This window comes from Homo sapiens, chromosome 17 (genome assembly GCF_000001405.40).
Source record: "Homo sapiens chromosome 17, GRCh38.p14 Primary Assembly".
NCBI lineage: Eukaryota > Metazoa > Chordata > Mammalia > Primates > Hominidae > Homo > Homo sapiens.
In genome coordinates this window covers 67313417-67801003 of record NC_000017.11, presented here as the reverse complement: position 1 = coordinate 67801003, position 487587 = coordinate 67313417, and the positions used below count along the sequence as shown (strand labels likewise).

General features: G+C 44.4%; 3 protein-coding genes, 4 long non-coding RNA genes, 4 other non-coding genes and 3 pseudogenes across 22 annotated transcripts, besides 55 other annotated features; 9 read left to right on the top strand and 5 right to left on the bottom strand.

Annotated features, from left to right (window-relative positions):
* Nucleotides 15673-16271, bottom strand: RPL17P41 (ribosomal protein L17 pseudogene 41; annotated as a pseudogene).
* Nucleotides 16377-16671: a silencer, noted in NCBI's record as "tiled region #7199; HepG2 Repressive non-DNase unmatched - State 10:DNaseD". NCBI's record gives its function as "weakly represses a minimal TATA promoter and a strong SV40 promoter by Sharpr-MPRA in HepG2 cells {active_cell/tissue: HepG2}" and the evidence as "EXISTENCE:reporter gene assay evidence [ECO:0000049][PMID:27701403]".
* Nucleotides 16377-16671: an enhancer, noted in NCBI's record as "tiled region #7199; K562 Activating DNase unmatched - State 5:Enh". NCBI's record gives its function as "activates a minimal TATA promoter and a strong SV40 promoter by Sharpr-MPRA in K562 cells {active_cell/tissue: K562}" and the evidence as "EXISTENCE:reporter gene assay evidence [ECO:0000049][PMID:27701403]".
* Nucleotides 23621-24946, top strand: RPSAP67 (ribosomal protein SA pseudogene 67; annotated as a pseudogene).
* Nucleotides 32466-33066: an enhancer, noted in NCBI's record as "H3K27ac-H3K4me1 hESC enhancer chr17:65764054-65764654 (GRCh37/hg19 assembly coordinates)". NCBI's record gives its function as "activates a minimal SCP1, AML or CMV promoter by ChIP-STARR-seq in naive H9 embryonic stem cells {active_cell/tissue: H9 hESC(naive)}" and the evidence as "EXISTENCE:reporter gene assay evidence [ECO:0000049][PMID:30033119]".
* Nucleotides 47697-47991: a silencer, noted in NCBI's record as "tiled region #8992; HepG2 Repressive non-DNase unmatched - State 17:Gen3', and K562 Repressive non-DNase unmatched - State 15:Elon". NCBI's record gives its function as "represses a minimal TATA promoter and a strong SV40 promoter by Sharpr-MPRA in HepG2 and K562 cells {active_cell/tissue: HepG2 | K562}" and the evidence as "EXISTENCE:reporter gene assay evidence [ECO:0000049][PMID:27701403]".
* Nucleotides 47697-48587: a biological region, named in NCBI's record as "Sharpr-MPRA regulatory region 8992".
* Nucleotides 47808-48587: an enhancer, noted in NCBI's record as "OCT4-NANOG-H3K27ac-H3K4me1 hESC enhancer chr17:65748533-65749312 (GRCh37/hg19 assembly coordinates)". NCBI's record gives its function as "activates a minimal SCP1, AML or CMV promoter by ChIP-STARR-seq in naive and primed H9 embryonic stem cells {active_cell/tissue: H9 hESC(naive and primed)}" and the evidence as "EXISTENCE:reporter gene assay evidence [ECO:0000049][PMID:30033119]".
* Nucleotides 48588-49367: an enhancer, noted in NCBI's record as "OCT4-NANOG-H3K27ac-H3K4me1 hESC enhancer chr17:65747753-65748532 (GRCh37/hg19 assembly coordinates)". NCBI's record gives its function as "activates a minimal SCP1, AML or CMV promoter by ChIP-STARR-seq in naive and primed H9 embryonic stem cells {active_cell/tissue: H9 hESC(naive and primed)}" and the evidence as "EXISTENCE:reporter gene assay evidence [ECO:0000049][PMID:30033119]".
* Nucleotides 53477-53771: a silencer, noted in NCBI's record as "tiled region #6571; HepG2 Repressive non-DNase unmatched - State 15:Elon". NCBI's record gives its function as "represses a minimal TATA promoter and a strong SV40 promoter by Sharpr-MPRA in HepG2 cells {active_cell/tissue: HepG2}" and the evidence as "EXISTENCE:reporter gene assay evidence [ECO:0000049][PMID:27701403]".
* Nucleotides 56473-83068, bottom strand: NOL11 (nucleolar protein 11). 2 transcript variants are annotated; one of them, NM_015462.5, is made up of 18 exons: nt 82916-83068; nt 81217-81330; nt 81042-81098; nt 79478-79626; nt 78367-78424; nt 76811-76955; nt 74356-74544; nt 66565-66641; nt 64981-65104; nt 64250-64338; nt 63859-63933; nt 63312-63496; nt 63032-63157; nt 62649-62882; nt 61994-62072; nt 61396-61488; nt 57418-57525; nt 56473-57261 (listed from the first exon to the last, which is right to left on the bottom strand). In NM_015462.5, exons 1-18 carry the CDS (start codon nt 83054-83056, stop codon nt 57145-57147), a joined length of 2160 nt encoding a protein of 719 aa, NP_056277.2. In that variant the 5' UTR covers nt 83057-83068; the 3' UTR covers nt 56473-57144. The 2 variants fall into 2 exon arrangements, with proteins under 2 accessions (NP_056277.2, NP_001290201.1); NM_001303272.2 differs by lacking the exon at nt 78367-78424.
* SNORA38B (small nucleolar RNA, H/ACA box 38B) lies at nt 60203-60334 on the bottom strand. The gene has a single exon (NR_003706.2). It is a non-coding gene; the product is annotated as a small nucleolar RNA, H/ACA box 38B (small nucleolar RNA).
* Nucleotides 63504-63704: a silencer, noted in NCBI's record as "peak2955 fragment used in MPRA reporter construct". NCBI's record gives its function as "represses an SCP1 promoter by STARR-seq MPRAs in K562 erythroleukemia cells {active_cell/tissue: K562}" and the evidence as "EXISTENCE:reporter gene assay evidence [ECO:0000049][PMID:32103011]".
* Nucleotides 79414-79645: a silencer, noted in NCBI's record as "fragment chr17:65717475-65717706 (GRCh37/hg19 assembly coordinates)". NCBI's record gives its function as "represses an EF-1alpha promoter that drives an FKBP-Casp9 reporter gene in an ReSE screen in K562 erythroleukemia cells {active_cell/tissue: K562}" and the evidence as "EXISTENCE:reporter gene assay evidence [ECO:0000049][PMID:32094911]".
* Nucleotides 81174-81895: an enhancer, noted in NCBI's record as "H3K4me1 hESC enhancer chr17:65715225-65715946 (GRCh37/hg19 assembly coordinates)". NCBI's record gives its function as "activates a minimal SCP1, AML or CMV promoter by ChIP-STARR-seq in primed H9 embryonic stem cells {active_cell/tissue: H9 hESC(primed)}" and the evidence as "EXISTENCE:reporter gene assay evidence [ECO:0000049][PMID:30033119]".
* Nucleotides 82458-82547: a silencer, noted in NCBI's record as "silent region_8876". NCBI's record gives its function as "represses an Ori minimal core promoter by ATAC-STARR-seq in GM12878 lymphoblastoid cells {active_cell/tissue: GM12878}" and the evidence as "EXISTENCE:reporter gene assay evidence [ECO:0000049][PMID:35858748]".
* Nucleotides 82818-83007: an enhancer, noted in NCBI's record as "active region_12631". NCBI's record gives its function as "activates an Ori minimal core promoter by ATAC-STARR-seq in GM12878 lymphoblastoid cells {active_cell/tissue: GM12878}" and the evidence as "EXISTENCE:reporter gene assay evidence [ECO:0000049][PMID:35858748]".
* Nucleotides 83078-83157: an enhancer, noted in NCBI's record as "active region_12630". NCBI's record gives its function as "activates an Ori minimal core promoter by ATAC-STARR-seq in GM12878 lymphoblastoid cells {active_cell/tissue: GM12878}" and the evidence as "EXISTENCE:reporter gene assay evidence [ECO:0000049][PMID:35858748]".
* LOC101928045 (uncharacterized) lies at nt 83326-125848 on the top strand. Of its 4 annotated transcripts, NR_188294.1 has the most exons (4): nt 83326-83362; nt 101203-101292; nt 111631-111733; nt 125381-125848. It is a non-coding gene; the product is annotated as an uncharacterized LOC101928045 (long non-coding RNA). The 4 variants fall into 4 exon arrangements; NR_188293.1 differs by lacking the exon at nt 101203-101292; NR_188292.1 differs by lacking the exon at nt 101203-101292 and having other exon boundaries at nt 83326-83510.
* Nucleotides 103748-423723, bottom strand: PITPNC1 (phosphatidylinositol transfer protein cytoplasmic 1). Of its 3 annotated transcripts, NM_181671.3 has the most exons (10): nt 422802-423723; nt 268054-268202; nt 248659-248747; nt 247387-247394; nt 222747-222818; nt 168766-168861; nt 131341-131496; nt 125462-125525; nt 113820-113938; nt 103748-108432 (listed from the first exon to the last, which is right to left on the bottom strand). In NM_181671.3, the coding sequence occupies exons 1-10, from the start codon at nt 422847-422849 to the stop codon at nt 108427-108429; spliced, it is 807 nt and encodes a 268-aa protein (NP_858057.1). In that variant the 5' UTR covers nt 422850-423723; the 3' UTR covers nt 103748-108426. The 3 variants fall into 3 exon arrangements, with proteins under 3 accessions (NP_858057.1, NP_036549.2, XP_047291702.1); NM_012417.4 differs by lacking the exon at nt 113820-113938; XM_047435746.1 differs by lacking the exons at nt 113820-113938; nt 422802-423723 and adding an exon at nt 409983-410020.
* Nucleotides 145410-145911: an enhancer, noted in NCBI's record as "H3K27ac hESC enhancer chr17:65651209-65651710 (GRCh37/hg19 assembly coordinates)". NCBI's record gives its function as "activates a minimal SCP1, AML or CMV promoter by ChIP-STARR-seq in primed H9 embryonic stem cells {active_cell/tissue: H9 hESC(primed)}" and the evidence as "EXISTENCE:reporter gene assay evidence [ECO:0000049][PMID:30033119]".
* Nucleotides 149485-149564: an enhancer, noted in NCBI's record as "active region_12629". NCBI's record gives its function as "activates an Ori minimal core promoter by ATAC-STARR-seq in GM12878 lymphoblastoid cells {active_cell/tissue: GM12878}" and the evidence as "EXISTENCE:reporter gene assay evidence [ECO:0000049][PMID:35858748]".
* Nucleotides 150245-150404: an enhancer, noted in NCBI's record as "active region_12628". NCBI's record gives its function as "activates an Ori minimal core promoter by ATAC-STARR-seq in GM12878 lymphoblastoid cells {active_cell/tissue: GM12878}" and the evidence as "EXISTENCE:reporter gene assay evidence [ECO:0000049][PMID:35858748]".
* Nucleotides 160722-160908: a silencer, noted in NCBI's record as "fragment chr17:65636212-65636398 (GRCh37/hg19 assembly coordinates)". NCBI's record gives its function as "represses an EF-1alpha promoter that drives an FKBP-Casp9 reporter gene in an ReSE screen in K562 erythroleukemia cells {active_cell/tissue: K562}" and the evidence as "EXISTENCE:reporter gene assay evidence [ECO:0000049][PMID:32094911]".
* Nucleotides 197614-198123: an enhancer, noted in NCBI's record as "OCT4-NANOG hESC enhancer chr17:65598997-65599506 (GRCh37/hg19 assembly coordinates)". NCBI's record gives its function as "activates a minimal SCP1, AML or CMV promoter by ChIP-STARR-seq in primed H9 embryonic stem cells {active_cell/tissue: H9 hESC(primed)}" and the evidence as "EXISTENCE:reporter gene assay evidence [ECO:0000049][PMID:30033119]".
* Nucleotides 201338-201566: a silencer, noted in NCBI's record as "fragment chr17:65595554-65595782 (GRCh37/hg19 assembly coordinates)". NCBI's record gives its function as "represses an EF-1alpha promoter that drives an FKBP-Casp9 reporter gene in an ReSE screen in HepG2 liver carcinoma cells {active_cell/tissue: HepG2}" and the evidence as "EXISTENCE:reporter gene assay evidence [ECO:0000049][PMID:32094911]".
* On the top strand, nt 225659-240114 carry LOC124904045 (uncharacterized). Of its 2 annotated transcripts, none has more exons than XR_007065879.1 (3): nt 225659-225809; nt 237684-237782; nt 239902-240114. It is a non-coding gene; the product is annotated as an uncharacterized LOC124904045 (long non-coding RNA). The 2 variants fall into 2 exon arrangements; XR_007065880.1 differs by lacking the exon at nt 239902-240114 and adding an exon at nt 238143-238228.
* Nucleotides 231072-231141: an enhancer, noted in NCBI's record as "active region_12627". NCBI's record gives its function as "activates an Ori minimal core promoter by ATAC-STARR-seq in GM12878 lymphoblastoid cells {active_cell/tissue: GM12878}" and the evidence as "EXISTENCE:reporter gene assay evidence [ECO:0000049][PMID:35858748]".
* Nucleotides 244454-244953: an enhancer, noted in NCBI's record as "H3K27ac hESC enhancer chr17:65552167-65552666 (GRCh37/hg19 assembly coordinates)". NCBI's record gives its function as "activates a minimal SCP1, AML or CMV promoter by ChIP-STARR-seq in primed H9 embryonic stem cells {active_cell/tissue: H9 hESC(primed)}" and the evidence as "EXISTENCE:reporter gene assay evidence [ECO:0000049][PMID:30033119]".
* Nucleotides 244954-245455: an enhancer, noted in NCBI's record as "H3K27ac hESC enhancer chr17:65551665-65552166 (GRCh37/hg19 assembly coordinates)". NCBI's record gives its function as "activates a minimal SCP1, AML or CMV promoter by ChIP-STARR-seq in primed H9 embryonic stem cells {active_cell/tissue: H9 hESC(primed)}" and the evidence as "EXISTENCE:reporter gene assay evidence [ECO:0000049][PMID:30033119]".
* Nucleotides 260786-261285: an enhancer, noted in NCBI's record as "H3K4me1 hESC enhancer chr17:65535835-65536334 (GRCh37/hg19 assembly coordinates)". NCBI's record gives its function as "activates a minimal SCP1, AML or CMV promoter by ChIP-STARR-seq in naive H9 embryonic stem cells {active_cell/tissue: H9 hESC(naive)}" and the evidence as "EXISTENCE:reporter gene assay evidence [ECO:0000049][PMID:30033119]".
* Nucleotides 261286-261787: an enhancer, noted in NCBI's record as "H3K4me1 hESC enhancer chr17:65535333-65535834 (GRCh37/hg19 assembly coordinates)". NCBI's record gives its function as "activates a minimal SCP1, AML or CMV promoter by ChIP-STARR-seq in naive H9 embryonic stem cells {active_cell/tissue: H9 hESC(naive)}" and the evidence as "EXISTENCE:reporter gene assay evidence [ECO:0000049][PMID:30033119]".
* Nucleotides 270639-271291: an enhancer, noted in NCBI's record as "H3K27ac-H3K4me1 hESC enhancer chr17:65525829-65526481 (GRCh37/hg19 assembly coordinates)". NCBI's record gives its function as "activates a minimal SCP1, AML or CMV promoter by ChIP-STARR-seq in naive H9 embryonic stem cells {active_cell/tissue: H9 hESC(naive)}" and the evidence as "EXISTENCE:reporter gene assay evidence [ECO:0000049][PMID:30033119]".
* Nucleotides 271637-271931: an enhancer, noted in NCBI's record as "tiled region #6638; HepG2 Activating DNase unmatched - State 1:Tss". NCBI's record gives its function as "activates a minimal TATA promoter and a strong SV40 promoter by Sharpr-MPRA in HepG2 cells {active_cell/tissue: HepG2}" and the evidence as "EXISTENCE:reporter gene assay evidence [ECO:0000049][PMID:27701403]".
* Nucleotides 271637-271931: a silencer, noted in NCBI's record as "tiled region #6638; K562 Repressive non-DNase unmatched - State 20:ReprD". NCBI's record gives its function as "represses a minimal TATA promoter and a strong SV40 promoter by Sharpr-MPRA in K562 cells {active_cell/tissue: K562}" and the evidence as "EXISTENCE:reporter gene assay evidence [ECO:0000049][PMID:27701403]".
* Nucleotides 279814-280315: an enhancer, noted in NCBI's record as "H3K27ac hESC enhancer chr17:65516805-65517306 (GRCh37/hg19 assembly coordinates)". NCBI's record gives its function as "activates a minimal SCP1, AML or CMV promoter by ChIP-STARR-seq in primed H9 embryonic stem cells {active_cell/tissue: H9 hESC(primed)}" and the evidence as "EXISTENCE:reporter gene assay evidence [ECO:0000049][PMID:30033119]".
* Nucleotides 280316-280819: an enhancer, noted in NCBI's record as "OCT4-NANOG-H3K27ac hESC enhancer chr17:65516301-65516804 (GRCh37/hg19 assembly coordinates)". NCBI's record gives its function as "activates a minimal SCP1, AML or CMV promoter by ChIP-STARR-seq in naive and primed H9 embryonic stem cells {active_cell/tissue: H9 hESC(naive and primed)}" and the evidence as "EXISTENCE:reporter gene assay evidence [ECO:0000049][PMID:30033119]".
* Nucleotides 280820-281322: an enhancer, noted in NCBI's record as "OCT4-NANOG-H3K27ac hESC enhancer chr17:65515798-65516300 (GRCh37/hg19 assembly coordinates)". NCBI's record gives its function as "activates a minimal SCP1, AML or CMV promoter by ChIP-STARR-seq in naive and primed H9 embryonic stem cells {active_cell/tissue: H9 hESC(naive and primed)}" and the evidence as "EXISTENCE:reporter gene assay evidence [ECO:0000049][PMID:30033119]".
* Nucleotides 281323-281826: an enhancer, noted in NCBI's record as "OCT4-NANOG-H3K27ac hESC enhancer chr17:65515294-65515797 (GRCh37/hg19 assembly coordinates)". NCBI's record gives its function as "activates a minimal SCP1, AML or CMV promoter by ChIP-STARR-seq in naive H9 embryonic stem cells {active_cell/tissue: H9 hESC(naive)}" and the evidence as "EXISTENCE:reporter gene assay evidence [ECO:0000049][PMID:30033119]".
* Nucleotides 311492-311731: an enhancer, noted in NCBI's record as "active region_12626". NCBI's record gives its function as "activates an Ori minimal core promoter by ATAC-STARR-seq in GM12878 lymphoblastoid cells {active_cell/tissue: GM12878}" and the evidence as "EXISTENCE:reporter gene assay evidence [ECO:0000049][PMID:35858748]".
* Nucleotides 313581-313670: an enhancer, noted in NCBI's record as "active region_12625". NCBI's record gives its function as "activates an Ori minimal core promoter by ATAC-STARR-seq in GM12878 lymphoblastoid cells {active_cell/tissue: GM12878}" and the evidence as "EXISTENCE:reporter gene assay evidence [ECO:0000049][PMID:35858748]".
* Nucleotides 323092-323281: an enhancer, noted in NCBI's record as "active region_12624". NCBI's record gives its function as "activates an Ori minimal core promoter by ATAC-STARR-seq in GM12878 lymphoblastoid cells {active_cell/tissue: GM12878}" and the evidence as "EXISTENCE:reporter gene assay evidence [ECO:0000049][PMID:35858748]".
* On the top strand, nt 329419-329515 carry MIR548D2 (microRNA 548d-2). The gene has a single exon (NR_030385.1). It is a non-coding gene; the product is annotated as a microRNA 548d-2 (primary transcript).
* Nucleotides 329419-329515, bottom strand: MIR548AA2 (microRNA 548aa-2). The gene has a single exon (NR_037517.1). It is a non-coding gene; the product is annotated as a microRNA 548aa-2 (primary transcript).
* Nucleotides 343714-343981, top strand: RN7SL756P (RNA, 7SL, cytoplasmic 756, pseudogene; annotated as a pseudogene).
* Nucleotides 354926-355484: an enhancer, noted in NCBI's record as "OCT4-NANOG hESC enhancer chr17:65441636-65442194 (GRCh37/hg19 assembly coordinates)". NCBI's record gives its function as "activates a minimal SCP1, AML or CMV promoter by ChIP-STARR-seq in naive H9 embryonic stem cells {active_cell/tissue: H9 hESC(naive)}" and the evidence as "EXISTENCE:reporter gene assay evidence [ECO:0000049][PMID:30033119]".
* On the top strand, nt 356673-362684 carry LOC124904046 (uncharacterized). Its single transcript, XR_007065881.1, has 3 exons — nt 356673-356752; nt 357483-357687; nt 359336-362684. It is a non-coding gene; the product is annotated as an uncharacterized LOC124904046 (long non-coding RNA).
* Nucleotides 378391-379590: an enhancer, noted in NCBI's record as "P300/CBP strongly-dependent group 1 enhancer chr17:65417530-65418729 (GRCh37/hg19 assembly coordinates)". NCBI's record gives its function as "activates an origin of replication core promoter dependent on BRD2, BRD4, P300/CBP, MED14 and CDK7 cofactors, with strong dependence on P300/CBP, by STARR-seq in HCT116 cells {active_cell/tissue: HCT116}" and the evidence as "EXISTENCE:reporter gene assay evidence [ECO:0000049][PMID:35650434]".
* Nucleotides 392852-393822: an enhancer, noted in NCBI's record as "H3K27ac-H3K4me1 hESC enhancer chr17:65403298-65404268 (GRCh37/hg19 assembly coordinates)". NCBI's record gives its function as "activates a minimal SCP1, AML or CMV promoter by ChIP-STARR-seq in primed H9 embryonic stem cells {active_cell/tissue: H9 hESC(primed)}" and the evidence as "EXISTENCE:reporter gene assay evidence [ECO:0000049][PMID:30033119]".
* Nucleotides 393058-393161, top strand: LOC124904124 (small nucleolar RNA U13). The gene has a single exon (XR_007066002.1). It is a non-coding gene; the product is annotated as a small nucleolar RNA U13 (small nucleolar RNA).
* Nucleotides 398557-398851: a silencer, noted in NCBI's record as "tiled region #1189; HepG2 Repressive non-DNase unmatched - State 23:Low". NCBI's record gives its function as "represses a minimal TATA promoter and a strong SV40 promoter by Sharpr-MPRA in HepG2 cells {active_cell/tissue: HepG2}" and the evidence as "EXISTENCE:reporter gene assay evidence [ECO:0000049][PMID:27701403]".
* Nucleotides 408580-408629: an enhancer, noted in NCBI's record as "active region_12623". NCBI's record gives its function as "activates an Ori minimal core promoter by ATAC-STARR-seq in GM12878 lymphoblastoid cells {active_cell/tissue: GM12878}" and the evidence as "EXISTENCE:reporter gene assay evidence [ECO:0000049][PMID:35858748]".
* Nucleotides 409932-410001: a silencer, noted in NCBI's record as "silent region_8875". NCBI's record gives its function as "represses an Ori minimal core promoter by ATAC-STARR-seq in GM12878 lymphoblastoid cells {active_cell/tissue: GM12878}" and the evidence as "EXISTENCE:reporter gene assay evidence [ECO:0000049][PMID:35858748]".
* Nucleotides 415270-416018, top strand: LOC124904047 (uncharacterized). 2 transcript variants are annotated; one of them, XR_007065884.1, is made up of 2 exons: nt 415270-415384; nt 415854-416018. It is a non-coding gene; the product is annotated as an uncharacterized LOC124904047 (long non-coding RNA). The 2 variants fall into 2 exon arrangements; XR_007065882.1 differs by having other exon boundaries at nt 415850-416018.
* Nucleotides 421869-422228: a silencer, noted in NCBI's record as "silent region_8874". NCBI's record gives its function as "represses an Ori minimal core promoter by ATAC-STARR-seq in GM12878 lymphoblastoid cells {active_cell/tissue: GM12878}" and the evidence as "EXISTENCE:reporter gene assay evidence [ECO:0000049][PMID:35858748]".
* Nucleotides 422339-422638: a silencer, noted in NCBI's record as "silent region_8873". NCBI's record gives its function as "represses an Ori minimal core promoter by ATAC-STARR-seq in GM12878 lymphoblastoid cells {active_cell/tissue: GM12878}" and the evidence as "EXISTENCE:reporter gene assay evidence [ECO:0000049][PMID:35858748]".
* Nucleotides 422649-423068: a silencer, noted in NCBI's record as "silent region_8872". NCBI's record gives its function as "represses an Ori minimal core promoter by ATAC-STARR-seq in GM12878 lymphoblastoid cells {active_cell/tissue: GM12878}" and the evidence as "EXISTENCE:reporter gene assay evidence [ECO:0000049][PMID:35858748]".
* Nucleotides 423224-423917: an enhancer, noted in NCBI's record as "NANOG-H3K27ac-H3K4me1 hESC enhancer chr17:65373203-65373896 (GRCh37/hg19 assembly coordinates)". NCBI's record gives its function as "activates a minimal SCP1, AML or CMV promoter by ChIP-STARR-seq in naive H9 embryonic stem cells {active_cell/tissue: H9 hESC(naive)}" and the evidence as "EXISTENCE:reporter gene assay evidence [ECO:0000049][PMID:30033119]".
* Nucleotides 423419-423668: a silencer, noted in NCBI's record as "silent region_8871". NCBI's record gives its function as "represses an Ori minimal core promoter by ATAC-STARR-seq in GM12878 lymphoblastoid cells {active_cell/tissue: GM12878}" and the evidence as "EXISTENCE:reporter gene assay evidence [ECO:0000049][PMID:35858748]".
* Nucleotides 423719-423838: a silencer, noted in NCBI's record as "silent region_8870". NCBI's record gives its function as "represses an Ori minimal core promoter by ATAC-STARR-seq in GM12878 lymphoblastoid cells {active_cell/tissue: GM12878}" and the evidence as "EXISTENCE:reporter gene assay evidence [ECO:0000049][PMID:35858748]".
* Nucleotides 426080-426159: a silencer, noted in NCBI's record as "silent region_8869". NCBI's record gives its function as "represses an Ori minimal core promoter by ATAC-STARR-seq in GM12878 lymphoblastoid cells {active_cell/tissue: GM12878}" and the evidence as "EXISTENCE:reporter gene assay evidence [ECO:0000049][PMID:35858748]".
* Nucleotides 434222-434531: an enhancer, noted in NCBI's record as "active region_12622". NCBI's record gives its function as "activates an Ori minimal core promoter by ATAC-STARR-seq in GM12878 lymphoblastoid cells {active_cell/tissue: GM12878}" and the evidence as "EXISTENCE:reporter gene assay evidence [ECO:0000049][PMID:35858748]".
* PSMD12 (proteasome 26S subunit, non-ATPase 12) lies at nt 434427-463088 on the top strand. 4 transcript variants are annotated; one of them, NM_001316341.2, is made up of 13 exons: nt 434427-434592; nt 438112-438228; nt 439743-439909; nt 443426-443485; nt 443573-443701; nt 450668-450775; nt 452350-452454; nt 453519-453668; nt 453754-453888; nt 455147-455259; nt 456224-456398; nt 458741-458818; nt 459952-463088. In NM_001316341.2, the coding sequence occupies exons 5-13, from the start codon at nt 443582-443584 to the stop codon at nt 460159-460161; spliced, it is 1194 nt and encodes a 397-aa protein (NP_001303270.1). In that variant the 5' UTR covers nt 434427-434592; nt 438112-438228; nt 439743-439909; nt 443426-443485; nt 443573-443581; the 3' UTR covers nt 460162-463088. The 4 variants fall into 4 exon arrangements, with proteins under 4 accessions (NP_001303270.1, NP_002807.1, NP_777360.1 ...); NM_002816.5 differs by lacking the exons at nt 438112-438228; nt 439743-439909; NM_174871.4 differs by lacking the exons at nt 438112-438228; nt 439743-439909; nt 443426-443485.
* Nucleotides 434552-434611: an enhancer, noted in NCBI's record as "active region_12621". NCBI's record gives its function as "activates an Ori minimal core promoter by ATAC-STARR-seq in GM12878 lymphoblastoid cells {active_cell/tissue: GM12878}" and the evidence as "EXISTENCE:reporter gene assay evidence [ECO:0000049][PMID:35858748]".
* Nucleotides 446757-447051: a silencer, noted in NCBI's record as "tiled region #8649; HepG2 Repressive non-DNase unmatched - State 15:Elon, and K562 Repressive non-DNase unmatched - State 17:Gen3'". NCBI's record gives its function as "represses a minimal TATA promoter and a strong SV40 promoter by Sharpr-MPRA in HepG2 and K562 cells {active_cell/tissue: HepG2 | K562}" and the evidence as "EXISTENCE:reporter gene assay evidence [ECO:0000049][PMID:27701403]".
* Nucleotides 469407-470247: an enhancer, noted in NCBI's record as "H3K27ac hESC enhancer chr17:65326873-65327713 (GRCh37/hg19 assembly coordinates)". NCBI's record gives its function as "activates a minimal SCP1, AML or CMV promoter by ChIP-STARR-seq in primed H9 embryonic stem cells {active_cell/tissue: H9 hESC(primed)}" and the evidence as "EXISTENCE:reporter gene assay evidence [ECO:0000049][PMID:30033119]".
* Nucleotides 473182-473898: an enhancer, noted in NCBI's record as "NANOG-H3K27ac hESC enhancer chr17:65323222-65323938 (GRCh37/hg19 assembly coordinates)". NCBI's record gives its function as "activates a minimal SCP1, AML or CMV promoter by ChIP-STARR-seq in primed H9 embryonic stem cells {active_cell/tissue: H9 hESC(primed)}" and the evidence as "EXISTENCE:reporter gene assay evidence [ECO:0000049][PMID:30033119]".
* Nucleotides 476584-476784: a silencer, noted in NCBI's record as "peak2952 fragment used in MPRA reporter construct". NCBI's record gives its function as "represses an SCP1 promoter by STARR-seq MPRAs in K562 erythroleukemia cells {active_cell/tissue: K562}" and the evidence as "EXISTENCE:reporter gene assay evidence [ECO:0000049][PMID:32103011]".
* Nucleotides 478404-478604: a silencer, noted in NCBI's record as "peak2951 fragment used in MPRA reporter construct". NCBI's record gives its function as "represses an SCP1 promoter by STARR-seq MPRAs in K562 erythroleukemia cells {active_cell/tissue: K562}" and the evidence as "EXISTENCE:reporter gene assay evidence [ECO:0000049][PMID:32103011]".

Below are 487587 nucleotides of genomic sequence, written 5' to 3'. Positions count from 1 at the left end.
GGTGAAACCCCGTCTCTACTAAAAATACAAAAATTAGCCGGGCATGGTGGTGGATGCCTGTAATCCCAGCTACTTGGGAGGCCAAGACAGGAGAATCGATTGAACCCAGGAGGTGGAGGTTGCAGTGAACAGAGATCGTGCCACTGTATTCCAGCCTGGGTGACAGAGTGAGACATATCTAAAAACAAAAAACAAACAAACAAAAAAACCCACAGATGTCAAGATAAGTGTTGAGCAGTTTAAGGAAGTGCAATGTTTTCAGGCTTGGGCAGTGCCCCTGCTCTCTTCCAGGGGCTGATAAAGCGTGCAGCCCAGCCTTCTGAGCTGTGACATCCTCTTCCATTGGGTGATGTTCTTATCCATTTGCCAGACTGGCCTGAGCCTCTGGCCAGCATTTCTAGACCAACAACAGGGGCGCCACCTCCAGGCCAATCCCCATAAGTGTAGTTTTGTGAGCCGGACTGACGTGGGTTATGTTCAGTTCAGACAGTGCGTTCTCAAGCAGAGCAAAGGGTCTGGGTTCCTGGATTAGGAGACCCCTTACCCCAAGCAATTCTAGAATCTAGGATTCGCCGGGTGCAATGGCGCATGCCTGTAATCCCAGCACTTTGGGAGGCCAAGGCGGGAGGATCACTTGAGCCCAGGAGTTTGAGGCCAGCCTGAGCAACACAGCGAGACCCTGTTTCTATAGAAATAAAAAAATTAGCTGGACGTGGTGGTGCACACCTGTGGTCCCAGCTACTGGGGAGGCTGAAGGAGGAGGATCACTTGAGCCCAGGACTTCAGGGTTATACTGAGCTATGATCAAGCACTGTATTCCAGCCCGGGTGACAGAATGAGACGATGTCTCTAAAAAAAAAACAAACAAAAATGGATTTCTTTGCTACCAGCTTCACTGTGTGCTTTGTTTCAGAGATTGAGAACTCTTTCCAAAAACTGACTTCCCTAAAGTCAGCCTAGCCTCATATCCTCAAGGCAAGCTCATCCAGCTTGTATCAAGAAGTCCCCAGCCTGGCCGGGGAGCAGTGGCTCACGCCTGTAATCCCAGCACTTTGGGAGGCAGAGGCGGGCGGATCACGAGGTCAGGAGATTGAGACCATCCTGGCTAACATGGTGAAACCCTGTCTCTATTAAAAGTACAAAAATTAGCCGGGCGTGGTGGCGAGCGCCTGTAGTCCCAGCTACTTGGGAGGCTGAGGCAGGAGAATGGCGTGAACCCGGGAGGCAGAGCTTGCAGTGAGCTGAGATCACGCCACTGCACTCCAGCCTGGGCGACAGAGCGAGAGTCCGCCTCAAAAAACAAAAAAGAAGTCCCTAGCTTTCTCAAGCTGGCAGGAGAAGGACACACAAAAAAGTCTTCAGCCTAAATGACTTACTCTCCTGTGACTCCACAGCAAGAAAACTGGATGATTAACGTCAGTGACCTCATGGTGAAGAAGACAGCATTGCTAGTGATCTAAGTGGCCTTCAAGGGGGGCATTCCCCATTACCTGACAGCTAGGAGTGCTTGGAGCACACTTGGTTCAGCTCATGCCTCCTCGCAGTCTTCAAAGAGTTTGCTTCCCGTATTTGTGAGCTGAGCAGCCTAAACTGTTTGGTAGATATCCTGCCAGCAAGACCACAATGGCAGGGGATGGCAGAGAAGTCCCGCATCCAAAGCACCGTGGCCTGGGAACTCTGCAGGCATGCCGGCTCTGTTGCTGTGAGTCTAAACAGTTCTGCAAGGCCATCATCCAGTTGGCTGAGATCCAAGCCTGCTCAAAGCTAAAAAAATGCACAGGATCGGCTGGGTGCGGTGGCTCACACCTGTAATCCCAGCACTTTGGGAGGCCAAGGCAGGCAGATCACGAGGTCAAGAGATCGAGACCAGCCTGACCAACATGGTGAAACCCTGTCCCTACTAAAAATACAAAAATTAGCTGGGCATGGTGGCATGCACCTGTAGACCCAGCTACTCAGGAGGCTGAGGCAAGAGAATTGCTTGAACCTGGGAGGCAGAGGTTGCAGTGAGCCAAGATCGCGCCACTGCACTCCAGCCTGGCAACAGAGTGAGACTCCATCTAAAAAATAAAAAAATAAGAAAAATGCACAGGTTCCTCCTCCACCAGTATAGCCATCAATGTCCTGGCAGTAGGAAACTGCGCATCAGTGCTGGGACTGGGGAGGACACTACTCAGTATGCCACTGGGCGTCCTTCAAAATCCTAAACATGGGCCCATGGAACTTTTGGTGGCCCTGTGGTCTAGAGATTGTCTCCCAAATTCATCAGTTCTTGAGTTATAGGTACACTGGATAAGGATAGACAGCAATGGTCCTAAAGGCTACTATACCCTCTCTGGGCCCTCTCCATGCCTGTGACCATCACACCATCATGGTACAGGAGGGAGTATCCTAAGATGTCACGTTTCATCCCCCGTACTGGACCTTTCCACCTGGTGCCTGGTGAAATGCGTCAATTAAGTTCTAGAGAACGCTCTGCTTCCTGACCACTGGGAAACACAGGACACCACCCGCCTTTATTCTGCAAAATTTGCATAGAGTTCACTACATTCCCGTGTCTAAAACACACTGACACATCAGCCATGGCCTCCATTCCTTGTACCTTCTAAATCATCAACCACCGTATAAGCAAACGGCTAGGACCTTAAGTGCTTGCACCTAAGGGATGCAGATCAGAATCATCTGAGAAGCTTTTAGGCCAGGTGCGGTGGCTCATACCTGTAATCCCAGCACTTTGGGAGGCTGAAGCAGGCAGATCACTTGAGATCAGGAGTTCAAGACCAGCCTGGCCAACATGGTGAAACCCCGTCTCTACAAAAATAAAAAATAAAAAGTTAGTGAGATGGCATGCACCTGTAATCCCAGCTACTCGGGAGGCTGAGGCAAGAGAATCATGTGAACCCGGGAGGTGGAGGTTGCAGTGAGCCGAGATCGCATCACTGCACTCCAGCCTGGGTGACAAAGTGAGATCCTGTCTCAAAACAGATATTTCAGGCCAGGCACAGTGGCACACGCCTGTAATCCCAGCACTTTGAGAGGGTGAGGCAGATGGCTCACCTCAGGTCAGGAGTTCGAGACTAGCCTGGCAAACATGGTGAAACCCTGTCTCTATTAAAAATACAAAAATTGGCTGGGCGCAGTGGCTCACTCCTGTAATCTCAGCACTTTGGGAGGCCAAGGCGGGCAGATCATCTGAGGCTGGGAGTTCGAGACCAGCCTGACCAACATGGAGAAACCCCGTCTCTACTAAAAATACAAAATTATTCTGGTGCGGTGGCACATGCCTCTAATCCCAGCTATTCAGGAAGGCTGAGGCAGGAGAATTGCTTGAACCCGGGAGGCGGAGGTTGCAGTGAGCAGATCGCGCCATTGCACTCCAGCCTGGGCAACAAGAGCAAAACTCCGTCTCAAAAAAAAAAAAAAATTAGCTGAGTGTGGTGGCATGCGCCTGTGATCCCAGCTACTCTGGAGGCTGAGGCAGGAGAATCACTTGAACCCAGATGGTAGAGGTTGCAGTGAGCCCAGATCTCACCATTGCACTCTCTCTGGATGACAGACCGAGACACCATCTCAAAAAGCATACAAACAAACAAAAAGGCATTTCACCAGGTGAGTGAAGGGATGCCCTGCCCTGCCCTGCCCAGAGGAGGACTTAGAAGGGTTTGGTTCCTGCCCCAGTTCTGGTCCTTTGCTTAGCCAGCCCAGCCACCCTCAAAAGCCAGCCCTGAGCATCATCTGACAGCCCAAGCACCCTCCCTGCCTCCCAATTTGATCCTCACCTGATCAAAGTTTTCTCTTCTCTCCCTGGTTCCAAACCCTGATCCCATGTCTCTTCCTGGGTCTCTTATGAATGTGAAGCCCAGTTTGCTGAACAACTTCTGGCTCAGTTTCCTCCTCCAGATCTAATGAGAACTCCCTGATTCAGGCCCCCAGTTCTGAGGATTCCACTCCTCAATTCAGCTGCCAGAGGAGGCCCAACCCCCAGCGCCTTTGTAAGGGGTAAGGAGAGGACTAAATCCTTTTGTGCTTAGCATCTGTCACTCAGCAAGGTTTCTGATACACAGTTCCATGTATCCATGGGTGCATTATACTGATCAACTGTGCTTTGCTTTATCACATCCACGTTTTGAGCTTTTGGGACATTTCCAATCTGTTGCTATTATAAATAGCTCTGCGATGAACATCTTTATTTAAAATAATTTAGTTTCCTTTTGGATTATTTCCTTTGGACTGATTCCTAAACTCAAGATAAGTGGGTTGTTTATCTGCTCTTTTATTGTCTGACCCACATGTCTTTCCATTGGGAACAGCCCCTCCTACACTTTATGGCTCTGGTGTGCCTTATTTTTTATTTTTTATTTATTTTGGTTTTTTTTTGAGACAGAGTCTTGCTCTGTCACCCAGGCTGGAGTGCAGTGGCACGATCTCGGCTCACTGCAAGCGCCGCCTCCCAGGTTCACCCCATTCTCCTGCCTCAGCCTCCCCAGCAGCTGGGACTACAGGCGCACACTGCCATGCCCAGCTAATTTTTTTGTATTTTTAGTAGAGATGGGGTTTCACTTTGTTAGCCAGGATGGTCTCGATCTCCTGACCTCATGATCCGCCCGCCTCGGCCTCCCAAAGTGCTGGGATTACAGGCATGAGCCACTGCGCCCAGCCTTTTTGTTTTATTTTTGAGACGGAGTTTTGCTGTGTTGCCCAGGCTGGAGTGCAGTGGCACAATCTCAGCTCTCTGCAGCCTCTACCTCCTGGCCTCAAGGGATTCTCCTGCCTCGGCCTCCCGAGTAGCTGGGACTACAGGTGCATGCCAACATGCTCAGCTAATTTTTTGTATTTGTAGCAGAGATGGGGTTTCATCACGTTGGCCAGGCTAGTCTCGAACTCCTAGCCTCAAGTGATCCACCAGCCTTGGCCTCCCAAAGTGCTGGGATTACAGGCATGAACCACCGCACCTGTCCAGTATGCCTTGTTTTAAAGCAAAAGTCCCATCTCTCCTATCTCAGGAGTGAGCATGTGAACTAATCTATTCACAGTAGATTGATAACCACTAACTACAAATCTCAGTGGCTCAATAGAATAATAAGTTTATTTCTTGGTTATATCACAGCTCAATGAGGGTTTTTTTGGGAGGTTGTTGGGGGAGGACATGAGAAGACTTTCCTTTAAGCAGAAATCCAAGCTCCTTCCTTTTATCGCTTCCAGTGTTCTTTAGGGCTTCCTAGGAGCCCTTGATTAGACCTGAGAATGCATCCACCATGAACAAGCAAAGAGAGAGCATGGAAGATGGGGGAAACGGGGTGCATTTTAGGATCCAGCTCAGAAGCCGTAAGCCTCTCTTGTGCCACATTCATTGTTCAGAACTAGTCACATGCTTCCACCAGATGTGAGAGTGCCTGGGGAATGTAGTTTCTCCCGAGCCAGGAAGAAATGAAACCCTCTGGTCTACACATGGCATTGTCTTTGCCAGTTAGAGTACTTCATCCTTGAACATGAGGTTGCTCAGGAATGGGCATAGGACCTAGGCAGCTCTATCAGAGTCTTTTTTTTTTTTTTTTTTTTTTTTTTTTTGAGACAGAGTCTCATGTCGCCCAGGCTGGATTGCAGTAGCACAATCTTGGCTCACTGCAACCTCCACCTCCCAGGTTCAAGCAATTCTCCTACCTCAGCCTCCTGAGTTGCTGGGATTACAGGTGCTCATCACCAAGCCTGGATGATTTTTGTAGTTTTAGTAGAGATGGGGTTTCACCATGTTAGTCAGGCTGATCTTGAACTCCTGACCTCAAGTGATTCACCCGGCTTGGCCTCCCAAAGTGCTGGGATTACAGGCATGCGCCACCACACCTGGCCTCTATTCAGAGTCTTTTGAGGGGATTGTTGGATGGCTGTGGACTCGGGGAGACTTCTGAGGACTAGAGCTATGCAGCTCCTGTTGCCATGGAGCTGGCAGGGCGTCTTCCCCAGCAAAGAGAGGGAGGATGACTGCTGGAAACAAAGTCAGAGGCAGGGAGAGCCAAGAACCTCAGTTTCTTGGGCACATGCTTTGAGCTCCTGGATCCAGGATCAATTCTTATTCATTTTATTTTTTTACACAGAGTCTCCCTCTGTAAGGAGGAGTTGTGCAGTGGCGCAATCTCAGCTCACTGCAACCTCCGCCTTGGAGCTTAAGCGATTCTCCTGTCTCAGCCTCCCGAGTAGTTGGGACTACAGGTGTGCACCACCCCGCCCAGCTGATTTTTTTTGGTATTTTTAGTAGAGACGGGGCTTCACCATGTTGGCCAGTCTGGTCTTGAACTCTTGACCTCAAATGATCCACCCACCTCAGCCTCCCAAAATGCTGGGATTACAGACATGAACCATGGCACCCAGCCCAGGATCAATTAATTCTTTAAGGTAATTTTTTTTTCATAGTCTATGTTGGATTTCTGTCACTTGCAACCAGAGGAGTTCTGACTAATACATGAGTCAAGAGATAAAAATATTTAATATTTTGTGAAACATATTTCTAAACTGCTCTCTAAAATAACAGCCATTTTTTAAGGCAACTTATTTTCCCAGCTTTTGTTTTTATAATTTATGTTTTTAAGCACAATACCTTAACATTGCTGGGTTTTTTGTTTGTTTGTTTGTTTTTGTTTTTGTTTTTGATACAGAGTCTCGTTCTGTCACCCAGGCTGGAGTGCAGTGGTGTAATCATAGCTCACTGCAGCCTCCCCCTCTCGGGTTCAAGCAATTCTTGTGCCTCAACCTTCTGTGTAGCTGGAACTACAGGTGTGTGCCACCACGCCTGGCTAATTTTTATGTTTTTAGTAGAGCCCGGGTTTCACCATGGTGGCCAGGCTGGTCTCAAACCCCTGGCCTCAGGTGAAATGCCCATCTCGGCCTCTAGAGTCTTTTTTGAATGGACAGTTTATACTCTGGTTTTTTATTTGTTTGCTTGTTTGTTTGTTTTGAGGGGGGCGGTTATCTTTTCTTTTTTTTGAGACAGAGTCTTGCTCTGTCGCCCAGGCTGGAGTGCAGTGGTGTGATGTCGGCTCACTGCAAGCTCCGCCTCCCAGGTTCACGCCATTCCCCTGCCTCAGCTTCCCGAGTAATTGGGACTACAGGCGCCCGCCACCACGCCCAGCTAATTTTCTGTGTATTTTTAGTAGAGACGGGGTTTCACCGTATTAGCCAGGATGGTCTCGATCTCCTGACCTCACGATCCAGCCGCCTCAACGTCCCAAAGTGCTGGGATTACAGGCGTGAGCCATCGCAGCCAACTGGGGTCGGTTATCTTTTCTAACCATTAGTTAAGGATATTGACTTTATTAGTCTAGATAAAAGTAGTCTTATTTGTTCCCATTCTTTATATATGTTGAAGAGTAAACTGATATTGGCTACAATTCATCACATAGAAATGTGCACAAAGGCTGTGTTGATGGTTGGTTGTAGCAGCAATGTCTTTATTTTTTCAACAGATATTTACTTCTTTTTTTTTTTTGAAGCAAGGTCTTGCCCTGTCACCGAGGTGGGAGTGCAGTAGCATGATCATGGCTCATTGCAGCCTCTATCTCCTGGGCTCAAGCAATCCTCCTGCCTCAGTTTTTGATTTTGTGTAGAGACAGCGTCTCACTATATTGCTAAGGCTGGTCTTGAACTCCTGGGCTCAAGAGATCCTCCCACCTCGGCCTCCCAAACTGCTGGAATTACGGGCATGAGACACCGTGCCCAACTGATATTTCCTTCTCATCACAAGAGTTAGTACAGCACATAGGTTGAGCACAGAGGCTCTGAAGCCAGATTTCCTGGGTCCAAAATCTGGTCTGCATTTTACTAGCTGTGTAACCTTGAGCAACATCCTTAACCACCTGTGCCTTAGTTTCTCATCTCCAAAAGGCAGATAATATGAGAAGACTTTGAAAAGTTTGTGGGAAATGGAATTAAAAATTAAAAATTAAAAAAAAACATAAACCTTATTTTTCAACATAATCCCCATCAAGTTCAAGACACTTTTGTAGGGGTGGGCATGGTGGCTCACACCTGTAATCCTAGCACTTTGGGAGGCCGAGGTTGGTGGATCACCTGAGGTCAGGAGTTCAAGACCAGCCTGGCCAACATGATGAAACCCCATCTCTACTAAAAATACAAAAAATTAGCTGGGCGTGGTGGCGGACGCCTGTAATCCCAGCTACTCGGGAGCCTGTGGCAGGAGAATCACTTGAACCTGGGAGGCAGAGGTTGCAGTGAGCCGAGATCACGCCACTGCACTCCAGCCTGGGCAACAAGAGAGAAACTGCGTCTCAAAAAAAAAAAAAAAAAAAAAGACCCTTTTGTAAGTGATGATACCAGCCCTTTAGTCTATCCCTAAAGAACTGAGAGGCCTGGGAATTTAACCATGTCAATGTAGTCTTTTTTTTTTTTTTTTTTTTGAGGCAGAGTCTCACTCTGTCACCCAGACTGGAGTGCAACGGTGTGATCTCAGCTCACTACAACCTCCGCCTCCTGGGCTCAAGCGATTCTTCTGCCTCAGCCTCTCAAGTAGCTGGGATTACAAGCACGCACCACCATGCCCGGCTAATTTTTTGTATTTTTAGTACAGATGGGGTTTCACCATGTTGGCAAGGTTCGTTTCAAACTCCTGACCTCAGGTGATCCACCTGCCTTGGCCTCCCAAAGTGCTGGAATTACAGGCGCGAGCCACCACAACCAGCAGTCAATGCAGCCTTTTTTACATTATTAGCTGAAGAAAAATGGATGCCCTTTAAATTTTTTTTTAAGACTAGGAAACAGGCTGGGCGTGGTGGCTCACACCTGTAATCCCCACACTTTGGGAGGCCGAGGCAGGTGGATCACTTGAGGTCAGGAGTGTGAAACCAACCTGGCCAATATGGTGAAACCCTGTATCTACTAAAAATACAGAATTAGCCAGGTGTGGTGGTGCACACCTGTAGTCCCAGGTACTTGAGAGGCTGATGTAGGAGAATATCTTGAGCCCGGGAGGCAGAGTTTGCTGTGAGCTGAGATCGCACCACTGCACTCCAGTCTGGGTGACAAAGCGAAACTCTGTCTCAAAAAAAAAAAAAAGATTAGGAAACAAAAAGAAGTTAGAAGGAGCATGGCCAGGCTTGGTGGCTCACGCCTGTAATCCCAGCACTTTGGGAGGCTGGGGCGGGAGGATCACGAGGTCAGGAGATCGAGACCATCCTCGCTAACACAGTGAAACCCCGTCTCTACTAAAAATACAAAAAAATTAGCCGGGCGTGGTGGTGGGCACCTGTAGTCCCAGCTACTGGGGAGGCTGAGGCAGGAGAATGGCCTGAACCCGGGAGGCAGAGCTTGCAGTGAGCCAAAATCATGCCACTGCACTCCAGCCTGGGCGACAGAGCGAGACTCCATCTCAAAAAAAAAAAAAAAAAAAAAAGAAGTCAGAAGGAGCCAAATCAGGACTGTAAGTTGCATTCTAGGCCAGGCGCAGTGGCTCATGCCTGTAATCCCAACACTATGGGAGGCCGAGGCGGGCGGATCACCTGAGGTAAGGAGTTCAGGACCAGCCTGGCCAACATGGTGAAACTCCGTTTCTACTGAAAATACAAAAAAAAAAAAAAAAAAAAAAAAAAAAATTAGCTGGGCGTGGTGGCAGGTGCCTGTAATCCCAGCTACTCGGGAGGCTGAGGTAGGAGAACCACTTGAACCTGGGAGACGGAGATTGCAGTGAGCCGAGATCGCACCACTGCACTCCAGCCTGGGTGACAAAGTGAGACTCCATCTCAAAAAAAAAATAAAACAATAAAAAAGGTGCATTCCTAATGATTTCTCATTGAAATTCTTGTAAAATTGCCTTTGTCTGATGAGAGAAATGAGCAGAAGCATTGCTGTGGTGGAGAAGAACTCTCCAGTAAAACTTTGCTGGCATTTTTCTGCAGAAGCTTCGACTAACTTCCTTAAAACACTCTCCTAATAAGCAGATGTTATTGTTCTTTGGCTCTCCAGAAAGTCAACAGCAAAATGTCTTGAGCATCAAAAACTGTTGCCAAAAAAGCAATCCCATCATCCAAAAGTGGGCTAAGGACATGAATAGACAATTCTGAAAAGAAGATATACAGCCAGGCGCGGTGGCTCACGCCTGTAATCCCAGCACTTTGGGAGGCCGAGGTGGGTGGATCACAAGGTCAGGGGTTCAAGACCAGCCTGACCAACATGGTGAAATCCCGTCTCTACTAAAAATACAAAAATTAGCTAGGCGTGGTGGCGGGCGCCTCTAATCCCAGCTACTCAGGAGGCTGAGGCAGGAGAATTGCTTGAACCCGGGAGGCGGAGGTTGCAGTGAATGGAGATCGTACCATTACACTTCAGCCTGGGCGACAGAGCGAGACTCTGTCTCAAACAAAAAAAAAAAAAAAAGAAGAAGAAGATATACAAATGGCCAACGAACATATGAAAAAATGCTCAACATCACTAATGATCAGGGGAATGCAAATCAAAACCAGAATGTGATACCACCTTACTCCTCAAGAATGGCCATAATCAAAAAATTTAAAAATAATAGATGTTGGCATGGATGCAGTGAAAAGGGAACACTTCTACACTGCTGGTGGGAATGTAAGCTAGTACAACTGCTATGGAAAACAGTGTGGCAATTCTTTAAAGAACTAAAAGTAGATCTACCATTTGATTCCACAATCCCACTACTGGGTATCTACCCAGAGGAAAATAAGTCGTTATATGAAAAAGATGCTTGCACACGCATGTTTATAGCAGCATAATTCACAACTGCAAAAATGTGGAACCAGCCCAAATATCCATCAGTCAACAAGTGGATAAAGAAACTGTGGTGTTGGCCAGGCATGGTGGCTCACACCTGTAATCCCAGCACTTTGGGAGGCTGAGGTGGGTGGATCACCTGAGGTCAGGAGTTTGAAACCAGCCTGACCAACATGGTGAAACCCCATCTCAACTAACAATACAAAAATTAGCCAGGCCTGGTGTCACGCACCTGTAATCCCAGCTACTTAGGAGCCTGAAATAGGAGAATCACTTGAACCTGGGAGGCAGAGGTTGCAGTGCGCCGAGATCGTGCCATCGCACTCCAGCCTGGGCAATGAGAGTGAAATTCCATCCCCCCTTCTCCCAAAAAAATTAGTCAGGTGTGGTGGTGCACGCCTGTAGCCCCAGCTACTTGGGAGGCTGAGGTGGGAGGATTACTTGAGCGGAGGAGGTCAAGGCTGCAGTGAGATGTGATCATGCCACTGTACTCCAGCCTGGGCAACAGAGTAAGGCCCTATTTAAAAAAAAAAAAAAGTGTTTTTTTTAGCAGAATTCATGTTGCTCTGACAGGGGCTCTTTTCAAACAATGTCTTATCCTTAGTGCCTCAAACCAGATCTTGATGTGAAAGGTTATGACAAATTAGTATGCGTTTATTTTGGTACAAAAAATGTTTGAAATCCATGCATAGTATTTTCATTCATTATGTGCGTTTTTAGTGAATTTTTTGAAGACTCTTCATATCTACCACAAGAATTTTTAAATGAGGATTAAAGGAGCTAATGTACGTAGAGGCTGGGTGTGGTGAGTAACATCTGTAATCCCGGAGCTTCGGGAGGCCAAGGCGGGCAGATCATTTGAGGTCAGGAGTTCAAGACTGGCCCGGCCAACATGGTGAAACCCCATCTCTACTAAAAATATAAAAATTAGGCCAGGCATGGTAGCAGGCACCTGTAATCCCAGCAACTTGGGTGGCTGAGGCATGAGAATTGCTTGAACCTGGGAGGCGGAGGTTACAGTAAGCCAAGATCATGCCATTGTACTACAGCCTGGGGTAACAGAGCAAGACTCTGTCTCAAAAAAATAATAATAAAAATAAAAAGTTTTTTAAAAAAGGGGGAATAAAAGAGGCTACTGCAATTTTCCAAGTGAAAAATAGTGGCCAGCATCGTGGGCCTGGAGGCTAGCAGTGGAAGCAGCAAAATGGAGTCAGATTCTGGATATTTTGAAGATAGAGATGATGGAATTTGCAGGCGGACAAAATGCAGAGCATGTGCAAAAGAGTCATTAAGGATGACTCCAGAGTTTTAGCCTGAGCAACTGGAAGGAGAATTGTCATTAGCTGATGCAGGGAAGACTAAGGGAGGAACAAGTTGGGGAAGATCAGAGTTTAATTGTAGACTTGTTAGGCTTGAGACACCTAGTAGATATTCAGGACAGGTGCAGTGGCTCATGCCTGTAATCCCAGCACTTTGGCAGACTGAGGTGAAAAAAATCACTGGATCCCAGGAGTTAAAAAGCAGCCTGGGCAATAAGGTGAGACCCCCCATCTCTACCAAAAAAATACAAAAATTATCCAGGCATAGTGGTACATGTTTGTAATCCCACCTACTCAAGAGGCTGAGGTGGGAGGTGGAGGTTGAGCCCAGGAGGCAGAGGTTGCAGTGAGCTGTAATTGCACCACTGTACTCCAGCCTGAGTGACAGAGCCAGACCTTATCTCAAAAAAAAAAAAAAAAAAAAAAAAAAAAAAAAGATGTTCAAGAGGGCAGCTGGGTATACAAACCTGGAATCCAGTGGGGATGATATGATCCAGGTTGGAAAATTAAGTTTGAGAGTTACCACCTAGATAATATTTAAACCCAAGAAACTGCATGAGATCACAAGCAAGTGACTATAGATGGAGGAGAGGTTCGAGGACCACACCCCAGCACTCTTCAACATTCACTGTTTGGGAGATGAAGAGAAACCAGCCAAAGAAACTGACAATGAGGGGCCAGCAAGGTAGGAGGAAAACTAGCAAGAAATAGAATTGGAGGAGCCAAATGAAGAAAATAGGTGGAGAAAATGATCGACCATGTCAAATACCACCAACAGTTCAAGACAAGTAAAGACTGAGACGACCATTGGATCAGCAACATGAAAGTCCTTGGCAACTGGAACAAGGGCAGTTTCAGAAGAGTGGTGGGAACACAAAGCCTAATTACAGGGGGTTTAGGAGAGAATGAGGGAGACAAATTGAAAGAGGGAGTATTGACAATTCTCTCAAGGGATTTTGTTCTCAAGAGGAGCAGAGATTGAGAGTACAAGGTGGAGGGTCCCATGAGTTCAGGAGTAACAGACCAGCCTGGGAAACATAGTGAGACCCTATCTCTATAATTTTTTTTTTTTTTTTTAGATGGAGTCTCACTCTGTTGCCCAGGCTGGAGTGCAGTGGCGCAATCTGGGCTCACTGCAACCTCCGCCTCGTGCCTCAGCCTCCCAAGTAGCTGAGATTACAGTTGTGTCCCACCATGCCTGGCTGATTTTTATACTTTTAGTAAAGGTGGGGTTTCACCATGTTGGCCAGCCTGTTCTCGAACTCCTGAACTCAAGAGATCTGCCCGCCTTGGGCTCCCAAAGTGCTGGGATTACAGGGATGAGTGCCCAGCCTACTTTTTTTTTTTAAATTACCCAAGCATGCGGTGGCATGCACTTGTAGTCCCACCTATTTGGGAGGCTGAAGTGGGAGGATCACTTAAACTGAGGACATGGAGATTGTAGCAAGCTATGATCACACCACTGCACTCCAGCCTGGGTGACAGAGCAAGAACCCCTCTCACAAAATAAATAAATAAATAAATAAAAATAAAAGCAGAGAAATGGGGGCAGAAATAGGAGGGGCTTGTGGGATGGATCAAGAGAGAGGTTTTAACATAGGAAAAATAACACCATGTTTATATACTGACCCAGTAGTGAGATAAAGCATTCTTGTTAAAGTTTCTAATAAAGTTGTTTTTCACTATCCCTTATTCCTACTATTGTAAATTGCTTTACAGGAAATATTTTTAAAATTTGAAGGTTCTATTGGCCCCAGATGATCAACAGTGATGACTTTTTCTGGCATACTAAGGGTAAAATAATTTAAACAGTACACAAAGGTATAAAATAAAACTAACAATGGCTTATGTATCCCTCCAGAAACTTTCCTGTCATATATCAACAAATGTGTTTATGTATATATACCATTTTCTTTTAATTTGCGCAAAAGCAATTGTACTTTTTATATATAGAATAGTATCTGTCCTATATATAAAGCCTCTGAATAGAAAGAACTTCACATGAAGAAAGCTACTGCCACTTTAAGAAAGGTGTGAAAACGGCAGGCATGGTGGCTCACATTTGTAATCCCAGCACTTTGGGAGGCTGAGGCAGGTGAATCATGAGGTCAGGAGTTCGAGACCAGCCTGGCCAACATGGCGAAACCCCGTCTCTACTAAAAATACAAAAAAATTAGCTGGGCATAGTGGCAGGCACCTGTAATCCCAGCTACTCGGGAGACTGAGGCAGGAGAATCGCTTGAAACCAGCAGGTGGAGGTTGCAGTGAGCTGAGATCGCGCCACTGCACTCTAGCCCTGGCGACAGACACTCTGTCTCAGAAAAACAATTAATTAATCAATCAATTAAAAAGGATGAAAACAATGTGGCCCTATATTATTTCAAGAATTAAGGTCTCAATCACACACCAGTCTTCCAAGTCAGTATTGTTTTAGAATGGCTATGTTATTCCTCTTTTGAGAAACATTTCTTCTCTCTCTTTTTTATTGAGACAGAGTCTTGATCTGTTGCCCAGGCTGGAGTGCAGTGGGGCCATCTTGGCTCACTGCAACCTCTGCCTCCCCGGGTCCAAGCGATTCTCATGCCTCAGTCTCCTGAGTAGCTGAGATTACAGGCATGCGCCACCACGCCCAGCTAATTTTTGGATTTTTAGTAGAGACAGGGTTTCACCATGTTGGCCAGGCTGGTCTCAAACTCCTGGCCTCACATGATCTGCCCATCTTGGCCTCTCAAAGTGCTGATATTACAGGCGTGAGTCTCTGCACCCAGCCAAGAAACATTTATTTTTATTGAATGGCTCTTATATGTCTGTTTTGAGAGCCCCTAGCTAAACTGGGGTTTCAGTACCAGAGCAGCTAGCAGCCCTGCCCTAATGGGAAATGAAGGGAGCTGGGCATAGGTGTCTACAGTGCGTCTCTCATGGGGTACTTCTTTAACGTGGTGGAAGGTCTAATGCTTAGCTGCCCAACCTGTGCCCAGGGGCTCCTTCACATGGGAAATGTGTTTATCCTGGCAGACGCTCCCATGGCTGTTGTCTGGTCTGTGTTCAGTTTATGATTGTCTAACCATCGCTTTGATGCTGAGAGCCCAGCCTTGTGTTCTTCCCAGTGTCCCTGGAAAACCTAGGTAGCCCCTGGTTCTTCAGATGAAAGGCACCCATTCAATCCACCACAGTAGGAAATATGATCAAAGGTTTATTACTTACAGATCCTGGGCAGGGAAGGCGCCATGAGTCAGGAGTATCATCCTCCATCCTCAGGTCAGGCAAGGCAGAAATTAAGAGGCAGAGAGTGAGAGAAGCAACTAGTGGTACGTATAAGAGAATAGTGTGGAGTCCTGATAAGTAAGCGAAATGAGGACAGGGTCTCAGGTGGGGGAGAAAAACGAACACTTGTTCTGAGAAAGTGCTAATCACAAACTTGTGGGCACAATGACCTGTTTGGCATGTAGCGCCAGGATTACAACCTTGTTCTGCATGTAGCCCCCCTCCTGCAAGACCCTATAAAACCTCCCCCTAGCCCCTGCCCCTTGGCTGACAGCCCCTTCTCTACTGTGCTGCCCATCGCACCCTTGCAACATATTTTCACGCTTTCTCTAATAAATCTGCCTTTTTTTTTTTTAACTTTTAATTGCATTTATTTTAATGCTGAATGTAGTCCTGTGTCATCAGTTTTTGTTTCTTCAGTTTCTTCTGGGATATCTTTTTCTTCTGGGCAACCTCGTCTTCTGGTTTAGGAACAATCTGTTCCTTTTCAGTAAGGATAATCTCAGTGTGGCAGGGAGAGCTCATGCATGGGTTAATCCAACCATGAGCTCTGTAGGTCCAGCAGCCCTTCTTAGGTGCTTTGTTCACTTGGATATGCTCAATGACCAGAGAATCTATATCTAAACCCTTAAATTCTGCATTTTTAAGCATGTGCAGCAAAAAGTCAGCACTCTTTTTGGGCCACCGACCTTGTGCCCAGCCCCAATGCTTGGCCTGGGCACCCCTGCCAACTCCACCATTGTAACATTGGAATGGTACGCACTGTTTCTGTAAAGTGACATCTTTCAGATACTTTGTGGCTTTTTGTATATGCATACGCTTGATGGCCTGCAGTTTCATGAGTGTTCTTAAAGTGAACACGAAGATTTGAACCTCTTGATTTGCGTGATTTTGTGGGGTTCTCTAGGTCAAATGAATAGCGAACCATTTTCACAGATTACCTCAGGCCGCTTAGGGAAAGAGGAAGAGTGGTTAAATCTGCCTTTCTTTACCTACAGCTGTCTTGGTAAAATCGTTTACCACCTGCAACAAATAGGGTGTCACTTAAAGTTGAACTTAAAGCCCCTTTAAGTTTGTGGGCAAATGCCTGAGTAGTCTGTTTAAAGGAAGTGATGGGAAACCAGGGGGCCCAGTCTGCTAGGCGGGAGAGATGCCTTTAAGTTCTTATCTCTGGCCACCAGCTTGAGCCATTTGGGCGTGGTGTTTCACTTCTAATTCCCAGGCAACAACCTTTACTGTGTTGTTCTGGTTACATGTCAAAAGTGAAGCTAGTTCCTAAATGTTTCCTGGTTGGTTTGGTTTTTATTTAGTATTGTCAATGAATCGTTTTCTCCTCACTGACTTTTCCAGTGTATGTATCCATATATATTTTATGTATCTATATATATATCTATATATCTTTTACATGTAGATATATATACTGGAATATATATATAATATATACTGCTAAGTGTGTGTGTGTGTATACTTTGACTAGTGTAGTGAAAATGTGTATATATATACTGTTACTAGTATATATACATATATATGCTATATATACACATATATACATATATATGCTATATATACACATATATACATATACATATAGTAGTAAAATATATATATAGGCCAGGTGCAGTGGCTCATGCCTGTAATCCCAGCACTTTGGGAGGCCGAGGGGGGTGGATTACGAGGTCGAGTTGGAGACCAGCCTGGCCAACATGGAGAAACCCCATCTCTACTAAAAGTACAAAATTAGCCAGATGCAGTGGTGCATGCCTGTAATCCCAGCTACTTGGGAGGCCAAGGCAGGAGAATCACTTGAACCTGGGAGGCAGAGGTTGCAGCGAGCCGAGATCACGCCATTGCACTCCAGCCTGGGCAACAAGAGCGAATTTCCAACTCAAAAAAAAAAAATTAGCCAGGTATGGTGTCATGCATCTGTATCCCAGCTACTCAGGAGGCTGAGGCAGGAGAGTTGCTTGAACCCAGGAGGCAGAGGTTGTAGTCAGCTGAGATCACGCCACTGCACTCCAGCATGGGTGATAGAGCGAGACTCCGCCTCAAAAAAAAAAAAAAAAAAAAAGCCTCAGCTTCCCAAAGTGCTGGGGTTATAGGCATGAGTCACCATGCTCAGTCTAGTTTGTATTAATTCAGTTGACTCTTACAACCTGAAATCTTGCTAATCCCATGGCAAACTCAAGTTATTTTTAGCTTGATTTTCCAGAATATAAATATATTGACTGCCAAAAGTGATATATGTACTTTTTTCCTCCCAATTCTTACATATCTTACTTTTCCTTCATGGAGAGTTATCACAAGCATTTCAAATATAGTTAAGTACTAAATTAAAGTGAGTTAAGTGGGCTGGACATGGTGGCTCACGCCTGTAATCCCAGCACTTTGGGAGGCCAATGAGAATGGATCACTTAAGACCAGCTTGGCCAACATGGTGAAACCTGGTATCTACCAAAAATAATAAAAAAAATTAGCCGGGCATGGTGGGGTGTACCTGTAATCCCAGCTATCTGGAAGTCTGAGGCAGGAGAATTGCTCGAACCTAGGAGGTGGAGGTTGCAGTGAGCCGAGATCACGCCACTGCACTCCAGCCTGGATGACAGAGGGACAGTCACAGAAACAGATAAATAAGTAAAATAAAGTGAGTTAGATATGTGAAATTAATTAAACTACGTTAAATTGTGTTAGGGCATCTTGGTTGATACTCGACAAAATTATATATATATTTTTATATATATATATTTATAGATAGATAGATTTGGAAATCCAAAATTACAAATAAAAGCTAAGTGAAAAAATCTTGGCCGGGCATGATGGCTCATGCCTTTAATCCCAGCACTTTGGGAGGTCGAGGCAGGCGGATCACGAGGTCAGGAGATCAAGACCATCCTGGCCAACATGGTGAAACCCCGTCTCTACTAAAAATACAAAAATTAGCTGGGCATGGTGGAGCATGCCTGTAATCCCAGCTACTTGGGAAGCTGAGGCAGGAGAATTGCTTGAATCACAGAGCTGGAGGTTGCAGTGAGCTGAGATCGCGCCACTGCATTCCAGCCTGGAGACAGAGCAAGACTCTGTCTAAAAACAAAAAAAAGAAAGAAAAAAAAGAAAAGTAAAATCTTTTGTCCATACGACCTTTCCCTTTTTTTAAAGGCAAACAGTTTCTTGGACTTCCTTTCAGAAAAACAAATAATTATATGTGAGAGATGTATCTGTTCACAAGCTCTTAATTATACATCTTTATTTATTTACTTTGAGCCAAGGTCTCACTCTGTTGCCAAGGTTGGAGTGCAGAGGTGCAATGACAGCTCACTGGCAGCCTCAATCTCCCAGGCTCAGCCTATCCTTCAACTTCAGCCTTCCAAGTAGCTGGGACTATAGGTGTATACCACCACCATGCCCAGCTAATTTTCTGTATTTTTTTTGTAGAGATGGGGGGCGTCTCACTGTGTTGCCCAGGCTGGTCTCGAACTCCTGGCCTCAAGTGATCACCCTCTTCATCCTCCCCAAGTGCTAGGATTATGGGTGTAAGCCCCTGGGAAATAATGCATCCTAAGGGAAGACGGCTTCAGGCAGACAAATTTGGCACAATAATAAGCCCCAGGTGATGGAGTATAGGGGTGGTGCCTGTCCCTCTTACCAGTCTAGTTTCTTTTTCTTTTTTTTTTTTTTTGAGACGGAGTCTGGCTCTGTCGCCCAGGCTGGAGTGCAGTGGCGTGATCGCGACTCACTGCAAGCTCCGCCTACCGGGTTCACGCCGTTCTCCTGCCTCAGCCTCCCGAGTAGCTGGAACCACAGGCGCCCGCCGCCACGCCCGGCTAAGTTTTTGTATTTTTAGTAGAGATGGAGTTTCACCGTGTTAGCCAGGATGGTCTCGATTTCCGGACCTCGTGATCCACCGGCCTCAGCCTCCCAAAGTGCTGGGATTACAGGCGTGAGCCACCGCGCCCAGCCGTTTCATTTTCTTTTCTTTTTTTTTTGAGATGGAGTCTTGCTTTGTTACCCAGGCTGGAGTGCAGTAGCACGATCTCGGCTCACTGCAACCTCTGCCTCCCGGGTTCAAGTAATTATCCTGCCTCAGCCTCCTGAATAGCTGGGATTACAGGCGCTGGCCACCATGGCTGGCTAATTTTTGTATTTTTAGTAGAGACAGGGTTTCACCATGTTGGCAGGCTAGTCTCGAACTCCTGACCTGAAGTGATCCACCCACCTTGGCCTCCCAAAGTGCTGGGATTACAGGTGTGAGCCACCATGCCTGGCCTACTGGTCTAGTTTCTAACCCAGCCATCTGGAACACAATGTCCCTGGCCTGAGCTGTCTCAGTCCCTAGGCTAAATATGAATAAAATCTAGAAAGCTTTCTTCTTTTTACATATATAACGTTTTTTAGAGACAGGTCTCACTCTGTTGCCCAGGCTGCAGTATAGTGGTATGATCGGAGCTCACTGCAGCCTCCACCTTCTGGTGTCAAGTGATCCTCCTGCCTTAGCCCCCTAAATAGCTGGGACTACAGGCTTGCACCACCCCACCTCACTAATGTTTGAATTTTTTTATAGAAACAGGGTCTTGATATGTTGCCCAGGCTGGTCTCAAACTCCTGGCATAAGCAATCCTCCTGCCTTGGCCTCCCAAAGTGCTGGGATTATAGGCGTGAGCCACTGCATTTGACTAGAGCTGTTTTCAATTTGAACTTTATAAGATATAGGCCCAGAAGCAATGATTTTCCCTTTCACTTTGTCCATGTGGAAAAGGATGTTGGTAAAGTCGGGAGAGTGGCCTTGCTTCCTGCTTCTATGAGAACACACCAGGGAAGATAGCATGGCTTCAGCCCATTGAGTTTGCCTGAGAATGGAGTGCTGCTTTGGCCTTCTGTTCATCAACATGGGTAGTGCCCAGTGCCCTCTGCCATGTTGGCGATGCTATAGTACCTCATTATTCAGTCAAAACTAATCTAGGTGTTGCTAGAAGTTTGTTTTTTTTTTTTTTTTTTTTTTTTTTTTTTGAGACAGAGTCTCACTCTGTCGCCCAGGCTGGAGTACAGTGGTGTGATCACTGCAACCTCTGCCTCCTGGGTTCAAGTGATTCTCCTGCCTCAGTCTCCCGAGTAGCTGAGACTACAGGTGCATGCCACCACATCCAGCTAATTTTTTATTTTTAGTAGAGACGGTGTTTCACTATGTTGGCCAGGCTGGTCTCGAACTCCTGACCTCAGGTGATCCACCCACCTCCCAAAGTGCTGGGATTACAGGCGTGAGCCACTGTGTCTGGCCTAGAAGGTATTTTGTAGATGTGATTAGCATCTACTATCAATTGAGTTTAAGTAAAGGAAATTATCCTCAATAATCTGGGTGGAGGCAGGGCGAGGTGGGTCACACCTATAATCCCAGCACTTTGGGAGGCCAAGGCAGGAGGATCGCTTGAGCCCAGGAGTTTGAGACCAACTTGGGCAACATGGCACACTCCCATCTCTACCAAAAAAAAATACAAAAATTAGCCGGGTGTGGTGGTGTGTGCCTGTAGTCCCAGCTACTTGGGAGGCTGAGGTGGGAGAATCACTTGAGCCTGGGAGGCAGAGGTTGAAGTGAGCTGAGATGGCGCCACTGCACTCCAGCCTGGGTGACAGAGTGAGACCCTGTGCTACTCCCTTTCCCCCAAAAATAATAATCTGGATGGACCTCATTCAGCCAGTAGAAAAGTCTTCAGAACTGAGGTTTCCCTGACGAAGAAGAAATTTGTGAATTGTAGCATCAATTCTTTAAAATTTTTAAATGTAATTAAATAAATATAAATAAAGGCCAGGTGTGGTGGCTCACACCTATAATCCCAACACTTTGGGAGGCTGAGGCAGGCAGATTGCTTGAGCTCAGGAGTTCGAGACCAACCTGGGCAACATGACAAAACCCCATCTCTACAAAAAATACAAAGAATTAGCCAGCTATGGTGGCATGTGCCTGTGGTCCCAGCACTTGGGAGGCTGAGGCAGGATAATTGCTTGAACCGGGGAGGCAGAGGTTGCAGTGAGCTAAGATCACACCTCTGTACTCCAGCCTGGGCGACAGAATGAGAATCTGTCTGGAAAAAAGAAAAAAGCAAACAAAAAACACCAAGACATTTGAAGTCCAAAATCAGACTAGCAAATGCATCAAGAATATCTGTACGCAGAGTGAGCACATGGAGTCCTAGGGAAGGCAAATCAGAGGCCAGAACTCCAAGGTCAAATCCAGGTTAACCAGAACACTCTGGTTTAACTTGGCAGCAGCACAGATGGACGTCATCATGGTCTGGGACAGGACACCAGCAAGTCTCGACTGCATCACCTTCCCTGATGTTCCTGTGGGGTTGTCTCCCTGTATCTGGCCGAGTCCCTGGCCCTGGCCCTGACAAATGGGTTGTGATGAGGAGGATCAGGGGTTGGAGGCACCGCTCTAGCCCAGGGGGCCGCTCCCATTATTGCCGCCCCCATCACCCGGCCCCTCTCCACTAGGGCAGAGTGGAGTGCGCCGGCTCAGGCAGCAGGGGGCGCTAATGGCTCTTCCGGAGAGGGAAAGGTGGCAAAGTCACAGAAAAGCATTTATTTTATTTTATTTTTTTTGAGACGGAGTCTCGCTCTGTCGCCCAGGCTGGAGTGCAGTGGCGGGATCTCGGCTCACTGCAGGCTCCGCCTCCCGGGTTCACGCCATTCTCCTGCCTCAGCCTCCCAAGTAGCTGGGACTACAGGCGCCCGCCACTACGCCCGGCTAATTTTTTGTATTTTTAGTAGAGACGGGGTTTCACCGTTTTAGCTGGGATGGTCCCGATCTCCTGACCTCGTGATCTGCCCGCCTCGGTCTCCCAAAGTGCTGGGATTACAGGCGTGAGCCACCGCACCCGGCCCCCCCTTTTTTTTTTTTTTTTTAAGACAGAGTCTCACTCTGCTGCCCAGGCTGGAGTATAGTAGCGCCATCTTGGCTCACTGCAACCTCTGCCTCCTGGGTTCAAGCATTTCTCCTGCCTCAGCCTCCCAAGTAGCTGGGATTACAGGTGTGCCCCACCACACCCGGCTATTTTTGTATTTTGTTTTTTTTTGGAGACGGAGTTTTGCTCTTGTTGCCCAGGCTGGAGTGCAATGGTGCAATCTCGGCTCACCGCAACCTCTGCCTTCCGGGTTCAAGCGATTCTCCTGCCTCAGCCTCCTGGGTAGCTGGGATTACAGGCATGTGCCACTACGCTCAGCTAATTTTGTATTTTTAGTAGAGATGGGATTTCTCCATGTTGGTCAGGCTGGTCTCGAACTCCCGACCTCAGGTGATCCACCCGCTTCGGCCTTCCAAAGTGCTGGGATTACAGGCATGAGCCACCGCACCCGGCCACTTTTGTATTTTTAGTAGAGATGGGGTTTCGCCATGTTGGCCAGGCTGGTCTTGAACTCCAGACCTCAAGTGATCCACCTCCCTTGACCTCCCAAAGTGCTGGGATTATAGGCATGAGCCACTGCACCCAGCCTCAGCTAAGAATTTTGTTTCACAGTCTAATGCGTAAAGAATCCTAGCAAATAGGCCTTTAGTAAAGTGTTGTGGTTTCTTTATGGTTTTGAAAGCCAGTGTAACATTACAGCAAATTTAATTTTGGATGAAGAAAACATCTCATCCTAACCCAACCACCTTAGTACAATGGTTGCACAATCACTCTTTTTTTTTTTTTTTTTTTGAGATGGAGTTCCACCCTCATTGCCCAGGCTGGAGTGCAATGGTGCAATCTCAGCTCACTGCAATCTCCACCTCTCAGGTTCAAGTGATTCTCCTGCCTCAGCCTCCCGAGTAGCTGGGATTACAGGGGCCCACCACCACACCCAGCTAATTTTTGTATTTTTAGTAGAGATGGGTTTTCACCATGTTGGCCAGGCTGGTCTCGAACTCCTGACCTTAGGTGATCCTCCCGCCTCGGCCTCCCAAAGTGCTGGGATTACAGGCATGAGGCACCATGCCCAGTCTCTTATTATTTCCTTATTTAGATATTGAACATCTACTATGTACCAGTCACTGAATATACATCACTGTGCACAGTGTTTTTTTGTTTTTGGTTTTTTTTTTTTTGGTAGAGATGGGGTCTCACTATTTTGCCCAGGCTGGTCTTGAACTCCTGGTTTTAAGTGATCCTCCTGCCTCAGCCTCCCAAAGTGCTGGGATTTCAGGCCTGAGCCACCACACCCAGCCCTGCACAATGTTCTTAGTTAAAATATTTGTCTATTATATGCTCTTCTTGAAAGAGCAGACTCACAACTGACTCATAAACATTTTTTCAGCTTTCTACACTATTTAGAGAGGGGTCCCTACAGCATTGTCCTGAGTTCTTTTGTCACATAAAGGGAAATTTTTACAATGTCTGGTACTCTTGATATCCTGCAAATGAAGAAGAAAGATATTGTCAAATTCCTTGTGGAAGAAACCCACTTAGGTGGCACCAATCTTGACTTCCAAATGGAACAGGACATCTCCAAAAGGAAAAGTGATGGCATCTACCTTATAAATCTGAAGGGGGCTGGGCGAGGTGGCTGACGCCTGTAATCCCAGCACTTTGGGAGGCTGAGGCAGGAGTATAGCTTGAGCCCAGGAGTTTGAGACCAACCTGGGTGACATGGCAAGACTCCATCTCTACAAAAAACGATTTTTAAATCAGCCAGCCATGGTGGCACTCATCCATCCTAGCTACTTGGGAGTCTGAGGTGGGAGAATCACTTGAGCTCAGGAGTTTGAGGTTGCAGAGAGCTATGTTTGCACCACTGTACTCCTGCCTGGGTGACAGAGAAAGACTATCTCAAAACAACAAAAGAAAAACAAAACAACAAATAAAAACAACTGGAGATGACCTGAGAGAAGCTTGTGCCGGCCACTCATGCCACTGTGGCCTTCGAAAACCCAGCTGTTTCCCGTGTCATACCCTCCAGGAATACTAGCCAGCGGGCTGTGCTGAAGTTTGCTGCTGCCACTGAAGCCGCTCTCACTGCTGGCCACTTCACTCTTGGAACCTTCACTAACCAGATCCAGACAGCCTTCTGGGAGCCACGTCTTCTTTTTTTTTTTTTTTTGAGATGGAGTCTCGCTCGGTTGCCCAGGCTGGAGTGCAGGGGCGCGATCTCGGCTCACTGCAAGCTCCACCTCCCGGGTTCACGCCATTCTCCTGCCTCAGCCTCCCGAGTAGGTGGGACTACAGGCACCCGCCACCACACCTGGCTAATTTTTTGTATTTTTAGTAGAGACGGGGTTTCACCATGTTAGCCAGGTTGGTCTCGATCTCCTGACCTCGTGATCCACCCATCTCGGCCTCCCAAAGTGCTGGGATTACAGGCGTGAGCCACCGCGCCCGGCCTGGGAGCCACGTCTTCTGATGGTTACTGATCCTGGGGCTGACCACCAGCCTGTCACAGAAGTGTTTCATGGTAACCGGCCTACCATGGCTCTTGGTCACAAAGATTCTCCTTGACACTGCGTGGACACTGCCATCCCAAGCAACGAGAAAGGAGCTCCTGAGTGGGTCTGCTGTGGTGGGTGCTGGCAGGGAAGTTCTGTACATGTGTAACACCATCTCCTGTGATCACCATAGGATCTCATGCCTGAGCTCTACTTCTGCAGAGATTCTAAAGATATTATAGGCTGGGCACAGTGGCTCACGCCTGTAATCCCAACACTTTGGGAGGTCAAGGCGGGTGGATCACTTGAGGTCAGGAGTTCGAGACTAGCCTGGCTAACATGGCAAAACCCCATCTCTACCAAAAATACAAAAATTAGCCAGGTGTGGTGGCATGCACTTGTAGTCCCAGCTACTAGGGAGGCTGAGGTGGGAGAATCCCTTGAAAACAGGAGGCAGAGGTTGCAGTGAGCCGAGATGGTGACGCTACCCTCCAGCCTGGGTGACAGAGCAAGACTTGGTCTTCAAAAAAAAAAAAGATATTTTAAACCAAAAATAAAATTCTAAGGCCTCCCAACCATCTGAATGGACCCGTCCTCTTGGCCATGGGCATTCCAGAGTTACCTGAAAATCCAGTTCAGGTCATGATGGAAGAGGGGGGTTGGACATGGCTCCTTATACCCTTCCAGCATTAACACCAACACAGACCTTAAGTCTCATAAGAAATATCTGTATTCTGTCTAAAGCCTGCTACTTGGAGGCTTCATCTGTATGAAATAACCTAGGTGTCCAGGGGTCCACAACCTCTTATTCTAACCCAGACATTCCTTTCTACTGATAATAACTTTCAACCAATTGCCAATCAGAACATTTTTAAGTCTACTTATTACCTGAAAGCACCCCTCACCCTTTGAGTTGTCCCACCCTTTGCGTTGTCCTACCCTTCCAGATCAAACCAGTGTAAATCTTACATGTATTGATTGATGTCTCATGTCTCCCTAAAATTTATAAAAGCAAGCTGTACCCCGACCACCTACATGTCATCAGGACCTCCTGAGGCTATGTCACAGCATGTTCTTAACTTTGGCAAAATAAACTTTCTAGGCCAGGCACGGTGGCTCACGCCTGTAATGCTAGCGCTTTGGGAGGCCGAGGTGGGCAGATCACCTGAGGTCAGGAGTTCAAGACCAGCCTGGCCAAAATGGTGAAACTCTGTCTCTACTAAAAATACAAAAATTAGCCAGGCGTTTTGGTGGGCGCCTGTAATCCCAGCTACTCAGGAGGCTGAGGCAGGAGAATTGCTGGAAACCTGGAGGCAGAGTCTACAGTGAGACAAGATTGCACCACTGCACTCCAGCCTGAGCAACAGAGTGAGACTGTCTCAAAAAAAAAAAAAAAAACAAAAACAAACAAACTTTCTAAGTTGACTGAGACCTGTCTCAGATATTTTGGGTTGACAATACTGAAAAAGAACAGGTCACTGCTGAAAGGCAGTGACCAAGAAGGACCTTAAGAGCAAATGAACTGCCATCCGAGGTTGCAGACTTGTCTGAAGGTGTGCAGGTGCTCTCTGTCCCTGTTAAGTAGGTCCCTACTGAAGAACACAGCACTCAGACTGCCACTGAAGATGGGTCTAGACCAGGTGCAGCGGCTCATGCCTGTAATCCTACTATTTTGGGAGGTCGAGGTGAACAGGTCGCTTGAACCCAGGAGTTCAAAACCAGCCTGAGCAACCTGGCAAAACCCCATCTCTACAAAAAACACAAAAATTAGCCGGGTGTGGTGGTGCCAGCCTGTGGTCCCAGCTACTTGGGGGGCTGAGGTGGGAGGATCACTTGCGCCCAGGAGGTCAAGGCTGCAGTGAGGCATAATTTCACTACTGCACTCCAGCCTGGGTGACAGAGCGAGACCCTGTCTCAAAAAAAAGAAGAAAAAAAAAGACCAAAATGGTGAAACCCCATCTCTACTAAAAATACAAAAATTAGGCCAGGCGCGGTGGCTCACGCCTGTAATCCCAGCACTTTGGGAGGCAGAGGCGGGCGGATCACGAGGTCAGGAGATCGAGACCATCCTGGCTAACACAGTGAAACGCTGTCTCTACTAAAAATACAAAAAATTAGCCGGGCGTGGTGGCGGGAGCCTGTAGGTAGTCCCAGCTACTCGGGAGGCTGAGGCAGGAGAATGGCGTGAACCCAGGAGGCAGAGCTTGCAGTGAGCCGAGATTGTGCCACTGCACTTCAGCCTGGGCGACAGAGCGAGACTCCATCTCAAAAAATATATATGCATATATATAAAAATTAGCTGGACATGGTGGTGCACGCTTGTAGTCCCTGCTACTTGGGAGGCTGAGGCAGGAGAATCACTTGAACCCAGTAGACAGAGGTTACAGTGAGCCAAGATTGTACCACTGCACTTCAGCCTGGGCGACAGAGTGAGATTCCGTCTCAAAAAAAAAAAAAGTGCTCTTAAGCTGTTCTTCCACAGGCTTTTAAACAGGAAATGGAAATAAGGTTGAGGGAAAATAAACATCAGTTTAAAAAAACAAAGCATTATTTCTGTTTTTACAGTCTCCATGATTATAATTTTAAAAGTGTAACACATTATAGAAATTTTGGGAAATCACTGTAAAAAGATCCTGTCCCACAACCTGACAATCCCTGGTCCTTTTCCTACGTTTCTCTCTACGCGTTTTGTACAAAAGAGCCATCATCTGTCCTTCTTCCCTGACATTATGTCATAAGCACTTTCCCATGTTGTTACCTACTCATCTTGCAAAATTGTCTTTGCTTATAGATATTTTCAGCCTTACTAGCATTTTCCAGGTTTTCCCAGCAGCAGACTTCTCAAGCATTGCTGGAAAGGTGCCGAAATGATTATGTGAATTGGGATTTGTTCTCAATAGTTCCCTTGTGTCCGGAACTGTCTGGTTTCGCAGGATCCCTGCCTGCAAGACTCAGTCCTGCTCATGTGTGAACAAGGGTCCCCTCCATGAGCCCCTTTCAAAAACGATGGTAGGATTGAGCCCCACTTTGCCAGTTTCTTCTTCCCTCAGCACCTCCCAGCTCACCCTCCCTCCTCGTTTCTGATACCCATTTCCATTGGTATTGAAGTTAGCAGTCCTGGATTCAAAACCAAGCTCAGCCACGCAGCAGAGTGACTACAAGCAAATCACTTAATATCTCTGCACCTCTTGGTTTCCCCTTTTCACAGGGCCGTCGTCAATACTGAGGTCGGGAACGGCGGTTCACGCCTGTAATCCCAGAACTTTAGGAGGCTGAGGCAAGAGGACTGCTTGAGCTCCAGAGTTTGAGACCAGCCTGGGCAACATTGTGAGATCCCATCTCTATTAAAAATCAAAACAATTAGTTGGATGTGGTGCTGCACGCCTGTAGTCTCCACTACTCAGGTGGGTTGAGGCAGAAGAAACACTTGAGCCCAGTAGATTGAGGCTGCAGTGAGCCTTGATCGCTCCACTACACTCCAGCCTGGGCAACAGAGCAAGACCCTGTCTCAAAAAAATTTCCTTAAAGACATGTGATTATGCGTGGAAAGTGTGGAACATAGTACAGAAATAGTGGTTGTTGCCTGTTTTTTTGTTTTTTTGTTTTTTGAGAAAGGGTCTCACTCTGTTGCCCAGGCAGAATCTTGGCTCACTGCAACTTCCACCTCCCAGGTTCAAGCAGTTCTTCCTCAGCCTCCCTGTAGCTGGGACTACAGGCGTGCACCACCACGCCCAGCTAATTTTTTGTATTTTTAACAGAACAGGGTTTCACCATGTTGGCCAGGCTGGTCTCGAAATCCTGACCTCAGGTGATCTATCTGCCTTGATCTCCCAAAGTGCTGGGATTACAGGAGTGAGCCACCTCACCCGGCCGGTTACCTATTCTGAGCAGTCCTTCTGTGCCTGGCGTTTGATCTCTGCCAAGTCCTTCCACCTGGATCCTCAGCTGTAGATTCACAACCCTGTGCTCGAGGTTGGCTCTCATGAACCATTTCCTCTGGGCCTAAGATTCTGCCACTCTTGTTACCTAGACCTTGTAGACCTGACCTCTGCTTTTTCAAGGCTTGTCCCTTTTTTTGTTTTTTGTTTTTTGTATTTTTTTTGAGACACAGTCTCACTCTTGTCGCCCAGGCTGGAATGCAATGGCACGATCTTGGCTCACTGCAACCTCTGCCTCCTGGGTTCAAGCCATTCTCCTGCCCCAGCCTCCCTAGTAGCTGGGATTACAGGCGCATGCCACCACAATGCCTGGCTAATTTTTGTATTTTTAGTAGAGATGAGGGTGTCACCATGTTGGCCAGGCTGGTCTTGAACTCCTGACTTCAGGGGATCCACTTGCCTCGGCCTCCCAAAGTGCTAGGATTACAGGCGTGAGCCACCACGCCCAGTTCCTTTGTTTCTACTAGAAATGGCCCTGCTCTTTCTGGCCGGGGCAATCTCCCCATGCTCCAAAATTGAATGGCCCCATTATACCTTTGCTACCCAACTCCTTCCCCTGTTTGCTTTGGATCTCCTGACACACGCTCCCATCCGTACACCAAAGCACTGTGACCTGTTGGCTTCCTCTAATTGGTACCAGACTCCTTATGTACCTGGCAGACTTGTCATGTTGGCTACACACAGCAGTGTCTTCTCCACACATGCTTTGCTATGTTAAGAAAGTAATCTGATTAAATGAATCAGTAAGCCATATAAAAACAAAACATTATAAAAAAGGATGAGTTCATGTCCTTTACAGGGACATGGATGAAGCTGGAAACCATCATTCTCAGCAAACTATCACAAGGACAGAAAACCAGACACCGCATGTTCTCACTCACAGATGGGAATTGAACAATGAGAACACTTGGACACAGGGCGGGGAACATCACACACCAGGGCCTGTCGTGGGGTGGGGGGCTGGGGGAGGGATAGCATTAGGAGAAATACCTAATGTAAATGAATTGATGGGTGCAGCAAACCAACATGGCACATGTATATCTATGTAACAAACCTGCACGTTGTGCACATTTCCCTAGAACTTAAAGTATAATAAAAATAATTTAAAAAATCGATGTATACTTATGGCAATTAACACCACATAGAAAACAACTGCTAGCAAGTCATCTCCTTTGATTATCACAACAGTCCCCTGAGCTACATAAGAATGGTTTAGTTAGCCTTATTTTGAAGATGGTGAAGTGGGCTGGGCGCGGTGGCTCACGCTTGTTATCTCAGCACTTTGGGAGGCCGAGGCAGGTGGATCTCTTGAGTTCAGGAGTTTGAGGCCAGCCCGGCCAACATAGCAAAACCCTGTCTCTACTAAAAACACAAAAAATTACCTGGGAGTGGAGGCGCATGCATGTAATTTCAGCTACTTGAACCTGGGAGGCAGAGGTTGCAGTGAGCCGAGATCGCACCACTGTACTCCAGCCTGGGTGACAGAACAAGACTCTATCTCAAAAAAAAAAAAAAAAAAAAAGAAGATGGTGAAATGAACTGTCCAAGTTTGTTGACTAAGTGGTGGTGCTAAAATGAGTATCTTGTGACTTCTAATTTAATACTTTTCCCAGTCTTAGACTCTGCTTCCAGAAATGACTAATAGCCCCTTCACTCTCCCTATGGTGTGTGCAGTTTAGAAGACGTTTATTAATGAAGCCAAATGAGTTTGAGTCTTTTCTTTCTGTCCATAAGAAAAAAAAAAGAAGAACTTGGAGAATAAAGTAATGGAACATGGAAGAGGCTTTTCTCTGGCCATGTTGAACACTGCAGAAGCAAGCTGCCTTGACCACTTCAGTTTAAAAAGGAGGAAGAGGACCAGGTGAGGTGGCTCATGCCTGTAACCCCAGCACTTTAGAAGAAGCACTGAGGCAGGTGGATCACTTGTGGCCAGGAGCTCACCAGCCTGGCCATCATGGTGACACCTCATCTCTACTAAAAGTACAAAAATTAGCTGGGTGTGGTGATGTGCGCCTATAGTCCCAGCTACTTGTGAGGCTGAAGCAGGAGAACTGCTTGAACCCAGGAGGCAGAGGTTGCAGTGAGCTGAGATTTCACCACTGCACTCCAGCCTGAGTGACACAGTAAGACTCGATGTATCAAAAAATAAATAACTACATAAAAATAAAAAGGAGGAGGCCGGGTGCGGTGGCTCATGCCTGTAATCCCGGCACTTTGGGAGGCCGAGGCGGGTGGATCACGAGCTTAGGAGTTCAAGATCAGCCTGGCCATGATGGTGAAACCCATCTCTACTAAAAATACAAAAAATTAGCCGGGCATGGTGGTGGGCACCTGTAATCCCAGCTACTCGGGAGGCTGAGGCAGGAGAATCGCGTGAACCTGGGAGGCAGAGGTTGCAGTGAGCCGAGATCACACCATTGCACTCCAGCCTGGGCAACAGGAGTGAAACTGTCTCAAAAAAAAAAAGGAAAGAAAAAAGAAAAAAAAGAAAAGGGGAGAAAACATTTGGTTAAGAGTAGGGTCCCCACACTTACACACTGGCAGCACTCCAGGGAAATGGCTGGTGCTCAGTGGGGAGTGGCCAAGTGGAATACTGAGGGAGACTAGATTCTTGGCTCTGGGGTACTCAAGGTGGGTACCACCCTCACCTTGGCAAAAATTCCTGGATCCCAGGCATTGCACAGAAACAGAGATCTGCCAGACTACAAGAAACCTCAGGGGCTTAGTCAAAGACCATGATGGACTGTCCTTCTCCTACGTCCTTGGCACCATTTAAGCCTCTTAGTGGCTATAGAAGGTGAGTGTATTAGTCTGTTCTCACATTGCTGTAAAGAAATACCGGAGACTGGGTCATTTATAAAAAGAGGTTTCATTGGCTCACACTTCGTCAGGCTGTACAGGAAGCATAACGGCATCTGCTTCTGGGGAGGCCTCAGGAAACTTCCAATGATGGCAGAAGCAGAAGTGGGGGGAGCAGACAGGTCACATGGCCAGAGCAGGAGCAGTAGGCAGGGGCAGAGGGGCTACACACTTTTAAATGACCAGATCCCATGAGAACTCACTCACTATTGCGAGAATAGTACTAAGATGCTGCTGCTAAACCATTCATGAGAAATCCACCCCCATGATCCAATCACCTCCCACCAGGCCCCACCTCTGACACTGGGGATTACATTTCAACATGAGATTTGGGCAGGACATCGGAACCATATCAACGAGGGAAACCCAAATATGACTGAGACTGGATTTCCTATTGGTCTGGTGAAATAAAGGCTTGAAGTAGGATTTAAGTTGATTTGATTTAAAGAACATAATTAGGATGTTTCTTGAAACCCTGAGGTTGTGGATGCAATAGCTCCCTTTCCTCATTCATTCTTTCAAGAATTTGGCTAATTTTGGCCGGGCACAGTGGCTCACACCTGTAATCCCAGCACTTTGGGAGGCCGAGGCGGGCAGATCACTTGCGGCCAGGAGTTCGAGACCAGCCTGACCAACACGGCAAAACCTTGTCTCTGCTAAAAATACAAAAACTAGCTGGGTGTAGTGACATGCCCCTGTAATTCCAGCTACGCAGAAGACTGAGGCACAAGAATTGCTTGAACCTGGGAGGCACAGGTTGCAGTGAGCTGAGATCGTACCACTGCACTCCAGCCTGAGCAATAGAACGAGACTCTGTCTCAAAAAACAAACACGGCTGGACGCGGTGGCTCACGCCTGTAATCCCAGCACTTTGGGAGGCTGAGGCGGGCGGATCATGAGGTCAGGAGATCAAGACCATCCTGGCTAACACAGTGAAACCCCGTCTCTGCTAAAAATACAAAAATTAGCCGGCCGTGGTGGTGCACACCTATAATCCCAGCTATTCAGGAGGCCGAGGCAGGAGAATGGCGTGAACCTGGGAGGCGGAGCTTGCAGTGAGCAGAGATCGCGCCGCGCCACTGCACTCCAGCCTGGGCGACAGCGCAAGACACCATCTCAAAAAACAAACAAACAAAAAGGCTGGGCACAGTGGCTCACGCCTGTAATCCCAGCACTTTGGGAGGCCAAGGTGGGCGGATCACCGGAAGTCAGGAGTTCGAGACCAGCCTGGCCAACATGGAGAAACGCTGTCTCTACTAAAAAATACAAAATTAGCCGGCGTGGTGGCACATGCCTGTAATCCCAGCTACTCAGGAGGCTGAGGCAGGAGAATCGCTTGAACACAGGAGGTGGAGGTTGCGGTGAGCTGAGATCACACCACTGCACTCTAGCCTGGGCAACAAGAGCAAAACTTGAAAAAAGACTAATATTTATTGAGTACTTAGCATTGTGCTAGGTACTGGAAATGCTTTTTTTTGTACTGACATTGTCCCTGCCTGATGAAGCAAGTAAATTATGACAAATAGAAATTCATAGTAAAAAGGAATTGAAGAGGTTGAAGTGATAAAAGATAAGGTATGGGAAGGGCGTGGTGGCTCATGCTTGTAATCCCAGCACTTTGGGAGGCTGAGGCGGTCGGATCACGAGGTCAGGAGTTTGACACCAGCCTGGCCAACATGGTGAAACCCCATCTCTACTAAAAATACAAAAATTAGCTGGCTGTGGTGGTGCACGCCTGTAATCACAGCTATTCAGGAGGCTGAGGCAGGAGAATTACTTGAACCCGGGAGACGGAGGTTGCAGTGAGCCGAGATCACGCCACTGCACGCCAGCCTGGGCGACAGAGCGAGACTCCATCTAAAAAAAAAAAAAAAGCAAAAGGCATGGAGAGGAGAGGGTAAACCACCTACTCTGCTAAGATACAGTGGGTCAGGGCTGGGCATGGTAGCTCACACCTGTAATGCCAGCACTTTCGGAGGCCAAGAAGGGCAGATCATCTGAGGTCAGGAGTTTGAGACCAGCCAGGCCAATAGGTGAAACTCTGTCTCTACTAAAAAAAAATACAAAAATTAGCCGGGTGTGGTGTCAGGTGCTTGTAATCCCAGGTACTCAGGAGGCTGAGGCAGGAGAATCACTTGAACCCAGGGGACAGAGGTTGCAGAGAGCCAAGATCACGCCACTGCACTCCAGCCTGGGCGACAGAGCAAGACTCTATCTCAAAAAAAAAAAAAAAAAAAAAAAGGCCAGGCATGGTGGCTCACGCCTATAATCCAAGCACTTTGGGAGGCCGAGGTGGGCGGATCACTTGAGGTCAGAAGTTCAAGACCAGCCTGGCCAACCCAGCAAAACCTTGTCTCTACTAAAAATACAGAAATTAGCCAAGCGTTGGTGGCACATGCTTGTAATCCCAGTTACTTGGGAGACTGAGGCAGGAGAATCACTTGAACCCGGGAGGCAGAAGTTGCAGTGAGCTGAGATCACACCACTGCACTCCAGCCTTGGAGATACAGTGTGACTGTGTCTCAAAAAAAAGAAAAAAAAAAGTGGTCAGGGCAAGCTTCTCTGAGGAGGTGACATTCAAGTTGAGTCCTCAGAGATAAGCAGTCAGCCATGCTGTGGCTGAGGGGATTGCATGTGCAAAGGACCTGTGGTAGGAAAAAGCTCGACATAGTCACAGGACTGAAGGAAGACCTGTATGCCTGGAGCACTGTGGGGTTATGAAAGGAGGGAGGCAGGGAGCTGGAGAAGCAGCAAAGAAGTGGATCATCCAGTCTTACAGGTCACCTATGTTATCGTCAGTGCACTCTGATTTGAGCTTTTAAAAAGCTGGTGATGGCCGGGCATGGTGGCTCATGCCTGTAGCACTTCTCCAGCACTCTGGGAGGCCGACGCAGGCAGATCATTTGAGCTTAGGAGTTCGAGACCAGCCTGGCCAACATGGAGAAACCCTGTCTCTACTAAAAATAGAAAAATCAGCCGGGCGTGGTAATGGGCACCTGTAATCTCAGCTACCCCGGAGGCTGAGGCAGAAGAATTGCTTGAACCTGGGACGTGGAGGTTGCAGTGAGCTGAGATCGTACCACTGCACTCCAGCCTGGGCGACAGAGCAAGGCTCCATTTCAAAATAAATAAATAAATAAAAAGTTGGTGGTATAGGCCGGGCACAGTGGCTCACATCTGTAATCCCAGCACTTTGGGAGGTGGAGGCGAGAGGGTCATTTGAGCTCAGGAGTTCAAGACCAGTCTGGGCAACATATGGAGACCCTGTCTCTGAAAAAAATCCGAAAGTTAGTCTGGCATTGTGGGTTTTGCCTGTGGTCCCTGTTACTTGGGAGGCTGAGGGGAAAGGATCACTTGAGCTTGGGAGGTTGAGGCTGCAGTAAGCTGAGATTGTGCCACTGCACTCTAGCCCAGGCAACAGAGCAAGACCTCCCCACTCAAAAACAACAACAACAAAAACTGGTGGCTCATGCACTGGGGGAAGAAAGGATGGCTCCAGGGAGGCAGTAAGGATGCTGTGGGAGATTCTGTAGGATGGCTCACCCAACCTCTTCTCCTTTGCCTTCCCTTGCTATACTGGCTGGAGAGCAAAACCCCACATTCCCAGGCTCCCTTGCAGCTGGGGATGGCCATGTCATGTGACACAGCTTTGGCCAATGAGATGCAGGCACAGGTCTCTGGGGGAGGGTTTCCCTTCCCGAATGAAGGAACAAAGACCAAGTGAGAAGGCTTTTGCCCTTGACCTTTGGCCTTTTCTTTTCTTCTTGTTTGGGTTACAGATGTGATCCCTGGAGGTGAGTGGCTATCTTGTGAAGCATTGCAGATGATGGGGCAGGAAGACGGAACTATCCTGGGGTGCCTCTTTCCATGGTCATTGTCACATGAGTAAGGTAATGCTTTGCTTCTTTCATCTGCTGTAATCGGGTTTTTTGATACTTAAAGCTGATTCTGATACGGATACTTTTGCAGTTGTCTAGAAGAGGTCACGTTGGCTTGGATTAAGGTGGTGACGAGGGCTGTATTAGTCCATTTTCATGCTGCTAGTAAAGACATACCCAAGACTGGGTAATTTATGAAGAAAAAGAGGTTTAATGGGCTCACAGTTCCACGTAGCTGGGGAGGCCTCACAATCATCAGGGCGAAGGAAGAACCAAGGTGCGTCTTACATGGCACCAGACGAAGACAGTGAAAGGGGTTTCCACTTATAAAACCATGAGATCTCATGAGACTTTTTCACTACCACGAGAACAGTATGGGGGAAACCGCCCCCATGATTCAACTATCTCCCATTGGGTCCCTCCCATAACACGTGAAAATTATAGGAGCTACAATTCAAGATGAGATTTGGGTGGAGACACAGCCAAACCATATCAAGGGGGATGGATGGAGAAGAGCAGATGGATTGGAGGTTGTGGAGGACAGCCGCCTGGCCTTGCTGGTGATGAGGACAACAGGACCAAAGGAACGTTTGAGCCATTTATTCAAATCATGCTGCTAGCTAATGGCAAAGGTGAAACTCCAACTTGGCTCTGCATGCCTTACTTGTACACCAGGCATCCCATAAATGTTTGCTACTGATGGTGACCCTCACAGGGCTCAGGGCTTTTCTCCAATGCCTGCCTCATTCCTCTTGGGCTTCCCTAACCTTGGGTTGCCACTGGGAGCTGCCGTGGGTTTAGGAAAGCTGAGATGGCAGTGTGGCCAGCCTGTCCTCCAGCATTAGCTAAACACTGTCCAAATGTGTGAAGACAGGGGCTTCTCAGCAAACTATCTTGGGAATGATGACATTCCCAAGGCCCTTTTTTCTGCAGGTTTCCTCAGATGTACCCACTTGTCCTTCCAAAGCCCAGAGTTTATTAAGCCCATCAGGCCCACCTGGACCCTGGGCCACGTCTCCCAGTCAGTCTTTGTGAAGATCAGGTTAAAACTCTTTGGCTGACTTATCAATAAAATAAAGACACAGATTCAGGAGATTTTCTTCTGCTTCATAGAACAAGTGATTCCCTGGCCGGGTGCGGTGCCTCACACCTGTAATCCCAGCACTTTGAGAGGCCGAGGCAGGTGGATCACTTCAGGCTAGGAGATCAAGACCAGCCTGGCCAATATGGCGAAACCCTGTCTCTACTAAAAATACAAAAATTTAGCCGGGTGTGGTGGCACACATTCTGTAATTCCAGCTACTCAGGAGGCTGAGGAAAGAGAATTGCTTGAACCTGGGAGGCAGAAGTTGAAGTGAGCTGAGATTGCACAACTGCACTCCAGCCTGGGCAACAGAGTGAGACTCCATTTCAAAAATAATTAATTAATTAATTAATTAAGGGAAGGGAAATGATAAATTATCCGAAGGGAACATTTCCTCATTTTCTTTTGTTTCCCGTGTTAAGAGAATAGTTTTTGTTGTAAATTGCGCTGCTTCCTTACACCTTTTTTTAAAAAAACAAAACATAGAGAATAGTTGTTCTCTTAATTACAATAGGAAATAACTATTGTGTCTAACATTTAGGGAACAGAAAACACAAAGAAAATCACCCATAAGGCCGGGCACAGTGGCTCACACCTGTAATCCTAGCACTTTGGGAGGCCGAGGTGGGCAGATCACGAAGTCAGAAGTTCGAGACCAGCCTGGCCAACATAGTGAACCCTCATCTCTACTAAAAATACAAAAAATTAGCCGGGCATGGTGGTGGCGCCTGTAATCCCAGCTACTCGGGAGGCTGAGGCAGGAGAATGGCTTGAACCCAGGAGGCGGAGGTTGCAGTGAGCCAAGATCACGCCATTGCACTCCAGCCTGGGCGACAGAGTGAGACTCCGTCTCAAAAAAAAAAAAAAAAGAAGAAGAAGAAAATCACCCATAATGCTACCTATCAAAATAATCAGGATGTAAAGTATTTTTCCATGTATAAATAGTATCATTAGTAAATAGTATCAGAATCCATAAACTGTTTTAAAGCCTGTTTATTTCCATTAAATATATGATGTATATTTTCCCATGCTAATAAATAACCTTACAACATAAGTTTTAAAGATTGCATATAATTTCTTCATATAAATTACTGAATTACTCCCCTATTATTGGCTATTTAGCTTACACTTTTTGCTACTATAAGGAACACCATGATGGACACCCTTGTCACATGTATCTTTGTACAGATCTCTGATAAATTCCTTGAAATGCAATTGTTGGATTAAAGCATATATGCACTGTAAGGTTTTTTTTTTTTTTTAGATGGAGTCTTGGTCTTTTACCGAGGCTGGAGTGCAGTGGCATGATCTTTGCCCACTGCAACCCCCGGCTCCCAAGTTCAAGTGATTCTCCTGCTTAGCCTTCTGAGTAGCTGGGACTACAGGCACACACATGCCACCACACCTGGCTAATTTTTTTTTTTTTTTTTTGAGATGGAGTCTCGCTCTATCACCCAGGCTGGAGTGCAATGGCGCGATCTTGGCTCACTGCAACCTCTGCTTCCCGTGTTCAAGCGGTTCTCCTGTCTCAGCCTTCTGAGTAACTGGGACTACAGGTGCGCGCCACCATGCTCAGCTAATTTTGTATTTTTAGTAGAGAGGGGGTTTCACCATGTTGGTCAGGCTGGTCTCAAACTCCTGACCTTGGGTGATCCACCCACCTTGGCATCCTAAAGTGCTGGGATTACAGGCATGAGCTACTGCGCCTGGCTGCACTGTAAGGTTTTTGAAGCATATTGATAAGTCATCCTCCAGAAAGACTATATAACAACAGTGTATGAAAATGCCAACACTAAGTTGCATGTGACCTCCCTGAAGAAATCTGTCTCTCATACTCTGGGAATTTTGTTAAAAATGCACATTCTGGCTGTGCGAGTTGGCTCACACCCATAATCCCAGTGCTTTGGGAAGTGGAGGCAGGAGGATCACTTGAGGCCAGGAGTTTGAGACCAGCCTGGGCAACATTTGGAGAACGTGTCTCTACAAAATGTAGAAAAAAGCCAGGCATGGTGGCACAGGGGAGGCTAAGAAGGGTGGAGGCCGAGGCAGGAGGATCCCTTGAGCCAAGGAGTTCAAGGTTACCGTGAGCTGTGATCACACCACTACACTCTAGCCTAGGTGACAGAGCAAAATACGTCTCTCTCTCTTTTGTTTCTCTGTGAAGATTCCAGAAGTAAGATACTGTCTCATTGAAACAGTTATTTAAAAAAAAAAAAAAGATGGCTGGGTGCCGTGGCTAACACCTGTAATCATAGCACTTTGGGAGGCCGAGGCAGGCGGATCACCTGAGGTCAGAAGTTGGAGACCAACCTGGTCAACATGGCAAAATCCCGTTTCTACTAAAAATACAAAAATTAGCCAGGCATCGTGGCACGCACCTGTAATCCCCGCTACTCAGGAGGCTGAGGCAGGCGAATCACTTGAACCCGGGAGGCAGAGGTTGCAGTGAGCCAAGATCACGCCACTGCACTCCAGCCTGGACTATGGAGTGAGACTCTGGGGGCGGGGGGTAAAAAAGCAAAGAAAAGAAAAAAAAGGAAATCAACTTTCTGTTTGTTTCATAAGTCAGACATTTTTAAAGATTTGTTGTTTAAGATACAAATAAAGTTTCCATATTGCAATTGGTTATGTCCTTTTTTTTAATTAAAAAGCATTTTTGTTTTTATTTATTTATTTATTTATTTATTTATTTTTGAGACGGAGTCTTGCTCTGTTGCCCGGGCTGGAGTGCAGTGGCGCGATCTCGGCTCACTACAAGCTCCGCCTCCCGGGTTCACGCCATTCTCCTGCCTCAGCCTCCTGACCAGCTGGGACTACAGGCGCCCGCCACCACGCCAGGCTAATTTTTTTTTTTGTATTTTTAGTAGAGACGGGGTTTCACCATGTTAGCCAGGATGGTCTCGATCTCCTGACCTCGTGATCCGTCCGCCTCAGCCTCCCAAAGTGCTGGGATTACAGGCGTGAGCCACTGTGCCCTGCCGCATTTTTAATTTTTTTTTAGAGATGGAGTCTTGCTATGTTGTTCAAGCTGATCTTGAACTCCTGGTCTCAATTGATCCTCCCACCTTAGCACCCCTATCTGGGGTTACATGAGCCACAGTGCCTGGCTGATATGGCTTTTAAGTTTCTTCTAATGCATAGGTTATCCTTCCCTCTCTCTATTATACCCTTGTGATTTCTTTGTAGTAGAAAACCTAAATTATTTTTTTCTTTTGTTCTCCGTCTCTATCATCTTATGCTAAATTCTTTTTTTAAACATTAAATTAAAATTATTTTGAGATGATAGGTTGGCCTTAAAGCAAAATGATATCAGTTAGGAAAGTTCAGGCATGCATATTGTCCAGCCCCCTTTTGTAGTGAAACACTGATTCATTCACAAGGCAGTAATCCATAGAAAGAGAATATTGCATTGTAATATTCATATGCACAGGTATACTTATTTAAAATAGTTTTTTCATTTTATAAACCAGTGTTTAAGTGGCCTAAACTCTATAGAGTTCTCTCAGTGATGGTTTCTTTCTTTCTTTCTTTCTTTTCTTTTTTTTTTTTTTACCTGAGACGGAGTCTTGCTCTGTTGCCCAGGCTGGAGTGCAGGGGCGCGATCTCGGCTCACTGCAACCTCTGCTTCCCGGGTTCAAGCAATTCTCCTGCCTCAGGCTCCCGAGTAACTGATATTACAGGCACCCACCACCATGCCCAGCTAATTTTTGTATTTTTATTTTTATGTATGTATGTATTTATTTATTTATTTTGAGACGGAGTCTCGCTTTGCCACCCAGGCTGGAGGTGCAGTGGCGCCATCTCGGCTCACTGCAAGCTCCGCCTCCCGGGTTCACACCATTCTCCTGCCTCAGCTTCCCAAGTAGCTGGGACTACAGGCGCCCGCCACCACACCCGGCTAATTTTTTGTATTTTTGTTAGTAGAGACGGGGTTTCATCATGTTAGCCAGGATGGTCTCGATCTCCTGACCTCGTGATCCACCCACCTCAGCCTCCCAAAGTGCTGGGATTACAGGCGTGAGCCACCGCGCCTGGCCTAATTTTTGTATTTTTAGTAGAGACAGTGTTTCACCATGGTGGCCAGGCTGGTCTCGAACTCTTGACCTTGTCACCTGCCTGCCTCGGCCTCCCAAAGTGCTGGGATTACAGGCGTGAGCCACCATGCCTGGCCATTCAGTGATAGTTTCTAAAAGGTAAAATGAAATCACTGGGCTCATTTTATGTGAAAGAGCGGGGTCTACAGTTACTGTCGAGGGAAACAGCCATGGCACAGGGCAGAGAGTGTTCGGTGTGGATAAGAACAAGAAAGTGCCTCCAGATTAGCTGCTCCTTATTAAGAGGCTCGAGGCTTTGAGAAACCGAAAAGTTGAAAGACACCTGGTTGCTATGGTCATATAGGCAAAGTAGAGAACAGAGATAATCCTCATTTGCCTACAAGGTAAACAAGGGTTTGGGAGCTGCTTTATCTCTGGAACAGCTTTAATTTCCCACTACCCATTGCAAGGGTGTGGTGAGCAGAGCTTCTTGGCTGAAGTGCTGTGGTCCAGGGGATTAGCCTGCAGTGTGTTAGGGAGAGGGCCTCCCTTCCTTCCTCTCCTCTCTGGGGCCTGTCACCTCCTGCCCTTTGAGTCTAGCCAATGTACACCCTGTCCCAAAAGAGGGTGGCTCCGGGAGAGCCGTGGAGCTGCTGGGCAGGCAGTAGGTCAGGGGGTGACTGGGTGTGGACTCATGTGGATGACATCGGGGATGCCTGGCCCTGGGAATAGGGCCAGGCCAGATTATTTTTCTGGCTATCGTGGGCCTCAATATACATTCCTTTCGCTCTGTCCAAGTTGGAAATTCCTTTGCACAAGCATCTGTGTGTGTGTGTGAGCACGTGTGTGGTATGAAAAACACACAGGAAGAAGCTGGGAAGACCCAGATTTACAGATGTTCTGGTCCTGAGATCCCAGCCCTCAGTTCTCTGGCCTTTCAGGAAACGTAGATGCAGAACAAAAGAGAAAGAGCTGCCAGTCCTCTCTCAGTCTATTATGCGCAACCTCGGAAGGGCTGTGTCAGTTTTACTAAATGGAAAAATCACAATAGCAAATCTAGATTCAAGATATATGACCAGAGCCAGGTACTTTGCTCGCATTATTTCATTTCATTTTGCTTTGTAATCTCTGAGGTACGTGGAAAGGATTGGAGGGAAGCAAAGAAAGGGAGGCTTGGTGAAGCCAAGCAACTTGCTCAAAGTTGAGTTTGAACACATTCGGCCCTTGTGCTATAGCTAATTTGCTCTGTGATTCTAGGCAAATCATATGGTCTCTCTGAGCCTCGGTTTCCCCATCTGCAAAGTGAGAATAACAGTGACACCTGTAATCCCAGCACTTTGGGAGGCCAAGGTAGGAGGACCACTTGAGGACAGAAGTTCAATGCCAGCCTGGGCAACATAGTGAGACCCTGTTTCCAAAAAAAAAAACCAAAAACCTGGATGTGGTGGTGTGTACCTGTGGTCCTAGCAACTTGGGAGGCCGAGGTGGGAGGATGACTTGAGGCCAAAAGTTCAAGACCACCCTGGACAACACAGTGAGACCCTATCTCTAAAAAATATATATATATATGTATTTATACCTGAGCGTAGTGGTGTGCACCTGTGGTCCTAGCTACTTGGGAGGCTGAGGTGGGAGGATCACTGGAGCCTAGGATTTTGAGGCTGTAGTGAGCTACGATCACATCACTGCAATTCAGTTGGGGCAATAGAGCAAGACACTGCCTCTAAGCACTTTTTAAATAATAGTAATACTGGCCAGGTGTGCTGGCTCACGCCTGTAATCCCAGCACTTTGGGAAGCTGAGGTGGGTGGATCACCTGAAGTCAGGAGTTCAAGACCAGCCTGGCCAACATGGTGAAACCCCATTTCTACTAAAAAGGCAAAAAATTAGCTGGGTGTGATGGTGGGTTCCTGTAATCCTAGCTACTTGGGAGGCTGAGGCAGGAGAATTACTTGACCCAGGAGGCAGAGGAGATCACGCTGTTGCACTCTAGCCTGGGCGACAGAGCAAGCCTCTGTCTCAAAGAAAGAAAAAAGTAATACCTACCCACAGAAATGAATTCAAAGACAAGATGAACTAATGCATGGAAGGTCACTTGATGAACTAAAGCACTATCTAAAAACAAGGTAAGAAGTTTAGAATGCTGCTTGCTCAGGACAGACCCAGATGTTTTCTTGGTAACAAGGGGTAATGATTTCTTTGCTGAAATCTTCTAGTTAAGAAGGTAGGTCATCTCACTGTATCTTTCTCTTTTCATAAGATGCAATAAAGCTCATGTCATTTTGACTGAGGAATAAAAAATGAAGCCTGTAGGCCAGGCGTGGTGGCTCACTCCTGTAATCACAGCACTTTGGGAGGCCAAGGCAGGTGGATCACCTGAGGTCAGGAGTTTGAGACAAGCCTGGCCAGCATAGCGAAACCCCATCTCTACTAAAAATACAAAAATTGGCCAGGAGTGGTGGCAGGCACTTGTAATCCCAGCTACTCAGGAGGCTGAGGCAGGAGAATCTCTTGAACCCAGGAGGCAGAGGTTGCAGTGAGCCGAGATTGTGCCACCGTACTCCAGCCTGGGTGACAAGAGCAAAACTCCGTCTCAAAAAAAAAAAAAATGAGGCCTGTAAACATTTGTACTTTTCCTGAATTACCCCTTGTGCTAAAAGACTTTTGCTCCTGCAGAGGCTGCACCTTCTTCAGAGGCAGGCCAAGTTTTAACTTCTATATATTAGCAGCAGCTTCAAGCCAGGTCTTGAGCACTGGTTAGTCTCTTGCCCAATGTCTGGTTGACAAACACACTTTCTCCAGTTCCTGGCCAAATACAAAAAAATGCCTTGCATTAAGAGATTTAAGATCTCTTACATAGGTAGTATATATATATATTTCTCCATTAACATTTACAAAGGAGCCAGGCAAGGTGGCTTACACCTGTAATCCCAGCACCGTGGGAGGCCAAGGCAGGAGGATCACTTGAAGTCAGGAGGTCGAGACCAGCCTGGCCAACATGATGAAACGCCATCTCTACTGAAAATACAAAAATTAGCCAGGTATGGTGGTGCACACCTGTAATCCCAGCTACTAAGGTGGCCGAGGCAGAAGAATTGCTTGAACCCGGGAGGCAGAGGTTACAGTGAGCTGAGATTGTACCACAGCACTCTAGCCTGGATGACAGAGTGAGACTCTATCTCAAAAAAAAAAAAAAAAAAAAAGGTACAAAGGAAGTGTTTTGTATTTTTTATTTTTAAAACTTCATTTATTCTACATGCACAGATATATTTATTTATTTATTTTATTTTGAGACGGAGTCGCCCTCCGCCGCCCAGGCTGGACTGCAGAGGCGTGATCTCAGCTTACTGAAACCTTCGCCTCCTGGGTTCAGGAGATTCTCCTGCCTCAGCCTTCTGGGTAGCTGGGATTACAGGCACGCGCCACCACACTCGGCTAATTTTTGTATTTTTAGTAGACACAGGGTTTCGCCATGTTGGCCAGCCTGGTCTCAAACTCCTGACGTCAAGTGATCCACCTGCCTTGGCCTTCCAAAGTGGCGAAACCCGCCATCTCTACTAGAAATACAAAAATTAGCCGGGTGTTGTCACATGTGCTACTTGGGAGCTGAGGCACAAGCCAACTACTTGGGAGGCTGAGGCACAAGAATTGCTTGAACCCAGTGGGGTGGAGATTGCAGTGAGCCAAGATTGCATCACTTCACTCCAGCCTGGGTAACAGAGCAAGACTTCATCTCAAAAAAAAAAAAAAAAAAAATTGAGTCTCTGAAATAAACTGACAATGGATATATTAATAGGAGAAAAATCATTTTAATTACCTTCTTGTGCAGGTGAGTCCCAAAATATAAGACTGTAGCTACTGAAAGCAATAGAGGGGCCTGTGGCTTCTGGGGGAGTAGTGGTGACAAGTTATGAGAGGGTGAGGAGAGGAAATGCATGGTGAGCAGAGGTTGTCTTGTTATGCAGATAAAAGATCTCGCAGGTAATAGAAGTTCTCTTGCAGCAGCCCTCAGAAGAACAGGTGATAGTCTGTGATGAACTCTAGGTGTGGGGTCAACCTTCAGTCTCTCCTATGATACAGTTAATCTTCTCTTGTTGATGAGACTCCTAGGGAGGGGATTCATGACAATTCTATTCCTTCTAGAAAGTCTATCTGTAATTGCCCAATGGGTTCTTCCTGCCTGCTGCCTGGAAAAGCCAATACAATGAGAACAGCAGGAGTGTTACAGCAGAGAAAGAATTTAATGATTGCAAGGCAGCCGAGTGGAAGGACAGCAGATAATTCTCAATCCACTCCTCTGAGAATTCAGAGGCTGGGATTTTTCAAGAATTGTTTGGCGAGCAGGGGGCTAGGGAACAGGTAATGCTGACTGGTTGGGTCTGCAATGAAATCACAGGGGGTTGAAGGTGTCTTCTTGCCCTGAGTCAGTTCCAGAGTGGGGTGGCAGGACTGGTTGAGTCAGTTTCTTGGTATAGGTTACTGGTTCAGGTGGTGCTAGCTGGTCCATCAGAATGCAAGGTCTGAAAAATACCTCAGGCTGGGCACGGTGGCTCACGCCTGTAATCCCAGCACTTTGGGAGGCCGAGGTGGGTGGATCAGGAGGTCAGGAGATCAAGACCATCCTGGCTAACATGGTGAAACCCCGTCTCTACTAAAAAAACAAAAAATTAGCCGGGCGTGGTGGTGGGCACCTATAGTCCCAGCTACTCAGGAGGCTGAGGCAGGAGAATGGCATGAACCCGGGAGGCGGAGCTTGCAGTGAGCCGAGATTGCGCCACTGCACTCCAGCCTGGGTGACACAGCGAGACTCAATCTCAAAAAAAAAAAAAAAGGAAAAATACCTCAAATACCACACTTAGGTTTTATCATAATGATGTTATCTATAGGAGCAATTGGGGGGTGGGTTACAAATCTGGTCACCTCTGGCAACATGACTCCTGAACTGTAATTCCAACCTTGTGGCCAATTTGTTAGATTTACAAAGGTGGTTTCGGTCCCACAGCAAATAGGGGATTCATTTTGGGAAGGAACTGTTAATCATCTTTTAAAGTGAAACTGTAAACTAAACTTCCATAGTTAGCTTGGCCTAGGCCCATGAATGAGCAAAAAGTTAGCTTGTGAGGTTAGAAGCAAGATGAAGGCACTATGTCAGATTTATCTCACTGTCATAATTTTTGCAAAGGCAGTTTCATGTCTTTAGGCAGACAAGGGAAATTCAGAGAGACCCCTTCTTGTGTTTTAGGGAAGAGGTTGTGAGCAGGAGATCAGAGAGACCTTGGTTCTGAGGTTGCCTCCAGTCTCCATTAGTTCAAAATACTCAGCATGCCAAAGTGCCATATTTTTTTTTTTTTTTTTTTGAGATGGAGTCTCACCCTTTCACCCAGGCTGGAGGCTGGAGTGCAATGGCACAATCTCGGCTCACTGCAACCTCCGCCTCCTGGGTTCAAGTGATTCTGCTGCCTCAGCCTCCCAAGTAGCTGAGATTACAGGTGCATGCCATCATGCCCGGCTAATTTTTTGTGTCTTTAGTAGAGACGGGGTTTCACCATGTTAGCCAGGCTGGTCTCAAACTCCTGACCTTGTGATCAGCCCACCTCGGCCTCCCAAAGTGTGGGGATTACGCGCCCAGCCCAAAGCGCCATACTTTAGTGCATCACTTCCTGAGCCCATAGCTTAGAGCAGGTAGAGCAAGGCTCAGAGCACAAGAAGGAGAGGAGGTAGGGTGGCGAGATCATGCAGTGCTCTGTGGGCCTTAGTCAGGAATTTGGATTGTAGTTTTTGTTTTTTTTTTTTTTTAGACAAGGTCTAGCTCTATTGCCCAGGCTGGAGTGCAGTGGTGCAATCACGGCTCACTGCATCCTCCACCTCCAGGGTACAAGTGATCCTCCCACCTCAGCCTCCCTAGTAGCTGGGACCACGGGCGCATGCCACCACACTTGGCTAATTTTTTGTAGAGACAGGGTTTTGCCATGTTGCCCAGGCTGGTCTCGAACTCCTGACCTCAAGCAATCCACCCACCTCCGCCTCCCAAAGCACAGCTTATGGGCATAAGCCACCATTCCCGGCCCTGGCTTCTATTTTAAGACCGCAACAAGAAGTCATTAAACCTTTTTTAGAAAAAAAAATGGTAAAATTCACAAAACAAAAGTTGCCATTTTAATGTGTACAATTCAGTGATATTTAGTACACTCAATGTTGTGCAACTATCATCATTATCCAGTTCCAGAACCTTTTCCTCACCCCAGAAGGAAAACCCCAAACCCTTTCAGCAGTCACTCCCCATCCTTCCCCGACCCACCGCCTGCCCGCTGCAGCCCCAGCCCCTGGCAACCCCTAACCTGCTTTCTGTCTCTATGAATTTGCCTCTTCTGAACATTTCATACAACTAGAGTCATACAACACACAGCCTTTTTAAACTGGCTTCTTTCATTCAGCGTCATGTTTTCTAGATTCATCCATGTTATAGCATGGATCAGTACGTGGAAACTTTTTATTTATTGAATTAATTAATTTTTATTTATTTATTTATTTATTTTTTTAGACAGAGTCTCACTCTGTCACCCAGGCTGGAGTGCAGTGGTGCAATCTCGGCTCACTGCAACCTCCGCCTCCAGGGTTCAAGTGAGTCTCATGCCTCATCCTCTCAAGCAGCTGGGACTACAGGTTTGCGCCATCACGCCCAGCTAATTTTTTGTATTTTTAGTAGAGATGGGGTTTTACCATGTCGGCCAGGCTGGTCTCAAACTCCTGGCCTCAGGTGATCTGTCCACCCTGGCCTCCCAAAGTGCTGGGATTATAGGCATGAGCCAGTGTGCCGAGCCTTAGTTTTTCTTTCTTTATTTTTTGTAGAGATGGGGTCTCCCTATGTTGCCCGTGCTGGTCATAAACTTCTGGCCTCAAGGGATCCTCCTGCTTTAGCCTCCCAAAGTGCTGTGATTACAGACATGACCCACCATGCCTCGCCAGAACTTTTTTGTTTTTCAATTTTTGTTTGTTTTTCTTTCTTTATGCACCGCTAAGAGTAGTATGAGGAAACTTTTTAAAGGGCATGTGAACTGATACGATTTATGTTTTAGGATCATCTGCTGTGAGAAGAATATTCTAATAGGAGAGAAGCCAGAGGGAAAGCAGGCAGTCAGTTGGGGGCTGCTGCAGTGGGGAGGGCGAGAGATGCTGGAGAACGGGTCGGTGGCCACAGTGGAAATGGAGCAGGGAATGGGGCACCAGCCGTTCCAAGCACCAGCACCGGAGTGGACTCCATGTGGGGCTTGCAGCTGGACCAGACATGCTGCACCTGGGAAATATCTCACAGGGAAGGTGCACAGGAATTGCTGATGGATGAGGGATTCGAGAAGTGAGGTGCCAAGTACCCAGGAAGTCCAAGGTGGGATTGAGGAGGGGAACAGAAGTGGGGGAAAATTGGCCGGACGCAGGGGCGCACGCCTGTAATCCCAGCACTTTGGGAGGCTAAGGTGGGTGGATCACCTGAGGTCGGAAGTTCAAGACCAGCCTGGCCAACATACTGAAACTCCATCTCTACCAAAAATACAAAAATTAGCTGGGTGTGGTGGTGCATGCCTGTAATCCCAGCTACCCAGGAGAATGAGGCAGGAGAATCTCTTGAACCCGGGAGGCGGAGGTTGTGGTGAGCCAAGATCATGCCATTGCACTCCAGCCTGGGCAACAGGAGCGAAACTATGTCTCAAAAAAAAAAAAAAAAAAAAAAAGTGGGGGGAAAATCCAGAATTCCATTTTGAGTACATTAAGCTTGAGATATCTAATCAAAAATGTTAATCAGGCAGTGGAAATTCAAATTTAGGAATTAGTGGGGAAGTCAGAGCTAGAGATAAAAATTTAAGGATCACTAGCCAGAAGATTGAGTTTAAATCCAGGAGAATATGTATTGAATTATATGCATTATAATAAAGCTATTTCCACCCTCAAGGGTGACCAAGAATAAGAGGTCTGTAAATCTATTACTTCTCGGCTCCTAGCAAAAAGCAGAATATTCTGCATTTGAATGAGTAATCAGCATTCACAAAGACATCCACAGAGGACTATATTCAGAGCCCATAGCCCCATTCCACACACCTCTTTGCATTTCTATTGCTGCTACAGTTAATCAGCCCAACAACAAGGTAACACTCACCCATTGTGTAAGTAAAAGAAATTTTGCCTTTCAATAAGGAAACCAGGGCTGGGCACAGTGGCTTATGCCTGTAATCCCAGCATTTTGGAAGGCTGAGGTGGGCGGATCACGAGGTCAAGAGATTGAGACCATCCTGGCCAACATGGTGAAACCCCATCTCTACTAAAAAATACAAAAATTAGCTGGGCATGGTGGCATGCACCTGTAGTCCTGGCTACTCGGGAGGCTGAGGCAGGAGAATCGCTTGAACCTGGGAGGCAGAGGCTGCAGTGAGCCAAGATTGCGCCACTACACTCTGGCATGGTGACAGAGCGAGACTGTCTCAAAAAAAAAAAAAAGAAAAGAAAAGAAAACCAACAAAGTGGGTCAGGCTCCTGTTCATTGAGGACACTTAACATCAAAGAAATCAAACTCTTTTATTTTTTTTGAGACAGGCTCTCACTCTGTCACACAGGCTGGAGTGTGGTGGCATGCCACTCTCTGCAGCCTGGAACTCCTGGGCTCATGCCATCTTCCCACCTCAGCCTCCCAAGTGGCTGGGACTACAGGTAGGCACCACTGGGACCAGCTAATTTTTTATTTTTTGTAGAGACGGGGTTACCCAGGCTGGTCTCAAACTCCTGTGCTCAAGAGATCCTCCCACCTTTGATGCAGGATTTTTCTTAGTCACTTTGCCAGCTGGAGATTTCCAGCTGGCAACTCCCCTGCCCAGGCCTTGCTCAGGCCTGGGCTTGCTGCAGGAGACACCCTGTCTACTCAGCCTGCTGGGCTGCACCTGGCTTGCACTCCAGTGCAGGTCCCATAGCTGCCACTACTGTGTGCTTAGCCCCTGGCAGGACGGGGTGTGTGAGTGAGGGAGTGTGGGGTCTGGCTGGCCGTTCCAAGTGCTGGCAGGGGAATGGGCTCCATGTGGGGCTTGTAGCTGGACCAGGCATGTCACAAGTGACTCCCATGGTGGACTCTGGCATCCAGAGGAGGGGAACACGGTGGCACCCAGGCAGGGGTGCCCATGACCCTGAAGCCCCAGAGGGGGTGTTACGGCATGCAAATTAGCTCTTTTAGTCCCTTTGTCCGCAGCCTGATGGACAATGCCATGTTAACAACACCATCAGTCCTGTTGCCCTGCTCTGGCCCAAGGCTCCAGGGCTGGCTTGGCCCTGCTGCTGCTTCCCATCACATGAGGCAGCTGCTCTCCACTGGTGGAGGGTGTACAGCCTTCTTTGTACCCGTGCTTGGTGGGTCCCAAGTTCTTATCCCCTGTCCAAGAAGAATGAGGTTATACTGACAATAAAGGGTGACGAGGGTGGAGAAGAATTTTAGTGAGTGACAAAACAGCTCTCAGTAGAGACGGGATGTGAGGGTGGTCCCCTACTCAAAGTCAGGTGGTCTCTCACTCAGTGTGGCTGGGTCTGGGGCTTTTATGTGCTCAGAATAGGGAGTGCTGATTGGTTTGTGGGTAAGCAAAAAAAGGCTAAAACAAAGGCACCACTCAAAGGTGGGCACGACAGTGTAATACACCAATTAGGGAAGGGTATATACATGTAAAACAGGTGCAGGGTGGGGATCAATCAGAGGAAAGTGTGCCAAACAGGAAGACAGTTTCCCAATCCAGTCTGTGGACTTACCCAGGACTTGTAGCTAGGCTTTAAACTGTCTTTGGCTTGAAGTTTGGGTTTCACTGGGGATCTGCCCCTGTCTGCCTAGGGTTTGTCTGCCTCCTGCTGCTATCACCTTGGCATCCCAAAGTACTGTGATTACAGGCCTGAGCCACCATGCCTGGCCAACTTTTGCTTTAATGGAAGGAAAAAAATATTCACAATGTGTTTTCCAGTAAAATAATTTTTCCTTTTTGTTTTTGGTGTACAACATAATCTTTTGATATATATATACCTTGTGGAATGGCTAAATCAAGCTAATTAACATAAATATTACCTCACATACTTATTTTTGCCTGTGGTAGAATACTCAACATTTATTCTCTTAGCAATTTTCGTGTATATAATCTATTAACCATAATCACCATAGATTTTGAAATTGCCTTTGCAGAAATTATAGTAGTAATGGAAGTCTGACATAACTGACTCCATCTTGCTTCTACCAGACTAAGTTGCTTTTGGTCATTCCATTTTTTTTTTTTTTCTTTTTGAGACAGAGTCTTGCTCTGTCACCCAGTCTGGAGTGCAGTGGCGGAATCTCAGCTCACTGCAACCTCTGCCTCCCATGTTCAAGCGATCTCCTGCCTCAGCCTCCTGAGCAGCTGAGATTACAGGTGCCCACCACCACACCGGCAAATTTTTGTATTTTTAGTAGAGATGAGGTTTCACCAAGTTGGCCAGGCTGGTGCTTTTGCTTATTTTTATGCAGAGGCCATAATAGTCCTTCCCTTGAACTAATCTCCTTTGTTCAAAAATTGAAACCAGCCAGGCATGGTGGCTCACGCCTGTAATCCCAGCACTTTGGGAGGCCGAAGCGAGTGGATCATGAGGTCAGGAGTTCGAGACCAGCCTGGCCAACATAGTGAAACTCCATCTCTATTAAAAATACAAAAATTAGCCAGGCATGGTGACACACGCCTGTAGTCCCAGCTACTCAGGAGGCTGAGGTGGGAGAATCACTTGAACCTGGGAGGCGGAGGTTGTGGTGAGCCAAGATCGTGCCACTGCACTCCAGCCTGGGCAACAGAGTGAGACTCTTGTCTCAAAAAAAAAAAAAAAAAAAAAGAAATTGAAACTGAGGCTGGGCATGGGGGTTCACACCTGTAATCTCAGCACTTTGGGAGTCCAAGGCAGGCAGATTACCTTGTCAGGAGTTCGAGACCAGCCTGGCCAATATGACAAAACCCCATCTCTACTAAAAATACAAAAATGAGCTGGACATGGTGGTGCATGCCTGAAATCCCCACCACTTGAGAGGCTGAGGAATGAGAATCACTTGAACCCAGAAGGTGGAGGTTGCAATAAGCCGAGATCACGCCACGGTACCCTTAGCCTGGGTTACAAACCGAGACCTGGTTAAAAAAAAAAAAAAAAGATAACTGTTGAAGCTGGGCGATATGTATGGTATTTGTTAAACTCTTTTTTTTTTTATGTTTGGAGTTGTCTATAATAAAAAGAAAAAGAAGGAACCTACACAAGTTTAAAATACATAATCAGTCTCTGTGAGCTAAAATTTTGTTGACTTTTTGCAGTTTTGTGTTTGTGTCCACCTTTCCTAGGTTTATTATACTATTTTATTGTACATGTCTCTTTGTGAAAGAGGCAATGCATAAATAAAAAGCCTATACCAAAGCTAATAGAAGACTTAAACTTCCTGATTTTCCTAAGGGAATCATGCACTAAACTTGAAAATAGTGCAAACTGAATTCTGTAGAGTATGCTGTTGCATATTATAAGCTATTGTCCAACCCAGTAATGTAAAGTAAAGAAATGGTGCATGTGGTCTATGCAAATCCAAGAACATTTTCTTCAAGTTTATTGTTCTCTAAGTGAATCTTATTTTATTGAGATAGTCTCACTTTGTTGCCCAGGCTGGAATGTAGTGGTGCTATCTCGGCTCACTGCAAACTCTGCTTCCCGGGTTCAAGCAATTCTTGTGGCTCAGCCTCCTGAGTAGCTGAGATTACAGGCATGTGCCACCACGCCCAGCTAATTTTTGTATTTTTTGTAGAGATGGAGTTTCGCCATGTTGGCCAGGCTGGTCTCGAATTTCTGGCCTCAAGTGATCTGCCTGCCTCGGCCTTCCCAAGGGCTGGGATTACAGGTGTAAGCCACTGCGCAAGCCCAAGTTTATTTTACTTCTTTCCTTTTTTTTTGTTTTTTGAGACAGGGTCTTGCTTTGTTACCCAAGCTGGAGTACAGTGGCACAAACATGGCTCACTATAGCCTCAACCTCCTGGGCTCAAACGATCATCTCATGTCAGCCCAAGTAGCTGGGACTACAGGCACGTACCAACACAACCAGCTAATTTTTAAATTTTTGTAGAGACAGGGTCTCCCCATGTTACCCGACTACTGTGGTAGTTACATTTCCTGAGCTTAAGTGATCTCCCTGCCTCAGCCTCCCGAAGTGCTTGGATTACAGGCATGAGCCACTGTGCCCTGTTGGTCCAAATTCATTTTGAAGTAATATAAAACATCTGTATATTAACTATCCCTTACCTGGTGTATAACCAAACAAACCAGAAGAAATAGATGCTGTCAGCTCTGTGGTCTGAACGTATTAAACAAAGCATAACAAATTTGGCACTGACAACCCAAAGCATATGAATTCATCCAGAGATGAAAAGTAGCCAAGGATAATTAGGTTCACATGAAATTAAATTTAGACAAGAATTTCAATTTGTCAATTTACAGGGATTATGCCAATTTAGGAAACTGTAATTACCTCTCATATAGAGCCTCCCCATCCTGGTATTTGTGTTTCTGGGAGAGTAAATCAGTGTCAGTTGCTTGGCAAGTATGGAATTAGAGGGAAGATACTTCCAAGAAAAAAGAATTTCATTTTGGCAACAATGTGCAACTACCAGAAAGATCCCCTCCTCCTTCCTTCAGCTATGAAAGACATTACTGGGACAACTGTGGAAATCAGAATATAGACTGTAATCACTCTAGAGAACAATACTCCATTAATATAAATTTTCTGAATTTGATCGTTGTATTGTGGTCATGCAGAAGATGCCCTTGTTTTAGAGGATTAAGCTGAAGTATTTATGGGATTAAGCTGAAGTGTCTGGATGTCTGCAAATAACTCTCCAGTGGTTTAGGAACGAAAGAAAAAATACAGAGATTAGCAAAGCAAACATGATAAAATGTTACCAATTGGTAAATTTAGATGAAGGGTATATGGGTGTTGTTTTTGCTTGCAATTTTTTTTTAAGATTAAACTGTTCAAAAAAGAACTGGATATATGATCCAGAATGAACTCAACCATAATGATGTCACCAACAATTACAAAGAAGGCTAAGGAGGCAAAAAGCAAATAAATGCCGCATGTTAAGTAGTAATAACCCGTTAGCCCACATTTCCTTCGGAAAACAGATAAGGTTCATAAGAGGAAGTCATTTCCTTTTTTTATTTTTGAGACAGAGTTTCACTCTTGTCACCCAGGCTGGAGTACAATGGCACGATCTTGGCTCACTGCAACCTCCACCTCCTGGGTTAAATGATTCTCCCGCCTCAGCCTCCCAAGTAGCTGCAATTACAGGCGCACGCCAACAGGCCCGGATAATTTTTGGATTTTTAGTAGAGACAGGGTTCCACTATGTTGGCCAAGCTGGTCTCGAACTCCTGACCTCAAGTGATCTGCCCACCTCAGGCTCCCAAAGTGCTGGGATTACAGCCGTGAGCCACCGCGCCCGGTCAAAAGTCATTTTCTAGATGGAACTTCAGTTTAAAGAACAATTCTTTTATTGTTATATAGATGTAGTATATATTATATAATCAGAAATAAATCTGAGATATATAGTGTTATATGGCCTAGAGGAAGAAGACACACTGCCTATATATGATGAACATGGATAATTTACTTTCCAAGAAAAGGAACTATAGCAAACCGTCAGAATTTTACTCTGTAGTTAGATAAAATCTATTATTCAAAGACTTTATTCACTAACCATAACACCTGTTATGTCCCAGTGGACCTAGGCTTAGTCCTTGCCTTGAAGAACAGCCTATCAGAGTGTCTGCATATCTTTTTAAAATCCTAGTTTACTTTTAGTAATTTAGATTGCAGGTAACCTAGAAATAATTTATAACTACTATTTAAAGGCAATTATGCCCGGGTGCAGTGGCTCACACCTGTAATCCCAGCACTTTGGGAGGCCGAGGCAGGTGGCCTAACTCACTTTAGGCCAGGAGTTCGAGACCAGCTTGGCCAACATGGGGAAAGACTGTCTCTACTAAAAATACAAACATTAGCCGGGCATGGTGGCATATGCCTGTAATCTCAGTTACTTGGGAGGCTGAGGCATGAGAATCACATAAACCTGGGAAGCAGAGGTTGCAGTGAGTTGAGATCGCACCACTGCACTCCAGCCTGGGCGAGAGAGTGAGGCTCTGTCTCAAAAACAAAATGAAATAAAGGCAGTTACAATTTTCTACTCTAATTAAAATGGCATATAATTCTGAAAACCATAATACAGTTTATAGTCTTGTTTGTGGTAGTTACATTTCGTCAAGTATCTGATTCCTTACCATGTAAGTTATTTTTCAATGCAGAAGCCAGTCTTTAAGTACAAAATTAAATCAAAAGTCATGAAGAGTAAAATGTCAATCTATGAACTGACTGCCTCTGCATTTCAGTTGTTTATCTTCTTTTTACTGGCTAAGAGTTCACAGATCAATGAGACTTGTCTCTTTAATTATGGGTTCTTAGATATAAAATAAGAATCCACTACGCTAAAGCTCAAAATTCTTATAAAGAAAAGCTTAGGAACTCATAATTTTATATTATCTGGATGTCTGCAGATAATTCTTAAATGGTTCAGCAAAAAAAGATAAAAAGGTGGGGCCGGGCGTGGTGGCTCACGCCTGTAATCCCAGCACTTTGGAAGGCCAAGAAGGGCAGATCACCTGAGGTCAGGAGTTGCAGGCCAGCATGGCCAACATGGTGAAACCCTGTCTCTACTAAAAATACAAAAATTAGCTGGGTGTGGTGAGGCATGTCTGTAATTCCAGCTACTCGGGAGGCTGAGGCAGGAAAATTCCTTGAACCTGGGAGGCAGAGCAAGACTCCATCTGAAAAAAATGATAAATAGGCCGGGTGCGGTGGCTCATGCCTGTAATCCCAGCACTTTGGGAGGCCGAGGTGGGTGGATCACGAGGTCAAGAGATTAAGACCATCCTGGCTAACACAGTGAAGCCCCATCTCAACTAAAAATACAAAACAAATTAGCCGGACCTGGTGGCAGGTGCCTCTAGTCCCAGCTACCCAGGAGGCTGGGGCAGGAGAATGGCATGAACCCGGGAAGCAGAGCTTGCAGACTCCGTCTCAAAAAAGAAATAAATAAATAAATAAATAAATAAATAAATAAATAAATGAAATAAATAAAAAGGGGATATGCACCATGGAGACCGTATTTTTCATTTCTGCTAAGTACTGTATTACCGCTGAGCAAAAGGTCCCATTACATAAAGAGAACATGGTTTTTTTTTTTTTTTTTAAGGAGTTTCACTCTTGTTGCCCAGGCTGGAGTGCAATGGCGCGATCTTGGCTCACAGCAACCTTCACCTCCCAGGTTCAAGCGATTCTCCTGCCTTAGCCTCCCCGAGTAGCTGGGATTATAGGGATGCGCCACCATGCCTGGCTAATTTTTTTGTATTTTAGTAGAGACGGGGTTTCTCTATGTTGGTCAGGCTGGTCTCGAACTTCTGACCTCAGGTGATCTGCCCGCCTCAGCCTCCCAAAGTACTGGGATTACAGGCGTGAGCCACCGCACCCGGCCGATTTTTTTTTTTTTTCGAGACAGGGTCTTACTCTGTCATCCAGACTGGAGTGCAGTGGTGCTATCTTGGCTCAGCGCAACCTCCGCCTCCTGGGTTCAAGTGATTCTCCCATCTCAACCTCCTGAATAGCTGAGACTATAGGAACGCACCACCATGCCCAGCTAATTTTGTATTTTTTGGTAGAGATGGGGTTTCACCATGTTGTCCAAGCTGGTCTTGAACTCCTAACCTGAAGTAATCTGCCCGCTTCCGCCTCCCAAAGTGCTTGGATTACAGGCGTGGGTCACCGTGCCCAGCTGAGAATGTCATCATTAATAGAGGCTTTACCCTGTTCCTTTGGGATTTCTTTTCATTAAGGCCTACTGAGAGATTAAAAACAATGGAGGAGAACCTGTTTATTAACGGCCACATGTGTGACTAAAGTTTACATACAGTGCCTGACCTAAAACGCAGCTTTTCACTACTGCAAGGTAAATTCAGCCATCAGGATTCTTTCTGTAAAGCTGGGCTGTAGAATCACACTTGAACTTTTCATTTGTCCTAAAGGACAGGGGAGACCGCAGGAGGCAATCACGTGCCTGTGTGAGGGCCCCTCTCTGCCCTGCTTGTGGCAGAAGACACACTGCAAATGTGTGAAATAAAGGTGAGCTGTGGAACAAATGAGCAGGGGCAGCTTCTGACTCTGATAAAATTACATTCTTCCTAGAATCACTGCTTCAATGGTCATTTTTTATTAAAAGAAAAAATTCAAAACACATGATAAGAAATTAGACTTTTATCAATACACAAATAATTTTACTTAAAATCAACCCAGTTACATATTTTTAAAAAATTGCAGAACCTCTCCACACCAATGTCCACAGCCTAGAACAGGTTCATGTGAAACCTGCAGTCCTACCCCGGAGCATCAGTTAAGTGATGGTCCAGGTACTCACTGACACGTTTCTCTTGACACTGAGATGGTCGCAAACAAAACACCGTTCTTGCCTGGATGAAGCAAGAGTTCACATAAAAGAGCTTTATAAAATGTCTATGAAGGAGAATTGATAATATCAGAAGAGCTCCAGCACTTCAATTGAATATAATCCTCTATTATTCTTTTCTTGATTTAATTTCTGTAGCTCCCGAAAACTTACTTCAATCTTGTTGAGCTCAGAATAAACAGATATCTAAAGAAAAGAGTTTCAGAGTAACTTTTACCATAATGTCTACATAGAAACAAATCTTCCATGAGTAAGTTATTTAAGGACAAATTTTAAGAATAATTGTAATTCAGGTGATACTTGGGTACAAATAAAATCAGTATATATCAAATAATCACAAACCTGAGATTTTACAAGCTTGTAAAGATTTATCAGTAGCCTCTTTGCTTCTGGCATCATTACAACAACAGTAAAATTTGCATCCAGAAGTAGACATATCCAATCCATAATCTGAAGATGAATAGGAAAAGGAAGTTAAGATTTTAAATTTAACTTCAGGTTAATTCACTTTACAAAGTCCATAAATAAACAGTTATGAGAAAAATAAGTCTTTATAAATAAAATCTGAACATTTTTGTTTAGAGATGGAGCAATTTCTACGAAATATAAAAAGGCTCATTTCTGGCTTTTAAAAAATTTATTCTAATTAAAAAAAATTTTAGAGATGGGATCTTGCTATGTCACCCAGGCTGGAGTAGGAATGCAATGGCACAATTCATAGCTCACTGGAGCCTCCAAACACCTGGGCTGAAGTGATCCTCCTGCCTCAACCTCCCAGAGTAGCTGCAATCATCCAGAGTTGCTGGGATTACAGATGCACCATCATACCCAGCTACTTTTTAGCAATTTTTGTAGAGATGGGGTTTCGCCTTATTGCCAAGCTGGTCTTGAATTCCTGGCCTCAAGCAATCCTCCAACCTCAGCCTCCCAAAGTGCTAAGACTACAGGCTTGAGACACCGCGCCAGTAGTTGTCTTTTTATTTTTAAAAATTTTAGTTTTCAGTTTCAATAATTTTCAGTCACACACACAAAAAAATAACCACTCATCTTCTATTCTGCAAGATAAATTTTCCCCAAGGACAAGGTGTTGTGTATTATAGATGAGTTGCCATAAACCAGAATTATTACTAAGCATTTATAGAAGTTTCTTATGTAGTCCTACATCTTCCAGTGGTGTAGTTAACATGCAAATATCAAAGCAACCGGGAAACTGGCTATCCATTTGGGAGGGGGAGCTGATCCCTAAGGAACTCCTTATATCAGATTAAATTCTATATGTATCAAAGAGTTAAACACAAGAAATAAAACCATGTAGTAGGGAAAGCTGGTGACTATTTTCATAATCTTAGAGTGGGAAGGGCCTTAAACATAACATAAGCCATAAAGAAGTTATAGAGGAAAACTTTAATTTTAATAGCATGAAAAAGTATCTGTCAAAAATTATACTAAAGAGAGTAAAAAGACAAATAACTTACAATGCATTTGATAGAAAAAGGCTAATTTCCTTAATATAAAAGGAACTTTTTATAAACCAAAAGACAGGAAATGCAATATACATATGGACAAAGAACCCGACTAGGCAGATTCACAAAAACAAATATAAATGGACAAGAAGAGACGGTTTCCTTCTCTCATTATCAAAGAAATGCAAATTAAAATGAGGTAACACCTGTTACCCATCTGATTGGCAAAAAGTAAGTTTGACAAAACTGAATGTCAGTAAGAATGTGAAAAAGAATGCCTCAGACCTTGCTGGTGGTAGTTGTCACAACTCTTCAGAAAGTCTGGCATTTTGAAAACTAAAAATTGCATGTACTATTTCATCCAATAATTTCTCTTGTGGGAATGTATTCAACAGGCATTCTCATAAATATACAAGAATATCTGTATAAAGATCCTCACTGAAGATTTACAACAGCAAAAAATGGTAAACAAATGACCATCAATAGAGGATTGATAGGTACATTAATTTATATTTGTAAAATGAAATAGTATGCATTGGTTAAAAGGAATGAGGCAGATGTATGTCTACTGGTCCAGGAAATGTCTAAAACAGTGCTGAGTGGGCCGGGTGCGGTGGCTTAAGCCTGTCATCCCAGCACCTTAGGAGGCTGAGGTGGGTGGATCATCTTGAGGTCAGGAGATCCAGACCAGCCTGGACAACATGGTGAAATCCTGTCTCTACTAAAAGCACAGGGGCATGGTGGTGGGGGCCTATAATCCCAGCTACTCAGGAGGCTGAGGCAGGAGAATTGCTTGAACCTGGGAGGTGGAGATTGCAGTAAGCCAAGATCGCACCACTGCACTCCAGCCTGGGTGACAGGGCAAGGCTCTGTCTCAGAAAGAAAATAAATTAAATAAATAAATAAATAAATAAAAAATAACCACTGAAAAATTTAACTTATTTTTAGGCTAGGTAAGTGTCTCATGCCTGTAATCCACATGCTTTGGGAGGCCAAGACAGGAAGATCACTTAAGCCCAGCAGTTTGAGACCAGCCTGGGTAACACAGGGAGTCCCTGTCTCTACAAGAAAAATTAAAATAAAAAAATTGTAGTTTGCCCGGGCACGGTAGCTTACACCTGTAATCCTAGCACTTTGGGAGGCTGAGATGGGTAGATCACCTGAGGTCAGGAGTTTGAGATGAGCCTGGTCAATACGGTAAAACCCCATCTCTACTAAAAACACAAAAATTAGCCAGGTGTGGTGGCTTGTGCCTGTAGTCCCAGCTACTCAGGAGGCTGAGGCAGGAGAATCACTTGAACCCTGGAGGCGGAGGTTGCAGTGAGCCGAGATCGTGCCACTGCATTCTAGCCTGGGAGACAGAGCGAGACTCCGTCTCAAAAAAGGAAAAAAAAATTGTATTTTCATGTGGTGTGGTGGCATGTACCAGCAGTCCCAGCTACTTGGGAGGGTAAGTGGGGAGGACTGCTTCAGGGCAGGATTCATGTCTGCCCCAAACTATGATTCCCACTGCACTCCAGTGTGGTTGAGCGAGACCTTGCCTTCTTGAAAAGGAAAAAAAAAAAGAAGTTATTTTTTATATGAAGAATAGCCAACTTAAGTGTTTAAAATCCTTCGTTAGAATAACATATTACCAAACCAAAACAATTTATTGTTTTTACTGCTTCTATGTGGGATGGTTGATCTTGAGCCTGCGGAGAGCAAGCTGGCCCCAGATTTCTCCAAGTCCACATTTCTTTGCCTCCAATTCTTACATGTCCAAAGACAAGGAACTATAGACATGCCTTTGTAGGAGGGTAAATACATTATTTTTAAATGTTTCTTACTGTTTTTTAAATAAGTTTTTTTTTTTTTTTGAGACGGAGTATCACTCTTGTCGCCCAGGCTGGAGTGCAATGGTGCCATCTTGGCTCACCGCAACCTCCAACTCCCGGGTTCAAGTGATTCTCCTGCCTCAGCCTCCCAGGTAGCTGAGATTACAGGCATATGCCACCACACCTGGCTAATTTTGTATTTTTAGTAGAGACGGGGTTTCTCCATGTTGGTCAGGCTGGTCTTGAACTCCCGACCTCAGGTGATCCACCCGCCTCAGCCTCTCAAAGTGTTGGGATTACAGGCATGAGCCACCGCACCCAGCATAAGTATTATTTTTAAAGAGGGACTACCATGGGATTCTCTGGGAATATTTTTTCACTAATCTGTATTCTCTTATTCCCCCCGCTTTTTTTTTTTGGGACAGAGTTTTGCTTGTTGCCCAGACTGGAGTGCAGTGGCGCGATCTCAGCTCACTGCAACGTCCGCCTCCTGGGTTCAAACAGTTCTCCTGCCTCAGCCTCCCATGTATCTGGGATTACAGGCACGCACCACTATGCCTGGATGATTTTGTGTTTTTAGTAGAGACAGGGTTTCACCATGTTGGCTGGGCTGGTCTCAAACTCCTGACCTCAAGTGATCCTCCCGCCTCGGCCTCCCAAAGTGCTGGGATTACAGGCGTGAGTCACCATGCCTGGCCTGTTCTCTTATTCTTAAGAGATGATTAAGGGGGCAACCTATATTATCAGCCCCTTCCTGTTGTCTCCCATCAAGGCTGAGGAAATTCTTGGAAAAGGGAAGGGTCATAATGAAGAATCAGGAATTTAAGATAAATTAAAATTCTGTCGTGTAGATTTATGGATCTAGAAATCTACTAAATGAGAGACTCCCCATTTCTAGCTGCAGTGGTTTGGTTTTATGAGGAAGGGATTCCTACGGCCTAGGAAACAAGAAGTCAGCTCTTGAATGCAGGTGCTGACCTTGAATACAACTTTTTTTCACAGATTTTTCCCAGCACCAAATCAAAGTAAAAAAATAATCTCACCTGGTTCAAGGTAGGTGGGTGTATTCCAGGAAGAGTCATAGTAGCATTTTCGCTACACTTCAGGTACAGGAAATACAAATACTTAAGAAACAGCTGGGTGGGAAAAAAAATGGATAGTTTATCATTTTGATAGAAAAAATTTCTATTATATAAACCCATCACGAAGATTGAAAAAAATGTTCAATTTATACATCAAACAAATACGCCAGACATCTGGAGACATAAAAATGAATAAAATGCAGTCCCTCCCATTAATGAGGAGCTCATCTGGTTTGGGGGTAGTGGTGGTGATAAGCTCATTGTTTGTAAATAATAGGTAGAGAGAACCCTTCTGTCTGCAATTCTTTTTAGTGTTTATTCATTTATAACTTAGGAAGCTTAACTTGGCCTTCAAGTTTGGCACAAGGAATATGCCATGGTCTATCACCCTAGTATCGCTCTAGTTTTCTCAGCACAATTTTTTGCCATTAGAGCTGGGCAACCTCTTATTCACATGAAAGAATTTCATAACCTTTAGAATGCCCTAACAGCTGGTTAGAGTTAAATAGCAATATTTAAACCAGAAGTAAAATTCTATACAACTTGTATGAACACTTACCGTGATATGCTGTGCTGGGATGTCTTTCAAATGAGGCAGAAGAAATGTCTCGCTATATGCTGAATGAAGAATTGCATTACTTAGGACTAAAGGAAAATCGTACTTCAACAAATAGAAGCTATTCTATTGAACTTATGAGTAACTTCCTTTGTCAATGTTAGTTTTCTAAATTTATACAAAAGTTTTACATCTCTAAAAGAGCTCTATCACCAAACACTCTCCTAATCATTGGAGATCATGTGGAATACTTTAATTGGTATTTATTCAGAATACTGATCTTCAGAATTGATAGAGCTTCTGTGTTAGTATAGCTTCTTCTTTTTTTTTTTTTTAAATCTGATGTAGAGATGGGGGTCTCGCCATGTTGCCCAGGCTGGTCTCAGACTCCTGGGCTCAGACAATCCTCCCACCTCGGCCTCAAAAAGTGCTGGGACTACAGGCATGAGCCACCCATGCCCAGCCTAGTTAAATTAAACAGGTTTAAGTAAACCTTACTTAACGTAGCATTGAACATAATCTATTTTCAAACAGAAACAAAAAACAATTGGAAAAGGAAAGAAAAACCTTAAATTATTGAGTTACTCCTTGGTTACTGCTTGGCATATAACTATATCCTATAAAGAGAAACAGAGGGATGCTCTATGTCAAAGGATACAGTAGAGCTGCTCTTTTTTGTACCACAGGGCATGAAGTGCTCTCCTTTGTTTCGTCCTGGGGCTTTTTATTTAACTCTTGATCACAGTTATTGCATTTATCTTCTTCAGGATTGAAGCCATTTTGAAGAATTTCAGTTTGCTCTTCCATTTTCTCATCATGTACAGAATTTATACTATAGTCAAAAACTGACTCCATATTAACATCTGTTTCTTGAAGACTGTCATCACCAATGCTATGATGGTAGTTGAAAGCAAGAGGTTAATCCTTATCACCAAGCTTTTGGGAAAAATTTCATTTCCTAAGCATCAAAATTTTGGAAATCAAATAATGTAACAGATTATAAATGTAGTGAAGAAAAAGGACCATTGGAGTCTAACTTACCTCAAGAAAATTTTTAAGCAAGCACAGGTGACTGATTCAGGAATGTCAGGGAACTGCTGTAGACAGAGTTGTAACAACTGTACATCTTTCTTTTTTAAGGCAATCTCCATTAAGTCGGGGCACAAACTAAGACAAAAAAATCTGAATCACTATTACATATTAAGAAAATTCTCAACTGCAGAACATTTATAAGCCTTTTGAGAGTTTCAGAAGATTAGAACTATAAAAAACAAGGTCAGAAGAATTATGCACGTACAGTGTGGTACACACAAACAGCTACCTGTAAGAAAGCACATGCGTTTGGATAAGCTGCATCAGACAGTTCCGGGGATAAAATGATGGTTCTGCTTTACACCTTTCCAGAAGTCCTGTTACTGTGTCCCCAATGACAGTATGAAAGTCAGGTGTCTGCTTCAGAGCCAAAAATTTCCGTACTTCTACTTCAATGTGTTTTTCTGAATCTTTCTGAAAGCGCAGAATTAAAGAATTCAGTTTGGCACATTAACGAATGTCACTCTGAACTTAACGTTTCCTAGCACAACATTTTCTCAAATGACTAACAGTTATCATGCATTCCTGCAAAGCTGAAGCTGACACTGCAAAGTTAAATGAGAAAGAGATAAGACCAACACCATATCAATCTCATGAGGTGACAGCGAGCATCAAAGAAGCCAAAATATCGGATCAACTCTGACACCCTTAAGATACTACAAGATGTTAGCTATAGGTATAAAGATGATCATAAAAATAAGACAGAACGAAGAGTAGATGCGATTTCTTTGGAACACTTGAGTTTGATTTTTCATATTTCAATATTATTTATTTACCATTATGGTTGACAAAAGTTGTTTGGATGGTGGAACCTCTGGCTGTAAACTCACTTCAATTTTTCGTCTCCTTAACTGGAATTAAGTAAATTGATTAGGATCACAAAACAATATAAGAGATCCAATACACATTTAGAGGGATATGAAACACTCCAAAGAGATTAGCACACTTTTGCTCTCATCAAAAACTTTTAAAAGTAAATATAACTAATAGACAACATGGGGCATTTCTGGATAAAGAATGTGAGGTTACTGGGTTCAAGCCGCAAACTGTCCTGTCATTATAGTCAAAGCTCTAAGAGTTGTAAGGATATGATTCATTAAAATAATTCAGTCTTTTTCTGTTTTTCAACATTTGCACTAATGTTTCAATTTCAACTACGAAACTTACAATTCTTCTTGACTGCTCTGAGTTCTGGAACCCAAGTCCACATCCTTGAGGTGTCTCCCAGTTTACAAAATGGGACACGACATGAGTTCCTAAGAAAATGCAAAATGCACAATTTCTGGAATGTTTTGACTTACTTTTTGCCCAACTAAACAATCAAAGAACAATTTAAAAAAAACCACTCATACAATTTAAGAGAGGCTTTGAAGTCCATGTAATTCTGATAACCTCAGATAAGAAAATCATAATATAGTGAAAAGGCTGTATGTCCAACAACGTTAAGCTAACAGATGAGGCCATCGGTAAACAAGGGAGGGCAGAGGTATTACTGATTTTGTTTGGGGGTTCTCCCATTGCCCCTAAAATCAGAACACTGGCATTCAAAACACAGTGTAGCTCTTCAGCTTGCCACAGAACCTGCAATTTGGACTGTTCACAAGTTTCAAACTTTTTTTTTTTTGTTTTCCATTTTCTGTGGAGTACAGGGTCTTACTATGTTGCCCAGGCTGGTCTTGAACTCCCGGGCTCAAGCTATCCTCCCGCCTCTGCCTCCTTAAGTGCTGGGATTACAGGGGTGAGACACCGTGCCTGGCCTGTTCACAAGTTTCAATAAACAGCGGTAAATTTCAAAATTAAGAAAAAGCTTTACAAATAGAAGGCTGTGGGAATCTGTACGAAACTACAAGTTAATAAAACGGTTTGTATTAATAAAACAAACAGAAGTAAGTTTCTACCTGGATCTTGACTATGCTTGAGTTTTCCAAGAGCACCTGCTAATGATGACACTTCACACTTGTATGGAATCACAGTTAGAGATTTTCCATGTAGCATAAACAAATGTTCTCCATAATACCAGAGCTACAAAAAAAGTTATCAAAAACATAAGCAAATTTTTTTCTCTTCTAAGGTATGACTCAATAAAGCCTTATCACTCACTGTATAAGTGCTCAGTATTAAAAACGAGGCAAAGTAAGCAACTTTCAAGAAGAATTTTATATGCAGAGCTTATTAAATAGGCTCTTATTTTTGCCCAAGTCTGAATGAAGCATAATTTAAAGAATATTTTCAACTCAGAAAAATTTAATCAACATATACATTTTAAAAAACTCAATTGTTTAAAATTAATGTGGTCACTATTATACATCTATTAACATAATAATTACCAAGGCTACTATAGCATGGGCAAACTTCTAATGCACTAAATTTACAAACCGGAATTTAACACTTTATATTTTATGATTGTAAAAATAAGACAGGTATGTGGAAAAAAAAGCCTGAGGGAACAAGGAAATAAAAAAAAGTTTGTAATAATAAATAATAAAATGATAAAACAAATAAAATAATAAGTTGTAATAAAAAAGTGTGAGTTTATTCACAATAAAAAATTGTGAATAGTTAAAATTACTTTTTTACATATAAAGTATAATTAAATTGTATGCTGAGAAACCTTGTCTCTTTATCCTCAAATTAAAATTACCAAAACATCCTATTGCCTTGATTTATTTGTATATGAATATTCATTCACTAAGTAACTAAAACTTACTGTGCACCTTGCTAAGCACTGAAAATACACTGGAGAAAAAAACTCACAAGGAACCCTGCCTCAGGAAGTGCACAGTCTGTTCAGCTTCAATTTTAATTCTTTTAAGTATTTTTATGTAATTTCATGGTAACATTTAACATTTAACACATAATCTAAAAGACTAATTTATTAGGAAAAGTAACAGCTTGAGGGTATAGTTCAAAATACATAAGTAAAAAGACAAAACCAAAGAGCAGCTAAAAACAAAAGCTGTTTTATTAAATAGCTAATTGTTCTGGCAAAAATTTAGAATTTTGGAAGTGATTTCAACAATAACTGAACTAAACATAATCCCTCAGGTAAAAAATAATTCTTAAATTTGATCAATAACTGCCAAGCTATTTACTTATTTATTTACAGAGATGAGATCACACTATGTTGTCCAGGCTGGACTGCAGCAGCTCTTCACAGGCACAATCATACAGCACTGAAGCCTTGAACTCCTGGGCTCAAAAGATATTCCTGCCTCAACCTCCTCAGTAGCAGGGACTACAGACACATACCACCACACCTGGTTTGAAAAGCTGCCAAAATATTTAGGTTCAAAGAGATCTCTTCCCTTACAGCATATTTATTAGGCAGAAAAATAACTAAATTTCTGAAGCAGGAGGATCACTTGAGCCCAAGAGTAAAAGACCAGCCTGGGCAACAGAGTGAGGCCCCATCTCAAAACAAAGCAAAACAAAACACAACAAAATAACTAAATCAGAGAAAGTACTCAAGTGAAAAAACTTACTTGACCACTGGTCCCTTGTGGTAACTCTTTTGAAGTCTGTAGTGTTTGAAATTTTATGTTCCATACAGAGAGGCATTCTATAAAATAAGACATAAATTCAGAAAAAAGTCCCAAGTATAAATATATGATATTTTGGGGAAGGGGGGAGTTACAGTTAAATATATATGCTTTGCTTTAGTATAGAAATGAATTATGAAGACAGTGATTGCCACAGGAACTGGAAGAAATGAGAGCTCATGGTAAGAAGAAGCCTGGAAAGGTGAGCCCTGAGGAAGGGAGGGCTTTATGAACCAGGAATAACAATTAAAAACACCCAACAAAGAAAAGCCCAAGACCAGATGGCTTCACTGGTAAATTCTACAAATTTACAATTTAACACAAATCTTCCCAAACTCTTTCAAAATATAAAAGAGCAGGAAATACTTCCTAAACTCATTTGGGCTTTTGGTTGCTCTGATACCAAAGCCGGACAAAGACACCACACAAAAAAACTACAGAGCAATATCCCCATGAGTATAGATGCAAAAAAAAATCCTAATCAAAATACCAACAAACCAAATCCAACGGGAAATATTAAGATCCATGACCAAGAAGGATTGACTCCAGGGATGAAAGGGTAGTTAACAGAAGAAAACCAATCAGTGCAGCACATACATCAACAGAACAGAGGGAATAACCATATGATCACCTCGGTTGACACAAAGCATTGTGCAAACTCCAACAGTCTTTCATGACTTAAAAAACAACAACAAAAAAAACTCAGAGAGCTAGGAAAAAGGAAGGAGCTTCCTTAACATGATAAAGGGCATCTATGAAAAACCCACAATTACCATCACTCAACAGTGAAAGACTAAAAGCTTTCCCCCTAAGATAAGGAAAAAGACAAAGGTGCTTGCCCTGCCTTCTTCACCACTGCTATTCTACGCAACTATCATCACACTGAGAGGTTAAAGACTGAAAACTGTCCCCCTAAAATGAGAAACAAGACATGGAGGCTTATTTTCACCACTGCTATTCAAGTTCTAGCCAGGCAAGAAGAAGAAAAACAAAAATCCAATTTTTGTTTGTTTGTTTTGAGACAGAGTCTTACTCTGTCGCCCAGGCTGGAGTGCAGTGGCACGATCTTGGCTCACTGCAACCTCTGCCTCCTGGGTTCAAGTGATTCTCCTGTCTCAGCCTCCCGAGTAGCTGGGATTACAGGTGCATGCCACCACGCCCAGCTAATTTTTGTAATTTTAGTAGAGACAGGGGTTTCACCATGATGGCCAGGCTGGTCTCGAACTCCTGACCTCAGGTGATCCACTCACCTCGGCCTCCCAAAGTGCTGAGATTACAGGTATGAGCCACCACGCCCAGCCAAAAATCCAAATTTAAATGGAGGTAAAACTAACTCTACTCACAGATGACATGATCCTGTATAGAGATCTCGAAGAATCCACAGGAAAAGATTAGCATTAATAGCATTAATAAACAAATTCAGCAAGGTTGCAGGGTACAAGATCAACATACAAAAATCAGATGCTCCTATATACTAAAAACAAAAAGCAAATTAAGAAAAAAAATTCCGGCAGGGCATGGTGGCTCATGCCTGTAATCCTAGCACTTTGGGAGGCCGAGACAGACATATTGCCTGAGCTCAGGAGTTGGAGACCAGCCGGGGCAACACAGTGAAACCCTGTCTTTACTAAAATATAAAAAATTAGCCAGGCATGATGGCATGCACCTGTAGTCCCAGCTGCTCAGGAGGTTGAGGCAGGAGAACTGCTTGAACGCGGGAGGCAGAGGTTGCAGTAAGCCAAGATCATGCCACTGCACTCCAGCCCTGCAACAGAGTAAGACTCCATCTCCAAAAATAAAACATTTTTTTAAAAAAAGAGAAAAATAATTCCATGTATATTAGCATCCAACAGAATAAAATACCTAGGAATAATTTTTTTTTTTTTTTTTTGAGACGGAGTCTTGCTCTTATTGCCCAGGCTGGAGTGCAGTGGTGTGATCTTGGCTCACCGCAACCTCCACCTCTCGGGTTCAAGTGATTCTCCTGCCTCACCCCTGCTCCCCCAAGTAGCTGGGATTATAGGCATGTGCCACCACACCCGGCTAATTCTGTATTTTCTTTCAGTAGAGACAGGGTTTCTCCATGTTGGTCAGGCTGGTCTCAAACTCCTGACCTTGGGTGATCCGGCCACCTTGGCCTCCCAAAGTGCTGGGATTATAGGTGTGATTACTGCGCCCGGTCCCTAGGAATAAATTTAACCAAGTGAAAGCATTGTACACTAAAAGTTATAAAACATTGCTGAATGGAATTAAGGAAGACATAAATAAATAGAGATATCCTGTGTTCAGCAATTGGAAGACTTAATATTAAGATGGCAATACCACACAAAGCAACCTACAGGCTCAGTTCAATCTCAATCAAAATTCCAATGGTCTTTTTTGCAGAAATGGAAAAGCCAGTCTTCAAAATCACATGGAATAATTGTAAGGGGCCTAAACAGCAAAAACAAACTTGAAAAAGAAGAACAAAGTTGGAGAGCTCATACTTCCTGATTTCCAAACTGATTATAAAGTTACAGTAATCAAAACAGTGTGGTACTGGCCCAGTGTAATAGATTGAGAGTCATCTAGGGCCAACTGATTTTTCAACAAAGGTGCCAGGACCACTGTGGTGCTGGGACAACTGGAGAGCCACAGGCAAAGGAACAAAGTTAATCCCTTATTTTACACCATACACAAAAATAACTCAAAATAAATCAACAACCTAAATGTAAGAGCTAAAACCATAACATTCTTTGAAGAAAACGTGGGGATAAGTCTTTATGACCTTGGATTTGGCCATGGGTTCTTGGATGTGGAACCAAAAGCACAAGCAACGAAAGAAAAATAAAAATTGGACTTCATGAAAATTAAAACTTTTGTGCACGACTTTGGGAGGCCGAGGCGGGCGGATCACGAGGTCAGGAGATCGAGACCACGGTGAAACCCCGTCTCTACTAAAAATACAAAAAATTAGCCGGGCGCAGCGGCGGGCGCCTGTAGTCCCAGCTACTCGGGAGGCTGAGGCAGGAGAATGGCGTGAACCCGGAAGGCGGAGCTTGCAGTGAGCGGAGATCGCGCCACAGCAGTCCCGCCTGGGCGACAGAACGAGACTCCGTCTCAAAAAAAAAAAAAAAAAAAAAAAAAAAAAACTTTTGTGCACGAAGGGACATTATCCAAGTGAAGACAACCTATAGAATGGGAGAAAATATTTGGAAATCATATGTCTGATAAGGGTGTAGCATCTAGAATATATAAAGAATGCTTACAATTCAACAAAAAAGACAACCTTATTTAAAAATAGGCAAAGGACTTGCATAGACAATTCTCCAAAGAAGACATATAAATAGACAATGAGCATATGAAAAAATGTTCAACACACTTAGTCATTAGGGAAATGCAAATCAAAACCGAAATGAAGTACTACTTCACACCCACTAGAATGGCCAGAATCCAAATTATGGAAAATAGCCACGTGTGAGCAAGAATGCAGGGAAACTGGAACCACTGTACAATGCCGGTGGGAATGTAAAATGGTTCGGCCACTGTGGAGTTCGGCAGTTCTTCAAAAAGTTAAACACAATCAACAACGAAAAGAGTATAACTAAAATGTTTGCAATGCAAAGGAATGACAAATGCTTGAGGTGATGGGTACCCCATTCACCCTGACGTGATTATTATGCATTGCATGCCTGTATCAAAATATCTCATGTGCCCCTTAAATACATACACCTGTTATGTACCCATAAAAATTAAAAAAATGAAAAACTAAATATGGAATTAACGCATGACCCAGTAATTCCCCTGCTAGGTGTATATCCCAAAGAATTAAAAACTGGTACACAGCTGGGCGCAGTGGCTCACGCCTGTAATCCCAGCACTTCGGGAGGCTGAGGCGGGCGGATCATGAGGTCAGGAGATTGAGACCATCCTGGCTAAGACGGTGAAACCCCATCTCTACTAAAAATACAAAAAATTAGCCGGGTGTGGTGGCACCCACCTGTAGTCCCAGCTACTTGGAAAGCTGAGACAGAAGAATGGTGTGAACCCGAGAGGCGGAGCTTGCAGTGAGCCCAGATTGCACCACTGCACTCTAGCCTCTGGGCGACAGAGCGAGACTCTTGTCTCAAAAAAACAAACAAACAAACAAAAAACAACAAAAAAAACTGGTACACAAATACATGCACACGAATGTTCATAGTGATATTCACAATAACCAAAAGGTGGAAATAGCTAAAATATCCATGAATGGATGAACAGATAACAAACTGTTATATATATACAATGGAATATTACTCTACCATGAAAAGGAATGAAACACTGATACATGCAACGAGGTAGATGAACCTCAAAAACATTTGGCTAGCCAGGCGTGGTGGCTCTTGTCTGTAATCCCAACACTATGGGAGGCTGAGGCAGGAGGAGCTCGTAGCAAGACCTCAGAGCTACTAAAAACTAAATATAAAAACAAAAATTAGGCTAAGTCTAAGTCAAAGAAGCCAGACACAAAAAGTATTGTATGATGGGCCGGGCGCGGTGGCTCACGCCTGTAATCCCGGCACTTTGGGAGGCCGAGGTGGGCGGATCATGAGGTCAGGGGATCGAGACCATCCTGGCTAACAAGGTGAAACCCCGTCTCTACTAAAAATACAAAAAAATCAGCCAGGCGTGGTGGTGGGCGCCTGTATTCCCAGCTACTCGGGAGGCTGAGTCAGGGGAATGGCATGAACCCGGGGGGCGGAGCTTGCAGTGAGCCGAGATTGCGCAACTGCACTCCAGCCTGGGAGACAGAGCAAGACTCTGCCTCAAAAAAAAAAAAGTATTGTATGATTTCATTTACACAAAGTATCCCAAAAAGGTAAATCCATAGAAGAATGCAAATTGGTGGTTGCCAAGGGTAGGGGGCAGAGGAGAATGAGGAGCAACTGCCTAATGGGTCCACAGGTTCCTTTTGACATAATGAAAATGTTTTAAAACAAGACGTTGGCCAGGTGCAGTGGCTCACGCCTGTAATCCCAGCACTTTGGGAGGCCAAGGTGGGTGGATCACTTGAGGTCACGAGTTCAAGACTAGCCTGACCAACATGGTGAAACCCCGTCTCTACTAAAAATACAAAAAATACAAAAAGAAAAAGGAAAAAAATTAGCCAAGTGTGGTGGCACATGCCTGTAATCCCAGTTACTTGGGAGCCTGAGGCAGGAGAATCGCTTGAACCTGGGAGGCAGAGGTTGCAGTGAGCCGAGATCCCGCCACTGCACTCCACCCTGGGCAACAAGACTAAAACTCTGTCTCAAAAAAAAAAACAACAACAACAAAAAAAACTAGACAGAAGTAGATGCACAACGAACACCAGTGACTCCTTCACTTTAATTTCTTCTACAAGGGCCTACCAAAAATTAAAGATAAATGAAAGTAAACAATGAAAAAAGAAATGAAAATTAAAAAGAGCATTACAAAATTTAAAAAATAAAACGATTAATTTTATGTTATATGAATTTCATCTTAATTTAAAAAAACAGAATAGATGGTTCATGTCTGGCAATGGGAGAATGATGAAGCACACTGTGGGGCCACCCTTCGGTGAAATATTACACAGCTATTCAAAAAGCAAGGAAGATTAACAAATAATATTATATGGAATGATCTCTGAGAGATCTTGGGTAGGTGAATAAACAAGGTACACAACAGTATGCATGGTGTGCTACCATTTGTGTTAAACGAGGAGGGGAAAAAACCCCTTAAGTAGTAGTATTTGCTTGTATATGGACCAAAAAAAAACCATAGGAAGAGACACAGGAAACTCTATAGTAGCCACCGGGTTTTTTTGGCAGGGAGGTAGAGCAGAAATAAGAAAGAGAGGAAGATGGGAGAAGAGAGAGGAGAAGCACAGCTTAGTGAAGTGGTCAAGAGCCAGGACTTAAGAGCGGCAGGGTACATGGCTTAACAGAGTTCACCTGTTCGGGTTGAATCCTAGTTCCACTACTTAGTTACCTCATACCTCAGTTTCCTGTTTTGTAAAGGGGGATAGTAACAACTTTATTTCCTCCTAAATGGTAGAGGACTAAATGATACAAATAATGAGATAATCTTAGTAAAGTGCCAGGCACATGGTAGTTATTTTATTTATTTATTTATTTATTTTCTGAGACGGAGTCTTGCTCTGTCCCCCAGGCTGGAGTGCAGTGGTGTGATCTCAGCTCACTGCAAGCTCTGCCTCCCAGGCTCACGCCATTCTCCTGCCTCAGCCTCCCGAGTAGCTGGGACTGCAGGTGCCCACCACCACACCCGGCTAATTTTTTGTATTTTTAGTGGAGACGGGGTTTCACCATGTTAGCCAGGATGGTCTTGATCTGCTGACCTTGTGATCAGCCCGTCTTGGCCTCCCAAAGTGCTGGGATTACAGGCATGAGCTACTGTGCCCGGCTCGCACATGGTATAGTTATACTATAACCAGGAGCTCTTTTTTTTTTTTTTTTTTTTTTTTTGAGACAAAGTCTCACTCTGTTGACCAGGTTGAGTGCATAGTGCAATCTCGGCTCACTGCAACCTCCACCTTCTGGGTTTGTGCGCCAAAAAGCCCAGGTGATTTTTTGTATTTTTGGTAGAGACATGGAGTTTCACCATGTTGGCCAAGCTGGTCTCGAACTCCTGGCCTCAAGCAATCTGCCTGTCTCAGCCTCCCCAGGTGCTGGGATTACAGGCGTGAGCCACTGTGCCTGGCAGGAGCTCCTATCTTTTTTTTTTTTGAGACGGAGTTTCGCTCTTGTTGCCCAGGCTGGAGTGCAATGGTGTGATCTTGGCTCACTGCGACCTCCACCTCCCAGGTTCAAGCGATCCTCCTGCCTCAGCCCCCTGAGTAGCTGGGATTACAGGCATGCGCCACCACACCCAGCTAATTTTGTATTTTTAATAGAGACGGGGTTTCTCCATGTTGGTCAGGCTGGCTCGAGCTCCCCTCAGGTGATCTGCCTGCCTAGGCCTCCCAAAGTGCTGGGATTATAGGCATTGAGCCTTGCTCCTATGTTAATAATAAGCAGGAGAAACACAGAACAAAGTACACAGGTGAGGATGGGCATATCAAATGTGTGGTCAATAGAGAGCACTGCCTGAATAAAGCAGAGGGTTCTTGCTCAGAATTTGGGAGAAAAGGTTGGAAAAGGTGGACAGGTCTAGGCTGTGAAGGGACTTATGCTAAACGACAGAGTCTGAGTTTTCTAGTGAAGGCTGGGGTCTGCTATCCTGCACTGGCAAGGAGCAATCGTGTTCTTCATGACTGACTAGGAAGTCTGGCGGGGAGTTGGTGGGTAAGGAGGCAAGGTGGCGATGAGAATCCTGTTCAGAAGTCACGGAGTCCAAAGGTACACTATTAGTTCCCACATTTCAAGGTGTTCATGTCCAGTGGATTTCCATGATGTGAAATGTTGCCAAGAATCCAATCCTCAAATGTAGGCTTACTAATGTTTCAAATACCTGCAGGCTAGTATGATGGTGACTAGTATATTCGCCATTTTTATTTCTTTATGACATAGTTATGAGCATGGTGGTGATAGCAAGAAGTGTTTTTGAAAGATCAATGCAAAATAAAAATAAAAACCAATTCAAGAAGAATTAGGAAGGCACAAAAAAAATTGAGTATGCTGATAAAGAGAATGAATTAGTCTGGGTAATAACGAAATGAAAAAGAAAAGGAAGACTAAAAGGTACACCGTGAAGGAAACATACAAAGGCCTTCTTAATGAATTGGATGTCAGTTACCCTTAGAAGCTGCTAGTGGACTTCCTAGGACTGCGACGTGATCCTGATCCAGGGCAGTGAGTGCAACTCCATTTCGAGCGTTACCAGATACAACAGCCTTGAGCAGCAGTGATTTAACTAAGCTCTGATTTTTTTCTGGGTCAGCTGGACGTATTGGTATCAAGGTTTCATATATACAACCATCAGAGCCTGTTGGAAACAAGCATTTGTTGTTGGTTATTGAAGGATACTTCTATATCTATTACAGTTAAATGTACTAGGTTGTTTATAAGATTTTACCAATTTGATAAAACAGCCAACCAGAAAAATAAACAATCCCATCACTGTGCTTTCTCTTAAAGAGTACCACAAATTTAAACTGGGGAAAGAAGTACTATTAATAAAAATCTCAGTAAGAAATGTAATAGTCAAGAAATACAAACTGTAAATACCTGCAATAACTTAAAATATTGAGGGGGACTCCCAAGAATATAGATCATCTAGTCCCTAAAAGGATATATCCCTCATTAGAAAGTAATTAGCATCTGGTCTATACGTTACCTTTCTTTCTTGTTTGTTTTTTTGAGACAGGGTCTCACTCTGTGGCCCAAGACTACAGTGCAGTGGTGTGATCACAGCTCACTGTAGCCTCAACCTACTGGGCTCAAGTGATCTATCTTTCACCTCAGCCTCCCAAATAGCGGGGACTACAGGTGCACAAACCTCACCCAGCTAATTAAAAAAAATTTTCTTTTAGACATAGGGTCTCGCTATGTTGCCCAGGCTGGTCTCCAACTCCTGGGCTCAAATGATCCTCCTGCCTTGGTCTCCCAAAGTACCGGGATTACAGGTGTGAGCCAGTGTGCTTAGTTTATTATAATTCTTCCTACCTCATCACCCTGAAAACCTTATGAAATTGCTCTTTCTTGTGGGCCAACTGAATTTCGGCAGTTTCATGTGGTTCTAGCAATTGTTACGTAAAGATTTATATAACCCTTTGGTGCACACTTCCTCACTTCAAAGTTCATTAAGCTAAACATTAAGTACATTCCAATAGCCCCCAAGATATGAAAATGATAGGAGCCTTTTAAAAAATAGCCACCGCAAACATTTGCACACTGAAAAACTTCACAAAGATTTTTAATTGTGATAATATGGAAATGTTTCCTATGTATTGCTCTTGTTTACTTCTCCTTCACCTTCTCAGAACAACTTCAAAAGCAGCCATGAAGGGTGGAGGGGAGAGGGTACCACAAAGACTTTTTTTTTTCTTCCCCGCCCTAGAGGCCTAAGACTGGGGTTATACTTTAGACCATTTCATAAAGGTATTACAATCTATAATAAAAAGCAACTGGCATGGGCCAAAGCTGCTGTTAGTCTCCTTTTGCCCATCTGTCTCAGTTGCTATTCAAGGAAGGGCATACTAAATCTAATGGTTGGAAAAAAGGAGCAGAGGGGCCATTCAATGCCAAGCATAGACAGTTTATGTTTCACTAATTACACTCAAAGAACCTGGGCCTTATCAGCTAAAAAGTGATTTCTCTTTTTCACTGGTATTAACATTGTTACTTATTGCTTATGGTAAATTTTTTTGTTTTGTTTTGTTGAGACGAGTCTCGAGTCTCGCTCTGTCCCCCAGGCTGCAGTGTACTGGCACGATCTCAGCTCACTGCAAGCTCCGCCTCCTGGGTTCACACCATTCTCCTGCCTCAGCCTCCAGAGTAGCTGGGATTACAGGCACCCGCCACCATGCCTGGCTAATTTTTTGTATTTTTAGTAGAGACGGGGTTTCACCATGTTAGCCAGGATGGTCTCGATCTCCTGACCTTGTGATCTGCCCACCTCAGCCTCCCAAAGTGCTGCGATTACAGGCGTGAACAATGCCCGGCCAGCTTATGGTAAATTTTAAGACATAAAATATAAAGAAGCAATGTTAGAAAAGGATGCTGTATCTAAAGTACTTCAATAGGCCCTCAAAACACAGGATCACTGATCTAATGCATGGCCAGACATGCAAAGTACAAAAAGCAAAGGCATGGGCCGCACGAGGTGACTCACACCTGTAATCCCAGCGCTTTGGGAGGCCAAGGCGGGTGGATTACCTGAGGTCAGGAGTTGGAGACCAGCCTGACCAACATGGCGAAACCGTCTCTACTAAAAATACAAAAATGAGCCAGATGTGGGGGTGGGCGCCTGTAATCCCAGCTACTCAGGAGGCTGAGGCAGGAGAATTGTTTGACTCTGGGAGGCAGAGGTTGCAGTGAGCAGAGGTTGTGCCACTGCATTCCAGCCTGGGCGACAGAGCGAGACTCTGTCTCAAAAAAAAAAAAAAAAAAAGTGAAGGCATGAACGCTGTAAAGAAGCACAGAAATGGCTGTAACTGAATGCTTCACAAAGTCTACGATTCAAAAACATACACTATCCTATAACAATCCTCTATTTATAATCTCTGAAAGTTTAAAGAAAGAAAACTTACTTAATGACATCAAAGAGATGAATTTCCGATCTACAGATGCAGTAAAACTCTTTATAACAGAGTTTTCGTCTTGTCCAAGTAAGAGTGTATATTTGGTTAAGATACGTGAGTTAAACATTTGCACGTAAGCAAAGTAATTTCCATGCTGCAAAAAAAAAAGGTTATTTTATAAATATTCCCATTTCAACCAAGTATTTTAACATATGTTAAAACCAGAAGTTGTCACCCCATTCTACTTACATCAATGAGTACTTAAAAACATCTTATGCTATCAAATTTGTTTGTTTTGAGACAGGGTCTTGCTCTGTGGCCCAGGCTGGGCTACCGTGGTGTGATCTCAGCTCATTGCAACCTCCACCTCCCAGGCTCAAGCAATCCTCCCACCTCGGCCTCCCAAATATCTGGGAATACAGGTGTGTGTTACCATGCTACACTATTTTTTTTTTTTTAATAGAGATGAGGTCACCACACCCAGCCTTAAATTTAAAAGGTCATAAAAAAGTTAGAGGCTGGGCTTGGTGGTTCACACCTGTAATACCAGCACTTTGGGAGGCCGCAGTCGGTGGATCACAAGGTCAGGAGTTCGAGACCAGCCTGACCAATATGGCAAAACCCTGTCTCTACTAAAAATACAAAAATTAGCCAGGAGTAGTGGTGGGCGCCTGTAGTCCCAGCTACTTGGGAGGCTGAGACAGGAGAATCGCTTGAACCCAGGAGGCAGAGGTTGCAGTGAGCCGAGATTGTGCCACTGTACTCCAACCTGGGTGACAGAGGGAGAATCGTCTCAAAAAAAAAAAAAAAAAAAAAAAAAAAAAAAAAAAAATTAGAGATCTTCTGAGAGAATAACGAAGTCACATTTTAGTTTAAAAAATAATGGTTTTGCGCCAGGCGCAGTGGCTCACGCCTGTAATCCCAGCACTTTGGGAGGCTGAGGTGGGTGGATCACCTGAGGTTGGGAGTTCAAGACCAGCCTGACCAACATGGAGAAACCCCGTCTCTACTAAAAATACAAAATTAGCTGGGCGTGGTGGTGCATGCCTGTAATCCCAGCTACTCGGGAGGCTGAGGCAGGAGAATCACTTGAACCCGGGAGGAGGAGGCTGCGGTGGGCTGAGATCGCACCATTGCTCTCCAGGCTGGGCAACAAGAACGAAACTCTATCTCAAAAAAAAAAAAAAAAAAAAAAAAGTTTTGAAATTTCACAGCTGGGCACAGTGGCTCACACCTGTAATTCCAGGACTTTGAAAGGCCAAGGCAGGAGGATCCCTTCAGCCCAAGGAGTTCGAGACCAGCCTGAGCAATACAGTGAGACCCTGTCTCTACAAAAAATAAAACATAAGCCAGGATGGTAGTGCATGCCTGTAGTCCCAGCTACGAGGCAACTCGGCAGGCTGAAGTGGGAGGACTGCTTGAGCCAGGAGGTTGAGGCTGCAGTGAACCATCGTGGCACCACTGCTCTCAAGCCTGGGTGACAGGGCAACACCCTGTCTCTAAATAAATTTTTTTTTTTTAAAGAAATTTCACAAAATGGGCCAGGAATTGAAGATATCACTTACTTTTTCAGTAATAAAAATTAAAACAGGATGTCTGAATACTACGAAAAACTTTGTCCATCTACAAAAAAAGAAAAAAGAAAAATTATAGGATGCAAAAATCACCAGCTGGGAGACACATATCAATCAAAATTTAATCAAAGTTTTCATTAAATATTTTTTAGAACCAGAAAGACATCAGAGAACACTTAATTGGGCGTTTTGAAACATATACCACAAGCAATACGCATTTGTCAAATGCAGCTCTGGATTAAATGCAGGTTATTGAACTCCCCAGATGATAATGTGAATTTTAAAGTTCTAAGAGGGGAGATGCAGTGCTTCCCAAACTTAAATTGACTCCCCTACCTCATTTTCTTCAGAGTTACTTTTGGGACTCGTGTTCTGAGGAAAACATTAAGATCTCAATATAGAGGAAGCTGAGGCATAGAGAAGTTACTGGCTGCACAGTTTGTGGCAAAGCAGCAACTAGAACTCAAATCCTCCAAGGATTTCCCTCACAACAGTTGCTCACACCTTAGAGGGATTCATCAGGTCAGTCTAATATATAACTGGTTATTGGCCACGTTGTAAGTACCAGTCTTCACTCTGACTTTTAGAAAATTAGTTTCTACCAGGTGGACCTGGAGAAAACAAGTAAAATGAACAGGAAATGTGATGAAATAAAGAGTATCAGAAAGATGTGGAATCATGAAGTGTCCTTCTATCCCTTGATGAGTCATTTTTCCAGTTTTATTTCAGAATCTGGGAAAGCAGAGGTCTTAATGCATCATGATTTCACTAACACGATGCACTTTTAGCCAGGGGACAAGGATGGGAGCTTGGTAGTCAGGGCAATATGAGAGGAACAAAAAGATTTTGGTCTTTTGGGATAACACATTTCATCCTCAAATAACTAAGTATCCAGTTCTGTCAAGACTTCATATGACTCTATGGTTTCTTCAATCTTCATGCCCAGAGGCTTTTTAGGATGTTGTTTTAGTCAGTGTTTTGTAAGTGATTTTTAATTAGGTTACTTTCATTATGTTTATAACCAAAATACTTTTGAACAAGGCAAAAAAATGTTCAGTGCATTTTTATTTTGATAAATTTACTTACAAGTACTGGAACTTACTTAATCACTTCTTCATCAGAGATAACAGTTTCAATTTTCTGCTGGGGGTCTGCAAGCAAGGCCTCTAAACCACGAACAGCACCTTCCTTGAAGAGCACCAAGGGTTCTGTCCCTTGCACTGAAAGTATCCTATATACTTCTGCTGACAACTGGAAGAACATAAAAAATTTTAATTTTTATTCTAAAACAATTTATACCTAATATAAGGATATTTAGAGAAGGCTTCTTTTTAAGTGACTGCTTTATTTTCATTTTGAATTAATTTTGCTTTATAATTATGTATGGTTCCAAAATCTAACCTACAACACAAAACACATTTAGAAGTCTTAACTTTTTCTCTTATCCTCTCTACCTAGTCCCTGCTTTAATCTGTAAATTCATTTTTGGTTTACCCGTTGTGACTACTAGAGGTTAGGCTAAAACCTGGGTTTCTTAAAACTGGGAAAGATACAGATAAGCCATTCATGCAGAGGTACATGCAATTCTGGTGTTAGATAAAAACTAATGCCACAATTGTAACTACAGCCTGCAATTCCAGAAAAAGAAGTTAACACCGTGTGTGAGGAAAACAACAAAAAAACCCCCACTGTTTAAAATTCAGGATTGTGTTATGAATTTCAAGGTAAATGAAAAGAATGGAGCCAGGGAACAGCACAGCTAGCTAGCTAGAAGTTTCAAGGATCCAGGCAACAACTGCATTATATCTGAATTAACCCTATTGTGAGCCACTTCTAAAATGTGCCAATTATATTTAGACATTTAGAACTGGAAAGAACTTTCAAGATTAACCTAGTTTAAGATCCTCATTTTATAAGTAAGAAAAAATGAACACACTCTAGGTCATCAGTAGAACATGCACAGCTAGTCATGTTTTTATTTTATTTTTTACTGTATTATGTGCCACTCTTCAAAATGTACAATACATGGGCCAGGCGCAGTGGCTCATGCCTGTAATCCCAGCACTTTGGGAGGCTGAGGTGGGTGGATCATCTGAGGTCAGGAGTTCAAGACCAGCCTGGCCAACATGGTGAAACCCTGTCTCTATTAAAAATACAAAATTAGCTGGACATGGTGGTGCATGCCTGTAATCCCAGCTACTCGGGAGGCTGAGGCAGGAGAATCGCTTGAACCCAGGAGGCGGAGGTTGCAGTGAGTCGAGATCGAGCCATTCCACTCCAGCCTGGGGGACAAGAGCGAAACTCCGTCTCAAAAAAAAAAAAAAAAAAGTACAATACACCAATACACGAAACTTGCAGGGTCTATTCTACCTATTCTAAGAAAGGGCACAGAAGTTCATTTTGCTCTCACAAAAGACACACTCCAAACATCCAAACTCATGGAAATAAGTATAAATTTCTCATTCATCAATTATATAAATCCTCATCTCCTTAACTCATGGAGACATGTTACCAAGATACATTGTAAGATAATTAGAATGAAAACCTGATTAGGACCTTATGCTTATTTTCCCAGAGGTATTAAAATAAATAACACATACTTTATTATGAATGATTCTAATTCACCAATAAGCTAAACAAATATGTTGGAAAATTCAAAGACTTACTGTAGCTTTAAATACTTTATCCAGGTTTACATCTTCATTATTCCATATTCTTAAAACCTTAAATCAAAACATACTAGTTAAAAACTATCCTATTCTCCATTTACATATAATAAATACAAATAGTTAATAATCAACATTTATATTGTATATATTATACAAAAGTTTTAAAACTCACCTTATTATCGTGTACAACAACATACTCTCCAGTTTGAAAGTTGCACACAGCTGGACATGTTATAATTTGACCTTGTTTCACTGACCAGCTCCCCAAGGGTTTCTGATCAGAAACCTAATGAAATTAAGATAAATACAATATTCAAGAAGTCAACTTCAAACATTAAAAGCAATTAAGTTTATAATCAATAAAAGAAACCATTAAAATGACAGCATTTAAAAAATTTACTGGCCGAGGGCAGTGGCTCACGCCTGTAATCCCAGCATTTTGAGAGGTCAAGGTGGGCAAATCACGAGGTCAGGAGTTCGAGACCAGCTTGACCAACATGGTGAAACCCTGTCTCTACTAAAAACACAAAAATTAGCCGGGCGTGGTGGCGTGCGCCTGTAACCCCAATTACTCAGGAGGCTGAGGCAGCAGAATCGCTTTAACTCGGGAGGTGGAGGTTGCAGTGGGCCGAGATCGTGCCACTGCGCTCCACCCACCTCGGCCTCCCAAACCTCTGGAATTACAAGCGCACCTCACCACGTTCGGCTAATTTTTGTATTTTTAGCAGAGACAGGATTTCACCATGTTGGCCAGGCTGGTCTCGAACTCCTGACCTCAAGTGATCCACCCACCTGGGCCTCCCGAAGTTCTGGGATTACAGGCGTGAACCACCGCGTCCGGCCAAACCTCTAAAAGGGTAGTTAAAATGAAAATATAACTAAGTTCCTAAATAAGTAAATAAGCAACCCTTTGTTAAAAAAACAATAGTACATTTAAAAATTGATTATATTATGCCTCTGCATGGGAAGTTATGCCTCTGAACAGCGGCATGGGAAATTAAGTAGGGACATCTGGGATCATGTCTATCCAATTCCAATCTGCCATTGTATTCCTATGCAGGAGCTGCAAAACTGCAAATCTACTTGACATCCCAAGTGAAACCCAATAGAGTTAGCAGAGTCAAAACGGCACAGGGAGCTGTTAGCAACCTGTTCTCAAAACGTCAAAGCAGATACCTAACTTCTTTAAAACATGGAAAACTATGTTCAGCAGCCCAGAGAAAAGTAACTGCTTTCTATGCGACCACCAAAAGCAAGGTTAGAAAGTGTTCTCTATCAGGCTTTAGGCTGAAATGGGGGCAGGGCTTGCAGATTTTCCCAGGACTCAACTCCAGGATTCCCAGCGTGAATCAGAGATGCCAACAGACAACTCACTTGGAGGCAAGATTCTTAGCGAGCTATCAAGAAAGTCCCTCACTCTCTAAAATTGTCCCCGCCCCTACAAAGAGAGGGGTGTGAAGTGTAGACACGGCTAAACCACTATTCCCACTCTGTCAGTGTCATCCTCTCCCGCCCAACCAATCTCCGTTCCATCCTCCCGCGGGCGGCTAAGATAATAAAGACCCTAGGAGGGAATCTTAGCAAGGCCAATTCCGCGAGTTCCGAAGCAAAAGCACAGGTTTTCTTTCTTTTCCGAGTCTAACCCACGTGCACTCAGACGCTCTGCCCCTGCAAGTCGGAAATATGCCTTTACAGGAAGGCAAGCAAGCCAGATTCCAGACCTCACTCAGCGTCCCCAACAGGCCCAGCCGGCTCTCTGCTAAGCCTTCTCCACGATCTCTTTCTGAAGCTGTGAGAAACTTGAGCTCGAGCTCCGCGCTCAGAAAGGGGCGAGAAGGCAGTCGGGGCGCTCCCAAACCTATTGCCTTCACCTTATAGAGGATGACTGTCCTGCCGCTGTCTGTCACTAGAAACTGGTCTGTTTTGTCGCTCTGCTCCACGCCTAGGAGTCCTTCAGGCCCGGCGCTCAGGACTACCGAAGACAACGTGAATTCTTCCTCCAGCGCTGCCATTTTGAGCAAACCTAAGTACGGCCGCGCTCACTCCCGGCAGGCCTCGCGCTTTCTCTCGCGAGAATGAACGGGCCTGAGGGGGCGAGTGCTTGCCAAACCAGGAACCTGCTCTCGCAGCCTGCGACCTCTGGCGGGCGGAAGGAGCGAGCGCGACTGTGAATTTAGCCAGGTGGGCTGGGCCGGCTTGCGTCAGACTCCGCCTCCCGAGACCACGCCTCGCCGAGTCCCGGATGTGCTCCAGGAAGGGATAGGGTAGGCGCGGAAGTGCTGCTTACTGGGTCCTGAATCGGCTGCGTGCTGTTCTAGGTGGGGACTTGAGAGACTGTAGATGGGTCTAGGGAGTGGTCGAATATAAATAAGCTAGATTTTTTTTTTTTTAATTGCAAGGGAACTCCCTAGGAATTCCATCCATGGCCTTGTGGAACGATCTGCCAAAGAAAAAATATTTATCTCTGTAGGTAAACTCCCAATAACGTGCTGTTCCTACGTGAAATGCTTAATTCCCCCCAAGTTTCTTGGAACCCTCTAGAGATCTCCAGTCTTTTCAGTCTTTCAGGCCTTCTGAGTTCTCTGACTCCCCTTCTCTGAGCCCCAGTGGGGAAAATCTCTCCTCAGCTTACAGGAAATTCAGACTAGTTTGATGAAGGTGAAGTTGAAGGTCCCCTGTGTGATTTTTGGCAAGGTTTTTATTTCCGGGAGAAATGTATGTTTCTCAGATAAGCATGGCAGATTCAATCAATAATGTTAAATAAATAAGTAAAGATAAATTGTGATGTTCTTAGGGAGAAACCATTTAATAGGCAATTACTAAACAAATGTACCCAGTGTGACAAAGTGCCTCAGTTTAGATTTAAGCATCCACCAGATCGCCATGTGTGTTGTTTCTCATTGCCCCAACATGACGACATGGGCAAAAGGAGAATATCCAGCTACTGTGAAGGAATCAAATGCAGTCTATTTTTATAATGCTAATAGGTCTTTTGTTGTTCAAAAGTAGTGGCATTATCATGGCTCACTGCAGCCTCTAACTCTTGGGCTAAATAAAGCAATCCTCCTGCTTCAGCCTCCCGAATAACTGGGACTACAGGCATCCATCACCACGCCCGGCTAATTTTTGTATTTTTTGCAGACATGGAGTCTTGCTTTGTTGCCCAAGGTGATCTTGAACTCTGATAATCTTTTAATTTTTAGGCTGGGTTGTGAGATCAAGAGGATATAGTTTATTATTATGCTTCATAACTTACTTTGTGATAGGTGGTAAGAAGAAAAACATTAAACTCAGAAGGGAGAGATAAAGCGTGGGTGTGTGGGGGAGGAAGGAGTGGTCTGTGTATGTGAAATTTTCACTAGGATGACCACAGGCCTCCTTGAGAGGATGTCTTTTTTTTTTTTTTTTTTTTTTTGAGACAGGGTCTTGCTCTGTCGCCCAGGCTGGAGTGACGCAGTCTCAACTCACTGCAATCTCTGCTTCCCGGATTTAAGCTATCCTCCCACCTCAGCCTCCCGAGTACCTGGGACTACAGACATGCACCACCATGCCCGGCTAATTTTTGTATTTTTTGTAAAGATGGGGTTTCACCGTATTGCCCAAGCTGACCTTGAATTCCTGGGCTGAAATGACCCTCCCCCCTTGGCCTCCTAGAGTGCTGGGATTACAGAGCCACAGTGCCTGGCCCAAGGGTATCTTTTGAGGATGGCATGAAGGAGGGGAGGGAGCGATCATGCAGTTAACTAGGGGAGGGAGCGATCATGCAGTTAACTAAGAGCATTCTCAGTAGCAAGTGCGCCTGGGGCACCAACAGGGAGATTCCCTAGAAGTCTATCGCAGTTATTGTAGTTACCAGGTGAGAGGTGATGAGGGCACCATCAGTAGCAAGGCTTTTCTTTCTTTCTTTCTTTTTTCTTTTTTGAGGCGGAGTCTTGCACTGTAGCCCAGGCTGGAGTGCAGTGGCGCAATCTCGGCTCACTGCAAGCTCTGCGCCCCGGGTTCACGCCATTCCCCTGCCTCAGCCTCCTGAGCTGGGACTACAGGCGCCCGCCACCATGCCCGGCTGACTTGTTTGTATTTTTAGTAGAGACAGGGTTTCACCTTGTTAGCCAGGATGGTCTCGATCCCCTGACCTCGTGATTCGCCCGCCTCGGCCTCCCAAAGTGCTGGGATTACAGGCGTGAGCCACTGCGCCCAGCCTTTTTTTTTCTTTTTTGAGACAGAGGTTCACTCTTGTCACGAAGGCTGGAGTGCAATGGCACAATCTCGGCTCTCTGCAACCTGCAACCTCTGCCCCCCGGGTTCAAGCGATTCTCCTGTCTCAGCCTCCCGAGTAGCTGGGATTAGAGGCACCCACCCCACACCTGGCTAATTTTTGTATTTTTAGTAGAGACGGGGTTTCACCATGTTGGCCAGGTTGGTCTCGAACTCCTGACCTCAGGTGATCCACCCGCCTCAGCCTCCCAAAGTGCTGGGATTACAGGCCTGAGCCACCGCGCCCGGCCACTTCACATTTTCGTATTCATGGCACCAGCAATTGTCTGTGATCCATACAAAGAGCTTAATACACGTTTGTTGAATAAGTCACACTTAACGTTGCAAGCTAGGATAATAAATAGAACGTGGACTTGATCCATTAAGGGAAAGTAAGACTTCCTGGTTGAGAAAGCTGGAACTGTGCTTGCATATTCGTCTGTAAATTTGAGTCTAAGTTTGGTAAACTATTAAAGGAGATTACAATCCTTTCTGGAAAGGACACCAGCTATAATAAGGGAACTAGGAGTCTTCTGCAACCAAGCCTAAGCTAGGAACGGGTCAGGAGGCGTTCCACTTCCAATGTGCATCCATCAAGGTCAATGAGCAAGAAGAGGGTCTGGCTATCCCTCACTGGTTAGAGACATTTAAGGCTGGTCTTCAAAGGCAGCTGTGACCCTGTGCATTTTACTGTGTGTTGTGGATGTTCTCTCTGGATTGTTTGTCATGTTTATGCTGCTTGGCTGCCTAGCTGTGAAGACTGGGGGAAGATATTGCCTCTCACATTCAATTCCTAGAATAGAATCAGATGATAAATATACAATGAATGAGTCTAAATATATAATGGGTAGGAAGGGAAGCCTGCTCACATTCAAAAGGGAGGATGTTACCCATTAGAAATTTGTCATGGAAGGTTGACAGCTGGTGACGTGTACATTGCATGAATGGGGTACAGTAAGTGCTTCATCAAAGGAATATTCGTAGAAGGACCATTCAGCAAAGAAAGTGAATGGTAGATATTTGTATGCCACCAAATCTCTATATTATTTGAAAGTTGTGGTGATTCTTAAATAAGATCTGAGATACTCTAAGATATGTTTTTCGGTTTCAGAAACTCAAAAAACCTTTGCGGTAAATGTTCAGACCATAGCAAATAATTGAACAATATTACCAGAATTTAGGCATATGCCCCTGAAGAAGTTTTCTGCCCAGCAAAAATCAGAGAGAGAGAGGAAGAATCTAAGATCTTTGTCATCCTTTGGGGCATACATTTCAACCTAATGTTAGCGCCCTCCCGGTGGTGCCAAAACCCAATGAGTATATTTTAAATTTTTTTATTGTGCTAAAATGTACGTAACATAAAATTGCCATTTTAACCTTTTTAGCAACTTTTGTTTTGTTTTGTTTTTTGTATTTTTAGTAAAGACACGGGTTTCACCATGTTGGCCAGGATAGTCTCGATCTCCTGACCTCGTGATCCGCCCGCCTCGGCCTCCCAAAGACTTCCACACCTGGGATTACAGGCATGAGCCGCCGCACCTGGCCTGTTTTTTTTGTTTGTTTGTTTTTTTGTTTTTTTTTTTTTTAAAGAGACAGGGTCTTGCCACGTTGTCCAGGCTGGTCTTGAACTCCTGGGCTCAAGTGATCCTCCTGCCTTGGCCTTCCCAGTAGCTGGGATTACAAGCGTGAGCCACGGCACCAGGCTCTTAACCTTCTTTTTTTTTTTGAGACTGAGTCTCACTCTGCCACCCAGGCTGCAGTGCAATGGCACTATCTCGGCTCACTGCAACCTCCTCCTCCCAGGTTCAAGCAATTCTTGTGCCTCAGCCTCCCGAGTAGCTGGGATTACAGGTGCCCGCCACCACGTCCAGCTAATTTTTGTATTTTTACTAGAGACAGGGTTTTGCCATATTGGCCAGGATGGTCTCGAACCCCTGACCTCAAGTGATCCACCCACCTGGGTCTCTCCAAGTGCTGGGATTACAGGCGTGAGTCACCAGACCCGGCCTTTTAACCATTTTTAAGTGTGCAGTTCTATGGCATGAAGTACATTCACACTGTGTTGCAACCACACCATTCATCTCTGGAACATTTTCATCTTCCCAGACTGAACCCATTAAACAATAACTCTCCATTCCCCCTTCTGCAGCCCCTGGTAATCACTATTCTACTTTCTGTCTCTCTGAATTTAAATACCATAGCTCAGATAAATGGAATCATTAAATATTTGTCCTTTTATGTCTGGCTTATTTCACTTAGCACAACATCTTCAAGGTTCATCCTGTTGTAGCATGTGTCAGAATTTCCTTCCTTTTAAAGACTGACTAATATTCCGTTGAATGGATATACCACATTTTGCTCCTCCATTCTTCCATTCATGGACAGTTGGATTGCTTCCTCTTGGCTATTGTGAATAACGCTGCTATGAACATGGGTATACAAATATCCCCTTGAGATCGTGCTTTGTTTTTTTTTGCTATATAACCAGAAGTAGAATAGCTGGATCACACAGTGATTCTGTTTTTAATTTTTTGAGGAAACACCATGCTGTTTTGCACAGCAGCTGCACAATTTTACATTTCCGTCAGAAGTACACAAGGGTTCCAGTTTCTCCATATCCTCACTAACAATTGTTATTTTATGTTTGTTTGTTTGGTTTTTTTGAGATGGAGCCTTGCTCCGTCACCCAGGCTGGAGCGCAGTGGCGCGATCTCGGCTCACTGCAACCTCCGCCTCCCAGGTTCAAGCGAGTCTCCTGCCTCAGCCTCCCAAGGAGCTGGGATTACAGGCATCTGCCACCACACCCAGCTAATTTTTGCATTTTTAGTAGACCATGAGCACGAGGTCAGGAGATCAAGACCATGTTGGCCAGGATGGTCTTGATCTCCTGACCTCGTGATCTCCCTGCCTCAGCCTCCCAAAGTAATGGGATTACAGGCGTGAGCCACTGCGCCTGGCCTAAAAAAAAAAAAAAAAAAAAAAAAAAAAAGTTTTAAGCTAAGGTCTGATTTCTGTTTTGAAAGGATCACGCTGGCTCTCAAGCAGAGAATAGCTCATAGGGGATAAAAAGCAGAAGCAGAAATACCAATTTTGAGGATACAAGAGATAGTGGCTTGTGGTAGGTGGTGATAGCGGAGATAGGGAAAAGTGGATCAATTCAGGATGTGATTTGGAGGGAGAGTTGACAGGGTGGCAGATGGGTTGAGTGTGATGGTGAGAGGGAGGGAGGAATCAAAGGCATGTTCTGCACATTTACCTTGAGTGACCAGGTGGATTGGGGTGTTCCCTACTGAAATGGGGAAGTCTAGGCAGGGGAGTAGCACATTTGCAAGGGTTGTTTGGAGAAGCCATACCCAAATTTCTATTTTGGCTGTGTTAAGTGAGATGCCAAATAAGCTGTATCCCATATGATGCTGGAGTTCCTGGCAGAGCCCAGGCGGGTGATATAGATTGAGGTATCATTGGCACATGATAGGAATATAAAGCAGTGGGACTGGAGTAGGTTGCCAAGTACTGTGGATTTTATCTTCTAAATATAGCTCAACCTGTCTACCTCTCTCCTTCTCCACTGGCCCCGCCCCCATTCCCAGTCCCATCTCTTTCTTGGACCGCAATAATTGCTTCCTGGTCTCCCTGCTTCTTTGTTGCCTTCTTCCAATCTGTAGCCAGTATGATCTATTAAAATTCAAATCCGATTATTCCACTCCCTGCTTAAAACCCTTTAATACCTTATTCTCAGGATATGAGCAAAATCAAATCCTTACCTTGACCTACAAATAGGGTTGCCAAGTAGAATACGGGATGCCCAGTTAATCTGAATTTCAGATAATAAATTTTATTTATCTATCTATCTATCTATTTATATATTTTTTTGAGACAGAGTCTCGCTTTGTCACCTAGGCTGGAGTACAGTGGTGCAATCTCGGTTCACTGCAACCTCTGCCTCCCAGGCTCAAGCAATTCTCTCACCTCAGCCTCCCAAGTAGCTGGGATTATAGGCACTTGCCACCACAACCTGGCTAATTTTTGTATTTTTAGTAGAGACAGGATTTCACCATGTTGGCCAGGCTGGTTTCGAACTCCTGACCTCAAGTGATCCACCCACCTCGGCCTTCCAAAGTGCTGGGATTACAGGCATGAGCCACCACACTCAGCTGATAGTGAGTACTTTTTTATTTTTAGGTATGTCCTATGCAATTATTCATTGTTTATCTGAAATTAAATTTGACCTGGCATCTTGTATTTTTATTTGCTAAACCACAAGGGCTTTGTAAGATCTAGCCCCTACCCTTCTTTCCTGGCTCATCCCTCATCAGACATCTCTTGTCCTCTTTCTCAAGCCATATTCTTCAGAACCTGGAACAGGCTATGCCCACCCCCCTCACCTCTGTGCCCATGCTATTTCCTTTCCTGCTTCATCTAGCTGCCACTTGTCTTTCAGATCACAGCTTCTGCTGAACAGCCCTCTTTTCTTATGGTATATGCTGTCCTAGCATGATGTAACATTCCTTCATTGACCTGTATGAAGTTGCAACTACACATTTGTGTGACTATATAATTATTATTTATCATTTCTACTACACTCTGAGGTCAGATTTTTTTAATTTTTAATTTTTTTATTTTTTGATACGGAGTTTCACTCTTGTTGCCCAGGCCGGAGTACAATGGCAGGATCTCAGCTCAGTGCAACCTCCACCTCCCGGGTTTAAGCAATTCTCCTGCCTCAGCCTCCCAAGTAGCTGGGATTACAGGTGCACGTCAGGCTAATTTTTGTATTTTTAGTAGAGATGGGGTTTCACCATATTGGTCAGCCTGGTCTCAAACACTGAGATCACTGACCTCAAGTGATCTACCCGCCTCGGCCTCCCAAAGTGCTGGGATTACAGGTGTGAGCCACTGTGCCAGGCCCTAGATTTATTTTTGATCACTTTTGTACCATTCTCCTAGTGTCTGGTACATGTTAGGCACTGTCGAAGGAAGGAAGCGAGGAAGGGAGGAAGAGAGGGAAGGGAGAAAAGAAAAAAAAGTAAAAGATGAAAATACCCGATTATAGAATAAGTTCTATCAGGACCAGAATGAGGAATGAGGATTAAAGCAGAAATTGGCCCTGAGAGCCAATTCACAGGGAGGGCGCAGAGGGAATGCAGGCTGAAGGTAAAGCCCCCAGTTCAGCCTAGGAGGAGAGTAACTTGATATTTTGTCCCGATATGTTGGGGGTGAGACTGAAGAAGTTTGAGGCTGTCTAAACACCTTCTTTTTTTTTTTTTTTGAAATGGAGCCTCGCTGTGTCACCCAGGCTGGAGTGAAGAGGTGCGATCTCGGCTCACTGCAACCTCCGCCTCCTGGATTCAAGCATCAGCCTCCCTAGAAGCTGGGATTATGGGTGCCGGCCATCACACCTGGCTATTATTTGTACTTTTAGTAGAGATGGGGTTTCGCCATGTTGGCCAGGCTGGTCTCGAACACCTGACCTCAAGTGACGCACCTGCCTTGGCCTCCCAAAGTGCTGGGATTACAGGCACGGGCCATCGTGCCCGGCCTTGCTTAAATACCTTCTACCCCTAAACTCTATTAGGTGTGGCAAACGGGGGTGGGCACTGGTGAGTGTGTTTATGGAACTGCTGCCTGAAGAAAAGCTCAGGTGGGTCTGGGCTCGGCTCCTGTTCAACTCTGTGGGAATCCTTCACCTTCATGTCCCCAGCAGGAGCCAGCAGGAGGGTGCATGTGGATGGAAGACAACGGATGCACCTAAAGCCCTCCTTCTCAACCAGCCCTGCAAATAAATCGGTCCTATTCTTCACCTAAATGTCTAGTTGACTACCTTTTTTTTTTGTATAAATGTATTTTTATAAATTGCTTAAGTTTTGTCTTAGCAATCAAGGGAGTAGAAAAGTAGCGAGACATTTGGTGCCATTGACACACACATCTCCAATTCTCTGCTAAAATTTTTTTGGAGGTGGTGCTGTCTTCATGGCAAATGTTAGCTATATCTAGATTTTTTTTAAATGTAAATTTTAATATTTGGAAATAAGAAGAATGGCTACATATGTTCATAAAGCTTTGTAGTTTATGTAGTATTTTCATGTCAAGAAATTTTTTTTCTGGAATTAAATTTAATTCAATTCCAGTAAAATTAAATTTATTGTCTCCAAAAAAAGGTGACTTCTTTCCTGAAGTATATCCAATTAGTAGCTATCAATGCTATTAAAAACCTGCTATTAAAAACTGGTGGTTTGGCTGGGCGCCGTGGCTCACGTCTGTAATCCCAGTACTTTGGGAGGCCAAGGCAGGCGGGTCACGAGGTCAGGAGATTGAGACCATCCTAGCTAGTATGGTGAAACCCCATCTCTACTAAAAATACAAAAAAGTAGCCGGGCGTGCTGGCACGCACCTGTAATCCCAGCTACTCAGGAGGCTGAGGCAGGAGAATTGCTTGAACCCCGGAGGCAGAGGTTGCAGTGAGCCGAGATCGCCCACTGCACTCCAGCCTGGACGACAGAGCGAGACTCCGTCTCAGAACAAAACAAAACAACAACAACAAAAAACTGGTGGCTCAGGCCTATAATCCCAGCACTTTGGGAGGCTGAAGTGGGAGGACTGCTTGAAGCCAGGAGTTCAAAATCAGCCTGGGTTTTGTTATCAAGACCCCATCTCTACAAAAAATTTTTTAATTTAAATTAGCTGAGTGAGGTGCTGTGTGCCTATAGTCCTATACCCAGGAGGCTGAGGCAGGAGGATCACTGGAGCCCAGGAGTCCAAGGTTACAGTGAGCTATGAAGGCACCACTACACTCTAGCATCATTGGTGACAGAGCGAGAACCCGTCTCAGCAAAACAAAATGATACACTCATAAAAGAGCTGTGTTTCTGAAGGTGGTTTGAAACTAGTTGTTTTGAACTCAGATGGTATTTTCTCGGTGGCAGTGCTGAGCAGGGAAACTAGGCTCTCAGCTCAGCCAGTAAACCTGCCTAGTGCAGCTAAAGGCTGATCAATACCGCCTTCACATTTGCATTGGAAAGCCCAGTGGCCATGGTTCAACAGGAACACATTTTTAGAGTTTCCACTTGGGTTATCAGGAAAACATCTTTATCTGCTGGAAACTAGATAAGGAGAGGTGGCTCCGCCTGTCCCCCTGGAGGCGAGGAAACCACAGAAAAGCCAGGAGTGGAGAGGTGAGTTTGAGGGTAATTGTTGGAGACCCAGTGTCAGGCATTATGGTGGCTGAGATCATGGTTAAGGAGCCATTGTGTGGATGGGTCATTAATAACTCAGATGAGTGAGTTGGAGACCACCTATTGTTAGAGGAAAGTAAAAAAGCAAAGGCCTAAAATTGGGAGGCAAGAGAAGAATATTATGTGAAATCTTAGAGGTCCCTTTGATGGCTGTCAGTGCTCCCTCTGAGAAGAAAGGCTCTCAGATTGTCCCTTAAGGAAACTTGGAGCTATTCTACTGTTTTTTTGTTTGTTTATTTGTTTGTTTGTTTGTTTTTGACACAGGGTGTTGCTCTGTCACCCAGGCTGGAGCGCAGTGACCCAGACACAGCTCACTGCAGCCTCAACCTCCCTGGCTCAAATAATCCTCCCATCTCAGCCTCCTGGGTAGCTGGGACTACTGGTGTGCTCCACCATGCCCAGCTAATAAAAAAAAAAATTTTTGGTAGAGACTATGTCTCCCTATATTGCCCAGGCTGATCTCAAAAGTCCTGAGCTCAAGTGATCCTCCTGCCTCAGACTCCAAGTGCTGGGATTACAGGTGTGAGCTACTGCGCCAGGCCTGGTATTTTACTTTTTAAACCATCTTTCCTTGGTTTTCATTTAAAGCATCAAGAAAGGTGCATGGGGAGGGGAAAAAGAGTCTATCCAAAACACTGAAAATAATTGATTCATATTTGGATCCAGAATGGAAGATGCTTGCTTTCAAAGATAAGTATGCTTCTCGGGGTATGTTTGGTTTAATCTTATATAAAAGGAATTACCAAAGAGTTTCAGTGAGGCTGTGGTAGATATTGTTTAGCAAATCCAATTAACAAAATGTTGGCCTCTGTGTATTAACCAGATCTGTCTCAAAAGTCGTCCATCAGCTTGGCAAGGGTGTTTTGTCATATGCTAAAAAGCTTTTGCATTTAGATGCAAATTAGATCTAGTATATCAGAAAAAAGAGAAGCTTTTGACATTTTTATATTCTGACAATAACAGGTCATGTTACTTAAAAGAATCTGAGTATAAAACACTATTGACCCACCAGATGATCTGAAATTAGCCAGTTTTGTGTGTGTGTGTGTGTATTTAATGATCTAAGCACCCTCATTTAGTTGTCTTTAAAGGAGTAAAACGTAATTATTTTTACAACTTGCATGCATGAAAACAAAGGAGGTTTTGCAGGTCTGACTTCATTTGTACAGTTCTTTTCAAACAGAAACATATTTTACCTTATTCTTATTTTTTTTATTTTTTATTTTTATTTTTGAGCAGGGTCTTGCTCTGTCTCCCGGGCTGGAGTGCAGTGGCACCATCTCAGCTCACTGCAACCTCTGCCTTCCGGGTTAAGTGATTCTTGTGCCTGAGCCTCTCAAGTAGCTGGGATTAGGAGTGCGCCACCACACCCAGCTAATGTTTGTATTTTTTAGTAGAGATGGGTTTCACCATGTTGGCCTGGTCTCGAACTCCCGGACTCAGGTGATCTGCCTGCCTCAGCATCCCAAAGTGCTAGAACTACAGACGTGAGCCATCGTGCCTGGACTATTTTTGTTTTTTTTTAAATTTTTTATTTATTTATATTTTTTTGAGACGGAGTCTTGCTCTGTTGCCTATGCTGGAGTGCAGTGGCATGATCTCAGCTCACTGCAACCTCTGCCTCCCAGGCTCAAGCGATTCTCCTGACTCAGCTTCCCAAGTAGCTGGGATTACAGGCACCTGCCACCACACCTGGCTAATTTTTGTATTTTTAGTAGAGACGGGGTTTCGCCATGATGACCAGGCTGGTCTTGAACTCCTGACCTCGTGATCTGCCCATCTTGGCCTTCAAAGTGCTGGGATTACAAGCGTGAGCCACCGCGCCCAGCCTATTCTTATTTTAAAAAGGAGCTTCATGTACTGATGGAGCACTAGGAAAGGTCACCTGCTCTTTCTCATAGAGCTTCTGTTTATTTATTTATTTTTTAGAAACAAGGTCTTGCTGTGTGTCCCAGGCTAGAGTGCAGTGGTGCAATCATAGTACACTGCAGCTTTGAACTCCTGGGCTCAAGCGATCTTCTTACCTTAGCCTCCTGAGTAGCTGCGACTACAGGCGCATGCCACCATGTTTGGCTAATTTTTAAACTTTTTGTAGAGATGAGGTCTCACTATGTTGCCCAGGCTGCTCTCAAACTCCTGAGCTCAAGTAATCCTCCTGCCTTGGCTCCCCAAAGTGCTGGGATTACAGGCATGAGCCACTGCACTCGGCCTAGAGCTACTGTTGAAATTTGCCTGTGCATTCTATTTTTCTCAGGATTTTTCAGCCGCAGCTTCCATCACCTACTGACAATCTTATTTTTACATATTTGTCATTCAGATTTAATATATGCCACCTGTTATTAATGGTAGTGTTGCTACAGTTGAAGAAACAAAGGCTCAGAGGGATGAAGTCACTTGTCCAGCATCACACAGCATTAGAAAAATGTCTGTTGTCTAATAACTAGAAAAGGTCTGGTTGGGTATGCTGGCTCATGCCTATAATATCAGCACTTTGAGAAGCCAAGGTGGGAGGATCACTTGAGCCTAGGAATTCGAGACCAGCCTAGGCAATATGGTGACACCCAGTCTCTACAAAAATTAAAAAAATTAGCCAGGTGTGGTGGCCCTTGCTTGTGGTCCCAGCTATTCAGGAGGCTGACGTGGTAGAATAGCTTGAGCCCAGGAGGGTGAGGTCACAGTGAGCTATGTTTGTGCCACTGCACTCCAGCCTGGGTGACAGAGCGAGACCCTGTCTCAAAAGAAAAAAAATAAAAACAAGGAAATATCTGTTTTCTAATAATTAGAGAACTTCTGCTTACTAGTGCTGCACTCCTATAGTTTGGTTTGTTTGTTCCTTCCAAATCTCATGTTGAATTTTTTTTTTTTTTTTTGAGATGGAGTCTTGCTCTGTTGCCTAGGCTGGAGTGCAATGGCGCAATCTCAGCTCACTGCAACCTCTGCCTCCCAAGTTCAATCGATTCTCCTGCCTCAGCCTCCCGAGTAGCTGGGATTATAGGCATATGCTGCTGCACCTGGTTAATTTTTGTATTTTTAGTAGAGACAGGGTTTCACCATGTTGGCCAGGCTGGTCTTGAACTCCTGACCTCAAGTGATCTGCCCGCCAAGCCCTCCCAAAGTGCTGGGATTACAGGGGTGAGCCACCACACCAGGACTTCATGTTGAAATTTGATCCCCTGTGTTGGCAATGGGGCCTAATGGGAGGTATTTGGGTCATGGGGGTGGATCCCACATGAATTCTGGCTTGGCGCTATCCTTGTGATCACAAGTGAGTTCTCCTTCCATTACTTCCTTCCAGAGCTGGTTGTTGAAGAGTCCATAGTCTCCCACTTCTTTTGCTTCCTCTCTCACCATGTGACCTGCACAGGCTGGCTCCTCTTCACTTTCCACCGTGAGTGGAAGCAGCCTGAGGCCTCACCAGAAGCAGATGCTGGTGCCATGCTTTTTGTACAGCCTGCAGAACCGTGAGCTTATAAACCGTGGGTTTATAAATTACCCAGTCTCCAGTAGTCCTTTATAGCAACACTAAATAGATTAAGATAAGCAAACTGTACAGTATGTTTACTGGCTTATAGGATTTCCCTCTTCCCATAAAATAAGACTTTAAAATGTTTGATGCATGCTATAACATGGATGAACCTTGAAAACATTATGCTAAGTGAAGTAAGACAGACACAAAAGGACACATATTACAGGATTCCACTTACATGAGTGATATGGTTTGGCTGTGTCCCCACCCAAATCTCATCTTGAATTGTAGCTTCCATAATTCCCACGTGTTGTGGGAAGGACCTGGTGGGAGGTAATCGAATCATGGGGGTGGGTTATTCCCGTGCTGTGCTCATAATAGTGAATAAGTCTCAGGAGAGCTAATGGTTTTATAAGGGGGAGTTCCCCTGCACCGCTCTCTTGCCTGCCATCATGTAAGATGTGCCTTTCTCCTCTTTGCCTTCCACCATGATTGTGAGGCCTCCCCAGCCATGTGTAACCGTGAGTCAATTAAACCTCTTTCCTTTATAAATTACCTAGTCTCAGGTATGTCTTTATTAGCAGTGTGAGAACAGACTAATACAATGAGGTACAGAATAGGCAAAATTGCAGAGACAGAAAGTAGAATAGAGGCTTTTGGGGGCTGGGAGGAGGGCAGGATGGGGACTTATTACTTAATGGGCACAGAGTTTCTGTTTAAGATGATGAAAAAGTTCTGAAAATGAATAGTGGTGGCTGGGTATGGTGGCACACACCTGTAATCCCAGCACTTTGGGAGGCTGGGGTGGGAGGATCACTTGAGGTCAGGAGTTTGAGACCAGCCTGGCCAACATGGCGAAACCCTGTCTCTATAGAAAATTAGTTGGGTATGGTGGTGCACATCTGTAATCCCAGCTACTTGGGAGGCTGAGGCAGAAGAATTGCTTGAACCCTGGAGGTGGAGGTTGCAGTGAGCTGATTGTGCCACTGCACCCCAGCCTGGGTGACAGAGTGAGACTGTGTCTCAAAAAAAGAAAAAAAAAAAGATAATGGTGATGGCTGCACAACATTGTGAATGTAGTTAATGCCACTGAATTATATACTTAAAAATGGCTACTATGCGGCCGGGTGTGGTGGCTCACACCTGTAATCCCAGCACTTTGGGAGGCCAAGATGGGTTGATCACCTGAGGTCAGGAGTTCGAGACCATCCTGGCCAACATGGTGAAACCCCATCTCTACCAAAATACAAAAATTAGCCGAGCGTGGTGGTGTGTGCCTGTAATCCCAGCTACTCGGGAGGCTGAGGCGGGAGAATTGCTTGCATCCTGGAGGCAGAGGTTGCAGTGAGCCAAGATCGCGCCATTGCACGCCAGCCTGGGCAACAGAGGGAGACTCTGTCTCAAAACGCTAATATGATAGTGAATAAGTCTCATGAGAGATTTATAATACATAATATACACAAATTGCGTATACTTAAATATACATAAATTGTATGTTATGTATATTTTACAATAAAAATATTTAATTGAAATTTAATTTTAAAATTAAATTTAAATGCCCCCCAAAATGTTTGAGAGTTGTGATGAATATGTTAGAAAGTAGCAGAAAAAAAATTGAGGTGGCTGTTTGCCTCTGTGAAAATTTTTTCGTTTTTGAAAGTAAAGATTTTGGGAGATTGGGGTAAGGGATGGCAGCATGAGAGAGTCTTGTAGTGATGGAACAGTTCTGTATCTTAAATGTAGTGATAGCTGCATGAGGCTATATTGATGAGGAAATTGCATAGAACTACATGCATACACATGCGTACACACACACACACACACACACACAAACACACACACACACAAATGACTGCATGTAACTTGGTGAAATTTTTTTTTTGAGACAGGGTCTTGCTCTGTTGCCCAGGCTAGAGTGCAGTGGTGTAATCTCAGCTCACTGCAACCTCTGCCTCCCAGGCTTAAGTGATTCTGCCACCTCAGCCTCCCACGTAGCTGTGACTACAGGCACGCACTACCGCGCCTAGCCAATATTTTTGTACTTTTTGTAGAGACGGGGTTTCACCATGTTGCCCAGGCTGGTCTTGAACTCCTGGGCTCGTGATCCGCCTACCTTGGCCTCCAAAAGTGCTAGGATTACAGCAGTGAGCCACCGTGCCTGCCCATGGTGAAATCTTCATAAGCTCTATGAATTGTACCAATGTCAACTCCCTGGTTGTGATGTACTATTGGTTTTTTTTTTTTTTGAGACAGAGTCTCACTCTTTCGCCCAGGTTGGAGTGCAGTGGTGCAATCTCAGCTCACTGCAACCTCCACCTCCTGGATTCAAGCGATTCTCTTGCCTCAGCTTCCCAAGTAGCTGGGATTACAGGCACCTGCCACCATGCCTGGCTAATTTTTTTGTATTTTTGGTAAAGACAGGGTTTTCACCATGTTGGCCAGTCTGGTCTTGAACTCCTGACCTCAAGTGATCTGCCCGCCTTGGCCTCCCAAAGTGCTGAGATTACAGGCATGAGCCACCAGGCCCGGCTGGTGTACTACTAGTTATACAAGATGTTATCATTAGGGGAGGCCGGGTGAAGGGTGTACAGGCCATCCTGTATACTTCTTTGTAACTTCCTGTGAATCTATAATTATCTCAAAATAATTAAAATAAACACCCAACACTGACAATAAAACAGTAAACACTGGGCCGGGTGAGGTGGCTCACACCTGTAATCCCAGCATTTTGCGGGGGCCGAGGCAGGTGGATCACTTGAGGCCAGGAGTTCGAGACCAGCCTGGCTAACACGGTGAATCCCTGTCTCTAATAAAAAATACAAAAATTAGCTGGGCGTGGTGGCAGGCACCTGTAATCCCAGCTACTTAGAGGCTGAGGCAGGAGAATCACTTGAACTCGGGAGTTGGAGGTTACTATGTGCTGAGATCATGTCACTGTACTCCAGCCAGGGATACAGAGCGAGAATCCATCTCAAAAAAAAAAAAAAAAAAAAAGTAAACACTGCAGTCAGATTCCAAACTAACTTGAGTGTAAATTTTATACCTGGTCCTCGTTATGTATGAGAAATGAGCATAGTACTCTCCTGGTGGAGAATTCTCTATTCCTCAGGAATGGCTTGCGCGTGGCTGAAAAGGGTGCTATGTACCAACTGTTTCTTCTCTTTTTTGGAGCACATGTGTGATCTGTCATCACGTTGCTTCCCGAGAAGTTAAATCAAAGACTTAGGAGGGACTCTGCTTTGTCCTTACCAAGGTTCTGCTAGAATTTGGGAATCACTGATTCTAAAATAACAGTAAGAGAGCTGGAGTTTTTTTTTCTTTTCTTTTTTCTTTCTTTCTTTTTTTTTTTTTAACTGATTCCTTCTTGGTAAAAAAAAAAAAAAAAGCAAAAACCCAAAAACTTGTTGGCACGTATATGGTGGTTTTCAGGAAAACCTCAAATAAAAAGATGCATTCAATGTTTGTTATCCCTGAAAGTGTGAAAACAAAATGACTTAGAATTGATGTTTGTTTATTCAATTAAATGCAGTTCCTTATGCTCAAGTTAGGCTTTTGTTTCTGTAGTAGCCAGTCAAATGTTTCTACAGTTTGCTAGCTAGGCTGGAGAAGGCACTGAACATTTAAATAATTCGGAGAGCTTCTTTGTGTCTGGGCTCTCCCTTCATCACATGACTACCCAAAATAAGGATATTTGACCTATTAATACTTTAACAAAAGACTTGTATGGAAATTGGATGCTGGCAATTGCTTAATAAGTTGAGACTGGTGAACTTTTACAATGGCAAATACTTGTTTAAAGAGACACATGTTCTCACTCACATATTGTCAGTGGAATTGTAAATTGGTATAATTTTCTTTGGAGGGGATGTTGGCAGTAAGGACCCAAAAGTCAGGAAAATACTTACATCCTTTGACCCAGTAATTCAATTTCTGGGAATTTATCCAGAACAAATAATTAAAAAGAAGACATAAGCTATGTTGCAAAGATGTTCCTAATGGCACTGTATATAATAACAAAATCTGGAACATAACCTAAATGCTAAATAATAAAGGAATGTTTAAGTAAGTTACTGATTTTCAACCCAATGGAATATTATATAGCTATGAAAAATGATAAACATGCTATGTACCAAATGTAAAGGTGTTTATAAAACAATTCAATATCCTCAAAGCATTTTGTAGAAAGACAGGCATGTACGGATTATGCTCTACAGAAAAATTCTAAAGTACTTAAGGTGAAAAGTCACATTCTTGGATTTATATAATAAGATTTTTAGCAAAATGCAAAGAAATACAGTTAACTGTAAGATGACAGTGGGAAAATTTAAACTTGTAGAATCTTTGTAAATTTTCAAGTTGTATTCTGAGAAAAGACAAAATATGCATTCAGTACTGTTGACTGACTGCACAGAGAAAGCAGCAAGCTGTCTCTGAACACTCTGAATATAATCACTGGTATGCTTAAGAGCACAAAATGATTCTCAAGGGTTGCTAATGAGCTGTAAACTGCCAGCATCTTGCCTGTGGAATCTCTTGGGAGCAAGAAAGTTATTTTGGAATGATTTTTTTTTAAAAAATCACAGAAGTCCAGATTTGGCCACCCTCAAATACGCTCCAGGGACAAAGCGGTCAAAACTCCCTTCTACAAAAGCTAAAGGAGGGGAAATGATGGCCCTGTCTTTTGTGTCTGCTTACAGTGCGGAAAGTTGGTACTTACAGTTAAACATAATTAGCCCTTAAATCCCAGGTGCTTAATTCAGCCCGTTAATGTTGCTTCACTGAATGGCTGATTCAGTAGGTTTCTGAGGCTGTGTCGTTTCTTTGGCCACAGGCTAGCTCCATTCCTCAGTGCTGGGAACAGAGCAAAAGCATTAAGGCAAAGTCCCAGCCTGCTTCCAACTTTCCCAGGAGCAGGGAAGCACTTGAAGATTTGGATTTGAGTGGGATATCCTACTAGGTTGCATACTATGGAAAAAGGAGGATTTATGGGAGGATGAAATGTCAGGGGGCAGGTACATTAGGCAGAGAAAGTCAGTCTGTCAGCTGGAAAACAGGGTTTGCCTGGATCAACCGCACTGAGTTAAACACACACACAACTGTATGTGAACATGCACAAAGATTGTTGTTCCAAAGGCGTCAAAGCTTCAGGACTGAGGGTGACATTTTTGTTCTTCTCTTTTTTTTTTTTTAATTTTTTTTTTTTAAGACATGGGATTTCACCATGTTGCCCAGGCTGGTCTCAAACTTCTGGACTCAAGAGAACCTGTCTCAGCTTCCCAAAGCGTTGGTATTACAGGTATGTGAGCCACTGAACCCGGCTGAGGGTGATATTTTCATACAGGGATATTTCACGACAGGGTTGGAGAATGGTCGCATGATTTTCCTGAACTTGAGAGGCCAAGATGCAGCTGGAGGTCAGAGGCAAGAAACCCCAAGTAGAATGTAATGAAGGAAACAAGGACTTTTTTTTTTTTTTTTTTTTGAGGCAGAGTCTTGCTTTGTCACCCAGGCTGGAATGCAGTGGTGCGATCTCTGCTCACCGCAACCTTTGCCTCCCAGGTTCAAGTGATTCTCCTGCCTCTCAGCCCCCCGAGTAGCTGGGACTACCAGTGCCGCGTCACCATGCCTGGCTAATTTTTTGTATTTTAGTAGAGACAGGGTTTTACCATGTTGGCCAGGATGATCTTGATCTCCTGACCTCGTGATCTGCCTGCCTCGGCCTCCCAAAGTGCTGGGATTACAGGCGTGAGCCACCGCGCCCGGCCGAAACAAGGACATTTTAGAAAAGAATGTGGGCGTTTGGAAATCTAAAGAGTAATGCTCAAATGAGATAATGCCTTGATGAAAAGCTGTAGTAGGAAGCTGGGGGTGATACAAACATATATATATATATATTTAACATTAGGCATCCAAATGTTTAACCACCCATATAGTTTGGTCCCGGGAATAAACACCCAGCCTGGCTGTACCCAAGTTCACTGGCTGAAAGTCAGCCAACAACAATGTGTGGAAAGTTTGTGTGTTTTGAAAAAAGAAGTAAAAGGCAGGTTGGGGGTGGTAATGGTGAAGTTGGAGCTACAAAAGCAAGCATGTTTTTGTTCATTGGAACGATGCAATATGATTTTGGGAAAATTTTCAGTGTAGAAAGCCGACTGATGGTGTGCTATTCTATGAAGCTGTGTGCCTGATCCAGTCACAGATTAGAACATAGGATGTGGATGATTCAAGAGGAGAGAACAGAGTGAGAGGTATATGCTGTTTTAGCAGGAGACTAACGAGCAGGGGGCTAGAAAGTAATTCTGGCTGGGTGCGGTGGCTCACACCTATAATTATCCAGCACTTCGGGAGGCTGAGGCGAGATGATCACTTGAGTCCGGGAGTTCAAGACCAGCCTGGGTAACATAGTTTAACCAGTCTCTAGAAAAAATAAAAAATTAGCTTGGTGTGGTGGTGTGTACCTGTAGTCCCAGCTACTCTGGAGGCTGAGGCAGGAGGATCACTTGAGTCCAGGAGGTCGAGGCTGCAGTGAGCTGTGATCACACCACTGCGCTCCAGCCTGGGTAACAGAGTGAGACTCGAAAAAAAACCCCAAAGAAATAAAAGTTTCTGTCCTCAGACTACCCATCTGCAGAGAACCCTTTTGTGTACAGGAGCTACCTGAGATGGAGAAACCACATCAGAGTGATTTCAGCTCACCTTAAAAACTGGCCCAACCTTCAGTGGAGAGAATCTAGGAACACCACTGGGATGGTGTTCCTACAGATTCCCTCAGGGTGGATAGCTTCACATTCGAGGCGAGGGAACCAAGCACCTGGTGGACGGATGCATGAGTATCCCACTGGGTTACAGATTCACCTCGGGTTTTTTTTTTTTTGAGACGGAGTCTCGCTCTGTCACTGGAGTGCAGTGATGTGACCTCGGCTCACTGCAAGCTCCGCCTCCCGGGTTCACGCCATTCTCCTGCCTCAGCCTCCCGAGTAGCTAGGACTACAGGCGACCGCCACCGCGCCCGGCTAATTTTTTGTACTTTTAGTAGAGACGGGGTTTCACCGTGTTAGCCAGGATGGTCTCGATCTCCTGACCTCGTGATCTGCCCGCCTCGGCTTCCCAAAGTGCTGAGATTACAGGTGTGAGCCACTGCGCCCGGCCTCAGCCAGGGTTTTTTTGTTTTGTTTTGTCTTTTTGAGACAGGCTCTTGCTCTTTCACACCCAGAGTGGACAGCAGTGGCGTGATCTTAGCTCACTGAAGCCTCCACCTCCAGGGTTCAAGTGATTCTCATTCCTCAGCCTCCTGAGTAGCTGCGACTACAGGCGTGTGCCACCACGGCTGGGAAATTTTTGTATTTTCAGTAGAGATGGTGTTTCGCCATGTTGGCCTGGCTGGCCACCTTGTGTAATTTTTGGCTGGATAATTAGTGCAGACACTCAGACTTTTCCTACCAAGGGTCCTGAAGGTGCCATATGCCTACTAGCAGGCAAGGCCACACAATGACACAGAAGGATGGCATCTGTGAGGATCAACTTTTGTTTGCTTTGCTTATAGTCTGTAATGCTGTGTATTCCAACACCTGGTCCTTCAGCAGTGGCAGTGGTATGGGGATGGGTAAAAAAATCCATAGAGGAAAAGAAGCAAGCCCATCAACCCACAGGTGAACAATTACTAACATTCCCTCGAGAATAGCTAAAGAGGAGAGAGAGAGAGAGAGAGAGAGGGCGAGCGAGAGAGAGAGAGAGGAAGCTACGCTTGCAAAGAAGATTGCTTTGTATTTTATTTACAACAGAATGTAAGAAAAAGTAAGTTATTAACAATAATAAATAACTAGGAAGAAAAACACAGAACAGCCACAAAATGACACAGAAGGATGGCATATGTAAGGATCAACTTTTGTTTGCTTTGCTTATAGTCTGTAATGCTGTGTATTCCAACACCTGGTCCTTCAGCAGTGGCAGTGGTATGTGGATTAATTTAACCAATCAAGATCCCAGCTTGAATGTAAACACTACAAATTACACTTGAGCTACATGTGAGTGGTACAGGTACAACACCAACTCAGAGACCCTCTCCTGGGTGATATATAGAAACTGAAGGGAGACTTGCAATTTGACAGACATGCTTTCAATTTAAAGCAAAAAACATCAAGAGGCTTATCCTAAAGTCCTTGTTAATTTAACAACAAAATTACAATTATTAATGGCATCTGAAAATTTCCCAACATATTCACATTCTCTTATTACACTAACTCCTAAAAAGCTTAAACACTTATATTTCAAATGCAAACAGATTGTTTTGAAGGTAGAACACAAAAGAACCCAATGTTTTGCCTCAGCATGCCAACAGTGTGCTATTGTGTACACTTCAGTTTCAGCAAGAATGAATAGTTAAAATAGTTTATTCATAATCAGATTGCAGTCACTGGACAGACTTTTTAAATCTCAAGAACTATGGCTCAGATGACAGATTGTCTCCTAGCCTACTGAGTCAGATGATCAGAAAGGTACTAAAACTATTTGGACAATTCCTCTCTATTGGATTATCTGATTACACATTATATGTAGAGTCAGCTATACACTGGCCCTTCTTAAGAGTAAAATTCCTATCGACGTAAGCCAGCCAATGACCTATTACTTTGTTGTCGCTGAGCCATGAAGAGATGCCAAAGAAAGTAGAATTTAAAAATACACATAAATACATTAGCCCTGAAACTTTTGCAGAGAATGATTTATCGAGATGTATCAGAATCTATTCTCTTAGTTCACTGTTTATTACAGTGTCTTGAAAGAAAACCACAGTTACTTTTGCAGGTATTGTGGTAAGTGTCTGCATAATATACCCACAACTGTGCTACTTAGAGATTTATTTTCAGGACCAACAACATGGCTAATAAATACTTCCAAATAAATTAAAATTTTCCTCACACACAGATGCAAAACCGTAACAGAAGCCTTGATAAATCAGTTCACCAACAAACCCATATTGTTTGAGTTACAACGGTGGCAACTAAAAATGTCACGGCCTCCTTCATTGTGTTCCTTTTCCTTTGCTTTGTCTTGCAACAACCCAAAGTGAGAAAATGAAATGATCTTCAGAGGTGATTTCTAACAAAGCTTATGTGTTAAATACACCAAGATCTTCTCATCCCAGGAAAGCACAGCTAAAGCAAGAATGCCGTGCTATGGCCAAGAAAATGCACAGGGGCACTTCACATTTGAAATCTTCCCAGAGTTATGAAATGTACAGTCATTTTGATGGTCTCCACTAACTTCAGAGATGAAGATGGAGTGAACGTATGTGATATTCTATGGATTATTTATTTAAGTTTGGCTACCAGAGACTTAAAACTGATGGTGTCTGATTCACTATACTATATTTATATTTATATATATATATATATATATATATACACAGGTATAATACAATTTTGGTGAACAAAGTTGAAGGTTTCCATATCGCAGACAGAGGCACTGAGTTAAGGATTCTATTTCCCCCCAAACATGCTTAGCAAATTCAAGTTTCTGCTTTTTTTTTCTTCTAATTTCCATCATGCAGCCATTTGGCTTCCATCCTTCTAAGAATTATTAATGTTCTGTATATATACATCCATTGCAGGCTTGTATTCCACAATAACAAAGTCATGTATAGAGAATGTGAAATGATACTTGAAAACCAAGATATATAAAATATTGAAGTCATTTATGCCTTTTGATGACTGGGTTAAATATGCAAAGCAGCTAAAGGAATATTTACACCACCCACCCCCTTTTTAACTCACACAAAGCATATGTAGACAGAAAAACTGAACATACTTTAAGAGCACACGCTTTTTTTTCGGCTAAGAATCACACTATCATCGTAGCTTTGCAACTGATGTCTGTGGTAACATACTGGTTATAAAAGAAATGAAACTCACAAAAGGAAATTAGAACTTAGCTTCCTAAAGCATATAGAATTGTTAACCTTGACAGCAGAAGCTACTTTATAAAAAGGGAAAATAGCAATGCTCTTAATGGAAAAACTAGGTGCCAGATGTGTTTAACAGCCTGCACAAAATAAATACATTCTATGTGAAAATAATGACCCCATCCCACCTTGATTTTAGCTTGCAAATGGTAAGCAAATACATATACTATTTCAGTGTCTTCTGAAAGTAGCATTTTGCTCTCTAAAGCAAAACATTTTCATTAAGTACTACTGTGTGGAGAGGGAGGGATTGAGAAGTCCGAGGGGTCTGATAAAATATTAGGTTTTCCCACAAGCAAAAATCATGCTTCCATACCATGCATAGAAGGTGTCTTACTAAGATACTATCATTCTTAGGGAAGAGATACACTGTTGATCTAAGCTATTTGCAACAGGTTTCCTTTGAGTTCTAGGTTTATTCTTTTTTTTTAAGCTAAATATCAACCTATAGATAAAGAAATGATCTTGACAGTCTGACCTATGACTTAGAAAACTTTGGTGCTGGGCTCATGGGGCCAGCGCCTGCACCTTGGGAGAGTGTATCAACCTGAAAGACACTACACAGAGTGCTGAGCACTGAGAGGGAAGCAGGCAGGGTCCACTGGCAGAGAGGCTGTGTGAGAGAAGCAGATTATGCTCCTTGGTCTATTTTGTTTCCTTTGGGATCTGTGTTTTGGGAAGGTCCCTTTCCTGAGGTTGGAGGTTACGATCAGGAAGGCTAGCTGGGGCGTGGGCCTCCAAGTTGCCCAATTACTTCTTCTCTTCCTCTCTTGGAGGACAAAAGTCAATGCTGAGATTTGGCCTGCCCTCCCGTCTGTGTTTAAAGGCAGTGAGGTGCAAAGGTGACAGATTTCTCTCTTTGGAGCAAAGGAGAATTGTCTTTCTGTCACTTCAGTGAGTGACCTTGCCTCCTGTCAACCTTGATTCTAATCTTGCATTACCACTAGTTGAAGAAAGGAAAGCTAGACAGAAGGGCATCTATTATCACTCCTCCTTTTCACTCTACAAATAGGAGTCAGCAATTCTGCTCATTCTCTCCTCCCACTTGACAGTAGTTGCTTGATGTCTGTGACATTCCCAATATTTGTATTTCAAGTAAGGAGCAAGAGAATGACAGTCTTTTCTAAGGTCTGGTGGTAGGCAATCTGTTCCAGGGAATTCTGGATGTTACTAAGAGTAAAACAAGGAAGGGGATGGGAGACAGTTCTCTTTTTTATAGTTCATGCACCAGACATTCTGACCATGTTAAAGCCCAGTTAGCTTACTCTACCCTTGTACTTCTTTGAGTGGGCAGATAGTAAATGAATTCTATTCAATTAATTGCAAATTCTGAGAATCTTAATTGATGATGGAAGCTGACAAGTCAAGGTTTGTTGGTACCTGTAGAGAAAAAAGATGTTGCCTCACCTGGGCCTCTTGGTTCCTAAACTGAACCATTCCAAAATCAGTTATGGTCACATTCATCCATGCAATTCTTAAGGATTTCTGAGGCCACAAGGGCACAAAAGGGGAAAGTTATTAAAAGACAGAAACAAGTAGAATCTTTATTAAATTCTGTGGAAGGTATAAATGAGTTATTATTAATTGCACTTGGAGCCTCTATAGCTTGATGATTAAAATTTTCAAAAGTTTAGAGTTAATTAGGCTCCAAATCCTGAGTCAGACTAACCACAAAATAGGAATCTCAGTAACTATTGGTATTCAAGTATTAGTAATTAGCAGTTCAAAATTTAACAGCTAAGTATGTTATGCCTGAGAGTATTTTGGAGAATTTTAGATTTGATGAGAGGAAACTGACTTCACTATTTTCTACCGTACCTTGTAACAAAAGTGGTGCAAAGTTTTCATTCATTTATCCTTGAAGTCCATGCCAAACCTCATCAAATGCCCAATAACAAGGCTTCCTCTCTGGCATACAGCTATGTGGTTACAGAAGATTCCTTCTGTCCTTTGCAAGTCTTACATCTTACATCTAATATGATGCTGTGTAGCATACTTAGGGAATCATATTCTATGTGAAGTTACTGAGTCACATGCACACTGAAAGGTCGAAGGAACATGTTTGAGTGACAAAGCAGTCTTTTTCTCTATCAGAAGATTCTTAAAAAAAAACAACAACAACAAATGAAAATATAAAACCCCATGAGATATTTATATAAAGTTACTCAGATTTGGGCCGACATGGCTTATCTGAAGAGTGCATGCCGGGTAAATTCAGGGTGGCTTTTTTCTCAGGGTCTGGAAGTGTGAGAGTTTCTGGGGCAGACTTTTTCCGGGGCCGATCTTTGGGAACGGACAGAAATTCGGGTGCGTCTGTGGAGAGAGGGGTGGATGGAGCACTAGAAGGCGCACTGCGGACGGAAGAAGGCAGCAGGGGGATGCTGGAGATAGAAATTGCAGGTGGGAAAATGCCGATTTTCTTGTTGGTGGCTTCCTGAGTGGCTCGTTCAAATTCTCGGACTTCATCCATTGTCATGTCTTCAAGGAGAAAAACAGAAAGAAAAACGAGCAGTTATTTATAAGAGAGGCAAATAGATTCATCACTACCCTTGTTTTTACAGGAACTATGGGAACCCTATCATAAAGGGGCCTCTCCCGATTATACACCCAAAGTATCATTGAAATACCAAACCCCCAATTTTTTCTATTGGAAGCTACACCCTGAAAACAATATCCCTTTATGATTATCCATTTAAGATTTTCCAAAGCACTCTTCACAGTGAGTATTTTAAGTATTCTCAATAAGGACTTAACAGTAGAATACAGAACTAGACGGGGGAAATATGTGCCTGTGTGTGTGTATGTGTGTGCACCCGTGTGCATCTGTGTTGTTGTGGGTCTGGTGTGGGGTATTTGGAGCTATAATTAACTGGTCATATTTTTCATAAAGAGAAGGTAATTAAAACAATCAATGGCCCTGAAATGACACATATTATTGTCATTATTGTCAACTTTAGATCATGAAAGTATACCTTTATAGGGTAAACAGGTAAATCATCAGGATTTTTCAACATACTATCTTCTTTTTTTTTTTTCTTTCTGAGACGGGATCTCACTGCATCACCCAGGCTGGAGTGCAGTGGTGCGATCATGACTCACGGCAGTCTCGACCTCCTGGGCTCAAGTGATCCTCCTGCATTAGGGCCCCGTGAGGCTGAAACCACAGGTGCATGCCATAATGCCTGGTTTAATTTTTTTGTATTTTCTGTAGAGACAGGGTCTCGCTATGTTGCCTAGGCTGGTCTTGAATTCCTCACCTCAAGTGATCCGCCTGCCTAAGCCTCCCAAAGTGTTGGGATTACAGGCGTGAGCCACTGTACTCAGGCCAACATGCTATCTTCTTAATCAATACATATACTTTTTTATTCTGAGGGGCCACAAAGATGCTGTTGTTTCTGGTTTCCTGACTGTGTGTCGATCCTAAGAAGGTTCAGAGATTGTGTTTTAATAAATTCAGTTTCAAAAACACGTAAATCAACAATTTCACCACACCCTGCTAATCATTCCAAAGCCAAGAAAATAAAACCATTTCTTGAGGAAACTTAAAAAGAATAGAGAATGAAAGGAGAGGATCATTTAATAGTGAGGATTCTATTTAAAAGAAAAAAAAGCATGACTTGGAATTCAACAAATAAGACAGTGATACCACTGTTAATAATCATTGTTGGATAATGTAGGTTTTCCAAATACCTGAAATGTTCTTATTTAAGTGAGAAAGTAAAAACAGTATTTAAAAAATGTAAATCTTTCCCTAATGTGTTTAATGTATTATACATACTTCCTACATTTGAGACATAATATGTTGAAGATATATCACTGTGCAAAAATACAGTTCCTTAGTTCCTTCTCAGGGTCTATTTGCTCTTTATGGCTTGATATCTCTTCTCTCATGCTCAGAAACTCTATTATTACTGTTATTATTTATTTATTTATTTATTTATTTATTTGAGATAGAGTCTTGCTCTGTTGCACAGGCCGGAGTGCAATGGCGTGATCTTGGCTCACTGCAACCTCCACCTCCTGGGTTCAAGTAATTCTCCTGCCTCAGCCTCCTGAATAGCTGGGACTACAGGCACGTGCCACCATGCCCTGCTAATTTTTGTACTTTTAGCAGAGACAGGGTTTCACCATGTTGGCCAGGCTGGTCTCGAACTCCTAACCTCGTGATCCACCTGCCTCAGACTCCCAAAGTGCTGGGATTACAGACCTGAGCCACCGTGCCCAGCCTTATTACTGTTATTATTAATTATTGTTACCCTGGCTATCCCTGGTATCCTTTGCCATTTTTACTTGCTGGGAACAGGGAAAAGAGGAACCTGGGCTTATTAAAGACTGAGTCAAGGCCCAAGGCTTATCCTGGAGCAAAATGCAAAATTTAGTGCCCGCGGATTTTCTGTATCTGTTTTGGCCCCCCAGAGACCCATTTTTCATTGTTTCTTGTCCACTGCCATGTACTTAGCAGTTGAAACTTCATTAGATAATATTGGAGGGAATAACCAGCAGGAAACAATATAGCCACTTTGGAAATACTGAGTATGTAATGAATATTCATAACACAGTATTAATCCTTAGGACTTTTCTTTTTCTTTTTTTTTTTTTTTGAGACAGAGTTTTGCTCTTGTCTCCCAGGCTGGAGTGCAACGGCGAGATCTCGGCTCACTGCAACTTCCGCCTCCGGGGTTCAAGCGATTCTCCTGCCTCAGCCTCCCGAGTAGCTGGGATTACAGGCGTCTGCCACCACGCCCGGCTAATTTTTGTGTTATTAGTAGAGATGGGGTTTCACCATGTTGGCCAGGCTGGTCTCGAACTCCTGACCTCAGGTCATCCGTCCACCTCAGCCTCCCAAAGTGCTGGGATTATAGGCATGAGCCACCGTGCCCAGCTTAATCTTTAGGTTTTATAACATCTGAGCAAACCAGAAGTATTTTTCACAAAATGAAATCCTTAAGAGGATTTCCTGGGAACAATTATTAAAATTTTCTGAAAGGGAAAGTTTTTACAAAGGATATAAGTCATTATGACTATGTGGATAAGATATAAAATTCAGCATATATCAAGAAAAATTGTACCTATAAACTTACCAATTTTTAAAAACATGGAAGACTATTAAATGAGCTAAGAAGTGAGATTAAGGTTATATAAAAAGAGGCATTTATTTCACAATAAAGTTGAGACTGAGAAAAATTTTAGTGTATCAGGGTATGTTATGTTTTTGCTATGATAAATGGATATTATCTTTGAAAAAGCAGACTTTCTTAATCAAGTGGCTGAATACATTGTTCTACTCCACATAGCCAGCAGGGGGCAGAAATAATCTAAAGCACAGAATTTTGATTTTCCACTCCCAGAGGCTCTTAGAAGTTCCCGTCCTTGAAGGCTTTGAACCTGCTCAATTGAAAAGACTTATTTCCTCACTGCTGTGTTCATGGATGTTAATTTTGCCTAATTTCAATCTAATTTGTCCCTGCTTGGGTTGATGATCTAAAATTCATTTAGCACCCATGCAGTTTTTATTTGTGACAAAGAGCCACCTCCTGATTTTCACTGCTTTTCATTATGATACAGGAGAAAGACTAAGGAAAAATAAATGTGCTCCAATTTCACGGAATTCCAAAGGATAATGGAAATGTCATAAGCATTCAAAATAACCACTTTGTGTAACTTCTCCGGTGGCAGGCATCTTTCACCCTGAAGTCACGGGAACAACGCTGAGGGGCAGCCAGAGATTATGTGGGCTTTTCCATGGGAAGAACCACTCTACGTTATCACCTTCTACATAGTAAGTGGACTTTATTTTTTATTTTACTTTATTTATTTATTTTACTTTATTTATTTATTTATTTATTTGAGATGGAGTTGCACTCTTGTTGCCCAGGCTGGAGTGCAGTGGCACAATCTCTGCTCACTGCAACCTCCATCTCCTGGGTTCAAACGATTCTCCTGCCTCAGCCTCCCGAGTAGCTGGGATTACAGGCATGCGCCACCACGCCCAGCTAATTTTGTATTTTTAGTAGAGACGGGGTTTCTTCATGTTGGTCAGGCTGGTCTTGAACTCCCGACCTCAGGTGATACGCCCGCCTTGGCATCCCAAAGTGCTGGGATTACAGGCGTGAGCCACCGCACCCAGCCATGGACTTTAATTATAAAGTAATAATCACAGTAAAACTGAAAGAAAGCCAAGCCAAGGGGCTTATAAGCTGTGAGAAAATCACTGAGCTTAGCATCTTTTAGCCATCTGGTGTCTCCTCTTTACCTGTGGCTTCTTCCTTTGTTTGCCTGGTCATATTTATAGTGAATGGCTTTCAGAGTGGCTGAGGGGGAACTGGGGCCCAACATTTCTAAAAGAAAAGGTAATTGAAAGTGATAGAAATTCAAGGAGAGTTTCCTTAAAGAGCACTTCTAGGGGGAAGTCCTACTGGAATTGGTCTGTGCATAGAGAGGAAACGCCTCTTGCTCCAACAGTTTCCTGCAAATCAGATCACTGCATGCAAAATGGGAGAAGAGTTAGGGCCCTTGCAACCTCAAGGGCAATCACATGCAACCAGTTGCAGCACATGAGACTTGCAGGGCACATTCCAAAGACATGCTCCAAAAATTTAACTAAAAATTTCCAAAGTGCAATCAGAAGGTCTTCACAATTCTAAAGGATCCATTTATGACAACAGCCACATCTAAATTTCCTAGAACTACAGCATTGATTTTTTTTTTTTTGAGACAGAATTTTGCTCTTGTTGCCCAGGCTGGAGTGCAATGGCGCGATCTTGGCTCACTGCAACCTCTGCCTCCCAGGTTCAAGCAATTCTCCTGCCTTAGCCTCCTGAGTAGCTAGGATTACAGGCATGCGCCACCACACCCAGCTAATTTTGTATTTTAAGTAGAGACGAGGTTTCTCCATGTTGGTCAGGCTTGTCTCGAACCCCCGACCTCAGGTGATCCACCTGCCTCGGCCTCCCAAAGTGCTGGGCTTACAGGCATGAGCCACCGCGCCCAGCTGATTTTTTTTTTTTTTTTTAACACCTACTATGTATTATTCTGGAGACTGGGCTAATGGACATGAGGACTCAAGGCGGAACCCAAAGAGATCACAGCTCTGGCTGAAGATGCAAAGAAATGATTTGGTGATTACACTTTTCTTTGTTATCTCTAGCTACCCTTCATTAGCATGAATGATTGAGAGATTACGATACTTAAAATGCTGGCATACAATATACAGTCAGCTCTCAATTTCCAGTGTGCAACGAAATAACTGAGGCTCTCTAAGGCTTACCCTAAGTCCCAGGGATCTGCTAGGCAGCTCAGCACATCCCCAGCTCACACCCCTTCACTGCTCAGCCTGTGTGTCTGCACAGACTGCAGCCCATCTTGAGATTATCCTAAGTAAAAAGGAACTGATTGGGTAAAACAGCTATAAAGAGCCACAGAAAGCTTTTCAAAGCAAATGTAAAGAAACCTAAAATAGCTGATGAGCCAGAAGCCCTCCCTTGAATGAATAAGTGAGTGTTAGCTATGTTTTTAAAAGTTACTGACATGTTATTCTAGTTTACATATGACATCGATTTTCACTCCTCTGCTCTTTTATGGTGCAGGCCGTTTTACTAGTCCCACAAAAGTGTTTCCACTCTCCATGTTCTTGGTTTTATGACCGAAATAACCTCCACGTCAAGCAACTTTAAGGGATCGAAATGTCTGGAAGAGAGAGGTGACACTGCCCAATTTAGATCCAGCTCAGGTTCTGCAGCAACAGGGTCTGGGTGACGACATGTTTCTATGGAAGGTTGCGAACCGGGCATCTGCAGTATTTCCCAGATCAGTTTACATGTGCATTTGTGAAAGGGTGGGCAACATGTTTTAAAAATTCTACGTACACTTGTTTGGGCATGACTCTCTATGTCATCCACAGGGGAGGAATGCTGATTGCAAACTTTTATGTTGGTTTGTTCATGCATGTTTTTCTCGTATTCCCGAACATCATCCATTGTCATATCTGAAAGAGGTCAAGATGTTGGCAACTTCCGTTATTAGATGCAAACTTTCAATGGGGACACTTTAGGGAAAGATGGTAGCTGAGCAGTAGCCAAGGAGGTTTAAAAAAGCAGAGACTTGTCTAACTTTATGATGAGTAAGTCATAAAGTTAGCTAAACCAACCAAAGGGGGAGTGAGGGCAAGGAAGTTAAGTCAAAATAGTCTTAGAACAGAGAAGAGTGGAAATTATTTAGGGGTGATTCTTGTAAAGTGAGCTAGGTTTGGGTAGAAAGTATTAGCATGTGGGCAGTACCATAGCCTGAGATCTCCTAAAGCATCATTAGAAGATCCCATTGGGGACAGAGGGTCAGTTTTGCTTGGTTTAATACTTACCTTCCACATAGCTTTCAAAATAGATTTAGAGGTTGTTTAAATCAATGCATTCAACAACAGAAAGGACACTTTCATTGCTGTTATAGGAGGCAGGATGTAGAAGGCAGAGCAATGATATTCACTGGTACAATTGAGATTTGGTGCAACTTGCACACAGATGTAAATTTGCACAGAATGCATGGCGTCAGAGAGTGCAGGTCTATACTGAACCTCAAGTCTTGGCTAACAGCTTGAAGATGGCTGGCACTACTTCCACCCACACTGATCTAAAAATAAAATGGCACATGACATGATTTTTGGCCCAAGTCTGCAGTTTTTCAGTATTTCAGGATAATGATCTCTTAATCTAGTGGTTCTCAACGGGGGACAATTTTGTGACATTTTTGGTTGTTAGAACTAGGGAAGGGGTGCTACTGGCATCTAGTGTGCAGATTCCAGGGACACTATGGAGCATCCTACAATGCACAGGACCCCCAGCCCCCAACAAAAAATTATCTGGTCCAAAATGTCAATAGTACCAAAGTTGAGAAACCCTGTCTTAATCCAACTGATAAAAATGTTCAGGCCAGGCATGGTGGCTCATGCCTGTAATCCCAGCACTTTGGGAGGCCAAGGCGGGTGGATCAATTGAGGTCAGGAGTTCAAGACCAGCCTGGACAACATGGTGAAACACCGTCTCTACTAAAAATACAAAAATTAGCTGGGCATGGTGGAGGGCGCCTGTAATCCCAGCTACATGGGAGGCTGAGACAGGAGAAGCACTTGAACCCGGGAGGCAGAGGTTGCAGTGAGCTGAGATCACACCACTGCACTCCAGCCTGGGCGACAGAGTGAGACCCTGTCTCAAAAAAAACCAACCAACCAAACAAAAAAAACTTAAATAAGGAACCCATCCACCTTCAGTATGTGAAATGCATATAAATAACAATTAGTCTCACTTCAAATACTTCTGTCATTTTACCCCCACCCCTACCCGGCTCCTTGGTTATTTTACATTTTATCAGCAATATTCCCAGGTAGGCATTCCTCTGTTACTCTCTTGGCAGAGCGGAACTTCATGCTCTTTACCAATGATGGTATGCCGAACAAAGTGCTTCCTCTGCCACCCTGACCACTAATTGGCTTAGTGGGGATTTAGAGTGGGCATTCACAGCTGGAATTTTTCCTTAGGTATTTTCTGCATCATGTGGTTTGGTGTCTTTTTATATCAATCCATGTGTCATGTGAGATCCTCTTCATTTCCAAAGGGCAGATTTGCCAGGAGTTTATGATTTAATTCACTGTGGTCTGGGACCAAGATGCTGTGTGCCTCTAAATCCAGACCTGGTCTATTTTATGCAGAAGATCATTCCCAGGTATACCTGGAGATCCTCAATCGCAAATGCGGTCCATAAGCAATGTAAGTATCAAGAATGCTAAGCAGCAGCTTGGCCAAGCAAGGAGCATGCTCTTCTTTTAGAAAATCGAGGTAACCAAAAAGCAATAAAGAGATGCTGCTTTATGATGAAAACAAATGCATCTTAGTTAATAATAACAACACATTCTTTCAGTACAATCACTTTCAATGGCTGCTTATCAACATTTCTTAAACACAAATATATCTGAAATAATACTAGACGATCACTTTTAGCTAGGAGTTGAAAATTTAAAGAAGTTTCTCTACACATATGTCATTAGGGGGTGCCCCCCACCATCCCAACAGGCATGACAGTAATTTGGAAAACAAAAGCCAAGGAGTTATAGGTTTTTTTGTTCTATTGAATCCCCACAGAAATCATACTTCATCTTGAATTAGCTCAACGTCAAGATAGGGGCTTAAACTTTGTGACTATGGGCTTTCAAAGATGTATCCATTTTATGGATGTGAAAAAGGGTTTAACAACAAAGATATTCATTGCTGCCTTGTTCAGCAATGTTCATAATAATGAAAAATTGAAAACAACCCAGGGGACTGATAGCACTATGCAATTGTTAAAAATTAGGTAGAAGAATAGTTAATCCTAGAGAGATATCCTTAATCTATTGTTAAATAAAAAATAGGTAAAAAGAACTGTATATAGCATATGAAATCAATTTAGTCAGAAAACCATTATCTACATTAAAAAAACACTGAAAGGATATATTTCAAAATGTTAACAGTGATTATTTTGAAGAGTTAGAATTACAGGTAATTTTAATTTCCTTCTTTTTGCTTATCTACATTTTTGAAATTTTCTACATCAAATATGCGTTGCTTGTGGAAAAGAAAAAAAAAAACATTATTTAAGAATCTGTTATGTTGGGCTGGGCAGGGTGGCTTATGCCTGTAATCCCAGCACTTTGGGAGGCCGAGATGGGCGGATCACCTGAGGCCAGGAGTTGGAGACCAGCCCGGCCAACATGGTGAAACCCTGTCTCTACTAAAAATAGAAAAATTAGCCAGGTATGGTGGCACACACCCGTAACCCCCAGCTACTCAGGAGGCTGAGGTACAAGAATCGCTTGAACCTGGGAGACGGAGGCTGCAGTGAGTCAAGATCATGTCACTGCACTCCAGCCTGGGCGACAGAGCAAGACTCTGTCTCAAAAAAAAAAAAAAAATTTGTTATTTTGGATCATTATGAGATGGATACCGTCAATTTGGAATTGGTAAGGAGAAGATAGACTTTTCCAGAATTTCTGTTCACTCTAGAAACATAATCCCCTGTTTCTTTTCTTTTCTTTTTTTTTTTTTTTTGAGACAGAGTCTAACTCTGTCACCCAGGCTGAAGTGCACTGGTGCAATTTCAGCTCACCGCAACCTCTGCCTCCCGGGTTCAAGTGATTCTCCCGCCTCAGCCTCCCGAGTAGCTGGGATTACTGGTGTGTGCCACCACGCCCGGCTGATTTTTGTATTTTTAGTAGAGATGGGGTGTCACCATGTTGGTCAGGCTGGTCTCGAACTCCTGACCTCAAGTGATCCGCCCACCTCGCCCTCCCAAAGTGCTGGGATTACAGGTGTGAGCCACCACGCCCAGCCATCCCCTATTATTTTTTTTAAACAAAGAGTTAAGAAATGAAATTTCAGAAAATTCTATAAAAGAAAATCTCCCAATTTTGCCACATAGGAATGAACATTCCTAGTAGAGTAGTTCTCTAAAAGATGGTGATAATATGGTCCCTGCTGTGAAGGAAAATATGTTTGTCTAAATCCTGAAATATCCTCACAGACTATAAATGTGTATGAACATGATGTAAATATTTTCAGTATTTCTCAGAAATTTATGGAAATCCTAATCAAGTGAAAATGCTCCTGTTCAGGTTAGCTGGTAAAATGCACTGTCTAGCTTTTGCAACATATATGACCTCAAAATCTTTGTAGAAATCAATATTTTAGTAAATTCAGTTACATGTGCCCAATGACAGATTATACAGTAATGATGATTCATCTTTATTATTGATTGATTTTCAATGATCAGAGTGACTTCAAACAATTTAGGTTCAGACTTCTTTGCTTCCAGCAAACAAATGCTTATGTGTATCAACTCTTTTTTTTTTTTTTTTTTTTTTTTTGAGACTCAGTTTCGCTCTTGTCACCCGGGCTGGAGTGCAATGGTGTGATATCTTGGCTTACCACAAACTCGGCCTTCCGGGTTCAAGCGATTCTCCTGCCTTAGCCTCCCAAGTAGCTGGGATTACAGGCACCCGCCACCACACCCAGCTAATTTTTGTATTTTTAGTAGTGACGGGGTTTCACCATGTTGGCCAGGCTGGTCGCGAACTCCTGACCTTGTGATTCACCCGCCTCGGCCTCCCAAAGTGCTGGGATTACAGGCGTGAGCCACCACACCCGGCCCAAACTCTTAATTAAAGGAAGCCCATGTCAATTACTTTGCAAATACATTGGTAAACAGTCAGCCCTTCACTTATAGATTGTGAAAGGTCATAATTTACTCTTCCTAAATAAGGTTTCCTACATAAAGACTCCTTAAGCCAGCAATACTGGGGATAATTGCCTAATTTAAGAGAATATTGCAACTGGTACGGTATTTCTTCTGATAAAGAAAGTGCATCCTAATATCTTTGAGACTCTGCTATCAGAGGTTAAACAGCCCTGGGAAGTATTTTGGGAACACACATGCCCTGCTCACTGTACTTCAGTGGGACAATATTTCCTTTCCTTGCCCTCTGGAGAGGCCATTTCTTTTCTTCTCTTTCTTGCTCTCCTTCAGGTGAGGAGAGATCAGATCCCAGACTCTTATCTCAGGGCGTGAGGTCATACTGCATGGGGCCTGAGTAGAACGTTCTCCTCTGCCAGTGACTGGGCTGAGGCCAAAATCTCCTCCTCAACCATCAGCTCCACTTTGGCAAAGAGGCTCTGGTCTCAGGGGATTTGTTAATTGATAATCCTGTTAGTAAACATTTACACTGAGACTAATTTTTAGCTTATATGAACACCACCACACAGAATAGCTTTGTACTTGTTGTACATGTATTCATGGGCAATTTGTATTTCTTTTTCTTTTTTTCTTTTTTGAGACAGAGTCTCACTCTGTCCCCAGGCTGGAGTGCAGTGGCGCCATCTCGGCTCACTGTAACCTCTGCCTCCCAGGTTCAAGCGATTCTCCTGCCTCAGCCTCCTGAGTAGCTGGGATTACAGGCACGTGTCACCATACTCAGCTAACTATTTTTGTATTTTTAGTAGAGACGGGGTTTCACCATGTTGTCCAGGCTGGTCTTGAACTCCTGACCTAAGGTGATCTGCCTGCCTCGGTCTCCCAAAGTGTTGGGATTACAGGCATGAACCACTGCACCTGGCCTCATGTGTATTCCAGAATAAAATTCTGGAAGTGGATTGGCTGGGTCATAAGTTGTTTGTGCTTATCATTTCTATGGTATATTTTATTAAATTGGATTATCATTTTATATTGAAAACTGGATATAATCACTCTTAAATTTTTGCTATCAGATGGGCAAATGTCCTATTTTCTTGTTTTTCTCATTACGGTTCTTGTGATTACTAGTAAGTTTATTGGCTATTTGTATTTCTTCTTCTATGATTTACTTATTCATATCCTTTACCATTTTCTTGAGTGACTGATTTTTTTTTTTTTTTTTTTTTTTTTTGAGATAGGGTTTTGCTCTGTCACCTAGGCTGGAGTGCAGTGGTGTGACCATAGTTCCCTGCAGCCTTGACCTCCCAGACTCAAGTGGTCCTTCCACCTCAGCCTCCCAAGCAGCTGGGACTACAGGCACACCATCATGTCCAGCTAATTTTTAATTTTTGTAGAGATGGGGTCTCCCTGTGTTGCCAGGGCTGGTCTCAAACTCCTCAGCTCGAGTGATTCTCCTGCCTTGGCCTCCCAAAGTGCTGGGATTACAGGTATGAACAACCACACCTGGCCAAATTTTCAATTTATAGGACCTCTTTATATATTATAGATGGTAATCCTGTTGACTACATATGCAGCAAATATTTTCCCCTAGTCTTTTAGCTTTGTTTATGGTGGCAATTTTCTTTAAATCATTGTATTTTTAAAGAAAGGAGGTTAATTTCACAGGAAGTGGAGGCAAGATCATATGTTTGAAAGGCCTTTAGAAGTCAGTTGAACACACATGGAAACTACAAATGCCCTTGAACAAAGCATCTGCAAGCGTGAATTTTCCTTCATTGTACCACACAGTTGCAGCAGCAAACATTTTAAAAAGGGGAGTCTTCTGTTCTAATTCAATGATCTGTGAAATGGCACATTATACTTTATTTCCCTCTACAAACATTTCCGTTCACTTTCAGCCTCCTTCACCAAAACAGAAGTCATTTTTACATCATTCTAAGTCAAAATAAAAGTCTTGAACAAGTAGTTGGGTCAGGGAGGCCCCAGAAATCATAAATAAGAATGGATACTTCTTTGGCTCCAGCAAAATGGTAGCCATCCTTTGAGAAATGCCATTTTTTAAACCCTTTACAATGATTACAAATTCAATACATGCTTCTTACAAAAAGCTTAGGGTGACTCCATTTTTTTGTAGTGAAAGTAGCCAGTCCTCGAAGTGTGGTGTATACCTTTTCCACATAATTCAGACCACTAAGATCTAGAACTGTAATCTATAGTTGTGATTTTTTTTTTTTTTTTTGAGACAGAGTTTCACTCTTGTTGCCCAGGCTGGAGTGCAATGGTGCGATCTCAGCTCACTGCAACCTCTGCCTCCCGGGTTCAAGCGATTCTCCTACCTCAGCCTCCTGAGTAGCTGGGATTACAGGTGCCCGCAACCACGCCTAGCTAACTTTTGTATTTTCAGTAGAGACGGAGTTTCACCATGTTGGCCAGGCTGGTCTCGAACTCCTGACCTCAGGTGATCTGCCCGCCTTGGCCTCCCAAAGTGCTGGGGTTACAGGTGTGAGCCACCGTGCCAGCCTTATAGTTGTGATTTTTTTCTGTAGTTTTTAATTGGGAGCAGGGAGTAGGCAGGGGAAGGGTTCACAGGTTCCTCTGAAAATCTGATGGAAAGTTATTCATTCTCTCCCCAGATAAACGAATACAAGCACACACACATAAAATGTTGCGTTGGAAAATCTGGCTTGGTGAACTCAACCAGCTCATGCAACCCCTAGCAGGCTTCTTTCTCCATTTTAATCTTGCCTCCCTCATTGTTAGACCTGCTCTAGGGACTCCAGGCTGATTTCTAAGTCACTTTCATGAGGTAGTGTCGTCTACAGCAGCCAGAACTCTCCCTCCCTCATACTTTTTGGTTAGAGTCAGGTTTTCAAAGACATTCGTGAGGTTCACCTCAATCATAGGCTCCTTCTGGCAATGTTCTGTGTTCCTTTCTCAAAACACTGTCAGATTTGTAAAGCAAAACCAAGCCTTTGTGAAACTGGGCTGCCTATTTTTATCCACCTTCCCTCTCACCCCATCTCCTGAAATACGTTGTTGTTATTTCTCTGATTAGCGTTCTAGTCGTGCAGAGAGACCCAAGGCTCATGGATAAAGACCAATCACGGCTTTGAAAGACACACTCAACTCCTCCAATATGGAAATGGTTACACTTTACAATGAACACGAACAGAATAAAATCTCTTTAGGGAAACAGTTTCGTGACAGCCAAATGCTGAAACTCAGAAGAGATACAAAATTCATCCTTGGCTGACAAATGATCACTACCCTCAACAATGTCCTTTTTTCTTGACTCTTAATTAAGCACTGGAGGTGGTGTGTCTAATTAGAGAGAAAGACATCTAGAGCTACCCATGCATCAGTGTGTACAGTTTGTGCACTGTATGAACACACAGCAGAGGAGGCAAATGGGGCTCAAATTCAGCCCTAAGCCCAGAGCACCTGCTGAGTCTGCCCAGAAGGGGCACCTTTTTCTAATTCATCTGTCTAAAGGGAAGCTTTTTTTTCTAATTCTCACAAGAAATCAGAGTTGTAAGAATTTGGGTTCCTGCAATCATTTTAAAATTGATTTTATTTTTTGTTTTTTAGAGACAAAGGCTCGCTCTATCGCCCAGGCTGGAGTGTGGTTGGCCCTGCAGACAGCTATGATTCTCTAGTTAACCTATTTGGATTGAATCAATTAAACGGTCCTTACAACCCAATGTCCCAGTCTGGTTTATAGCCCATGCTATAAGCCAGTAGTTCTTAAACTTTAGCCAGCAACAGAACCATCTGGAGGGCTTGTTAAAACAATTGCTGGGCTAGACCCTCAGAGTTTCTGAGTCAGTAGGTTTGGGGTGGGGCCTGAGAATATGCATTTCTAACAAGTACCCTAGGGATGCTGACGTTGCAGGTCCAGGGACCTTACTTTGAGAACCAGTGCTAGACGCTATAGCTATAGGCAAGGATTTATTTTGGATCTTTTCCATGTTTCCATGTTTCCATGTTTCCATGAGAGTCTCACTGAGCCTGTCCAGAACAAATAAAAATAGGCCACTTCAGGTACCCCAAAATGGAGTGGAAGGGTAATGCTGGTGGGCGCTTAGCCTGGGTACCAGTGGCACATATGGCCCACAGTTCCCAGAATTACTTTGAATATGGGACTGAGAAGGCACTCTGTGGACAGGAGTCATTTCCATTCATTTGATTCACTGAGTGTCTGCATCTGTGTGATGAAGGAGCCACTGTTTTCCTGGTCAGCAGCTCAGCTGTGGGTACTGATGGTTGCAGAAGCTTACATGAAATTAACGGTGTAGTTCTCAGACCACTGCTGAGTGAAAAGGCTGCTTGTTTTGGCTGGGGCTATGTCAGTGTATGCAGGGGGAGACCCACTCTGGGGAGTGCAAGGTGTCCTAATGATCCACATTCACTAAAGCCCACAGTGTTGTTTTGTGCTCAGATAAGGAAAAGGTTTTTTGCACAATAGACTCCTTAGTTGTTAAATGCCTCCACTTCACTCATCCTAAGTAAATAAGTGCTCTCTTTTGAAGGTCTCCAGATTCGGGGAGATCTCCTGTTTCCTTTGATACATTATTCTAGCCTTGGGCTCCTGTTGTAATCCCAGAATTCTTTTTTTTTTTTTAAAGAGACGAGGTCTTGTTCGGTCACCCAGGCTAGAGTGCAGTGCTGCGATCATAGCTCACTGCAGCCTCCAGCTCCTGGGCTCAAGTGATCCTTTCACCTCGGTCTCCTGAATAGCTAAGACTACGGACATGCACCACTGTGCCTGGCTAATTTTATTTATTTATTTTGTAGAGATGATGTCTTGCTATGTCGCCCATGCTGGTCTCGAATTCCTGGGCTCAAGTGATCCTCCATCCTAGGCTTCCCAAAGTGCTGGGATTACAGGTGTGAACTACCGTGCCTGGCAGTTTTTTTTTTTCTTTCAATTTTTATTAGAAGTCCCTAAGTCTTTTATTAGAAGTCCCTAAGGCCGGGCGCAGTGGCTCATGCCTGTAATCCCAGCACTTTGGGAGGCTGAGGTGGGCGGATCACGAGGTCAGGAGTTTGAGACCAACCTGGCCAGCATAGTAAAACCCCATCTCTACTAAAAAGACAAAAAAAATTAGCAGGGCGTGGTGGTGGGAGCCTGTAATCCCAGCTACTTGGGAGGCTGAGGCAAGGAGAATCGCTTGAACCTGGGAGGCGGAGGTTGCAGTGAGCCGAGATTGTGCCATTGCACTCCAGTCCGTACGACAGTGCGAGACTCTGTCTCAAAAAAAAAAAAAGAAGTCCCTAAGTCTCTTCCTTGCCCTAGGCTCAGCTGAGATGGAAAAGTCAGGCCCCATCGCCTTCCTGGCCTTTCATTTACTAGATACCCACCCACACTGGGTTTTCTTCCTATATCCTGCCTCTAATCAAACCCTTTTTATTATTCTGTCCTCTTGATCAGAGCCCGGCTATTCTTTTAGCTGAAAAATCTTCTTTGGCACTCTGGCAACAGAGAGAAACCTATCCAAGTGCCCTGTGTGTTGGTTTTCAAAGTGGCAGATTTTTGGCCCTTCAGGTACCTCTCTTTTTGCCAAACTTCTAATCAGTTTGCACCTATGATTCTTTAAATATCCTTTTGATATTTCCTTGGTGTTGGTAGCAAGGAAACCATGAGCTCTGAGGAGCACAAGCTGGGAGAGACCAGAAGTTCTTATCCTTTCTTGGGGTCTGTGCTCCCTCTGAGAATCGGAGAAAAGCGCCCCAGAAAAAAACAACCAGAAAGATTTATTTAAGGATCAGAGGAAGTAATCACAGGAGACTCTCCTGCCTGCCTCACAAAACACAACTAGAAATAGACAGGTCTCTGGGAGACTACATGACAATGTGGCAAGCCAGTGCTTTTGCGGTATGAGAGCGGCATTCTGTGGGTGTGTGATAAGAGAGCATAAATGATCTGCATTTGGACAAACCCAGGAAGGTGCATTTGCTCTTCAGAAGGTGCAGATCTGGGAAAACTGCAAAAGGAGGTAAGAAAAAAAGAAAAAAAAAAGAAAAGCCCATAGCTTATAGAACCATGCCTTTTAAATGTGGCTCAGAAATAGCTAACAATATTAATAATAATGACTGTCTTTGCCCCTTCCGTCTAACGTGTCCTTTTACTTTGGTACCTTCTGCTCAGAAAAGGGAGGGAGTTGGTGAAACAATGACAGAAAAGGACCAAAATGCAATCTAGGTTATACTCAGAACAAATTTAATGTGACTTTGGAAAAGGCCAAGGAGAAGGGCATTTCATTAGACAATCGACCTGAAAATCAGATCTAACCTAAGTCACCGGTGGGGCGTGTTCCTTTCTATTTATAGCCAAGGACGGTAGCCATCTGATGACTGATTCTGGGAGTGCAGAAAATTCATGTGGACAAAACAAGACTGCTGAGGACCTGGGAAGGATGGTCCATCCATCATGGGATGAAGCTAACCTTGTTTTCATTTGCTGCAAATGTGTAGAAATTGTTTAACTCTTCCCAGATCATGAAAAAAAAGCCAGAACAATAGTTTCAATTAGGATGAACGGGGCACCTATGCCTCTGTCTGCCCTTAAATTCTTGCAGAACCTGTATATATTTGTTGAGGGGTAGTTTCTTTCTTTCTTTTTTTTTTTTTTCCGAGACGGAGTCTCGCTCTGTCCCCCAGGCTGGAGTGCAGTGGTGCGATCTCGGCTCACTGCAAACTCCGCCTCCCAGGTTCATGCCATTCTCCTGCCTCAGCCTCCTGAGTAGCTGGGACTACAGGTGCCTGCCACCATGCCCGGCTAATTTTTTGTATTATTTAGTAGAGACGGGGTTTCACCGTGTTAGCCAGGATGGTCTCGATCTCCTGACCTCGTGATCTGCCCGCCTCGGCCTCCCAAAGTGCTGGGATTACAGGCGTGAGCCACTGCGCCCGGCAAGGGGTGGTTTCAAATGTTGTCTGAATCAAAGGACTGCTTTTACTTGACAGGATGCTTCAGACAGCTTTGATCTTGAAGTTTGGGATAAATTAGGATGGGTTTGAAACCCATCTAACAGAGAATGATGGAGCCATGCGTATCAACTATGTAAGCATCAAACATCCTGAGGTTCCTACTTAGTCAATAATTCTGTGGTTATTTTAGACCAAGCTTCTATAATTACATCTTCATTATGCTTGGCAGACAGTGCTATTTCCAACACAGGAAGCAGCGGCCTTGCCTTTGTTGTTGTCCTTCTAGGTAGCAGTTGAAGCCAAATGGACAGAAAGCCCGAGACAACATGAAGTTGTTCTACAAGTTATTTTGGAGAAATTGACTTACCATACCACTCATCAACCCATGCAAAAGCCTGTCTATGTCCAATCAGCAGAATGTCTCGGACCACCTAAAAAGTAAAAGAAGGAGACTGAAATAATAGCATCTTTGATGAAAACTATCTGGAAGACAAGTTGTTAACAATTCTGGGGATCTTGGTGATTACAGAGTTCTTAATCCCTCTGTCCATAGGTGATGACAATTACAGGCTGCCTATAGGTCCTATAGTGCTCACACACCTCCAGCCCTTCCCCATGGTGTACACACACTTGCAGTATATTCATCTCTTTGTCTTATTTGAGAGTAGGGCTGGGTGTGTGTACAAACTAATGACAAATACTTGACAGTCACACAGCAGTGATACAAATAAATATCTAGGTTAATTACCTTGAAGTTTTTCTCTCCATTTATTTTTAACTAAAACAGCATCTACTTTTCATCTGTGGGAGGGTGTGTCTCACTGGTGCCAGGAGGTCATAAATTTTGGAAATCTAGAACACTTTTCTAGGCAGCAAGTCACTTTTTTTTTTTTTTTTTTGAGACAGAGTCTTACTCTGTCGCCAAGCTGGAGTGCAGTGGCGCGATCTTGGCTCACAGCAACCTCTGCCTCCAGGGTTCAAGCAATTCTCCTGCCTCAGCCTCACAAGTAGCTGGGACTACAGGCGTGGGCCACCATGCCCGGCTAATTTTTGTATTTTTAATAGAGATGGGGTTTCACCATGTTTGCCAGGATGGTCTCGATCTCTTGACCTCGTCATCCACCCACCTCGACCTCCCAAACTGCCGGGATCACAGATGTGAGCCACCGCACCTGGCCGACAGCAAGTCACTTCTAAGCAAACAGCACTTAACATTCCCTCTTTTCTGATGACATATCCTAAAAAGTGAACAGCACTTAACATTCCCTCTTTTCTGATGACATATCCTAAAAAGTGAACAGCACTTAACATTCCCTCTTTTCTGATGACATATCCTAAAAAGTGAACAGCACTTAACATTCCCTCTTTTCTGATGACATATCCTAAATACTGATTTTTTTTTTTTTTTGAGACAGTCTTGCTCTGTCCCCCAGGCTGAAGTGCAGTGGTGCAATCTCAACTCACTATAACCTCTGCCTCTTGTGTTTAAGCGATTCTTGTGCCTTAGCCTCCTCAGTAGCTGGGACTACAGGTGCGCACCACCATGCCTGGCTAATTTTTGTATTTTTAGTACAGACAGGGTTTCGCCATGTTGTCCAGGCTGGTCTCAAACTCCCGGCCTCGAGCAGTTCACCTGTCTTGGCCTCCCAAAGTGCTGGGATTACAGGTGTGAGCCACTTCACCCAGCCTGATTCAATTTTTTAATTGTACATTTTAAAATAACTTAAGAGTGTAATTGGATTCTTTGTAACACAAAGGATAAATGCTGGAGGGGATGGATACCCCATTCCTCACATTGTGCCTATTTCACATTGCAGGCCTTATGAAAACATCTCATGTACCCCCTAAATGTTTACACCTACTATGTACCCACAAAAAATTATTTAAAAAATAAATATTGATTCAATTTTTCTTTTTATCTTTTTTTTTTTTTTTTTTTTTTTGAGACGGAGTCTCGCTCTGTCCCCTAGGCTGGAGTGCAGTGGCGCCATCTCGGCTCACTGCGATCTCGGCTCACTGTAACCTCCGCTTCCCTGGTTCAAGTGATTCTCCTGCCTCAGCCTCCTGAGTAGCTGGGATTACAGGTGCCTGTCACCATGCCCGGCTAATTTTTGTATTTTTTTAGTAGAGACGGGGTTTCACCATGTTGGTCAGGCTGGTCTCGAACCCCTGATCTTGTGATCTGCCTGCCTCGGCCTCCCAAAGTGCTGGGATTACAGGCATGAGCCACCACGCCTGGCCTCAATTTTTAAACAAGCATAAATGAATGTGTGAGATACAAGATAAGTAAATATCCTTTTAGGTTTGACTTTCATGTAATAGAAGAGGGGGAAAAAGGCCGTTTACCATTGAAAGGATGAAAAAAGAGACCTGAACTAGAATAGAACGTAATGGGAATGACAAGCTTGACTGGACACAAAAAGGATGAAATTGTTTCTTATGGTGACACATAATGGCAATAGAAGGCTAAGGAAAATAGTATATACCATTTGTGTGTGTGTGTGTGTCTGCGTGTGTGAGATACTGTTCATGTGTTTTTATTTCATGGTATTCTTTTCCATCCTGGGTAAATATGTCTTTTTACATTTCTTGGATACTCACAGTATCCCTGTAACATTCCTTTCTTCCTGCCAAACAAATCCAGTGATTGTGAAAAACCTCTCGTGGAAGGTTCAAGCATGTTTCAATAAATGAAGGATTTTAATTCAGTGAATTTGCAGAAACAAGGAAAGCATTTATAATGAAGTGTTTATGACTCCAGGCCTCTGGATATCTAGTGAGGCTTTTATGACTTGAAAGTAGGAAACACATAATGAATACAAGAAACAACACACAGCTATACACACTTGAGTGCTGAGTGTCTCAAATTCATGGAAATCAAAAGAACAGCATCGAGGCATCAGTAAATGTACCCTATTACACGAAGCACAACACAGCTGTCGGCTGGAAACCAGAATTCAATAATGTGCTCATGGCTCGCTTTCGAACATTTTTTTCCCCTTAACTGTGAATAGATTCTTAAAAAAACAAAGGTGTTCAGAGAAAGGCATCCCTGGCACCTTCAACCCATGCAAATGCTAGCCTCAGATACTCATTAGCGACTCACGTGCGAGAGCAGGTGCGTTTCTGGAGTGTCAATAACACTTCCTTATATTTGGAAAGGGCAAGGCATAAATCTTACAGGTATTTTCAGGAAACAGATTCTCAAAACTAGCCTGAGTCATCTGTGAGAAAAGAAACACAGTGGACCCTGGGGCAATATAAATATGGCCTTTTAAATTATTATTATTATTATTATTATTATTATTTTGGAGACAGAGTCTTGCTCTGTCCCCCAGGCTGTAGTGCAGTGGCGCGACCTAGGCTCACTGCAACCTCTACTTCCTGGGTTCAAGTGATTCTCCTGCCTCGGCCTCTGGAGTAGCTGGGACTACAGTCACCTGTCACCACGCCCAGCTAATTTTTGTATTTTTAGTAGAGATGAGAGTTCACCATGTTGGCCAGGCTGGTCTCGAACTACTCCTGACCTCAAGTGATCTGCCTGCCTCGGCCTCTCAAAGTGCTGGGATTACAGGTGTGAACCACGCCCAGCCTTATTTTTATTTTGTATTATTCTCTTTTTAACTGACAACTCTGCCTTATTAAATATGCTTTGTGAGTGGAAAACACACTATGAAGCCGGGCATGGTGGCTCACGACTGTAAACCCAGTACTTTGGGAGGCCGAGGCAGGCAAATCACTTAAGGTTAGGAGTTCGAGACTGGCCTGGCTAACATGGTGAAACCCCGTCTCTACTAATAATACAAAAGTTAGCCTGGTGTGGTGGCATGCACCTGTGCCTCAGCTACTCAGGAGGCTCAGGCACAAGAATTGCTTGAACCTGGGAGGTGGAGGTTGCAGTGAGCCGAGATCATGTCACTGCACTCCAGCCTGGGCAACAGATTGAGACTCCATCTCAAAAAAACAAAACAAAACAAAATAATACTATGATAGTGGCCCTAGTAAGAGGAAGTCTTTTTACCTTAAAAAGCCACACACAAAAAGGGATGCTGTGGGAAACCAAGGAAGACACTGCCTTAGATAGACACAAAGCTGAGGCTGGAAAACATTTACTTTGGGAGCTGCAATTGCTTTCCTGTGCAATAATCAGGACACAGGAGGAAAACAGGAGATCCTGGAGCTTGATTTCTACGTATCACATTTCATTCTGGCTCCTGGCTGGCTGGCTGGGTTCTGGAGCACGGGAAAGGAGTGGCATGCTTCTCTGTTCAAGAAAACACCCAGGGCTCTCATGTTTGTGCCAGAGTCTGCCATTACCGTGAGCCTGAGTTATGAGGGTTCAAGAGACTGGCAGTCTAGTTCTTGGACCTAAATTCCAGAATTAAACTTTTTATTGTTAACTGGCCCCCAATCTCAATAGACAAATCCATCTAAGTAACAAAAAGCTCAGTGCATTAAGGTTAAATTCCAGTGACTCCAAAATAATTTTGGCAAGCTACTCTTATCAGTTTTTAAGTGGAAAAATAAACAGATAACCAGCCTATCTGGAATGTAGAGACAATTTGGGTAGTATTTATTCTTATGAAAATGAGAGCAGCTACAAAGGGCAATGCTCAACATTGCATTTCCCATTTTTTTCTCCCATGAGGGACAGAGTCATGTTAGAAACCCTGAGAAAATATGACTCTTCACCAAGTGGGATTCTGCTACAAAATGAACATGCCGGCCGGGCACGGTGGGTCATGTCTGTAATCCCAGCACTTTGGGAGGCCGAGGCAGATAGATCAGGAGGTCAAGAGATCGAGACCATCCCTGCCAACATGGTGAAACTCCATCTCTACTAAAAATACAAAAATTAGCTGGGCATGGTGGCGTGCGCACCTCCCAGTAGTCCCAGCTACTCGGGAGGCTGAGGCAGGATAATCACTTGAACCCGGGAGGCAGAGGTTGCAGTGAGCTGAGATTGTGCCACTGTACTCCAGCCTGGCGACAGAGTGAGACTCCGTCTCAAAACAACAGCAGCAGCAACAACAACAAAAAACCAAAATGAACATGTTTAGCCAAAGTAGGTTTACAATTGAAATCTGCATCCCGAGGCTGTTAACAATTATTTGGTAACAGAATTATTCTTATTATTTCCTTTTTTTTTTTTTTTTTTTGAGATGGAGTCTTGCTCTGTCACCCAGGCTGGAGTGCAGCAGCACGATCTTGGCTCACTGCAACCTCTGCCTCCTGGGTTCAAGCAATTCTCCCTGCCTCAGCCTCCTGAGTAGCTGGGATTATAGGCACGTGCCACCACACCCGGCTAATTTTTTTGTATTTTTAGCAGAGACAGGGTTTCACCAGGTTGGCCAGGCTGGTCTCGAACTCCTGACCTCAAGTGATCCACCTGCCTCAGCCTCCCAAAGGGCTGGTATTACAGGCATGAGCCACCACACCTGGCTACTTTAGTAACAGAATTATTAAAGAAGCAGAAATGCTGGGGTATACTGTCTAATGGGACTATTGGGATTTCTTGTTCTACCTCTGGGCATCTTCTGCTTAGGTGCTTACATTTGTAGATCTTTTGGGTGGCAATTAACCTTAGGGGCTGTGCTCACAGATAAGCCCTTTGGCTGTTTCCCAAGTTTCTCTGTCTGGGAGTAGATGAGTCCAATACCAAACTGAGAAGTGTGTTTCCCAAATACGCTTGCCTAATAGACATGGAGGTCACAGAATGAGAGATGGGGCATAAAACATCTATTAGTGGAAGAAAATTGAACCTATGCATAAAATGCATTTTCATCCAAAAAGTATTTTTTATTTTTTTATTTTTTATTTTTATTTCTTATTTTTTGAGACAGAGTTTCTCTCTTATTGCCCAGGCTGGAGTGCAATAATACGATCTTGGTTCACTGCAATCTCTGCCTCCCGGGTTCAAGTAATTCTCCTGCCTCAGCCTCCTGAGTAGCTGGGTTACAGGCACCCACCACCATGCCCAGCTAATGTTTTTGTATTTTTAGTAGAGACAGGGTTTCACCATGTTGGCCAGGCCGGTCTTGAACTCTTGGCCTCAAGTGATCTACCCGCCTCGGCCTCCCAAAGTGCTAGGATTACAGGTGTTGGCCACCCCAACCGGCCCAAAAAGTGTTTTTGAGATGCAGTGACCTGATGTATTTGTGCACCTGTTGTGTATCATGGACTCCAATTTGGCAATATAGACAGTTACCTTGTCCACAGCCCAGGAACTGCTGTTGGACCACTTACCTTGTGTACAAATTGTTCCACTCTGGTCTGAAGCCCCCAGACCTCAAACTTCACAGTCACCAGCTTGTAGGAGCACATGATAGGCTGATGACTATCTCTCCAGCCTTCCCTCAACTGTCCCCGTCCTGTCTTCTCTGACTTGAAGTGCTTAGGATCCTAGAAAAAAAAAAATCAAAGAAATTGATATATTAAAAGTTTGACCATCATTATTAAATGTCAGGAATAAGTATTAAATAACATAGAAATAGGGCTGGGTGTGGTGGCTCACGCCTGTAATCCCAGCACTTTGGGAGGCTGAGGCGGGCGGATCACCTGAGGTCGGGAGTTCAAGACCAGCCTGACCAACATGGAGAAACCCCATCTCTACTAAAAATACAAAAATTAGCTGGGCATGGTGGTAATCCCACCTACTGCCTATCATCCCAGCTACTCGGGAGGCTAAGGCAGGAGAATTGCTTGAACCCGAGAGGCAGAGGTTGTGGTGAGCCAAGATTGCGCCATTGCACTCTAGCCTAGGTAACAAGAGCGAAACTCCATCTCAAAAACAAACAAACAAACATAGAGACAGAAAGTAGATTAGTAGTTGACATGGATTGAGGAAAGGAAGGGATGTAGAGTGATTATGAATGGATATAACATTTCCTCTTGGAGTGATGAAAACATTCTGGTATTAGACAGTGGTGACAGTTGCACAACCTTGTGCATATGCGAAAAACCACTGAATTGCACATTTATTTAAAAGGGTGAATTATATTGTGTCTCAATTTTTTCTTTTCTCTTTTTTTCTTTCTTTCTTTTTTTTGAGATGGAGTCTCGCTCTGTCGCCCAGGCTGGAGTGCAGTGGTGCGATCTCGGCTCACTGCAAGCTCCACCTCCCGGGTTCACGCCATTCTCCTGTCTTAGCCTCCCGAGTAGCTGGGACTACAGGTGCCCGCCACCACGCCTGGCTAATTTTTTTGTTTTTAGTAGAGACGGGGTTTCACTGTGTTAGCCAGGATGGTCTCGATCTCCTGACCTCGTGATCTGCCCGCCTCGGCCTCCCAAAGTGCTGGGATTACAGGTGTGAGCCACCGTGCCTGGCCTCAATTTTTTCTTTTCTTCTTTTGTAGAGATGGGTCTCACTATGTTGCCCAGGCTGGTCTCCAACTTCTCACCTCAAGTGATCCTCCCTTCTTGGCCTCCCAAAGTACTGGGATTACAGGTGTGAGCCACCATACCTGGCCTCACGACAGCTTTAAATACAGGAGGCAAAAACTGGAAACAGTCCAAATGTTCATAAGCAAGAAACTAGACAGATAAATTGTGGTCTAGGTGCACAATGGAATACTACACAGCAATGAAAAAGAACAAATGGCTGATACATGCAAAAACGTGTACAACTCTCACTGATGCTATGTTAAGCAAAAGTAGCCAAATGCAATAGCATATACATTGTATGATTCAAATTGAAGTTCAAGAACAAGCAAAACTTTATGTATGGTGATAAAAGTTAGATGAGCAGTAATCTCTTTGGGGGTGGGGGCTTGGTGCAAAGGGACATGAAGGAAACTTCTGGGATGATTATATGTTGACCTGGATGTAACGTGTACACATTCACTGAGTTTTACACTTAAGATTTGTATTATACTTCAATTACAAGAATGAAAAAAACAGGTAAAAGGGTTTTTTTGTTGTTGTTGTTTTTGAGATGGAGTCTTGCTCTGTCACCCAGGCTGGAGTGCAGTGGTTTGATCTTGGCTCACCCCAACCTCTGCCTCCTGAGTTCAAGCAATTCTCCTGCCTCAACCTCCTAAGTAGCTGGGATCACAGGCACCCGCCACCATGCCCAGCTAATTTTTGTATTTTTAATAGAGACCGGGTTTTGCCATGTTGGCCAGGCTGGTCTCGAACTCCTGAACGCGAGTGATCCACCCACCTTGGCCTCCCAAAGTGCTAGGCCTCCCAAAGTACAAGCATGAACCACTGTGCCCAGCAAGGGTTTTTTTTTTTTTTTAAGTTTAATCATCCAATATTTGTCTAATGATTGCCATTAGCCAATCATTTGCTGATTATTTCATTAGAAGATTATTTTTTTCAGAGATACCTTAGAACATGTAAACTATATAAAACCCAGTAATTATGCTTAAATATGTATGTATGAGCTAATTTTCAGTACTTTTTTTTTTTTTTTTTTGAGAAAGGATCATGGCTCACTGCGGCCTTGACCTCCCAGGCTCAAGTAATCCTCCTGCCTCAGCCTCCCAAGTAGCTGGGACTACAGGTGCACACTACCATGCCTGGCTAATTTTTGTATTTTTTGTAGAGATGGGGTATTGCCATGTTGCCCAGGCTAGTCTCAAGCTCCTAGGCTTAAGTGATCTGCCCACCTCGGCCTCCCAGAGTGCTGGTATTAAAGGCGTGGGTCACCGGGCCCAGCCAGTTTTCATTATCATAAAGAAGACGTGCAGCTGCTCCAGGATCTGCTGTCCAGCTGTGGGTTTGGGGCTAGTCCTGGTCCTGTTCACGGGGATGTTGGACCCCAGGAAGGGAAAGAACCTCACAGCACACAGCGGAGTCTACAGGCTGAAGCAGAAAATTGGCATCTCCCCTCCCAGGAGAAACCTGGCAGTCAAGGGGTCCTGTGTTGAGAAGTAGATAGGATGAGACACAAAATCAAATTGGCTGGGACAGCCCCAGCCCTTTTAATGCAGACCAGACTGTGTCTCAGGGGTGGGCTTGGGAGGTAAAAGCAGGCTGCTTACAAATAAAGACAGGTTTATTCTCTCAGATCTGGCCGTGGCTCCGCCAAGGCCATCTGGCACTGGCCTCTAAAGAGGGCTTTCAGGCTGCCCTTGACTTCCCTTACAGATCTGCCTCCTCTGTTAGGACCTTTTTGCTATGGTGACCACTTCCACAACTGTAGCTCCCCTAAAAAACACAGTGCACTCCCAGGGCCAACTTCCATGCCAGCTGACGCCAGGCCTTCATCAAAGTAGCGGGTGAATGCTTGCCCTCCTGCCTCTTCTCAATCTCTCCATCCACCATTCCCCACTCTGCTGCCACGGTGGCCTCCCAGATGTAAACTCCCCTCCTCAAAATCTGTCCATGGCACCATGAGTGTAGCATAAAAGTAATATGCCCTGGCAGGAAGGAGGTACAAGGCCTTTGATGTTATTACTTATTTTTCTGGCATCTTTTCCGGACCAGCCTCCCAAAGCCACACCTCTCTCGTGAGCCTTAAGAAGCTTCTGCTGGCCTCATTCTCCAAAGCCCCAGGAGTCTGGAACCTCCTAGGTAGGCACTGGTCCCCCTTCCTGAAGTTCCTTCTCCCCCACCAAGTCCTGCACTCTGCCTGATTCTCCTTTCCTTGCTTCAAGACTTAACTTAGGGGCCGGGCACAGTGGCTCACGCCTTTAATCCCAATACTTTGTGAGGCCAAGGCAGGAGGATTGCTTGAGGCCAGAAGTTCAAGGCCAGCCTGGCCAACATAGCAAGATCCCAGCTGTATTAAAAACAAAACAAAACAAAACAAAAAAACACTTGGCCAGGCACGGTGGCTCAGGCCTGTAATCCCAGCACTTTGGGAGGACAAGGTGGGTGGATCATTTGAGGTTAGGAGTTTGAGACCAGCCTGGGCAACATGGTAAAAGCCCGTCTCTACTAAAAATATAAAAAAATGAGCTGGGCATGGTGATGCATGCCTGTAATCCCAGCTACTAGGGAGGCTGAGGCAAGAGAAGCGCTTGAATCCAGGAAACGGAGGTTGCAGTGAGCCGAGATTGTGCCACTGCACTCCAGCCTGGGTGACAGAGACTCTGTCTCAAAAAAAAAAAAAAAAAGTACTTCAGTGTCATCCCCTCCAAGGACCCTTTCCTGGGTGGCTCAGAATGAGGGCTCCTCCTTTCTGCTTCTGAAGCTTCCCCTGTCATGGGTCTGGCAGGTGGGTACATCACAGATGTTGAATACATGCTTGTTGAGTGAATGCTTCAACCCTATTCGACGTATCACACACATGTGGCTGGGACATCAGAATCTTAGCCAAAATTTGGTAAATACCTAAGTGAAAGACTAGTTAAATTCTATGTTCACAATAACAAGCATTGGCAAAGATAGGGAGAAACTGGAACCCTCATACATTGTGACAGAAATATAAATAGTGTGGCCACTTTGAAAACATTTCAGTAGCTCATCAAAAGATTAAACATAGGGTTACCATTTAACCTAGCAATTTCACTCCTAGATATCTGCCCGAGAGACTTGAAAACACATATCCACACAAAAACATGTACATGGGCTGGGTGCAGTGGCTCACGCCTGTAACCCTAGCACTTTGGGAGGCTGAGGCAGGTGGATCACTTGAGTCCAGGAGTTTAAGACCAGCCTGGGCAACATGGCAAAACCCCTTCTCTACAAAAAATACAAAAATTAGCCAGGTGTGGTGGCACATGCTTATAGTCGCAGCTACTTGAGAGGCTAAGGTGGGAGGATCACTCGAGCCCAGGAAATTGAGGCTGCATTAAGCTGTAAACATGCCACTGCACTCTAGCCTCAGTGACAGAGTGAGACCCTGTCTCAACAAACAAACAAACAAACAAACAAAACCCCAAAAAACAAAACATGTACATGGATGTTCTAATTCATAATAGCCACAAAAAAGGGAAACAATACACATTTCCATGAACTGATTGATGGATACACAATATATGGTATATCCACACAATGAAATATTATTCTGGCATACAAAGAAACAAAGTCTTCTTCTTCTTTTTTTTTTTTTTTTGAGATGGAGTCTCGCTCTGTCGCCCAGGCTGGAGTACAGTGGCATGATCTCGGCTCACTGCAATCTCCGCCTTCTGGGTTCAAGCAATTCTTTTGCCTCAGACTCCCGAGTAGCTGGGACTACAGGCATGCGCCACCACGCCCAGCTAATTTTTTGTATTTTTAGTAGAGATGGGGTTTCACCATGTTGGCCAGGCTGGTCTCGAACTCCTGACCTCAAGTGATCTGCCCGCCTCGACCTCCCGAAGTGCTGGCATTACAGGCGTAAGCCACCATGCCTGACCATGAAGTCTTCTTAAAAGAAGATATACAGGTCGCCGAGAAACATGAAAAAATGCTTAGCATTACTAATCATCAGAGAAATGCAAATCAAAACCACAATTAGATACCATCTCACACCAGCCAGAATGGCTATCATTAAAAAGTCAAAAAACAATAGATGCTGGTGAGGCCGTGGAGAAAACGGAATGCTGATACACTGTAGGTGGGAGGGTAAATTAGTCCACACTGTGGAAAGCAGTCTGGAGACTTCTCAAAGAACTTAAAACAGAGCTACCCAGCAACTGCATTACTGATGAATGGATACAGAATAGGTGGTATATCCATACAGTGAAATATTATTATGCCATAGGAAGAAATGAGGCCAGGTGCAGTGGCTCACGCCTGTAATCCCAGCACTTTGGGAAGCCGAGGTGGGTGGATCACCTGAGGTCAGGAGTTCGAGACCAGCCTGACCAATATGGTGAAACCCCGTCTCTACTAAAAATGCAAAAATTTAGCTGGGCGTGGTGGCATCTGCCTGTAGTCCCAGGTACTCGGGAAGGCTGGGAAAGGAGAACTGCTTGAATCCAGGAGGTGGAGGTTGCAGTGAGCCAAGATCACGCCACTGCACTCCAGCATGGGCGACAGAGCAAGACTCCATCTCAAAACAAAAAAACAAAAAACAAAACAAAACAAACACTGAGAAATGAAGACTTGATTCTAGAAGCTCGCTCGGTCACTGGACCAAATTGAGGGCTAGCTAAAACAGGTCTAGGGCGGAAGCAGGTTTCCATAAGAAGCGGCCATGTCATTTACCATCACTGTGGCAACACTGTGAAGTTACTGCCCCTTTCCATGGCAATGACCTGACAACGTGGAAGTTACCACCCGCATCCTAGAAATTTCTGCATAAACCACCCCTTAATTTGCATATAATTAAAAGTGACTATAAAATGAGTGGAGCACTGCCTCTGTGCTGTTATTCTGGGCACACTGCTTAGGGGGCAGTCAAGCTCTGCAAGGAGCAGCACCTCTGCTGCTACTGCTTCAACTTTTTTTTTTTTGTCCTTTTTTTTTGAGATGGAGTCTCGCTGTGTTGCCCAGGCTGGAGTGTAGTGGCGATCTCGGCTCACTGTAAGCTCCGCCTCCCAGGTTCCCGCCATTCTCCTGCCTTAGCCTTCCGAGTAGCTGGGATTACAGGCACCTGCCACCATGCCCGGCTAATTTTTTGTATCTTTAGGAGAGACGGGGGTTTCACTGTGTTAGCCAGGATGGTCTCGATCTCCTGACCTCGTGATCCACCCGCCTCGGCCTCCCAAAGTGCTGGGATTACAGGCAGGAGCCACCGCGCCCGGCCTACTGCTTCAACTTTTAACACCACCGGCTCACCCTTGAATTCTTTCCTGGGTGAAGCCAAGAACCTCCTGGGCTAAGCACCCATTTAGGGGCTTGCCTGTATCAGATACACAACATGTGTTATATCCATACAATGAAATATTACTGTGCCATAAGAAGAAATGAAGTCTTCTCAAAGACATACAGGTGGCCAACAAACATATGAAACAGAGCTACCATTCAACCCAGCAACCCCATTATTGGGTATATGCCCAAAGAAAAGAAATCATTCTACCAAAAAGACATGCACTCATATGTTCATCACTGTGCTATTCACAAAAGCAAAGACATGAAATCAATCTAGGTGCCCATGGAATACTACACAGCCATAAAAAAGAATGAAATCATGTCCATGGGGTACTATGCTCACCACAGGGTGACAGGATCCATACTCCAAACCTCAGCATTACACAATATTCCCATATAACTATTCTGCACATGTACCCCCTGTATCTAAAAGTTGAAATTTAAAAAAAAGAAGAAATGAAGTACTGATACATGCACCAACACAGATGAGCTTCAGAAAACATGCTACTAAGTAGAAGAAGCCAACCACCAAAGGCCACACTGTATAATTCCATGGATATGAAATGTCCAGAGGAGGCAAATCTATGGAGAAAGTAAGCAGATTAGTGGTTGCCTAAAGCTGGGGGAAGGGAGTGGTATGCAGAATGACGGCAAACAGAAACAAAATTTCCTTTTGGGGTGATTAAAATGTTCTAAAATTAGATTAAAATGATGGCTCACAACTAGATAAGTATATGAAAAAAACGTTGAATTATACACCACTTTCTTCTTTTTTTTGAGATGGAGTTTCACTCTGTTTAGAGTGCAGTGGCACAATCTCAGCTCACTGCAACCTCCGCCTCCTGGGTTCAAGCAATTCTTCTGCCTCAGCCTCCCAAGTAGCTGGGATTACAGGCACGCACCACCACACCTGGCTAATTTTTGTATTTTTAGTAGAGATGAGATTTCACCATGTTGGCCAGGCTGTTCTTGAACTCCCGACCTCAGGTGATACACCTGCCTCGGCTTCCCAGAGTTCTGTGATTACAGGCATACGCTACCGCACCCGGCCAAGTTGTACGCTTTCAATGGGTGAGCTTTATGGTATGTAAATGACATATTATAAACATTTAAAAAATACAATCTGAAAAATGCTATGTTGCGTCGGTGGGTTTTTCAGGGCATGTACTGGCTCTGGGTTTGCTGATGGTCCTACCTAAAGTCATATTACTATTATTATTATTATTATGAGATGGAGTCGCACTTTGTTGCCTAGGCTGGAGTGCAGTGGCGTGATCTTGGCTCACTGCAACCTCCACCTCCCGGGTTCAAGCGATTCTTCCGCCTCAGCCTCCCAAGTAACTGGATGACAGGTGCGTGCCACCACACTGGCTAATTTTTGTATTTTTAGTAGAGATGGGGTTTCACCATGTTGGCCAGGCTGGTCTCGAACTCCTGACCTCGTGATCCGCTTGCCTCGGCCTCCCAAAGTGCTGGGATTACAGGCGTGAGCCACTGCACCCAGCCTAAAGTCATATTATCAGAGTCATGATCCTGAGCACGTTTCTTGAGTGTGCTCCATGAGAACCAGGTACTGCACTGCCTTCCACCTTGACCACATTTCTTTGCCCTGGGGGTGTAGGAGGGGCATGTGTGGTCACAGAGCACTTCCCTCCACTCAGAACAGACGCAACCCTACACTGAAGATCAGGGTTCCCTGAGCTTCCTTCAGGGTCCTTCCTTCTTGGTCTCTGTTGCAGGAAGACAGTGGGCCTGGGGGTGAGGGGAGAAAGGGACTCAAGTGGGACAAATATTTGATTAATAGGATATAAAGTCTGTTTTGCTAATGGAGTAGAACAATATTGACAAAAGAGATTCTGGGAAGGGGGAAGGAAAAGAGAATGAATAATAAGTATCTGAAGGGAGTAAGTGAGTCTGAAGGGAGGGGCTCGTGACCTTGACTGTGGGTGACATTTCTGAATCTTCTCTATTAATTTTGCCAGGTTGTGTTTCCATTGCCTAAACCAACCCGGAAACCACCACCGAAATCATATGCATAGGCCTGGAAAGACTATGCTAATTTAAGAATGTGATTCGACTGGGCGTGGTGGCTCACACCTGTAATCCCAGCACTTTGGGAGGCCAGGAGTTTGAGACCAGCCTGGCCAACATAGTAAAACCCCATCTCTACTAAAAATACAAAAAAAAAAAAAAAAAATTAGCTGGGCGTGGTGGCGGGCGCCTGTAGTCCCAGCTACTTGGTAGGCTGAGGGAAGAGAATTGCTTGAACCTGGGAGGTGGATGTTGCAGCAAGCCAAGATCGCATCACTGCACTCCAGCCTGGGTGACCGAGCGAGACTCCATCTCAAAAAAAAAAAAAAGAGAATGTGATTCATGAGGCTGGGCATGGTGGCTCATGCCTGTAATCCTAGCACTTTGGGAGGCCAAGGTGAGTGGATTGCTTGAGGCCAGGAGTTCGAGACCAGCCTGGCCAACATGTTGAAACTCCATCTCTACTAAAACTACAAAAATTAGCCAGGTGTGGTGGCATGTGCCTGTAATCCCAGCTACTTGGGAGGCTGAGGCAGGAGAATCGCTTGAATCCAAGAGGCAGAGGCTGCCGTGAGCTGAGATCATGCCACTGCACTCCAGCCTGGGTGACAAAGTGAGTGAGACTCCATCTCAAAAATAAATAAATAAACAAATAAATAAATAAATAAATAAAATAAAATAAAATAAAATATATATGATACATGAAAAAGACTAATATAGGGCCTGGCCCGTAGCAAGTGCTCAATTGATGTTAGCCATTATTGCATTTCCCAAGGCAGTCAAAGGAGCATTTAAGTAATGTATCCAATCCTATAGTCCAGGGCAGAGACAACATGCTTTTCCATAGCACCCCGGAATTGCTGGGAAATTTGCTGCTTGAGGCCATGGGACTAGTTCCTGCCTGCTCTGTGTTCCTATACCATATCATGCCATTGAGAGTAAAAAGATAATAATAAAATAATAAAACAGGGCAGGAGGAAACTTTTGGAGGTGATGGATAGATTTATGGCATAGCAGCCAGTGCCTCATGCCTGTAATCCTAGCACTTTTGCGAGGTCTAGGCAGGTGGACTGCCTGAGCTCAGGAGTTTAAGACCAGCCTGGGCCACATGGCAAAACCCTGTCTCTACTATAAATACAAAAAATTAGTTGGGTGTGGTGGTGTGTGCCTGCAGTCCCAGCTACTTGGGAGGCTGAGGCACAAGAATCGCTTGAACCCTGGGGGGAGGAGGTTGCAGTGACCTGAGATTGCGCCACTGCACTGCATCCTGGGTGACAGAGCAAGACTCTGTCTCTAAAAAAAACAAAAAACAAAAAAAGATTTATGGCATAGATTGTGGTGATGGTTTCACAGGTGTATACTTATGTCCAAAATCATCAAGCTGTATGTGTTAATTAAAAAGCTGTGTACAGCTTTTTGTATGTTTAAAAAATAAAATAAGAAATAATGTTGAATTTGGAAAAAAATAAAAAGAAAAGAGAAGACCAATAAATTGAGAGATTATCTACCATACATCTCCAAAGATGGCCACCATCAATTCCTTCCCCCACTGTGCTGACATGCTGTTCCCCTCACCATTTCCCCACCCCTTGAATCTAGACTGGTCTGTTATTTGTTTTGACCAACAGAATGTACCAGAAGAGACATTGTGTCAGTTTAGCCTTTCAAGAGAAGCTGGAAGCCAGAAACCGGAACCCTCCACAATGTAAGAAGACTAGGCTGATTACCTTAGAGCACCATGATATGAGGAGGCCCAAGCTAGCCATGTGGTGAGACCATGTGGCAACATGCTCAACCAGGTCTCAGATGCTCCAGCCATCTCAGCTGAGACCACGTTGAGTGAAAGGGCCATCTGAGATATTTCAATCCAAGCTCACATCATGAAGAGCAGATCTGGCCAGCTAAACCCAGTCAAGAGTGCAGAATTGTGAGAAACAATGCACTCTCATTGTTTTAAGCCACTAAATTTTGGGGCTGTTGCTCAGCAACAGGTAACAAAACACATCCATCAAGCATATTATAAAACAGGTGCATTAACTGGATTACCAAAGATGAAGAGAATGAATGCTGCTTTGTTCTTTCCCAGAGCACACCAAAAGTTCACACAATCAGCCACAAGCCTGAAAGCTGAAAACAAGGAAATTTATACCTCTCAAGAAGCTCTCATGAGTTAAAATACAGGAGGTGGAGTTAAACAGGGAAATTTGGTTTCTTTCCCCATCTGTCTTTTGACTTCCTCCCAACAGAGGTAAATGATGGGTGTTTACCTCTGATAGTTGCACGTAAACAACTATCTTGAGGCTTAGAAGACATGGCTTCCCCCCTGCAGTTGACCAGAATATGGACAGGCAAACCCTCGAGAACCTAAGTGGAGGTCTTCCTGCTTGGGTAAGCAACTGAGTAAGTAAAGGATAGGACAAAGACGGCAAGTAGAGGAAAGCAGGAGTCCAAGCTCCTGGTAACCCAGAGATGTAGGAGACAACCCAGCAAACAAAGCAAGGTGGGCAGGCACCAGAGGCAGGGAAATAAAATAAAAACCAGTGATGCAGGATTTTTTCTGCTCCTTAGCTCAGCTAGGTCCGAGTTCTTGTCTCACAACCAGGAAGAATTAGGCATGCAGACACCAGAGAGTGAGTGGAGTATAATTTATTATGCGAAAGGCAAGCTCTCAGCAAAGAGAGGATACTGGGGGTGGGGTGGTTACCTATCCCAAAGTGGGAAAGTCCCCTAATATGGCTGAGCCTGGGGCTTTTATGGGCTAACAATAGGGAGCGCATGCTGATTGGTTTGTGAGTATGCAAAAAAGGTTAAAGTGAAGATACCACTCAAAAGTGGGCACGACAGTGTAGATAACCAATTAGGAAAGAGTAGGCATATTTAAAATAGGTGAAGGGTGGGGATCAATCAGAGGAAAGGCCAGTTCTCAATCTGGTCTGAGGATTTAACCTGTAGCTTGGCTTTCAGGCTTTAAACTGTCTTTGGCTTGGAAGTGGGGTTTCACTGGGGTCCCACCCCTATCTGCCTAGGCATTTGGCTGCCCTCCTGTCACTGTCACCAGGGCCATAGTCTGAGCTGCCTTCCTGCCCTTCAGGTCCTGCACAGTGGGTCTGACTGAGCAAGAGGAACCTGGACCAGTTGGCTGTGCCCGACCTTGCCCTCCCTCCCTGATTCATGGACTGCCCTTGGCTTGTTTCTTCAGTCAATGACAGCTGAGTTTGAGATGGTATCTATTCCAGCATCTTCATGTACATTTCAGATTCATATTCTTCAAGAATAAAACAAGACTTCACGGTATTAAAAATGGAACACCAGTGGATTGCATTTCCAAAGCAGTTGAGAATTGTCGGGACTGACAGCTCACTTCAGTTCAGAATAAGACTGGAAAAGTATTGCTTGCACAGCAAAAACGATGTAGATGCTTAAATCAATGTGTGGTTCCTGATTGCGTGACAAAAGTATAGAATTATATTTGGGTATTGTGAAATAAAGTTTTGGAAAAAGGATAGAAATGAGAAGTATGCTGTATTTTCATGATTAAGAATATAATTTTTAAGCTGAAAGTGGTAATTTGGTTTCATGCCCTCAGTTTTATAGATAAGGACACCGGGGCCTGAGAAAAATAAAATGCTTTGCCCCCAAATCACAGGCACTCGGCAATAGGGCTGGGACTAGAATCCCAGCCTACCCTACTTCTAGCTCGATGTTCTTTCCACTACATTTACTTTTAATATTAAACAGAAAAAGGGTGTTTTTGTTATAGCCCAGTGCCAAATAAGCAATTAACAATTGGGCTTTTTATGGCAACATTGTGTCGATATTTTGCAGTCTGGTGTCATATCTACAGCTGTTGATTTCATCTAGTCAATCTCAAACATGGCCTATAATTAAGGATTCACTTTCAAAGAGCTAGAGGGAGGTAAGGGAAAGGACTCCTTTAATCAAAACTCAAGATTAGAAATGAACATCCAGGTAAATGCTTTTGAATGAAGATGAGCCAAAAACAAAACAAAACAAAACAAAACAAAACAAAAAAAACGGGGGTGGGGAGGGGAAGGGAACCAAATTATCTGGTCTTATCTGAAATAGTCCAGTTGCTGCAAACTTCTCTTTTCACATTCTACCCCCTCCTCCTCACTGTCCTCCTTAACACCTCCCAAGACCCATTCTTTATGAAGTCATTTTCTTTCTCATTTTCTCACTTGGGTTTACGAACATTCAGTATCTAAATTGCCCCCTTCACACATCGGTTGACCTCTCTTACAACATTTCCAAATATGTATATATTTCTGTTTTGTATTTCTAGAATGTCTGTAGTGTTTTGGGCCTGATTCAAACTCTTGTTATAGCACTTATTCTTTATAAAAGAACAGAATTATTTTACATTTTAATCCTCCATTTCCAGGTTTCCTTATTTTAAAAAGAGGTTTATAAACCTCAACCTTCATCCCCGATGTTAAAAATCCCCTGGGCCTTTCCACAGGCAAGTTTCAAGGTCTGGCCAATTATAAAACGTCATAAGGCTGGACTTTAGTGTGACCGAGATTACGTGTCTTGAAACCCCTGCTGGGTCCCAACTCAGTGCAATCAGAAAACAGAGTGCAAGATGTCTGCTGTGGGTTAAATAAATCCTCCCCAAAAATATGTCCAGGTCTTAACCCCTAGTATCTATCTATGAACGTGATCTTATTTGGGAAAGGTCCTTGCAGATGTAATTAAGTTAAGGGTCTTGAGATGAGATCATGCTGGATTAAGTGGGAGGGCCCTAAATCCAATGACAAGTGTCCTTATAAGATACAGAAGAGGAGAAGACACAGAGGAGAAGGTTGTGCGAGGACAGAGGCAGAGATGGGAGTTAAGGAGTCACAAACCAAGGAAATTTTGGAGCCGCTGGAAGATGAAAGGAAGGATGGTCCCCTAGAGCCTCGAAATCTCTCACTTGGATTTCAGACTTCCGGCCTCCAGAACTGTGACTGAAACCTCGGGATGAGGTCCAGACAGAAGAGCAAGGTTAGACCCCCATGCTCTGACCTAACTGGTCCTGGGTGGGGTCTGAACAGGTGGTGACCTGAATGTACAGTCAAGATCCAGTCACTGCTATGAAGTACACATATTATCTCCATGCTCTTGATGAGGAACCTGAAGCTGAGAAGTAATCAGCAACTCAGCCACAGTCCACCCCGACCCGGGCTCCCATGAACGTTTGGTCTGAACGTTTGTTGCCCCTCCCCCAATTCACATGTTGAAACTTTTTGGGTTTTTTTGCAACAGGGTCTTGCTCTTATCTCCCAGGCTGGAGTGCAGTGGTGCCATCACAGCTCACTGCAGCCTTGAGCTCCTGGGCTCAAGTGATCCTCTCACCTAGCTGGGATTACAGGCATGCACCACCATGCCCAGCTAATTAAAAAATTCTTTTAATGTTTTGTGGAAATGAGGTCTCATTATGTTGCCCATGTTGGTCACAAATTTCTGGCCTCAAGCACACTTCCTGCCTTGGCCTCTCAAAGGGCTGGGATTATAGGTGTGAACCACCGAACCCAACCCATATGTTGAAACTTAATCACCAGTGTGATGGTATTAGGGGGTGGGGACCTTTGGGAGGCAATTAGTGCTTTTTTTTTTTTTTTTTTTTTTTTGAGATGAGTCTCTCTCTGTTGTCCAGGCTGGAGTGCAGTGGTGCGACCTCAGCTCACTACAAGCCTCGCCTCCCAGGTTCATGCCATTCTTCTGCCTCAGCCTCCCGAGTAGCTGGGACCACAGGCGCCTGCCACCACGCCTGGCTAATTTTTTTTGTGTTTTTAGTAGAGATGGGGTTTCACCGTGTTAGCCAGGATGGTCTTGATCTCCTGACCTCGTGATCCGCTCATCTTGGCCTCCCAAAGTGCTGGGATTACAGGCATGAGCCAGCGAGCCCGGCCCAATTAGTGCTCTTATAAAAGAAACTCTGGATAGCTCCTTCACCCTTTCTGCCATGTGAGGACACAGTGAGAGGGGCGCCATCTATGAACCAAGAAACGAGCCATCTCCAGGCACTGAATCTGTCAATGCTTTGATCTTGGATTTGCCAGCCTCTGGAATTGTAAAAAATCAATGTTTATTGTTTATAAGCTACCCAGTCTATGGTATTCTGTTATTGCAGCCCAAATGGTTTAACACGTCACCCCTACACCATGTGGACAGGACATTCTGTCTGAAATTCTGGCACAATTGATCAGAGGAGAGCTTCCATCTCCCCATCTGTAGAATGGTGTTAAGAACTCCTGGCCAGGCGTGGTGGCTCATGCCTGTAATCCCAGCACTTTGGGAGGATGAGGCGGGCAGATCACGAGGTCAGGAGTTTGAGACCAGCCTGGCCAATATGGTGAAACCCCGTCTCTACTAAAAATACAAAAAAACTAGTTGGGCGTGGTGGCGCGCTCCTGTTGTCCCAGCTACTCGGGAGACCGAGGCAGGAGAATCACTTGAACCCAGGAGGTGGAGGTTGCAGTGAGCCAAGATTGCACCACTGCACTCCAGCCTGGGCAATAGAGGGAGATTCCATCTCAAAAAAAATCAAAAAACTTCCTTGCGGGTTGTTGCAAGACTTAAATTGGATAAGGTAGGCAAAGTCCCCAGCCCAGCCTGGCACATAGAAGGTGCGTGATGCACAGGAGACATCCCAAAGTGATAAGCACATGATACAAGGATGCCCTGAGAGATGCTGTAGTGCACTTTGTTCAAATCTTATTAAGCTCCTCCAAAGAAAGGCAGTGGGAATGTCCCAGGGGCTGTAGGATTACTATGAGTTTATTGTTATCCTGTAGTCAAATGTACAGAAAAATGCTGATCATCTCAAATAAAAAATATGACTGCCCAACAGCATGCAGGTTTCCTTGTGTGAGTGAAAGCCTGGGTGGGCATTTCCATTTTCTGGAAGCTGTCACATGCCAGTGTCCGTAAGTATGGTGGTTGGAGGAATTGCGAGAGAAGGGTTCTTGTTCTGTGGGATGTTATGACTGGGTTCTGGGTCCAGGTGAACCGACAGTCTTCAGTGCTCAGTACCAATGTCTTTCCCCCTTTCTCTTATGTTTCAGAGGCAGGAACACTCTGTTCCAAGTGGACGAAAGCAGAGAGCAGAGCAGATTGTCCCTGTCATGGGCCGCTCCCTTAGGCGATTTCACCTGGGGGCCTCTGGAACCTCGTGGTCCCAGCCAAGCAGGGGGCCCTCCTTGAACGGTGCATGTACTGGGCAGCCACCTCCCAATGGCAGGATGGGTGAGCCTCAAAGTCCGGCAGCCTTCACGCATCTTAAAGGTGACTTACAAGCTCTCCTTGTGAAGGGCTGAAAGGCATACAGAGGCATACGCTGTCCTTTCCTTCCAGTAATCTTCCAAGCCAGGGCAGGGCTCTCTTCCTCCCTGGTTCAAGTTCAAGAAATCCTACATTAACTCAGGGCTAAATTTTACCTGGTTGAAATGGTCATTCATTGGGAGAGGAATGAAAATGAGATCTGCAACACCTTGGAGGCTTCAGGAAAAGTTCCGTAATGCAGAGAAAGAAATCTAACATGTGATATGTGTTTTTCATTCGTACCTATTTAGGGTGGAGGGTTGGTTCCACTAGTCTATTCGTTTCCTGCTGTATCAAGTATCACAGACAACAACAACAACAACAAAAAGATAATCACACACTGGTGGCTTAAACATCAGAAATTTATTGTTTCACAGTACTGGAGGCTAGAAGCCCCAAATCGAGGTGTCATCAGGACTGGTCCTTCCAAGGGCTGTGAGGAGGAATCTGTTTCATGCCTTTCCCCTGGGCGTTCCTTGGCATGTAGAAGCATCACTGGAGTGAAGTCATCACATTCTCACTGCATCTTCATATCGTCTTCCCTCTGTGCTTGTCTGTCTGTGTGTCCAAATTCCCCCCAACCTTTTTTTTCTTTTAGACAGAGTCTTGCTGTGTCACCCAGGCTGGAGTGCAGTGGTGCCATCCAACCTCCACCTCCTGGGTTCAAGCAATGCTCCTGCCTCAGCCTCCCGAGTAGCTGGGACTACAGGCGCCCACCACCACTCCTGGCTAATTTTTGTATTTTTAGTAGAGATGGGGTTTCACCATGTTGGCCTGGCTGGTCTTGAACTCCTGACCTCAAGAGATCCGCCTGCGTTGACCTCCCAAAGTGCTGGGACCATAGGCGTGAGCCACTGCACTCAGCTCCAAATTTCTCCTTTTTATAAGGACACCCATCATACTGGATTAGGGTCCCCCTAATGATCTCACTTCAACTTGATTACCTTTGTAAAGACCCTATCCCAAGTAAGTTCACATTCTGGGGGTTAGGACGTCAACCTAGCTTTCTGGGGGGACACAAACCCATAACATGAGTCAGAGAGGTTTTTACAAGGCAAGTCTTCTAGGTTCCGCGGTCACTCTTCCAGCTCACTCATGTGGTCACGGAGCACCGAACCCCAGTAGTGGCATCTGGCTCCGCTGGGGGATGTGGAACTTCTCTGCAAGCGATGCTCTTGCCTCAAGGGCCCTGCCCAGCTCCTCTCGGCCCGGCAGCTGGCTGGTGGGGAACGCGTGGGGCTGCAAGTTCTTCTAGCCAGGGTTTTATAAATTCATCCACAATGAGATCTCTGGCTCCGGATGCTACCGATTCTCTCCAGGCTTGGCAGATGGCAAATTGGACCCTTGTAGTTAAAGCCCATCTGTATCGAGGGGGTTGAGCTGGTGCCAGGGCTGTTTCCCTGGGGCCAGATGGACTTCGGCACATCTTTAGAAGGCGTCCACTCTATAGGATCAGCCACACCTGCAGGCCTCATCCATCTCGCACTGGGACAAGGCAGAGCAAAGGGCTTGTTTGAGCAGCCCGTGTAAAACTGCGTCCTCGTTTTGGATAGAATCAGTCTCCCACCTGGAAGGTGCAAGGAGAAGCCCACAGGAGAGCTTGGTCCAGCTGGGGCTGAGCTTGCATCTTGGAGGCAATCTTATTAGCTGACGTTCACTGAGATATGAAGTCTCCATGATTAATTACACTCTCAATTTGAACCACAAAGGGCAATAGCCAACAGGGGCTTGCCCTGTTAATTGAAATGAGAAGTTTTTGATAAATGCTAAATGAAAAAAGGCTAAGCAGGAACTCCAGCCAGGAATTGCTACATTATGTAACTATAACCCTCAGCCCTAAAATAGGGATGGATGAACAACACATATCACATGTCAGATTTTTTTCTCTCCATCCTGGAACTTCTCCTGAAGACTCCAAGGTGTTGCAGATCTCATTCTCATTCCCCTCCAATGAAAGTAAAGTTTAGCCCTGAATTAATGTAGGATTCCTTGAACTTGAATCTTAAGAGGGATACACATAAAACCAAGGAGCTTTCAAAGCAGCTAGTCCCCAAAGACCACTTATTAAGTGACCCTATTCATATGAAATGCCCAGAAAAGGGAAATCTATGGAGACAGAAAGTAGATCAGTGTGGTTGCTGAGGCTTGGGAGATGGGTGAGGGGAGAGGGTAGGGAGATGATAGCTAAAACATATGAGGTTTCTTTGTGGGGTGATGAAAATGTTTTACATTTGATTGTGGTGAGGTAAACATGTGATTATAGTAAAATCCACTGAACTATACATTCAAAATGGCTGAATTGTATGGTATGTGATCTATATCTCAATAAAGCTGTTTTTTTGGGTTTTTTTTTTAGACGGAGTCTCATTCTGTCACCTGGGCTAGAGAGCAATGGTGCAATCTCGGCTCACTGCAACCACCACGTCCCAAGTTCCAGCAATTCTCCTGTCTCAGCCTCCCAAGTAGCTGGGATTACAAGCACGTGCCAGCACACCCGGCTGATTTTTGTATTTTTAGTAGAGATGGGGTTTCGCCATGTTGGCCAGGCTGGTCTCAAGCTCCTGACCTCAGGTGATCCACCCGCCTTGGCCTCCAAAAGTGCTGGGATTACAGTGGTGAGCTATTGTGCCCAGCCAATAAAGCTGTTTTTTAAAAAAGAGACAAAACTAAGGAGCTTTCAGAATGTGCTGGAGAACTGACCTAAAACTTGACTTAAAAGGTCAACTGCTATGCATCAACTTAAAAAAAAACAAACCAAAACCCTAAATGCAAATCATGCCAGAAGCAGTCAATTCTTGCTTTGTTAGCAGTTAATACCTAAAGTGCTATTTTTAAAGCATTTGCTCTTGGCACTAGAATGCACCGCAAACCCTGAGCGGTTTGTGTTTTTTCTCTGCAAAATGACTCTCTTAAAGGAGTTTGACTCATAAGGTGCATCTGATGTGTAGAAAGGCACTGAAAGGCAGCTGTGGCAAGGGGAATGTTTCTGTTTTGTACCCTTCTCAGTTATAGTTCAGTGCCACAAACACTTGAAACTCATTGCTTTAAGAAGAGGGACGAGGCAAATGAGAAATTTGAGCACATCACACAAAACAATGTAATAGTCCATGGTTTTGGCCAGGCGCCGTGGCTCACACCTGTAATCCCAACACTTTGGGAGGCCAAGGAGGGCGGATCTTTTGAGGTCAGGAGTTGGAGATCAGCCTGACCAACATGGTGAAACCCCGTCTCTACTAAAAATCCAAAAAATTTAGCCAGGCATGGTGGCGCATGCCTGTAGTCCCAGCTACTCAGGAGGCTGAGGCAGGAGAATCGCTTAAACCCGAGAGGCAGAGGTTGCAGTGAGCTGAGATCGCACCACTGCACTCCAGCCTGGGAGACAGAGCAAGGTTCCATCTCAAAAAAAAAAAAAAAAAAAAAAAAAGCCTATGGTTTCTAGCCCCCAGGATGCCTTTTAGGAACTGGGGAGAAGATGAAAGCAAATGAGAACTTGCAAGAGAGGTGGCCAGAGGAAAGTCAAGGAAGGAAGCTGGGAAAAATCACCCTAGGAGCTAACGTTTTCAAGTGCTTGCTCCGTACCAGAGTCTGTGTCAGGCACTTCAGATTCGCTTTCTCATTTCATCCTTGTGATGTAATACAAAATAGATTTGGTTTTTGTCACTGCTTCCTAAGACAATGCTCCAAAAACTCCTGGAATTTCCTGAGTGATGGGGGTGACTTTTGGGATGCATAACAAGCTCCTTCAGATCACATACACAGGTGAGGGGCCCTAGATGGCCTCAAGATGGCTCTGGTCACCAGAAACACCAGGTGATTAGGGGGTTAGAACTTTCAGCCCCATCCACTGACCTCTAGGGAGGGAGGGGGTGCTGGGATTGAGCTCCATAAACGCTTAAACACACTGACCTGCTGGGAGGATGGCACACCCAGAGGGGGCACGGAAGCCCCAAGTCCCCACCCCCCAATACCTCACCTGATGCCTCTCTCCCATTTACCTGCTGCTGAGTCATATCCTTGATAATAAACTGGTAAATCTAAGTAAATGTTTTCCTGAGTTCTGTGAGCCTTTCTAGCAAATTATTGAGCCTGAGGAAGGAGTCGTGGAGACCCCAGATTAAAAAAAAAATTTTTTTTAGTAAAAAAAATAGAGATGGAGTCTCACTCTGTTGGCCAGGCTAGTCTCGAACTCCTGGCCTCAAGTGATCCACCTGCCTTGGCCTCCCAAAGTGCTGGGATTGTAGGAATGAGCCACTGTGCCCGGCCTATAGCCTGTCAGTGAGAAGTGGGGCAGCTTTGTGGGACTGGGATCTGATGCTAACTCCAGATAGACAGTGTCTAATTGAATTGAATTGTTGGACACATAGCTGGTGCTGGAGAATTGAACTGGTTGGAGACACAGAAAACACCCCAGAATTCTCATAAGCAAGCTACTAAAAGTAGCCCACTATTACCTGCATTTTCAATAATGCCCAAGGGGATGCCCCCGTGCTATTCCCAAGCTCACACTCCCATGGTTCCATCTCAGCCCTAGCCATGGGCTCCTTCAAAAACTCCTTTAGAAATTTCCAGATGGGCAGCAGGTGCAATCTCTACGTTCCTCTGCAAGCTTTTGGGGACACTTATTAGTATCACCCAAGTCTTGCAGGATGGCAGCATTGAGGGTGGGCCTGCAAGTTCCCGGCTCAGCAAACAGTCAACTATTTTTTGTGTGTGTGTCAGGGTCTCACTCTGTCACCCAGGCTGGAGTGCAGTGGTGCAATCATGGCTCACTGCAGCCTTGAACTCTTAGGCTCAAGCAATCCTCCCACCTCAGCTTCCTGAGTAGCTAAGACCACAGGCATGTGCCACTGGGCCCAGCTAATTTTTAAAAATATTTTGTAGATGGGCTGTTGCTATATTGTCTGGGCTGGTCTCAAACTCCTGGCCTCAAGTGATCCTCCCGCCTTGGCCTCCCAAAGTGCTGGGATTAGAGCCACTGCACTGGGCCTATAGCCAGCTTTTTTTTGCAGATGCCCCAGCTACTGTAGTTGATTCTCTCAGAATACTACTCCTGTCACATGGGATTGGGGTGAGGCAAGAAGTATACTCCCAATGACTACAAACTCCCCTCCTTCATCTCCACATAGGGCCTAGGGAAGGGGAAGATAGGGGCAACCAGAGCTGTGGGAAGAGGGTCATCTGGGCCACTGGTGATTAGCAGCTGCCTGGTGAATGTGGAGTCCCAATTCCTCTTTGTCCCCAGCTTTGGGCCTGGTTCCCAGTTCCAGAGCAACAAGAGCTGTCTCCCTAACATCCTGTTGCAGAACACTAACCTGTTCCGTTTGGCAATATGAGTATAGTTCAAGGTAACCTCTAATCAAAAGCAATAAGGTCATTCAAGGGCACACTGGAGAGGACCCCACCTTAATACATGAGACAGTGAGAGGCCAAGAACCCAGCTCCTCCCATAAAGGGAGCTTATTAGAACCTGGCTCGGTTTGCAGCCTTTGAACTTGAGGCTGTTCTCCACTCTGATTTTAGCAGTGCTCTTTAGACGAAGGCTATGGGGAGGCATTAACAGCCTGCATTCCTACCGAGGATCTACAATTTGGCCTAGAGATAGCTTAAGTTTATTAAATCAAAAGCTGATAATAGGCTGACAAATATCTCGATGAGTTGCAGCATGCCAACAGTGATCAGCACCAGATTAACTGTCCCTAAGTCTAGCTTGCTCCTTGTGTACTGTATTATTTTGGGAAATTTAGGCCTCCAACTTGTCGAACAGAAACCAGGGTAGAGATGTTCAATAAGCCAATCAGTCTGTAATTTGAAGACAATAAAATATTTCCACTTTTAGATTTCAAACTTATTTGAGCTTCAGAACTCATTTTGTTTCTCCAAATGCACTTTTGGAATCCCAGTATATAAAGCAGGTAAAAGTGATGAGTGGATTCTTCAGGCTGTTTCTCCCTTCACTGTTTGATACAATGTATTTCACTGTTTACCATGCCCGGGAGCACCTTGTGGGGTCCTCAGATCTGTGGAGCAGAACTGAGAGATGAACTGAGGAGGCTTTGAAGTGAGAGAACACATGCCCTGCCCCCAGGTTTGAATTTCAGCTCCAGTAACTACTGTGTGAACCTGGGCAAGTTATTTAACTCTAAGACTATCGTGTGGATGCTAAAGTGAGAAAAGGAATATTTCTGAATTAGGGTCTGTAGATGGGTTCTTTGGTGACTAATGGCTTTTTTTTTTCTTTTTAAAAATAGCTTCCTGGGCTGGGTGTGGTGGCTCACACCTGTCATCTTTGGGAGGCTGAGGCGGGCAGATGGTTAGAGCTGAGGAGCTCGAGACCAGCCTGGGAAACCTAACATGGTGAAACCCCGTCTCTACAAAAAAAAAAAAAAAAAAAAAAAAAAAAACCCAAAATTAGCTGGGTGTGATGGTGTGCACCTGTAGTCCCAGCTACTTAGGGGGCCAAGGCAGGAGAATGGCTTAAACCCAGGAGGTCAAGACAGCAGTGGGTCGTGATGGTGCCACTGCACTCCAGCCTGGGCAACAAAGTGAGACCTTGTGTAAAAGAAAAAAAATAATAAAAGGTTTCTATTCTCTAATGGAGGATGGCTAGTTTTTAGTTTTTGGTTTTTTTTACAGACCCAAGCTGCTTTTGGCCAATCCACTATGTTCTGGAATGTTTGTAAAGAGGAAACTTCTCCCCAAAGATGAGGAGTGGAATTCTATCACATCAGGTAACCAACCGTCTCAAAGGCCCTTCTTTTTCTACATACCAGTCTTTCCCTAAGATCATTTAGTCACTGAGACTCGGGGTTGGGAAGATATATTTAAGAAGGGAACTATTTCTTAGAGTGATTTCCAAAGACAACAGTTGTTTGTACGTCTAGCTTTACCTGAAGGAATCTTACTTGGTGTAGGGGAAGCATAATCTTTGGGGTAGGACACTTTGGGGTTTGAATCCAGGCTTCCTGAAACTTCCAGCCAGTTACTTAGACTCTCTAAGCCTCAGTTTCCTTATCTATAAAATGGAGACAATGTTGGCTGGGTGCAGTGGTGGCTCGTACTTGTAATCCCAGCACTTTGGGAGGCTGAGGCAGGTGGACCACTTGAGCCCATGAGTTTGAGACCAGCCTAGGCAACACTGCAAGATCCCCATCACGACACACCCACACACACACACCCACACACACAAATAGCTGGTGTGGTGGCATGTGCTGGTAGTCAGGAGGCTGTGGTAGGAGGATCGCTTGAGCCTGGAGGGGTGGAGGTTGCGGTGAGCCGTGGTTGCATCACTGCACTCCAGCTTGGGCGACAGTGAGACTCTAAATGGTGGAATTTATTTTTCTCAAAAGTTAGTTCCATACCTTCTAAAACCAGGTTTAGCAATTTTGTGAGAAATTTTCGTTGAAAATTCTAAGGCCCAAGCTAATGAGCTAGTAATTATAAGTCTTTCTCTGGGCCTCTTAATAATAAAAGATGAAGACAAGCACCTTAATAACACTTATTCTTTCTTGGGTATTTTTGGAACAGAAGCTGAACAGTTGTATTTGGAGTCTGAATAACTAGATGTGGAGCAGACAATCGCTCTGTCAGGTCTTATTTCTCAAGGAGAAAAATGCCACCTCAAACATCATAGTCATTGTTGCAGATTCTTAGAGTGCTAAACAAAGAAAGGGCTTGGAGAAGATTTAGCCAGAGGACCTGGTGGACAGCTACCAGAGTCTTTTTTTTGTTTTGTCTTTGTTTTCAGACAGAGTCTCACTTGTTGCCCAGGCTGGAGTACAAATGGTACGATCTCGGCTCACTGCAACATCCACCTCCCAGGTTCAAGTGATTCTCCTGCCTCAGCTTCCAGAGTAGCTGGGACTACAGGCACCCGCCACCACGCCTGTCTAATTTTTGTATTTTTAGTAGAGACAGGCTTTTGCCAGGTTGGCCAGGCTGGTCTCGAACTCTTGGCCTCAAGTGATCCACCCGCCTTGGCCTCCCAAAGTGCTGGGATTACAGGCGTGAACAATCACAGCCGGCCTAGAGTCTTTGGGTGGAGGAAATAAACTTCAATAATGTCAATCTGAAGCCACCCCCAAATCAGAAGCAACTTAGGAAAAAAACTGCACAAACTTATGTTATAATTAACGCTAGTAGCTGTCAAGGAAGACTTTGGATCTGATTCTACAGATGGCGTCAGATTCCCAACAGACAGAACAAAATTCAAAGGCACTGACCTCTCTCACAATCGGGGAATGGGCAGGCTTACAGGCTTACATTGCTAACCCCCCTGCATCCCTCCTCCCCCAAATTAAGTAACAATAAAGTGGTTTAAAACCTTGACCTCAGTAAGTTGAGCTCTCTTAGGCAAAGCTTCCCTATGGTGAATGGATAGTAGATGTGATAAGGCATATTGCTCCCGCAGCCCTTGAGTAACAGACTGGGCCTTCTGAGCTCAGGGGTTGGTCATCTTAACCAGGAGCTCCTCCTCAATGTGTCAATCAAAACAAATCACTTTCTCTTTTTTTTTTTTTTTTTTTCTGAGATGGAGTTTCGCTCTTGTTGCCCAGGCTGGAATGCAATGGCGCGATCTTGGCTCACCGCAACCTCCGCCTTCAGGGTTCAAGTGATTCTCCTGCCTCAGGCTCCCGAGTAGCTGGGATTATAGGTGCCCGCCACCATGCCTGGCTGATTTTTGTATTTTTAGTAGAGATGCGGTTTCTCCGTGTTGGTCAGGCTGGTCTCAAACTCCCGACCTCAGGTGATCCGCCTGCCTCGGCCTCCCAAAGTGCTGGGATTACAGGCATGAGCCACCGCGCCTGGCCAAAACGAAACACTTCCTACCTGTCAAGGCATGAAAAAAGATGGGAAGCTCTGCTCTGAGGCCATTTTCCCAAACCTGGTGCATTTACACACTGATTCTTGGGTCCCAGACCAGTTGAGTCTGGTTGGGTTGGTCTAAGGTGGGACCCGGATATCTCCAGTTTTCAAAACCTCCCTGGGTGATGCTGACCTGATTTGGGAACTCTGTTCTAAGGGCCAAGAAGTTCTGGTGTTTTACTTTAATAAGACTAAAAACAGCAGGGGCTGATGTGGCTGGCCCCAGTTATGAGCAACTTGTGTGGACTCATTGCCTGTTTTCTTGAAAGAACAGAGCAGGGCCAGGTGCATTGGCTCACGCCTGTAATCCCAGCACTTTGGCGAGTGGATCACCTGAAGTCAGGAGTTCGAGAGCAGCCTGACCAACGTGGTGAAACCCTGTCTCTACTAAAAATACAAAAATTAGCTGGGCGTGGTGGCGTGCACCTGTAGTCCCAGCTACTCAGGAGGCTGAGGCAGGAGAATCGCTTGAACCCAGGAGGCAGAGGTTGCAGTGAGCTGAAATTGTGACACTGCCCTCCAGCCTGGGTGACAGAGTGAGACTCTGTCTCAAAAAAAAAAAAAAAAAAAAAAAAAAATTACAGAGGGAAGTTCTCCATGAGATGGAACTGAAGAAGAGCTTGTTGTATCTGTTCACTCCTGGCTGAGAGCCTTGGGCCCTTCAGCTCTTGCTTCCTTCTTTGAAAGTCTTAAATGTTAGTTTTCTATAGTACAGCTGTAAGAAGGCTCGTGGCAGACAGAGATAGCATGGCAATACTGCCTTGGGTACCATCCCGGCACTGCAGTGCCACAGATGGCCCAGACTTGGCACAAAACAAACAGCAAATGTAACTTCTAAGGTTTCTTCGAGGTGAAGTAGCAGAGACACGTGCCATCCGGAATTCAGGTTAAACCATAACAGAGGCAATAACACATTTTTTTTGAAAAGTCTCAGCAGCACAAATGGCTGTAACTTCTGCAGGATCTTGCTGAGCCGGCGGAGGATCCCATGATCCTGAGAGCTGGAGCTATTGGTATCACACCTCTGCTCCTGTTCTCCACTCACACCGACAAGGGAAAAGCGACACGCAAACAAACTCCTGTGACGCCACTCACGGTGGCCACTTTCCAAAGACACATGGTTTCCACGGAGCCACCATTCCTGCAACCCATCTGCAGAGCTCGAAGCCAGGGTCAAAGCAGAGAGAAGGGAACACTTATGAAATGCTTACTGTGTGCCAGGGACTGTGCTGGTCACTTTCCATGCCTTGCCTTTGACGTCATCTCACTTCTCCATCCCATCTGTCCATCTGTCCATTCTTTGGAAGGGAGGGAGGGACTCAGACACAGAATTGATGATGATCAAATGCAGTGGCTGTGACCGCCTGGGAGGCTCCCAGAGCCAGGGCCCTCACCACATTAGGGCTGAATCATCTAGACACAGAGCACACAAGTTGGGAATCCCAATTCATAGGTTCTAGGGGTTATCTTTTGCACAGATCCCTCTATGAAAAGCCCAACTGTTTCTCCCTTCCATGAATGTTTTGCTTGGATGAATTCTTCCCTCCCTGGTCTGTTCCTTTTGGGATATAGGGTGATAGGGTGATTTCCCCAAGGGTTCTTTCTTTCTTTCTTTTTTGAGACAAAGTCTCACTCTGTTGTCCAGGCTGGAGTGCAGTGGCGCGATCTCAGCTCACTGCCACCTCCGCCTCCCGGATTCAAGCAATTCTCGTGCCTCAGCCTCCCTAGTACCTAGGACTACAGGTGCGTGCCGCCATGCCCAGCTAATTTTCGTATTTTTAGTAGACAGGGTTTTGCCATGGTCTCGAACTCCTGACCTCAAGTGATCTGCCTGCCTTGGCGTCCCAAAGTGCTGGGATTACAGGCGTGAGCCACTGCACCTGGCCCCCAAGGGCTCTTTCTATTGATTCAATGACCCACAATGCCACAATCAGCAACTGCACTCCTGGCAGAGACTTAGATTCTCTGCTTTTGATCTGGCATTTAGGAATTCATATGCCTTGATTTTGTTTGACCTACTTGGTCTGGCATTTCACTACCAAATTCAATTGGTAGGATTTGCAACTGCTGCTCTGAACACTGAGTTCTGGGGAACATCATTCATGCCAATTACTGCAGCAGTTTAAATGGTTTTTTTCCCCTTGAAAAATTAAAAAAAAAAATGAAAACTCTTTCTCTAGGATGAAGTTGGGCACTATCATTTTTTGTAGTAATCCCAGTAAAAATGGGGTTTGATCCAAATGCTGAGGTAGCTTCGCATTATTAGGCCAAGAGAACAGCAGTGGCTTTTAAAATCAGCACTAGGCACGGTGCTTCAGCGAGACTTGGCGTCTTATCTTTCCCGGGTTTGGAAGGAATGAGGTCTGAAAAAGAACACCTCATTGTTCCTTGGGAAGTGAGTTGCCATGCCAATTATTGGTCTGAAAATGGTGCAGCCAGGGTTGTTGAGAACTGGACTACTGTTTAACACCTTTTTATTTCCAAATGTTCCTATTCATTAATAAAATCTTATTGTTGTCAAGATGGCTGAGGGCAATTTGTTCATGAAAGGGGGTAGCAGAAGAGGGAAGGATGTAGGTTGATGGATTTGAAGGGTCCTAAACCTCTGGGCACCCAGGAGCTTGCCCTCACCATCCCCACAAGACAGTCAGCCCCTCTGGTGAGGTCACAGGTAGAGTCCCCTTGCACGGTTGCTGATAACCCCTGCTTTTTCTTTTTTCTTGGCCAACGGAATTTTTTATTTTTGGTGACCCCTGCTTTGAAGACTCTCTGCGACCTGCAGAATAAAGTCCAAATTCATTGACTTGGTACTCAATGTTTTTCCCTTGTGCCTCACTGACCCTTGACCATGCACTGAGACTCCTCATTTTCAGCCATTCACTACACTGTCCATTCCATCTCACACATCTTCAGACCTGAGTTTGCTCCCATCCAAGTGTGAGTCAGGGGCAATTTAATGTAGCCGCAGGGTGTGGGCAATTTTGTTATATCTAGGAAAATCTCAACCCATATGTCCATTGACTCAACACTTTCACTTTTAGATTTATTCTACAGAGACGTTAGAACAACTCTCAAAATATATCTATGGCTGTTTCTTGCAGTACCATAATAAGAATGGAAACACCCTAAATGTCCATCAAATGGAGAATGATGTACACATGGCACCACCGTACACTCGCTTATTATTATTATTATTATTATTATTATTATTATTATTATTTTGAGGTAGGGTCTTGCTCTGCTGCCCGGGATCTCAGCTCACTGCAGCAGCCTCCGACTCCTGGGCTCAAGTGATCCTCTTCCCTCAGTCTCCAGAGTAGCTGGTACTCCAGGCATGTGCCATCACACCCGGCTAATTTTTGTATTTTTTATAGAGATGGGGTTTTGCCATGTTGCCTAGGTGGGTCTGGAACTTCTGACCTTAAGCGATCTGCCTGCCTTGGCCTCCCAAAGTGCTGGGATTACAGGCGTGAGCCACTGAACCTGGCCTTCACTGGCATATTATCCGGCCACCTAAAACTCACTAGACAGGCGTGTGCTGCACAGAAAAATGGCAAGCTTATGTGGTTAGTGAAATAATGCATGTTGCGAGATGGTGTGCATAGTGTGAGTTTAGTTTTATAAAATAATACTATTTATGCATTATGTTTAAGTATAAACACCAACTTTAACAGCGATGTCTGTGATGAGGGATCATAGGAGATTTGCTCTGTTTTGTGTTTGTATCATGTCGGAATTTTTTTTACAAGGATCATGTATTAATTTATGAGCAAAAAATAAACATAAACCTATTATGTTTTTAAGGCCCAGCTCAGATTCCATCTCTGCTGTAAAGTCTTCCCTGACTAGTCCTGGGAATCCTCTGAGGATGACTATGTGTACAAGTTTGAGGAAAGTAGATCACACATGACTGTGTGAATGTATTTCTCTTGCTGCCTTGCTCCGTACTGTCACTTAGCATTTGTGTCATTATACCATATCCTCCCAACCAGATCATGGGTTTCTTTTTTTTTTGAGACAGGGTCTGGCCCTGTCACCCAGCCTGGACTGCAATGGTGTGATCTCAGCTCACTGCAACCTTTGCCTTCCGGGTTCAAACGATTCTCCTGCCTCAGCCTCCGGAGTAGCTGGGGTTACAGGCATGTGCCACCACACCCGGCTAATTTTTTGTATTTTAGTAGAGATGGGTTTTCACCATGTTGTCCTGGCTGGTCTCGAACTCCTGAGCTCAGGCAATCTGCCTGCCTCGGCCTCCCAAAGTGCTAGGATTACAGGTGTGAGCCACTGTGCCCGGCCTCTTTTTTTTTTTTTTTTTTTTCTTTTTCAACAGAGTCTCGCTCTGTCACCCAGGCTGGAGTACAGTGGCACCATCTTTGGCTCACTGCAAGCTTCGCCTCCTGGGTTCAAGTGATTCTCCTGCCTCAGCCTCCTGAGTAGCTGGGATTACAGGTGCCCGCCACCATACGTGGCTAATTTTTGTATTTTTAGTAGAGATGGAGTTTCACCATGTTGGCCAGGCTGGTCTCGAACTCCTGACCTCAAGTGATCCGCCTGCCTCGGCCTCCCAAAGTGCTGGGATTACAGGTGTGGACCACTGTGCCTGGCCTTCTCTCTCAATTTCTAACAGCACTGGCATCATCCAGACCCTGGAAGGGGAGAGGGCTCAGGGCCCGCGATGCGGCAGCTGCTGAGGACCCTTCTCTTGTGTCTCCTTTGCAGGCTTCCTCCCTCTCCCTCCAGTTTTAGAGGCTCCCACCAGGGACCCCTTTGGCAGCAGGGACTTCTCCCCATCCCAGTGATGTCATCAAGTCCTCTTATTTTCCAAGAAGCATGCAGGCCCCAGTAAGTTGGAACCCACTGCAAAACAGCTGCGTTACTCTCAGAAAGAAACAGATGGACTTGAGGGAAACGGGAAAAAAAAAAAGATAATAACAGCACAACCAAGTGAACTTAACGATGTACCCCGGCATGAGGCAGCTGTGTTAAATCTGGCCATTAGAGGTAACGGAAAATCTTTACCACCCTCAAAGGCCAAGATGTAGACCAGAATGAAAATATTTTTCATTTGAGGGAGCCGAGTGATTTGGATGAAGCTCTTTGTACCGAAGGGTACAGCTAAATATGACAATATTTACTTAGTTGATCTCTCTGTTCCCTTTCTGAGGGCCGGTCCTTAGCAAACAACATTTAATCTCTCACCCTTGACAGTTATTGGAAAAGCTAGATGTATCTCCTTTTGTTCTGTTCTCTCTCCCTTAACAGAGAATTCAACAGATATTTAGATCTGTGGGGACCAATGAACTGGCTGCCAAGGAGTTCTTGGTCCAGGAAGGCTATGACCCAGGGACCTGGAGACTTAGTCACCCAACTTAAGGGGAAAGTTCAAAATCAAATTCTGTCTGAAAAACATTTAATTATGCCACGTCAGGGGCCCATGCTTCTAGGACAGCCTCATGTTATTCTTTCTCCTTTGTTGCTATCTGAGTACAAACAATTGCAAATTTCCCCTATTCAACTTACTATGCTGTATTTATCACTAGTAAGATGGCCTTTATATCCTCCAAAATAAAGGGGATGAGAAATTGCTTCATCTGTAACAAGATGATCAATTCAAAAGGCAGTAGAAGACAGGACCTTTGAGGGCTGACATAATCTTGTTTTTGTACCCTCAATGCTTAGTGTGGAGCTGGCACTCAGTAGGTGCTTAGTAAATGCTAACTAAAGGAATTCATTAATGAGTCTTGATACCAGTAGGTTTTACTAAGTTTTCTTTCCTTGGATTGGTCCATGTCAGGGTTTATTGATCTTGGCATACTTGACATTTTGGAGCTGGATAATTCTCTGTTGTGGTGCAGTTTGGATTCTTTTCTTTTCTTTTTTAGAGACAGGGTCTCGCTCTGTTTCCCAGGCTGGAGTGCAGTGGCATGATCATGGCTCACTGCAGCCTCAAACGTCTGGGCTCAAGTGATCCTCTCATCTCAGCTTCCTGAGTAGCTAGGACTATAGGCACATGCTACTATGCCCAGAGAATTTATTTTTATTTTTATTTTTTTTTTGTAGAAATAGGGTCTTGCTGTGTGGCTCCGGCTGTTCTTGAAATCCTGGCCTCAAGTGATCCTCCCGCCTCAGCCTCCCCCAAAGTGCTGGGATTACAGGTGTGAGCCACTGCACCTGGCCCATTTTGGATGTTCAGTAGCCTCCCTGACCTCTACCGACTGGATTCATAACATGCCGTATCCACTTTCATCAATCAAAAATGTCTCCAGATATTGCCAGATGGCCCTGAGGGACAAATTTGCCTGTAGTTGAGAACCTCTGGGCTAGAGACTCCTTTGCTTTTCATTACATGAATCAATGAAGATTTAAAAAAGGAAGCACACACACACAAAACCCTCTACTTCTACTTCCTTGACTAGGAAAGACATTCCTTTTTCTTTCCCTTCCTTTGCCCTGGAGGTATGTCTGAAGATTGAGAAGCTGCACGCGCCCTACACATTTGTGTCTAGGGGAGATTGCTGCAGGTGGCAGCCCCCAGGAGGCCAGTATAGATGCCATTTTCTTTGGTCACTCCCCATCTCATGATGGAAGCCAGACCTCAGGAACTACTGCAGTGAATGGAGGAGAAAGTACTGGACTTGAACTTGACTAGAAGCCAATATCAAAGGCCTCTGGGTTAGATCTCTCCCAGCATGGCTTTCAGATTCTCCAGCCTGGGCTAGTCCTGCAGGCTAGAAGTTGAGGTTTGTTCTTGCACCCCAAAACTGCCAACTCAGCCTTGCGGGTATGGCCGCACTGCCTGTGGCCTCTGCAGGCATGCTCCAACTTATCGTGCAGAGTTCCTCATTCCTCCGCTGGGATCTTCACCTTGAAATCTTGGCAGAGCATCAAGGAGCTGGGATGAAAATCTTGGCAGCGGCAAGACACTATGTATCAGCCACATAACCAGTCCAACCTGCTCAGCTTTTGGCTTCACCCCTTTTCCTGCTTTGGTGTTGATGATGGTCATTTTACATGTGACATGGTGCAAACAGCTTTATGACTCTTATGGGCGGGCAGGGTCTCAGTGGTCTGTGTGACTAATGGAGGGGCTCTCTCTGCCTGAAAAAAATCACACTAATTCCTCCCCCACCCCCACCCCACAATACGGCACTGCCCTGCAGAGTCCATTAATGACTATGAGAACAAACTTGAAGCTAAGAGGTTTTTGAGAGCTGAAGTTCAGGCCCTAACAGGAAACAGCAACACAGCAAAAATGAGAATAAGGAAAGCACAGAGCTGGGCTATCAGCTGGTCCTGAATCCCCAAAGCATGCTTCTGAGTCCCCGGTTAGTGGCGATGGCACGAGGGCCATCGGGCAGAGGGCACCCAGTGGAAAACTCCAAGCTCTGGTCACCTTCATGAGAGAGGCAGTCTTGATTGTGTGGCTCAAAGGTTTCCAGGGAGAAATGGAAAAAGAAAGGAAAGTGCTTTCATCCCCTCCTTTGGCCTGGATGGCCGTGTGTGTGTGCAACAGTAGCTGAGTGGAGAGGAGCAACCCAGATAACCCTGGTCTGGGTTCATCAGCATCAAAAAAATCCAGGAACAGATTCGGCCCATCAGCATCCGGCTTCCTCACATAAAGAGCGTTTCTATTTAGGACGCTGACATCGTCAACTTACAAAGATGGATGGGAAGAAAAGGCCCATGGAGCTGGATGCCTCCGATTAAAAAAAAAAAGGAACTCTGATTCACAACTGCTTGCTTAATGGCAACGAATTCATTTTCTTTGATAGCGGTTGCTCTGAAATTGTCACTGCTGGAAGAAAAAAAGCAAAGTCCCTTGCCTTCACTCATTCATTCAGCAACCATTGAGTGAGCGCCTGCTAAGCACTGGTGCTGTGGCAGCGGCTGGGAAAGAGCCAGCTCTTGTCTTCGCAGAGCTCATGCCATAGTGATGAGCTAGCATAACCTAGCATGATCTAGAAGCCACGGACCAGAACTTTGCTGCCTCCAGACCAGCAGTGGTGGGGGCATGCCCAGGAAAACTCAGAAAGGGGGAGTCCTGTGTGAGCTGAACTCTAAAGGAGGGCCAGTGAGGGGTTTCAAGCAAAGAACAAGGTCAGATTTCATTTTAGAAGGAAACTCCTGTGGTGGGGTGGAGGGTGTTAATTATCTACAGTGTGCCAGTTAGACATTTGTTTGGAAATGGTTTGCCTTCTGAATCGGTTGTTCCTCTTATTCCCAGTCCCTGGTGTGTTTACAGTAGACACAACCACCAAAACAGCCCAGGAAACTCACCCCTCTTCCTTTGGGTGGGTTCAGACTGCAGTCTGTATTCTGGCCTGTTGAAGGTGATGGGGCTGGGGTTACGAGGGAGTCGCCCCTGGGGGAATGCTTTTTCTAAGATTTTATTGCAGGCTCCCAGTGGTACCTATAGCCCTTTGTGGTCCGGCTGCCAGGTCCACGGAGGAGGAATTCCACCTGTTCCAGATGCCAGCAGATCCCCTGGGAGGTCACACAATGGATGATGAATGTGCAGGGCTCAGCCCTATGGGGCCCCTTCTCCCGCATCCATTTAGTAACCGTAAGACTCCAGGGCGGGCCAGGGGTGGCCCTGAGCGTCAAAGCTGAATCCAGAGTTCCATCCATCTTCAATCACCTCTTCCTGTAGAACAAGGCTTCCCAGCCTTGGCACTATGGACATTTGGAGCCAGATAATGCTTTTTTTTTTTTTTTTTTTTTTGAAACGGAGTCTCGCACTGTCGCCTGGGCTGGAGTGCAGTAGCGCAATCTCGGCCTCCTGGGTTCAAGTGATTCTCCTGCCTCAGCCTCACGAGTAGATGGAATTACAGGCACCTACCACCATGGCCGGCTAATTTTTTGAATTTTTAGAAGAAACGAGGTTTCACCATGTTGGCCAGGCTGGTCTTGAACTCCTGACCTTGTGATTCACCTGCCTCGGCCTCCCAAAGTGCTGGGATTATAGGCGTGAGCCACCGCGCCCAGCTGGAGCCAGATAATTCTTTGTTGTGAGGGGCTTTCTGTGCTGTAGAGGATTTTAGCAGTATCCCTGGCCTCTACACTCTAGATACCAGTAGCACCTCCTATGTTTTGACAACCAAGAATGTCTATAGGCATTGCCAAGCATCCTCGTGAGGCAATAATCACCCCCAGTTGAGAACTGCTCCAGCGGACAGTTTTCCATTCTCTTCCTACTCGATCTCTTGGCAGCATTCAGCACCTCTGGTCACTCTCCTCCTCTTGAAACTTGCATTCCTTGGTGCATTTCTGTGTTTTCCTCCTAACTTTCTGGCCAATTCTTTTAGACTCCTGATTCTTTTAGATTCAACCTGATCTCCATATGCTGCCATCCTTGAAGGCTCAGACTTGAACCCCTTTCCCATTTATATTTCATGCTTTCTTCCTCTCATCCATCCCCAGGATTTTTAAATCTCCTATTCGCCAAATACTCTCAAATTGGTCTCCCAGATCTCTCACCTAAGCTCCAGACTCATTTCTGTCTGTGTTAGATGCCTCACTGACATCACAAAATCCACTCATCTTTCTCCAACGTATACCTCTCTTCTCACCTTCCCATTTCAGTAAGCAGCACCCCCATCTATCAGTTGCCCAAGCCAGAATCCTTAAGGCCATCCCAATTCCTCCTTCAACCTCATCCCCACATCCAATCCATGAGCAATCCCTGTCAACTCATCTTCAAAATATACCTCCAAACCATCTGCTCCTGTCCATCTCTGCCACCAGCCCTCTAGCGCAAGCCACGACAGAACCTAAGTAACCGACAATATAAATCACAATAGTGACCTTGGTGGTCTCCTGACTCTGTTCTTCTCCAGTCCATTCTCCATCCAGAACAATATTTTAAAAGCATAATTTAGATCCTATGACACCTCAGCTTCATTTATTATTTATTATTATTTTTTTTGAGACCGAGTCTCTGTTGCCCAGGCTGGATTGCAGTGGTGCCATCTCGGCTCACTGTAACCACCGCCTCCTGGGTTCAACCTCAGCCTCCTGAGTCGCTGGGACTTCAAGTGATTCTCCTGCCTCAGTCTTCTGAGTAGCCGGGACTAAAGGCGCATGCCACCATGCCCGGGCAATTTTTATATTTTTAGTAGAGTTGGGGTTTCATTCTGTTGGCCAGGCTGGTCTCAAACTCCTGACCTCAGGTGATCTGCCTGCCTCGGCCTCCCAAAATGCTGGGATTACAGGCGTGAGGCACTGCGCCCGGCCTGAAATGTCATTTTTTCCATAGCATGTCTCCTGATCCTATCCTCTTAAATTCAGTTTCCTTATCACAGTCTCTCCCCGTACCTGCCTTCCTGCACGTGTGACTCTGAACTCCATATGTATCTGTGTGACTATTTCTCTACTGTTCGCCAAATACTCTCTGCGTGGTATTTGTTAGATTGGAAGTGTCCTGAAGGGAGGGACCCTAAGCATCTCTTTGGCTCATTGCTGTTTTTTTTTGAGACAGTTTCTCACTCTGTTGTGATCTCAGCTCATTGCAGCCTCCACTTCCCAGGTTCAAGCGATTCTCATGCGTCAGCCTCCCGAGTAGCTGACCACCCTGCCGGCTAATTTTTGTATTTTTAGTAGAGTTTTTGCCATGTTGATCAGGCTGGTCTCGAACTCCTGAACTCAAGTGAGCCGCCTGCCTTGGCCTCCCAAAGTGCTGGGATTACAGGCGTGAGGCACCATGCCCAGACATCCCCATCTTAACATTGTATGTGACACTCAGTGAGGACTCCATAAATATTTATTGGATGAATAATTACTGGACTCTTTACCACTCATCTCCTTGGCCAAGCTGCATCCAGGGAAGAATACTCTAGGACCCAGGGAAGGAGGTACGGACGTGCCCATGAGTGACCCTGTGAAGCATGAAGGAAAAGCTCCTCGAATGTCTGTGTGAATGAAAGGAAGCTTTCTAGTGGAGGTTCTTTGGGGGCACAGAGCACAGGGAAATGAGTCAGGCACGTTGACTAGAAATGAGACTTGATTTCTTCATTAATATTCTATATTTGTATCAAGACTTCCTACTGAATCAGGAGGGAACTCCCTGAAGTCCAGGCAGAGCCACGCCAAAGCACACTGGGAGGAAAAGCTGAAATTAGTTCAGAGTTTTCTGGCAACCCTGCTTTCCTGGAAGGCCCAGAGCTCCCAAAGAGGCCGGGAGGTCCAGGTAGGACAGCAGCCCGGGGGGGCCCGAGGCGTCACAGGAGTGCTTTGCACAATGCTCTGCGCATCATCAGAGCCCCATTAAGCACTGGCGGACTTGACATGAAACTATAGGATTTCTGTGGAGTGAGACAAGGGGAAGGTCAGTGGCCCTGTTTATTTCCCTCTTCGGCGGGTCCACAGTTACGTAGGGAGCGTTTAACTTTCTTTATCTTAAAATGCATAGGTGTGGTTGGCCACAGAGCATAATGAAAGCTGATGATGTTAAAACGCTCACCCTTTGGGTGGAGATGAGCAACACAGAGTGATCCACATCAGCCTCTCCCCAGCCCTTTCAGGGACAGCAGCTGAACATAAGCGCCTGCAATTAAGCAGCCGAGCATTTGCTAAGATCAGGTAAGACTTTTATACCGAAATGAACCCCAAAATGTGGAGGCAAAAGAAATCTGAACCACGTCGGGAGCCTGGTTTATTTGCGTAACGACAGAATTCATTTTGAATAAGTTTATTTATTGTGTCTCCCATCAGCCTTGATGACTCTGGGAGAAGAGTTTCAAGGTCCACGTGTTACGGCTCAAGGACGAGTCTGGGGCCCTGATTCCAAACATATTGGGATTGGTGGCATGTCGCTAACCAACAAAAATAGCCCTGCATCTGCTGTCATTGCAGGGCTGGGATGTTATTTACAAGTGGGTCACCCAAGTTCCGTCAGCAGCCATTAATAAAATACTAATGGGATATAAATGGTGACTTGCACAAACCGTATAACAAGAAGGTAGAACTAAGGCAAAGGATGGATCCTGGTAGGTTGAAAACCAGACAGAAAGAAGTTCTCTGAAATTTATTCTCAGCCAAGAACAAAGGAGATGTCCTCATTAAGGTGCTTGCTGTTTTGAGAGAAAGGAGCTGTGCTGGAATGAGCTATCAAAGTTTTCAAGGATTGATTCAGATACAAATAAAACACAGGTGGCTCATGCCTGTAATCCCAGTGCTTTGGGAGGCCAAGGTGGGCTGATCATTTGAGATCAGAAGTTGGAGACCAGCCTGGCCAACAGGGTGAAACCCCATCTCTACTAAAAATACAAAAATTAGCCAGGTATGGTGGTGGGCGCCTGTAATCCCACATACTCAGGAGGCTGAGGCAGGAGAATGGCTTGAACCTGGGAGGCAGATGCCACAGTGAGATCACACCACCACACTCCAGCCTGGGCGAGACTCCATCTCAAAAAAAAAAAAGAAAAAAAAAAAAAAAAGAGCGCATGTAATTGGGGAGACTGTTGTTTTTCAGCAAGGCCAGTGTGTTGGATGGTCCAGCCCTATGGATACTGACGTTGCCAAAAATGATGGCAGAGTTGGGAGACAGGAAAACTAAGTGGAGATTGAGTAACAGCCAGGGCCAATGATGGTCCCTGAAGAGTTAGAGACTTAATTTTGAGACTTGCAAAAAGAACCAGCAAGATACGAAAGCAAATTGAATCCACACGACGAGAGATGGCATCCTCCCAAGTTAGGAGGCACTTAAGAAATAGTTGTGGAATGAATGAATGAATGAATCTTCCACATCTCATCCCAACTGTTGCTTACCTCAGATTCTTTGTAGTAGCGCTCTGGAATTTCATCGCAGGCAATATCAATAAAGCAAACTTCTCTCTCCACGTCTTTGGCTTCATTGTCGAAAATCTGAAAAAGCAGAGCAACATATCAAAGGTTAGTGATAGCAGGTGTTACCCTCCAAAGTGCCCGAGGCAGAATAACCCCCACACAGAGCATCTTCACACGTCTCAGGGCCCCCGGCTAGTGCTTTCACCAGCCTCAGAATGCGCAAGAATCATAGAAGGCTTTGATTCATGGCTTTGGTTTTGTCACATCAGAGGCAGGTGTAGCATCAATCACTGCTTGGTGAGAGGTAGAAGAAAAACTGGGCTGTTTTTAGGAGTTCAAGAGTGAGGAAATTAATCTCTTCCAAAAAAAAAAAATCTCTTCCCAAACTGAAGTCTGCTGATTTTTGGCAGTTCACCTGAACAGGAGGAGTAAAGAGGTTGGAAAGGGTCTGGCTAAATTTGAGTCAAAAAGCAGGGATATAGGCCAAGAGTTAGAAAAGTGTGTGTTTTTTAAAATTAAAATTATATATATGTTAAAAATATATATTTTATATATATATATATTTTTTTTTTTTTTTTTTTTTTTGGTTTTTGAGACGGAGTCTCACTCTTTCGCCCAAGCTGGACTGCAGTGGCGCTATCCCGGCTCACTGCAAGCTCCGCCTCTTGGGTTCATGCCATTCTCCTGCCTCAGCCTCCCGAGTAGCTGGGATTACAGGCGCCCACCACCACGCCCGGCTAATTTTTTGTATTTTTAGTAGAGACGGGGTTTCACCGTGTTAGCCAGGATGGTCTCGATCTCCTGACCTCGTGATCCGCCCGCCTCAGCCTCCCAAAGTGCTGGGATTACAGGCGTGAGCCACCGCGCCCGGCCATATATTTTTATATATATTTAGTTTCACAAATAAAACATGCTCATTGCAGAAAATATAGATAAGCAAAAATAAGAAAATAAACCACAATCTCATTATCCAGGGGAAACACACCTGTTTTTCTTGATCATTTAAGGGCACAATTTCCTTTGTACACATAAAGGTAACAAGGTAAAGCTTGGTAAGACACTGAGATGGTTTCCTGCCAATCTGCTCTAGGTTTCACTGGCCCAGAATGCACATCACTTGCAAAATAATAATAATAATAATAATAATAATAATAATAATAATAATAACAACAACAACAACACAGCCGCAATATATAGATATAAATGTCGGCCTGGGCTCAGTGGTTCATGCCTGTAATCGCAGCGCTTTGGGAGGCCGAGGTGGGCAGATCACTTGAGGTCAGGAGTTTGAGACCAGCTTGGCCAATATGGTGAAACCCTGTCTCTACCAAAAATACAAAAATTAGCCGGGCGTGATGCTGCACACCTGTAATCCCAGCTACTTGGGAGGCTGAGGCAGAAGAATCACTTGAACCCAGGAGGCAGAGGTTGCAGTGAGCCGAGATTGCGCCACTGCACTCCAGCCTGAGTGACAGAGTGAGACTGTCTCAAAAAAAAAAAAAAGTCTAAATTTCAGTGGAAAAATTAAGTTCTTCTAGTTCTTCTCACTGTCATTTTTCTGGTCTAAAGGGATAATCATCCTTCTGCAGGATGATAAACAGCTTTCTTTTTTTGAGACGGAGTCTCAAGGCTGGAATGAAGTGGTGGGATCTGAGCTCACTGCAATCTCCGCCTCCTGGGTTCAAGCCATTCTTCTGCCCCAGCCTCCTGAGTAGCTGGGACTACAGGTGCCCACCACCAAGCCCGGCCAATTTTTGTATTTTTAGTAGAGATGGGGGTTTCACCATGGTGGCCAGGCTGGTCTTGAACTCCTGACCTCAAGTGATCCATCCGCCTTGGCCTCCCAAAGTGCTGGGATTACAGGCGTGAGCCACCATGCCCGGCCAACAGATTTAAGTTTGGACAACCACTTCATTCTTAGAGGAAGTCTTAACTGTAGCCACATCCCACTGTTTAGCTCATTCCTGGAGGGAATCAACAGTTAACACTAATTACATCTGACTCTTCGGGAGAGAATGCAATATTTTGGAAGAACAGGGTGGTTGATACCCAAGAACACTGTCCTAACCCAAACTTGGTGCCTATTAACACAGTCTCCCACAAGAGGGCATCTGAAGGGCTCTTTATAGGCTCAACTCATCTCGGTTGGATTCTCAAGTTACTTGAAACGATTAGTCCTTTCTAAATGCTTTCTGAATAATATTTGTGTTGTAATTATCCTCCAAGTCGGCTGGTGGTTCTTCTCTTCTTGCCTATTCTTTTCTAAATATTTGGAGACTGGACTCTTCAGATTTGTCCAAGGAGATTAACTCCCTAGTCTGACCCGAGGTGGCCACTGACTTCTCCAAGTCAGAGAAAGATTGGTTCTTGGATTGGCTCTGATTCTTTCCACTGCTACTTGAAGTCAAGTGCTTCAGGACACTCCTAAAGCATTTGGGAGGGACAAGTGAACTGCCTCGAAATGAAACAGACAGTGGAGAAACAAGTTCAAGTTCAAGTGGAGAAATAAGTTGTGAAATAAAATACTGGGTCTCACACTGTTTGCGAGAGCCAGTCCCCCCCGCTCCTTCTTTCTTTCTGCAAATCTCTTTTAAGTATGAGCTAAGAGAAGAGAGACACATGCCTCATTAAGAAGACACACAGAGGCCAGGCACAGTGGCTCACACCTGTAAGCCCAGCACTTCGGGAGGCTGATGTCGGGCGGGTTGGGGGAGGTGGATTACTTGAGGCTGGGAGTTCAAGACCAGCCTGGCCAACATGATGAGATGGAGAAACCCCGTCCCTACTGGGCATGTTGGCATGTGCCTGTAATCCCAGCTACTTGGGAGCCTGAGGCAGGAGAATCACTTGAACCTGGGAGGTGGACATTGCAGTGAGCCGAGATCGTGCCACTGCACTCCAGCCTGGTCGACAGAGTGAGACTCTGTCTCAAAAACAACAACAACAACAAAAACCACACACACACACACACACACACACACAGAATACCCCAGAGGGAAATGAGCTTCCAGAGAGTAAATTACAAAAGTAGTTAAAAAGGTTTGACATTTATTGGTGGCAAAATCTACAGGACTCAAAGAAAGGGAACTAAGCACGGATGAAGGGGGGGCATGACAGGTTATGTAGCTTTCTCCGATTTAATTCAAACATTTTATTGATCCCTCATTGCACCCATTGCAGTTTTCATAGTATTGCCTTAGCTCCAAAGTCGCCCTTATGCCTCTGCTCTGAGATCATGGACTGGACCCTGTAAGCATTTCTCCTTTACAGTGAGCCTCATCAGTAGGGGGCCCTAAAGGGCCACTGCAAGAGGAAGGGGATTTCTTCAGATTTGGATGTTGTTGGGCTGCAGAGTGTGCCTGTGGGGACTTTCGGTCATGCTCTGCCCCAGCTGCAAGCCTGGAGTGCATAGTTGCTCAGTGACCTTGCAGCCCTAGCCTGGGCCCAGTAACCACTTCACGGTGGCCCTCCTGCTGCAGGCACTGCGTGCTGCAGGCCTTGCACTGGCAGCGTGCCCCGACTCTCTCTCCACACACACCCCTGTCCACCAACCTCCTCTGGCCTGCACCCCAGAGGGCGCTCTGCTGCTCAACCACTGTGAACCAGCCCTGGCTCAGGTCAACCTCGTGAACTTCCCCACCATCCTGCTTCTCCAATGAAGTCTGAACCCCAGCCATGCAGAGAGGCCCCTGCCAAGTTTGTCCTTCCTGGGTATTCTCTCTCAGCCTTAGGGTATCCTTTGGAGTTCCCTTTACATCCTTATAGTTGCTCCCATCAGAGATCAATAATTCCTTCTATTACATTTCTCCTATTCAAATTACTGCATGGTTTCTATCTCCTGATTGGGCCCTGACTGATACACCCATTGCATACAAAGTGCTGCCCTGGGCTTGAGGGACTACAAAGATAGCCCTTGAGAGGTTACCATCTAGTAGGAGAGACAGACTGGGGAGCTATCACCAAAAATACAAGGCAGAATGGAGTATGTGCTGCAAAAGAAAGAAAAGAATAGGCTGTCAGCTGGCCGCAGTGGCTTACACCTGTAATCCCAGCACTTAGGGAGGCCAAGGCGGGTGGATGGCTTGAGGTCAGGAGTTCGAGACCAGCTTGGTCCACATGGTGAAACCCCAGCCGGGTGTGGTGGCACATGCCTGTGAACCCTGGTACTCAGGAGACTGAGGCATGAGAATCGCTTGAACTCGGGAGGCAGAGATTGCAGTGAGCCGAGATTGTGCCACTGCACTCCAGCCTGGGCGACACAGTGAGACGCCATCTCAAAAAAAAAAAAAACAAAAAAGAAGAAGAAGAAAAAGAAAAGAATAGGCTGTAAAACTAGGGAAGGGAACTATTAATGTTGCTTTAAGAACATTATGCCCATATTAATATTATTCCTGCTTTTCAGATGAGAAAACCAAGGCTGAAAGAAGTAAAGAGGCTTGCTCAAAGTCACATGGCCAGTCAGCAGAGAAGCTCAGACTGGAGGGCAAGTCTGTAGGCTTCACCAGGTCCTTCCATGATTAAAACAAACAAACAAAAACAAAACCGCCTCTTAGCATCCAACCGCTAAGATAAACATCAATCAAAACTGCTACCTGCATCTTTCTAGAAAGAAAAATTCAGAATCTGAGTCTCCTGCTACTTAAAAAGTGTGTGTCCTGAGAAACTGTCACTGAGAACCTCCCAGCAACATGGGAGTCTTCTGTTCCTCTGTTGAATAGCTAAGGCTGCAGTAGAAGCCACCAAGGCATCCTTTAGTCCAACCACTGGTCTCCTTCATTAACAGCGTGCCTAATTCTCATGCCAAAGTCCATGGAATAGCAAGCACGAGGAAGCTCCTTTACTTGAACTTTGTAGTAAATATTTCAGGGTGGGGTACCCACCATCTGAACAAATCACAAAAAATCACATTGAGGAACCCAACATCCTCTTCAGGCTTGAGATGATGAGTTTTAATTTCTTTTCTTTTTGAGATGAAGTCTCACTCTTGTCCCCCGGGCTGGAGTGCGATGGCACGATCTCGGCTCACTGCAACCTCTGCCACCTGGGTTCAAGCGATTCTCCTGCCTCAGCCCCCTGAGTAGCTGGGATTACAGGCGCCTGTCACCACGCCCGGCTAATTTTTGTATTTTTAGTAGAGATGGGGTTTTACCACCATATTGGCCAGGGTGGTCTAGAACTCAGATGGTCCACCCATCTTGGCCTCCCAAAGTGCTGGGATTACAGGCGAGTTTTAATTTCTAATAAATAATGAATCTCCCAGTGATTAGAGCTTAAGAGATGTTCATAGGTGCTCAATAAGTGCCTGGAGAACTAACAGAAGGCATTAGCATCTACTTTCCAAAGAGGACTCTATGGCAGGAATATTGCTTACTCATTGATCTTAGGTTTTTTTTTTTTTTTTCATGAGTCTGAGATCCTGTTTCCTTGGTTGTAAGCACCCTAATTTCCCACAATTGCTGCCACAGGGCTCAGTGCAGGGTGACAGCCTCCTACTATGGGCTGATGGGTCCTACATTGGCAATCAGGAGAGCTGAGTTTAAATTCAGTTATCTGGCCGGGCATGGTGGCTCACACCTGTAATCCCAGTACTTTGAGAGGCCAGGTGGGCAGATCACCTGAGGTCAGAAGTTTAAGACCAGCCTGGCCAACATGGTGAAACCCCATCTCTACTAAAAATACAAAAATTAGCTGGGTGTGGTGGCATGTGCCTGTAATCCCAGCTACTAGGGAGGCTGAGGCAGGAGAATTGCTTGAACCCAGGAGGTGGAGGCTGCAGTGAGCTGAGATACACCACTGCACTCCAGCCTGTGCGACAGGGCAAGACTTTGTCTCAAATAAATAAGTAAATTCAGTAAATTTTCTGTGTAACCTTGGGCTAATTCCTGCATGTTCTTTGGGCCTCCATGTCCTTGTTTGTAAATTAAAATCTTAGTCTAACTGGGAACAGCGGCTCATCCCTGTAATCCCAGCACTTTGGGAGGTCAAAGTGCAAGGATGGCTTAAGCCCAGGAGTTTGAGACCAGCCTGGGCAACATAGCAAGACCCTGTCTCTATAAAAATTACAAAAATTAGTTGGGCGTGGTGATGTGCACCTGTTGTCCCAGCTACTCAGGAGGCTGAGGCATGAGAATCTCTTGAGCCGAGAGGCAGAGGTTGCAGTGAGCCAAGATCACGCCACTACACTTCATCCTGGGCAACAGAGTGAGATCCTGTCTCAAAAAAAACCAAAACCAAAAAAAAAAACAACAAACAAACCACAACTTAGTCTAGATGAATGGGTTTCAGGGATTCTGGGAGACATCCTGAAATTTGAGAAGGCGTATTTTTCTGGAAAGAGAGTTCGACCACTTTCATCTGATCATCAGAGATCTGTGGCCCTAAGGAGACTGAGATCAAGTGACCCAGGTGACCATTAACATTCCTTTCAGTTAAAAAGCCTGTGGTGTTAAGAGTGGCCTCTGCGTCCTGTTAGTCTCCTCTGTCTTGCTCCTTGGCTTGTTCCTTCTCTGTCCTATCATCCCACAGTCAGCCAACTTGGGTGGTACATAGAGGGGCTGCCACGGAGCAGTGGGAAGTGGCAGCGGTCCTGATGTGGTGTAATTGGAGAGCAGGGACAAGGTGAAATGTTCTTATCGTCACACTCAGTTCAGGGCAGGAGCCAGAATTAAGCCAACACCATTAAAAACAAGCAGTGGCTTCACCGGGCCCCAAAGGAAAACACTCAGCCACAGCAATGATTCATTTGGGCTCCCCGGTGGTGGCAGGTGCAGCTGCCAGAGCTCTGGTACAACTCCCGGCTCTTGGAGGTGGAGGAAGAGATCTGCTGAGGTCACGTTAGGATGCGAATGCCTTTTGTTGTTGCATCAAGCCAAAGCTTTACAGGGGGGCACCTGACACTGGAGTGCTGTGAACTTCATGGTCTCGTTTGCTCCTTGGGCTGAATTTGTCTCCTGAGATGGGACCTGGGTGTGGGAGGTCACGGAGGCACTTTTCCTATATCACCTGTAATAATGTTCCTGTCTTTGGCTATTTATCAGAGACAGGGAGAAGGAAAAGTGTTTATCCTCTTTCCCTTCTACTTTCTACCCACAAATCATCTGCAGTGGATTTTGGTGTCAATCTGGTTGACTCCCGTGGCCACCCCCGCCATACACACACTAGAGAGTGAATAACTGCTCAGTAGGAAAAATTCCTTTAAATATGAACCTAGAAATGCTACATGGGGAAGGCAAATCTGAATAATTACCATGTTATAGATTCCAAAATTAAAAGGGAGTAATTTTCTCTTTTTTGTAAAGTATTAAGAATAATAAGTATCAAGTGTCTTACAAATCTTGATATACTTTGACCTAGTAAGCTTACATTTTGAGAATTTATCTTAAGAAAAGAATCTTGGTGGCCAGGCATGGTGGCTCACACCTGTAATCCCAGCACTTTTGGAAGGCCAAGACAGGTGGATCAGTTGAGGTCAGGAGTTTGAGACCAGCCTAGGCAACATGGCAAAACCCAGTCTCTATTAAAAAATACAAAAATCAGCTGGGCATATTGGCGGGTGCCTGTAGTCCAGCTACTCAAGAGCTGAGGCAGGAGAATCACTTAAATCCAGAAGGCAGAGGTTGCACTGAGCCAAGATTGCATGACAGAGCAAGACTCGGTATAAATAAAAAACAAAACAAAACAAAACAAACAAAAAAACAAAACAGAAAGAAAGAAAAGAATCTTGGCAAGGCACAGTGGCTCACACCCGTAATCCCAGCACTTTGTGAGGATGGCTTAAGCCCAGGAGTTTGAGACTAGCCTGGACAACATAGTGATACCTTGTCTCCACAAATAATTTAAAAATGAGCTGGGTGTGGTGGCATGGATCTGTGGTCTCAGCTACTCAGGAGGCTGAGGTGGGAGGACTGCTTGAGCCTAGGCAGTGGAGGCTGCAATGAGCCGTGAGTGTGCCACTGCATTCCAGCCTGGGTGACAGAGTGAAACCCTGAGGAAAAAAAAAAAAAAAAGAAAAGAAAGAAAGAAAAAGAAAATAATCTTAAAGGAAAAGACTTACGCACAAATATTTTTATTGCAACATTATTATAATGTCAAGAAAAATAAGATTGAAAAAGGAAGAAAACAGTTTAAATATCCTACTATGGGAGAATTGCCAAATAAATTAAGGTAAATCCATTTCATGAACTATTACGTGCTGTGTGGTGATAATTGAGTAGGGACAGGTACACTGATAAGCATGGAATGTGTCTTATCAGCCTAGATTTCTCTTTGAACAGAAGTGTTTTTCTAAATTTTGCAATTGCTCTTGCTTCATTTCTAGATTTGTTTCTAGATTTGGTGATTTCTCTAGATAAAATCCACCAAGATCACGATGTAGGGTGGCTCTTCATAAATCCACAATTTTGGGAATCATGAATTCTGCAGCTCTTTTCTCTACAACAGAAACTTTGATGGTTTAAGATCCAGGCTTAGATGAAAAATGTCTGTACTTTCTGCACAATTTTTCTGTAAACCTAAACTGCTCTAGAAAATAAAATCTAAGGTGGGCAAGGTGGCTCATGCCTGTAATCCCAGCACTTTGGGAGGCCAAGGCAGGTGGATCACCTGAGGTCAGGAGTTCCAGACCAGCCTGGTCAACATGATGAAACCCCGTCTCTACAAAAATACAGAAATTAGCTGGGCATGGTGGCGTATGCCTGTAGTCCCAGCTGCTCGGGAAGGCTCAGTGAGGCAGGAGAATCGTTTGAACCCGGGAGGTGGAGATTGCAGTGAGCCAAGATCACGCCATTGTACTACAGCCAGGGCAACACAGCAAGACTCCATCTCAGAAGAAAAAAGAAAAGAAAAGAAAAGAAAATCTATTATCCTCTAAAAATTGAAGGGCTGGGCAGGTGGTGGGGAAGGTGCAAGCCTAGTAGCTGTGTAGATTTTTATCTTCCTGCCATCTGTACAAGCTACTGAGGATACAAGGTAGAGGTGGCTGATTAGGAGGGATTTTGAGAAAAGTCTACCAGTCATCTTGTTTTATGCTTCAGATACGATTAAAGAGACAGAGAAGCCTAGCCAAACCACTGATCCTCTCTACTATAACTTTTTTTTTTTTTTTTTTTTTTTGGCTTTTGGGAGCTCGCTGGAGGAAGCAATTGAGGAAGACACGCCAACAAAGTACAGGTTCAGCCAGCAGGAACACTGGAAGCAGAATTCATGTTTTAACAATGTTGTCCCGCTCATGCTCTGCACCGGCAAAGTGGCTACTGGTTTGGTGGAGGGAGGGTATACTGGCTGCTAGTTAATACTTTAAGCATATGGGTCTAGTGTTGGTTCATGGTTTATTATTATTATCGCTATTTTTTTTTTAAAGACAGAGTCTTGCTCTGTCACCCAGGCTGGAATGCATTGGCGTGACTGCAACCTCTGCCTCCTGGGTTCAAGTGATTCTCCTGCCTGAGCCTCCCAAGTAGCTGGGACTACAGGCATGCGCCACCACACCTGGCTAATTTTTGTATTTTTAGTAGAGATGGGGTTTCACCATGTTGGCCTGGTCTCGAACTTCTGACCTCAAGTGATCCAACTGCCTCAGCCTCTCAAAGGGCTGGAATTAACCACACCTGGCCAGTTCATGGTTTATTGATTATTATCTAATAGCAGCATATTCAGTTGGAGAGAGCCTGAAAAGCACTAATGGCTGTAAAAAAAAAAAAAAAAAAAAGTCCAGGCTACCACCAATGATGAAAACCATCTCTATGGGTCATCTCACTGAGAACATTATCCCAGCTACACAATTCAGTGGTGACTGTTTCATAAATATATACATGACTATTTATGAATATATATATATATATGAATATACAATCCAACCCAAGAGTATTTCAACTTGTCTTCTACATGGTCATTAAGATAGGAATAAAAAAGATACTCTTTATGGGTCTCTTCAAAACCACTATCTTTTCTTTTTTTTTTTTTTTTTGAGATGCAGTCTCGCTCTGTCACCCAGGCTGGAGTGCAGTGGCGCAATCTCGGCTCACTGCAAGCTCCGCCTCCCGGGTTCCTGCCATTCTCCTGCCTCAGCTTCCCGAGTAGCTGGGACTACAGGCGCCCACCACCGCGCCCAGCTAATTTTTTGTATTTTTAGTAGAGACGGGGTTTCACCGTGGTCTCGATCTCCTGACCTCGTGATCCGCCTGCCTTGGCCTCCCAAAGTGCTGGGATTACAGGAGTGAGTCTTTTTTTAAATATTAGGTTGGTGCAAAAGTAATCATAGTTTTTGCAAATAGATACAGGGTCTTGCTACATTGCCCAGGTGCGTCTCAAACTCCTGGCTAAAGTGATCCTCCTGTCATGGCCTCCCAAAGTGTTGTTAGGATTACGGGTGTGAGCCACTGCACCTGGCCTCAGAACCATTTTTGGTCTCTATTCTTTTTTCTGTTTTGCAGAAGACAGAGTTGGGTAACTGTTATTTGTTCTTAAGATAGAATTACTGTACTTAAGGACAGCACTCTAGAGATGAAGAGGCCGAATGCCCACCATTCAATGAATTGGCAAATATTGGTTAAGCACCTACTGTGTGTTCAACACTGTGCCTTGGAAAAATGTGTAAGAGAAGGTCCACTCTCAAAGGGGCTATGATTTTGTGGAGACTAGATTTAATACACAATTTAATCGATATTATATGACATATAATCCATATATTACTAAAGTACTAAAAGATATGTTTCAGGCCAGCTGCAGTGGCTCACACCTGTAATCCAAACACTTTGGGAGGCCAAGGCACGTGGATCACTTGAGGTCAGGAGTTTGAGACCAGCCTGGCCAACATGGCGAAACCCCGTCTCTACAAAAAATACAAAAATTAGCCAGGTGTGGCAGCACACACCTATAGTACCAGCTACTAGGGAGGTTGAGGCAGGAGAATCGCTTGAACCTGGGAGGCAGAGGTTACAGTGACCTGAGATCGCGCCATTGCACTCCAGCCTGGGTGACAGAGTGAAACTTTGTCTTAAAATAAAATAAAATAAAATAAAATAAAATAAAATAAAATAAAATGTGCTTCAGACAAGAGTACTCTAGTAGTCCAAATTCAGCAAGGAGGGAACTCAATATAGGTCCATAATGGTCGGGGTCCAAGATGATTATTTGGCCAGCAGGGGTGATACAAGAGACTGGCCAATTGGTGTCGTGAAGAAAGAATCCAACCCCACATCGTGCCTGCAGTGTGGTCCAGAGACGCCAGGCCAGGAATATAGCTCAGGGCTGCTGAGGTTTCCATGTGGGGGCCCCAGAGAACTGCCTACTGGTGCCGGGGCTCTAGGGCAGTGATGACCCCAGATCCACTCCCGTACTGACCTTGGTCTTAGAATGGAATTGAAACCCCATTTGGTAATACAGTGGGAGGTAAACTGCTTTTATTTAATCCCCATCAAACGCTCCACTTGCCACAGGATTTCAGGGGTATTAAGGCTGAGTAAAGGAAACTCATCCATCAGGGTTAGGCCGGATCGTCTTAGCTGCTGGGTAAACTTCAGTGCTTCTCTGGAGAACCCTTTCTGGTGGACAATATCATTAGGCCTTTGGCGCAGAGGGGAAAATTGTTTTTCCAGAGCCAGCAGGGAGTTGTAAAGCAAACTGAAGGCAAAGGTTTCAGGCCTGAGAGTGTCTGAGAAAATTCTGTCCCCAGTGAGGTGGCGACAAGCCTATGCAGCAGGGATAGAGAAGGGTGAGGGGTTGGAAGGGGAGCTCCAGAGAACACCTCTGCAGATCTCCGCGAGACTGGCTTGCTGTGCCCTTCTGTTTTCCTCACACTGTCCTGTGTCCTTTCAGTGACAGCTCAGTTACCCTCCAGTGTACTGGGTGTGAGTTTTAAAGGGTTCTAAGGCCAGGTGCAGTGGCTCACGCCTGTAATCCCAGGACTTTGGGAGGCAGAGGCAGGAGGATTGCTTACGTGCAGCAGTTCGAGACCAGCCGGGGCAACATAGTGAGACCCTGTCTCTACAAAAATTTTAAAAATTCGTCAGGTGTGGTGGCAAGCATCTATGATCCCAGCTACTTGGGAGGCTGAGGCAGGAGGACCTTTTGAGTCTGGGAGGTTAAGATTGCAGTGAGCTGTGACAGAGCCACTGCACTCCAGTCTGGAAGACGGAGTGAGACCCTGTCTCAAAAAACAACAACAAAAACAAATAAATAAAGGGCTTGAAGCAGAGGAGAGGAAAAGGGAGGCTAAGAGACTGAGAAGTAATCTTCAGAAGGCTGTCTTTGGGCCTTGGTGACACTTCCAGGCTGTTTTAGTTATGGGATTTTGGGAAGGACGGTGAGTTCATGAGGACATGGTCAAGCTCTCAGGGGTGTGAGCTGGCGATGTGAGGACTCCTCTGAGGCTAAGAGTGGCACACCGCTGCAGACAAGCTGGGTGAAATATTGACACACACCCACAAGCCTGCAGATGGCACTGGGGGCAGATGGCACTGCAGATGGCACTGGGTGGGGGTGGGGGGTGAGCTGGGAGCGGGGAGGGGAGGAGAAAGCTCTCAGAGGAGCACCTGATGGTGGAAAAGCTTTGATCAGAGATGAAGGTGGGGTGGAGTAAGGCGGCTGCCCTCAGCATCATCTGCGGGCACTGTGCATGTTGTCCTTGGATCCCCGGCAGTAAGCGAGGACGCTGGCACACACAGAGTTGGCTAGGGCTCCAGAGAGGGATGTTGAGCCCCTGGTGGAGTGATTGGCAGTAGAGTGAGAATGCCTGTGGGGGTCCTTGGGGGGCCAAGAAGCACAAGTAGAAAAGAGCCCCTGGATCTTGGGTCACCTTGAGGGAGCCGATTAAAAAACGTGGGTATTCATGGTGTCGGGAAGGGAGGCTTGCCTGATTCTTTTCCGAGTCACTGAATAATATTTCTCTCTATTAAATTAAACTACTTAAACTTCCAGATAGAACTCTTTGCCAAGAAGGCTGGCAAGATAGGAGTTTAGGGAAATTCAGCATCATGGTCATTCCCAGTTTGAGCACACAGAAATAAGTGGTGGACTCCTAAACTGTTCAATCTGGCCCCTTCATGGACATGCCTGTTAGAAGGCATAAAGCATATCCTCTAGGGTTGGTTGCTTTTCTTTCTTTTTTAAAAAGTTTCTCAGGAACTAGATGTTTTTATTTTTTATTTTTATTTTTTATTTTTTTGAGACAGAGTCTCACTCTGTCGCCCAGGCTGGAGTGCAGTGGCGCAATCTCGGCTCACTGCAAGATCCACCTCCCGGGTTCACGCCATTCTTCGGCCTCAGCCTCCCGAGTAGCTGGGACTACAAGCACCTGCCACCATGCCCGGCTACTTTTTTGTATTTTTAGTAGAGATGGGGTTTTACTATGTTAGCCAGGATGGTCTCGATCTCCTAACCTCGTGATCCTGCCCGTCTCGGCCTCCCAAAGTGCTGGGATTACAGGCATGAGCCACCGCGCCCGGCCAGTGTTTTTATTTTTATTTTTTTCTGAGACGGAGTTTTGTTCTGTCACCCAGGCTGGAGTGTAGTGGCATGATCTTGGCTCACTGCAACCTCCACCTCCTGGGTTCAAGTGATTCTCCTGCCTCAGTCTCCTGAGTAGCTGGGTTTATGGGGGGCTGGCCAACACACCCAGCTAAGTTTTGTATTTTTAGTAGAGCCGGGGTTTCACCATGTTGGCCAGGCTGGTCTTTAACTCCTGACCTCAGGTGATTCACCTGCCTCAGCCTCCCAAAGTACTGGGATTACAGGCGTGAGCCACTATGCCCAGCCAGGAACAAGATGTTTTTAATTCGAAAAATGCAGTCAAATACAAGGAAGAAACTGGCAACCACCAATAAAAGTTATACATATCTTTTTTTTTTTTTTTTTTTTTTGAGACGGAGTCTCGCTCTCTCACCCAGGCTGGAGTGCAGTGGCGCGATGTCAGCTCACTGCAACCTCTGCCTCCCAGGCTCAAGTGATTCTCGTGCCTCAGCCTCCCTAGTAGCTGGGATTACAGGTGTGCACCATCACGCCCAGCTAATTTTTGTATTTTTAGGTAGAGATAGGGTTTCACCATGCTGGCCAGGCTGGTCTCGAATTCCTGACCTTAAGTGATCCACCCCCCGCCTTGGTCTCCCAAAGTGCTGGGATTATAAGCATGAGCCACTGCACCTGGCCTGGTTTTCATTTTCATAGGGTCAATAGTCAGGAGTAGGACTGCTGGGTTGTATGGTATATATTGATTCTCCTCTATAGGCAGAGGCATCAATACTCCTATAGTAAGTTGAAGAGTGTCCCCCCGAATCTCATGTCTCCCAGGAACCTCAGAATGTGACCTTGTTTGGAAATAGGGTCTTTGCAGATGTAATTAGTTAAGGATCTTGAGATGAAGTCATCCTGGATTTAGGGTGGCTCCTAAATCTGACGACTGGTATCCTTATGTGAAGAGGAGAGGACACAGATACGATTAAGGCACAGGGCAGTTCACACAGGGGGATGAAAGTCATGTAAAGACAGAGGCAGAGATTAGAGTGTTGCAGCCCTGAGCCAAGAAACGCCTGGAGCCACCAGAGGCTGGAAGAGGCAAGGAGGGATCATCCCCAAGAGCCTGACCTTGACCTGGGACTTCTGGCCTCCAGAACTGCAAGAGAATCAATTTCTGTTGTCTCAAACCACCCAATTTGTGATGATTTGTTTTGGCGGCCCTGGGAAACTATTACAACTCTCTGGGTTTAATTTTGTTTGTTTGTTTTGAGACAGAGTCTTGCTCTGTCACCCAGGCTGGAGTGCAGTGGTGCAATCTCAGCTTACTGCAAACTCTGCAGCTGGGTTCAAGTGATTCTCCTGCCTCAGCCTCCCAAATAGCTGGGTTACAGGTGTGCACCACTATGCCTGGCTAATTTTTATATTTTTATTAGAGGCAGGTTCTCACTATGGTGGCCAGGCTAGTCTCAAACTCCTGACCTCAAGTGATCCACCCACCTCGGCCTCCCGAAGTGCTGGGATTACAGGCATGAGCCACTGTGCCCAGCCAACTCTCTGGTTTTTAAAGGACCTCTTTCTTCCATTCTCCAGATTAAGACCGTCCCTGTAGCCAGAAAAGCTGGCCTTCCCTGAGGCCTCACTGTCCCAAATATTCATGAATGAAGGCAACTAGGCTTTTTTTGGTTCTCTGTTATTAAATGTGTGCAGGAAGAAGGAAGGGTTAGAACACTCAAAAAGAACACATTAAATGTGGCGTTCAGACCGGCCGATGGTGGACATTTGTCCTTTTTTTTCTCTGCCCACCCCAAAGGTCACAGAAAATTCAAAACAACAGATAAAAACCTGTCAACAACAATACACCGGAGAGAAAGAAGGACAGGAATAACTTCAGGCGTGGCTCATCTGCGAAGTTTAACATAAAAAGCCGCTGACGAACGCACCAGGCGAAAATGAGAACAGTAAGATGAAAAAGCAGAGGCTGCCTGGGAAAGTGGTGAGGCAGAGATCTAAGAGTAAAAAGGATAACAAAGTGGATAGGAATCCACAGTGGGGTCCCTTTGAGGGAAAGGGCACGTTTATTCCAGGGTTTGTGTCTAAAAAGAGCACCAGCAAACCGGTGCTCAACAAAAGGGTTGAGAACCATTTTGTGCCATGACCTGAAGTCCCACATACGGTAAACCCTGGCTCATCTGGGTGAAATAAAGGGTGAGGAAGAAGATTCAAGGGGCAGTGATCAGAGTGATACAGTGACCGATGAGAAAAAGATGCTGTTTGGAAAAACAACGTTCTAATCAGGTGCCCTAGATCATGGTAACTCATTAAGAGGACAGAGGCTGGGCACGGTGGCTCATGCCTGTAACCCCAGCACTTTGGGAGGCCAAGGCTGGTGGATCACCTCAGGTCAGGAGTTCGAGACCAGCCTAGCCAACATGGTAAAACCCATTTTGTACTAAAAATACAAAAATTTGCTGGGCGTGGTAGTGCACCCCTGTAATCCCAGGTACCCGGGAGGCTGAGGCAGGAGAATTGCTTGAACCCGGGAGGCTGAGGCTGCAGTGAGCTGAGATCGTGCCATTGCACTCCAGCCTGGGCGACAAGAATGAAACTCCATCTCAACAAACAAACAAACAAACAAAAAAGAGGACAGAAAAGTACAGAAAAGTACCAAAGTACATGCGGAAGGATCACAAATGCTATGACTCAATTCATTTACTAAAGAGGCTGTAAGGGCACAAAATCACTTCTAAGTTACAGTTCCCAGGGCAGCTGCAACAATGGCCCTTTCATGAGTTTGGCCTAATTTTGGTGCAAAGTAGCCTCAGTCCGAATTCTCCTCTGGGCTGCAGCCTCCCTTGGGCACACAGATGGTCTCAGGAGTCTAGGCCAACACTTCACATGTGCACATGTAGACACTGGCACCAGCGACGCAGAACGGTTTCCCCGAAGTATGATCAATAATGCCTCCTAAAATAAGCCTCAGAAGCTGAGCTTAAAAATAGCTCCAATTTCTCCCCGTTCCTTCTTATTTCAATTCACAGGGTGGTCTCTGGGAACTAGAACTGCTGGTTTTCTCTACAATTGACAAATCGATATTGAACCTGGAGACACTCACGGGCCAGCCTTTCACAGCCTCGGTGTTCGGTGTGTGCCATGTGGAGGTGAATTTGATCCTCATCCTTCTTGGAAGAATGAATTCTTTGCACAAACAGGCAGGGTTCCTGACACAGCCACTACACTAGCTCAGCCTCAAGAGAATGAAATACTGAGACAGATGGCTGGCTATGGCTCGTGCGGTGGGGTGGCCACACGAGGCATCGAAAGACAAGGAGGCCGGCAGCCCTGCTCTCTGAGTTTCCTCCTCTTGTTCACCAAGCAAGCGTCCCGAGGTACTTAGGGGCTTGTGTCTCCTTCCAGCTCATTCCTGGTGAGCCTCTCTGGGCAAAAACAATGGAATGGGCACTAGCCCAAAAACACTTAAGAATCACGATAGATTGCATCTACTGTCAGAAAAAGCAAAAGAAAGGAACAAATCGTTACTTGTTCCTGGTAGGCTGTGTTTGGTTTGGTTTTCGCATCTATGTGGATTGGCTGTAATAACCTCCCAAGGCAAACTACGCAAGGCCTCCTGGCTGAGCTCCACGGGCCCCTGCTCCCCAGGGCAGCTGCCCAGAAGACTCCAGAAGGAACCCTCCAGGCACGGGTAAGACAGGCTGGGGCTAGCATGTGGGGAGGGTTTGGCTTCCAGAGCCCTTCCCAGGGTTGTGGTAGAATTAGGTATGAGGCCCCTGGGTGGGCCTGTTGTTTCTATTTTTCCCCAATGGGGAGAAACCCGCCACTCTTGCCTTCATAGACCAGCTCTCACATATACTCTCGTGAATCAATTCTGGCGTCTGTGATGTCATTAAAAACTTTTTTTTTTTTAGTAGAGACGGGGTCCCACTATATTCCCCAGGCTGCTCTCAAACTCCTGGGGCTCAAGCTGTCCTCCTGCCTCAACCTCCCAAAGTCCTGGGATTACAGGTATGAGCCATTGTGCCTGGGCTGTGATGTCATTTTTAATTTATTTTTATTTATTTTATATATTTATTTTTTTTTTTTTTGAGACGGAGTCTCACTCTGTTGCCCAGGCTGGAGTGCAGTGGGGCAATCTCAGCTCACTCCAGCCTCTGCCTCCCAGGTTCAAGCGATTCTCCTCCCTCAGCCTCCCGAGTAGCTGGGACTACAGCCATGTGCCACCACACCTGGCTAATTTTTGTATTCTTAGTAGAGATGCGGTTTCACTATGTTGCTCAGGCTGATCTCGAGCTCATGAGCTCAAGCAAAACTCCCCACCTTGGCCTCCCAAAGTGCTGGGATTATAGGCGTGAACCACCGTGCCTGGCCAATTTTTTTAATAACATTTTCTTTTCTCCTTTTTTCTTATCACAATCATACTACTTCTTTATTTTGGAAAGAATAAAGAATCTTTATTCTGGAATCTCATCTGTGATTCCGTAATAAAGTGTCAGTTCGTCCCTCACTGGGTAGTAGAGAAGATCTGAGGACATAAAGTAGGGAAAGCCCACTTCATTTTGATCTGGGCTGGGAAGTACCCTGCCAGCGACAGATGTTAGTATCACCAAGGAAGGGAAAGCACCCACAAGCCTAGCGCTCTTTTTTCTTTTTCTTTTCTTTTCTTTTTTTTTGAGACAGAGTCTTGTTCTGTTGCTCAGGCTGGAGTGCAGTGGCGCGATCATGGGTCACTGTAGCCTCAACCTCCCTAGGCTCAGGTGATCCTCCCACCTCGGTCTCCTGAGTTGCTGGGAATATAGGCTACTTTTTTTTTTTTTTTTTTTTTTTTTTGTAGAGATAGGGTTTTGCCATGTTGCCCAGACTGGTTTCGAACTCCTGGGCTCAAGTGATCCTCCAGCATTGACCTCCTAAACCAGCACTCCTTTTTTTTTTTTTTTGAGACGGAGTCTCACTCTGTTGCCCAGGCTGGAGTGCAGTGGTACCATCTCAGCTCACTGCAACCTCTGCCTCTTGGGTTCAAGCAATTCTCCTGCCTCACTCAGCCTCCTAAGCAGCTGGGATTACAGACACATGCCACTACACCTGGTTAATTTTTGTATTTTGGTAGAGATGAGGTTTCACCATGTTGACCAGGCTGGCCTCAAACTCTTGACCTCAAGTAATCTGCCCACTTTGGCCTCCCAAAGCCAGCACTCATTTTTAAGGTCTGAATTGCATTTCAATATATGGCTGTAACATAAATGAGCCAATCTGCAACTGTTACATGTTTAAGACCTTTCCTTTTTATTTTTCTCTTTTTTAACGTTATTTATAATAACACAGTGAACATCTATAATAAAATGCTAACCTTTGATCGCTGATGACCTAATGAATCTCCTGGATATCTCAGACACTTTTCCTGAATTCCAGATCCATTGATATCAACTGACTATTAGACATATTCGAAGTTAACATTCATCATCTCTACCTTTACCACTTTGGCTGTAAGGTTTAAGTTTGTTTTCCTTTGTGGTCCTTTAATCATCCAAGGTCAAAACTTGGGTGTTATCCTACATTCTTATTTCTTTTTTTGATCGCTCTTGCTGCCCAGGCTGGAGTGCAATGGCGTGATCTCGGCTCACCGCAACCACTGCCTCCTGGGTTCAAGTGATTCTCCTGCCTCAGCATCCTGAGTAGCTGGGATTACAGGCATGCGCCACCACTCCCAGCTAATTTTTTGTATTTTTAGTAGAGACAGGGTTTCTCCACATTGGTCAGGCTAGTCTCAAACTCCCGACCTCAGGTGATCTGCCCACCTCAGCCTCCCGAAGTGCTGTGATTATAGGCCTGAACCACTGTGTCCGGCCATTACACTCTTATTTCTTTCTCATTCTCACATGTGGTCAGACATGAAGTTCTATTCACTCCACTGCCTCTGTATCTCACAAATCCACCTTCCTGATAGACGTTTGAATCCCCCATCTCACCTGCACAACTGCTGGACTCTTAACTCTTTTTCTCTTGAGACTCTGATCTCCACATCCACCCATTGATCCATCCATCCATCCATCCATCCATCCATCCATCCATCCATCCATCCATCCATCCGCCCATCCATCCACCCAGCCACACCCCAACCATGAGTTTTCTTCCCAATATGCTAGGAAGCTTTCTTCAATGCTCCTGGAACATATCAGTTTATGGTGGAAAGAGCAGTGTCCAGAGGTCAAAATATCTCATTCTAATCCTGGCTCCACCACTTAGGAGTTGTACGACTTTAGAAACTCCTCCAGGCCTCCATTTCATCACCTGGAAGTGAGGACGTTAGGTGTCCCACCTCATCACTGAGCTAGCAGGACCTGGTGAGATAGTGGGTATGAAGGTGCTTTGCAAACTGTCAAATACTGCACTCATGTATGGACTTAGTACATCTGCCTCCTCTCATCAACTCACCTCCCTGGATCACCCTCCTTTCTCTCTTCCTTGCTCTGGGCCTGCCCCCATGACCCTGTGGAGCCTGAAACTTCCTCTCCACATCCTGCTCACTCTTCAGCCTTCAAGACTCTTGCCCTTGCTCCTCCCTTGCCCTGAAGGCTCTCCCCACCCTATCTGCCTGGCAAGATATCTGCCTGCCCAAGATGAGTTGGTACTCATCTTTCAAGACCGTGCCCTGCCAAGGCTTTCTTGATCACATTTTAGTAAAGATTTTAGTAAAGCAACAATGTGTATAATGAATTTAGATTTTGAATAACATTCAGCTGTTGTTTAATTCTTGGGCTCTCAAGGCCCCAACCCCTATCTCCCTGATGGAATTGCCAGGAAACGCTAATAAGTGGCTTGTCTTCGCTGTTGTTACTTTCGTTAAATTAGGAGGTCATAAATCACTTACACGCCAAGAAAGGTTGAACCATTATCCTTCAACTCCAAGCTTTTAAAGTTTCTCCTCCTAAAACCAAAGCCAATAAAAGGCAACAGGCTCATTGTGATTTTTGTTTTAAAAACCATTCATTGGCCGGGTGGCTCATGCCTGTAATCCCAGCACTTTGGAAGGCTGAGGTGGGTGGAACACCTGAGGTCGGGGGTTCAAGACCAGCCTGATCAACATGGAGAAACCCCGTCTCTACTAAAAATACAAAATTAGCTGGGTGTGGTGGTGGCACATGCCTGTAATCCCAGCTACTCGGGAGGCTGAGGCAGGAGAATTGCTTGAACCCAGGAGGCGGAGGTTGCGGTGAGCTGAGGTCACGCCACTGCACTCCAGCCTGGGCAACCAGGGCAACAAGAACAAAACTCCGTCTCAAACAACAACAAAACAACAACAAAACCATTCATCTATTGATCTGAGGAATCCAGAGTAAATTTCCTGGTTATATTGGTTTGGATAGCTGTCTGGACACAGAAGATGAAATCAACTTGACAGGTAATAGCAAAAGTCATTCATTTTGGTGAATTCTGCAAATCCAGACTAGTAGCATCCCAAGGATTCTAATAAAAGGATGGTCATTGCTGAAGTACCATTCAGTGCCCCAGTACTACAGGCACATGTGGCCTTACAGTCATGGGGAATAAGCTATACAATATATCTCATTCATCTATGCATCCCTCAGACCTTCTTCTAGTATCTCATACATTAATAGAAGCTTAACACTCAAAGTTTTAATTTTTATTTTTTGCTGTTGTTGAACTGAACTGTTAGACTGAACACCAGGTATGTTGAATTTTAACATTACCATTTATTTCCTAGTAGTTTACTCATTTTGTTTGCCAGCAGATGACATCTTGTTAGCCAACAAGTAGCAGCAGATGTCAAAGTTTAGAAAATAATATTTTTTTCTTTTCTTTTTCTTTTTTTTTTTTTTTTGAGACAGAGTCTCACCCTGTCGCCAGGCTGGAGTGCAGTGGCGCAATCTCGGCTCACTGCAACCTCCGCCCCTCGGGTTCAAACGATTCTCCTGCCTCAGCCTCCCGAGTAGCTGGGACTACAGGCGCATGCCCCAGTGCCCAGCTAATTTTTGTATTTTTGGTAGAGATAGGGTTTCACCATGTTGGCCAGGATGGTCTCAATCTCTTGACCTTGTGATCTGCCCACCTCGGCCTCCCAAAGTGCTGTGATTACAGGCGTGAGCCACCACGCCCGGCTAATGTTTGTATTTTTAGTAGAGACAGGGTCTTGCCATGTTGACCAGGCTGGTCTTTAACTCCTGACCTCAAGGTGATCTGCTGGCTTCAGCCTCCCAAAATGCTGATGTGTGCCGGCACCACGCCTGGCCCAAAGTTTAGAAAAGAATTTGTAAGAGAAAAAAGTAAAAATCAGATGAAGCCCATTTACTAAGTTTATTTATTTATGCAAATTAGGAAAAACAATTTCCAATGTAATTTTCGGAGCGGAATCCCTTGAATCAGAGATTATTTTGAGAATCTTGCCTCAGTGCCAAGGACCACAGAGCCTGAGGGGCAGCTTAAGTTCCTTGCACAGAACAGGCCCTTCCAGCAGGTTCTAGATAGTGCCTCCGGTGCTTTCATGCGCACACAACACCTGGGAAATCTTGCTTGCTTAGATTCAGGTTCCGATTCAGTGGGTCTAGGGTGGGGCCTGAGATCCTAACAAGCTCCCAGGTAATGCTGGCACTTAACACTCTCGTATCCTGACCTGATATTTTGGGCATATTATGTTTGAGGCAGGGAGCATGGAATAGCGGAACGACAGAGGAAAGTAGTGGCCGGGCGACAGAAGGTCTTGGGTGCCAGTCACTGTGAAAATGATCAGATTTGAAGTCTACGTGGATTCCCTGGGCAGATAGCTCTGTGGGAGATATGGGTTTAGTGTGAGATTGCTCTAGAAAAGAAATAAACACCTTAACTAGGGCCATGGTAGCCGGAATGGAGAAGTAGGATGGATGTAATATTTAAGAGGTAAAACCATCCAAATGGAATGCCCAAGCTTGGGTACAAAAAGCAAACCTGGATCCAAGGGATGTGGCTTTTTTTTTTTTTGGAATTGGATCTAACCAGATCCAATTCTGCTGTGAATGACCCCGTGAGGGCTTCATCAACAGTTTGCCGGACTCAGAGCACAGGATAGAAAGAGTCCACTGTCGCCTCTGCTTTGGGATTCTTCCTGCTCTCTCTTGGGGTGACTTTTCAGCACAGGCAGCTGTCCTTTTTTCTCCAGTGCTTAGAAGAACATGACTGGCTGGGTGCGGTGGTTCACGCCTATAAACCCAGGACTTTGGGAGTCTGAGGTGGGCGGATTACCTGAGGTCATGAGTTCGAGACCAGCCTGGCCAACATGGTGAAATCCCGTCTCTATTAAGAATACAAAAGTTAGCCGGGCATGGTGGCGCATGCCTGTAATCCCAGCTACTTGGGAGGCTGAGGCAGGAGAATCACTTGAACCCGGGAGGCAGAGGTTGCAGTAAGCCGAGATTGCGCCATTGCACCCGGCCTGGGCAACAAGAGTGAGACTCTGTCTCAAAAAAAAAAAAAAAAAAAGGAAGAAGAAGAAGAACATGACCAACTCTCCCACCAGGCCTCCGACACCAGCTCTGTGATGAACACAGCTTGGGAAACCAGGGGAGGCTAAAGTCTTCTCAAAGGCCAGAAAATAAAATACAGGGAAGGCTGTGCACAGTGGCTCATGCCTGTGTTCCCAGCACTTCGGGAGGCTGAGGCAGGAGGATAGTTTGAGCCCAAGAGTTCGAGACCAGCCTGGGCAACATAGGAAGACCCTGTCTCTACAAAAAATAAAAATAAATAAATAAATAAATAAAATCACAGGGAAGCCATGCATGTTGGGGAAAGGATATTCTGAAAGTCCACAATGACTCAGTATTGCTAATACAGAATTCCTGCCAAAGATGCACAGTCTGAATCTAATCATGAGAACACAATGGGGAAAACCCAGCAACAAGGACATGCACAAAACCAGCCAGTGTTCTGCAAAATGTCAGTGTCACGAGAGACAAAGAAAAGCTGAGAAACAGGCCGGGCGTGATGGTTCATGCCTCCCAACGCTTTGGGAGGCTGAGAAAGGCACATCACTTGAGCCCAGGAGTTTGAGACCAGCCTGGGCAACATAGCAAGACTTCATTTCTACAAAAAAAAAAAAAAAAAACTAGAAAAACTAGACAGGTGTGACGGTGCATGCCTGTAGTCCCAGCTGCTCGGGAGGCTGAGGTGGGAGGATTGCTGGAGCTCAAGAGGTGGAGGTTGCAGTGAGCTCAGATCGCACCATTGCACTCCAGACTGGGCAACAGGAGTGAAACTCTGTCTCAAAAAAAAAAAAAAAAGCTGAGAAACAGCTCCAGATTAAAGAGGAGACTAAAGAAAGTGACAATTAAATGCAATGTGTGAGCCTCTACTGGAACATGAATCATGAATGTTTATTTATTTACTGATTTAACTTTTAAGAGATAGAATCTCACTATGTTGCTCAGGTTGGACTTGAACACATGGGCTCAGGCCATTCTCCTGCCTCAGCCTCCTGAGTAGCTAGGCAAGTTAGGAAGTGGTTTTTTTTTTTTGTTTTTTTTTGTTTTTTTTTTTTAATTGACATTTAGTAATTTCTTAAAGTTTTTATTTGCTATTGAAAAAACATTTTGCGATAATCGGCAAGATGTAAATATGCCTCTCTATCAGATAATAGTATTGTATCAATGTTAAGCTTCCAGAACCTAAGCACTGCACGATGGTTACGTAAGGGAAAGCCCTTGTTCTTAGGGCGCAATGAAGTATTCAAGGGTAAAGGGTCAGGCCGGGGCCGGTGGCTCATGCCTGTAATCCCAGCAATTTGGGAGGCCGAGGTGGGTGAATCGCCTGAGGTCAAGAGTTTGAGACTAGCCTGGCCAACAGGGTGAAACCCCATCTCTACTAAAAATACAAAAATTTAGCTGGGCATGGTGGCGGGCGCCTATAATCCCAGGTACTCGGGAAGCTGAGGCAGGAGAATCGCTTGAACCCGGGAGGCAGAGGTTGCAGTGAGCCGAGGTCACAGCATTGCACTCCAGCCTGAGCAACAAGAGTGAAACTCCATCTCAAAAAAAAAAAAAAGAAAGAAAAAAAAGTTAAGGAGTCATGATGTCTGTATATGACTCTCAAAGGGTTCTGGGGGGTTGGGGGAAATGATGTAAATATGTATGGAGAGGAAGAGACAAAGCAAATGGAGAAAAATGTTAACAATTGGTGAATCCAGAATCACTGCACTCTTCTTACAAACTTCTCTGTAGGTTTGAAATTTTCCAAATAAGAAGTGTAAAAGAAGGCTACAAAAAATCTTGTGCTGGTTTGGAGCAAGCAGCAAGATTGAGCACGTCACTTAGCCTCTGAGAGTTGCTTACAACAGAGCACCCCCTGTCCATCTGCAGCGGTCAAGCTATGGGCAGTCAGCACTGCATGGCCTGGATGGGAGAGCCCAAGGGGGGCAGTCCCGAAGCTCACCTGGAAAATGCCACCTTTGCTCTGCTGCATCCTATAACTCCTGGGGCTGGCATCCTTTCCTGAAAGCTGAGATTTCAGAAGGCTGCAGCTTAAAGGGAGGAGGTAGTCAGAAAAGCACCATCTTGCACAAAGTCAAACTGGGTGCTGGAACGACGCTCTGCCAGTAGGGAGACTTCCAACCACTGCATGTCTCTTCCTACAGCAGCGCAGGGCAAAAAGATAGCAACCCAAAGTTGTGCTCACATGGTCTTTCCTCTAACTCCAAGTGGAAAATATGAACCTTACTGATTATTACTTTCCCCGTGCTGGAGGTCACACGCTCCATTCTGCACATGGGCCAGCCAAGGACAGGAGAGCGGAGCAGGTTGGAAGGGTTATTGCAGAGACCATTTTAAGGTCAAGCGACTGCCAGGTTTTCAGACAGGCAGTGGTTTGTTTCTGTACTTATCTGGATAACCAAGGAGAACAATCTCAGGGAGGGTGGCTAAACAGGAATTCTTTTGCACCTTTCCACCTCTTTTTATTTCTTTCTCTCTCCCTTTTTATTATTATTTTTTAATAAAAAGGGAAGAAGAAAAAAAAAAACCCTCTTCTGGCCCTGAGCCTAAAATCTCTTACTTGTGATGCTAATCTTTCCTCGCTGGCTTCACGCCACTGCTATTGGCTCTATGCCTGTTTAATATCGTGGTTGCTGATAGCAGGTTGTGGCTGTGTTTCCATTATAAAGTTCGGCTTTAAATAGGTTTCTGAGATGGAGACACAGCCTTACAGGCAAAGGGTCCTCACTTTACGCCTCGTCATCCAAGTGTGGGCCAGGGGTCTCAGGCCTGCATCTGCAAACGTCTCCGACTTAGCCGAATTTAAACGTGCTCTTTGGAGCTCTTTGGAAAAGCTGGTTTTCAGTGCGAAACTTCACTCTCTAAGAACATTGTCCCATCTCTTTGAAGGCAGTTGAATTTGGGTCTGGGTAAAAAAAGGGTCCCTTGTCTTAATAATAACAACAAAAACCATACATACTGCATTGGGTATTTGAGGAAAAGATGCTTTTCCCCAAGGTTTGATAAAGAAAATACTTCTGTCTTTTCCCTCTTGTCTCTCATTTCTTTCAGTCCCATTTTTCATGACTTATGTAAGACATATTTACATGCTGAAGACTTTTTTTCAACCAAACTACGAAATAATTCCCTCGCTTATCACCCACTGTTCCATCAATTCAGTCAGCCAGTTGAGGGCAGAAAGCTTCCATCTCTGAGGCTTCCTACAGAGGTCCATTCTGGCCCCAGGATCTGCTTCTGAGCAGCTGAGGTGGAGTGTGGAGAGAGAAAGACACACAATCAAAAGACCCCAGATCTCAGTTTTGTCAGCTATTCATTGTGTGGCCTTGGGCAGTGTATTAAAAACATCTCTCAACCACAGTTCCCTCATCTGCAAACTGAGCATTGAACTTATGTGCTGTTATGAATATTAACTGAGATAATACTCAGTACGATGCTCTCTTAACTAGAAGTGTTAGGTATTATTCTTTGGTGCTGGGACTTAAAAGGAGCTCCACAAGTGTTTACTGGCTTCACTTGATGTCCTGATAACGGCGCAGGTGGCTGGTTTCTGTCTGGCACTGGAAGAGTTTTCCGAACTGGTTCTAAGAGCATCTTCCTGTCCATTACTTATTATTTTATTGTCCATTATGATTCCCAGGAACAGCCCACAACGGATAAAAGGACTTACTGTACTCTTTTTACTTACAACTAACATAATTTAGAAGGTTGACAGAAAAACACGAGCCACTAATGCAATTTCCCCCAGCTAAAATCTTCATTAAGGAAAGGTCGGGAGGTTTTCAGGATGAAGATGCAAAACCGGGGAAATTCACGATAAGCCCCGGGAGGACTCGCCACAGGCCGGAGCAAGCTCTGTTCCCAGGCTGGACAGCGGCTGCCAGCTGGCAGGCGGCGTGAGTCCAAGGTCTTGCAGACCATGGAAAATCCGTAAACGGTTCAGGACAAAGACTTGCAGAGCTGTCTCCTTCTCCATGCAGGGAGCTATGCTGAGAAGTTTTGGCTGTGGGTATTTTGAGATGTCCTTTGGCACTTGATCTCAGCTGAGGAAGGCACATAGGGACTATGAGATAGGAAAAATAAATTATTCAGACATAGGGCTCTAGGAATAGAGCTCTCGGTTCAGCTTTGCTCCTGCCAAGGAGCCCCTGGGTTTATCATTAGCCTTGTTTTATTTTATTTTATTGTTTTGTTTTATTTTATTTTATTTTGAGACAGAATCTCACCCTGTTGCCCTGGCTGGAGTGCAATGGCGCGATTTCGGCTCACTGCAACCTCTGCTTCCCGGTTTCAAACGATTCTCCTGCCTCAGCCTCCTGAGTAACTGGGACTACAGGCGCATCCCAACGCACCCAGCTAATTTTTTATTTTTAGTAGAGATGGGGCTTCATGATGTTGGCCAGGCTGGTCTCAAACTCCTGGCCTCAGGTGATCCGTCCGCCTCAGCCTCCCAAAGTGCTGGGATTACAGATGTGAGCCATGCCCAGTCATATTTTAATTTTTTTTGGAGAGGGAGTCTCACTCTGTTGTCCAGGCTGGAGTGCAGTGGCAAGTTCTCAGCACACTGCAACCTCCGCCTCCTGGGTTCAAGTGATTCTTGTGCCTCAGCTTCCCAAGTAGCTGGGACTACAGGTACATGCTTTCACGCCTGGCTAATTTTTGTATTTTCAGTAAAAATGGGGTTTCACCATGTTGGCAAGGCTGGTCTCGAACTCCTGACCTCAAGCTATCCACCCGCCTGGGCCTCCCAAAGTGTTGGGATTACAGGCGTGAGTGACCGTGCCTGGCCTAGGACTGTTTTATTTTTAACTTATTTCTTTTGCTTTTGGGTCTTTGAGGCCAATCTCTCTGGTGTTCCTACGCAGATCCTCTTTCTCTGAGAATCTGCTTTCATAAGAAACAACCCCTCCTTCATATGTCACCAGCATCCTGCTATTAGCCTACCAGCCTCCCCTTCTAATCCAGGGGAAGCTGACTTGACCCAGAATTGAGGCAACCCAGCTCTGCCTTCCATCCATGTCTGAAGATGTGTAAAAACTAGACACATGGCTGGAAAGCCATTTTCCCTCACTATTCCAGTTGATAAACACCCATTATATGGCATTACATCTGAGAAAATTCCTAGTAATAAAAGTTTTTGAAAAAAATCAGGTAAGGGATGTTATTACCACGATAATTCCTTTCAGAATATTTGCCTCCCTGTAAAACTTGGAAGGAGAAAAATATTCCTTTGACAATGCTTCTTTAAGATGGGAGTGACTTATTTCCCTTTCCTCACTGTGAAAATTTAAACTTTCAACCAGACTTTAGAGCAGCTGACTCCATGTACAGTTTTTTTTTTTTTTTTAAATCTATGAGACAGAGTCTCGTTCTGTTGCCCAGGTTGGAGCAGTGGCACCATCTTGGATCTTGGCTTACTGCAGCCTCTGCCTCCCTGGTTCAAGTGATTCTCCTGCCTCAGCCTCCCAAGCAGCTGGGATTACAAGCATGCACCACCAAGCCCAGCTAATTTTTGTATTTTTAGTAGAGACAGGGTTTCACCTTGTTGGCCAGGCTGGTCTCAAACTCCTGACCTCAAATGATTCGTCCGCCTCAGCCTCCCAAAGTGTTGGGATTACAGGTGTGAGCCACCGCGCCTGGCTCTACCTACAGTCTTATTTCATTTTTAGAGCCAAAGACAGCAGATTAGTTACATGAGAGCACGTGCTCCAAGGCTAAACTAACCTAGAATTGAGTCCTAGATCTGACACTTGCTAGCTGTGAGGCTGTGCAGACCGCTGGCTCTCACTAAGCCTCAGTGTCAGTTGTAAAATGGGGATATTAATATCTGTGAAGATTTCATGAGACTGTGGCTATCTAAAGACAGGTTGGCAAGATGCTGGGCTCATGTAAATATTCCTGCCAATATCCGTCTGACCATCACCATTATTATGAGTCAATATCCACATGGCTGCCATCATGATTACTTCTTACTCTTGAAGATGTTACTTCCTAGCCGGGGCCTGCTAGTCTAATCTATACCCTCTTTGCCTTGCTTTTGATGAGAAAAGGGGCACAGGCGAGCCTGCTTGCTCCAGCTGTACTTTGCAAAAAGGCCATTAGATGGGGCCCTGCCATAATCACTCAAGTCAGCAAGTGGCTCTGACTTTGAAACCTGGGGAAAAGGTGTGAGAAGACAATTGAATCCTGTGAGTACTGCTCAGATTGATCAAATGAACCCACTGGCTCTGGTGTAAGAGGTGACCCAGGGGCCTGGTGTGGTAGCTCATGCTTGTAATCCCAGCACTACGGGAGGGTGAGGCAAGAGGATCACTTGAGCCCAGGAGTTGGAGACCAGCCTGGGAAACATGGCAAAACCCCATCTCTACAAAAAAAAAATATCAAAATTAGCTGGGCATGGTGGTATGCACCTGTAGTTCCAGCTACTTGGGAGACTGAGGTAGGAGGATCACCTGAGTCCAGGAGGTCGAGGTTGCAGTGAACCAAGGTTGTACCACTGCACTCTAACCTGGGCGACAGAGCAAGATCCATCCCCCCAACCACCAAAAAAAAATTCCCAAGGTTAGTGGTCACTTGTAGAATGAGTGGCACTTTTCCAGGGCCCTCCTCCTCCAGGCCCCTGCTTTCTAGCCACACGCCTCATTGGTGATTGATGATGACTGCTGTTATTTACAGACCACCTGACCCCTGGCTTCATGAACTCTCTGGACCATGCCCAGGATTCCACTTTACCCTACTTTATATCCACATCTTTATGATTTCAGTGTCCACATGGGCAGCCCATCAACACTATAGGCCCAGCCTCCTCATTCCTTTTCCTTTCCTTCTCCTCCAACGACCTTCACCTCCATTCCACCTCTAACCACTTCCCTTCAAGCTCCACTGGGGTCTTGAATCTCCTGGAATTATTCCACTTCTGAAATCTGAAAGCTCTAGTTACTTTTGCTCCAACCCCAACCTGTATTCTCTTACTCTCACTCCCAGGACACTTTCTCCTTGACCTCACCAAGCTCTCCAATTCCCAAGAGTCTTCACTGGACTCCAAAGCTCATTTTGACCTTCACTTGCTCAATTTTTCCATACTTTGCTGAACCTACCCTGAAGACAAATCCTGAATCAATTCAACCATTTCCTGTGCTCCTACACGCAGGCTGCAAAGCACAGCTGGGAAAACGCCACAATTATGTAGGCTGATGGTACCACTCATTCAACATTTCCCAAATCACCACACTGCCAAGACTTTCAAGCAATCCTTTGACGCTTCTCATCCATTTCCCATAAAGGTTATCTTTGACCTTTATTACCCTCCTTCAGCCCCCTCTTTCCTGACCCCTTCCTTTACAGGAGATGACCTTTCTTCCCATATTACTGGAAACTAGAGACCTTCTGCGTGTGCTCGTCACTCTCTGCCCCTTCTCCCCCTCCTTGCCTGCCCTGCTTTTCCTTCTATTTCAGAGGTTCACGAAGACCATTCACTTTCTGGCTTCCCGGGGGCAGGCTCTTCCTCTTATTTTCTTTCCCTCCTTTTTCTTTTTGAGACAGGGTCTTGCTCTGTCACCCAGACTAGAGTGCAGTGGCGCAATCATGGCTCACTGCAGCCTCAACCTCTTGGGCTCAAGTGATCCTCCCACCTCAGCCTCCCAAGTAGCTGGGACTATAGGCACGCACCACCATGCTTGCCAAATTTTTTAATTTTTTTTTTGTAGAGATGGGGTCTCACTATGTTGTCCAGGCTGGTCTTGAGTTCCTGGGATAAAGTGATCCTCCTTCTCCAGCCTCCCACAGTGCTGAGATTACAGGGATGAGCCACGGGGTGCCCAGCTGCTCTTCCTCTTGTAACTCCAAACTCACTGGCCTACCAGCTCCTTCCTCAGTATTTCACAGTTAAGTTAATGTATAACATTGTATCATTTGATAGGCCCACATTTGTTTCTTGTGTTCTATGCCTTGCCCTGGGTTTTAGAATCTCTCCTTTCATTGTCTTCATTGACCAGCTGTTGCTAATGAGAAGTCCACTATTAGGATGAGGATTGTCCCTTTGTACGTGATCTGTCTTTCCTCTAGAGGAGCTCTTAAAAAAAAATCTTTGATAATCTGCAGTTTCATGACAATGTGTCCAGGTATAGATTTATTTTTAATCCCTTTAGGATTTAGAGAAGTATTAGAGGGTATCCAGGCTGCTTGGGGTGAAATCCCACCACCCAGTTGTGTGACCTTGGGCAAACTACACACATTCTCTCTTTTCCAGTTTACTCACATGTAAATTACTCTTATCCAAGGGATATTAGAGGATTAATGAGTTAATACATAGAAAGCATATAGAAGAGGGTCTGGAACATAAGGGCTAAATAAGTGTTTACCATTATTGTTATTACTCAAATATACGTTGATGTAAGGATTTATGTCTCTCTTCAATTCTAGAAAATTCTCAGCCTTTATTGTTTCAAATATTGCTTTTCTGTTATTTCCTCCATTGTATGGTTGGTGCAAAAGTAATTGCATTAAAACTAATGGCAAAAATCGCAATTACTTTTGCACCAACCTAATATTTTTCTGCTCCTATGAGTTAGCTATATGGCAATTCTCATTCTTTCTCCCTAATTTAACTATGTATTTAAAAAATTCTTTGTATTTCTGTGCTATGAAATGGGTTGTATTTCTCAATACTATTAATATCTTCCAATTCACTAATTATCTCTTCAGTTGTATCTAGCCTAGTTTATCTGATCCACTTAGATTTCATTTCAATGATTCAGTCCCTGAATTTCAAACTGGTTCTTTTTCAAATCCTCTGTTCTTGTTTCTTTTTTGGTTCCTAATTTCTCATTCTTTTAAAATGAACATTATTCCTTTACTTTTCCCTCTGAGCAGCCCGAATATACTATTTTAATCAGGTCTGTCTACAAAGTTATTTTCTTCGGCAGTAGATTTACATTCTGACTGTTGATACCTTGGCTGTCTTCATTAATGTTAGATTTGCGGGGTCGTTTTTGAGTGGGAGGCTTTGTTGTTATTGTCACTGTTGCTGCTTTTTTTTCTCCACCTCCACTCCCTGACTCCTCACACCAATCTCTAGGTTTTACAGTTGCCTTCTAAGAGCAGAACTACTACTGTAAGCCATGGCCCAGGCATCAGACACAGGGGATTCTTTTCAGGTTCCTTTCACCTGAAAGAATGAAAAGAGGGTGGGGAGGCCTACCTCCAGCCTCTTTTTTCAAACAGTGACCCTGGCTCTGGTGGCCCAGCTTGCATTGAGTACTTTTAGTCCTATTGCCATAAAAGACCTACATCAATACCTGCCTGACCCCAAGACCCAGATTCCAGTCAATCCAGGCTACCCTCATCCTTCCGAGTTTTTGATCCACGAGTCCAGCAATATCACTTTGGCTTTCTCTCTTTGTATTTTATCTGTCACTGCTATGCGTTTGGAACAGAGGAGATACACCCGAACATGAACTTCTTTTCCACAGAGATGGGAAATCTTGCAAAGGCTTCTCCCTTCCACTCTAAGTCCCCTTCTGATCCAATTCTTTTCCTTCCTTCTACAGCCAAGCATCAAAGGATACTACAAGCTGGCTTCTAACTCCACCATGTCTCTCGTTTTCATAAAGGTCACCAGTGACCTTATTGCTCATTCTCACAGGACCTTTTAAATTCTGTGTTCACGGAACTCTGTTGCTGTTACTGGTGACAATTTCTTCCTTGGTGTTCTCACTTTCCTGGGCCTTTGTGACTCCCAGGCATCCCGATTCTCCTAACTCTCAGAGTGCTCCTTTCTCATCCATCTCTATGAGATGCTCTTCCATTTCCCTCCCATTAAACGTCAATATTCCCCCAGGTTCCATCCTTGCCCTTCTTTTCATTTTATCCCTCATGTATCCTTTGGGTAATATCCTCTGTTCTCATGCTTTCAAAACTACGTTTATGACTTCCAAATCTGTATCTCTAGGTCTCGGCTTTGGATTTATATACCAAATTCCCTACCGGTTATTTCACTAAGTTTTCCGTGACTACTTCAAACTCAACTGGACAAAAACTGAATTCATCAACCTCACGTGTCTCAGTCTGTTTGGGCTGCTATTAAAAAATGCCATAAACTGGGTAGTGTGTGAACAAAAGAAATTTATTTCTTAGCCAGGCACAGTGGCTCTTGCCTGTAATCCCAGCACTCTGGGAGGCCAAGGTGGATGGATCACCTGAAGTCAGGAGTTCAAGACCAGCCTGGCCAACATGGTAAAAAAAAAAAAAAAAAAAATATATATATATATATATATATATATATATATATGTATTTCTTATAGTTTTGGGGGCTGAGAAGTCCAAGATCGAGGCAGATTTGGCATCAGGTGAGGACCCACTTCCTGGATCATAGATAGCACCTTCTTTCTGTTTTTTTGAGATGGAGTTTCACTCTTGTCACCCAGGCTGGAGTGCAATGGCGTGATCTCGGCTCACTGCAACCTCCACCTCTCAGGTTCAAGCAATTCTCCTGCCTCAGCTTCCCAAGTAGCTGGGATTACAGGTGCCCACCACCATGCCCAGCTAATTTTTTTGTATTTTTTTGTAGAGACGGGGTTTCACCATGTTGGCCAGGCTGGTCATGAACTCCTGACCTCAGATGATCTGCCTGCCTTGGCCTCCCAAAGTGCTAGGATTACAGGTATAAGCCACCATGCCTGGGCAGATAGCAACTTCTAGTTGTGTCCTCACATGGTAGAAGGGACAAGGGGTCTATCTGGGGCCCTTAAAACCTAAGGGGTCTCTCTGGGGCCCTTAAGACCTAAGCACCTTCAAAGGCCTCACCTCCTAATGCCATCACCTTGCGGTGATTAGGATTTTAACATAGGAATTTGGGGGTGAGGGGCACCATGGCATCTCCTAAACCACTTAAAAAAAATTCCTCGCCTTAGTTGGTAGCACGAACACCCATTCGTTACAAAAACCTGAATTATCTCAGACCACTGAGCTAATTGCTCCATCCTAACTAGGCACCAATCTCTCTCTGTCTTCCTAATTCTCTCCTCTATATTTCTTTTCTTTTCTTTTCTTTTTTTGAGACGGAGTCTCACTCTGGAGTGCTGGAGATCACTCTCAGGCTGGAGTGCAGTGGCGTGATCTTGGCTCACTGCAACCTCCGACTCCCTGGTTCAAGCGATTCTCCTGCCTCAGCCTCCCAAGTAGCTGGAATTACGGGCACGCACCACTACTCCCAGCTAATTTTTGTATTTTTAGTAGAGACGGGGTTTCACCACGTTGGCCAGGATGGTCTTGATCTCCTGACCTCGTGATCCGCCTGCCTCGGCCTCCCAAAGTGCTGGGATTACAGGCATGAGCCACCGCACCCAGCGTCTCCTCTCTATTTCTACTGTCACTGCTTTAAATCTCGGGCTGCATTCTCTATCATCTGATCTACTGCAAAAATCTCCTGTGTTCTCTACCAGTCTCTCCCTGCATCACGATCTTGCCTGTCTACCCATTCTCACCCTCTAGCATGTGTTCTCCATAGAGCCTACCCCACTGCCTTGCAATGAGAGTACCTGTCCCTTCCACCAGCCTAACAACCCCTGGTGCCGAATAGATGTTTAACAAATGTTTCTTGTACGATGAATTAAGGCACCATTAAAAGCATCCTATCTTTTAAATGTAAAATAAAGGACTTCTCAAATTTCCACTAGGAACTTAACACAAAGGGATTGAGGAAGATAACTGTTTTTTTCTTTCCTTTTTTTGTTGAGATGGAGTCTCAATCACTCTGTCGCCTAGGCTGGAGTACAGCAGCATGATCTCAGCTCACTGCAACCTCCACCTCCCGTATTCAAGTGATTCTCCTGCCTCAGCCTCCTGAGTAGCTGTGATTACAGGTGTGTGCCACCGCGCCTGGCTAATTTTTGTATTTTTAGTGGAGATGGGGTTTTGCCATGTTGGCCAGGCTGGTCTCGAATTCCTGACTTCAAGTAAGATACCCACTTTGGCCTCCCAAAGTGCGGGGATTACAGGCGTGAGCCACCATGCTCAGCCTGAGGAAGATAATTGATATTTACTGAACATCTATGATATGTCAGGAACTATGATAAATGGCTTATATAAATTATTTGGGGCCAGGCATGGTGGCTCATGCCTATAATCCCAGCAGTTTGGGAGGCCAAGGTGGGGGCATCACTTGAGCCCAGGGGTTCAAGATCAGCCTGGGTAATATAGGAAGACTTCATCTCTACAAAAAATTAAAAAATTAGGCGAGCATGGTGGCAAGTGCCTATAGTCCCAGTTACTTGGGAGGCTGAGGTGAGAAGATCACTTGAGCCCAGGAGGTGGAGGTTGCAGTGAGCTGAAATTGTGCCACTGCTCTACGGCCTGGGTGATAGAGGAAGACTCTGTCTCAAAAAGAAAAAAAAAAATTGGTTCAGAACACTATCATTTTAAAAACAAACCCAAGGGAGTATAGAAAAGCAAGGGGGAAGAGCCTTTAAACCATAAGAATTTACTCGGCCTCTAGGGAATTAAGGAACACCCAAGGGAACAATCAGTCTTGAAATCAGATGACTTTACATTTTTATCAGTTTAGAATAAAGGTTAGGAACAACATGAGCAAATCGAGTCTGATCTTCCATCTCTCAAGCCAGGCGTGGTGGCTCACACCTGTAATCCCAGCTACTCAGGAGGCCGAGGCAGGAGAATCGATTGAACCTAGGAGGCAGAGGTTGCAGTGAGCCGAGATCGGGCCACTGCACTCCAGCCTGGACGACAGAGCGAGACTCTATCTCAAAAGAAAAACAATAACAACAAAAATACAAAACAACAACAACAACAAAGAAATAGGGAACAGTATGCAGTTACGTAAACTCTTAGCCAAAGCAGAATGTTGTTACCCGTGAGTACCAAGGATCACTTTTTTTTTAAAGCAATACTTTTTTTTCTATCTTAAACTGTTACCAAAAGCCCCCAATAAAGACATACCACGTGTACAACTAGTGTATCTGGTTTAACATTATCTATTCCAAGAGACCCAGATGGTTCCAAGCAAATATAGCTGGGTGCTGAAAACAAAGCTTCACCCATAGATCGAAATTAAGTTACTAGAAAATTCAGTCTTTCCAGTGTCCTTCATTCCCGAGGACGTTCCTTAATATGTTTCATATTTCATTTCAATAATTTACTCTAGTTTTGACATCCCAACCAAGGTGATGTTGAGTTCATAACAAACCCAATCTCATGATAGATTTCTGAACCTTTGTAGGAATGATAATAAAATGTTTCAGCACCAAATGGTCAATTATTTGGTTTTACCCCTGAGTATCTCTTCCATGATGGCATTTTGCTGATGCTTTTCAACATCTATTTATTATCATCTGATCGGCATAGCTAAAGATAATTAAAATTACTCTAGATAATGGTTTGCATAGTCCAAAGGTATTTATGACCATGTCTTTACAGGACTGGGAACAAGATGAAACATTTTCAGATGAAGCTCCATGAAGTTTATATTTAACAAATTTATGTACCAAATGGCCATAAAAATCTGATGGAATATAAACAGGCCTTCAATAGGTATTAGTGGAGAAATAGGATTTAAATGTGATTTAATAGCTTAATATTATTCATAGAGAATCGCCATCAGTCTCAGAAGATCAAGTGCAGAATTTGGTGGGCAACAGCTGACACACTGCATGGTTAAAAAGCAGAGCCCTGTGTACAAGTAGGGGAGCAGATGGAAGCAATGATTTCAGCGCATCAAAAGGCAGAAATTGCTTTGAAATCATGTCCATTGGAAATCATTAACTTCTTTTCTGTAAGCTCAGCTCCTATTATCCCCTTGCCCCACATTAAAAAAAAAAAAAAACTAAAATACTAGCTGAGACTTTGTCCTTGAAGGTGTATCAGATAGATGGCATCCAGGGATTTTTAGTAAGAAATCCATTTTATAAAGATGATGGCTCTGGATGTCCAAGGGGAAGAAGATTCAATGGTTCCCTTTTCAGAGTTCTATCAAGTCATTTGCATTATTAGGAAGCCAGCCAGTGCCCTGGAAAAAGTTAACAAACAACCTTCCAGGCCTGAACAACTGAATAGCTTATTATTCAATGACTTGACTTTGGCAGAATTCAGTTCAGTGTTCACATTTGATATGCAAACACTATTCAGTACTGAAATGCACTCATGATGTACATCTCAATATCCTATGCAAAAGGAGATATCATGCTGAATTAATTCATTGATTCTAAGATGCCACCAACTATACCACCGAAAAAGAAAAAATGCTGCCACTTGTAATTGTAACATGCCATCAACTCTAATATGCGTTTCATTTGTAAAGTTGTTAAAACATGAAAAACAATGGCCGTGTTAAAACATGCTGAATGTCTAAAATGTGTACAAAGCTCTATTCTGTGCACTTTTCAGGCTTAACACATTTAATCCTCACAAGTACCCTATGAGTGGGAACTATCATGATACTCATTTGACAGGGGCACACGGAAGTGAAGTAACATGACTTAACTAGCTGCTAAGGAGTTGACTTGGGATTCAAAGACACCTGGTTTGACTCTAGTGCCTACAGTCTTCATCCTGTCTCCATTCTGCCACGGTTCTGTTGATGATTAACTGGGAACAACAGCATAGATGGCTCTCACCTCTTGGAACAGAGCTGTGCCAAGCAGGATCCCTTACAGATGAGTAAAACCCAAGGAAGGACTGTGTCTGAAACCAGAATCCCCAACCTCCAAGCAGGAGGCCACAAGGCAGAGGGTCTGCTGCTTGCACCAGTAACCACTCCTTTCTCCACTTTGAAAAAGTGAACTCAAAAGTCCCTGGAGACGTGACTTATCAACTCATGTCTGAGGATGCCTCTGGGTGGTGAAAAAGGAATAGGGACTGCAGACTTCAGAAACGTGAGAACTTGGACTCCCCAAGTTACACTGACTTCCCCATTTGTGGATCTCCAAGAGTCCACTCTGAAGTGGTTCCCATGAGGTATAACTGAAGTGAAAGAGAAAAGAGAACTATGGTTTATGAAGCATTTGACATGCAGCATCTCACTGCATCCTCTCAATTCTCTCTGAAGTGGGTGCCATTTTCCCCTTTACACAGCTGGGGAAGTTCAGAACAGCGAAGTCCCGTTATCACTTGGCTGCAGAGCCCTGCTTTGGACCCTATTTGGTCGAAGGCTGGTGATTTCTCTGATTCTAGTACAGAATCCTACTAACTGGGCCTGACCAGCTGCTAGCTTTTGGCAGATTCCTCAAGTGTTCTCCACCAAAATGCTCCACGACCCAAGATTGCTGTCCATCCTCTGTCATGAGCAATCCACCCACCAAGGCACCATCCACTGGACTCAACAAACATAAACACAAAGCTCTAGGTAAATAAACAGCAAAGCTGTGCCTTATTTTTTTTAAGTGACGTACACTGTATTCCCACAGTAATTATGAGGGGGAAAAGGAGCCAAACATTTGGGAAACAACTGCAGAGCCAGTGACTGAGGCTAACAGTGGATCACAAAGAATTAAAGAGGTTTGAGTTTCATGGAACAGAAGACTCAGATGAATATTTTCTTTTTCAAAACTCAAAAGATCAATATCAAGAATATAAAAAATCATATAAAAAACATGGCTCACGCCTGTAATCTCAGCACTTTAGAAGGTCAAGGAGGGCAGATTGCTTGAGCCCAGGAGTTTGAGACCAGCCTGGCCAACACGGTGAAACCTCGTCTCTACTAAAAATGTAAAAATTAGCATAGTGTGGTGGCATGCACCTATAATCCCAGCTACTTGGGAGGCTGAGGCAGGAGAGTCGCTTGAACCCTGGAGGCAGAGGTTCAGTGAGCCAAGATCACACCACTGCACTCCAGCCTGGGTGACAAAGGGTGACTCCATCTAAAAAAGAAAACAAAACAAAAAATCAAAAAGCCAAAAAACAGCCACTACCCACCAGTCAAACATATGTAATTATTTTGTCATATTTGATTCCGATTCTGTCCCTACTTAAAAAAAAAAAAAAGAGAAAATTTCACACTTATAGTTGAAATCCCTTCCTCTTCCACACCTGGCTGACAGCTATCATAAATTTATTGTGAACTTAGTCCACATTTTAAAATAAACTTTGTATTTTATGTAACATATAAATGCATCTGCATCCATAAATAAGATATTCTTAAATGATTTTAATGGTTTCCATGGTCAGGTTTGTAAACACTTTTGGAATTTATTTTTGAATATGGAGTGAGGTAGGGATCCATTCTTTTCTTTCTTTTTTTCTTGAGACAGGGTCTTTCTCTGTTGCCCAGATGGAAGTGTAGTAGCGCCATCATGACTCACTGCAGTTTTGACCTCCCAGGCTCAAGTGATCCTCCTGCCTCAGTCTCACAAGTAGCTGGAGCTACAGGCCTACATCACCATGCCTGGCTAATTATTTTTATTGTTTGCAGAGATGGGGTCTAGCTATGTTGCCCAGGCTGGCCTTGAACTCCTGGACTCAAGTGATCCTCTTGCCTTGGCCTCCCAAAGTGCTGGGATTACAGGCATGAGCCACTGTGTCCAGCCTATTATTTTAGTTTTCCCTATGAAATGTCAACTCACTTAATGTCATTTACTGAGAAAGTTATCTTTCCTTCCCACTGATTGGAGACACATTATCTATTATGTATCAAATTCACATGATCAGCTTACGTTTATTTCTATCTTTGTGCAAATACCACATTCTTTCATATGATTTTGTTATCAGATATGATGAACTTCGCCTCCTTGTTCTTTGTTCAAAATTTGTCTCAGCTATCTTTTGACTTTTATTTTTCCATCTGATTTTACAATTTATGACAATCCTGTTGAGATGTTGATTGGAATTACATTTAATTTGGAGACTGATTTAGGAAATCACTTATTTCTTTACAGTATTTAGTCTTTTGCTCCATGCACATGGAGTATTTATAATTTGTTCAGGTCTTTGTTAGGTCCTTTGATAATAATTTCGTCTAGAAAAGTTAGATTTGTTCTTGGGTACCTTAATGTTATGTTGCTATTGATGATGGGATTAATATTTTCTAATTATTACTCATATATGGAATATCATTGATATTTGTAAGTTGATCTGATAGCCAGTAACCCTTCTGAACATAATCATTTTGCTATCATTTTAACTATTTAGTATTCTATTTAAGATAATTTGTAAATTCTCTTAGGTTTTCAGTTTAGACACACTGTCTGCCTATAACAAAATTCTTTTATCTTTAGTTACATTCCTTATACCATTTTTTGCTCTTTCAATTTTAATTTTAAAAAATCATTGCGCTGGGTGTGGTGACTCACTCCTATAATGCCAGCACTTTGGGAGGCTGGGGTGGGAGGATCATTCGAGCCCAGGAGTTCAAGACCAGCATGGGCAACACAGCGAGATGCCCATCTCTACAAAAAAAAAAAAAAAATTAGCTGGGCATGGTGATGTGCTCCTGTAGTCCCAGCTACTAAGAAGGCTGAGGTGGGAGGATTGCTTCAGCCCAGGAGGTTGAGGCTGCAGTACGCCGTGATGGTGCCACTGCACTCCAGCCTGGGTGACACAGCAAGACCCTGTCTCCCAAAAAAATTTTTAAATCAATAAATAATTGTGACTTTAAATCTTAATATAATGTCAAACATGTCAAAAAATTGCAAGAATATAAAAAAAATCAAGAAATATCAGAAAATCCCTGAACACCCTTTACCCAGATTCTCCAGCCGTTAACATTTGCTTCTTTTGCTTTGTCTTTCACATTTGAGAAAACATTGCAGATATGTCCCTTGACCTCTAGATATTTCAGGGTGAATTTCCTAAGAATAAAGACAGTCTCTCACCTGATTACAAAACAACGATCAAAATTAGGAAGTTTAACATTGATATAATACTATTATCTAATCCTCAGTCCCTACTTAAATTTTGCCGATTACCCAGTAATATCCTTTGGGCTCTTTTTCTCCAGTTTAGGTTCCAGTCCAGGATCATACTGCATTTAGTAGTCTCATCTCTTTAGTCTTCTTTAATCTAAAATAATTCATCAGCCTTTCTTTGTCTTTCATGACCTCAACAATTTTGGAGAGTACAGGCCAGCTATTTTATAGAATCCCATCAATCTGAGTTTGTGTAAAGTTTCCTTATGATTAGATTTAGCTTATGGGTTTTTTGTTTGTTTGTTTGTTTGTTTGTTTTTGACAAGAACACTAAAGAGGTGATGCGTCTTTTTCAGCACATCATATCATTTCTGATGCTAGTTTGTTCCAGGATTGATAACGTTACAGACATTTGGTTAAGGTGGTATACACCAGGTATGTCTATTGTAAAATTCTTTCTTTCTTTCTTTCTTTTTTTTTTTTTGAGACAGAGTTTCGCTCTTGTTGCCCAGGCTGGAGTGCAATGGCACATTCTTGGCTCAGTGCAACCTCCATCTCCCAGGTTCAAGTGATTCTCCTGCCTCAGCCTCCCCAGTAGCTGGGATTACAGGTGCCCACCACCACGCCCGGCTAATCTTTTTGTATTTTTAGTAGAGATGGGGTTTCACCGTGGTCTCCAACTCCTGACCTCAGGTGATCCACCCACCTCGGCCTGCTAAAGTGCTGGGATTACAGGTGTGAGCCACTGTGCCTGGCTGTCTATTGTAAAATTATTTCTATTTCCATTTTCCATTAGTAAGTCACTTGCAGAGAAATACTCTTAGTCCATGTAAATATCCTGTTCCTCATCAAACTTTTCACATACTAGTTTTAGCATTCAATGATGTTTACTACTAAATCAATTACTATTATGATAGTTGCAAATGGTGATTTTCTTCTACAGGTAGGCCCTAGGGTTGTGTATTTGCTCAAACTTAAATTACACAAAAAATAGTTTCAGTAGTATTAGCCCATACTACAGTAAGAAACAAACTTATTACTTAGAATTCAGTATTTGTTTACAATTCTTATTGTCTTCCGACTGAGGATACATAGTCAGAGTGCTGTGTAATTGAGAATTCCTTGGGAAAGGTCTTTTTCTCTCCTTTTCAGTGTGGCTATTTTATTTCTTTTAAAATACAGTTAGGTTCATTTATTTCGTTTTAATTCTATTTTAGTATCTTCCACCCCACCAACCCCCTGCCTAATCCCTGTTGATTTGGTTTCATTATTTTTGAGTGGGGAAAACATTAACATGATTTCAAAAGTTGAATGATTCAAAAAGGTATACTCCCAGAGGTAGTGCTTCTCTCACCATCTCTACCCCGTTTCCACACACCCCCACTGTAGGTAGCCAATCTCATTATTTTCTGGTTTGTCCTCTCTGCATGTCTTTTTTTTCCTGTTCTTCCTTTCCTTTCCTTTCCTTTTGAGACAGAGTCTCACTCTGTCACCCAGGCTGGAGTGCAGTGGTATGATCTCAGCTCACTGCAACCTCCACCTCCTGGGTTCAAGAGATTCTCCTGCTTCAGCCTCCCGAGTAGCTGGGATTACAGGCATGTGCCATGACGTCTGGCTATTTTTTATATTTTTAGTAGAGATGGGGTTTCACCATGTTGGCCAGGCTGGTCTCGAACTCCTGAACTCAGATGATCCACCTACTTTGGCTTCCCAAAGTACTGAGATTATAGGTGTGAGCTAACACACCCAGCATTGGTGGTGATATATCCTGTACCCAATACTTGTTTTGCTCAACGGTCTTAGCATCCATTGATGGCTTTTTTTTTTTTTTTTGAGTCAATTATTACTACAGTGGTTACAAAGTGGACATTCAGACCTTGATACTTGGTATTGCCTCTCTAGCTCCAAACTCCAGTTTCCCAACATGATTCAGCACCAGGTCTTTGCTGACAATGCTTTTGACCAGTTTGGTTAACTGTCTCCCTCACCCTTGATACTAGCACATCAGAGGAGGCAGGTCTTTTTGAATTTATCACAGCACCTGTGAATCAGGCCTAGCCAGAAAGCAGACACTACTTTAAGCTGTCTTCTACTAATGATTATCCGCGGTAAGTTCTAGCTTCTTTGAATGCAGAGGTAAGCTGTGTTGTCACTATACCTCTGAGAATCAGAAAGCCAGCCCTTGTGTGCTGGATATTCTTTTTGCTCATGTGTTTTTTACATGCAGCTCTCAGATCACAAATTGTACCACAAATAGCAGTGGCCACATCTTAAGGAATCAAACATGATCTGTTTTCCATTGTCCTCAAAATGACACCATTAGACACAGATTGAATAAGAACATTGACTTTCCACTTCACAGACCAAAGCAGATAATAATCCTTCCAAACTGCAAATGGGAGTGTTTTGTGCAACCTCCTTTTTAACAGGTGCTGACTTATTAGAGAAAATTGCAGATTTTGTAGGTGGCTGGTTATAATAATCTAAGGTTAAAAACAGAACGATAAAAGTTGAAGACATCAGAGATCACGTCTAAAAATAAAGCAAATGCTTTTTTTCTTTCTGTAATCCTCAATTAGAAGCCATTTAAGGAAGAGATAATCAGCTCCAGAGACCTGTAAATATGGATTCTGCAGTTCCCACTGGCACTCCTGCTTTACAAATTAATTTTAGTACATTTTGAAATGTGTTAACATCCATCCATCTATGTTGTCCTCTTGGAGTTACAAATACAAATGCAGTTGTCCCCGACCTTGGCCGAGGGGGATATATTCTGAGACTCCCACTGGATGTGTGAGACCTCAGATAGTACCAAACTCTATACACGCTCTATTTTTTTTCTTTTGATGTGATAACCGAGACAGCTACTAAGTAACTAACAGGCGTGTAGCATATACAGAGCAGAGTTGACGGACAAAGGGAGGCTTCGTGCCCTGGGTGGGGTGGGGCAGGACGGTATGAGATTTCATGTTGCTCCTCAAAACAGCATGCAATTTAAAACTTAGGAATTATTCTTTTCTGGAATTTTCCATTTAATATTTTTGGACTGCATTTGACTGCAGGGAACTAAAACTGCAGAAAGTGAAACCTCGGAGAAGCAGGGACTACTGTGCTAATTAGAAAACAGACTTCACGGCTGGGCACGGTGGCTCACGCCTGTAATCCCAGCACTTTGGGAGGCCGAGGTGGGCAGATCACTTGAGGTCAGGAGTTCAAGATCAGCGTGGCCAACATGGTGAAATCCCGTCTCTACTAAAAATATAAACATTAGCTGGGTGTGGTGGCGCGCACCTGTAGTCCCAGCTACTCTGGAGGCTGAGGCAATAGAATCGTTTGAACCTGAGAGGTAGAGATTGTAGTGAGGTGAGATCACGCCACTGCACTCCAGCCTGGGTGACAAAGTGAGACTCCGTTTCAAAAAATAAAAAAGAAAGAAAACAAACTTCACGATGGCTATTGTCATAGCAAGCCTCAATAAATACAGCTCTCCTGAAATGCTAAAATTCCCTCTTTGTCAGCTGGTAACTTCCAGGGGAAGCTACTTGTAGTCAGGAAGAGAACATTTCTCTCCAAAGCCATGCAAGTTGAGCCCAGTCAAGACATTGAGATGTTTATGCAATTTACCCGAAGGAGGCACCCAGGGGGAGAAATTAGATCTCTCTAAGTAAATCTTTGTGGTTAAATTAATGAGATCGTTTATTTCCTAAAACCAAGCACAGCCCAGTGATTGAAAATTAGTCTTAACCAAGGAATAAAGATAACAACGAGAAGCTGGACCTGGAAGCCATCAGAAGGTCCTTCTTAGGACCTGGGCAATCTCTATCTCGGAGCATCTAGAAACTTCTCTTTTCTGTCACTCCTCTCCCTAGATAAAAATCATGACCCACATCCCTCTCTGAATGCCAGATTCATATGCATATGCAACTTCTTCTTCTTCTTCTTTTGAGACAGAGTCTCGCTCTGTTGCCCAGGCTGGAGTATGGTGGCTTGATCATGGTTCACTGCAGCCTTGACTGCCTGGGCTCAAGCGATCCTCCCACCTCAGCCTCCTGAGTAGCTGGGATGACAGGTGTGTGCCACCATGTCCAGCTAATTAAATTTTTTTTTTTTTTTGTAGAGATGGGGGTCTCAACATGTTGCCCAGGCTGGCCTTGAACTCTTGGGTGCAAGCGATCCTCCTGCTTTGACCTCCCAGAGCACTGGGATTACAGGTGAGAGCCACAACACCTGGCCAATATCCAACTTCTTACCCCTCATTTCCACTTGGCAGTCTCATTGGTATCTGAAAGTCATCATGACTAAATGGCGCTCTTGCTTTTCTTCTCAGAACCTGCTTCTCCTCCACTGTTTCCCATGATGGCAATGGCACCACCACTTACCCAGGCCCACTAGGCAGAGCTAGAAAGCCTGAGATCATCCCTATTTTGTTCCCCTCTCATGCCCCGCATCAATTCTAACAGAAAGTCACTCTGTTTTCAAAATAGATCCCTTCCTCCCCTCTTTATCCTCTGCCATCTTTCCAGCTCAAACCACCATCTTGGTCTGGATCATTCCAATAGCCTACCAACTGGACTCCCTGCTTCCAGTCTTGCCTTTCACTAATTCTCCACAGAACAGCCAGAGCAAACATTTTAAAACATAAATCAACCAATGTAATGGGGTGTCCTAATCTGGATTCTGGAACAGAAGCAAAAGTACATTATTGGGAAAACTGGTGAAATCTGAATGAAGTCTGTAGTTTTGGCAGTGGAATCATGGTTAGGTAAGGGGAAACTGGGTAGAGGGTATTTGAGAACCCTGTGCACAATCTTCGCAAGTTTAGTATACATTTTTTTTTTTCCTGAGATGGAGTTTTGCTCTTGTCACCCCGGCTGGAGTGCGGTGGCACAATTTCGGCTCACTGCAACCTCTGTCTCCCAGGTTCAAGTGATTCTTCTGCCTCAGCCTCCTGAGTAGCAGGGATTACAGGCATGCACCACCACGCCCAGCTAATTTTTTTTTTTTTTTTTTTTGAAGTAGAAACAGGGTTTCACCATGTTGGCCAGGCTGGTCTTCTCAAACTCCTGACCTCAGGTAATCTGCCCGCTTCAGCCTCCCAAAGTGCTGGAAAATAAGCCACTGTACCCAGCCAACTTTAGTATAAATTTAAAATTATCCCCAAATAAAAAATTTTAAAAAACTCCACGAACAGTATCTTGTTATTCCTTTGTTTAAAATCCTTGAATAAGTTCCCACTGCACTGAAATCCACACTCTGCCATGGCCCCATAGCTCTTGCGTGATCTAGCTTTTACTACATTTTCAACCTCAGTTCCTGCCAGTCTACTTATTCTCACTCCTAATGCTCTAGCCAGTGGTTTTCCAACAGTTCCTGGAATATGTGAGGCTGTGTTAGGGTCCAGGGCCTTTGCTCCCTGCATTAGTTTGTGGGGTCAGCCATAACAGAACACCACAGATTGGGTGGTGTAAACAACAAAATCTAATTAATTGTCTCACAGCTCTGGAGGCTGAAAGTCCAAGATCAATGTGCCTGCAGGGTTGATTTCTTCAGAGACCTCCTCCTTGACTTGCGGATGGCTGCCTTCTCCCTACGTCTTCACGTGTTGCACCCAAAGAGTCTGCTTGTTTGTTTTTGAGACAGCGTCTCTCTCTATCACCCAGGCTGGAGTGCAGTGGCACGATCTTGGCTCACCGAAACCTCTGCTTCCTGGGTTCAAGTGATCCTTCCATCTCAGCCTCCTGAGTAGCTGGGACTACAGGTGTGTGCCACCACATCTGGCTAGTTTTTGCATTTCTTATGTACAGATGGGGTTTTGCCACGTTGCTCAGGCTGGTCTTGAACTCTTGAGCTTAAGCGATCCGCCCGCCTCAGCCTCCCAAAGTGCTGGGATTCCAGCTGTGAGCCACCACACCCAGCCTAGAGTCTCTTTATGTGCCCAAGTGTTCTCTTCTTATCTGAACACCAGTCAGACTGGATTAGGACCCACTCTAATGGCCTCATTTTAACTTAATCCCCTCTTTAAAGGTCCTGTCTCCATGCACAGTCACATTCTAAAGCTTCCACGTATGAACCTGGGGTGGGGGAACATATATCTCATAGGGCTGGCTCCTTCCCATACTCAAGCCTCAAGTGGACTTGTGTCTTCTGAGGGGCCTTTCTGACCACATGGCCTCAGGCTGAGCTCCCTCTAGTCTGTTTATAGCTTTCCTAGCACTTAGCACAGCTGCAATTCTTTTGTTTGTTTACTTGCCTATTATCTGCTTCCCCTACTCCATGATTAATGGAGGGCTGGTTTGTCTGGTTTTTTTTTTTTTTTTTTCTGAGATGGAGTTTCACTCTTGTTGCTCAGTCTGGAGTGCAATGGCACGATCTCAGCTCACTGCAATCTCTGCCTCCCAGGTTCAAGTGATTCTCCTGCCTCAGCCTGCTGAGTACCTGGAATTACAGGCATGCGCCACCATGCCCAGCTAATTTTTTGTATTTTTAGTACAGATGGGGTTTCTCTATGTTGGTCAGGCTGATCTCGAACTCCCGACCTCAGGTGATCTGGCTGCTTCTGCCTCCCAAAGTGCTGGGATTACAGGCGTGAGCCACTGCAACCGGCCTGGAGGGCTGGTTTGTCTTAATGCTGTATCCCCGATCCTTCTCCTAATGCCTGGGACATAGTAGGTGCTCAAAACTTGTTGAACAGCAAATGGTTCATTGACACTTGAGACAAAATCAGAGTCTCATTGGGAAATCATCATGAGTGCAGTTAATCCCGAGGTGTGGCCATCACAGTAATCATGTCTCTTATTTGCATGGCACTTCACAGTTTATGAAGTGCTTCCATGTAAATGAACCTCTATGCATCCTCTACACCCTGATGGAAGCATTATTTATCCTATTTTTTTTTTAAATAAAGAAACCAAGCCTTAGGCTTATGGTGATAACTGGAACTTCAATACTGATCTTTCTGTTTCACAAAGAACAACTTTGTGTTCTTTCATTACCACACAGAGGAGCTAGAAATGAAATACATTCCAGACACTTCTTTTAGGCAGCTTCCAAGGAGACCCCTGTGAAAGACAGAGCTTCATGTTTCCAGGAACTAAACTGGACATTCTCTTCATTTTATCAGAGGAGTTTCTTTGCCAAGAAATAATGTCCTTGGTGATATGTGGCTAATGAGAACACATATGTTACCCAGGTCTTTTTATTGTGTGAGTGGGAGTGGAATGGAGTGGGGTTTACATATGCCTTTTGTAAACTGTCCTATTTTCCAGGAGTATAAAGGAGTGAAAACATTTGTTTTCCTAAGTGTTGGTTTTAAATAGCACTTACTATTTCTTTAAATCTATAGTTCTCAGTCTTGTTGCCCCTTAGATTCACCTGGGGGAACTGTAAAAATCCCAATGCCGGCCGGGCATGGTGGCTCACACCTGTAATCCCAGCAATTTGGGAAGCCGAGGCGGGCGGATCATGAGGTCGGGAGATCGAGACCATCCTGGCTAACACAGTGACACTCCATCTCTACTAAACACAAACACACACACACACAAACACACACACACACACACACACACACACACAAAATTAGCCAGGCGTGGTGGCGGGCGCCTGTACTCCCAGCTACTCTGGAGGCTGAGGCAGGAGAATAGCGTGAACCTGGAAGGCCGGAGCTTGCAGTGAGCTGAGATCGCGCCACTGCACTCCAGCCTGGGTGACAGAGTGAGACTCCATCTCAAAAAAAAAAAAAGAATCCCAATGCCTCAACCCCACCTCAGACCAATGAAATCAGAATCCCCAGGGCTGGGACAGCAGCATCAGTGATGGCTAAATCTTCCCAGGTGATTTTTTTTTTTTTTTTTGAGAAGGAGTCTCGCTCTGTTGCCCATGCTGGAGTGCAGTGGTGTGATCTCGGCTCCCTGCAACCTCCGCCTCCCAGATTCAAACAATTCTCCTGCCTCAGCCTCCCTAGTAGCTGGGATTACAGGCATGCACCACCACACCCAGCTAATTTTTGTATTTTTAGTAGAGACGAGGTTTCACCATGTTGGACAGGCTGGTCTCAAACTCCTGAGCTCAAGCCATCCTCCCGCCTCGGCCTCCCAAAGTGCTGGGATTACAGGTGTGAGCCACCCCGCCTGGCCCAGGTGATTTTAATAGGCAGCTGTGATTGAGAACTGCTGGTCTAGACCCTCTCAGGGGTGGGGACAGCATAGCCAATGTCTCCTGAGGGAACATATCAGGTTCAGCCTCAGGGTAGACTCTAAAACTGCACACACTGCCAGCTGGAGAATTTGGTGTTCTGGAAGTGAGTGTTCTGTCCTTCATGCTTATTGGCTGGTTTAGACCAGCCTGCGCCCAGGACCCATTAAATAAAATCCCAGGGGCTGGGACCCAGGCATGAGTTGTTAAAACTTCTCAGGTGAATCCAATGTGCAGCCAAGGCTGGGAACCACTGCTTTAAATGGTGCCTGCTTTGTTTGGAAGAGGAAGTAAAGTAGCAAGGCTGCCCCCATTAACCCCATTGAACACCAGTAACCTGGCAGCCGTCACCACATGGGCAGCCTCTCATTCAGCTGAACCAGGCAGTGCTAAGCACGGACTCTCACAGGCCTAGATTTATGGCCTTGGATAAACAACGGAACCTTACCTTGGCACGGTGCCGTCCTCCCTAGCACGAATGAAGGCCCAAGTAATTCTCATAAGTATGTGCATAAAATAAATGGGCCTCAGTTTAAGACAACTTCCCCATTGCATCCTGGTTAATGTAATCACAGTTTGCAGGTTTTCACAATCATACGTATACTGGTTTTATTTTTAACAAGGAAGATATTTACTCATACTGCCACTATTTTTTTTTTTTTTACTAGATATTGGGTCACGTCAAAAAATTACTTATATGGTAATTGATAATAGGATAACAACATGTACTCGATTCAACCACTATCATCAATATGACTATCAGCAGCCTCTTTCAATTTAATTATTGCTTCTTATCGTCATCAATTTCATTAAATTTTTGGCAGGTAGGGGAGGAAACAGTGCAGATAGCAGTATGAAGGATGGTAGCTGAATGATAAGAGTGTACACCCAGAAAGTGCAAAGAAATGAACTGAGTTTATTAAATAGTTTGGAAACGCGGTGAGACAAGAGAATTATCCACTACTGCACTGCTTTCCTTAGCAACTCTGCCTCCCACCAAAAACTCCACACTCAACCCAGGACAGAAAAAGAGCACACCAGCACACTCCTTGGCTTAAAACACCAGTTTTGAATCCCTGGCTAGATAAAGCTAGCGTTTAGTAATTAAAGAATTGTTAGATAAATATATACTTCTTATGTTCAGATTTTGAAGTATTAACAAGTATGAATGGAAACGGATGCAGCCCTCCTTTTCTTTTCTTTTCTTTTTTTTTGAGACAGAGTTTCACTCTTGTCACCCAGGCTGGAGTGCAGTGGCGCAATCTCTGCTCACGGCAACCTCTGCCTCCCGGGTTCAAGCAATTCTCCAACCTCAGCCTCCTGAGTAGCTGGGATTACAGGTGCACGCCACCATGCCCAGCTAATTTTTCTATTTTTAGTAGAGACGAGGTTTCGCCATGTTGGCCAGGCTGGTCTCAAACTCCTGACCTCAGGTATCCACCCACCTCAGCCTCCCAAAGTGCTGGGATTACAGGCGTGAGCCACCGTGCCTCGGCGCAACGCTCCTTTTCTGCCTTTCTGGGACCAACTTTGAATCTGCTGGACAACCAACAGCCGCTGAATATGTAAAACAGAGGAGGGCAAATTGGCAAAGAAGTCTAATGAAGTGGGGCTGGGCCGTGTGGTCCAATGGCCTCAGGAGCAAGACCTGGGGTCCGTGGAGCAGGGTCAAGCAGAGCCTGGGGGGCAGGGGGTGGCAACTGGGCCAAAAACACATTTAGGGCCTCTTTAGTGTAACAAGATGGCAGGACTGGGGCTTGGGCAAGTTGGGTGCCATGACAGGCAGACAAGCAGCAGGTCCCCTGGGCAGTTCCAGAGTCCACATTCTGGGGAGAGGGAGGCAAGCCAGGCTACAACAGCTGAGATTTCTCCTAGAGGAAGCAAACTGTGTCCAAGGACTGCACAGAGTGAATAGGTGATAGGTGCTTCTCTTGCAGCCCAGCCTAAGTCTCAAAGGGGCCTGGCCCTTGGCATGGGCCTGGATCCTGATTGTAAGGTGGATAACCTGTTATTTTAAATTCCTAGGAGAGTAGTCAAAAAACCTGAGCACCTGCCAAAAAAGGATGTATAATAATACACAATAACCATATGAATTTTGGGGATGATTTGAACTGGGCAGAGGATAAACCAGATTACAGTGGTCCCACCAATCTATAGGGATCACAGTGAGGCCACGTGTCCCCTCTGCACCTCTTTTTTATTTTTAGGTGGCACTCTGTCACCCAAGCTGGAGTGTAGAGGTGCAAACATGGTTCACTGCAGGCTTGACCTCTTGGGCTCAAGCGATTCTCCCACTGCAGCCTCCCAGGTAGCTGCAACCACAGGTGTGTGTGCCACCACGCCTGGCTAATTTTTTAATTTTGCAGAGATGGGGTTTCACCATGCTGCCTAGGCTGGTCTCAAACTCCTGACATCAGGTGATCCGTCCACCACAGCCTACCAGAGTGCTGGGATTATAGGTGTGAGCCATAGCACCTGGCCTCTCTACACCTCTTCAAATGGAGAGCTGTTTTGAATAAACTCATGGAGATAGAGGCATAGAGAAAAAGAGAGAAAGCAAGGAAATTTGTTTGGAAAGACTAAAAGATATTTAAAAAATTTTTTTCCAGCCAGGCATGGTGGCTCACGCTTGTAATCCCAGCACTTTGGGAGGCCAAGACAGGCAGATTGCTTGAGTCCAGGAGTTTGAGACCAGCCTAGGCAACATGGTACAACCACGTCTCTAAAAAAAACACAAAAATTAGCTGGGCACGGTTGTGTGTGCCGTAGTCCCAGTAGGGGGGCTGAGGTGGGAGGATTGCTTGAGCCCAGGAGGTGGAGGCTGCAGTGACCTGAGATCGTGCTACTGCACTCCAGCCTGGGTGACAGAGCGAGACCCTGTCTTATAAAGAAAAAAAAAATTCCCCCATATTTTCATATTATGCCAGGAAAAGCAATTCAAGCAACTGAACTTTATTATCCTTTTCATGAGAGTCCACAGCTACGTGAAAAGAGTCAAGCTTACTTCAATATCCAGTGACCAGCAATTGTTTAAAGAAGTACACTGAAATATGGAAGGTGGTACAGCCAGGAAAAATCATTATAGGGAAGCATACTTCAGGGCATGTTAAAAATAACATACTATATGATTCAATTCAGGAGGAATTGGTTAAAAAATAAATTTGTCCATAATCTGCAACATGAACCAAATTGCTAACAGAAGTCATCTCTAAATTGTGGGATTGCTATTGGTTTTTCCTTTCTTTTTTCAATACTTTCTTTTTGCATTCTCCAAGTTTGAATAGCCATGTATTAACTTTTTTTTTTTTTGAGACAGAGTCTCGCTCTGTTGCCAGGCTGGAGTGCAGTGGCGCGATCTGCGCTCACTGCAACCTCTGCCTCCCAGGCTCAAGTAATTCTCCTGCCTCAGCCTCCTGAGTAGCTGGGATTACAGGCATGCGCCACCACGCCCGGCTAATTTTTTGTATTTTTAGTAGAGATGGGGTTTTGCCATGTTACCCAGGCTGGTCTTGAACCCCTGAGCTCAGACAATCTGCCCACCTTGGCCTCCCAACATGCTAGGATTACAGGCGTGAGCTACCGCGCCCAGGCTGCTTTCTAATCAGAAAAAAAAAAAAAAAAAAAAAAAAAAAATCACTATTTTACAAGGATTCAAGTTGAAACACAGTGTGACACTGTTTTAGGCATGGTGGTTTTGATGAATTTGGCCAGCAACGCGCCTGTGATTTCAGGCTGTGACAGGAAAATGGCCCTAAACATTTCCCATTGGGCTGCCACTTCAAGGAGACACTAACGATGGGGTTCCTGAACAGAGTGGTAGGATAGTACTGCTGCCAGCTGTATTTTTCTCTCCTCTGGGAAGTTCCATGAACTCTGGGGAAGCCCCGAAGCTTCTAGATCCAGGTTCTTCCTTTCAACGGGTCCTGAGGGAACCCACAGCCTAATCCCAGGTGAGGCTTTTGGTAGGTCAAAACAGTCACCCCCAAAGAAAAGAGAAGTTAGAAATTTACTGCCCAAACAGAAAGAGCCTGGGGGTAAAAGCCAGGTCAGAAGATGGGTTTTACCCAACACTAATAAGCAAAATACTTGGCTGAAATTTAGTAAAAGTCAGAATGCCTCAGGAGGTAAATATTTTGTGGGGGTACCCCCTGATTTTAAGGTAGGATGTGTGGGTGTATACATACACCGCATGTGTGTAAGTAAGCATGCATGCAGTATGCACACACATATCTGATTCTATTTCCTTTTCTCTTTTTTTATTTTTTTGAGATGGAGTCTCGCTCTGTGGCCCAGGCTGAAGTGCAGTGGTGCAACCTCGGCTCACTGTAACCTCTGCCTCCCAGGTTCAAGCAATCCTCCTACCTCAGCCTCCCAAGTAGCTGGGATTACTGGTGTGCACCACCACGCCCAGCTAATTTTTGTATTTTTAGTCGAGACAGGGTTTCGCCATGTTGGCCAGGCTGGTCTTGAACTCCTGATCTCAGGTGATGTGCCTGCCTCAGCCTCCCAGAGTGCTGGGATTACAGGCGTGAGCCACTGCACCAGGCCTGTATTTCCTTTTCTGTTCACACATACATCTGACTGTATTTCCTTTTCTGTGTACACATATCTTTGATTGTATTCCCTTTCCGAAGTAGATATTAATAGGCATTGAGAAGATGTGTACTCTGTCCAATGATCAAAAACCAAATCTTGGAGTTCCAAGTGCCCTGTCATCCTCTCCACCTCCATGACAATCACCCCAGGTCAGAGGCTTCTGCTCAGAGGCCCAGGGAAAGTACATAAAAATGAGAAGAAAGAAAAGCTAGACAACAAAAGAATTCCAGGGAAAAGTCCCAGGGAAATAACCCTCAGAAGCCAAAGGCCAGAACATCTCTGAGGTCCCAGGCACAGGTCCCACTGCTGGCCCTGGTCACAGAGGGGCTGTGAGAAGTGCTGTGATATTCAGAGCCCACGAGGCGAGCGCAGCATGGAAGGAGGGGCTACTCACGGTGTCATTGCTTCCTTTGTTGTCCTCATACTTGGTTTCTATATGAATGGAGAATTTCGGCAGAAAGGAACACTGTGGGAGAAAAGCAAATTTTCATTAGCATAACATTTTTTCTCTCTTCCTATATTCAGCAGAGCTTCTGAATACTTTCCTGGCCATTTGGTTGCAAGCACCGTCCCGGAACAGAAATGTTAAGATACTAAGTCAATATCCAAATTCAGACAAAGGAAAGCCGCCTTTAGGACAATGAACACAGTTTCATCCAGACAGAGGTCAGGCCACAGAGAATAACCAGCAGTAGAGGGCAAGTCCCTGAAGAGAACATTTCCAAAAGGAATATGTTCTGTGACTCCTAGCATAAGCTTTAGAAAAGCAAACCCCTAAATCACGCCAGTTCCAGTTCTGGTGAGCTTACTTTTGGGGAGCAGCTACCATTGCTGGATTCCTGGGGACCCAGCCTTAATCTTTATATAAATGCTCATATAACATTAGCAAGGGGATATAGTAGAACTTTAAAGTCATAGATTATTGAAGTCAGACAGACCTGGCTTTTATTTTTAATTTTTAAAACATAAATTTATTTTTAATTTTTAAAACATAAATTTATTTTTAAAGTAAAATAAAAAAAATTTTTAAATTTATTTTAAATTTTAAATTTTATTTTTAATTTTTAAATTTTATTATTTTTTATTGTTTTGAGACAGGGTCTTGCTCTGTCGCCCAGGCTGGAGTGCAGTGGTGTGGTCTCGGCTCACTGCAACCTCCACCTCCCAGGTTCAAGTGATTCTCATGCCTTAGCCTTCCGTGTAGCCCGGCTAATTTTTGTATTTTTAGTAGAGATAGGGTTTCTCCATGTTAGCCAGGCTGGTCTCGAACTCCTGAGCTCAAAAGATCTGCCCACCTTGGCCTCCCATAGTGCTGGGATTACAGATTACAGGCGCCCGGCCTTCTTTTTATTTTTATTTTTGAGACAGAGTCTTACTTTGTCACCCAGGCTGGGGTGCAGTGGTGCAGTCACAGCTCACTGTAACCTTGACCTATGGGCTCAAGCGATCCTCCCACCTCAGCCTCCCAGGTAGCTGGGACTACAGCTATAGGTGTGTGACACCATGCCTGGCGGATTTTTAAAATTTTTTTGGTAAAGGCAAGGGTCTCTCTCTGTTGCCCAGGCTGGTCTCAAATTCCCGGCCTTATGCGATTCTCCCGCCTCGGCCTCCCAAAGTGCTGGGATTACAGCCATGAGCCACTGCATCCGGGCGAGACCTGGCTTTTAATATGTAATTTGGATAAGTCATTTAACTTCTCTGAACCCCAACAGAGTTAAAACAGGAGTAATAATTATTACCTAAGAGCAACACTGTGAGGGTTAAATATTAATAAAATGATGTTTTAAAAATGTATAATACTGGGCAGCAAGAATGCATTCAGCAGACAGCATCCATGGGTAGAAACTGAACCAGAAAAGGCAGCCCCTGTCTTTGTCTTTGTCCACACGAGGGACAGAAACCCCAAATGCAACCCAGCCCTACAGCCCCAGTCTCGCTGAGTCAAGTCCTATGCATTCAGTAGATGTGAAGGGTTAAGGTGGCTTAAGAAGAGAATTTTGATGGATGTTGGTGTAACCACGCTCTAGCTAGCCCTAAGCTGGGCATTAACTTTCTTGGCCACCAGAGATGGGATTGACGGCTAATGGGCAAAATGACCCAGCACCTGCATTGGGATCTGTGGGTGTTGGGGAAACCAGACTTGGCCTGATAGCATCACAGTCCCAAGAGGCTGGATCCCTTATACATGATTCCAGTACTCACATACTGTCTATACCAGACACTGCTACAAATGCTCTGATGCTCTCACTCATTTATTCCTGGCAACAATCCCGTGAAGGAGGTACTATTACCATCCCCCCCTGCTTTAAAGATGAGGAGATGGAGGTGCAGAGAGGGTAAGTAAATGGCCTACAGTCTCATGCAGCCAGGTGGCCAGGTCTCAGTGTCCATACTCTTCACCATACTGAGTGGTTCTCAAAGAGGAGTTTCTGGACCAGCTCCAGCAGCCCAGAATTGTTAGAAATGCAAATACTTGGCCAGGCACGGTGGCTCATGCCTGTAATCCCAGCACTTTGGGAGACCAAGGCAGGCATATCACCTGAGGTCAGGGGTTTGAGACCAGCCTGGCCACCATGGCGAAACCCCGTCTTTACTAAAAATACAAGAATTAGCCAGGTGTAGTGGTGTACCCCTGTAATTCCAGCTACTTGGGAGGCTGAGGCACGAGAATCGCTTGAACCTGGGACGTGGAGGTTGCAGTGAGCTGAGATCATGCCATTGCACTCCAGTCTGGGCAACAGAGTGAGACTCAGTCTCAAAAAAAAAAAAAAAGGAAAGAAAGAAAGAAGGAAGGAAAGAAAGAAAGAAAGAAGGAAGGAAGGAAGGAAGGAAAGAAAGAAAGAAAGAAAGAAAGAAGGAAAGAAAGAAAAGAAAGAAAGAAAGAAAGGCAAATTCTTCAGCAGACCAACTAAATCAGAAACTCTGGAGGTGGGGTTCAGCAATCTGTTTACCAAGCCCTCCAGTGTATGCTGAGGCATGCTCAACCTGGAAAACCACCTGGCTATAGCACACACATGCTTCAGCCGCACAATGACCACGCTCCCCTTTCAGCCCAGCTGAGACCCCTGGTGGCACCTGCACGAGAAGACAGAGGCCTGGGACGTGCCATCGATAATTCTCCTGACATCACATGCCAGGACGCGTTCAGCACGCATCTGTCTTAATCTGAGTGAAACAAGGGATCTGAACCGTGACTAAGGAAACACGGAAACAATCAATCCCAGTAATTGCCTTTATGGAGAACAAGGCCCTGCGATTATTCATTAACACCCTCTCTGCTGTCTCCTCTCAAACTTCTCACTCCATAACCGCTGCCCTTATATCCGGGTTCAGGTAGCACCAAGGAGCAGCTGCTCATCTCAAATGAAGACGCTGGAGGACTCAGAGCCCCAAAGCAGACATGAGAACGTGGGGGGATGCCCTGGCTGAGACCCTCTTAGACACGACAAGCCTTTAGGTAAATCGATTTTGTATTTTTTATCCCATAATTCATATGAGAGTCAAACCAAGGAGTGGGGAGAGTACAGAGTTGTGGAGCGTGGGTGTGGGTCTCGGTGCACCAGAGTGGAACACTGTGAGGAGTTTTTACCCACTGAACCTCTAAACCACTTAGCTAGCCCAACACATGAATTTTAGCATTTGCGTATTAAACCCAATTATGAAATGCAAAACTCCCATGCAAATTAGCAGATGTTGTTATTTTTGAGTGGGGACTTTGGTTATTTTCATATCAGAATGGCAACCTTGCCACGAGGCTAGGAGTAGTGCACCTGGCTTCAGCAGGGTGGCCAGAGAACAGCTCCTGGTAACTCCAAGCGGGTCAGTACTTTCTCCTTCGGCAGGTGGTTGGGGCTGATAATCCCCTTGGGATGTCTGATGACTCGTTCTCAGAGTCCTGGGGTGTGCGGGTGTCTTGAGTTAAAATCAGAATTATCTGTGGCTCTGGGCTTCTTCAGTGCCGTCACTGAAATCTCTCAGGGGTGATGTCCATGTTAAGATAACCTTCTGCCTCCCCCATGCAGGCTGGTTTCTCCAAAAATCCAGCCCACTAATCCTAGCGGAAGCTTAGCTTTAAAGCAAGGTCTTTTATTTCTTCCTGATTGGCTCCCTGTTATATCTCATCCACTGATCTATCCTACATCCCTTACCCTCTCAAGGTCCCTTGCCTGGCTTCACCCTTTCTCCCCTCTCCCTTGCAGCTGATCACTTTGAGTCATAGTTTAATGAGGACATGAACTGCATGATAGAAACACTGACACATCCCTTTCCTCCATTACAAATCTGCTTATTTCTTTACGTTTCTTATTCTTTGTGAATCCGAGAAAGATATATCCTCCTCTTTTTCAGTGGAGAAATAATATAATGAAAAGCACTGAGACATCAGAGCCAGCTGACTTGGGCTCAAATCCAAGATGTATCAACCTGGGCAAGTTATTTTACTGTTCTCAGCCCCAGTTGCCCCAGGTGGAGAATGGGGACAATCCTTTTCCGCTCTGTAGGAGTGTTCAGAAGATCAATGAGATCACACAGCTAAACCCCAGCACAGTGACTGGCACATAGTAGGTGCACAGTACAAATTATTTGTAAGCTCTTCTCTGGAACCTTGTTTCATTGATTATTTGCATCTTTTCCCTGCTTCCTTCCCACAGCCTAAAAATATAATGAAAAGAGACACAGTCTTAAAAAATAAATAAGCACAAAGTTCCCTTGATCCTATTTCTTCCCCCATCTATAATCAATTCCGTATCTCTTTCTGTCTTCATAAAAAAACTTATTAAAAGAGTAGTCAGTAGCCGGGCATGGTGGCTCATGCCTGTAATCCCAGCACTTTGGGAGGCCGAGGTGTGTGGATCACCTGAGGTCAGGAGTTCAAGACCAGGCTGGCCAATGGTGAGACCCCCATCTCTACAAAAATACAAGAATTAACTGGGCATGATGGCAGATGCCTGTAATCCCAGCTACTCGGGAGGCTGAGCGGGAAGAATCGCTTGAACCCGGGAGGCGGGGGTTGTAGTGAGCTGAGGTTGCGCCACTGCACTCCAGCCTGGGCGACAGAGCAAGCCTCCATCTCAAAAAAAAAAAAAAAAAAAAAAAAGAGTATTCAGTTTCAGTGCTTCCTGTCTCTACTTTTTCCACCTCCCACCTGATCATCAAAGGATTTCCAAAGCAGCATCACTCTTCCATTTGCACCCTGGAGACCTCTCTACACTGCAATATGACTGAGCAACTCCTCCATCCTGAGCAGCAGTTCACCCTTTCCTCCCTCCTCCACTCCTTCCCTACAGGAGATCCCTCAGGTCCTACCCTACCTACAGCCTCTTTTCTTGATCCAAACCCTCTCCCCTGGTGATCTCATCTGCTTCTGACTTTTCATGATTTTTTTCTTTTTTGGCAGATGCCTCCCAAATCAACATCGCAAATTCCAACTCCTCTCACATTTCCAGGTGCCCACTGGCCATCCCCAACAAAGACCCTACAGGTTCATCAAACTTGAAAGGTCCAGAATGAACGCGAATGTTCTCCCTGACTGTACTGGTACTCTAGAATTATCGTAGCCAATTCCACAAACTGCGTGGCTTAAAACAGCAGCAATTTATTCTCTCACAGTTCTGGAGGCCAGAAGCCTGAAACCAAGGTGTTGGCAGAGCCATACTACCTCTGAAGACTCTGGGAGAGAATCTGTCCTTGTCTCTTCCAGCTGTTGGTGGCACCGGGAGTGGGTGCATCACTCCAGTCTCTGCCTCCGTCTTTACATCCCCTTCTTCCCTCTGGGTCTCTGTGCTCTCTTCTCTTCTTACAAGGACAAAAGTCATTGGATTTGGACCCACCCTAAATCTAGGTAGGTCCACTCCCCCTTCCCTGGAAAACTTCCTGCTGTCAGGTCTTTTTTTTTTTTTTTGGCCATGGTACTCTCAGCCCGAAATTTCTTTCCTAAATCTTACTCAAAGACCATCTCAAGTACCACTTCGGAATGATTATCCCATGCATGCTGGCAGCATTCTGTTTGTCCCTTTATCACAGCGCGTATCTCCTTTGTCACCATTACCATTAGCTATCTGTGTCCCAGGCTCACCAACCATGTGGTAAGCTCACACTCTAACAGGAGGGTGCCCCCCTAATACCAGCACCACTAGGAATGGTGGTCATCAAAGTCACCCCCCTTCTTCTTTACCCCCCCCCCCCGCTTTACCCAGCTTCTTCAGGTGTTAAAGCATCTCCTTTAGTTTAGGTTTGCTCAAATAATGCTTTCTGTAACTAAGACTTTTGCTTCCACTAGGAATATACCATCTAACCTAGTCATTCTCAATGTCAATGGGGAGACGGGAACCCCACTTTCCAACCCTGGACTTTTTCTCAAAATATGCGCTGTTCCCTAAAGATCCTGATAAATGTCCTTGGGTGGAGGGATTCTATATCACCGAGGGATCTGTCAGGAGTGTGGGGGTGGAAAAAACGTTGGGAACCCTGATGTAACCACACCTGAACTTGCTCCAAGAAGAGAGACACTAGGGTCGTCAGCCATTGGCTAAAACAGAAAAAGATGTCTAAGGGCTGCTGAAGCATCCCGTGCTCTCTAAGGAACAGTCATTTGGAAATGCTGAATGTCTAAAGTCCCATTTGGCCCACAGCATATGAAGGAAAGACTGAAAAACCCACGGCAGACAGAATTCTGAGATGGCCTCCAGAGTCCCAGCCACTGGTGCACACATCCTGTGTAATCCTTCCCTTCGGGTGTGAGCAGAACCTGGGGATATGATGGGCTGTCACTCCCCTGGTTGCCCCCCAGAACCTTCAGAGGGAGCACAGCTTTTGATTGATAGCAAAAAGACAAGACAGTCAGTCACTCCTGAGAGTGTATACAAGACTTCACTTTAGAAAAAGCAGAGATTCTTTTGTTGGCTTTGAAGTTGTGAGATAGCCACGTGGATAGGACCCAAGAGAGGTCTACTGGGAACTGAGAGTGACAGCCGGAGAAGAACCAGCTAGAAAACGCGACCTTCGTCCTTCAACCACAAGGAATGAATCCTGCCAACCACCAGTGAGCGTGGAAGAGGACCCTGCATTTCTGGTGAAACTAGAACCTTGGTTGATGCCTTGATTTCTACCTGGTGAGTTGCCTGAGCCAAGGACCCAGCTAGCCTGGGTTCCAACTCCTGACCCATGGAAACTGCAAGATAACAAACTTGTGTTATTTTTCTTCTCTTCTCTTTTCTTTTCTTTTTTGAGACAGAGCCTCATTCTGTTGCCCAGGCTTGAATGCAGTATAGCTCAGCTCGCCGCAGCCTTGACCTCCTGGGCTTAAGCAATCCTCCCGCCTCAGCCTCCTGAACAGCTGGGATCACAGGCATGCACCACCACACCCAGCTAATTTTTTTTACTTTTAGTAGAGATGAGCTCTCACTGTGTTGCCCAGGTTGGTCTCAAACTCCTGAGCTCAAGCGATCCTCCAACCTCAGCCTCCTAAAGTGCTGGTATTATAGGCATGAGCCATTGCACCCAGCCACTTGTGTTGTTTTAAGTTGCTAAATTTGTGGGAGATTTGCTACACAGCAAGAGAAAACCAACACAACACTCAGCCTGCTGGCTGCCTTCTTCCAAATCACCCATCTGGTTTTCATCTGAGTAAAGCATCACCGACTCTGAGGTTCAAGCAAGTGCAAGGGAAGGGGGAATTGGTGCTTTTTCTGACTTATTAGTTCCACCTATGATGCCACCTGCTTTGTCAATCAATGGCCACTGCTTATTGCCCAGGGTGATATTTACTAGTAACTGATGTCAGCAAGCTTGTCATTATCTGGTGTCCAGATGCAGCAGCAGGCACCTAACCCACAGAGAGGGAGGATGATGATTTAGTAGGAAAAAAAAAAAAAATACAGATTTTTGGAGTAAAACAGACTTCAGTTCAAACCGCAGCTTCTTTTCCAACAAACTGTGTGACTTGGGGCAAATTCACGATTCCCTCTGAGCTTCAGTTTCCTCATCTATCAAATGGAGACAATTGCAACCTCAAAGCTGTGGGGTGAGAATGAAAAGAGATAACGAATGTCCAGGGCCAGGCAGCGCCTGGCAGATGCTGGAGAGATGTTGGTCCACTCCATTGTACCCTCCTAGGCAATGTGGACGAGAAAGCTGAGCTGGGGTCAAAGGCAGATCCTCCACTATGAAGATGCAAGGATGCAGAGGCTTCCGGAAAGGCATCCACAGGACACCTGATGGCTTCTTCCCATGGCAAGGAAGGCAGCCAAACCACAGAGCAGATCTGGGCTCTTCCAGACTCACTCTGAATCCCTGACCTGCTCTGCTGCTGAGGAAATGTCACCACGTGTCCCAGGCTCCATCCTTGGCAGCTCCTTCTTCTGGGCAGGTGCCCCTTCCACTGGCCTCTTCTCTGAGCTTTCCCTTGGCCCCCTGCTGACTTCATGCAGGGAACAAAAACTCTACCAGGATCTCCGTGAACTCTTTTCTTTCCTAGATCTAAAGGGTGCACGTCCGCTGGTTCACTCAACCCAATCGCCAAAACCAAGGCTCAAAGAAGTTAAGAAACAGAAGCATAAAACAGAAGTTGGGAACCCTTGAGGCCACAGAGATGACTCTGCTTACAGGCAGAGGGGGAGGCAAAAAAGCACGCCTGTCCCTGGAGCCTGGGGGAAATCAGTGAGTCATTTCTGTCCCTCTCCACCTCTTCTTCCTCCTCTGGGCTCACTCCAGGTCTCGAATCCTCTTTCTCATGAAAAATCTTTTCTTTTTTATCTCTCTCTCCCTCTTCTTGACTAAAGGCACAGCTTGGCAGGGAGAATAAAGCAGAGAAAGCATCATAGAAAATATTCACTTAATTACATCCAGTGTTTATTTTGCCCCAACCCCCTAAAAACAGTAGCAGTGTTAGGAAGAAGTCAGGGAGTCAAGGCAGGAGCTCTCCTGTCATCTCATCTTTGATTTTCTAGCTTAGATCCACGTAAGCCAGAGGAATCTTATAGGTGTTGCTGCCATCTGCTCCCTGCCATGACCCTCTTCCTTTTATCTGGTGTCTAAGCATCTATAATTGGCCTTCCAAACCCAACGGAATCCACCAGGATGAACCTCTTATTGAAAAGTGATATTCTGGTACCTGTAAAACCTCCAGCACCCAAAACTCAATGTGCAGAAAAGTGATGGTGGAACATTTAAATGCAGCTACTTGTAGCTTTTGGAAGTGACGGGTGGATCTGCAGTGGGGAAGAAGAACGCCAGGAAAGACAAGTGAGGTTTCTGGGTCTCTGCAAGAATAATTTCCAGACACAAGCCCTCCCAGGTTCAGTGTCGGGAAATGAAAGCAGCATATGCAAAATGCACGGCAGAACTGAATTTCCAATTCACTACAGACATGCTTTGGAAAACATGAAAGAGCTATTTTTGGTCCAGTGATCGATTAGGGTTGCTATGGCAATAAGAAACACTTACAGGAACAAAATGAAATGTAAGCAAACCAAAGTCTTAAAGAGAAAGGGTCAGACACATTGGGGATTTCATAGTCAGTTTCTGGGTGGTGCTGGCAGCCCTTATTTCTGTCTCAGCACCTGCATAGGGAGAGAGACGATAGTGGCTGCAGTGAATGGGGGCCCTGGGGATGGGTCTGAGGCTCTCTAGGGCACTGCACTTCAGAAGCAGGAAGTGCGAAACTTCTGGAAGAATGTACACCGCTCACTTTGAAGACTGTCATTATTGTCATCAAAGGATACTGTATTTCCACAGCACCTAGCCTGTGGCAAAAACGTAAGCTAAAATGTATTAATCCTACCCTATCCCACTTTACAATGTAAAAGAAAAATAAAAGTATTCTCTATGACAGTGTATTTCTAAGACCTACTTAATGATGCCTCATTTGCTGGGCTTGTTAAAAACAGATTCCAGGCCTCTCTCCCGATGCCTCGCTTTCAGTAAGCTGGTATATTCTGGGAGCCCACCCCCAAACTCAGGAGCTGTTTCCCCCTTTTCCCCCCAAAATATAGCTTTACTATTCAGCAGGCAGAGGCAGGAGGATCACTTGAGCCCAGGAGTTTGAGGCTGCAGTGAGCTATGATCACACTACTGCATTCCAGCCTGGGTGACAGAGCAAGCAAGATCCCATCTCTAAAAAAATAAAATAAAATAAATAAAAAATAGCTTTATTCACATACCATATAATTCACCCATTTCAAGTATACAAGTTAATGGTGTTCAGTATATTCAGAGTTATACAACCATTAGGACAATCTAATTTTAGAACATTTCCATTACCTCCCAAAGAAGCCCTGTATCCATCAGCAGTCACGTCCCCATTCCCGCCTACCTGCAGCACCACAATGTACGCAACTCCTAATCTACTCTAAGATTTGTCTATTCTATACATTTCCTACAAATGGAAGTGTATCATATGTGGTCTTTTGTTCCTGGCTTCTTTCCCTTAGCATGTTTTCAAGGCTCATCCATGTTCTAGCATGTATGGGTACTCCATTCCTTTTTCTGGCCGAATGATAGTCCATTGTACGGACATACTACATCTGATTTCTCCATTTATCAGTTGATGAACATTTGTTTCTATTTTTTGGCTACTATGAACAATACTGCCACAGCTATTCTTGTGCGAGTTTTTGTGTGGATTTCTATCTTTCTTTCTTCTTTCTTCTTTTCTCTTCTCTTCTCCTTTCTTTCTTTCTTTTTGAAATGGAGTCTCACTCTGTTGCCCAGGCTGGAGTGCAGTGGTGTGATCTTGGCTCATTGCAATTCCACCCCCTGGGTTCAAGCGATTCTCCTGCCTCAGCCTCCAGACTAGCTGGGATTACAGGCACCTGCCACCATACCTAGCTAATTTTTGTATTTTTGGTAGAGATGGGGTTTCACCATGTTGGCCAGGCTGGTCTCAAACTCCTGACCTCGTGATCCACCCACCTCGGCCTCCCAAAGTGCTGGGATTACAGGTGTGAGCCACTGCGCCCGGCCATGTTTTCATTTCTCTTGAGTGTATACCTAGAGTGGAATTGCTGATCACACTGTAACTCTATGTTTAACCTTCTGAGGAACTTCCAGACGGCTACCCCATTCCAAAGTGGCTGCACCCTTGTACATTCCCATGAACAGTGTAGGAGAGTTCCAACTTCCCCACCTCCTTGATAGCACGTCTCGTCGCCCAGGTATTTCTTTTTTTTTTGGAGATGGAGTCTCACTCTGTCGCCCAGGCTGGATTGCAGTGGCGCAATTTTGGCTCACTGCACGCTCTGCCTCCCAGGTTCATGCCATTCTCCTGCTTCAGCCTCCTGACTAGCTGGGACTATAGGCACCTGCCACCACGCCTGGCTAATTTTTTGTATTTTTAGTAGAAACGGGGTTTACCATGTTAGCCAGGATGGTCTCGATCTCCTGACCTCATGATCCGCCTGCCTTGGCCTCCCAAAGTGCTGGGATTACAGGCGTGAGCCACCGCGCCTGGCCTGTCCAGGTATTTCTTAACTCTGGGAGGTTCTGGGTCAAAATGACAATCCAAAGGAGACCTGGCCAACATTCCACATGTCCAGTGAGGGACAGACACAACCCAATACAGAGGTTATAATGACAATAGTGTTATACCGTCCTTCCTGTCAACAGGCACTGGTCCGAGTATTTGATATATATTAGTTCATCTATTAACTCATTAACCCTCATACATCCCCATTTTACAGATGAAGAAACAAAGGCACGGAAAGGTCCAACAGTGTGCTGTAAGTCACACAACAAATGCATAGAGGAGATGGGATTCAAGCCAGGCTGTCTAGCTCTGACATGCATGCTTGTGATCTCATGCTGATTCTTAAGTATCAGGAAATCATGGAAGTGCTTCCAGGGAAGCAGAGGTTGAAAGCACAGGCTTTGCTTCTCAGTATGTGCTGTGGCCACTAACAGCAGAGAAAATATGTGTGTGTGAATCTGTCATATGATAGACGTGCCTTGCTTCAAACAAACCCAAATCAGGAAAAGCAGGAGTTACTCAAAAGATATATTAGGGAAATAATTATTCATTTCAGAAATTCATTGGTATTCCTTTAGATGCCAAATTACCCTAGTACCTTGAAAACACAATAATTTTCAAAAACTGAATTGAAATATAATGGCTTAGGTTAATTCTTATTATGAAAGTGCTTTTAAAAACAGGTCCAGGCCCTGTGGGTGGCTCATGCCTGTAATCCCAGCACTTTGGGAGGCTGACACGGGTGGATCACTTGAGGCCAGGAGTTTGTGACCAGCCTGGCCAACATGGCAAAACCCTGTCTCTACTAAAAATACAAAAATTAGCTGGGCATGGTGGTGCACGCCTGTCATCCCAGCTACTAGGGAAGCTGAGGCAGGAGAATCGCTTGAACCTGGGAGGCAGAGGTTGCAGTGAGCCAAGATCGCGCCACTGCACTCCAGCCTGGGTGACAGAGCAAGCCCCTGTATCAAAAAACAACAAACAAACAAAAAACCCTGCCCAGAACTCCAGCATGAATTCTGAGATGTGAAAAAATATTACAAAAAAACACATGTTCATTAACTGTATTGTTGGTCCTATAAAAAAACTTGGAAACAAGTCAAAGTTCACCAGTAGAAGGCTGGTTAAGTACATTGGGATCGACTCTAAAACCATTAAAAAAACAAAGTGTAAAACAGGATAGCCCCATTTTTGTAAAAACAAAAAGAAAGTAGACTAGTATCCACACTGAAATACATGGAAAAACTAGTATACACATCGAAAAACATGGAAAACGAGTATACACACTGAAAAACATGGAAAACAAGTATACACACCGAAAAAACATGGAAAAACTAGCATACACACCGAAAAACATGGAAAACTAATATACACACCAAAAACCATGGAAAATGAGTATACACACTGAAAACCATGGAAAACTAGTATACACACTGAAAAACACAGAAAACTAGTACACACACTGAAAAACATGGAAAATGAGTATACACACTGAAAACCATGGAAAACTAGTATACACACTGAAAAACACGGAAAACTAGTACACACTCTGCAAAACATGGAAAACAAGTATACACACTGGAAAACATGGGAAACAAGTATACACACCGAAAAAACATGGAAAAACTAGCATACACACCGAAAAACATGGAAAACAAGTATACACACCAAAAAACATGGAAAAACTAGCATACACACCGAAAAACATGGAAAACTAATATACACACCAAAAACCATGGAAAATGAGTATACACACCGAAAACCATGGAAAATTACTAGTACACACACTGAAAAACATGGAAAACTAGTATACACACTGGAAAACATGGAAAACAAGTATACACACTGAAAAAACATGGAAAAACTAGTATACACACTGAAAAACATGGAAAACTAATATACACATCAAAAACCATGGAAAATGAGTATACACACCGAAAACCATGGAAAATTAGTATACACACTGAAAAACACAGAAAACTAGTACACACACTGAAAAACATGGAAAACTAGTATACACACTGGAAAACATGGCAAATGAGTATACACACTGAAAAATATGGAAAAACTAGTATACACACTGAAAAACATGGGAAACAAGTATACACACTGAAAAACATTGAAAAACTAGTATATCCACTGAAAAACATGGCAAACGAGTATACACACTGAAAAACATTGAAAAACTAGTATATCCACTGAAAAACATGGCAAACGAGTATACACACTGAAAAACATTGAAAAACTAGTATACCCACCGAAAAACATGGGAAAATATTCTCATGGAGGAGAGTAGTGGAAATTATGAAGTTCTTTTATTTTCTGTGGTATAGATTTTTATAATGCTTGGATGTTACAATAAATATCTACTATTTTAGTAAGCAGAAAAAATTTAAATCCAATTTAAAAATGAGTGAATACATCAATGGCATCCCAGAGTAACTATATTATCTTACAGGAAGTCACAAGGTTTTCCAAAAATTCTTATAATTTAATCTACTTTAACTTAAAGAGGATTATGTTATAAAGAACACTATGATGGTTAATTTTAGGCGTCAACTTGACTAGATTAAGGAATACCTAGAAGCCTAGTAAAGCCTTATTTTAGGTGTGTCTGTGAGGGTGTTTCCAGAGACTGTCATGTGAGTTGGTATGCACTAGGTGAGGAAGATCCATCCTCAATGTGGGTGGGCACCATCCAACCTGCTGAGGGGCTGGAGAGGACCAATACAGAGGAAAGGCAAATGTATGGATCTATCTGCTGGAGTGGGGACACACTCCTCCCCTCCTGTCCTTGGATAACGACTCCAGGCTCCTCAGCCTTTGGACTCCAGGACCTACACTCGCGGCTCCCCTGGTTCTAAGCCTTCTGACTTGGACTCAGCCACACTACTGGCACCCCAGGGTCTCCAACTTGCAGGTGGGCTGTTGTGGGACTTCTCAGCTTCCCTAATCATGTGAGCCAATTTCCCTAGCAAATCCCCTCTCATCCATCCATCCATCCATCCATCCATCCATCCATCCATCCACCCAATCTACCTATCTAATCTATCTTTTTATCTAATCTGTCTACCTATCTAATCTATCCATCTATCTGTTAATATCTATCAATCCATCCATCCATCCAATCTACCTATCTAATCAATCTATCTATTAATATCTATCATCTATCTATCTACTTAATCTAGCTAATCTATCTATCCATCTCTCTTATCTATTAATATCTATCAATCATCTATCTATTCATCCATCTATCTAATCTACATATCTAATCTAGCTATCTAATCTATCTATCCATCCACCCATTTCTCTCTCTCCCCACATCTCCCCCACCATTGGTTCTGTCTCTCTGGAGAACCTTGACTAATATAAGCACCACTAAGTAGACAGAGGAGTTGCAAATCTGTTAAATTTGGGAACTGCTGCTTCAAGTGGTTCCTGTCCCACATACATCACACTTATTCATGGTCTTTAGAGTAGGGCAGGAGCTGAGAGATATTACAGTTCAGTAGTTTTCAAACCATTTTAACTGGCATCAGAGTTTTTCTTTAAATAAAATATTAGGGACAGAATGGCCACTGAGACCTGTCCATGGAATCTCCTGGACCTAAAGGAGGACAGTTTGAAAACCACTCATTGAGAAGAACCCTCAGCCCAGTAACTCAACGCTTTATTCTTGTTTACCAGCCCAAATTCTTCCATGTCTGAGAGCAGCACTTTACAACGGGCCTAACATCAAGAAAGTTAAATGGAAGAGTTGAGGAGCTGGCTTGGGGTTGATGAAGTATTTATAGGCTTTTAAAAGACAATTTCCTTTTAGCTTTTATCTGGAATTCAATGCATTCTTCTCTTGCCATCTTGTTCCAACAGTATGTAGAACGTGTTCCCTGCTATCCACAAGCACGAAACTCTATACAGACTTGACTTTCTCTCTAATGGAGTTCCCCTGTAGATGACATCGATTCTCTGGTACTGTATTCTATATTGTCATATTAACTGTGCTCCAAAGCCACACTGGGAATTGCAACTTAAGATGGGATCATTAATAAAACTAGATTTGCAAGTGTTTCCTCTGTTCACCAACAGGAGACTCACATCCAGAATGTTCCACAGTGCTAATGAGGGCAGGCATAGAGTTTAGGGCTTATTATCTTCCAGGACTCTGAGGCTGGAGCTACTGGAAAATAAATGAGAAAAGCCTGTGTTGCTTGAAAAGTAGAAGAAAGTGGATGATAAATGTGTATACAGACAGTTGGTAGAACCTAGATCTTAAAATACCTTTCAGCTTCCTTTATTCATTAAAAAATTTTTATCTCCCCATTTTGATAGAAATTTTACCCCACGCTTGGAAGGCAAAATATAAATTTCTGTTTTGTGCACAGAAGATCTTTAATACACACATCAATTTCAAAAAGGTAAATGTCTGGCCGTCACCCTCTACTCAGAACCTTAGTTATCATACAGGCAAAGATGCAAAGGAAATAAGGGGAGATATTTGAGCTCCCTTCGCCCTTCTGCCTTGTGAGGGTTACGTATGACTTTAGATACAAATAAGGTGGGTGGTTATGGTGACAGGGTAGTTGGAGAAAAAAATTGCAAAGAAGATAGTTCCACAAAAGTGAGAAGAAGAACTCAAGTGGGGAAAAAAAAAGTAGACTTTTCAAGGAAAGAGGAAAGGAAGAAAAGGAATTGCATGTAAATAATAGAGATGAGGATGAATCAGAGTGACTTCCTAAATATATGCTGCATAGGAAGAAAAATGTGGCCAAGAGGAATGGTGGGACCTGAAAGAGATGTGGAGGAGGGTGAGAGGAAGGGACTGTGTGGAAGGCAGAGCTCCGAAACACAGCCGGAAAACAGCTGCTTGTATTCCAGCTACAGCATGGAAATGCACGCGGGCCTCTCCGCTGCTCCTCACCAGCCCGCACCCTACACAGAGGCTTCTGTTCATTCATTAGTTCATTCACTCATGGATCCTCTTCCCGTCCTCTGACATGCTGAGTAATAGCAACTCACTAGGAAAGCAAGGCCAGAAGGGAGACAGAGCCGAAGACATGAATGAAAGCATGTTTTCTGAATGGGGGATGGTTTGCTACTCACTTGCACTTCTAGGATAATCATGCAGGGAAACGAAATTCAGGCTCATACGATCTAGGGCTGGACTTGTCAAGGCAGAAATAAGCAGAGGATGCTCATGAATACTGATATCTACATACTATAATGGCAAGACAAGAATTTAAAGAGACAGGGAGACCACATCAAATAAAAAGAATTGCATGTAAATAACAGAGATAGGGCCAGGCGTGATGGCTCACGCCTGTAATCCCAGCACTTTGGGAGGCTGAGGCAGGAGGATTGCTTGAGCCCAGGAGGTCAAAATTAGCCTGGGCAACATAGCGAAAACCTGCCTCTAATTTATAATTAAAAATAATAATAACAGAGATGGGAATGGATCAGTGTGACTTCCCAAATACAGGTGAGCATATGGCCAGGTAAGAAACTTTCAGACGGCAAGCCTTCTCAGTTAAAAAGGGTTAAGAATCATCCCCCTTCACCAACCTAGCAAATTCTCACTTAAGAAAGTAGAATCGATGTTTAAAATTCTGAACTGAAAAGATGTATCAACACTTGTCTAGACAGTAAAGAAATACACACTATCGTGTAGTTCACATTATCTTACTGATCAAAAAGATCAAAGACCTCAGGGCAATTCTGCATTCCCTTTTTTTTTTTTTGAGACAGAGTCTTACATTGTCACCCAGGCTGGAGTGCAATGGTGAGATATCGGCTCATTGCAACCTCCGCATCCCAGGTTCAAGTGATTCTCCTGCCTTAGCCTCCTGAGTAGCTGGGATTACAGGCACACACCACCACGCCCAGCTAATTTTTGTATTTTTAGTAGAGGTGGGGTTTCGCCATGTTGGCCAGGCTTGCCTTGAACTCCTGACCTCAAGTGATCCACCTGCCTCGGCCTCCCAGAGTGTTGAGATTACAGGCATGAGCCACCACACCCGGCCTTTGCATTCACTTTAATCCCTGAAATATACTATGTTGGTATACCCATAGTCATACTGTTTTATTTTTACAGAAAGAAATCTGCTCACAAAATCTTTCCAGTTGTATTCTGCAGATCTCAACAACTGAGCTGAACACAACTCCACAGACATTTGTAAACTGCAGAAGGGAAATCAAATTTTTCAGTACTGCAAGTGGAAAATAAACAAAAAAGAAGAAAAGGAGAATTTCTTAGTAAAATCTTCTACCAAACATTCCCTTAAACAACTCTGTATTCTCTGCTGATTGCCCTCTGTAAAGTCATTTCGAGTGGTGTTAAAAAAATGCAAACAATTTTAAAATGTTATGTTTTGTTACAGTAGAGCCACGTGTTCTATCACCTGCTCTTTCCCCTCAAAATGGCTGAATTAATTTTCTCTGAAGTCCAAAGAAGAGCTTGGGAACAGCTAGAGCAAGTGGAAACGGGATAATCTGAACAAACAAAACTGGCTGTTCCAAAGCTCCTGCTTCACCAGGCACTAATTGGGGTGCTGAGATGTAGAGGCGAGCTCTGGTCCCACACAAGGGCAGCGGTACATCTGTGAATAGGCTGGTTTGCAACTGGCTCGTCCATACAACCAGTTCATTTTCTAAATGGAAACAAATCCAAATGCACAAACCCACTGCCATCCCAACGTACTGCTGACTTTGCTGTGTGGTTGAACAGAACTGACTTTGCTTGAAAAGGAACTTACGGGTTCTGTGTCACCTGATTCTAAAAATAAAACACTTCCATTACTGTTGGGCATTCTTCAAAAAACTTTGGTATCTGAGTAATAGTCATCTTCAGGCAACACATTAGCTCACTGAAATTTAGAAAAAAATAACATTTACTGAAATAGAATTGATCCACTGGCATAGTTAGTGGGCACATAATGGCTCTGACCTAAAGAGAAGTTTCTGGAACACCTCTAAGTCTTAAAAGATTGGCCTTGCAAAATCCAAGATCCCTTGGACAAATCAGCTCGGGAAACGTTGCATGCCACAGCTCCCTTTGGAGATTCACAATGTACATTAGAATAAGAAAGGCTCTGAGAAGTCCTATAATTATAAAATCTGTTTAGCTCTGTATAGCCCATCCCTTACTTAATGGGCTGTGTACCATCTTGAATGGTAGTTATAAATGGTTCTAGACTGCTTCCATCTAAATTCTCTAGAACTGTGACGATTTTTGAGCTTGGTCGTTCTGGCTCTGTGATGACACCGGTCTCACATAATCTTCTTTGTTTTTGGGTTTTTTTGTTTGTTTATTTTTTGTTTTTGAGACAGGGTCTTGCTCTGTCACCCAGGCTGGAGTGCAGTGGCATGATCCCGGCTCACTGCAACCTCCACTTCCTGGGTTCAAGGTCAGCCTCCCGAGGAGCTGGGATTACAGGCATGCGTCACCATGCACAGCTAATGTTTGTATTTTTAGTCGAGACAAGGTTTCACCATGTTGGCCAGGCTGGTCTCAAACTCCTGACCTCAAGTGATCCGCCTATCTCAGCCTCCTGAAATGCTGGGATTACTGGCATCAGCCACCACACCTGGCCTTACTGTCCTCTTCTCCACAAGGGTGCTTTTCAGGCCCGTGCCTAATTGCTGCCTTGCTCATCAGTGCCCCCAACTGGAGGACTGTTTCTTTGGCCTGGTCCCTAAAAAAAGGATATTTCCCTTTGTCTAAAAAAAATTATGTACTGCACTAAATATCGAGGGTTAATTGTGATACATAGATAAAAGTTATTTCCTAACCCGCTAACTCCTGACTCCATGGCCTCAAAGAAGGGACTCTTAGGGACTTTCACCCTCTTAGCTTACATCGTAGATGAGATAGCCAGATTTTTTTTCTTTAATTTCCTAACAAGCCCAATCCTAGAGGTCTGGTATAATAAACATAATCTTCCCTGGACTTGTTCCTGTGTTCCTAGTTATGAAATACAGTGGTTTGTACTGCCCCTTGGCTGGGACTCAGGGGAAGGTGCGGGGAAGAAAGGCTTAAGAAAGGAGACGGGGCTTGGGAGGAATGGGGGTCACTGGTCTCTAAACACAGCACCTATCAGCTCTTTGGATTACTGGGGGAGCTTGATAAGGCCCAGACTGTGAGGGCAATTCCTATCCCAGATAGTTTAGTGGCTTTCAGAAACATACCTCATTCTCCCCATGGCCACTCCTGGGCAGATAACCCGGGTTCACCTGGGGTGACTGATGACAGACTCTCAGCTGTGAGCAGCCTTTCCTCTCTTTCTTGGCTCTTCTAAACCAGCCCTGAGTAATCTCTCTCTCATAGTGGCTCAATACGATTTGAGGTTCTCATGAAAGAGTCATTTCATCCTCCCTGGTCTGTTGCAATTTTATTTTTCCACCTCTCTCATCTAAATAATTTAAAATGTTGGGTAACATTGACAACCCATCTGCCTTTGCTTCTGTCATTCTAACTAACACAAAGGTGCATCCCATTTCTCCTCTTTTGTGGATTCTTATTAAGAGAGATGCCGGTGGAGAGGGGTGATCACGGTCGCAAAATATATACGCCAACTGTATTACTCTAGGTCCCTGCTATCCATTTCCTGTAACTTAAGTTTTCAAATTCCTACAAACAAGAAGAAAATCCTTTGTTCTTCATTAGTACCAAGGCTGAATTGATACTGCTGATTTATGCTCATCTGAAAGCGCAGACTTTTTTTTTTTTTTAGCTCTAGAAAAACAAAATCAACTCCTTTGGAAGGCAGCCAGTCTCCTCAGGCACCTTTCTTTGCAGACTTTACCAACTTCAGAAGAACCCACCAGTTTGGAAGAACTGGTTGAATGGTCTGTCCTCTGTGAAACTGTCATTGTGTTGTTGTTTACTGTATAATTAAGTGTTTTTTTTTTCCCATAAGCAAGCTAAAGATGTTTTTCCCACTTCCTGGGCAAATGGCATTTCCACATAATTCTAAACACACGCAGTCACTCACAGTGATGAAAAAGCTCTTATGTCTTGATAATTGTGATAGTGCTGAAGCCCTAGATGACTCTAAATAGGTTTCTTTGCCTGGGCTTTGTCACGAATGAGGGCAGCATGAGGTCTGAGTAATAGGCTAAACAGTCAGATATAAGACCTAGGGGATCCTAGTATAGACATCCTCGTGCTCTGGACTAATGCTTTCCAAGAAGAGACATTGGTTTGGAGGTTTCTGAGCCCTCCGGGCTGCCTCTCTGAGGAAAGGAAGGGCACCGTGATCCTAACTGGGGCTCTGACCTTGGGGAAGTTTTGCTTTGAGGCACCGAACAGGAACTATGGAGCTTGGGAAAGACAGCAAGAAGAGGTATTTAGGATTAAAGGATCAGGGGATAAAGAGCACAATTCAAAAGCATTTAAAACAGGAAAAAAGACTAAGGCAACTGAAAGCATCTGTCATAAATCCTGGGTGCAGACTCTGTAGTCAGAGTCAAGGGTGGGTTCTGCCACCAGGGCTGTCGTGGACAGAGAGCGTGAGAACACGGCTGAATCTGAGTCAAGAGGTGGCAGCTTCAAACCGCACACTGTGGGCCCGGAGGACTGCACTAGAGCCAGAGAGAAAAATCCGGATCCCCTTGTCACCAGGGAGATGGAAAGAAAAGCTGTCCTATATTTGGGATGGAAAATAAAAGTGAACTAGCCAGGAACAATGTGACCTCCTCACAGAGAATTAAATCTAGACCTTGACCTGACATTGAAAACACCACGACCTGCCCTCCATCCATGTGTCCAGGTGGCCAGGATCCACCTCCATCACTTGCCCACTGGTCCTGGAAGGAGCATACTATGGGCCGAACTGTGTCTCCCCCAAATTCCTATGTTGAAGCTGTAATCCCCAGTGCAATGGTGTTTGGAGATGGGATTTTGGGACTAATCAGGTAGGGATGAGGTCACGAGGGTGGGGCCCTCATGATGGGATTAGTGCCCTTCAAAGATGAGACCAGAGAACTTGCTCTGTCTCTGCCATGTGAGGGCATAGCAAGAAGATGGCCACGTGCTTACCAGGAAGACAGCCCTCACCAGGAACCCAGTCGCACTTTCAGCTTCTGCAACTGTGAGAAATAAATGTCTGCTGCTCAAGCCCCCAAGTCTGTGGTGTTTCATTAGAGCAACATGAGCTAACACAGAACAGGCCTCTGCAGGGGGAGTTGTACTGTCCCTTCAGGTCCAGCCCAAATGCGACCTTCTCTGAGAAACCTCCTCATATTTCTCCCTGGCAGAATCCCTCTCTCCTTCCTACAATCCTCTGTCTGCACTTCAGCTCTAACACTTACATGCAACACAGTTCTTCCTTAAAATGCTGACAGTTATGTATTCATCTGCTACCACTTAATTTTCCCGAACTCTGCCTAGCTCCTTCCATTCCACCTCCTGAGCCAATCCTAACTGAGGCAGGAAGGCTCTTGGAGTGGTCCCATCAGTGCATTTGACTGTTAGTCTCAGACCTGTCCATTGAGCTGGACAAGCTCTGAGCTGAGCTGCCAGCAGAGATTCAGACCAGATGGCTGAATCTCTGGTCTGACCTTAGAGTTCCTATGGCATGTCAATTGCAGGATGGGTTCCCACATTACATACTTCTGGACCCCTCCCTTCCCTTGGCCCATCAGTGTGCCCTGTTCTCATAACTGATTTTTGTACTTGAGTCTCTGAGACCAGTTCTTCCACACCACCATCTCTCTCCCATAAATTTGCCAGACAAAATATGAGACAACAATCTTTTGGCATAATTATGTCCCATGCAACATGTGGGACACTCTTATACTAAATATTATTTACTGTTTATCTGAAAATTCAAAGTTACCTGGACATTCTGTATTTTCACTTACTAAGGTTGACAACCTTATCTCCCCAGCACCATGATACTGAGTAACCTCCTTGAGTGCTGTGTACTTTTCTTCCTGTCTCCCACATTGGGGACTGTAGCCCTGTCCCCAAAACTCAAGGCCCCAATGCAGAGGCCAGCACCCTTCTTTTCACATTGCAACTGCTTTATCTGGTTGGATTCCCCAGAGTCATTGATTCTGCCCTCTGCTGAGGTCTGAATCTCTGCTGGCAGCTCAGTTCAGAGCTTATCCAGCCCAGTGGACAGGTCTGAGGCCAGCTTGTTTCCTTGGCTAAGTCCCCTCTTGCCTCCAGAAAAGCCCAGCACTTGCTGATGACTGCCAGGCTTTGACTGGAATGTCCAGCTATTTCCAACCAGATTGTGACCCCAAATGACAGAGATAATTGCTCAGTTATGCCATCTAGCATGATGTTTTGTACCTCACTGATGCCTAATAAATGACCGTTGACTTAATTTTTTAATTTTTTATTTTTGAGATGGACTCTCACTCTGTTGCCCAGGCTGGAGTGCAGTGGTGTGATCTCAGCTCACTGCAACCTCTGCCTCCTGGGTTCAAATGATTCTCCTGTCTCAGCCTCCCAAGTAGCTGGGATTATAGGCGCCCGCCACCACACCCAACTACCTTTTTTTTTTTTTTTTTTTTTGTATTTTTAGTAGAGACAGGGTTTCACCATGTTGGCCAGGCTGGTCTGGAACTCCTGACTTCAAGTGATCCACCTGCCTCGGCCTCCCAAAGTGCTGGGATTACAGGTGTGAGCCACTGCACCCGGCCCAAAGTCTACCTCTTGATGATTATGCAGTTGCCAGAAGCAATGGAACTAGGGGGTAGTGTTGGTGGTAGGGAATCATTTAATTACCTGCTGTATACAGGCAGTGTGCTAACAGCTTTATATTTAGCGTTGGCAAAGTAGCCTGGGGGACAAATTTGACCCGCTGCCTGGGCATATATGACCATGCTAATTTGTTTACATACTATCTAAGGCTGCTCTTGCAGTGTCAGAGACTATATGACTCACAAAACAGAAAACATTTACAATATGACCCTCTAAAGACAATGTTTTCCAATCCAAGGGTAGACCACTGAATCCTTCCGCTAACATCTCTAGGAAGGAGGGATTATTCTAATTTCAGAAAAGAGGAAACAGGTTCAGAAAAGTTAAGATGTTCATTCTAGAGCAAAGGTTCCCCTGCTTCTAAAATTTTACATTTGCATTTTGCCATAAAATTGCCTCTTTTTTCAAAGTTAGGGACATTGCGGGGGGAAATACTATATATATTCCTATCATTTCAAAAAAGAAAAGATATTTTAATATCCGAGTATGATGGGATATAATTACCAACAGTACTTTGGATGAAATAAATTTAATGTTATGAAAATCTCTGAATACTATTCCTGTTTTTTCTTCATTCTGCAGAGGACTGGTGAGAACATAGTCGAGGACCAGTGTGAATTCAAGAACTGGCAGTTGGGAGCCAGTCGCTTAGGAATTCTGGCAGTGAGTGGCAAAACCAGAGGACAGCCAAGCCTTTCTGACGCCAAAGCCTGTGCTGGGACCATTTATCTATCTAGAATTTGTGTGTTCATTCTGTCATTCAATAACTATTGATTGAGCACCTACGATGCGTTGGGTACTATGCTCCTGCCCAGGGCATGACAAATCATTTTCTTCCATTTCTCTCACCACCTCTCTATCCTTTGGCTATTTGGATTGAACCCAAAAACTCAACTCTTAACACAGCTCAGAAAATCATAACTATTAGCCAGGTGTGGTGGCTCACACCTGTAATCCCAACACTTTGGGAAGCCAAGGTGGGCGGATCGCCTAAGGTCAGGAGTTCGAGACCAGCCTGGCCAACATGGTGAAACCCCATCTCTACCAAAAATAAAAAAATTAGCCGGGCGTGGTGGTGCACACCTGTAATCCCAGCTACTTGGGAGGCTGAGGCAGGAGAATTGCTTGAACCCGGTAGGTGAAAGTTTCTGTTGAGCCAAGATTGTGCCACTGCACTCCAACCTGGGTGATGGAGCGAGACTCCATCTCAAAAAAAAAAAAAAAAAAAAATCATAAACTATTTTCTTGTTGTGATAGGTTGACCTGTTAGCTGCTTGGGAAAATGATCTAAATGAAAATACCACAACACAATGATATTATAGGTTCTGTCTTTTTTTCTTTCAGTCTAAGTAATAACCCTAGAGGCTCTTAGGAGAAGAAGAAATTTTATCAAGCCACAGCGACTGCCCAACCCAGATCTCTGTTGTGCAAAATAGTTTGCACATGTGCCTCTTCACTTTCAAGCTTCTCCAACAAGGAATCAGGACACAGTCCATGAGTAAAAGCCCCACCTTCCATCGATAACTACCATCATCTCTTTAATATCACGTTGCTAGAAACTGTTCTTTTATTATAGTGAACTATCACCAACAAAGCAGTCAAGCTATTTAAAAATTACAAGCAAAGGCTGATTACGTAAAGTGACTATCAAGGCGATTTCAATTAGGATTCACATTCTTGAACAAATGAGAACATTCAAATTATTGCATTATATATAACGATGCAATAGCCTACATTTAAATATTTCTGACTTGGAATTATTCCCCTTTTTAATTATTACATTGATAAGACAAGTAATACAAGAGACATTCCAATTACTCCACTGATCATAGACAGAATGTTTAAAAATAATTAAATGGAACTTACTGTGTATTCTGTTTCCACATGTTCATTTGAAGAAGAGAGGAAAGAAAAAAGAGACAAAAGATGATTTAGATCATGCTTATATGCAATATAAAAACCACAGAACTAACAAATACTGACGAACTATAATTACAAAAGATGTCCTAATGAAACTTTCATAAATACTGAATGTCTCCGTGTTGCACTGAAATTCTTTCATGATACTTATGTGGTTGGGCAGATAAGAACAGTAAGACAAGATTCAATTAGCCTATAGGCTTGTGGCTAATTAAAAACCAAAGAGTTGGCATTATAAAAGCAAATGAAAGACTAATAATTCCAGTAGAGTATTTCATTAACCACAAAGGAAATCTTTTAAGTGGAAAAGCAGCTTTTGTAACCAATAAGAAGAGCTTGTTATTGATGACGTTGAGGTGGGATTTCAAATTTTGGTGTGTTTGAGGGCAGGAACCAAACCTTCTGAGTTTTTTTGGCCAAAGTTTCTAGGACAGTATTCAGTACAAAGAGTTTATTGTCATCGCATTGCAAGTGAGAGGGAGACTGACCTTAAATATTTTCATATTATCTAATAGCAAAGGAAGTCATCTGGGGGCAAAGAGAGATCCAATAGAATCTTTTATACAAAGTATAGTCAAAATTTGGAGTGGTAAAAACAAACAAGTCATAATAAGCAACTTGTTTACAGACAAATTATACCCCTAAATTACTTGGGAATTATTGAGGAAACAGGGAAATAAGAATCATAAAACCTCTGGAAATGTCTCTATAAAGATCTTCACCTTCCTTCTCCATAAGCTTTTTTTTTTTTTTTTTTTGACGGAGTCTCGCTGTGTTGCCCAGGCTGGCGTGCAGTGGCACAATCTTGGCTCACTGCAACCTCCACCTCCTGGTTTTGTATTTTTAGTAGAGACGGGGTTTCACCATGTTGGGCAGGCTGGTCTCGAACTCCTGACCTCACGTAATCCACCTGCCTCGGCCTCCCAAAGTGCTGGGATTACAGGAGTGAGCCACTGCGCCTGGCCCTCCGTAAACTATTTATTGTAACTCTAAGAACGAAGATGGAATGGCTTAGCTTAACCCCCCTGTCACCTGCCATCTCTGTGTCTGTGTTAGAAGTGTTGATAACCTACAAGTAAGAAACCAAAAAAAAAAAGAGGGATACTACGGGGCTCCCACAAGGCCCTGCTTGGATAATCCACTGTAAATCAGTGAAATTCAACTATGCTATGTCCTTGCACTCACTACATGTGCCATATGGTTGTACTAAGGACTTACCTGTAATTGTGTAGGGATAATAGTTCCAAGCCTTCTCTGTCACATAAAATATTTTGGGGACAACAGCTCTAGCCCAACTAGGCAGTTTGCTAAGAGGAAAGAAAGAAAAAAGACAATTGGAGTCTGTTCAGAGTCTCACCACACTACCACATCTTTCTGGATAAAATGCTGGAGAAATCAGGGGGATTCTGGGGCATCTCTTTTCTCCACAGCTGCCCTTTCCCCATCTCTTCGGTCTTTGTCATAGTTAACTTTTTCCCGTGCATATTCAAGTGCTCTCAAAATGTGTAAAGACAGAAGGCTACAGCCTGGTGGGGGACTCCATCAGACTGTCAGCCTGTCCTCTTTGGATTTGCAAAGACATGAGAATTCAGGGCCTGAAGGGTTCCATGTTTGGAGGGTTGGCCAGCCTGACCTTTGCCTCCTAGGAGTGGTATCACGGAATGTTTAAGCCCAAACACTGGCAGGGAGAGGAAGCTAATCTTAGAGATAGATGTCAGCCTAAGCAACTCATACAAGTGACATTTTGAAAATGGACAAAACCAACAGAGAGCAGCAACTTAGAGATAGGAAGAGCAACAAAATACAGTTGTAGTGGGTTGAATTGTGTCTGCCCCAAAAGATGGATCCACATCTTAATCTCCAGTAACTGTGAATATGACCTGATTTGAAAATAGGCTCTTCGCAGATGTAATTAATTTAAAGATCACAAGATGAAATCATCCTGGATTTAGGGTAAGCCCTAACTCCAATGACTGGTATCCTTATAAGAGAAAGGAGAAAGAGATTTGAGACTCAGAGACACACCGAGGGGACAGCCATGCAAGGACAGAGGCAGACATGGAAATGATGTTGCTGCAAGCCAAAGAACACAAGAAGCTGGGACAGAGGCCCGGGACAGATTCTCTCTCAGTTTCCCCAGAAGAAAACAACACTTTGATTTTGGGTTTCCGGCCCCCAGAACTGCTAGAGGATAAATCTGTGTTGTTTTAATCCACCTAATTTGCAGCAATTTGTTTCGGAAAGTTATTAGAAAGCCAATAAAATGACACAGCTGTTCCTCTGGAGCAGTCATTTGCAGAAAACAAATTCTCAAAAGGCACAGGTCCCAGGGTCTTTTGCAAACCAGAAAGCAATGTTTTGTTTTTCTTCAGAGGCAAAACTTAGAGAACAGTGCAGCCCCAGCTAATTCCTTAAATATTATATTGAAATATGTAATATTTCTATTCCTTAAGATACATCTGCATGATTTCACTTTTTTGTTTGTTTTGTTTTGTTTTGTTTTGACACGGAGTCTCGCTCTGTCACCCAGGCTGGAGTGCACTGGTGCAGTCTCGGCTCACTGCAAGCTCCGCCTCCCAGGTTCACGCCATTCTCCTGCCTCAGCCTCCTGAGTAGCTGGGACTACAGGCGCCAGCCACCACGCCCGGCTAATTTTTTGTATTTTTAGTAGAGACGGGGTTTCACCGTATTAGCCAGGATGGTCTCGATCTCCTGACCTCATGATCCACCCGCCTCGGCCTCCAAAAGTGCTGGGATTACAGGTGTGAGCGACTGCGCCCGGCCCATGATTTCATTTTTATTCCAGCCCGATAACCAAGTGTTTCTGTCCTTCCAGAGGCTACCATTTGCTACTTTTCTACTCTGGGGCCTATAGCTAAGTGTCTGGGCCACTCATGCCTAGCAGTCGATCGGATCCAGGAAGACGACGTATACTCTCAGCAACTTAGCTACATGTTGGAAATAAGAAACATCAAGAAGCGGTTTTGAATTCCAAGCTGATAGAACCAGGAGGCTGGAAGGGACATGGAGCTAACAGAACCCCAAGTCTCAAACCCCTCTTGGATGCGAAATCTAAATGACAATCAGAGCCCGTAAAATACTGCGTACCTTGCCTGTCTTTTCCAGTTGTTTCTCTTATTTCTGACAGTAACCAGGCCTGGCTTTTGAAAACACAAAGATGGACTCTCAGTGGCTGGCCGGACCTAACCCATAGCTCTGCGCTGTTAATCAGGGTTAAAACAAATAGGAAAGCAAAGTTCCCCGGAAGTGGAGTGAGTGTCAGATGAAGGCCCCTGCTCTTAGGCGGGCTCTGAGGAGTCAGCAGAAGCAGTTTGATCATTCACATAACAATCCTTCTTGCTGCTCTGATGCAGAATTTTTCACTCCTATAAAATCCTCTCTGCAGTAACTGCTCATTTCCCTTACGTTCACGCTGCTCAAAAGGATGGGGTTTTTATAGCTTTCGCTGATGATGTATTCCATCCATCACCGAAGTTGGAGTGCAACTCAGGTGACGCTGACAGTGGGAAAATTACACTGGCTCGCGTGCAGGAAATGGTCATGAGCAAAACTTCCCCTGGTTCCTTCCTGTTTGCCCCCACACCCTAGCGCAATATGCCAATGGTAGTGTGGGAAGATGTGGATTCTGGTTGCAGGCAGGTGATTTTCTTGTGCTTTTAATGGACTGACTCAGGGTTGGAGAATCTCCCTCACGTAAGCCAGGCATTGTTTAGCTTAGACAAAGCGCATATGTCTCCCTACGGTATTAAAGCCCCTTCTCCACTGTCCTCTTGTGGGCAGGGGTTCCATCTACATTGCACCCCTCCTCAAATTCACTCCAATCCTCATGCATAGTAGTAGTCCGGGGCCCAAGTACCTCCTCGCCCCGTAATTCATTTCCTATAGCAATTTAAAAGCCTCCCAGCAGAACTATACTCCTGAGCCACAGTCATTTTCTGGAAGGGAGGTGAAAATTATTGGCAATTTTCCATCCAAGTCGAGACTTTTTCTATTTGTAAATGGTCCCTCAGGACCCCAGATTCTAGAATCTATTTTAGCTGTTTCAGCCACCAACTTATATAGGATATGCAGCACGATAATCAATGACCTTTTCCATTGAGATGGCCTAAAAAACCACGATCATTTAGTCAAGATAGCTGATATTTTATGGAACTCTTCTTCCTTTTTTGGGAGACGTCTCGCTCTATCCCCACACGAGAGTGCAGTGGCGCAATCTTGGCTCACTGCAACCTCCGTCTCCTGGGTTCAAGCTATAGAGACAGGGTTTCGCCATGTTGACCAGGCTGGTCTTGAACTCCTGACCTCAGGTGATCCGCCCGCCTCGGCCTCCTAAAGTGCTGGGATTACTGGCATGAACCACCGCGCCCGGCCTGAACTCTTCTAATCAGTCTGGAAAGGAGGTTCCTTCTGGTATTTTCCAGGCCAGACGCGAGAGGTATTTGCAACAAGTTCCATGATGCGCTATTTAAATACTTTTAAGCCCACCAACAGATCTTCTCTCAGCCCCCGATTTCCTCACAGCACATCATTATTCCAATCATTTGTCTGAGAAAGTAAAATTTATTTTTCCCTGCAGCAATGATTTATCAGGGCCTGCAAAGGAAAATGGAATTAAATTAGTCCCCACTGTTGCTGTCACTTTCATGATGTATACTGTCACACAGCCTACAATTCCAAGAAAAAGTCTGTCACTCATGCTCACTCTAAGTGTCAAACAAGAGCCTCTCTATTAGAAAGGCAGCAAGTTTGAATCGAGTCTCCTTGGTCTATGGGCTAGGATCAAACCTCCAATGGCCCATCTCACCAGGGCTCAGGCTTTAGAGACATTGAGGAAAAAGAGGGGCAAAATGATACCACAAGCAGCATCATATTCCCCCAGATGCCTTGTCAATGCCTCCCAAAGACAGACTTTTCAAAAGCTTTGGTTTCTTACTCACTTTATTTATTTATTTGAGACAGAGGCTTGCTCTGTCGCCCAGGCTGGAGGGCAGTGGCACAATCTCGGCTCACTGCAACCTCCATCTCCCAGGTCCAAGCGATTCTCCAGCCTCAGCCTACCATGTAGCTGGGATTACAGGTGCATGCCACCACGCCAGGCTTATTTTTGTATTTTTAGTAGAGACAAAGTTTCACCATGTTGGCCAGGCTGGTCTCGAACTCTTGACCTCAAGTGATCCACCCGCCTTGGCCTCCCAAAGTGTTGGGATTACAGGCATGAGCTACCATGGCCAGCCCGGGTTCTTACTTTTAAACGTTGGTATAAAATAGAACATATCAATGACACAGCCAAGTGGACAACTCATCTGGTTTGCCTGGGACTTCCCTGGTTTTAACACTGAAAGTCCCACCTGCCAGAAAATCCCTCAGTTCCAGGCAAACTGGGATGGTTGGTCACCCTAGAACAGGAGTTCTCACTAGAGGGAGATTTTGCCTCCTGCAGGAGACACCTGGCAATGTCTGGACATTTTCGGTTGTCTCAACAGAGGCGAGGTGGGGTGGGCAGTGCTACTGGCATCTACTGAGCAGAGAGAGGCCCAGGGTGCGGCTCAGCCTCCTATGATGCACAGGATAGCCGCCCCCCACCACCACAGCAAATAAAGATCCAGCCCAAAGCATCAGCAGCAACAAGGTTTTGAACCCTGGCAGATCATCTCTCATGTCATAAATTCCCCAAGGTTCCCGAAATCACAACTGATTTAATAAGAAGGTTCAGGGGCAGGCATAATCTGAACTGGTCTCAGGTTATGGGTGTTTACCTACTTCATAAAGAGCTTCTGGAGCAGAACCTAAATCATCCCTCCATTAGAAGCTTCTGGTACTTTACGATCCCTATGATCACAAAATTCAAAACTCCCCCTGGTACCTGATCTCACATTGCAATGTATGCTCACTTGGGCTTTGGCTCCAGGAGGTTTTGAACATCATTAGGCCAAACGTGTCTAAATAGAGTCTAATTTCATTTTCTCAACAGGGGTCAGAATTACGGTGGTCTTAACTAGAAATTTTATTTTGTTCTTTTTCTCTTTTGAGACAGGGTCTCGCTCTGTTGCCCAGGCTGGAGTACAGTGGCATGATCGTATCTCACTGCAGCCTTGACTTCCTGGGCTTAAGTGATCCTCCTGCCTTGGCCTCCCTGGTAGTTGCGACTAAAGGCATGCACCACCACACCCAGCTAATTTTTAAATTTTCTGGTAGAGATGGGGTCTCACTATGTTGCCCAGACTGGAATCAAACTCCTGGGCTCAAGCAATCCTCCCATCTCGGCCTCCTGAAATGCTGGGATTACAGGCATGAGCCAGTGCACCTGGCCTTTACCAGAACTTGAACATTCCCAGCAGAAAAGACAGTCCTGGAATTTTCTTCTCAACAGCGTACCTAAAACCTGCCATGTTCTGCACTGAGATTATGCTGAAATGACTGCAGCTCATTTTAAATAGAACTCTGCTACCTTCATATCCTCATTTCTCACAAGATAGTCCAGGAGGAATATACTGACCTTTTGTTTCCTTCTTGTACTAAAACTGGCAATTGACATCTGTTTGATTCATAATCAATTGCCCCCATCCAGTTCTATGTGCAGTGATTTCTGGGGTCTTAAAATATCTTCTCCAGCTGCTCTGATTCATTTAGTTACTCTTCTAAGTGATTGTTCTGGCTGGTCTTTTACTTGTGCTCTTAATGTAATTGTTTATATGGCAGTAGGGAAGTGAGCAGTTTCGGGACCAGAGTTATCAGCTGTGGGAGGCAAGGCTGCCGGGGCCTCCCCGGCAGGGACTGGCCAGAAACCAAGTTCCTTGAACTTGGACTCACGGGCCCCACCCCCGACCTCCCTGCTTAACAAGACAGTTTGTGTCAGGATTCTGGGAAAAGGAGCCTGCCTCCTGCAGGTTCCTGGAAGGCTCAGCTTGGACAGCATCAGGGTTATGTGGACAGTGTGCTGAGAAGCCCCTGGCAAGGCGACACAGGACACACCATCATCCATCAGCAGTGAGGCAGAACCCAGGTGGAAAGCCTCCTGGAAAACCTCTGAGATCCCAACCAGGCCTAAACATTCTGTTTCTATGAGTTCCTACAGGAGCACAGGGAAGAGGGGCCCGGTAGCATGAGAGTCCCTCACAAGTCCTTAAGTACTCAGATGGGGACAGAATAGGATAGCATGGACTGAAAGGTTGGAAGGAAGCACCCCATGTGCTCTATTATTTTCCATAACACTTATCACCTTCTAAATATATATATATATATATATACATATATAGTCTCCCTATATAAATAATATGTAATATACATAAGTATACAGACTATATAAAAGTATATATTCTAGACGATATACTGTTTTGTTTTTGTTTTTGTTTTTGTTTTTGTTTTTGAGATGGAGTCTCACTTTGTCACCCAGGCTGGAGTGCAGTGGCATGACCTCCACCTCCCAGGTTCAAGTGATTCTCCTGCCTCAGCCTCCCGAGTAGCTGGGACTACAGGCGCGGGACACCACTCCCGGTTAATTTTTTGTATTTTTCCTAGAGATGGCGTTTCATCATGTTAGCCAGGATGGTCTTGATCCACCCACCTCGGGCTCCCAAAGTGCTGGGATTATAGGGGTGAGCCACCGCACCTGGCCAATATACTGTTCTTTATTATGGCTATTGTGCACTGTCACTCCCGAGTGGAATGCAAGTCCCACCAGGGCAGGGATGTTTGCTCTGTTCACTATTGCAACCCCAGCACCTAGAACGGTGTGTGATGCCCAGCAGGTGTTTCTGTCTCTCCGTCTGTGTATGTGTGTGTATATATATATGTATAGACTATGTATACAGTCTAATATTCACATAGTCAAGTAACTTGACCAGCTATTACTAGATAAGGAGCCATCTTTCAAACATAGCATGGGCAGCAGCTTATATATTTTGGTAAAAAAATAAAAATAAATGAATAAATGGATAGAGAGACCCATATTTTATGTTATTTATTTTGAGACAGAGTCTTGCTCTGTCACCCAGGCTGGAATGCAGTGATGCAATCTCAGCTCGCTGCAACCTCCACCTCCTGGGTTCAAGCAATTCTCATGCCTCAGCCTCCAGAGTAGCTGGGACTACAGGCATGCCACCACACCTGGTTAATTTTTGTATTTTTAGTAGAGCTAGGGTTTCACCTTGTTGGCCAGGCTGGTCTCAAACGCCTGACCTCAAGTGATCTGCCTGCTTGGCCTCCCAAAGTGCTGGGAGACCCATATTTTAGAAGCAGGGTCTCACTTTGTCACCCAGGCTGGAGTGCAGCGGTGCCATCATAGCTCACTGCAACCCTGAACCCTTGGGCTCAAGCAGTCCTCCTGCCTCAGCCTCCTGAGTAGCTAGGACTACAAGAGTGTGCTACCACGCCTGCCTATATCTTAAAGTTTTTGTAGAGACAGAGTCCCACTATGTTGCCCAGGCTTGTCTCGAACTCCTGGCCTCAAGGGATCCTCCTGCCTCAGCCTCCCAAAGTGCTGGGATTACAGGCGTGAACCACCACACCCGGCCTCAATAAGTATTTTTTTAATGACTAAATATTGTCTTTGTATATCTAGAAGTTAACAATCACCATAGAGATTCTTGGAAAAATAGCATGAAAATGAGCTATTTGGTCAGAGTCTATGTCTCTGATGCTGTCTCTATTGCCTGTTGCCCGGGCAGTGGAATATCCCAAAGCCACACAAGTTCTGGGCACTGAGCTTATTTTGGGGAAGATCTGGGAGAACAGGAAGCAGAAATGGGAAAGAGAGACCCAAGCCATGACCACAAGGTTCTATCAACAAGCTGTTAGGTAAAAGGACCAGCTGGTAGCTTTGCAAGCCCATCAGTTAAAAAAGAGTTCATGACTTATGAAAGCTTTATCCTCTCCTACCCAAAGCCATCAGAGGCCAGGAGACATTGCCGTGGAAGGCAAGGGCCATGTAGCGGGAAAAATGTTCTCTCCCTGAAAATCAATTCAGGCATTAGGCGGAATCACCGTTAGAAGCTGGCAACCCTCCCTGACTGGCAGCTGCCAGCACAGCCTAATTAATCCAGCAGCCAGGGTGGTGAAGAACATGACACTTCATGGTTGAAAAACAAGCCTAAAAATAGCCTCCATCTTTTCTCCAGTGCCCCTCCACCCCCACCCCCATTCCCTCCCCTCCTGGGCTTCAGTGGGAAGGGATCCGAGAGATGCTAGCGACGAAGTGAAAAGAAAAGGTGACAAAAGAAAAGTCCACCTTCATATGTTTCTGGGTGACAGGTTTTATTTAGAATCACTATTCTAGAATTTGATTAGTATCATGCCCCCATTCCTTGGATGCCAGTTGTAACCAGGATTTTTGAAGACGTGTCAAGGCATACTACTTACTTGGTTAACTGAACTGGATCAAAAGCCCAAGCACACGCCGGGTGTGGTGGCTCATGCCTGTAATCCCAGCACTTTGGGAGGCCAAGGTGGGCGGATCACCTGAGGTCAGGAGTTCGAGACCAGCCTGGCCAACATGGCAAAACCCCGTCTCTACTAAAAACACAAAAATTAGCCCGGCGTGGTAGCAGGTGTCTATAATCCCAGCTACTCAGGAGGCTGAGGCGGGAGAATCGCTTGAACCTGGGAGGCGGAGGTTGCAGTGAGCCAAGATTACAGCACCGCACTCCTGCCTGGGTGACAGAGCGAGATTCCCTCTTAATTACCCAATGTATTATTGTATTAGTACTAATGTAAATGTACTAATGCATTAGTACTCATATACCAAATATATTAGGCAACCATCATAATGTACTATATATCAACAGTATGTCAGATGCTGTAGGAGGGGGCCAGAAGATGAAGCAACCCCACAATCTCTGGGAAATGAGAGGCATGTATTAAAAGGATAAATGGCATTTTCAACGGACATTGGACCCAATTAAAAAATTGGCAAAGGAATAGACATTTCTCCAAAGAAGATATACAAATGGCCAATGAACACATGAAGAGACGGTCAACATTAGTCACTAGAGAAAAGCAAATGAAAACTACAGCGAGATACCACTTCACACCCACTAGGATGGCTATCATCAAAAAGACAACAATAGCAAGCGTCAGTGATTATGTGGAGAAATTGGAGCCCTATTGCATTCCTGGTGGGAATATAAAACAGTGCAGCCACTTTGGAAAACGGTTTAGCAGTTCCTTTCTCCCATTCACTGGTAGCCCAGGGCTTGGTCTGGGAACCCAATGGGACACTTGTGTTTGGGATTTTGGAACAAGTGGTGGAAAGAAAAACAGGACAATTCAGATCTACTCAGGGCAGCTGCGGTGCTGATGGCTGCAGGCAGCAGAGGTAGGGGGTGATGAGGGCAGAATGACGCCATCTGGCTCTACTTAAAGATGGCTGTCATCATGGGGCTGTTGATTTCTGCCCACTCTTAAGCCTCCAGATGATCCTGAGGGCTCCTAACATCTTTCCATGAAATGTCCTTTCTGCTCAAGAGACTCAGTTTCTCTTGCTGGCAACTGTGGACCTTAACTGCTAAAGCCTCACGCCTCCTTTTTGGCCTGTCTGCCACTCATCCCCCACAGACAACATAACCACCAGCCAAAGCACACCAGTGGTCGATAGATGGATGTTTACACTATCTTTGCTTAGTGATAATAATTATTGTGGACTCTAACTCCCCTTTGAGCAACTTTCTCATTTCCACATTAACTGGAGAGTAGGCTGTGATTACACAGGCTTTGAATATTTCCAGTGCCTCTAATAATTACTTTAGGTAATCAATAAGGCAGTTTCTGAATGTGGTTTGACTTCCCATACAGATTGATGTAAGGAAGAGAATCCACTCACTATGCCGGCTCATGCGTTCAGGTCCATAGGTCAATGATAATTGTCTGTGTACATTATTAAATGGGCACTGGGAACATCTTAGTTACGGCCGGTCCAACAATCAGGACCCACTGCCCTGTGGACTTATGAAAATGCCTTGGACCCTACCTTGATCAGGAGGCAAGAACCATGACCATGGCTTATTTCTTAAGGGATTCTCTCCAATGCCTGCACAATGTGTTGTACGTCGTACATTTCAGCAAATACTCGTTTAATGAATTATGACTCTGAAGCAGCCCAACCCACAAGGCAGTCACATGACTTATGCATGGAGGACTTGAGTCACCTTGAGGTGGCTCTACGTTGTGATGATTAAACAATGGATTTGGTTTTCTTTTATGATGATGGGGATTTATCTAATTAATTCATATTCTGTCAATTTTTTTCTTTCTCTCTTGCTAACTCATAATCTCCCTGGTTCCAAAATATGCATCCATACTCTACCAAATACGCCCAAGAACTTTTTAAAATTATGAAATGGTGGACCTGGTTTAGAATGGTGCAAGCATAACTAAAAATACTTCTTTTCTTGTGCCTCATTGGTTACATATGTATGCTGGAGGAGAATCAGGACAATCAATGACTGATAGATAGTTTGAGTGTAGAAAGTTAGGGTTGAAAAGGATCTTCCAGGCTGTCCAACTTAACCAGCCACCCAATATGTTCAACCGCCTATTAGATATTTGAATCTGCTTCAGGACACCCTGATGAACAGGGTCTCACTCTTGCTGAAACACCTCCAGCAATAGCAAAATCCACTATAAGGCATTCTGAGATGGTTTGTGTGCTTGGAAATTTCTTCCTTAACCTGAGCCGAAGTCTTTCTCCTGGCATTCCTACCCACTGGTCTTGGTCCCATTGGTCCTGCTAAGTGAGGTCTTGTGGCATACACAGTTCTGAGTCTTCTCCATCTAATGGCACCATGATACACTCAAGTCTAGCTTTTCCGGGTTAAATATCCTTGGTTTCTTCAGTCATTCTTTCTATCACTTGAGTTTCTAGATATAGTTTGTCTATATCCATTTTAAAGTGTGCCATTTAGGAACAGATAAAAATATTCCAAGTATGTTCTGACTAGTGGAAAATTGGGCAAGATTATCAAGTACATGGTTTTAGATATTTTACGTTACTTTTATTGATTCAGTTGAAGAATAATTTTTGCAGCTGTATAATCTATTACACACACACTAAATTATTGTGTGTGTGTGTGTGTGTGTGTATGTATAATTGCTTCATATTGAATTGTCAACTAAACCCACTGTATTTCTTTCAAACAGGCCATTGCAAAGTTATCAGTGTTTCATCCCATACTTATATAATTTGTATTTTGGGATCCAAAGATAAGACCATATACTTGCCCCTATTTAATTTCATCTTGATAGAAAATGGCCTGTAATTCCAAACTACTGAAGTTTTTCTGGATCCTCACTCAGTCTTTTATTTTATTTATTTTTATTTTTATTATTATTTTTTGAGATGGAGTCTGACTCCGTCACCCGGGCTGGAGTGCAGTGGTGCAGTCTTGGCTCTCTGCAACATCTGCCTCCCAGGCTCAAGTGATTTTCACGGCTCAGCCTCCCGAGTAGCTGGGATTACAGGCGTCTGACACCGCTCCTGGCGAATTTTTGCATTTTTAGCAGGCAGGGTTTCACCATGTTGGCCAGGCTGGTCTCGAACTCCTGACCTCAAGTGATCCATCTGCCTCAGCCTCCCAAAGTGCTCGAATTACAGGTGTGAGCCATTGCGTCCAGCCCTCACTCAGTCTTTTAGAGTTATCATCCTTCCTGGCTGTGGGTTTCTCAAGGGTATGGAAAGGATATCTTCTAGATATTTAGCCAGATGTTGGCTTAAAAAATCCAATAGGACCAAATTCAGACTTCTGAGTCACATTACTAAATCACATTATTTTTAAGTTACACATAGAATTTTCTCTCTTGGTTGCCACTATCCATCATCTGTACCTTTTGTTATTCAATCAGTCACTAATCCATCCAGTTTTGACAGTAACCAGGTTTCATTTCTCCACCTAATTTACTTTTAAAATATTATGTTTAATTGTGGAGAATTTCACTTACATAAAAAATATATAAAAAATCGAGAGAAAGGTAACAGACATGCATGTATCTGCCACCCAGAATTTATATTTTCGATTTTATTTTTAAATTACAGTAAAATAGACCATTGTTGGTGTACACTTCTGAATTTTAACATTACCATTCAGATTTAACAAACTAACATTTCCCCATATTTGTGATGAACTTTCTTCTTTTAAAAAAAGGAATAGGCCAGGTGCGATGGCTCACACCTGTAATCCCAGCACTTTGGGAGGCCAAGGTGGGAGGATCATTTGAGGTAAGGAGTTAGAAACCAGCCTGCCCAACATGGTGAAACACCGTCTCTACTAAAACATACACAAATTAGCCAGGCGTGGGAGCATGTGCCTGTAATCCCAGCTACTCAGGAGGCTGAGGCACGAGTATCTCTTGAGCCCGGAAGGCAGAGATTGCAATGAGCCAAGATCATGCCACTGCACTCCAGCCTGGGTGACAGAGCAAGACTCCATCTCGAAAAAATAAATAAAATAAAATAAAATAAAATAAAATAAAATAAAATAAAATGTAGTAGATACAGGTAAAGTTTCCTCTCATGCCAACTCATTCCTCTCCCTCCTCAAAGGTAACCACAACCTGAGGGTGGTTTCTCCATGTTTTGGTGCTTTTATTACATATGCGGTTGTCTGTAAACAATATATATAAATGTAGTAATATTATGCATATTGTATATCTTAATAGTAGATATAAATGGCATCATACTATATGTGTATATATACATTTGTTTGTTTGTTTGTTTGAGACGGCGTCTCGTTCTGTCACCCAGGCTCGAGTGCAGTGGCGCGATCTCGGCTCACGGCAACCTCCACCTCCCGGGTTCACGCCATTCTCCTGCCTCAGCCTCCCGAGTAGCTGGGACTCCAGGTGCCCGCCACCACGCCCGGCCAATTTTTAATATTTTTAGTAGAGACGGGGTTTCACCGTGTTAGCCAGGATGGTCTCGATCTCCTGACCTCGTGATCCACCCGCCTCGGCCTCCCAAAGTGCTGGGATTACAGGCGTGAGCCATCGTGCCGGGACTTGTTTTTGTTTTTTGCAGCTGATATATTGCACGTTACGATGTGCATTTGAAATTTATCAAAGTATGTCTAGTTCATTAAGTTGAACTGCTGTGGAATTTTCCATTACGTGAATGTGCCATAATGTATTCCCATTCACAGATACTTGAATCGCTTCCATTTCTTTTCTATTGCATACAGCATTAGGACTAATCTCCTGGTAAATGTCTCCTTGTGTACAGTGCAAGAATTTTTCTAGGGCTCTACCTAGAAATATAATTGTTAAGTGGAATGTATATATGTTTTCAACTTTTCCAGTTGCTGTCCATTGCTCTCTAAAGAGGTGGTATCAGTTTATATCTCTTACTAGCATTGGAAGTGAGTTATTTTCACATATCTTTGTGAACACCTGGCATTATCAGATTTTTAAAATTTTTGTCTATCTGATGTGTGTAAAAGAGGATGCTATTGCTTTTTTATTTTGTGTTTTCCAATAAGGTGGGAATTTTTTTCATGTTTATATTAGCCATTCTCATTTCCTCTTTTCTGAATTGCATGTTCAATCCTTTGCCCATCTTTTGATTGGATTATTGTCTTTTTTTTCAAATTAAAAAAAAAGGATCTATAAGAGTTTTTCTTTTTTTTTTAAATTAAATACTAGTCCTTGGTCTTGGTCTATATGTGCATTTTGAAATACTTACCTCCAGGCAGGGATGGTTCTTTTAATTTTGGTGTCTTTCACTATGCAAAGGTTTTTTTTGTTTTTGTTTTTTACTTTTTATGTGTGTGTCTTTTGCTATGCAAAGGCTCTTCATTTTAGTGTTGTAATATTAATGATTCCATTTATTTATTTTTTATTTAATTAGTTCTAGTCTACTCTCCAAATAATATAGCTATTTACATATATTTTCTTCTGATTTTTTCACATTTAGGTTTTTAATCAATCTGGAATTTATCTATCTATTTATTTATTTATTTAGAGACAGGGTCTTGCTCTGTTGCCCAGGCTGGAGTGCAGTGGCACGATCTTGGCTCATTGCAACCTCCACCTCTAGGGCTCAAACAATCCTCCCACTTCAGCCTCCTGAACAGCTGGGACCACAGCTGTGTGCCACCACACCTGGCTAATTTTTGTATTTTTTGTGGAGATGCGGTTTCGTCAGGTTGCCCAGTCTGGTCTTGAACTCCTAGGCTCAATCGATCCTCCCTCCTTGGCCTCTCAAATTGTTGGGATTACAGGCATGAGCCACCACGCCCAGCCATGGAGTTTATTTGTGTGTGTAGTGTGAAGGAGGGCTCTAGTCATTCTTCCAATTAGAAGCCCAGTCATCTCAACATCATATACCGAAGAGTTCATCTTCCCCTCAATAATTTCTTATGCCAGCTCTATTAAATACAAAGCACTAATAATGGCTTGGATCTGTCTGGGGGCTACTTTGTTCCATGAGTTTAACTCTGCTCTAGTACCCCACTGCCTTAATTACTTATGTAATTACTGAATTAGCTTTATAATGATATCTAGTAGGTCAAGCCCCTCCTTCAACTTTCCAAATTGTTCATATGAATTTTACAAATATCTCCTCCAGTTCTTTTTTTTTTTTCTTTTTGAGATGGAGTCTCGCTCAGTCGCCCAGGCTGGAGTGCACTGGCGCGATCTTGGGTCACTGCAACCACCACCTAGCGGGTTCAAGTGATTCTCCTGCCTCAGCCTCCAGAGTAGCTGGGATTACAGGCACCCGCCACCATGCCTGGCTAATTTTTTTGTATTTTTAGTAGAGACGGGGTTCCACCATATTAGCCAGGATGGTCTCAATCTCCTGACCTCATGATCGCCCACCTCGACCTCCCAAAGAACTAGGATTATAGAGGTGAGCCACTGCACCCAGCACCAGTTCTATTTTTTAAAAAACAACATGTTGGCATTTTAAGTTAGATTTTTATTAAATTTATAGATTGATTTGAGATTTGATGCCAACTTTGTAACATTTCCCGTCCATGAATATGGTATGTTTCACTATTTGTCTAGGGCTTTTAAAACGTCTTCCACAAATGTTTTATGTTTTTCTCCAAAATGATTTTGTATATCTTATAGACTGATTACTGGGTAACTTTGTTTCTTTTTCTATTATAAACAAAAAATTTTTTAAATTATATTTTCGCTATTATTTTTCCTGCTGTATAATAATGCTGTGGATTTTTCTATATGGATTGTACCCAACAATCTTGCTGAATTCTCATATTGATGTTAACAGCTGTAGAAATGTCTGAAATTTCTATCAGACAATCATATTATCTGCAAATGATCATTTTGTTTCTTCCTTTCCTCTTTATTTCTCTCTTGTTTTATTGCATTGGCTAGGCCTTTACATAATGTTGGATAGACATGGTAATAACAAGCATCCTTAATGTGTTCCTGACTTTACTCTGAATAAGTACACAGATTTATTAAATGTTAATTTCATCAATTTCAGGGGTAAATCTGATTAGGTCATGATACATTTTTCTCTGAGGTATTTTATTCGCTAATGTTTTATATAGTATTTTCATGTCTATGTTCTCAACTGAGATTGGCCTATAAGTGTCTTTTTGGTATGGTTATTATCCAGTGTTGTTATCAAGGTTCACTTGGTAGGCACTATTAGTGTTCCTTCCAGCAGTCAGCCCCCATCCTCCCCACTTTCTTACACACAAATCATGAAGTGGGGAGACATCAGAACAGATTCTCTTTGAATAGCATAGATAGCTCCTTGAACGTCCCTCTTTTTATCAAGGAGGAAAAATCTCATGTCTCATTGGCCAGAACTAGGTCCACATGGCCATCTCTAGCTGCGAGGGTGGCTAGAAAAGTGAGTATCTGACATTTCATTTTATTTTACCATCCAAATTTGTGTTTTCTATTTATCATGCTTTTTGTAGGCTTCTCTTTTGTGTTCCCAGGCCCTCTGTGGATTGATCAAGTTTTCTCTTGGAGGTTATGGATTGTTTTACCACCTCTTCAGAGATTACCTTTATATTTTGAATATGCATACTTGTCTTAGAAAATCTAAAATTAGGCTGGGCACGGTGGCTCATGCCTGTAATCCCGGCACTTTGGGAGGCCGAGGCTGGTGGATCATTTGAGGTCAGGAGTTCAAGACCAGCCTGGCCAACATGGTGAAACTCTGTCTCTACTAAAAATACAAAAATTAGTCGGGCATTGTGGTGGTGCACACTTGTAGTCCCAGCTACTCGGGAGGCTAAGGCACGAGATTGCACCACTGCACTCCAGCCTGGGTGACGGAGCTGGCTGTCTCAAAAAAAGAAAAACAGAAAATCTAAAATTAATCAATATTTTTTTCTAATTCCTAAACAATATTAGCACCTTAAAGTGCTTTTTACTGTAATTATTACCCTCCCATCTTCTGTGTTATTGATTGTTGTCTTATTATTACTGTTTTTAAAACATCCTACATCCATTCAAAGATTTACCTAGTTGTTTATCAATTTCTTCATTATTATTACTTCTAGAACTCCCTCTCCTTCCTGGGCTCAGTTTCCTCTTTCTTACAGCACATCCTTTAGTAGTTCTTTCAATATGAGTCTCAGAGTTAGTAAACTCTCTCAGACCTTGATTGTCAAAAATTATTTTTATATCCTATTCTCAGTTCCAACTTTCCATTTATGTGGGCCTGAGGCCCTAATTCCTGTTCCCCATGGGCATGACATGCCCAGTCCCTAGATGTCAGAACCCACACTCTGTTCTGATGTCCCCCCGATGCCCTTCCTTAGCATTAACGGGTCTGCTTTCCACTCTGGTTTCAGTTTGCCTGTTTATTTCTAGCCTCGGAGGATTTCCCTTTCTTTGTTTTGAGCTCAGCTTCTTTACATAGTTATATTTCATCCTGTGTTTGTCATGGGAAGTGGTGGAGGGTCCCCATTAATCTTTTTCCTTACTATTACTGGAAGTCCACATCTATTTATAACAAATTTCCCTCTTACTAATGTTTATTACTCTTCTTTTAAATAAATATGATATAAATATGATATGACAAAACAGACATGACAGGGAGAGCTGGATGCCTCTTATTGTGTTTCAGCAAAACTTACAAAGTTCCTAAAATTCTTCCTGATTTTCATATATAAGGAACATTCTCCAGGTAATAACTTGAGAGAATGCAATTGTATGCCAAGAAATGGAATTTTCCATAGGTTTCTATTTTCTGGCATCTTCCTCACTTCTCTTTGCCCTGCAGAGGTGATCCCCGAGGAGAAACTTGCTCAGTATTTGATTTACACCCTCCACGCTAAGAATGCCAAAGCAGCATGTTGAGAAACCTGTCTCTGTAAAAAAGCCATGCTCAGGACAGACCCAGAGCTCAGCTGCCCCTGCAAATCAACAGCTGGCTGGACACTGAACTGGTTCCAAAGCCTGGGAATTCACAGCTACTAATAGATGAATGGGATCAATCTCATTTGCATTTCATCATGACTCAGGAATTCCCTGGTACTGCATCTCTGGGCAAATTAAAACATCAGTTTAATCAGCTCATGCCCTTCACTGTCAGGACACGGGTCTGGGAGAATTCCATCCACCCTAGTGACAGGAAGCAAAGTCTCCCATCAAGAAGGAATAGTCCAATTCAAGCTGCTGGGGAGTGGGGTCAAGGCGAGAATGGGAATCTAAATATGGTTCCTCTCAGAGATGTCTAACCACGTCCGAGGCCCTGAGAATGGACAGTCACTGGTGTCAGTGAATAAACTGGGGCACTGCCCAGCTAGGGTGTTGGAAATACTTTCTGGATAATCACATATGGGCCAATCGGAGAGGCCACAGGTAGGGGTAAAAGTATTCATGAAATGGCTGACGTAAGACTTGTTTGCTGGAATGGACAGTTAATTTCAATAAAATATATTTCTTTTTTTTCTTTATTCTTTTCTTTTCTTTTCTTTTCTTTTTTTTTGAGACAAGGTCTCACTGTGTCACCCAAGCTGGAGTACAGTGGCATGATCTCAGCTCACTGCAGCCCTCAACCTCCCAGGCTCAAGCGATCCTCCCACCTCAGCCTTCCAAGTAGCTGGGGCTGTAGGTGCGCACCACCATGCCCAGCTAATTTTTGCATTTTTAGTAGAGATGGGGTTTCGCCATGTTACCCAGGCTGGTTTTGAACTCCTGACCTAAAGTGATCTACCACCTTCAGCCTCCCAAAGTGCTGGGATTATAGGTGTGAGCCACCACACTTTGCCAATAAGATATATTTCATATGGCATCTAACCACAAATATTCCGAAGGTTTCAGAAAGGAACTGAAAGGAAGAAATGGGCTGGATAGGAGTATAGGATGGGGAGAAGATCAGACAAGCCCTAATAATCCATTACGCCATTCATAGTAAGAAAATAGCAAGAAAGGCCGGGTGTGGTGGCTCATGCCCGTAATCCCAGCACTTTGAGAGGCTGAAGCAGGCAGATCACTTGAGGTCAGGAGTTCAAGATCAGCCTGGCCAACATGGTGGAATCCCGTCTCTACTAAAAATACAAAAATTAGCCAGGAGTGGTGGTAGATACCTGTAATCCCAGCTACTCGGGAGGCTGAAGCAGGAGTATCACTTGAACCCAGGAGGCGGAGGTTGCAGTGAGCAGAGATCATGCCATTACACTCCCGTCTGGGCAATAGAGTGAGACTCTGTCTTTAAAAAAAACAAAAAAAGAAAGAAAAGAAAAGAAAAAGAAAAAAGCAAGAGATTAAAGAATATATTTTGCAAAGCAGAAACGGCACGCTTGACTAGTGCTATTTTGTCATCCTTGATGTGTTTCCCTTCCAAAAGGAGAGTGACAACCTCCACCTTGGGAAGGATGGGTCCACTTGAGAAGTGGAAGCCATCTTAACCACTTTGGTCACAGGTGACTGTTTGTTTTGTCATTCCCTTTTCGGACACCCAAGTGGTCACCAGTAGTAAATGAAAATCTTACTGAGACCAAAAGGTGCATTGCCACCTCCAGCACTTACTTGTCCACAGCATATAGGCAGCACCGTCTCTTTCCTACAGCTAACACTGAACCAAGGGATGAGACAAAGTCCTTTAATTCTCTTTTTTTCAAGGGCCTCACTCTGTTGGCCAGGCTGGAGAGCAGTGGCATGATCATGGCTCACTGCAGCCTCCACCTTCCAGGCTCTTGAATTCTTAAGATCACATTTCGCTGTAACACGTCATCAAAGCCGTGGGAAAGATGAGCCGAAAGCTCCTCTTAATGGAAACGCAGTTGAGGACGATTTTGCAGAATGCAAGGTGGGGAGGGGGAGATTCATTTCGTTTATTTTATTTTATGTAGTAATATTTTTTACAGTCAGGGTCTTGCTCTGTCACCCCAGGCTGGAGTGCAGTACTGTGAGTATAGCTCACTGTAGCCTCAAACTCCTGGCCTCAAGCCATCCTCCCACCTTGGCCTCCTAAAAACATTGGGATTACAGGCATGAGCCACCTCGCTCGGGCAGATTCTGTTTTCAAAAACAATGAGATTGGTGGTCGTAGACGGTGGACGTAGTTACTTTCCAAGTGACCTTTTCATCCCAGACACCCACTGCCTCCACTGTCACACCATGGGGTCAGGTGGGAGGGGGCTTCTGTGCAGAACGCAGGCTGCCATGACTCACCTGTTGAGATACACCCGCTTCTCGGTGAACTGCCCATTGCCATGGTGAGGGTCCTCAAAGGGCTCATTCTGGACGACCTCCACCCCTTCTCCCCGGTCACTCTGTTCATGGCTGTGTTTGCTGATCATGTACAGCTGTCCAATTTTGTACTACAAAACAGAGTCAGAGACAGAAAGGTCAGCCCCACAGCGTGCCCCTGACATCCCCCTCCAACCATAGCTTGGCAAGCCACTAATAACATCAGCACCTTCTGCTGAGAAGAGAAGGCAGCCACATGGGCCTCATGTTACTTTTCCTCGGGAGCTAGGGAGAGAACCAGTTGTGAGTAGAACATCGAGACGGCGTGTTCCCGTGAATATTTTACATCACCTTGGCAAATGCTCGGCCGGGTGGCTGGCAGTCTGTAAGCTTTGGCAGCTGACCAAACCTTGGGAAGGGGGACACTGGAGTCTCCCTTTGCATTCTACAGGGTTAAATGGAGCTAAAGTCCTGCTTGGTTTGGCCCAAGACAGCCGAGGGTGTGTGATTTCTGCCCCTGCTTTCTGCCTAATTAGCAAAATTGCTGAACAGGGAGCATTAGATATCATCTATTTCTTCTATCCTCCCTCTCTCAAAATGCTCAACTCTCCTGGAGGCCTCTGTCCCCTAGAACAATGGTTCTCAAAGGTGGCTGGATATTAGAATCACCTGAAAGCTTTTCAAAGCTCCAGAGGCCCCGGCTCCCCCATGAGTGGAGCCAAGGCTCATAATCTGAGCCCCTGAAGGCCGCTCCTCTCCGAGGACCACCTACAGTACTTTTAACTCCTTTTCATCCAATTCCATGAAGAGTGTGGAGCCTTCCAGTCCAAGGACCCAAAAGTCACCTGTCTTACCCTAAAATAATCATGTGGAGCAACATACTATATGAACATTTTCTGTCCTTTTTTCATGTATGAGCTGTTCCATCTGCCTTCCTGCCTCTCTGAAAACCCTGGGACCAGCAGGCATTTCTTCCCCCAGTGGACTTTCGAAGTGGCAAAACGAATTTGATGGAAAAGAGAGAGGGGAGGGGGAGAGAGGAAGGAGGAAATTAAACAACTTTTGCATGAGGTACAACCCTGCTCAGAGTCAGGACGCAGGACGATGCGACCCTGCTGCCATCCTTCCTAGAGACAGACCCTGGGTCATTACCACCGACGCCTCTGGGATGGGGGAGTGGGGCCTGAGTCTGCAACAAACTAATGAGGACTCGGGGTTATTCCCCAACAATCTGCAGGGATGCGGGTCCCCTGTCTGTCTGCATAAGAGACAGAAATAGATTTTAAATTAAGGGGGCAGATGAAATGCACAAGTCAACAGTGCAGTTAGTTTCACAGCTGAGAAGACACATGTGCCCGAAGGTTTCTCTTTCATTCTGAGGCAGGAGCAGGGACGGGAGTGTGAAGAAGCTCTGAAAGGCTCTGGTCTGCAGCCAGCCCTGGGGACCGAGCCCAGTAACCATGACAATGGAAGCAAGCTGCCGTCTGGGTCTTCTCGAAGGACTGTGTCTCCTATCTGTGCCACGCCCCTCTCCAGAACGGTCACATGAAAACGCTTTTAACGTGAGCGTATGTGTGCACGTACCTGTGTGTGTGCACCTGTGCTTGCAGGAAGTGGGCAGCACTGGGGATAAGACCAGGAAAAGGAAAAATAAAATTTAAAGATGAAATCCTCTTTTTTTTGTTTGTTTGAGACAGGGTCTCACTCTGTCACACGGGCGGGACTACAGTGGTGTGATCTCAGATCATTGCAACCTCCGCCTCCCAGGCTCAAGCAATCCTCCCACTTCAGCCTCTTGAGCAGCTGGGACTACAGGTGCGCACCAGCACGCCCAGCTAATTTTTGTATTTTTTGTAGAGACAGGGTCTCACCATGTTGCCCAGGCTGGTCTTGAACTCCTGGGCTCAAGCAATTTGCCCATTTCAGCCTCTCAAAGTGCTGGGATTACAGGCATGAGCCACAGTGCCCAGCCTGAAATCAATTTTTAAAATTAATTTTAGGATCAGAAGCTTGACTTCTCTTCCCTTAGTCCAGTACTGCTTTGACTTTTGCTCGTAAAGGCTAACACTCTTTCAAGGAGGAAGACAATAAGAAAAAGTTTACACATTGCAGATTTGTGAGCTCTACCTGTGAGATCAATATGCCACCTTATACAGATGGGCACACACTACCCAGGGGGTGGAGATTTCACTGACAGTTGCTTTGTACTTGGGGCTCAAAAAATAAATGTTTACATGCAATGGGATATTATTCAGCCATAGAATGGAACAAAGTACTGATACTGCCTAATGTTGTTAAAGGTTGAATTGTGTCCCCGCAAAATACATACTGTGAAGTCCTGACCCCTAGTAACCCAGAATGTGACCTTATTTGGAGATAGGGTCTTTACAGAAGTAATCATGTTACAATGAGGTCATTAGGGTAGGCCCTTATCCAAAATGCCTGGTGTCCTTATAATAAAGGGAAACTTAGACAGGGACACAGGCAGGCATAGAGGAAGATGATGTGGAGAGAAAAATGGCCATCTATAAAGCCAAGGGTTGGTCAGGCACAGTGGCTCACGCCTGCAATCCCAGCACTTTGGGAGGCTGAGGTGGGCAGATCACAAGGTCAGGAGATAGAGACCATCCTGGCGATCACGGTGAATCCCCACCTCTACTGAAAATACAAAAAAATTAGCCAGGTGTGGTGGCGGGTGCCTGTGGTCCAGCTACTTGGAAGTCTGAGGCAGGAGAATGGCGTGAACCCAGGAGGCGGAGCTTGCAGTGAGCAGAGATCACACCACTGCTCTCTAGTCTGGATGACAGAGCGAGACCCCATCTCAAAAAAAAAAAAAAAAAAAAAAAAGCCAAGGGTTGAGGTCCGAACCGGATCCTTCCCTCACCCCACAGCCTCCAGAAGGAACCAAGCCTGCTGACACTTTGATTTCAAACTTCTAGCCTCCAGAATTGTGAGACAGTAAATTTCTGTTTGTTTGTTTGTTTTGAGACAGGGTATCATTCTGTCGCCCAGACTGGAGTGCAGTGGTGCGATCTTGGCTCACCACAACCTCCGCCTACCAGGCTCAAGTGATTCTCCTGCCTCAGCCTCCCAAGCAGCTGGGATTACAGGCGCACGCCGCTACGACCCGACTAATTTTTATATTTTTAGTAGAGACGGGGTTTCACCATGTTGGCCAGGCTGGTCTTGAACTCCTGACCTCAAATGATCCACCCACCTCAGCCTCCCAAAGTGCTGGGATTACAGGCATGAGCCACTTGCTCCTGGCCCCAAATTTCTGTTGTTGAAGCCACCCAGTTTGTGGCACTTTGTTACAGCAGCCCTAGTCAACTCATGCAACAGGTGCAGGGGTTCCTTCTGGAGCGATGGAAGTGTTTTTGGATAGAGGTGGTTTTGCACAACGTTGAGAATGCACTAGATGCCACTGATTGTTCCCTTTAACCTGGTTGATTTTATGTTATGTGAATTTCACCTCAATTTAAACAAAAGCACCGATCCTGCTTCAGAAGCAGACACCTCTAAACCAAAGTACTGCCCAGGACCTCGGTAAGGGGCTTGGCAGAAGAGCTATTTCCACCACTGGACCATCTTCAGGCACTCCAACCCACTCACGTATGAAAAACATATGGGATCAAGGTCAGTGCATGACACAGAAAAGCCATTAGCCAGACGCCAGTCAGCCCTGGCTGGGCTCAGCTCGAGTGCTTCCTGCTCAGTGGAGATGGGAATGGCCGAGGCAGCTGATTCACCAACAGCCGGTGGAGGGCTGGGCGGCCGGCCTCATTGATCATTCCAGTGGCTGCTGAATGAGCCGGCGCGGGGCAGACACTGGCATTAGCTCACTGAGACGGCGTCAGTGTGGGGGTGACCTGCAGACGCTGGGGGTGGCGGGACACTCGAGCCCAGACACCGAGATGGTCAAGGGCTCTGCAGCCGTCACTTCTTCCCCTCCTAAGGAAATCAGGCCCACTTTGCTGGTCGTGGCCATGGGAACTGGGCCATTCCAGGAGCAGTGGTTTTGTTGCTGTTTTTAAATCTCGTATTGACTCTCAGACACAAGCAGCAGTTTCTCGTTTGGGGGAGGGAGAAGAGACAGAGAGTCCTTGAACCACGTGTTTCAAAATCTCCAGAGACACTCCTAAAAATGCTGAATCTCAGGTTGTTCCAGACCTTCTCCATTCAGACTCTGGGGAGAAAAGAGTGGGAATCTTTCAGAAATGCACATAAATGCTGAGAACCGCTGCAGCAGAACGTGGTGAAGGCAGCCATCAGCACTTGCTCAGCTGTAAATGTTCTGTCTTTAGGACGCTTGTTTCTTTTTTCCTCCTTTATACTGATTTCTTACAAAGCTCCATCCCTAACTTAGTGAAAATACCATATCCCTGACCACCAGCTCCAAACAAACTTGTATGTTGAATAAAGGCCACAACATCCAAAGACATAGAAAGATTCTAAAGCCTCCAAAGCCTGAGAATTGATCGTAGAATTGATGATGATGATACAGCATCACTTTATTGATTGCCCATTAGTGCAAGGCACTGATTAAGTGCTTTATATTTCTTTTGCCTTTCTTTTAAAAGAGACAGGGTCTGGCTGGGCGCAGCGGCTCATGCCTGTAATTCCAGCACTTTGGGAGGCCGAGGCAGGCGGATCACCTGAGGTCAGGGGTTCAAGACCAGCCTGGCCAACATGGCAAAACCCCGTCTCTACTAAAAATACAAAAATTAGCCGGATGTGGTGGTGCACGCCTGTAATCCCAGCTAATCGGGAGGCAGAGACAGGAGAATCACTTGAACCCAGGAAGTGGAGGTTGCAGTGAGCCGACATCACGCCACTGCACTCCAGCCTGGGCTACAGAGGGAGCCTTTGTCTCAAAAAAACAAAAACAAAAACAAACTAAGTAAATAAAATAAATAATTTAAAAAATTAAAAGCAGCAGGGTCTTACTCTGTCACCCAGGCTAGAGTTCAGTGGCATGATCATGGCTCACCTCAGCCTCGACTTCCTGGGCTCAAGCAATCCTCCTGCCTCAGCCCCTTGAGTAGCTGGGACTACAGAAGTGTGCCACCACACCCAGTTAATTTTTATTTTTTTACTTTTGTACAGACATGGTCTCATTATGTTAGTCTCCAACTCCTGGCCTTAAGCAATTCTCCCACTTTGGCCTCCTAAAGTGCTGGGATTACAGGCGTGAGCCACTGCACCCAGCCTATATTCCTTTTTTTTGTTTTTGAGATGGAGTCTCGCTCTGTCTCCCAGGCTGGAGTGCAGTGGCGAGATATCAGCTCACTGCAACCTCCACCTCCTGGGTTTAAGAAATTCTCTGCTCAGCCTCCTCAGTAGCTGAGGTTACAGGCGCCCACCACCACACCCAGCTAATTTTTGTATTTTTAGTAGAGACGGGGTTTCGCCATGTTGGCCAGGCTGGTCTCGAACTCCTGACCTCATGATCCATCCGCCTCGGCCTCCCAAAGTGCTGGGATTACAGGCATGAGCCATTACACCCGGCCGCCTATGTTCATTCTAATCTCTCAATGATTCAGACAAGTGAGTATTGACAGACGAGGAAGCTGAGTTGCAGACAGGTTGAAGACTGTATGTTACAGAGTTTCTAGATGTCAGAATTGGGATTCTGACCCCCCACAGGCCTGTACTCATTCTAGTCCACACAACTTCAGCCCTTATTTCTTTACCAAGTTAAATGCTTTAAAAATCTAGGCCTCGTGATGATTTAAAAAGAGGGGAGGGAGGTGGCAGAAAGCTACTGCCTCTGACCTTTGCTATTGCAGAAGATGAGTAACAAAAATCTGATTGAAAGATCAAAGTTGTTTAATCTGTGCACATGTAAGGAATGGTGGAGCAATTATGCTCTAACTTTGTAAAATCTATTGTTATAATTCCAGAGTTTGGGTAATCATCATTACAGGCAATCATGACTAGAGACAGTTCCATGCTGCAGACTGAACCTCCGTGAGTTATCATCAGAACAGCTACTCCAAATAATTACCTCCATAGTCAAAAACATCATGGGATGCAGATCTTTCCCCACACACCACGCTGTACACTTGATAGAGCTGCAAAATTGGAGGCAAGGCAGAGTTGCATAATGTACTGAAGAAGCTCAGCAGTTTCACTAGTTTGAACTTTTGCAAACTCTTACATGGGGCACCATCCAGTCATTTAACTTTTTTTTTTTTTTTGAGATGGAGTCTCGCTCTCTGTCGCCCAGGTGGAGTGCAATGGTGCAATCTTGGCTCACTGCAACCTCTGCCCCCCAGGTTCAAGGAATTCTCCTGCCTCAGCCTCCCAAGTAGCTGGGATTACAGGCACACACCACCATGCCTGGCTAAGTTTTGTTATTTTTTTAGTAGAAACGGGGTTTCACCAGGTTGGCCAGGCTGATCTCGAACTCCTGACCTCAGGTGATCCTCCCGCCTCAGCCTCCCAAAGTGCTGGGATTATAGGCATGAGCCACCACACCCAGCCAAGTCATTTAATCTTGAACCTTGAATTAAAAAGGCAACCCCAAGCCAAAACTTCTGAGTACAGTAAGGGATTATCAAATGAGTGCCAACAATACCTTCAACATCATCCATGCCTGAAGAAATACTGGATCCAAAGTTCTAGGGTCAGCAGAGCTCTAAGCTATCACTGATTTTCACTTCACCCTTCCCCAACTGCTGCGTCCCAGAGTTTCTGCAAAGCCAGCCTCCATAACCCCCTACCCTAAAGCACCTAGTGGGGGTCATCTTCCTACCAACCAATCTCTATGCCCTCCCTTCCTGTCCTCTTTCTTTCCCTCCATTAGTCCCAATACCATTTCCAAACGTCACAATGTGAACAGCGGGAACCATGGCTTTGCAACGTAGATTCCCAAATTGGGTGGTGGTAATCCCCGCCTGGGGACCTCAAGGCCCCAGGTCAGGAAACAGAATTTATATTTACTTTGGCCTTTACCATCAAAATGGGCGGACGCCATATCACCTAACAAGCACAGAGAAACACCTGTCCCTCTGATTTCACGTGAAATCACATATTTACCCAGCTGTGAAACGTGTGTGATTCCTGCCTCACACTGGCTATGTTGGAAAAGCAGAGAGTGATATCATTTGGCTTTCTTGGGAGTTTCCTGCATTCTTCACATCACCATTAATGCTTTTGTTGAAGCCTTTCTTCCAGCTTTCTCCGCTGTTACCTCTGCTGGACCTCAAAGCACAGGGAAGCAATTGCTTCAGGAGGCACAAACCATCCACTGCAGAGAGCACCTGAAGGATAAATGACGCAGAACTCTGGCCCACCGTTGCTTCATGCCAAGTGGTGTCAAAATTCTAATTACACACAGGAAAGGAGATCCAGTGAGTCCAGATTTTGACAACCTCATCTCAGAAAGCTAGAGGTGAGAGCTGTCTCTTTTTCTGGTAATCCCACAGCACAGCTAAGGCCCTAGGACAAATGTTCTAGTCTAATGGTTGGCAAAGCATGCAGGCTGATGCCTGCTTTGTAAATAAAGTTTTATTGGAACACAGCGATGCTCATTCATTCTATGGCTGCTTTCATTTACAATGGCAGAGTTGAATACTTTGAGAGACTGTGTAACCCCCAAGGCTGAAAATATTTATTATCTGGCCCTTTATAGAAATAAGTTTGCAGACCGTTGTTCTATTCCACGGCTGGGTCCAGTCTGGGCCACCCTCAGCTGTTCATCTAGATCTGTTCTGCCCAGGACCAAAGCTATTTGCTATGTGTGGCCACTGAGCCTTTGAAGTGTGGCCCATGGAATAGAGGGATTGAATTTTAAATTTTCTTTCATTTTAATTCATTTAAATTTAAGACTGGTGCTTGATTCAGTTATTAGAAAACCTTCGGCCGGGCGCGGTGGCTCATGCCTGTAATCCCAGCACTTTGGGAGGCCGAGGCGGGTGGATCATGAGGTCAGGAGATCGAGACCATCCTGGCTAACAAGGTGAAACCCCGTCTCTACTAAAAATACAAAAAATTAGCCGGGCGCGGTGGCGGGCGCCTGTAGTCCCAGCTACTCGGGAGGCTGAGGCAGGAGAATGGCGTGAACCCGGGAAGCGGAGCTTGCAGTGAGCCGAGATTGCGCCACTGCAGTCCGCAGTCCGGCCTGGGCGACAGAGCGAGACTCCGTCTCAAAAAAAAAAAAAAAAAAAAAAAAAAAAAAAAGAAAACCTTCATATATGTTTGAAACACTTTGGGTATGTGAATCTACTTTTTCAACTGGGAATTTTATGAAATCTAAATAAAGATCAAGTACTGCCAATGAAAATTTAGCGTCTGACTTGGGAGTGCTGTTTAAGTCTAAAATGCACACTAGATTTGGAAGACTTACTACAAAAAAAAGCAAAATAGTTCATTAATAATTTTTATGTTGATTGAAATGATATTTTTGTATACTGGGTTAACTAAAATATATTTTTAAAATTAACTTCACTTGCCTTTTTTTTTCCTTTTCTTTCTTATTTTTTTAGAGACAGGGTCTCGCTCTGTCATCCAGGCTGGAGTGCAGAGGTATGACCGTAGCTCATTGCAGCCTTGACCCCCAGTGCTCAAGCGATCCTTCCACCTCAGCCTCTTGAGTCACTGGGACTACAGGCAGGCACCACCACGTCCAGCTAAGTTTTGTATTTTTTCTGTAGAGATGGTATCTTGCTATGTTGCCCAGGCTGGCCTCAAATTCCTAGCCTCAAGCCATCCTCCCGCCACAGCCTCACAAAGTTTTGGGATTATAGGTGTAAGCTACCATGAGCCAGCCTATGTGTTTCTTTCTACACACTTTTTAAAATGTGGCTATTAGAAAATTTAGGCTGGGCGCAGTGGCTCACGCCTGCAATCCCAGCACTTTGGGAGGCCGAGGAGGGTGGATCACGAGGTCAGGAGTTCAAGACTAGCCTGGCCAAGATGGTGAAACCCCATCTCTACTAAAAATACAAAAATTAGCCGGGCGTGGTGGCAGGCACCTGTAATCCCAGGTACTCAGGAGGCTGAGGCAGGAGAATCACTTGAACCCGGGAGGCGGAGGTTGCAGTGAGCAGAGATTGCACCACTGTGCTCCAGCCTGGTGACAGAGACTCTGTCTCAATTAAAAAAAAAAAAAAAAAAAAAAACGGTTTCCATGTATTTCTGAGCTGGTGAGGTGGAGCACTAGTAATTAGGGTTGCATTTGGAGAGGCCCTCCCTTCCTGAGGACTGGCTATTACCTGGGCCTCCAGAGACGTGATAATTGTTCACAGTGGGCTGTGATGGAAAGCACTGGGGTTTTAAAAATGAAAATGTGAAGCCAGCGTCCTGATTCTACCATTGACTAGCTTTGTAACCTTAGACGATTTACTTCTCTGAGCCACAGTTTATTATCATTAAAATGGAACTAATAGAATACCTCGCAAGACATGGTGAGAATCAAGTGAGAAAAAAAAAAAAACTTAAAAATTAAAATGCTTCATAAATTGTATAATAAACCTGTACACCAACTGCCCTCACCACTGCTCCTTCTAGTTGGCCACATGTCTGACTGTGACTTGCAGATCTGTTTCATTCATATCCCTGTTATGCTGCGGGTTCCAGAAAGTATAAGAGAATGAGGCATCTGCCATATACTTGTACAATGCCAAAACCAAAGGAAATCTGACCATCTGCTCAAAACTATCTTTTCCTTATGTAAAAATTTCATTAGACGGTAGTCAGATTGACTACTTCCCATAAGTATTATAAAAAGCTTGAGAATTTCCACTTAGACGAGGCAGCTAGAAGTGTCAAGTTCGTAGAGACAGAAAGTCGAATGGTAGCTGCCAGGGACTGGAAAGAGTGGGTAATGGAGTGTTTAGGGTACAGCGTTTCAGTTTAGGATGGTAAAAAAGCTTCTGGAGGTAGATGGTGATGATGGTTTTGCAACAATGTGAATGTACTGAATGTCACTGAAATATACACTTAAAATTGGTTACAGTGGGCCAGGCATGGTAGTCTATGCCTGTAATCCCAGTGCTTTGGGAGGCTGAGGTGGGAGGACAGCTTGAGCCCAAGAGTTGGTGACCACCCTGGACAACATAGGGAGATGGTGTCTCTACAAAAAACAAAAAAATAAAAACTCAGCTGGGCATGGTGGCACACGCCTGTAGTCCCAGCTACTCGGGAGGCTGAGGCGGGATGATCGCTTGAGCCCAGGAGGTCCAGGGTGCAATGCAGTGAGCTATGATCATACCACTGTGCTCCAGCCTGGGCAAGCAAGTGAGACCTCATTTTCCAAAAAAAAAAAAAAGATTAAAATGGTAAATTTTATGATATGTATATTTGATCACAATTAAAAAGGCTCAGAACTTGTCATTTTTCAGTGAGTATGGCTCATGCCTCAAGGAAACCATCTAACAATTACTTTATGATTATGAAAAAATTATTAAAGTTTATTATGAAATAATTTTTAAAATTATTTCTATTTGATGAACCTTTGGTTTAGAAGCTTCCTGAAAGGTATTGAGCCTAGAAGACGGGAGAAATATGAAAAGACTCCCCGGAGAAACAATGAATGTTACATGAGATTCCCTGATTCCTGCCATGCCAGGGGAGTTCTTTGTTTGCCGTGCCCTAAGCCTAGATGTCTTTTTTTTTTGGTGGTGGGGGATGGAGTTTCACTCTCTCTCCCAGGCTGGAATGCAGTGGTGTGATCTCGGCGCACTGCAATCTCCACCTCCTGGGTTCAAGCAATTCCTCTGCTTCAACCTCCTGAGTAGCTGGAATTACAAGCGTGTGCCACCACGCCCGGCTAATTTTTGTATTTTTAGTAGAGACAGGGTTTCACCATGTTGGCCAGGCTGGTCTTGAACTCCTGACCTCAGGTGATGCACCTGCCTCGGCCTTCCAAAGTACTGGGATTACAGGCATGAATCACCATGCCCAGCCCGAGAGGTCTTTAATATATGACCATTCTGGAGGATTCCTGTCGGTGATGCTCCCACACAACGAGGTACTGACTGCGTGCCCAATGTTGCAGACAAAGACCCGGCAGAAAGGAAAGAGTCATTAACTGAACCCAAATGAGTTCTGATCCGGTCTCAATGAGAACACATTCCTCAATGAACATGAATGTCACATGAACATCACATTCACAGTCGACCGTCTCCAGTTGCTCCTTATCCCGAAGTTCTGCCCGAGAGTAACTCTACAGTGAGACCAATTCCAATTGCTTTTTCCTTGGGAAAGCAGCGTGTATTTTTACCTCCAACAGCTGGATCTGATTTGGGTTCTGCCCAAGCTAAGAACATGACTGGCTAAGCCCCAGTCTTCCAGGCCCTGTGATTCAATGTGTAGATTTCTCCATGTAGACAGGAAGGTTAAAAAATAATAACAAAAAAAAAAGGTGTAAAGTTCTTGGGTGTTTTGTCAGATGTCTCTCAGCCTGGTCAATAAACCATGAAAACCAATATCCGATCCCACAAAGAAAATACAAACCTGCAGCTCATATTTCAGGATATCAGTGCATCATCACATATTTATCTTTTCTCTTGAGTTTTTATAAGCAGCCCTCGGAGGTGTCTTGTTTACGTAATACCTGTGTCATTATGCCAGGGTATGGGAATGAAAAAACTGATAAAAAGATTTAAGAAGCTGGGTTATCAACATTTAATTCAAAAAATCCCCCTTTTGTGACAAACTAATATAAACTGTATTGGACGCTGATGCTTAACCTGTCCTAAGTTCTGGACTGAACTGAATAGAAATAGAGCAACTGAAATCCAAGGGAAGGGCTCAGGCTATGCTTCCTGCTGGTACCAGCACAACCTCTATCCTGCTGTTGCTGCAAAACTGTGCAAATCGCCTCAAGGGTACTTGACCATGGAGGAGCATAATCTACTTGACTGAGTACAGGAGAGTAACAATAGTCTTCATAGTCTATGCAAGTAAGAGTGCATGTATATTTTTGCTGCTTCTTCCAACACTGACTCGCTTTTAGGGGTGATGTTCTAGCCCCGAGAATTCACTTGACTCATAAATTGAAAAGCCGAGATGATAACATGCAGCACTTACAGGTTACTTTATAAGCACTGGCTAAGGCAGTGGGTGTCATGTCCTTGTATTTATAAATGACAAGCTGAGCAAATTAGCCATTAGTGGGAGCCCATGAAGAATGATTAAGAGAGCAAAGACAGGAACTGCCAGAACTCAACTCGAAACCACAAGGGCAGTTGGCTCTAGAAGCAGAACATGGGATTTCTTCATACGTTGGCTGTGGGGACGGTCTCGGTTCTTAAGAGTCCTGTGCGCTCCCGTTCATCACTCAACATGCATTTCACGTGTATGCCAAGCCCTGTAGATGCTAGAGGCAGAGCTGCAAACAAGATACACTTGGTGTCTGGCAAAGAGGGGGATTTCTTGAGCGTTTCTGCCTTGAAGACAGAAGACTGAAGGAAACTGATGCATTCATCAGAGCTCTCAAACGATTTGCCAGGAAATGTGAAACCGATCGCAACTCAAGTTAATGGAGAGGTTTGCTGACAAGTCTGACCTTTAGTAAGCAATCAAGGCTCTTGTGTTTACTACAGAACATAAACCCACAGTCAATCACAAGACCAAAAAGAGGGAAAATCAAGATAGAGCTTTCCCAGGACACATATCCTGCGCCATCCGCTTGTGACCTCTTTGTCATCTCTGTAACCTTAGCCCCATAAACAGAGATGTTCGCAGCAGAGAGGTCCATCCACTACCAAGGTAGCAAGGCCTTTCCAGGATGAAAAGAACCGTTGTTTGTGAAGCCTAATGCACCCATCAACCCTTCATGAAATCCTTAATGAAAACGGCTGGTAGCATCAAGGGAAGCCGCAGTACCACTTAAAAGCAGAAATCTTTCAGGAATGACAGCAATTAGTTTCAGCATCTTTGAGACCTTCTGAGAACAGAGGGTAAAGGAAATGCAAAGAGAAGCACTTGCTGCTTCAGGTACAATTGAACAGCGGGAGTTCTTAATGTCTTGAAAGAGTTATTCAAGGCACTTCATGCCTAGACAAACAAGATCTCAGTGATATTTGAGGGTCACTGGACTCCTTTGCTTACCTAAATGCTGACTGGCTTGGCAAGTGGTTTTGGGGTTCTGGTAACTACCTAGCAAGGCTGGGAGAGGGTTATATATGTGGATTGTATATGTAGATTGAGACTTGGAAAGTTCCAGCATCTTTGCTCACCCTACTTAGGAGAAGCTCCAGGTTCCAGAGGCATGGATGGCACTTGTAGCCAGAGAGGGTGTATGGCTGGTTGCAGGGAGGCACCATTCATTCTTAGGCCATAGTTGGCCTAAGAGTGTTTCCTCCTTGGTAAAAAGAAGCAGATAGCAGATTGAGGAAAGCAAATGGGTGTCAACTCCTGCTCTCCTGAGGTCGTCAGTGAAGACAGGGAAAACAGTAAGTTTGGTATATTTCCAGAAATTGCTACATTTAAAAAAAATCTATCTTCTGCCTGGGCATGGTGTCTCACATCTGTAATCCCAGCACTTTGGGAGGCCAAGGCAAGAGGATTACTTGAGGTCAGGAGTTCGAGAACAGCCTGGCCAACATGGTGAAACCCCATCTCTACTAAAAATACAAAAATTAGCCAGGTGTGGTGGTGCACGCCTGTAGTCCCAGCTACTTGGGAGGCTGAAGGAGGAGAATTGCTTGAACCCAGGAGGCGGAAGTTGCAGCGAGCTGAGATCGTGCCACTGCACTCCAGCCTGGGAAACAGAGCAAGACATCATCTCAAAAAAAAAAAAAAAAAAAAAAACAGAATGCTGCTGTGAACATGAGTATACAAGAATCTGAGTCTCTGCTTTTAATTACTTTGAGTACAGACCTAGAAGTGGAATTGCTCAATCATTTGGTAATTCTATGTTGAACTTTTTGAGTAACCACCAAACTGTTTTCCACAGTTTTACATCCCTACCAGCAATGCAGGAGGGCTCTGATTTCTCCACATCTCCACCAACACTTGTTTTACATTTAAAAATACTTTTAGGGAAAGGGTCTTGCTCTGTCACCCAGGCTACAGTGCAGTGGTGTGAAATAGCTCACTGCAGCCTCAAACTCCTGGGCTCAAGTGATCCTCCCACTTCAGCATCTGGAGTAGCCGGGACTACAGGCACACGGCACTATGCCTGGGTAATTTAAAAAATTGTAGAGATGGGTCTTGCAATGTTGCCCAGGCTAGTCTCAACTGATCCTCCTGCCTCAGCCTCCCAAAGTATTGGGATTACAGGTGTGAGCCACCATGGCTGGCCCATCATTTTCCTTTTTTTGTTTGTTTGTTTGTTTTTTTGATAACCACCATCCTAACAGGTGTGACATGATTACAGGATGTTTTAAAGTCAACTGTAGGTTCTCTCTTGGATCACTTATTCTTGCAAAGCCTATTTTAGGTGGAGCTTGGGTATTTCACATCCTTCTTCCAAATAAGTACTGAAACAGCCCTGGTAGAGATTTCAACCCCATTATTTATTTAAACCAGAAGAGTCAATCAGTAGGGTCCTGATTAAACACTGATAAACTAAGATGGTTAATTCTTAGGGGGCTGGAAGGCATCCCCTGGAAATATTCTGTTTGCAAACATAAGTTTAATTCAGTAAATCTCTTTAATGTCAAAAAGGTCCAGACACCTTTACAAACAGTTAAATCACTCTTTGTAAGGGCACCACAAAGAGGTAGCTATGAATTAGTACCTTAGGGAACCCAGGAGTGGTGGTAGGCATGACCTGAAACAGCACTTCTATTTGTTATAGAAGCTGTTTTCAGTATTATTTTGATGGCCCATCCAGGAATGTAGCAAATTACAGAATCACAACATAGAAGGCAGCCGAGTCCTACAGCGTTTACTTACGAATTGCATGTATATAATTTATATTCAACAATTTGGGGTGAAAAAGCCATTCTTGACCATTTGCATTTTTCATGTTTTCCTTGCAGATCAAGTCACTTTTTATTCTATTTTAGGTGACAGCTACGCTGGAAAAAGTAATCTTAAAGATGACTTTAAGCTCTGTAGTTGAGCATATAGATGTTTCCCATACTTTTTTAAAAAAAATATGCAATTCGGTGGCTTTTAGTATATTTGCAAGGTTGTGAAATCATCACCGCTATCCAATTCCACATTTTCATCATCTCCAAAAGAAACTCCATACCCACTAATAGTCATCCCTGATTCTCTTCTCCTCCCAGTCCCAGCAACCACTAAGTTACCTTCTGTTTCTATGGATGTGGCCATTCTGAACATTCATATCAATGGAATCATACAATACATGGCCTTTTGTCACTGACTCCTTTCATTTAACATGTTTTTAAGATTCATTCATGTTTAGCATGCATCAGTACTTCCTTTTTATTACTGAATAATATTCCATTGTATGGATATACCACATTTTGTTTATCCCTTCATCAGTTGATGGACATTTGGGTGGTTTCCACCTTGTGGCTATTATGAATAATGCTGCTATGAGTATTTGTGGGTGAGTCTTTTGAGGACGTATGTTTTCATTTCCCTTGGATATGGAATTACTGGGTCACATGGTAACAACATGTTTGACCATTTGAGGAACTGTCAGACTTTCCTCCATAGCAGCTGCAACATCTCATATTTTCTTTTGATAGTTTTAAGTTATGTACAGCAACAAGAAAGCCATAAGCAATAAGAAAGCAACAAGAAAGCCATAAGCAATAAGAAAGCAATAAGTGACTTCAAGAGTAAGCTAAAGGACAAGTGTGGTTGTCCAAGTCACTGTTTTATGTACTTGGCCACATCATCCATTGAACAACGATCGCAGGCAGCTCTCCAGCCACATGGCATCTTTTCATTATGCCTCAAGGACAATGAAGAGCTGAACTTCACATTACAATCAGAGTGAGAAGCTAAGACATCGTGTCCAAATGTGCTAATTACACAGCATTGACAGAAAGGGTGCAAGGGGTAGGAACAGAGCAGCATGGGGTACTGTTGTTGGTGGGGGGTGCCACATGGAAAATTAGGCTTGATCTGTGCATGAATAGAAACTAGCATGGCTGGGCGTGGTGGCTTATGCCTGTAATCTCAGCGCTTTGGCAGACAGATCACCTGAGGTCAGGAGTTTGAGACCAGCCTGGCCAACATGGCAAAAACCCCATCTCTACTAAAAATACAAAAATTAACCAGGCGTGGTGGCGGGCGCCTGTAATCTCAGCTACTTGGGAGGCTGAGGCGGGAGAATCGCTTGAACCTGGGAGGTGATTGCAGTGAAGATGGCGCTACTGCACTCCAGCCTGGGCGACTGAGCTAGACTCCATCTCAAAAAAGAAACTAGCATGGCAAGAAAGAACGGGGAGGTCACTGCCTGCAAGCAAGCTCTGGAAATCTACTTGCTCACAGCAAAACTTCACTACCTCACTAGGACCCCTGCAGATGCATGACAGAGTCATCTTAAAAGCTGCCATACAGAGCCCTGGCTTCTATAGGTTCAGCACAGTTCTAAAATATTTATACTATTTAATCCTCACAACAACACAATGAGGAAGGTAGCGTTTTAAATCCCTATTTGACAAATGAGGAAACTGATACACAGAGGTTAAGTCACTTGCCCAATGTCACCCAGGTAGTAAGTAGTAGAGCTGGGACTTGAACCCAGCCCGTCTAGCTGCAGCATGCACTCAGGCATTAATCTCCTTGGCCACTTGTTTGACATGCAGATAAAAAGGCTAGGTGGATGAAAATGTCACAGTTAAGTTTAGTGACTGCTCACTCCTGCATGTTGCTGACAGTTTCAGGTTGATGGTAAGAAGAGTTCTTTTTTACCAAAGAGATGAGAGAGCAGAGCCAAGGAGAGCAAAGAGAGGAGAGGTCACAGGGGAAGTAACCCAGGGGTACAAAATCAGAAGCCAAGAGCCTGAGATCCTCAATCCTGCTCCTAGAAGGTCTTCCTCCTACATAAATTCCTGCACACAACCATGAAAGGAAGCACAGCCGCCCATCAAAGTCCTTGAGACTTGAAAGTAAAAATTACAATTAATTAGTCCACCTAATTTGGACTCACAAAATGCGTGGGTGGGAGAGATTCCTGCAGCTGACAGCTGATGTGACAGTTATTTCATGAAAAGGAAAGCAGAACGTCCCTGCCTTTGGATTTGAATGTTTCCAAATGTGATTCCAAGCCCTCGCCTGAAACAATACTCAGGACAAGTGCTGAATATAGATATTCTGTGGGAGAAAAATCCCTTCCGCTTGCCCAGTCAACCTCAAGTGTAGGAAAATGAGCCGGAATATCCACTTCTCTTCATCCTCCTTCAGAGTTCGTCCAGTAAAGGCAGCCGGCTCCACGCCCAGCCCACACTCTCTTATCAGTTGGAAATTAGATTCCTAATGGCATTTGGGGAGGCAGGAATCGCATATTCATAGTCTTCATTAAGCCATTCCAGTTATCTGAATCTAAGTGTTTTGTGATCCACTGAAGTGATATATACTACTTCTTTTGCTCACTCTACCAGGAGAAATGTACAATCTAAGTTCCTGTCTATATCCTAATGATATACATTCAGGACTGTCCACAAGGCAGACCACAAACTCCTCTGTGGGAAGAGAACAAGGGAGAGGCTCCAGAAACGAATCAGCACATCTTCTTCCCTGTTCTCCTTCTATTGGGCATGCCTTCCTCCCCATTCCCAGAGGAAGACGTTTCCAGAACTGCTGACAACCCCTAGAGGAAGAAGGCCTTGCTTCCTTTCTCCTCTTGGGCAGATGGTATTTGCATACTGACATATTGTAAATCTAGTCACCCAGGTAACAGGGCTCCAGTTAGCAACAGCGGAATGAAGGTCAGCCTGGTTCCTTCTAAAATTAGAAATCAGACAAATCTGATTTTTAACCATTCAAGGTAGGATGCCCGGTTAGATGGCAAATTCAATTCTTACAATGAGTTTTCAGTTGGGAGACTGAGCACTAGTTAATAAAGGCAACGTGGGGCATTTCAACATGATCATAACATAGGTTTTGAAGTGTTGAAGTTTTAGCTCCATGATTTTCTTTCTGTAAATAATCCTAACTATGACTCCAGTGTCTGTTGGCAGAGTTATCTTTGACTGGGGCATCTCCCTTGACTTTTTTTCTTTTTTAATTGAGCTGAGTCTTGCTCTGTCACCCAGGCTGGAGTGCAGTGGCACAATCTCGACTCACTGCAACCTCCACTTCCCAGGTTCAAGCGATTCTCGTGCCTCAGCCACCAGAGTAGCTGGGACTACAGGCACATGCCACCATGCTGGGCTATTTTTTGTATTTTTTAGTAGAGATGGGGTTTCACCATGTTGGCCAGGCTGGTCTTGAACTCCGGACCTCGGGTGATCTGTCTGCCTCAGCCTCCCAAAGTGCTGGGATTACAGGCATAAGCCACCGCACCCGGCTTCCCTTGACTTTCACAGTTGATCAGTTATCAAGAACCGTGAATTTGGCCAGGCATGATGGCTCACGCCTGTAACAGCACTTTGGGAGGCCGAGGCAGGCGGATCACCTGAGGTCAGGGGTTCAAGACCAGCCTGGCCAACATGGTAAAACCCCATCTCTACTAAAAAATACAAAAATTAGCTGGGCGTGCTGGTGGGTGCCGGTAATCTCAGCTACTCGGAGGTTGAGGCTGGAAGAACTGCTTGAACCCGGGAGGCAGAGTTTGCAGTGAACCAAGATCACACCACTGCAATCCAGCCTCGAAGACAGAGCGAGACTCCATCTCAAAACAAAAACAAAAACAAAAACAAAAAACCCGTGAATTCTACACCAAGTAGTCCAAGTATTTGAGGTCTTCCACAGTTGGTGTCCCCCTCCCCACACAGTCTCTCCCTCACAGTCAACTGCCCGGCAGTGAACAAGCTCCGTATCTTCTACCCTCTTCTATCTCGACCTACACAGATACTCCCACTACCTGGGATTTTTTTTTTTCCCTTCTTTGCTTTCCCTGATCATGGAGGCGGGTCTTCGGTGGGCTTCGAAGAGCACAGAATTGTGCACAATCCCCTCCGACCATCCATTTCTCAAAAGGCCTATGTTCCAAAGAGGTTAAGAGACACTATCTAATTACAAATGGTATCTACACCAGAATTTCCCATAACGATTTTAAAGAATGATAGATCCATAGGATGCTAAGCAGTGGGAGGAAAAGAGCTTCACAGTTAAATGAATGTGGGTGACATTAGGTCAAAGAGAATTCAACAAGTTTTTCCTGCAAGCCTTCTTGGTCTTTGCTGTACTGACACACACGTGACCACTCATTGATTGCACTGGGAAGCCCCCTTCCAGCCGTCTCTTCTTCCTATGCCCTTAGTGACTCCTAGAACACATTAAGTGCAAAGTGAGCTTTACTCCCACTTGGCAACTACCAAGTCATGCACTGCTTTGTGATAATTCTTCTGTGACTGTTTTTACTTATTTATTTTTTACTATATATATATATATATATATATACACACACACACATATAGTAAAAATATAGTATATGTATATATACATATATGTATATACATATATATACACACATATGTAGATGTAGATATAGATATAGATATAGATATAGATATAGATATAGATATAGATATAGATACAGACTCTTCCTGTGTCACCCAGGCTGGAGTGCAGTGGTGGGATCTCAGCTCGCTTTTGCCTCCTGGGTTCAAGCTACTCTCTTGCCTTAGCCTCCCGAGTAGCTGGGATTACAGTCGCCCGCCGCCATGCCTGGCTAATTTTTGTATTTTTAGTAGAGATGGGGTTTCGCCTTGTTGACCAGGCTGGTCTCCAACTCCTGACCTCAGATGATCCATCTGCCTCGGCCTCCCTAAGTGCTGGGATTATAGGCGTGAGCCACTGTGCCCAGCCTTACTATATATTTTTAATAATTATTATATGATTTCTATATGATTGTGTGCATCCCATTATGTTGTGTTTATTTTATATCTGTCTCCCCTACTAGACTGGAAGCCACTTAAGTGTGGGGTACACAACTTGACTTTATCTTTTCAGATACTGCCAAGCTGGCTGGAGCTTAGATAACTCCGGATATATTGAATAACTCAATGAATGAGTGATCGAGCTTATCTCCCCAACTAAGATATGAACTACATTTTAAATATTTTTTGTATTCTCATGGCACCTAGAACGCAGCTTTTCTTATGGTAAAAAAAAAAAGTCAATAAAATTCTCAAAAATTAAATGTATTGGAAAATATTGAGTGAACACCATTATATCCTGGACACCAAAGATGTGAGGATGGATAATACGGTCCTTGTGATCAAGGAGTTTAGAGTCTAATAAGAGAAATCGATATATAAACAAAAAATGATAATAAAATATAAATACTCTAAAAGCAAGTTCAGGGTACCTGAGAACACAGGATAGAGCCTAACAGTTCTGATCTTCCGGCTCCAAGTCCAGCTGTTTTTTTTTTTTTTTTTTTTTTTGAGACACAGTCTCACTCTGTCGCCCAGGCTAGAGTGCAGTGGCACGATCTCGGCTCACTGCAACCTCCGCCTCCCAGGTTCAAGCGATTCTCCTGCCTCAGCCTCCCGAGTAGCTGGGATTACAGGCACCCATCATCACGCCTGACTAATTTTTTTGTATTTTAGTAGAGACGGGGTTTCACCCTGTTTGATCAGGCTGGCCTCAAACTCCTGACCTCAAATGATCCGCCCGCCTGGGCCTCCCAAAGTGCTGGGATTACAGGCGTGAGCCACTGCACCCGGCCCCCAAATCCGGTTTTCATTTGAAGAAACTGGGACCTAGAGAGGTCTAAGGTCACATACTAGTGGAGTAGTTGGGAGTCAACGTGGATCTTTCTCACCCCAAGTTCTGAGCTGGACATCACTCTCTAGCCTTGGGGCAGGGAAGGGCAGGTCTGAAGAGAAGGAATAGATTTTCCATCCTGGCAGGCAGAGAACAGCAATGCGAAATTCAAGTGCATCATCAGCAGGAGACCAGGCAGAAATTTAGAGAAGAAATACAAATGGCCAATTAACATATGAAAATGTTCAACCTCAAGTAATCAGTATCACCCTAGAGTTTTGCAATGGGAAGACCTGCAAAACAAATGTTTAAAATGTAAACTAAAACATTTCCCATCTATCAAAGTATTAAAAATTTAAAAAGCTAGCCAGGCTGGGTGCAATGGCTCATGCCTGTAATCCCAGCACTTTGGGAGGCTGAGGTGGGTGGATCATCTGAGGTCAGGAGTTCGAGACCAGCTTGGCCAACATGCTGAAACCTCATCTCTACTAAAAATACAAAAATTAGCTGGGCGTGGTGGTGAGTGCCTGTAATCCCAGCTACTCGGGAGGCTGAAGCAGGAGAATCACTTGAACTCAGGAGGCAGAGGTTGCAGTGAGCTGAGATCGCACCACTGCACTCCAGCCTGAGTGACAGAGTAAGACTCTGTCTCAAAAAGAAAAAGAACAGCTAGCCAGTATTGACGAGGTGAAGGGAACCGACCTCGGTCCACAATGTGGTGGAAGAACAAAATGGTTAAGTCCTTTAGGAAGATGATTTGGCAACGTCTATTAAAATTAAAGATGTTCTTACCATTTTACCTAGCTACTCTACCTAGGAATTTATCCTAGAGAAACCCTTTTGCAATTGTGCAAAGATTTATGTGCTTAAGATTATTCATGTCTACATTATATGCAATAACAAAGCTGGAAAAACTCCAGTTGTCCATCAATGGGATCCGTTAGATAAATCATGGTACATCCAAACAATGAAATACAATACAGCTATTAAATCATGAAATAGAGCTCTCCTTGCCAAGATGGAAAGATGCCCCAGTTGCATAATTATGTGGGGGAAGGAAAGTAAGCTGCAAAACAGTAGGTATAGCAGGAGTTTTGCTAAAATGCAAACGCGTGTACTCATATATGAATAGAAAAAGAAAAATCTAAAAAAATATATTGTCCATTGTTAATGGCAATTACCTAAGAGATAATTGTGGGAAAGATACTTCTATGAGGTTTGAAGTTTTTATAAGGAACATGTACTTTTCAAGTAGAAGAAACAATACGCTGGCATGGAAAAGGGGGCCTAATGCTGAAATTTCAAGGCAGCATTCCAATCCCTGAGTAGTGGGGAAGAGAGAATGAGGATGGGACCCGGGAGTCTTTATCCACAAGGGCGGTAACAGAGGTTGCTCTACTAAAAATACAAAAATTAGCTGGGCATGGTGGTGAGTGCCTGTAATCCCAGCTACTAGGGAGGCTGAGGCAGGAGAATCACTTGAACCCCGGAGGCAGAGATTGCAGTGAGCTGAGATCGCACCACTGCACTCCAGCCTGAGTGATAGAGCAAGACTCTGTCTCAAAAAGAAAAAAAATGGCCAGGCGCGGTGGCTCACGCCTGTAATCCCAGCACTTTGGGAGGCCGAGGCGGTCAAGGGCGCCCTCTTGAGTAGTGAAGGGCTTGAGGCATTAGAGAGGCTTCTGAAGAAGGAACTGAGAAAGGCAACCAAAGCAAAAGCCAGCCCAGGGGTCTAAAGAGGGGCAGGAATGCTGTTAGGAATGGGGGTCTTGGAGAGAAGGAAAGGGGTGCGCACATCAGCTCTGGACGCAGGGATTAGTGACAAGGCAGGTTCGGGGTGTCCTGAAAGTGGGCCACATGGTGGCCAAAGAAGCCAGAGGGGGCTCTGATTCCCAGATCTGCAGACAGAGTGAAAGACAGTGAAGCCACTGTGTGGGCTGAGTCTCTTAAGCAACTCCTGCTTTAGACCCAGATTAGTCTAGGACCTGGGGCAGAGGAAGGAAGGACAAATGTGTTGCCCAAGGCTGTCTATTTCACTTTCCCTTTACTCACCCAATGCCCTGTGCTCAGCTTCAAGTGTTTCAGCACTTAGAGATCTAAGATACTGACTGGAAGCCTCCCAATAGGAGGAACCTCCTATCTTTCCAAAATAATTCCCAAACCTCTGCATAAAGGCAGCAGATTGTGTACTTAAGACTCATTGAAGTCAATTGGTCTCCGATTTGAGCCGGCTGTGTTCTAGACGTTTCTTTTCAGGCTAAAGTGTTTCAAAGCTCCAAATCCATTCATAGAAATGACGTCATTAGGCTTGCTCAGAGAAGACGAATTGACCCAAAATTCCCCCAAATAAAAACTCAGCCACCATTTCTAATAATATTTCTCTGAGTTAATACACTCAGGAAGTTGATTCTTCCTCCCCACCCCCAAGTATGTGGGAATGTTCCCCAAAGTGTGTTTTTCTAACATGGAAAGGATGTGATATATGTCACACTTTAAAGCATTTTTTTCTTCTGATCAGAGGGGACCACAGTCAAATAAGTCTGAGGAAAAACTAAGTCAAACCCGGTTGAACACGTTTTATTTATTTATTTATTTATTTATTTATTTATTTATTTATTTTTAATTCAATTTAATTTAATTTAGAGATGGAGCCTCACTCTGTTGCCCAGGCTGGAGTGTGGTGGTGCAATCTCGGCTCACTGCAACCTCCACCTCCTGGGTTCAAGCGATTCTTCTGCCTCAGCCTCCCAAGTGGCTGGGATTACAGGCGTGCACCACCACACCCAGCTATTTATTTTATTTTATTTTTAGTAGAGATGGGGTTTCACCATATTGGCCAGGCTAGTCTTGAACTCCTGACCTCGTGATCCGCCCGCCTTGGCCTTCCAAAGTACTCACAGGCATGAGCCACCACGCCCGGCCTATTTTATTTATTTATTTATTTTGAGACGGAATCTCACTCTGTCTCCCAGGCTGGAGTGCAGTGGCGTGATCTTGGCTCACTGCAACCTCCATCTCCCCAGTTCAAGTGATTCTCCTGCCTCAGGCTCCTGAGTAGCTGGGATTACAGGCGTGCACCACCACACCCGGTTAATTTTTGTATTTTTAGTAGAGACGGAGTTTCACCATGTTGGTCAGGCTGGTCTCGAACTCCTGACCTCATGTGATCCACCCGCCTTGGCCTCCCAAAGTGCTGGGATTACAGACGTGAGCCACCAAGCCCGGCCTGTTTTTATTTTTAAATTATGGTAAAACATACATAACATGAAATTTACCATTTTAACCATTTTTAAGTATTCAGTTTGGTGCATTAAGTACAACCACAATGTTGTGCAGCCATCACTAGAACGTTCCGTCACCACAAACTGAAACTCTACACTCTTTAAACAACAGCTCCCCGTTTCCCTCCCCTCTGGCCCCTGGCAACCACCATTCTACCTTCTGACTCTATGAATTTGCCTCTTGAAGGTACCTCAGCTAAGTATTTGTCTTTTTGTCAGAGGCATTTGAACCAGAGCAACTCCATCTTGAATAGGGGCTGAGTAAAATGAGGCTGAGATCTACTGGGCTGCATTCCCAGAGAGTTAAGGCATTCTAAGTCACAGGATGAGACAGAAGGTCGGCGTGAGATACAGGTCATAAAAAAACAGGTTTGCAGTAGAGAACCCAGGTAAAACCCACCAAAACCAAGATGGCGACAGGAGTGACCTCTGGTCGTCCTCACTGCTACACTCCCACCAGAGCCACGACAGTTTACAAATGCCATGGCAACATCAGGAAGTTACCCTATATGGTGTAAAAGAGTAGGCATGAATAACCCACCCCTTGTTTAGCACATCATTAAGAAATAACCGTAAAACTGGGCAACCAGCAGCCCTCCAGGCTGCTCTGTTTATGGAGTAGCCATTCTTTTATTCTCTACTTTCTTAATAAACTTGCTTTCACTTTGTAGACTCGACCTGAATTCTTTCTTCCTTGAGATCCAAGAACCCTCTCTTGGGGTCTGGATCAGGGCCCCTTTCTGGTAACAGCTTTGCAAATTTCATGAGGACATTCAATTTTCTGGCTGCGTAACTGGTAGGATGGGAGAACGGAGATTACTCTTGGGAATTAAATATAGAAGGAGGAGGAGCAGGCTTTGGAAAAAATAACTTCCTGTGAGGTTAAGGATTCCGGGGACAACTAGGTGGCCTGGACATGTTTAAACACATCCTGGTTTGCAGCCCAGGAAAGCGATCCAGGTTGCAGCTCAGGGTCAGAAGACCACAGCACTCAGATGGTCAGTGAAGCCATGGAGCGATGGGCACTAAACAGTACCCAGGAGCAACAACAGTGAAGGGGTAGGGGAAGGAAGAAAAACCCAGGAAGGACACTGAGAAGGACCAGTAAGAGAAAGAACAAACCAGGAGCACACCTCCTAAATGCTCTCCTGCCCCTGGTCTCCCAGCCTTCAATAACACAGTTCTACTCTTTTTTTTTTTTTTTTTTTTTTTTTGAGACCAAGTCTTGCCCTGTCACCCAGGCTGGAGTGCAGCAGTACGATCCCAGCGCACTGAAACCTCCATCTCCTGGTTCAGGTGATTCCCCTGCCTCAGCCTCCCGAGTAGCTGGGATTATAAATGCATGCCACCACGCCTGGCTAATTTTTGTATTTTTAGTGGAGATGGGGTTTCACCATGTTGACCAGGCTGGTCTCGAACTTGTGACCTAAAGTGATCCGCCTACCTCTACCTCCCAAAGTGCTAGGATTACAGGTGTGAGCCACCATGCGTGCCCAGACAGATCTAAATCTCACTGCAAATCTGAAACCTTTAATGATTTTCTCCAACGTACACAGCAACATCTGAACTCCTCTCCCAAGTTTTTGCAGCTCTCGGACTCGGCCTTGACTCATACCCACCCTAGTCTCAGCATCATCCACCCCGGTTACTGACTGCTTGCCTGCTCTGTTCTGCACACATTCTCAGCGTGGCTTCTCTGCTCAGTGACTCAGTCATTCTTTCTATGTATTCATCTATGAATATTTTACTCTTCCATCAAGGCCCTGCCTCTATCCCACCTTTTCTAAGAGGTCACAGTGACTCGTTGAAGTGGGATGAATGTGTCCATTCCTGGCAATCCTAACGAGTGGGTCTATGTCATTACAAGAAACCACCACCACCACCATACTATCAACTGATTATAGCATCGATTTGTTTTCATTCTAGAAAAATTAGAATAAGGAAACTTTTTTAAAAAAACAAATCCAGAAATAGACAATGTTAACATTTGGGTACATATTCTTCCTAGTTTTGAATTCTGGTTTTGAATTTTTTTTAGATACGATGAAAATTATACTGAATATATTACTTTGAAATGTGCTTTTTCTAACTGAATATATTATCAGCATTTCCCATATCTTTAAATATTCTTCAAAAATTATCAATGGTTGCATAAAATCTCTCCTAGTATAGGTGTAATTTAATCGATTTCCAATTATTGAATGAGAATTTAAGAAATTTTCTTGTTTACCCGCAGTACATCGCGTATAGTAAGTACTGAAAAGTCATTTGAATTGGGGTTTTATTATTAGTATAATAAAATAAAAATAGGCAAATCCTGTCCTGAATTTACATGATCATTCAGATAGCAAATACATTATTTAAACAGAAAAAAATTGTTTTCAGCTTGTGTAATATAAATTTGTAAATTTGTGTCAATTAAAAGTCAGTTACACCTGAAAAAACTACTGCTTTCCCCACCCCATGAGGGCCATTCCTTCTCCCAAAGACTGAAATTCATGATTAGGGCAGTGATTTGAAAAACAAAGCAAAACTAAACTAAACTAAAAACAATATCTTAAATCTAAAGGGAGATTGTATATTCAGGAACATTAGTATCATCTAATCTGAAAATGTGTGTAAAATCTTACTTCACCTTTTCTTCATTTCCTTTTCTTCAGCAGTGTCTCTTCACATTAAAATATATTGAAATTTTTTCAGTAGGTAAAAGCCAGTTACAAATATGATTTATATGCTTGCCCATAGTAAAGTGACTTTTCAGTAGCCCTAGGTAATATCTCGCCAGCCCAAGCATGATGATTTGAGGGAGGAGGGAGAGAAAAGGGAAAGGGACTGAGTGGGACTAAGGCTTGCCCAGTGCCCAGGAGGGCAGGAAAGGGTGGAGTAACAATGGAGGATCAACAACTGGACAAAAGGCACGTCTCACAAGGCTTGATAGCAGGCTCCAGTGCAATCCAGGTAGAGGGGGAGGCCAAAAATACGAAGAAACACCATCAAAAGAATTGCGAGGGAAAAGAGAGTTACTCCAAAATTTTACATATGGCCAATCTGTCATCTGTGTGCAAGCGTAACACATGCAAAGGCTAGGAAACACTCCCTACAGGTGTTCTCAAAAACAACTTGGGCTGGGCGCGGTGGCTCACGTCTGTAATCCCAACACTTTGGGAGGCCAAGGTGGGTGGATCATGAGGTCAGGAGATCGAGACCAGCCTGGCTAACACGGTAAAACCCCATCTCTACTAAAAAAAAGACCCAACTATATGCTGTCTATAGGAGATAGTTTAGATCCAAAGTTACAAATAGACTGGAATTAAAGGACAGGAAAAATATGTCATGTAAACAGTAAACCATAAGAAAGCTGGAGTGGCTGTACTAATATCAGACAAAGTAGACTTTAAAACAAAAAATGGTACCAGAGATAAAGTGGGACATTTTATAATGATCAAAGGGTAATTCCTTAGGAAGATACAATGATAAACAGGTATGTGCCTAACAGAGCCCTGAAATACATAAAGCAAAAATTGACAGAATTGGTAAGAGAAATGCACAATTAAACTAAACTATCACAACTATAGTTGGAGACCTTAGTGCCCCACTTTGAATAATGGATAGAACAACTAGGCAGAAGATCAACATGGAAACAGAAGACTTGAACATTATAAGCCAATTAGACCTAAAAAATCAACAGAACACATCACTCAACACAGCAGAATACACTCTCTTTTCAGTGCATGTGGAAGTCTCCAGGATAGACCGTATACTAGACCATAAAACAAACTTCAGTAAATTTAAAAGGACTGAACTCATACAAGGCAAGTTCTCCGACAACAATGGAATAGAATTAGAAATTCAGGCAATTTATAAATATGTGGAAATTAAACAACACACACAAATAACCAATGGGTTTAAGAGGAAATCACAAGGGAGAGTAGAAAATAATTTGAGATGATTAGAAATGAAGATACAACATACCAAAACTTAAGTGACACAGCTAAGGCTGTGCTACCTAAAGAGAAGTGTATAGCTGTAAATGCATATATTAAAAAAGAAAAAGATTTCGCATCAATAACTTAACCTTCCACCTGAAGACAGCGGAACAAAAAAAGCAAGTCAAACCTAAATTAATTAATTAACCTAAATTAATTAACTAATGAACTAGAGAATAGAAAAATAACAGAGAAACTGAACAAAACCAAAAGTTGGCTCTTTGAAAGGATCAACAAAATTGACAAAACTTTAGCTAAACTGGCCAAACAAAAAAGAAAGAAGACTGACTGAATTCCCCTGATATTGAAAAATATCGTAAGCATTGCTTTGTCAAAACGTTTCCCAGGTCTTCCCTTTGCTCCAGGAAGGTACGGGTTCTAGAGAGACTTTAGCCATTCCTGTGTACCTTTTCACAGCAGAAGGTTGAAAACTTGTTCTTCAATAGTTTTACACATGTGGTGGCTACTAGTTCCTGGAATAGCAAAGCAATTGCTACCTCCATGCCTTTTCAGTTGCTTTAGATAAGACCTGTTTTGCACCTGAGAAAACAGAAAGATCAGAGCAGCTTTTTTGTGTGTTTTGTTTACACAGTGTTGTTGTATTTTCATTTGCTCTAGACTTCAAGGCAGATGCAAAAGAAAATGAAAAACAACTTAGGTTCAGTAGAGTGGTCAAGTGATCCTACTCCTTTGGGGAAGGATATGCCACAGACTCCTGGAAGGCTGGAGATGTTGGGGCTCAGAAAGCAATACCCCAAAATAGGGTGCTTTGACATGCTGAAGTGAGGCAGAAGCCTCAGGGTCTCTCTGACCTTCCTCCACACCCCTCATTTCTCTGTCTCTCCCAAAGCACAGAATCAAGTTGTTCTCTGGAGTTCCTTCTATCTGCCAGCCCCCAAACTTTTAATGTGGAAGTTACAAGAGGGTAACTTCCAAAGGGTAACATCCAAAAGGTTGCAAAATAAGGGAATAGAACAAAAAAAGAGGAAGACAGAAATGCCAAAGAAGGAAACAATCACTTCTGGTCACTCCCCTGTGTTTTCATTAACTGAACTCATATCGCGTAAAGAAAGCCTGAATTCAGTCAACACACCTGGACAGAATTTTGTCACAAACCATTGTCTGCCCAACAGACTTTGTCCCAATCCATTGTATGTTCTTCAGGCCCATCAAATTCCCTAAAAATCATCTACTACCTCCCTAAAATCATCCACACTTCCCCTCTCCCTTTCCTCTAAAAAATAAGATATATAAACATCTGTACCCCATTAGGATACTGGGTAATCGCTTTGTGATTTTCCTCCCATGCACGCTAATCATTTGTATGGCTTTTCCCCTATTAATTTGCCTTTGTTTCAAGAAACAAAGGGTAAGTTTTCCCTTGTCCCCTACAGAGAAAATACAAGGGCTGCAGAGAAGTTACTCAGAGTGTGACATGGTACCTGGGCAACAAACAATGCCCCCTCCCTCCCCGTCAAGATGGAACCAGGCCACTGGATTCTATTGCCAGCTCTGTGACCCAGAGTGAGTCACCTTACCTTTTAAGCTTTAGTCATCTCATTTATGAGACAAAGTGGTCATTAAGTGATATCATTTTTTTTCTAGTTCCTACCACCTTTTACCCAGTCCTACAATGGGAAATTCAGGAGCCATAATCCTTGGAGCACTCCCACCCCAACCCCCAGTACAACCTGTAGACTTACTTCTCAATAAATCTACTTCTTTTATTTTGAGTTTTTGGTAACTTTATTTTCTAAAACTCTACACAACAAATATGTTTTCTTTGACATCTCCACTTCCTTTAAAAAGAAATAGAGCCTGGGCGAGGTGGCTCACCCCTGTAATCCCAGCACTTTGGGAGGCCAAGGTGGGTGGATCACCTGAGGTCATGAGTTCGAGACCAGCCTGGCCAACATGGTGAGACCCCGTCTCTACTGAAATACAAAAATTAGCTGGGCGTAGTGGTGGCATGCACCTGTAATCCCAGCTACTCGGGAGGCTGAGGCAGGAGAATCGCTTGAACCCAGGAGGCGGAGGTTGCAGAGGAGCCAAGATCGCGCCACTATACTCCAGCCTGGGTGACAGAGCAAGACTCCATCTCTAAAATACAATACAATACAATACAATACAATACAATACAATACAATACAATACAATACAATACAATGCAATGCAATGCAATAATCTTACTTCACACAAACTTCCTCAAGTACCCAAAACTAGACCAATTCTCCCTGTCAGATCCTCTCAATAATATCTTGTACTTCCTTCATGAGAAAGGATCAAGGTAAGGCCAGGAATGACAAACCCTTCTACCCCATGGCAGATGTCACTTACTGACAACAGCCCCAATGCTGCCCCCAATCCTCTTCCATCCAGTGTTCCAAGTGGCCACTATAGATTGACTAGGGCAATGGTTTTGTTACTTGGGCCAACCCGTTCCTTAAATCTTCAATATCCTAAATTTTCCAATCTCCTTAAGTAGATTGCATTGTTACTCTCCAAAGCCACTTGCATACATCTAAACCAAATCTGCATTACAATTTCAATCCATTTCCTGGAAATGACTGTGCTTTGCTGAGTATCTAGAGAGCTGAGAACAGCCTAGTGGCCTAAAAAAAAAAAAAGTACAAGTAAATCTTAAAACACGGATTATGATTTTATGAAAGCAGAGAAGAGCACTAAGGAATAATTCATAAGCTATGGTTCAACTATGGTAATAGGATCGTTTACTTCACCACACAAACTTTCATCTTATTACTTTGCTGTTAGTCCACACGATGTCTTCAGAGTGCAGAACACGAAGACACATCTAATGTGCTTCAACTACAACGTGAATGGTTAACGCCTCCCAAACAAATTTATGATGTACCAAAAGTTGTCTTAAGACTTTCTGCACAATAGCTCATTTAATCCTCGTTAATTTAATACTCACTAATAGGTCAGTGTAATTATGATCACCTCCCTTGTACAGATGAGGAAACTGAGGCACCGACAAAGCAGAAGACCAAAATGACGAGAATTTCAGGCATGCTAGAATTTAGAAAGCTTACTTCCCTCAAACTTTTTTTTTTTTTTGAGACAGAGTTTTGCTCTTGTTGCCCAGGCTGGAGTGCAATGGCACAGTCTTGGCTCACTGCAACCTCCACCTCCCACGTTCGAGCAATTCTCCTGCTTCAGCCTCCCAAGTAGCTGGGATTACAGGCTCCCACCACCACATCCCGGCTCATTTTTGTATTTTTAGTAGAGACAGGATTTCACCATGTTGGCCAGGCTGGTCTTGAACTCCTGACCTCAGGCAATCTGCCCGCCTTGGCCTCTCAAATTGCTGGAATTACAGGCGTGAGCCACCGCACCCAGCCAGCCCCCAAACTTTTAATGTGGAAGTTACAAGAGGGTAACTTCCAAAGGGTAACATCCAAAAGGTTGCAAAATAAGGGAATGGAACAAAAAAGAGGAAGAAATAAATTTAATAAAATGTTGAGACAAGGCAGCGAAGGAGACAGGACAGGCTGGTAGATTGGAGCCAGATGACGATGGCTGAGAAGTAAGGAGATGTCATATAACCCGGAGTGCATCTACAGCACTAGGTGATGAAAGTGTATTTTTGGGGTCTATATGAAAAAGAAAGCAAGAAGGAATTCCAGGATAACACAAAAGGAATAGTCGATGGTAAATAAGAAAAGAGAATTCACTCGAACTGCGATGCATGAAATGCTATCCTCTAGGTGGCCTGTGGATTGTGGCATTGGTCCTATAGAGAAAGTAATAATATGACATTAGCACCTAGACCTGCAGTGGGCAATGTTTACACAGCGACAATAAATGTTGTTTACTGGTGTCCAACATTCAGAAATAAGCTAAAGATATTAAGATTAGAAAATGGAATAAATGGAATGTAACAGTTAAGAATCTTTCTTTTGGCCAGGTGCAGTGGCTCACGTCTTTAATTCCAGCACTTTGGGAGGCAGAGATGGGAGGACTGCTTGAGCCCAGGAGTTTGAGACCAGCCTGGGCAATATAGAGAGACCCCTGTCTCCACTTAAAAAAAAAAAAAATTTTGTCAAGTGTGGTGGTGTGCGCGCCTGCGGTCCCAGCTACTCGGGAGGCTGAGGTGGGAGGATCACTTGAGCCCAGGAGTTTGAGGCTTCAGTGAGCCGTGAGCCATGGGCCATGATCCGTGATTGTGCCACTGTACTCCAGCCTGGCTGACAGAGTGAGACCTTCTCTCAATTAAAAAAAAAAAAAAATCTTAAAAAAAAATTGAGATATAATTCAAACCATAAAATTTGTCCTTTTAAAGTGTAGAATACAGTGGGTTTTAGTATATTCATGAGGTTGTTACAACCATTACCACTATCTAATTTCAGAACATTTTCCTTATCCTAAAAAGAAACCTGGTGCCCATAAGCAGTTAATGGTATTCCTCGAGGCCCCTGGCAATGACTCATCAACTTTCTGTGCCTATCCTGGATATTTCATATAAATGGAATCATGTAATATGTGGCTCGTTGTGTCTGGCTTCTTTCACTTGGGTATGATGTTTTCATGGTCCATCCATGTTGTAGCATATATCAGAATTTCATACCTTTTTATTACCAGATAATAGCCCATTTATGGATATACCATATTCATTTATCCAGAATTTGGACAACGTAAAAGGGAGAAAAATGAAAGGGTAAGGCCTTAATGTTTTATTTAGAAAGGAAAGAGAATATTGCCGAAAACTGACAAAACAAGAAACAGAGACAGAAATGCAATAACTAGAGGTAGCTAAGAGAACTAAAACTAATTGTTTAAAATGATTAACCATCAGAAGAAGATAAGCTGAGAAGCAGTACAAGCAAACTAAATCCTCTGCAGCCTACTTATATATTCAAGGGGAGAAGATGGATAATTCTAAAACTGATACATTGAGAAAGAGCATACAGTATATGCATTTATTTAAAACGATGGAGGCTCACCAATGGAAGAACTAAGAACAGATGTACAGTCATGCATTGCTTAACGATGGGGATATGTTCTGAGAAATGTGTGAAATGATTCTGTCGTGCAAACATCATAGAATGTTCTTACACAAACCTAGATGGTGTAGCCTACTACGCACCTATGTTGCTTCTACACTACAAACCTGAAAAGCATGCTATTGTACTGAATGCTGTAGGCAACTGTAACATAACTATAAGTGTATGTGTATCTAAACACAGAAAAGGTACAGTAAAAATACAGCATTATAATCTCATAAGACCACCATCATATATGCGATCTTTCCTTGACTGAAATATTGTTATATGGTGCATGACTGTAATTGCCTCTGGGCAGTAGGAAGTAGGGAGGTAGCAGACCAGCTATTCAGGCCAAGGTCTTTACTTTGTTTCCTAAGATTCCTCAGGCTGGCCGGGCACAGTGGCTCATGCCTATAATCCCAGCACTTTGGGAGGCCAAGGAGGGTGGATTGCTTGAGCCCAGGAGTTCAAGACCAGCCTGGGCAACATGGTGAGACCCCTGTCTCTACAAAAAAATAAAAAAATTACACGGGCATGGTGGCACTTGCCTGTAGTCCCACCTACTCAGGAGGCTAAGGTGGCAGGATCACTTGAGCCCAGGAGGTGAAGGTTGCAGTGAGCTGAGATCACACCATTGCACTCCAACATGGGCAACAGAGCGAGACTCTGCTTCTCAAAATAAATAAAAACGGGCAAAGGACTTGAATAGATATTTCTTCAAAGAAGATATACGGGCTGGGCACGTGGCTCATGCCCATAATCCCAGCACTTTGAGAGGCTGAGGCAGGCAGATCACTGGAGGTCAGGAGTTCGAGACCAGCCTGGCTAACATGGTGAAACTCTGTCTCTGTTAAAAATACAAAAAAATTAGCCAGGCATGGTGGCGGGTGCCTGTAAGCCCAGCTACTCTGGAGGCTGAGGCAACAGAATCGCTTGAACCTGGGAGGCAGAGGTTGCAATAAGCCGTGATCGTGCTACTGCATTCCAGCCTGGGCAGCAGAGCAAGACTCCATCTCAAAAAAAAAAACAAAAACAAACAAAAAAAAAAACAAAGAAGATACACAAGTGACTAGTGAGTACATGAGTATATGAAATGATATTCAACACCACTAATCATCAAGGAAATGCAAATCAAAACCACAATGGGATATCACCTCACACTCGTTAGGAAGGCCACTATCAAAATAACAGAAAATAACAAGTGTTGGCAAGGACGTAGAGAAACTGGAATCATTGCACACCATTGATGAGCTTGTCAAGTAGCACAGCCGCTATGGAGAACAATACGAAGCTTCCTAACAAAATTAAAACTGGAACTACCACATGATCCAGCAATACCACTACTGGTTATATACCCAAAAGAGTTGAAAACAAGACCTCAAAGAGATATTTGCACACCCAAGTTCATTGCAGCATTATTCACAAGAGCCAAGGGTTGGAGACAACCTAAATGTTCATGAATAGGTGAATGCATACAGAAAATATGGTATATACATACAATGGAGTATTTTCTTGAACTCCTGACTGCAGATGATCTGCCCGCCTCGGCCTCCCAAAGTGCTGGGATTACAGGCCTGAGCCACCATGTCCGGCCAATATTAAAGATTAATATTGCTAATATATAAAGAGTTCCTAAATTAATTAAAAAGATAACCCAAAAGGAAATAATAAGCAAGAGATATGAGGGAGCCAGTTTCTGAAGATGATATACACATGGATAATAAACATAAGATAGAGGCCAAGCGCAGTGGCCCACGCCTGTAATCCTAGCACTTTGGGAGGCTCAGGTGGGTGGATCACTTGAGCTCAGGAGTTCAAGACCAGCCTGGCTAACATGGTGAAAACTCCAAACCCCGTCTCTTCCAAAAATACAAAAAATTAGCCAGGCCTGGTGGCGCATGCCTGTGGTCCCAGCTACTCAGGAGGCTGAGGTGGGAGGATCACTTGAGCCTGGAAAATGAAGGTTGTAGTGAGCCAAGATTGAACCACTGCACTCCAGCCTGGGCAACAGAGTGAGACTCCATCTTGAAAAAAAAAAAAAAGAAAGAAAAATACACAAGTGCACAAAAACCTAAACAGGCTGGGCATGGTGGCTCACGCTTGTAATCCCAGCACTTTGGGAGGCCGAGGCAGGCAGACTGCTTGAGTGCAGGAGTTCAAGACCAGCCTGGAAAACATAGCGAAACCATGTCTCTACAAAAAATACAAAAATTAGCTGGGCGTGGTGGCTCACACGTGTGGTCCCACCTATTCAGGAGGATGAGATGGGAGGTTCGCTTGAGCCTAGGAGGTCGAGACTGCAGTGAGCCATGATGACATCACTGCACTCCAGCTTGGGCAACAGAGACCCCATCTCAAAAAAAAAAAAAAAAAAAAGACACGAACAAGTTTATGGAGACACAGGTTTATCTTACTTGTAATAGAAAAAAAAAAAGACGACTTCCTAAATGTCCATCATTAAGAAAATAAAGTTTTATTTATCAATTTAATGAGCTACTGCTCCAAAGAATACAGTACCTATAAGTGTGCCTGCACAGGGTGACTTCCATTATAAATTAAGCTTTAATCCCAGCTACTCGGGAGGCTGAGGCTGGGGAATCGGAGGTTGCAGTGAGCCACGATTGCGCCATTGCACTCCAGCCTGGGCGACTGAATGAGACGCCGTCTCAAAAAAAAAAAAAAGGAGGTTTATAATAATATGTCTTGTGTGACTACTTATGTAAAAACAAAAAACATAGATAAGTTTTATTCTCATGTTAATTATTTTTAACGTCAGGCTCTTACTGTGTTGCCCAGGCTGGAGTGCAGTGGCTATTCACCGGAACAGTCATAGCTAAAAACAGCCTTGAACTCCTGGGTTCAAACGATCCTCCCACCTCAGCCTCCCGAGTAGCTGGGACCACAGGCACACACCACCATGCCTGGTTTTCTCACATTTATAAATGCACAGTATAGGGTCCAAAAGGATAAAACAGCACTTTTTTTTTTTTTTAAACTATGGTAAGCTCTGCAGAGAAGGGCAGAATTGGGAGGGCGGAAAGAAGGCTTCTCGCTCTAAATATATTTGGAATATTTATGTATTACATTTGAATTTTTAAAACCTACTTTTCCATTTTTGAAATTACGACCCTCAACCTTCTCATTTCTATTCTAAGTAGAAATAATTCTGCTAACCTTCTGTGATCACACTAGTTCTTTTCAATCACCATGTATGAGTCTGGGGTTGAAAATCACTGAAGCGCTCCCACAGAGTGAACCCATTATTTCCAGGATTAATCATACCTCCTGCTCTCAGGAGGGTTAAACCAGAGTGAACAGTGAGTGCTTTCCATATTTCTCAAGAGTGGAACTGTGATAATTCCATAGTAAACACGGGGAGGCTGGGACTCAAGACTGGGGTCATTGTCGTCACCGGTGCACTCAACACAGCACAGGTTTTACTAAGACGAGCAATAACCTTTAGATGACTCAACTCAAAGGGAGCCACGCATGGGCCTCAAATGCCTCTTGGAACTAGTTAAAAAGCTGCATATTGGATAATGTAGTTAGAAGACTAAAACTATTTTTCATGTAATTTACATGGGGGAATAACCGCATACAAGAACTTGTAGTTAAAGTAAAGAGTAGGAGGAAATGAAGAACGATAACAGGGAAAGGGGAGTGTTTCCATCACGGAAGCATTCGTTAGAGGGATGATATTTTAAAAACTTGTTCTTTTTTCCCATCTTAAGTTGTGCTCCCCAGCATTTTTTCCTCTAAGGTCAAGTACTATGCTTGGTAGTATTCCAAAAGCACTCTCTATAATTCCAACAACATTTTCTCCTCAGAATTCAATTCCCAGCATCACCAAAAACTCCTTTGTATTTTGGAATTTCCAAAATTATAAGCATAAAGAGTCAAAAATAAATAAAAAATGGTCAAATACAGATGAACTTTCCTACATCCAATGGCATTTCTACCTTTTAAATGCCAATTAATGGATTAACGTCTTTGGCTTAAAAAACAAAACCCTCTCTATTCATGTCAGCGTGACAACATCATAGAGTTAGCTAAACGTCCTCTTCCCTTAAGGTGCTTTATATGTTATGACCATAGCTGTATTGGTCAGGACTGGCCAGTTAATGCTTGGTAACAAAGAACCTCAACATCTCCACAGCTCATGGAATACTATACAGCCACAAAAAGGAATTGAGATCACGTCCTTTGCAAGAACATGGATGGAGCTGTAGGCCATTATCCTTAGCAAACTAATGCAGGAACAGAAAACCAAATACTGCATATTCTCACTTACAAGTGGGAGCTAAATGATGAGAACACACGGACACAAAGAGGGGAACAACAGACATTGGGGGCCTGCTTGATGGTGGAGAGTGGGAGGAAGGAGAGGATCAGAAAACGTATCTACTGGCTACTAGGCCTAGTAAGTGGGTGATGAAATAATCTGTACAACAAACCCCCATGACATGAGTTTACCTGTATAACAAACCTGCACATGTACCCCTGAACCTAAAATAAAAGTTTTTTTAAAAAAGATCTCCGTGGCTCAGAGGCCGGGCGCGGTGGCTCATGCCTGTAATCCCAACGCTTTGGGAGGCTGAGGCGGACGGATCATGAGGTAAGGAGATCTAGACCATCCTGGCTAACATGATGAAACCCCATCTCTACTAAAAAATACAAAAAAATTAGCCGGGCCTGGTGGCGAGCGCCTGTAGCCCCAGCTACTCGGGAGGCTGAGGCAGGAGAATGGCGTGAACCCGGGAGGCGGAGCTTGCAGTGAGCCGAGATAGCGCCACTGCACTCCAGCCTGGGCGACAGAGCCAGACTCCGTCTCAAAAAAAAAAAAAAAAAAAAAACAAAAAAAAAAACAACTCCATGGCTCAATATTGCCAAAGTTTACTTCTACTTGTTGTTGTTGCTGTTTTTTTTTGCCAGTTTGAGACGAGGTCTCCCCGTCACCCAGGCTGAAGTTCAGTGACACAGTCACAGCTCACTGCAGCCTTGACCCCCTGGGCTCAAATGATCCTCCTGCCTCAGCTTCCCTGAGTAGCTGGGACCACGGGCATGCAGCACCACGTCCGACTAATTTTTGTATTTTTTGTAGAGATGGTGTTTTGCCATGTTGCCCAGGCTGGTCTTGAACTCCTGGACTCAAGCAATCTGCTCACCTCAGCCTCCCAAATTCCTGGGGATTACAGGCGTGAGCCACTGCACCCAGCCTACTTCTTGCTTCTGCAAGTCAATGGCAGCACCCTGGTCCTTTTGGCACTCTGGGACCTGTACTATCAGAGCAGTCACCATCTCCGAATGTGCTGGCCACCACCAGCAAGCAAAACCACTGGGGATTTAGTTCATTGATAAATCTATAAAAGTTATATCTGAATATCTGTTGCCATTGAAAGAGGTTACAGGGCTGGGCACGGTGGCTCATGCCTGTAATCCCAGCACTTTGGGAGGCCGAGGCGGGTGGATCACGAGGACAGGAGTTCAAGACCAGCCTGGCCAAGATGGTGAAACCCTGTCTCTATTAAAAAAACAAAAATTAGCCAGACGTGGTAGCAGGTGCCTGGAATCACAGGTACTCGGGAGGCTGAGGCAGAGAATTGCTTGAACCCAGGAGGTAGAGGTTGCAGTGAGTCAAGATTGCGCCACTGCACTCCAGTCTGAGTAACAGAGCAAGACTACGTCTCAAAAAGAAAGAAAGAAAGAAAGAAAGAAAGAAAAAGAAAGAAAGAAAGAAAGAAAGAGGTTACACATATTGTTAGTGGAAAAAAGCAACCGATAAGAAACATGTACCATAAGATCTCATTTTAGTACCATATGTATCGTATAATAAGCTCCCACTGGAAGGTCAGCTCCGCAAGGACAGGGGATGGTTTGTCTGTTTTATTCATGCTCTATCCCTGGGGACTGGCACATGGCAGGCATTCAATACATACTCGTTGACTGCAGAAATAAAATGTTTGTATGGGAAGAAAGGTTTGTATATGAAATGTATATATGCAAATATATTCAACAGTGGTTAACTGTGGGTGTCAGGTTTGTGGTTATTTTCTGGTGGACCTGAATTTTTCTCATTCTGCAAGGAAGACAAATTGCTTTTGTATTGGGAAAAAGAAGGCTTATCAGTCATAATGATAGCTAGGTTGCTACCATCCCACCCATCTCACGTCTGGAGGGAAAACAGTCCTCTGAGGTACCATCACCACACTTTCCTCCCCTTTCCAGTATTTCCAAGGTCAAAGCCACCCTCCCCCATTTCCAGAAAGATCTTGGGGCATCAGGCAAATCCAAAGCAGCACATCTTCTTTAGACAGCTGGGGACCCTGGGTTTTAATCTAGTCTTATCCGCTGTACCAGCACTATTTCCACTCACTTATCAAAGCAGAATATTTAGAAATGCTGCATATCATTTGGTTGCATCCTAAGTTATGGAGCATAGAGCTTAAAAGCTGGAAAGGAGAATTAAAACTGGAGCTCCTAAAAGACTGCAAATTTATTTCTGAGTCTCGAGATGGAGGATACGACAGCTGTGCTATTCATCACTCCAGCGATGGGTTAAGAATATTTAAAATTCACAGTCAGTAGCCCAGCCTCTCCGATTCCCAGAAACTGGTGTGCTTTCACGCCTGCCCAGCCCTGTAATGGGCTCTTCTGAGACATGGAATATTCCTGATTGTGATCTAAGGAAGGAACTTGCTCCAAGAAAACCCTGCGTTCAACATTTGGACCTTATAAAATAGCCACATTAAAGAGTGGTTACTGAATCTACCATTGGATTCTCCATTTCACACAGAGATTCCAAATCGGATGGGGTGTTTAAAAAATTAATAGGAAAACTGGCAATAGCTACTGAAGCTGAACACACAGATAGCCTATGACCCAACAATTCAGCTCCTGAGAATGTAACTCACAAAAGCGCCCACGTATATTCATCAGAAAGGAACGAAACAGAATTTGTAACAGCACTCTTTGTCGTAGCCCCAAACTCAAATGCCCCCAACAGGAGAAGAGTAAATAAATCGTGGTATATTCACACCGTGGAACACTACAACTAAGCAGCAGTGAGAATCATCAAACACACAACAGGATAAACACATCTCACAAAGCGTGGAGGGGAAGAAATCTGACACAGAAGACGATGCACCGTAAGATTCCATTTATTATGTTCAAATGGCATAAAACCTATCCCCGGCGTTAGAAATCAGGACAGTAGCTGTCCTGGGGCGGTGTGAAAACAGAAACTAGGCTTGAGGGGGAGTTTCCAGGGTTTTGGAAACATTCTGCTTCTTCATCTAGGTGTGATGATTTTATTAGTTTCCTTATCAAATCACCACAAACTTGGTGGCTTCACACAACAGAGTTTACTGGCTCACAGTTCTGGATGCCAGAAAAAAGAAATCAAGGTGTCAGCAGGGCCAGGCTCCCTCCAAAGGCACGAGGGGACCACCCGTTTGTTGCCTCTTTTGGTTTCTGGTGGCTCAGCTGTTCCTTGCAGCTCCAGTGCTCTAATCCCTGCCTCCTGCTTCATATGTTTCCTTCCTGTGTGTCTGTGTCTTCTCCTCTTCTGTCTCTTGTAAGGACACTTGTCATTGGATTTAGGGTCCACTTAGGTAATCCAGAATGATCTCATCTCAAGATCCTTGATTGAATTATGTCTGCAAAGGTCTCCTTCCAAATAAGATCATATTCACAGGCTCTGGGGGATATTTAAGGGGCCACCCTTCAACTTGCTACAGTTACTTGGGTGTCAGATTTTACCCAGGGATGCATGCATGAACTTTTCTGACTGTATGTCTTATATCCATAAGGATTTTTTTTAAGGAGTTAGTTTACAACTTCTCAGAAATATACTTGTTATTCACCATAAGGCATCTTGCACATCTTTTTTTTTTTAAAAAAAAAAGAAAAAAAAAGGAAGACCGCTCGTGATTGCTGGCATTTCACTGGCACAATGCCAGCACAGTTTTTGGCTTCTCCCAACACCCCACCTCATTTCTGATCTTACTAAAATGTGCAGAAACCTCACAGCAACTTACACTTTTGGGGTTTTTGGTTTTTGGTTTTGTCGTTGTTTTGAGGCAGGGTCTCACTCTGTCACCCAGGCTGGAGGCAGTAGTGTGATCACAGCTCACCGCAGCCTTGAATTCCTGGGCTCAGGCCATCTTCCCACCTCAACCTCCCAAGTAGCTAGGACTACAGGCATGCCATGCCCAGGTAATTTTATCTTTTTGCAGAAACGGAGTCTTACTATGTTGCTGGAGCTGGTCTTAGACTCCTGGCCTCAAGTGACCCTCCCACCTGGGCGTATGTTTTTATTATCTGATTTCCCACCACTAACCAAAGTGGTGAGATCCTTTAACAAATTACAAGCCAGAGACCATCAGCGTGCGTGTGCTCTGTGCCACATCAGCTCAGAAAACCAGGCTATAATTTTAGACAGATGTTCATGAACTTGGGGATTCCTGGTGGGCAGACTTGATGCCTCCAACCCTGGACAGCAGGGAAGCAGCAGTGCCCTGCACCCAGATGACCCAGAAAGCATTTCTTAATGAACGGCCCGGCATTGTGACTCATGCTGGCTCCCACATCTGGCAGATCTGGGTTACATCACGCACGGTCCTCAGTGTCCTGCGGGTTCCTGGGAACGCGCTGCCCAGAGTCAAGTGCACCAGCTGCAGTGGCCGGCTGCGTTCACACGCCTCTCTGCGTCATCCTGATGGCCACACACTATGGGGCTGGCTCCGGCTCCGGGCTCCAGAGGCTGAGCCGACTGTGAGGAGGTCACCTCCCTCTCACTTTCCCATGGGCTTAAGAAGAAGTCACCATGGAAGTAAACCCTGGTGCCCAGGGCAGGACTGCATTCTTTGTTTCTCTACACTAATAGACCCTGGCATCACAATTCCACTGTATTAGCTGTGCTAATCTAGAGAGGAAAACAAAACAAAACAAAACCTCAGCCATTCACATTCCTTGAATAGAATCAGAGGAGGAGAGAAGTAAGTATAAAGTTTGAAAGAATCCCGAGAAGAAATGTTGATATAAACAGCTCTTGGCATCAGGTGGATGGTGTCAGGGAAGTTACTATTTTCGTGGGGACAGAGGCGCTGACGTTCAGCTCCATTGGACCCAGAGTCCTGTGCTATGTTCTCTCGTGACTGACAAAGCCCCCAACTCATTTCTCCCTGGGGACGACATTCCTGCTTTCTTATTCATTACGGATCCTTTGAGATTTTTATTTCGTATCCTTTTATTTACTGATCAGAGCTGCCCTGAAGGCTTCTTCTGGGACACCAGAAACTCCCAGCAGTCCCCTGCCTGCGGGGAGGCTCTTCATCCCAAAGCTCATTATTGTTAGAACAGGATGGGTTCACACCCGGGGGCTCTCTCTCCAAGCCTCCTCACTCCCCATCAATTCCACCTGTTCATTCAGAGTCGTGGTATGTCAGAGCTAGAGGGGACATTTTTAAAAAAATCATTAATTTCATTCTTTTATCTGGTTTGCCAATCTATGCCCTAATTTTAAAGCCAAGATTTAAAAAAAAACAAAACAAAAAACAAAAAACCAACAACAACAAACTGAGATCCTGCCAAGTTAAATAATTCATTATCCCTGGTTAGATAATAACACACACACACACACAAGTATGACCCAGGTCTCCTCATTCTTAGCTCCAAAGTTACATAATGCATCCTCATTCCTCATTCTTAGCTCCAAAGTTACATAATGCATCCTCGTTAATTAAAACACACACACACACACACACACACACACACACACACACACACACACACAGAAAAGCCTGTTTCCAAATCTTTAAACCTTGGGCTGAGATGTACAAATCTGAAGATATGCTCCAAAGAAATAACCTGGCTGGGTGTGGTGGCTCACGCCTGCAATCCCAGCATTTTGGGAGACCGAGGGGGATGGATCACTTGAGGTTCGAGACCAGCCTGGCCAACATGGTGAAACCCCGTCTCTACTAAAAATACAAAAATTAGCCGGGCGTGGTGGTGCACACCTGTAATACCAGCTACTCGGGAGGCTAAGGTGGGAGGATTGCTAGAACCTGGCAGGAAGAGGTTTCAGTGAGCCAAGATCCTATCACTGCACTCTAGCCTGGGACAGAGCGAGACTCCATCTCAAATTAAAAAAGAAAAAGAAAAAAGAAATAACCAAAAAGACAACAGACAGCATGAAAGGGATTGAGAAAAGGTTCGGGTTCAGTAATTCACTTGGGTGCTACAGAACCCTGGCTGCATATTAGACTCGCCTGGAAGCTTTCAAAAGTCCCCATGCTGAGGCCAGGACTCAAACCAATGAAATCAGAATCTCTAGAGGCGGGATCAGAGGCGGGGTCTGGACATCAATAAGCCACAAGGTGAATCCCGTGAGCAGCTAACATGAAACATCATTGATTTACCAGACTTGAGGCCACCATAACTGTATAGTGACCACAATCTTTGTCATCCAAGGAAGAAAAGGAGAAGGAAGGAGTCATTTATAGCCCATGATCTTTAGTTCATTCTGAGATCCTCTCTGTGCTTTTGGGGGTTCATCAGATGTAGGGTCAAACTGAGAAGGTCTACACTGGTGATCTCACCCTGGAACAGGGCCACTCTTCCATACCACATCTGTGAGGACAGAGGCCTATGGGCTGTACCTGGAGGCAAAAGGAGACGGAGCAAACAATCCAGCCCAGTAAGTACTCCTAGGGTGGCTCTCCCAAGTTCTCAAGATACTTTTCTTTTTTAAAAAAGGAGTCTGTTACCGTATGACCCATCAATTCCAATTCTGGGAAAGTACCCCAAAGAACAGAAAGCAGAGGCTCAAACAGGTATTTGTATAACTGTGTTCATGGCAGTACTATTCACAATAGTCAAAAGGTGGAAACAACCCATGTCCATCCACGGAGGGATGGATGGATGAACAAAACATGGTATATCCGTACAATGGAATATTATTCACTCCTGAAAAGGAAGGAAATTCTGATACACACTACCACACAGATGCACCTTGAGGATATTACGCTAAGAGAAATAAGCCAGATAGATACACAAGGACAAATACAGTGTGATTCTACTTATGTGAGTACCTAGAGTAGTCAAACTCAGGGACAGAAAGTGGCTCTGAAATTCAGAGACGGGCGGCTGCCAGGGGCTGCCAGGAGGGGAACAGGCAGTTACCACTGAACAGGCACAGAGTTTCAAGATGCAGAGTTCTGCAGATGGATAGTGGTGATACTGGTACAACGATAGGAATGCACTTAATAACACAGAACTGTACATTTAAAAATGGTTAAGATGGTAAATTTTGTTACATGTCTTATCTCCATTTGGAAAAGTGAACAAAAAAAGAGCCCACATGTGGCCCTTCCTTCGTTCGCTCAGGCATTGATGAAGGTGACTGAGGACAGAATTTCAAAGGTTAATGTGTCATCTGTAAAACACAGCACACACCAGGCCCCTGGACTCTGTTCTGCAGGATTGACTGACTCCAAGAGTTACAGAGCCTTGTAACTCCCCCGGGGCACAGGGAGGGCCGTCTGGCAGGCCTCTGGGTTCACATTATATAACAACCGGGCTGCCAGCTTCCAAGCAACACGAGGTGAATTCCGAAGCGCTCCACGCCTAGGATGAGCCAAGTGTTGATTAATTCCCAAATAACTTTATCGTGGGGACTTTTTCTGATTCCCAAATGCAGTGATGCCGCTTATTTGTCAGTTGAGAAATCTGTATTTTTCTGCGATGGGTTGACTCAATGTATTTTTAAAGAGGGACTTACCTTTCATCTTTTCTTTCCTTTTTGCTTAGTATTCTAGGGGCAAAGAAAAACTTCAGCAAGGAGAAAATCCCGCCAGCAACAGCTCTTTTGAGCTGCTCGGTAATCCAAACCTTTCAAGTAAGCTTTCTCCTTTACTGACACCTCTGTGACAGACAGAAAAGAAAAAATCGTAGCTTCTCTCTGATCAGTGGTCCTAACCCTTTTCTTCAATCAGCAGTCCGTGATGATCCTATACAGGGTATAAGATGCGAAGACATCTCCTGGGAGAAATTACTTAGGCCCTGGAGGCTGATCCCAAACCCCAAGTGTGTGAACTCTGGCCGTGCATCTAAATAAACACATCCTGCTCCCCCACCCTCAGACCAGTGGCCCCCAGAACAGCGCTTACACTTGGCCTAGAAAGCCTGTCCTGATGATTCACCATGAAGCCCAAAGTTTGGCAGCCGGAAAAACTTAAACTTTCCCCCTTTCTTAGAGTTTACAAATTAACAGTCCCTGAGAAGTCAATCATTCAACAGAAGTTGGATTAAACACCTTTCACTTGGGCATCCTCCTGAGCTCAGATGGATACAGAGAAACACTCGCTTGTTTCTTCGAGGTAAAATTTTGCAAAATAAATTTCTGTAAATCTGAGCAATAACAAAAAGGAGGCTGGGTGTGGTGGCTCATGCCTGTAATCCCAGCACTTTGGGAGGCCGAGGTGGGTGGATCGTTTGAGGCCAGGAGTTCGAGATCAGCCTGGTCAACATGGTGAAGCCCCACCTCTACTAAAAATACAAAAATTACCCTGGTGTGGTGGTGAGTGCCTATAATCCCAGCTAATCAGGAGGCTGTGGCAAGAGAATTGCTTGAACCTGGGAGGCAGAGGTTGCAGTGAGCTGAGATCGTGCCACTACACTTCCGCCTGGGTGACAAAGCGAGAACCTGTCAAAATAAACAAAAACAAAAAAGGGAAGTGGTTGGGGTGGTCTAACATAAAAATGGTGTGATTTGTCTGTAATGGACTTCAAACTAGTACTCATATTTTATGATGTTGGTTTTCTTTTTCATACAGCTACATAAGAATGAATTCCACAGTACTCTTTTTTTTTTAGACAGAGTCTTGCTCTGTTGCCCAGGCTGGAGTGCGGTGGTGCAGTCTCAGCTCACTGCAACCTCCGCCTCCCAGGTTCAAGTGATTCTCCTGCCTCAGCCTCCCAAGTAGCTGGGATTACAGACATGCACCACCACGCTCAGCTAATTTTTGTATTTTTAGTAGAGATGGGGTTTCACCACGTCTGGCCTCCACAATACTCTTGAATGCAGAACATGCCACACTCGGGACTCCAGGAGACACCCTGAAAGGCAAGAGAGGAGGAGGTTTCCTGGATGCCCCTAACTGTCTGCTCTCACCGCCCTAAATGCATAGACACTTTTCAGTCAACCACATTCCTCGTTATGTGTCTACAGATTCAAAACGTCACCTTTCTGCCTCCCTGCCATTTGCTTGTCCTTGGATAAAAAGGAGAAGACCTCTTTGCTTATAACTATCACTCATGCTTTGTGATTTCTACAAGGCTGTCTGTAGTCCTTGGAATTCTGGAACCATGGAACATATGGACAGCAGTATCCCAGCTGTACTTTGCTACCATCTCCGATCAATGCCATCTTCTCATTAGGATTTGTGGGCAGACACAAGCTTAGCAAGACTACATACAGACTTGCCATAGGAGGAAGAAGAGGTCTATTTTTCTACATTACTCATTAAAGGCAGGCTAAGCATCAGATGTAATAGAATAGCCTATTCCTTCCTTTGCCCACAGCGAGACTTCAACTCATGAAAACACCACCATCAATATATATTGAGTGTTCATTATATATATATAGCCCAAGACTAAGATAATATACTCTATTTCAAAACACTGCCAAAACTCCGAGAACATTTTTTGGCACATTTAAACAGCAGAATGACCATAAATTATGTAAAGGGAGAATTTTCTGAGTACATGTCAGGAAAAAATAAAATAAAAACCTCTAGCAGCAGAATTTAATGCTTAATAACTCTCATGCTAAAGTTTCAGTTTAATCAATTGTGACTTTTGATATTTTATTTAATGCGTCTAAGGAGCATCACCAGAAGAAATTTTAATACTATTGCTTCTAAATTCAATTAGAATGCTTACATTTTTATGTTAGGGTAACATTTGCAGAGCCATTCTTTAATACGCAAGTTATTAAATCCCACGGTCCCTTAATCCACATTGCAGACTAATCTAATGCATTTAAGCCGCCCCCAGAAGACAGCCTTCAGCTTGTGGCTCATACAGCGTGATAGCTTTTGCTCTTTTTTTGACCGAAGAAGTCATTTTTCTTTCCTCTTGACATCTTAAGAGTCATCTTTAATAATGTTTTTCTGTAGTTCCAATGTCCCTCAACTCCTGATCTTACAGACTAAATTGGCAAGTCAGTTGTTCTTCCGTAGAAAGATCTAACTAATTGGCCGGGTGCGGCGGCTGAGACCAGTAATCCCAGCACTTTGGGAGGCTGAGGTGGGTGGATAGAGACCAGCTTGGCCAACATGGTGAGACCCCATCTCTACTAAAAATACAAAAATTAGCCAGGGGTGGTGGTGAGTGCCTGTAATCCCAGCTACTCAGGAGGCTGAGGTAGGAGAATCGCCTGAATCCAGGAGGCGGAGGTTGCTGTGAGCCAAGATCACACCACTGCCTGGGCGACAGAGCAGTGCCTATGTCAAAAAAAAAAAAAAAAAAAAATCACCCAACTAATGATGACTCTCAGTACACAATTCTAGTTCATGGCCTAGCAGATACCCTAGTGCAAAATCCACAAATCCGGAATGAAAATGTAAGCATCCATGCCTTCCAGCATGCTCCATGCTTTTCCCACTGCGCTCATGGTAAATGCTCCCCATGGCATCACCACCGGGAACCAAACACATGCATACATACGTATATGAAGACAGTTTAGCCAAGTGGTTAAGAGTGAGGACCCTGTGGCTACACTGCCCAGGTTCAAATCCTGGCTCTACCACTCCTTACCAACCTCAGGGAAGTCACTTGACCTTTCTGAGTTTTCCATTTCCCTATTTGTAAGATGGAAACGCTAGTCATAATCAACTTTCTTGGCACAACGATCAAGAGTCAAAATAAACCAATATGTAAAAATGGTTTTGGAAGTTTTTTTTTTGAGATGGAGTCTCGCTCTGTCACCCAGGCTGGAGTGCAGTAGCATGATCTCAGCTCACTGCAACCTCCATGTCCCGGGTTCAAGCGATTCCCCTACCTCAGCCTCCAAAGTAGCTGATATTACAGGCACACACCATCACACCTGGCTAATTTTTGTATTTTTAGTAGAGTCTAGGTTTCACCATGTTGACCAGGCTGGTCTCGAACTCCTGACCTCAAGTGATCCGCCCACCTCGGCCTCCCAAAGTGCTGAGATTACAGGCATGAGCCACTGTGCCCGGCTAGAAGTTTTCATGAAAATCTTTACTCTGATTTCTTAGGGGATTGGATAAATATTTTCACAGGTCCAGACCAACTGGCAAAGTTAAAAGCCAGCAAGTTCTAAGTTAGGGCTCCACTGCCTTAAATAGTTTTCAGAACAAGGTCAGATGTAAATTAACAATGACAGAAGCCCTGAGAGAATTATACAAGCTTATGTGGCGACTGAGCTAGAGATGAATGATTTGATGCGAAGTCAAGACGGTTCCAATTTGGACTAACAAAACCTTTCAACAGAGGCTTATGATTTTAATATGGAAAAAGTTGGCTATAAATGATCTCAAGCTTAACAGAAATCTAATTAGGCAAAGTTAGAGAGTAGGAACCAACAACAACTCTCTGAGCTGGGTCTTATGCACATCTCACAGGCAAGAAAATGGAATGAAGAAAAGCGTTATTAACAGGCTGGGTGTGGAGGCTCGCCCCTGTAATCCCAGTAATTTGGGAGGCCAAGGCAGGCGGATCATCTGAGGTGGGGAGTTCGAGACCAGCCTAACCAACATGGAGAAACCCCGTCTCTACTAAAAATACAAAATAAGCCAGGCATGGTGGTACATGCCTGTAATGCCAGCTACTTGGGAGGCTGAGGCAGGAGAATCGCTTGAACCTGGGAGGTGGAGGTTGCAGTGAGCCAAGATCATGCCACGGCACTCCAGCCTGGGCAACAAGAGCAAAACTCCACCTCAAAAAAAAAAAAAAAAAGAAAGAAAACGTTAGCAAGGGTGAAGGGAGAATGGTTATTGCATGACAACCAACAGTGCTGGCTGCGTTATGAAACTTCTCCTCTTCAGGCATAAACGAAGCTGTATTTTGAAATTTAAGAGCTATATGTTTTTCAGGTAGAAAAACTTAAGTGTGGAATTACCAAGTCCCCCCAGGGCTTGAAGGCTACCAATCCAAGTTATTGGTACTTCAGTAGAAGCTTCCCACACTGCTCTCAGATAGGAGGGTGAATGATGGATAGATGGGCAGATGGATTTACAGTCTTTGAAATCAATAAACCTATAGGCCATCAAACATTTTCCAAAACACTGCAACGATCAAACCAGAATCATACCCCAGAGTGGCAACGCATCTTAATGTTGATCAAAGAAGGGTAAGAAATGCATTCTAAAAGATGGTATTGCTTTTCAGCTCTTTGACCGCTTTACAATAAGCAGGAAATATTTTATTTTTGTTGTCACAGTGAAAATCCAACACTCAGAACTCTGAGGCAAGGTAAACCAATAAAAACAAATTAAAACTTCTTTATCTGGATACCAGGATTACTTGTACTTTTGGAAGAAGTAAAATGTTTTGTGACATTTTAGGGTAGTATGACCTCCTTTTACAACACAGAGAGGTTTTAGCTGTGAAACTTCCTTATAAAATTGGCTACAAGTTCAAATTCTGCCCCAAATGAGTTTCTGATTAATATGAATCAAGAAATGTCCCTCATGATCTCTGCAGCTCTTCTGCAAACAAAGCATCCAGAAAGGACCTGGGGTTTAAAGATGGCTCTGCCACTCCCAGTTCATCCCAGGCTAAATTCATCACTCCTGCAGATCAGGAGGCTGTGAAAGGAGTTTCTACCAGAAGTTCCTTTTGATGGTAGGAAGCAAGGTGGGTGACTACCAAGCGGCATAATATAGAGAGGCCTACTGTGGTACAGGGCGGCAGGGCAGAGGACTGAGTCAGACCCACGGTTCCTAGTTTTGTCACAAATGAGCTAGGTGACCCCAGCAACTAGCTTGACCTCTCTGCATTGCAGTACCTCATCTGTCAAAGCAGGCAACTGGTTCACCCAATTTTTAAAGTTCTTCCCAGCTGTAGAAATCATTATTCCTAGAATAAGCACAATTTGCAAAACAGCAATTTTCAAATCTGGGCCTTATTTGCAATAATTCTCGCCTTATGGGGCTTCCGAAACCAGATTTTCCTGAAAAGATCACCAAAGCACCAAATGGTTCCTACTGTCTCCCTTGAAACATTTTGTTGCATCTCATGAAATAGCAGGGAAATACCAAATGTGGATTCCATCATGTTTTAAGGGACTACATTCAGGGTAGGTTAAAGAAGAGGTCAAAATCTACCACTTGACTTTGCGAGGCTTTGTGCATAAAACAACATATTTTTGGGTTCTACTAACCTAAACTCCAGAGTTGAAGAATCTGATTCAAGGCAAAAGATTTGCAAAATTTGATCTTATTGTGAAGGAGGTAATGTGTTATATGATTACCATTAATCTATTAAAGACAGAAAAATTTCTATCCAAGGGAGGAAAAAAAACTCTCTATGCTTTTTGGTTTGCCTTCCAAATAAGCCTAGAAATACCCTACTCAAGATAACCATATTAAAAAGCTTTAAAACCATATATTTAAAAAATTATTTAAAAGATAATTTTTACATTATCAAGTCAAGTTTCCTTTAAGTTGTAGCTCTTCCAAGATATTTTATGTTAAAGATCATGTGCATTTCACAAAGAATTACAATAAATGACAGCTAACGGAAGACCAATTAGAGTCTTAAATTACTGTTAGTCAGTCAGTAGGAAAATATGATTCAGTTCCTCTGTGTTGTAAGGGGAGGTCACGCTACCCTAAAATGTCACAAAACACAAATAGTTTTATTTCTTCCAAAAGTACAAGTAATCCTGGTAGCTCAACAAAGCAGAATTGCAAGCCTTTCAATTTATCTAAGCCTTATTCCATGACCCTAGCCAATTTGCTCCTCTGCACTTATCTGAACACTCTCTGGCCTTTTGCATATACTACTTCGAATTGTTATTGGTCCGGTTTCTCAATCAGACTGTAAATCCCTGGAAGGCAGTGTCCACATTTTATACCTTTCCTTTTTTTTTTTTTAAATCTTCAAATTGCTTCAGAGTATACATCTTCTGTATGATTAATTCCAAAAGGAAATGCCCTCTGAAGACATCGAATCAAAACTCAACTTCCTTTTTAAATTTATTTTTATTTTTATTTTACGGGTAATAAATTTAGTAGCAGCTGGGCATGGTAGCTCATGCCTGTAATCCCACTTTGGGAGGCCAAGGTGGGGGAATCGCTTGAGCCCAGGAGTTCAAGACCTACCTGGGCAACAAAGCAAGACCTCATATCTAAAAAAAATTTGAAAATCAATCAATAAATTTAGCAGAGACCGAAAGCTGTCCCAGCAAAATTCCTTTTCTCTTTTCTCCATAGCACAGAGCTATTGCTGGTCACATAAATGCCTGTAAGGATTTTGTTCCCAGCCTGCTTTGCAGCTGGCAGTGGAGTATGGCCATGTGCCTATGTCCCTGCTAAGGGCTGGGAGCAGGAGTGATATGGGCCACTTTTGGACCAGGGCCTTGAGACGGCAAGTTGTGCCTCTTCCATACCCATGTTTCCTTCTCACGACAGCACCCAGACTTGGCTCTTTAGAAGATAACAAGGCAGGCCAGGTCTCGCTCTGTCGCCTAGGCTGGAGGTGCAGTGGCACGATCTCAGCGCACTGCAACCTCCGCCTCCTGGGTTCAAGGGATTCTCCTGCCTCAGCCTCCTAAGTAGCTGGGGTTACAGGCGTGCACCACTGCGCCCAGCTAATTTTTGTATTTTTTGTAGAGATGGGGTTTTGCCATGCTGGCCAGGCTGGTCTCGAACTCCTGATGTCAGGTGCTCCGCCCACCTCAGCCTCCCAAATTGCTGGGATTACAGGCATGAGCCACAGTACCCAGCCTGAGATTTATTTCTTTAAGTCACAATGTTGTTGGATCTCTTGTTACAGCAGCTTAGCCTTCTACCCATGTGTGCTTTGTTCCAAGAAGAGGTATGGCATTCTATGAGAAAGAAAGTCGTATTAACTGAGATTCATAACATAAGCATACTTACAGTGAAAATGATGGCAAAATATGTGAGACAGAAGAAAAGTCATGCTGGATCCTACTACCCCTAAATAACCACTATTAATATTTTGGGGTAGTTCCTTCTAGACTTTTCCCTATGCCTACAAAAAAAAATACATACATGTATTTTCCTACAGAAATAAGCCATATCGGTTTATAGACTCTCTCACTTAATATCATCTTTTATTTAATATGTTGACATTTTTCCAGATCAAAAATACATATATATCATTACAGTGGTGATATAATATTTCACTGCTTGGATCTACCAGAATTTATCTAACCAGTCTTTCATTGTTGGACGTTGAGTTGTCTCCTTGCAAAAATTCTGTCATAAACAGCACTGCAGAGAACATTCTTATACATAAACCTTTACATATCTGTCAAATTATTTTTCTTCTAGGTCTCTATTCTTAACATATCCCTGCAAACAAAGATGTTCCCTCTTTCTGGGCACCTGTATTAAGTCATTCTGTCTGCGAGATATTTACAAGCCTACATTCATTAATTACATTTTTGGATGAATTTCCATTCATGTTTCATCGTTAGACAACCTGGAAACCAACTAAGGTTCCAGCTCTCCAAGTCAGCAACAGGATGGGTCAATGACTCCCTAAGCAGTGGTATCAGGCAGACCCCCGCTCCTAGACAATGCCATCCTGGTTATCAACATGCACAAAAGGGGAAACAGTAGTGAAACTTGTTGCCTGCTGACAAACCTTGATCTACATCTGTGTTGCCAATTACTTGTTCAACAAACCTGTTACTTTTTTGGAAATAATAAATAATTCAGGGAAAGTCATTTTGAATCCGCTGACATCTGTTGCTTGTACAACTCTGAATTATTCATCAGTGAGCATAAACAGTATTAATTAAAGAAAAGTACTGAGGCAGACCATTGAAATAGAAATGAACATTGCAGAAGAAAATGCCTTTACTCAGAGCACATTTCACATGTCATTGACAAATATCACAAAGAACATGCCAGTCCTTAGAACCTAAAGGAACTGTACTTTTAGAAATCAGACGGCAGGATATCATGATAAGCCTTATTTTTATTTTTCCAATTTTATTTTTTTCTTCCCTTCAGAAAAAAAAATCATAATCTTTGATTTGGTCTGTTTCAAGCATTCTACCCGTTTGTCCTTTGTTCCAAGAAGCCGTATGGCATTCTATGAGAAAGAAAGTCTTACTAATTGAGATTCAAAAGAATCACAAGAATAAGTGTCAGGAATCAAGTCATCAAGTGCTCATTTGTAAACTGAGATTTAGACATATTAATGGCAGACTCCCGCCCAAATTAAAGATAGCTCAATCTAGCTAATGATTTATTTCCATGACAACTTTGGCACTTCCTTTTGACAAAGCACTGTCTCATGGTAAAGCGGAAAAGGGAAAAACCTATGGCCTGACTGCCTGTTCCTCATGGGCAGCTGCTGGCTAATCATTTAATTCTCCCCCTTGTCTGTCTCTACTGGACGTGTGTGTGGTAGGCAGAAAGTGTGAACATCAGGAAAGTGTGTTAAAGAGTTAACAAAGCATTGTTGGTAAAGAAAGGCCTCAAAAAGGCAGGGAGGCAGTGGCTCATAACTGTCTGCTCAGGTACTAGAAAACACGGACCTCTCAGGAAAGGTAGGGTTGGGGAGTTGCTGGTTAAATATTGGGGGTGGTTTGGATCGGGAGATTTTCAGAGAAATCTGTTTCTTTGTGAGGCTCTGGTGAATTGCTCAGTAATGATTGCTTGACACCGAGGTAACCTGGCCTGCCCTCTCCACTCTGTGCTGGTACCAACTGCTGAGGTTGCTGTGGGCAACAGAGGAGAACAGAGAGGCTGGAGAAGAAAGAAATATATATATATTAAAAAAAAAAAAAGATTGAAGAAAGTCGCAGGCTCAGTTTGGGGTTCTTTCAAAACCTCTGAATTCAGAGGAGTGAGCATTGGCCAAGTCTTCTTGCTAGTGGCAACTAATGAATGGCTTCTGTGCGTATAATTAGCGCTCCAGTCTCCCCAGGTCAGATCCTCAGAGACCTCCCAACGCTTGCGGAAAAAGAGGGCCACAGAGACCCTTTCTCAGTGACATCCTTTCAAGGGATTTCACCAATGGGGACAAGCCTCCCTTGTTTTTTCAAAGTTTGGTTTGTTGTTGTTTTTCTTTGGGGGAGGAAGGTTGGAAGAGATACAGGAGGTGGCAGAGGGGAGCTTGGAAAAGAGGAGAAATAAAAGGGGAACCAGCTCTAGCCTGTCTCAGAATGGTCTTTCATCAAAGGGGGTTTGTTGTTGAAAACGGCAGAGAAGGGATGAATAAGCAGCCAAGGCTCTTGGTTTCCCGAAAAGAGGTTGAACAGGGACTGCTGTGTCTCTTTTAGGCGCTACCCAAAATGAAAGTACAGATTTAGAAAAGATCAGACTGGCTCTCATATAGCACTGGATTTTAAGAAATGAACTAAAAAAGATCTCTTTTCAAAAGACCACGGACAGCCTTTGCTGGTGAAGAGTGCTGCCCAGATAGGAGCTCCTCAACTGAAACTCAAGTCCAGCAGGGATGAAGCCTGTTTCTAACACCAAAGGCTGCCCAGAGGCCCACACAGCCTTCATTTCATTCCAATATTCCAAATCCAACATCTACTGAGTACCTTCTATTTCAGAAAGGAAGAAAGAGGAAAAGGCACTGCCTCCCAGTTTTCCAATACAAGCAGAGTGTCTGAGCTAGAGGTAATGTAAGAGAATCTTAGGGGCCGAACCAAACAAGTTGAACCTCTCATCCTCGGGGAAGCCAGCAGTGACATGCCATCACTCTCAACAGGAAGGACCCAGAGGCAGCCCACAGGCCTGACTTGGTGACTACATTATGACACACCCAGAAATCAAGGGCTGTGGAACACTCAGCTGGCCATGAGCAAGACTTTTTTTGGGGTGGGGGTAGTTCTGGACTCTCTCATGGCTTCAACCTGGGAGGCACATGGAACCCTCAGGGTAGAGGGAAGCCCAGGGCCCTCGATGGAGGCCACTCACACTAGGCCTTGAGTGCTGTCTGAATGGTAAAAATTAAACAGACCTGATGCGGTGGCTTATGCCTGTAATCTGTAATCCAAGTACTTTGGGGGGCTGAGGTGGAGGATCACTTAAGGCCAGGAGTTCAAGACCAGCCTGGGCAACATAGCAAGACCCTGTCTCTACCAAAAAATAAATAAATAAATAAAAATGAGCTGGGCAGGCTGGACACGGTGGCTCACGTCTGTAATCCCAGCATTTTGGGAGGCCAAGATGGGTGGATCAGCTGAGGTCAGGAGTTCGAGACCAGTTTAACCAACATAGTGAAACCCCATCTCTACTAAAAATACAAAATCAGCTGGTGTAGTGGCATATGCCTGTAATCCCAGCTACTTGGGAGGCTGAGGCAGGAGAATCGCTTGAACCCGGGAGGCAGAGGTTGCAGTGAGTGAAGACTGTGCCATTGCACTCCAGCCTGGGCAATAAGAGTGAAACTCCATCTCAAAAAAAAAAAAAAAAAAAAAAGAGCTGGGTGTGTTGGCACACACCTGTAGTCTCAGGTACTTGGGGGGCTGAGGCAGGAGGGTCCCTTGAGCCCAGAAGGTAGAGGCTGCAGTGTGCTGCGATCATGCCATTGCACTCCAGCCCTGGTGACAGAGACCTGTCTCATAAATAAACAAATAAGACATCCTCCACAGACACCAATGGATAGCACTGTATGTCTGATCTCAAAAGCAACACTCAGAGTTTCCAAACTTCGCCATGCACAGGAATCATCTGAGAACCTTGTTGCAATGCAGGTTCTGATTCAGAGGGTCTGGGGTGGGGCCTGAGACTCTGCATTTCTAACAAGCTCGCAGGTGATGCTGATGCGACTGGTTCATGGACCACACCTGGAGGAGAAGCGCTTCAACCCCAGGCAGCAGGTTAGAATCACAGCCCAGGACCCAGCCCTGGCCCGGCCCCGTTAATCCATATATCTGGCCAGGCACAGTGGCTCACACCTGTAATGCCAGAACTTTGGGAGGTGGAGGTGGGAGTATTGCTTGAGCCCAGGAATTCAAGACCAGCCTGGGCAACATAGTGAGACCCCATCTCTACAAAAAAATAAACAAAAATTAAAAAATAAATCTGTATATCTGAGAGTGAAGCCAACCACTAAGATTTTTTTTTGTTTCCCAGGTGATTCTTATATGCATCCAGAGTTAAGAACCCACTGGCTGAACTAATTCCAGCTCTTGCTATCAAGCAGACATATGGACCTAAGAAATTTAGTCTCTAGGCCGGGCGTGGTGGGTAACACCTTAATCCCAGCACTTTGGGAGGCCAAGGCGGGTGAATTACCTGAGGTCAGGAGTTCAAGACCAGCCTGGCCAACATGGGGAAACCCCGTCTCCACTAAAAATACAAAAATTAGCCGGGCATGGTGGTGCATGCCTGTAATCCCAGCTCCTCAGGAGGCTGAGGCAGGGCAATCACTTGAACCTGGGGGGACAGAGGCTGCAGTGACCCAAGATCGTGCCACTGCACTCCAGCCTGGGTGACAAAGCGAGACTCCATCTCAAAAAAAAAAAAAAAGAAAAGAAAGAAATTTAGTCTCTAGGAATCTGTTTCATCATCAGAAATGTGGGGATGTGTTGGTATAAATGGATTGGTATCAAGACAAATTTAGTCTTTGAAAGCACTTTGGAAGGGGATAGAATATAATAGTTGTTTTGCATCATATTATCATAGCTTCTTTGATTAGAGTGAGGAGTTAATACTGTCCCTCAATATCAAATTCCACAAATAAGGACTGCATGCTAGCTCTATGGGAGACACTGGGGTTTTTTTACGTTAGAGACCGCTCTGTTGCTCTGTTAACTTCCCACAGCCCAATGCCTTAACTGACAGTCGACTGAGAAATGGATTGGAGGTCCCCATGGCATCCCAGCCAGAACCTTGAAAAATCCTCCTAAAATTGTTTCAACTATGGATTCCTGGCACTGAATCCTGATTGTGCTTACTGATGCACAACCTACAAAGCAAACACGCATTCCCTCCCCTTCCAGTCCTCCCTAATCCTGCCAATCCTATCCTCCCAGGTGGTAACAAGGTTCTCTGCTGCCAACTTTCAACTTTCTGTGCAATAAACAAAGCTCCCTCGCAGCAAAGGGCATCAGTTCTGCCAGCCACCAACAGATGGCATCAGCGGCTGTACGAGGTCGTCGCAGCCTCTGCCTTGGCCTTGTTCCTCAATCTGTCGTGTTCGCTATGTTTGAAATGGCAGTGTCTTGTTAAAAACGTAGGGAAGGTGACAGAAAATTAGGCCCCAGTGCAAGCATCTTTGGACAGTCAAATGAGAGTTGTAAAGGAGTAAGAGTCCCAAACACCCCGGGCTGTTTTATGAAACAAACCAATGTTGTACCCAGCTCGGTAGGCGTCACGTTGGATTTAGAACAAATGGGCTTTCAGAAATTAACCTATGAGAAGAGCTGCTGTGTCCCCAACTGTGATAACAATCAAGTTGCTTCCCACGGCCCACACAGAAACCGCGCAGAAAGCAAAACACCCTCCACCGCGAGGAAGGCTAGAACCACGGCAACGCTTTTCAGAACCAAAGACCCTCTGCGAACCAGAACTTCATTTCCTCTTCATTCATCTGTGCTGTGTGCTGAAAGGACCATCCGCTATTCCCAAGAAAGCAGGGCCCTCCCTCATCCATAGCGTCAACGTTGAGTGTTCACACTAGAGCAGCTTAGCTCTTTCTGCAGAAAATTAATAGGTGAATGCCATCATCTTAGTCTTTCAAAGTAATGGTCAAGAATCCCGTGGGCTGGATGCAGTGGCTCATGCCTATAATCCCAACACTTTGGGAGGCTGAGGTAGGAGGACTGCTTGAGCCCAAGAGTTTGAGACCAGCCTGAGCAACACAGTGAGTCCCCCTCTTCAAGAAAAAAAAAAAAGCCGCCGGGCATGGTGGTGTGCACCTGCAGTCCTAGCTTCTCAGGAGGCTGAGGTGGGAGGATTGTTTGAGCCCGGGAGGTCAAGGCTGCAATGAGCTATGGATCATGCCACTGCACTCCAGCCTTGGCAACAGAGGGAGACAAAAAAATAAAAATAAAGAGAAGAAGAATCCTACGGATTGCCAGAATTGTGTGTGTTAATTTTAGATCTGTGGTTCTCAGCATGGGGCGATTTTGCTCCCCAGGGCACATTTGACACTGCCTGGAGACATTTTGGTGGTCACTGCTGGGGAAACAGGAGAGGGCACTAAAGCATCTAGAGGGTAGAGGCCAGGGATGCTGCGACACAGCCTGCAATGCACAAGACGGCTCCCACAACAATGAATTATCTGCTCCAAATGTCGGCAGGGCTGAGGTTGAGAAACGTTACTCTAGAGGCCAGGAATTTTGGCCAAGACAATTAAAATTCCAAAAGTCAACTTCCCATTGTCGTCACAGAAAACATCTTGACGGAGAAGACAAAAGCTAATTAGTTGGAACTCCTTCAAGTTCTCCTTCCTGACATGGAAATCGACCCTCCCAAACTTTCCTCTTACCCATTTGTGGGAACAGGGTGTCCCTTGTTTTTGCCAAGACCCCCACCTCCGGATCTCCTTCTCACTGACCTTCCTAGGAACTTCGCTCCATCCACCGCCCATTCCTCCCCCAGCATCTATGCTCCTCCTCCCCACACCTCCTGCTACCTGGCTCACAGTTAGGTTAACTTAAAGTAGTCCATTTTCCCATCTTAAAAACATCTCTCACCCAGAGAATAAAATAAGTACTTGTGAGTCCACACTGATATAAATAAATGAGAGGATAGATAAACAAATACCTGGAGAAGAAACAAATTTCCCTTACAGAAGAATTCCATGTAATAAAGGCAGAAGGCATGGGAGAATAGAAAATCACCAGGAGAACATTACAGTAATAATAGCTGCAGGCAGGGTCCACTGAGGAATGTTAAGTTCATGGGCAAACTTTAAGGGGAAACAGGATACCTGCATAGGCTCAACACATCCCTCCAAAAACATTTATTAGCCAGGTGAGGTGGCATGCACCTGTAATGCCTGCTACTCTGAAGGCTGAGGCATGAGCATCACTTGAGCTCAGGAGTTCAAGGCCAGCCTGGGAAACATAACAAGACCCCATCTCCAAAAAATATTAAAAAGCACACCAGGGCCGGGGGCGGTGGCTCACACCTGTAATCCCAGCACTTTGGGAGGCTGAGGCGTGCAGATCACGAGGTCGGTGAAACCCCGTCTCTACTAAAAAAATACAAAAAAATTAGCCGGATGTAGTGGCGGGCGCCTGTAGTCCCAGCTACTCGGGAGGCTGAGGCAGGAGAATGGCGTGAACCCAGGAGGTGGAGCTTGCAGTGAGCCGAGATTGTGCCACTGAACTCCAGCCTGGGCGACAGAGCGAGACTCTGTCTCAAAAAAACAAGCAGGCCAGGTAAAGTGGCTCACGCCTATAATCCCAGCACTTAGGAGGCCGAGGTGGGTAGACAGCTTGAGCCCAGGAGTTCAAGACCAGCATGGGCAACATAGTGAGACTCTATCTCTAAAAATAAGAATAACTTTTAAAATAATAAAAATACATTAATTGGCCGGGCACGGTGGCTCACACCTGTATTCCCAGCATTTTGGGAGGCCAAGGCGGGTGGATCACGAGGTCAGGAGATCGCGACCATCCTGGCTAACATGGTGAAACCCCTTCTCTACTAAAAATACAAAAAAATTAGTTGGGCATGGTGGTGCGCACCTGTAGTCCCAGCTACTCAGGAGGCTGAGGCAGGAGAATGGCATGAACCTGAGAGGCAGAGCTTGCAGTGAGCCGAGATCAGGCCACTGCACTCCAGCCTGGGCTACAGAGCAAGACTCCGTCAAAAAAAAAAAAATACCACATTAATTATGGTGCTGGTTTTAGCATATGTCCACAAATTCTTTGAAACCCCTCCCTGTAGGAGGCAGGGCCTAATCTCCCTCCCCTGAGTGACTCACTTCTAATGAATAGACGGTAAGCTTGTCCAACCCGTGGCCCAGGACAGCTTTGAATGTGGCCCAACACAAATTCATAAACTTTCTTAAAACATTATGATATTTATGCACAGACCTTTTTTTTTTTTTTTCTTTTGAGACAGAGTTTCCCTCTGTCACCCAGGCTGGAGTGCAGTGGTGCAATCTCGGCTTACTGCAAACTCCTCCTCCTGGATTCACACCATTCTCCTGCCTCAGCCTCCTGAGTAGCTGGGACTACAGGCGCCCACCACCACGCCCGGCTAATTTTTTCTATTTTTAGTAGAGATGGGGTTTCACTGTGTTAGCCAGGATGGTCTCGATCTCCTGACCTCGTGACCCACCCGCCTCGGCCTCCCAAAGTGTTGGGATTACAGGTGTGAGCCACCGCACCCGGTCCTTTTTTTTTTTTTTTTTTTTTTTTTTTTTTTTAGCTCAACAGCTGTCATAGTGTTAATGATGTATTTTATGTGTTGCCCAAGACAATTCTTCTTCCAATGTGTCCCAGGGCAGCCAAAAGATTGGACACCCCTGGAACAGAGTATGGAAAGGGAAATTAGCAGCTTACGGTGGGTAACTCTGGTAGACAACGCCTTAACCAAGTGATCAAGGTTAACTTCACCAGTGAGCAATCAGGTAGATATCATGTGCCCCCTAATATTATGTGATGAGAAGGCCATTTCACCTCTGGGGTATTCTTTCCCCAAACCCCAACTGCAGTCTAATGATCAGAAAACATCAGACAAATCCAGATTGAGGGACATCCTACAAAATACTTGACCAGCCCACTTCATAAATGTCAAAGTCATAAAAAAACAAGGAGAGACAGAGAAATTGACATAGATTGAAAGTGACTATTATGATATAATAATTAAGTGCAACATTATATCCTGATTAAATCCTGGAACAGAAAAAGGACATTAGTGGAAAAAACTGGTGAAATCTGAAGAAAGTCGGGAGTTTAGTTAATACAACTGTGCCCATGTTAATTTTTGAGTTTTGATAAATGTATCATAATTAGTACGATATTAACATTGGGGGAAGGTGGATGAAGACTACGGGGGGTTCTCTGGATTTGCAACTCTTCTGTAAATCTAAAGTTAACTTTAGGGGGTATATGATGTCAACCTGATTTAGCTAAAGTTAACTTTAGATTTACAGAATAATTGCAAATCCAGAGAGAGGGAAGATTTAGGTTGGTGCAAAAGTAATTGTGGTTTTTGCCATTGAAAGTAATGGCAAAAACCACAGTTTCTTTTGCACCAACCTAATAAAATAAAAAGTTTAAAAGGAAAAAAATCTCTCAAATGAAGACGTAGGTCCACACAAGGACTTGTATGTGAATGTTCATTGCAACTTTACTCAAAATCATCCAAAACTGGAAGTAACCCAAATGTCCATCAACTGGTAAATGAATAAACAGACTGTGGTATATCCATTCAGGGGAATGCTACTATGCAATAAAAAGGAACAAACTATTGATACATCCAATAATATGGATGAATTTCTTTTTTTTTTTTTTTTACATTTTTTTTTTTTACATTTTTTTTTTAATTTATTTTTTTATTGATAATTCTTGGGTGTTTCTCACAGAGGGGGATTTGGCAGGGTCATGGGACAATAGTGGAGGGAAGGTCAGCAGATAAACAAGTGAACAAAGGTCTCTGGTTTTCCTAGGCAGAGGACCCTGCGGCCTTCCGCAGTGTTTGTGTCCCTGATTACTTGAGATTAGGGATTGGTGATGACTCTTAACGAGCATGCTGCCTTCAAGCATCTGTTTAACAAAGCACATCTTGCACCGCCCTTAATCCATTTAACCCTGAGTGGACACAGCACATGTTTCAGAGAGCACAGGGTTGGGGGTAAGGTCACAGATCAACAGGATCCCAAGGCAGAGGAATTTTTCTTAGTGCAGAACAAAATGAAAAGTCTCCCATGTCTACTTCTTTCTACACAGACACGGCAACCATCCGATTTCTCAATCTTTTCCCCACCTTTCCCGCCTTTCTATTCCACAAAGCCGCCATTGTCATCCTGGCCTGTTCTCAATGAGCTGTTGGGTACACCTCCCAGACGGGGTGGTGGCCGGGCAGAGGGGCTCCTCACTTCCCAGTAGGGGCGGCCGGGCAGAGGTGCCCCTCACCTCCCGGACGGGGCGGCTGGCCGGGCAGGGGGGCTGACCCCCCCCACCTCCCTCCCGGACGGGGAATATGGATGAATTTCAAAAACATTGTGTTGAGCAAAAGAAGTGAGACACAAGAGACTACATCTGTATGACTGCATCTATAGGAAACTTTAAGAAAGGCAAGACTTTAGTGCAAAAGCAGATCAGTGCTTGTTAGGAACAGGAGTGGGGAATGTGGGGGGTAGAGAGAAGTAATTGACAGCTAAAAGTCACAAGGGAAGTTCTAGGGGTGATGAAATGTTCTGTATCTTGATGGGGCAGTGGTTACATGACTACAGTGTGTGTATATATATGTTAAAACTCATCAAGCTGTACACTTAAAGTGAGTTCTATTCTATGTTAGCTATATCACAATATGGCCAGGTGTGGTGGCTCATGCCTGTAATCCCAGCATTTTGGGAGGCCAAAGTGGGCAGATCACTCGAGGTCAGGAGCTTGAAAACAGCCTGGCCGACATGGTGAAACCCCATCTCTACTAAAAATACATAAATTAGCCAAGTGTGGTGGTGTGTGCCTATAATCCTGGCTACTTGGGAGGCTGAGGCAGGAGAATCGCTTGAACCCAGGAGGCGGAGGTTACAGTGAGCTGAGATTGCACAACTGCACTCCAGCCTGGATGACAAAACAAGATTCTGTCTCAAAAAAAAATTATATATATACATATACACACACATATATATATTATATATCACAGTAAAGCTGATTTTTAAAAAATCTCTCAGCCCCTGCTATTGCTTTGTTTTTATCCTCCTGAGCCTCTCTATAGCTATGGCACTTGAATTTCCTTCTTCCTCTTGGTGGCTTTTGTTCTGTCTTATTTCCTGATGCCCTTTCTAGGTCCCTAAACATTAGTGCAAAGAGGGCACCAGAGCAGAGGGGAACAATTCTCTCTACACTCAAGTGGAATCTCTGAGCTGAGGGACCCAGAGAGGTGGAGTAGCCAGCAGGGCCCTGATGACCCGCACCTGAACTCCCACGGGTCTGACGGCTGCTGTCACAAGAGCCTGGGGCCGCTGGTCTGAGTGTGCTGGCGATCCAGCCAGGCTCAGGACGCTGAGGAGGAGGTAACCGAGACCAGGCTTCTCCCTTGTCAACAGGCAGACAGATCCCGGGGATCTTGTTAAAACACAGAGGCTGATTCAGCAAGCTGGGCGGGGGCTGCAGATTCTGCATTTCTAATAAGCTACGGAGTGATACGGTGCTGAGGGTTGGAGGCCCACACTCTGAGCTCAAAACGGAGACCACAGGGATATGCAATGTGTGCAGAGAAGGGGGAGGATGGCACAGGCTGCAGCAGTGGGGCGGGTGCTTGGCTACACTTGGAAAGGAAGTTCTCACAGTGTCTACAGCAGGAACCCAGACAGTTTCTGAGCCATCCTGGGGCTACTACAGGGACTGGGAAAATTGCACCAGTTGGGGAACAAAAAGTAAACAATGGTCTTATTACAATTAGTATGGTCTTTATTGCATGTAGGTGACAGGCCCTTAAAGAAGGTTTCATCCAGACATTCTCCCAGATCCCTCTCCATACTCTCTCAAGAAAGTCACCTGGGCCAGGCGCAGTGGCTGACTCCTGTAATTGCAACACTTTGGGAGGCCGAGGCAGGCGAATCACCTGAGGTCAGGAGTTTGAGACCAGCCTGGCCAACATGGCGAAACCTCGTCTCTACTAAAAATACAAAAATTAGCCAGGCGTGGTGGTGGGTGCCTGTGATCCCAGCTACTTGGGAGGCTGAGGCAGGAGAATCGCTTGAACCTGGGAGGTGGAGGCAGGAGAATCGCTTGAACCTGGGAGGCAGAGGTTGCAGTGAGCCGAGATAGTGCCACTGCACTCCAGCCTGGGCAACAGAACAAGACTCCGTCTCAAAAAAAAAAGCGGCCAGGCACGGTGGTTCACACCTGTAATCCCAGCACTTTGGGAGGCTGAGGTGGGCGGATCACGAGGTCAGGAGATCGAGACCCTCCTGGCTAACACGGTGAAACCCCGTCTCTACTAAAACTACAAAAAAATTTAGCTGGGCGTGGTGGTGGGCACCAGTAGTCCCAGCTACTCGGGAGGCTGAGGCAGGAGAATGGCCAGAACCTGGGAGGCAGAGCTTGCAGTGAGCCGAGATCATGCCACTGCACTCCAGCCTGGGCGGCAGAGTGAGACTCCATCTCAAAAAAAAAAAAAAAAAAAGGAAAGAAAGCCACCTGTTCATTCCTGTGGCTTCACCACGGCTTCCCCAAGGGACTCCCAAATCTGTCCCTGATGCTGCTCCTGCACGCCCCCAGTGTTGCTAACAGCTGGTAGCTATCTCCAGCTCCTTAATTGAGCCTGAAACTCACCATGTCTCAAACATGCCTGCTTCCTCCTGTACTATCTTCATCAGCTGGTGGTTGTACTAGACACTTCTACGACTCTAAATAACCCTTCCATAGCATTGCCTGACAACCAAGACCAAGAGATAGTCACCCCTTGTCACACTCTCTAGTTTCTTTTATAATGGTTATCTCAGCTGCAATTAATTAGGGACAGGATTATTTGTGAATATCCATCTCTCTCACAGGACAATAAAAGGGCAGAGGCCCTCTCTGCTCTGTGGTCTGCTTCCCACTCTGCCCCAGCACCAAGCCGAGAGGCTGGCATGAAATACAAGACATGCAATTACATCGTAAGTCTCCAACTCAATTCTGACACATTAGGAGTCTCTAAACACAAACATTAGGGACCATGTCAGTTTCTGAAATGCTCTTGTTTACTGACATTTAATCATTTTCCCAGGGACGGCTTTCTACAAGATCAGGCTGACCTCTTTGGGGGTTTTATTCTTAGATGATGAAGATATTTTGACACAAGGCCCAAAGGCAACATGCACCTGGTTGTGGCTGGCAGGTGGCTTTGCTTTTTAGATACAGAGCTTGGAGCTTGCCCTGAGTGACAGTAACTTGTAAAGCAAATCTGTTTGGGGCAGAGGCAAAGCAGATCTCATTAGACTCCTAAAGGGACATGTTAGTATAGCTAGAAAGCAATACCTGGTTCCAAAATTCAGAATTTTGCGAGAGCCACTCAATCACCAAGCAAGGCCACTTCAAAAGCCTATGACAACATCCATTAATACTCCAGTCACTCTGGATCAGAATAAAAATGAAAAAGGTGCAAATGAAACTTCTCTCACTGGTCCACACCACCCTCCCTGAACCTTGTATCTGAAAAGATATTTTAGTTCAGAAAAAAAAAGTCTCCAGCGGGGCACAGTGGCTCATGCCTGTAATCCCAACACATTGGGAGGCTGAGGCGGGTGGATCACCTGAGGTCAGGAGTTCGAGACCAGCCTGGCCAACATGGTGAAACCCCATCTCTACTAAAAACACACACACACAAAAAATAGCCAAGAATGGTGGTGCACACCTGTAATCCCAGCTACTTGGGAGGCTGAGGCAGGAGAATCACTTGAACCTGAGAGTGAGCCGAGATCATGTCACTGCACTCCAGCCTGGGTGACAGAGCAAGATTCATCTCAAAAAAAAAAAAAAAAAAAAAAATCTCCTAACTGGCTCAGGTCCCTTTTCAGCTAAATTGGGAAGAAAAGCAGGTGAAGGAAACAAATGGTCCTTAACACAAGAATGCCCAGTTATTATTTTGCAAAAACAGTCAAAGCCCTGTTAATAGCAGGAACATAGTCTTCTCTTAAGGAGCTAGATTGCTTGCTGGATTTGGGGGGGAAGAAAATTAATACTCACTACTGAGGTATTCCAACAGTTGGAATGAAGTAGTTGAAAGAGAGGATCAAGGCAATCATCATCTCCCAGCCCAACCTCCTGCCAAGCACCAGGGCCAAGCACTCCTCCTGCGACTCCCAGAGGGTCCTGTTCAAACCACAGGTGCAGAAGGTGCAGACATCTGACTCCTATTTCCTCTGTGTCCAAGAGTGGGGGTTTTTCAAGCAAAAGGGCTAACAACACTGAATTCGGAAGGCAAGAGGGGTACTTTGAAGTGGGACTCTTAGAGGACTGCTGAACTTACTGTGTTAAAAGGGATGAGTTAGAAAAAGGCCAACACCTGGCCCTTTCTCTTTGCTGTTTTGGGTCGTGTGGGAGGGCCCTGCATGAATCCTTTACTAGGCACTGGTTGCTGTGAGTTTCAGCTACTAATGGGTCCCATCTGCCCCCTTGTTTGTAAATTGCGTTTGAACAAATGGGAACCTCTCCACCTGTGGGAGGCCCACAACCAATCAATGGCTGACATTGAGAGGGGTACAAAAGGCTGACTTTGGCCAGCCCAGTGGCTCACACCTGTAAATTCCAGTGCTTTGGGAGGTCAAGACAGTAGGATCAATTGAGGCCAGGAGTTTGAGACCAGACTGGACAACATCGTGAGACGCGCCCCCCCCCACCCCCCCACCCCACCATCTCTACAGAAACTTTAAAAATTAGTTATGCATTTGGGCGTGTGCCTGTAGTCCCAGCTACTCAGGAGGCTAAGGTAGGGGGATCGCTGGAGCCCAGAAGTTCAAGGCTGCAGTGAACTATGATGGCACCACTGCACTCTAGCCTGGGTGACAGAGGGAGACTCTGTCTCTAAAATAAATAAATAAATAAATAAATAAAGGCCGACCTTGCCTGACGGGGGGGAAACCAGCTCTGTGATGCAAGTCATGGACTCCCAAGACACCTGAAGTTTAGATTTACCCCCGCCCTACCATCCTCCCAGCCCTCTAGCCCCCATCCCATACATCATCTCCATGAGAATCCCTTGACTTCTAGGGAAACCTGACAAAAGGCACAAGGAGCTAAGCTTCCACGAAGTTTTGGGAGTATTTGGTTGATCCCAGGAAGAGAATTTCCAGTTCAAGGTCTCCAGTGCTTCCCAAGGGGAACTAGGCACAGAGGACTCAGAACCCAGCCCAGCTAAAGCCCCGAACATCAGAGAGGAGCCTCATTTCCCTATTCCACCTTATACAGATTGGAGAAAGGCTATCCAGTGCAGGGGCTCTGTCATTCGTGGGTGACAGCTCCTGGATCCTATGAAGATCCTACCACAAAAAAGCTGATTTTGCTAGTTCCTGGGCACCCTGAACCCAAGTTGGGGACAATTCAACATTGGCATGTGAAATCTCCCGGAGCACTTAAAAGGCAAAAAGAGTTATGTCTGCCACCAAGTCTTTTTCAAGCAGCTGCTTATGGGATTCCACATCGGTGCTACCATCACGGCACAGACTGTATTTCCTTAGTGCATTTCAAGACTTTCCTCTGCACTGGCTCATAAGGAAACCCTCTCCCAACACACATTCTATTACATTCCCTTCGTCCCCTTTCTCATTTTCCTCTGCTCCTCCTGGGGCTTCCCACAATTACCTCCCCAAATCTTCACCTTAGAGGTGGCCTCTGGGGACCGATCACTCAAAGACAGGTGTATGTTCAACAACATACACTCTTAAAATCCCGATTTCACAGTGAACAGACACAGAATGCAACACACACCTCTGTGATCTAACTAGCCATCATTTGCTAGCCAAAGTGCTTGATTCTGGGGCACAGTCAATTAAAAGTGAGAGTTGTGGCCGGGTGTGGTGGCTCACGCCTGTAATCCCAGCACTTTGGGAGACCAAGGCGGGTGGATCACCTGAGGTCAGGAGTTTGAGACCTGCCTGGCCAACATAGTGAAACCCCATCTCTAATAAAATTCAAAAATCAATCAGGCCTGGTGGTGCATGCCTGTAGTCCCAGCTACTCAGGAGGCTGAGACAGGAGAATTGCTTGGACCCGAGAGGCAGACATTGCGGTGAGAGGAGATTGCACCACTGCACTCCAGCCTGGGTGACAGAGTGAGACTCTGTCTCAAAAAAAAAAAAAGTGAGAGAGTTGTAAAATCGTGGTCCAAAACACCCTACGAACTTTATTAAATTCATAACGCTGTGCTTTTTTTGGTGCAATTTTAAATTAGCTTTTTAAATTAGCTTCCATCAATCTTCTCCTGGTCCACTGTATTTCAGATGTTGAACTCAGGACAGTGTTGAAAGATTTTTACGGGGTGAGTTCCACAGTTCCAATTCCAATTTACCATTCTTCCTTTTGTGACTTCCTCTTAGAGTTCGCCAGCCTATGGGTCCTTGAGGACTGAAAACCAATGAATTAATCAAAGGAAAAATGTTCTGTTTCCTCCATTTAGAAATTCATTGAAATATAGATGAAGTCCATCATGAACAGCAGGACGTTCTGAGAAAGCCATCAGCCTAAATGTCTTTATGAATAACTATTATGTTAGATGCTCAAAAGATCTTACATCTCACTTAGATGAATAATCCAGCCACCAAGGAACACTGGGAAGCAAATGAACATAAGGCAGTCTATACTTATTTCTCTACTTAGATGAACACAGAAAATATCATTTTTTTTTTTTTAATTGAGATGGAGTCTCGTTCTGTCGCCCAGGCTGGAGTGCAGTGGCGTGATCTCTGCTCACTGCAACCTCTGCCTCCCGGGTTCAAGCGATTCTCCTGCCTCAGCCTCCAGAATAGCTGGGATTACAGGCACGAGCCACTGTACCTGGCCAATTTTGTATTTTTAGTACAGATGAGGTTTCACTGTGTTGGCCAGACTGGTCTCGAACTCTTGACCTCAAGTGATCTGCCCACCTTGGCCTCCCAAAGTGCTGGGGTTACAGGCATGAGCCACCACACCTGGCTCTTTTTTTTTTCTTTTTTGAAATGGGGTCTCACTCTGTCACTCACACTGGAGTGCAGTGGTGCTGCAAGCTCTGCCTTTCGGGCTTAAACGATCCTCCCACCTCAGCCTCCCAAGTAGCCGCCGGAACCACAGGTGTGCACCACCATGCCCAGCTAATTTTTGTATTTTTTTGTAGAGATAGGTTTTTGCCATGTTGCCCACAGCGCCAGTCTCAAACTCCTGAGCTCAAGCTATCTGCCCACCTCAGCCTCCCAAGGTGCTGGGATTACAGGTGTGAGGCACTGCGCCTAGCCAAACACATAAAATATCTTTCCATTTTTACTACCGAATTCACATTCAGGCAGCTTCTCCTGATATCAGCGATGCTCTTTGACCCCAAGTCAAGGACTTCCGGAAGCCGAATTTGCTACCTCAGACTTCCAATGTACTATGTGAAGTATAAAATGATTACAACACGGAGATGACATCCTGTTTCACTTGTAAGAATTGGTAGTTTGGGCTCAGAGAAAGCTCAATCAATATTGCCACAACTGCATGTATGAAAATATATCCCACCAATTCAATTAAGTGATTAATCAATAATGCACATAAGTTTAAAAAAAAACTGATCAAAATCAAGCTTTCAATCCCCCCTACCCACCAATCAGAGGCACAAAGAAACACCATCCATATTCATTCCTGTTTAGCTATTATAAATTGTTACTTGCTATGCAGAAGTATTTATAAGTCTGAATTACTACAGGATGTTTGTGGTTTGAAAAATACAAATGCTATATCTCATCAGTATATAATTATATATGTACACAGTCTATATAAACACAATTTATGTATTTGTCTATAATATGCAAACCAAAGTCTTTAGTTGAGCTCAAGCTAAATAGTCTTTGTTTTTAAAAAATTTCCAATTGTTGCCGGGGGCGGCGGCTCACGCCTGTAATCCTAGCACTTTGGGAGGCTGAAGTGGGTGGATCAACTGACGTCGGGAGTTCGAGACCAACCTAACCAACATGCAGAAACCCCGCCTCTACTAAAAATACAAAATTAGCCGGGCGTAGCGGCCCATGCCTGTAATCCCAGCTACTTGGGAGGCTGAGGCAGGAGAATCGCTTGAACCCAGGAGGCGGAGGTTGCGGTGAGCCGATATCACGCCATTGCACTCCAGCCTGGGCAACAAGAGTGAAACTCCATCTCAAAAAAAAAAAAAAAAAAAAATTCCAATTGTGAAATAATCATTACATAAATAACTTTCCTAGCTCCACCTCATTTGCATGAAAGCAATCTGTTTTCTAGCATGATATGTATTGGTAAAGTGCCTACTAAGTGGTATTTTTGTCTAGATAACCATGTCTTAGGCACACAACAGAAAAAAGAAAAAGTGCAGCCAGGCACGGTGGCTCACGCCTGTATTCCTAGCACTTTGGGAGGCTGAGGTGGATGGATCACCTGAGGTCAGGAGTTTGAAACCAGCCTGGCCAACATAGTGAAACCCCATTTCTAATGAAAATACAACAATTAGCTGGACATGGTGGTGGGCGCCTATAATCCTGGCTACTCAGGAGGCTGAAGCAGGAGAATTGCTTGAACCCAGGAGGCAGAGGTTGTAGTGAGCTGAGATCCCACCACCGCACTCCAGCCTGGACGACAGAGCAAGACCCTGTCTCAGAAAAAAAAAAAAAAAAAAAAAAGAAAGAAAGAAAGAGAAAAAGAAAAGAAAAGAAAAAAAAAAAGGTGTAGGCAAGTTCATTCCTCCCAACCCATAATAAACATAACTCTCTTCCTGTTCAAAGGACCAAGCAAATAAACTGCAACTAAGACAACCACCAACAGCACTGCTTTCTTTAGATTCAAGAGGCATGTTGTGAAAGCAAATGGGACATTACCCAGAGAGACCTGGAGCAGAAGCCCTTCCAGAAACAGGGATGAGCAGGAAGTCCAGAAACCCAGGTCGTAATGCTGGCTGTGGAGCTCCATAGTTCTGTGACCCTGAGCAAGTCATCAAATAGTCCAGGCTTCAGATTCCTTGCCTATCGAGTTAGAACTCTAGATTAAATGATCTAAGGTCCAAAAATCTAAGTTTTTTGTTTTTGTTTTTGTTTAGAGACAGGGTCTCCCTCAGTCACCCAGGCTGGAGTGCAATGGTGCAGTCACAGCTCACTGCAGCCTCAGACTTCTGCCCTCAAGCCATCCTCTTGAACTCCTGCTCTCAAGCGATCCTCTTGGCCTCCCAAAGTTTTGGAATTACAGGTGTGAGCCACCACACCCAGCCTACAGTTCTAAGATTCTTTAAGACAATCTCTTGGATATCTGGGTGTTGCTGAGGCTCAATGACACTGATTCTGATTCACCAGACTGCACTGTGGTTGCTGGAAAAACTTCATCACCCTCCAACACAACGGGATGGGTTTGGAGAAAAACAAGAAAGACACATCCTGTGTGATATGTATGTGGTCCCCTTAAGCGAAGGAGACTCCCTGCTGCATGAGTTCCCATAGGATGCTTAGTATCCTTCATCTAACTCAGCCCAGATTTCCCTGGGCACCGCCCCCGAAGCTGTACTATTGTCCCGTGCTATTCTATGGGGACCTATTATCTATTTGACTTCCAGTAGGAAGATTCCAGAAGCATTTTATAGAAGCATTTTCAAAACTTATAGAATATGTTTTACTTCTCATTTGAGAAATCTGAAGTACCAGTGGAATCTGGTCTTTTCATGGACACAGTGAGTGTGGATGGTAGCAGAGAAGAAGCAGGAGGAGGCAGGGAGAACCTTCAGACCATGGCCTAGGTATGATGGAGAGAAAAGAAAGGAGTACCGGGTAGGAAGAGACTCAGAGTGCAACACAGCTGTAAGAAAGTTTTGGTCACACTGGCCGGGCGCAGTGGCTCACGCCTGTACAATCCCAGCACTCTGGGAGCTGAGGCAGGTGGATCACCTGAGGTCAGGAGTTCAAGACCAGCCTGGCCAACATGGTGAAACCTCATCTCTACTAAAAATATAAAAATTAGCCAGGCATGGTGGCGCGCGCCTATAATCCCAGCTACTGAGGCTGAGGCAGGAGAATCACTTGAATCTGAGAGGTGGAGGTTGCAGTGAGCCACCGTCGCGCCGCTGCATTCCAGCCTGGGTGACAGAGCCAGGCTCCGTCTCAAAAAAAAAAAAAAAAAAAAAAGAAAGAAAGAAAAAGAAAAAAGAAAGGGCCGGGCACGGTGGCTCATGCCTGTAATCCCAACACTTTGGGAGGCCGAGGTGAGTGGATCACCTGAGGTCAGGAGTTTGACACCAGCCTGGCCAACATGGTGAAACCCTGTCTCTACTAAAAATACAAAAATTAGCCAGGCGTGGTGGCACATCCCAGCTACTCGGGAGGCTGAGGCAGGAGAATTGCTTGAGCCCGAGAGACAGAGGTTGCAGTGACCTGAGATCGGGCCACTGCTCTCCAGCCTGGCTGACAGAGTGAGACTCTGTTTCAAAAAAAAAAAACAAGAAAATTTTGGTCACACTGATGGGGAGTCTGGGAGCTAATGCCATCCACGAAAGAATCCTGCCTCCTGCAGCAAGGGGTCAACTAGGGAGTTCCGAGCCCTGGAACACAGTTGAAGGCTAAACCCTGCAGCGGAGTGAGTGCCCGCGCTGGGAGAACACCCTGATGCCTTAAACTGCTTAGCCACCTCTAAGGAACAATGGCAATCCAGGGGCTGACACGGAAGGCATGGAAAATCAATGAGCACTCACTTTGACAAACAATTCTGGGTGCAGAATACCTGCCACAGGTTATAAATCACTTCATTTAAGTTTATCTTTTCAGCAGTGCACAGTGGATTACACCCATACATCACTTCAACCCCTTTTCTGCCCTGTTGACAAAGGACAAATTGAGAAGGATGGTGGGAAAGCTGGGAGAAAGAAACGAGAGAGATAGAAGAGCTCTGTTACTGGGCTGAGGCAGTAAAAGGAATACTTGTGATGATAAAGTAATTATTATTTTTTGTTTTCTAAGCTGCTGGTTCCATTTGTAAAAATCTTACAGGTCTGTCTGGATTTACCAATGAAGTTACCATGGGTTGGAAATAAAGGTAGCTATTTTTTCTAAACCCCTCAGGACATACTATATACCTACCGTCTCAACAAGATCTCGAAATCTTCGCTTTTCTGATAACGGGTAAGTTTATGGGCTTCACTGATGACACAGCATAGAAAGTGATGCCCGGAGAACCTTGATGTCCAGAACTCAATGTGGTAAATGGGATTCCTGGTTCAGAAATATGGCAACAAATTAAGATAACGTAGGGGCGGAATCTCCCACCACAAACACCTAGGAATGCTGGGTAAAATATAACCCCAGGAAGAAAGGGAAAAACAGAGTGAAAGTGTGTGAGCTAATTCTGGGATTGTTCTAGTAACTTCCAGACTTACAATTTAAAACCCAAGTGGACAAAGGAGGTGAAACCATGAGTCACCATGAAGCAGAGAGTTGGAACTAAAACCCCAAAGAGGCTGGGCACGGTGGCTCACGCCTGTAATCCCAACACTTTGGGAGGCCTAGGCGGGGCGGATCACCTGAGGTCAGGAGTTCAAGACCAGCCTGGCCAACATGGTGAAACCCCTTCTCTACTAAAAATACAAAATTAGCTGGATGTGGTGGCCCACACCTGTAATCCCAGCTACTCGGGAGGCTGAGGCAGGAGAATCGCTTGAACCTGGCAGGCGGAGGATGCAGTGAGCCAAGATCAAGCCATTGCACTCCAGCCTGGGCGACAAGAGCAAAACTCAGTCTCAAAAAAAAAAAAAAAAAAAAAGAAAAAGAAAAAAAAAAGCCCCAAAGAGAGTTAGGATCTTCAAAGAAATACTTCCCAGTGAAAAGAAAGACTAGGGGGAAAAATCATCCCCTGGTACAGGGGTCTAGGAGAACAATTTTGTGTTCTTGGGTTCTAAGTGAAAAAAACCTCTCCCCTGAAAAATGGATATCCCAAACCTGAGCCTTAAGCGGGGTGATCCAGGCCGTTCTAAACTAAGAAATTAACAGAAATATTGGCCCCAAGGCAGTGACACTCCTGAGATCTCTAGAAGAAGCAATGCAAATTGTTCTGAGCAATGCTAATTGTTCTGAAGGAGCCTCACTATCAGACCATGTAAGATTCCCACGGAAAAAAAATAACCCCCACTAAAGGTTAGTTTAGAGGAAAATTAAAAATTAGAATACACCATAAGCAGAAAACAGCAAATACAACAAACAAGATTATTAGAGCTCCAGGGAACTTGGAATGATAAAACTACAATTTGAAAGAGGGAGTACAATGTAAGTGTGCTTTAGACTGTTAAAGACAAAAAATGAGAAACTAAAACCCTGAGAAGAATATACTGGGAAAAAAGTAAGAGTCAGATGTGAAAACAAGCCAAATGGTACTTTTAGAAATAAATATTATAATTTTAAAATGCAATAGATAGATTAAATAGTAGATTAGACAGAAATGAAGAGAGAATTCAGTAAAATGGAAGACAGATCTGAGGAAATTACCCAAAGAGCATTAGAGAGGTCAATGAGGCATAAAAGAATAACTAAGGGCATAGAGAGCACAATGAGAAGGTCCATATGCATCTAATACAAGATTCAGATGATGAAAACAGAGATACGGTGTTAGTTTGGGTCCTCCAAGAAGCAGATGCTGAGACGAGATGTTGGGAAAAACACCTGTGAAGGAAAAAGAGGAGGAAGCAGGAGGAGGCAGGGAGAGCCTTCAGACCATGGTGTAGGTATGATGGAGAGAGAAGAAAGGAGTACTGGGTAGGAAGAGACTCAGAGTGAGACGCAGATGTAAGAAAGTTTGGTCACACTGATGGGGAGTCCAGGAGCCAATGTCATCCATGAAAGGATCCTACCTCCTGCAGCAGTGGGCCAGCACTGGTACCCCTGTCATATTCTGCCATCAGCTGGGAGCAGCCCAGGAGAAGCGTGAGTGAATCTGAGACATGGCCTCTGGGGCTCAGTCAACTATGCTTCCTCCAGCAAGACAACCGAGCAGCATGATTTTATGGCTGCCCCAGTGAAGGAGAAGCAACATTTTAAAAGATAATAGTTAAGGACTTACCAGAATTGTAAAAGTCATGAATTCTCCGTGTAAAGAATACCAAGTTCTAAGCAGAATAAATAAAAATGAATCCATGCACACAGGACTGAGGCTCCAGAATTTCAAAGACAAAGAGGAAGCCTAAAGAACAGCCAGATAGCCAGCGTGGTGGCTCCTGCCTGTAATCGCAGCACTTTAGGAGGCCCAGGCGGGCGGATCATGAGGTCAGGAGATCAAGACCATCCTGGCTAACACGGTGAAACCCCGTCTCTACTAAAAATACAAAAAAAATTAGCTGGGCCTGGTGGCAGGCGCCTGTAGTCCCAGCTACACGGGAGGCTGAGGCAGAAGAATGGCTTGAACCTGGGAGGCGGAGCTTGCAGTGAGCCAAGATTGCACCACTGCACTCCAGCATGGGCCGAATGAGCGAGACTCCGTCTCAAAAAACAAAAAACAAAAAACAAAAAACAAAAAACAGCCAGAGAGATATGGCAGATTACCTACAAAGGAAGAGCAATCAGACAGAAGACTTCTCAGTAACAAATGAGAGCTGAGCAGGGTTTGGCGGCACGAGACTATAGTCCCAGCAACTTCAGAGGCTGAGGAGGGAGGATCGTTTCAGCTCAGGAGGTCTGGGCTGTAGTGCACTATTCCAAACAGGTATCCACACTAGGTTTGGCATCAATATGGTGATCTCCCAGGATCAGGGGACCACCAGGCTGCCTAAGGAGGGGTGAAGTGATAGCCCAAGTCAAAACTCCTGTGCTGATCAGTAGTGGCCACTGCACTCCAGCCTGGCCAACATAGTGAGACCCCATTTCCAAATAAATAAGAAAAAAGAGGGTTGAGAAGTTGAGAAAACAAATGAGGAAAAGAAAAGTTGAGAAGACAAAGAAATACTATCTTCAGAGGGTTGAGGGGAGATTCTATACTAAGCTAAAAGAGAGTCATTGAAAGATGAGGACAAAGAAGCTGTTTTTAAACAAGAACTAAGTACATTCACAGGCTCTTACTAAAATGCACTAAAGTATATATTTTCAGAAAATAAAATGTGTACATAAAAGAGTACTTAGAAAGACGAGTAAAGACCCTAGTAAATAAAAATATATACAGTTTGGGCTGCACAAAACAACAAAAATAACAGTGAATAAAATACAAAATACAATAAAATACCAAAAAAGGAGAAATTAAAACACTAAATAAGAAAAAAACTGGGTGGGGGAGGTGATAGGGTAATTTCTGACTGCTATTTAAGTATACACATTGAATATTTTTAGGATAACAAAGCTAGTAGAGAGAAAAAGAGAAAACCTGGTAAAACTCAATTCAGTAGGAGACAGGAAATGGAGAAAAAACAGAAAAAGTATGGGAAATAGAAAGCATGAAATAAGACAAATAATTCAAAAAACATCAACAATTGCTATAAATGCAAACAGACTGAAATAGCTGGTTAAAAAACAGGTTATTAATAGCTGGTTTAAAAACCCAGACTCGAGATTTTTTTCTTAATTTAGCTATAAGCTATTTACAAGAGGCCCATCTAAAATACAACAACATACAAAACTTAAAAGTAGAGACATTAGAAAACATGTACCAGACAGAAACTGACCAAAAAGGGGAAGAAGACTGGAAGGGCTATATTAATATCAGTAAAAGCCTAAGGTAAAAGCATCATTAGGATCAACTGGTTCTTTACAGCCCACTTACTGGTTCTTAAGAATTAGACAAGTTACTTAAAGTTTTTGAGCCAGTTTCCTCACTTGTAAAATGGGATGATAATAATAGACTTGTTTTTGAATCTGGAATGTGTTTTTTAAAAGTAACAAATGCAAATACAGCAAAATGTTAACACCGATTTAATCTTTCTGCTGGGTACATAAGTGTACGTTTCATTATTATCTGTACATGTTTTATATATTTGAATTGTTTTTAAAATAAGAATGTTTTAATTTTTTAAGTTCACAAACCCAGTAACCAAGTAAAAATATAAGAGGGGCATTGAAACAACAGTGCTCCATACATCATCTGGGAATGACTAACTATACAACTTTCCTAGGAGACAACTTTGCAAGATACACCAAAGCTTTAAAAATGTAGATACCCAGCTGGGAGCGGTGGCTCACGTCTGTAATCCCAGCATTTTGGAAGGCCGAGGCAGGTGGATCACTTGAGGTCAGCAGTTCGAGACCAGTCTGGCCAACATGGTGAAACCCCATCTCTACTAAAAATACAAAAAAAACAAAAAAAAACAAAAAAAACTAGCTGGGCATGGTGGTGCGCACCTGTAACCTCAGCTACTCTGGCGCTGAGGCAGGAGAATCGCTTGAACCCAGGAGTCGGAAGTTGCAGTGAGCCGGGATTGCATCACTGCACTCCAGAGCGAGAGTCTGTCTCAAAATAAATAAATAAATAAAAATGTAGATACCCTGTCACCCAGTGATTAAATTTTGTAATTTATCCCAAGGAATGAATCAAGAGATGTGTATAAGCATGTATGTACCAGGTTATTGCTGAGTTCAGTCTAATGGTGAAAAATTCAAAACAGCATTAATGTTGTTGGAAATTGCTTTAGTAAATTTTAACACAGTATAACAGAATAGTATGTGGCCATTAAAATTCAGGTTATAGAAGAATATTAATGACAAGCATTGCATATTAATAGGTGAAAAAGATACAAAGCAGTATGCATAGTATGGGCTTGGGTTTTACTTTGAAATATGTGTAGGCTGGGTACAGAGGCTCACACCTGTTAACCCAGCACTTTGGAAAGCCAAAGCAGGAGGATCACTTGAGCTCAGGAGTTCAAGACCAGCCTGGGCAACATAGCAAGACCCCATCTCTACAAAAAATAATAAAAATTAGCCAGGCCTGGTGGCATGCAGCTGTAGTCCCAGCTACTCAGGGGGCTGAAGTGGGAGGATTGCTTGAGCCCTGGAGGTGGAGGCTGCAGTGAGCTGTGATTGCACCAGTGCACTCCAGCCTGGGTGACACAGTGAGACCCTGACTCAAAAAAAAAAAAAAAAAGGAAAATAAAAAATAATGAAATATGTGTATTATGTACACAATTGTCTGGAAGGCTATGGGGCAACATACTACTCATGAAACGTCTCTGGATGGTGGAGATTCTGAATGGCTTTTGTTTTATTGTGCTTTTTTGTGTTTTCCAAGTTTTCTGCAGTGAACATATGGTGCTTTGCAATTAGGAAAAAAGCAATCATCGTTTCTAAAGTAAACGGCAATAATTCAAGTTCATACTCCAATGCAGGGTCCACAAACTATATCCTGCAGGCCCTGCCACCCGTTTTCATACTGCCCATGACTTAAGAATGGTTTTACATTTTTAAATGGTTGAAAAAAAATCAAAAGAAGAATAAAAAGTATAATATGTCATTCTAAATCTTTGTGTTTAATCTATACAGCAACTCTGTGAAATAGGTACTATTATTCATTTTATAGATCAGGAAACCAAAGCTTTTAGATGGGTTATGTAAGTAGTGAAAGATCACATAGTTAATAAGTTGTTGAGCTGGAATTCAGACCCCAGAGTCTTACCCTAGAGCCTGTCCTCTTTTGGGTTTTGTTTTTTTTTTTTTGAGAACGGAGTCTTGCTCTGTGTCCCAGGCTATAGTGCAGTGGCACAATCTTGGCTCACTGCAACCTCTGCCTCCCGTGTTCAAGCGATTCTCCTGCCTCAGCCTCCCAAGTAGCTGGGATTACAGGTGCCCGCCACCAGGCCCAGGTAATTTTTGTATTTTTAGTAGAGACGGGGTTTCACCATGTTGGCCAGGGTGGTCTCCAACTCCTGACCTCAGGCGATCTGCCCGCCTTGGCCTCCCAAAATGCTGGCGATTACCGACGTGAGCCACCACGCCCAGCCCGAGCCTGTACTCTTAATGTGCTTCCCCCATGTGAAAAGTTCCCCAACAAATCAAGGGCAAATCAAGCCAGTACATTCTGGTGAATTCTCAGGAGGGAAGACCACTGCATATCAGAGAAGCTTTGTAGAAGAATGAGGCCACATTTCTACCATGATGATAGGAAACATTAACTCTGAACTTCCAATTAAGCAAAATGTTTTCCTCCCTCAAATAATTCAATTCTTCTCATTAGCAGACTTGTGTTACAGAAAATCGTACCCCATTACTATGTTTGGAGTTTCATCGATAAAAATTCATGGAAATTTGTTTTGTCTGTCGTTATGTAAGCACCTCCACAACGTCGCTGATGTTTTCTCTTGGCCCACAAAGCCTGACATATTTGTTTACTCTCTTTACAGAAAATGTTTGCAGACCCCTGCTCTAATTAACACAAAGAAAGAGGGCAGAGGGGAGTGGCAGGCGGTCACGGTATTGATGAGAATAATTCCCCACACCTGGAACTACAGAGTAGCCAATAACCCAGCTGGTTCTCTCCCAAGCTGCTCCACAAGCTCTTAGTCATTTCGAGATTGAGTTTCTTTCCTCCTCCTGCTCTGTCTATATTTTCTCCATTACCTCTCACCAAGGGGTAAGCAAAGCAAAGGAAAAAAAAGTAAAACTTAGTTCACTCAAGTTTAATACTACTTAGAAACTGACAAAAGGGAAGAGATTTGACTGGTACCTCATCTTTTGAGTTGATTCACCACTGTTTTCTGTTACCTAAAATATTTGAAAATTGGCCACTCCTACAAAGTATCAGTTTGCTCATTCACTCAACAAACCCTAAGCATTTTCCATGTACCCTGCCCCCGGACACAATACTGGATCAATCAGCTAGACAGAGTAGCTCACAGGTGAGCAGAAGCTTTATATATATAACAGCACAACACAACATGTTCTATAATGGAAAGCAGTTTTAAAAGAGTACAGGAAATGCAAAGTAAAACCACAGTGAGATACCACCACACACTCATTAGAATCGCTACAAACAAAAGACGGATAATACCAAGTACTGACAAGGATGTGGCAAACCCAAAACGCTCATATGTTGCTAGTGAGAGTAAAAAAATGCAAGAACTACTTTGGAAAACAGCCTGGCAATTTCTTTATAAGTTAAACATAAGTTTAATATAAGACCCAGTGGCCAGGCCCAGTGGCTCACGCCTGTAATCACAACACTTTGGGAGGCCGAGGTGGGTGGATCATGAGGAGTTCGTGACCATCCTGGCCAACATGGTGAAACCCTGTCTCTACTAAAAATACAAAAATTAGCTGGGCGTGGTGGCGCACGCCTGTAGTCCCAGCTACTTGGGAGGCTGAGGCAGGTGAATCACTTGAACCCAGGAGGAGGAGGTTGCAGTGACTCCAGCCTGGCGACAGAGTGAGACTCCATCTCAAAAAAAAAAAAAAACCCCAGCAATTCCACTCCTTAAAGTATCTTCCCAAGAGGAACGAAAGCACATGTCCATCCAAGAATTGTATACAAATGATCACAGCAGCAATATTCACAGTAGCCCCGAATTAGAAACAAATCTCTATCAACTGGTGATGAATAAACAAAATGTGGTACATCCCTATAATGGAATGCTATTAGCAGTAAAACAAGAACCAGCTATTGGCCAGGCATGATGGCTCCCGCCTGTAGTCCCAGCACTTTGGGAGGCTGAGGCAGGCAGACTGCTTGAGCTCAGGAGTTCGAGACTAGCCTGGGAAACATAGTGAGACCCCCGTCTATACAAAACAAAAATACAAAAATTAGCCAGGTGTGGTGGCATGTGCCTGTAGTCCCAGCTACTCAGGAGGATGACGTTGGGAGGATCACTTGAGCCCAGGAGGTGGAGGCTGCAGTGAACTGTGATTGCACTCTAGCCTGGGTGATCACAGTGAGACCCTATCTCAAAAAACAACAACAAAAAAAAAACCCAACCACTGATGCATTCAACAACACGAATGAACTCAAAAACTTTATGTTGAGTAAAAGAAGCCAGTCTCGGCCAGGCGTGGTGGCTCAGGCCTGTAATCCCAGCACTTTGGGAGGCCGAGGTGTGCGGATCACGAGGTCAGGAGATTGAGACCATCCTGGCTAGCATGGTGAAACTCCATCTCTACTAAAAATACAAAAATTAGCCAGGCGTGATGTGGGCACCTGTAGTGCCCGCTACCCTGGAGGCTGAGGCAGGAGAATGGCATGAACCCGGGAGGCGGAGATTGCAGTGAGCCGAGATCGCGCCACTGCACTCCAGCCTGGGCGACAGAGCGAGACTCTGTCTCAAAAAAAAACAAAACAAAAAAAAAAAAGGTCAGTCTCAAAGGACTACATGTTGTATAATTTTTATACGAAATTACTAGAAAAGACAAAACTATAGAGACGTAAATCACATCACTAGTTGCCGGGGATCAGGGTAAGAGCAAGAACTGACCACAAACAGGCAAGGAGGATGTTTAGGGGGGAATGGAAAGTTCTAAAACTGGACTGCGGTGATGGCTGCACAGATGTATGGATTTACTAAAACTTAAGAGCTTTTGTTGTTTTACTGAAACTTATTCATTTTACACTTAAGATAGGTGAGTTTATCATGTGCAAAAAAGAATTTTTAGCCAGGCACGGTGGCTCACACCTGTAATCTTAGCAGTCTGGGAGGCCAAGGTGGGTGGATCACCTGAGGTCAGGAGATCGAGACCAGCCTGGTCAACATGGCAAAACCCCGTCTCTACTAAAAATACAAATATTAGCTGGGTGTGATGGCGCGCGCGTGTAGTCCCAGCTACTCAGGAGGCTGAGGCAGGAGAATTGCTTGAACCCAGGAGGCGGAAGTTGCAGTGAGCCAAGATCGTGCCACTGCACTCCAGCCTGAGTGACAAGAGTGAAACTCTGTCTCAAAAAAAGGAAAAGAAATTAGATTCTGATATGGGCTACAGCTGAACCTTGAAAACATGCTAAGAAAAAGACGCCAGATACAGAAGAACACATAATATTGATTCTACTTTTATGAGGTACCTAGAATAGGCCAATTCATAGAGGCAGAACATAGGATAAAGGTTACCAGAGGGTGGGGGAAGGGGACATTGGGGAGTTAGTGTTTAATGGGTGGAATTTCTATTTGGAATGATGAAAAAGTTCTGAAAGTGAACAGTGATGATGGTTGCCCAGCATTGTGAAAATACTTAATGCCACTAAATTGTACAATTTACAATGCTTAAAATGGGCCGAGCATGGTGGCTCACACCTTCCCAGCACTCTGGGAGTCTGATGCGGGTGGATCACTTGAGCCCAGGAATTTGAGACCAGCCTGGGCAACACAGCGAAAATCTCGTCTCTACTAAAACTACAACAAATTAGTGGGCACGGTGGTGTGCGCCTGTAGTCCCAGCTACTCGAGAGGCTGAGGTGGGAGGATCGCTTGAGCCGGAGAGGGTGAGGCTGCAGTGAATTGTGATCACACCACTGCACTCCAGCCTGGGTGACAGAGCAAGGCTTCGTCTTCAAAAAAAAGAAACTTAAAATGGTAAATTTTTATCTTATACGTATTTTACTACAGCTTTTTTTTTTTTAACGAAGTCTCCCGTGCACCTTCAGGAGGAAGAGGGGCCTGTGACTTGCCTGTGGGCTCACTTTCAGGTGGCTATTTCTTCATCAGTTGAGTTCTTAACTGTCTCTAATTGATAGCAATTGAAGAAAACGCAGTTTGCATTCACACAGCCCATTGTCCAAATGCCTAAAGACATTAATTTGAAAAATACTGCAAGATTCATGAAACTGATTCTAAATTTACTTCTAAATCATAAGAGCAAACCTGAAATGTGGTTTTAATTGGGTTTACAGGAAGTATAAGTGTTGTTTATGTGACTTGTTCTTCTGTTTAACTGTTGGTAATCACTGGCTACTGCGCTTATCTCATTGCCAGACAGACAAGCAGTTAAGTAATTAAAATATTCAAAATCTGGCTCAGTGGCTCACCCCTGTAATTCCAACATTTTGGGAGGCCAAGGCAGAAGGATCGCTTGAGGCCAAGAGTTCAAGACCAGCCTGAGCAACATAGTGAGACCCCCATCTCTGCAAAAAGAATTTTTTTAAAATCTGAGCTAACAGAAAAAGAGTTTGTTTCCAATGCTTTCATTTTAACACTAACTGTGATAGAGGCATCAAAGAATTAACCTTTTAAAAGATAAATTAGCTTTCGTATTTGACTGTTTGGACAGCTAGCTGTATATGACAACTTTTTGTCCTTTTTCTCCACCCCAAAACAGAGAAACTTGTTGAGTTTCAATTCTCCGAGATGTCTAGATTCTAACGTTGAAGTTCTCATACAAGCAAAACCTCCCAGCAATGGTACATGTCTTGTCAAGGTAAAGACAGAAGATTTTTTTCTTTGCTATCTGTCAAGAAAATAAAAGGGTGTGCCTATTACTTTAAGTAACATTTTCTTTTTCCTTTAATGAAAAGTGTTATGCTTATTCCAGTGGCAGTTTAACAAGGAATCTCGGGTCGTCAGCAAGGCTTCAAAATAGGTGATTAGAACACTACAGGCTGATAGACTCCAAATTAAATTGACAATACCCAATCTAAGCTTCAAAAGATGTGTGTATCGGCACCACCATCAAAAGCAATTCTCTGAGTCACGTTTAACTTCTCCCAAACTCTGAGCCTTTCCAACTAGAACACGGAAAAGGAAAGAAATGCAAGATAAGGCACTTTGCTGTGTCACTCCTTAGAAAGTCAGAGAAAATTAAATAAGTACAACCAAATGGATTTATTGCTTGGGTGACGATCTTCAAGTGACAGGGAAAAAGAATAAGAAAATAAAAATGTTAGCACTGAATAAGGAGCAGAACAATAAATACTTAGAAGATCAATGTACCTGGCTGAGCATGCTGGCTCATGCCTATAATCCCAGCATTTTGGGAGGCCGAGGCGGGAGGATTGCCTGAGGTCAGGAGTTCGAGAGCAGTTCGGCCAACATGGCAAAACCCCGTCTCTATTAAAAATACAAAAATTAGCCAGGCATGGTTGCATGCAACTGTTATCCCAGCTACTGGGGAGGCTGAGGCAGGAGAACCACTTGAACCCGGGAGGCGGAGGAGATCGTGCCACTGCACTCCAGCCTGGGTGACAGAGCAAGACCCCATCTCAAACAAACAAACAAATAAACAAGAAAGATTGATGTACCTGCCTCTCCAGCCTAGTAAGTATGGCCTAGGTAAGTATGGTGATTTTGACTGTGGAAGGTGAGAAAGAACTTTGCACCAGAAGATAAGAGCCCACAGGAAAGACTGGAAGCACTGGACTCTGACAGAAGAGAATGGTCCAGTGGTTCTAGAGGGGTTCTAGAGAATGGTCCAGTGGAGCGGAGAAACGGAGGTGAGATTAATCAAGGTAGAGACCAAGATAAAGCATGAAGCACCCCCAACGGCAGGTTCATGAACGAGGACCACCAAGCGGTTTTCTAGGCTGCAGCTACATGCCAGCGAAGAAGTCTCTGCACCCTCTCCTGCAAGTCAGGGAAGCTGCCCCAGTTCTCAGAGCACCTGGTTCCAGGTGATCAAATCACTTTCCTCTGGGTAGAAGAACCCCCACATCCACACACTCAGTGACACATAAAGACTGTGACCAAAAGCAAATGAAAACACCTAAATTAAGCCCCCAAAATCATTTAAAATAAGGCTTTATAGAAAAGTCATGCAGCCGGGCGCAGTGGCTCATGCCTGTAATCCCAGCACTTTGGGAGGCCAAGGCGGGCGGATCACCTGAGGTCAGAAGTTCGACACCAGCCTGACCAGCATGGAGAAACCCCTGTCTCTACTAAAAATACCAACATTAGCCTGGTGTGGTGGTGTGCGCCTTTAATCCCAGCTACTCCGGAGGCTGAAGCAGGAGAATCGCTGGAACCTGGGAGGTGGAGGTTGCAGTAAGCTGAGATCGCACCACTGCACTCCAGCCTGGGCGACAGAGCAAGACCCCATCTGAAAGAAAGAAAGAAGGAAGGAAGGAAGGAGAAAGAAAGAGAGAGACAGAGAGAGAAAGAAAGAAAGAAAGAGATAGCTGGGATCCCAGAGACAGAGAGAGAAAGAAAGAAAGAAAGAGATAGCTGGGATCCCAGGTAAAAATTTCAGGAAATAAACACCTTCAAAGCAGGGGTTTGTCCCTTCATAGTATCAAAGACAACAAAACAGGCTTCCACCATTCCAAGGACTGTCGCGTAAGACCTCTGCTGACTCCAAGCAGGGATGGCACCATGTCCGAGGCACCAAAAAAGAGACCCAGGATGGGCGTGGTGGCTCAGGCCTGAAATCCCAGCACTTTGGGAGTCTGAGGTGGGAGGATCACTTGGGCCCAGGAGTTTGAGAACAGCCTGGGCAAGATGGTGAGACCCCTGCCTCTACAAAAAAATTTTAAAATTATCTGGGCGTGGTGGTACATGCCTGTAGTCAGCTATAATTGTACCACTGCACTCCAGCCTGGGAGACTCCATTAAAAAAGAGAGAGAGACCCGGAGCTAGTGAGGGAGACAGGGTTTATTGAGGACTTACATAAGGGGCATTCCAGGGGCAGCAGGCTGGACAGGAGAACCACTGCTGTTTGTACTAAGCATGCAGTTTATATTGTGTTTTTCACTTAGCACCCTCCCACCTAGCAACCTCCATTTAACCCAAAGCAAAGGGCCTCCATCCCCTAGGTGGCCTGCATTCCAAGGAACGAGCTAGGGGTTCGGATGTCTGTCATAGATAAGGAGTGAATCTCCAGGTTGGCCACTCTCCGATTCCTTAGCTTGGAAGTCCAAACACACATTCTTCTTAGATCCTAGGGTCATTCTTTTTTTTTTTTTTTTTTTTTTTTTTTGAGACAGAGTCTCACTCTATGGCCCAGGCTGGAGTGCAGTGGCACAATCTTGGCTTACTGCAACCTCCACCTCCTGGGTTCAAGCGATTCTCCTGCCTCAGCCTCCCCAGTAGCTGCGATTACAGGTGCCCGCCACCATACTTGGCTAATTTTTGTATTTTTAGTAGAGATGGGGTTTCACCATGTTGCCCAAGCTGGTCTCAAAGTCCTGACCTCAAGTAATCCACCCACCTCGGCCTCCCAAAGTGCTGGGATTACAGGCGTGAGCCACCACGCCTGGCCAACCTTAGGGTCATTCTTAGGATGTGCTTCGGTTATGGCTGTCAGGTGCATCTGCCATACAAGGCCCCAGATCCACCATTCAAAAACCCACCATTCAATGGACCCAGAGAGGCTTATTCTGCTGGGGACTTGGGGTGCAGGAGTTTTGAAACCTGCACAAATAGTCAACCCTCCCTTTACAAACACTAAAGTATCTCTCTTTGTCCTCCTAAGAGATTCTGGGATGGCAAGACAACAATAGGCTCACTCTGTTCTATTTCTCGTAGCATAAATTAAAAAAAAAAAAACCTTAATGAGGAAAGAAATTATTTTTGTACCATACTCCTAATGCTCAATGTCTGTGGGTTATCCTGGTGAAGCTGGCATATTCTTTTATTTTCCTTTTTTTTTTTCTGAAAACAGAAGAATTTCTTCCTTCTTTAGGCAGAAAGGACTGCAGCAAAAGAATCGGTTGTACCTTAATTTTAGAAAGTCCTGAAGAGGCAGGTCAAGAAACCAATACGGAGCACACTACCACTTGTGACCTCAGGACATGCGCACACAGAGAAGAATCAGTCAAAGAAGGCTGGGTGTGGTGGCTCACGCCTGTAATCCTAGCACTTTGGGAGGCCGAGGCGGGTGGATCATGAAGTCAAGAGATCGAGACCATCCTGGCCAACATGGTGAAACCCCGTCTGTACCAAAAATACAAAAATTAGCTGGGCATGGTGGCGCACGCCTGTAATCCCAGCTACTTGGGAGGCTGAGGCAGGAGAATTGCCTGAACCCGGGAGGCAGAGGTTGCAGTGAGCCGAGATTGTGCCACTGCACTCCAGCCTGGGCGACAGAGTGAGATTCTGTCTCAAAAAAAACCAAAAAAAATACAAAAAAAACAGCCAAAGATACCTAGAGTCTGATTGGAACTTCTGGAGCAATTTAAGCCCTATGCTCCAAATGCCTAAAGAATGGCCTCTATTTATGCACAGTTCAAAAGACCTCATTGCATCAGAAGGCAGCTTCCTGAATGAGATTGCCGCTAATTCTCTCAGCAGGAGAAATCCACTCCCATGAATAACAAAGTTTCGCTCTGTTATTCATAATAAGGATTAAACCCAGTGGGATAAAATGTACAGTTGCCAGGTCATCTTGGGGTAGGGCTGAGTATGGAAAACATGAGTTCTCATTTCTCCCCAACTAACGAATGCCTGGTAGTTGGTGCAGGTAACAGTTTCTTTAAATGCACCTGTCACAATTCCTTTTGCTACTAAAGGAGAAATTAGTTAACAAGGAAAGTACATTGAGAGACAGAACTAAAGCGCTCTACAGAAATATTACCACTGGCCTTTACTCCATGTCACAAGTGTGAATGCAACCCTTCAAAATAATACCTAGTTACTGTTGGGGCTCAGAAAGCGGTATCCCAAAATATGGCGCTTTGACATGCTGAATTGAGGAAGAAGCCTCAATGTATCTCTGATCTTCCTCCCTTTCCCATCATTTCTGTCCTCCCAAAACACAGAATAAAAGTTATTCTCTGGAGTTCCCTTATCTGCCTAACGTCTAGACCTGGCAAAAAAGAAAACAATCACCTCTGATCCATTCCCTCCCTGAGTTTTCATTAACTGAACCCATATCACAGGGCAAAACACTGAAGTCGGTCAACACACCTGGAAAGATTTTTGTCACAAACCATTGTCTGCCCAAACAGACTTTGTCCCAAGCCATTGTATGTTCTTCAAGCTCATTGAATTCCCCTAAAAATCATCTGTTACCTCCCTAAAATCATCCACACTTCCCCATCTCCTTTTCCCCTAAAAAAAACAAGACATATAAACATCTGTACCCCACTAGGATATGGGTAATCACTCTGTGTTCCTCCCTCCTCCCACAGCGCACACTAATACACTTATATACCTTGCCTTCTTTTTTTTTGAGACCGAGTCTCGCTCTGTCGCCCAGGCTGGAGTGCAGTGGTGCGATCTTGGCTCACTGCAACCTCCGCCTCCTGGGTTCAAGAGATTCTCCTGCCTCAGCCTCCCGAGTAGCTGGGATTACAGGCACATGCCACCACGCTCGGCTAATTTTTGTATTTTTAGTAGAGACAGGGTTTCACCATGTTGGCCAGGCTGATCTCGAACTCCTGACCTTGGGCGATCCTCCTGCCTCAACTTCCCAAAGTGCTGGGATTACAGGCGTGGGCCACCGCGCCTGGCCAGCCTTCTCTTCTATTAATCTGCTTTTTGTCAGTTGATTTTTCAGCAAACCTTCAGGGGACAAAGGCAAAGTTTTTTCCTTAGCCCTTGCATTACATAAAACTAAAAGAGTCTCCAGTCTGTCCCATTGCCCAAAGGCTGCCTCTCTGTCCCAGGCCTAGATTTTCCTCTGCTCACCCCCCTCCGCCACCCAGTCCCCACTCCAGATAAAACAATCTGCTCACCACATGTTGGACACATGATTTACAGCTTCCTACTTACAGACTTTCTCTGCCAAAATCCGTATTCCTCCTTCATAACTTGCTTCCAAGAGCTTCCCCGTGATCTCGGCCTATTGTGATCTCTTCTTTCCACCAGGTTCATGGTGAGTTTGCAATCAATTACAATGTTCATGTTCTTCCTTTAATAATTATATGTGAAGTGACAGTAAGGTCTAGGATTTGCTTCCAAACAATCCAGGGATGGGGGTAGCAGAGCGGGGCAGTATGACAAGAAACCTGATGAACCCACATTGTTCTAGTTGGATGATGGGTACATGTGGGTTCATCAGGCTGTTCTATTTTTGCTACAATTTTAAAGTTTCCATAGTAAAAAATCTGAAAATAATGACAGAGTTGTAAAGCTGGCTAATGACAAGACCAAAAGCCAAATCCAGGTTCTCCTGATTTTAAGACCAGTGTCGGCCGGGCGCAGTGACTCACGCCTGTAATCCCAGCACTTTGGGAGGCTGAGGCAGGCAGATCACCTGAGGTCAGGAGTTCGAGACCAGCCTGGCCAACATGGCAAAACCCCGTCTCTACTAGAAATACAAAAATTAGCCAGGCGTGGTGGCAGACGCCTGTAATTCCAACTACTCAGGAGGCTGAGGCAGGAGAATCGCTTGAACCCTGGGGGCAGAGGTTGCAGTGAGCCAAGATCACACCACTTCACTCCAGCCTGGTCAAAAGAGTGAGAATTCCCCCTCAAAAAAAAAAAAAAAAAAGACCAGTGTCCTCTCTGCCTATTGTCCTCTGTGCTTTTGTTTTTCATGGATTTTTTATGGTTGCTGTTCCTGCCTTTTTCACTGTGTCAAATTGTATTCATTTATTCATTAGACATGAAAAGCCCCGGTTGCTCGCCTCAAGGAGCTGGCAGTGGAACTAGGGACACCGGTAAACAGATAAATCACAGTCGAAAAATGAATGCAACCACCAAGATATGAATTGAGTGGAAACGAACAATTTCCTATGGGAAAACAGAACAAAGAAGCCTGCTTGCGAGAGTCTAAGAAGTCTGCCCAGCCAGTCAGGGATATCTGAGGTGAAACTTGAGAGCTAACAGGAATATTTTAGGTGAAGGGGCTTGGAGACACAATTCAGGAGACAGGGGCACAATTCAGGCAGACAGCAGAGCATGGACAAAGGTGCAGTCTGGCAGAAGTTTGATGAGGCAAGAGAGGTGGGAACAGGGCCAGACAGGGCAGGCGCCCTGGTGGGTTAGGTGGGGGCCAGATTGTAAAGGGGCTTCAACGCCAAACCGAGGGGGCTGAATTTTCGCTCCCAGCAGTCTGGATTAACAAGAAAGTGACATGATCACTGGTCGTCTGTTAGGAAGGTAACTGGCAGCTGTGTAGGTCAGAGCCCGCGGGGACTTTTGTAATAGACCAGAGCCTGGATTAGTGTGAGAGCTGGAGGTATTGCCTAGGTGTAAAATTTAAGAGGGTGCCTCAAACCTCAGCAATACAGATAAATATTATTTTAATGCATTTTTTTTAGTTTTTCTGGGACAGAGTCTTGCTCTGTTGCCCAGGCTGTAGTGCAGTGATGCAATCCCAGCTCACTGCAACCCTTCGTCTCCTGGTTCAAGCAATTCTCCTGCCTCATCCTCCAAAGTAGCTGGGACTACAGGTGCACACCACCATGCCTAGCTAATATATATATATATTTTTGTATTTTTGGTAGAGACAGGGTTTTGCCACGTTGGCCAGGCTGGTCTCAAACTCCTGGGCTCAAGTGATCCACTTGCCTCAGCCTCCCAATATGCTGGGATTACAGGCGTGAGCCACCACGCCCAGCCATAATGCATTTTTTTTTAATCAAAATGAATGCAAAGGAAATTCACGATGAAAATACATCCAAATTCTAAATAAAGATATGCTTGTTCTTGTTTGTTTTAGGGCCCTGCCTTCTTCCCCACTGGCTGCAGAATGCCCATCCCACCCTCGTCATCTCCCACCACCTCATCCACTGGGCGGGCTTACGAGGGTTGACAATAATAGGATTACAGATTGGACAACATGAGACTTTACTCATAGTCAACTTTTTTTTTCATTGTAGAGCTTCATTAACTTTTCCACTTGGTCCACAATATGGGAGGATATTTTCATGCATATATATATATATATATATATATATATATATATATATATATATGCTTATTTTCCCCTGATCCAGCTCCAATATGGTTTGGCAGGGCAGTGCAATCAACATAGCAATAAATGAGGAGAGGCAGTCCTAAAGCAATAGTAAAAGTTTAGATGGTTAAAGAGGAGAAACCAGATTCAAGCAACATTTCTGGGGCAGAAATGAAAGAATGTGGAAATACAGCAGGTGCATGAGGCTGAGGCTCAGCTTGGGCTCAGCAGAGTTTATTCTACTCAACTAAATCACAAACGCTTCAGGGGTTACAATCCCATTCTCCTATTCTTCTGTATCATTTTGCACCCAGCTCAGTAAGTTCCTGTTAACTAATTAAGTGGAAAAGAAGAGCTTAAATCCAAGGCATACATGACTGAAGCCAGGCGTGTGCAGTTCCTACTTCATACAGCCTCTCTTGCCGAACAGCAGGGCGCACTGATGAATATTCAAAAAGTAACAACTATTAATGACGACTAAGACCCTCAAAGTGTAATAAGTTATTTTAGTGACACTCTTCTGTCACTTTTCCCCATCTAATTTCACATTCTTAGGAACAGGGAGAAGAATAATTGACGTCGGGGCTTGGCTTTATGGTCTTTACAGCTGTGATCGGATTAGAAGAAAGGCTGACAAAAGTGTTGTTTCCATCCGCCTTTTACAATCGGAGAGAATGAATGAGCTGCTTTCCAGTTTTCTGTTCCAAGTATTAACTGGATTCCCACTTCACTTTGCTTCCGTGATTTCTCCTCTGCTTATGTTAGCTTCCGTCTCACACGATATGTACATAGCCCCATCTCTGCCGAGCAAATCAGAGGCTGAGCTCTGGGCTGTGGACAGTGTCAGTGACAACAAGGGTGAGTCGTCCTCAGATGAATCATCAGGTGTGGGAAATGCGTTTGAGACACTCAAAATAACTGGGGACTGATGGGTGGCGGGGGGGGGCTTAATAAATACAAGCCTGCGAGACCTAACTTCTACACGTCTTCAGAAGGCTGAGTTGCTTTGAGAGGGAGATACAGAAGATGACAATTTGCTGCCAGTGGCTGGTCCCAGACAAGGAGCTGTGACTAAACAGGAAATCAGTTACTTAGCAGTTGAGCGGATGTTTGAGTGTTCAAAGCACAGGCACAATAGCTATACTCTGATATGTCCTGTAAAGTTAAAAACAAAGCCAGGTTAACCCTGACAGATGCACCCAAGACTGATACACTTAGGTACTACCTGGTTGCATCGCCTGGGGATCTTAATACTCTGTGAATCATTATGAATTATAATATTTAAAGCTGTTGTTTATTTGGTATTTATTGGGTGTCATAATGTTCCCAGTGCTACACAGGCGTAATTTTTAAACCACCCCAAAAGTCCTGCAAGAGGTTAGGCGTGATGGCTCACGTCTGTAATCCTAGCACTTTGGGAGGCTGAGGTGGGCAGATTTCTTGAGCCCAGGAGTTAAGAGACCAGCCTGGGTAACATGGCAAGACCCCTATCCCTATAAAAAAAATTTTTTTTCAAAAAAAAAATCAGCCAGGCATGACGGTGCATGCCTGTAGTCCCAGCTACTTGGGAGACTAAGGTGGGAGGATTACCCAAGCTTGGAGAGGTAGAGACTGCAGTGAGCCATGATGGCACCACTGCACTCCAGCCTGGGCAATGGAGTGAGACCCTGTCTCAAATAAATAAATAAATAAATAAATAAATAAATAAATAAATAAATAAATAAAAAGTCTTGCAAGAGAAAACATCTCCATTTTTCAAAAGGAAGTTACAGAGGTTGAGTAATTTGCCTGATTTCACTAAGTTGGTCATAACAGAGTTTGGATTCAAACCCAGAGCAAACGAAGGCTTAGAGGGACTAGCAACTTTTCCTTTTGAGGTCTAGATGATCTTACTTTTTGTTATTAGGGGTCAAGGCCAGGATTAGAAGGAGACAAGTGAGGTTGCGTTTGCCAGTGCGGGGTTAGAGCCTGTCTTTAGCATTTTGATATTTTGTTCATTGTAGAGTATTGTGCATTAATTTTTATTTTTTAAAAATATTGCATCAAAATATTATTTACCCTGATTTTTAGTTTTTTGGTGCCATCTTAAATTTTGAGCCCAAGGGCTAGTGTTTTACTAGCCTCACTATTCTCTAGGCTTTGCTCAAGGCTACAGACAATCTGTGATCACCTGAATTAAGCCAACAGACAGTTCTCATTTCAGACAGACTTTTCATCTTCCTCCTGCCTACCTCATACATTTTACATCCCAAATTACTGCCTACTGGGAAAGAAGGTTTTGGGTTTGTTTTAACTTGTTTGTTTGCTTTTTTGTTTGTTTGTTTGTTTTTCTTTATCTTTTTCCTTGATTCATCACCGGCTGAGATACATACTATATAAACAAGAAATGTGGCAAAAGGTGGTATATCAAGAAACGGGATGCCAAAAATTTCACACAATCCGTGAACACATTTAAGCATACTTAAAAAAGAAATGTCCATCTCATCAACAAAAAATAAGTATGTAAGGTGAGAGATATGTTAATTAGCTTAACATAATAATTCAACAATGTATTCACATATCAAAATATCACCTGGTATATTATAAATATATATAATTTTTCATTTTTCAATAAATGAATGAGTGAAATGTGGAAGAGTAATGTCAGGCCCCCGCCCAAGGCTGGAGAACATATCTTTTTCTATGAGAAATTTTCTTCCATAATTGTCAGATCTTCAAACATCTGCTTCACAGAAGTGTCTCAGAGCCCTATCACAGATACAAGATTAAATAAATACCATAAGCTGAGGCTGTGGGTTGTCACTGGCAGCTGGAGGGACAAAAGTCATCTTTTTATTCCTAACCTTTTGTTTCTGCAAATGTAGTCTATTATGACATGCACAGGTATTAGGAGGGTGACGGCCATGCCAATAGCAAACACAGCTGTTTTGAATCCTATTCTGTATTTTTTATTAACTAAATACAGTGCTTGGTAAAATAAAATAAAATCAACATTAGGAGGCTCATCAATTACACAGGAGAGAAATGGTTACATAGAAATTGACATCATCCAGGTAATATATGCCTAATCAATTTCCTAAGCAAATCAGATGCTTCTGGGCTGAATTAAAGAAACACCTTTAATTAATTCAGCACCTACTGTGTGTCCGAAACCAACCAGAAACTTGTGGCCCAGGTTTCCTAGGAGAAACTGATGACCAATAAGCTACTGCCATTTGGACCTGTATTTTGTGGAGAGTGCAGGTCATTTTTTTAATTTAAAAAAGTGCTCAATTGCAGTCCCTTTCTACAGGACAGGCCAAGGGAAACGGATGGGAGCAAAGCAGGTGGATCTCTGGCAGGATTACAATCAAATTAAATGCGCATGGCCTGGAGTTTTCTTTTCAGCACTTTCAACTCAGAATAGTAGCCGTAAGTCAGCAGCAGTACTGCTTTTTGTTGCTGGGGCAGAGTATTATACCTCAGGGTTGCTTCTTCAGTTCTAATTTGACCTAATGAACATTTAAAAGAGAGGAAGGAAAAGTTACTTCTGAGTCCAGAAAACTGGATGGTAAAAGATCATATTCTAAAATTCACACATTCTGTGCATTAGAAAGTCACTTAGGCCCAGCTGGGCACGGTGGCTCACGCCTGTAATCCCAACACTTTAGGAGGCCGAGGCAGGCAGATTACTTGAGGCCAGGAGTTCAAGACCAGCTTGGCCAACATGGTGAAACCCTGTCTGTACTAAAAATACAAAAATTAGCCAGGCATGGTGACAGGTGCCTGTAATCCCAGCTACTGGGGAGGCTGAGGCAGGAGAATCTCTTGAACCCAGGAGGCAGAGGTTGCAGTAGCGGAGATCACACCACTGCACTCCAGCCTGGGCGATAGAGCGAGACTCTGTCTCAGAAAAAAAAAAAAAAAAAAAGTCACTTAGAACTCTGTTCTCTTTATCCAAATTCTAACAAAGATCTTACAACCCAGAACAGCTTAGAAGGCACACAGCGGAATGATGGTGGCTGCACTGACTAGAGGTCTATGTGCTGCAGAGGGTCAATTACAACGTTCATGGCTAGGGCTATTGAGTGACCTGAAGGTCAGACACAGCCCTGTCTTAGGATCTTTGTTTTTCTTTTTTCTTTTCTCTTCTTTTTTTTTCTTTTTTTCTTTTTTTGAGACAGAGTCTCGCTCTGCCGCCCAGGATGGAGTGCAGTGTCGAGATCTCCGCTCACTGCAACCTCCGCCTCCCAGGTTCAGGCAATTCTCTGCCTTGGCCTCCCCAGCAGCTGGGATTACAGATGTGTGCCACCACGCCCAGCTAAATTTTGTAATTTTTAGTAGAGATGGGGTTTCGCCATGCTAGCCAGGCTGGTCTCCAACTCCTGACCTCAAGTGATCCGCCCGCCTCGGCCTCCCAAAGTGCTGGGATTACAGGCCCGAGCCTCCGCACTCGGCCTTGGGCCCTTTCATTCATTCATTTGTTCATTCGTTCTCAGGGACCTCCTCTGGGATCTTAGAGCTCCTTTGAGTTCCTGGTAAGACCACCCACCTCTCCAGGGCTTAAGGAAGGTCTATAGAATGGCCAGTCTTCCTGATGAGGCCTCTCTCATGCCTGCACCCCAATGCAAATATTCCTAAGAAACCAGTGATGCTTAGGAGGTGCATTAGTTTCCTAGGGCTGCAGAAACACAGTATCACCAAGTGCCTAAAGCAACAGAAATGTGTTCTCCCGCAGTTCTGCAGGGTAGAAGCCCAAAATCAAGGTATCAGCAGGGCCATGCTCTGGAGGAAATCTGTCCTTGCCTCTTCCAGCTTCTGGTGGCCCCAGGCGTTCCCTGGCTCGTGGCTGCAACACCCCAACTTCTGCCTCCATGTTCAAGGGGCTATCTTCTCCCTGTGTCTCTCTATGTCCGCTCCCCTTCCTATAAGGACATCAGTCATTGGATACAGGTCCCACTCTAATTTCGGGATTATTTCATCTTGAGGCCCTTCACTAATTACATCTGCAAAAACCCTACTGCCGGCTAGGTGCAGTGGCTCACACCTGTAATCCCAGCACTTTAGGAGGCCGAGGCAGGTGGATTACTTGAGTCTAGGAGTTTGAGACCAGTCTGGGCAACATGGCGAAACCCTGTCTCCACTAAAAATGCAAAAATTAGCCAGCCATGGTGGTGCAAGCCTGTAGTCTTAGTTACTCGGGAGGCTGAGGTGGGAGGATCACCTGAGCCTGGGAAGTCAAGGCTGCAGTGAACTGTGATCGCACCACTGTACTCCAGCCTGGGCAAGCAGAGTGAGATCCTGTCTCAAAAAAAAAAAAAAAAAAAAAAAAAAAACACCCCTATTTTCAAATACAATCAGATTCTGAGGTTCCAGGCAGACACAGATTTTGAGGGGACACTATTCAACCTGCTACAGAAGACAATCAATAAAACTGGTAACAGATGACCCAGCTTTCCAGAAAAGGCCATGGAATGAGTCTCCTTTACCTCAGCCATCCACACAAATCCAAGACCCTTGGGTTTTCCCTGGTCTCAGGACTTTTATCCCTGTTGCCATTCTTGCAAAGCTCTGCACACAGCCAAGAAACATGAATCAGATTATGTCACTTCTGGTTTTAGAACTCTCAGTGGCTCCCATTGCAAAAAGGACATATCCCAAACTCCCAGCCAGGCCCCGAACGCTTTCCACGCCCTGTCCGGTACGTTCGTTCCATCACCCTCCTTCCCCTCCCTGGCCTCCCTACCTTCTGCTTACCTCTTGCCTCCCTCACCCTCACCTTTATTCCTCTCCTGGCTCAAACACAAAGAGGCCATGCTAGTACTTGCTGCTCCCTGTGTCTGGACAGCTGTCTCTCAGATTGTCGCTTAGATAAGACCATTGTTCAAACGTCAAATCCTCGCAGAAATTTTCTGTCCATTCTTTTTAAAATAGCACCCCCAGCCAGACACGGTGGCTCAGGCCTGTAATCCCAACACTCTGGGAGGCAGCTGAGGCAGGAGGATCCTTTGAGGCCAGGAATTTAAGACCAGCCTGGGCAAGAAAGTGAGACCCTGTCTCTACAAAAAATTTAAAAATTAGCTGGGTGGCTGGGTGTGGTGGCACACATCTGTAGTCCCAGCTACTTGGGAGGCTGAAGCAGGAGGATCCCTTGAGCCCAGGAATTGGAGGCTGCAGTGAGCTATGATCACACCACAACACTGCAGCCTGGGGCAACAGAGCAGCAAGATTGTATCTCAAAAAAATAAAAAGTAAAACAAAGGAACAAACAAAAAAACCACCAACCATGTATCTCACACATCTTAGGTCACTCGATTACAGGACCCCAACTTATTTTTTTATACCACTTATCACTAGCTGAAATTGTTCTTCTTGGCGGGGAGGGTGCGGTGGTAGACAAAGTCCCGCTCTGTTGTCCAGGCTGGAGTACAGTGGCATGATCTCGGCCCACTGCAACCTCCTCCTCCCAGGTTCAAGCGATTCTCCTGCCTCAGCCTCCTGAGTAGCTGGGATTACAGATGTGCACCACCACACCTGCCTAATTTTGGTATTTTTAGTAGAGATGGGGTTTCACCATGTTGGTCAAGCTGATCTCGAACTCCTGACCTCGTGATCTGCCCACCTTGGCCTACCAAAGTGCTGAGATTACAGGTGTAGGCCACCGCACCTGGCCTGAAACTGTATTATTTGTGTCCTTGTTCACTTGCTTACAGTCTGTCTCCCCCAGCACAATGTCAGCCCCATGGGGGCAGGAGTTTGTCTCATTGGTGGCTATGTCCCTGCATCCCAGGGCCTGGAAGAAGGCATTCAATAAATACTTGTTGAATGAATCCATGTGCCTGCTGGGTAACATGTTAGACACTGAGGGTACAAAAATGCCTACAATGGCCCCGGAGGGTGTCACGTTTAGTGAAGGTTACAGAAACGTCAAAAGCACTAACACTTCTGGGGCCCAGCCACTGTTCTGTGGCTTTTATCTTCACAAGAATCCTGCAGAGGTAAGTACTATTATAATTTCCGTTTTACAGATGAAGTAACTGAGGTTGCGTAATTTGCCCAAGAGGAGCCAAGGTTCAAACCAGGGAGTCTGACCAGATCTTGAGCTCTGGGCTTCTTTTTTTTTTTTTTTTTTTTTTGAGATGGAGTCTCGCTCTGTCACCCAGGCTGGAGTGCAGTGGCGTGATCTCAGCTCACTGCAAGCTCCATCTCCCGGGTTCACGTCATTCTCCTGCCTCAGCCTCCTGAGTAGCTGGGACTACAGGTGCCCGCCACCATGCCCAGCTAATTTTTGTATTTTTAGTATAGACGGGGTTTCTCCATGTTGGCCAGGCTGGTCTCGAACTCCTGACCTCAGGCGATCCACCCACCTCAGCCTCCCAAAGTGTTGGGATTACAGGCGTGAGCCACCTAGCCTGGCCTTTTATTTTTTTATTTTTTTTTTTTTTTTGAGGCAGAGTCTCACTCTGTTGTTCCCTGTTGCAACAGCTCACTGCAACCTCCACCTCCTGGGCTCAAGCAATCCTCCCACCTCAGCCTCCTGAGTAGCTGGGATCACAGGCATGCACCACCACACCTGGCAAATTTTTTTGTATTTTTAGTACAGACGGGGTTTTGCCATGTTGGCCAGGCTGGTCTTGAACTCCTGGCCTCAAGAGATCCACCTGCCTCGGCCTCCCAAAGTGCTGGGATTACAGGTGTGAGCCACCGCGCCCAGCCTGAGCTCCGGGCTTCTAAAGCACAGCCTGCCCCTCTACCAAAGATTACAGCTCTGTGCAGAGGGCCCTAAGAAAGGTTATGTAATGGGCCTGTGGGAGCCGGAAAAGGAAACGCTACTTGGGAGTGGGGCGGGTGGGAGGCTTCCTCTTGCTGCTCAGTTCCCAGGCTGGGGTGGCAACACCATGTGTAAATGGGCAGATTTTACAAAAGAGGCACAGAGCAGATTGCATTCAATGGGATGCAAAGTAGTTTCTGGTAATCTTGTGTGGGCACAGGGAGGGGTAACACAGGACTCTGTGGTGCCACAGCTGAGGTGTCAGCATTACATCACCATTACGGAGCCATAAGCCTCATTCCCCGTCTGCAGCCCAGGTTCTAGGCACTGGGCTCTTGACTTCCTAACATCTATAATCAAGCCTCTCTCTTAAACCACAGCTTCTGCTGCTGAGCTCTGGCCTTGCTCCTCTTCACCTCCCTGGAGAACCAGGTCCCGTTCTAAGCCCCAGGAGCAGGACCATTTGTGGTCTCGGCCCCTTGCCCCATCCTGACCACCCTCCCATCCAGCCTGTACCTCTATGCCAGCACCAGATTCCTCTTTATTATTATTATTATTATTATGGGGAGGAGGAGACAGAGTCTCGCTATGTCACCCAGGCTAGAGTGCAGTGGCTATTCACAGGGGTGATCCTTGCACGCTAGTCTCAGACTGCTGGGTTCCAGTGATCCTCCTGCGTCAGCCTCCTGGGTTCAAGTGATCCTCCTGCGTCAGCCTCCTGAGCCTGCACCTGGCTTCCTCTTTTTCTTATTTCTATTTTTTAGAGATGGAGTCTCACTCTACTATCCAGGCTGTAGCACAGTGGCACAATCATAGCTCACTGCAGCCTCAAACTCCTATGCTCAAGCGATCCTTCTGCCTCAGCCTCCCGAGTAGCTGGGTTTACAGGCGCAGGCCACCACACCCAGACTCTCCCTATGTTGCCCAGGCTGCTCTGGAATTCCTAGCCTCAAGGGATCCGCCCTCCTCGGCCTCCTAAAGTGCTGGGATTTCGAGTTACTGCACCCGGCTCCCCAGCTTCCTCTCTGTTCTATCTTCTGCCCGGGGCTGGCTTGCCCTCCATTCATCTGCCCAGAAGCACAGCCGTGTTTGTGCGCAGCCAGCAGACTCTCCAGACTCCGGTTCCACAGCCTTACCCGCCCGCCCAGGCTCGCTCCCGCAGCCCGCGGCTAAGACCTTAGCAATCTCTGCTCTGCACCTGTAGCTTTGCCTCCTTTCTAGGTCTGGCTTCCCTTGGTCTGGCCCAACTAAATTCTTTCCTGGCACTGACTGCCAGGAGACAGGAAAACTATAGAAAGCAGAAGAGGGAGAACCACGTAAGTCACAATCAAATGGCTCTTTTGCCAAATATCTACAAGCCTTGCTCCCACGATTCATCCAGGTCTCTGCTCAACTGTCGCCTCCTCAAGGGTCTTCCGCCACCACTCTCCCCACCCCCACTCGCTGTCCCTATATCCTGCTATATTTGTGGCTACCTGACATTATATTATATTTGTATATTTCCATGCTGTTGTCAGGGTCCTCCTCCCACCTCCAGAATATAAGCACCTTGAGGGCAGGGAGTTTGTTTTAGTCACACCTGTGTCCAGAGCTGTATCTGGCACATAATAATCACTCAATAAACAGTGGTAAGCTGAATGCTTACAAGAGTCACATACACCTGAAATCTACACAAAAGAGCACACTGTAATAGCTGATGTTTACAAAGATCACTCAGGAAATCGAGACAGGGAAAGTCATTTTGTTCTGTTTTGTTTTGTTTTAGGATTACATGAGATAATGTTCACAAAGCCTGTAATGAAGTTACTGAAACAGCCATGTCCAACCCTTTGAATAAGAGGACTTTTTGGCTTATCTGTGGTGGCAGATATCACAAAAATTATACACGGACCTTTATTTATTTATTTTAGCTCATCAGTTATCATTAGTTTTATTTTATTTTATTATTTATTTATGTATTTATTTATTTTGAGACGGAGTCTCACTCTCTCGCTCATGCTGGAGTGCAGTGGTGCAATCTCGGCTCACTGCAAGCTCGGCTCACTGCAAGCTCCACCTCCCAGGTTCACGCCATTCTCCTGCCTCAGCCTCCCGAGTAGCTGGGACTACAGGTGCCCACCACCACGCCCGGCTAATTTTTGTATTTTTAGTAGAGACGGGGTTTCACCGTGTTAGCCAGGATGGTCTCCATCTCCTGACCTCGTGATCCACCTGCCTTGGCCTCCCAAAGTGCTGGGATTACAGGCGTGAGCCACCGCACCCGGCCAGTGTTAGTGTATTTTATATGTGGTCCAAGACAATTCTTCCAATGTGGCCCAAGGAAGCCAAAAGTTTGGACACCCATGTTCTAAAACATAGCACGCTTATAAATATGTTAGCTATTATTAGAGAAACCATCTTTACAAGATTCTGGTAAACCTTTCTTATCAGGAACACCCAGCTCGTTTCCCAAGAGTGTCAAGTAGCTGAAGTTTTCCTGCAGAAGTTATCCACTGGGATATAGGAGGTAATATGGCTGTGGTCCGTGCTGGGTGAAACTGAAAACATCTGACTGAGCCAAAGAGAAGAGACTAAAGATAAATGTTGCTGAAATAAACACAGTCAATTGTTAAGACAGTCATGACATTAAGACAAAGGAAGAAAAGTTTTCAGAGTGACTCATCTTTTGGTTCTTCAGAGTGATCATATCTTCCTTGGAAACAGAAAATACATGGAGATGTGTGAACTATGCATGCCTCTGTGTTTATGACTCGAAGATAAGCTGTGGTGAGGGAAAGTCTATATTAGTATTCAAGGCCACAGAAACCAGTCTCTTTTACAAATTACCGTGTAATTAAACAGAAGGCACATGAGATGTATTTTAAGCACATCCCCTTTCTTATTCTTAGTATTCCACTCAACGTCCAAACCCTTATTAATATCTCTGGCCAAAACCACAACTTAAAAACTGCAAACTCATTGTACTATCAAGGAATATTTTCTAATTGTGCCTTAAAACCAACTGTCAGACAAGCTGAGTTCCCATCATGAATAATGGTATACAGAGGCTGACTCAGCGGTAAAGGGTGGAGAAAACGCAGAAAGAGGGGGAAAGCCGTAGGTAAGACAAGACATGAGGCCAGGTGCGGTGGCTCACTCTGTAATCCCAGCACTTTGGGATGCTGAGGCGGATGGATCACTTAAGGTCAGGAGTTTGAGACCAGCCTGGTCAACATGGTGAAATCCCGTCTCTACTAAAAATACAAAAATTAGCTGGGTGTGGTGGTGGGCGCCTATAGTCCCAGCTACTCGGGAGGCTGAAGCATGAGAATCGCTTGAACCCGGGAGGTGGAGCTTGCAGTGAGCCAAGATCACGCCACTGCACTCCGGCCTGGGCGACAGAGCAATATTCCATCGCAAAAAAAAAAAAAAGAAACAGTAACTAAAAAGAGTAAAAATTAAAGAAATAGTTCATCATAAAATGGAAACACATAATGAACTTCTTTCAACATTCCAAGTTGTTGTGTGGTTTGGTTTTGTTTTTAAGAGATGGGGTCTTGCTTTGTCACACAGGCTGGAGTGCAGTGGTGTGATCATTTCTCACTGCAACCTTCCTGGGCCCAAGGGATCCTCCCACCTCAGCCTCCTGAGCAGCTGGGACTACAGACACATGCCACTGCATATGTCTAATTTTTTTTTTTTTGGTAGAGACAGGGTCTCACTATGTTGCCCAGGCTGATCTTGAACTCCCGGCCTCAACTGATCCTCCCACCTCAGCCTCCCAAGTAGCTGGGACGACAGGTGTGCACCACCACGCCCAGCTGTTTTGTTGTTGTTGTTTAGAGACAGAGGTCTCACTACCTTGCCTAGGCTGGTTTCAAACTCCTGACCTCAAGCAATCCTCCCGCTTCCACCCTCTAGAGCATTCTGCCTCCTAGAGCACTGGGATTATAGGCATGAGCCACCACACTGGCCAACATTCTAAGTTTGTTTTTGTTTTTGTTTTTGAGACAGAGTCTTGTTCTGTCACAGAGGCTCGAGTGCAGTGGCATGATCTCAGCTCACTGCAACCTCCACCTCCCGAGTTCAAGCGATCCTCCTGCCTCAGCCTCCCAAGTAGCTGGGATTATAGACTAATTTTTTTGTGTCTTAGTAGAGACAGGGATTCACCACGTTGGCCAGGCTGGTCTTGAACTCCTGACCTCAAGTGACCCTCCCACCTCAGCCTCCCAAAGTGCTGGGATTACTGGCATGAGCCACCACACTAGCCAACATTCTAAGTTTTTAAAATCACAGAGTAGTAAGGAGAATTAATGATCCAGAGAAAAGACGTTACCATCTATAAACTCCTGCGCATTCAGAACTGTCTTAAACCCTTTATAAACCTTATTGCTATACCTCTGAGATTCCTCTTTTGCAGATGGGTAAAAAGAAGTTCAGAAAAATTAAATGATTCAGAACTGGAAGTAAAATTGTGTTGTTTCAAAGCAAGGCTGTTTCCACTACACTGATAATTCCTAAATGATTCCTAAATGCTAGTGCACAGGTTCATTGCCAAATGGAAAAAACAAAGCAAGTGCGGTCTGTTTTCAGAAAGCTAAATTTATTCATCACATAACTACTGAAATTGTATTCCTTCTAATATTTAATGCTAAAATATTCTTTCAGAAAAGAAAGGATATTTTGACATGAAAATTCTCTCAAATCATAAAATTCATAAAAACAAGATTTTAAATGACAAATGAATAAAAGAATAATGGTGGTAGAAATAATTACTTTGTAAGTTTTTTTTTTTTTGAAACAGAGTTTTGCTCTTTCATCCAGGCTGGAGTGCAGTGGCACGATCTCAGCTCACTGCAACCTCCGCCTCCCAGGTTCAAGTGATTCTCCTGCCTCAGCCTCCTGAGTAGCTACGATTATAGGCAATCGCCACCACGCCCAGCTAATTTTGTAATTTTAGTAGAGATGGGGTTTCACCATGATGGCCAGGTTGGTCTCAATTCCTGACCTCAGATGATCCACCTGCCTTGGCCTCCCAAAGTGCTGGGGTTACGGGTATGAGCCACTGCGCCCAGCTACCTTGTTTTAAAACATCCTTACTTTGCAACATGAAAAACAGATGATCTTACATCAATCCCCAAAATTTCTTTTAAATTTTACTGACCCATGAAATACAAGACTGGCAACCACTGTCCTATAATCACTAGCTTTCAATTTACCCATCAGTGGTTCATGAAATCATTTTACCTGGTCAATACATGAATATTCTTCTTTCTTTTTTTCTTTCTTCCTTCTTTGATAAAATAGAATAGAAAAACAGAAAACATCAGGAGGTAAAGACAAGTAGGTAAAAAAGCCGGGCGTGGTGGCTCATGCCTGTAATCCCAGCACTTTGGGAGGCCAAGGCAGGTGGATCACCTGAGGTCGGGAGTTCGAGACCAGCCTGACCAACATGGAGAAACCCCGTCTCTACTAAAAATACAAAATTAGCCAGGCGTGGTGGCACTATGCCTGTAATCCCAGCTACTCGGGAGGCTGAGGCAGGAGAATCGCTTGAACCCGGGAGGCAGAGGTTGCAGTGAGCCGAGATCACACCACTGCACTTTAGCCTGGGTGACAGAGCGAGACTCCGTCTCAAAAAAAAAAAAAAAAAAAGCAAGACAAGTAGAAAAAAATGGTTAACTAATGTTTGTTTTAAGTTTATAAATACATAAATGCTAGTTTATATGGGGTTGGGATGTATAACGTACTTACTGCAGGTAAATGACTGTCAAAAAACTTTGAAAACCTTTGTACTGTTTTTCTTAGAGTAGTACATATTCATTATTAAATATTTGTAAAACACAGGAAAATTATCAAGAAGAATGTTTAAAATCATCTATAATCTCATTACCCGCAGGTCACTATTTGTATTGCTAGGCGCAGTATGTTTTCTTTCTTTCTTTTTTTTTTTTTTCTTTTTGAGATAGGGTCTCACTCTGTTGCCCAGGCTGAAGTGCAGTAGTGCGATTTCTGCAGCCTCATCCTCCTGGGCTCAAGGAATCCTCCCACCTTAGCCTCTCGATTAGCTAGGACTATAGGTGTGCACCATGATGCCCTGCTAATTTTTGTTTTTTATTTTTTAAAAAGATGGGCATTATGTTGCCCAAGTTGGTCTCGAACTCCTGGGCTCAAGTGATCCTCTCACCTCGGCCTCCCAAATTCCTGGGATTACAGACATGAGCCACCACACCCAGCCAAGGCACAGTATGTTTTCATATTACAGAGACACTAGCTGTAAACACTAAATATTCCTAAACCCTCTAAAGTAGCAGCATTATTTAAATAGAAGACTGAGCCTGGCACAGTGGTGGATGCCTGTAGTGCCAGCCACTCAAGAAGCTGAGGCAGGAGGATTGCTTGAGCCCAGGAGTTCAAGCCTGCAGTGTGCAATGATGTTGCCTGTGAACAGTCACTGCACTCTAGCGTGGGCAACACATCGAGAACCCCATCTGTAAAAAATAAAATAATAAAATAAATAGAAGACTGATCGTCAAGGACAATGTGCCACAAATGGGGGAATGCCCTTAGACAAGATGAACTATTATCATTTCAGACACTTAGGTATCCATCAATCTCTCTGATCATATCAAGAGTTGGAATTGATTTCTAGGCACCTTGCTCACGAAGGAATGCAATCTCCCATCTTAAAGGTAAGCATCTGATTCCACCATTAACATTTTCAACAAAGATTCCATCAAATCAGATGATGTATTTGCCTGGAGTTTTGTTTCTACTTGTTAAATATGGTTTATTTTTAGCTGTAGGAGTGATGGAATTTGTGTTAACAGGCCCTGGTGAGAATAATCAGTTCACAGCCAAGCTCGGGTGCAGCCAATGTTCATGTGTAATGAAGGATGACTTTGAAAATACAGCAAATCCAGCTCACTCACTCTTGTGAGGAGTCCGAGGAGTCCGAGGAGGTTTTCATAGTGAGAAAGCATGGCTGGGTGCAGTGGCTCATGCCTGTAATACCAACACTTTGGGAGGCCGAGGCAGGAGGATCACAAGGTCAGGAGATCAAGACCATCCTGGCTAACACAGTGAAACCCCATCTCTACTAAAAATACAAAAAAAATTAGCCGGGCGTGGTTGCGGGCGCCTGTGGTCCCAGCTACTCGGGAGGCTGAAGCAGGAGAATTGCTTGAACCTGGGAGGTGGAGGTTGCAGTGAGCCAAGATCACACCACTGCACTCCAGCCTGGGCAGCAGAGCGAGACTCTGTCTCAAAAAAATAAATAAATAAATAGTGAGAAAGTATACATTGTGGGAAAGAAAGAAAGTAGCCAGGGTCTCACAATGCCCAGAGCCCTGACTATTAGTATGAACTCATTCCAGACAACCAGGAGAACTCCTCCAGGGCCAATCATGGAGACTTTTTCAGGATTAGGAGAAGGTCACCTGAGACAGCACCTCGGTGCCATTAGGACTCACAGGGACCTCAAAACTTATGTTTGCTGCAAAGGAGAGGTGCATGTAAGCATGGTGCTCAGAACTCACCAGCATGTGAAAAGAACTTCAGAGTAAACAGGAATTCAAGCATCATCAGTTTGTTTCACATCAAACATGGATACTCTTACCAAGCATTTATGAGGAATCCATTTTACAGGAAACAAATGTGGAACAAATTTGTATGCAAATTAAATAAGTTTTTAAAAAAATCATGATGATACATAAATATGGAAGCTTCCTTTCTCTAAACATATGTAATTTATTTTTTATTTTTATTTTAAGTTCTGGGATACATGTGCAGAATGAGCAGTTTTGTTACATAGGTATATGTGTGCCATGGTGGTTTGCTGCACCTATTGATCCATCCTCTAAATCCCTCCCCTCGCCCCCCACCCTCCAACAGGCCCCGGTGTGTGTTGTTCCCCTCCCTGTGTCCATGTGTTCTCATTGTTCAACTCCCACTTATGAGTGAGAACACGTGGTGTTTGGTTTTCTGTTCCTCTGTTAGTTTGTTGAGGATGATGGCTTCCAGCTTCATCCATGTTCCTGCAAAGGACATGATCTCATTCCTTTTTATGGCTGTATAGTATTCCATGGTGTATATGTACCACATTTTCTTTATCCAGTCTATCGTTGATGGGCATTTGGGTTGATTCCATGTGTTTGCTCTTGTAAATCGTGCCACAATAAACATACATGTGCATGTGTCTTTATAGTAGAATGATTTATATTTCTTAGGGCATATACCCAGTAATGGGATTGCTGGGTCAAATGGTATTTCTGGTTCTAGAGTCTTGAGGAATCCCCATACTGTCTTCCACAATGGTGGAACGAATTTACCTTCCCACCAACAGTGTAAAAGCATTCCTATTTCTCCACAGCCAAACATATGTAATTTATATTCAAAAGAATTTCTTACTCCAAAGTATGATTTTCAAGCTCCAAAGAGCACAGGAAGTGTATGATGGTCTATGAAGTGATCAGCAAAAGGGATTGCAGGAGGGAGGCCTATGTGTTAAATAAAGTTTTATTGAAACACAGTCACACTCACTCCTTGACCCTATTGTCTATGGTTGCTTTTGAGCTACAATGGCAGAGTTGAGTGGTTGTGACATAGACCTTATGATCGGCAAAGGCAAAAATATTTACTTTCTGGCCTTTTAAGAAAAACTTTGCTGCCTGGCATGGTGGCTTGCACCTGTAATCCCAGCACTCTGGGAGGCTGAGGTGAAAGGATCACGTAAGGCTAGGAGTTTGAGACCAGCCTGGGCAACACAGTGAGACCCCATCTCTTTAAAAAAAAAATTTTTTTTTAATTAGCCAAGCGTGGTGGTGTGTGCCTCTGGTCCCAGCTACTTGGGAGGTGGAGGCAGGAAGATCGCTTGAGCCCAGGAGTGCAAAGTTGCAATGAGGCATGATTGCGCCACTGCACTCCAGCCCGGGTGACAGAGCAAGACCCTGTCTCTAAAAAAAAAAGAAAGAAAGAAAAGAAATAGCGAATGAGAGAGAAGGAAGGAAGGAGGGAGGGAGGGAGGGGAAGGGAGAGAAAGAGTGAGAGAAAGAGAGAGGAAAAGAAAGAAGACAGGAAGAAGAAAGAAAAGAAAAAAAAAGTTTGTCAACCCTTGCCCATAGCAAGGGTTTAGGACTTGAATAAGCTGTGACCATTTCTGAGGGGTTCATTCTCCCATACCATGGTGATTCTTCTTTCTCTAGAGAGGTCATTTCTCTCTCTCTCTCCCTCTGTGTGTGTGTGTGTGTGTGTGTGTGTGTGTGTGTGTGTGTGTGTGTGTGTGTGTGTGTGCGTGTGCGTGCGCGCGCACAACATGGCTGTTTATTTCACCTGGGTGCAGGCGGGCTGAGTCCGAAAAGAGTCAGCGAAGTGTGGTGGATTATCATTAGTTCTTACAGGTTTTGGGATAGGCGGTGGAATTTGGAGGAATGTTTTGCAGGCAGGGGGTGGATCTCACAAAGTACATTCTTAAGGGTGGGGAGAATTATAAAGAAACTTCTTAAGGGTGGGGAAGATTACAAAGTACATTGATCAGTTAGGGTGGGGCAGAAACAAATCACAATGATGGAATGTCATCAGTTAAGGCTATTTTCACTTCTTTTGTGGATCTTCAGTTGCTTCAGGCCATCTGGATGTATACACGAAGGTCACATGCTTAGCTTGGGCTGAGAGGCCTGACACTGAGGCAAGAGAATCGCCTGAACCTAGGAGGCGGAGGTTGCAGCGAGCCGATCACGCCACTGTACTCCAACCTCTGCAACCTACTTATTGACTGCATGAATTGTCGAATTGTCTCCTCAGCTCAGTTTTGTATATTTGCTTGTTTGTTTGTTTTTGTGAGACGGAGTCTTCCTCTGTCGCCCAAGCAGGAGCACAGTAGTGCGATCCCGGATCACTGCAACCTTCGCCTCCCAGGTTCAGGCGATTCCTCTGCCTCAGCCTCCTGAGTAGCTGGGATTACAGGCGCCCACCACCACGCCCAGCTAATTCTTGAATTTTTAGAAGAGACAAGGTTTCACCATGTTGGCCAGGCTGGTCTCGAACTCCTGGCCTCAGGTTATCTTCCTGCCTCGGCATCCCAAAGTGCTGGGATTACAGGAGTGAGCCACTGCGCCCAGCCAGCCCAGTTTTCTTGAAGGTCAAGTGGTAATCTTGCATAGTTATAGTTTGGATTAAATACGATGGTGACATAGTGCCTACATCACAGTCCCTCTTATGCCATTCTTCCTCTTCTTGCTGGAAGAGAAGTCCCAACTCTTAAATTCTCTCCCTCCACCTTGAAAGTCCTTTCTCTATTGGCTTCTACCATACCATTCGCTAGTTTTCCTGCTTTTTCTCTGTCCATCCCATCTCACTTTTATTCTTGAGCTCCTCATCCTCAACTCTATTTTTTTTTTTTTTTTTTTTTTGAGACAGTCTCCCACTGTTGCCTAGGCTGGAGTCACAATTCTAGAGAGGTCATTTCTTAAGTGGCATATGAAGAGTTGTAAAATGTAACAGGAACACCAATAGGTTTTGGATTGGTGTTAAACCAATTTCAGAGAAGTGTGACTTTCAGGACTGCAAGAAATCTACTTGAAACCTCTTCTGTGAAACTGATCCCGAAGTTTCAGCCCTGAATCCAAATGAGGACAGAGATGCCCAAGAGGGAGCATTGCAACTCTCCACTGTGGGACCTGGGCCACATATTCCCTCCTGGCTTCAGGACAGAAATCTGTAACTGCTCTTGAAGGAGCCACAGAAACGCTCTTCTTTTCTTTAGCAACTTTCTTCCATTTGTCCTTTGCTCCAGAACTATAGGATGGAAACCCACAAAGACATACCTGGGCGCACATCCATCCTTATTCAAATGCAGGTGGACCTTCAGGGAGGCTGAGGCAGGAGGATCGCTTAAGCCCAGAAGTGCATGGTTGCAGTGAGGCATGATTTCAGGTAGACTTTCATTTAAATGAGCATGGATTTGCGCCTAGTCAGGTCGGTTGAAAATACTAGTAATCAGATTTGAAAATACTAATATTCAGGTTTCGCCACCTCTCTGTACCAAGCCCACATCCTTGCCTTTAGAAAGTCAGGCCTGCTAGGTGGGGTCACCGGGGTGCTCCAGGCAAATATCATCCCCCTCTCCCAAGGTAAGGGCCCTGCCAGGCAATGGAGAGTATTTCTCCAACACACCATGTTTCCAATATCTGTCAGAGAAAAGACCTGATTCAACTTGTATCCAGTGATTTGAAAGCTAAACCCAAATCTCAATGTCATTCTGACAATATTTCTATTAAATAAAATCCTCTGTTTCCTTGGGGGCTTTTAAAATCAATCTGCCACAAAAAGCTTCCGAACAAGTTAATAACGCAGACGTGCTGACTCACACTCCCCAGCAAGCACTCCTCCATGAAGAATCAATGGACTTTGTTCAACATATCAAAACAGTTAGCAGTTGAGCCGTAATGCAATTAAAACACAGCTCTTCCTTACCCAACTCTTCCTCATGTTAAAAAAAAAAAAATGCTAGCATACTGAACTCTTGGGAGTTACAGAATCAAAATCTCAGATGAGTCTGTTAGAGCTGAACTAACATTTACTAAGTGTATATCACACCAAAGACACTGAGGCACGTACATACACTACCCTGCAAACTAGACATTGTTTGAGTAAGCTAGACCGGCGTGGTAGCTCACGACTTTTATTCCCAGCACTTTGGGAGGCTGAGGTGGGCAGATCACGTGAGGTCAGGAGTTCGAGACCAGCCTGGCCAACATGGTGAAACCCATCCCTACTAAAAATACAAAAATTAGCCGAGTGTAGTAGTCTAATCCCAGCTACGCAGGAGGCTGAGGCAGGAGAATCTCTTGAACCTGGGAGGTAGAGGTTGCAGTGAGCCGAGATCACACCACCGTGCTCCAGCCTGGGTGACAGAGCAAGACTCTGTCTCAAAAAAAAGAAAAAAAGAAAGACAGTGAGCAAGCTAGGGCTGGGCAGGTGGGTGTGGTGGCTCACACCTGTATGTACTCAGGAGGCCAAGGCAAGAGGATGGCTTGAGCCCAGGAGCTCAAGACCAGCCTAGGCAACATAGCAAGACCTCATCTCTATTTTAAAAAATAAATAATGAGGAAATTGAAGCTTAGAGAGTTGAAATGACTTGTCCACGGCCTAATAAGACAAAATTGGGATTCAAACTCAGTCTGTCTCCAAATCTCTGTCTCTCCATATGCCACTCACCTCCAACTCTATGCAATGGTAAGTAGACAATGTCAAAGGAATGTATTAATAGCCTTCCTTCCTCCTAGGATGGGCCTGGGAACATGCTGTTTTGTTTTTCCCTCTGCCCCTCCTTTTAGTCATTGGAAGCGTATGTTGGCACATCCTTCTTTCAGATGATGTGGTTTAAGCCTTCTTGGGTACAGTCACAATTGAGTCATACTTCCTGCAAGTCACACCAGCTCACCTTGCCTGAGTTCTAAGGGTTCACAGATTCTTGGCTCATCTCGCACTGTAAATTTCAACTTCAATTCGAGGTCATTTCCTGTTGGCCTCATGTGTCACCTACATGCATAATTTGCCTCTCAATGTTATTCCTGGAAGGTCTCTCATTGCCTTGGCTGTGTTAGAGGGTGAGTCCCATCAAGGAAGGATTTGGTGGCTTATTCGCCGCTGTATTCCCAGAACTTGATAAATATTTACTAAATAAACAGATTCTGCATCTTTGCCACATTTCTAGGAGGTAAGGAAACTAAGACACAGGAAAATTAAGGTTGCTTTTCTATGACCACACAAGAATGAGGCTTCCTGGAATTGGATGTGAGAACAGCCATAACTGGGGTGAGGGTACCCATCTGACACAGCAACCCAGCCTTCCCAACACCACACCGTGAAGACTTTAGAATAACAAAAATGGGTTTCAAAAGTTACCATTCTAGCCTGGTACAGTGGCTCACACCTGCAATCCCAGCACTTTGGGAGGCCGAGGCAGGTGGATCACCTGAGGTCAGGAGTTCAAGACCAGCCTGGGCAACATGGTAAAACCCCATCTCTAGTAAAAATACACAAATTAGCCAGGCGTGGTGATGAGTGCCTGTAATCCCAGCTACTCAGGAGGCTGAGGCAGGAGAATCGCTTGAACCCAGGAGGCAGAGGTTGCAGTGAGCTGAGATCACACCATTGCACTCCAGCCTGGGTGACAAGAGCGAAACACCATCTCAAAAATAAATAAATAAATAAAAGTTACCGTTCTCTGTTTTCAAGTCTTTGGCACCAAGACAAAAGACATCCGTCTTCTATATGAGCTGTATGTGTGAATGACTCCAACAGGGAGTGAAAAACTAACAGTTCCTGCTCCACCTGCCAAGTTCTCACTAGCACCATCAAGAAGAAAGCTTTCTCTCAGCCTACCTGGAAGGAAGGAAGCCAGGGTGGAATGCGCAGAGATCTCCTGAAATGTCATCTTCCCTTCTGCACCCAGAAGGACCCTAAAGATCCCCCAAAAGAGACTGGAGCCCAGTATATTCTAGCTAACATGATGGATAATGTATCATTCATGGCTGGTGAAATTCTAAGTAGCTTCATAGTGAATTCTGCCCCCACATTAGACATTCCTGACTTTGCTTCCATCACATATAGTTAGTATGAGTAAAGGGCTATTGATTGATCAGAAGAAACACTGGAAAGTAAGTCTGAGTGCCAAAACACTAAGTGCTTCTACAACGAGAAAATATACACAAGTCAGGAAATGCAATGGAAATAAAAACACAAGTAGAAAACAGAAGTGAGGCCGGGCGCAGTGGCTCACGCCTGTAATCCCAGCACTTTGGGAGGCTGAGGCGGGCAGTTTACTTGAGGCCAGGAGTTCAAGACCAGCCTGGCCAACATAGCAAAACCCCGTCTCTACTAAAAATATAAAAATCAGCCAGGCGTGGTGGTGGATGACTGTAATCCCAGCTGCTTAGGAGGGTGAGTGAGAGGCTCGCTTGACCCAAGGAGGTGGAGGTTGCAGTGAGCCGAGATAGCGCCACCGAGCTCCAGCCTGGCAACAGAGAAAGACTCAAGAAAGAAAAAAAGAAAGAAAAGAAAAGAGAAGAGAAGAGGAAGGAAGGAAGGAAGGGAGGGAGGGAGGGAGGGGAGGGAGGAAGGAAGGAAGGAGAGAGAGAAAGAGAGAGAGAAAATAGAAGTGGCTAATTTCTGTACACCCCCAAGAATTTAGAAATTTGGTCACACATTGAGATTCTTTATTCCAGTGCTTCTTGCTGTACCCAGGGGCACTTAGTAATTCCTGAGAACCCTGCACTGGAGGTTTTCAAATCATAATTAATACAAAACTTGTCATGAAAAGACTCACTAATCACTGATCTATAAAATATATTCTCTTCCACAGAGTGCCTTTTTTAGCTTCACTCTGAAAAGCATTGCTTGTTTCTACCACCCCTCAGGGATCAAAGACGGACTCATGTCAGGTCCAAAATGCATGAAGCAAAATGAGACCATGATTTGTCTCTGATAACTTTGTGCTTTACGGATGGATAGACAGATGTGGATGGTTTTGAAACAAAGGGGTTCTGGTTTTCTCTCTCTCTCTCTTTTTTTTTTTGAGACAGGGTCTTGCTCTGGGTCTCCAGCCTCACTCAGGCTGGAGTGCAGCGGCACAGTCTCGGCTCACTGCAACTTCCACCTCCCGGGTTTAAGCAATTCTTCTGCCTCAGCCTCCCGAGTAGCTAGGATTACAGGTGCTTGCCACCATACCCGACTAATTTTTGTATTTTTAGTAGAGACGGGGTTTCGCCATGTTGGCCAAGCTGGTCTCGAACTCCTGACCTCAAGTTATCCGCCTGCGTCGGCCTCCCAAAGTGCTGGGATCATACGCTTGAGCCACTGCGCCTGGCCTCTTTAATTTATTTTTTCTAATGAGTTGGTCTATTCTGTAATTCAGGAAAAAGAGTGTCTTCCCTTTCTCGGAATTTTCCTGATACCCTACTTAAGGTCAAAACTAGAAAGTGTCCCAAGTAGGTAGGGAAGACGGGCCAGCTCTTACATTAAAGGAGGTACTGAACCCACCACACTTGAAGCAATGACGGAGAAGGATCCTCGAGCCTGGCACTGCAACTTGAAATGATGTTTCCTGGATAGAAATCTGTCTTAGTAGGAAATGCATCATGTCTGCGTCCTACTCCAGAAATAGGAAACTTCTAGAATCTGTGCCAGTGTGGTGGAACTGATGGAACCATTGGGAGAGCTTCCATTTCTCCACCACATGTACCTACTTTCCCCCTCACTCCCTGCTCCTGACTCTTTGCCAACCCCTGTTGCATCTTTCTGCTTTCTCATTTTTTTTTTTCTCCCTTCCTCCTTCTCCCCCAAGCATGCTTTTACTTATAGTTGAAAGCCACAGTCTCTGCTTAATACCACTGAATGTTAATCTGGACCAACAGGTTGCTGTCCTCTGCCCCTTACCTGGGGAGCTTTCATAAAAGTAACCAGTGGTAGCTTTGTAATATCAAGCCAAACCTAAGAAGCACAAAGTTCTCACAGGCTGAGTGATTTCTGAACACTACCCAAGTCATCACAAGTGTCCATTTTCTCTGGTCAAGCGCATTCATTTTCATCATGATTCTATTAAGCAAAATTCAGGCCCGGTGGGGTGGCTCACGGCCAGGCAGAGTGGCTCACGCCTGTAATCCCGGCAGTTTGGGAGGCCGAGGCAGGTGAATCACCTGAGGTCAGGAGTTCGAGACCAGCCTGGCCAACATGGTGAAACCCCATCCCTACTAAAAATACAAAAATTAGCCTGGCGTGATGGTGGGGGCCTGTAATTCCAGCTACTCGGGAGGCTGAGGCAGGAGAATAGCTAGAACCCAGGAGGTGGAGGTTGCAGTGAGCCGAGACAAGACATACCACTGCACTCCAGCCTGGGTGACAGAGCAAAACTCCATCTCAAAAAGAAAAAAAAAAATTCCTAATATGCCCCCATCCTCAGCTATTGATTTGTTCTTTTGCTTCCTTCCCCGCAACAACACAGTTTCACAGAACATGGAGAAATCTACCTACCTACCCAAAGAATGAAAACTGCGATTCCCTTGTGATAGGAACTTTTTGCATGAAACACTGAAATTCCATTTTCTCCCATTGTTTATCTTTGGGTCAGTATTTACTTACTAAGCAAAGTTAGAATATTCCATTTAAATGTAAAACTGTCTTCTCCCATGACTGGGAGAGCAGCACTGCCATAAGCAGACCAATTGAACAAGTTAGAAATTTGGTCTCCAATAAAAATAGGTATTGGGAGCTTTATATAGTCTCAAGGCAATAAGCAGATCTTAATCTACTGCCTAACCATCTCCTGAGAATAAAGTCATGTGCCTGGGAGCCTTAAAGATCCAAATCATCTGTTGGTAAAAGGATTTATGACATACATTTCCCAAGGAAAGAATATTTCAATACGCTGCCTTGTTCCATTGACTTTTTTTCTTCCAGACAGGGTCTTGCTCTGTCACCCAGGCTAGAGTACAGTGGCTGGACGTCCACTGCAGCCTGGACCTCCTGGGCTCAAGTGATCCTCCCATCTCAGCCTCCCAAGTAGGTGGGACTACAGATGTGTGCCACCACTCCCAGCTAATTTTTTTTATTTTTTGTAGAGACAGGGTCTCACCATGTTGTCCATGCTGGTCTCAAACTCCTGGGCTCAAGAGAACCTCCTGCCTCAGCCTCCCAAAGTGCTGGGATTACAGACAGGAGCCACCGCACCCAGCCCCCATTGACTTCAAGCAGTCAGAGCTCCCATGTCTGAGGGAAACCTTTTCAATGGTGCCAGCTGCAAAGGTGTGCTACTGGGAGGCAGCTGATTGAGAAATAACTTAAGAGCTGTGCAAATATAAATATGATGCACAGCAGAGAATATCAGAATTTTACAGAAAATACAAGAGATTCAATTCAGGCCTTTAAACACTACAGATCTGAAGGACAATGGAGAAGACTCAGGGAGGCTGGCAACCAAGAAATTATATGTAGGTTAAATTACCTCTGCCTCTCTTTCCTTGCTGACACCATGGTGGGCTCAAGAATCAAGAGGGTGCTGAATGTGGACCTGGTGTGGCTGCTCACACCTGTAATCTCAGCACTTTGGGAGGCCGAGGCAGGAGGATCGCTTGAGGCCAGGAGTTCGAGACCAGCCTGGGCAAACATAGCAAGACCTGTCTCTACAAAACAATGTAAAAAATTAGCCAAGCATGGTGGCATGTCCCTGTAGTCCTAGCTACTAGGCTGAGGCAGGAGGATCACTCAAGCCCAGGAGTTCAAGTCTTCAGTGAGCTATGATCATGCCACTGCACTCCAGCCTGGGTGACAAGAGCAAAACCATGTCTCAAAAAAAAATTTTTTTTAAGAGAATGCTGAATGTTGGCCGGGCGTGGTGGCTCACACTTGTAATCCCAGCACTTTGGGAGGCTGAGGCGGTCGGATCACCTGAGGTCGGGAGTTTTTGAGACCAGTCTGATCAACATGGAGAAACCCCGTCTCTACTAAAAATACAAAATTAGCCGGGCATGGTGGTGCATGCCTGTAATCCCAGCTACTCGGGAGGCTGAGGCAGGAGAATTGCTTGAACCTGGGAGGCAGAGGTTGCGGTGAGCCGAGATTGTGCCATTGCACTCCAGCCTGGGCAACAAGAGAGAAACTCCATCTCAAAAAAAGAAAAAAAGAGAGACAGAGAGAATGCTGAATGTTGTGAGCATTTCCTTTTAAGGGCACTGATTGTTGATATAAGTTGTTCTTGAATGGTGACATAGGTGCCAAGTTGCATAAAAGAGGAACGTGGTTCAGCAAAAATTGTACTTCTCAAATATGCCAGGAACCTATGCCAGTGCAACAGCATCCCTGCACCTGGGAACCAGGATAAGAGGTGGGGGCCAAGGGATGCAGGCAGAAATACGCTGCATCTGCCATCTGACAGTGGGTAAAATATACAATGCTCCATTGTAAATAAAATAGCAATACATGGGCTGGACACGGTGGCTCACGCTTATAATCCTAGCACTTTGGGAGGCTGAGGCGGGAGGATCATTTGAGGTCAGGTGTTCGAGACCAGCCTGGACAAAATGGTGGAATCCCATCTCTACTAAAAACAAAAAAATTAGCCAAGCGTGGTGGCTGGCACCTATAATCCCAGCTACTCAGGAGGTTGAAGCAGGAGAACGGCTTGAACCTGGGAGGTGGAGGTTGTGGTTGCAGTGAGCCGAGATTGCACCACTGCACTCCAGCATGGACAACAGAGCGAGACTCTGTCTAAAAAAAAAAAAAAAAAAAAAAAAAGCAATACATGTAAACAAGGAAAGGGAGATTTAAATTTATGTACAAAAAAAGGACCAAGTCTTATGTCCAAAATTAAGTGAATTTTTCAGTAAGTACCTGGGTCCGTAAGACTCCAGTCATTAGCCACCCGCCACGTGCTATTTTCCACATTAATCTATACATAACGGCGGTAGTGCCATGCCTTCAATTTTTACAATTGTTCTTCAACCTAACGAACAAAGAAGAATGAAGAATGGCAGTACATTTTTACACACATAGTAAATATAAACCATACTCAGGATTTTTTTTTTTTTAGGTAAGCGTGATTTTCAAAAGTCACTGTTTTCATTCATATTTCATGACTCTTGCATATTTATCAAGTCTAAGTTGGAACTTTATCACTGTTGACCAAATCATCTAGACGAAAGAAGAGTACAACATGATCTTCAGAAAATGCTATAAAGCCTCAGGCAGAATAAAATTAGAATGAGTTTCTGGGTTCCAAAAAAAATGTAACATTTTAGATTTCATTTATTAAGGGCATCGCCAAGGCCATTATATAACCATGTCCACGTAATTGTAATAGCCAACATTCCATTAATTCTGATTTTTGAGAGAACCAAGGCAATAAAAAGAAGCAATATTAAAAGTTAACTACATAGTACATTTGGGGAACGGTGGTTTGATTTGGCCAGAGCCCAGGACACAAGGGAAGGGCAGAGGATGAGGCTGAACAGTCAGTCCAGGCGGACTTTAAATGTCACACAAAGGGGCTTAGACTGGTAATATAAAAGAGGCTGTGCTGACCCAAAGGATTTGGAGACGATGACGTGCGTCTTGTTAGGAAACTTACAATCTAATGGGAGTGACACCTAAAGAGGGTCCTGAGCTACAGAAGGGCAGAAGAGAAATGAAGTATGGCAGGGACAATGAGAAAAACCTTTCCTGGTAATGTGGCATTTCAGTTGGACCCTGAAGGGTAGGTAGAATTTGACAACAGTAGATGGCAACAAACAGCATAACAGATCAAGAGAATGTGCAAAGAGGTCAGGCATGATAGCTCATGCCTGTAATCCCAGCACTTTGAGAAGCTGAGGAGGGTGGATGGCTTGAGTTCAGGAGTTCGAGACCAGCCTGGTGAACATGATGAAACCCTGTCTCCACAAAAAATACAAAAATTAGCCAGGCCTCGTGGCACACACCTGTAGTTCCAGCTACTCAGGAGGCTGAGATGGAGAATCGCTTGAACCCAGGAGGCAGAGGTTGCAGTGAGCCAAGATCATACCACTGCACTATATAGCCTGGGTGACAGAGCAAGACCCTGTCTCAAAAAATAAAAATAAAAAAGAGAGAATGTGCAAAGACACAGAGACAGAAAAACTCTATAGAACACACTCAGAAACTGATGAGTATTTCAATTCAACTGGACCTTCCCCTTTGCCCCAGATATTCTCTATTGACATGGCATTGACTGTGATTTGTCATTATTCCTATCTGTTTGTATTTATTTTGTGTTGTTTACTGTCTGTTTCAACCCCTGCGGGTTGACAAATATTTTTGGCTTTGCACACCATATGGCCACTACTCAACTCTGCCATTGTAACACAAAAGCATCCATAGGCAATACCTTGAGTGTGCCCGTGTTCCAATAAAACCTTATTTACAAGAAGAGGTGATGGGCTGGAATTGGCCCTTGGAATGCAGGTTGCAGACCTTTAGAATTTTACATATGTATAGTTTTCCAGAATTTTATATGCATAGATGCATACAGTATATATGGGGGGGTGGGGCTTTTTTCATTCGGCATAATTATTTTTAACTTCTTGCATGTTGTATGTATAAATAGTTCATTTCCTTTTCACTGCTGAATAGTATTCCAGTGAAAAGATATACCACAATTGGTTGATGCATTCACCTATTGGTGGGCATCTGGATTGTTTCCAGGTTTTGGGTATTCTAAACAAAGCAGGCACAGTTGCTTTTAATTTCTGCCTTTACTGTTTGGTAACTCCTCCTATGTTCTCTTTCAAAAGTGCCTCTTACTTGGCCATGGTTTGAAAACTGATAAGGCTGGGTTGAGGGTACATGGGAGTCCAACACACCATTCTCTCTATTTTTTTTTTTTTCAGTTCAAACTCATTTCCCTTTTATTAAAGTCCAAGTTACCATAACATGGTTTGGTATTCAATAAAGAAAAAGGTGTTCAAATAAGGTAACATGTTATCATCAGCATTTCCAGGGGAGTGTTTACAATCAAGTAGCAATACCAATAAATCCCTGGAACGCTTGTCCCTGGGGTTCACACTTTGTCTAAGCCTAGGTCCTCTGGAGTGGGGATTCCCAATTCATTTAAAGTTGGTCTGAGTTCTTGGATGACATTTTCTTATGAGGTCCTGCCTTGTCCTTAACAACCTCTAGGATGCAAACTGCCCTAGGAAAAGCATCGAACTGTCTGCATGCCTGCGAAGCAACATCAATGATTTGGGGTTCTGGAACCAGGTCATAGCCAGCAAGTGTGTTCAATTCTTTATGCAATTCCCAGGCATCTATCTCTGGCTTGTTGAAGCATGTCACCCAGCATGCATCAAACTCCTCATCTGCCTCATGTGAACCACGGAAGCAGCAGCAAACTGACTGGATAGTGGTGGTGGGGATAGAGGTGAAGGAGGCCTCAGGGCCCGGGCACAGCAGCAGAGAACAATGGCCAGCATGACAGTAATGATGACACACAGGCTGAGCATAGCGAGAAGCCCCATTCTCTCTATTTTTTATATAGCCTTAAACTTTTCCAAAAAGAAAGAAAGAAAGAAAGAAAGAAAGAAAATTAAGCACATTATAAAGTGCTTTTTCTTGACAGTATTGCCATACTAAAAATATTCAGTAATTCTATAGCTGAGCTAATGGGTCAAACTTGGGGGCTTTATTTAAAGAAGGTTTAAGTTTAATTCCCATATAATACTATAATCATGGAGAGTGTTTGCTAAAAATACAAATTCTTTGTGCTATCCTCAGAACGACTGAATCAAGATCTACCACTCCAAGTCATTCTTATGAGCAAGCAGGTTGGAAAACTGGAAAACACTGAATTCTCTTTCTGGATGATCTAACCTCCAATTTGGTTTCATATCAGAAAAAGAGGAACAAGAAATTTAATTCCTAATGTAATCTCTTTCTATTCCTATCTTTCCATTTCTCCTCCATCATTCTCAGATTCTCAAAAACACCGAAGGTATTATCTAGCAACCAACTCATTAAGGAGGAAAAAACAGTAATAAGGAAATGATCGATAAGAACTAGAAAGTAACTTGCAAATGGGAAAGATAAGGAAAAAGGAAGTTAAGTATAAAGAGAAATATGAAGGCCGGGCGCGGTGGCTCACGCCTGTAATCCCAACACTTTGGGAGGCCAAAGCGGGAGGATCACCTGAGCTCAGGAGCTCAAGATCAGCTTGGACAACATGGAGAAACCCCGCCTCTAATAAAAATACTAAATTAGCCAGGCGTGGTGGTGGGCGCCTGTAATCCCAGCTTCTCGGGAGGCTGAGGCAGGAGAATCACTTGAACCCGGGAGGTGGAGGTTGCAGTGAGCGGAGATCACACCACTGCACTCCAGCATGGACAACAAGAGCGAAACTCCGTCTCAAAAAAAATAAATAAATGAAAGAGAAATATGTAAGAAGATGAAACAGCAGATCTTGTCATGTTCTGATTTCTTCTCTTTTAGGTTAAATCAGGGCTTATTTAAGGTAAGGTCACAGGCAATCAAGAGGCTAATTACAGGGATGAGGGATGAGGTCTTTGAGATTTTAACCTAGTCTCCAGTCGAGTTGGAGAACTTGGCTAATTCCAAGGCTCCTGGAGCTTGTGCCATCAGCACCTAGTTTTGTCAGTATCTACTTGGAATTTTGACCCCCATGTTTCTCATCCCTCCTAGATAAATTACCCCATCCTCAGCACACATTAAACCCTGCCCCGGGCTCCAGGCCAAGTCCTGTGCTCAGTTTGGAAAGGTTTATTTGTAGGAGTAGTATTAATGGCTATTTACTAAGTCCCTACCGAGGGCCAGGCAAGGGGTGAGGCACTTCCATGTGTGATCTGAATCTCATGCTTCTTATTTTATAAATAAGGAAACTGTGGGTCACAGAAAATTTCGTTGACTTGCCTAAGGTCATAAAAGAAAGATAGTAAGAGGTTGAAATGAAGATTAGAAACCAAGCCTGTTTGACTCCCTAAACCATGCTTTTTCCAGAAGAAGTGCAGTACCATGGGAAGGGAGCTTGCACTCTGGAGCCAGAGTATCTGGGTTCAAATCCTGGCTCTGCCACTCCCCTCTCTGTGCCTCAGTTTCCCAGTTCCTGTAACACAGGAACAGTAACAGAATCTATTTCCCAGGATTGTTGTGTAGATTAAACAAATTAATATACATAAGTGCTTAGCCCTTATTAAGTACCCCCAGGATGAAAATCATTATTACTCTCTGTAAGAGGAATAAGGAGCAAGTCCATCTAGCTCTGATCTCGTGCCCCAGTTATGATAACCAATCATAACGTTACCTTGTTCCTGACACCAAGTTGCCTTCTGGTCTTCAGGTTCCCGTTTCTTTAACATAGGGCCTGGTGACCTACTAGGACACAGGTTCCCCTAGGCCTGGGGCATCTTGTCACTTCCTCCTTTCTCCTGCCCTCACTCATGCCTCATAAGTGGCATTCTGTCCCTGGGCCCCAGCTCCCAGGTGGAGCACTTTCCAACATGCTTCTCTACCAGGCAGGCTGCTCACCTCCCCGGCCCAACCACCTTCTAGGAGACTTTCTTTACCTCCTGCTGGCCATCCCTGGTGACCTATGTGCTGCGCTTTCCAGGACAACTCGCTTTCTTTATAAGCTGTAGATTTGCCCCACTCCAGAGAGAATTTCCAACTCTTTCAAGGTTCTGAGCACTACTGGCCCAATTCTGCATCCTTCAACCCTTTCACATGATACTATTGAATGAGATCATGAAATAGGGCAGGTGTCTCATCATTATGGGCAGGATTCTGTCTTAGCATAACCACTGTATGCTAATAGGTGGGTACCAAGAAAAGGAAGCACTCCCACCTCCCATTCATACCCAATTCTGTAAACTGCTCTATTTTTTTTTTTTTTTTGAGATGGGAGTCTCACTCTGTCACCCAGGCTGGAGTGCAGTGGCGCAATCTCGGCTCACTGCAACCTCCGCCTCCCGAGTTCAAGTAGTTCTCTGCCTCAGCCTCCCGAGTAGCTGGGATTACAGGCACCCAACACCACGCCCGGCTAATTTGTGTATTTTTAGTAGAGACGGGGTTTCACCAACTTGGCCAGGCTGGTCTTGAACTCCTGACCTTGTGATCCACCCGCCTCGGCCTCCCAAAGTGCTGGGATTACAGGTGTGAGCCACCCAGCGCAGCCCAACTGCTCTATTATACTTGCTCCACACCCTAGTTAAGAGAGCAATAGTAGGCTGGTGTGATGTTGCTTTAATTAACACGCAGACTCACCTACTAACAGCAAAAACCTTCACCAGGCCCGTGCGGTTGGTGGCTCACCCCTGCAATCTCAGTGCTTTGGGAGGCCAAGGTGGGAGGATCGCTTGAGCCCAGGAGTTCAAGACCAGCCTGGGCAACATAGCGAGACTTCATCGCTACAAAAAAATCAAAAAAATTAGCTGGGCATGGCAGTGCACACCCGTGGTCCCAGCTACTCAGGAGGCTGAGGTGGGAGGATCACTCGGGATTGGGAGGTCGCAGCTGCAGTGAGCTGTGATTGCGCCACTGCACCGCACTCCCGCCTGGGTGACAGAGTGAGACCCTGTCTCAAAAACAAACAAACCACTACCTCAACCAGCCAAAGACCTGTTTAAGGTCCACATTAATATTTTAAAATGTAAAGAGATACTTAAGTCTTCACTGTGAAAAAATAAAATAAATCAAACAAAGAGATACTAATTGCATACTACGTTCTCAAGCTATTGGCCTTTTGCTTATTTAATTCTTGCTAATAAAATATTAGAGGCCTAAAAGGCAAATTTCACTTGCAAATACCACTTGTTTCTTTTTAGTAATGACTTTTTTCAATGAGAGACAGAACAAACAGAATGCTTAAAACTGTTTTCTGAAACGTAGTTCTGACACATCGCTGATAGAAGCATAAGTATGACAATCGCTTTGGAGAACACATGCACACACTACACTTCTAGGCACATACTCTGGAGAGAAACTCACGCACGCACGTTCAAGTGAGTTCAGAGCAATAGTGTTCATAATAGCAACTTCTGGAAACAACCCAATCTGTATGGAACAAAGAATAAATAAATACATCATGGCAGATTTATACAAAGGATACTATTTTTTAGCCATAAAGAAATGAATGATGTGGGCCAGGCACAGTGGCTCATGCCTGTAATCCCAGCACTTTGGGAGGCCAAGGTGAGTGGATCATTTGAGGTCAGGAGTTTGAGACCAGCCTGGACAACATGATGAAACCCCACCTCTACTAAAAATACAAAATTAGCTGGGCGTGGTGGCGTGCACTTGTAATCCCAGCTACTTGGGAGGCTGACACAGGAGAATCGCTTGAACCAAAGAGGTGGAGGTTGCAGTGAGTTGGGATCACGCCACTGCACTCCAACCTGGGCAACAAGAGTGAAACTCCGCCCCGCCACCACCACCAAAAAAAAAAAAGAAATGATTTGTAGTTATATGCAGCAATTTCAGGATCAAAATGTTGAGTGAAAAAGAACAAGATTCAGACAATACAATGGGGAAAAATGTATTTTCAACAAATGGTGCTGGGACAAATGGATATCCATATGAATAAGAATGAATTTGGGGCCGGGCGCGGTGGCTCACGCCTGTAATCCCAGCACTTTGGGAGGCCGAGGCGGGTGGATCATGAGGTCAGGAGATCGAGACCATCCTGGCTAACAAGGTGAAACCCCGTCTCTACTAAAAATACAAAAAATTAGCCGGGCGCGGTGGCGGGCGCCTGTAGTCCCAGCTACTCGGGAGGCTGAGGCAGGAGAATGGCGTGAACCCGGGAAGCGGAGCTTGCAGTGAGCCGAGATTGCGCCACTGCAGTCCGCAGTCCGGCCTGGGCGACAGAGCGAGACTCCGTCTCAAAAAAAAAAAAAAAAAAAAAAAAGAATGAATTTGGACCCCTACCCCACACCATATGCAAAAATTAACTCCAAATGGACCAAAGACCTAAATGTAAGAGCTGAAACTATAAAACTCTTAGAAGAAAACATAGGCATAAATCTTTGTGACCTTGCATTCAGGAATGTTTTCTTAGATGTTAAACCAAGGCACAAGGAACTAAAAGAAAAAAAGAAGGCTGGTCCAAACGTAGTGAGTTATCTCAATTGATTGTTCACATTGAGTTACAGATTGAACTTGTTCTATTCTTTCCCCCTTTCTTACTACTGCATTTGACTAGAGAAAGAAAAAGAAGGAAAGAAAGAAAGAAAGAGAGAAAGAAAGAAAGGAAGGAAGGAAGGAAGGAAGGAAGGAAGGAAGGAAGGAAGGAAGGAAGGAAGAAAGAGAAAGCAAGCAAGGAGGGAGGGAGGAAAAGGAAAGGAAAGGAAATGAGAGTGAAAGGGAGAGGAGGGGAGGGAAAGGAAAAGGGAAAGGGAAAGGGAAGGGAAACACTGAACTTCATCAAAAAACTTTTTTTTTGTTTGTTTTGAGACGGAGTCTCACTCTGTCGTCCAGGCTGGAGTGTAGTGGCACGATCTTGGCTCACTGCAACCTCTGCCTCCCAGGTTCAAGTCATTCTCATGCCTCAGCCTCCAGAGTAGCTGGGATTACAGGCATGCACCACCACACCTGGCTAATTTTTGTATTTTTAGTAGAGACGGGGTTTCACCATGTTGGCCAGGCTGGTTGGTCTCAAACTCCTGACCTCAGGCGAGTCACCATGCCTGGCCTGAACTTTATCAAAATTTAAAAATGTTGATCCTAGGCCAGGCACAGTGGCTCACACTTGTAATCCTAGTACTTTGGGAGGCTGAGGTGGGTGGACTGCCTGAGCTCAGGAGTTCCAGGCCAGCCTGGGCAACATGGTAAAACTGTGTCTACTAAAAATACAAAAAATTAGCTGGGCGTGGCGGTGCATGCCTGTAATCCCAGCTGCTGGGAGGCTGAGGCAGGAGAATAGCTTGAACTGGGGAGGCGGAGGTTGCGTTCAATCGAGATTGCCCCACTGCACTCCAGCCTGGGCAACAGAGCAAGACTCTGTCTCAAAAAATAAAATAAAATAAAACTTATGATCCTTTTGTGGTTCACAAGCACAGCGATTGGGTTTTCACACTCATGTCTGAGATGTGCCGCTCTCAAACCTTACTATGACATCAGCACATTGCCTATCTGATGTAAAAAAATAATTTATTTTAGTTTTTTTTGTTTTTCTTTTTTTTTTCCGAGACAGAGTTTCGCTCTTGTTGCCCAGGCTGGAGTGCAATGGCGTGATCTCGGCTCACCGCAACCTCTGCCTCCTGGGTTCAAGCGATTCAGGTTGATGCCTCAGCCTCCCAAGTAGCTGGGATTACACGCACCCAGCTAATCTTGTATTTTTAGTAGAGACGGGGTTTCTCCATGTTGGTCAGGCTGGTCTCAAACTCCTGACCTCAGGTGATCTGCCCACCTCAGCCCCCCAAAGTGCTGGGATTACAGGCGTGAGCCACCACGTCGGCCTTATTTTAGATTTTTAAATTTAAAACTTTTGTGTTTTAAAGGTCACTATGAAAAAGTGAAAAGACAAACCACAGAATGGAAGAAAATATTTGCAAATCAAATATTTGATGAGGGTCTAGCATCGAGAACATATAAGGAAGTTTTACAACTCAACAAAAGAAGACATGTAACCCAACTGAAAACTAGACAAAGGATTTGAACAGAAATTTATTCAAAGAAGATATACAAATTGCCAGTAGATGAAAAGATTTCCAACATGATTAGTCATTAGGGAAATGCAAATCAAAATCACAATGAGATACCACTTCACACCTACTAGAATGGCTAGGACCAAAAAGACAGAAAGTACAGTGCTGGCCAGGATGTAGAGAAATTGGAACCATCGTACACTGTAGGTGGGAATGTAAAACGGTGCAGGCACTGTGGAAACCAGTTTGGCAGCTCCTCAAAAACCTAAACATAAAATTACACATGACCCAGCAATCCCACCCCTAGGTATATATCCCAAAGAACTGAAAGCAAGTGGTTAAATAAAAGCTTGTATGTGAATGTTCATAATAGCCAAAAACTGGAAACAACCCAAATGTCCGAAATATATATGTATATCCATACAATCAAATATTATTAAGCCATGAGGCCAGGCATGGTGGCTCACACCTGTAATCCCAGCACTTTAGGAGGATGAGGTGGATGGATCACCTGAGGCCAGGAGCTTGAGACCAACCTTGCCAACGTGGTGAAACCCTGCCTCTACTAAAAATACAAAAATTAGCCGGGCATGGTGGCACACATCTGTAATCCCAGCTACTCGGGAGGCTGAGGCAGGAGGATCGCTTGAACCTGGGAGGCGGATGCTGCAGTGGGCTGAGATCGCACCAATGGACTCCAGCCTGCTAGACAGAGCGAGACTTTATCTCAAAAAAAAAAAAACTATATATAATATATACATAATTAAGCCATGAAAAGGAATGAAGTACTTACTGCTTCATGCTGCAACACACACCTTTCATTAAACATTATGCTAAGCAAAAGAAGCCAAACATGAAGGCCATACATTGTGTGATTCCATTTACATGAAATGTCCAGAATAGGCAAATCCATAAGGACAGAAAGTATAGATTAGTAGCTGCCAGTGGTTGGGGAAACAGGGAAATGGGGAGTGACCGCCAATGGATACGAGGTTTCTTTTGGGAGTAGTGAAAATATTCTAGAATTGGCCAAGCAAGGTGACACACACCTGAAATCCAGCTACTCAGGAGGCTGAGGCAGGAGAAATGTTTGAGCCCAGGAGTTCAAGGCTGTAGTGCGTGATGATCGCGCCTGTGAAAAGCCACTGTACTCCAGCCCGGCAACATAGCAAGACCCATTCTCCAAAAAGGGAAAAGAAAATATTCTAGAATTGAATAGTGGTGATGGGTGCATAACCTTAAGAATATACTAAAAACTAGGGATCTGTACATTTGTTTAAAAGAATGAATTTTGTGGCATGTGAATGATATCTCTTTGAAAAGTTACTAGGAAAAAATAGCAAGTTATTGAAGACTAAATCATCTATAATGTCATATGTACAGAAGGTCTGGGATCAGGAAGAGACATATAGAAAATGTTGAACAGGGGCCAGGCATGGTGGCTCACACTTGTAATCCCAGCACTTTGGGAGGCCAAGGCGGGAGGATCACCTGAGCTCAGGAGTTCAAGACCAGCCTGGGCAACATGGCGAAACCCCATCTCTACTAAAAATACAAAAAATTAGCTGAGCGTGGTGGTGCATGCCTGTAATCCCAGCTACTCGGGAGGCTGAGGCAGGAGAATCGCTTGAACCCAGGAGGCAGAAGTTGCAGTAAGCTGAGATCACGACACTACACTCCAGCCTGGGCGACAGAGCGAGACCCTGTCTCAAAAAAAAAAAAAAGAAAGAAAGAAAGAAAGAAAATGTTGAGTAAACTCGTAACATTCTACTTATTAAACGGACGATAGATTTATGGGTAAATTGATTCATACCCGTGCAATATCCAATAAAAAATAAAAATTTTTGAACAGCAATATATTTTTCTTGTTTTTTAAGCCACAATCAACACAAAATTAAATTTGATTTTTTTTTTTTTGAGACAGGGTCTTGCTCTATCACCCAGACTGGAGTACAGTGGCACAATCACAGCTCACTGCAGCCCTGAACTCCCAGGCTCAAATGATCCTCCCACCTCAGCCTCCCCAGTAGATGGGATTACAGTCATGAGCCACTGCGCCTGTCCCTAAATCTGAATTTTTTTTTTTTTAAACGGAGTCTTACTCTGTTGCCCAGGCTGGAATGCAGTGGCACGATCTTGGCTCACTACAACCTCCAACTCCTGGGTTCAAGTGATTCTCATGCCTCAGCCTCCCAAGTAGCTGGGATTACAGGTGTGCGCCATCATGCCTGGCTAATTTTTGTATTTTTAGTAGACACAGGGTTTCACCATGTTGGCCAGGCTAGCCTCGAACTCCTGACCTCAGGTGATCTGCCTGCCTCGGCCTCCCAAAGTGCTGGGATCATAGGCGTGAGTGACGGTGCCTGGCCCTAAATCTGAATTTAAATGACCATAAACTGGTAGTCATCCTCAACGAAGCAACCACCATGTGCAAAGCACTATAAAAGCTCCTATAGGGAGTTAAAAAAAGAGGCAATAACAAACATAATCCTACAAGCAACCCATAATCTACACCATGCCTGGCCACCAGCTCCAGAAAGCCATAAACCAGCTTCCCCATAGAATAATCTTAGCCAAGCTTTTGTCATTCCCAGCAGCAGCTACTAGTTTAAGCAACTCATTTCAAACAATTAAAATATTAAATATGTTTTACTTTGTGCTTCAAAAATATATTTTGAAAATATCTTTCATCTCCCTTTTATAAGTCTGCTTTTAAAGAACTCAGGATGGATGCAGGTTTAGAGCATGCTTGGTGAATTGTAAAGAACTTCTTTACAAGGCTCAGTTTTTCACTTGAAGTCATGTATTTTTAAAGCCCTGACTTAAATGATATCTTTAGATTATCACACATTCTCATCTAGGTTCTATTACATCTGAGTTTCTGAATATTCATATAATGACATCTTAAAGTGCCTGTTTGCAAGACACAGTCTAGATAGACATATTTTTCTAAAAAACAATCAAGGTTTCCCTCAAGATTTATAATAGCTTGAAGGTAATCTAAAATTGTATCTACGTTTCTGGCTTTACAAAAGAATGGCAAATGCAAATAATGTTAACTTGAACAGTCATTTTCCACTGAGAATGTTCATATTCTTAATTTACATTACAGTTTTGAAGATATATGCTCCAGAAATGTTACCATTCCAGTAAATAATTGAGGAACATATCCCCATTTTAGGATATTTAGTATATCGGTACAAATAACTTGACAATGAATTAACATCAACTTCTCTTTGGTTATGCAAAACAAAGGTGTTGTTGGAATGGAATTTGTAGCCAAAAAGCCCAGGGATTTTGTTTGTTTGTTTTGAGATGGAGCCTGGCTCAGTCGCCCAGGCTGGAGAGCAGCGGCGCAATCTCGGCTCACTGCAACCTCCACCTCCCAGGTTCAAGGGATTCTCCTGCCTCAGCCTCCCAAGTAGCTGGGATTACAGGCACCTGCCACCACACACGGCTAATTTTCGTATTTTTAGTGGAGACAGGGTTTCAGGATGTTGGCCAGCCTGGTCTCAAACTCCTGACCTCAGGTGATCCACCCACCTCAGCCTCCCAAAATGCTAGGATTACAGCCGTGAGACATAACGCCAGTCCAAGCCCAGGGTTTACACCCAGCTCTGCCATTAATGATGGGGGTAATTTTGTCAAATCCTCTAAGCCTCAATTTCCACGTCTGTTAAATGAAGATAATAGGATCCACCTTGGAGGATAACTGCAAAATTGAAATGAGATGATTAACACATTGGGCCTGGCCCACTAGAATGTTCCATAAATGTTGGCCCTCTGTGTTCTCCCTTCCCCTTAAAGCAAAGCCTTGGTAAATAAATGTCCACACGGACACATATATAATTATGATTAAATGTTTATACACTAAAAAAGTTGGCTTCACCATTTTCTAAATTTTCTCCTCTGCATACAAAATTATAATCTTAAACTGTTTCTCAAAATATCTAACGAGAACCTTATTTTAAAAATCAAAACAAATGAGGAAGTAGGGAATAGTTCATTTTTAGCCTTATGAATATAATTGAGGGTTTCATTTCTACACCCAAATACCTACTGGTTTCTGCAACAAAGGAAAGCAGTCATGACTTTTTTTTTTTTTTTTTTTTTTTGTAGAGATGAGGTCCACTGTGTTGCCCAGGCTAGTCTCCAACTCCTGGACTAAAGCAATCCTCCCGCCTTGGCCCCTTGGGATTACAGGCACAAGCACTTCACCTGGCCAGACCTATGTTTTATGATTTAGATGTTACTGAAAAGTCAGTGACTTAGAGAAAGACACAAAGGCATGCTTATCACATCTGCCACGAAGCTAAGAAGAACGGTTAATACAGATATAACAGAAGCAAGAATCAAAAACGTGGTCAGGCTAGGCGCGGTGGCTCACGCCTGTAATCCCAGCACTTTGGGAGGCCAAGGTGGGCAGATCACTTGAGGTCAGGCGTTCCGGACTAGTCTGGCCAACATGGTGAAACTCTGTCTCTACTAAAAACACAAAAATTAGCCGGGCATGGTGGTGGGCACCTGTAATCCCAGCTACTTGGGAGGCTGAGGCAGGAGAATCACTTGATCCAGGGAGGGGAAGATTGCAGTGAACAGCGATTGCGCCACTGCACTCCAGCCTGGGCGACAAAGCGAGACTCCAACTCAAAAAACAAACAAACAAACAATAAAAACATGTGGTCAAACTTGAAACTAGTGGATGCCATTCATTGCATTTGTTTCAAAGTCCTATGGTTACGGCTGCTGTGGTATGGCTGCTTGTTTTCGGCAGAACACATACCCACAGGTTAGAGAGACAGCTTTGTCAGGAAATGGCGGAGGGGCGGGGGATGGGGGGTGGAGAAGACCAAGTGTAACTGACCACCTTGTCAGAAGCAGCCAGCAGTTTGATGCGGCTTCTGAAAATGACAGTGCTAGTGTTAAAGCTGAAGTTCCAGTGGTTTCAGCACTGGTCCTCCAATATCTAAGATCAGTAAATAACGGCCCATGGGCCAAATGCAGCCCATAGCCTGTTTTTGTACGCCTCTCCAACTACAAATGGGTTTTGCATTTTTAAATGGTTGGAAAAGAAAAAGCAAAAGGCACATAATATTTCGTGGCATGTGAAAATTTTATGAAATTCAAATTTCAGTGTCCACAAATAAAATGTTACTGGAACACAGCCACGCCTATTCATTTACATGTTGCCCTATGCCTGCTTTCATGTTACGAGGTCAGAGTTGAGTAGTTGCAACAGAGACCTTACGGCTTGCAAGTCTAAAATATTGCTATCTGGCGGTTTGCAGAAAAAGTTAGTTGACCTCTGCTGTAACGCATTGCGTTCAATATTTTCTAAAGGGCAATAAGAAAGAGGAACCACAGGAATGGTGAGGGAGACAAAAGCATTTCATAAATTCAATCTGAAGGAATTGAGAGTAGCAAGCCAGTGGAAGAGAAGATCAAAGGAGAACAATCTAGATTTCTTTTCTTTTCTTTTTTTTTTTTCTTTGAGGTAGAGTCTCACTCTGTCTTCTAGGCTTGAGTGCAGTGGCGCAATCCCGGCTAACTGCAACCTCCGCCTCCTGGGTTCAAACAATTCTCTGCCTCAGCCTCCTGAGTATCTGGGATTACAGGCGCCCACCACCAGGCCCGGCTAATTTTTGTATTTTTAGTGGAGATGGGGTTTCACCATCTTGGCCAGGCTGGTCTTGAACTCCTGACCTCATGATCCACCTGCCTCGGCCTCCCAAAATGCTGGGATTACAGGCATGAGCCACCGCACCCAGCCAACATTATAGATTTCTTTAAATGTTTAAAGAGTCAGCATGTGGAAAGGGCTTGTGTTTGTCACTATAGTGGTAGAAACGATCCTGAAAGCTCTAAGGAGTCAGATACCAACTAAACATGAGAAAGCATCTTCCAACAAATCAAAGTGGAAAATCATAGAGGTTGTATTACCAAAAAGAGCCCACACCCAAGCGATGGCTGGTATTAAGCCCAAAGGCAAGATGATTGCCATCCAAGATTATCATAGAAAGGACTCTTAAGTGGGTAGGAAGTTTAACTGGTTTAATACTCAGGTTCTTTCCGTGATTTTATCTCAAAAGAAAGAAAACTGGCCAGGCGCGGTGGCTCACGCCTGTAATCCCAGCATTTTGGGAGACCAGGGCGGGCGGATCACTTGAGGTCAGGAGTTTGAGACCAGCCTGGCCAATATGGTGAAACCCCGTCTCTACTAAAAATACAAAAATTAGCTGGGTGTGGTGGTGCATGCTTGTAATCCCAGCTACTCGGGAGGCTGAGGCAGGAGAATTGCCTGAACCCGGGAGGTGGAGGTTGCAGTGATGCAGTGAGCCGAGTTGGCACCACCGCACCCCAGCCTGGGTGACATGACAGAGTGAGACACCATCTCCAAAAAAAAACAGAAAGAAAGAAAACAATCATAATTGGCAGGTGAAAGCGTAACGAACAATTTCTGCTACCACATTCACGAAGGATTAGACCCTACAGGGAAATCTACTTTTATTATATATTTATATATGTATTTTATTATATATAGTTATATGTAATAAATATATATCGATTAAAATGGGCATGTTAAAAAGAGGCCTTTCATTTAAATAGAGTACATCAGCTATAAGAAGAATCACATTAGGAAAAGAAGGGTTATTTTTAGAAAGAGGGCTCTGGTTACAAAAAATAAGGAAAGGACATCCACTGCTAAATAAAATGAGCTGAAATCTTTCCTTGTGTTACTACAGGAAATCAGCACGGCACTACTTGAAAGAGGAAAAAAGTCTATATATAAAACGGAAAGGGGGAGGAATGCGTTTTAAAAAAATGCTAAACTATAAACTACAGTTAAGGGCACAGTCATGTGACTTATTTGCACCAGACTTCTTCGCAAAATAGTTTTGCAAATGACTTCCCAAAGCACAGCCACCTGTTAGGCTGTTATTTTGGCCTATTTCCAATGGCAATCTTGTCACCCGAGCAAGAGACACACCACCATAGCAACATAAACATCAGGGTGCTGGAATGAAATTTAAAGTAGCAATTTATAGCCCCTGCAGGGCTGGAAATAAACTAATCCTTAAGCCTTTATGACTATGACACAACATTCCCACTGGGCAAAGTTAGATCCCACGGACATCTCAGGATTTCCCATAGGCCATTTGGAAAGCAGAGACTCCAAAATACCTATGGCACTAGAGGGTCCCCCTAAAATAAAGGCATTTTAAAGTGTGAAACAGTACCTAGCCCATCATGATCACCAGGTGTTTTCACACTCCCCACAAATGGACAATGACCATGACCCCTTGTATTTGCAGAGTAGGCTCCGTATTGCATGAGATCAGCCCCTAATACAGGCCAAAAGAGGGCATTTGACAGTTGAGAAAATTGACAGGTGAGGCCCAGGAAAATGAGTCTTTCTCAATCAAATCATTGATATCACACAGCAAGGACTGACTAGGTCTTCCGTGTCCACACTCTTCCACAGTATTGCACCAACCCCAACTCCGGGCAACTTACAGGTACTTTGGCTCAGGGAGATAAAATGCAAAGGTGTTTCATCAAATGAAAAGGTAGAGTAAAATGAAAGAAAAATCAAGTTTGAAAGTGACTATGCCTGTTTTCAGGGGTAAGTTTTTGCACTGTTGGAATTTGCCATTTGATATTGGAATACATTCTTAAATAAATGTGGTTATGTTATACATCATTTTAATGCACATTCTTTCACTTTTTTTGCTAATGACTTATTACTTGCTGTTTATTTTATTTTAGACTATGGAAATGATGTTAGACAAAAAGCAAATTCAAGCGATTTTCTTATTCGAGTTCAAAATGTGTGGTAAAGCAGCGGAGACAACTCTCAACATCAACAACGCATTTGCCCCCAGGAATGGCTAAAGAATGCACAGTGCAGTAGTGGTTCAAGAAGTTTTTCAAAGGAGACGAGAGCCTTGAAGATGAAGCTAGTGCCCAGCCATTGAAAGTTGACAACGACCAACTGAGAACAACCATCAAAGTTTACCCTCTGACAGGCACAGTGGCTCACGCCTGTAATCCCAGCACTTTGGGAGGCCGAGGTGAGCAGATCACAAGGTCAGGAGTTCGAGACCAGCCTGGCTAACACAGTGAAACCCCGTCTCTACTAAAAATACAAAAATTAGCCGGGCGTGGTGGCATGTGCCTGTAATCCCAGCTACTCGGGAGGCTGAGGCAGGAGAATCGCTTGAACCCAGGAGGCGGAAGTTGCAGTGAGCCGAGATCGCACCACTGCACTCCAGCCTGGGAAACAGAGCGCGACTGCGTCTCAAAAAAAAAAAAAAAAAAAAAAAAGCTGATCCTCTTACAACTACACGAGAAGTTGCCGAAGAACTCTGCGTCAACCACTCTATGGTTACTCGGCCTTTGAAGCAAATTGGAAAGGTGAGAAAGCTTCATAAGTGCATGCCTCATGAGCTGAGCGAAAATCAAAAACATTGTCGTTTTGAAGTGTTGTCTTCCCTTACTCTATGCCACAACAATGAACCATTTCTCGATCGGATTGTGACGTGCAATGAAAAATAGATTTTATACGACAACTGGTGATGATCAGCTCAGTGGTTGGATTGAGAAGAAAATCCAAAGCACTTCCCAAAAGCCAAACTTGCACCAAAAAAAGATCCCGGTCACTGGTGGTCGCTGCTGCTGGTCTGATCCATTACGGCTTTCTGAATCCTGGGGAAACCATTACAGCTGAGAAGTATGCTCAGCAAATCGATGAGATGCACCAAAAACTGCAACTCCTGCAGCCGGCACTGGTCAACAGGAAGGGCCCAATTCTTCTCCACAACACCCAACTGCACGTCGCACAACCAATGCCTAGAAAGTTGAACCAATTGGGCTACAGAGTTTTGCCTCCTCCGCCATATTCACCTGACCTCTTGCCAACCGATTACCACTTCTTCAAGCATCTCGACAACTTTTTATACAGAAAAACGCTTCCACAACCAGCAGGATGAAGAAAAAAATGCTTTCCAAGAGTTCGCTGAATCCCGAAGCACAGATTTTTACATTAAAGGAAAAAACAAACTTATTTCTCATTGGCAAAAATGTGTTGATTATTTTGATTAATAAAGATGTATTTGGGCCTAGTTACAATGATTTAAAATTCATGGTCTGAAACCACAATTACTTTTGCGCCAATACTTGCTATGGGAGGGGATAAATTACCAGGACTTAAAATTTGAACACTTTTTTTTTTTTTTTTTTGGAGACGGAGTCTCGCTCTGTCGCCCAGGCTGGAGTGCAGTGGCGCGATCTCGGCTCACTGCAAGCTCCGCCTCCCGGGTTCACACCATTCTCCTGCCCCAGCCTCTCGAGTAGTTGGGACTACAGGTGCCCGCCACCACGCCCGGCTAATTGTTTGTATTTTTAGTCGAGACAGGGTTTCACCATGTGAGCCAGGATAGTCTCGATTTCCTGACCTCGTGATCGGCCCGCCTCGGCCTCCCAAAGTGCTGGGATTACAGGCGTGAGCCACCGCACCTGGCCTTGAACCCTTTGAAGTATTGATGCAAAAACAAGTGGTCAGCTATGGCCAAATTCGCAATTCAAAAAGATCCAAGAAAGCAAGTTGAACATCCTGATTGGAGATGGGACACACCCAAACGTGTGTCTTGAGGTGGCTGCAAAGTCCTCCGGTCTGAGCCAGTGTAAGCAGGTTTTACCCCAGCCCATGATTTAGAGAGATGTTCAGTGCAGATCCTGAGCTCAGCAGAGAGCAACATAAGCCTGGACTCCAGCCCTAAAATCCCAATCCATTAACCCCCGACGTCATTTCTCCACTGCATCTTTTTACTTTGTTCTTAACTTTTCTCAAAAAGAGAGGTGTGGAAGACCCTCAGGGCAGTTCCTTCTCCAGGTCTAGAGAACAGATTTTTGGCCAGGACAGCACTGAGGTGGCCATTCTGGAGATGAAAAATAGATGAATCCGTGATGAAGCTTCTGTGATACCAGGGATCTGGCTGCTTTTGATCTCAGAACCAGTACTGAACTCTCTCTTTAAAAAAATAAGATGGTCACGGCCAGGCGTGGTGGCTGACGCCTGCAATCTCAGCACTTTGAGAGGCCGAGGCGGGTGGATTACCTGAGGTCAGGAGTTCGAGACCAGCCTGGCCAACATGGAGAAACCCCGTCTATACTAAAAATACAAAAATTAGCCGGGCGTGGTGGCAGGCGCCTGTAATCCCAGCTACTTGGGAGGCTGAGGCAGGAGAATCGCTTGAACCTGGGAGGCAGAGGTTGCAGTGAGCTGAGATCACACCATCGCACTCCAGCCTAGGGGATAAGAGTGAGACTTCGTCTCAAAAAATAAATAAATAAAAATAAATTTAAAAAAATAAGATGGTTGCCAGGTGAAATGGCTTATACCTGTAATCCCAGCACTTTGGGAGGATGAGGCAGGAGGATTCCTTGAGCCCAGGAGTTGAAAAACAGCCTGGGCAACATAGCAAGACCCTGTCTCTAAACTTTTTTTTTTAATTAGCCCAGTGTAGTGGCACACACCTGTGGTCCCAGCTATTCAGGAGGCTGAGGCTTGAGCTCAGGGAGGTGAAGGCTGCAGCGAGCAGTGATTGCACCACTGCACTCCAGTCTGGGCAACAGAGAGACCCCATCTCAAAAAATAAAAATAAGGCCAGGTGTGGTGGCTCACGCCTGTAATCACAGCACTTTGGGAGGCCGAGGCTGGTGGATCACCTGAGGTCAGGAGTTCAAGACCAGCCTGGCCAACATGATGAAACCCCGTCCCTACTAAAATACAAAAATTAGCCAGGTGTGGTGGCCGGTGCCTGTAATCCCAGCTACTTGGGAGGCTAAGGCAGGAGAATTGCTTGAACCTGAGGGCAGAGGTTGCAGTGAGCTGAGATCACGCCACTGCACTCCAGCCTGGGCAACAGAATGAGACTCCATCTCAAAAATAAAGAAAGAAAGAAAAATAAAAATAAAAAATAAGATGGTTTCTGACAAACATAACCTAAATGTAAAAGAAACAACTCCTAGAGAACATGGTCAAAAGGCTGAGCACCTACGTAAATAATGGCTAATTTTAAATTTACTTAACCTTTCCAAAGTGTTTTTCCTGAAAAGGCTTAAGGGGATTATTCCATTTGGACCTCTAATAGCCTAATTACCTTAAAAACACACAAGCACACACAACCACCACCAAGCTCCTTTTCAGACAAATTTTGGCAAAAAGAAAAATCTCAAAGTATGCCCATATCTGCAGTACTATAAGTCATGCTGCTGAAAAGCATAATTACACTCAGCTGTGTCCAAGTTTCCGTCAAACGCAATCCAAAAGAGGTGAACTATTAAGTCCTGAATCTAAAGATTTTTCATTTTGAACATGATGCTTCTTCATGAGCAGCAAAAACATAATATTAAAAAATGAGCATTTGTCATGGCCTTCAATAGCCCAGGGTTTGAGTCTCCAGCCCGCACAGTACAATCTGTACCCCGATGACTAAATGCAATTCTAGTTACCAAACTCCTGGCACTTGGGTGGGGGGGCAGGATTTAAAAAATCACATTTATATCTTTAAACCTATCTCATTTTCACAGTGTTTTTAAGTATTGAGAAAAACCACTTTCATCCACTGCGTCACTTTTATGGAGGCTACAATAATCCCGAATGATGATTCATGTGGGATGTAAGGGCCACATCAGTCTTTTCATCAGCACCAGCATCACTGTTATTATTTTAAGTCAGGGAAAACTCAGCAAAATGTTCTTGATGGAGGGCCACGCCACCAGGGAACTAACTATAGGAAATTTACACATTTCAGAAGACATGCTCCTCAGCTCAAGCACAGACTTCTCTAGTGATAACCCCTGTTTTCAAAACTACCTGTCCAGGCCAGGTGTGGTGGCTCTCACCTGTAATCCCAGCATTTTGGGAGGCCAAGACAGGAGGATTGCTTGAGGCTAAGAGTTCGAGACCAGCCTGGGCAATGTAACAAGACACCTCCCCGCCCATCTCTACAAAAAGAAAAAAATTAGCCAGACATGGTGGTGCAGACCCGTTGTCCTAGCTACTCAGGAGGATAGCATGAGCCCAGAAGTGTGAGGCTACAATGAGTCATGATGGTGCCTGGGCAACAGAGTGGGACCCTATCTCTAAAAAAAAAAAAAAGAAAAAACCTGTCCAGATAAGCAGGTGATTACAGATCCCTTTTCTCAGCCATCTATCCAGTGATGTTTTTCTACTTTAGTTGCTAATTACCAGTTTAATAAGAGCGTTGTTTTCTATAACTTTTAAAATATATACATAAATAGATATGGGGTCTCACTATGTTGGCCAGGCTGTTCTTGAACTTCTAGGCTCAGTGATCCTCCTACCTCATCCTCCCAAAGTGTTGAGATTATAGGTATGAGCCACTGCTCCTGGCAACCTTTTTTTTTTTTCCTCGAGACGGGGTCTCACTCTGTTGCCCAGGCTAGAGTGCAGTGGCACAATCTCGGCTCACTGCAAGCTCCGCCTCCCGGGTTCACACCATTCTTCTATCTCAGCCTCCCCAAGTAGCTGGGACTACAGGCGCCCGCCACCACGCCTGGCTAATATTTTGTATTTTTAGTCGAGACGGGGTTTAGCCAGGATGGTCTCGATCTCCTGACCTCATGATCCACCCGCCTCGGCCTCCCAAAGTGCTGGGATTACAGGCGTGAGCCACCGTGCCCGGCCTTAACTGTGTAACATTTTCATTCTTGTCAGTTCTCCTAGTGATGTCTACAAATAGAGCTTTCAACTCCCTATAGCCAATGACCTGGGCTTTATTAGATTTTATAGTACAATGGTCCTGCCACTTTCAAGTAGCAGTTTGTCATGAACACTATCCAAGAAAGTATCTAGAAAAATGTTGGTCTTCAGAGTTTCAATCCAATCTGAGAAGCATTTTCCTACTAGGGAGAAAAGGTGTTTATTTAACCCTTACTGTTACCAAAACATTACACATTTACAACACAAAGGTTAAAGAAGGCCAGGCTTGGTGGCTCATGCCTGTAATCCCAGCACTTTAGGAGGTTAAGGCGGGAGGATCACTTGAGCCTAGGAGTTTGAGACCAGCCTGGGCCACATAACCAGACCCTCATCTCTTCTGTGATACTGGGGATTTGGCTGCTTTTGATCTAAGAATCAGTACTAAACTCCCTCTTTAAAAAATAAGATGGGTCGGGCATGGTGGCTCACGCTTGTAATCTCAGCACTTTGGGAAGCTGAGATGGGTGGATCATGAGGTCAGGAGTTTGAGAACAGCCTGGTCAATGTGGTGAGGCCCCATCTCTGTGAAAAATACAAAAATTAGGCGGGTGTGGTGGCGGGTGCCTGTTCAGTTTCAGCTACTCGCGAGGCTGAGGCAGAAGAAAAAAGAAAATGTTACACGGTTAACTTATTCATACGCCATTACACTGACTTAAGTTATATTTTTCTCTTGAGTTAAACATTTCTAAAATCCCAAAAAATAAGCTAACATTTTAACTGGTCTTCCTTACTCAGAAAAGGGGTCTAAATAATGTCTATTTCTACCTGCTACAGCACTGTCTTTAGTCAAATATTCTGTCTTCTACCTTAAGAGAACACTGGTCAGTGCCAACCCTGCTTCTTTGAAATGCTTCTAAAGTCAGTATATTTCTGCTTTAGTAAGTATTTCTGTTAAATGATGATACAGTAATATTTCTAAATTAAAATTGCCAAGTATTTCGCTGGCTGCAAAAGTGAAGGTCACTGAGTCATTAATGCCACCCAAATACAGATATGCGTCCATGTTGTCATTTTCTTCCTTTGACAGAGGGCAGAATTCAGAAAAAAATTCTTATGAGCTTCCATTAAAGTTTATTGGGTTTATTTCAAGAAACGATGAATGAGTTTAATGATAAGTAATAACCAATTAAAAAAAAAAACCTGATCAGATACCTAGAGTAGTCAAATTCACAGAGACAGAAAGTAGGATGGTGGTTGCCAGGGGCTTTGGGGTAGGGAGAAATAGGGATTTAGGGTTAAATGGATACAGAGTTTCAATTCTGCAAGATGAAAACTGTTCTGAAGATGGGCGGTGGTGATGGCTGGACAACAATGTAAGTGTACCCAATTCTACTGAAACTGTACACTCGAAAAGTTTTAAGATGGCAAATGTTATGTGTATATTTTTAACACATTTTTCTGCTTTTTTTTTTTTTTTGAGGTGGAGTCTTGCTCTGTAGCCCAGGCTGGAGTGCAGTGGTGCGATCTTGACTCACCACAACCTCTGCCTCCCAGGTTCAAGCGATTCTCCTGCCTCAGCCTCCTGAGTAGCTGGGGTCACAGGCGTGCACCACCATGCCCGGCTAACTTTTCTGTATTTTTAGTAGAGATGGGGTTTCACCATGTTGGCCAACTCCTGACCATGGTTTCCAACTCCTGACCTCAAGTAATCCGCCTGCCTTGGCCTCCCGAAGTGCTAGGATTACAGGTGTAAGCCACTGCACCCAGCCATTTTAACACATTTTTTAAAAAACAATAAACATTAATAAAAAACTCACCAGGATATACACATCCAGTGAAGTGCAGTCCTCTTCAAATAGTTCCTTTTAGGTGACAATATGTTTATTTCAATAGTGCTGATACAAAGCAAAACATCTTTGACTCTCCCCTGGGGAATCTAGGGCAGGTTTAGGGGTGCTTTTTTTCATTGTTTTTAACATTCCTGATCATTTTGAATTTTGAAAAGTCTTTTAGAGTTCCAATTTCAAAATAATAATCGTGTTAAATTTTAAAATATTTATTTTAGCCAAGCGCAGCGGCTCACACCTATAATCCCAGCACTTTGGGAGGCCAAGGCTGGTAGATCACTTGAGCTCGGGAGTTTGAGACCAGCCTGGGCAACATGGCGAGACCCCGGTCTCTTTAAAAAAAATTATTTTAGTCCACATGCAGTGTGACTATAAAAGAATAATGTTAATCTCCCTGTGTGATTTAGAAACTGGATCTGGAGGCACTGCTAGTAAAAGTGAGCTGGGGGTTTCCAAGGCGCAGCCATCTTGGATGGAAGGGTAAATCTATAACTCTGAATAGTACACTCTGATCATTTTTAATACCTTCCAATTTGCTTACCTCCACCGGAAGAATTTTAAGTTTTCAACTAAATGTGCCAAAGACATGATGGTATCGCTTGTGTGTTCCCATCATTTTCAGATACTAATTTTGAGAAACTCACAGGTGCTCATGAACTAACATCTCTGCTGATGATGCCTATGAAAGCCAAAGGTTTTTACTGCCATTAAAAGGAATAATTTCCAAGAGTGTAGGGGTGGTTCTCTTTTTAGAGCACGAAATACAAAAGTTATTTTCGAAGAGGAATATGATTCATTTATCAGAGTTAAACTGAAGAATGTCACTTGGTTTAATACTTAAGTAAAATGGATCATTTGATGGGAGATAAAATTTCTGGACCACTTTCTTCTCTTACTGGGACAGAACATCTACCTTTCCCTAATTATTTCCTTTGATAATCCTGAAGGGTTATTTAATCTCTAAGAAATTGGATTTTTTGGCCCGGTGCGGTGGCTCACTCCTGTAATCCCAACACTTTGAGAGGCCGAGGTGAGCAGATCACCTGAGGTCAGGAGTTCGAGACCAGCCTGGCCAACCTGGTGAAACCCCATCTCTACTAAAAATATAAAAATTAGCCGGGCGTGGCGGTGGGTACCTGCAATCCCAGCTACTTGGGATGCTGAGGCAGGAGAATCACTTGAACCCAGGAGGCGGAGGTTGCAGTGAGCCAAGATCACACCACTGCACTCCAGCCTGGATGACAATGTGAGACTCCATCTCAAAAATAAATAAATAAATAAATACATAAACTAGTTATTTTCAACATAAAAACACACAAACTAGTGCTCAGAAACACCTGGATTTGGCCTTAATACAGCAAATATAATCAGAACAGAATGTGTGTGTTTTTGTGCCTGTGTGTGTGTGTAAGATGACATGGGGCGGGGGAACAGTCTTTGGAGATTAGCGGCTTAGATTAGGTACTTAAACAACATTATTATAGGGTATCATCAAATTACATTTGTTGGCCAATCTTATTTCTCTGAGTGATTCAGTCTAGGAAAGAAACAACACCCTAAAGATGGTCAGATATGATGCTAAAGGAATTAAAAAGGGTTGATTTTTTTTTCTTTGCTCAGGAATAAACAGGAATTCTAGAAGGTCAAACTTCACCCAAACTTAAAAAGATTAAACACACACACACACACACACACACACGCTAAAAAAGTCATTAGATCAATCTGACCAAGAACTTACGCTGGCTACATGTTTAGATACATGAGTCGACTTCCACTAACGTCCGATGAGGAGTTTTAAGAGAGTCCCCTTTGTCAAAGTGCTGGGAAATGAAAGAATTAGTCACTTTCATGCTTGATGTCAGAATCTTGGTGAGCTCTGGCTTCAGTATTACTAAGTCAACAAACAGTCTTGTATAATGTGGCTCAGGCAGTCAGCCAGGAAGTGGTTGGTGACCCCAGACTCCCTCCTCCACTATGGTTTGCAAAGCCAGTGGCCAAGACAGTGTGTCCTCTGCAGTGGCGCTCTCCTCTAGCAATACGCCACCTGGGAGATTTGCCCAGCAGAACCTGGTGTGATTTTGCCATCCTAGACAGACACTATTGAGATGAGGTTTAAATAGCCAGTTAGCCACCCTTAGAATAAAGCCCTTGATGGGAAGGCTTAAGGACATCTGCCAGACAAACATCAATAAGGCAAAGGACTTACGTGCCATGTGGAACCATCTCCTCCTGAATGTGTATTCTGGGATTTATTCTGCTAACACGTGATTTCCCATTCAATGCTCACGGAAAGCAGAGATATGCACCTGGAGCCAGGGCCAGAACAATCCTAGGTTCCTTTGGAAGCTGGTTCTTCCACTCATGATGGCCACAGCCTCCATGCCCTTGTGGGGACTCCTAAGGATCCTGAGTTCTGACAAGAAAGGTTCCACAGACCCCTGCAGCCCTGTAGCTGGCCTTAGGGCAGCTATTCAAGCCATGATTACTTTTTTCCCTCTAAGTATCATGTTCTGACCTAAATTGCAGTCATTCTGGTCCAAATCTGGTAGATTTTTTTCCCACACTGCTGCAGGAGAGAACCTCCTCCTCTGGAAAGCTGTCTAAATTCAAGACAACCAGAGCCATCTCCTTATGGACGGGGACCGTAACTTTTCAATTTACACAGAATTCACATTCGGCACTCTCTGCCTCTCAATGGCTCTCTCTCTCTCTCTCTGAACATGGGTATCTATTCTGCTCAAACAAATCTGTAAGCACTTCTATTTCTAAAAAAACAGCTTTGGCCGGGCACGGTGGCTCGCGTCTGTAATCCCAGCACTTTGGGAGGCCGAGGTGGGTGGATCACGAGGTCAGGAGTTCGAGACCATCCTGGCTACCACAGTGAAACCCCGTCTCTACTAAAAATACAAACAATTAGCCGGGCGTGGTGGCACGTGCCTGTAGTCCCAGCTACTCGGGAGACTGAGGCAGGAGAATTGCTTGAACCCAGGAAGCGGAGGGTGCAGTGAGCCGAGATTGCGCCATAGCACTCTAGCCTGGGCAACAGAGTGAGACTCCATCTCAAAAACAACAACAACAACAACAACAACAAAACAAAAAACAGCTTTACTGAGATGTACTTTACATACCAATTCAATGGTTCTTAATACACTTACAGACTTGTGCAACTATGGCCATCATCTATTTTTAAATGGCAATAAAACCTCTCCAGTGTCCTCTGGCCTAGGAGCTTCAGGAGGGCAGGGATCTACCTGCCCTGTCAGCCGCTGCAGGCCTAGCACCCGGCACAGAGCAGGAGTTCAATAAAGTATCTGTGAATGGATGTTTTCATGATGCCAGCCTGGAACTTCCATAGCCCTGTTTTCCAGATTCAAGAAATAACTACTTCTCTAATTCAGCTAATCTCCCTAGGAGAGGCAGAATGGCCCCCAAGATTCCCACTGATTGGTGAGCCCTTTTGGAAAAGAATCAAGAAGTCAGAGACAGCAAGTCGGAGAGATCTGAAGTTGCAGTAGAAGCTCCTGCTAGCCTTGCAAGAGCAAACTGCCATGTTGTGGAGAGGGCCACATGGCAGGACACGGCAGGTGGCCTCTGGGATCGAGCCTCTAACTGATGGATGCAGTAAGGAACTGCATTCTGCCAACAACCATGTGAACCCTGAAGACAACTCCAAGCTCCAGAAAGAAAGGCAGCCTGACTGACGCCTTGATGTCAGCTTTATGAGACCCTGAGCAGAGAATCCAGCCATGCTGCACCTAGACTTCTGACCCACAGAATTTGTGTGCTAATAAATGGGTGTTATTGTAAGCCACTGAGTTTGTGATCATTTGTAACACAGCAATAGAAAACTAATATACTGCCAGGCGCGGTGGCTCACTTTGGGAGGCCGAGGCGGGTGGATCACCGGAGGTCAGGAGTTCGAGACCAGCCTGGCCTACATGGTGAAACCCTGTCTCTACTAAAAATACAAGACCAGCCAGGTGTGGTGGTGCTAGTCTGTAGTCTCAGCTACTAAGAAAGCTGAGGCGGGAGGATTGCTTGAACCCGAGAGGTGGAGGTTGCAGTGAGTCGAGATCATGCACACTGCACTCCAGCCTGGGTGACAGAGCAAGACTATGTCTCAGAGTAAAAAACAAAAGAGGCCGGGTGCAGTGGCTCATGCCTGTAATCCCAACACTTTGAGAGGCCAAGACAGGTGGATCACTAGGTCAGGAGTTCAAGGCCAGCCTGGCCAACATGGAGAAACCTCGTCTCTACTAAAAATACAAAAATTAGCCGGGCGTGGTGGTGGGCACCTGTAATCCCAGCTACTCGGGAGGCTGAGGCAGGAGAATCACTTGAAACCAGGAGGCAGAGGTTGCAGTGAGCTGAAAGAACTGCACTCCAGCCTGGGCAACAAGAGCAAGACTCCAAGGGAAAAAAAAAAAAAAACACGAAAAAAAGAAACGAAAACTAATATACATACTCCTCCGGGAATTGGGAGGAAAGCAGTCTGACGGCAATAACTCCTAAATATATGTGACTGATTTCAAACTTCTCAGGGGTATCACTAAGAAATTTTTTAATGAGGATGTATTAAATACAAAAGAATCTCTAATTGGTAAAATTTCAGGCAGTATACAAGTGAAAAAATTTTAAACCTTTTACAGGAGGACATAGAGGATCAGGGTTCCTTAAAAAGTTCCTGTTTTCCTCAGCTTCTTCCTATCCATTCATTCAGCAAGTATTTACTATGTGTGGACCCTAAGTTTAAGCACCAGACCTGCACTGTCCAGTATGGCAGCCACAAGCCACACATGGTCCTTGAGCACTGCAGAGCGGCCAGTGAAACTGAGATGCGTGTCCACGGAAAATACACACCTGATTTCAAAGACTTAGTGTGAAAAAAATAAGTGAAAAGATTGTATCAGTATTTTCTCATGTGGATTACATGTTGAAAAGATAATGATGGCGATAGACAACAAACAATTAAACAAAATAAGTACAAATTGCGATAAATGCTCTGAAGGAATAAACAGGCGTGGAGAGGCAGATAATAGAGGATATAAATAGCGAGAATATTAAGGAAAAGATTATTTTATTTTATATTTTATTTTGAGACAGAGTTTCGCTCTGTCAGCCAGGCTGGAGTGCAGCCTCGATCTCAGCTCACTGCAACTTCCACCTCCCGGGTTCAAGCAATTCTCCTGCGTTGGCCTCCCGAGTAGCTGGGATTACAGGCGCCCACCACCATGCCCAGCTAATTTTTGTGTTTTTAGTAGAGATGGGGTTTCATCACGTTGGCCAGGCTGATCTTAAACTCCCGACCTCAAGTGACCCGTCTGCCTCGGCACCCCAAAGTGCTGGGATTACAGGCGTGAGCCGCTGTGCCTGGCCAGAGATTTAGATGAGGAAAAAGCTATTGTAGATGGAGTGTTCAGGAAAGACGATGCTAAGGGTGTGATGTTTCCACTTGTAAACCCATGAGTTTGGTATAAACTTTCAATTTCTAACCCAGGAGAGCAGCAGGGGCTGGGAGCATGAAAGGGCAGTAAAAGGCAGGTTGGTCAGTTGCAGGCCATCACACTGCTCTACTCCCACTGGGTCCCATGTAAATGGCGCCCCCTGGCGGTGTGCAGCCCTGCGACGCTGTTCGTTTGAATGATTTGGATGTTATTTGTAAATTAGAGGTTGCATAGTACAAAAAGTAAAGTTTCCAAGATTATTTTTCCAGACAACTCTACATTTTCCAGATACGATTGGTTTGTCCGTTTTAATATTTGTAATATATTTGCGCCTCATCCTCCTTGTAACCTACAAGAAAAATCTTCACTTGGGAATATACAAAATTCCTGATTTCTAGTCTGAAATTCTCCTTTTCCTCTCCCGGTGGGCTGAATTTGTTAAAGATACATAAAACCTTCTCAGTACAAGTTAGCTGATTTCTAGAACTCAGTCTGTTTCTCTGATACAGGGCAAAAGTGTTACCTAGTTTTCAGACTTGCCTAACACTACAGACCTCCAGGCAACAGAAAACAGGCCAAAGCCCACACAAGCCAGCCAGGGTGCTGCGATCTCACTCAGGCCGCTAAAGCAATGAACCTAGATGTACTTTTCCAGTAATTACTGCTTCTGAAAAACACATTTACTGCCTTTGTGCATACACTTTCACATTTTTAAAAACCCAAAACGTTGTGATTCCCCACTCCCCATCTCATACCTACACATCCCTAGGAGAGGGGAAGCTCTTAAAGAGGTTGAATGTTTAAACTATATTAATTTAGTTTAGGCGGGGCGCAGTGGCTCACACCTGTAATCCCAGCACTCTGAGAGGCCGAGGCGGGTGGATCACCTGAGGTCAGGAGTTCGAGACCAGCCTGGACAACATGGTGAAACCCCGACTCTACTAAAAATACAAAAATTAGCTGGACATGCTGGCAGGCGCCTGTAATCCCAGCTAGTCGGGAGGCTGAGGCAGGAGAACCCCTTGAAACCTGGGAGGCGGAGGTTGCAGTGAGCCGCGATAGCGCCACTGCACTCCAGCCTGGGCGACAAGAGCAAAACTCCGTCTCAAAATAAATAAAGTATATTAATTTCTTTTAATGCCTACAATAAATAATATTCTCCATTCGCCTGAAACGACAGCCTTACTGAAATGAATATTACTCGCTTTGCTTTGGAGTATCAGTCACACTCACGCAATCAGACACAAGGTTTCTAAATTGACTTTCAAGAGCCTTAGGAACTTCCTCCATATCACAATAAGAAAAAGCAAAAGTTAATTACTACCTACTTTTAACCAGGGTTTTGTTAACAACAGTTTGCTTCCCTGATCCCTGTATCTATCTCCTGCGCCAGGTACTTCCACCCAAGTCACTGGGAAAATGCAGCTTCCTTCATGGACAGAGTCAATTTCACTGACCAGCCAGGAGGACAGCATCTGCTCCTTGTCTGTTCCATTAGTGTTGAAAGGTTTGCACAAATCTATTTACCCGCCCTCCTTTCCCTGTGCCCGTTATGACAAAAAAAAAAACCGGAGCTTTGCCAGACAGCTAGCCAAACCTCCACTGTCCCCTGGCTGTGGAACTGTGTCCGGAGATGGTTCCTTCCGGTGGGTTCTTGGTCTCGCTCACTTCAAGAATGAAGCCGCGGACCTTCACGGTGAGTGTTACAGCTCTTAAAGGTGGTGCGGACCAAAGAGCGGACAGCAGGAAGATTTAGTGTGAACAGCAAAAGAGTGAACAGCAAAAGAGCAAAGCTTCCACAGCCTGGAAGGTGCCTGGGGGGAGGGGAGGGGGGAGGGGTGGTCAGCCATTATTCCCTTATTTGTCCCCGCCCATGTCCTGCTGATTGGTCCATTTTACAGAGTGCTGATTGCTCCATTTTACAGAGCACTGATTGGTGCATTTTACTGAGCACTGATTGGTCCATTTTACAAACCTCTAGCTAGCCACAGAGAGCTGATTGGTGCGTTTTTGCAGAGTGCTGATTAGCGCATTTTAGAAACCGCTAGCTAGCCACAGAGACCTGATTGGTGCGTTTTTGCAGCCTGCTGATTAGCGTATTTTAGAAATCTCTAGCTAGCTACAGAGCGCTGATTGGTGCATTTTACAATCCTCTTGTAAGACAGAAAAGTTCTCCAAGTCCCCACCGGACCAAGAAGTCCAACTGGCTTCACCTCCCAGAACAAGCCACCAAGGAAACCACCTGGATCACACAGAAATCACACGCATGACCCTGACCTTGGTCCCTTCTCAACAGAAAATTTAAAATAAAATAAAACAACCTCTCAAAATTGTGCTCGTTCTTGAGAAAACTTTTTATAGAATTATCTTATTCAGAATAAAATTTTTATACCAGACAAGGAAAACATTTTCCAAATTACATTTACAAGAAACCTTGGGGAAAGTCTGTGAGATTAATCCAAGGAGTCTTTATCCTTTATATTCAGAGGTATTGACGCCAGCAGCAAACTTAAAATCTCTTCCTTTCAATAATTTCTGCCTTGATATGTTTGCAGATGCATTTCAGGAAAATGGTTTAAAACTGAGAACAAGGCCCGGCGCAGTGGCTCATGCCTGTAATCCCAGCACTTTGGGAGGCCGAGGCGGGCAGATCACGAGGTCAGGAGATCGAGACCATCCTGGTTAAAAGGGTGAAACCCCGTCTCTACTAAAAATACAAAAAATCAGCTGGGCGCAGTGGCGGGCGCCTGTAATCCCAGATACTCGGGAAGCTGAGGCAGGAGAATGGCGTGAACCCGGGAGGCGGAGCTTGCAGTGAGCCGAGATCGCGCCACTGCACTCTGGCCTGGGCGAAAGAGCGAGACTCCGTCTCAAAAAAAAAAAAAAAGAGAACAAGGAACACTGTTGGGCATTTTGGCATTTCCATTCATGTCATTCCAGAGGCAGCACCACCCTGATCCCAAATCCGTTCTCAGAAATGTGCGCAAGAAAACTCTCTGGGGACCCTGGGGGTGCCTGGATGAAGTGCACTGGCTCCCTGCCAGGGCAAAAAAGAAAATAATATTCTGTATGAAAAAGTTGTTTTTCTTTTCTTTCCTTTCCTTCTCTTTTCTCGGAGGGGAGGGGAGTGTTTCTATTTTTCTGCATTGTGCACCATATCCCTAGAGACCACAAATCAATCCCTAAAAGTATACACATTTATGTGAATGCAGTCAGAACAGGAACTGTTAAACAAGAACTGGTTTTTGGTTTGTTTGTTCGTTTGTTTTTGTTTTTTTGAGACAGAGTTTTGCTCTTGTTGCCCAGGCTGGAGTGCGATGGTGCGATCTCAGCTCACCACAACCTCCACCTCCCTGGTTCAAGTAATTCTCCTGCCTCACCCTCCCAAGTACCTGGGATTACAGGCATGCGCCACCACGCCTGGCTAATTTTGTATTTTTAGTAGAGACGGGGTTTCTCATGTTAGTCAGGCTGGTCTCAAACTCCCGACCTCAGGTGATCCACCCGCCTCAGCCTCCCAAAGTGCTGGGATTACAGGCATGAGCCACCGCGCCTGGCCAGAACGGTTAAACAGTAAAGAAAGCAATGAAAACAAAAGGATTCCTGCCTTAGATAATATTAGGATGTGCTTAGCGTCTCTTGAGAGACGCTCATTTTACTAACAAGTACCTCTGTGGCGAGGGTGGCAGGTGCAGGGTGATCTTCAGACTGTGCTCCAAGGAGCCTCCTTGGTGAGCAGGTCGCTCACTGGGACCGAGTGGCTGCGGGAGGAGGTGGGCCACCCTTCCAATAGGTTCCAATGGGGCTACCCTATGTGTCCCGCTAAGCAGACACAAGGTTGGAGTCCCCAGCCACCTTCAACTAGAGAGTAGAGCCAGTGTACCTGCTTTACACATGGGTCCTCAGGAGAATATTTTCTTCCACCAAGGAATCTCAGAGGAGGGAGAATTCCATATAGTAGAACAGCCTTGAGCCTTAAATCAGACCTGGTTCTAGCCTAGAGTTTGTCAATGAGGTAGACAACTTAACTGCACCTACTACAGGTCTAGACTTCATTATAAAATGAAATGGCTCACCGGGCATGAACTCTCAGGAGTTCGAGACCAGCCTGACCAACATGGTGAAACCCCATCTCTACTAAAAACACAAAAATTAGCTGGCTGGGGTGGTACAAGCCTGTAAATCCCAGCTATTCTGGAGGCTGAGGCAGGAGAATCTCTTGAACTCGGGAGGCAGAGGTTTCAGTGAGCCAAGATTGCGCCACTGCACTCCAGCCTGGGTGAAAGAGCAAGACTCCATCTCAAAAATAAACAAACAAATAAATAAATAAATAAATGGCTCAATTATAAATCATCTCCAATACGCCTTCTAAGTCTAAAACTCTAGAATCATCCGGGGGCAGTGGCTCATGCCTGTAATCCCAGCACTTTGGGAGCCCAAAGTGGGCGGATCGCCTGAGGTCAGGAGTTCGAGACAAGCCTGACCAACATGGTGAAACCCCTTCTCTACTAAAAATACAAAAAATTAGCCTGGCGTGATGGTGGGCGCCTGTAATCCCAGCTACTCGGGAGGCTGAGGCAGGAGACTTGCTTGAAACCGGGCGGTGGAGGTCGCAGTGAGCCGAAATCATCCCACTGCACTCCAGCCTGGGCGACAGAGCGAGAGAGTGTGGCTCAGAAAAAGAAACAAACAAACAAAAACTCTAGAATCTACATCTACGTCTACCAAATGTTTCAAATGAAGATAATGACAACTTTCTCTCTATAGCAACTCTCAGCTCTCAGGAACTTTTCCTGTTCATACCTTTCCAACAGGCTTATATTGAGTTCAGAGACCACCACATTTAACACAAACGAGGGACTATTCCAATGAAATGTTTTAATTAAAATTAATCTATGGAATGTTACTTTTATTAATTCTTTACTCTGAAATTAATGTCTAAAACACACACACACACACACACACACACACACACACCAAAAAACCCCACCAACACTCTAATCTAGACAGTAGTTCAGCTTTATTTTCTTGATCGCCCAGAGCTGTTCTTTTTTCCTGGAACTAGAGAACATTTTATGTGTTAAAATAAAGCTAGAGAAATAGTAGAGGCCAGTACCGTCTATAGCAAGTCAAAAGGCCTCTGATTTTTCATTTACTTGATAGTGCTGACTTTATCTGTTTTCAAGAAATGTTTTTCCTTTTGCTGGATTAAACACTAGTGACAGGCAAAAAGCAGAGTAAGGAAAAACAAATAATGGGTTTCACCATGCTCTCCTTCTGGCTTGGCTATTAACTAGTTGTGTGGCCTGGAGCACATTACCTAACCCTTCTGAATCTCAATGTATTCATCTGCAAAATATAGATAATAACACACCAGTGCCACTAATGCTCCACCGCCCGCCACCACCAGAGTGTTAAATGAGGGAGAAGGGATAAGGCCAGGCACAAGAAGCAGGCAAAGTGTGGGTTCTCTCACTGATTCTTCAAAGCATGAGCATTTGCTTCATTTTCAAAAGTATGGACACTGCTACCAATGAACTCTGGTGATTAAAGAGAAACAAGTAGGCCGGGCGCGGTGGCTCACGCCTTTGGGAGGCCAAGGCGGGCGGATCGCGAGGTCAGGAGATTGAGACCATCCTGGCTAACACGGTGAAACCCCGTCTCTACTAAAAATACAAAAAATTAGCAGGGTGCGGTGGCTGGCGCCTGTAGTCCCAGCTACTCGGGAGGCTGAGGCAGGAGACTCGCGTGAACCCGGGAGGTGGACCTTGCAGTGAGCTGAGATTGCACCACTGCGCTCCAGCCTGGGAGACAGAGGGAGATTCCGTCTCAAAAAAAAAAAAAAAAGAGAGAGAAACAAGTTCCAGAAGTTCCATGTAGGTTGAATCAGGCCCAGAGCCAACCAAGAGTGGAAGCAAAAGTTAGGCTCCCAGGCCGGGCGCAGTGGCTCATGCCTGTAATCCCAGCCCTTTTTTTTTTTTTTTTTTTTGAGTGGAGTCTTGTTCTGTCGCCCAGGCTGGAGTGCAGTGGCGTGATCTCAGCTCACTGCAAGCTCCGCCTCCCAGGTTCACGCCATTCTACTGCCTCAGCGTCCCAAGTAGCTAGGACTACAGGCGCCCGCCACCAGGCCTGCTTAATTTTTTTGTATTTTTAGTAGAGACGGGGTTTCACTGTGTTAGCCAGGATGGTCTCGATCTCCTGACCTCGTGATCTGCCCACCTCAGCCTCCCCAAGTGCTGGGATTACAGGCGTGAGCCACCGCACCCGGCAATCCCAGCACTTTAAAAGGCTGAGGCAGGAGGATCACTCAAGCTCAGGAGTTCAAGACCAGCCTGGGCAACACAGCGAGTCCCTGTCTCTACAAAAAGTAAAAAAATTAGCCGGGTTGGCAGCACACACCTATTGTCCCAGCTACTCAGGAGGCTGAGATGGGAGGATCACTTGAGCCCAGGAGATGGAGGCTGCAGTGAACTAGGATCACGCCACTGCACTCCAGCCTGGATGACAGAGCGAGACCGTGTCTCAAAAAGAAAAAAAAAAAGTTAGGCTTCCAAAGTTTACCTAAACATCTTATTTAAAGAAACTCAAGTTGCTTCCTCATTTTCAATGTGGAAAAAGGGTCAGTGGAAAAGGGGATGGTGGAGACTGTGGAATTTACTATCAGTTCTGACTCTAGGGGTTTAACATCTGGCAAACTAGGCCTCATTTCTTCATCCATCATCAGATTTAGCTAATCTGAATCCTACTAATTGGAAACATCTATTAATCTAAATTGCCCTCCTGCTTCTCTGACAAAGCCGAAAATGACTTCAGAATATGAACCTTACAGAAACTGAATCATACTTTGGCCAAAATGAATTATACATTAAAGAATTTATAATTATATTACAGGTGGAGTCTGATGAGTCTGATTTTGTTGGCCAATTAAGAAAGGAAGGGCTGGCTGGGCGCAGTGGCTCATGCCTGTAATCCCAGCACTTTGGGAGGCTGAGGCAGGCGGATTGCCTGAGGTCAGGCATTCAAGACCAGCCTGGCCAACATGGTGAAACCCCGTCTCTACTAAAAATACAAAAATTAGCCAGACGTGGTGGCAGGCACCTGTAATCTCAGCTACTCAGGAGGCTGAGGCAGGAGAATTGCTTGAATCCAGGTGGCGGAGGTTGCAGTGAGCCGAGATCTCGCCATTGCGCCCCACCCTGGGCAACATAACAAGGCTCCATCTCAAAAAAAAAAAAAAGAAAAGAAAAGACAAAAAAAAGGAAGGAAGGAAGGAAGGGCCTCCACCTATATCATTCAAATGTAATTACCCCACGGTATACCTGTGGGTATTTCGGTACAAAAACAAAAGTGGGAAAAGCATCTGCCTGAGTGTTTCAGAAAGCCTGAAAAGGGAACCAACTAGGATAAAGAGATTTTGTAGTTAGTAGAGAAGATTCTAGAACTGGTTCTTTTCTTGATTATCACCTGCAATTTTCTGTGTATTTCATGCAGTCCCAACATTGCTCCTAGAATCCAAACTCATATCAAAAAACAAGGTCATTAGGATATGGAGTAGAGGGATCCATGCCTCCCAGCTGAATTACTCTAGCTCAACTGCCCACAAGGTGGGACAATCTCCACCTTTTCTGGAAAGACTCCTATTAACCAGTCCCATTCATTTGCCCTTCTCTTTCTCCACAAAGCTATGTCCTGCTTCTCCACTTACAAGGTCATATGCAACTCGAATCTCTGTCTACCCACCTGGCATCCACCCTTCCAGACCCTGCTTAAATGCTACCTCCTCAAATGCCAACGAACTCCAAAACTCGGTTGTTCATTCTGGTGGAAGCTGATCTCTCCCTCCTTGGCAGCCTGTGTCCCCGTGATGCGTTTTGTAAACTTGCAGCTACTTTGATCTTGTCTTGGATTGTACTTGGGTCTTACCTTAACCCTTGGTCCAGATGGCAAATACGGACAGCCCCTGTGAGCTCAGCCATGTTCTCAGTTATGCATCTTTTTCTCTCCCAAAGCACATCGCCCCTCTCACCAAGTAGTGGCTCAAAAACATATCTGATAGTTTCGAGGCACCAGATTTAAATATAAAGACGGTCTGGGTGGCTGATTTCATGTGTGTTGCCACACCAAACCACACTAGTGAGTTTCACGTTGCCTTGCTTGGCTTTGGGCTCCCTCGCTGTCCCTGGACAGAGACGCTCAGCAGTCGTGGAATCACCACAAAGGTGGGGAGGAAGAAGGGGAAGAAAGGGAAGCCGGGGCCGGAATAATCCTATCTGAGTCACCACTTCCTGAATACTGGAGCTCGCGGCTTCGCAGGATCGGGAGAAGGACAGCAGAGCCGCGCTTGGAGGACGAGCCCCCGCCCCGCGCCCGGCGCCCCCAGCCGGCAGCCGCGGCCCCGGCACCACGTGCTGGAGCGCCCTCCTGTGGCCGCGTCGCAGCCCCCGCCGCTCCCGGCTCGCGCGCCGCTCCCCGCGGCGGAAGAAACAAGAGACGCAGAAAGTTTCCGAGCCAGGCGGTTTGCGAAAGGACACAGCCGGGTCCCGAGCCTCGAAGGGCGGACGTGCCGGGAGCTGCGCCCAAGCCCGCGGCGACGGCGAGAAGTCGGGCCCCGCAGGGACCTCCCCTAAGGGCTCAGAGGTTCCTCCCGCGGGGCTCGGGGCGTGCAGATCCCGAGGGCGCAGGGCTCCTCCTCGCACCCCTACCTGACCGCAGAGGGCGGGGAGGGGAGGCTGGGCCCACGGCCAGGACGGGATGCCCCCCAAACCCCAGCTACAGCGCGCGCCGGGGGCTCTTGGGTTTGGTTTATTCATTTTCTTATTTGGAGGGAGGGGGCGCACCCACTCCCTTTGGCTCATAGTGATCCCCAACAGTCTGGATTCTGGGCGCCCCCGAAAAGCCCACCCGGAGTCCGCCGCCCCACCCAGCGCCGCCCTCCCCCGCTGGGGTGACAAGTGGAAGCCGCAAATCCCCTCCCTCCTCTCCTCCAGGCTTCGGGTTTGCGGGGTAACGTCCACCTGGGTTTCCTGCCGCTCGCCCGGGGCTCGCCGGCCAGGAGGCGGCGGTAGCGGCGGGGGTCCCGGAGCGGGCGAGGCCGGGCCGGGCGCGGCGCTTACCTCGTCTACGGTGAGCGGCATGCAGATCCGGTACTCTTTCAGCAGCATGGTCCTGCCGGCCGCGGACCCCCGGGGCGGGAAGCGGGGGGCGCCCCCAAGACCAGCAAGGCTGCTGCCCAGGCGCAGGGCAGGGCGCCCGGAGCCCGGCGCTCGGAGCCGGAGGGCGAAGCAGCCCCCGCGGCGCGCTCAGCTCCTGGCTTCCTCCTCTCCGCCCCAGAGCATGTCAGGGTTTGGGTCTGGGTGTTCGCAGCTCCCCCGCCTCCTCCCTCGCCGAGGCCGGTCCTCCCGGAACGCGGTGTTGCAAAGTCAGGGAGGCAGGGAGGGAGACCCGCTGGGGACGACTCTGCTCGGCTGCCCAGGGTGGTAGGAGCGGCCGCCAGATCAGGACATGCCCGGCAGCGAGCGAGGGAGGAAAAAAGAGAGATTTCCAAAAATTAAAACGAATGCACAAAAGTCACCCGCTCGATCCGCCTCCGAAAGCAGACGGGAACCTGGCGACCCCCCTCCTCCGGCGGGTCTGCCCGATGCTAATGTCACCAGGAACACATTGCAGCCGGAGCCGGAGATGCTGACTTTCCAGACAAAGGCTCGATCGGCTTCTCTCCGCGGGCGGTAAACAAGATTTCCTGCTCTTTTTAGGGCCGGTCCCCGCGCCGCTCCGGGGCTCGGCTCGGGGAGAAAAGGGAAGCCGCCGCCGCCGCCGCCGCTCGGCTCTGCCCGGCTGGGGCCCCGGGCGCCTCCAACCTCGGCTCGCGGCTGCCAGGGGCGGGCGGGAGGAAGCTGGCGCCTTCCGCGCGCGTCCCCTCCCCCGAGTCCCTCGGCTCCCCGGGCGCCGTGCGTGCCCGCGAGTTTGCAGCCACCTCGCCGGGGCCGGAGCGTCCGCGCCGATGCAGTGTGCCTGGGGCCGGGAGGTGGGTGCGGGAGGAGCGAGCGCGAGCGAGGCTGACATCAGCAGCGGCCGCGGCGGGGAGGGTAGCCCCATCCGGCCAATGGGGAAATGGCAAAGAATGTGGAGGATTTAAACAAAACAGCATGTCTCTGCCAGACGGCGGGGCTGCTCCGGAGCGGAGCCCGGCCGGCGCTGGGGAGGCTCGGGCAGAGGGGCTTTCCTCGGCTCCTTTGCCCTTTGAATCCGCTCTCCATTGTGCCCTGAGTGCTGCCGTGCTCCATCCAGCCCCTCTGGGAAGTTTCTGGTCCCCTGACCCTAGGGACAAGTCACCAATGCCCACCACCTATGTGTGGTCCAGTAAGCAAGTCTGGGGCTGGAGAGGCAATGGGTGGGATTTGGGAACAAACCCTTGCCTGGTTTCAGAGGAGAGATCCTGGAAAACTGGGAAGTGCAGCCGTGTGAATGGAAATGAAGTACAAACGGGGAGGGAACAACCAGAGAGAACATGAACCCCACGTAGCCTGTTACCTCGCCTGGCCCGGCTCTGCAATCTTTCTGCAGATTGTGCAGGCTCCGCGCAGCAGAAAGAAAGAGTAGGTTTTCGTATCCGCACTCCTAAGTTCAAAAAGTCACAGTGAAATGTCAATGAAAATGCCTGGAGTGTTGCTATTTGATCCATATTAAACAGATCTCTCATTTTAACCACAAGAAGCACATTCTTCAGTTACTCAGGAAGCAGCATGGAACTGCTGAAGTCTGTTTTTCATTTGTCTGGTATTTTTCAGCTTGTTTTTATGAAAAGTTGCCGGATGAAAAATGCATCAGTTGCCTGTATGAGAATAACCTGTAAGCGTTATCTTTTCTCCGAAAAATCTTCACGCTCTGAAGTCCTGAAGCTAGAGCTTAGATGGCGATGCAGATGCCTCAATACAGTATTTTGAATTGTGTTTAATTAATAAGTAATTAACCAATATGACGATGATGGGCTTGTGGCAAAAGTCATCCAGAGGGCTGGAGAGAATTTATAACTGTTAACTGATACAAACCCTCCTAGGAAAATGATACCCTATATCCAGCTTATATTTTAGTGGAAACTATTTTCCAGATAAATGCTTTCCAGAGTTGGCTCAGAAATATTCACAGCAACTAATTAAAGCTAAACCAAATTCCTCGAGGTGGAAAATCTAAATCTGACACTGCAGTGTTGAATAATAACACATTGGAAGGCTGTGATATGGAAAGAAACTCAAGCTGTTTTTCCTTTTTTTTTTTTTTTTTTTGCTTCTTACTTGAAAACAAATGGAAGACCTAATAATCTTCCCAGAGGCAGGAAGGCAAGGGATTGGCTAGCCACACATGCGCATGCACTTGGGACATCGGGATGTGTAGGCTCAGTTCCTGGCTTCCTGGACATTTCCTGACACTGATTCTGGAAGGAAGTATTCTACTGACGGGTGACACTGTTGAGGAGCTACTTCTCTGAATTTCCCGAACTGTAAATTGTCACATATATGCTTCCTCCATCATCCGTCTTGTTGCTGTTATTGGTTTGTGATGGAGTTTCGCTCTTGTTGCCCAGGCTGGAGTGCAATGGCATGATCTCGGCTCACTGCAACCTCCACCTCCCGGGTTCAAGCAAGTCTTCTGCCTCAGCCTCTGGAGTAGCTGGGATTACAGGCACCGGCCACCACGCCTGGCTAATTTTGTATTTTTAGTAGAGATGGAGTTTCACCATGTTGGTCAGGCTGGTCTCAAACTCCTGAGCTCAGGTGATGGCCTCGGCCTCCCAAAGTGCTGGGATTACAGGTGTGAGCCACCGCGCCCAGCCCACCCCTCCTGTTGTAAGGTGACTTCTCCATTGGATTCTCATTTTCTTTTCATTCATTGCATCCGCAAACCTGGTCATATTAATCTTGTGCAAGTACAGCTCTCATCCTGCCACCTTCAAACCTTTTAGTGATTCCTGGCTGGGCTCGGTGGCTCACCCCTGTAATCCCAGCACTTTGGGAGGGGAGGTGGGCCGATCGCATGAGCCCAGGAGTTCAAGACCAGCCTGGGAAACATGCTGAAACCCTGTCTCTAAAATTTAAAAATATATAAAAACCTTTTAGGGCTTCTCTATGGCCTACTGAGCAAGTCAAAATGCTTTGGTAGGAGGTTCAAGGCTCTGGATCTACCTTTCCCACATTAGTCCATTACCCTTCCCAGCCCAACTCCAGCCAAATGAGACGAGTCAGTTGGCTGCAAAAGCCCCTCCTCCCCGGCCACCTTTCTAGCTCAACCCTTCTGCTGTTCAACCCGTTGCCTTCACAGAGAATCCCTCTCCCCAATTCAATCCCCATGACACCATTTTAAAGCCAGGCCTTGGCAATCTGCGCTTCAGACAGTGGTTCTGATAGCAGTGAGCTGGAGGGGCTAGCAGAGGCGGGAGGGGCTGGTGCAGGGCATAGGGAGGGCATATTCATTCATAAGTCATGCACACTGAGGGCGGGGCGCGCCATCTACTGGCCAAGCACTGTGGTTTTAAGTCCTGTCCTCAGCAAGTGTCTGGCAAGAATTGTATCTTTGTTTCTTCTCAACCAATGAAGTCGCAATATCTACTTACGAAGAGCCTTGAAGCTGTTGCTATCATCATTATGGACAGTCATGATGTTCCATTAACAATGTACAATCTGCCGTGGCTGATCATCACATTTTTTTAAATGGGGGTGGGACACAAAAGGCAAAAAGAGGAACAAAACAGTAAAGTTACCAGAGAGGAATGATAAGACAAAGAGGAAAAGAATATGAGGCTGTGCATGTCTGTGACAGCATCTGTTCTCAGATAAGTGACAGTCTCTGAAAGCAGGGGTTCTCAAAACGCAGGAGGGGGTATGGCACACCAAGATAATCTAAGAAGACTGTCAACCTATTCTCTTCGAGGCATTCTGATGATCTCTTTAATCCTCCATGTCTGTGTGAAAAAACTAATAAGGTCTTGACCCACCTCTGTAAACAGCCTCTGAAAGAAAAGTGTACTAACAGGAATTTCTGACGATTAAAAAATGAAGGCCGGGCATGGTGGCTCACGCCTGTAATCCCAACACTTTGGGAGGCCGAAGTGGGCGAATCACTTGAGATCAGAAGTTCGAGACCACCCTCGCCAATATGGTGAAACCCCGTCTCTACTAAAAATACAAAAAGTAGCTAGGCGTGGTGGCTCGCGCCTGTAGTCCCAGCTACTTGGGAGGCTGAGGCAGGAGAATTGCTTGAATCTGGGAGGCGGAGGTTGCAGTGAGCCGAAATCATGCCACTGCACTCCAGCCTGGGTGACAGAACAAGACTCCATCTCAAAAAAAAAAAAAAAAGATTTGTCCCTTCTCTATATATATTTATTCAAATATATATATATATATATATATATATATATATATATATATATCTGTGTGGATTTGTGCTTATTTATTCTATACTTCAAGTTATAATCAACATTATGTTATTTATTTTGCTGCTCAGACAGTTCCAGCATTGGCTGTTGGGAGCTCTTTCTGGTTGGCTCCTATGTGCTTTTGACATGGCCTCTTTTTGTTTTTTGTTTTTTGGTTTTTTTTTTTTTGAGCCGGAGTCTTGCTCTGTCACCCAGGCTAGAGTGCAATGGCTTGATCTCAGCTCACTGCAACCTACGCCTCCCAGGTTTATGCGATTCTCCTGCCTCAGCCTCCCAAGTAGCTGGGATTACAGGCATCCGCCACCACGCCCGGCTAATTATTTGTATTTTTAGTAGAGACGGGGTTTCACCGTGTTGGCCAGCTGGTCGCGAACTCCTGACCTCAGGTGATCCACCCGCCTCGGCCTCCCAGAGTGCTGGGATTACAGGCGTGACCCACGGTGCCCGGCCAACATGGCCTCTTTTTTATAACATTTTAAAAATCAAATGTTATTCTTGCATTTTTTTTCTTTTTTTTTTTTTTGAGACAGGGTCTCACTCTGTCACCCAGGCTTCTGTGGAGCAGCATGATATCAGCTCACTGCAACCTCCACCTCCCAGGTTCAAGTGATCTTCTGGCCTCAGCCTCCCAAGTAGCCGGGACTACAGGCACATGCCACCATGCCAGGCAATTTTTGTATTTCTTTTGTAGAGATGGCATTCTGCCATGTTATCCAGGCTGGTCTGAAACTTTTGAGCTCAAGCGATCCAACTACCTTGGCCTCCCAAAGTGCTGGGTATAGTGTGAACCACTGTGCCCAGCCTACAATTAATTTTTGTTTTATTAAATATTACTTGCTTAATTCCAACAAAGGCTAAGTGTTTGTGTGTGTGTTTGTGTTTAAATACCTGTATATTTGATCTTGTTTGGTTACTAAGCTAATGTTAAATTCTTTCTTAATGACACAGAGGAAGTCCCAAGGCAATTCTTATGTATAGACCCACCCATCTATCAGGCCTCTGTTAAATATAGACAATGTCTTTGATGTGGAATTGCTTGTATTTTTGCAGTAAATGCCCATAAAATAAAAGTGAATTGACAATGATGTGTTACAAATTGCTTCACATAGAAAAAAAACTGGAGGTTCTGTGGCCAAAGGTATAGTTTCTTTTTTAAATAAGTAAGATAGCAATAAATTGGCCAGTGCGGTGGCTCACACCTGTAATCCCAGCACTTTGGGAGGCCAAGGCAGGCAGATCACTTGAGGTCAGGAGTTCGAGACCAGCCTGGTCAACACGGTGAAACACCGTCTCTACTAGAAAAAATACAAAAATTAGCCACAGGGGACAGTGGCATGATCATAGCTCACTGCAGCCTCAAACTCCTGGGCTCAAAGGATCCTCCCACCTCAGCCTCCTGAGTAGCTAGGATAACAGACATACCACACCCAGCTAATTTTTAACATATTTTGTAGAAACAGGGTCTTGACATGTTGTCCAGGCTGGTCTTGAACTCCCGGCCTCAAGAGATCCTCCTGCCTTAGCTGGGATTACAGGCGTGAACCACTGCACCTCACCCAAATTCAAATCTTAGGCCCAAATGACACCTCTTAACTTGAAACTTGAACACCAACTTGCCTTCTTGTCACTTGGATATCTGACAGTCACCTCAAATTTATCCAAAACTGAGCTCCTCTCTCTCTTTTTTTTTAATTAATTAATGTATTTATTTATTTTTGAGACGGAGTCTTGCTCTGTTGTCCAGGATGGAGTGCAGTAGTGCAATCTCGGCTCACTGCAACCTCTGCCTCTCAGGTTCAAGCGATTCTCCTGCCTCAGCCTCCTGAGTAGCTGGGACTACAGGCACGTGCCACTGCGCCCGGCTAATTTTTGTATTTTTAATAGAGACGTGGTTTCGCCATGTTTGCCAGGCTGGTCTCGAACTCCTGGCCTCAGGTGATCCACCTGGCTTAGCCTCCCAAAGTTCTGGGATTACAGGCATGAGCCACCACACCCAGTTTACCACCTTGATCTTAGTTCAAATCACCATCATTTTCCTTCTGGATTATTGCAAAAACCTCTCAACTGTCTCCTAACTTCTGCCCAATCTAGTCACCACACAGCAGCAAGAATGATTCTTTTAATATGTAAGTCAGCTCATGCCACTTCCTTGCCCAAAACCCCCAATAGCTTCTCATCTCACTAGGATTAAAAGCCAAGTCCTGGCCAGTTGAGGTGGCTTATGCTTGTAATCCCAACACTTTGGGAGGCTTAGGTGGGAGGATCACTTGAGTCCAGAAGTTCAAGACCAGCCTGGGCAACACAGTGAGACCCTGTTTCTACAAAAAACAAAAAAATTAGCCAGGTGTCGTGGATGCGCCTATAGTCCCAGCTACTCTGGAGGCTGAGGTGGGAGGATCACTTGAGCCTGGGAGGTCGAGGCTGCAATGAGCTGTGATTATGCCACTGCACTCCAGCCTGTGTGACAGAGCGAGACCCCATCTCAAAACAAAAACAAAAAAACAAAAACCCAAGTCCTATAGCTCGTGCCTGTAATCTGAGCTACTTAAGAGGCCAGCTACTTGGGAGATGAAGGCAGAAGGATCGCCTCAGCCCAGGGGTTCAACACCAGCCTGGGCAACATAGCGAGGCCTCCTTCTCTAAAAAAGTAGAAACCGAAAACACCAACCCCTATAATGGCCAAGTTGCCCTAAACCTCATTTCCTAGGACATTCGCCCTCACTCATTCTGCTCTTGTCACTCTGACCTCCTTGTTCTTCAAACAGGCCAGATGTGATCTGATTGCTCTCATCTCAGGGTTCTCTCACCCGTGGTAGCCTCTGCCTGAATCTTCATCCCCCAGATACCTGCAAGCCTGGCTCCCTTCTGTTCTTGGCTTACTAGTGATTCCCTCCCTGACTACTTCCCAAATGCTTATCACACCTCCTGCCCTACCCACACGCATATTTACATATTTATTTTCTGTCTTCTCCCCATTATAGAACATTGACTTTCCATAGCTGGGCGTGGTGGCACAGGCCTGTAATCCCAGCACTTTGGGAGGCCGAGGTGGGCAGATCACCTAAGGTCAAGAGTTTGAGACCAGCCTGGCCAATATGGCGAAACCCATCTCTACTGAAAAAATACAAAAATTAGCCAGCATGGTGGTACACACCTATAGTCCCAGCTACTTGGGAGGCTGAGGCTGGAGAATCACTTGAACCCAGGAGGTGGTGGCTACAGTGAGCTGAGGTCATGCCACTGCACTCCAGTCTGGGCGACAGAGCAAGACTCTTTCAAAAAAGAAAAAGAATGTTCACTTCCCAAAGGCAGGATCTTTAGGACAATTATGTGCACGACTAATAAGATGGATGTACCAGGAATGCCAACTATAAAAAAAATACCAGGCAGGGCACGGTGGCTCACGCCTGTAATCCCAGCACTTTGGGAGGCCGAGGCGGGCGGATCATGAGGTCAGGAGATCGAGACCATCCTGGCTAACACAGTGAAACCCTGTCTTTACTAAAAATCCAAAAAAAAATTAGCCGGGCCTGGTGGGGGGCACCTGTAGTCCGAGCTACTCGGGAGGCTGAGGCAGGAGAATGGTGTGAACCCGGGAGGCGGAGCTTGCAGTGAGCCGAGTAAGCCACTGCACTCCAGCATTAGCGACAGAGCGAGACTGTCTCAAAAAAATAAAAAAATAAAAAAAAGTACCCAACATAGTAATTAATATAGGGGCACATTATTTCTAATAATGAGTATCATAATATTACTGTTCTTTCTGAATAAACTCCTCTTCGCAATCAGCATTTCTCCCTTGCCTTTTAGATATTCCTACACTGCCAATTTTTCTCTTCTGAAATCAACTTCTTTCTTGCAAAGCCACAGATTTAATCTCAGACTCACCCAAATAAAGAATTCATATAAAGTATCTGTCTGTAATACAGTACTCTCACCTATTTTTTTCTGACTATTGCTCAGACTTCTGAGTTCCTCTTTATTTATTTAACTTTAATCTCTTGTTTTCTTAGGATCTCAACTTGCTTTCATTTTCTTTTACCTCTAAGCTCAGCAAGGAAGGGCTTCAGTTTGGTTTGGGAGTCAACTACTTTTCTCCCCCTCCTATTTGCCCCTTCTTAGACCCTTCCCTTTATTTTTGAGTTCAGGAAATCATAAATCTGTCTACTCCATCACACCTTTGTTACTTTTTGTCTTCTCAAACTCTTCACTCTAAATTTAGACCTTCAGCTGGGCGCTGTGGCTCATGCCTGTAATCCCAGCACTTTCGAAGAGGCAGGAGGCTCGCTTGAGGCCAGGAGTTCAAGACTCGCCTGGGCAACACAGTGAGACCTCCCCCATCTCTGCCAAAAATAAATAAATAAATACATAAATAATAAAACAATAGCTGAGGGCCGGGCACAGTGGCTCAGACCTGTAATCCCAGCACTTTGGAAGGCCAAGGCAGGCGGATCACTTGAGGTCAGGAGTTTGAGACCAGCCTGGCCAACATGGTGAAACCCAGTCTCTACTAAAAATACAAAAATTGATTAGGTGTGGTGGTGCACGCCTGTAGTCCCAGCTACTTAGGAGGCTGAGGCAGGGGAATCACTTGAACCCAGGAGGCAAATGTTGCAGTGAGCCGAGATCACACCACTGTACTCCAGCCTGGGTGGCAGAGCGTGACTCCGTCTCAAAAAACAAACAAACAAACAAAAACCAATAGCTGAGTAGTCTCAGCTACTTGGGAGGCTGAGGCAGAAGAATCACCTGAGCTTAGGCCGTCAGGGCTGCAGTGAGCCCTGATCTTGCCACTGCACTCCAGCTTGGGCAACAGAACAAGACTATGTCTCCAAAAAGATTTTTTTTAACAAAAAACAAATTTACACTTCCAGATCCTGTTGTCTACTCTCATCAAACCAATGTCACACAGAATATGTAGTGAAAAGGCATCTTAGCCTAGTGTGTCTCAACAGTACCAGCCTCTAGAGTGTGTTTTAGAAGCCTGCAGGGGAATTTGGGTTGTGACAATCACAGAGGGAAGAGGGAGACACCAGCATGTAATTGCAATGCTAAACAGCCTGCCAGGCAACAAGCCCACACAATAAAATATTGTCCCACATTCCATCAGACTTTTGAATGTCCTACCAGACACTTTCTTCTGTGTCTGAGGCCTAGACTCTAAGTCAATTTTACTTACGACAAGCTACTTTTCTTTCACTTTTAACATCAACTAAAATTTCTAAGAATTCTTCCATGAGAAAAACAATGGAAGATTATATGTTGATATAGTCAGAACTTTATTTCAGCGTGTCATGGATTATAAAGTTTCTTTGTTTATTTATTTATTTATTTTGAGACAGGGTCTCGTCTGTCACCCAGGTTGGAGTGCAGTGGCGCAATCTTGGCTTACTGCAACCTCCACCTCCCGGGTTCAAGCAATTCTCCTGCCTCAGCCTCCCGAGAAGCTGGGATTACAGGTGCGTGCCATGACGACTGGCTAATTTTTGCATTTTTAGTACAGACGGGGTTTCGCCATGTTGGTCAGGCTGGTCTTGAACTACTGGCCTCAAGTGATCCACCCACCTCAGCATCCCGAAGTGCTGGGATTATAGGCATGAGCCATAAGACCCATCTGATGGACTATAAAATAAAAAAAAAACAATAAGAGCTTTACCAAGAAGTGGCTTGTTGCTCACCATTTTGGAAAATGTCACCAACAATAGGCCCTTACCATGCTTCAGGAACCAAGAGAACACACCTGTTGCAGTTGCAGCTTTTACATTTATAGTTATTGTGTATGGGTGTAAATAACTACTTCCTTGTATTTTCCACTGTAGACATGTTTTAGCCCTTATCTCTTGAAATATATATTATTTTGCTATTTTAAAATTTGTTTCTTGGTTGGGCACAGTGGCTCACACCTGTAATCTCAGCACTTTAGGAGGCCAAGGTGAGAGGACTGCTTGAGGCCAGGTGTTTGAGACCAGCCTGGGCTACGTAGTATAGCTGCTATCTCTACAAAAATAAAAAAAAGGTAAAATTTGTTTCTCCTCTACATTACAGATTATAGCTGAGATATTGTCTTATTTTGCTTGTAGATGGTTTATATTTTCCCTGATTTTCATTGCAGTTAAAACAAACAAAGAGATCTATTCAGCATCTATAAAGCGATGTCGGCACTAATTAAATTGAGAACCACTAACATAATAGATAAACCACTCCAAGATTTCCCGTTTTCCTGTTTGCTTTCCAGGCTGCTGTTGACCATATGCCCACACCAAACACAACCTCATTCCCATTTTCTTTACTTTTCTTTTTCTTTTTTTTTTTTTTTTTTGAGACGGAGTCTTGCTCTGTCGCCCAGGCTGGAGTGCAGTGGCGCAATCTCGCCGGCTCACTGCAAGCTTCGCCTCCTGGGTTCACGCCATTCTCCTGCCTCAGCCTCCCGAGTAGTTGGGACTACAGGTGCCCGCCACCACGCCCGGCTAATTTTTTGTATTTTTAGTAGAGACGGGGTTTCACCGTGTTAGCCACGATGGTCTCGATCTCCTGACCTCATGATCCGCCCGCCTCAGCCTCCCAAAGGGCTGGGATTACAGGCGTGAGCCACCGCGCCCGGCCTCATTCCCATTTTCAAGGATCCTAAGCTTTTTTAAGATCTCAAGCTATTTTCTAGGGACCAGCATGGTATGAATGATAACACATAAAACGTGTAAGGCCCTTAAGAATTGAAATTGTCTCACATGTCATCTAGTTTGATGCTCACGAAAATCCTATAGGGATAACAAATATGTCTTTTTAACTTTTCTTTTTACCAACTTAGTGGATTACAGTGAAAATGAAAACAAAGAGAAAAACCACTTTGCTTATTAAATGACTGAGCTGCTGCCATATCTTCTCTTAGGAGCTTTCAGAGATCCCACAGAGTAAGCCACCAAGATTCTCAAGTAGATAAAACCTTAGAATTTTCTATTTTAAGGTTTATTTTAGCCTCCTGATGTAGAGATGAGAAAACCGAGATCCAAGAAAAGCGACTGGCCACGGTCCTGAGAAATCATATTTCGAAGCAGGGGTGTAGGGATATATGAGATGGTCTGTTCTATTACACTCGCTTTTCTCATCGCAAATTTTAGGTAAAAAGTCTGATGTTCCCAGAGACAAAACCTGACGCTGCAGGCTGGAGTGGCGAGTCCCGCCCCGCGCGCCTCAAGCCCCACCCCCAGGCTGTCCGCGGCAGTGCCTGAGTGGCAACCAGCGCCGGGGACCTCGAGGGGTCCTTTGCGTGGGCTCCCGATGGGCTGCCTGAGCGGGTGCGCGGGCAACTTCCGGTGTGGGTGACGAGTGGTGGCCGAAGCAGGGGGACAGCAAGGGACGCTCAGGCGGGGACCATGGCGGACGGCGGCTCGGAGCGGGCTGACGGGCGCATCGTCAAGATGGAGGTGGACTACAGCGCCACGGTGGATCAGCGCCTACCCGAGTGTGCGAAGCTAGCCAAGGTGAGGAGAGGCCGGCTGGCTGTTGGCGGGCGCCAGGGGCTGAGTCACGGCGCGGAGCCTGCTTAGGCCTCAGGGGGCCTGCGGGCTGGAGCGTGCACCCCCCAATGCCTGTCCAGCCCTAGTTGGGCCTGCACGAGTGGGAGACCCCAGGTCGGCCCGGCCAGGGCTGCGGAGTACGCCAGCGCCTATAGCTTCCCAGACCCTCCCCAAAACAGATGGTCACTTCCCTCCGTGGGACTTAGGGCTCCGTTTAACTTTTTGCCGTTTCTTGGATGCTGTTTAAGTGATATTTACCTTAGTAGTTTCCCAGGGGTTAAGGCCGCTTCAGTATTAAGGCTAGATCAGAGAGTTTCGTTCTGTTGCTGTTGCTCAATCAATTTATGTCGTTACATCGTTTGTGGATCATGGCTATGTGCCTGGTCTTTGGCCAGGAGAAGGGGCAGGAAAGTGATAGTACGAAGATGACTAACACAGGACCCTGTCCTTTAGGAGTTGATGTACGTGATGAATTAGTCAAGTCATGCATGGTGGTGAGGGCCATACAAGGGGAAAGTGTTACTGGAACACCGAGAAGGAAGCTATGCATTCTTAATGGTGCCATAAGGGAAGGTTTTACAGGAAGGCTGACGTTTGTATTGGGTCTTGAGGAATTAGTAAGATTGAGGTGGGGTGGAGTCATTACTGAAGACGGAACTACAGAAGTAAAGACAAGTAGGCACTATAAGAGTTTAACGGGCTTTCCAAGAAACAAGGATGGAGAAAGGTGATAAAGTTGGTACGTATGTATATCTTAGGTTCAGTATGCTTGCTGAGGGGGAGCCACAAATTCATTAAGAGCTTTCTAGCAGCTAGCATCAACAAACATCAGTTACATAAGGGTGGGAAAACTCAGCCGCCTCCAATGCCAGACAGATAACAATAACTGATATTTGTTGAGTAGTTTCTGCAGTGTCAGGCACCGTGCTTACATGCACTAAGCCATTTGATCCTCACCTCAGCCCTATGCGATGGCTATTACTATTATCCTTATTTTACAGGTAAGAAAACTTGGGCTAGAAAAAGTTGAATCACATGCCCCAAGATCATACAGCTAGTAAAGTGGTGAAGCCAAGAAGCAAACCCAGGCAGACCGATTCTAGATTCTGGAGCTGGTGCCCTCACACACCATGCTGTCCTGCCTAGAAGCCTATTGTAGTGAAAACCTGAACTTTTTTTTTTTTTTTTTTTGAGACGGAGTTTCACTTTTTTCACCCAGGATGGAGTGCAGTGGCGCAATCTTGGCTGACTGCAACCCCCGCCTCCCGGGTTCAAACGATTCTCCTGCCTCCGCCTCCCGAGTAGCTAGGACTACAGGTGCCACCACGCCCGGCTAATTTTTGTACTTTTAGTAGAGACGGGGTTTCACTACGTTGGCCAGGCTGGTCGCACGCGACCTCCTGACCTAAAGTGATCCACCCACCTCTGCCTGCCAAAGTGCTGGGATTACAGGCGTGAGCCACCGCGGCTGGCCAAAAACCTGAACTTTCGAGCACCTGCCCAGGAAAAGGAGACGGCAGATCTTCACCTTCAGATAATCTTTGCCAATTGGGGATGAAGGCCGAGTATTGTCGATGCTGCTAATTTGAGGGAGAAACCAGGAAGATGAATTTCTCATTAAATACCTTAATATTTAGAAATTGGATACTAATCTGTCATATTAAAATACTATTTGAGCCAATACAATGTAGCTAGAACAAAACATACAGGCCAAGGTCAGCCCCTGAACCTCCACTTTGGAATTAATAGAATGATAGTGTCCATAAGGAAGAAACAAGTAATTTGCTCTAGAGAAGGACAACCAAATCTTCCTTTTATGAATTTCTGTTAATACCAGTCTACTGTTTGCAAGACCTAGTCAGTGTTAGACACTATGAGAAATACAGAGATTACTAGACAAAGCTCTTGCCCTCGAACAGCTTATAGATCAGTAAGAAAAAAGACTTCACTGCTACAGTTGTTCTGGTGATCTTATGTAGCATTTATTCCTAAATAATTGTTGTTATGCTCCAGGCTGTTGAAAAACTTGCAAACTCCAATACCATATGCCTTTTTAGGTGTCCAGTGGGTAACAGAAGTGTTTAAAAAAAAGAATGTTGGGGCCTGTTAAGATAGATACATTTGAATTTTGATTTTTTTTTTTAAGCCAGTGTGCCAGCTGAATAAAACAAGGTATATGTTGTGGGAGGGTATACTTTTTTTGTTTGTTTTTTGATACCGAGCCAGTTTCAACTGTAAATTAGATGGTTACCCTACACTCCTGGTTAATTTTTTTAAACATATTTTTCTGTTTTGCTTTTTATTTATTTTTTTTATTTTTTGTTTCGAGACAGAGTTTCGCTCTTGTTGCCCAGGCTGGAGTGCAGTGGCGCGGTCTTGGCTCACTGCAACCTCCACCTCCCGGTTTCAAGCGATTCTCGTGCCTCAGCCTCCCGAGTATCTGGGATTACCGGCATGCACCACTACGTCCAGCTTATTTTGTATTTTTAGTAGAGACGGGGTTTTACCATGTTGGTCAGGATGGTCTCAAACTCCTGGCCTCAGGTGATCCACCTGTCTCTGCCTCCCAAAGTGCTGGGATTACAGGCATGAGCCACCGTGCCCAGCTGCTTTTTATTTTCCATTTCATATTATTTTCTAACCATTCTGCCAAACATAAAAAAAAATTAACATTGCATTTCTACATTGGAATGTATGGAACAGTTAGTATACATTCTTTTGATTTTATTTTGAGCCCATCAAACTATGAAGAACGTCTTGTTATTTTCACTTGTGAGAAAATTTAAGCTTCAGGCAGCTTAAGTGGTTTATTCAAGGCAGATCAAACTCACATCTCCTGGTAAAAAGAATAGTGTTCTTTTTGCTACTACCTCTTTAAGAGATTATCAATTCTGTCCTTAATTTCCTTAAGGCATTTTTTATTTTAAATGTGAAAGACATTTGAAGATGAAAATTGTGTATATAGCACTTTGGGAGGCCCAGGTGGAAAGATCACTTGAGGCCAGGAGTTTGAGGCCAGCCTAACGAGATGCTGTCTCTACAAAAAAATTTTTAAAATTAGCCAGGTGTTGTGGTACGCACCTGTTGTCCCAGCTACTCTGGAGGCTGAGGCAGGAGGATCGCTTGAGCGCAGTAGTTCGAGGTTGCAGTGAGCTATGATCGCATCACTGCACTGAACCCTGGGCAACAGAGTGAGACCTTATCTCTTAAAAAAAAAAAGTTGTATATAGAGACTTAATAATGTATTAGATGGGAAACTGTATTTAGCAGAAGCCTTAGAAAGGCAGACAAATCCTAGAGTTGGTTTGTAAAATTGCCAAATGTAGATCCTTTAAATCACTTGTAGTTGTCACCTAGTACAGTTTTATGTCTGTCCTAACACCCATGTTGCAAATGATAATAACTAATATTTATTGCTGTATACGTTTTATTAAAATGTCAGCTGCTATGATGATAATGATATGTACTCATACTGTGTTCCAGGCATGCCTTTATAGGTATTGATTTAAATCTTACACCAACCCTGTGGATTGGTACAATTATTGTGCCCACTTCGCTGAAGAGAAAATTGAGAGTCAGAGAGCTTGTGTTTTACTCAAGGTAATATGGTAGTACAGCTGGGATTTAGACCTGAGCAGTCTGGCTGCAGAGCCTGTAGTGGGTTTTTTTTGTTTTTTTGTTTTTTTTTTGGGTTTTTTTTGTTTTTTTTTTTTTGAGATGGACTCTTGCTCTGTTGCCCAGGCTGGAGTGCAGTGGCGCGATCTCGGCTCACTGCAACCTCCATCTCCCGGGTTCAAGGAATTCTCCTGCCTCGGCGTCCCCAGTAGCTGGGACTACAGGCGTGCACTACCATGCCTGTATTTTTAGTACAGACAGGGTTTCACCATACTAGCTAGGCTGGTCTCAAACTCTTGATGTTGTGATCCACCCGCCTCAGCCTCCCAGAATGCTGGGATTACAGGCGTGAGCCACCGCGCCCAGCCAGAGCCTGTATAAATTAACCATTCTACCGCCTCTGTGATTGGTGTGTAAGCACCCTGTGTCGGGATGATGGGGTGTTAGTAAAAGTGATACTAGTTCTTGATGATGGTTATCTCTTTGCCTTGTATTCAGGAGTTAAAAATTAAGGAGGGCCTTTTCTGCACTGTAAAGATATGGTATTTAGCAGTTCTTAATATACTGAGGGTTTCTCATTCTCTCTTTTTGATTATGTTGTATTTGGCACATGGTTATTTGGGGACTACTTACATTCTTAAATTGAATGTATCCTTTGATTCTCCTTCCTCTTAACCCATTTGTGCTGCAGGTTGCAAAATCTTTTTTGTGAAAAATCAGATCTTGGCGATGACCTTGAGCAGTAGGATATAAATAACTCCCACAAGCTTAGCGTTCCAGTAATGGAACACTAGGCCTAAATGTTAATGTCTTCCTCTCTCTCTCCCTCCCTCCCTCCCTTCCTTCCTTCCTTTTTTTTTTTTTTTTTTTTTTTTTTTTTTTTTTTTAGATACAGGGATCTCAAACTCTTGAGCTTAAGAGATCTTCCTGCTTCAGCTTTCTGAGTAGCTGGTAGTGCACAACACTGTACCTGGCTTAATGTCTTTTCATTTCTTTTGGTCACCTTCAGCCTCTTATGGTTAATGTCAAAAAGAGCAAGTGAAATGTAAAACAGTTTACATTGTTAACAGCTTAAACAAAAGAGACCCCTTTAAGGAATAGGTCACTTTAAAAGTTGGACTATGTAGGGGGAGTATTGGACTGGCTTTAAATTTCAACTATTTGTGGTGACTTTTTTTTTAGACCGAGTTTCGCTCTTTCACCCAGGCTGGAGTGCAGAGGCATGATCTCAGCTCACTGCAACCTCCCGTTCCCGGGTTCAAGTGATTCTTGTGCCTCAGCCTCCCAAGTAGTTGGGATTACAGGTGCTTACCACCACGCCCGGCTAAATTTTGTATTTTTAGTAGAGATGGGGTTTCACCACGTTGACCAGGCTGGTCTTGAACTCCTGACCTCAAGTGATCTGCCCGTCTTGGCCTCCCAAAGTGTTGGGATTACAGGCGTGAGCCACCATGCCTGGCTGTGGTGACTTTTTATTAGCCTTTTTCTTTCTTATTTAGGTTGTGTAACAAATCATTGAAAGATTGGATTCATTCAGGAATTAAAGGAGGTGCAAACAGAACTTATACTCAACATTGATGTTGAACAAACTCATTAGTCGCTTACATCATTTACAAGGATTATTTTAATGAGGAAAATGAGTCACTGAAGTCACATGTTCTAACAGGTTGGTTTTGGATAGCTTTCTAACCATTTGTTCCTCTGAGTTGAAAGGCAGCATCAAGGAGTTGGAATTTCAGGACCTGAGTGAATAGACAGGAAAAAGAGGAGGATGTTTAGCCATAGGGTAGAATGTGGAAGATTGGGAGAAAAAAGGGGGATGATTTGAAAATTGGAAATTGTATTAAATGAAATGATGGTAGTGTCCTTCAAATAGCACTAAATTGTCAACGGTATAGTTTGTCACATCCTGCTTATTGTGACAGTAAGAATCAGGAATCGTAAGCCATTGAGATCAACTGAATACAGATCAGGTGAGTGCCAATCCATTCAACACGTATTATATGGAGGTTGGTGCAAAGAGAAGTGACAAGTAAACGAGGATCCAGCCCTAAAGGAACTTGTAGACCACTTAGGAGGTAAGCTATGTGCATCAGTAACTGATACAAGGATGGAAGGATGGACCATAGTGTCTGCAGAAGCAGTGGCATGTGCTTGGTGTGATGCAGCTCACTGAACTGCAGTGATGAACAGTATAGACATGGCATCCCTGCTCTTACAGAGTTCGCATTCTACTGAGATTGGAAAGACAGTAAACACCAAAATAGAATATAGTTTGGGGTAATTGCAGAGTAGAGTCAGTATGGTTGAGTATGAAAGGAAGAGGTACTAAGTGACTACTGATTTTTAGAGAGTGTTATCCAAAAATGCCTTTGTAAGAAAATGACGTTTAATGTTTTGTTGATACTCCAGACTGTGGCTTTAGGCCAATGTGTGATTCTCTCACATGTATGATGCAATTTAATACCCATGCTTCTGAATTAGAATACCATATATTAAACCACACTTTATTGATCACAGTCACGTGACTAATAGTAATTGCAAATGTGATGGGTGACTGTCATTAAATAGTATTTTGCATTTTAACTATTTTTGCCCTTCATTTTGTTGCCAGATAGTAACCATAGAGATGACTTTGATCAAAGCGAAAGGTGAGATTTAAACTAGTACAGTAGGGGAAGCGCTGCACTCTAGTGGAGAGAGCTTTGGAGCTTGAGGCAGGAGCCCCGGATCTAGTGCTGCTCATTTCCTTTTGTGGCTAAGCAAGTCATTTTAAGCTGTTTAGTCCTCAGTCTTTTTAATCTCTAAAATGAAATGATTGAATTAAATAATGCCTAGCCGTCTTTCTAGTTCTAAGATTCTTTCATCTTTTAGGATTTATTAGCCTTCAACTTTGGAGAATTTATAGATTTGTTCATTGTTTTTTTCCTCTGATGAACATTTAGCCAGTATTTATTATATATATAAATCTATAGAACTTTCAGAGAAAGGAGAACTAGGGCTCTCCAAACAGGAAACGTTGTTAAAATATGTTAAGAATCACATATTTCAGATTTAATTAAAATAAGTTCAGACGGGCCATGCAGTATATATGCTGTGCCGCATGGAAGATTCATGCATGTTTAAAAGCTATCTTGGAAAAATATGGCAGCAGTATTTTAAAAAGTCAAAACATTATTTATGCCCATAATTCAGAAGCTATTTAATAAGTTTCTTTCATCAGTAGAAAAGGATAGTACTCACGTATCATCCATGAATGTTATTAAGATAAAAAAAATTCATTTTTGGTTAGAAAAACAATTTTTAAACAATACTCTTCTCATTTCAATTTATTGTCAGAGATATTTACATGATAGTTATTAATATTAGCATGTTAAATAAATGCATTTTAAAAATTTTTTATCTAGAGACCAGGTCTCACTCTGTCACCCAGGCTGGAGTGCAGTGGTACATTCCTAGCTCACTGCAGCCTCAAACTCTTGCACTCAAGTGATTCTTCCGCCTCAGCCTCCTGGGTAGCTAGGACCACAGGCACAGGCTACCTTGCCCAGCTAATTTGTAAATTTTTTGTAGAGACAGGATCTGCCCCTATTTTCCATGCTGGTCTCGAATTCCTGGGCTCAAGTGTCCTCCCACCTCAGCCTCCCAAAGTGCTGGGATTACAGTGCGTGAGACACCATGCCTGGCCAATGAGTGCAGTTTTTGTGCTGTATGTTGGTTTTGGTTTTATCAAAATGTGTGGTTCCTAATAGGATAACTTGTTTTACTCCTGGTGTATTATCATTTATGTTTATATTATTTGAGTTTTATTGTTCCAATCTCTAAATATATAGCCTAGGGAGAATGTTTTATTTTTACATCTGAGTTAGAGATGTGGAGAGGTTAGTGTAAGTTGTCAGAAACTGTATTTCAGTTGAATCAGTATCTGCTCAAGAGCATGACTTTAAGGATAGCATGTGTGGGTGTTCTCAGATGCCTTCATTTCCGGTAAGCATGATTACTAATTTATTCTTAAAGTCATTGAAAAATTAAACCATAGTTTCCTGTCTTTTAGCTCCAAGCATTCTTTTTATTTCTCCTTGGAACTCTGTATTTTAAAATATCTGTTAGGGTGACGGTAACTTCATAAAGGAATCATTTATTTTCCTACTTTTTTTTTCTTTTTTTTCTTTTCTTTTTTTTTTTTTTTTTTTGAGACAGGTTCTCACTCTGTCGCCCATGCTAGAGTGCAGTGGTGCGATCTTGGCTTACTGCAGCCTTCACCTCCATGGCTCAAGCCAGCCTCCCACTTCAGCCTCCAGAGTAGCTGGGACTACAGGTATGCACCACAATGCCCAGCTAATTTTTGTATTTTTTTGTAGAGACAGGTTTCGCCATGTAGCCCAGCCTGGTCTCGAACTCCTGAGTTCAAGATATCTGCCCCCTTCGGTCTCCTAAAATGCTGTCATTACAGGCATGAGCCACTGCACCTGGCCTCTGTTTTTATTCTTTAAAGACACATGTGACTACCACTTAGAGTCTCTGATCAGAACAGGATCCACCAGATGCAGTGGCTCAGGCCTGTAATCCCAGCACTTTGGGAGGCCGAGGTGGGATGATCGCTTGAGGTCAGGAGTTCAAGACCAGCCTGGCCAACATGGTGAAAGCCCATCTCTACAAAAAACAACAAAAATTAGCCGGGTGTGGTGGGGCACTCCTGTAGTCCCACCTGCTCCGGAGGCTGAGGCATGAGAATCGCTAGAACCCGGGAGGTGGAGGTTGCAGTGAGCCGAGATGGTGCCACTGCACTTCAGCCTGGGTGAAAGAGTGAGACTCTGTCTCAAAAAAAAAAAGAACAAGATAAACAGGTGTTACCACACTGAGTTGATAAATTAGAATCCAAAACAAAGACTTGATGTTTTCTTAGGTGTTACATGATTGTTATATGTTCAGTTTCTCTTAGGCATTTAAAAATATTAAAAATAGCTTATGGGCTTCAAGTAGGGAACCACTGACTGATGGAACCCACTAGAGAAGGAAGCACTATCATGAAAAGGAGAGAAACAAAACTAGTTATGGGTAGTCCTTTTCCTCTAGAAGAGGCTGTTGATTTTTCCTTTTCTGTGTCAAAACCATTTCATTTTAGACTAGTTATTTGCATTTTGTGTGTTTTTTTATTGTTCATTTTCATCTTTTGTTTTAGGAAGGAAGACTTCAAGAAGTCATTGAAACCCTTCTCTCTCTGGAAAAGCAGACTCGTACTGTGAGTAGTTTACAGGGGAAAGCTCAGTTACCATTAATTTCATTGAACATTCTTCCATTAACTTTCAATATATTTTTACCCTTACAGGCTTCCGATATGGTATCGACATCCCGTATCTTAGTTGCAGTAGTGAAGATGTGCTATGAGGCTAAAGAATGGGATTTACTTAATGAAAATATTATGCTTTTGTCCAAAAGGCGGAGTCAGTTAAAACAAGTGAGTTCATGATCATGTCTGCTCCAAACACAAAAGCATTTGTATTTCAGAACTTTTCACAAGCTCTTCTATAAGTCTGTTTAAAATGTGTTAAGTCAACGTTGTAACATCCTAGAGGGTGTTTTAAAATTCAGTCTACATTCTCACAATGATATGACTGTTTTCTGTTTTTTCTTCTAGTCTTTATATGTTTGCATATTTTTAAAAATTGTGTTGTACTTAGAGTGTTCATACAGCTTTGTTCTATTTTGGTATTGCTACTTTTATTTTTTCCTTATTTATTTACTTATTTTGAGACAGGGTCTCACTCTGTCACCCAGGCTGGAGTGCAGTGGTATGATTACAACTGACTGCAGCCTCAACCTCCTGGGCTCAAGCAGTCTTCCCACCTCAGCCCCCAAGCAGCTGGGACTGTAAGCGCATGCCGCCACACCTGGCCAATTTTTTTATTTTTTGTAGAGATGAGGTCTCACTATATTACCCAGGCTGGTCTCAAACTCCTGGGCTCAAGTGATCCCTCTGCCTTGGCCTCTCAAAATGCTAGAATTACAGGCATGAGTCCCTGTGCCTAGCCCCACTTTTATTATTTTAAATGGTTTTGTTTTAATTTATCAAGCTGATATTCTCATTTTATTTAGTCATATCCCTTTTATTAAGCACATCTTTTTATGCTGTTTCAAAATTTTTTTTTAGTAGTAACTAAATATTTCATTTTCTTTTTTTTTTTTTTTTTTTTTTTTTTTTTGAGACGGAGTCTCGCTCTGTCGCCCAGGCTGGAGTGCAGTGGCGCGATCTCGGCTCACTGCAAGCTCCGCCTCCCGGGTTCACGCCATTCTCCTGCCTCAGCCTCCCGAGTAGCTGGGACTACAGGCGCCCGCTACCACGCCCGGCTAATTTTTTGTATTTTTAGTAGAGACGGGGTTTCACCGTGTTAGCCAGGATGGTCTCGATCTCCTGACCTCGTGATCCGCCCGCCTCGGCCTCCCAAAGTTCATTTTCTTATATTATCCCAATATATGATTTTTTTGCAAAACAGCTTTTTGAGGTATTACTGACATTCAAAAACTATGCATGTTGATAAAGATTTCTCTCCTTGACTAAACTCTCTGAGCCCTCTTCTTGACAAGTCCTTAACCTTGTCCTGTGTAGACTTAAACAAATACTAAGATTGTTTCTAACAGCTCAAGGCTGCATTTCCAGGATGACCCAACCCCCACTTAGAGTGCCTGCCTGAGAAAACTGAAGTCTGCCAAAAGAATGTACTGTTAAACATTTAATCTTGTGTGTGTGTGCGTGTGTGTGTGTGTGTGTGTGTGTGTGTGTGTGTGTGTGTAGAAATGGGGGCTTGGGTCTCACTACATTACCCAGGCTGGTCTTGAACTCCTGGGCTTAAGTGATCCTCCCACCTCAGCCTCCCAAAGTGCTGGGATTACAGGCATGAGCCACTGCACCCGGCTTCCAACTTATTTTTGAGGCCATTTTTAGAGAGACTATTTTGCTCATTTTGTTTAGAGATTATGTAAGTTCTCTTTTAGTGTTTTGGTGAAGTTGGATTTTTCTTTACTGTTTCCTTATTCTTCTTGAGATATATTTAAATGTTCCCCTGTACAAGTAGATCTCATTTTTTACATTTTTATCTCATCTTTTAAATACTGTTTCCTGAGTAGTTTCTGGGTTTTAATTTCTTGCTTTAAATAATAAAGACAATGGCATTGTAAAAGAGGATGTAATGGAACCAAAAATAGATATATAGTGTTACTGGACAAATTCCTGATTTTATTAATTAGACTGCTTCTAGGGTAAGGATAGTATTAAAGTGGGTTAAATTATTTTTTGCAGAAGTCAGTTACTGTAATTGATTTTGGTTTATTTTTCTTTAGGTAAGTTTACATGCATATAAAAGACAGTGTTGGCTCAGTGCAGTGGATCACACCTGTAATACCAGCACTTTGGGAGGCCAAGGTGGGTGGATTGCTTGAGCCCAGGAGTTCGAGACCAGTCTGGGCAATACTGTGAAACCCTGTCTATACAAAAAATACAAAAATTAGCTGAGTGTAGTGGCAGGCGCCTGTAATCCCAGCTACTTGGGAGGCTGTGGCAGGAGAATCAGTTGACTGGGGAGGCAGAGGTTGCAGTGAGCCGAGATTGTGCCATTGCTTTGCAGCCTGGGCAACAGGATGAGACTCTTGTCTCCAAAAAAAAAAAAAAAAAAACCAAAAATATGCAAGCCGATGTGAAGAATTAGTATAGATTTAATTTAATTGAGACAACCTAAAATATGTGAATGTGAAATTTATGTATGTATTTATTTATTTGAGACAGTCTTGCTCTGTCCCCCAGGCTGGAGTGCAGTGGCACCATCTCTGCTCACTGCAACCTCCGCCCCTCGGGTTTATGCACTTCTTCTGCCTGAGCCTCCCAAGTAGCTGAGATTACAGGCATGTGCCACCACACCCAGCTAATTTTTGTATTTTCAGTAGAGTCAGGGTTTCACCATGTTGCCCAGGTTGGTCTCGAACTCCTGACCTCAAGTGATCCACCCACCTCAGCTTCTCAAAGTGCTGGGATTACAGGCATGAGCCACCACACCCAGCCATGAAATTTACTTAAATGTGCCTTTTGGTGCCCAGTTCAGTGGTTTGAGAGACAATTATTAGACAAACCATCGTCTTACTCTATTTTCTAAGAAACTTACTCTCTATGGGACAATTTTGAAAGGGCTCCTTAATTAGAAGTCTTGGGGCAACCTAGGTTGAAATCAACAAAAATTTATGTTTTATGTAGTATTAGGACAATTCAAAGCACACATCTTAAACTTTAATTTCTCATGCCATAAAAACTCAGAGCTAGTAGGGGGTGTTGCTTAACGCTTACTTTTTTCTTCCCTTTTTTTTTTTTTGAAACAGTCTCTGTCGCCCAGGCTAGAGTGCAGTGGTGCAATCATAGCTCACTGCAGCCTCAATCTCATAGGCTCAAGCAGTCCTCCCCATCAGCCTCCCGAGTAGCTGGTGCTACAGGCACAAGCCATCACACCCAGTTAATTTTTGTACTTTTTGTAGAGACGGAGTCCTGCTATGTTGACCAGGCCTCTAATTCGTGAGCTTAAGCAGTCCTCCTGCCTTTGCCTTGTCTGCCAAAGTTCTGGGATTACAGGCATGAGCCACCGTGCCTGGCCCCTGGCCCTGTTAATTTCCAAATGGAGAAACGTATTTTTATGTAAAGTGCTTGGAATGTGAAGAGACATGCAGCCTATAGTTCTTGCCCTTGGCACCCTATTGGTTAGTAACGTATGTAAGTCACAAGTAATCATAGCACATCTTTAACAAGTAGTCTTAAGATTTTTTTTAATTGCTACACATACATTAGGCAATGTATAAGTGACACAAGAGTAATAGATGTACAAAGAAATGTGAAAGAAGGAAGAAAATATGTTGAGTTAGATTTATTGGGGAAGGCTTCTTGGAGAGAGAGGAATTTGAGTCTCTCTCACCGCTGGCTAGTGACAGCCAGAAGTGGAGCCAGGCATGCTCCTTTCCCTGTAACATATTATGTCTTCATAGCTATGGAAAGTTCTTAGGAAACATAAATGTCTCTGTGGCCCACAGAGTCCTCTTTTCTCATAATTATTTTTTACCTACGAAATTTATTTTTTGCTTAAGCAGACTTAGAAAGTAGCTTTAAGAAAATAAACTTTTTGGCTGGGCATGGTGGCTCACACCTGTAATCCTAGCACTTTGGGAGGTCGAGGCAGGCGGATTTCCTGAGCTCAGGAGTTTAAGACCAACCTGGGCAACATGGCGAAACCCTGTCCCTGCTAAAAATACAAAAACAATTAGCCAGGCATGGTGGCGCACATAGTCCCAGCTACTCAGAAGTCTGAGGCAGGAGAATCGCTTGAACCCCAGGAGGCGGAAGCTGCAGTGAGCCAAGATCGCACTCTAGCCTGGGCGACAGAGTGAGACTGTCTCAAAAGAAAGAGAGAGGGAGCGGGGGGAAGGAGGAAGGGAAGGAAAGGAAGGAAGGAAATAACCTTTTCTAAATTGCTTAATATGAATGGTTTATATTCATTGTCTGTCACTCGAGCCCAAGGGGTCACTCCAACTGTAACTTCCTGAATGTCTTGCATTTTTTTCAGAGAGGAGCAAGACGTTCACTTATTATTAGAATTTTTTTAATAGCTTCCCCATTGCATTGTTAGCGTATTAATGTACAGTAGTCCCCCTTTGTCCATAAGGAATATGTCCAAAAATCCTCTCTGGAGACCAGAAACCACAGATAGTACAAAACCATATATCCACTATGCTTTTTCCTTGTTGAGAACTTTCACCTTTTCATTTAAAGGAGGCACTTTATGGCTTCGCTTTGGCATATACAAATGGCCAGCATCACCACTCTTGGGTTTTGAAGCCATTGTGAAGTATAATAAGGGTTGCTTGAGCACAAGCACTGCCCTGGATACAGTGGATCACATGAGACTGAGATGGCTACTGAGTGACTAGGGTGGGTAGTGTGGAGACACTGGACCGAAGGGTGATTTGAGGGACTGCATTTGATTTCATCACTACTCAGAATGGTGTGCAGCTTAAAGCTTATAGATTGTTTATACATGGAGTTTTCCATTTAATATTTTCACACCACAGTTGACCATGGCTAACTGAAACTGGAAAGCAAAACCTTCGTAAGTGGAGACTACTGTAGTTGTTGTTTTTAACCCCATCTGATTTCTGTTAATGTATTTTTTGCACAGCTTTTAGAATTATCAAGTTGTGTGCTCTTCTAGAAATTATTATTATAATTAACTTTACAGGCATCCTATGTTTTGTGAGACACTACATGTCCTAGGGCCTTGAACTTATTGAAAGAGTTATAGTTTACAATAAAACCATAGCTTTCCAGAATGCCTGGGTCTCTAAATAGCCAGTGTTTCAGATAGTTAAAAGTTTAATACTGCTTGTTCTCATTGATAAATGGAAGTTAAACAGTAGGTGCACATGGGCATGAAGATGGTGAGACCCCTGTCTTTACAAAAAAACTTTAAAAATATTAGCTGAGTGTGGTGGCACATACCTGTAGTCCCAGCTGCCCAAGAGGCTGAGGTGGGAAGATCACATGAGCCCAGGAATTTGAGGTAGCAGTGAGCTGTGGTCATGCCAGTGCACTCCAGCCTGGGTGACAAAATGAGGCCCCATCTCTTTAAAAAAAATTTTTTTTTTTTTTTTTTTGAGAGAGATTCTCGCTCTTGTCGCCAGGCTGGAGTGCAGTGGTGCGATCTTGGCTCACTGGGTTCAAGCAATTCTCCTGTCTTAGACTCCTGAGTAGCTGGGACTACAGGCATGCACCACCACACCCGGCTAATTTTTGTATTTTTAGTAGAGACTGGGTTTTGCCATGTTGGCCAGAATGGTCTCGATCTCTTGACCTCGTGATCCGCCGGCCTCAGCCTCCCAAAGTCTGGGATTACGGGCATGAGCCACCGTACCCAGCCAAAAAAATGTTTTTAATTAAAAAAAAAAAAAGGTGGAAATAACAGACGCTGAGGACTCCAAAAGCAGGGAGGATGAAAGGAGGTGAGGGTTACCTGTGTATCCAAAATTACCTATTGGGTGCAATGTTCACTGTTTGGGTGATAGGTTCGCTAGAGGCCCATACCTCACCACTATACAATATATTCATGAAACAAACCTCCACATGTACCCCCTGAATCTAAAATAAAATAAAACCACCTCCACAACAAAAACATTTAGCCTGAGCTGCTTAAACATTAAATGTTTTTCGTGGAAATCTTTCTAAGATATTCTATTCACTTTTCTGCTGCCTTAACCAAAATATACTTAATGTAATTTAACATTTTCTTGATGACTCATGGTCCTAATTATTATTATTATTATTATTATTATTATTATTATTATTTTGAGACAAGTCTCGATCTGTCTCCCAGGCTGAAGTGCAGTGGCGCGATCTTGGCTTACTGCAAGCTCCGCCTCCCGGGTTCACACCATTCTCCTGCCTCAGCCTTCCAAGTAGCTGGAACTACAGGCATCCGCCACCACGCCTGGTTAATTTTTTTGTATTTTTAGTAGAGACGGGGTTTCACCATGTTAGCCAGGTTGGTCTCGATCTCCTGACCTTGTGACCCGCCCATCTCTGCCTCCCAGAGTGCTGGGATTACAGGTGTGAGCCACCACGCCTGACCCATGGTCCTGATTGTTAGTGATTATCATATATTGCTTAAAATCTAGATCAAACATTGGCAAATGATGGGACACAAATCAAATCCCACCCGCCTCCTATTTTTATAAATAAAGTCATTGGGACACAGCCACACTCATTTGTTTTTAAGGAGGCAGAGTTGAATAGTTGCCACAGAGACTGGCCCACAAAGTCTAAAATAACTACTTTATGAACATTTGCAAAAATTTACAGAAAATGTTTGCTGATTTGTGACCTGGATCATAGAATGTTAGTGCTGAAGGGAGTGTATTCTAGCCCCTTGATATAACCTGTGAGGAAACTGAAGGCATGAGGGTCTCTGGCTCTCAGTGTCACATGGTATTGAGGTGAATTTGGGTGACTGTGGCTCTTCCTCCCACCCGGGTGGTAGAACCGTTTCGCCTTTTGCCTCTGCCACTGCCTTTTTCCTCCTCAGTCACAGTGTCTGCAGGTCATGGCTTCAAGCCGCTGTGGACCTCTGCTTTCTCTTCCCCTAGTCAGATGCCATTTCTTCCATGTTTTCCTGCTTGGCTGCATCTCTGCATCTGAGGTTTTCCTGACCTTTACTGACTTGTTACGGGGTACTCGGTACTTTTTAGGTATCAGTGAGATTTCGATGTGATGTTCTTTATGACATTTTGGTGTCTAGAGTTACTTGGGAAGACCAAGTTCGATCATTGCTCTTTGATCAATAAAATACATTTTTTCGCTCTGTGAGGAATGTATTTTACTTATGAATGGTTTTTAATATTTTAGGCTGTTGCCAAAATGGTTCAACAGTGCTGTACTTATGTTGAGGAAATCACAGACCTTCCTATCAAACTTCGATTAATTGATACTCTACGAATGGTTACCGAAGGCAAGGTAAATTTTCTGTTGACATAACTCAAAATGATATGAACTGTTTTTTCTGTATTCAGAGATACTTAATGTATGTAGATATTTTGTATATTTTTATGTTTATTTTTTAAAGAAATACACAAAATGTCATCACTGTAATTCAACCAATAATGTCTTTGTACATCCCTTTCTGCAAATGAATCTATTTAAATACTGACAGCCATGGTATATCTAGATTTTTCTGGGAATTGGGTATCTTATCACGGATTTAAATGTGACTTTAAAAAAAATGAATAAAAATTCTACAGGGTCAGGGTGTGGGAGAAGAGCATTTTAGACATAGAGGAAATAATATTCAAAGATAACAAAGTAAGAAATGTATAATAGATGTAGGAAGCTGTAATTGGTTTGATATTATTGAAAATAGGGTAAGCAAGCCTAAGCATGAAAATTCATTCACTAGGTGCTTTAGGTTATACTGTAGTCATATTTTTGGTGTTTAATTTGTTGGAAATTATAAATCTACTAACATTACTTATAGCTACAAAAATGTTAACAACTTTAATACCTAGCAAAATTAGATATTTTTAAAGAAGGTAGTCTTGTATTTAAAGATAAGTCAGAATTAGAGTATTAATTGAAGACATTGGACTACATATAACACACTTTTCAAATAATCACAAGGCATTTTGCATCTTCTGTGCCGTTTATGTAGCTTGTGGTCCTATTATTTGTTAAACATAGTAATTTCATATTTAGGTTCTCAAAGCAGAGTTACAAAATATGGATAAGGTTTTATAGAGACATTTTCTTAAGAATTATGGCTATATTTGTGAAATATAAAATGTCTCACAGCTGTATTTGTACATGGCGGATAAAGTGCACAAGAGCTGTAAAATATTCTTATAGCTGGGTTAAAGAATAGTTCGGTTCTGGCCAGGCACAGTGGCTCACGCCTGTAATCCCAGCACCTTGGGAGGCCGAGGTGGGCGGATCATCTAAGGTCTGGAGTTCAAGACCAGCTTGACCAACATGGAGAAACACCCTCTCTACTAAAAATACAAAATTAGCTGGGCGTGGTGGCGCATGCCTGTAATCCCAGCTACTCTGGAGGCTGAGGCGGGAAAATCAGTTGAACCCGGGAGGTAGAGGTTGTGGTGAGCCGAGATCACGCCACTGCACTCTGGCCTGGGCAACAAGAGCGAAACTCCATCTCAAAAAACAAAAAAAAGTAGTTCAGTTCTACCTTTTATTTTTTTGAGACAGTCTCACTCTGTTGTTGAGGCTAGAGTGCAGTGGCCTGATCATGGCTCACTGTAGCCTTGAACTCTGGGGCTCAAGTGATCCTCCTGTGGCACCCTCCCAAGTAGCTGGGACTAAAGGTGCATGCCACCACACTCAGCTAATGTTTTGATTTTTAGTAGAGACGGGCTCAACATGTTTCCCAGGCTGGTCTCAAACTCCTGGACTCAAGCGATCCTCCTGCCTCAGCCTTCCAAAATGTCAGGATTACAGGTGTGAGCCAACATACCCAGCCTACTTTTTAAATTTTAACACGTTTCCATGGAATTTTGATTGTGTAAATTTCTCATTTGTAGATTTATGTTGAAATTGAGCGTGCGCGACTGACTAAAACATTAGCAACTATAAAAGAACAAAATGGTGATGTGAAAGAGGCAGCCTCCATTTTACAGGAGTTACAGGTAAGGTATTGCATTTTAGAGTTGGTAAAACTTTGTTTTGTCAGCAGCATTTTCTAATGGAAATATAGGTTGAGTATCCCTTATCCAAAATGTTTGGGACCAATAATTATTTTGGATTTTGATTGAAAGCCTGTGAATGGCATCTTTTTTCATACTGAAAATTGTCATTTCCTCATTAGCCATTAAGAAGATGCAAATTAAAACCACAATGGGGTACCACTACATACCTATTAAAATGCCTACAGTTTAAACAATAAAATACTCATTGCTGGTGGGGATGCAAAGCACCTGGAACTCCTGTACCTTACTGGTGAGAATGCAAGGTGGTGCAGCCAGTCTGGAAAACAGTTTGGCAGTTTCTTATAAAGTTACACATATGCTTACCATATGACCCAGCAATCCCACTCTTGAGTATTTACCCACGGGAAATGAAAACTTATGTTTACGTAAACCCAGTCTACAAAACCTGTTCAGAATAGCTTTATTTGTGATAGTAAAAAGATAAAATCAGCTCAGATATCCTTCAACAGGTGAATAAACTGTGGTATGTCTGTACGATGGAATACTACTAAGCAATAAAAGTAAATGAACTATTGATGTATAACTTGAGTGAATCTTACAATTTAGGCCATTATACAGAGTGAATAAAGACAGCCTCAAAGAGTTACATACTATATTTGACATTCTTGAAAAGACAAATTTGTAGTGATGAAGTACAGATCACTGGATGTCTTAGGAGGGCTTATGAGTGGGGGAAGTGTGTGATTATAAAGGGACAGTATGAGGAAGATTTTTGGGGTTCTGTGTCTTCATTGTGATGATGGTTATGCAAATCACTACATGAGTTAAAATTCATAGAATTTTATACCAAAAGGGGGAAAATCCATTATAAATTGTAATTTTCTAGCGGTAACTAGCTTTTAATGTAATTGTCAACACTCTCCCTATATACATGAAGGTTCTTATTATTTAACAAGGATGAATATTTTAATATCTATTTCATTTTATTGCAATTCACAAAATTGCAAAGTATTATAAACTTATTTGGGGAATTACTGTGCTAGGTGGAAACCTACGGGTCAATGGAAAAGAAAGAGCGAGTGGAATTTATTTTGGAGCAAATGAGGCTCTGCCTAGCTGTGAAGGATTACATTCGAACACAAATCATCAGCAAGAAAATTAACACCAAATTTTTCCAGGAAGAAAATACAGAGGTGAGCATATCTGTGACCACATGTTTACTTTAAAAGTATGAATAAAACCCATAAACCCCAATTTGTTTTGTCAACTTTTTTGCAGAAATTAAAGTTGAAGTACTATAATTTAATGATTCAGCTGGATCAACATGAGGGATCCTATTTGTCTATTTGTAAGCACTACAGAGCAATATATGATACTCCCTGTATACAGGCAGAAAGTGAAAAATGGCAGCAGGTAAGAATATATTCGTGTAATTGACATGGCTTCTTATTCAGAAGAGTAATTTGCTTTTTTTATTTTCAAATCTTTTTAACTGCAATAGTTAGATGCAATTGTATGGTGCTGCTTTCTATTCAGTGTTGTTCAGTATATTACTGATTCAGTCCAATTGCAGCCATAGTTTAGATTATGTCTCACTTTTGGAGAAATGTAGGATTCCTGTTTAAAATGTGTACAGTGGGTCATATCCTAATAAAGGTTGCAGTTAAAGACCCGGCATTACTTTGGAAAATTATTTTACAAAAGCTGTTTTAAGGGGCTTATTTATATATATATTCCACATTTATACTGCTAACTTGTTATAAGAACTTTTTCTTTATACATTTGTCAAAAATGAATGTCAAGAAAAATGTCAGCTGAGGGGAGTAAGTCAGATTAGCAATGATTTATTATAATAGTTTTGTGAAAACTAAATACTATAGAAAGACACTATGAAAAGGCAGCCTTGCAATATTTTTCCCCTTAAGACTTTTTTTTGTTTGTTTATTTGTTTTTTGTTTGTTTTTGAGACAGAGTCTCGCTCTGTCGCCCAGGCTGGAGTGCAGTGGCACAGTCTTGGCTCACTGCAACCTCCGCCTCCCGGATTCAAGTGACTCGCCTGCCTCAGTCTCCTGAGTAGCCGGGACTACAGGCATGTGCCACCATGCCCAGCTAATTTTTTTTTTTCTTTTTTTTTTTGAGACAGAGTCTCACTCTTGCCCAGGCTGGAGTGCAGTGGCGCAATCTCGGCTCACTGCAAGCTCCTCCTCCCAGGTTCACACCATTCTCCTGCCTCAGCCTCCCGAGTATCTGGGACTACAGGCACCCGCCCCCACGCCCGGCCAATTTTTTGTATTTTTTAGTAGAGACAGGGTTTCACCGTATTAGCCAGGATGGTCTCGATCTCCTGACCTCAGGTGATCCGCCCGCCTGGGCCTCCCGAAGTGCTGGGATTATAGGCGTGAACCACCGTGCCCGGCCTAATTTTTTTTTATTTTTGTATTTTTAGTAGAGATGGGGTTTCACTGTGTTAGCCAGGATAGCCTCGATCTGACCTCAGGAGATCTGCCCACCTTGGCCTCCCAAAGTGCTGGGATTACAGACGTGAGCCACTGCGCCCGGCCAAGACTTTAAAATTTGAAATGGATATATAGTTATTCCATGATTGTTCAGTTTTTGTCAAAGTTTCCATTATGTCCAGTCTTGCATATAACTTGTTGTACAACTCTTTTAGGCTCTGAAGAGTGTTGTACTCTATGTTATCCTGGCTCCTTTTGACAATGAACAGTCAGATTTGGTTCACCGAATAAGTGGTGACAAGAAGTTAGAAGAAATTCCCAAATACAAGTAAGTACTTTTGAAATTAGCATGATATATCTCAGTCGAAACACCATTTTGAAAGAAAATTGGCTAACCTAAGTGTATACTTCTGTGTATACTTCTTTTTTTGAGATGGAGTTTTACTATTGTTGCCCACACTGGAGTGTAATGGTGTAATCTCAGCTCACTGCAACTTCTGCCTCCTGGGTTCAAGTGATTCTTCTGCCTCAACCTTCCGAGTAGCCGGGATTACAGGCACCCGCTACCATGCCGAGCTAATTTTTGTATTTTTAGTAGAGACAGGGTTTCACCATGTTGGCCAGGCTGGTCTCGAATTCCTGACCCCAGGTGATCCGCCCACCTCGGCCACCCAAAGTGCTGGGATTACAGGCTTGAGCCACTGCGCCTGGCCTAAGTGTGTACTTCTTAATTGGTTACTGATAGCGTATACTAGAGAATAAAACTAGAGAGGATAACGTGGTGGAATTTTTTTTTAGCATTGCATCAGCAGTAAATGAGATTATAACATACTTTCTTCTAAATTGCTTATCAAGTGGAAGTTTCATATCAGGTCTACATTTGCAGCTTTTGATTAATTATTTGATAGAGTTTCATCATTAGTAGTTTAGAGCTTTGTGATTTTCAGAAATACATACTTGTGAAAATCTATTATATAAAATAGACTTGCTTCATCATAAACACAACAGGCTCTTATTTCTGTTTGTTTCATGAGTACATTTACATTCAGTTATTTCAGAAATTGACAGTGCAGAAGAGAGCAGAGTGTTAAGTGGGAGAATGCTGTATTCTGAACTACTGTGGGAAAAATGGTAATAAAGTTGGTAAAATACACAATAATCATATGGTGTCTCATTCTACTAAATAAAATTTAACGAAAACAGTCTTTGCTGAATTTTTTGAACTTTGCTATTATATTAGTTAATACTTAATTTTTACAGATTTGGAATATTAAGATGTATACAATTTTCAGGGATCTTTTAAAGCTTTTTACCACAATGGAGTTGATGCGTTGGTCCACACTTGTTGAGGACTATGGAATGGAATTAAGAAAAGGTTCCCTTGAGAGTCCTGCAACGGATGTTTTTGGTTCTACAGAGGAAGGTGAAAAAAGGTGGAAAGACTTGAAGAACAGAGTTGTTGAACATGTAAGAATCTGTCATAGAGATGACAATTTTTATTTTAACCTTTAGTGAATTTACTTTTTAGAATTAAATTTTGGCAATTTTGAGCATAAACTATTTCATTTGTCACATTTGATAACCAAATGTTCATTTAGGATGTTATGTGTTTAATTCTTCACTTAGGATATTTTTTTTCTATGCCCACTGTAGTAGTGATGCACATTTGGTGTTCAGATGTTTACTCTGCATTTCCCAAAGCATATTGGAATGTATCTCACTCATCTTGGGTTTTTTCCCTATTTTTGGCTTTTCAGAAAAGATAGCTATATTTTAGCTTGCTTCATTGTGAGAGAACCTCTTAAGAATCCAAAATTTATAGTATATAAACCAGACAGAATTTCCGAAGAATGGGGGCAGGAGGGTGTTTCTCTCTTAATATTCACTAGTCTTGGAAGCAGGTAACATGTCTTAAACCTGAACTTTGATCTTTTTAGTATCACTGCCGTTATGTTGTATTATGTTGCCATTCACTCCTTCATGTAACAAACTTTATTGTGAGCCTTCTGTGTGCCAGACACTTTACAAAGCACCAGGGCACACAGGAGAATAAGACAGTACCCTCCCTAGGCCGGGCGTGGTGGCTCACACCTGTGATCCCAGCACTTTGGGAGGCTGAGGTGGGCAGATCACCTGAGGTCAGGAGTTCGAGACAAGCCTGGCCAACATGGTGAAACCCCATCTCCACTAAAAATACAAAAATTAGCCGGGCGTGGTGGCGCACACCTGTAATCCCAGCTACTCAGGAAGCTGAGGCAGGAGAACTGCTTGAACCCAGGAGGCAGAGGTTTCAGTGAACGGAGATCACACCAATGCACTCCAGCCTGGGTGACAGAGCAAGACGCCGTCTCAAAAAAAACAGACATTACCCATTACTCTACCTTTAATAAGATTAAAAATTATAGGGAAAGACGTACTTATAAATAAAAAGAGTATCAGATATTGTAGTACAAGTATCTAGAGAGCAGAGGGAGGCTTATGGGAAACTTTGGTAGTTCTACATGGAGAAATGATCAGGTCGGATGAATCGATGATTGAGGTGAGGTTTGTAAGAGGAGTGTGAGGTTATCGGGCAGACAGGAACAAGGGAGGGCAGCCTGCGCACCAAGTCCCTCTGAGAGTGAGTGTGGAGAATGCATTTGGAGAGATAGGAGACTAGAGAAGACTAGTAAGGTGAGAGATACATGGATTTTAAATAAGGCAGTAGCCAACGGATTAAAGACTGCTTGGAATGGGATTGTTTTAAGGAAGGAAATCAATAGAATGCAGCCATTGATTAGACTTAAAGCATGAAGGAAAAGGTTAGATTTAAAGGATAAAAGCACAGAGAAGAATGCTTCTCGTGCTTTCTGATGTGTTGGTGTTGCCATCAGCCCTGATAGAGATGGGAGAAGATGTAGCTTCTTCAAAGATTGAGTTCATTTTTCTCCCCACTGTTCCCCCACCTTTTTTTGAGTGCTATTGTTAATAATACTACCAATAAGAACAGTAAAGGGGAGTCTCTGTGTCTTAACTTCAGCACCATCGCCAGTTGAAATTAGGAAATTTAATTTGAAGCTATCTTTAAGTCATTGGAATAATGGTAAAGTGATGAGTATTTGAAATGATGTCTAATCTTTTTTTTTTTTTTTTTGAAAGAGAGTCAGTGTAGCTCTGTCATCCAGACTGGAGTACAGTGGCACAGTCATAGCACACTGTAACCTTGAATTCTCGGGTTCAAAGAATTCTCCCCCCTCAGCTTCCTAGGTAGCTAGGACTATAGGCATGCACCACCATATTCAGCTAATTTTTAAATTTTTTGTGGGGATGGGGTCTTGCTGTGTTCCCAGGCTGGTCTTGGTCTCCTGGCCTCAAACAGTCTTCTTGCCTCAGCCTCCCAAAGTGCTGGGATTACAGGTGTGAGTCCCTGCACCCGATCGATCTCCAATCATTTTTTAGATTTTAGCCTTTAAAACATTTGTGTTATAATTAGAAAATCTTAACTTTAGATTCTTGCACTCAGCAAAAATATTTCAGTACAATTATAATTTTTAACCACTAGTTAAGACAGGCATATATTTTGACTATATATTTAAAGAGCTGTGTAGAATATTCATAGTAATTCAGAATAACTACAGAAACCAAAATATCTAAGTATTTAGTTTTGTTATTGAAACTTAGAACTAGCTTTGCTCCAGTGATGGACTGTAGAAAAATAAAAGCTCTGAGTCTAACATTTTAAGTAAACTTACTTGGATATGAAAATAAATGGACTTTTAGACTTACTGACAAATGTTACGTGTTCTCCCTGCTCTCTATCCTCTCCCCAGAATATTAGAATAATGGCCAAGTATTATACTCGGATAACAATGAAAAGGATGGCACAGCTTCTGGATCTATCTGTTGATGTAAGTAGTAATCAACTTTGAGTTATTTGTAGGCATTCCTTTTGAATGTTGACTTGTAAAAATTGAGTAAGAAAATCAATGTTATGATTTAATTTTATGTTTAGGTAATAGAGTAATAGTTTCCCAAGCAATCTTGAGTACCAAAAACTAACTTAAGTATCAAGTGATCCTAGGTCTTGTTGGAACAGTGTTGTCTTTAGGTCCATGTTTCTATGTTGACAAAATGCATAGCACACAAAGAGGAGTTAACCCAAGTGTGTAGTAATGGCCTGAAAGCCATTTCTGTCCCCAGAAGGATCTGTGACAGTTTAGGTGGTAAGACTCATGGAACATTAGAGTTGGAAGGTTTGTTCCTTGATCAGCTTGTCAGCTCTTGTCACTTATGAATGAGAGTACCAGAGTCCTTAGAAGTCAAGTGTCTTGTCCGTGGTACATACTTGCCAAGTAGCAGAGCATATATTCTAACCCAGCATTTCTGGAAACAAATTAACTGTACCATACTGCCTTTTAAGGGGAAACTTTGTAGAAAAGGGAGTAGACCAACTTGCCGTTGGCATGGATACCAGCAGTATTGAGCTTGCAAGGAGGCAGATTCAAACTCACCCCTGACTGAGTCTACTCAGATTCTATTCATTCCCTAGACTATCAGTAAAATAAGTACTTATTATAGGAAGTCAGCAGTTGCTAACTCTTTTTTTTTTTTTTTTTTTTTTTTTGAGGCAGAGTCTCACCTTGTCGCCCAGGTGGGAGTGCATTGGTGCGATCTCAGCTCACTTCAACCTCTACCTCCCAGGGTTCAGGCGATTCTCCTGCCTCAGCCTCCTGAGTAGCTGGGACTACAGGCGTGTGCCACCATGCCTGGCTAATTTTGGTATTTTTAGTAGAGATGGGGTTTCACCATGTTGCTCAGGCTGGTCTTGAACTCCTGACCTCAAGTGATTCACCCAATTCAGCCTCCCAAAGTGCTGGGATTACAGGTGTGAGCCACCACACCCAGCTGAGTGTTACTAACTCTTAAGAATGAATTCCCCTGCATATTCTTGGATGAAGAGTTCAGAAAATGCTTTTCTGAAGTTTTGTTTATTGTCTGTAATTTATCCTGTCTTAATCCAATTTATCTTTCTCTCTTGCAGGAGTCCGAAGCCTTTCTCTCAAATCTAGTAGTTAACAAGACCATCTTTGCTAAAGTAGACAGATTAGCAGGAATTATCAACTTCCAGAGACCCAAGGATCCAAATAATTTATTAAATGACTGGTCTCAGAAACTGAACTCATTAATGTCTCTGGTTAACAAAACTACGCATCTCATAGCCAAAGAGGAGATGATACATAATCTACAATAAGGGTCTTAGTGCTTTAGAAAAAAGTTAAAATTGGAAGTCATTAAAAAAAGACTGTTATAATGGTGTATATGTTGGGGTTTTTTTTCTAAGCTTCTTTGTCTTAAATTTTAAAATAGTGAATATGTTTGAGACTCCCTTTGACCTTTCAGTTCCCCAAGTTCATTGTTAACTTTGCATTTGCAATTGGTGCAAAAATACAGATTTCTGTCGTCTGAATACACAAAAAGTTGTGTCATAACTTACCCAGATATGTTTTTCTATCATTTGAAACCTTTTTAGCTACTGTTTGTTTTCATTCAACTAACAAACATATTCCAATAATAAAAGCAGTATATACATATTTCCTTTCTACAGTTACCTCTGATTCTCAACATTTTGTGGGGTAGTGATTTGGCAAGTGTTTTTTAAATAAAACAAATCTCATTGTAAAGCTATCAGTCATTTAGTAGAATAGAAAAGCAACATAGAGCATACAAGAACATTTGGGATAGAGTTGTGATTTGTGAAGAATTTGTACTTTGATATTGTGGCGGAAAGTCTAGACTGAGTGTGTATGCTGGTAAACTGTAGACTTTTTTTTTTTTTTTTTTGAGTCCGGCTGGTTCCAATCACAGTAGCTTGATTGCTTTCAGCCCTCATCCTCTCACTTGATCAGTTGTTCAACAGAATCAGCTGACATAATTGACACAGTTTATTGGGTGTTAAGTCCGCTCTATAGGGATAGTGACTACTTTTTTTTTTTTTTTTTTTTTGCTCTTCTTCCTCTCCCCTTTCTTTATATGGGTTTAAATTTAACATAAAGTTGTTTTTATAAGGCTTATTTGTGGCTTTAACTTGTAAGTCTGATTACATCATTATTGTTCCAAATTCATTATCTCTGTAGGAACTTTTAGTTCCATTATATGAACACTGGATAACCTAATTTTTTTTAATGCTTTAAAAAAATGGCAAAAAGACGTCAGGCCACCCTCATAGTAAGTGGTGTAGTATTAAAATATTTTCACGGAATTAAAAGTAGCTTGCTGTCAAAGAAACACCTGAGATGAATTGGTGTGAACGAATTTTGCAAGTTTAATTTGATTTATTTCAGAGAAAATAGAAAAAACAATGTTAGAAGGTTATTTAAAATGATACTTAAATAAAGAAAGTGTGAGGTCTACTTTAAAAAAATTCAAATGAAGAGAAAAAGAAAAACAGCATTCTAGAAATGGCATTTCTCCTAATTAATTTTCCACTTAATGGAAGATTATCAATTGTCCTATTTTATGATCCCAGGACTGAAGACAGTTGTGGGATATCTGTCATATTTATCCTGTGAGTCATTGTGAATAATGACATACAGTACTGAAGTAATCTGATTTTATTCTTTGGAAATTCAATGCATTGGTCACACTAATAACATCAACATCTGCTATCACTTATCTTTTTAAAACTAACCAAAAAAGGCCGGGTGCAGTGGATCCCAGCACTTTGGGAGGCCAAGGCGGGTGGATCATCTAAGGTCAGGATTTCGAGACTAGCCTGGCCAACATGGCAAAACCCTGTCTCTACTAAAAAAAATACAAAAATTTGCCGGGCGTGGTGGCGTGTGCCTGTAGTCCCAGTTACTTGGGAGGCTGAGGTGGGAGAATTCCTTGAAGCCAGGAGGCGGAGGTTGCAGTGAGCCAAGATCACACCATTGCACTCCAGCCTGGGTGACAGAGTGAGACTCCGTCTCAAAAAAAAAAAAACAAAACTGGAAAGTTCAGAAACAGAAGTTCACACTAACAGAGTATGGTTTTAATTTTCCTTTGAATGAAAAGGATAGAAGATAAAATTGTGTATTGTTAACATGTAAATAAAATTGGAGCTAATTTGAAACTAGCTTCTCAATAACTTCATCTTTCTAGAGACTCATTACCTGTGGGCTTGTCAAACCTGGACTATTTGGCCAAATAGGTTGCTATAGAGATTGCAAGTGTTCCTCCTCTTTATTTTTTTCATATTTTTTGAGACGGAGTTTCACTCTTGTTGCCCAGGCTGGATTGCAGTGTCACGATCTCGGCTCACTGCAACCTTTGCCTCCCATATTCAAGCAGTTCTCCTGCCTCAACCTCCCAAGTAGCTGGGATTATAGGCGCCTGCCACCACACCTAGCTAATTTTTGTGTTTTTAGTAGAGATGGTTTCATCATGTTGGCCGGGCTGGTCTCAAACTCCTGACCTCAGGTGATCCACCCGCCTTGGCTGCCCAAAGTGCTGGGATTACAGGCATGAGCCACTGCACCCAACTCCTCTTTCGTCTTTCTTTAACACACACTAGGCTCTTTGTGTATTATGATTCAGTGCTATTTGTAACTGTGTCCCAGTGACCAAATTGCACTCGACTCGATCAGCTGTTCATCCATTTCGTGTTTTTTCCTGTCAAACATTAATCCAGCAAATATATGAGGTATTTACCAATTTATTTTCTTAGTATTACAAAATAATTCATTAGCATAAAGTACAATAGTGAAATATTTGAGTTGTTCGGAACCTCAATTAATCCTGTTTTACATTTCAGACCTAAAGCTGGCAATCAGGAGAAGAAGCACTTTGTTTTAAATGTGGAGAAGATAACACTTGATTCCATTTCATTGTCATTAGTGTATTAACCAGCAGGAGAGGTGATGAGCCATTTTTCAAATGAAATACCTTTTATTTCCATATAATTTTTTTATTTTAGAGTTCAATAGCTGTTTCTATGATTATCCTCAATTTCCATATGTTACTGAATCTGAAAAACATCTTTAAAATTCAAACAGTTCCATTTTCTCTCTTGTAAGTGTTAAATGTGATAAAAGTACATATTTTAAATTGTTTTCAGCTCTTGGATATAGCAGCAATAAAAACACTAATTTGTGGGTATTTAAGAAAACCTGGAGAATAAACTCATACTTTAAAAGATCACTTCTCTTTTCAGTTCTCATTGTCTGAAACAAAAAGCCATAATTTTCATTTTTACCCCAAATCATCTCTCTCTAAACCTACTTTTTTGTTTTGTCTTTTAAGACTTTATTATATTTTTAGAGCAATTTTAGATTCACAGCAAAAGTAAGTGGAAGGTACAGAAATTTCCCATATCCTCCTTGCTCTCACACCTCCCTCATTGTCAACATCCCCCACAGAGTGGCACATTTTTTACAGCTAATGAACCTGTTTTGACACCATTATCACCCAAAGTCCGTAGTTTACGGTTCATTCTTGTACATTCTGTGTGTTTGGACAAATGTATAATGGCATGTATCCACCATTATACTACCATAATACTTCACCGCCCCACAGTTCTCTGCCAGTTCATATCTTCCTGCAAATCCCCTGACAATTGTGAGTCTACGGTTTCCATAGTTTTTCCCTTTTTCAGAATGTCATATAGTTGGAATCACAGTAGGTAGCCTTTTTTTTTAGATCGGCTTCTTTCACTTAGTAATACGCATTTCCATTTCCTCCACATCTTTTCATGGCTTGATAGCTTATTTCTCTTTAGTGCTGAGTAATATTCCATTGTCTGGTTGTACCACAGTTTATCCATTCAGCTCCTGAGGGACACCTTGCTTATACATTTTGGCAATTACAAATAAAACTAAACATCTGTGTGCAGGTTTTTGTGTGGACCAAGTTTTCAAATCCTTTGGATGAATCTGAACCTGCCTTTTAAGCGGTGACAAAACACCTTGCACATGTTTCGAAAGCCAGCTGACGGACTTTGCCCCTCCTAAACTCCCGATTTGGGGTTGGTGGCTTAGGCCGTGCTTTATTGGGCACCTGACAAGTGGTTCTTCATCTCAAGGCCCATCAGAATATGCGCGGGGCTTGTTACACACAGATGCTGGGCTCCACCCCCAGATTCACACTCAGTCGGGATGGAGCGGGGCCCACGAATTTTAATTTCTAACAAGTTCTCAGTACCCGAACTACTGGTCCATGGACCGCACTTTGAGAACCACTCTTCTTGACAACATGGGTAGTAAGGACTAGAAAAGAACTGAAATGTGTTGGTGTTTTAGATGTTTAGGGGAAAAAAACATGGATATCAGTTAAGGTACATGTGGCGGTAAAGCTACAGCGAGATGCTCATCCGGAGCCCGTTGTTTTAGGAGTTTAGTGGTTTGAAAGTCTGCTTCCATACTGCCTTCTGTGATGCAGAGAAATGGTCTTGGCATTTTTGAGAGGATATTAAACAATTTTCCTAACTTAGAGCTTTATTTTTTTTTATTTTTTATTGTTTTTATTTTTTGAGACGGAGTCTCGCTCTGTTGCCCAGGCTGGAGTGCGGTGGCGCAACCTCGGCTCACTGCAAGCTCCGCCTCCCAGGTTCACGCCATTCTCCTGCCTCAGCCTTCCGAGTAGCTGGGACCACAGGTGCCCGCCACCACGCCCGATTAATTTTTTTGTATTTTTAGTAGAGACGGGGTTTAACCATGTGTTAGTCAGAATGGCCTCCATCTCCTGACCTCGTGATCCACCTGCCTCAGCCTCCCAAAGTGCTGGGATTACAGGCGTGAGCCACCGCGCCCGGCCCTTTTTTTTTTTTTTTTTTTTTTTTGAGACGGAGTTCCTCTCGTCACCCAGGCTGGGGTGCAATGGCACGATCTCGGCTCACTGCAACCTCTGCCTCCGGGGTTCAAATGATTCTCCTGCCTCAGCCTCCTGAGTAGCTGGGATTATAGGTGTGAGCCCCCATGCTCGGCTAATTTTGTATTTTTAGTAGAGACGGGATTTCACCAGGTTGGTCAAGCTGGTCTTGAACTCCTGACCTCAAGTGATCTACCCACCTCGGCCTCCCAAAGTACTGGGATTACAGGCGTGAGCCACCACGCCTGGCTTTTTTTTTTTTTTTTTTTTTTTTTTGCTTTTGAGACAGGGTCTCATTCTCACCCAGGCTGGAGTGCTTACTGCAGCCTTGAACTCCTGGGCTCAAGTAATCCTCCCATCTCAGCCTCCCCAGTAGCTGGGAGTATAGGCGTGTGCCACCATGTCTGGCTAATTTTTTAAGTTTTTTGTAGAGGCTGAATGTGGTGGTTCATACCTGTAATCCCAGCTACTTGGGAGGCTGAGTCAGGAGGATTGCTTGAACCTGGGAGGTTGAGGCTGCAGTGAGTCATGATTGTGCCGCTGCACTCCAGCCTGGGAGACAGAGCGAGTGTAGAGACAGGGTCTCACTATATTACCTAGGCTGGTCTCAAACTCCTGGCCTCAAGGGATCCTCCCACGTCAGCCTCCCAAAGCGCTGGTATTACAGGCATGAACCACTGCACACAGCCTGGAGCTTAGTATTTAGTATATGGAAAGAACTGAATGACATTTCTTTGAAGTTTCCAAGTTTCATTATCTTGCTATTCTTACTAAATTAGGGACCATGTTTATCTTTGTAATCCATCATTTGTTACATAGTAGAAACTTAAGTGCTTGTTGAATTGCTTAATCTTTTTCAACCCTTCATTATCACACCCTGCTGGAATTTTGTTTCTATCTTCATGTCCAACCTTACATTACTCTGAAAAGTTTTTTCCCAAGAGTATATCCACCGTAAAAAATAGACTGGGCATGGTGGCTCACACCTGTAATTTCAACACTTTGGGAGGCCAAAGCAGGAGGATCCCTTGAGGCCAAGAGTTCAAGATGAGCCTTGCCAAGATAGTGAGATCCCCATCTCTACAAAAAAATTTAAAATGGCTGGGAGGGAAAAAACAATTTGCTATAGCTCAGATTAGCCTAGCATAATGGTACGTACCTGTGATCCTAGCTACACAAAAGGCCCAGGTGGCAGAATCACTTGAGCCCAGGAGGTGGAGGCTACAGTGAGCTGTGATTGTGTTCCCAGACCAAACCACAGGTGGGGCTGCTTATTCTCACGGCCCAGTAACGAGATGTAAATGAATTGGGAAAGAAGGCAGTTTATTTCTGTAACAGGGTACAGGGTAAAGGTCTGGAAAATATCGCCAGACCAACTCAAAATTACAGAGTTTTCCAGAGCTTATATATACCTTCTAAGCTGTGTCTACGTGTAAGTAGCATTCATCTAAAGACATAAGTGATTAACTTTTTTTTTTTTTTTTTTTTGAGACGGAGTCTCACTCTAGGCTGGAGTGCAGTGGCGTGATTTCGGCTCACTGCAAACTCCGCCTTCCGGGTTCACGCCATTCTCCTGCCTCAGCCTCCCGAGTAGCTGGGACTACAGGCACCTGCCACCATGCCCTGCTAATTTCTTGTTTTTTTTTTGTTTTTTTTGTTTTTTTGTTTTTTTTTTTACTACAGACGGGGTTTCACGGTGTTAGCCAGGATGATCTTGATTTCCTGACCTCATGATCCGCCCACCTCGGCCTCCCAAAGTGCTGGGATTACAGGCGTGAGCCACTGCGCCTGGCCATAAGTGATTAACTTCTAATCATTAACTAAGATCTAAGTCCTGAAGACCTTCTGGAGCCTCAGTAAATTTACTTAATCTAAATGGGTCCACGTGCTGGGGTGACTACCCTTATCTTGTCTCCTGCTAAATCACGGAGGTTTGGGGAATTTCTTCAGATGCCCCAATAAACTTGTTTGTGGAGGTCTGGGGAGTTTCTTCAGCGCCCCCCTCCCGCCCCCCCACCCCCCGAATAAAGCTTGTTTAATTCTAAACGGGTACTGTTAAGAATTTCTGCGTTATCTTGTCATGCTTTAAGGCCTAGGAAGGGCCTGGGCAAAACTCTTGATGGGCTTTTATTATGTTCCAGCCTTTGTAGAAGGGCGTTGGCTCTCTCAGCTTTTAATATTGAACTTCACCACTCAGTCAGTGCTGAAACAGTTGTTACAGAGGCCTGCGTTAGTGAGACCTGGCCTGCCACAATCGCACCACTGTACTCCAGCCTGGAGAACAGGGCAAGACTGTCTCTTAAAATAATTTAATTAAATGAAAGTAAACACTCAAAGTCTCTAAAACATTTCCCAAATTGTAGCTTCCAAGATTACATTGGTTTCTTCAAGTTTTCCAACATGAAGAACAGTTTAATAACAGTCTGAAATGCCCTGTTTAAGAAATAGGACTCAGCTTCCCTTTGTAGTTCTTCCACTCTCCGCCCCTCAGATACTTCTAACTCACTGGAAGGAGATATTCTACCACTTTCCCATATTTCTTTCATTTTATTTAGTGAACACTGTGGTCTGCCACCCAGCTAGTCTCCTTCAAGACTGAAAAACAGTCCTGAGAGTGTTAATGACCCATAGCTGAGTGTGTCCTCACCCGCTTCCTCCACTCCCCGTGATCACCTTCAGCTGAAGAGAGCTACCTCCCTTCCAATGACAAATTGATATAAGAATATGAAGTCCTGGTCCTCTTGCTACAATTTGGGACAACTCTGAAGGGCCATTTTAGCTCTGGAGAATTCCCGCAAGATTGACTGAGGCCTCTGTTACAACCATATTGTGGTTCAACTCCTCCCTCTTCCCAATCCTCCTTCCTTCACTTGCTTATGGGAGCTGATCTCCCAAGCAAGCCTCAATAAGCTCTCTGTGCAAATATCCATTTCAGAGTCAGCTTTTGGGGGAAGCTGGTCTATGGAAGCTAGGTCCCTATGATAGTTGGTGCTGGAAGTGGTCTGAGAAAGCTGACTCAAAAAACTGGATTTCATAGCCAGCTTACCAACTGGCCAGCTGGCAGTGAGAACCCCATCACTGGTAATAGGTGGAGCATGTACAGCCCCCAGCATATAGTAGGGGTGCAGTTGTTAAAACTGCTGGTGAACTAGGATGACTGATGAAAGGTATATTATTAGTCCATTTTCACGCTGCTGATAAAGACATATCTGAGACTGGGCAATTTACCAAAGAAAGAGGTTTAACTGGACTCACAGTTGCATGTGGCTAGGGAGTCCTCACAATCATGGTGGAAGGCAAGGAGGAGCAAGTCACATCTTATGTGAACGGTGGCAGGCAAAGAGAGGGCTTGTGCAGAAAGACTCCCATTATTATTATTACTATTATTTTTTGAGATGGAGTCTCACTCTGTCACCCAGGCTGGAGTGCAGTGGCACGATCTCAGCTCACTGCAACCTCTGCCTCCCAGGTTCAAGTAATTCTCCTGCCTCAGCCTCCTGAGTAGCTGGCATTACAGACGTGCTCCACCACGCCCAGCTAATTTTTGTGTTTTTAGTAGAGACTGGGTTTCAACATGTTGGTCAGACTGGTCTCAAACTCCTGACCTCATGATCCACCCGCCTTGGCCTCCCAAAGTGCTGGGATTACAGGCATGAGCCACCGCGCCCAGCCGAGACTCCCATTTTTGAAACCATCAGATCTCGTGAGACCCATTCACTATCACGAGAATAGCACCAGAAAGACCTACCCCCATGATTCAGTCATCTCCCACCAGGTTCCTCCCTCAACACTTGGGAATTATGGGAGCTACAAGATGAGATTTGGGTGGGGACACAGAGCCAAACCATGTCATTCCATCTCTGACCCCTCCCAAATCTCATATCTTCACATTTCAAAACCATTCATGCCTTTCCAACAGTCCCCCAAAGTCTCAGCTCATTTCATCATTAACTCAAAAGTCCACGGTCCAAAGTCTCATCTGAGACAAGGCAAGTCCCTTCCACCTATGAGCCTGTAAAATCAAAACCAAGTCAGTTACTTCCTAGATACAATGGGGGTACAGATATTGGATAAATACAGCCATTCCAAATGGGAGAAACTGGCCACAACAAAGGGGCTACAGACCCATGCAAGTCCAAAATCCAACGGGATGGTCAAATCTTAAAGCTCCAGAATGATCTCCTTTGACTCCATCTCTCACATCCAGGTCACGCTGATGCAAGAGGTGGCCTCCCATGGCCTTGGGAAGCTCTGCCCTTGCGGCTTTGCAGGGTATAGCCCCCCTCCTGGCTGCTTTCATGGGCTGGCATTGTCTGTGGCTTTTCCAGGTGCACGGTGCAAGCTGTCAGTGGATTTACCATTCTGGGATCTGGAGGACAGTGGCCCACTTCTCACAGCCCCACTAGGCCATGCCCCAGTAGGGACTCTGTGTGGGGACTCTGACCCCACATTTTCCTGCTGCATTGCCCTAGCAGAAGTTCTCCATGAGGGCCCTGCCCCTGCAGCAAACTTCCGCCTGGATACCCAGGCATTTACATACATCGTCTGCAATCTAGGCAGAGATTCCCAAACCTCAATTCTTGACTTCTGTGCACCCACAGGCTCAACACCACATGGAAGCTACCAAGGCTTGGGGCTTGCAGCGTCTGAAGCAACAGCCCTAGCTGTACCTTGGCCCCTTTTCATGATGGCTGGAGCAGCTGGGATGCAGGGCACCAAGCTTCTAGACTGCACCCAGCAGAGGGACCCTGGGTCTGGCCCACGAAACCATTTTTACTCCTAGGCCTCAGGGCCTGTGATGGGAGGGGCTGTTGCAAAGGTCTCTGACATGCTCTTAACACTCACTTCCTTGTTACTCATGCAAATTTCTGCAGCCAGCTTGAATTTCTTCAGAAAATGGGATTTTCTTCTCTCTTGCATTATCAGGCTGTGAATTTTCCAAACTTTTATGCCGTGTTTCCCTTTTAAAACTGAACGCCTTTAACAGTCATCTCTTGAATGCTTTGCTGCTTAGAAATTTCTTCCACCAGATGCCCTAAATCATCTCTCTCAAGCTCAAAGTTCCACAAATTTCTAGGGCAAGGGCAAAATGCCACCAGTCGCTTTGTTAAAATACAACAAGAGTCACCTTTGATCCAGTTCCCCATCTCCATCTGAGACCACCTCGGCCTGGACCTTATTGTTCATATCACTATCAGCATTTTTGTCAAAGCCATTCAACAAGTCTCTAGGAAGTTCCAGACTTTCCCACATGTTCCTGTCTTCTTCTGAGCCCTCCAAACTGTGTGAAACATAAACCACAACAGGGGTAGAAACATATCCTTACCCTCTGCCTGTTACCAGTTCCAAAGGCGCTTCCACATTTTTGGGTGTCTTTTCAGCAGCACCTGACTCTACTGGTACCAATTTGCTGTATTACTCTGTTTTCACGCTGCTGATAAAGACATGCCTGAGACTACGAAATTTACAAAAGAAAGAGGTTTAGGCTGGGTGTGGTGGCTCACACCTGTAATCCCAGTATTTTGGGAGGCCGAGGCAGGCTGATCGCTTGAGGTCAGGAATTTGAGATGAGCCTGGCCAACCTGGTGAAACTCTGTCTCTACTAAAAATACAAAAATTAGCTGGGTGTGGTGGCATGCACCTGTAATCCCAGCTACTCAGGAGGCTAAGGCAGGAGAATTGCTTGAACCCAGGAGGTGGAGGTTGCAGTGAGCCGAGATTGTGCCACTGCACTCCAGCCTGGACAGCAGAGTGAGACCCTGTCTCAAAAAAAAAAAAGAAGAAAGTAAGAGGTTTAATTGGACTCACAGTTCCACATGGCTGGGGAGGCCCCACAATTATGGTGGAAGGCAAGAAGGAGCAAGTTGCATCTTACGTGGATGGTGGCAGGCAAAGAGAGGGCTTGTGGGGAGGGACTCCTGTTGTTAAAACCATCAGATATTGTGAGTCCTATTCACTATCACAAGAACAGCACGGGAAAGACCTGCCCCCATGATTCTCACCAGGATTCTCCCACAACACATGGGAATTATAGGAGCTACAAGATGAGATTTGGATGGGGACACAGAGCCAAACCATATCAGAAGGGAATGAATGACCTTTAAGTAATTTTGTGGAAATAGGCCCGGTGCGGTGGCTCACACTTACAGCGCTTTGTAATCCCAGCACTTTGGGAGGCCAAGGGGTCGGGGGGGGGTGGATCACCAAAGGTCAGGAGTTCAAGACCAGCCTGGCCAACATGGTGAAACTCCGTCTCTACTAAAAATACAAAAAATTAGCTGGGCATGGTGGTGGGTGCCTGTAATCCCAGCTACTCCAGAGGCTGAGGCAAGAGAATTGCTTGAACCCAGGAGGCAGAGGTTGCAGTGAGCCAAGATCATGCCACTGCACTCCAGCCTGGGGAACTGAGTGAAATTCTGTCTCAGGAAAAAAAAAAAAAAAAAAAAAAAGAAATATTGTGGAAATAGTCAAAAGATAATGAATTTGGATGGTTGGTTGTTTCTTGGGGCGCTCAGTAGTTAGGAGAAGGACAAAGGCTTAGAATGATGAATCACCAACTGGGGGTTAAGTGTGAAAACCAGAGGGGCCTCCTTGGCACCTTATTAAGAGACTCATCTACAGTGTGTCAGTAGCTTTGAGGATCTGGCCTAGGAATTGCCAGAGTAGCGGAGCTCCAGGGGAGGTCGAACAGTCAACCTCAATAACCTGGTCTGTTATGCTAATGTCAGGCCCCTAACTGGATTGGAAAAGAGGGGGACTCTGAGATAAGGGATGGAGACAACTGGATCCATGTACTTAAGAATCTTGAAGTTGGCCGGGTGCAGCGGCTAACGCCTGTAATCCCAGGACTTTGGGAGACCGAGGCAGATAGATCATGAGGTCAGGAGATCAAGAACATCCTGGCTAACATGGCGAAATCCCGTCTTTACTAAAAATACAAAAAATTAGCCAGGCATGATGGCAGGTGCCTGTAGTCCCAGCTACTTAGGAAGCTGAGGCAGGAGAATGGCATGAACCCAGGAGGCGGAGCTTGCAGTGAGCCGAGATCGCGCCACTGCACTCCAGCCTGGGATTCAGTCTCAAAAAAAAAAAAAAAAAAAAAAAAAAAATCTTGAAGTCAAGATCCCCCTGAAACCTTAGATTTTATAGAAGTGTTAAAGAATACCCTTACCTTGCCTGAAGATGATTCTACAGAGATGTCTGCCTTATAAGGCAACGTGAACAACGTGAACAACTAATAAGGATTAGTAAAAGAGGAGGTAGAACAACGTGATCTACCTCCACCTCCCCTCCTAATCACCAGACCAATAACTAGGGTTAAAATTACAAAATAATTGGCTAGGGAAATTCACTTGGGAAATAGACCAAACTCTAAAGGAACTACAGGATCTAGCCAGCAAAAACCAGAAAAGTATATATGGGATTGGATCCTGAGGATGCTGGAACAAAGGTTTCATGCGCATCCATGTGAAGAGACTACCAAACAGGCTTTGTGTGAGCAACATGGCTGTTTATTTCACCTGGCTGCAGGCGGGCTGAGTCCGAAAAGAGAGTCAGCAAAGGGTGGTGGATTATCATTAGTTCTTACAGGTTTTGGGATAGGCAGTGAAGTTAAGAGCAATGTTTTGTGGGCAGGGGTGGATCTCACAAAGTACATTCTCAAGGGTGGGGAGAATTACAAAGAACCTTCTCAAGGGTGGGGGAGATTAGAAAGTACGTTATTAAGGGTGGGGGAGATTACAAAGTACATTGATCAGTTAGGGTGAGGCAGAAACAAATCACAATGGTGGAATGTCATCAGTTAAGGCTATTTTTACTTCTTTTGTGGATCTTCAGTTACTTCAGGCCATCTGGATGTATACGTGCAAGTCACAGGGGATGCAATGGCTTGGCTTGGGCTCAGAGGCCTGACAAGTTTGTCTTAGCCCATTTTCTGTTGCTATAACAGAATATCACATACTGGGTAATTTATAAAAAATTATTTGGCTCAAGACTCCGGAGGCTGGGAAGTCCAAGGGCGTAACAGCAGCTTCTGGCATACAAAGTGTACTGCTTCATAATATGTCAGAAAAGTGGAAGGGCAAGCAGGTGCAAGGGAAAGAGAGAAAATCAAGTGAACTCATCCTCTTATGGAGAGCCCACTCCCACAATAGCTAATCCCCTCCTACAATAACAGCATTAATCCATTCATGAGGGCACAGCCCTCATGGCATAATTACCTCTTAAAGGCCCCATCTCTTAATATTGTTATAATGGCAATTAAGTTTCCAACACATGAACTTTGGGGGGGGACACATTTAAACCACAACAGGGGTGGAAACATACAGTTGGAGAAGAAATAACTTATCAATATGGAAGCACTCTCCTGAGATACAGGATTTAAGACCCCAGCAAGGACCTGGAGAGCAGGTGCTAATATGCTGTTAGGATGACCTTTGGAAGTCTGGAGGAAGCAGCAAGCCCCACTAAGTGAAGTAAGTGTGGGGAAAAGAAAGAGAGATCAGATTGTTAATGTGTCTGTATAGAAAGTAGACATAAGGGACCCCATTTTAATCTGTAACCTTACCCCCAACCCTGTGCTCCCTGAGACATGTGCTGTGTCAACTCAGGGTTAAATGGATTAAGGGCTGTGCAAGATGTGATTTTTTAAACAGATGCTTGAAGGCAGCATGCTCCTTAAGAGTCATCACCACTCCCTAATCTCAAGTACCCAGGGACACAAAACACTGCGGAAGGCCTCAGGGACCTCAGCCTAGGAATGCCAGGTATTGTCCAAGGTTTCTCCCCATGTGATAGTCCGAAATATGGCCTCATGGGAAGGGAAAGACCTGACTGTCCCCCAGCCCGACACCCGTAAAGGGTCTGTGCTGAGGAGGATTAGTAAAAGAGGAAGGAATGCCTCTTTGCAGTTGAGACAAGAGGAAGGCATCTGTCTCCTGCCCGTCCCTGGGCAATGGAATGTCTCGGTGTAAAACCCGATTGTATGTTCCATCTACTGAGATAGGGGAAAACCGCCTTAGGGCTGGAGGTGGGACATGCGGGCAGCAATATTGCTCTTTAAGGCATTGAGATGTTTATGTATATACCTATCTAAAGCACAGCACTTAATTCTTTACCTTGTTTATGATGCAGAGACCTTTGTTCACGTGTTTATCTGCTGACCTTCTCTCCACTATTATCCTATGATCCTGCCACATCCCCCTCTCGGAGAAACACCCAATAATGATCAATAAATACTAAGGGAACTCAGAGGCCGGTGTGGATCCTCTGTATGCTGAACTCCGGTCCCCTGGGCCCCCTTTCTGCTTTCTCTATACTTTGTCTCTCTGTCTCTTTCTTTTCCAAGTCTCTCAATCCACCTAACGAGAAACACCCACAGGTGTGGAGGGGCAACCCACCCCTTCAGTAAGAAATGCTAGAACTGCTGTGGCAAAGGGTGGAAGAAAGATGAAAAGACTCAGGGAAATGGGCATACTGAGTGGATGTGCCACATAAGGCCAGAAAACCCATCAGATGACTGTTCTGCAAGAGGGCCCAGAAGACATGCCATTGATCAAAGCAATGAGGAAAGCTCTGGTGACAAATACCCTTACATCATTCAGCAGCTCTCTGATGGCTGTCCTCTAAAGGTCAGGGCTTCCAGCAGGAGATGCAGTCACAGAACTCAGCTCCCTGGTAGAAATGGAAATGATAGGATTCTAGTATAATAGAGGCCAGGACACTTAATCATCAGAAACAAGATGGGGCCGGGCATGGTGGCTCATGCTTGTAATCCCAGCACTTTGGGAGGCTATGAGCGGATCGCCTGAGGTCAGGAGTTCAAGACCAGGCTAATCAACATGGTGAAACCTGGTCTTTACTAAAAATACAAAAATTAGCCAGGCGTAGTGGCGGGCGCCTATAATCCCAGCTACTCAGGAGGCTGAGGCAGTAGAATTGCTTGAACCTGGGAGGCGGAGGTTGCAGTGAGCCAGGATCGCGCCACTGCATTCCAGCCTGGGTGACAGAGTGAGACTCCATCTAAAAAAAAAAAAAAAAAAAGTAAAGAATAACAAGATGGGCACAAAAGTCATGAGTGACAAGGTGAGAATGGTGGCAAAGGGAGCCTGATGTGCACAGAACTATGGAGATGGTTAACAAAACATGGCTTCTCTAGAGTCAAGATAAATGGACAATCAGTAAGGTGTTAATCGATACAGTCAGAAAAAATTAAAGCACCCCAATAGATTGTCATGATGCCTTGGCCAGTTTCTGAACTGGAGCCAGTTTTTATACCCAGATTGGAGGAGAAACTGGGTCCTGGGAGGAAGGAAACTGCAGCCTTCAGCAAGTGTGCGTAGTAATGATTCCCCATTCCTTCTCCTTAAAGGACTATGACCATTCACTTGGGTGAGCATCCGCCAGGCAAAGGGCTACACCCCAGCATTCCAAGGACTGTTGGACACAGCATCTGAGTTCACATTGCTATATCCTAGGACCCAAATTGTCATCACTACCCCTCCCCCAACTGCCCATTAGAGGATGTTAATATGTGGAGACCAAGAAATAAATGAAGTTGGTCGGGTACTGTGGCTCACGCCTGTAATCCCAGAACTTTGGGAGGCTGAGGTGGGCGAATCGCAAGGTCAAGAGATCGAGACCATCCTGGCCAACATGGTGAAACCCTGTCTCTACTAAAAATACAAAAATTAGCTGGGCATGGTGGCGCATGCCTGTAGTCCCAGCTACTCGGGAGGCTGGGGCAGGAGAATCACTTGAACCCAGGAGACGGAGGTTGCAGTGAGCTGAGATTGCGCCACTGCACTCCAGCCTGGCGACAGAGTGAGACTCGGTCTCAAAAAAAAAAAAAAAAGACAGAAAGAAATGAAGTCTTGAGTCACAACCAGCTCACAGTGTGTCAGGGGTCCATGGTCATTTCTCAACCCCCAAATATATCATTCGATGGACCTACTTGGAGTTGGCGAACCCCCACATTAGTCTCTTAACCTGTGACATATCATAGTGAGAAAGCCTATCGAGAAGCCTCTAACCCGCTTCTTACTCTTTTTTTTTTTTTTTTTTTTTTTTTTTTTGACGGTAAATGCGGGGGATTTTATTGCCAGTGAAAGTGGCTCTCAGCAGGAAGGGGAGGTGAAAAGGGGAGGGGACGGGAAGGTAGTCTTCCCCTGAAATCCGGCCATCTCCAGCCAGATTATTCTCTGAGATTACCCTGTCAAGCTGTCCGTCTGAAGTCAAGCCACTTCTCTCTGACATCCAGACGCAGTCTTCAACGTCCAGCTGCTTCTCCTCTTTCTGCTGGCTGAGTATGGGGTTGTTTTTTTTTTTTTTTTTTTTTTTTTTTTTTTTTTTTATTATACTCTAAGTTTTAGGGTACATGTGCACATTGTGCAGGTTAGTTACATATGTATACATGTGCCATGCTGGTGCGCTGCACCCACTAATGTGTCATCTAGCATTAGGTATATCTCCCAATGCTATCCCTCCCCCCCGGCTTCTTACTCTTTACTGGCCAAACAGAAAATTGAAAACACCATCACATCCTGCGAGGAAGGGCAGAGATAAGCGGCACCCTTAAAGACAGAATGAATGCACAGGTGGCAATCCCCATTCTGTGTCCTTTCAGTTTTCCAGTCTAACCCCTACCAAAACCAGACAGGGTCTAGAGAGTGACAGTGAACTGCTGAACACACACCAAGTGGTAGCCTCAATTGCAGCTGTGATGCCACTTAAGGTGTCTCTGCTAAAAGAGACTGACATGGCCCCAGGCCTGTGATAGGTGCTACTGGCCTAACAAATGCATTCTTTTCTCTCCTTATCAGAATCAGTTGACATCCACTTAGGATGGACAATAGTATTACAGCTTTTCTCCAGGCTCTGTTAACTCTTCCTCTTCTGTCAGGAGACATCCCAAAAGCAGCTGGACCATCTGGACATCCTGCAGAGCATCCCACTAGGCCACAATATTGATGACAGGAGGTGAATCAGACAAAATGAACAAGAGGTGACAAGTATATAGAGGGACTTGGTAAGACTCATGCTCCAAAGAGCCAGAGAGAAACTCTGTGAAGATCTAGGGCCTGGCAGATCAGTGAAGGTTTTAGAGGGCCTGGCCTGAAGCATGCTGGGACATTCCTTACAAAGTAAAGATCAAAATACTGTTTATTTTCTTTTTCTTTCTTTCTTTTTTTTCTTTTTTTTGGGACGGAGTCTCACTCTGTGGCCCAGGCTGGAGTGTAATGGCGCGATCTCAGCTGACTGCAACCTCCACCTCCCAGGTTCAAGCAATTCTCCTGCCTCAGCCTCCTGAGTAGCTTGGACTACAGGTGCCCACCACCACACCCAGCTAATTTTTGTATTTTTAGTAGAGACGGGGTTTCACCACATTGGCCAGGCTGGTCTTGAACTCCTGACCTCCTCAGCCTCCCAAAGTGCTGGGGTTACAGGTGTGAGCCACTGCACCCAGCCCAAAATATTATTTCTCACAACTTCCCCATGACAAAAGAAACACAATGCCCCTTCGGTTCTGGTGATAGTACATCTCACACCTGGGAATGCTGTGTTGACCTATGTACCAAGAGCCATGGAAGGCTGCCCCAGGAAAGGACTCGGTGACGTCACCCTGATACCAAATGCAGATTTTGTAAACCTTGATTTTACAACTCTTTACATTTGTCAAAACTCATGAAACTGTACACTTAAAAATAATGTTATTCTATGTGAATTATATGTCAATAAACTTGATTTTACAAAATTAGCTGTATTAGGCTGGACAAAGGCAGTGGCTGTTAGTTTGGAGAAACAAGGATACACACCAGAGATATTAAGAAGTTGGAATTAAAGAACTTAGGCTGGGCGCGGTGGCCCACACCTGTAATCCTAGCACTTTGGGAGGCTGAGGCAGGCAGATCACTTGAGGCCAGGAGTTCGAGACCAACCTGGGCAGCATGGCGAAACCCCATCTCTACTAAACATAGAAAAAATTAGCTGGGTATGGTGACACATGCCTGTAATCCCAGCAATTCCGGAGGCTGAGGCATGAGAGTTGCTTGAGCCCAGGAGATTGAGGTTGCAGTGAGCTGAGACTGCACCACTGTACTCCAGCCTGGGTGACAGAGCAAGACTCTGTTTCAAATAATAATAATAATAATAATAAAGAACTAAAAAGCACTGTAATCTGAGCTATAGCAAATTGCTTCTTTTCCTCATACACCCACTCATTAAATTGGAAATAGAAGTTGTCTTCATTATATGGAAAAAATAATTTTGGTCAGTCCAGCATTAATATAGTAAAAGGAGGGTTAAGATAGCTATGCGGATAATTTTCTGTTTTAATTATGTATGAATAAACTTTACAATACAATGTTTTTAAGACACATTATCATTTCTTTGATGATAGCATCATCCTGTGTTAACAACTAAGTTAAGGTTTTAAATTCACCTATGAGCTGCTCACCTTTTGAAAATTAAACACTGGGTGGGTTGCAGTGGCACATGCCTATAACCTTAGGACCCTGGGAGGCTGAGGCTGGCAGATGGCTTGAGCCCAGGAGTTTGAGACCAGCCTGGGCAACATGGTGAGTCTACATCTCTACAAAAAAATTTAAAATTAGCCAGGCATGGTGGTATGTACCTGTAATCTCAGCTACTAGGGAGGGGAGGATCACCTGAGCCCAGTGAAGCAGAGTCATTGTCTGGGGTAAATACCCAGGGTTTGTCATCTCACACCAAGAAGATTAAGGACATGGACACACATGAGAAGTGAGTTTAGGAGGGAAGCTTTAATAGAAAAAAAAAAAGAGAGAAAGGAGAACAGCTTTCTCCCTTGCCAGAGAAAGGGGCTTCCAAAAGGAAAACCATGCCCTCCAGGGACTGCACTATATTTTATAGGCAGGCTTGAGGAGGTGGTGTCTGATTTACATAGGACCCACAGATTGGTTCCATCAGGTGTGACATTTACATAGTGTGCTGGGAAGGCTGGTTGCCCCACCCTAATCTTATTATGCAAATAGGATCTTTGCCTGGCCGGGGATCCCTTTTGTCCTCTCCTTATTGTACTCATGGTTTGGCAAAGAGAAGGGAAGATGAAGCCACCATTTTGAGCCTGCTTGTTCCCAGGTAGCCTTTTCCTATTGGCATAACTGCCGGCATTCACCCGTGCAAGCTTCCAGCTTGCTTATCTATGTCTGCAGCTTGATTTTACAGGCTGCTCTTTGTTAGAAAAGAAAATGATTTTGGGGGTGCTTTTTACTAAAAGGAAAACCTTCCAAGGACTCCTGTACCCTCACTATCTGCCTAAGTAATTTCTTTTCTTTTCTTTTTTTTTTTGAGACAGAGTCTTGCTCTGTCTCCCAGGCTGGAGTGCAGTGACACGATCTGGGCTCACTGCAACCTCCGTCTCCCGGGTTCAAGCGATTATCCCGCCTCAGCCTTCCGAGTAGCCGGAATTATAGATGTGCACCACCATGCCCGGCTAATTTTTGTATTTGTAGTAGAGACGGGGTTTCACCACGTTGGCCAGACTGGTCTCAAACTCCTGACCTCAAGTGATCTGCCTGCCTCCCAAAGTGCTAGGATTACAGGCATGAGCCACCGCACCAGGCCAGTAATTGCTTCTTAACTCCTATATCGCCAGGAAGTTGAGGCTGTGGTGACCTGTTATCATGCCACTGCACTCCAGCCTGGGGGGACAGAACAAGACCCTGTCTCAAAACAAAAATTCTCTGTATATTGACTTTTTACAAACTTGCCGTGAAATAAATAAATATAAAATTTGCCACTTTAACTCTTTTTTTTCTCTTCTTTTTTTGAGATGGAGTTTCACTCTTGTTGCCCAGGCTGGAGTGCAATGGCGTGATCTCAACTCACCGCAACCTCTGCCTCCCAGGTTCAAGCGATTCTCCTGCCTCAGCCTCCCAAGTAGCTGGGGTTACAGGCACCTGCCAACATGCCCGACTAATTTTTGTATTTTTAGTAGAAACAGGGTTTCTCCATGTTGGTCAGGCTGTTCTTGAACTCCCAACCTCAGGTGATCCGCCCAGCTTGGCCTCCAAAAGTGCTGGGATTACTGGCGTGAGCCACCACATCCAGACCCTTCTTTAACCCTTTTTAAGTGCACAACTCAATGGCATTAATGGCATTCAAAATGTGCAATCGTCACCACTATCTATTTTCTAAACTTTTTTTTTTTTTTTTTTTGAGACGGAGTTTTGCTCTTGCTGCCCAGGCTGGAGTGCAATGGCACCATCAGCTCACCACAACCTCCACCTCCCAGGTTCAAGCAATTCCTGCCTCAGCCTCCTGAGTAGCTGGGATTACAGGCATGCACCACCACGCCCAGCTAATTTTGTATTTTTAGTAGAGACGGGGTTTCTCCATGTTGAGGCTGGTCTGGAACTCCTGACCTCAGGTGATCCACCTGCCTCGGCCTCCCAAAGTGCTGGGATTACAGGCGTGAGCCACCGCGCCCGGCCCTATTTTCTAAACTTTTTTCAACACCCCAAACAGGAACTCTGTAACCATTAAGCAGTAAGTGCCCATTTCCCCCTTTCCCCAGCCCCTGGCAATCTTTATTCTACCTTCAGTCTCTATGGATTTGCCTATTCTAGATATTTTGTGTAAATGGGATCAGACAGTAAGTGCCTCTTCATGTCTGGCTTCTTTCACTTAGCATCATGTTTTCAAGGTTCATCCCTTGTAACCTGTGTCAGACATCTTTCCTCTTAAAGGCTGAAGAGCATTCGATTATATGCACGTACCACTTCTGTTCATTCATCTGTTGATGGTCACCTGGGTTGTTTTCTTTTTTGGGTTTTTGCTTTTTTGTTTGTTTGTTTTTTGAGAGGGAGTCTCGCTCTGTCACCCAGGCTGGAGTGCAATGGTGCAATCTCGGCTCACTGCAACCTTCGCCTCCTGGGTTCAAGCAATTCTCCTGCCTCAGCCTCCCGAGTAGCTGGGATTACAGATGCATGCCACCACACCTGGGTAATTTTTGCATTTTTAGTAGAGACAGGGTCTCACCATGTTGACCAGTCTGGTCTCGAACTCCTGGCCTCAGGTGATCCGCCCACCTCGGCCTCCCAAAGTGCTGGGATTACAGGCATGAGCCACCATGCCCAGCCATTTTATTTGGGCTATTGTGACTAGTGACGTTATGAATATGGACATACAGGTATCTGCTTAAGGTCCTGTTTTCAATTATTTTGGGTATATCTGCATTTTGGCTTCTTTTTTTGGAAATAATTATAGTTAGAGGAAATTGCACAGATAGTGCAAAGACCTTTCATGTACCTTTCATTCAGCATGCATATTTTAAAACCAAAAGGATATGTATGTGCAAAGGAGTGATGTGGTAGACCAGGCAGGGACAATTCCTGGTAAAGCTGTTACTATTTAATTTAATTTAATTTATTTATTTATGTATTTATTTATGTATTTATTTTTGAGACAGAGTCTCACTCTGTTGCCCAGGCTGGAGTGCAGTGGCGTGATCTCGGCTCACTGCAAGCTCCGCCTCCTGGGTTCATGCCATTCTCCTGCCTCAGCCTCCTGAGTAGCTGGGACTACAGGCGCCTGCCACCACACCCGGCTATTTTTTTGTATTTTTAGTAGAGACGGGGTTTCACTATGTTGGCCTGGATGGTCTCGATCTCTTGACCTCGTGATCCACCCGCCTCGGCCTCCCAAAGTGCTGGGATTACAGGCATGAGCCACAGCGCCCGGCCTCAGCTGTTACTATTTTATTATGATAATTATTATTTTATTTTATTTTATTTGAGATGGAGTCTTGCTTTGTCGCCCAGGCTGGAGTGCAGTGGCACAATCTTGGCTCACTGCAACCTCCGCCTCCTGGGTTTAAGCGATTCTCCTGCCTTAGCCTCCCGAGTAGCTGGGACTACAGGCACACGCCACCATGCCCGGCTAATTTTTGTATTTTTAGTAGGAACTGGGTTTCACCATTTTGGCCAGGCTGGTCTCGAACTCCTGACCTCAGGTAGCCTGCCCTTCTGAGCCTCCCAAAGTGCTGGGATTACAGGCGTGAGCCAACGTGCCCAGCCGATTATTATTATTTTAGAGACAGGTTCTTGCTCTGTCACCCAGGCTGGAGAGCTCATTGCTCACTGAAGCCTCGAACTTCTGGGCTCACGTGATGCTCCTGCCTCAGCCTCCTGAGTAGCTATGACTACAGCCATGTGCCATCATGCCTGGCTGTGTTTTTTGTTTGTTTGTTTAACTTTTTGTAGAGACAGGATCTCGTCATGTTGCCCAGGCTGATCTTGAACTCCTGGGTTTAAGCAATCCTCCCGTTTTGGCTTCCCAAAGAGCTGGGGTTACAGGCATGAGCCACTGTGCCCAGCCTTACTGTTTTAAATCTTACCCCACTAAACGTAAAGACAATTCCTCAAAAACTCCTATCTTTTTGTACCGATTGCCAAGGAGAGCAAGAGCCAACAGAAGAGGCATTTCTCGTGACCAACGCTATTGGGTCATTTCAGCCACATTGGGTATGTATCGTGTGCATGAGTCCCAGTTGAGCAATTATGATTAAAGTTGGCGCTCCTATTTTCTCAATAGATGGTCTTCGGTCCAAAACCCATTAAGGACGTTTTAGGATTTTAAAACCAAAAAATTGAAAGCTCATTTGGCATCACTGGGTACAAATAAAAAGGGATTATTCGGTATGAATAATAAAAATAGCTAAATAAACATACATTATTTACGTATCCAGAAAAGCACATCTGGGCCAACTTTTCTTCGGAAACTAGGGTGTAGAAATAATGTTCTCGGCCCAGCACAGTGGCTCACGCTGTAATCCCAGCACTTTGGGAGACCGACGCAGGTGGATCACCTGAGGTCAGGAGTTTGAGACCAGCCTGACCAACATGGTGAAACCCCATCTCTGCTAAAAAAACAAAGAATTAGCAGGCGTGGTGGCATGCACCCGTAATCCCAGCTACTCGGGAGGCTGAGGCTGGAGAATCACTTGAACCCGGAAGGCAGAGGTTGAGGTGAGCCGAGATTGTGCCACTGCACTCCAGCCTGGGTGATGGAGTGAGACTCCATTTCAAAAAAGAAACAATGTTCTCAATAAGGACAGCTTTACCTACTAGGAGGAAGAAAGTTGACACAGAAGCACCTTTTCTTAATTTTTTCGTATTGCCATATATACAGCCTTATTTAATGTGTGGCAAGTACCAACTCTATGGTAAAAATCATCTTTGTCTTTAAGAAATCTATTATCGTGGCGAGGAGCGGTGCTTCGGGATGCCTGTAATCCCAGAGCTTTGGGAGGCTGAGGCGGGCTAATCATGAGGTCAGGAGATTGAGACCATCCTGGCTAACACAGTGAAACCCCGTCTCTACTAAAAATACAAAAAAATTAGCCGGGCATGGTGGCGGGCACCTGTAGTCCCAGCTACTTGGGAGGCTGAGGCAGGAGAATGGCGTGAACCCGGGAGGCGGAGCTTGCAGTGAGCCGAGATCGCGCCACTGCACTCCAGCCTGGGTGACAGAGCGAGACTTCATCTCAAAAAAAAAAAAAAAAAAAAAAGAAATCTAATATCTCTAAATTTAGTACCCCGTTCAATTTAATACCTTAACTTGAACTTTGGACATTTTTCTTGAACTATGAGGGAAAACTTTCTAGTTTCATAATGATTTTCTTTTTTAAATGCTTAAATGTCATTTGCAAGTACAGAAACTAAAAACGATTAAAGAAATATGATGTAGACTAATTTTATTTGATCGAGCTTTTAGCATTAGATTCAATTAGAATTTTTGAGGATTTTAAGAATTAAGTAACTTTAAAAGAGCTAACTCACCTTCAAGAAAAAGCAACAGGCCAGGCACGGTGACTCATGCCTGTAATCCCAGCACTTTGGGAGGCTGAGGTGGGCAAATCACCTGAGGTCAGGAGTTCGAGACCATCCTGGCCAACATGGTGAAACTCTATCTCTACTGAAAATACAAAAACTAGCCGGGGCGTGGTGGTGTATGCCTGTAATCCCAGCTACTCGGGAGGCTGAGGCAGAAGAATCGCTTCAACTCAGGAGGTGGAGGTCGCAATCAGCCGAGATCAAGCCACTGCACTCCAGCCTCGGCGACAGAGCAAGACTCCATCTCAAAAATAAATAAATAAAGGAATAAAATTCTTCTTAAAATGCACATCATGTCAGCTACTACTGAATGCACAATACAGCTCCTCACTACAGAATACTAAACAGCTGGTTTCCTGGTGCTGCCCCATTGCTTTCCATTGTATATAGAGTGCAGTGCAGCTGTTTCATTCAATATTCCCGCTTAATGGACCTGCTACAGAAGACCACATATCCTTCACCTTTTGGAATGCAAATCTTAGAAGAATAATGTGATTTTCTTCTGCTGTCAATACCTAGGGATTACAGTAAGAGTGTGGAAATAAATTCTTCCTCTAAAATTTAGATTATGGGGCCAGGTGCGGTGGCTCACGCCTGTAATCCCAGCACTTTGGGGGATGGAGGTGGGCGGATCACTTGAGGTCAGGAGTTTGAGACCAGCCTGGCCAACGTAGTGAAACCCCGTCTCTACTAAAAATACAACAATTAGCTGGGCATGGTGGCTCGTGGTTGTAGTCCCAGCTACTCGGGAGGCTGAGGCAGGAGAATCGCTTGAACCCAGGAGGCGGAGGTTGCAGTCAGCCAAGATTGCGCCACTGTACTCCAACCTCGGCGACAGAGGAGACTCTGTCTCAAAAAAAAAAAAAAAAATTTGGTGTATCCATGTCATAGAATATTACTCAGCAATACTGATATATGTTATAAGGAGAGTGAAACTTGAAACATTATGCTGGCTGGGCGCGGTAGCTCATGATCGTAATCCCAACACTTTGGGAGGCTGAGGTGGGTGAATCGCTTGAGCCCAGGAGCTCAAAACCAGCCTGGGCAATGTGACGAAACCCCGTCTCTACAAAAAATGTGAAATAATTAGCTGAGCATGGTGGTGTGCATCTGTAATCCCAGCTACTCAGGAGGCTGAGGCCAGAGGATCACTGAAGCCTGGGAGGTGGAGGCTGCAGTGAGCCAAGATCATGCCACTGCACTCCAGCATGGACAACAGAGCAAGATGCTGTAAGAAAAAGGAAATAAAAGGAAAGAAAAGGAAAAGAAAGGAAAGGAAGGGAAGGGAAAGGGGAAGGGGAAGGGGAAGGGGAAAGTAAGTGTCTACATTATGGCAAGTGAAAGAAGTTAGACACAAGAGGTCTCATATGGTATGATTCCATTTGTATAAAATATCCAGAATAGATAAATTCACTGAATCAAAAAGCAGATTGGGAGTTGCCAGGGGCTAGGGGGAGGAGGGAATGAAATTCCTTCTGCTTAATGGATAAAGGATTTTTTTTTGAGGTAGTGAAAGTGTTTTGGAACTAGATAGAAATGGTGGTTGCACAACGCTGTAGATGTTCTAAATTCTGCTGATTTGTTCACTTTAAAATGGTTAATTTTCTGTAACATGAATTTCACCTAAATTTTTTTTTTGTTTTTTGAGATAGAGTCTCGCTCTGTTGCCCAGGCTGGAGTGCAGTGGTGTGATCTCGGCTCACTGCAACCTCTGCCTCCTGGGTTCAAGCAATTCTCTGCCTCAGCCTCCCGAGTAGCTGGGATTACAAGCGCCCACCACCACGCCCAGCTAATTTTTGTATTTTTAGTAGAGACGGGGTTTCACCATCTTGGCCAGGCTGGTCTTGAACTCCTGACCTTGTGATCCACCTGCCTCGGCCTCCCAAAGTGCTGGGATTACAGGCCTGAGCCACCGCGCCCAGCACACCTTATTTTTTTTTAAAAGATAATGTCATGACTGATGCAAGTATAAAATACATACATATCAAATATTTTATTCAACTTATTAATTAATGAATTAACCAGTAAGATGTTAAAATTAGTTCAAAGGGTATTTGAGAAGCTAGGATATTTATATGAGGATAGATTGCTAGTTAGATAAAAATATCAAAGTCCAACAGGGCCATACGCTGTTACGTCTTAAGGTTATCTGTTTTGCCACATAAGAATTATTTGCACGTCTAGAGGACAAAAATCTATAAATGAATCTCTGATCCTACAGAATTTTTTTTTTTTTTTCGAGACAGACTCTCACTCTGTTTCCCAGGCTGGAGTGCAGTGATGCGATCTCAGCTCACTGCAAGCTCTGCCTCCTGAGTTCACGCCAATCTCCTGCCTCAGCTTCCCGGGTAGCTGGGACTACAGGTGCCTGCCACCATGCCCGGCTAATTTTTTTGTATTTTTAGTAGAGACGGGGTTTCACCGTGTTAGCCAGGATGGTCTCGATCTCTTGACCTTGTGATCCGCCCGCCTTGGCCTCCCAAAGTGCTGGGATTACAGGCGTGAGCCACGGTGCCCATCCGATCCTACAGAATTTTAAAATAGCCCAGACAGTAGAAAGTCAAGCCCAGCATTACACTGAAAATAACTCCAGTAACCTCCTTTTTTTTTTTTTTTGAGACTGAGTTTCACTCTTGTTGCCCAGGCTGGAGTGCAATGGCACCATCTCGGCTCACCGCAACCTCCGCCTCCTGGGTTCAAGCGATTCTCCTGCCTCAGCCTCCCATGTAGCTGGGAGTACAGGCGAGTGCCACCATGCCTGGCTAATTTTGTATTTTTAGTAGAGATGGGGCTTCTCCATGTTGGTCAGGCTGGTCTTGAACTCCTGACCTCAGGTGTTCTGCCCACCTCGGCCTCCCGAAGTGCTGGGATTACAGGCATGAGCCACCACATCCGGGCTAGTAATCTCTTTTATCTATTTTCAAGTTTTGGGTACTTTTTTGCCATCTTACATGTCTGTCAGGAGAGGATGGGTTGGTCATATGTTTTCCTGGATGACTGTTAGATTTCTTATTAGTGATCAGTAAATGGTCATTCTGGTTTTATTTATTTATTTATTTATTTATTGAGATAGAGTGTTGCTCGGTCACCAAGGCTGGAATGCAGTGGCACAATCTCAGCTTACCGCAACCTGCGCCTCCTGGGTTCAAGCAATTCTCGAGCCTCAGCCTCCAGAGTAGCTGGGATTACAAATGCCCAACACCACACCTGGCTAATTTTTGTGGTTTTAGTAGAGACAGGGTTTCTCCATGTTGGCCAGGCTGGTCTCGAACTCCTGACCTCAGGTGATCTGTCTGCCTCAGCCTCACAAAATGCTGTGATTACAGGTGTGAGGTCATTCCGGTTTGTTGTTGTTGTTGTTGTTGTTGTTGTTGTTTTGGAGATGGGGTCTCACTCTGTTGCCCAGGCTGGAGTGCAGTGGCACGATCTTGGCTCACTGCAACCTCTGCTTCCTGGGTTCAAGCAATTCTCCCACCTCAGCCTCCTGAGTAGCTGGGATTACATGGGCACGCGACCATGCCCAGCTAATCTTTTTTGCATTTTTAGTAGAGATGGGGTTTCAACATGTTGGCCAGGCTGGTCTCAAACTCCTGACCTCAGGTGATTCACCTGCCTTGGCCTCCCAAAGTGCTGGGATTACTGGGTTGAGCCACCATGCCAGGCTGTCATTCTGGTTTTATACGCCAGTGGATGGATAATGGATATCCATTTGTGAAAGACTGATACGCTGTTAATGAGTTGGAAACACTGGGTTTCTGTGCCTATAAGGCCAGAGGTCAGACTTGTTTTCTAGAAAATTCAGCAAGGTAACAAGTGTGACCTGGTAAAATCTTTCCTGATGGACAGTTTTTTGGCCTCCCTGAATCAAAGACTTTTCCTCTGCATTATAACCTCTACATTATAAATGTTTTCAAGAGAGAAGAGAGTCCTTTTCTTTTTTCTTTTTCTTTTTTTTTTTTCTT

Excerpts from the sequence above, each read along its gene's own strand:
- PITPNC1 (NM_012417.4), bottom strand. The coding sequence starts at position 422,849 with ATGCTGCTGAAAGAGTACCGGATCTGCATGCCGCTCACCGTAGACGAG. Across the intron at positions 248,748-268,053 it reads AAGCGGGTGTATCTCAACAG|CAAACTGCCTAGTTGGGCTA; the intron begins GTGAGTCATGGC and ends CTTTCCTCTTAG. Across the intron at positions 125,526-131,340 it reads TGGAACAATTTGTACACAAG|GTGGTCCGAGACATTCTGCT; the intron begins GTAAGTGGTCCA and ends TTTACTTTTTAG.
- NOL11 (NM_015462.5), bottom strand. The coding sequence starts at position 83,056 with ATGGCAGCGCTGGAGGAAGAATTCACGTTGTCTTCGGTAGTCCTGAGC. Across the intron at positions 66,642-74,355 it reads TCCACTAGCAGCTTCTAAGG|AATGCCTCTCTGTATGGAAC; the intron begins GTAACTGACATC and ends CTTATTTTATAG. Across the intron at positions 57,526-61,395 it reads ACCCACCTACCTTGAACCAG|ATTATGGATTGGATATGTCT; the intron begins GTGAGATTATTT and ends ATTCATCTTCAG.
- PSMD12 (NM_002816.5), top strand. The coding sequence starts at position 434,485 with ATGGCGGACGGCGGCTCGGAGCGGGCTGACGGGCGCATCGTCAAGATG. Across the intron at positions 443,486-443,572 it reads TGGAAAAGCAGACTCGTACT|GCTTCCGATATGGTATCGAC; the intron begins GTGAGTAGTTTA and ends TTACCCTTACAG. Across the intron at positions 450,776-452,349 it reads GAATGGTTACCGAAGGCAAG|ATTTATGTTGAAATTGAGCG; the intron begins GTAAATTTTCTG and ends TCTCATTTGTAG.